This window comes from Natator depressus, chromosome 15, assembly GCF_965152275.1.
Source record: "Natator depressus isolate rNatDep1 chromosome 15, rNatDep2.hap1, whole genome shotgun sequence".
In the NCBI taxonomy this organism is placed as follows: Eukaryota; Metazoa; Chordata; order Testudines; family Cheloniidae; genus Natator; species Natator depressus.
In genome coordinates, this window is record NC_134248.1 from 9,479,770 (window position 1) to 10,012,500 (window position 532,731).

General features: G+C 48.5%; 2 protein-coding genes across 5 annotated transcripts; both read left to right on the forward strand.

Annotated features, from left to right (window-relative positions):
• Window positions 1-174,608: 174,608 nt before the first annotated feature.
• On the forward strand, window positions 174,609-456,764 carry SRRM4 (serine/arginine repetitive matrix 4). 4 transcript variants are annotated; one of them, XM_074972531.1, is made up of 14 exons: window positions 174,609-174,761; window positions 251,162-251,261; window positions 413,421-413,567; window positions 422,900-422,986; window positions 425,991-426,068; window positions 429,932-429,958; window positions 432,493-432,543; window positions 436,006-436,182; window positions 438,036-438,198; window positions 448,321-448,658; window positions 450,699-450,920; window positions 451,293-451,403; window positions 454,986-455,129; window positions 455,405-456,764. In XM_074972531.1, the coding sequence occupies exons 1-14, from the start codon at window positions 174,719-174,721 to the stop codon at window positions 455,673-455,675; spliced, it is 1,959 nt and encodes a 652-aa protein (XP_074828632.1). In that variant the 5' UTR covers window positions 174,609-174,718; the 3' UTR covers window positions 455,676-456,764. The 4 variants fall into 4 exon arrangements, with proteins under 4 accessions (XP_074828632.1, XP_074828635.1, XP_074828633.1 ...); XM_074972534.1 differs by having other exon boundaries at window positions 174,610-174,761; window positions 436,084-436,182; window positions 455,405-456,760; XM_074972532.1 differs by lacking the exons at window positions 174,609-174,761; window positions 251,162-251,261 and adding an exon at window positions 318,282-318,445 and having other exon boundaries at window positions 455,405-456,753.
• Window positions 456,765-474,808: 18,044 nt separating this feature from the next.
• On the forward strand, window positions 474,809-487,270 carry HSPB8 (heat shock protein family B (small) member 8). Its single transcript, XM_074972536.1, has 3 exons — window positions 474,809-475,712; window positions 480,851-480,914; window positions 486,125-487,270. The coding sequence occupies exons 1-3, from the start codon at window positions 475,328-475,330 to the stop codon at window positions 486,282-486,284; spliced, it is 609 nt and encodes a 202-aa protein (XP_074828637.1). The 5' UTR covers window positions 474,809-475,327; the 3' UTR covers window positions 486,285-487,270.
• Window positions 487,271-532,731: the final 45,461 nt, after the last annotated feature.

Here is a 532,731-nt window from a genome sequence, read left to right on the forward strand (position 1 = left end):
GACAATATATTTTGCCTTATGTAACTTTTTGATTTCAGTTTAGCAGGTGCAGAGAGAAAATAGTCTTCATTTTGGACTAGTTCATTCGAAGTTGAGAAATCAATTGGGAGCTGAAAAGCAGGAAAGCTTATTTTCCTCTTACACTCTATGAATGAAAACCACATTGGAGAGGATGAGATCAACTAATTTTTAAAAACCTGAAGGAAGGGGGACCCAGATTTTGACAATCTGACCCATAAGGCAAAGAAACAACGGTAAAATGCTGTCTTTGTATGCTTCTAATTTATTCCATTTTCCTTCTAAACGCTTCGTGACACAAATCAAGGGTAAAAAATAAAATCTAGTAAATGCATCATTCACATTTTCTAACACTAGAAAACAAGAATCTGAATAAATGTATGTTAAGCTAGATAATTGTTTAAACGTGGTTAGGTATAAAGTATGCTCCTGGTTACCAAAAAGCAACTAATTTAGGTTAATTTGGAAACATATTGCACTGGGCAGCACAGCATGGGGAGCAGGAGGCCAGCCCTCTATGGAGAAAGAAGTGGTTCGGGACTATTTAGAAAAGCTGGACATGCACAAGTCGATGGGGCCGGATGCGCTGCATCCGAGAGTGCTAAAGGAGCTGGCGGATGTGATTGCAGAGCCATTGGCCATTATCTTTGAAAACTCATGGCGATCGGGGGAAGTCCCGGAAGACTGGAAAAAGGCTAATGTAGTGCCAATCTTTAAAAAAGGGAAGAAGGAGGATCCGGGGAACTACAGGCCAGTCAGCCTCATCTCAGTCCCCGGAAAAATCATGGAGCAGGTCCTCAAGGAATCAATTCTGAAGCACTTAGACGAGAGGAAAGCGATCAGGAACAGTCAGCATGGATTCCCCAAGGGCAAGTCATGCCTGACTAATCTAATTGCCTTCTATAATGAGATAACTGGTTCTGTGGATGAAGGGAAAGCAGTGGACATGTTATTCCTTGACTTTAGCAAAGCTTTTGACACGGTCTCCCACAGTATTCTTGTCAGCAAGTTAAAGAAGTATGGGCTGGATGGATACACTACAAGGTGGGTAGAAAGTTGGCTAGATTGTCGGGCTCAATGGGTAGTGATCAATGGCTCCATGACTAGTTGGCAGCCAGTATCTAGTGGAGTGCCCCAACGTCGGTCGTGGGGCCGGTTTTGTTCAATATCTTCATTAATGATCTGGAGGATGGTGTGGATTGCACCCTCAGCAAGTTTGCGGATGACACTAAACTGGGAGGAGTGGTAGATACGCTGGAGGGTAGGGATAGGATACAGAGGGACCTAGACAAATTGGAGGATTGGGCCAAAAGAAATCTGATGAGGTTCAACAAGGACAAGTGCAGAGTCCTGCACTTAGGACAGAAGAATTCAATGCACCGCCACAGACTAGGGACTGAATGGCTAGGCAGCAGTTCTGCAGAGAAGGACCTAGGGGTGACAATGGACGAGAAGCTGGATATGAGTCAACAGTGTGCCCTTGTTGCCAAGAAGGCCAATGGCATTTTGGGGTGTATAAGTAGGGGCATTGCCAGCAGATCGAGGGACGCGATCGTTCCCCTCTATTCGACATTGGTGAGGCCTCATCTGGAGTACTGTGTCCAGTTTTGGGCCCCACACTACAAGAAGGATGTGGAAAAATTGGAGAGAGTCCAGCGAAGGGCAATAAAAATGATTAGGGGTCTGGAACACTTATGACTTATGAGGAGAGGCTGAGGGAACTGGGATTGTTTAGTCTACGGAAGAGATGAATGAGGGGGGATTTGATAGCTGCTTTTAACTACCTGAAAGGTGGATCCAAAGAGGATGGATCTAGAGTATTCTCAGTGATAGCAGATGACAGGACAAGGAGTAATGGTCTCAAGTTGCAGTGGGGGAGATTTAGTTTGGATATTAGGAAAAACTTTTTCACTAGGAGGGTGGTGAAACACTGGAATGCGTTACCTAGGGAGGTGGTGGAATCCCCTTCCTTAGAAGTTTTTAAGGTCAGGTTTGACAAAGCCCTGGCTGGGATGATTTAGCTGGGGATTGGTCCTGCTCTGGGCAGGGAGTTGGACTAGATGACCTCTAGAAGTCCCTTCCAACTCTGATATTTTATGATTCTATGATTTTATACTATTTTAATTGTTATACCAACTAATGAGAATGAAGTCGTGAAAAATAACTAGAAAGTACAAAAGCAAAACACAATTGAGTGGGGTGGTTTAAAGTGAAGGTTCCTGCTTTTACCCCTGATTAAAGTCCTTGCTTTTAATCAGTTCTCCCTGCTGTCCAGAGGAGTTGGGGAAAGGCTGGAACAAAACACTGTGGACAAAGCTGCATTTCCTGCAGTGTGCTAATGTAATAAAAGCATATGTAAAGAAGTTCAAGCTGCTTTAGGGAGAAGCTACCTCCACCCATAGTGCACTTGAACAATTATTCAGTACTATGTCATAGACAGGAATCAGTGCCTTTCTGATCACGAACCGCCAGTTATACTTGTAATGTGGATGGGCCTAACAAGGGAACTACAAAAGGCAAAATCCATTCTCTGAGGGAGAAGCTTTTGAATCAAAGCCTCTTTTGCACATATGCACAACAGAAAATTCCCCCTCACACCTCCAGCGGTAGAGAGGGTAATGGTGCTTAACATTCATATGGACACAGTGTCCTGATATGATGTATTAACTTCAGGATGACAGTTCCCGAAGCGGCAAGCAGCTGTGAAGATATAGAATGCTAGTTGATAACACCAAGTCAGGTGGAGTAAATGCACAAAGATCAGCATAAACATAGGTGGAAAACATATTCTGCCAAAAAGGACTCCCACGGTGTTAAAACCTTATTTCTAAAATAGAGACTCTATACCCTAGTGATTTTACAAATTAAGGTTTATAACGTGTACTGCAAAAAAAAAAAAAAAAAGCCTTACCCATAATTTTAAAAGAGCATTTATTAAGACCCAGGAATAGGTCTACGCACACAGAGCAATGGTTTCTAAAAATATTAATTCAATAGTGTAGTTTATCGCTACTGAGGATGGTAAATCAGCCTTGCAAAATGGACGTGAATAATTACCAGCCCTGGCATGATCTACTAGGCCTGCCCTTTACTAGAGCAATGAAAAAACATATTCCCTCCCTCCCTCTATTAAAGTAGGTTGGGAGAGAAGAACTGGCAGGTCTGAAGTGAAATACAAAGGCATACCACTTAATGACTCTTCCTGCTTTCTGCCTGAAGAAGTTAGGAGAAATAGCCTATCGAGGAAAATGTTGTGGTATGCTACTTAATCCTGCCTCATGTAACTGCTTAAATTCCCCCTCCCTTTGCAGGTGCTTTGCTGTCATGTCCTCTCTTCTCGCTGGAGAGGTAACAGTGATTCCCAGTCCTTCCCAAGCCTTGTGGGAATGGAGCACTTGGCTCAGTCATTCCCTCTGTCTTGTGTGTCCCGTTGCTGGGAGGTGACAGACATTCTGGGTTGCAAACCCCACTGATGCTCGGTTCTCTTCTTTCCAGCAGACCTGGAGGGTGTTGGTGTCCTGACTCTTCTGGTGCCTGGCCCAGGGCAGGAGGGGCTGAGATGAAAACGAGGTGGCTGAGCTGATTTCAGATAAGAGAAAGAGATGGTGCTGTGAAAGGGAAGCCTGGAGATGATTTAGCAGGGCTTGTTGGCTTTCTCTTGAGGGTGCTTGTGCCCTCACTTTGCCACAGTGAGCCGTCTAGATGTTCAGGGTTCAAATCTGCTACTGATTCCCAGCAAGCAGCAAGGCTGGTCCTTTTCACCGTCTGTGTTCAGGAGGCTGTGACCTCTTCTGAAGTCGGCATTGCCACAGCTTTCCATGCCTCTCGCTTCTAGGCAGGGTGTACTGTAACAGACTCTGCAAAGGGTTACCCTCAGCCACCCAAGAGCTACGGATCTGACAGAACATGACAACCTGCTTGCTTAGCGTTTGGGGTGAGCTGGGCTCCGTAAGCATAGTGAACTTCACTATTACAGCTGGGCTCTATAAAGTGCACTAGCTTCTTATTTGTGGCTTGGTACAATTCAAAGTACCAGTATTAATCTGCAAAGCCCCTATAGGGCCTAAGTCCTGATTATCTAAAGTAACCTACAGTATTTACTTTCTCTCTGTTCCTGAGATGAGTTGAGGTGTTTCTGTTAACAAGCCCTAGATCTGAATTATATGGACAAAAGGCAGGCTAGTTTTGGTGAATGTTGTTCACATCTAGAGCTCTCTCCCCTTCTCAAATCACCAGGACTTGACCATCAGGACAGTGCAGGGCTTGTCTGTCTGTCCAGACTTTCACTGGATGTAGAAGTCGGTGCCATTGTCGTTTCTGTTGCAGCAGGCTGCCAATGTAATATGCTGTTTAAATGTTGAGTGTATTGATGCAAATATACCTGGAGCCTGAGGGAATGGATCATATTTTTATAAATACACAAGTGCTTTATTCCAGTAAAACTTTACGGTGCTTCTGGCTTTCAATATCTCTACGTTATCTATCTTATTATCCCGTAAAGACAATACACGCAATGCTTCACATAAGGGCCAGCCTTTGGTCACCTGGAAGGATGAAATGTATTGTTATTCATGCTCAGTATAATTTGACTATAATATACATGCCAGGCATCATATCCCAGGAGAGAACATTATTTCATATCCTAGTCTGCTGTCAACCTGGAGTACAATGCACAGAGTCCAAGAACTAAACACAGTGTGCTCTTTTTATTGCTCTCAGGACAGCACACCAGTACTGTTCTGCAACAAACTGCTTTTTATTTAGTATTTGAACACTGCAAGAGCAGGGACCTCTTGGCTAGAGGCCAAGCAGAGCAGGGACCTCTTGTGCTAGGCAGGGCACAGTTGCATTGTAACTGACAGGCCCTGTCACAGTTTACAATCTGAAAGATGAGACATGAGGTGTATGAGACAGACAAGTGGGTTGGGGTGGGAGGAGGAGGAGAGAAGATAGCATAAATTATTGGCTGTGCATTGCTCTCAGTTGATTGAGAGCAGAAATGACAGCTCACCACCTGCCTAGCCTTTACCAGATTCCCTCTCCCTGGTGATGGGGGGATGCTCTGCAAGTCTGCCTCAGTCTGTTCCTCAAAATAAATAAATAAATAAATAAAATAAAATAAACTAGCTGCATTTCCAAAGGCAGATGAACGAATCACAGGAATAAAATGATGCTTAACAGTTGGGCCGGGGGGGGGGGGGGGGATGTTTTATTTATTTTTCTTCCCAGGATAAAGTTTCTGCAAAAAGAGCTTTGTGTGAGAAGGTTGACCTTTGGGATGAGTACTGGGGTGCAGCTGTAACAAATAGGGAAGATGTTCTCAGAAGAAGCAGCCGTGCAAGACAGGAGCATGTTGCCCATTCTTAACTGCTCATGGTGCACTCAGCATAGCCACCAGCTTCATCAGACAAGGGGAAAGGCCTCACATGTTTAACTAAACACAAAGCTCACCTCACTTGGTACGGATGATTTCCCCACTACGGCAGTGGAACCCCAGAGTCACGAACTGACCAGTCACCCACACGCCGCATTTGGAACTGGAAGTACACAATCAGGCAGCAGCAGAGACAAAAAGTAAAGCAAATACAGGACCGTACTGTGTTAAACGTAAACTACTAAAGAAATAAAGGGAAAGCAGCATTTTTCTTCTGCATAGTAAAGTTTCAAAGCTGGATTAAGTCAATGTTCAGTTGTAAACTTTTGAAAGAACAACCGTACCGTTTTGTTCAGTTTCGAACAACCTCCATTCCCGAGGTGTTCGTAACTCTGAGGTTCTACTGTACCACCGTTGGCAGAGGGTCCAAAAGCCGAATGGCCAATTGAGACTGCACTGGTCTCTCAAGAGGGAGGCTGACATACATTGGCAGTTCAGGGTGGGGAAAGTTTGCCCTGCGGTCACTCGTCTCGTATGTGGCCTGAATAGTCAATACATCTGACCTTCATGCTGTCCCTGAGGGCTTTATTTTTGTGGTGCCATATCTTTAGTTGATTTCTGGGCTATCTAACTCCTCCCTTGTCTAAGGGGGGCAGGCCTTAAGGGGGCTCCACCCCGTTGCCAACCTTCCGCCCAGAATTCCAATAGACTGGCACCCTTCTCCAGCACTAATTTCACATGCAGTCTTAAAGCAGCAATCAGATGTGTTCTGCAGTTTTAGCCCTAAACAGAAGTAAATTTTTGGCTGTCCTCTTTACCAGTAATTTGCACTGCATTTAAGCAAATAACCATGAAATTGAATATTTAGAGGAAGAGATTTCTACCATGTGATACATGGAGTTGATTAGGGTTAAAATTCTGTCTTGCCACAATCTTTCAATCTGCAACTCATTCAGGTTAATTCCCCTGCGTATTTAACCTCTCCTCACCCCTTTTATTTTGCTCTCAGTTCAGTGTGACGGAGGCTGCCAGGCATTCATATTTCCAGTTTCATATTCACATGCTTTTGACAGTATTTGTAAATGAATTCTCATGGCACTCCAGTAAAGAGCAACCAAATACATTCCAGAGAAACTTTTTTTTTTACTCAGTCTCCCTGGTATAAAGAAAAGGAGGACTTGTGTCACCTTAGAGACTAACAAATTTATTTGAGCATAAGCTTTCGTGAGCTAGAGCTCACTTCATCGGATGCACTTTTTGCGAGTACAGACTAACACGGCTGCTACTCTGAAACCTCTCCCTTGTATGTTTTTGTTTTCCTTATCACTTGGCCATCTGATCTGCCACTAAAGGAAAAGGGACCAAATTAGCAGGAGCAAATTATGGAGTGAGTCCAAGAGCAGACTGCTTCCCTGCTTGCTCAGTGCTGTCAAGGACTCCCTTTGCCAGAAAGGAGCCTGTTAACCTTAGCAGCAATCTTTACTTGGTATTAGTATAGGACTCAATCTGTAGATCTCAAAGCTTTTTACAAAGGGAGGTAAATGTGATTTCCCTCCCACCCGAATCCTTAAGTTGGGGAAACTGAGGCACAGGCTTAAAGTAACTTGCCCAAGGTCACACAGCGAGTCAGTGGCACAGTTGGGAACACAACCCTCGTCTCTTGCTTTATCCACTGGCCCAAGTCACCCGTTTAGTTATTTTTAATTCTACTTAAGGTTTTGCTTCATGTCTAAAGTAGCGGTGTCTTCCAGAGTGTGTGTACATGCACAAGCATGACGTACATCAATGAATTTCGACTTTTGCTTCATTCTCTCCCACCCAGTCCGTGGGAAGTAAGTTAAGCAGTGTCTGTGTAAGTGCTATTAGGCGATGAGTTGCTTTGTGGAAAACCAAGGTGGAAGAGGTGAGCTTTGTATTGGGATCTGAAAGCAGGTGAGATTTATAGTCAGTCCTTGCTCCTGCAAGAGAGGATTTCAGTCTCTGGCCAGCTAACAACTCCTATGCATGCAAGCATCACCCTTGAGGTAAACGATCGATCAGTCCTGTGGAGCAGAGCCATGGGCGAGGTGGTAACTTGCATCTCCTGGAGATTGTTAGTCTATTGAGAGCTTTGAAAGAGGAACCAATACCCACAACTTAATCCTGTGTTTGAGAAAGCGTGAGTAGCATAGAGGGATGATGTGCTCTTGGGAGCCTACATTGCTGAGGAGACAAGTGTTTGCATTTTGGGCCAGATGTAGCTTTTTCCAAGCTGCCCTTTTGAAGCCAAGATGCATGTTTACGCTCCCTACTCACTGTCTGGTCTCAACATACTTCCTCCCTGAGAAAGGGTGTACGGGGCCAGGAGCAGTGGAAGTACCCTAAAAGTGTGGGGGACACAAGCGCCTGAAGTGTGGCCCTGCCCCCCTGCACCATCCCCTGAGGCCCCACCCTGCCCCGCACCTCCCCAAGCCCCCACCCTCACATTGCCCCTTCCCCCAAGACCCTACCCCCACACCGCCTCTTCCCCCCAAGTTCCTGCACTGCTCTGTCCTCTCTGCCCACTGTCCCCATTGCTCGCCCTTATGGCTGGTAAAAAGTGAGGGGGAAGCATGGTCCCCTGGCCCCCCCTTGTTCTGGTGCCCCTCTACCTGGCACTCCCTGCTGAAGGCCCCGCAGTCCTACCGCACCCCGCGGGAGGAAGGAGCAGCGAAGGTGGGTGCCCCAGGCCTGCCTGGCGAGGCTGCACTGAAGTAGCCAATCAGAGCCCAGCAGGCTGAGGTAAAAGGAGCTGCAGGGCCGGAGCCAGAGCCAGTCCCTGGCTGGGGCCAGAGGGGTGAGGAAGGGGGCTCTGCTCTGGTTACAGAAGCTTGGCCCTGGGGGAGAGAGGCCCTGAGAACTGTAACCCTGAGGCAACGAGCAAAGATAAAGGGACTGAATGGGAAGAGGCCCAGGGAAAAGAGCAGCAACTAATTAAAGGAAGCAGCAGGTGGCCGCTGTGGATACAGTCCCTGGGTCTGGGACCCGGAGCGGTGGACAGGCCTGGGAACTCCCTCTGGGAAAGAGGCCTAAGCCTTGAGGAGGGGACAAGGCTCCTTTAGAAGCCCACGTGAAAGGCAGAATTTAAAGGGCCCACAAATGGGGCTGAAAACCCTGGTGAGGCTGACAGCTTGTTGAACTCGTTGCTACCCCGGAAGGGGTTCATCCATTATTGGCTGTATGACTTGGTCGGAGGGCTGAGCCAACGAAGACCCGTCTAGCGAGGCCAGCAAGCTACAGGGGGCGCCAGGAGGGGGATGAGAGATCACAACACCACACCCTGCTGATAGGAGGTGAGTGTCCCCCTTCACACTCCCATCTGGCCAACAGCTGAGGTAGGGCAACCATCCATCCTAGGTCTTTATATGCTCCTCTCCCTGAATACTCAAACCCCTTATCTTCAAAGGTGGCTGTTATCAGGCAGGGGTGGAGTGTGAGTGTGTATCATGTGGTGGTATGGCTGAAGAGATCATTCAGTCTTAACCGCTCCTCTGGATTCAGGTACTTGCCCTGTAATTTAAAAAAAAAAAAAAATCTCCCTCTGTACTGAGAATTTGTCAGGCTTGTTCTTGGCAGGTAAGTTAGTTTTGATGGGACCGTTTGATGTAATTCCACATGGCTGTGCCGGTGTTCATTTTTACCGAGAAAGGGAGGGATGTGTTCTTCCCCATTCTGAAACTTAAGCTCTGTACGTTTGCTTAGGGAAAGCTAGCTTGGTGCTTCTCTTTAGAACTTCCTGCTTGTCAGGGACCAGGATCTCACTGAAGACAAGTGTTTTTGACATGTTTGAAGATGTTTCACTTAGGAGTAATGAAGTTCTCAGCCTTTGTGCAGCACATACTAATGAAAGTGAAGAGGTGTGAAGCTCAGAATAGAGATGTGCCAGGCACACGTTGAAATGCAATCTATTGCCAGCTTTCTGACCTTCCCCCTCACTTCAGCCAATCAAATGGATTATCCCTGCTCTAAAATGGTATCACAAAGATAGGGAGCATTGGTGTGAAATTTAATTCCTTTTTTTGGGGGGGGGGATAATTTTATACTTGTGGAGTCTGATAAAACTAGGCCATGCAGTTCTGGTGAGATGGGATTCTGGGCTTGGATTTTAAATTGAAAGGACTTCAGGGCAGGGAACAGATCTCCTCTGCTTTGTAAATCATTGGACACACTTATAGTGCTATAGGAATGATGCAGAATAATTGAAAAAGGCAGTTTCCACAGTATGCATCCGATGAAGTGAGCTGTAGCTCACGAAAGCTCATGCTCAAATAAATTGGTTAGTCTCTAAGGTGCCACAAGTCCTCCTTTTCTTTTTGCGAATACAGACTAACACGGCTGTTACTCTGAAACCTGAAAAAGGTGTGGTATTTCTTGGAGTGCAATTGCATGCAGCTTCCAGTCTTGTAGCACTGGCTGTCAAATGTGTCTAATCAGCAAACTCCTCTTTTCACTTTTCCCTCCCTCTGCAAAAGGCTTGCTGAGAATGCCTTGTTTCGGAGAACTTCAGTGTTTGGTTCTTCGTGTGTGTGTGTGTGTGTGTGTTTGTGTGTTCGTGTTTGTGCGCATGTGGGTTGAATTGTTCCCTTGCACAGACAAAGGGAAGCAAAAACTAGAGCCATGAAATTTGAGAACAGGGACAGGAGTCTTTCCTCTACACTCCCTCTGAAGTAGCCAAACCAAATTAGATGACAACTGCATTTTGAGCATCTCTCTGTAATCCAAGCTGCCTAAGAGAAAAAATTTGCACTGTTTCTGGCTGAATGTAATTCTTTCCACACTTTATTTCTCCTCATTCCATGAACCTGGTTTTCAGTTCAAAGAATTCCTAAGATGCTTAGCACATCTCTAGTGCTTTTCATCTGAGCATCTCAAAGCATTTTACTTATGTGGGGCACCATCTGCATATGTACAGTGGGGGACACTGAGGCAGAGGGCTTAACATGAGTTACCCAAGCCCACATGCAGGGTATTTTCAGAGGCTGAGAAATAGAAACCAGGAGCCTTGACTCCAGTCAGTTGCACTTACCACTATAAGCCTTCAAACAAGGAGGTGAAATCTTTTTTTTCATTTCCCCCACTAAATTCTATTTCTTTTAATATGTTTACCATTGTTGATTGGATAGACACGTGAGCACGGATTCAAGTCTCTCTTCCATTGTGGTCTGCCTCAAAAGACAGTATGTATAATCTGCTGCGTGTGTATTGTTTTTGTTTCTAAGGCCAAAGTGTAAAGCATTCCTTGTGTTTGCTTTGTTCTTATGTGGCTTTCTCCTGTCATCGCAGCCTTGAATTCCTCTCCACTGGTCACCCTCGTAATGAGATTCTTTGTCAGACTTCAAGGAGCTTTTCTAATTCAAAAAGCTTCATTTTCAGTGGGATCTGTATTGTATTTCTAAAGTCTCCTGCCAAGGGCCCTTGCGCGCTATACAAACAATCCTAACAACTGGCAGATAAAAACATTTAATTTAAACATAAAATACCTGAGCATGGTTAAATTATGAAATGCAGCTGGAAAATGTCCTTGGATGAGTATTTCTCCCTCCACCCCCCACAAGGGAACAGGCTTTGCCTGAAATGCCCCACCCAGGTTTCAGGAGCTTATCCTGCTGGAAAGGAGTCAAGGGGGGGGGGGTCCTGTTGGCTCATTACCCCTCCTGGCTTTAAAGGAGATGGGAATATCTGGGGATAGAGAGGATGAAGGGTGTGGGCTGAACAGTTTTGAGGGGAGGAATTGTAGGACTGGTCAAACATGGGGAGAAGGTGTGACCTGATTTTTTGATCTGTGGCTATGGAACCCATGCTAAAAATTTGTCTCCCTCTCAGAGCTAGACAACATGGGTGGTTTGAGTCAGCTACTTCCTCTGAGCTAAAGGACTGGGACCTTTTGATCTTGCCAAGAGACTAGTGGTTTTAGGCCCAGTCCGTTCAGAGGACCCAACAAGGGGCATGGTTGGTTACATGTATTTACAGAGCCAACTTCCAGGGAAGACAATGAGTTTGTATAGCAGGTTGGCAAGGTGCCTGCTCTCTCAACTGTAATTGCATGAGTGGCAGTAAGCTGAAAAATTTCATTTGCTTAAAGTTGCATCTTGCTGCTAGAGAGAGGACCTGATCTCTATTCCCCACCAGTCATTTTATGCTTCTCATTTGGATTGCAAGGCCTGGATCTTCCCCTGTGAGCATGAGACAAAAAGGTGATCTTTATAATCAGAGTCACAAAAAGCAGAGTCAAGCTGATTTCCATGTATTTGCTAGGAGGAACTGACAGTGGTTGCAAAAGTGACTCCTCTGTCATGTGGCAACAGAAATACAGCAGGAGCCTCTCTTCTAATGCTCATTTTCTCTGGTACCAATCAACAGGGCTGAACTGGAAAGAGGAAACGCTGTTCTCGCCTCAGAAGTGCAGTGATTCAGAGCAGAACGGGGGCTGCCTGTGCAGGTGGGCAGCACTGCCGTGGCTGACTTTGCTAAGGACAGGCCCAGGGAGAAAGCACTAAGGGAAGGAAGGGGAAGGAGGTGGACTAAGCACTGGAGATGCAGAGACAATAACCAAGGTGAAGAGACTGAGTTGGTGGGTGTACCGTGTGAGGATCATAGAGGAGCACTCCTTTAAAATAGCAGAGCAGTGCATGCACGCTCCCTGGCTCTGGCCGCTTCTTCCTTTGTTGCTGAAATCTGGGGAAGTATCTCCCTTACAGAGAAGAAGGATGGTCCAGTGGTTAGTGGGATACCCATGTCTCCTGATTCTCAGGCTTCAATTCCCTTCTCTACCACATTCGCTCCCTGTAATGGTCTTGGGCAAATCACTCTCTCCGCACCTCCATTGTTCATCTGCGGAATGGGCATAGGAGCACTTCCCTCCCTCACAGGGATGCTGTGAGGATAATTGCATTACAGATCATGAGACACTTTGGCTGCTACAGCACTGTCCATAGAAGTGTATTAGAGACAAAGCTTTAGCCCAGTGGCCCCCAACCCTTTTGTGGCCAATCACACAGTCATGTTTTCAGAAGAGTGTGGCGGGCATCAACAGTTTTTCAAGGCTTATTTTGTATTTGTACACTAAATAATACGAAAACCATCATATTTAATATTACATAATATGACTCCATAAGATAAAAAAGGTAATAATTAAATTATTTGGCAATTACTCTTTCACCATACCGTGTGAATTTGCTCTTTATCTACCTGTAAGAAAAATTCAGGAGTTTTTACCGAATAAATATCATAAACAGTTTTCATCTCTTATATTTTAAAAAAGTAAAATTATTTTTTGATTGGACAGTTTTTTGGAAAAATTTAGACTAGCTGTAGCAGAAAGTGAGGCTAGTAATATTTCAGTCCTATATATAAAACATTGTTGAACTGCTGGTCCAAATATATTTATTATTCTTACTTTACCATAGATAGCCAGTTATGGTTAATTAAAAAAAAATTCTTTGTATTGTTACTTGTTTGTTTTTTGATTGAAATCCAGATACAAATATGAAAAAAAGTTAAACACAAGTTAATCATACGCACTCATCAGCACTTAATGGAAAATAGGTATCATTAATTCCTGTGGTTTTTCTAATAAAGTCAGAGTGATTTTTGGCACTGCATTTCTTCAGCCAATTTTTCGTAGTTCGGAGAGAAGGATGATATTCCCGTTCATAAGCAATCATCAAGATGGGCATCTGTAAGCCGAGATCTGTATTTTGATTTTATGATGTTCATTGTTGAAAACAGAACTTTGCATAGATAAGTGGAACTGAATAAGATTTTATTTTGTATTCTATATTTTTTAAGGCAGGAAACTTTTTTCAGTCAATCAGATTCCAAAAGTTTTCATCTGTTGTGCAGAATTTTAGACCAATATCATTTTGAAGGTCCAAAATCTCCAGTTCCACGTCTTCTGTTCTTACTTGAATGAGACTCTCAATTGATGTAGCCATTTCTGTTACCTCTATTTGGCAAGTAAAAGGATTCACAAGAAAGGCAGCTACAGGCTCAATGATGGTGAACTGTTGAAGTCTCTTTTCAAATTGTTCCAGAAGTGTTTGAATGTGGATAACAAATGGTGATGGGTTAAAATCACTGTCACATACCATTTTCTTCATACTTGGGAAATGTACGAGAGACTTCATCTTCATATGTGACATCCACAAGATCAGTTTTGCTTTGAATGATTTTGCAGAACCTATCATTTGAGCCACGTTTGTCTTTTCCCTGGAGTTCAAGATTTAAAATGTTCAATTTGTCAGTGATGTTGGCAAGAAAAGCCAAGTCCATTAACCAGCTGGAGTCTTCTTGTTGCTCGAAGTTCTGATCCGTGGACTTCAGAAATTCTTTGACCTCTTCAATTTGGCTTAAAAAACATGCAAGAACTTTACCTTTGCTCAATCATCATGCTTCTGGGTGAAAGATAAGATAAGATCAGATTGTTTATCATCAACATCTTTCAACAGGGCCTTAAAAAGTTGGTGTTGCAACGGTTTCGCTCTAATAGAGTTAATTATTTTAATAACGACATTCATGACGTGTTGAAAAGAAAGAACTTTGACGCACAAAGCTTCTTGGTAGATAATGCAATGATAAGACAAAGTTTGGAAAGGATTCATTCTTCTTGCAGAGTGCAATGAATCCATTGGCACTGCCCATCATTGCTGGTGCCCCATCAGTGGTGATTGCAGACAGCTTGCGTAGTGGCATACTAATTGATGTTGCGTATGATTTGAATAAATTATAGATGTCCTCACCCTTTGTTCGCCCTTTCATAGGCAATACTTTTAGTAACTCTTCTTTTACGGTGAAGTCACTAAATACCATCCTCGCCATAACTGCCAACTGCGCTGTATCCGATATATCTGTCGACTCATCGAACTGCAGTGAAAACCAGTCACACATTTCCAAGTCATCCTTTAGCTGAGTTTGCATGTCACTTGAAATTGCACGTATCCTCCTCGTAACTATGTCTGATAACTGCAAGTCTTGTATTGCCGACAAAATCTCACGCTTGATAGGAAATCCTTGAAACAGGCAATCCGCACCAGTCAAAAATGCTTCCTTCAACAATTCACCATCTTGAAAGGGTTTTTTCTTTGCGAGCAGATGAGCAATTTTAACGGAAGGAATAGTAGCACTTTTAGACTTTACCACTTGTTTAGTGAAAACAGATAGGTTTGATTTGAGTTGATTAATTTTCTTCTTTCTCAACTCAGATTTAAGTGGATGGCTAATGTCAAAAGAGCCATGATTAGTTTGGAAATGGCTTTCAACATCATGTTTTTTCGGCACTGCAGCAGTACCACCGCGCAATAAGCAAACACATTTCCCTTTGTTTTCAATAAAACAATAGGATCCTTCCCACTCTGCATTGGGGGGAGGGATAGCTCAGTGGTTTGAGCATTGGCCAGCTAAACCCGGGGTTGTGAGTTCAATCCTTGTGGGGGCCATTTGGGATCTGGGGCAAAAATTGGGGATTGGTCCTGCTTTGAGCAGGGATTGGACTAGATGACCTCCTGAGGTCCCTTCCAACCCTGGTATTCTATGATTCTGTGAAATAATACGTATGTTGTCTTTTATTTGAACCACTCATTTGGGGGCAAAGCGTTAAAGTAATAAATCGCAAAGCACGAAAAAACAGCAGTCTCAGTGCAGCAGAAGAATACTTACATACAGGGCCGGCTCCAGGCACCAGCAGAGCAAGCATGTGCCTGGGGCATCCCGTGCGAAGGGGCTGCGTTCCATCCATTCTTGGGGCGGCAGAGTCCAAGCTTTGGCAGTTCAGACGGGGTTTTGGGGTTTTTTTGCACTTTGGCAGTTCAGGCAGCGGCAGTCCGAGCCGCTTTTTTTTTTTTTTTTTTTTGGTGGCAGTTCTGGGCAGTGTGGAGAGAAGCCGGAGAGAAGCCTGCAGCCCTGGAGTTCTCTGTCCCCGGCAGGCAAGGGGCCGTGGCTTGTCTCCCCTGCTGGGTGCTACTTTTCACACATAAATGCCCCGGCGGGTGCCATGGCGTCCCCAGGCACTGCGTTGGGGACCACTGCATTAGCCTCTGGGGCACTGTGAGCAGGACTGATAAGCAGCACCTCAGACAGCACCTGCCATGTAGCTTCAGTCCCCTATCGAGTGCAACAAGTTACCAGCACCTTGGACAGTGACTGCCATGGAACTGCAGTCCCTGGTTGGGAGTGCTGCAGGGTGACTCTGTCTGCATAGAAGTCACAGGTCTGGGGCTGTAGGAGCTTTTCCTCCCCTCCCCCAGTCCCTGGGAGGAAGAGTAATATGGCTTGGGTGCTGCAGGGTGTGTCTGTAGCTCCTCTGCCTTCTTCTCTGGAAACCACCATCCGCCAGCTCCCCCTACTCTCTGAACACTGAGCCTGGGACACAGATGCTGGTCTATGTGGGTGGGATGCTTGCCTGGGAGAGGTGGAAATATGGAGAGGAAGCCATAGGTTTTCTAGCAGGCTGGATATGTGGCAGCTGAGGATTGGGAAGGTTCTGGGACTGGTGTTTGGTGGTGAAGATGGGGAGAGAACGGACAGACCAGGAACAGAGTAATTCTGCTTTGGATTAACTGAGGCAGTGGCAGGTGAGAGAGAACAGGGGGCTGTGAGTTGAAGGAATGACTGAGTAGTTCTCAGTGCAGATGTCATGGAAGCTGCTGATGAGGTGCCCTAAGGCCTGAGGGGGAAGAAGGAGGCCAATGGGGAAGGGGCAAAGGAGTTACCCAAGAGGCTGAGAGGGGTCAGCAAGGAAGGAGGAGGCACCCATGGGACAGCTGCAGGAAGAAGAGGGAGCAATCGCTGGGGCTTGAAGGGCAGCAGTCAGATGGAGTAAAGAAAACCAGAGGGCCCTCATAGGGTTTGCTACAGGGAGCTTTCTAGTGACCTTGGTGAGGCCATAAACCAGGCTGGAACAGTTCTAGATGGGCCCAGCGAGTCTGCCATTTTGTAGAGCTGAGCCAAGAAGATGGGGCTTTCGGTGTGTCGTGGAGGTGATACAGCCCTTGTGGAAGGGAGCTCTGTTGCCCCAAGGCCAGATGAGAGGAGAGCTCTCCTTGGCTACTGCTACTTTCCTCTTAGGGTACATCTACACTGGGCTGATAAACCCGTGGCTGGCCCAGATCAGCTGACTCAGGGTTGCGGGGCTTGGGCTCCGGGATTCAAAAATTGCTGTGTACAATTTGGGGTTGAGCTGGTACCTGAGCACTGGGATCCTGTGCGCGGGGAGGGTCCCAGAGCTCAGGCTCCATCCCAAACTCTAATGTCTACACAGCAGTTTTTAGCCCCAGATTCAGAGCCCCTCAAGACTGAGCTGTACCATGGGGCTTTTATCCCTATGTAGATGTACCCTCAGCAGCCACCACTTCCATCATCCCAGATGAGCTCCGTTGTCACAGCAAGGCTTGAGTGTTAGGGGGCTTATTCCTTCACCCACTTACTTCCCTGGTCCTTCTCGCATGAACAGAGCAACAATACCCGAAGTCCAAAGGTGCAAACAATTCGATGTTTATTGGGGTGAACTTCCAGCAAGCATGATTCCAGTTTCCTTCCTTAGTGTCCTCCTTCCCAGCTCTGACACCACAGAGCCTTACACCTGTGTCCCTGTTCCCATTCCTGCCCTTAGCAAAACATGATTCCAACTTCCTTACTCCCCTTCCCTGTTCCCATTTCCCCCTTTAGCAAAACATGATTCCAATTTTCTTACCCCCATTCCCTGTTCCCATCTCCCCCACCCACACACCCACCCCCACTCCCACTTCCTGATTGACTGCAGACTATATAGTAAAACTTGAGTTCTGCTTTGCTATACCTTAACCAATCATTTTCCTGAAATTTAACTAACCAATCCTAATTGTCCTTATTTTGTTCTATAGTCAGGCTAGTGAATTACCCCACTCACTGGTCATTTATGAAATTCATGAGGTGGTGTACCTCAGTTTCCCCTCTTGTGCAACAGACCATGTTTGCAATAGTTTCTCTGCTGTACCAAGCATTAAGTTTATTCTCAGGTAATAGCTGAGAGACAGCTTCAGATTTTAGCACTGTACACACACACGCACCCCTTAAGGTTAACCTGTCCCCCTTATTTTCAGGCTTGACTTGTTTTTTCAGCTCCCTTTCCTGGAGGGCCATAATCTGAGTCTTCTAGTAGCTTGTTTGCTGACCGGATGTATTCATTATTTGCAGCTCCTTTGTGCCCATCAGCTAGGTAATTTGCGTTTACACAGAGGCTTACTAGCTTGCTTCTGGATCCAAAGCTGTTAGCAGCTCAGACACTGTCTTAAAAGGGAAGCATTTTACTTCCACCAGAGTTCTGATTACTTTCATCTCCTGCTCCAAATCACACAGAGATCTGAAAAAGAAAGCACAACCTATTGTGGCCCCTTTTGGAGCCCTAATAGGATTTTAATTAAGTACCATGTTTTATTTGCATTTCTTTTACCCCTTCTCCAATAGATACTCCACACGTCCTGGGAAAATGCACATTCCTTCCATATAGTTTAACCTCCATAACATTATATTAGCCATATTAATTCTACACAAGGTGTAACTGCCTCCCCCATGCCCACAGAGTTTTCATGCACATCCACCAAAGCAACAATCTGATCCCCCAGAGCCACCCCAAGGCTCAGTGTTCCCATCATTCCTCCCCTTTTCCTTCTCTTTTACCACACAAAATTCTCTTTTGCCTAACATTTCTTGCACTGTGATTACTCTTTTACACAACTGTACCCCGATTACCCTGCCATCTTGTACAACTAGACACAACCAGGGGCAGCAAAGTTAAGTTCCAATAGAAACCCCTTCCATCCTTTAGTGATTTTGATTACATTACCCAATAGTCTAATAATTTTGCTCAGATTCTCTCTCCGCCTGCAGCAGCCCCTTATAGACCATTTCTGTGGGAAAAGGGCCCGTTTTCCCTCAGAATAGCTGTAAAGGCTTCTGGGGACAGAAGCATAGTGGTGGTAGTAGCCACTCTCCCTGACCCCCTTGGAAAATTTAATTACCAAGCTTCCATCCAATGTGACTGCACAGAGCTGCACATACGGTTACATTTATATAACTGGGTTTTATCATTAAACAAAAACTTCCTTGACATCTCACATAAGTATCCAAAGTACCCTCCATTAAAACTTCAGAAAAACAAGAGTGTGGAAAGGCAGGTTGCACTTTGAAACTTTTTTTTTCCTTCTTTCTCTCCACTCCCCCAGGACCAAATCCCAGATCCAGTCTCCAAAGGTAGTCTGTTAACTCTGCTTTTGACTTTAAACCCTTTTGTGCCACATCATCTTTCACTACCCCTAACTAATTTACAACCCTTCAGCAGCCCTTGCTGAAGAAGCACCAAACTTGAAAGATTCCTGGCAGCTTCCCATAATGCTGCCCTTACTTCAAACCTCTCACAAGGGGACTGAAGTGCCTCCTTTCCCTGGAAGGCATTCAGTCCCCATGGGCAGGGACCTTCCACTACCCATACACCAAGGAGGGTGGGCTCCTCAGCCACCCCCCATCCCTCTGGGTCCCCTAACACTTCCTCCATTTCCTTTTTAATCTCATCCCAGGTTGACCCCTGCACCTGGTATGGGCCCTGGTTCTTCCTTATCCACTCCCATTCCCTGTTCCCATTTCCCCCTTTAGCAAAACATGATTCCAATTTTCTTACCCCCATTCCCTGTTCGCATCTCTCCCTCTCCCACTTCCTGATTGACTACAGATTATATAGTAAAACTTGAGTTCTGCTTAGCTATACCTTAACCAATCATTTTCCTGAAATTTAACTAACCAATCCTAACATATTGTAACATGATTATGTAACCAATTATATCCCACCACCTTAATTAGTTTACACCCAGCAAAATTAATTATACAGCAGACAGGAACAATCACAGAACCAGACAGAGATTATACAGACAAACAATAGCAAAGTGGGAACTATAATGACAAAACAATACAGAAGTGAGGATTTCACATCCCAGCTATTGATAAGTGAGTTCTTGCCAGACAGGATGCTATCAAACTAAGTTTCCTTTTACATTTTCTAGGCACTTCCCTTTCTCTGGAGGTGATAGGCACTATCAGGACAGGATTGTATTCCTAACAGCCCAATAGCACCTTATTTCAATGTGACTAGTTTGGAATGTGAGGATGTGACCCTTCACTTCCCAGTTTATGGCTGCCTCTGTTGCTTAGCCAAAGGCCTTAGCCTAAGAACAGGGCCTCCGACTGTCACAGTAAGAGAAGGCCCTTACACTGGCAGACAGTGGTTTTGATTCTTTCTTTTATACCTCTATAACTAGCCAAGTGATAAGAATACACCTAAATTCTTAAAGTACAGGCCTTTGCAGACAGGCCTGAATATCTATATCCTGAGTGGTGGGTGAAAAGTGGCCTTCACAGTAACTAAGTCCAGCAAGGTTTTTGAAGGTTGGGTCCAGGACTGTAGCTTCCTACTAGACCAAATTCAGCGTAGCGGCCAGAGCAGCAGGGTGACACATTTGTGGCTGCTTGTGCTGAGCACACAGGCCTGCTGCGTTCTGCGATAACTAAAGCTATTTTCAAGGACTTTCCTTGCATTCCATGGGTCCTGGAGATGAAGGTGGTAGTTTGTGGGGCTGTGGGGATCGGACATGTCCGTGGGGTGGTGGAAAGGAATCCAGGCTGTGAGTGGTGGCTGAAAGGGAGCAGGAGGAGAGAGTCTGAGACCCTAAGAAGGTTTTTGAGGTGCCAGAGCTGCGTGGGGGGGGTCTGGAGCTGGATGGCTTGTCTATTTCTTTGACCTGAGAAATCCGTCCTGCTCTGTATTCCCTGTCTGGGGCTCTGAACGGCAGAATTTTTCACTTCCAGAACTTCACATCTTTCATTTCAAAGGCCCGGACTGTGTATTTAGCCAAACCCTTAATGACAGTGGCACAAAGCTAAGTGGCTTTTAAGATCCTCTGACAGTATCCCTTCAATTTTTAGCTGGCGATTTGTTTTCCCTTAATATTATGCCAGTTTGATCAGAGCAGCTACTTCCCGGGAAGTGTGTGTGCGTAAAACACATGATCTCCAGTGAGCCAGTATATCACTGGGAGGTGAATTTACACTTCCTTGCTGTGGCTTAGAAGGTGATATCTATATTTTCTTATGTCTCTTGCAGACTTGTTGTGGGGATTATGGCACTTGATAATTTAATCAACATAATCTCCAGACAAAACATGCCTCTGTTCTGGGGCTGGGAAATGTTAATTGATGCCAGTTTGAGTCTCCTGTGGTAAATTAAATGATTAGGTTTAGGACTGGATTGTGTACACACATTGCCCCACAACTGAACAGTGCTGTTCACAGCTTAGAAACTCCTTGGCTTGTGCATTTCTCAGGGACTATACACCAATTCCAGCATAGCCCCTTTGTTATAAATTAAACACCTAATGCAGTCCCAAGTTCATTAAATCCCATCCACACTGACACCCAAAGAGGCTCCTAGCTAAAAGCCCTCCTGCAAGCTCCATGAGCATGGGTAAAATGTGTCTTGCTTGTGTCCCGAGGGAACCTGTTTCCCCCATTGAATCTGAGCATAGAGAGTGCCCAGGCTCCCACCACTAACATCCAGGAAGTGTCAGTAAGAGGAGATTCCATGAGCAGTAGCTGAGAGTCCCAGGTGGCCTCCAAGTGATGCTCCATGGGAGAACACACTGCAGTCATCTGAATGCAAAGGTCTGAACGGTGCAGAGTTGCGGGGGAAGATATTACCAGTCCCATTTCACAGATGGAGAAACTCAGAGACAGAGGTTGAAACTTAATGAAGGTCACAAGGAGGCAGTGGCAGAGATGGGGATAAAACAGAGGTCTGGAGCCTAGTGCCCAGCTCCTGGTGAATGCTGGTGGACCCACCTGGTTACAACAGATCTTGCTGCAAGCTGACTCAGTGCAGCTGCTGCTTCATGGTCCAGGCAGGAAAATTCTATTGGACCCGAGTCGGATGTGGCGTGTCTGCCAGGAAGAGGTACAGTTCTGGTGCATGGCTGTGTGTGAGCTCTTTAAAATTCCAGTACAACTTCTGGATGAAGCCTGGAGGGACACCTGTTTTCACTGTTAAGCTAGAAGTGAACATCGTGAGTAGGGCCTGGAATTAAGACTACAAACTGCAGTGGCTCTGTCAGGAGGCAGAGAGTCTGTCCCATCCAGTCCATGCTTACTAGGTAGGGGCTGTAGATTGATAACCGATTTCAGTGATGTTAAGTGCATAATAATGACGCTTTGTCATACTCACACTTGTCAGCACTGCCTGCCTGAGCCCCCACATCAGTGCAGCCCATGCATTAATGCTGTTATCCCTGGAGAGTCACATTAATCTCCTAAATGTCTGCAATTCTGTTGTGAATAACAGCTGCTATCATGTGGCAAGTAAACATTCCATTTACCCTGTAATTGCACTGACCCTTCTCAAACATTTATTTTGCAATTGGGCAGCTCATTGACTCATTACACGTACATGTTAAGTTAGTGGGGAAATGCAGGCCCAGGTGAAACCAATGCATGGCTGAACTTGGAAGCACCTGACTAATAAGCCTTGTCTATGCTCTGTTTTGTCTTAATGTCCCTGCCAGTCGTGGCAATGGCGGGAGGGCTAGTGCAGCGCACCATCAGCACTTTCACACCAGCACTATCTAAGCGTGCTATCTGAGTCCATCCTGTGTTCTCTATCTGTCCTTCTCCTGTCCTCATTGGGGTAGTGTCTAAACACCTTCCACTGGTGTATTGGTGCTTGGCTAACGGTTTAAACAGTGGTGGGTGGTTAATGCTAGCAGCCACGCCAGCCCAGCTGCACCTCCCGTAGCAATGATGGTACGCTTTAGGAGCAGGCTCTAGTGGCTTCCTAGAAAAGGGACTACTGGAAACCCTTTTGCTTCCTGACTTTCATTTTCCGATTTAGAATATTTCATAGCCAGTACTGCTTTGCCTCTGTGTAAAGAGTTGCATGGGATTTATAGCAAGACGCTGCAGCAATGCTGTTCCCATTTATACAGATGTGTGGAGTGTGGTATAGACTGTTTAGAGTTAAGGAATTGCTGAGGGTTTTTTGGCATTTGGGAAATGAAAGGGCCTTTATGGTCAGAAAACGGCTCATGCTACTCAACAGATCAGCTTATTGGGTGTACTCAGACTCCAGTCTGCTTGCTTTAGTGAAGGGAAAATGGGGTTTTATTCTCCTAGCTCTCCAGGGCTCTCGGGAGGAAACTGGATTCTATTCTGTTTATGCAGCCTTCACTAGGGTTATTAATGATCGTCCGGTTGCAGAATCTTTTGCTGTGCAGCTGGGGAGAACCCATTGTGACTTTCAATTTGGAGGGAGTTTGCAGGGCTGGAAGTTATGGAAACCATTTTTTCATTTGCAAACAGTCACACAGTGGCAGAGCGGAGAATAGAACCCAGGTGTTCTGATTCCTAATGAGGCGTGGTGGCCAAGTGACTAAGGTGCTTGACTCCGATCATGGGTTCAAGTCTCACTTGATCTCATGGAAAGGCTGCCTCCAGTTTACCACGCTGCCAAGTGGGCACCTGATCCATAGAGTTGGGAAGTCAAAGGCAGCTGGTCATGATGCTAGCCAAGTCGCTCCCTTGTATACTGAGGGCTGTGAAAACTGAGACACCTTTTTAAAAAAACCAACAACAACTTTGCTATCTCTGGCTTGGTTTGACTTTTTTGTCCTGATTCCCAGTCCCATTCTAACAAAACCTTTACCTTCCATTTCAGCTGCAGCTTTTTGGATATTAAGGGGTTATTTTAGTACTGGGCTGGGGTAAGAAGGCTATGTAGGGGAAAACTAGCCTAGTCCTAAGAAATGTTTTAAACTTTGATCGAAAGCATATTGTAGAATTCTTACAAACTGGCTTCCATGTTTGGCCATGGGGCGGTGCTAATGAGGAATACAAAGTATTCTATCTTGTGCCACTCTCAAGTGCTCCACCTGCCCAGTACTGCCAATCCCTGCATCCCAGTCAGAAGTTGGGTCTCTATCATTGAGACCATGTCTCTGGCTTGGCAGCACAGGGTGTTATCTGCACTGCTGGCCTGGCTCATTGTGATCACTCTTTATTACTCTGTAACATTCCCTTCTGTAGTACCCAGGATCCTGCTGCCTCCCAGTGCTCGGGGATTACTGCTTCAAACATCATAAGAACATAGATTTAAAGGATCCTGCAGCAGCAGGGGTTTCATGCTAAATTTCAAGGTGTCAGGAGTCCTTGGAGAAGAGGCTGTGACAATTCAATCCCCATGTTGTTAACTGGTCTGTGGGTAGGCCCCCTGCAGCACAGGGCATAAGGCTATGGCCCAACAGGTTTCCTTCTTTATTAAGTAGCCTAGCACTGAGGACAGAGGTTTTCTCCACTGTGCCTGCAGATTATTCCTCTCTGCATCACTCTGGCTCGCTTGCTGGGCTTGAACTTCAGTACCTTTTACTTGCCACCAGGAGGAGCCATTACCTGGAAATCCCTTCCCACCACCCTGCGCTGGAATGTCTGTTGGCCAAAAACATTTTGATGGGCCCCTGGGACATCATGCTTAGTCTCACAGGCTGGGCATTCCTTCCCAGTGGTGCACAACTGGGACTGCCTCATCAGCAGAGGGAAATCCCTCCACCCATTCTAGATGTGATGGGCAGGTAGCAAAGTTAATGAGGGAGGAGGAGATAAAATGATCCACAATGCTGGCCTTGGGTGTGGTACGCCTTACTTATGACACCTAGGATCCCAGAGAGATTAAAGGGGGGAATATTATTCTCTGATGGGCTGTTTTTTCTGATGGTGCAGGGGGAAGCAGTGAAACTAGCTAGACTTCAAAGGCTGCAAACTGCTCAGCCCGTTCCCCCTGTTCTTCTTTCCCAGGGGGGAGGCGTGAGGAACTTTTTAAAAATCAGACATATGTAATCCTGTAAACACTGGCAGAGGAAGGTGGGAGCAGGTGTGGTATCTAAAGAGGCTTCTGATTAAACTTCAGGATGACAGTGTCCCTTTTAGGTTTCTTTGAGCTCCCCCCAGGTGAACGAATGGTGCTAGGGAAAGGCAGAAGCTGCTCTGCTGAGTTCAGGAGCTGCAGTTCCATGGCCTTCCTCATTTGCAATCTGGCATGCATAGACCTCTAAAAGATAGTCCCCAGACAAGCCAGAGCTCTCTAGGGTTGAAAGGGCCAATCAGTCATTTTGAAATATAAAGCAACGTTCACGAGTATGAGGTGGAACCCCTATAACTCAGGTGGGCAGATGTTGCAAACAGCACTTGGGATGTCCAACTGCATAGGTGCTAAGCAATCTCCAGCACCAACCCCCTTCTCAACCCATGTGGGCTCCTGAGAGAGAGCGATATCAAGCCACAGACGGCAAGGTTATTTATTGCTGGGTGTCTGTTTGAAGTTGAGTGGACAGGAATCATATTTCAAAGCCATCAGAGTGGGAGCTTTTAGCTGTCTCTCTTTCTCCAGAATAGCAACAACTTCACAACAAGACAGAGGATGTCAGGGTGAATCTGTTTCGCTGACAATAAGATGGTTCTGTCTAGACTGGGAGTGCTGTTTAACTGAGTGAGTCTGCAGAATAAATTAAAACCAAAATACTTTCTAGGCAGTCGGTTTAAAAGAAAAACAAAGCTGAGGCACTGCTTCACCTACTGCTTGAGGGAGAGCTGGCCTGAGGCTTCAGATGGTGGCTGGATCCCTGGGGGAAGTGGAGACTGCAGGGCTTTGGGGCATCAGGTGACAGATGCCAGCCACCTGTGTGTAGCATGCAGAGATCAGCTTGTGACCTTGTGGCTGCTGAATTGTAGCCTTTCCCCAAACGAGCTGCATTTCCTTGCTTGCTGGCCTGTGAATGTTGTCATTTGACACTCTCCTGGTTGGGTTTAGTGACGGACAATTCAGGGCAAATAGCCACAATCCACATTCAGAGTAAAATATGTGCGGAATGCTCTGTATCTTCTTTGAATGAGGGAGAGAGTGTGGTCTAGTGGTTACAACGCAGAACTTGGCATCAGGAGACTTGACCTCTATTCCCAGCTGTGTCAGACTTGCTTTGTGACCTCGGCCCTGTCACTTAACTTCCCTGTGCCTCTATTTTCCCCCATGTAAAAGGGGTAAATACTATCGCCTCCATCTCCTCTTTGCAAAGTGCTGTGAGATCCCTGGATGAAAGAGCCTAGAGAAGTATATGAAGGTGGCATTCCTCCATCTCCATGTCTCTGTACAAGCAAGTCCCAGGATTCTTTCCCACAGGCCTGAAATCCCTTTCCCAACATTGTTCTCTTACAGGGCATGAAGGAATATTTCTGGTGCCCCACAGCATGAAATGGGGGTTCCATGAAGATTGCCTGTCCACTGCTCCCTGCATAAACTCCTCCAATGCTACAGAACTGAGATGGGGACACCTCTCAAGTCACTTAGGTCCAACTGTCTTGTCCCAGTGCAGGACTGTTCCCTATGGGGCTTTGATCAGCCTAGAATTAACTTCACCCCAGCCCTCTGACTGGTCTCAACAGCCTCTCCCCTTCCCACCACTGCTCCCATCCAATCAGGGACAGCGGAGTCCTCTCTGGCTGCCAATGTCGGCCCTGAACGTTATCATCAAGGCATGAGGAAGAAGAAGGTTCCTGGTTCTGCCACAGACTCACTGCGTGACCTGGGGAAAGTCCATGTCACCTTGCTGTGCCTCAGTGCTGTAGTTGTAGAAGAGGGGGTGTCTTGTTTCTTTTCTCCCACCTTTTGTCTTATCTAGTTAGATTGTTAACTCTTCAGGGCAGAGACCATCTCTTATAATGTGGGGGTACAGCCCTGAGTACAATGGGGCCCTGCTTTTGGTTGGGCCCTCCAGGTAAGTAGTATCTCACACCTGATGGTAAGGTGCTGCCATCATACAGATAACTGCAAAGCAGCAAAAACGCAGGCAAAGAAGGCCATGCAGTCAGTCGCTGATGACGCCCAGGAAAGCACTGTCAGCCCCTGATTTGGTATTTCCCAATCCCTGCTGAGACTATCTGAGGTGTCAGAGCGCCTCCCAAAAAACAGCCCCCAAGCTTGCCAGTGCTTGGATATATTTTTAAGATAGGATCATGTTTGCTAGGAGGGTTTTCCACCCAAAGCAAATGTGTCTTCTCCTTCTCCACAGTTGGATCTGGACAGGTTGGACAGGATGCAGCTCATGGTCCACTGAGGCCTGAAGTGTCCTGATGAGAATATCTTTGTGTCCCTTGCTTTCTCTGATGTGATTAGGTAGTCCCTGGACTGTGTAAGGGGAGGAGGGATCTGACAGTTAGACGTTGAATAGGCATCTAAGAACACAAGTACAAGGGAGGTGATTCTCCTTGGCATTTGCACCTGTGCACGTTACTACTTACCTTTGGATCAAAACGTGCCTCAAATTTCCTACCCTATTACAGCTGAGGGTACAACATGATGCAGGGACACTCCCAAGGTCACATGGCAGAACTGAAATTTGAACCCAGCTCTCCTGACTCTCGATCATGCTGGCTTATCCTGCCTCTAGCCCTTCGTCTTCAGCTTGCCTATAACCCTCGCTGTGTGGGGAGGAGGGAAGGATATATGAGTGTTAGCTGAGCACGAGGGCATCTCTAATCCTGAGCCCTCTCTGGAGTTAGACTGCGATGCCCCTTTCTGGTTTTCTGTCTCCCATCCCCACCTGTGTCATCCCCAAAAGAACCATGTGATTAATTATACTGCTCCAGGGCCTCGGACAATTTATTTGTGGTTGGATGTTTTTGCTGCTGCTTACGCAATGGCAAATCTGCTGTGGCAGCATCCCAAGCAGGTGGCAGCTAATAGGTCAATAAAGTGAAACACATCATTACAGCAGTCAAGGCTGGGCTGCTGGGAGCAGAGGGGGCAGGTATAGGGGAAAGCTGGTCCCCATGGAGGAGCCAAAATAGATTTGGGTTAGAAAGAACATGCCCCTTCCACTTCTGATATGGGGGGCTGGGTTGCAGGAAATAGCTTGCTGTATGTACCATATTTATTTCTTTAATAGGTCAGTGATTCCACTGCAGTTTATCTGCCTTGGAGTTTTCTTTCCCCACGCCGCTCCTGAATCTCTTAGAAATCGACTGACCTAATAGGGCTTTTCCAGCTTTAAGGTATTTATCTTAACAGGGCTGCATTGTGTTTCCCCCCAGCACATGCTGTTGGGCTGGGGGGGGGGAGTACTGATTAGGCTAGAAGCAAATTGAAGTTGTTTTAAAAAAAGCAAGCACAAATCATTCAAGATCTCAAATCACGAACAGTAAAACCTGTGTGCGTAGACATGACCCCGGCATTCTTTTGAACATCATGCTTGGTTACTCTGTAGCTTGAGGATGCTCACACAGTCTGCAAACATTCTGTTAAGACTCTTCCCTCCATTGCAAGCGGATAAATATGGCCAGCCCTCTTTTATAGATGGGGAAACTGAGGCACCAATTTACCAGTGGCCGCACAGCAAAATTATGGAAGAGCCAGGACCTCTCAGCTCCCAGTCCTGTGCCTGAGCTTTCATGCCTGCCTCTCTAGGTGAGCAGAAATTATCTTTATGTGCCCCTGAGGTTCTGTGTTCCTCCTGCAGCAGTTAATAATAGCGATACATAGGCCTTTTCATCAGCAGATCTCAAAGTGCTTGCCAAAGGAGGTCAGTATCAGTATCCATACTTTACAGATGGGGAAACTGAGGCACAGAGTGGGGGGGGGGGGTGACTTGTTCAAGGTCACCAGCAGGCCAGTGGCAGAGCCATGAATAGAACCCAGGTTTTCCACAGTCAATTCCTTATCCACGAGGCAACACTGCCTCCCCGATGTTGGCATCACTCCCAGAGCAGAGAGCTGCAATCTTTGCACTGCTTTAGGTGCTGCAGATGACATTGGCTGCAGCAATGGAAATGCAGAACCCCTGGGTACTGGCTTGCGTAGGGAAACGGAAGTTGTATCCCAGTCTTGGTCCCCCCCATGCTTTGTAAATACACCACAGTCCTGACCTGCAAAGCAGAAGCAATCAGATTCTGTTTGGCTGGGGTGTTCCTGCATATCTCGGAGGCCTAGGCTGGGGCCATTGTGCTAACCCCTCGCTTGTGTGATCTGAGCAATGCCCCGTGGGGTAAAGAATGTGGGAGGTTGGGGCAGTGACTGTTCTCTTCCACTCTGCCCTTTTCCTCCTGGTTGGACTCTTCCTCTTAGAGGAAACTCGCTTGTTGTCTGAAACACTGCTCTCTGAAATCACTGGCAAGACTCCCCCTTTCCTTTTCTGGGACCATGATCTGCCCAGTGGTTTACCCCAGTATTTTATGGTGGTTCTCTCCGCAGAGGCAGAACATCTGGCCAAGCGCCTCGACTCCCTAACACTGGAGACTCAGTGGGAAAATACCTAAACAGATGCTTGCCAAAGTCGCTTGTGAATCCCCTTCCTCCCATCCCTGTTTTCAGAGAAAACAGCTGCCAACTGTGAACCATGTGTAAAGATGCCAGTCCGGAGCCTCACTGCCACTTTCCATGTTTGACAGGTTTCTGGCTCCCTGGTATTTCACATGGCAGCATGAGCTCACAGTGGCGAGCATGGTAAGCCCCCAGAGCTTCTCCCAGCTGCAGGGAAACTGCTGTTATCCACACGTTTCCTTGTTATCAGCACAGAGGCTCACGCTGTCAGCCCTCTGTGTGTTGTACAGCACATCCCAAGCATCTCCAAGCGCTTTACTAAGCTTTCCAGCCCTGCCTATGGGGTAGGTCAGCATCCTTCTCCTTTTACAGAGAGGGGAAAACAGAGGCCCAGAGAAGTTAAGGCCTCAGCTTGCAAAAGTACCCACTAATGCTGGAAGCCAACAGAGGCTGGGGAGCCTGACTTTCAGACCTGATGAGCACTCAGCTGCCAGTGATTTCTCCTCGAGCTGTGTACATGTTCAGCACTTCTGGAAATCGGGACCTTCTGGAATAGGGTAGGGCAAATATTAATGGCCCTTCTTGAGGACTCTGACCTAAGCAACTTGTCCTAGGTCACCAAGAGCAAGTCAGGAAGGCAACTCAGGAACCCTGACTCCGTCTTGTTCTCTAAGCTTCCCAGCCACTTCTTTATTTTAAGAGCTGTTGGGAGGTTGCTTATATGGAATGAAACTGTGGCATTTTGTGTTATTTCTTTCTAGGTACCTTAATACCTGGTCTCGCCTGTCTGTCACCTGACACATCAAAGCAGAGAACAATTTAGTAATGTGTGACCTGTGTAGCCTCCCTCTTCTGATTCAAATCCTTCCTTAAAACTTGTTCCATCTGTGAAGCGCGTCACTCTTCCACCCCTGTCAGCAGGAGATTTCAGTAGCATCCCATTTACCACAATGAGATACCACGAGTGAGGAGCTGCCAGTACTGACAGAAAATAAGATAGAAAATATCGTATTATCTTTTTATAAATCCATGGTGCGCCCACATCTTGAATACTGCATGCAGATGTGATCGTCCCATCTCAAAGATATGTTGGAATTGGAAAAGGTTCAGAGGAGCAACAAAAATGATTAGGGGTATGGAACGTCTTCCATATGAGGAGAGATTAATAAGACTGGGACTTTTCAGCTTGGCAAAGAGACAACTAAGGGAGGGTATGATAGAGGTCTATAAAATCATGACTGGTGTGGCGAAAGTAAATAAGGAAGTGTTATTTACTCCTTCTCATAACACAAGAACTAGGGGCCACCAAATGAAATTAATAGGCAGCAGGTTTAAAACAAACAAAAGGAAGTATTTTTTCACACAATGCACATACAATGTGGAACTCTTTGCCAGAGGGTGTTGTGAAGGCCAGGACTATAACAGATTTCAAAAAAGAACTAGATAAGTTCATGGAGGATAGGTCCATCAATGGCTATTAGCCAGGATGGGCAGGGATGGTGTTCCTAGCCTCTGTTTGCCAGGAGCTGGGAATGAGCGACAGGGGATGGATCACTTGATGATGACCTGTTCTGTTCATTTCCCTCTGGGGCACCTGGCACTGGACACTGTTGGAAGACAGGATACTGGGCTAGATGGACCTTCGGTCTGATCCAGTATGGCTGTTCTTACGTTCTTAACCCTAAACATTTGAAAATCAAGAGAGTGTCTTCACAAATCATGAGATTTTTTCAAAATTGAGGTTGGAGTCTGTTTATTTGCCTTCGGGTTGGTGAACCAGGAGGGGTCACATTTTCCAAGCTTTTCTTCACAGCAACATTCATTTTTAACAATGAAAGATGAGATTCTCCTGTAATCACTCATCTCCAAGCACTGGGTTAAACATCAGATATCTTGAGATACTAGATAAAATCGCAAGATTTGGCACCACAATTCAGTGTATAACAACTTTATTGACCCCACTAATTTATGAACAATACTACATATTCTTATCTGCCAGTAGATGGCGCTCCTTATATTGAACAAACACACCTGGCTTTGCTATAGCTCTCCCAGAACATAATGCTCCAAACAGAACCGCTGCAGGCAGTCAGTGTGGGGGGTTTGCCTTTCTGTTCAGTCTGTAAGCTCCTGGAGGCAGGGATTACATCTTCCTCCATGTAGAGTGGCGAGATAAGTGCACTGTTGGTGCTGAGCAAATATTAAATAGCACTACTCAGTCCCCAGCAATATCTAAAGGGGGATTAGCTCTCCATCCAAGTTCTGACTCTGCACAGCTTCTGCAATCCAGTTCCTAGATGGGATGACAGCAAGCTGTTCTACAAATAGCACTGCAGAAATTCTCCCGTTCTCTGGTTTCCTTTAGAAAGCTGGTGAATTTGTTGGTTGCCTCAATGTCCGTTGAGAAGCAAGCCAGAGAGTAATGGCCCCGCGGATTGGTATATTGGCTGCTGTTTGATTCTCTCAGACTGGAACAGTTTGGTCTCCTTGGTACAGTTTGTGAAGCCATTACTTGGTGTAACCGTTCAGAACCAAAATGCAAGTCTCTTGCTCTTTGTCTGCCTTGTCTAGCAGACGGCGAGCTCTCTGGGGCAGGAGCTGTCTCTCACTGGGTTTACACAGTGCCTGGCACACTGGTACCTGTATGTGCTACCGTAATACACGTGATACTGGGGAGAGGTGAGAATGGAACAGGAAAAGAAGAGAACAAAAAGATGATTAAGGGCCGCCAGCCTCTTCTGAGGCCACAGTACTTGGCAGAGAAGGTGACCTTTGTATCAAATAAAAGGCAGCAATTTCCTTTTGGTGTGAGTGCTATGGAAATAAATAGCATAAAGAGATGAAAGCCTTTTGCTCAGGTAACACAGCTTCTCACAGCCTGGAGGTAAGCCGGCCTTGCGGTGGGGTATGTCCCTCTTGAGACGTGCCACGTGCTTTTGAAGACTATGTTTTAGGATACAAAGGAGAAGAAAGAAAGAAAGCTTAATATATCAGCGGGCACAAATGGTCTGTTTTTAACTTGTCAGAACAGCTTTCACTCTTGCAATACCTCTTTCAAGCGATGGCAGGGAATTTTATTCCTTCCTTCATGGCCTGCTCCTTTTCTGTCTGCTGAATCTACCTGGAGATATTCATCTTTGCTTTTAATACTCGTCTGAGTCCCCAAACCCTTGTATCTGCAGCCCTGAGCAACGATCTTAATGCAGGCTCCAAGATGCATTGGCTTCTTTACAGGGGGGTGATTCCATAATGCATCTGTGTATAAATCTGACGGTGTGGGCTAATCAACCTAAGAATTTCAACCAGTGAGCAGCAAGGCATGGGGAAGGTGAGCAGGCTTTGCCTTCAAGCAAAGGTAACTGTGGGCTAGTTTTCAAGTACAGAGTTCTGAGCTGGGCATTGCAGTTCTGCATGACCTGGCACTTCACATGCCCAAGGGCCAATCTGAGTGTATATATTCCCTATTATGGCTCCGATTGGAACCAACGGGAAAATAAAACCCCGAATTTGCACACAAACCAAGACGGGCTCTTCCCCTCGCTGTGCTTTTTGCTGCCCTTGGTTCTAACCCATGTGGACACCTCCTGGGCCAGAACTTGTCAGCCCTATCACGCTCCCTCAGATCAATCTGCCTGTGAAAGGCAGGGAGGGGGGGAAAAAACGGCCACAATTTTCCCATCCCAGGCATCTGCTTTTCATTTCTAAAGGCATGTACATAGCCAACAGACTTCAAGGCCCCAAACCTGCTGAGAAGCTTCAGTGCAGTCCTTGGTTTCAAGCTTTGCTGGAGCATTGCTGGCTGCAGCATGACTGGACCTGTTCTCTGACATGCTCTCCCTCCTGGGAGACTTGGCTCTCTTCAGAAACACTGCCATCTGCCCAGATCTGCTTTGCTTTCTTTTTCCTCCTCCTTGGACGAGGCTAGTGAAATGCCTGGCATTGATTTCCCCCATCAAAGGGGTTTGCTTGCTCCTGGCTCTGTAGCTTTAACTCTTGCCCATGTACCTTTCGTTCTTTCATGGAGCGTTAGAGGATTTTGAAATCATCTGTGCCTGGCAGAGCCAAGAGGGAGGCAGCAGCCATTCTACAACAGAGTGCAGAGAGGGGTTTGGGCAGCCTGGCCTGCTGGAATTGCCTGCTTTAAGACTGAACGGGAGTTGGGGTCATGCTGCTAACCAACTCCCAGTCACAGAAGGTGCAACCTTACAGCCCGAATTCAGCTCTGGTGGAAGTGAGCCCAGTTCTGTTAGCATCACTGGAGCTGTAGGTATTTACACTGGAGATGAAGGTTCTATATCTCTGGTTGAACTGGGCGCAGTGAGGTCTGGCATCTTGGACTTAGATTGCAGTGCATCCTGTGAAGATGTGGAATCACATCTAAACTATTTAAAAAACCACCCGTCCCCAGTCAAGCTGCCATTGTCTTTGTAGCAATATAGATACAGCTTCCATTTTAGTGATTTTTCACCCCAAGTGTTTCCTAAAGCACTTTATAAAGTGATACAAACTTCTGTCACTGAAATGCGGCCGACTCTCGGGTGGAATACAGCAGTTCAGCATGGGAAAGGCCAAGGAATGCTGTATACAATTGAAATTGCAGGGGGGATTCATCACTGCCTCGGCTGGTGTCCTGCAGGGAGCACACCACATTGTAAATCCTCCTCCTGATCCCACAATAACACTTCTCCTCTACAGAGACCGGAATAATCTGCTGCCTGACTCCATCAATGCTGCCATCCTTCACTGCGTCCCCAGTGCCACCAAATGGGGCATTTGAGTCCTGCTGGCATCTGCTCCATTTGCTCTCCAGGAAGTCCCCTCTCCAGGCGGTCAGGAAGGGGCTGGGGAAATGGGATGCAGTGAGATGCAGAGAGAGATCCTTGTTGATGGAGTGCAGGCGCAGGCTGTTTCTGGGGGAATTCTCAGCAACACAGCTGCAAACACTGGTGCTGTATTATTCCGTGTGTTTTACAAAGGGTGGGGGGTAAGCGCTCTGATCCCCATCTTACAGGTGGGGTGACTGAGGAATAGCTGGGTTAAGTGACTTGGCACAGCAGGGCAGTAGTAGAGCTGGAGACAGAGCCCAGATCTCCCGTACTCAAACTACTGACCCATACCGTCTCCTGACAGGAGGAAAATGCATGGCTTCCCCCTGCATCAGCCCTTCTGACCAGTCCCGGAGCAGCATGGGGATGTGGGGGCGGGATTTTGAAGGGCAGGCCCAGGTAGCTGGCACCAGCCAGGCAGAAGCATGATCAATAGGACTGGAAGCCTGTCCTGGGTGTGTGTGCATGGAGCAGCTCTTCCAGAGAACAACCCTTGCCTCCTACAGGAAGATCTGGAAAGAGTTCTTTTTCTCTTACTACGTATCTTGGAACTTTTAACAAGTTTACAGATCCTGGCCATGTAAATATCAGAAACAAAACAATTATTAAAACAGGTAGGTTTTGCTCAAAGAGACATCATACAGGAATGTAGCTATCCGATTTCTATTTAACGGGGTGTTGCTATACTACAGAGTGAGCATCATTACAGCCCCCATGTTGTTTCTAGTGATTGTATTAAAATTGAGTGAAATCTCTATATACATGTCTAACAGGCCAGTTATGTCTGTCAAATGTTAACTTTCAAAAAAAGTGGATAGGTGCACTTTTTTTTTGTTTTTTTTTTGGTAAGTGAATGTTATTTGTCTGAGTATTGAATAAAAGGTAACCAAAGGTTGGTTTATCTATCTATTCTGCTGGGTACGTAACTGGTGTGTTAATTGGAAAGAGATTTCTAAAGGACATTAGACTGGCACAAAGGGGCAGACTGCTCCAGCTGCAATATACTGCCTTGTGGCCCTTTCATCTCACATATCACCAGCTCCCTTAAAGTGTGGAGTCCAGCAAGGCCTATATTTAGACTCTGTATATGGGCTTTATTTCTCCACTCTATTTACACCACATCCTGGCCTCAGAGAGAGCTAACCTCAGGGGACCTGCAAGTCCCCGACACCCCTCCCTGATTAGCATTATACCCAGAGAGTGCTACCTGCACAGTAGGGCTAATATAAAGTGCCAGGAACTGCCCTTTGAAGTCCAGGAATGCTGCTCTTCCATAGGTGTGAGGGGATGATGCCAAGGGAAGTTCTCCCTTCCTAACCCCCCTTCCCTTTCAGAGCCTCAGGGAGTGACACACACACGCTCAGTGCTCACAGCCTCTGCTAGAGGTTGAGTTGGAGGGGCTGGCATCTCTTACCCACATGGGTAAGTGCAAGGGGGCTAGCAGTCTCAAAGCAGTCCTGGAGCGGGGAAGAAAAGGAAGGGCCAAGCAGGGAAGGAGTGGGACAGGGGATGAGGGAGGGCAAAACGTGGGCACCTGGCAGCGCTAATTGTATGCAGAGAATTTATCTCGAAGCCGAAGGGAGTGTATAGAGAACATCTCAGCTACTCAAGTGAGAAATCAAATTAAACTTTGCATCACATCGTGGAGCTGTTCTGTGCTAGGAGTTCTGTCAAATTCATTAACGGGTTCTGCACCCTGGCCACGAGAAGGTGGGGGAGGGAAAAGCCTGCATTCTGCCGGGGCGGGGGTAGGGGGGTGGGGGGAGCTGTGTTTTCCTGCTTACCTGGGTCTGTTAGTGATGTAGCATGTGGGGCGGGGGGAGCGTAGGTTTAACTACCGAGAGGCCTGTGTACAGTGCATGAGCCAGAAGGCATCGGGCAGCACTGCAGCATTCCTGTTGATTTCCATGGGTTGCCACTGGCAGATGGGGGCAGGTACCCATGCAGCTTTCTTGGGGTGATGGGCAGAGGTAAAAAACTTGAGTCTTTAAGTCTGACAACACCTCTGAGCGGTAAAGAGGGCCGTATCGCCATTTAACAGACAGGGAAACTGAGGCACCGAGGTGTAGTGATTTGTTCAAGGCCATAGGAGCTGGGAGTAATCTAGGGAGTTGCTGGCTCCCAGGCCTGTGCTGAGATAGCTAGCCCAGGCTGCCTGTCATGGGGCCTGAGCCCAGGCTCACTGCTGTCAGAGGGCAGACTCCAGCAGGAACTGCATGTGGTCTTGATGGGGAAGGAAGGCTTCCTGGAGGCTGGGGCAGGGCAGAGAGAAGTAAGAGGCCAGTGTTGGGATTAAGCTGGGCATAGGAAGGGGGGCTGGGAGCAACCTCACATCCTGACTGGTCACAGGGCAGGAGCACTGAGGGCTCAGCACTGGCCGAGTTGGAGAGAGAAAGCCCATTGGGCTGATTCAGGGAAGCAAGAAACTGACTGAACCTGCCGGGAAGGCCTGGGTGGTTGGGGGGCACTTGTAGAACCAAGAGGGTGAGATGGCAACAAGCCTGAATAAACAAAAGTAGCTTTAGCCAGCAGCCAGAGCCAGCCCAGTCCACCAGTGACAGACTGGGGCAGGGGTGCTCTCCTTTTTCACCAGTATGAATCTGGAGTCACTCCAGTGACTATGCTGGTGCTTCTGTGGGTGTGGCTGAGATCAGAGCCTGTCCCAGCATCTCAAACCAAGAGAAGGTCCTCCCCAGGGATCCAGAGTCTGTCCCAGAGAGGCCCAAAAGACTTTCATGTCAGCAGGGAAGCAATGGAGCAGGTGCAGCGCAGCCAGCCCATTGGTTCCACCATGGGGGACTCTGCCCCTATGCACAGGTGCTTTGATAGAGCGCCCTCATTTATCTCTGAGCTCCCAGATTTCCCTCCTGGTTGCTGAGTATCACTCACCCAAGGCTGCTCATTGTCTACCTTTCTCATGATGACTTCTTCCCCAGAGCTTAGCGTAGGTCAGCCCTAAAGGACATATAGACCTTGCTAGAAGTTTCTATTACTTTTTGAAATTTAAGATTGTAACTCACTTGTGTGTGTTTACCTGCTTTAACATTATAAATAACTCGCGTGTCCTTTTCCTAGTTAATAAATCTTTAGATAGTTTATTATAGGATTGACTACAAGCATTGTCTTTGGTGTGAGATTTAAACTGCAGCTGACATGGAGTAAGGGACTGGGCGTAGCCTAAATATTGCTGTGATGTTTGGTGTAGGGGACCATCTATCACAAAGGCAGGTTTCTCTGGTTGACGAGACAGATCTGAGTACCCAAGGGGACTGTCTGTGACTCTATGTTAAGGCTGTTACCATGCCTGAGGAATTTACGCTTTATATTTGGTTGGTGAAATCTAAGTACAGAACTCTTGGCCAATTTGGGATTTGTGTTTTGATTTTTAACAGTCTACCCAGAGGCTGATGCTCCTGCTCTTGAGCCACTGCAGGACAGCGTGACGCATGTGTGATGGGTTGGACCCCCCCAGTCCGGGATGCCACCTGATGTACTTGGGTTTCACTGAGCCTCTTCTGCTCCACCAGCCTGGATTCCCTCTCCCTGCTTTGCTGAATTAGGCTTTCTGACCTCTTGCAGCACACACAGGTAGGGCCATACCCCTGCTGGACAAGCTGGACACCTTCCAGTCTGGGCTCAACTCTTCTCCCCCCAGTGCAGTTCTTGCTTCCAGGTGTTTTTCAGTGTGTCTTTGGGTGGGGAGGCAGAGGAGAACCATGAAGATGTCACTCCCCTGCCTTATATAGCTTTTGTGTATGGCGGAAACCCTTTGTCTTCCAGTGGAAAAACATTGGTATTCCAAGGGGTTGGGGGTCCAGTACCAGGTGACTCTGACCCCTGTATCTGCAGGGTTGTAGCAGCCATTACGTGCAGGTAGTCTGGAGTGTCCACAGGAAGACTAAGCTCTTTCACAGTCCATTGTCTTTGCTGATGGCCATCAGCACTGTCTGGCTTTTCATTGTCGTACATGAAGGGCTAGTTGGGGGTTTCAGCCAAAGTAGCACATTAGGAATACTGACCATGTATCTGTATTTCAAAACTGCAGATACAGAAATGATACAGGTGTACAAATTGGATAATCACATTCAGTAAATCAGATCCTTTCCAATGATATCTTACATGAGCCATCTTGCATAAAGTATATCTCGGTTATGTCATATCCATATCATAAGCATATTTCCATAAAGAAGATGGAGTGTGACATCGCAACATGCCCCCTCCCCTCCAAAATAGTGCAGATATGGCAGGATCCTTGCCTCCTTGTGTTTAGTGGGTTAACTCATCTACCTTGGTTTGGATAAGATCTCTTATCCTCGTGGTATCTGAGCTCCTACATTCATAGATTGGCACTTTATCAACACGCCACCTAGAATTCAGATCTGGAATTGTCTTGTTCCTCTTCCTAATGACTAACCCCAGGATGCTCCACGAAAAGTTAAATAGCCCCTCCTAATCCAGCCTACCTAGGCATTTAAACGTACCTCCTCAGCTGGCCTCATGTTGTGACTTGCTGCTGAAAGCCTAAAACACTTGTCTGGGATGCTGTACGGACAAAGCTCCAGTGAAAGTCACGCATAGCGGCACTTCTGGAGCCTGGAAGGAAGGCAGTGACCCGAAGCACTACTGCCAAATTGTCCTGATCAGCGTTACTTTTAAGCTGCTTGTGAGATTAGTACTTAAACAACAGTTGCCTTTAGTCAACCCACAGTTGCCTCATTACTGGGCAGGGTTCCGACCGAGCTGCATAGCTGAGGATCAAGTGGTTAGACTGACATCCTTTACTGAGGATGTCTTTAGAAAGGACAGGAGTTGTCACGGTGGTTGTTGACCTTTCATTGGCATACAACACAGTTTGGCACCATGGACTAGTCTTAACATTATTCTCTGGGGCCCCAGACAAGAAACTTGTAAAGTTTTATTGTGCAAATGATTTCTAGCAGAACAGTGATCGTTAGGCATGCAGACAGTTCAAGTCACCCACGTCGATGAACAGCGCATTTCCCCAGGAATCTGTACTCACTCTGATGCTCTTTAATAGACACACAGCTGACACTGCTGCCCCCTTTGGTAACTAAGTTCGTGTATGCTGATGACATCTGCCTGGCAGTAGCCAGAAGGCAATTTGAGGAGCTGGAGTCCTGCCTGTCATCTGAACTTGACATCCTGGCCAGTTGTGTCTTAAACTAAATGCACTAAAGACAGTGTTATCTTGTCCCATCTCGCCAACCGGTTAGCTCATCGACAGCGGCAAGCCCTTCTGATCAATCAGCCAGTCATTTTTGAACCATACCCTTCTTATGGTCGAGTTCAGGATCTTGACACAAGGAAGAAAGGAAAGTGGCAGAATACGGACCCTGGACTTCAGAAAAGCAGACTTTGACTCCCTCAGGGAACTGATGGGCAAGATCCCCTGGGAGAATAACATGAGGGGGAAAGGAGTCCAGGAGAGCTGGCTGTATTTTAAAAAATCCTTATTGAGGTTACAGGGACAAACCATCCCGATGTGTAGAAATAATAGTAAATATGGCAGGAGACCAGCTTGGCTTAACAGTGAAATCCTTGCTGATCTTAAATACAAAAAAGAAGCTGACAAGAAGTGGAAGATTGGACAAATGACCAGGGAGGAGTATAAAAATATTGCTCGGGCATGCAGGAGTGAAATCAGGAAGGCCAAATAACACCTGGAGTTGCAGCTAGCAAGAGATGTTAAGAGTAACAAGAAGGGTTTCTTCAGGTATGTTAGCAACAAGAAGAAAGTCAAGGAAAGTGTGGGCCCCTTACTGAATGAGGGAGGCAACCTAGTGACAGAGGATGTGGAAAAAGCTATTGTACTCAGTGCTCTGCCTTCACGAACAAGGTCAGCTCCCAGACTGCTGCACTGGGCAGCACAGCATGGGGAGGAGGTGACCAGCCCTCTGTGGAGAAAGAAGTGGTTCGGGACTATTTAGAAAAGCTGGACGTGCACAAGTCCATGGGGCCGGATGCGTTGCATCCGAGAGTGCTAAAGGAGTTGGCGGATGTGATTGCAGAGCCATTGGCTATTATCCTTGAAAACTCATGGCGATCCGGGGAAATCCCGGACGACTGGAAAAGGGCTAATGTAGTGCCCATCTTTAAAAAAGGGAAGGAGGAGGATCCTGGGAACTACAGGCCAGTCAGCCTCACCTCAGTCCCCGGAAAAATCATGGAGCAGGTCCTCAAGGAATCAATTCTGAAGCACTTAGACGAGAGGAAAGCGATCAGGAACAGTCAGCATGGATTCCCCAAGGGCAAGTCATGCCTGACTAATCTAATTGCCTTCTATGACGAGATAACTGGCTCTGTGGATGAGGGGAAAGCGGTGGACGTGTTGTTCCTTGACTTTAGCAAAGCTTTTGACATGGTCTCCCACAGTATTCTTGCCAGCAAGTTAAAGAAGTATGGGCTGGATGAATAGACTATAAAGTGAATTGAAAGGGGCTAGATCATCGGCCTCAACGGGTAGTGATCAATGGCTCCATGTCTAGTTGGCAGCTGGTATCAAGTGGAGTGCCCCAAGGGTCAGTCCTGAGGCCAGTTTTGTTCAATATCTTCATTAATGATCTGGAGGATGGTGTGGATTGCACCCTCAGCAAGTTTGCAGATGACACTAAACTGGTAGGAGAGGGAGATATGCTGGAGTGTAGGGATAGGATACAGCGGGACCTAGACAAATGGGAGGATTGGGCCAAAAGAAATCTGATGAGGTTCAACAAGGACAAGTGCAGAGTCCTGCACTTAGGACGGAAGAATTCAATGCACCGCTACAGATTAGGGACCGAATGGCTAGGCAGCAGTTCTGCAGAAAAGGATCTAGGGGTGACAGTGGACGAGAAGCTGGATATGAGTCAACAGTGTGCCCTTGTTGCCAAGAAGGCCAATGGCATTTTGGGGTGTATACGTAGGGGCATTGCCAGCAGATCGAGGGACGTGATTGTTCCCCTCTATTCGACACTGGTGAGGCCTCATCTGGAGTACTGTGTCCAGTTTTGGGCCCCACACTACAAGAAGGATGTGGAAAAATTGGAAAGAGTCCAGCGGAGGGCAACAAAAATGATTAGGGGACTGGAACACATGAGTTATGAGGAGAGGCTGAGGGAACTGGGGATGTTTAGTCTATGGAGGAAGAATGAGGGGGGATTTGATTGTTGCTTTTAACTACCTGAAAGGGGGTTCCAAAGAGGATGGCTCTAGACTGTTCTCAGTGGTAGCAGATGACAGAACGAGGAGTAATGGTCTCAAGTTGCAGTGGGGGAGATTTAGGTTGGATATTAGGAAAAACTTTTTCACTAGGAGGGTGGTGAAACACTGGAATGGGTTACCTAGGGAAGTGGTGGAATCTCCTTCCTTAGAAGTTTTTAAGGTCAGGTTTGACAAAGCCCTGGCTGGGATGATTTAATTGGGGATCGGTCCTGCTTTGAGCAGGGGGTTGGACTAGATGACCTCCTGAAGTCCCTTCCAACCCTGATATTCTATGATATGGGGATAGAGCATGACCACTTTCTGTCCTTTCCACAACACATTGAGAAGATGTGGTAAAATCCAGCCGAGAACCTCACTCCTCTGCAGGGTTACTGGCAACTCATGGGGTGCCAGCACTGCAACCTTATGGACACTTACCAATGCCCTAATTATGGCACCTGCTGAATACTGTGCAGCAGCATGGGGCTCCAGTCATCACTGTGGCAGGTGGCCTCAACAATCAGCTCTGCCCTTTTTATCATCCCTGGTGCAACCTGGATAGCTCCAGTTTCAACTTTTTGGTCCTGGGTGGCTTTGCTCCTCTGGCAATTAGGTATGAAGCCAGGGCCCTAGCCGCATTACTGCAAGACAGCTTACTTCAGAATTTCATCTCAATGCCACATCAAAAACGTCAGCTAACGTCAAGATGCCCCTTTTCTGAAACAGCTGAGCCTCTCACACAGCACATCAGACATGTCGTTTCTAAGGAACAGCAGCAACAGGTGATGTGAGACTATATTTTGGATCGATGGCACGTTTCTTTGGCAGGTAGACAACTCAGATCTGTATCCCCTAGTCTCTCTGCATGCCTCTCAGAACAATCACATGAACCAAAAGATTGTTCTTCGTTACAACAGCATGCATGGTTGTCACGGGTGGGTTCGCTTACATTTTTATTGCTGGGGCTGCCCACACTCTCCGTCCCGCCCCTGTGAAGCTCGGGAACAAACAACATGCTGTCTGGTTATGGACTGCCCTCTTTATCATCTTGATGGTGGATGGATGCTCTCTGATGTGTCCAGATGCTGTTGCCATGATAGAGTGATCACATCTCTGATCCAATATCTAATTTATTGTTTGCGCCATCAGAAGCCATACACCAGAAGAAGACTATAGTGGCCAAATGCCCTTATGACCGATCAAGCTGTTCACCCTGCCTTTGAGACTATGGAACCCAGGTCAAACCCAGATAGGGATCACCGGAAAGGTAACTGAGTCAAACTGCTGGAAACCCAGTCTGCCTAGGTCCAGTTCAGTTCAGAACCTGTGCTCCTGAATAGTATGTGGCTGGCCAGTTTTAACCAGTGCATGTGCACAGTTCTGTTTTTCTTCACTTGACAGGCTATTCCCCAGGTGCTGTGTATTGACTTGGGTTGTTTGCAGCAGCACTGTTGTGTTAATTGGAGAAATCAGCTCTCACCTGGGTTATTCTGGATGCACGAAGGGTATGACATGAAGCTGGGGATCCTGGCATGGGTGATGGTAGGCTTGTAGGGGTATCTCGCCTAGCAGCTAGCTGCCATAGGGGATCAGTGCTCTTCACACAGCTGAGAGAGTGGCAAACAAATGTACTACCTTTTTAGCAGACTTGCTGGAATTTTACAAATTAAAGGCGCTAAACTCCAATTAGGCAGCGCTTATTAATTTCTAGAATGTAATTTATTTACACGGCATGTTCCCATTTGCAGCAGGGAGCTCCTCTGCTAATTGCTGTATTTGGTATTCAGGCCTAGGATTCCAGAACCCATGAATGGCGTTTAGATTTCCAAGCAGTGACGAAGACTCCAGGGGCTAGACTCTTCCACCAGAGGAGATGGGCCCTAAATCACTAAGGGACCCATTGTGCCACTCTGTACTCTCAAAGAGCAATGCCTTATTCTGCCAGTAGACTCATAGTGTCTGCTGCTGCCCCTGCCACTGGCTCCATTGTCCTGACACTATGGTAGCCCTTGCCCCGTGGTTCTGACCTCACTGGTCCCCTCATTCCCAATGGCCGCTTAGGATGTGCCCTTGCTCCCACGGTTCCCAGCCCCCTGTCTCTGGTGCCCTCAGCCACTATGTGGTGTGGATGTCCATGCTCCATGCCTGACTCCCACATCATCACCATGGAACATCATCCATGCCCTCGTGCTTCATTTTCACACAGGGCGATCCCCTATCTCCCCACCCCCCATGGTGTTTGATTCTTATCCTCCCACGCTTGCCCCGATTTCCAGGTTTCATTTGTGCAGGGAAATGCTTTTTAAGGTGGGGAAGAGGCTAGTCAATAAACCTAAATAGAGATTGGCTTCCATACGGGTTTCCCTCTCCATTCAGCTCCTCACAAGGGGCTCAGGATGATCAGTGAGCTGATCGCTGTGGCCTATTACAGATCAATCTGCTGGACTGACAGCTGGACTGCTATTTGTTTTCTCCATCTCTGCTGCCAGAGCTCCAGGAAAGGAGCTGTGTTTAGGGCTGGTAAGGTGCTGTGCTAGAGTCTTGCTGACACACTAAGCCCATGCCTAATTCCCACAAAGGGATTCCTCCAGAATGCACCTTGTCATTTCACCCTGAGTCCCCTGTACTGGGTGAGACGTCCTCTGCCCATGTCATTTCCCAAGCCCCGGGGCAAGCAGGAGCCCTGTCAGGGCACAGTCCATGGAGCTAGGCGGCAGCATTAGAGAATGCCCTGAAAAGAGACGGAGAAATTTCTATGCTGACAATTCCACTTCCTATTTACCTCCAATCTCTGAATGATGAGTGTTGGGGAAGGAAGAAAGGGGGGTTGAGTAGGAGGCAGAAGCAGAAATCAGAGCCCTGTTTTAAAGAGACATGAGCATCGATCTAGTCTCCTTGGCCTGCCTGTCCTCTGTGGCACATCCAGTACATTTCTAGTGTCTCCCTGGCTGGGTTCCTTTCCCTCTCCTGGAAAATCTCTCTGGCAGCCCTTTGGAGGGAGGAGATGAAGACAACCTTCCCATCCAGCACTGATCCCAACTGCTCCACCTGGCTGTGGTTCCCAGTGACAGTTATACATGTACAAAAGTATTCCTGGGAACAGAGCACCTCCTGCTCCCCTAGCTGTGGTGCACAGGAACTGGTGACTCCGTCCCAAGTTCCCGTGGCAGGGTGCTCTCCTGAGGCTGTGCCCTGGTGTGCTGGGACTCCAATAACCCTCTAGCCTAGGCCTAAGGCAGCTATTCTAGGCATTAGGTAGGTTTAGGGTTCTTCACTGAGGTCACTGCTGGGCCTCAACACCCAAGGGGTCTCTTAGGACTAGTGGACACAAACTGGATCCTTATCACCCCTTTTCTTCCCCTGGTAGAGACCAGGAGTGACTCCAGTGAAGTTAATGGGATTACAACAGCATAAAGTAGGCATGGGGGGAGGGAATCTTTGATTTTACCTGGATCAGTGCTTGGGAGAGGCAGGTAGTGAGAGCACGGAGCACAGGCCCACCGGCTCTGCAGCACTCCCTGTGTTCCTGCACAGGATTTGTGGGTGCAGAGAACAGGGAGTGGCAGGTTTGTGACACACACAGACCTACTGGGCTTGAATGCCAGGCTAGGTTAAACTGCACAGGGGCCATGGGGGGAAGGGACCCCGTGTTATGTATATTCATGTACGTAGCAGCAATCACATGTGGCTGCTCTCCTGTTGTGACTGGTGGCCAGGTGTCTGTGACGAACCCAAAATCTGACCGACACAAGAAGTAGTTCCCCTTCTCTCAATTCCTTGCCATCCCTGTCATATCAGGCACACAAAGCACCAGATTTCCACACCCCCTCCGGTATCCCAACACTGCTGCTTCCTCTGCCCCAGGATAGTACAGATTGTCCACTGGGGTGTATTAAGCTGTGGACACTTTAGTGCACACAGCCAAAGGGGTGACCTGGAGCTCTGACGAAAGCATTGATCTTTCTGTCATTCTCGCCTCTCTCCTTCTGATTAGATTGAAATGAGAGCCAGGTTCAGATCACCGGAGCTGGGTATTCTGCTGGGAAATCCTGCGGATCACAGGACGCTTTGAGTTACATGAACTTCATCCCCCTATTGCATCTGATTTTTCATTTAATAAATCTCCATAATGAATACTAATCGACACATATTTATCCATTTTAATTTTGTGCCTTCATTTCACCACCAGGAATTAGATGTGCGGAGGGAATACTATGCTGCTTTTTCTGAATAAGGAATACACCTCTCAGCTGCCTGGAAATGTATCGTGTCACACAAGTGCAAACGTTGTTGTTCATTATTATTACTACAGGTAAAGATGGACCCAAGTTGCCAAATTCAGATTCTGACTCCTGATCTGGATTTCGTAATTTTTAACCCCAGAAAGGACCATTCTGATCATCTGGTCTCACCTCCTGTATATTACAGACCGGAGGATTTCACCCAGCCATTCCTGCATCCAGCCTAGTAACTGGTGATTGGACTAAAGCATCTGTCTTAGAAAGGCAGCTGGTCTTGATTTAAAGACTCCAAACAATGGCAAATTTACCACTTTGCTTGCTAATCTGTTCCAATGGTTGAGTAACCTGTTAATGCTCTGTGCCTTATTTCAAAACACCCCTGTAGGTAGGGCACAGTTTGGGGATGTTGAGGTGGGGGGATTTGGTTTGGCCTGTTAGAGGGGGATCAGTTACGAAATTCCCCATCTGCATTTGGCTTCTGAACACACTCAGATTTGGGCTTGTGTGTGGGATTCAGAGGCTTGGTTCAGATCCATCACTGTTTAATGGAAATGGCAGCATATGTGCTGTCAAACATAGGCAAACACAGAGTTAAGCAATCCAAGGTGCTCTTCCCAAGGCTGTTCCATTCGTCGGTCAGCTGGCAGGTATTCAGTGGGCGAAGGCGAGTATGGTGGGCTGGCATCCTTGTGCTTGGTACCTGGGATGCTACAATGACAGTTGTCTCACGTCCAGTCTCTTGAGTGAAGCAGGGTTCATTCTCAGTTTCCTAGCTGGGGAAAAGGCAAATAGAGTGAGTGTGAGGAGCTGCTTCTAATTAATCTGCTGCCTTACGCAGTGTCTGACTGCTGGGCTGACTTTCTCTTTGTCTCATTCAATTAAGGGCTACACAAAGGAGCATTTGGAACTGAAGTGACACTGTGACCAGACAGAGGTCTCTGCTTGGATGTAGCAGAGTCCCTGCTAACCTGCACTTGGCCCTTCCTTCTGGTTCCCAGCACCAAGCTGTGGGTCACAACAGTGACAGGGAGAGTGTCTGTCCCAGCTGCAGAATCTGGAGACTACCACCTACCAATACCCAAGGCTCTGCCGTCCTGACTCGCTCTTTGCTAATGCCGGGGGTGTTCAGTGAGACATAGATATATGATGGCACTGGCAGCATCTACCTCTAGGGATAATTAGACCTTGGGTAATTAATTATTCCTCCTTTGATGCCAAAACAAATACTCGCACCACTACTGGAATGTATTGATCCCAGCTTGGGAAAGATGCATTGACTGCAGTAGAAGACAGCAGCCACTGGCCTTCTTTTTCTAGATGCTAGCCCAGGCACAGAAATAATGGGCCTATTCCAGTGGTTCCCAAACTTTAACAGTCCGCGAACCCCTTTCACTAAATTGTGAAATCTCGTGAGCCCCCTCCTAAAAATGAACATTTCCAGGGATTTAAGTTTAAATTTCCTCCGCGCTCCGTGGGGCTCCTGCTGCTGGACCCCGTTGACCACCCCGGTCAATCGAGCTCCACTATGCTCGGGCTGTAGGTCCCGCTGACCTCCAGAGCTCGGGCTGCCAGCCCCAACTGCCTGGCCCCGCTGTCCCTGGGGCTTTGGCTGTCAGCTCCACACGGAGCACTGGGGTTCGAGCTGTTGGCTCCCCCGCTCATAGGGGCAGGGCTTGGGCTGCCAGCCCTGCGCGGAGCGCTGGGGTTCAAGCGGCTGGCTCCCCCGCTCACAGGGGCAGGACTCGGGCTGCCAGCCCCAACTGCCCTGCCCTGCTCTTCCTGGGGCTCGGGCCGTCTGCCCTGCAACTGGGTCCCACCTGCTGCCTCCAATGCCCGGGGTCCTCTGGCCGCCCTTAGTGAAATTTTTCTGGTAAACCCCCTGTAATGTTCTGCGAACCCCAGTTTGGGAACCACTGGCCTATTCTGATCTCACTGGCACCCGTGTAACTCTGAGTGCAGTGCAGTTACTGTTGATTTGCTCCAGTGTGATGGACAGCAGAACTGGAAGAAGTGAATGAAATAGTGATACAGCCAGTGGGCCCGCTTTCCCAGTGCCTTACACCTGGTGGAGTTGGTTAGACCTGAACCATGTGGTGTAACATGCCACCAGATCAGCAAGGCAGCAGTTTACACTTGCTTTGCAGAGGAGAGAATGGCTGCCCAAGGGGCAGAGCGGGGCAGGCTCACACCCCCCAGTGTTAATCTGACTGATAATAATAAACTCTCTCTCTCTCTCTCTCCGGTTATAGGGCATCCTTTCATCAGGAAGGGTCCCAAAGCACTTTACAAGCATTCCCCAGGTGCTGCTCATCCAGCACTGAAACATAGCCCCACTTAAATGTGGATGGTGGCAGCCACAGTGCATAACCACACCAGGTGGGTGAATAATAGCACTAATTTAATAATCATTCGAAGTGAGCGCTAACACATGAGGAATGACTTCTCCAGTTGGAAGAACAGAGGGCATTTATAGGTAGAAGGACTATAAGACAGTAAAGTTCATCTCTTTAATTGGGCATTTGGAGCTGGGATGGACTGAGGAGCAAGAGGTAGGTCTCATTAATTGGGGGGAATTATTAATTCAATTCATCACGCTGGAAGCTCATTTTTATATATGGGTTTAGGGACCTTTGCATTTATGTTCGGTAAAGTGCCTGCAGCTATGAAGTGGCATTAATATGCCTAGAGCTATACAAAAGGGACAATGTTCCCTAGTGGGCAGGGCACTGGAGTATGGGTCAGAAGACCTGGTTCTGTTCTTGGCTCCATCACTGATATGCTCTGTGGTCTTGAGCAAATAATTTCCCCTCTCTGTCCTCCCTCCCCCCACAATTCTGTATTTAGTCTGTTGACTGTTGATCCCGACCAGATCTTGGAGCATCCAGAGTTTTGGGTAAAATAATAATGGATGTTACTGAAGCTGTAACCAGCAGAGGAACCAAGTTATGTGTATTACAGATAAACTTGGCTATAGGTCTTAAGCATTAAGTGTTACGAGTGAGGCCTACAAGTTAGCGATACATAGCTTGTGATAGTTTGGCAATGCATCTTGTGATGAGTAGGAACAGACGGTAGCATCTTTGGGGCATTTTGTAATAAGAGCTAACTGCGCTGATGTATCAAAACTATTTGGCAAAGGACTGATGCAAATGATTGGCTTAACGATTGGAAAAGTAATTGTGGTCAACCGCAATACCACATTTGGACAGCCAGCACTCTAAAATTGGTCTCCTGGAATACCAGATATGAATAGAAGGGAGAGAGTCGATCAGGTATGCTCCCAGATGCATGTGGGTGGAATGGAAAAAGGTGTATGAAAGGTTGTCAAAGTTGGGACACCAGGGATGATCAAATGGTGGAAGCCTGAGTATGAACAAGCCCTCTTGAGGTGATCTCCACTTACTTTTTCTTCTATCTTCACTATTACTAGTATTCACAAGGTTGTAAGTATGTCAGCATTTATCTGGTGCCAGCCTAAGGCTGTAAGTATGCACAGTGCAGGGGGTGATTTGTTTATACGTATCTGTTTTTGTATAATTTGGTTATATTTGTTTGGATTTTTGTGTGTTTCACCAATCTCCTAATTAGTAGTATGTAGCTGCAAGGGTGAAGAACCTGTTACCTGTGACTGGTGCACTTTGCACCTTAGATTAATCCCAGGCTACAGGGTTGTCAACTACTCAGGCCAGGGATTGTCTCACTGTGTGTTTGCTTAATGCCCAGCACAATGGGGCGCAATCTTGGCCAGGTTCTCTAGGTGCTACTATAACAAACATTTAATGCTAAGCTGGAGTATGCAATAACTTGTCCATTTTGTCATGCTGTCAAGATATGGCAGTGTTCCCTCTATCTGCCTCTGATGAAGCAATTGTTTTAAACAGTGGGTTATCCGCAAGGCCAAGTTTATCTTGTTCTACAACATATGTTTATAGGTACTGGACGTTTTTAATGGATCCATGTGCTAACTGTGCTCGAAGTCTAAGTTAGAGATCTGGCCTATAGCTAGGCCGAGAACCTTGCACAGCCCTGAATTACGGCAGGGCTGGGCTGACATAGTAACATTTTATGATACCGTGGACTCTCCAAGCAGCGAGGATGGACAAACTGGACACTGGGGATAGATCGGAGTGACTCATCGAGTGGCCAGTAGGGAGGGGAGCATGCCCTGAGCCTTCCCTTGCAGAGGTGGATGAGCACTGGCCACATCACCTTGTCACGCTGTCTCCACTGAATGCAAGCAGTGACAGCCTTCCTTCTCTTGGTACACAGGATCCCCCAACCTGTTTCCACTGTCTCCCAAGCTAATGACATGCTTGTCCAGCTGGGTCCAACCTGTGAATGGCCACATGGGAGACCATCTCTGACTCCTGAGCCCAGCCAGCCAGGACTGCAGGGCTGGTGTGCACCATGCCCAGGAGCCAGGAGCATCTCCTCCTGTCACTTAGCAGCAGCCCAGGGGGCAACATAGAGGTGGTCCTGGGATTGGGCATGACACCAAGGCCTGTGTTTAGTAACCGCAGCATGTGGCCTCAGGGAGGGAGAAGGGGTGAAAGTGAAGAAAAACTAAGGAGACCCCCTGCAGGAGGCTGCTGATTCATAACCCACAAAAGCCTCCTCTACCTGGGAGGGAAACAAATTCTGGCGGCGGCTGCTGCTGCTTTGGCATTCTCCCGCCATGTTCTTCAGGCAGTGTGGCCAGAAACCAATGAGATAAAGGAATGCAATTTCCTCAGCTTGTTCGGCAAGCTCTTCCGACCTCTCCTTATGCATTTCCATGAAGCAAAGGGAACGGAAAACAACCCGCAGACCTCAGCCTCTTGACGATACGGCATTGCAATTGTTGTGCAAATGTGATAACTCTGCCAGCCCTCACGAAGGCCAGGTCCATCCTCAGCCGGCCAGCATCCCGTCGGGGAGGATTACCCAGCTGATAGGAAAGTGGGCTTTCTGACTTCAAGCCAGGTGTTATTGTTCTGCTGCCTCCTGGACCATAGAGCCAATCAAGAAGCAATGATTGCTGATGCGCATGAATTGGCTGGGAAATCACACTGGATGGCGCAGCCTCGTAGGGAGCTGTGAAGCAGGATTTTTTTCAGTTATTGCCTGCATAAGTGACAGGAGCATTCTCTCCTGCGAAATGGATGGAGGGCCTGTAGGGGAAATCTGTTCATCACATGAACCATCTCTGAGCTGCACGGCGACAGCCATGATTATTTATTTTACACACTGGGGAGGAGAGGGGGGAGATGGATCTCTTACTCATCTGGCCAAATGTGCCCCTGACCAATGAGAGCTTTTTCGGTGATTTAGGGTTGGACCCTTGATGTTCAGAGATGAAGAACTAGGCTGTGCACATCACTCTGTGGGCAGAGAGCTACCTAACTCCCTCTCGCTCATTCCCTTCTTCCTACCTGAGGGCTGTGAGGCCCGCCTCAGCCTGAGCCGCAGGCTAATTCTGACGTGTTTTGAATGGAGGATCTGAGCCCTGGCCCGCCCCCTTGCCCAGGAACCACATAAGGCTCTGTGGCCGCCCTGTAGTTGCAGTAACTTTTGAAGCCAGCAAGACTGGCAGTAGTGGTGCAGGGCCACTTTTACATGGCCTCCCCACCCCCACCAAGCTGCTCCCACTTCCAGCTAGAGGGACTTGGATTTTCTTGCTATTTCTTCTTAACACCATGCTGAACTGTCCCATTGGACGGGGCTGTACAGTCCATGGCTGCCTACAGCTCATGTGCCCCAGAAGGTTTTTAGGGGGAGAACTCCTGAGTATCTCTGTAACTTGATTCTCCTAGCTAGTCTCCTCGACACGAGACGTCCAATCAGCCCTAAGCCGGCGGTATTTTGCACTAACATACCCCCTCAGGGATTCTCCGTGCCCTTTATTAACCATTAATTCTCACAACACGTCTCACAGATGGGGGGGGAAATGAGGCACAGAGAGGTTAAATGACCTGCCCAAGCACTCATGCAGCAAGTCAGTGGTAAATCCTGACCCCTCGTGCCCTATTCTAACATCAGTCCTCCCTCCATGTGCTTACTAACCTCTTCAAAAGACCAGACTGGAGCAGATCTGAGGTCCCAGCTAACCCTTTCTCCGACAGTCAGAGGCTCATGCAGAAAATGGCTAAGCAGTACAGAACAGGCCTGGTGACTTTTAAGGGGTGTATTGTCTACCAGCCTGCAGAAGAGTCTGGCTAGGGAAGAGGTGCTTCCTTCTCATGAGGGGCACTCGTCCTGTGGTGCTAGGTGACTAAGGGCACGTCTATACTGCAAAAAACACCTGCTGCAGTGAGTCTCAGAGCTCGGCGCAACTGACTTAGGCTCACGGCACTAAAATTAGCAGCTTAGACGTTTCTGCTCAGGCTGGAGCCTGGGCTTCAAGTTCCAGTCCCCCCTGCTGGCTTTCAGAGTCTGGGTCCCAGCCTGAGCAGGAAAGTCTACGCTGCTCATTTTAGCCCCGGGACCGGAGTCATTTGACCTGGTCTCTGAGACTTGCTGCTGCGGTGTATATATTTTTCAGTGTAGATGTAGCCCTAGTTCAAACCTAGGTAAACAGTGGAAGCTCCTGCTTTTGGGGATAGTGGGAATGTGATGGAGCAAATTACTTACCTGTTGCTTTTAATCTCTAGCTTCCATGTTTCTGAGACTCTTAAACTTCTCTCAGTTGACCCACTGTAATTGGGTCAGGTGACTATGAATAACAAAACATGAAATAATAGAACAGGCAAAAGTTTACTGAAGGTAAATTGAGAGCACCAGTGTGGCTCGTTCCTATCAGTTCTATCCCGTGTGGTATTTGACTGATGGTTTATTTCCCCTAGGAATTTTACTTCCAAAAGGATCTGAGGCTCCTCAGGGAGATTGCCTTGTGCTTGCTTGTGAATTTTCATCTGGTGGGAAAACTGTTCTTGATGTTGCTAATGTGATAGGCCACTTACATGAGTAGAAAGTCCAATGACTGATTTACAATAGCATCCCACTGGTCTTATTATTGGTTCAGTCATTTGTGGATGTTAATATGATCTGAAAACGACACCAGTAGTGTAAAATCATTAGCACCTTCAACCTTGGCAAGGCTGCCCAATAAACAAGTGGACTGATGTCCTTCTAATGGGACAGATGGCACCTGCAGATTTCCTTTTCAGGATATGTAGATGAGAACTGCTCCTCCACGTTAACATTTCTCATGTCATGGATATTATCTAGACCAGGGGTCTCCAAACTCAAATGAACACGAGGGCCACATGAGGACAACTGCATTGGCCCGAGGGCCACATCACTGACACCTCCCATTGCTGCCCCCGGCCCCACCCCCACTCCACCCCTTCCCTGCTCCCATTCCATTCCCTTCCCCGAAGTCCCCACCCCAACTCTGCCCCCAGGGGGTGCAGGAGGGGTGCAGGGCGTAGCAGGAGCTCAGGGCAGGGAGTTGAGGTGCAGGAGGTGTGCAGGGTACGGCAGGGGGTTCAGGGCAGGGAGTTGGGGTGAGGGATGCAGCAGGGGGTCAGGGTGCGGCAGGGGGCTCAGGGCAGGGAGTTGGGGTGCAGGGTGTGGCATGCGGCAGGGGGCTCAGGGAGTTGGGGTGCAGGGTGCAGCAGGGGGCTCAGGGCAGGGAGTTGGGGTGCAGGAGGGGTGTGGACTGTGGCAGGGAGTTGGGGTGCAGGAGGGGTTCGGGGTGTGGGCTCTGGTCCAGCGCCTCTTACCTAGAGCAGCTCCGGGGTGGCAGCGGTGCTCACGGGGGCCAGGGCAAGCTCCCTGCCTGCCCTGGCCGCTGGCCCCGCTCCGCTCCAGGAAGCAGCCAGAACCAGGTCCCTGCGGGGGAAGAGGGCTCCGCATTGCTCTTGGTTCCAGGTACCTCCCCCGAAGCTCCCACTGGCCGCGGTTACCCGTTCCCGGCCAATGGGAGCTGCGGTTGGCGGTGCCTGGACGTGAGAGCAATGCATGGAGTCCTCTGGCCCCCCTCCCCCGGGGGCTGCAGGGACATGGTTCCGCGCTCCATGGGTGTGTGTGTGGGGGGGGGGGCGATCCTGCAGCTGGATTCGGTCTGCGGGCTGTAGTTTGCCCATTGCTGGCCTGGAGGTAGGCAGAGGGGGGCGCAGGGAGTTTGGTGGGCTGCACAAAAGAACCCTGCGGGCCGCATGTTTGAGATCCCTGATCTAGACCTAGGATGAGGGAGCATAACGAGCCTGAGCTCATAGTCTCTGCTCTTCCACACATGCAGCTCTTGGATACCGAATTCATGCCGAGATGAAAGCTGAACCTTATTCAGATAACTTCTACAGAGCTCACTCACAGCTCAAGACAGGCAGGGGAGGACCCTAATTTCTGTGTCCCATCAGTGCTGTCCTTGGGTACAACCATGCATCGTTTTATTAATGACTGGGAGGGGTCAGCAATCTGGTGTGGTGGTACAGTGGTGGGATGCCGTGGTGATGTCGAGATGTAGATGAGGAGCAGGGGAATTGAGTATGGCCAGGATCTGATGTACAGACAAAGCTGTAAAGAGACGGAGTAAACAGAAGCTGCACAGCACAGCAAGCACCATCCTGCGTCGTCTTTGAATGGTGTGTAAGGGGGATAATGCTCTCATCAGAAGGGGGCCAGGACTGTCATACCTTTGAGAGCAACCCTCTGCTCACAAGCAGCTGCTCTGCACTGGAAGTCACCACACGTCTGACTTACCCCACAGAGAAGTGGCAGACTCAACTTCTTATAAAAGAGCCAATGCAAAGAAGTGTGCGTGTGTGTGCACACACCAGGTATAACCCATTAGAGCCAGATTCACTTTGTCTTGTTTAGTGATAAAGGGCATAGAAGTACCTGGATAGATTCCCAGATTTTAAGGCCATAGGGGATCACTGTGATCATCTGATCTGCCCTCCTGCGTAACAGGACAGAGCATTTCACCCTATTGTTCCTGCGACACATCCAACAATTTGTGCTTTAACTAGAGCTTCTCTCTTAAAGAATCCAGCTTTGATTTAGAGACCCCAGATGATGGAGAATTTCCCACAGCCCTTGGTGATCTGTCCCAATGCTAATTTTAAAAATTGCAGCTTATTTCCAGTGTGAACTTTGCTTACTCAGTTTCCAGCTGCTGAGCAGCCAGCTTGCCCTGCTCTGCTGAAGAGTAACCATTTACCACAGGCCTGGCTACCTATCTTTTCATTGGTTTTTCTCCATCTCCTTAGGACCATCCTAGTTCTCCTGATATGAAGCTTTAAATTGTACTTAAATTCAATTTAAAAAAATCCCATCTTCTCCTTCCCCACTGGGGGCGGTTTGACTCTTCCATCCCCACCCCCCAGAAGCATGGCTGTTCTGAGGGGTGGCATTTCCAAAGACCTGTGGCTTGCCTTGGTCCTGTGAGTGGGAATATTTATGGTGGTTCTAACATTGCCCATGGGAGGTACCTCTCTGTGGACCTGTTGCTTGAGGAACCTCTGTTTTTCCTCCTCCACATCCCTTTTTTGGGGTAGTTCCATGGTGCTCAGTGAGTGCACATATCGGGTCTGAAATAACCCAGATCTGGTGGCCTTCAGGGCACACTGCTGATCTCCTCTTCCCTCCCCACATCCAAACATTAAAAACCAGGGGGTGGGGAATTGTTGGAGGGAGAGGTTAGCTGAACCCTGACAGTGCTGGCTTACTGCTCGAGGGCTGTCTTGACTTGTATTGCTCACTCTATGTATGCATTTTTCTCTATTTTTAAGCTATATCAAGGGCTCCCAGAGCACAGGGGTAAGCAATCTTCTTTTCTTAGTGACTGTGCTAATGTAAATAACACAGTTGTGGCGAGAGTTGACTGTTCACGTAGCTTGGGCCCTATCCTATTATAGGGCTTGAAGATCAGTACAGGGAGTCTGACATTGACAGGGTGCTGGATAGGGAGCCAGTAGAACACTGGGATGACCCTAGTTATTTGATAGACACATTGAAGCATGATGGACTATTCAGAACTTCCTTAAGGCTGTTTGGTTTGTCCTTAGGTATGTTGGCTGGCAAGAGCTAAGGCAGGAGGTCATGTATGTATGGATGACAGGCAGAGATCTAGCCTCAATCAGGCTGGGGCATGGGCTCCTAGAAAACCGTAGATGGGAAAAGGTGTTTTCAGCAACTGTTGCTATCTCCGTGCCTAACAGTAAAGAGGAGGCTAGGAGGAGCTAGAAGCTATGCACTGTCATGACAATGAGGTGGATGCTCTATACTGAGAATGATGTGTTGGTCTTGGCCAGTTCTTTGAAATATTTCCCCCCTTGCTGCCAAGATCACCTCTGTAAGTGTCAGCAGCTCTTTGTCCAGGCGCTAATTTCACTCAGGCATTGGGATGTTTGGGCAACAGCATAGGAGATGTAGAGCTGGAGGCCATGTGCATACCGATGGCCTTCAGACCAAGAACCTAATAATTGCCATACTGGGTCAGGCCAATGGTCCATGTAGCCCAGTATCCCATCTTCCAACAGAGGCCAATACCAGATGCTTCAGAGGGAATTAACAGAACGGGCAGATCCATCCCCTGTCGTCCAGTCCCAGCATCTGGCAGTCAGAGGCGTCACTTCTCAATCACTACTAGTGGCTTTACATGGAAGCTGAGCAGTGTGTGAAGAAAGGACTATGCCAGGGGTTCTCAAAGTTTTGTACTTGTGACCCCTTTTATACAGAGAGCCTCTGAGTGCAACCCCCCCTTATAAATTAAACACGTTTTTATCTATTTAACACCGTTATAAATGCTGGAGGCAAAGTGAGGTTTGGGGTGGAAGCTGACAGCTTGTGACCCCCCCATGTAATAACCTCGTGACCCCCTGAGGGGTCCCAACCCCCAGTTTGAGAACCCCTAGACTATGCCCTGTGGGACTTCATGTGCGTGTGGAGGTGCTCTTATGGGGGAGTGGTCTGATAGGCAGGATCAGAGCTGGCTCAACCCTTCCACATCTCCAATCACCCATTGATCAGCAGCACTGAACACTGCCATTTCTGAGCCCTTTACCCGTCACCTGCTCCACAAAGCGTGATAAATAAACCTGGTTAAGGCATTGTGGCGCTCTGAACCCAGGGTGCTCCTGAACCGGCTTTTATTGCTTTTGTTAAAGTGCAATATCTGGAAATTGTCTGGAGTGCTGAGGAACTCTGGTTTTGTGACTCGCACATGTTTCAGATAAATTGCTTTCACTGATTTGTTATATATAATTCACGTCCATATGGATGTTGGCGGGATACATAATGCACTGCCCTAATGATTTATTCATCGGGGAAGTGGAGCTCTTTTCCCTCGTGCTCTGCCTGGCCTCTCACATGGTGTTTCTTCTTGTGGCAAAAGCTGGCTCAGGGATGGGGATAAGTGAATTTGCTGCTGAGCTTGCTTCGGTACAAACCCCTCTCCCTCCCAGCTCTGAGATCAGTATGTGTGTGTATGTGTGAAGGATTCAAACGCCCTGGTGCTATAAGGTGCATTGAGTTTGATAGGTCAGTGTAGCTTGTCATTGCATAAGAGGGGGGTTGGCAGGCAAAGCCTTGAGAGGCATGAGTCCCACAACCTCTCTAAGATACGGTGTGACTGGAGTGCTTTGCCTTCAGAATGTGGCACATAAGGAAATGATGACACGGCTGTCCTGGCCAGCCAATTAGAGGTTTCCAGTAGTGCTGACAATGTTAGATATGACTGGGCCAAAGGAAGATGTTGTGTTAAGTGGGTGCAGTGGGTAAACTGAGGCCAAGTGTAAGTGGGTGACATCAGTGGAATTGCTCCTTGTTACTGCAGGTCTGCATTTGGCTCAATATCAGGAAACCTTACCGAAGGGCAAGCTCTGTTACAGCACACAGCCTCCTGCAGGCAGTGGGGGATGCTCCATTACTTGCATTACGGATCCTCACCTAGACAAAGCACTCAAGAATACACAGCTGAGAACACTCCTGCGGTGACCCCATGGCTGTCTTCCAGCTCCACTTTCTAGGATTCTTTTGTGCTTCCAGGAATGCTGGTTCCCCACAAGGACCATAGGGTTGCATGGGTGGAACTGGGAGCAGAATATGGCCCCATATATGGCTTACAGAAATGTAAGGAAAATAAAGTGGGGAGGAAGAGGAGGGCGCCTAGTTAAAAAAGCAATGGTAGCAGGTCTGGACTGTGATGCTGAAATATCTTGTCAGGCTCAAAGATCATCATTACTGAGAGAAATACTGTTGTGACCTTCTGGAGTCAGGGATATAGCTAGCAATTTAAAACTTGTACCACACTGCTTGCTTGTGATTCTCTGCAGCTTACCCCTAATCTCCCACAATGGACCTGCCATTATTACAAATAAGATGCTCTCCGGCTCGGCATGGGCACATAGATGTAGAGATATATTGAAGTGTTAATACAAGGCTTAATGTGTAGCAAAGGAAATCCTGCCAGGCTGGGGACCTAGCTATGCCAATCCAAGCTAACGAACCTGGCATGCACTCAAATAGTGTACTGATGTGTACCGGTACAAAACCCTGAAGCAGTCCGCATCAGAAATACAAGGGTCTTAAGAAGTGCATGCCACAGTGTACATGGTTTTTTTCTTTCTAAAGTACTTTGAGGTCAAAAAGGAATCCTTCATACATCTATGTATGCATCTTCCAAAAAACTATGTTAAAAGAATATTAAGCAAACTCAAGCACCCAAAGGTAAGGAAATGCCAGGATTTAAGTCGCCTGTGTGGTTTTATTTAACACCTCCCTCATCCAAATCCTGCACTGAATACAGGATTGACATTTTCCCCAGGTGCTTTCTACGATGCTGTCATCATCGTATCCAAGTGCTTCACAAACACGAATGAATAGCTCTTCACAGTACCTCTGCGAGATGAGGTGGTATTGATGTCCCTATTTTACAGCCGGGGAACTGAGGCACAGAGAGAGAGCCAAAATTGCCAAAAGTACGCACTAAATTTGAATGCTCAACTTGTGATGTCTATGGCATGATTTTCTACAGTACTTAGCATTTTCATAGCACTTTATAATTCAGAGCAGTTTCCATTGACTTCAGGTGCAGCTGTGAGTGCTCAGCACTTCTGCAGATCTGATCCCAGATGTCCCAGAGTACCCAAAAAATAAGGCATGGACAATTATGGACCAACTGTGCATGTTTTGCTTCATGTGACTTAGCAAGGCAAGCAGAATCCCATTCTCTCGGGTGGCATCCAATAGTCTGAACCATGAGACCATCTTTTCTCTTCCTACAGGTCCCTGCCTCATTCACTGCACACCTTCCAACTTCTGTAACAAAGCCAGGGTCCTGCAGACAACTGTGCCCTTCACTAGACAACCCTGATTCCTCCCCAGAGCAGGTCCATCCTGTGCATTGAATGAGGCAAGGGTCCTCAATAATGTGTTCATGTAATTAAAGACTATTTCGTAATGCATATGTAAAAGGAGGTGAATTAAAATTGCATAGACAACATTAATTCTGGCATTTCCTAACTTCTGAGTGCTTGACTTTGCAATTAAGATTATTCTTTTAACATAGATTTTTGGATGTAGTTTCCTACATTTTTTTTAAAAGAAACTGGAAAACAAATTCCATCATGTATGATATTGACACCCACCAGGGTCTTTCATCCATAGGGTTTGGATTGTTAGATCCACAGCACACACCTCTGCCACTTGAGTTAATGGAGTAACTGATAGCTGTATTAGGTTGTCATCCTCTCTGTGGACCACCTACTAGAGGGGAACGAGCCACACGCTTTGTCAGTGGGTTTCACAGATATTTGCTGACAACAGAGGAACGTAGAGACTGAGGCCTTTGGGTTCAATTGCATATTCTGGAGGGAAGCATGATCTAGTGGTGTTAGATCATATTGCCCATGTGCCCCACTCCCCAAACCCAGCTCCTCATCCTCCGTCTCCACTGCATTCGAAACAAGTTCTTCCTCCTCCTTCTCAAGAGGGTGGCCTGGGTGTCAGCAAGAGAAGCATCAAGAGGTCATCTCCGTGCTTGCATTTCCTCTGCGTAGCTCCACACGAGTCCCCAGCAGTTTGGAGGAGCAATTGCAGGAAAAGTCTGGTAGCCCCTGCGTCCCAGAGATGCAACCTGCTCGGTTGCTCTGTGGGGATGGCATAGGTACAGTCTGGTGTCACTAGCACCTGTGAGGGGCTGGAGCATGCTTGGCGCAAATGGAATGTTTAGAGAATTTAGCTGCTAAACTCTAACAAGTGTCTACTGAGTGTGCATGAAGTGAAATTTTTCAAAGGCTTATAACTTGGCTAACTTTGGGCAGATTTTCACAGGGATGATATAAGGCACATCCCTAATACCAGGGTGACCTCCTTGCCAAATTTCAAGTCTCTGCTCCAAAGCATGGAGGCGCGAGAACTTCTCAACAAAACAGTTGTGAGAATCTATCATAGGAAAAACGTTTTTTCTAATCTTGTTCTGAGAAATTCCAGAACCATTTTAGCTTAAACTGTCTCAAAATATTCAACGTGAGGCAGGCACCAGGTAATGAGAAATTTCAACCCAAATGGTTAACATTTGGCAAAGTTATAAGCAGCTGAAAAGGATCGGATGATGGAAAGTATATATTGAAAGGCACAAAACCTAGAGCAATTTGGATTCTTCTTGGCTCTGTGCTGGCACCACTTCTGCTGATTTCTTAATGTTTATTGAAGAATTTCAGCTCAAAGACCTTTCCTCCCCCCTGTCCCTTTCTCTCTTTCACTAAATTGGCTTTTAGAAAAGAATGCATTTACGAGAGCATGGAAGCCTTTAAACCAATTTATTTTCTGCTCTGTGATATTCACTTTGCCACAGGCAGCAGTAACAGGCTGGGCTTTCTGGTGGCTGGAACCGCAATAGGTTTGTATTCATTGTCCCATTGCTTGGTGACTGTTTGGTGTGCATGTATCCATGATTTCACTGCCCCTCCTTGCATTATCATTGCACCTCTCGGGGGAGGCTGCTGACACCCCATGAGCCTGACTCAGAACAGGGTAGGATGCACTTTTCCCGCCTATCCTCAGGGGCCTCCACTCACCCCTCCATGCAATGTCACGGCACGTGGTTTCGAGCTCCGCCGGCTAGATATCCTTGTGTGTTGACTGGTCCCTCTTACTGTGTGTGAAAGGTGCTTCTGGCTGGTTTCTGGTGCATACTGCACCCTGTTAATGCCTGGTAACATTCTGTTGTAGTAACACATGACGCTACATCTCGGATACCACTATCCGCAAGTTTTCCCACCCGCAGTAAGGGAGCACCATGTGAATTCAGGGCCTTCAGCTCCAAGCCCCCCTACACACAATCCCTCCCATCCTACCCATGAAGTCGTTCTGCTCTGGTCTCCCCAAGGATTTCCATATGTGTGACAATGACAGACTAGAAAGTAGAAGTAGGATCTGGGGCCTGAGTCTGCCTCTCTTGTGGAAGAGACTCCAGGGGTGACACTGGCACTGGGGAGGAAATATTGCCGAGCTGGGAGTACAAATGGTGGAATTGGGCCTTGCTTTTGTTAATATAAATATATTTTCTGTCACTGTGGGTTTACTATCCAGCATTTCTAATGCCAATCAATTGCAGTCATAATAAGCATAATAAGAAGGTGTGTGCAACATTGGGGTGAATGGAGGGGATCTAAAAATATTAGGATATCTTGTGATCCAGTCACTCAGTTAGTGACTTCAGCATAGCCCTGTGATTCTTCGATTGACAGCAGCCTCTTGTCCAGCAGAATGGTCTCCAAGTTACACCCTGCCTGGCAACAGCTACTGCAGAGGAGAAACTCTTCTGGCAGCTGTAGTAGTAGGTTGTATCTTCCAGCCACTGGAAACCAATACACTTACTAACACATAATCAAGGCTTAAATTCCCTCCAGCAGAGAGCAGTCATTCTCTCTCAACCCACCACCCCCATACCAGCCTGCTTTGCAGCACAGCTCAGGCCCAGATATGAGGATTTAGCCCAAAGAGGGCAGTGCAGTGCTGTCTCCTAGCTAGTATTTCTTTGATTTTTTTATTTTTATTTTTTTTTATTATTTTTTTAAGAGAGCAGTTTCTCTACAGTTCGGCCTATTGGCTTCCTAGTATTTTAGTGAAGGCTTTTCCCCTCCCTACCCTGCTTGACAAGGACAGGGAATCGCAAGGATTTCCTGAGGGAAAAATCTTCTAGATTCAGAGAGTGAGGTTTCTTTTCCCAGCTCGAACAATTACCCTGAAACAAACAAACCTTAACTAAAATACTTGTCGCCTTGCTGCCTGGATTGAAGATAAACCCTTCTCCTCCCTCTCTCAGGTTAAAGAGCCTGTGTTCTTCAAATGTTTGTGTCACTGCTAACATGTCCAACTGTTCACACTGAAAGCATTTTAAATCTAATTTTCTCTCTGCTGATGCTTTTTCTTTTTTTAACCCTCTCAGCTTGGCCAATAACAATAGATTATTTTAAGCCAGCTTCTCAGCTGGTATAAACCGGCATCCTTCCAGTGAAGCCGGTAGCTCAACAGCAGAATTACAGCAGTTGAATATTGGGGCCCAGTCAGCTTAGTTTAGGTCTCTAGTTGGTTTTACTTTGCACTCCTCATGCACAAGCACAGGGCTTGGGTTGCAGACCCTTCAGGGGAATGATTTTGTTTTAAAATACTGTTTCTCTTGGAGACCATCAGGTCACTATTTCTATTGGCCTGAACGCTGGTGTGAGCAAGAGGAGAATTGGGCCTTTTATGTCCCTTTTTGGGTGCTGGAAGATTAAACTCACCTGGAACCTGAGATGATGTCAGTTAGAGGGAGAGGGGTGTGTGTGTGTGTGTGTGTTCCCAGGCCCTGCTCTGCTGTAACACACCCGCAGTCATGTTGTCCTGTCACTGTAGGCAGGGGTGTATTGAGGACTAAAGTTGAAGGGCAGCTATTTCTAGTGTATACCTCGCAAGTTTTTAGCTGAATCGAACAAATGCTTAATGTAGCCAGGCGTGCCCAGCTCAACCCCATCAAATCTTGCCCCTTCCTTGGGTAGGTTCTAACTGGCTGAATGGAGCGAGTCATTCTGCGAGCTCAGTGTGGCTCTGTCTAGGCTATGAGCAAGGGCTGTGATTCCCCCGCTCTCACCGAGCTCGCGCACGTAGGAAATAGCAGCATAGCCGCTGGTAGCATGGGGAGCGGCCGCGGGGGCCCAGCTGTTTCAGGTGGGTTTGCGCTTCTTAGCCAGACCTCCGCTGCTGCTGCCCCTGCTACCACAAATGCACTGGTATTCCTGCTCACAGGCGCTCGAGGAGAGCTAGCCCAGGTAGGGGCATGTGAGTGGGGAACCACCCCCTGGCTTGCAGTGGAGACGTAGCCTGTGAAGAGGGGCAGGTCTCTGGACTTCCTTACCAGCCACAGGGTCAGGTTCTGCTCTGGTGTAAGCCGGGGGTATCTGTGTGACTTCGATGGGAGTTACTCTGGGTTTGCCCCAGTGCAAATGGAACAGACCTTGGCCCTTAGACTGTATTGAATCGTTTATTACCTGAATGCAAAGGGCTGTGCTCCAGAGACCAATGAAGGGTGAGGAGCAGGGGACATCTAGGCCGCTGTCTTCCTCTGCGGGCAGGAAGCCTCCCAATGGTCAATGAGCTCACTTCGTTCCATGTCCAGGGGATGGCTCTCTGGGTGTTGGAGCATGGCTTGAACGCTCCAGATGGGACCAAACCATTGTCTTTCTCAAGGGGTTCACAGCTGCAGTTCTCTGGCCTCATTCTCCACTTCACAGGAGAAGGGGAAAAGGCTTCTTGTTCTCTTTAAACAGACTCCTGATGCCTTACCAGGCAGGAGTTCAACTAAGCGAGGCTTTGCCGTTTTCATCCTCCATGAGAGAATGGCTCTTGAGGTGCTGGGAAAAGAGGTTGGTGACTAAATGCCCCCCCCCCACCCACCCCAAGCCATTTAGTCTGATCTAGAAACACCTGCTAGCAGAACCCTTTCGGGAGACAGTCCCTCTTGAGTTACTTTCCTGCACCTTTAAATCCGCTCTTGTGTTAGCTGCAAAGTGGGTAAAATGAATGGTGGTTCCTGTCCGGCAGTTATAAAAGGGGAAATGTGTCAAACGTTGCTCAGCAATTACGTTATTTATCTATGTGGGCTGACGGACAGCAGTGTAATGAGGTGTTGTGACTGAGTGGTTAAGACACTTGATGACAATTGTGGCAGGTGTGGGTTTGAGTCTTGCTTGATCTCACTCTGAAAAGCTGACTCCAGTTCTCCCAGATACAAAGTGGGTCTCTGATCCATAGGGTTAGGGAAGTGAAAGGCAGCTGGATGTGGATCATTCCCATGTGTACTGTTGGCTATGGAAACTGACATGCCTTAAACTGTGTCAGCCTGATGAGCCATCTGCATGTTGGGGTGGACTGTGATTTTATTTCTGAGAGCAGCATAACAGGGCTGACATTCCCTGACTGTTAAAAAAGGCAATACAAAAATCATTACATAATAAAAATGGAGCATGCACTTTCCCCCAGCCCCAGCCCTGCATACAACCACCAGTCAGTGCACCAGTACCAGAGCTTGTCTCCCACATTCCCTAATAACTCCCCACCCAAACTGCTTTAGTCCTTACTCTGAATGTCAGCTCGGACAAGTGGGCTCTGCAGCTCGCCTCAATGGTCAACAGATTTGGGCTATTTCAGACCAAGGGAGAGGGAAAGTGAATTTAAAAGCCAAACAAGAAACTGCTGTTGGCAGCTAACGGCAATCCTATAGCCATGGCTGCATGTGAATGAACATTGAGACTGTCCTTTTGCCCAGAGAGGGTGGTACCGACAGGTCTGCCTAGGGCAAATGATCTGTTTTTGAAGCCGTGTTTGAAGCATTGAATAGAACTGTCTGAGAAAGCTCCTGGCCGTGCAGGAGTGTAGCACCCGCATGCTCTCTGGACCTATTTCGGCTGGGGAAGGAATTCAGGAACAGCGAGTCAGTCGCGTAGTTAAAGGCTAGAAAAACCTCCAGATTTCTGTGGGCTGAGCTGGATGGGGAAGAGCTGAGCAGCTACAGGAAACATTATCAAACTGTCTCCTACAGAGAGAGCGGCTGGAGGGGACCGTGCTCCGAGGTGGCTGAACATCAGTTTCTCAGCATTTCCTCCCCTAACCCTGGTGAGTCGCAGCCCAGACAGTAACAATATTTGGTAACTCTGCCAACCCTAAGCTTGTGTTCTAGCCTGATCTGGGGAGACAGAAACATCTGTCCCTAGTGCTTTAAGCAGGACCTTGGTTATGCTACTAAGGCAAAATCTGCCCATTCTGAGAGATGGTCCATGCAGTATTTTGGCCACATTCTTTAACCCAGGAAGAGACAGCTCACATAATGGTAGGCCAGGTAGCATCTGCAAATGGTTTTGTAGGGAAGTGTGACCTGAACCAGACACACCCTGGGAGCCGACTACTTTAATTCATTTAAATTTCTTGGCAGTTTCTCCTCTAGGTTGTCTTGACTTTGAGCTAAGAACTCGATCAGACCAGCAGCCGCCCTGTCCAGGATCCTGTCTCTAACAGTGGCCAGTCCTAGGTCTTTCAGAGGAAAGTGCAGGAATCCCTGTAGCAGGTGTCAAGCTGTCCTGCAGTGACTCGAGTTTGGGTACCAACCTCCAGGCAGACTGTTAAGGACCGGGCACAAACCCCAAATTGTCCGTGAGTTCTAAACTTAGATATCGTTCTAAGATATCTAACTCCTAGAGAACTATAACGCTCTTGGACACTCTGGTCTGCCTTGCCACCCAGGTAAGCCTGCCTTTGTGATAGATGGTCCCTTGCACCAATCATCACAGCAATATTCAGGTTACTTCCAGTCCGAAAGGACAGTCACTTACCCCAAGTCAATACACCTTAGATCTCACACCAAAGACAACACTTGTAGTCAACCCTATAATAAACTGTCTACAGATTTATTAATAAGAAAAGGAAACAAGAGTTATTTACAAGGTAAAAGCAGATAAAGTATATACACACAAATGAGTTCCAATCTTAAGTTTCAAAAGGTAATAGAATTTTTTTAGGAAAAAAACAAGCTCTATATGTCCTTTAGAGCTAAGCAGCTGGGGATCCCTTGCTTATGCTTAGAAAACCTTGTCACCCAGAGTCCAAGCAGCATAGATAGCCAGTTCCTTCTTGTTAAGGGCTTTTATTCCCTCCCCACGGCCCATGTGCTCTGAGCTGTAAACTCAGCTGATAGGAGGAATTCACTTGCAAGATTTATCTCCATGGGGCAGAATAGCCAAACAACAAAGTCTTTTGTCCTTTTTAATGTCCCACAATAGTCTGTCTGGTGTTGTCAGTCTTTTCCTGTTGGGCAGGACATAACTTCTGTTTGGAGACCAGCACTTCACATTAGTTAATCTCTCTCTCCTGTCTGGGGATTTACAGTCACAGAGATGTACAATACCAATGCTCAAATATTACGTTGCACTATAGGATACAGATGTGGGAAGTGAGATTAATGCATGCATTCTGGCTACCTTACCCACATGCCTACCCTTCCTCTCTGAGTGGGTGTAGACACCCAGGTGGCTGATCTGGCTTTGTCTGGAATATATCCCTGTTGCATGGAGAATATTTAACAGTACCAGTTCCAGTATTTCTCCTTCCCTTGCACTGCCACCTCCAAGCCCTGGCACCCCTACATGCTGGTCTTAGTCCTCCTGCTACTGAATACCTGGGACTGTTCAGCTTCATTTACCAACTTCATTGCAAAGGATTCCCTGAGCAGAATACTAGCTTCCTTAATGCTGGCTGCCTGATGTTACGTTGCATGTACTTCTGGTGCCAGGCGTCTGTTCACAGCATATGTTGTGCTGCTCTAAAGAGCTAGCCCACACTATTTTGGTGCTGAGCAACATGTGCTAGAAACAGACTTCTCTACCAGGGGCTTACGTGAGAGCTTGGAAGTAGCTGGCATGGTTCATTGCCTCCTTCCCTGCTAACAATCTCTTCCCTCTGGCAGAATCAACTCAATTTGCGCTGTGTAGCGGGGGCTGAAGTGGCGTCTACCCAGCAGCAGTGTCGCTTTAGGTGTTTAGTTTGCCTATCAGCAGTGGCAAGGGAGCCTGAGACAGGCCAGGCAAAGCACTCCACCAGACCACCAACCTGCTAGGAACACCCCCACTCTATGCAGCATTGTGCAGATTGCCCAGATGCTGAGCGGTTTGCTCCTTTCTCAGTGATGCCTCTGTACTAGCTGCCCAGTCACCACATAGCAATTGCCAGACTGGGTTAGACCCTAGTCCAGCGTCCTGTCTCTGACAGTGGCAAGTTCCAGGTGCATCAGAGGAATGTGCAAGAACCCCAGACATGGGTTACTCTAGACATGGGGTAAACGAACATGGGATACTCCTAATCCCTAACAGCCACAGACTGTCTTAAATCCCGAAGCATGAGGTTTGATAGCTGTTCCCAAATAGTGTTAGCGTTTAGTTCTTGTTATCCATATGCATGCCCAATCTCTTTTTGAATCTTCCTAAATCCAGAGTCAATGAGTTCCACGGTTGAATTACGTGTTGTGTGCTAAAGTAGCTCCTCTTATCAGTTTTGAATTTGCCACCCTTTCATTCTCATTGAAGGTCCCTTTGTTCTTATGCTATGGGCCAGGGAGAACTGAAGCTCCTGATCTACACTCTCTCTAGAACATTGTCTCCAGCAATCCCAGTCTTTCCAGTCTGTCTTATGAAGTACATCTCTCTCATATACTTCTGCAGAGTTGCTTTTTCCTAGAAAATACTGGGGACTAAAACCGCAGGCAGGGAGGCCGTCACACAACTGGGAGTGGCTTCCTGGCTCTCACTAGGACCTGTTCATTGATGCTAGGAGTTGATTGAGCCCTGTGACCTGCTGCTAGCTGGATGTGATGATATGGTGCCCATTGCTCCCCTTGCTAGGCTGATGAGGACCCTTCATCATCCCATCTAGAGACCAGGCAGGATGAAAAGCTAGAGAAAGACCAGGGAGTCCTCTCAGTGTCATGAACTCCTGCTTTGGAATCTTTCACTGCAATCAATTTCATGTTCGAGACAGAGTTGAGAGAGAGGAGCAGAGTGTTGCCTTTTTGGTTTGCTCAACTACAAAGATGGAGAGTGCCCATCAGGGGACCTCATCCAAGGTCATGACAGCTCTTCTGTCAGCACCATCTCCACCATGACGCTCGTTGGGGCTCGCAGCTAGCGAGGGCTGCATCGCCACAGCTGCAGGTAATAGTTTGAAAGATCATAATGAGCCTCTGCTTTACATGCTACCCCCACTAAGTGTCCCTGCATTTCCGATGCATGGCTCTAGGCATTCCCATCATCCTCTTATACTCTGGAATCTCTCTCCTTGACTGTTGTGTTTCATGTACGATGTGCAAGAAAATAACAGGAGAGGACTCCATACTTATAAAACTAAATTGGTTCTTTATTAAGAGAACTATCTACAGAGGTGCTCCAATTGCAGCTAGCATTCCAGCCATGTGCACACAGACCAGCTTCCTAGTGTCCTCCCTAAACTCTTCCCTCCTGCAGCCTGTGTTCCTCCTCCCAAGTTTGATGCAGGTTGCTACACCTTCTCTTCTGCTACATTGCAAATGTTGTCCTGCTGAACCTCTTCCCCAGAGCTCTTTGAGGGCTATCTTGGTTCCACAGTAGCATCTTCTACTTTCCAAACTGATGAATCCCATATGGCAAAACTTCAAAGACTAAATTTCCCTTTCAGAGTGAAGAACTGAAGATCATCCCTTTGACATGCTGGTGAGCTGCTCGCTTGTAGGAAAAGGCACGTTCAACTCCCCCTGCCAGCACATGGGAATAGTCAGTGCGTGAGAAACAAGTGATTGTGAGAAGCACTCTCTTTATGTTCATGATTAGGTAGGAGGTACGAATGCCTGCCCCCTTATGTGACTCAAGTGAAGATTGTTCTGATCAGCGAGCTGCCAGGTTACTCAGCCTGATGCATTGCTTGTCTGGTTCTAACTTGCAAACTTTAGCAATTACAGCATTTACCTTCCAACTAAACTATCTGCAGCAGGAAGGATGGTCTTGTGGTTAGGCCACTGCATTGACCTGGGTTCGGTTCCTGGCTCTGACGGAGGCCCTTAATCTCTCTCCCTCAGTTTCCCCCTTTTATATAATTGGGGAAACAATTCTTCTCTAGCTCCTGGGCATGTTATGAGGATTAATTCATTAATATGAGAGGTGCTTAAACATAAGTGCCATATTAATCCTATCTGGGTAGACAGTGACTTTTTTTTTCCCTACAGGAGCACACGTGATCAGTATCTGGTCACATTCTGAAGCTCCTTGACTGTTACCCTCTTGTTTGAAACTAACTTGCTCCTTTAATCCCCCTGCTGAGGAGAAAGAAAACTGCTGGTGTGTAAGGAGACCAGATCCCCCTCTGACACAAATGACGTGTATGGCTCTGCAAGAGAAGCAAGTAGCAGATGACTTGGAATGTGAGCCAAAGAAACAAACCACCAGCGCTAGCCCAGTGGGCCAGCACCTCTGGAAATGGAGTGTGCTAGAATTGTTCCAGACCTTGAGTTACACCTTTACCCCAGTCAGTGGCACTAACTCAGCTTCCAGGTCCAGCTTCCTTGGAAGGAATGTTTTTCCATATGGGATTCATCAATTTGGAACATAGTGACTCTGCCCCCTTTGGATTCAAGGGCTTTGTAAACATAAGAACATAAGAGAGGCTATACTGGGTCAGACCAAAGGTCCATCTAGCCCAGCATCTTGTCCTCTGACAAAAAGAAAAGGAGTACCTGTGGCACCTTAGAGACTAACAAAATTTATTTGAGCATAAGCTTTCGTGAGCTACAGCTCACTTCATTGGATGCATGTAGTGCACGAAAGCTTATGCTCAAATAAATTTGTTAGTCTCTAAAGTGCCCCAAGTCCTCCTTTTCTTTTTGCGGATACAGCCTAACAGGGCTGCTACTCTGAAACCTGTCCTTGACAGTAGGCAATGGCAGGTGCCCCCGAGGGAATGAACAGAACAGGTAATCAAGTGCTCCATGCCCTGTCACCCAATCCCAGCTTCTGGCAAACAGAGGTTAGGGACACCATTCCTGCCCATCCTGGCTAATAGGTCCATCAATGGCTATCTTCCATGAATCTATCTAGCTCCCTTTTGAACCAGTTATAGTACTGGGCTTTATAACACTCTCTGGCAAGGAGTTCTAGAGGTTGATAGCGCGTTGTGTGAAAAAAATACTTTTTTGTGTTTGTTTTAAACCTGCTACTTCTTAATTTAATTAACACTTCCTTATTTACCTTCTCTATACCACTCATCTCTATACCTCTATCATATCCCCCCCTTAGTCGCCTCTTTTCCAAGCTTAAAAGTACCAGTCTTACTAATGTCTCCTTATACAGAAGCCGTTCTGTACCCCTAACCATTTTAATTGCCCTTTTCCAATTCCAATATATCTTTTTTGAGATGGGGCGACCACATCTGCATGCAGTATTCAAGGTGTGGGCATACCATGGATTTATACAGAGGCAACATGATATTTTCTGTCTTCTTCTTGATCCCTTTCTTGATGAGTCCCAACATTCTGTTCACTTTTTTGACTGCCGCTGCACATTGAGAGGATGATTTCAGAGAACAATCCACAAAATTGGGCTTTAACCATCCACCTGCTGCGCTGCCCCCGGGGGAATAGCTGCCAAGCTCCACAGCTGTGCTCAGCTGAGGAGGGGGTAAGTGGGGTAGATACTGACTCATGTCACCTCCTGCAAACGGTCGGAGGTCCCAGGCATCAAACACAGCCCGGCTGTGGGGGCATGGTCTTAGCACAGCTGGCTCCTGGAAGCACACACAAGCCATGGTGCCTGCATGCACCAGGACTTGCAGGTGGAGGTAAATAGGGGCTGTTGTCTCCTCCTGGCAGAGTGGGCGGGCTGTTGGCTCTTGTATATTAGTGACGTTCAATGTCTGTCATGGCTGTAGCCTAAAAGGATCCCAAAGCTCTTTAGAAATGCCCTGTGCAGGGAGGGAACAAGGTGTAAAAGTCCACAAGTGCTGCTATGAGTGAGGGGGAGAGATGCAGTCTCAGTTGCATGATGCCATGATTGTTCATTCATTCCCCAGCTGGCAGCAAAGGCTAATCAAGCCAATGGGAAACAATACAGGGTGGAAATGCACCAGAAAAAAAGGCAGACTATCAGACTACCTGAATAGCACTGATAACTTCTCTCCACCTACTACTAGCTTCCTGAGCCTGGTCTTCCTCCAGGAGCTCCAACTGCAGTCTGACCGGGAAAGAGCCGCAAGGTTAAATCTGTCCTGGCTAGTCATGGAGACGATGCTATCTGGGTCCTTCTCATCTTGTCTCAGGGCTAGCAGGAAAAGGTGCACTAGTAGATCTCTGGCTCCTCATACTGGTGGCAGCAGTAGGGACAGCCCAGCAGTGTGATGGTAGGTCTCTGGGTCCCACTTTGCAGTGCTGCTGGAGTTGCTGGTGCTAATGAAGCCCCAGTCTCCTTGCCGTGATTGTAATGCTGTCTAGGGGGTTGTTGGTGGCAGGGGTTGAACCTGGGACCACTGGATCTAAAACCTCTGGCCCCAAACCGTTATTGGCTGAGCTAAAAGACCTGTCTCTGTTACCAAAGGCTGTGGCAGGCTTGTGAATCTCTGTGTGTGGCCCCACCACCACTAGAGGAGGACAGAATGCCACCCTGAGTGGCTCACACAGTCCAAACTCACTGCCTTGCAGAGCTGTGTGAACTGCCAAGTGCTGCTCAGAAATGAAATAATCAATAAGGGCAGCAAAGTTGTGCCATTCAAACTGCCCAATCAACGTGTATTTCCAGTGGTCTATCAATGCATGCACACTCCCTCACATCCTGGCATCATCCTGGCCTGGTGCTGTAACAGTTCTGACTTTACCAGGCATGGCGGTAGGGTTGCCAGCTGTCCGGTTTTTGACCGGAACGCCCAGTTGAAAAGGGACCCTGATAGCTCCGGTCAGCACTGCTGACCAGGCCATTAAAAGTCCGGTCGGCGGTGCAGCAAGGCTCAGGCAAGCTCCCTGCCTTCCCTGGCTCCACACGGCTCCTGGAAGCGGCCAGCATGTCTCTGTGGCCCCTCCGCACGCTGCCCCTGCCTCAAGCACCAGCTCTGCAGCTCCAATTGGTCAGGAACTGCAGCTAATGGGAGATGCCATGGCAGCATCTGCAGGCACCTGGCTGCCCCTATGCCTCGGAGCCGGACGTGCCAGACGCTTCCAGGAGGCACCTGAAGTAACTGCTGCCCAGAGACCACGCCCCCTCCCACACTCCAACCCCCTGTCCCAGCCCTGAGCCCTCTCCCTCACCCAAATTTCCTCCCGGAGCCCACACCCTGCACCCCTTCCTGTACCCCAACCCTCTGTCCCAGCCCAGAGCCCACTCCTGCACTCTGAACCCCTCTGACCCAGCCCGGAGCCCCTTCTGCACCCCAACCCCCTGCCCCCTCCTGCACCCCAAAGCCCTCATCCCTGGCTCCACCCCAGAGCATGCACCCCCAGCAAGAGCCGTCACCCCCTCCTGCACCCCAACCCCCTGCACCAGCCTGGTGAAAATGAGCAAGTGAGCAAGGGTGGGGGCGAGTGAGCGACAGAGGGAGGGGCAGGGAGGGGCGGGGCGGGGCCACAGGGAAGAGGTCAGGGCAGGGGTGTTCGGTTTTCTGCAAATAGAAAGTTGGCAACCCCACGCAGTGGAGACCCTTGATCTACAATACTTGCAGTTCAGACAAACTCACTTCCTGCCATTCCTTTGCTGCCTCTTGTGTGACTCCTATCAACTGCAATTGCACACAGCACATGAATAGACCCGTCGCCCCATCCTGCCACCCTTCGCAAGCAAGGCCTTCTCCCCAGGGAAGGTTTCAAATTAACACACCTTCCCACCTCTTCCACCTGCCCCACGTCCTGACCATCCTGCCTCTGTGAGAAGAGTCTGCACTGATCTCGCTTCCCATTCAATTTGTTTTGGTTCAAGTTACAGTCAAGGATAAAGTCACTGATATTTCAGCGCTGAGATAGGATCTCCCCAGCTGGCCTGCCTTTAATAAGATCCCAGGCATTTGAGCAGCCTGATTTCCTTATCTCCCCTCTGCAGATGTGCATTACCAACCTTTCTGTCTCTCTGAAAGAAAGCCAGCTTCCTGGAAACCAGGTCCAACTCCGCCTGCTCCTTCCCACTGAAAAATGTATAGCAAGGTGGCCATAGGAAGAGCCTGGGTGCAGTTATTTCCACCTGTACTAAGTGTGTGCAAAATGCTGCCATATTGATTAGGAAGCATTTCATGCCCGCTCTGTTTGGCACAGGTGACAATGACTGAAACGGGGGGAAATAATGGATTATTCGGTTGTTGGCAATTTCAAAAAGCGGGAGAAAAAATTGTTGCCGGTTGGCCTGAACGTGACATTTTTTGCAATTTTGGGTGAATTGAAAAGTCAGAAAAAATGTCTGTTTCGGATTGAACTAAATGTCTTAGTTTTGATTTGAGCATTTTTTTAAATGGTTGAATTTTTAAAAAGAAAAAGAAAGGAAATTTCAAAATCAAAAGTCATTTTGACCTGAAAAATTGAAACATTGTGTTTAGGAAAGGTCAGGACAAAATGGTTGGTTTTTTTTTTTTCAGAATGGTTTGGGGTTTTTCCCCCCCATGACATGAACAATTCAGCAAAACCAACACAAATTCATGGAATGTTTCAGTGTCGCCAGATCTGCATTTGTCACTGAAAAAGGTTTCGGTTGAAAAATTTCACCCAGCTCTAGACATGACTCCACAAGGTGCAGAGCAGTGGAGAATGGGGACAGAAGCCGAGGAGGGACTGAGAGGAACAGCCCCTTTGTATGTATGTGTGTGCATAGATTGCTGATTAATTGCTGTGCTCTGGGCCCCTTTTTGCCAGCTGCACCATAAAGCTAGCAGATTCATCCAGTAGAACTTTTCCGCTGCTGCTAATCCCTTGGGTTTCTCCCCCAGCTGAGTTCTTAAGGAGTTTCCCTCCCTTTCCACACTGGGGAGAGGGCTTCTCACCCACCCTTGGAACCTGGAGACACTTCAGATGAGGACTGTCGTCTCCTGAGGTTTTCCAGTATGCATTTCTCAGAGCTGTAGTGGGATGAGAATGTACTCAGGGAGATGCCTTAGGCTCTGGTGCTGGGGTCTGGCTAGTCTGTGGTTGGTGTAGGACATGGGGTGGCAGCAGTAGGGACTTTGTCATCTCTGTAGCTTCCTGATTTGGGGGCTGGTTTGGTCCCTAGTGTAAACTGGAAAAGGTTCCAGGCTGCTGTCCCTTATGCCCAGCTCCCTCCAGCCACAAGAGGTAACCCCTGTGATGTGGGTTGGGAAGGGCTGTGGCAGCCTGCATTCTCAAGGGAGGCTTTGCCAGCCTGCCGATCCTCTTGGTTTCATGTCCCCTTTGTGTTGGCAGAACACTGCAAAGGGGCTGAAAGCAGAGAACCGGGCCTCTGGGCTTGTCCCGGAAAATGGAGCCTGGACTGCTGACGTGTGCTTCTCCCAGCACACATGGACGGACAGGTGGGCTTGCTCCCTGGCTGCTGGGGGTTCAGCATTTAGCATGGGGGTGGCTGAGGATTGGCCTGGGTTGGTGTAGCGCTGACCCAAACGTTCCCCTGCCTGAATGTAGTGTTCCTAAGCCAGATCCCCAGAGAGGAGGCAGCTGGAGGTTGCCATTCGTTTGGTTTCCCTGCTAATGGTTGTACTACCATTATCTGAAGACACTCCACATGAGAGTAGCAGGTAGTGCCTGCAATGGGGGCAGCGTCCATGCTCTCTCGCTCCAGTGGGAAAGCAGTGGGTTATCTAACATCATTCTAGCCTCTCTCCCCTTCTCCCCTGGCCTGGGCATAATTTCTCCAGAGCTATGCCAAGTGCTTCCAGAGAGGGGGGTGCCTTTTGCTCCAGATGTTCTGCCCCCAGAAGTGCCTGGATTGGTTGCCTCCATGTCTGATGCTCCTCCCACTTGCCCACCTTTTGGCCTCACATTCATCACTGAAATGACGTTGGCAAAAGGGTAAATTCCTGCAGTAACTCCTCTCCCTCCCGGGGCGGTGGTGTCACTGTCATTGCAGTGCCTGGCTCTTTGCTAGCTGGAGGTGTCAGGAACAGCTGATGCACTCCTGACTGTCTGACCAGAGGGCTTTACAGAAAAGGAGCCTACCCTACAGTGACGTGCTGCCCATTGCCACAAGGCCCGCATCTCGGGGGGATGCCTGAAAACACCTCTGGCCTGTAAAGAGCTAACGGGGAGACTCCAACACTGAAGCAATTCATAATCTTCCACCCTCACCTCCTTTTATAACCTCCCAGGACCCTTAGAAGGGGAGTGATGCAAATGGGAGTTTCCACAGCCAAATGTGTGAGCCCAAAGCATATGCTGCACTTAGTTCCCGCTCCCACAGCCATCCTAGAAGATAACGTTGTCTGGGACATTCAGTGCAGCCCTAGGGAGTTAGGCACACATCTCCCATTAACTTCAGTGGGATTTGGGTACCAAATTCCCTTAGGGTCCTTTGAAAATCCCAGCTTAAAAAACTAACTCTGTACAGAGAGAATTCTGCTGCTAGACCATTGGTTTCCTGTATTTGTTTGCCCTAATTACCGATGATGCTACCTAGAGAGAAATGTGATCTAGCAGTCTGAGTACAGGCTTGCTGCAATCCCATGATGCCCCCTTCAGTGACCTTGGGTGAGTCTCTCCACTGCTCTGTGCCTCAGTTTCCCAGTCTGGAAAACAGGCTCAGGAGACTTGCCCACCTTTCTGAGGTGCTGTGAGATTTAATCAGGTGAAGTCTGCAGAGAGGAGCTAAGTATTTAACTACTAGGGACATGTTAGATTATTTCAACTGTAATTTTCAAGTTGACGTCCTCGTCTTCGCATTTAGCTGTGAAGCACCCGATACAATTTTTCTGCTAGATAAATAACTAGATATGAGCACGTTGCACCACAAAACATTACCATCGCATGAAAGCAGCTTCTTTGTTTCTTAAAGATCTAAAGAACTCATTGACCGATCTTGCTGCCGCTGCTTCCTTATCCACGTCCAGTGGGCTGTTTTTCATCTTCCCCCGTAGTCCCTCCGCAGCTTGGGATGAAGCCCCTCTCGTCTAGGCTATGGTGCCTTTAAAAGAAGCCAGCTATGATAGCAATGGAGCTGCCTTGCAATAATTCATAAATGCTGTGTGTCACCCTGCTTATTGCGATGGTGTTTACTCTATGGCGATATTGAGTTACCTCAATCTCCGGCTGTCTGGGTACACGCAGGAATGAAACGAATGGCTCAGGATAGTCACCTATCAGCAGAAATTTAAGACTTGTTGATGACCAGCATTGTTCAGGGTAAAAAAGAACGGTCTTTGCCAATGCCAGAACTGTTAGATTTGATTTTTGCAGGCCCAAAGACAGAATACTGGTTTGCCTAGGCATGGCCAAAGGCCCCTAGGAGGACACAGAATTTAGGTTTAAAAAGGACTCTCTCTCTCAGGGAGAGGGTGAGCAAAAGAGGGCACAAGACAGGAGCCTGCCGGGGATGTCTGGAGAAGCTAGGTCTTCCTAGATGACTATCAGGGGACAGTAGGACAGTGGTGAAGAAGACATGCGCATGGACTTGTTGTTTTAAAATCCTTTTTCTCTAGAGCTTTGCTCCTACTGCTAAATGAATAGTACTGTTGTTTTACAAAGGGTGTTGGTTGCTGTTTATCTCTGGTCACAGACGGAAGGGAGAAACAGGATGTACCTGAACCCCAAGGGACCTGCAGGGCAGTAAGGGCTTGGCAGAGATGGGCTTCTATAGCCAGTCCCAGTCTAAGAATGGCAGACTTGCAACGTTCCCCCCGAAGCAGGTGGAAGCACAAGGCCTAACTCCTGAGGGGATGCGCTCTGAGACTAGAGAGGGGACAGATGCGCAAGCAGCCCCGTAACTGTGACCCCAGCAGAAGTGCCTTCCTGTAGGAATCAGTCATAGGCAGCTGCTCCGCCCTGGTGGGCAGCATATGCTGCTTAGAACCTTCTGCCAGTCCCACCAGGGAAGCACTCCCCTCAAGCTCTTCACGCTGACTAGTAGCTGTGGTTCCTCCCCCCAGGGGAGTGCTGCTCAGGGTTAACAGAGAGGCCTTTGGTTGTCTTGTGTCAGGTATAGCCTGACCTTCACTCACTGCTATAAATTGGCTCTGAGAATACCCGGGGAGGGAGGACACCTTTGCCTTCCACATTCAGCTCTGCTGTGCCGGGCTGTGGGGATCCCTGCCCGGCCAGTCTGACCTCGCTAGCACTGGGCGAGCCCTGGACAGATGTTCCACAAATGTTTGTCTGAGTGTGAGAAACCAATTGAAACTCAGCCACCTTCCTGCCCTTTCTTTGGCTGCAATGCACAAACTCCAGAGCCAGCAAGCTTCACCCAGAGCCCCTCGGAGCAGCCACATTGGATTGACGTGGAGCAGAATTTGGACCTGTTAGTCTGTGTGCAGCAAGTGCTGGGGCAGCCCCTCTGTTGCACAGAGGGCTCTTTGAGTGCCTGTCTCTCAAAACGATGCAGATGAACCTGCCGCTAATTGCTTTAAAAAATCCCTGTTGCCATGACAACTCAATGGGCTAGATGCCAGCAAGCGCTCGCTCTCCCTGCCTGGGTGTAGCGTGTGTGACAGGGCTTTGTCCCTCTCCCAGAGCTCTTTATAATCTACTCCGAATGCTTGTGGAAGCCTCTGAAAGCAGGTGCAGAGGGTTTTTTGGAAAGAACTCATCCTGGGGTGAGCAAGAGGCCAATGGCCATCCACCCTCCTCCTGTTGGCTCAGCTTAGCTCCTGCCTGGGACACTGAATCAGCAAATCACTGGCAGCACACCTGTATATCAATAATACACCCAAGGCTCGGGCACCAACTCTGTGTTATTCTATAGAATAATACTTAGCCTGGGTATGGGGTTCTCCATTGGAGGATCTCAGACATTAATGACTTATCATCTATCTATCTATCTATCTTTAGATGGCCTCCATTACCGTAGTATTTGTGCATCTCCCAATCTTTAATGTAGTTATCCTCACAATACCCCTGAGAGGCAGGGCTGTGCTTTTATCCCCCTTGTACAGGTGGGGAACTGAAGCACAGAGAGGCTAAGCGACTTGAAGGCTGTGAACTTGAATCCAGGTCTCCCAAATCCTACAGCTCTAAGCCCTGGCCTATTCTTCCTCAACCACTGGGCGGTACGGGGGTAGCATCATCCCTGTCATGCAGTAGTTATTTAGTAGCAACACTGTATACCAGTTCAGGACAGGAAGTGAAGATTGTCTTGCCCTGTTGAATCAACAGGAGGATTCAAGGGAGGCAGAATTTGCTTCCCAGAGCGGGAACGTGACCAGGACGCTGGGGTTAGCACTTCCCTGCTCTGGCAAAATGCTGCATGGGATCTTTAAGCATCTCATGCAGCTAGTGCCTTGGGTTTTCACGTTGCCAACCACACGGCCCTTGCTAGCCCCCTGGAGGGTATTGGTCCAGTACTGAGGCCTTGTCTATACAGGACTTTCCATGAGTGTTAGCAACCTTGGAAGCACTAGTGTAGACAGGCCCGCAGCAATCACTAGCATTTTAACCATCATGTCATCTAGCGCTGCTCCAAACCATGGGCAGATGAGGTGGGGGTTGACATGTGGCCCGGCTACACTCCATGCTCCCCCCACATTGCCACCGCTGGTAGAGCTGCACGGATGGTAGCAAGTGTGGGGAATCTGCAGCAAGCAGCATAGTGCCGATACCGCCTCAGAGGGAGGAGATCTGGCGGCTGATGCACCAATGTCACTCCAGGCAGCACCGGACTTTTTATTCCCTGACCTGCTCCCATCCAAATACGGAGCTCACCCCACCTTGTTCCGTTTGTGAGCTGTACTGGGAGCACAGGAAGTAGGACTGTTACTGTAGTTCACAGCACTGCAATGTAAGGGTTGCGGATCTTTATAAACACACACATAGAAGACCACACTGTAACCACCATCTGCAGCATGAGATGCAGGCTTCCATGGACTGCGGCTGCACTAAGACAGCGGGACTCCTCTGGCACATGCACGGTGGGGTCTTCTGTCATCGCTAGACAGTGGTCTAGCAGGCTCTCTAGGTGGCCTTACAACAGCCATTTGAACGTAAAACCTGACAGCAAAGTCACTGCTGGCACCTGACAGTGTCGCTTCTCCTTCGATCCCACTGAGTGTGTTGTACATAATTTGTTTCCCGGAATGAAATGTGTTACGGAGGCAGCATTTAATCACCTTGTAAAAAAGGGATGAACATTATCTGCCTCCCGGGGCTAAGAAATAGCTAAAAGGGAAACCAAAAATAGACTGCACTATGTACCTTGCAGAGTTAGCTGCCTTGGGGTCCTCCTAGGGGCCTAGTATTAGTGCTGTAAAATTGCTGTGGCCCAGGGATGAGAAAGCGGGGGAACAAAGATAAAATATCCGGCATGGAAGATACTGCGTAGGAGGCATAAAAAATAACACTGGCCCAAATCCCCTGCATCTGTAGGCCAATGCCACCCTGTTGGTTTCAGTGGAGCTGCCCTTCTCACACCAGGTGAGTTTTATTGACGTTTTATTGAAGAATGAAGGCCATGAGCTTGTCTACACAGGGGCATCCAGGAAAATTAATCCAAATGAACTAAGGGTGTGAATATGAAGTAGATTAGTTAAACTGAATTAAAGCCACTTTAATTCTCATTACCATTGTCCACACAGGGTTTTAATGTAGTTTAACAAATCCACTTCAAATTCACACCCTTCTTTAATTCGGATTAACTTTCCTGGCTGTCCCCATGTAGACAAGCCCCCTGTAATCAGGTGACACGTCGTCTGATTTTTTCAGAGGTGCTGAGCATCATGGGCAGTGGGAGCTGCAGGTGTTCAACACCTCTGAAAATCAAGCCCATAATGAACACTTTAAATACGGTGCTTCCTTTGGGTTCTTCCATCAGCCCCTGCCCAGCTTTTGGTGGATGCATCCGATGGTTTCCTCCTTTCACAGCTGGCTATTTGCCCACTGATTATGTGGCTAGTCCAGCCAAGCCTGCTCTCCACCCTGCAGGAGCATCAGCAGCATCATGGAAAGCAACACTGGGCATCTGGGAGAGAGATTCCCTCACCTCCCTACAGGAAGAGATGCACCTTCCCCAAATAAGCCTCTCCAAGCACACGCTGTTTTTTTCTTGAGTAGCACATGCCTCCATTTTGTTTAATGGCTGCTTGTGTCTTGAGCCCCTTCCGGGCTGCTGGAGATAAATCAGCCAGCTGGTTGCACTGGACAGTGAAGGACAAAGTGAGTGATGGGCATCAGTTATCCTGTGTCAGAGGAGGCTCCCGGGTTGGTATGGTAACAACAAACAGCCCGTTGCTGTGTGTGCACAAAGGCTGCCTTGCGTGGTTGTGGCAGAGAGCCGCAGCCAGAGTCATTTTTTATTCCAGCAGGCAAAGGATGGAAAATCAAAATAATGGGAGGGGAGGCGGCTTCCACTTGACTTTTTTGTGCCTGCGCTGAGAGTGATTAATTTAGATAGGGCACAGCAGCCAAGCGATGCCACAAGGTTACACAGCCCTCAGCCAGCGTGCTCCGCGAGCTGGGGGATCAGGCTGCCCCAGCACAGCCGTGTGGGGCATTTTCTCCCCACGTTGCCTTTGATCTGCTGCTGAGAGTGGAATTTTGTTACCTGTTCTCAGGGCTGGTTCAGGTGCAGCTGGCAGAGCTGAGGGGGACCCAGCATTGCTCAGGAGTTGTTTACTGCTCACTGTCCGATTTTGTGTTAGCTGCTTCACACTGCATGAGATGTGGGGTCATAAAGTGACCCTGGGAATCAGGATGGCCTTTGTCTTTATGCTGGGTATGTCACAGGCTCTCCCTTCCCCTTTCTAACAGAAAACCTCCAGCCAGCATTCCTTCATCGGCCTCCACAAGCACTCCCATTCTGGATGTACTGGGGCTGGTCCTGCTCTCCCTCACGTTGTTGTAAATCAGGAGTGGCTCTGATTTTTTTAATGGAGTAACGCTGGTGTCAATGCGATCAGACTCAGGCCATGACCTAACATGTGGATGCTGCACATCAGGGCGGTGAGATGCACTGTCGGAGGCTTGAGACTGACATAGCAGGGGGTAGTGTGGTTAGTCTCAAGTGCATTCGTAGCATGTCGGAAGCTTGCACAGCACCTCCGTGTAGTATAGCACCGTCTGTCCAGTCCTGTCAGTCTCTCCACACACACGCAAAAGGAACAACGCCCCTCCCTGCCAAAAGAGAAGGAAGGAACAGAGTGGAAGCTGAGCCTGGTTTTGTTACAGCTGTTTGCTGCAAAAGACAGTCAATCAGTAGTTTTGACAGCCCTTTATAGTTCATGTTAATACAGGTTTATTAAGGATCCATATGCAAATCCCCTAGAAAAGAAATGAGATCTTGGGCATCCCGCTCTGGGAATGTGACCTTTCTATCACACAGGTGCGTGCACACCCACAGACCTGTAGGAGGAATGCTATTCTCGGCCACACATTTCCCCCAGTCTTTAGTTTGAGGAGCTGTGATGGGTGAAGCCGTGTAGAGTTTGATTAGGGGATGGATGTCTGGCTCTCCTCATTATTTATTGTGCTATAAAATTCAAGGTAATGTACATCCATAAATGCTTCTAAGAGTTTTGCACATGACAGCTGTGCATGTTTTATGGAACAGACACTCTTCTGAGACAAGGGGCTTTGCAAATGGAGCCTTGGGTGATTAAAGTCACAGCCTTCAGCTGGGTGCTGTCTCAGTTAATTTCCCACAGTGCCTTGCAAATTTATATTGCTCACCTGCTGGGAGCCAGGCGGCCAGTGTTTTTCCTTTCTGGAAGTCACTCTTAGGAGCTGGATTTCCTAGTAAAACTTCACCCATGGGAAAAGGGGAGAGAAGGATCCCAGGCAAAGGCCAGCTCTGCTCTTGGCAGCTGGCTCCTTATTCTTGAACAGGCACAAGTAGAAAGGTGGAAGCGAGCACCCCAAAACTCTGGGATAACTTCCGATCTGATCGTCACAGCACTGGCTTCATCTCTTGAAGGGCTGAGGGGAGGGAAATCTCGGTGCTCAGAACGTTTGCAGTACCATGCGCTCACGGGCTGTGTACTGTGCACTAAGGGAGGAGTTCTGCTTTCTCTGAGTCCTCAGTGGGGGCGGAGGGCCCTGGACCAGGGTGTGCTGAGTCAGGAGCTGTCTCTCTAACACCCACCAGTAGATATTAATTGGGGCTTAATTAGAAGACAGGTAATTGACAGAGCTGTCAATTAAGGGAATGGAGCTACAGCTGAAGGGCTAATTGAAGGGGCAGCAACCCCAGCGGCAGGGGGTATGTATATTGACAGGAGGAACAGTTGGGAGCCTGAAGGAAGGCAAAAGTAGGAAGGACAGGCTGCTGCCGCTACTACTGTCCCTTCCCCAGAAACAAGTGGGGAAGCTGGCAACTCATTGTAACAATGCACTACAGCCAGGCCCAGTGGTGGTGAATGAGGCCTGGAGTGGTTGTGGCCTGGTGTCAAGGCCTGAAGAGACTCACAGGGAGTCACCCTGTGACAGGCCCTTGTGCCCCTGGCAGCAGACCCAGTGTACACATGGGGGAAGAGAATCAACATGTCTGGTGGCTGCACAGAACCGACTAAACCACCCCCGGGCAGAGGCCCAGTGTGAGGCCTGTGCACCACTCAAGTCCCATTGACACTCTGAGGGTGAAAGGCGTTCACAAGCATGGGGCCCTCTGGCCAGGGGTGAATGTCACCTGAGGTGGGTACCCCCTGTGCAGCGTGGAGCTCAGTATGCAGGGCTCAGAGGTGGTGGGGCAAGGATCTGTTGCTCTGCATATCCCTGCCCTTCCTACCTTGGCATCTCCCCAGAGCATGGCCCAGCTATTTAGGCTGGGCACGTGGGAGTGGATTTGGCCCCATGTGCATGGCATTATGCCCCCTTTTAAACAAACAATAGTTCCAGCTTTCCCAGCTGATCTTTCTCCCCGCTTTTGCTCTCTGTCTGGTGCTGGGCCGGGAGGAAGCAGAGAGCAGCAAGAGTCCGCAGCCAAGGTGCCCACTGAATCCTCCACATGGGGGATGAACGTGAGCTCCTCAGCCTTTCCCCTGCATAGCAGGCACCTCCCAGAACACATCAGTCTTTGCCTGGTTCATTAACCTAGCTGCTTTGAAGTCTAAGGACTGAAAAATCACAGTTCCAAGTCAGACCTGAGCTCCATCTCCTCCAATATCTCATCTCCAGCTATGTCCCGTACCAGCTGCCTCAGAGGAAGGGGTGAGTTTGGAGAGATGGGAGGAAGGGGCTGGGGGTTTGATAGACCTAAAGAGCCCTGACTATCTTAGCCACCCCCAACAAGCAGTTTTGTCTTGTCTGTGACCCACACTACTTGAATGCCTCACTTCCAATCAGTGGCTGTGCTGCTTTACGGCCCCTTTCATGGGCAGCCAGGACACATGCTGGTTTCTAAAACAAATACCCGGTTAGACAGCTAGCACCCTGACTGCAATTGGTCCCCTGTGCACCTCCCAGGACTGGGCCCCATGGTTTCATATGTCAGGAGACATGAAGCTGGTGTGTCTCCCTCTACCCACATTGCCTGCCCAGATCATGGAATTAGAGCACAAATTGTCACAGTTTGTAGCAGAGATGTTTATGAAGCAAACCAATTCCAGGGTGCACATTTTTGGCTCGTGCAAACAAGGGGAGAAAGGAAGCTGCCGTCTCTATGGGGATTTAGCGTGTTTGGCTGCTTTACAGCAAATCTTCCACCCTTTCAACTTTGAGTTTCTGATACTTGAAAAGTCAGCCTTGAATTTCCTGGTTTCAATCTCTTTTTCAGAAAAATTTCCACGTTCTTGACTGGGGAAATGTGCTCAGACCACTGAGAGGTGCCCATAACCTTGACATCAACTTATCAAAGCCATTTGTGTGGGAATCTATAGAATCAGTTAATCCTTTCCTGAAGGATCAGGGTCAAACCACTTACCCTTCCTGACCCCACAGGTTCAGTGCCCTTCAGAGGTGAATGAACTGAGTTCTGTGAAGTGCTGCTGTGTTTGGTTCCTGCCTGTCTTCTTCTGAGTCAGATCTCCCAAGCTTCACCTGTTGAGCTCACTGTTGGGTCAGCTTGTACCAGCTCACTTCCAGACTCCATTGGAGAAGGCTAATGGGCAGGCTGCAGTTTTACTGCCCGTAGGGTTAATGGCAATCCATCTCTTTCGCATGCAGGAGGTCGCAGAGGGAGATGGTTTGGCTCATTGAATCTGTACAGACAGAGGCTCCTGGCATCTCTCAAGATGGTGGGTGTGTGGCAGGCTGGAACTGCAGATCCATCATCTGGGGTCATACGTCCTTGTGGTTTTGCCCTTTACAATGGTGAAGCAACAAACAGTTTCCCTTGTATTTTCAAGGTAAGCAGAGTGAGAGAGAAGAAGTCCATTGATTTGACTTGAAGGAGTGTTATAAACAACCCAGCCATCTTTCCCCACAGTAGAGCCATCCTTTAACACATCTTCCCATCAGGCTATCCTGTTGACACAAGAGCCTTTTATCCAAAGATCTCAAGTGCTGTGCAGTCATTGATTACTTATGCCTCACAGCCCATTTACATGGGCACTGGAGTATTCGCTCCATCTCCATGATGGGGAAACTGAGGCACAGAAGATGTGACTTGCCCACTGTCAACCTGTGACAGAGCTAGTTGTAGAACCCACAAGTTCTCTGACCACTAGATAGCCCAATCAGTCCCCAACACCTGAAGTGACTTTTTTGTGGATAGAAGGCCTGATTTTTTCCTCACTTATCCCCACTTTACACTAGTGTCACTCCCTTCATGCCAGTGGAATTAGTTCTGATTTACATGGGTGCAAGTCCCAGAGATATCAGACCCAGACTTTTCTTGGAGACAGCCGCTGCAGAATGCTAATCACTAGATTTTCTTTTTCTTTCCCTTTCCTACTTCTGTGAGCAATTTCTTCCTCTTCCTTTTTTTGTAGCATCACAAATTTAGGAAGGGACCAGCTGCCTGTGTGATTAATGGCTCATCTCCAAAAAAGCAACAGAGACAAATATTCTTCTGAATGCTGCAAAGAGAAATGAAGAAACAGGCGGCTAATTTTCAGCCATTATTTTGGAGCCTGAACTCCTTCCCAGTATCAATTTAGCTATTATTTCAAAAACTAATTAATCTTCACTCAGGCAGCTCCAAGGGACCTGTGTTTAGATAATTAACAGCCCCTGGATTATGAAAAGTCTTGCTTTCAGATTCTGCTACAGTGCTTGGCTTTAAGAACACTTATGCTTTCGTTCTGCTGAAAACCTCCTTTCATCAATCCATCTTTTTTGACAATTAAGAGCAAATAATTAGCCATGATGGATTTTGCTTGCTTTCTTGCAGCTCAGATCCATTTTTTAAATTTTTGGTTCTTAAATGTTTTCCATCTGTGCAATTTTTTGGTGGCTTTGCTGCTAATTACAGCATAGCAGGTAACGCAGTTTCTGCCATGATTATCTGGAGAAAGGGTATTTTATTGCTTTTGTGGAGAATTTCATGCAAGAGGGACTCAGAAGACAGATTCCCAGTGTTAGTGGGGACCTGATATTTTCCATTCTTAGGCTGGGATTTCCAAAGAAGTCTAAGGGAGTTAGGCACCCAAACCCCATTGGTTTTCATTCTAACTCCCTTAGGCCAGCCTTAAAGTCCAGCTGCTCACAGAACATGCATGCATAGTGTTGTGATGGAGCGTAAAAGCTGCATCCTGCCACAGTCCCTATGGGTATGTCTAATCTGTGATAAAAGGCCCGCAACATGGTGACAGCTAGCTCAGGTCAGCTGACTTGGGCTTGGGGGCTCAGGCTGTGGGGCTACAAAATTGCAGTGTAGGCATTTGGGGTCAGGCTGAACCCTCCGAGCCCACGCTCCGGAGCTGGAACCTCCAGGGACAAAGCACTGAAATGAGTTGCTCTGTGAGAGGAGTGGGGAGGCAGATGAGGGTCGGAAGGAGCCCTGGGAAGCCACAATTAATCTGAGGGAGTCAGACAGTAGCTATTGAGTACAGGGGCCTGGCCGGGAACCCAGAGGAGAGGGAAGGCCTGGGTGCCCCTAACCTGACAGCAGGAAAAGGGATGTAAAGCCCTCCTGACAAACAAGGACTGTTGAGCCCAGGGTTGGACTGTACCTCCCCTGCAAGGGGTGGGCACTGTGAGCTTCCTGGCCAGGGGCTGACTCAGGAGAAGGGGCAGATGATTGCAAGCTCAGAGGGTGTCAGAGTCAAAGAGGCTGCTGCACCACACCGGGCCACGAAGGGTGCTCTGCCCGGAGAGTGACCCCTCCACAAGTATGTTTCCTTTTCTGAATGGGCACACTGAGCCGCTGCCCTCTCCCCCCACAAAACTTGGGGCGAGTGCAAATTTGCATCCACATCGGGGTTCAAATGTTGTGAGTCCAGCCTATGATGGGCCAGATCCTGAGCTGGTGAAGCACCTTGGGCTTCAATGGAGTGATGCAGATTTATACCAGCTCAAGAGCATCCCTGTGTTCAGAACTGGGCATTCAATCAGTCCTGAATGTTAGGGAAGCCTGTGCTGGCCTCTTGTCTGTCTGTCTGTCTGTCTCCCTCTTGTAGAAGTCATATACAGTCCCTACCAGCAGAATAACAGCACAGAGCTGTCCACGTAGGCCTTGCTGCCATTCCAGGACAGTGGAAACCCTGCTGAGGACAGCTTTCTCCAGTCAGCTGTGGCCTCCTGTAGCTATTTTACTTTGCAAACAAATTTACTCACCTGCCCCCGGCCCCGCCAGGGTTTATGTCTGTGTGTCATCGTAAGTAGGAATCCATTAATATTGGCTATTGTGGGAGAGAGATTTGGGAAAGGGCAGCAAGGCTAGCGCAGAGACTCAGCATTTAATTAATTTGAACTCCAGAAGCAGATTAAGGCACTCTGCCTGATAAGCCCTCTTAGCGACAAGATTGTTTATTAAGTTGCCTAGAGTTCACTATGTCGTCGGCATTTATGAAGTTTGTGGAGTTGCATTAGAAATGAATCTGGCCAATCATGTTGCTCCAGCAGATCTGTGGGGGCTTTTTTGGTGCATCTTAACTTGGGACAAAGTTCTACCCTTACTTATGCACTGTGCAGCCTCAGTGAATCAGTAAGGTAGTGCAGGGAGGGCAGGGTGTAGCTCAGACTCGAGCCTGGGGATTGATACAAGATTGTGCAGGTCAGAGCTGGTCCCCATGCTTTCCATCAGGGAGAGGGTGCAATGTAAGGTGGTAAACAGAGAGGCAATTGACACATCAGGTGTGTGGGCTGCCGGAAGAGGATCTTTAGGAAGTCAGCGAGCTTACAAGAGCCAGCAGGAATCTTAAGAAGAAAATGTAATACTACCTCATGTGTATCTGGTCTCATTAGATCCGACTGTGTGTGTGACATGTGATTTGCTCCTTGGAATAAAATGTACCATAAATGTGGCATTTAATCACCTTGTAGGAACTGATGAAAATTTCCCCAGCTTGAGTGACAAAGGGGGAAAAGACTCTGTGAGAGAGAGAGAGAGAGAGAGAGAGATGCCCTTAGTCCCCTGCAGTGTTAAATGGGTCTGTGAGAACTGACATTGGCCTGTCTTTACTGGGTACTGTGGAATTAGTGTGTGGGGGAAGTGGGCTGACTTTGGGGTGGAGAGGACCCATGAAACTGGACAAATATGTGCATTTCTCCAGGTTCTATGACATTAGCTGAGATGCATCCAAAATAGTTCAGTGTCTCAGGGGATGGATACAAACTCGCTCAGCTTGATGCAGTGAAGGTCGGAGTTTTCCTCTACCATGTACTGGGGTTTCAGCTGCTTAAATGTCCATGATTTCTGAAATACAGACTCGTGTTACAGTTTAATGTTTACTGACTTATAAAGCAGCAAATGTTTCCCGCGCTTAACAGGTATTCTGGACCAGATTTCCTTGGGCTCCAACCTGTTACTATTCCACTTCTGCAGCCTGATCACCTTTTGCTAGGGTCTCATTAGGTTTCACCAGCTAAGCAGCATCAGCTTGGGTTAATGTTTGACTGTGAGATTTTCAATTAAAGCCCATGATGATCTAGGAAGTGAGGTAGGTGGCATCCTTCCATCTAAATCAGTAGTGAGCCAATGACCTAACATGGTGTTTGGGGAACATGTCGTGTTGGAGGCCTGTGTGATGCTTAAGTCTTGGCTGGAGGGATTAAGTGGGATTCAGGCGTGTCAGCTCATTGTGCTGGGGTGCATTTCACCTGTGGAGTGGTCCATCGAGAGCCCCTGTCCTCCCCGTCCTGGTTCTAGCAGCTTTGCTCACTGTGGCTATAAATCTCTTTCATTGGTGTAATGTGTTTTAGGTTACTGCAGAAAGGCTTTGCAAGATGGGGAGTTTTGCAACATGCTCCCTAAGTCTCCAGGTTTTAGCTCTGCCGTCTCTTCCAGTGAAGAGGGGAAATGCCTGAACATGCCTTTTCTCTGGTTCTCTCAGACCAAGGGACTGTAGCTATGTGACTGGGGAAGTGATTTTTGAGAGGTAGTTGGGTCCCCCAACCCATTAGCGCTCTTGCCATGGCCAAATTCTGACTAGGGTAATAGAGATCTGCCTACCGAAATCTCCCTGGAAGTTTTTATTAATACACTCTTTGTCTTTACTTCCTGGCCTACACTGTTGTGCTAGATCATTGCTGAGTGTTGTCAACCAGAGGTGTCTGCACTTCCCTGGCAGGTAAAGTGGTATGTGTGTGAACATGCAGGCTGAGTTAAGCCTCGGAATTCCTCTTGATGAAAGGGTCTATATAGAGAGAGGCTTAAAGCTCTGTCCGAGGTCCTGAAAAACTTGATTTGGTAAACCAGACAGGTTCCTTGAGATGAATGATCACATTGATGGATGACTCTCATGAACTGGCTTTATTGCCCTACAACTGAAAAATGAGTGAAAAATTTAATGGATTTTGTCATGGTTAAGCAGTTTGCAGAGCTGAAAAATAAATATAAAACCAGCAAGACAGACAGTCCTTAATTTGTAATGAAAGAGGTGCCAGGGCTCAAGCAATGATTTAATTTTAAAATGTAAACTGGTTATGCCTTTGAATGTGTGGCAGTATTATTGTCATTACCAGTGACAAGAATATCACCACACATTCAGTCACAACAAGTTTATTTGAAAGAGTAGTCTACTGTCCGCACTAGTGTTAGATGTTTACAAGCATGTATTCTACATCATATACAAAGTAGTAGCTTGTACAGAAAAATAATTTAAAATCAACTGCAGAAAAAAATAAATAAAAAAGTCTGAATATATTCTCTAGCTACAGACCAAGCCGCCTTTGCTCTGGCTTTCTCCCCAGGGCCCGCTGCCATAATAGCGGGAGTGAGACAGAAATTCAACAAACAGCGCGGGAGTGGGTACCGCAGGGTTGGACGGTTGCAGGATTTTAAAAATAGTCCCCCTGTGCTTCAGACAGCATGCCCCATCCCGCAGCCGCCACTCACCGGCCACCCACTCTGAAGGTGGCACTGCCCTGGCACAAACAAGCCCTGGCACAAACTAAGCACTGAATACAGACCGTATTGGGGTGTTGTGAGAGGGGTGAGGGAGATTACTGGGCAAATTCGACACATGGATTATATGACCCATTCTGGTAAAGTGATTCTCTGTCAAGTCCAAGACTTTGAGCTTGATTTCCCTCTTGTTTCAGGGCTGGGAGTAGCTCTATTGCAGTCCATTGAGTTACAGTGCTTTAAAACGGGGGGAAGTGGATTCAGGCCCACTGTTATTTTCAAATCTAAGGAAATACTTCCTTTTTAAGCTGCTTAGTTCCTTGAACAAATTATATTTATGTGCAATAAATCTCTGAGGGTGAAAGCAACTCCTTGGCCTGACTGCTAATTATATATTACCAAGGTGGCAATCTGCCCCGCTGGGAGAAATATCATTCTTTCCTCTGCATGGGACTTACTTCCTTTCTAATGCTGGAGCTTGAGTTTGAGGAGATCCATTTAAAGGCTTCCCCAGTAAAACAGATGGAAAAGTAATTCTCTCCCCCACCACCTCCCAACCAGCCACACATGCTTTCTCTTTCACTCTTAATTTTTTTCCTATGAATAAAGTTTTGCTGGAGGGTCCAGGAGCTCCTGCTTCACTAAAAGCAAAGGACTTTCTCCTGATGAAGCTGGAAATCTCTCAGTGAGATGGGAAGTCATCTTTAAAAGTAGAAAGGTAATCAAGGACTGGAGGGAGCTGTAGATACAGATTCCCCCAGCAGATAGCAACCTGCCTGCTTGAAAATACAGTCTGTGTTGGATGAGGGTTGTGGGAGGAGAGAGAAGAGCTATGAGATTGCTGTTTGGCAATTGCTGCAACACAGGTGATGCATCTCTCACAGGTGAGAAGCAGAGAAAGGAGCCTAAGTGAGACTAATTCAGTTTTGAAGGTGCTGAACTCAGCAGCGGAGGCTGCTTGTCCTTCTCAGCTGATCACTCATCAGAGAGAGTGAGAGAGCAGCAAAGGTATTGGCGAGCTCTGGAGATCCATAGCTAGGTTTGCTTAGTGTGAATGATAGTCCCTCCATGCACCCTCGACTGGGACTTAGGCAGTCTGGGTTTGATTCCTAGCTGTGCTACAGATTCCTGGAGCGATCCCGAGGCAAGTCACTTAATCTCTCTGGGTCTTACTTTTCCACATGTGCAATGGAGGGAATAATCCTTCTTTCCTCCCAGCCTTTAGCTGCCTGGTCTGTTTAGATGGTAAAGTCTCTGGGGCAGGGCTCTATGACTCTCTGTGTACAGCAGCATCTACCTCAAAGGGGCCTGGACCTCACTAGTATCAATATGAATGATTTCTAAATAGTGCGTGCTGGGTGTCTTCAGTGACCTCCCCCATGGGCAATTTTGATTCTCCACCTGTCTGGAAGGAGCGTCCTTTCCAAGGCTCTTTAGTAGTGATGTGTTTCATTTTGTAAAGGAACATTAGGTCTTTTTATTCTAGGGAAGCAGCCAGGCTGCATCCGGCGTCTGCCTTTGTTCATTTAATTCTTGGAGGTGCAGGCTCTGGGAGAGAGTGGGGTTGGCTGAACTCATGAATAGGCATGAGTTCCACCTTGGAGATCTGGAGCTGGTGCCTTGGGTTTGACCTTTTGCTTTCCCTGAAACAAACACTTCCGCAACTTGCACTCCCTTGCCAAGGCAGAGTCACGCTGGCAGCCCTCAGACCAGATGCTGCTGATCCAATCCTGCTGCCAATTAGGAGGAGTTTATTACTCCCAGGATTGTGACCGGAGTTGGCTGGTAATGATAGAGGGTTAGGTTTCTATAGCATCTGCCATCTCCAAAGGATCCCGGACTACTATGATCCAGTCTCAAGCAGCTGCCAGTGGAAGTCAGACCCACCCAACGCTGCTCAGCTGTATGGCCTCCCTGGGATCTGGGCCCAAGTCTGGGGAGAGAGACGGCTCCATGGGGCTCCCCATGCTGGTCCCTTCATACCCCTCAGGCAAGTGGGTGAGGAGCAGTGAGAGAACTGACTGAGTCTTGGCCCTCTCTCCCCGCAGATCAGAACAGTAGGTTATAATCCAGACCTGATACACACCAGTTGCAGATCATTCCACGCAACCCCCAGAGCTAGCAGGCAGCAGGGAGGAAATTGGGAGTGAGTCCCTTAGACAGAGCTCTGCCTGAAGGCACGCTGAAATGCAGCCACCTCTGGGGAGAAGCACAGAAAATGTTTAACAGTGCCCAGCAGTCTGACACACTGTCTGAAGACAGGAAGTGAAGCCTGATGCTGTATCCAACTGAATAGAACTGGGGTGAACAGAGCAGGATGGAGTATAATTATGAGAATTGGAATCTGGCCAAGACTTGGCGCTACTGGGATTGTACTTGCAAAAAGGTATTTTTAACAGCCAGAATGGTCAGGACTTGGGTGATGAGAGTGCCTGTCCAGTAGTTCATTGCCCTAACACAATGCCAAGGTGTTGGTTAAATACTAACCTGGGGCAGCAAGACCCCCGGTGTAATCACAGGTCAAGGGCTTTTGAAAGGTTAAGGAGCAACCAAGGAGCATCTCTGCTTGGCTGGAAAATGTCAGTTTATTCTGTATATTGTAGCAGTTACCCAGCAGGTTGGAAGGATGAAATCTGCCCATATAGACACAGAGCCAAGCAGCAGATTTGTCAGAAGATACACATCTCTCACACGTGTGCTTTCGAGGATTTGGGAGCTCTTCAGCTTCCCCTGTCAGTGGCACACAGCTAGTACAGGATCAAAGGAGCAGCATGTTTGCCAGACAGTACTGGAACATCAGCCTACCAAGACAGGTATCCTGTCTCAGCAACTAATACTTGATGCTTCAGCATAAGGCAAAACCCACCAGAATGCAACGGGTCAGTTGTGCAGTGCCATACGTTGGGGAGAGGAGATTCCTACTCGATCCACAGGAGTCTGTTTATGATGAGACCTCATGCCTAAACATAGATGAATTGCCTTCTGTCTGGGGCCAAATTCATCCTTGGCATGACTCTGCTGGAGCCAACTGGGGGATGAATTTGGCCCACTGTGTACCCTGTGCATAAGTATCTGTTGCTGCCACTTGGCAGAATGCTTACAGATAAGTCTAAAGTCCAAGGTACCTTCACCCAATGAGCTAACTCTCCAACTGGCTGGAGATTTATTCCAACATGCTTTCCTTCTCCTTGTAATTCTCTGTGGCTGGAGCTTTGCCTATCTCAAGGGGAGGGCAGAGCATATTAACTGCAGCCTATTTCCTGTTAAACAGAATCTACATGCTACTCCTAGTTCCAGGGGATGCTTTGGCCTTCAGAACCATGGCCAGTCTAGGAGTCAGCAGAAGAGAGGTGTGCTTCCTACATGTAGATACTTTGGTGCCCTAGAACTATTTTAGATATAGATATTTTGTGCAGTTCACTCAAGCTCTGAAGAGATGGAACTAGGCTTCCATGGGGAAATGGAAAGGACTTTCCCCTAGATCCAGTGGGCTCTAGGAGCAAGGGTTAGGGTGGACTATAAGTAGCCCCTCACTCCTTCTTGCCCCTGTCTGTGCTTCAGCCAGTTTTAATTATGCAAACCCCTTGACAAAATCCCCTCCACCATTGGCTACATTGATCACACGTATGTTGAGCCAGGAATTAGGTCAGTGGAAATCCAAGGTCAGCTACCAATTGTTTTGCTGCTTCTCGGCTTTCAAATGAAACCTAAGCCTGGATAACCAAGGATGCGACAGCAGTGTCTGGTACATTGCTGATTAGCTGTGCAGTCCGTAAAGTATCAGGCATGCAGAGTCCGCCCCTCCCCTGCAGGGGAACAGAACGTGTCTGGAAATTCCTTGCACAGGAAGGAGCTTCAGCTGGAAGAAATCGGTCTGAATTCAAGGGTAATTGTCATACCTGATTTCCAGCTGGGGGTTCCCACCCAGATTCGTGACTTATTTGCTGGCCTAACAGTGGCAGTGCTCTGTGGGCTAAAAATCCCCAGCAGCTACTTGCTTAGGGAACTGGTTAAGTGGGTTTCACTTCGGAGATGGTTCTCCATATTAAAGCTGGGTTGTTTCATTCAGTTGCCACTTTGAACAACACTGTATCAAATATTAAATACTAGTAAATATTAATAAAACTATAACTGTCAGATTAAATCAGCTAAGTGTGTTTGGGAGTCGGGATTTTATAGGTAGTTAATGCACCAGGGCTAGATGAAAATATACTGGCAGTGTCTGTTAAAGTGCCCAGAGAGGCACATGGCAAAGAATCACATTCCTATTGTTACCAGCTGCAGGTGTAATTGTTGCTCTTATCTGTATTTCTTGCTGCCTATATTCAGCTACATATAGGCCTGCTTGTATTTATCAGCTGGTTCCCTTTTCCATTCTGCCTGCCTCTGCCAGTTAAGCCCTGCTCTTGGTGTTACAATGTAGGGTGGCGGTTAATGACGTGATGAACTGACACTTGAAACGCTGGGCTGGAGAGTTGCTGGATATCCAGGGGAATGTAGGAAACATCCAGATCAGGGTCATGTGGGTCCAGGGGTGGGAAGGGCTCAATGTATCAGAAGTATTCCAGGGACTCCTTCAGAAGAATCCTCATTTGGTTTGGAGCTGCAGAGGGCCTTGGGATGGGGTGCATGTTGCCTGTCCCCACCAAAGGGCGGGAGAGGTTAATACCCTTTCCTGGAAGGCAGGATTGCATGAGCTGCCTGGAACTCCCAAAGCAAGGGGTGAGTTTGGGCTGTGGGAAGAAGGGTTCAGGCCTCAGCCCAGCCCTATTCAGCAAAGCACGGAGGCACACCTTTAAGTGCTCATGTGAGGGGCCCCCGTGCTGAGCAACATGTGGAAGGTCCCAGGACCCTGACCCCAGTGTTCCCTGGAGCTCCAGGGCTGCTGTGTGGCATGAGACATGTTTAAGACTGTCCATGGTGTGGTGCACCGGGGCTGACCAAGGCAATGCACTATAAGGTGGGTAGAAAGTTGGCTAGATTGTCGGGCTCAACGGGTAGTGATCAATGGCTCCATGTCTAGTTGGCAGCCAGTGTCAAGTGGAGTGCCCCAGGGGTCGGTCCTGGGGCCGGTTTTGTTCAATATCTTCATAAATGATCTGGAGGATGGTGTGGATTGCACTCTCAGCAAATTTGCGGATGATACTAAACTAGGAGGAGTGGTAGATACGCTGGAGGGCAGGGATAGGATACAGAGGGACCTAGACAAATTGGAGGATTGGGCCAAAAGAAATCTGATGAGGTTCAATAAGGATAAGTGCAGGGTCTTGCACTTAGGACAGAAGAACCCAATGCACCGCTACAGACTAGGGACCGAATGGCTAGGCAGCAGTTCTGCGGAAAAGGACCTAGGGGTGACAGTGGACGAGAAGCTGGATATGAGTCCGCAGTGTGCCCTTGTTGCCAAGAAGGCCAATGGCATTTTGGGATGTATAAGTAGGGGCATAGCGAGCCGATCGAGGGACATGATCGTTCCCCTCTATTCGACATTGGTGAGGCCTCATCTGGAGTACTGTGTCCAGTTTTGGGCCCCACACTACAAGAAGGATGTGGATAAATTGGAGAGAGTCCAGTGAAGGGCAACAAAAATGATTAGGGGTCTGGAACACATGACTTATGAGGAGAGGCTGAGGGAACTGGGATTGTTTAGTCTGCAGAAGAGAAGAATGAGGGGGGATTTGATAGCTGCTTTCAACTACCTGAGAGGTGGTTCCAGAGAGGATGGTTCTAGACTATTCTCAGTGGTAGAAGAGGACAGGACAAGGAGTAATGGTCTCAAGTTGCAGTGGGGGAGGTTTAGGTTGGATATTAGGAAAAACTTTTTCACTAGGAGGGTGGTGAAACACTGGAATGCGTTACCTAGGGAGGTGGTAGAATCTCCTTCCTTAGAAGTTTTTAAGGTCAGGCTTGACAAAGCCCTGGCTGGGATGATTTAATTGGGGATTGGTCCTGCTTTGAGCAGGGGGTTGGACTAGATGACCTCCTGAGGTCCCTTCCAACCCTGATATTCTATGATTCTAATGCTGCTGGGGCAGCTGCTGGCCTCTGACACATGTAGTGTTGTTGCATCCTAGCTGGTTCAATAGATGGCACCTTCTGTCGTTCTCACCCTTCAGCGGTGTCCTACAGCGCAGAGAAGACAGAGGGGTCATGCTGCTCCATTGCTAACCTATATGTCCCACGCTTCATAGGCTTATATCCAGTCAAATCTCTCCCTATTGCTGGGGATCTGTCCGCCCCTGCAGTGGCAGGGGCAGGTGAGAGACAGTAAGTGGGCATGTCTGCTCTGATTTCAGAATGAGAGACTGGGGAGAAGGGAGGGCTTCAGGTGACTGTGATACTGCTGGATGCCAACAGACAGCTGATCTACCCAAGCTGCATCTGCAAGAACGTCAAGAGAAATCCGCTGGCTCTAAGGCGATGCTGCTGCTAAGAAAAGCTCAGCACAGTTCCCCCTAGTTTGGGTCTGGGTCACAGCTGGGTTGCCAGAGCCTACAGACCATGAAAGATGATCCTGAGAATTGGATGCTGTATCAGGCAGGTCACAGAACATCGCCTGAGTAGCTGGCAGCTGATTAGCAAATAATGTAGCTAGGCCAGGGGCATTTCTGAAGGGAAGCTCAGTCAGATGGCTGCTTATTTCAGGTTCTGGATTACAGTTCACAGCCGGGTGGGGGATATGGATTTGTAGCTATATTCTGTGTTGGGCCCATTAATCAGAGGCAAGAGGAACTGAGCAGATGGTATCTTAAAGACTTAAAGTGACTGGGCTGTAGGCAGATAGTGCTAAAGGATCTAAGGAAGCATAATGATTACCAGTGTAAGAACCACAGTGTTCGTGCAGACTGCAACAGACCCACTTGCTATTTTAGCAGATGCCTGCGTGATGGGTCACAACCTGCACATGTGTGCTTGACTTGGAACCTGTTGACAGGCCTGCTTGTTTCCATCGTTTTCCCTTTTGGTGCAGAGGGAGTCTCTTTACACAGACTTACTCCCTTCGTGCTTTCGAGCCTGCTGAAAAACACATGGTAATGAGATTTGCCTTCTGTTGGGGAGCTCTTTGAGATCTGGGTATGGAAAGCCATAGGTCAGAGTTAAGTAGGATGATGATGAAACAGTCTACACAGGGAAGTGGTGGATTCGGCATCTCTTGATGTCTTCAAATCCAGGCTGGATGCCTTTCTGGCAGATGAGTTATGCTTTAATCAAACACAAGTAATTGGGCTCAATCCAGGGGTAACTGGGTGAAATTCTCTGACCTGTGATGTACAGGAAGTCAGGATAGATGATCTAATGATCCCTTCTGGCCATAAACTCTCTGAATCTATGGAAGTTCACCCCCCCCCCCTTTAAATGAGAGTCTGCCTATAACCAGAAAATGCATCTCCCTTGCTCTGGCTCCTTAGCCTGCCTGAGTTTATCTCTTTCCAATTAAATAAGTACAGATAGTGTTTTTAATAAGGCCCTGAGTATGAAAGATTACTAACGATTTCATTTCCAACATGCCATGAATTACTAGGCAACCTACGAAACAAAGCCATTCTGGGACTAGCCGCTGAGCTAATTAGCTGCCACTACTGCTAGCCTGCCACCTAATTGTTTCCTCCACCTAACTGTATTTTGCTGGTTGTCTTGCTTAATTTGCAGATTTACTTGGCACCCAGGCTTTCTTCAAGTTTATTAATGAAAACCTTAATCTGTCTGTGCAGATAATGCCAGAAATAATTAGCATTCACTGAGATTTGTCAGCATACTTAAGAGTACTTCCCCCCGCCCCCACCCTCTTTCCCGATATTTACAATATTCCTGGGTCTGTGTCAGGCACCAAGCAGCTTTTAATTGTGCAATCTTTGTTTTCTTGCTCGGTGAATTTTGGCTGTGGCATGGCTGGCTGCTTTCTGTCTACCTGCCTCCATGGCCCTCATTGCTGTTGTATGTGGATGCTTCAGACACATTAATGAATAGTAAAGCATTAAACTCTAATGATGGTTAAAGTCAAGGGGGGTGTGTGTGTGTGAGAGAGAGAGCACTGAATTTAGTCCCTTGCTTTTTCAAACAAATTGTGTTCAATTAATTCCAGGCATCGTTCTGGTGCACTTAGGGGATATGCACCAGGTATGATTTTTACCCATTATCTTTTCACTAAGTGAGGTTTAAGAACCACTCCAGCCATGTAAGTACTCTGGCAGGCAGGCTGCTAGATTAAATGTATATGTAATGATGCCCCTGGATGGGTCATTAGTGGGCACTGAACCCATCATGGCTGGAGGTTAAAGTACGAGAGATGGTCTACACAAGAAAGTTAGGTTGGCCCAACTACACTGACCCACACTTCTGAGATATATAGTCAAGCTGACCTAACCCCCAGCGTAGAGAGCGCTAGGGTGATGGAGGAAATCCGTTGGCCTAGCTACTGCCTCTTGAGGAGGTGGATTTACTCCTTCTGTCACTGTAGTAAGTGTCTGGGCTACAGCTTCTGCAGCTGTAGTGTTCCTAATGTAGACATAGCCTGAGTCTCTTCTTCTTCAGGCTGAGCTAAAGACCAGCTGGGAGCCATCAGCAACTTGTAAACCTCTTTACATGGTCCAGCCACTAGTAACTTCTTGAAAGTCTCAGGCCCCAATCTCACAAATGCATCTGCCCAGACAGAGATCTTTGCCTGCATGGAGCCCCCCTGACTACACTGGGGTTCTGGGCAGATGCAAGGGGCTGCTCTAAATCTGTATGGTGCATGGAGCCTTGGAAGCAGCGGTGTGGACCCCTGTGGGGGAAGCAAGAACTCACCTTCTGACAAACTGTCCTGAACAAAGGCCACACCCCAAGGAGCCGGCATAGGTAGGACTGTGTTTAAAGATGATTCGCAGCCTGTCAGAATCCAGGGGTCATGAGTGGAGACAGTAGCTCCAGTCTGAACTCATGGTCATGTTGTGTCTTTATGGGTCCCAGCCATCTGGGGTGTGTGAATTCAAAGCCCTTAGAGAGTCCGCCTGCACTTTGATTCCTTTGCTCTCCATTTGTTTGTGCCAGGCCCTTAACTATAGTCACAGGCAGGATTTCGCTTTTTGTGCCTAGTGAGAAAAGATTCTGATCAGGAAATTGTCTTAATATGTCTGGAGACAGGGGCTGGCAGGCTCCATTCCTGGGTTCTGAGGGGTCATTTTTAGCGGGGCCTGTGAATACTGAACAATACTGTTGTCTAGTGGTCAAAGTGGGGGATGGAGAGTCAGGACTCCTGGGTTCTGTTTTCATCTGTGATACTGACTTGCTGTGTAGCCTTGGGCACATCACTCCAAGTTTGTCTGCCTCTTTAGAATGAGGCTGCTCACTCTGATCTGGTGCTGCAGGGACTCTGTGTGTTGGGGAGCAGAAGGGGCTATGAAGTTACTTGGTGTTAGCGAAGCACATTGGGGTTTTCGTTGTGGGGACGCATGGCCTGCACATCCCCATGCACTCTCCTTTAGTTGAGGACTAACGGCTCAGCTGCTGCACCACTCCATGTCTGATGCCGCGTGACAGCGGAGACACTCTGAGGGGGGCATATTACTCTCCTTCCTGCCAGGGATGTGTTTAGCCACACTCCTGACAGAACTGTGTGACTTCACAGTGACTTCCCTGAGAGAGAGAGACTGGGAGTGCACCCCTGGCATTGATGGCTAGGACAAGAATGCCCCACTGTGGCTGTGGCTTTGCAGCAGCTTCCCATCCCTCACTGACAACCTGCTGCATGGCCGTGATTGAGATACGTGCAGCACAGGGGCAGAGAGGTGAAAGGGGAAGCGATGACACATCCCATCTGATTGGGAGCCAGCCGCCTCACCTGTCTGGGACCTCCGGGCCATCCCGCAGGGTAACCTTTTCCTTAAATAGAAAGGAATCCTACAATTGCACAGGAACGAGCAAACAGTATGGCACTGTATAAAGCAATGGCAGTGTGAGGGGGGTGTACCCTGTGTGATGCTGGCAGACAAGGGGCTAGCTCATGCTAGAGCCCTAGGCCAATTCACTTGAGTGTTAGTGTAGAATAGATCAAAGTGATTGTTAAATGTGTAGGAATGTATTTGGTGTTTAAACTTCATGAAAAGTAACAGGATGCTGCATGCATTGTGTTCACTTATCCGTATCCTGTTATAATGCAGTAACAAACATTTACATTGTATAGCTCCTGTAACTAAACAATCCATCAAACAAGAAAGAAGCCTCATGTAATGTGAATGAAGAACTTTAACCGGAAAGTGCTAATTTGAAGGCAAGTGGTCATTGTGTGTGATGATCAGAGATCAAAGACTCGAACTGCGCTCCTCTCTCCCCACCAATCAAAGAAAGAGCCATGTGGGTGGAGACCCTGTCAGCTTGTGTTCTCTGAGAAGAAGCTATAAATATGGGTTCAGGGAAAGATCCTACATCTCTGGAGTATTTGGGCTCTTAGGGTATGTCTACACAGCAAAGAAAAACCCATGGCTGGCCCGAGCCAGCCGACTCAGGGGGCTCAGGCTGTGGGGCTGTTTCATTGCCGTGTAGAGTTCTGGGCTCGGGCTGGTGCCTGAGCTCTGGGACTCTCCTACCTTGCAGGGCTAGAACCCGGGCTTCAGCCTGAGCTCAGATATCTACACGGTAATGAAACAGCCCTGCAGCCAACTGCGAGTACCTACTTTCTGTGTAGACATATCCTTACAGAGAAGGGTACCGGGTGCAAAGCGGAGATCCCCAATCTGGGTACCCTGAAAAGACTTTTGGGAGATTGGAAATTTATTACATCACTGCCACCGTTTGGAATTACAAACTGTGACTCATCTGTACATCTGTTTTACCTGCTTAAACCTCTCAAGAACTCTCATTTCCTTTTCTTAGCTAATAAACCTTTAGTTAGTTTACCACAGAATTGGCTACCAGCCTTGTCTTTGGTGTGAGATCTATCATGCAACTTGACCTGGGTGAGTGACTGGTCTCTTGGGATTGGGAGTAACTTGGATATTTGAGATTTCTGGTGTGACCATTTATCACTGAGTCCAGTTTGTCTGGATACCAAGATAGACTGGAGACCTAAGGGGACTGTCTGTGACTCTAATGTAAGTCTGGCATACTGATCCAGGAGTCACATTTGGTACTGGCATGGTGAAAGCTGATTATAGACACACCACCAGTTTGGGGAGTCTGCCCTGCTTTTGACAGTCTGCCCCTGAGGTAGGTACTCACGGTCATGAGCCATGTCACACTGAGTGACACTCCAGGCAGGCTCCAAAGGGGTTAAGGTGGGTCTGAGAGGCCAATTAACTTACCTGGCCACACCTGAGGAGTGACGTAGTCCCAGTTACTGATGACTCTCAGCTGAGGGAGGAGCCAGGGTTAGATTGAACACTTCAAGGCAGAAGGGGGCTGCAGGGACATGGTCTGCAGTCACTGTCTGGGAATAGAGAGAGAAGAGGTACCAGTAGGGTCAAGGAGGAATCCCAGTTGGGGGACCAAGGCTTGGGATCCCTGCTTGAGTAGAGAAGGCTCCCAAATCACTGAGAGAGATGAAGCAGCTCCCAAGAGTGGAGCAGGCTCCACTGGTAAGCCCTGGTAAAAGGGCATGATCTGGACTTACAAGGCGAGAGCCCTGGGAGGTGTTCAGTGTAGGAACAGCAAGGGGAAATTATGAGGCATGAAAGGCCAAGCCCAAGGAGGGAGTGAGTTGCTTTGAGTTGGTACTTCTGGAATTTTGTTGGGGCATTCCAGGGGAGAGCCCCGTGAGTCCTGGCCTGGAGAGAAGGATGAACATAGAGAGGTGTGAGGGAGAACGTAGGAGAAAGGTGGGAAGAAGCCCAGGGAGGCAGCAGCAAGGAGCTGGACTGCGCATTCCTTGGCTTTGGTTATAGGGTCCCTGTGCTGGAAGCTCGTGTAGTAGGCAGGCCTAGGTTCCCCTACCAGCCGCTGGTATGGTGGCACGAGGCTGGGGAGGATAACAAGGATGATGAAGAGCCCTTAAAAAGGCGATGCAAGGACCACAGAGCTCAGAGTTGGGGCTGAAGACCTAATATAGGCAGACTGAACTCTTATTTGTTGGACCTTCTGTTATCCTGGAAGGGGTGGACTTAAGTCATGAGAAGAGGTGACCACCAGAGGACCAGACCGACCATAGTCAGGGCTTGCCAGACAGGGAGAGAGCCATTCCTCCAGTGGCGAGCCCCACTCTTCACAGAGAGCCCTATAAAATGGAGTGTATGGGATTAAGGGGCATTACAAGCAGATTCAGGGATCAAGGTCAGATCTAAGTGTATAGGAATGGCATGTCTGATTCCTCACTGCTGCAGGAGACAGTGGCCTGGTCACCCAATCTACTCCTCTAACCACTAGACACTTTACTGCCTCACTGGCAGTAGTAACCTGCGGCCTCTGTCTCCCAGCGTGCTCGGTGTTGGGAGTGAGATCACACGGCATCACTGCATCCTCCCTGAGTTCTGGCATAAGTAGCCTTTGCCCTCATAGGTTCTTTACTTAGGGCAACGTTTTCACTCCTTCTTCCCATAATCTGGCTCTCATTAAACCTGCTTCTTGTATATGGGCATGGAGTGATGCAGTTGCTGGTCACATCGATTTCGAGGAGGATGCTGACAATCCACGTTTGCACCAAAGGGTCTTTGCATAACTCCATAGACCAATTTGGGAAGAACAACACTTACACTGGCCACAGAGCCATTTGCTTCATTGGGTTGTTTGAGCCACATGTGTTTCCATGCCTGGTGTTGTGCTTCCAGCTGCTCCATGCACTTCTTCCAGAGTTATGGACACCCACCCTTACAGGGTGGAGCCAGGCAATATGATCGATCGCCGGGTGCTCAATGGTTGAGTCACAAATGTTAGTTCTGTGCAGACTTTGTTTCAGAGTGTCTTTGAAGCATTTCCTCTGTCCACCCTGCTTATAATTGCCGGAGCTTAATTCAGAATAGAAGACTTGTTTTGATTGATGGGTCTCAGGCATTTGAATTCCATGGCCAATCCATCTCAGCTGGGTGCAGTTCAAATGAGCCTCAACACCCACCACACCAGCTCAGCAGGACTTCAGTGTTGGAAACTCAGTCCTCCCATTTGATGCCCAGCAATCATAGTAGGGAAAGGGAAACTGTCAAGCTTTTCAGTGTGTGGTTGATAATAGGTCCATGTTTTGCACCTGTAGAGCAATGTCATGAGAATAACAGTGTTCTAGATGTTGATTTTGGTCTGTAGACAAATTCCATGTGTGACACAGCACTCCATATTCATCATAGGAATATTATAGTATGGTTATGGCATAATTATGATGCATTCTGTACAAGATAAGTTATGTGAGGACTTTTCCATGTTATTGGAAAAGTTATGATTTGCTGAATACGATTATCCTACTTGTATGCGTGTATCATTTTTGTATCTGAAGTTATAAATACTTACTATGTATCTGTACTTCAAATGCAGTTACACCTGGGTAACACGCACTAGACAACATGCTGTCAGTCTAGATAGCTGGTTGGGAAGGGCCTATTCAGGGCAATGAGCCATTAGGGAAAACAATAGGCTTTAGGAGAAGCTTATCTCCCACCCGGTGAGCCTTCCTGAGAACACTTCAGACAGCCCGTAAGCAATGGCTGCTATGACTCTACAAGGACATGTGACCAGGCCACGTGATCCTGGACTCCATCTTGGGATGTCAGTATTTTCCCACAAACTGGTCTGGGAACCAAGTTTTGAAACAAAGGAGTCCCACCATATGCTAAAGCTATATAAGGCAGGGAGTGGCATTGTCTGTGGTTCTTCACTCTCCACACAGGAAGACTCCTGGAAACACCTGAGGAAAAAGACTGAACTGGGGGATGTGCTGGACGCAGGCTAAAGGGATTTCTAGCCTGTATATGAAGACCTGAGAAACCCAAGCTGTAAAGCTAATGCAGCTTGTGCCTTAAGAATCTACAAGTCTGCCTGTACCATCAGTTAGGTGAGAATCTGCTGTTCATATCCAATCTATCTAGTATATTAAACCTAGGTTGCGTTTTTGTTTATTTGCTAGCTAATCTGCTTTGATCTCTTTGCTATCATTTATCATCACTGAAAATCGATCTTTTGTAGTTAATACATTTATTTTATGTTTTAATTTAAACCAGTGAGTTTGGAGTGAAGTGCGTGGGGAATCATAGCTCAAGGGGCAGGGGCTATTGTATATTCATCTTCACATGGAGGGGGAGGGGCGAACACTATGAGCCTATGCTGTACAGTTCCCTGTGCAGCGCAAGAGAGTATAATTTTGGGTTTATGCTCCAGAGGGGGGGCATGTCTGTGGAGCTGAAAGTTACCTTGGCTTTAGCCTCTCTATTGTTGGTTTATGCAGGGGCTGGTCAGAGAGCCTGCATGTAACTGCAGCTGGGTGCGTCCCTACCTGTGTGAATGCTGGTGGAAGTGTAGGACTGGGAATGGGTCTGCACCATGTCACAGCAGCACAGTGAGAGAGGGAGCCCAGGCTGGTGGGTCAGAAGGCTCAGCGGTACCCCAGTTCCAGGTGGCACCCCGGGGGGAACCTGTCACACTGTGTTCTTCCAGATTCGGTGATAGAGGCGACTGTGTGTGGTGCTGACTTTCTTAATTCCCGCATCCACTTTGTGGTCAATTGTCACGTCATGGTTCAACATGCTGACAAGATACGTTCGTTGTCTGATGGCTTGGGGCAGGATACTTTCCAGGCTCCAGACGGGGCTTGACAAGGTTGTTGAGGAGCTGGCTGGTACGTAACCTCGGTTTTCATTTGGCTGATGGTGAGGCCAAAGTTACGAGCTGCTGAAGCAAAACAGCTTGTAAGATTTTTGTAGTGCTGCTTCAGAGTGCGCCGTCAAGGCACAATAATCGGTACAGAGCAGCCATAAGTGCCTCTCTGGGTGACCTTGGGCAAGTCCCTTCAGTCAGGTCTACACTAGACGTGCTTTGCAGGGATAGCTGTACCGGTGTACTATACCAGCAAAGTGCTCCGCTGTGACACAGCTTGTACTGCACTCTTGCCAGTGTCACTTACTCCAGCCTCCCCGAGCAAAGTGCGCTGTACCAGCAATAGAGCAGTTCTGCCAGTACAGCTGCCGTCACACTCGGGCTTTTGCCAGCACAGCAGCGTCAGACAGGGATTCCACCTCTTCACACTGCTGCCAGCAGAAGTCTCCAGTATAGGCCTAGCCTGAGTCTCTCAGTGCCTCAGCTCTCCATCTGTGAAATGGAGATAATGTTCTGTCTCTCTCTCCTGCTCCTTTGTCTGACCGTTGTTTAGTTTGGAAGTTGTTGAGGCCAGGAACTGTTTCTTGTTCTGTGTATCTACGTGGGAGCCCTGATGTCAAAGGGAGCCTCTGGATTCCAGTAGTGCCCAAGTAGATCAGCATCATGTTCTCATTTATGCTGTGAATGAGAGATTCTCTGGAACTCAATGGAATTACTCTAGGTTTACACTGGTGCCATTGAGAACAGGATCTGGCCCTATTCCCGTGGTATCAGTGCTGTCCCAACCTTCCTTTATTATGTTTAGAATCACAATCTCCTTGTTTAAATCGCTGAGCCTGATAAAGGATGACAGCGCTTCCAGCGTGGCTAGGATGGCATAAATAATTCCAGCACGGAGAGAGAGATTTACAATGATCTAAATGCCGAGAATAAGCCCAGTTTGTATTAATGGCCTTATTAGTTATGTTGCTGTAAAATACTGATTTGCCACTTGTTAAGGAGCCATGGTTTTGTTCTGCAGCATTAATTCAATAAATTGGGACCTTCCAGATAAATCTTAAAGTCCAATGAACCTCATTAGAAAATCCTTCATGATATGTCAGTGATCTTACAATGGCTTAACTAAGAGAGACCAGTGAATCTGGACATAAAGGCACCATTATAAATGAAAACCTGAGCCAGTACCTGTCCGGAGTCCCCCTGCATCCACACCATCCCATCTAGCTAGGGAAGTAGGGAACATTCCTGGTAGAATGTGGATGGAATGTACCCTGTATACAGCTAGTGATGGGAGAACCTTAAGAGGGAGGTTTTGGTTTGTTTCAGAAAAGTATCTGAAAGCTCAGAGGCTCCTCTGAACTTCTTGAGTCCTTCCAACTGGGCTGGAGGGTTCATGGGAGCAGGCTTGCTTCTGATGAGAGATGTCAAGCACGTTCACTTCTGCTGCTGGGGGCGAGGGGAGGGAGGGGGGAAGGAAACCACATCTGAACTCCAGGTGAGTGGGTTTGAGTTAGAAAGTTTGGATCCAAACTACCCCCAAGTGTGTGCATTTGCATCTGGAGGGTTGGGCTGGGCTCATCTCTAACCTGAAGATTCCAGAGTCTGAAAGATTAGTTTCCAATCTGGCTGCAGAACGGGGTGAAGGTCTGAGGGAGGGGGAAGGTCCTTATGTTTGTAACTAGCATTTTGAGGCAGGAAGGGTGGGAGACGAGACTCACTAATGATGCATGGTTTTGCAAGAGGCACGTATAGCACCCTGCCCATCCTTTTCTGGTGTACACTTCCTGCGGCTTGCTCAGTGGCTGTACACTACGCCTGTCCCCCCATCTCTTCATTTGCGTTCCAAGGCGAACTGACAAGCTGGGATATTGCACCAGATGGCACATTTTCAGGACGCATGGTCTCGGTTTGACCTCCGGCGGTGGGGGGTTCCAAGGTCTCCGTCCACAACACCACTTCCCTGGTGTCATCGTGACATCTTGCGATCTGCACAACTCTCTCTCTCTCTCTCTTTCTCTTTCTCTTTCTCTTTCTCTTTCTCAAGCTGATGTTTTAATAATCCATGCTAAAAAATCCATCTATCCTCTGCCTTGCCTTTCACTCGTCACCGTTTTGGTGCTGGAGATGCTTGCTCCTGCCACAGCTGTTCTGCAACTCTGCAAAGTTTCCACTGCTGATCTGCCAAGTGTATGGGGATAATTGAAAATAAATGACGCATTATATGAAATAAATGTTGTAGTGCAGCCCGGCTGGCCGCTGCCGCCTCTTATTTATTTATTTTTGTTGTGATCATTTTGAAGACAGTATGGGGCTGCTCGAGGAAAATGAGATTTGAAGTAACTTAATGAAACACACAGAGCTCTGCAAAGATTTCACTCTCTTGCTTTGGGTTCTCCTTGTAGCGCTGTGTGTTACTCCCCATGTGGCAGCAAAGACAATACTACGGAGATGCTGCATGGGCTGTGACCACAGACAACATGGCTGGAATGGCAGAATGGTTCTGGGGCTCTTCACCTCTCAAGAAGCAAAAGCAACTCTGGTGCCTAATATAGTTTGACTTTCAGGGCTTGCTAGCTAGTGGCAGTCATAGTGCTAATTCCTCCTGACGTCCTGCCAATGCATCTCCTGCCTGACCCCACTCCACGCCAGTCTAGTTCTGTGTCCAGCAGCTCTGCAGATGCACATCCCATGTGCCCTGCAATGCTTTTATTATTTCATTCCCAAGCTCTAGCACAGTTCCACCGATGTGCCCCCATCTTGGCTTGCAGCGCCCACTACGGAGGCCCTCCTGCACAGAGACTGCCAATTCTGCCAGACACACTTCCAAAGATGATTTTGTGATGGCACTGCAGGTTGGTGCAGTGGAGGGGCAGCTGGTTGGTGGAAAGAAAATACCTGTCCAGTTGAGGTTTAATAATGGGGCCTAACCAAAACCAGGGTTCAGCCACTCCCAAACTTTACAGGAAGGTGTGTTTGGAATCCAGATTCACATTTTGCAAATAACGCTGATGGGCCAAATCAAAAGCTCCGATCAAAGCATTCCAGGACTTTGGAGAGGTGGGTGGGGGGTTGAAATCTAGGTATGAAAGTTGTTGTTTTGTTATTTGTATTACTGGAGCACTTAGGAGCGCCCAGGCATGGACCAGGACCCCAGTGTGTGAAGTGCTGTACAAACAGAACAAAAAGATGGGCCCATCTCTGATCATTTTCCCTCTGCCCTAGAGAATCCCTGATTCACTCAAAAACAGCAAGTTCGTGGAAGGGCAATGATTCCATAGTGTTACTGAGGGGCTCCGACTGGCTGACGGAATTATTAGACGTACACTCCCCTCTCTAATTACAGTGACGAAGGGCCTGATTTGCTTCGCTTACACAGGACGCTCGCGTAAATAAGGAATGATGCAAGGGGCTCAGTGGGACTGATAATGCTGTTGCCCACGGCCCTCTAAAGCCCTGAGTCAGGAAACAGAGTAACAGCCGTGTTAGTCTGTATTCGTAAAAAGAAAAAAGAAAAGGAGTACTTGTGGCACCTTAGAGACTAACCAGTTTATTTGAGCATGAGCTTTCGTGAGCTACAGCTCACTTCATCGGATGCATCTTCTGCAGTTTCCACGATATGCTATGCATCCGATGAAGTGAGCTGTAGCTCACGAAAGCTCATGCTCAAATAAACTGGTTAGTCTCTAAGGTGCCACAAGTACTCCTTTTCTTTTTTCTTTTTTGAGTCAGGAAAGTGTCCCAGTTCACAGCAGCTTTTAAGCCTGTCTTCAATTGACTGAAGTGCTTGCCCCAATCCAGGCCAAAGTCAGGTGTGCATCCACTGGAGTCAGTGGAGTTACACCAGTGTAAACTTACCATATGTGAATCAGGCCCACAATATCTGATCTCTACATTTTTTTATAGTATAGCTGACAATTATCCAGCTATCTGATTGGCTAGCAAAAATTCTACTTGGTACAACATGTAACAAGCTTTTGTTAAATGCTCAAGTATGTAACACATGTAAATTTAAGGCAACTTGTAAAGCAGGTATCTAGAGAGCAGACACTTTTCCCAAGTCAGATTTCATTGGAAACCTGCCTTTGTGGGGGTTAACCCCAGCACCCTGCGATTTGTTGGAGGAAAACACTGCATTTCCCTAGGAGACTTTTTGGATTTACCCATACACACTGAATTTTCTCCTCTGATGGGTTTTCCACGGTGGGAATTGACCATGTCACAGTTAATAAGCCTTGGTAAGGCTTACCTTGGATTATTTTTTGGCTGCCTAATTAATCCTGGGAGTGATGTAAAGGCTTTGAACTGCTGTTTGAAGAGTGAGTGAGTGATTTCTAGTCTTGCCTAAAACAGAGGATTTGGAGTTAAGATTCCAGTGCTGATACACATTAGATTTCAGTGGGGAAGTTCCATGTCTACTGCAGCCATTCACTTTATGCCAGATACTAAAGGGCTCTTTAATGTAGCAGAGAAAAGGATAGCAAGAACTAATGGCTGGAAGTTAAAGCCAGACACATTCAAATGAGAAGCTAGGCACACATTTTTAACAGTGAGGTGATTAACCATTGGAACAAATTACCGGGGAAGTGGTGGATTCTCCATCTCTTGATGTCTTCAGCTCAAGATTGGATGCCTTTCTGGGAGAGATGCTTTAGTCAAACACAAATATTGGCCTCAATAGAGGAGCAGCTGAGTTCGAGGGGATGGGCTATTTTATACAGGAAGTCAGGCTGGATGATCTATGGACCTGTTGTATCCTACAAGCTAAGCAGGTTAAGTCTAGGTCCCTACTTGGATGCGAGATAATCAAGGAACACCAAGTTGTTGGAGGAATGGTGTTGGTGATTCAATAGATGGTGCTCTTCCCTTTTAAATCTCTGCTGAACCAATTTGACAGTTGCTTCTGTGGTCCTACTTCCAGATGAGATTTGAAACCTAAGTCATGACCCCTTAAAAGTATTTAAGAGTCCATGCTGGTCTACAGGAGAGTGCTAAACCCAGAGCCCAGGCCAAATTCCAGCCAAAGGTGAGCAGGAATGATGATCGTGATGTTCCTTTCTGACCTTAACATCTATGAGTTTATGAAGTGCTTAGATGCTGTCCTGGATAAGGGCCTGAGACCACACACCTATCAAAAGGCAGAGTACAGCTTAATCTACCCTTAAAAGTCATGTTGGCATAGCTCCACCAGTCAGGACTGTGAAAAAGCCACACCCCCGACAAACATAGCTATGCTGACAAAACCCCTGAGCAGAAACAGCTATGTCAACAAAGGAGAGCCTCTGTTGCTTTAGCTAACATCGTTCAGGGAGTAGTGTTCCTACACCACCAAAAAGACTCCTTCTCTCAGTTTAGGCTGTGTCTACACTTGGGGCTATGCCAGCAGAAGCTCCATAGTGTAGACATACCCTGAACTGAACTGTGCTCATTGTTTTGGAAGCTGTACCAACATGTTGAAAGCACTGGCACTAAAAGAGAAAAGATTTGTAAGATGCACTCTTTGTCACTGCCAGACAGTGTCTTATGTTTGGTTGAGAGAAGGGGATTAATTGTAGTTAGCACCTGATAAACTGCATCTTTTAATTTTTTTTGTTGTTGTTTTTATGATCACTCAGGCTAAAAATGGTTCCAAATCCATGTGATAAATTCTTCTGGTGCTGCATTGGATTGGCAAAGAGGCTGAATAATCTGGCCAAGCCCCTTAGGGAATGTCTACACTGCAATTAAACACCCGTGGCTGGCTCATGTCAGCTGACTCTGGCTCGCAGGGCTCAGGCAATGGGGCTGTTTAATTGTGGTCTAGATATTCAGGCTCAGGCTGGAGCCCAGGCTCTGGGACCTTGCAAGGTGGGAGGGTCCCAGAGCCCAGGCTCCAGCCCAAGCCTGAAGGTCTACATTGCAATTGAACATCCCTGTAGCCTGAGCCCCGCGAGCCTGAGTCAGCGGACACAGGCCAGCTGTGGGTGTCTAAATACAGTGTAGACGTACACTCAGAGTGTCTGGCCTGCATGTCTCCTGAGTTCTTTTCTTTGTAAACATGGACAAATACCCAGCAGGGGACTTTCAGTCTGGACTCTGCAGATATAACTGTTGTGCATTGATCTCCGTAACTCCAGGGCAAGGGCAGGGTGTCAGGCTGAGCATAGTGTGAAAAACAGTGTCAAGGGGCAAATCTGTTCTCTCAAACTCTCTAAAGTTTGACTAGAAAAACTACTGTGTTTTTTTTTTTTTAAATCATCTGAGGTGGTTCCACTTGTCTGAGGGGAATAAAAAAATAAATAACCATAAGCAGAAAACCTCATGGAACTAGGTTTCTGTTTGTTTGTTTAAAACCTTGATATTTTAAGATGTTTTAAAAATAGCATTATTGATCTGTGGCTGAATAATGATGGTACAACTTGTTAAACTCCCTCAGCTCACCCTCAGTCCTTTACACCTCTGACTGCTGAAGACTTTTGAACAAGATATTTTTGCTTCATCTCCCACAGAAGATATTGTTGAGTTGATTAATTATATTTAGAAAAGTTCTCTTGGAGTTCATGTAAAAAGAGGATAGAGTAATTTAGAAACCAAGCCATTTAGCATCTACTGTAGCTCAAGCTGTTTAAATTGACAGTTCATCTAAACAAAACGAAACCAAACCAAACCAAAAAAAAAAAAAGGCAAAAGGACCAAGAAGTGATTGATGATTTTGGGTGCCCAGTTGGAGAGGCCTTAAGGGAAAGGACTCCTTTTTAGAAGTTGCTGAGCACCCATGCTCTGAGAACCAGGGCTGAGATTCCACGCTGTGTCTACGAGATGCAGCACTGAACTCGCAGCCCAGGGGAAAGAGGGGCTAAGCTGGGTTTAAGTCATCTTGGTGCCCTTCAGATTCTGGGCTGCTCTGGGGGCTGGAGAGGTTCCTAGAATAATTGTTTGACAGCCCCGGGGCCTGTCTAAGTTCCAGCAGCCTTCCTGGATTGTCCTGTGGGCTACAGCACTGCATGCTGTGGCCCCTCTCTCACCATGCCCCTCCTGCCCTTAGTCCCACCTCTGGCATGCCCCCTAAACCAGGGTTTGCAAAGAGGACCTAAGAAGGCATCTTGTGGCTTCTCCCTCACCCAGAGCCTCTTTACACTGCTTTGGCCCTTTTACCTGGCGTAAAGGCCTGGTGTGGAGGTAAGGATCATGTCTCATGTTTTTACTGTCTCTCAATTTGGGCACCCAAACCTGAGGCATCTTAAGTCACACGTCAATTCTGAGATGCTTGGCAAAGGATTATAATATAAATTCTGACCATTCTCCCCAAAGGGTTCCCAGCTGGTGGATTTGGGGTGGGGGGATGGAAGAACCTCTCCCCCCACCACCTGTTTTTGGAAACTTTGCTCAAAGAGCTTCTATTGTCTGCTTAATCATAGAGGAAATGTCACAAAGTTGCAAAATGTTGATAAACAAAATCTCCTCTAGCAAAGCTGAGAAGGCAATTTTGTTCTTAATAACTCTTTAACCAAATCCGGCTTTGATTAATCAAATGAGACTTCATTGTGTTAGCTTCTCCAGTAGCCCTTCAGCTCTTCCCATGCTTTTCTTCAGCTTGTGGTTCATCTAAACTCTCCTAATGTCATTTCACTCTATTGAATCACATGGGCTGCCCGCAATTGACCTCAGCACAATTACATTACTCATGAAATCACACAGCTATATTTATACCTAGGGAGCATTTCCTAGTTTGATGTACTTGCTGCTGTTTTAATATTTAAAGAGGTAGCAGTAGGGTGGGTGGTCATCTTTGCAAATCTGCAGAGAGGATAAATGATCAAACAGCGAATTAAACAGTCAAATCGATAGCGGGGGACTCTGGGGTTGGGGAGGCAGTAGATGTTCATCCCCTGGCAGAAAAGAGAGGTACTAACTGCCAAATGGTGCCTATTGAGTGGCTGAGCAAACAGCCATAAAGAGAACTCCAACTTTGCAAGAGTAGTCTCTAGAGGAACAGGCTATAAGAACCCCTAAGTTTGGTAGTTTGTTTAACACCTGCTCCTGTGAAGTACCGTGCACCCTCAGTTCTCACTGGAGTCACTGGGAGTTGAGGGCACTCAACACATGGCTGATTTATCCCAAGTCGCCTGACATGGCATGGCACCTCAGCTGCATCAGTCCAGGAATAGGGTGTCTTCCATTTAAAGGACATGGCTGAGCTCCACACTGAGTGCTCTCAGTGGGCCATGGCAGAGCTATATTACAGGGCACTACTGCCTGCAGAAAATAGTGCAATTGTAACACGTATTTAGTCAGGCTGAACTACAAGGATTCTTAAAGCTTGTGCTCATGTTGTGCGGGGGAAGCAGTTGTGCCGACTGCACTTCGTCAAGTCCCTGGGATCTCAGCACCATGGACAGTTACCAGAGCACACACTGGAAGCACAGGGTAGCTAGGGCTTTATGCTGAAGCCTGCAATGCTGGGCCATTTGTGTGGTGTTATTCTGCAGTTTGATTGTCAGGTTGACAACATGTGTGTGGATTTTTTTAATGCAGCTTTTCGTCAACATGGCTGCCAAAATGTATTAAGTCCATCTAGGTATTTCAGCAGCAGACAATGCTAAGAGCTAAGGTGTCTTATTGGAAAAGGAAAGAAAAAGCGAAGTTATTTACCCTTCTACATATTTCCTCCTTGTGCAATGTTTACTGTTATCTGGGCAAACGCTTCCAGATCCCCAGGTGCAAGGCTAGGAAGCTGAGCTACTAGCTATGTCAGTGAATGTGGTGGAAAGGCCTGGCAGGTTGTCCCATGTTTGAAGTGAGCTTGTCGTGAGAGTGAGCTGCTGTGTTTGCATGGAGAGTGACATGCTCTACGCAATGATATCCTGCAAGCTGCCCCTAGGCTGCCTTGCCAATGTGCCTCAATCCTGCAGCTATGGAACCAATCCCTTTAAAGAGACAGCTCATTCATCCTACTCCATTTGCTTCTCTCCACTGAGGCTGCTAATGAGGAGGCCTCTGCATTGTGTCTGACTCGCCACTGTGAAGCTGACTTCCTAACCCCCACTGCCTCGATGAATGAGATCATCATGCCTTCTCCAGAGGACGTGAGATCCCACATGCGGAAGGACTGGAGAGGCCTGGTGGGTCCTGTGTTAATAGTGCTTGTAGCACCATCAAGCTGTGTGACCCTTCCCCAGAGAGCCCGCAGTCTAAAATGCAGATCATCATCATCACTGCCATAACCGCATTGGTCATTGGGGCACCATCATTGACGAGCAATCAACCAGTTGTCTCCACCCCTGACAATTGTGTATCGGTGCTTGAATCTCCACAAAGTCCATTCCTGTCCACTCTTTTATGTTGTCAATCCATCTCTTCTTCTGTCTACCTCTTTTTCTCTTTCCCGTACTGTCCCTTGGAGGAAGGTCTTGGATAGGCCAGATGATCTTGTTACATGGCCATACCACTTCAGCTTGCATTTCTTCATGGTCATCAGGAGGTCTTCATTTGACCCAGTGCATTGGGGGATGACGTTGCGGACCTCTTCATTAGTGATCTTGTCGAAGTAGGAGATGCCCAGGATTTTACGGAAGTATCTCATCTCTACTACTTGTATTTTCCGTTCAAGTTCTGCCGTAAGGGTCCATGTCTCTCACACATACAGAAAAATGGAGATGACCAATGCCTGCAGCAATTTCAGTTTGGATTCCAGGGAGATGTTCTTATTCCTCCAAATTGGCTTTAACTTTGCCACTGCTGCTATTGTTTGCGCAGTTCTTGCCAGAATTTCTGCCTTGGATCCTTCATCTGTGATTATTGCCCCCAAATACTTGAACTGTTTCACCTCTCCAGCTCTTGTCCACTGAAAGTGATGTGTGAGCTGATCCCGTCACATTTGTTTGTCATCAGCTTGGTTTTCTCTGCGCTGATATCCATGCCGTATTTTGCGGAGGTTTCATCCAATTGTTTCACAAGGTTGGCAAGTTCAACTTAGCTGCCTGCCAGGCCGTCAATGTCATCAGCGAACCGAAGATTTGAGATTGTTCGCCTCCCCCCAAATGCTGACTGTGCAAATGTGATCTTCTAAGGCATCAGCCTTTATGCGCTCCAAGTAAATGTTGAACAATGTGGGTGAAAGAAGGCAGCCTCACCGGACTCCAACAGTGGTGTGAAACCACTCTCCTATTGTGTCATTGATGACAACTGCACTACTGGCCTTGGCATACAGTTGTTTAATGGTAAAAATAAGCTTACGATCAACATTGTACTTCTTCATGGTTGCCCAGAGAGCTTTGTGCCATACTCTGTCAAACGCCTTCTTGAAGTCAACGGAGATGTGGTAGATGTCCTGCTGGTGTTGTAATTACTTCTCACATAGAACATGAAGGTTGAAAGTCTGTTCTGTTGTACTTCTTCTAGCATGAAAGCAAGCCTGTTCTTCAGTGATGATATTTTCTGCTTGTGGCTTCAATCTGTTCAATATGACTTTCAACATCACTTTGCTTTGATGGCTAATTAAGCTTATGGTCTGGTAATTCTGACACAATTGCAGGTTGCCTTTCTTTGGCAGAGTGATGATTAGTGACTGTGTCCACATGGAGGGCCACTCACCAGTCTGCCAGATCTTGTTGAAGATCTTGGTGAGTACATCTATTACTATTTCTCCTCTGAATTTCATCAATTCGTCTGGGATGTTTTCAATACCTGTAGCCTTGAGTGATTTCACAGCTGTCTCCACTTCTTCACATAGTATTGGAAAGTCATCCTTCTCTGTTGAACTTGAGCTGTCTAAGACACTAGGATCTCCATTTGTCTGATGGCTGTATAGATCAGAGTGGTAGTTTGTCCAGCTATTGATGATGTCCCTTTCTTCTGTAAGACTGTTCCCTTCTTTGTCTTGATTTGCATTAGCTTTGGTCCATCTTTCCTTCATCAGATCTTTTACAACCTGGAAGGCTCTTTTGCTATTTTTATTATTGATACACTCTTCAATTTTAGAGCATTGTTTTTCAATCCATATCTCTTTGGCCACCTTCATTCCTTTCTTGATCTTTCTGCCAATCACTTTGTATTTATCAGCTCCTTCAGTGCTGTTCTTATCTCTCTTAAGTTCTGTTCTGATGTCACACATTTCATTTATGACCCATGGTTTTGTCTTCTTACAATGTTTCCCAAGGATGTCCACTGCTGCCTCATTCATTACAGCTTTGAAATTGTTGATCATTGTTTCTGTGTCTTCCTCTACAGCAAGCAGCAGGGCAAATTTTCCGCTTATCATTGCTTGGAATGACTCTGCAATGTTTTGGTCTCTGAGTCTTTCTAAGTCAAACTTGGTTCTGGTGAACTTTGGCCTGATGATTTTCCTTAGCTGCAGCCAAAAATTTAGCATCAGAAGGTTGTGATCACTTCCAATATCAGCACTGGGGAAGCTCCTTGTTTTAGCTCTATTAATCCCAGAATGAAATCAGTTTTGCACTATAATGTAGTCAATCTGGCTGTGATGTAGATCATTAGGTGCATGCCATGTTGATCGTCTGGATGCTTTATGTGCTCCTAATGTGTTTGCAAGAACCAGATCGTTATAGCTGGCAAACTCCAAAAGTCTCAATCCTCTCTCATTGGTTACCGCATTACAGAAAGGGCCACAATAATCTCAGCAATCTGCCTGTGCATCAGGACCCACTTTAGCATTTCAATCTCCCTGTACAATCAGGATATCTTTCTTGTGTACCTTATCGATGATGTCTTGGAGCTGATTATAAAAATCTTCAGTTTGCTCATCGTCGTAGTCTGTTGTAGGGGCGTAGACTTGTACCACTGTGATATTAAACGGTACTGCCTTTAGACGGATGGAAATAAGCCTGCTGGACATTGGGCGGCATCCTACCACTGAATTCTTGATATCTTTATGCGCAAGAAATCCTACGCTATTGACATGTTTGTCCTCTCCACTGTAATAGAGTACATGGCCTTCTTCCGTTAGTACCTCTCCAAAGTTCTTCCATCTGACCTCAGAGATTCCTAGGAGGTTCCAGGTGTATTGTTCCATTTCGTACATGAGTTCTTTCAACCTCCCTATTTGTCTCACTGTCCTTACATTCCATGTGGCACAGGTCCTCTTTGTTGAGTTACACCAGTAATATACTTGTCGCATCCGCCCTGGTGGGAGATGGATGGCGTGGTCACTCTTAACCCAGGCTGCGATCAATCCGGTATGGACATGGTTGATTTGTTCATCATATGGTGTGTCTTGGGCAAATTTCTAACCTGGCAGAGCCCATCCCTCTCCAGGCAGCCCCCTTTTAGCCACCTCTTATGACATGCAGGAGGAGCAACGGGCCTATTCTTTCCCCAGACGCACAGGGGAACTAAACATAGATACAGCTTGATAAATGTGTGGGTGGGGAGAGAGCATGAGGGGAGCAGCAACAAGCCCATGTGTCTGCTTCGGTTAGTAACGCACGAGCACGTCAGCTTCTAATTAAGTTCTGAAGGCAGAACCTCCTCCTCAGAGAGGAGTTCAGGGCCTGCTCTGGGCACATGTGGCTCCATTCCAGGACAGACAGGAGAAATGCTGAGTCTCTTCCCTCTGTGGTGGTGTCTAGTGAGCTGCCACGGGTGCCGGACAGCTTGTTTTTCACCGTGCTCTGGGAATTCCAGGTGAGGGGAAGCAGTGCCAGGCACAGTGTTCTGCTATGGAGGCCTGATGAGGAGGCCAGGCAGGGTCCTGATTTGAAAGAGTCTGATGCTGGGCACCCTCCAGCTGTCGAGTGTCAGGAAGCATTTCCTGGGGGCCCTGTGGAAATACCCAGTAAGAACCTTGTCGGTTCACACAGGAGGGTCCGGCCATATCTTTGCAACAAAGCAGGACCCATTGCATTTTAACTCAGAGGGGAAGGTTAATGGTGTGTTAGCATTCTAGGTCCAAGCTGGTGCACTTCCCATGGGGTCATGGGCATGGCAATGCTCTGCGGAGTTTCCATGTCACATCCTCAGCTGGTGCAAATCAGTACAGCTCCCTTGTCTTCAGTGGAGCGAGGCTGCTTTGTGCCAGCTGAGAATCTGGCCCCTCGCTCTCATTTTACCCAATATTCTGCTCCTGGAAGAGAAGCCCCGAGCTGGTGATAGGGGGGTTGCTAGTGACAATTGTAGCCAACTCTTTCCCAGTAGCTGGTCCTGAGCAAGTAGGCAGCTGAGGGTTTGAGATCAGACACTTTGGTTTAAAAAGCCTGTGAGTGATGGCACATGTGGCTTTCATTGCGCCCCTCTGCAGGGAGTTCAAGACACTCATTAACTATGGATAGCAGTGACCCAGGGAGACAAGCCTTTTCATAGCACAAGTGCTAGGCATGGCAGATAGTCTCACTTCTGCAACCTGGGGTGCCAGATGGAAATGCGATGGGTGCTTTGGCTGTTGGTGCCCAGGATGGATCTCTATGGGGCTGAGCACCAGAGATTCTTGGTAAAAGTCCTTGGCTTTGGACTTGTACCAAGGTCAGTCAGAGCCTGTCTCCTTCAGAGCACTACACAAGCCTCCTCTTTGTTCCAAGCTCTTTCTACCTGAGCTGCTCAGCTGGAGATGATGCTGAGTAAGAAGCTGGTTCTGAGAACTGCAGGCCAGAGAGGAGTTATTTCTCCCATTGGGGATAAATGTGCTTCAAACAATGTCTAAAGGGAACCGAGATAACAAGGTCTTGGAAATGTGTGTGATGATGCATGTAATATGCATTTATGAGCTGTCTGGTGTCAGTTGTGTTGACCCTACACAGCTCCCATCAAAGGGAGAACCCATTCCAGAAAGGGTTTGATGTATGTGGGGTTTCCTCACCCCCCCAGAGCCTTTCACATAGAGGCTTTGTTTGGTGATGTTATCTCTACCCCCTGAGCCCCCTAAAGGACTGCCAGTCTCACTCTGTCTAGTGGTGACTTCACTCAGACACCCTGGGTAGCAATTCAGGCCCTGATCTTTGACATTGCAGCACCTCCAAATATTTTCTGCAATACGATTCTTTTGGGGCACGGGGAGTTTTTTGAAGAAAATTAAAAAAAAAACACATTTTTTCCTTTTAAAATGTTCTGATTTATTTTTAACTGAAACCAAATGAACGTTTTAAATTTAATTTTGGGTTTGGACAATAGATTTTTTTTTCATGTTTGTTTTTTCAGTATTTCTACCCCCTTCCCTCTCCTCTCTCTCCCTGGTCCCACTGGATACAGTTCTCATTTCTCTTCATCAAAAAACCAGAATATCCCATGAAAACTTTCCCATGAAATACCATTTAGTTCCCATTTTAAGTTTTTATTGTGCACAGAAATGGCTTGCCTTTTCTGACTAGCTGAGCCTGGCGCGTGGTGCAGGACCAGAGGGGGTGGGGGAGGCAAAATTGGGGTTCTGCCATTTTTTGCTCCCCTGACTGTGGGGGTGCCTTTGCCCCAGCACAACTTAGAGCAGTTCCATGGCTGCTCTAAATTGTGTCTGGCTGTCTCGGGGGGGTTTTCCAGAGGGAAGCAGCACTCTGACCCTGCTGCCTTCTCCCTGCCATGGTCCCTACACCACAAGCTGTGAAGGAAGGGGTGGGGTAGCTAAGCCAGCATTGGCGCCCCACAGGAGCTGAGGATCGTGCCTTTAGATTCTAATACCACTATCATCAGGCTCAGGATCTGGTTGAGAGGGTGCTGTAGTGATGCATGTAGCTACATTTACTTATCACAAAGTCCAGGTTACAGTGAGCATGAGCAAACTCCACTGTCGTTATGCGCGCTCTACTTTGTAACAACAGGAGAGGGAATGAGACTATGCAGGTGTTGCATTTGCAGTGACTTTTACTACCTGGGTTAAGGTTTCAGTTAAGAGTCAATTTTTTAGTATGAAACTCATAAATTAATGAGAATTGACATCCCTGGGCCTCTACCTATGCGATTTCCTAGTGACAAGGCAACTGATGCTGGTTGCAGTGCCCTCATTTCCCGCTTCCAGAGGCTAGACTGTGTGCCCTTGTGCTTTGTAGCTTTTGTAGATTTCTACGGTCAGAAGGGGCCACTGTGATCATCTAGTCCAAGGGTTCTCAAACTTCATTGTACCGCGACCCCCTTCTGACAACAAAAATTACTACACGCCCCCAAGAAGGGGGACTGAAGCCTGAGCCCACCTGAACCCCGCCGCCCTGGGTGACGGAGCCAAAGCCTGAGCTCCACCGCCCTGGGCGTAACCCAAGCAAGGAGCCTGTAACCTTAGCCCAGCTGCCCAGGGCTGAAGCCCTCAGGCTTCGGCTTTGGCCCTGGGTGGTGGGGATCAGGTTTCAGCCCTGGGCCCCAGCAAGTCTAAGCCAGCCCTGGCGACCCCATTAAAATGGGGTCCCAACCCATATTGGGGTCCTGACCCACAGTTTGAGAACAGCTGATCTAGTCCGACTGTCTGTATGACACAGGCCAGAGAATGGCACCCAGAAATTCCTGCATCTGGATTTTACAGTGGAACGAAGGCATACTTTTTTAGAAAGACATCCAGTCTTGATCTCGGCCACTGCAGGCTGTGCTCTCTGCATAGCTCATGAACGAAGCGGGGACAGGCCAAATCACTACACAAGGGAAGCTCCAGTGGCAGGAAATGCGACAGATGATTCAGTAGGCAACGTTCTCCATGAGTCAATACTGAACCCGTACCCCGGCATACAGCAGGGGCCCTGTGCTGCTGGGGAGTGCCATCTTTTAGCACGAGACATGACCCTGAGCCCCTGATTAAAATCTTCCAGAATGCTTTTCACAAGTGTAGGGGTATTAACTGCAGTAATCTGGGCAAATTCCAGCATGGGCACTTGCAAATCTTTCTAGCTGAAATTCTCCCCATGATTTTTCAATTGGAGAAAACATTCTGCTCTCCTGGCCCTAAAATTTGATGGTGCAGAATAGCTGCTGCTTTCCAGAGTTGTTGCATTTCCGCACTGGGCGAGAGGAATCCTCATCCGTACAGTAGGAGTTTTAGCATCTTTCAGGATGAGAGGTGCTACGAGAATGTAAAGCATTTATTATGAAGATCTAATGTCACAGGGAGAGGGATCGCTTAAGGCAACTGATGCTGGTCCTATTTTTTATATTCCTGGGCTGCTTTGAAAAATGTAATTTGGATCATGCCAAGTGGAGGGGGGGAAACGCCGCTTGTATCAGTCTGAAGATGCAAAGGGGGATTGGTCTCTATCCTAGAAAACAATGTGAGCATCTGTTTAGAGAAAAATATCTAGAAATGTTGATAGATCAGAAAAAAATAGCTCTCTGAAAATGACAGGTGAGCAGCAGCACTGTGGATTTGCATATTAACCATGCTTCTCTCTGGCCTGGGCACCTTGGGGGCACGTTATGTAGATTGCTTGCCATGATGTATCTGAATAAACAGTCTCATTTAATGTGACTTGCCATGGGATCCATTTGGATTGGTGGCCATTTCACGGGCTTGGTAGGAACATTGAAGGCTGCTCTGCAGAACGCACCATATTTTACTTCCGTGAAGCATTTCCTTGCTTTCTGAGGAAAGGCTGCATCATTTGTTATTGTTGTCCCCCAGGTTCTTTCTCAGGCAGACAGAGGTGCGGGAGCTCCAGGTGATATACACGCTGTCTCATTCAGCCCCTATTCTTTATTTTCTTCCCTGTCGCCATCAGTTTTCATTGTGAGGGCTCAAGATGGCAATACTCTAAATAAACCAACCAGCCCCACTGGCTTAGGGCAAAACTCCCCCCTACACAGAGGGCCAGCCTGAGGCCTAGGCGCCAAACGTGTACCAAGTTAGTGTGGAGGAGGTGGATAATTCAGCAAAGCTCACCATGCAGTGGAACAGTTGAAGGTGGCTTCCCGGCAGCCAAAGAAGTGCCCATGTGGTGTATTACAGGTGAATTTCATCTTAGGTGCACATGCAGCCATTTTCTGAGATGGTGGGGAAAGTGAAGAAAGAGGCAGAATCTGCAGAAAGACACTTGACTAATAGGAATTGTAAGTTATTTTGCAGCATGCCATTGAACCTGCACACAGGCTGCTTTGGACAGGACTCCACAAAGCACGCACAGCCGAAATCTGCATGGCTCCCATTGGGCAAGAAGTGTAGCATGTGCTCCAACTCATGTACCTGCTAAGGGCCCAGAGAACCATGCGCAGGTTAGTGCTGTGAAGGTTTGCACTGCTACAAGGTGGAGATGGGCCAAGGGAATTGGAAAAGGAGGATCTGGATGGCTCAAAGGTTTGGAAATAAGGCTGGAGAGAGACCTTCACTTTCAGGTTGCTTGTTTGAATCCATCCTAAGTCGGTAGTGACTGAAAACTGCTGCTTTCTTTTAGTTGTTTGGAGGCTTATGTTGGTTAGTCTCATTCTAGCTCCAAGGGACAGAGGTGTCCTCATCCCAAAAACTACTGATACTCATTACACCCTTGTTGGAAGACTTGACAGAGAAGGGAAAAGGTGGAATGGGTATAAAGACTGATCTACTCATCCTTCCTTCTCCCCAGCCCAAAGTGATGTCCCCTGTTCTGTGTAAAAGCGCAGTGATGGAGAAGGATGGGCCTGGTCCATGTGGTGTCTCTTCTGTGGTTAGAGAGAGCTAAGAACTTCAGTTTCTAGAGCTTTCAATCCAGTACCTCTTCCTAGGCACTCCAGTTACAGGCCATGTGAGTGCCAACATAGACACTAGCACTAACTACCAGGACATGTGGGATAAATCTCAAACAGAAATCCCTACTCCTTTAAAAAAGTTTTTCTCCAACATAACAATCTCCTGTTGCCACTAAGAAGACAACCTATGAATGTTCCACTGCTCTGCAAGTTTTTCTGAATCCTCTCTCTCTGTGCTCCATGCCACTGTTCTTTCTTTAAAGCTTATTAACTCTGCCCTGGGAAAGAGAGCTGCTTGATGAGATAAATAAAGTAACCCCAATGCTGCCATTACCATCAGCAAAAAGAATAACTAGGCATTGAAGAAAACAAGCAGGCAGCCAGATAAATCATTGGAAGTGACCAGCAGCTGTGCCCCCAATCCCAAAGATCTATAATGTGCATGAGAGATGCAGAATGTCACCTGGCATGCTAGGATGCAACATGATTTGTTGCATTTCACAGTGACTAAGCAGCTGACACCTTGGCTTAACCACTGGGGGCCTAATCCTCAATTGATGTAAATCAGTGTTGTGCCATTGACTATTGCTGATTTGACACTACCTGAGCATCTGGCCCTTGTTTCTCACCGATGCCTGCCATGTTTTCTGTCCTGAAAACTTCCCCTTTTGCTTTGCGCTCTCCTCGCTCGAACTCAAATGATTTCTAAGCTGGGGGGAGAGGTAGATACGCTGGAGGGTAGGGATAGGGTCCAGAGTGACCAATTTGGAGGATTGGGCCAAAAGAAATCTGAAGAGGTTCAACAAGGACAAGTGCAGAGTTCTGCACTTAGGATGGAAGAATTCCATGCACCGCTACAGGCTGGGGACCGACTGGCTAAGCAGCAGTTCTGCAGAAAAGGACTTGGGGATTGGACGAGAAGTTGGATATGAGTCAGCAGTGTGCCCTTGTTGCCAAGAAGGCCAATGGCATATTGGCCTGTATTAGTAGGAGCATTGCCCGCAGATCGAGGGAAGTGATTATTCCCCTCTATTTGGCACTGGTGAGGCCACACCTCGAGTATTGTGTCCAGTTTTGATCCGCCTGCTACAGAAGGGATGTGGACAAATTGGAGACAGTCCAGTGGCGGGCAAAGAAAATGATTAGTGGGCTGGGGCACATGACTTAGGAGGAGAGGCTGAGGGAACTGGGCCTATTTAATCTACAGAAGAGAAGAGTGAGGGGGGATTTGATAGCAGCCTTCAACTACCTGAAGGGGGGTTCCAAAGAGGATGGAGCTCAGCTGTTCTCAGTGGGGGGTGGCAGATGACAGAACAAGAAGCAATGGTCTCAAGTTGCAGTGGGGGAGGTCTAGGTTGGATATTAGGAAATACTATTTCACTGGGAGGGTGGTGAAGCACTGGGGAGGGTGGTGAAGCACTGAAATCCTTAGAGGTTTTTAAGGCCCCCTTGACGAAGCCTTGGCTTGGATGATTTAGTTGGTGTTGGTCCTGCTTTGAGCAGGGGATTGGACTAGATGACCTCCTGATGACCAACCCTAATATTCTATGATTCTGATTTTATTCCGTGAGTAAAAAGCCTCCAGTGAGAGTAATTCATCCCCAGGTGCTCAGCAGTGCAATTGCTACTGTTAAATCTCCATCCCTGGGAAAAGTCTCCCGCTGTCCTAGTTTCATGAAGGTTTAGACAGGATCCCTGTGGCCATCTGGTGGGCTGGATTTTAGACAGATTCAGGAACTGAGATCTGTAGTGGTTCCTCCTCCTCAGATCCAGTATCCATGTGGCATTTGTCGGGGTGTATCTAATTAGGCTGAATGGCAATGCATGTTGTAGCTTGTGCTCATTGCAGGCAGAGAAGCAGTAAAGTCCATTGCACTCAGCAAGATATGAACAATGGAGCAGCTTGGGCCACCCTTCCCTCCCTCCTTCCCAACCCAGAACTGTGCAGAGAAGGATTCTGCTGCCACCCCGCAACACTCCGGGAAACTGGACCCCAGATACTGTTAGCCCCCTACCATGTGGCCTTGGGGAAAGCTGCAGAGTGGTACCAGCCAGAGACTCCAGCAGCCAAAGCAGGGACCTTGGGACATTCAGAGAATGCTCTGCAGTTTAGACTGGACCTTCTCTGCCCTGTGTTGATTGGTTGTTTGCACCAACCCTTTCTCCCCCCCTTCCCTCCCAGTCTCTTCCCTGCAGCTTCACTGCACCCCATCTCCCCATTTCCCTTCAGTGTCCCCTCTCCCTTCCCTTCTGGTTCCATTTAGCTGATCCCCTCCAAACTGAACCCACTCCAAAATACAAAGCATGGCTCTACCATGCCATCTGCCACTAGCCCATTTTTTACTCTGCGGCTGCTCCCCTTCCCCCACCCTGCATCTGTTTAGTCTATGTAGATCGTCGGCTCTTTGGGTCAGGACCCATATACTGGTCTGCATAGCACCTAGCACATTGGGGTTTCATTCTAGGCACTGCCTTAGGCGCTGCCGTCATAAACATGAATAATACTAGTAGTTAACATCTGAGTCTGGGCATGGGGCTTCAGGGGAAACCAGGCCCCAGAGCAGTCTGTGCCACTCAGGGGAGCTGAGAGAGGAACATGTAGAGCCTGATTCACTCCAGACATCTGAGCTGAGGACAGCTGCTAGGGAAGCAGGTTGCCAGAGGGAGCCACTTATCTTTTCCCCAGGAAGCTCATGGAATCTGCGTGGGATTTAGGCCCCACACTGTGATCTCTCGCCTGTGTATATTCTGCTGCTAGTCCGGTGGCCAGCCCCCAGAGATACTGTGCAGGGCAGTGGAGTCTGGTGTTCTTTGGTACAACTAATACATGAGGCCTCTCAGAGAGGGAGGAGGGTGTCTCTTTGTTTCCTATTGCAGAGGTGCCCCTAGTGCATGGTGGTAGGGGCCTAGAACCCAGGCCTGGCAACAGGAAGTTTTCAGCTGCAGAAGGAAAATCTTTCCAACACTTCTGAGCAAGTTCAGGGGAGCACAAATTTGCAGCCTCCAGTAGTGATTGCTACTAATACAGTTATAATACATTGGCATCCGTTAGCCTGTAACACATCCCATGATATACATAGATACCCCATGTCTGCGCAGGGTTCACAGAGCCAGAATTTCCCAGGAAAGCTCGCTTGTGGGAGCAAAGGGACGTTTTTCCTTCACTGTTGGAAATAGTACTGATACAAAATGGACAGATCAGAGCGAGGGAGAGAGACTTTCAATACGCTGGAGCCTGTTGCAGTGCTTTGAAGAGCCGTTCCCTCTCGGGGCTTCCCATGGTTTCAGCCACATTATCCTGTGCTGGTGGTGCCGCCCTGCCATGAACGACCCACTCTCCTGAAATTTTATGCTGGCACAATTGATCTGAACTATGCAGTCTGTGTGACTGCTGAAAGTGGTGCCTCATTTGCTCAGCTTGTCTTTGCTGTATGGTACAATGGATGAAAACTCAGAATCTAGCAGGACCCTTCAAACAGGCATCTGCAAGAGAAACGAACCCTCTGGAGACGGAAAAACACAAAGATTTCTGTTCCCAATGGCAGGATGCTATCGCAGAGAGGTGCAACGGCTAGTGAACCTCAGCCTCCCACTTGTACTCCTGAGGGACATGCAAAGTAGCCTGTGTCCTGTGGATGGTGCAAGAAGTGTGACTGGATGCCATCTGCAGAAACCCCACTTGGCAAGAGCAAGGATGAGTTTGAGAGGAGGTAACACCCTCAACAGCTGCCCAGTTGGTGTCTCTTACAACAGAGGAATCTTTGTCTCTGCAGTTTGGGCGGGATGGAAGAGACACAACGAGAAGTGAGTACTTCTTGTAGTGTTTAATGAGCGCTCAGGAGTGTCAGGAAAGAAGGTCCGGATATATTCGTCAGGGCTTGCCTATGTGGAGAGTTATTCCTGGTTAGCTCCCTGTGTGGAAGCATTTATTCTGGAATAAGAGTGACATATTCTGAATTAGCTTAATCCACTTCCAAAGTAAAAGCATCTACACAGGGAATTAATCAGAAATATCTATTTGGCTTTAAATTGACACCCTATCTTAATCCAAATTAATTTTCCTGTCTAGACAAGCAATCACAATCACTCAGCTCATTCTGCATCTGCTCAAGTTTCTGGGAACAGCTAATCACAATGGACAAGGTCAGAGGTTCACCAAAGGCATTAGCCTAGGTGTGGTCTACACTTAGAAGTGAGGTCAACGTTGCTACGGTGCTCAGGGGTGTGAACAATCTGCACCTGAGTGCCGTAGCTATGCCAGCTAAACCACCGGAGCAGATGCCGCTAGGTCAATGGTAGAATTCTTCTGTTGTCCTAGCTACCAGCGCTTGGGGAGGTGGTTTTCCTACAGCGATGGAAAAACCCCTTCTGTTGCTGTAGGATGAATCTACCCTATGGCATTACATTGGCATAGCGACATCTGTGTCACTATGCGGCTATGGCTCCCATAGTGTAGGCAAGTCCCTAATCACTTCCAGACTAATGATCTCATACTTCACTTACACTTCTGTTTGGCTCTTAATGGGAATAGCTGAGGAGTTCTGACCATGAGATCTGTGAGGACATGCCATTTCCTTGGTAACTGAGAGCATGACCAGAGTCAAAATGCTTTGCAGAAAGGGAGGGAAGGAGACCCATCCTGCCACAATCATTTTCCAGATTCAGGCTGTAGCTGGTTGTCTCTGGATTTCAAAGGCCACCTGCCAGAAGGCTCCTATGAAAAGGGTGAACCTAAAGCGGAGAGGATTTTGGGGTCCAGTTAGCCAAAGGGACAGCAGCCCAGGCACCCATTGTTTTTTGCACACTTGCCCACACATGTGTGGTGTGATGGAAAACATAGGTGGAACACAACCATAATGTGTTTGGTAGCATCATCCATGGAGACAGTCTGTAAACGTCTTTGAGGGAGAGCAGATGAGCTGGGTCAGCAAAGGGGAGCGGATATGTTGTCATTCGAGATTTGAAATAGGCTGGTGAGTCTCTGAAGCGGGAAGGCTGTTCTAGATGGCAGGGGTAGTAGTGACCAGACTCAGTGACATGACAGGCAAGCGGTGCTTGCTAGGAAAATGCAGGGAGGAAAGAGAGAGAGAGTACATCAAGGAAAAATTTGAATTGCTGTACCTGGACCTGGTTGGTAAATGGCCACAGATGTCGTGATGGAGAGTGCCTAATAAAGGGAGAATGGCACAGAGGTGATCCTAGATTTCTCTGTATGGGAATGAGCAAAGGGGCACTTTCAGATGGCTGGGAGTGTTCTCTCCAGTTCAAAAAGAGAAGAGAGATCTGAGCCTGAGAATAAATGGCCCAGAAGGCTCCAGCTTACCCATCTCTCTCTGTCTAGATGGTTCGACTGAATGCATATTTTGTTTTAATTGCATCTGCTCTTGTTTCTTGTCATTCTGGGATGCCAGTGGAGACTTCTTGCATTGGCTCCTTCATTGGAGAAATGTGGTTGTGATTAAAATGGGAAGTGTAGAGTTCCATGTCGTACTGATTCCTTGTCGTTGGTGCTGGGGTTATGCTCGAGGCACAATCCATGTGTTCTCTCTGAGCCGTCTGACAAACAGGGAGCACTGGTGGCCAGTTTGTGCTGCTTATTGATTACAGCATCTTCAAAGAGAGCAATGCAGAGAGGGCTCACTGGTTACTCCGAAGGCTGAGTGGATACTGCAAAAATATTTCCAGTGGTTATCTGTTTCAATATGGCTAGGAATTGGCTTCCACTGTGTTCACTGTCTCTTGGGTTGACTTTCTGCAAACATTCTAGTGTCTCAGTTTGCTCGCAAGAATGTTCACTGAGTAAATGAATATGCACAGAAAGTCAATTTTGAATTCATGATCATGAATATTTGCGCCGGGAACCTGCTTTTAAGAGTCCCACTCATGCAGTCACATAATAAAGTACATGACCAATTAGGTTACACACTAAGGGTTATTCAGTTATTCATGACTGTTAAGGTTCCTTCCCCACTCTGAACTCTAGGGTACAGATGTGGGTACCCGCATGAAAACCTCCTAAGCTTACTTTTACCAGCTTAGGTTAAAACTTCCCCAAGGTACAAACTATTTTACCTTTTGCCCTTGGATTTTCGCTGCCACCACCAAACGTCTAACCGGTATTATTTTATTAGGAAAGAGCCCGTTTGGAAACGTCTTTCCCCCCAAAATCCTCACCAAAACCTTGCACCCCCCTTCCTTTGGAAGGTCTGATAATAATCCTCACGAATTTGCATAGGTGACCACAGACCCAAACCCTTGGATCTTAAGAACAATAAAAAGGCATTCAGTTTCTTAAAAGAAGAATTTTAATAGAAGAAAAAGTAAAAAAAGAATCACCTCTGTAAAATCAGGATGGTAAATACCTTACAGGGTAATTAGATTCAAAACATAGAGAATCCCTCTAGGCAAAACCTTAAGTTACAAAAAGCCACAAAAACAGGAATATCCATTTCATTCAGCACAGCTTATTTTCTCTGCCATTTAAACAAACAGAATCTAACGCATATCTAGCTACATTACTTACTAAGTTCTAAGACTCCATTCCTGTTCTGTCCCCGGCAAAAGCATCACACAGACAGACCCAGACCCTTTGTTCCCCCCCCCCCAGCTTTGAAAGTATCTTGTCTCCTCATTGGTCATTGTGGTCAGGTGCCAGCGAGGTTATCCTAGCTCCTTAACCCTTTACAGGTGAAAGGGTTTTTCCTCTGGCCAGGAGGGATTTTAAAGGTGTTTACCCTTCCCTTTATATTTATGACAATGACAAACAAACTTGTGATTTGCAAACTGAGCAAAATTTGTCACACAAAGATATTCATGGAGAGAATGACTTACCCAGCTGTGGTCAGTGCCTCTCAGCTCTGGAGATGTGGGTTTGAATCTGAATTAGCTCTCATGTGAAATGAGCTTCCTGGCTGCTTCTTAGAGGATGATAAATTCCTCAGCACTGTATCTCTTTGGAAGCAGCCTGGAAAGGCCACGGTGGAATTGTACCAGCAGGGTAAATCAGGCTGGAGGTGTATTGGTAGAACTGCATGTGGGACATAAGACTAGACTACAGGGGGCTGTAGACTAGGAGTGAGGCTCATTGGAAGAAATGTATGGGAGTTCTGCGATGGGTTGAAGTGTCTGCTTCATCCAGCTGGTGGGAAATCCCTCCCAGGTTTTAACTAAAGCTGATCAGCAGCTAGATGCTGCACAGTAGCATCCTGAAAAGTTCAATGTTCATGGCAAGAAACTTCTCTGCAGGATACAGTGAAATTTTTAGGGATCTCTGCAAGATCTAACAACTTCCTCCCTGCAGAGGATTTTGCTTCTGAATCCTTCCAGTATAGCCCTCCATCTGCTGCTTGTCCTGAAAATACAGCCCCTGGGAAGATTCCCTTAAACTCTTCCCCACTGTCCTGTAATGATAAATAACCTCTGCAGTTTAATACTAGACCAAGATTTCCTGTCCTGGAGGGACTTAAAAATTAAGAGCCAAGTTTTGCTATGTTACCCTGATGCAGATCCAGAAACCCACTGGAATGAACAGCCCTCACTGGAGCCAATGGGGCAGGTTGTGTAACACCTGTGTATCTCTAGAGCTGTCTGTCTCCAGGCAGTGCGGTCACGCTACTGAAACTGAGGGCAGAATTTGGCCAGAGGGTTGAATGCAGCCACCTAACTTGCACCAGCAGGCACTTGCACACTCCCCACATAGGCCATTGGGCACATACAAATGGGTGCTTTCCACTTGCCACTCCCTAACTGTGAGCATGCATGGTGTGCAGGCGCGACGTCAGGAGGTGACTGCATTCAAACAGACCTTTCCGCCATGGAAATGTGGCTCCTTGACCAGCAGCTGAACTGCCTGTGCGGGTCATTCAGAAACCTCTTTTGCTCCACACCCCTGTTATTCTAAACCAACCATGGTGTTTGCAGCCTTTAAACAGTGCATCTCTTTCTAAAATATGCCAGTGTCCCTGGGTCCCTCTTTCTAAAATATGCCAGTGTCCCTTGGTTTCTGGTGACTATCCAAACCACCTGGGCTGGATTCTGTGCTGCTCCTCCCAAGGCATGCAGCCTGGAGGCTGCAAAGGGAGAGCAAAACTGGCTTTATCCCACTTCTGTGCTGCCCAGAGTGTGGGCTGCTGTTGGGGGCATTCACTGGAAACCAGAGCAGCCCCAAGGGCTGTGTAATTTACAGCAGCCTCCCCAAGGCTGCCTTTGGGTTCCCTTGCAGCCTGGAATCTCCATAGCTCCAGGCTCCAGAGCTAGTCCTCCAGCACACGCTCTACACCAGGGGTTGTGAGGGGGCAGCATGGGGCTGCTTACATCAGCCCTCTCCTGTTCCTGCACTGGGACACTAATCTGCCCCTGCTTCTTGCTGCTTGTGGCATATAGGGGCCAGAGCAGGGCCCTAATCAGGATTTATAAAGTCATCAGAACATCCTCATTCTCCCACTCACGTGTTTCGCAGCTGCCTCTTATTTCCCCCTCTCGGTATTTATGTCTGCACTTCGACAGCTGCATGCTGTAAATTCTCTAACGTAGCCAAACTAGCACGCATGGGCCTGGCAAGGTTTTTGCCAAGGGGCTGGGAAGCAGTGGAGATGGAATGCATCCTGCAACTGTGCTGAGCGGCGGACAGATTGTGAACAGCAAACTCCCCCTTTCCCAAAGCCTCATTAAAATGAAAAATACCATCCATGCCCAGGGGCTGGGCAGGGAGGAAGAGGAATACTAACATGGCTGGAATCTGCTACATGGGTCCTATTTGCTTGGAATCAGATAGCTAAATTATTTTCTTCCCAAATTTAATAAATAGGCAATTTAATCACACTCAGCCAGACAGCACTGATGAAATCTTGATGGCCTGAGAAAAATGTACTTTCAGTTTTCCAAACTTCACTGCAGCTTATTCATTCTCATGGTTTTCCCCCCAGCATCTGTTGGCGGAGGTGTTATTTTTTACAAAGTGTATCTGTTTCAGGTAAAATGACACCCCCCTTCACGCAATCCTCCCCTGGGTAACTCTGGCCTCCTTTCCACTCCACCCAGGCATGTCAAATTAAGGCACTTTGCAAAGAACAGTGGAGGGAACTTCCCATGATGTGCGTGAGGGTTATTTACAAGCATGGGCCCCCATCCTGCATGGGCAGGCCCTTTCCTCTCCCAAAGCCACACTGACTTACTGTGGCTCCAACGGCACAGAGCTCATTGCAGGATCAGGCTGCAGTTTGCTGTCAAAGCCTTCCATGCATTTCTGTAAGTGGCAATCTTTCTTGGATGTAGAACCGGTCAAATTATTCACCACCGCTAAATTGCCTGATGAATTTAGCTTCTTCTTTGTTTGTGACTTTATCCTCAAATGACTATGGTATCCTAACACAAGCACTAATCCCTGAGGGAGAATCCATGCTGCCTTGCTTTCTGCTGACTTGCTCTCAAATGTGCAGGTCCAGCATCAGGAGTAGTTTACACCTGGGTGGCTCTGGTTTACCCCAAATTTTGCAGGTACACCTTCAGGAACAGGATCTGATGGAGGGCTGAGAGGTGGGCTGTGGACTTGCTGTTCAGTCCGAGCCTTGCCACAACACATCGCTTATGCCCCATTCGTACACTCCTGGCATGGTGGAGCACCAGTCAGACAGCAGAGGCCGAACCTCCCTGCTGGACTGTTTGGGTAGCTCAATTTGTAGTGAGCGAGACCCTGCTTTTATTAAGGGTAAAGTCAAGGTTGTGACGATTGCCCAGAGAAACCGACAGACACTGAGTTTAAATTAAATAGAAATGAGCGGATTGTCTAATCCCAGGGCTGGAGGCAGTGAGATGGAAACAAAGCAGCACGTTTTGCACACTGCTCATCCCGTGTTGGCCTGCTACAGGAAAGGCAGGTGGGCTGGATGTGTGTGTCTATCACGACCAGAGCCGTGGTGGTGGTATTTACTATTGCAGTAGTGCCATGGAGCAGGACCCTGTTGTGCCAGGTGCTGCACAGAAAATGTGTTGAACTACTTCAGATTCCAAGGAAGCACCTCATGCCCTCTTCAGTGCTTCTGCCTGGCACCTATGACTTGGTGCTGTTCTGGTCTCTGCACCCAGGAGATAACCTGGTACTAAGCCCTTGTGAGTCCTTGACATAAACAGTGTGGATGTAGCTTTCAGTGCATGCCATTCGCTACATTACCCTGAGCCCCTCGCTGGTGCCAGCATCTCCCAGGGTGGGTAGCCTGCGGTGCATGTTACAGCATCCAGGCATACCCACATGTACTGCTGGCTGTGTGGGGCCATAGCTTCTCCCAGCTACACTAATATAAATCCAGAGTAACTCTGTTGACTTGACTGAGCTCACTGTGAATTGACAGCAGTGTAAATGAGAGAAGAATCTAGGCCAGAGTTTCTGAATGTATTGGCTTTTGTGGATCCAGGCCCTGATTCACAAAGCACTGAAGTATCTGTGTAAAGTTAAGCCCCTCCTTCAGTTCCATCAAAGTCTTAAGTGTGTGTTCGTGCTTTGCTGATCTGGGTCTGAATGCAGACTCCTTAAAGGCCTACTTTTCAGGCCCTCTGAGAACACACCACTCCCATGGCCTGCAGCTGGCATTGTGATTGCTCAGCACTTCTGAAAGCCAGGCCGTCATGCAATGGGAAAGCAGCTTTACAGGGGCCCCTGTGGAGAGGGGAGCATCCCCATGACCATAATCTTGGCAGGCTTCTTCATTCTGTCTGAGGTTCTTAGTACGTTTTCAGGGAGGAGGGACAAAGGTCAACGATCTCCTTCTAACCATTCCTCCCTTCTCCTAGCACCATGGGATTTCCATCTCTCTAAGGTGTCAGGAAACCCCTGTCATTATCACTGCACTACAGAGAATGTGAATTCCACCTGACCTTGACAATGGGGTCCTCTGGGTGGGGGATGCTATTCCATTGTTTCCTTTCTCCAGCTGGCCTTTGAACCCCAGGCTATTCCAAATATAGACTCTGTAAACAGAGCAGCCCACTCACAAGGCTCTGAAGATAATTGGGATCCAAAGGAGAAAGAGTAGTAAATGGAATTTCTGAACTATCCCTCTGTCCCCGAGAATCCCTCCTCCAAACTCCAGGTGCCCCACCTAAAAACTACTTTGCTGTCATCGTCCCACACCCCACAGGGCCGATGTAGGCATAAAGAACACCTTGGCTTCTTCCAGAAAGTGCACTCTCAAGGGAGTCTACCTTCCTCTGTAATTATACCTGAGCCCTTTTATATCCACACAGGTATCTGGGTCTTGTATGTGCCTCAGTGTTCGGATTACGGGGACGTGCAGTAACGGGCATGTCTGTCTGCCCTGGAGGGACAGGCTTCTTTGTGGGTGAGGCTGTATTGCTGGGGTTAATCCCACTGTTCATGGAGATACTGCTGAAGATTCCTGCTTCTACCAGGAGCTAAAAGGCCAGATGACTCGGTAGTGTCTCTTTCGTACCATGGACTCTAAGCCTGCGTCTACACTGTGAGCTAGCACAGTGCTTCCCGGCTCATGTAAGCACACTTGTGCTAGTTCAGTGAGAGCGAGCACGAGTATCAATAGCAGGGTAGCTATGGTACGATGGACAGCAGGCGCGCAGCTCAGCCGGGCCGAGTACAAACCCCCCTGAACCACATGAGTAAGTACTTGGCATGGGTTAGTCGTACCACTGGTTCCCGTGCTACCGTGGCTACCGTGCTGTCCAGACTCCTTGCTAGCTGTCATGGAGCCAGCCTGGAATCACACCTCGCATCTGTCTGGGGGGCTGGCTGCCTCTGCTCGAGAAAAGGTCCCTGCGACCATTCTCCGGCTGTGCTGCCTATGCAGGAGGCAACTAGAAGGCCGGTGATTTCAGGAGGGAGGAGCAGGCTAGCACTGCAGGACTGGGCACACATGGGGCCTCCCACCACCCCACCCGTCCCCCTCCACTCTGCGCCGCTGGCTCGATAGCGCTGGAGGCAACACGTGCTGAGCTGAGAGCCGCACTCCCTGCCTCATCCCTGGAGCCAGCCGGTTTGTTCAGTGTCCGGGAGGCAGAACCAGCGCTGTTTTGGTGAAACGTCTTGGTGGGGAAAATGCTGATTCAGCGGCACACGATGTTTTGTGAATTTGTGTCACGTTTGCGTACCCCCCCGCCCCAAAGGTGAAAAAGTGGCAAGGTTTCATTTCAACATTTTCAAAGCAAAATGTGATTTTTCAACTCTAAACAACTTTTTGCTTCTAAATTCCCTTCAGTTTTTAGTTTTGTAAAAATTCCATTAAAACCATTAAAACAAGCTCAACGTCAAAACGAAGCATTTCATTTCTGGAAACGTTTCATTTGACCCCAAACTAATTTTTTTACATTGATTTGCTGAGAAATGGAAAACAAAAAAAATGATTTTTGATTCAACCCCCAACAACTATTTTTTGGACCTGCCGGCAAACTGGGGAACCCATTCCTCACGCAGCTCTTGGCAGAGCCCCTCGGGGCTCCTGCTGCTGGAGCGGTGCAGCACTTCTCACTTCCCCTACTGCGGCTCTGGCTGTACAAGCCACAGCGGAGCCCCTGAGCACCCTGCCCAACAGCACCTCCTAGGGAAGCCATCGTCATTCAAAAAGAGAACAGCGAATGAGGCTCTGAGGGCACACGTGTGCTGCACGGGCGTCAGAGTCCTGTCGGTAAGCTGGCCACTGCTACAGACACACTCTCCTGCTTGGGGTACTCTCTGAGATTGCTATTGATTCTGGTGCATGGAGCAGCTCCCTTGTCAGTTGCTAAACTAGTACAAGAGCTGCTGAAGATGACGAGTTGTGTCCCTCACTCAGCGGACACTACACCTGCTTGCAGAAATGGAGCACAGCGGTGATTGGCTTTCAGTTCCCATGACATGACATGACCCCCAATCACAATCTTTTAGACTGCGAAGTCATTGAGGCAGGGGCTGCCATTCACTCTGTGCAGCACCTAGCACACCAAGGCCCCAGCCTCGCTGGAGCCGAGGCATCACCACGATATAATGCAGTAGTGGTAGCTCCCAGGGGCTGCCATTCACTCTGTGCAGCACCTAGCACACCAAGGCCCCAGCCTCGCTGGAGCCGAGGCATCACCACGATATAATGCAGTAGTGGTAGCTCCCAGAGGCCCCAAATCAGTGGTCAGAGCTCCATTGTGCAAGGCATTGTGCCAACAAGTAAAAAAAAGTCAGGCCCTGGCTCGGGGAGCTAACAACCTAGGCTTCTGCAAAGGCCCAAGAGGTGGATGAGCAGACAAATGGGGATACAGGGGAACACTGAAGCCTGGTGTATTTGCCTGCAGCAGGTGGCTGCCAGGGAGCTGCCTGCCTTTGGCTGTGAGATGGTGAAGTGGCCAGGCAGACAGGTGATGTGATCTGGTGGTGAGGACCCTGGAGCCAGCAGAGCTGGGTTCTGTTCCCAGCTGCGTGACAGTGGCTAAGTCACTTCCCCTCGGTGTGCGCCTGTTTTCCCTCCCATCCTTTGCCTTACCTATCTTCCGGGGGCAGGGACGCTCTTCACTGCTGTGTGTGTACAGTGCCCAGCTAGCATTAGGACCCGGGTCTGGCTGCCATAATACAAACAAGGGATTTCTCCTGCAGCAGTCAGGATTTCTGTCTCCCACCCTTGCAGTAGTTTTTAACTCTTGGGTGTAGTTCTAAGGCACAGGAGCACATTCATTCAGTAACCCAATTGCAGGAGCAAGTGGGAAAGACCTATGGACCCCTGGCTCATTCCCATGCCAGTGCCGGATTGTTTCTTCCTGCGATCTTTCTAATGGCTTGGCTAGTATACTTCTAATTAGCCCAACAATGAGGCTTCCACTGCTTCCCTGGGGAAACTATTCCACACTGCAACAGATTAGTGATCAGCGGCAGATGGGTCCCCACTGGGCTAGGTGTGTACGCGCTCAGTGAGAGACAGTGTCAGGAAGCCCGGCCTGCAGCAGAGGGACCGCAGCTGGGCTGCAGTAGGCTGCCTGACTGGCTACCACCTAGGATTGCCATGCGTCCGGTTTTTGACAGGAACACCTGGCCGAAAAGGGACCCTGGCAGCTCCGGTCAGCACCACTGACTGGGCTGTTAAAAGTCTGGTCGGCGGTGCAGTGGGGCTAAGGCAGGCTCCCTGCATGCCCTGGCTCCATGTGGCGCCCGGAAGCGGCCAGCATGTCCCTGTGACCCCTAGTTGCAGAGGTGGCCAAGGAAGTTCCATGCACTACCCCCGCACTGAGTGCTGGCTCCACATTTCTTGTTGGCCAGGAATCACAGCCACTGGGACCTGCGGGGGTGGCGCCTGCAGGTGCGGGTACCACGCAGAGCTACCTGGCCGCCCCTGCGCCTAGGAGGCGGATATGCTGGCAGCTTCTGGGAGCCATACAGAGCCTGCCTTAGCCCCGCTGCGCCGCTGACCGGGAGCAGCCTGAGGTAAGTGCCGCCCAGCCGGAGCCCACACCCCTCACCCCCTTCTGCATCCCAACCCCCTGCCCCAGATCAGAATGTCCTCCTTCACCCAAACTGCCTCCCAGAGCCTGCACCCCAACCCCCTGCCCCAGCTCTGAGCCCCCTCCCAGAGCCCGCACCCCGCATCGCCTCCTGCATCCCAGTCCCCTGCCCAAGGTCAGAACATCCTCCTGCAATCTAACTCCCTCCCAGAGCCTGCACCCCAATCCCCTGCCCCAGCTCTGAGCTCCCTCCCGCACCCAAACCTCCTCCTGGAGGCAGTACCCCGTACCCCCTCCTGCACCCCAAACTGCTGTCCCAGCCCTGAGCCCCCTCCTGCACCCCTAACCCCACATCTCCAGCCGGAGCCCTCATCCCCTGCCACACCCTACCCCCTGCCCCAGCCTGGAGCCCCCTCCTGCACCCTGAACCCCTCATTTCTGGCCCCACCCTGGAGCCCTCACCTCCTTCGGTAGCCCAACCCCCTGCCCCAGCCTGGTGAAAATGAGTGAAGGTGGGAGAGAGTGAGCGACGGAGAGAGAGGGATGGAATGAGCCCAAAGTAGAGGGCGGGCCTGGGCTCCCCCCTTTGACCCTCTTCCCCCCTCCCCCCCGATTAATCACTGAGACTGGGAAACAACAGAGACTGTGCAAAGGAGGGTAGCTTCTCCTCACCTCCCTTGCTGGCTCATAATGATAAATGGCTCAGTAAGCTGCGACCCTTGCCTCTAGAGAGAGAAGGGCTCCGTGGAGGGTCACAGTGAGCCTCTGAGGCTAGTGAAATACGCCAGGAAACGCAGGACCCACGGAGATAAGGACAGAGCTTTGTCACAATGGATTTGTCAAAAACAAATCGTGTCAAACCAACCTGGTAGCTTTCTTTGACAGGGTAACAAGCCTTGTGGATGGGGGGAAGCAGTAGATGTGGTATATCTTGATTTTAGTTAAGCTTTTGATACTGTCTCGCATGACCTTCTCATTAAAAAACTAGGGAAATGTAATCTAGATGGAGCTACTATAAGGTGGGTCCAAAACTGGTTGGAAAACCATTCCCAGAGAGTAGTTATCAGTGGTTCACAGTCATGCTGGAAGGGCATAACGAGTGGGGTCCCGCAGGGATCAGTTCTGGGTCCGGTTCTGTTCAATATCTTCATTAATGATTTAGATAATGGTATTCAGAGAACACTTATAAAGTTTGCGGACGATACCAAGCGGGTGGGGTTGCAAGTGCTCTGGAGAGAGTCATGAAGACCCAGATCTTAACTGTGGGCTTAGGCCCTGGACTGGAACCCAGAGGAGAGGGCAGGCCTGGGTTCCCTACCATCCACTGCAGAGGGGTATTGGGTGGGGCAGTGAATGGGAAGACAGCCTGAGTCACTGTGGGAGTGACAGTTGAAGCAGCAGGTGCGAGGCCTGGCTGACACTGCTTGAGCAGAGAGACTGGGAAAGGGGAAATCAGGGTGAACCTGGCTGGAGGGCAAGTCACAAAGCAGCTGGACTGTGACTCTGTGAGTGGCAGAAGAATGCAATGGGAGAAGAGAAGAGAGGGGGCACTGAATCAGGTGGAGCTAATTCCCAGAATTGCCCCAAGGGGGGTGCCACCTGTGGTGAGTGGAGCACTCCATGACAGAGCTACATCAATAAATAACAAGCCATCATTATTTTCTGAGCCAAACTATGGCAGCCAATCATTCAGACTGTTACCAAACAGTGAGGGAGGGGAAGTCCCTGACATACCCAGCATTGTGGGCATGGAAAGGCAGGCATTTCAGGGCCAGGTCCTTTTTTTTCTGAAATGCTGTAGGAAGGCAGGGATGGGGAACGGTGGAGAGCCCTTTCGACAAGGAAATGCATGAGCACCCAAAGCTTTCACCCAAAGCTTACAGGGAGCCAGCTCAGCCTCCCTTTCCCATTTGTAAATCTCTCTATAGATTTACTCGGTGGCCTCTTATTTATTTATTTTTTCTGTGCAGACAACTGCAGCTGTAATCCAGGAGCCTCTCCTCTAACTGCTGCACTCTGTCTCTTGTCAATTTTTATATGTTTGTTACGCCAACATAAAGGGGGGAAATGCATTTTTTTAATGTAGCTATAACTGATTTATTAATAGCTTATAATGCTAGTAATAGCTGATCTATAAATCTGTTCTTAAGAATTTATAGGGCAAATATTCCAGTACCATATTAAAGACACAACTCATGAATGCCTGTAAGCACCAGTCTATTAAGTTAGGCTGTAGGAGAACACAGTTATCTCAAGGTGGTGAGGGGGGAGGAAGGGTAAAAAAATACAACACACAGCACTGATTTCCTCTGATGCTTAGAAAAGTTATTGTAGGGAATGTCCAGGTATGTGTATGTTTCTGCTCCCAGAGACCTTGTGTTCCTATCTAATCTCACAAGCTAAGCAGTGTAAAACTGGAGCAGGAAGCAAGAGCCACTTTGGAAAAAAAAATAGTGGTACCAAACTCTGACCCCGTTCTAAGCTCTGTCCATCATCCCATTTGGATGTGTCTGCTATAAAGATCAGTAGTGAAATAGTAAATTGGTTACAATCTTAAATGTCAACATTATGTCCTCAGACCTCACTGAGTTGAATGCAACCTGTAATGTTTTCTTTGCTTGTGTTATACAACCTTGCAGTGATTCCAGTCAGAGAAGCTGAGGCAGTAAACAGATTTAACTGGTACAAAAAAAATTGCTTATAGTCAGCTGTGGTGCATTTTTCCAAGTTCTAATTGACAGAAGTCAGTTACCCAGTGGTCTGAATCAGAACACTGGAGCCAGAATTCCTTGGATTCGGGAAATTTGCATCCACCAGATCCAAACTTCATGGGTCAGGCCTGGCATATCAATGTTAATATTTTAGAGTAATTGCTGGATTGAATTGACCACAGATGGGGGCACTAAATTTCTATGACTGCCCATAGCATTTGTCTTTAACTTCCCCCTCTCTGTATATTTTTACTCTTAAAGATATTTTTTTTTCCTTTTGGTCTATGTGTGGAAGAGGAAAGTGACAATTACTGATAGTTAGTGGTTAAAATTTTAGTCCTCATAATGACAAATAACATGGTCACACCAGTGGTAAGTTTTGGTTGCTTGTAAAGAAAGCAGGCTAGCCATCCTCTGTGTGGGGTGCAGGTTCCCTTACCCCTTAGAGTAGTGTTGGAGGAGGTGATACGTTTGAGGAGGTTTTTAACATCAGTCCTGTATGTGCTGCCTGTAGGAGCCGGGATTGCTGTGTAAAGATGTATCAGAGTTATATAACGCGAGTGACCCGTGAGTGCTGTGGCATCCCCTTGCCTTCTGGTCACGTTGATGAGCCAGGGGATAATGCACGTGGAGACAGCACAAGTCACAAGTGCCTCAGCAGCGCAGTCCCCTAATTATTGGGAATGGGGCTTGTCCAGAGAGTCGACTGGACAGTGATAACCTATTACAGGTCTCTGAGCCAGTGAGCTCCAAGCCAAGTGAGCCCGGTAGAAACAGCTGGTTATTTTTAGTTGCTGGAGTGGTCCAGGCTAATGCTTGTTTGCATCTAATGACAAAATGATTTCCATAACGATGGGAGGGAGCATTCCTTCCTTCCAGTGCACCTTTGGCAATTAGAGTGTTAGCTCTGCACTAAGCATGTTGCTTTGTCTACCCTGCTAAGGGCTTGGTTACAGGCCTTCACTGGAGGGTGCTTGTTGCTCCACAGGGCAGTCAACATGGGTGAGATGGGGCTGCAGATGCCACGTTGGTCCTAATCAGAGAGAATAAATTGCAGCAAAATGTGAACAGGAGTGATGGGTGGTTGTCTTTGTTCTTGGTTTTCTTTCCGGTGACACTTTTTAGACTAGTTCCAGGGCAATGTGAGAAGAGTGAGTTAGCTCACTGCTTAGAGAACGTGCTTGGTTAAACTGGTGTAAAGCTGGAGTAACTCCAGATGCACTTCAGTGTAAATGAGAGCAGGATCCAGTCCAGAGTCCTTAGCAGGGGAGAGTTTGGGGCAGGCACTGCTTTGCTGCTGAAGCCAGCTGTAGTCAAACAAGAAAGCAGATTAGCCCTTCCTTGTCTGGGAGCTCCCTGTGTTTTGTGGCCTGGAGGTTAGTCCTGACATCCCTTACTTCATCCCTTCTTCCGGAGCCACCACTGCAACCCAGCCAGCTCTCTAGAGCCCCTCAGTCACCCCTCCAGCGAGTGGCTTTGGTTGGTAATTCTCTGCTGTCAGTGTGATCTAGGTGGCTGTCACCATCACTCTGCTTTGGGGCTCCTGATGGTCATGCTTCCATCTTAACAGTGTCTCCTGCATGGCAGTGCCAGGAGCCGCTGCCAAGCTAGTGGTTGGGCACAAACTGGCATGGCCACTGAGAATGTCTGGGCTCCTCGTCCTATGCAGACTGGTTGGACAGACTCCCTCTGTCTCGCACCAACTCAGCGCTCTCGGAAGGTGCTGTTCCCATGGTCTCTGCACCACTCAGGTCCATGTCTGCCCCTAGTGCTCAGGCTGGTCCCCTACACTGATGAATTTCACTGATGAATTTCACCCAGGTAGGGGGAGCCTGCCCTTGTCTGATGCTGCTGCAGACTCCATTGTTCCCAGATTGGAAGATCCCCAAGGGAGCCCAGACCGGAGCAGCTGGTTCCTGGATGGCCCTGGTACTGAGAAATAGGGGGGAGGGGTGGTGTGTTATGCCACTAGACTGAAATCAACATTTTTTATTTATTTATTTATTTATTTTATTTATTAAAAAACCCCGGCTTCAGGCACTCATGGAGGCCCCTTGCCTTCCGTAGTGCCGACACCCTGCCTGGGTCACAGCTGGCATTTCTGGGGCGCTTTTCATTTAGTGATTCCCAAACTTTATTGAGTAGGCAGGTATTGTTCAGATCTAAAGAGGGAAACAGAGGCACAGATAAAGTAACTTGGCAATGGTCACCCTGAGTGTCAGAATCTGGAATGGAACCCAGGAGTCCTGGCCCCCAGTCATGTGTTCTAAACGCTAGATTACCCTTGAACTGGAGAGGCCCCTGCAAACTTTTCCTGGGTTGTGCAATAGACTGTTTTGGGCCCCTTCCCTCCTCACTGGCTTTCCTGAGGTGCCAACCCAATGGGGCACGCAGGCGGGACTGGGATGATTTATCTAATTGCTTTCTTTGCAAGATCCCTCCACAGGCCCACTGCACCCTGCAGGTACCAGTCCTAGAGCAGCTCCTGCCTGTGATGACAGCTGCCAAAGCTTGGGGGTTGGGCTCTCTAGATGACATTAGCCTGCAAATAGGCTCCATGCTGAGCCTTCCCTTTGCCAACAAGCCTCTAAACAAGTTTCTAAAGAGGTGTCAGCTGCAAATGGCTGGATGTGCTGAGCCAGTGACCAGCAGGGAGGCAATGGGAGGGGCTGGAGGTGAGGGGCCCCATTATGGGTTTTGAAATCCTGACACCCACTCCCATTGTCTTCAGTGGGAGCTGAGCACTTAGATGAGGATGGTCCACTTGTAAGGGCAATGGCCTGGAAGACCTGGGTTCAAATGCCAGCCCCGTTACTGCCTGTGTGACCTTAGGTGGGATAGGTAGGGCATGCCTATGCTGCCATGGGGAGTGTGATTGCAGTGTGGATACATGCCTCATCTAGCATGGGTGCCAACTGCAGGGAAGCTGCAGCAGTGCGGTCCCACGGGGTCCCAGGGTACGTACTCAGCTGGCTAGCCTGCAGCGACGTCTCTGCTGCTGCAGCTTTGCTGCTATTGGTACAAGCGCTAGCTAGATCAAAGCTAGTTCAGGTATGTCACACGTGCTGCACTCACACCGCTGATTCCAATGTGGATGTACCTTAGTCTCTCTTGTGGTGTATGGAAGACTGTGTTGGAATTCCAAGCTCTCCGACAAGAGTGGGGTTCCTGGCCCTGCTTGCAGGGTAGGGGCTCTATAGCAAAGCCTGCGAGCAGAGTCAGACTGGAAAGAGCCAATTTACAGCAAAATGGGGTGAGCTGTGCCTGGCTGCCTTTGGGAGCAGCCTGTTTTCTCTCTCTCTGTTTTGGGGTTCTTGTCTGACATTGTTCTGAATCCTAGGAAATAAAGAAAGGTTACGTTGCAGCCTTCCAGCAGGAATAGATACATTTTTATCTAACTTCGAAGTGGGTGCTGTGAACATTACATCTCTGGGCCATGTGCAGAATGGGGACAATGTCAGCGTGTGGGGTGGATAAATACACAAATGTTTGTGTGGTGCTAGGTGCTTAGAGACTCTGGTAATGGAGGCCAGAAGTTCCTTAGCTAGATACGGTCTCAGTGCTGCAAGGGGCTGCATGCCTACTGTGAGGGGCAGAGTGGGAGTGGAGTGGGGCTCGGCAGGATAAAATGGTGCTTTGCCTGCGGGAGCAGGCAGTCTCTGGCAGTGGAAGAATTGGGGTCTTGGTGCGGAAAGCTGCTAGGGCTCTGCTCTTCCTTCTGTTCCAGTAAAACAGCTCATGCCAGCTCTCCCTGCAGTCCTCTTCTCCCCCGGCAAGACAATTTCACCCCATCGCAATCCTGATTTATACCCCGTCTCTCTCACCCTGTCCTGTCAATGCGCCGTATTTCCTCTCTGAACTGCAGCACCCCAGGCTATGTCAGCTCACTGCCTCCTCACAGTCGCCATCTGTCCTCCATTCAAAGGGACAGGCTTGATTTCTTTGCACCTGTCCCGGGCCGGGTGATGCCAGCTTGCAGGGTGTGAAGTGCTGCCAAGCAGGTAAGGACTTAGAGCGGGGTGAGCAAGTTCAGCGTCCACACTCAGCCTGCTGGGTGGCACAAGCAGAGGTGCTGGCTACTGTTTCCACGGCAAAAGGTAGATGATCTACAGCCCATTAGGCTGTTTGCCGACTCCCCTGGCTTATGGCCCCAACACAGGATGCTAATCAGCACGTAAGTGCCCTTTCTCTGGAAGGATGTCACAGGTTGACAAGCACAGCAGAGATAAGAATGTTTCTACTGGACACATCTGTTGCAATACAGGCCTGAAAGCAAAGCTGGCATTTCGAATGTACATTTCAGAGCGCGTGCTCCACTCTTCCCTCCTATACTACTATGGTGATTGTGCTTGGCACTGCTATAGTGCCCTCCATTCAAGCCTCTCAAAGCACTTTGCAAGTATTCATTAGGCCTTCCACCTCTGCTATGAGGTAGGTATTATCCCCATTTTACAGCTGAGGAAACTGAGGCACAGAGGCACATAACTAACCAAGGTCATACGCTGAGTTTGCAGCAGAGCTGGGCGTTGAAGGGCTTCAGATACAGCGCCACACTTCCAATGTGATGTGTGAAGCAGAATAGCGCAAAGGGCTGTGGAGGGTGCAGGCCATCCTGTGTCTTGTAAACCAGCAAAGCATCTGCCCTGGCTGTGAAGAGTCAGAGCTGTTGAAGGGGAAATGATGTTTGGACGTGGGATGGGGATGATGGATTCTGAGCAGGCTGTGATGGTGGGACTGCAAAATGATCCAACAAGCAAGTACCAGAGGAGGATGCCGCAGGCGCTCTGACTGCCCCGTTCCATAAATGAGGGGCAAAGGTTAACTAGGAGGAAGCAAGAGTGGATGCTAAATGATCTTAGATGCCTCCCTGAGCTGTCCTGGCTCCTATGGACCGGGGCTCCCCTTTACATCCTGCACGGCCTGGAGGACGGGGGAGTGGATGAGACGTGCCCAGGGAAGGGCCAGGAATCACTGTTGTGTACAGCATCAGGGCGGTACAAGCTTCAGTCTGTCCATGAAGAACAAGAACTGTTTCCCCTCCCGGGATGAAAGGTCCAGGACCCACCGGTGCCTGTTTCCTGTGGCAGAGGGCAAGGAGCCAGAGCTTCGTGATAGCACTTTTCCACTCTCTGGCTCTGCCCCGGGCAGCGCTGGGGCTGCCTGTTCCTCTCCAAGCTGCTGTGAAGGCGCTGGGGGAAGGGAGTCTGAAGCAACACAAGCAAGGCCAGAACTAGCCTGGGGGCTGGGCAGGCTTCTTCTTGGGCCTGCCACTGCCCCTCCATCGCAGTATACTGCCTTCGTGCTGTCCCATTTCTCCCCCTCTGTCGCCACACCTCATTCCCAGCATGCACCAGTTTCACCCTGACCGCCAAACTTTCCAGCTCTATCTTTACTCCTCCCCCTTCGCACAGCTCTGCCAACCAGCCTGTGTGGGCACAAGAAGATGACTCTGCTTCCTTTGCACTTAACAAAGGGCCCTGAGAGCCAGGAGATGTTTGTCAGGCGCATTTGTTGCTTCTGCTGCTTAGCTCAGTGGTTTGAGCATTGGCCTGCTAAACCCAGGGTTGTGAGTTCAATCCTTGTGGGGGCCATTTAGGGATCTGGGGCAAAAATTGAGGATTGGTCCTGCTTTGAGCAGGGGGTTGGACAAGATGACCTCCTGAGGTCCCTTCCAACCCTGATAGTCTATGATTTGAAAGCTCTGGCAATTAGGCAGTTTCCTTGCAGTCGTGCTAGCGTTCCCTTCTCCGTGCCCCCTCTGGTGTTTCTCTCTCAGGGTCATAGGTCCACACATTTCTCCTGGAGGACTCTGCAAAGCAAAACCCAGGGGAAATAGAAGTCCTATTATTTATCACACATGAAAAATCACCACTTGGCCATTTTCTCCATTAGGCGCCTCCTGCTATTGTGCCTGTCCCAGCAGCTATGTGCTGCAGCTCAGAAGGAAACACAAAGCACCATAATTGATCTGCTGTGAGGGCAGGTGCTTGCGCATGCAGAGCACTGGCTGTTCTTGCTGGGAGCATCAGCCTGCACCAGATAAAGTTTATGGAGGCCGTACTTACAAAAGCTGCCTATAGAAAGCTGGGGGGGAGAAGACAGGCTGGGGAATGAATGTGGTAGTTTGTCAGCTCTGGGGACCGAAGTCCTTTGTTTTTAACGGGGGTAGCATGGGTGGGGTAATGCAAACCTCCCCACAGAGGGGTCTCAGCCCTGGGCCAGATGGATCATTGCTAGGGGAAAGGGGAGTTTGTGCTCCATGACCTCTGCTGCAACCACCAGTTACTTATGTTTAGCTTAGAGAGAGCTTTTCAACCACTGAGCTGAAAGCTCGTTGCAAAGTGGGGGTGGCAATAGCCTCATTTTACAGATGGGGAAACTGAGACACACACTTTCCCAAGATCCAGGGCAGTCGACTAAGTCCCAGCCTGGTGCCTTGGTCATTTTTGTAATGCAGACTGCTGTAAACTCAGACCCAGAACACACCATTTCATTTTCTAAGCTATTGCACATTCATCAGGTAGTAGCAACTTCTGGTTACTACAGCCCCCAGCTGAGTCTGGGCCAGTGACGTACACTGGAAAGGCTTCATAGCTCATTGCTGATCCAAGCATCTCAAGCTGCATGAAAGCGCTGATCCAGTAGGCCCAGAAGCTCTCATTCCTCGCTGGAATGCAGGTAAAATTGGGAGGGGGAGAACGAAGAGGTGGCTTAGGGGTCGAAACAGCCAGACCCCAGAAAGACCTCAAGGTCAGACTTCCAAACCTAGGAGGCTAACGTGTGGCTCCTAACACCATAGTGTCAATCGTTGCCTGGGTGCCATGGGGCTGAGCCCCCCATGTGATGAGATTGCTGGTGAGCGGCCTCCAGTCAGGTGAGCCTTGAGTGGGCCTGACTGTTATAAAAAGCCAGTCAGCTGCGAACCAGCTGAGCAGCGAACAGCGGAGAGGCTAACAGAGGGAGGTTGCCTGGGAGTTCACCTGGGGAGAGCCCACTGAGGCTTTCATCGTGCAGGCTTCTCTGAGTAGTTCCTACAACACCTGAGGAAGCTCTTAGAAGGAAGGGAATATGGATGGTGAGCATTCAGCTGTTGTGACCTGCACAGGATGTGCCATGTTTGTTTTTCTTCCACAGGACAAAAGCGACTTTGTCTGTACAAAGTGCAAGCTGGTCTCCATATTGGAAGAGAAGGTTCAAGGTCTGGAGAAAAAGTATCGACCCTGCGTTGCATAAGAGAAACTGAAGATTTCCTGGACAGACGTCAGGATATGCTTCTACGGACACAACGTTCTGAAGATTCAGAGCAGGCTGTGCAGCGGGGACAGAAGGACGGTGAAGAAATTTGGCAGCATGTGACCTCCAGAAGAAGAAAGGGGCGCGTCCATGTACCAGCAATGCAGATACAGATAAGCAACCGTTTTCATGTTCTCTCCAAAGGTACTAATGCAGAGAGTGGACTAGATGATAAATCTGAGGGAAAGGAGCAGAAGCAGACTCTGCCGATTGGAAGGCATGAGATGCACTGTCCTAGGGATGGGAGCTCCACAACCACCGCTCCCAAGAGAAGGAGGCAGGTGGTGGTGGTCGGGGACTCCCACCTCAGGGGAACTGAGTCATCTATCTGCCGCCCCGACCGGGAAAACCAAGAGGTCCACTGCTTGCCAGGAGCTAGGATTCACAATGTGACGGAGAGACTGCCGAGACTCATCAAGCCCTCGGATCACTATCCCTTCCTACTTCTCCATGTGGGCACCAATGATACTGCCAAGAATGACCTTGAGCAGATCACTGCAGACTATGTGGCTGTGGGAAGAAGGATAAAGGAGTTTGAGGCGCAAGTGGTGTTCTCGTCCATCCTCCCTGTGGAAGGAAAAGGCCCAGGTAGAGACTGTCGAATTGTGGAAGTCAATGAATGGCTACACAGGTGGTGTCGGAGAGAAGACTTTGGATTCTTTGACCATGAGATGGCGTTCCAAGAAGGAGGAGTGCTAGGCAGAGATGGGCTCCACCGAATGAAGAGAGGGAAAAGCATCTTCGCAAGTAGGCTAGCTAACCTAGTGAGGAGGGCTTTAAACTAGGTTCACCGGGGGAAGGAGACCAAAGCCCTGAGGTAAGTGAGGAATTGGGATACCGGGAGGAAGCATGAGCAGGAGAGCGCAAGCGGGGAGGGCTCCTGCCTCATATTGAGAAAGCAGGATGATCAGCGAGTTATCTTAATTGCCTGTACACAAATGCAAGAAGCCTGGGAAACAAACAGGGAGAACTGGAAGTTCTGGCACAGTCAAGGAATTATGATGTGATTGGAATAACAGAGACTTGGTGGGATAACTCCATGACTGGAGTATGGTCATGGATGGATATAAACTGTTCAGGAAGGACAGGCAGGGCAGAAAGTGGGGGAAGTTGCACTGTATGTAAGAGAGCAGTATGACTGCTCAGAGCTCCGGTATGAAACTGCAGAAAAACCTGAGAGTCTCTGGATTAAGTTTAGAAGTGTGAGCAACAAGGGTGATGTCGTGGTGGGAGTCTGCTATAGACCACCGGACCAGGGGGATGAGGTGGACGAGGCTTTCTTCCGGCAACTAGCTGAAGTTACTAGATCACAGGCCCTGGTTCTCATGGGAGACTTCAATCACCCTGATATCTGCTGGGAGAGCAATACAGCGGTGCACAGACAATCCAGGAAGTTTTTGGAAAGTGTAGGGGACAATTTCCTGGTGAAGTGTTGGAGGAACCAACTAGGGGCAGAGCTCTTCTTGACCTGCTGCTCACAAACCGGGAAGAATTAGTAGGGGAAGCAAAAGTGGATGGGAACCTGGGAGGCAGTGACCATGAGATGGTCGAGTTCAGGATCCTGACACAAGGAAGAAAGGAGAGCAGCAGAATACGGACCCTGGACTTCAGAAAAGCAGACTTTGACTCCCTCAGGGAACTGATGGTCAGGATCCCCTGGGAGAATAACATGAGGGGGAAAGGAGTCCAGGAGAGCTGGCTGTATTTTAAAGAATCCTTATTGAGGTTACAGGGACAAACCATCCCGATGTGTAGAAAGAATAGTAAATATGGCAGGCGACCAGCTTGGCTTAACAGTGAAATCCTTGCTGAACTTAAACACAAAAAAGAAGCTGACAAGAAGTGGAAGATTGGACAAATGACCAGGGAGGAGTATAAAAATATTGCTTGGGCATGCAGGAGTGAAATCAGGAAGGCCAAATCACACCTGGAGTTGCAGCTAGCAAGAGATGTTAAGAGAAACAAGAAGGGTTTCTTCAGGTGTGTTAGCAAGAAGAAGAAAGTCAAGGAAAGTGTGAGCCCCTTACTGAATGAGGAAGGCAACCTAGTGTCAGAGGATGTGGAAAAAGCGAATGTACTCAATGCTTTTTTTGCCTGTGTCTTCACGAACAAGGTCAGCTCCCAGACTGCTGCACTGGGCAGCACAGCATGGGGAGGAGGTGACCAGCCCTCTGTGGAGAAAGAAGTGGTTAGGGACTATTTAGAAAAGCTGGACGAGTACAAGTCCATGGGGCCGTATGCGCTGCATCTGAGAGTGTTAAAAGAGTTGGCGGATGTGATTGCAGAGCCATTGGCCATTATCTTTGAAAACACATGGCGATCGGGGGAGGTCCTGGATGACTGGATAAAGGCTAATGTAGTGCCCATCTTTAAAAAAGGGAAGGAGGAGGATCCGGGGAACTACAGGCCAGTCAGCCTCACCTCAGTCCCTGGAAAAATCATGGAGCAAGTCCTCAAGGAATCAATTCTGAAGCACTTAGAGGAGAGGGAAGTGATCAGGAACAGTCAGCATGGATTCACAAAGGGCAAGTCATGCCTGACTAATCTAATTGCCTTCTATGATGAGATAACTGGCTCTGTGGATGAAGGGAAAGCAGTGGACTTGTTATTCCTTGACTTTAGCAAAGCTTTTGATACAGTCTCCCACAGTATTCTTGCCAGCAAGTTAAAGAAGTATGGGCTGGATGAATAGACTATAAAGTGAATTGAAAGGGGCTAGATCATCGGCCTCAACGGGTAGTGATTAATGGCTCCATGTCTAGTTGGCTGCTGGTATCAAGTGGAGTGCCCCCAAGGGTCTGCTCTGGGGCCGGTTTTGTTCAATATCTTCATTAATGATCTGGAGGATGGTGTGGATTGCACCCTCAGCAAGTTTGCAGATGACACTAAATTGGGAGGAGTTGTAGAGGAGTGGTAGCTGGAGGGTAGGGATAGGATACAGAGGGACCTAGACAAATGAGAGTATTGGGCCAAAAGAAATCTGATGAGGTTCAACAAGGACAAGCGTAGAGTCTTGCACTTAGGACGGAAGAATCCTATGCACCGCTACAGACTAGAGTCCAAATGGCTAGGCAGCAGTCCTGCAGAAAAGGACATAGGGGTTACAGTGGACGAGAAGCTGGATATGAGTCAACAGTCTGCCCTTGTTGCCAAGAAGCTAACGGCATTTTGGGCTGTATAAGTAGGGGCATTGCCAGCAGATCAAGGGACGTGATCGTTCCCCTCTATTCGACATTGGTGAGGCCTCATCTGGAGTACTGCACCCAGTTTTGGGCCCCACACTACAAGAAAGATGTGGAAAAATTGGAAAGAGTCCAGCGGAGGGCAACAAAAATGATTAGGGGACTGGAGCACATGACTTATGAGGAGAGGCTGAGGGAACTGGGATTGTTTAGTCTGCAGAAGAGAAGAATGAGGGGGGATTTGATAGCTGCTTTCAACCACCTGAAAGGGGGTTCCAAAGAGGATGGATCTAGACTGTTCTCAGTGGTAGCAGATGACAGAACAAGGAATAATGGTCTCAAGTTGCAGTGGGGGAGGTTTAGGTTGGATGTTAGGAAAAAGTTTTTCACTAGGAGGGTGGTGAAGCATTGGCATGTGTTACCTAGGGAGGTGGTGGAGTCTCCTTCATTTTGAGGTTTTTAAGGTCAGGCTTGACAAAGCCCTGGCTGGGATGATTTAGTTGGGGATTGGTCCTGTTTTGAGCAGGGGGTTTGACTAGATGACCTCCTGAGGTCCCTTCCAACCCTGATATTCTATGATTCTATGATCTCAGCACTGAACATGCTGGTGTCACAGGTTGGGGGTCCACTATGCCTTGCAGCTAAAGGCAGAAGTCCAATCCCCATGCCTTAGGGCTCCCCGGCCCCTATTAATAATGTGCCAGCCAGGCGCTTTCCCCAGGGACGCCTGCAATCTGCCACCAGCCTCATCCCTCTCCAACAGTGACAGTATTTAGAGCTGAAGTGTTCTGCATATAATTACTAATCAGCTGCAGGCAATCAATTCATCTATCAGCCTCCTCCTCCGTGATGGTATGCCTTTCGGCACCGAAGGTGACTCCTTCAGGAATTAAAGATTTAAAAATAAAAGTAATAATCATAATAAATTCATTAAATAAGCATCAAGCTAATTTGCAAACGGAGAGTGACGGGGCATCTTCTGCACACCTGCTGCTCTTTTTAAAGAGGCCCTGTTTAGTGTCATGTCAGCGTGCCTTCTCTCCAGCCCAGAGCAGGAACCAGCTGCTGAAGCTGAAGCGGCCTGGCCTGTAGTGGAGGGCATGCTATGGTCCACGGTGCAGCAGCAGCATGGGGTGCGTGAAAAGGACCATGTAATGCAGCAAGGGTAATGCAAGCACAAGACCATTTTAACTCTCCATGAAATGATGGGCTGAGGAAGCTAAGGGTGGGTGGATACAGTTAGGGCTCAGTTTTTGTGAAGATGTACTTTCCCCTGTTAAAAGCATGTCATAGACACAGCCTGTGTCTAGTACGACTGTGATTCTCTGAATGTCAGGGGCAGGGTGGGGGTAGCAGAGAAGATTGACTCAAATCCTCTCTGGTTTGCAATTGGCTGAGGAGAAACTGAAATATAGAGCAGAGGACAGGGAGAGAGAAATTCTAAGGATAAATACAGCTGGTCCCCAGCTGCCCGTGCCAGCCTAGCTTCACAGGGTCTCTTCTATCCCCTGCACAGGGCCCAGGCGTCTCTTTAGCTGCAAAATATGTGTTTTTTCCCAACCAAAACTCCCTAAAAGAAAAAATGCCCTGGTTTAAATGACAGGAAAAATTTATGCACTCCAACTACTTTTGCAAACCAAAAACAAAAGTAGTAGTTGAAAGGGTTCCCCAAACTCTGAACGCCACAAGTTTACCCTTCCTCACTGGGTCCAATGGAAAAAGCTGTCTGCAAGAACTAGACAGCCTCAGCTTGCCTGTAGGCAACTCTCGGCACCCTCTGAGCGCCAGAGACAGATGAGCAGTGGAAGGTTCTAGCCAGCAGGTTCTATTTTACAACATAAGAATGACTGTTCTACACCCCTCGTCATTTTCGATGCCATTCTCTGTACTTCTTCCAATTCAATATGTCTTTTTTGAGTCAGGGTGACCAGAACTGCACGCAGTATTCAAGATGTGGGCCCACCATGGGTTTTTATAGTGGTATTATAATATATATATAATATTATAATATTTTCTTTCTAATTATCTGTCCCTTTCCTAACGGTTCCTGACATTCTGTTTGCATTTTTGTTTGCCGGTGCACACTGAGCAGATGTTTTCAGACAACTCTGCATGATGACTCTAAGATCTCTGTCTTGAGTGGTAACAGCTATTTTACATTCCTTCGAACTGGAGGCCCATTGTATACAATACTCATCACCAAAGTCCTGGCACTAGGGAGAGCTGGGTGGTGTCTTCTAGGCTAGGCTCAATCCACGCAATCAGTGAAGAAACTGCAGGCTGCCATCCACCTGAAGAGTGGGGTTCCTCAGACTTCAGTCTGCCAGTTCGTGGCCCAGTCTCGTAGCTGCCCTGATGTTAGGGGACAATGCCAGAGTCTGTGGGTACGTCTGCACAGATGCTGAGAGGCGTAATTCCCAGCTTGGACAGATGGACACACTAGAGGTGTGGCGGTGGCAGCATGTGCGATGGCTCAGGATAGCCGTCTGAGTACGTAACTGGGAAGTCAGGCACAGGGCTGTCCCTAGGGGGGTGCGGAGCCCTGGACATAGGTGCTGAGCTTCTAATCTGCCAGGGGGTGCTCCGCCCAGGCCCTGCCCCCACTCCGCCCCACCCCCGCCCTGCTTCTTCCCCCTCCCCCAAGCGCGCTGCACCCTTGCTCCTCTCCTTTCCCCCCAGCACCTTCTGACGCTGCAGGTGAAACATCTGATCCGCGGCACGTGGTAGGCATTGGGAGGGAGGGGGAGATGCTGATTGGTGGGGCCTGCCAGCAGGCAGGAGACACTGCGGGGGAGGCGGATGTTCTGGTAGGGGGGCTGCCGGTGGTCGCCGCTCACCTCCATAACCCCTGTCTGCCCGCCTGCCTTCCACCTCACCTGCCCACCCGCCTCCTCACAATTTTATCCAAGCGCGGGGCCCCCCAAAGCCTGGGGCCTGGGGCGGTTGCCCCCATTCGCCATATCCAAGGGACGGCTTGGGTCAGGCAGGATTGTTCTCCTGTGGCGAGCCCGAGCTGCCGTCCATGCTGCTGCGGTCACATTGCTATTGTTTGGCCCTAGCTCGAGCAGAGCTAGCATGCATCTCCCTGAGCTGGGAATCCCACCTCCCAGCTGCTATGTAGACATACCCTGTGTTTGAATGGTACGGATCCAAAAGAGCATGGTTCATGGATTGATTGCAAGGGGCTATAATAAGGAGAGATTTATTCCCCTCCACTCCCCGCTAAGCACAGCTATAAAGGTACTGTATAGGAACAGCAGTGCAGGGCACTTTTCTAGATATCTTTAAAGAGACTACACTAAATCTCAGCCCAAGTTAACACAGCAAGAATTTCCTTGGGAACCAGCTGCCTGGGTGCAAGTGTTCAGTTTTGCACAGGTTGAAGTTCGAGTACCATCACTGCAGACTGTCCACGCCCAGGCCTACCCCCTCACTATCTCTGCGGCCTGGTAACAGAGCACACACGGGATTTAGCCCCCACCCCACCACTCAGCCCACACAATAGGGGAAGAGCTGTACTGCTGCAAGGTGCTTCCGTGTCCATAGCCTCCCAGGCCTGAAGTGGTTTAGAAGTCAGGGATTGGCTGCGGCGCTCTTCCATCAAAAGTGATCAGGGAGGGCAGGGCTAATCTGGTCTCAAGGCATGATGGGAGGGTGACTCAGCATAAAAGCCCCCTGCAGTGTGTAGTGGAATGTGTTGGGTAGAGAAGCTCAATGAGGAAGGGATTGTGTGGGAGCTGGGATGTGTCCCTGGAGTAAGAAAAAGGGAACCAGGCCATGGGAGTGGAGAGGCCTGTGCTTTCAGCCATCCATAGGTTGGTTGTTATAGACTTGGCATGTCTATTGGGTTTGTTTTTATTTATTTCTGTTGGTGCGTATCTGCAAATCTAGCAGGCTCTTGCGGGCTATCTTGCTACCCCCTGCAGGGTGAATAACTCCAGTGGTGCCTGTGTCTAATCAGAAATGCTTTGTAGAATGATCAGCATTGGGGTCTAATTTTATTTTTGTTAACTGAGAATTTTCCGTAGCTTTAATTTTTTCCCCCCTAGCCTCCCTGCAGATCTGTGAGCATCTCAGCACAAAGGCTGTCTGTAATGGGAGCTGCAGATTCTAGGATTTGCTGGTCCCTTCTCTAGGATGCTTGTGTTTGTGGTATCAAAAAGAGCCATGGCTGCTGCTTCCACTGGCGAGGGTGCTCCACTGGGGGTTTTGCTCCCCAGCCCACTATGGTGGAGCTACTTCATCTGCCCTTGCTGACCCTCTTTCCCATCCCATCTCTGGGGGCTGGGGCAGGATCTGCTGCTCTTTTCCTGGCCCTCTAATGCTCGTAAATGAAATGGGACCCATGATTCTATTGAGTAAATTCATGATAATTTTTTTTATTTTATTTTTTTTGCCACCCTTATCCCCTATAAATGGAGATAGAAAAGATGTATTTGGATAGTGTCAATTGCTGCACCTCCCAGTTGCACTGTAGCACCCCCCAGAATTTGGTGCATGAGTGCCTTCCCCTAGTACTTCTCCCCAGTAGTTCCGAATAGTCCAAGTTCTGGAGCTCTGTCCCTTCTTATTGCAGGGAGTGAACTCCTGGGGCTCAGTGAAATGCATGCTATGGGAGGTGGGCTTCTCTGGTAATTCTCAAAGTGGCCTGTCTTTTGAGCTGGAAGAAACTGGAGCTATTTTGGTACAGTTCAACCCAGCAAATGTGTTTCCCTCCATCAGCCACCACCTGTAACTATCTTGCATCGGCAAACAGTCAAGGAATGCAAGAGCATCAAAGTGGAGGAATTGCATTGCTGTGGGAGAACACCATGCCCTCATGCAGTTGCATGAAGAGTCAATGTTGTAGTTGGAGCTGGGTGACTTTTTCAGTTGAATAGTAAATTTCCAGGAAAATGCTGTTTTGGGGTGACTGAAACTATTAACGAATTTGGGTTGAATTCATCGAGTAGTTCTGGCTGAATAATAATGGGGAATTTTTTTTTAAAAGTTAAAATGGTTTGTTTGGAGATTTTTGAAATGAAACACTTTGCACTCCAAAATGACGTTTCACTTCAAAATTTAGCTAAACTTGTTTGTTTTTTTTAAAAGGGTTAAAAAAAATACCTGAAACCAAATTGGTTTGGGTCAAATGAAACACTTTGTTCAAATGGAAACTGTTTGTTTCATTTAATTGAGGAATGCCCCACCCCCCTCCTCCAAATTTAATCTGTTTTGAACCAAAATGGAATTTTTTTCTGGTCTGGCCACTCATGCAAAAATCAGTGATTTGCTCAGGTCCAGTCACAGTGACCCCCAAACATGGAGATTCTGTAGCTGACCCAACTTAACTTGCAGGATGCCGGACAGACCCATGAAAGCTAAGACTGGCACATGAATTGCAGGGTAAATAACAACCCTGCCAGAGGAAGGGGAGATGTTCCTTTCTATATTTTGTCCCACTCTCTGTTAACTGGCTGCTTCATGGTACTCATTGTGTTGGTTAGTGTGCCATATTTCTTGGTCAGATCTCTCCTCCTCTTGCCCATAGATCTCGATAAGACCCTAAATGCATTACATGTTCCTGAAATGCACTGTATAATTCATTGCATAAGGCATTACCATTCTAAGGCAGTGCTTTCTTGTAAATAAAACATGCAATTGGAATTTAGCATCATACAGATAATCTGTTCTCATGACAAATATTCTTAAAATTGCAACAAACCATAGGAGAGTTTTCTTAAACACAAAAAAGAAGCTTACAAGAAGTGGAAGATTGGACAAATGACCAGGGAAGAGTATAAAAATATTCCTCGGGCATGCAGGAGTGAAATCAGGAAGGCCAAATCACACCTGGAGTTGTAGGTAGCAAGAGATGTTCAGAGAAACAAGAAGGGTTTCTTCAGGTATGTTAGCAACAAGAAGAAAGTCAAGGAAAGTGTCGGCCCCTTACTGAATGAGGGGGGCCACCTAGTGACAGAGGATGTGGAAAAAGCGAATGTACTCAATGCTTTTTTTGCCTCTTTCTTCACGAACAAGGTCAGCTCCCAGACTACTGCACTGGGCAGAACAGCATGGGGAGGAGGTGACCAGCCCTCTGTGGAGAAAGAAGTGGTTTGGGACTATTTAGAAAAGCTAGATGAGCGCAAGTCCATGGGGCCGGATGCGCTGCATCCGAGAGTGCTAAAGGAGTTGGCGGATGTGATTGCAGAGCCATTGGCCATTATCTTTGAAAACTCATGGCGATCGGGGGAAGTCCAGGACGACTGGAAAAAGGCTAATGTAGTGCCCATCTTTAAAAAAGGGAAGAAAGAGGATCCTGGGAACTACAGGCCAGTCAGCCTCACCTCAGTCCCTGGAAAAATCATGGAGCAAGTCCTCAAGGAATCAATTCTGAAGCACTTAGAGGAGAGGAATGTGATCAGGAACAGTCAGCATGGATTCACCCAGGGCAAGTCATGCCTGACTAATCTAATTTTGGGCCCCACACTACAAGAAGGATGTGGAAAAATTGGAAAACGTCCAGCGGAGAGCAACAAAAATGTTTAGGGGACTGGAACACATGACTTATGAGGAGAGGCTGAGGGAACTGGGATTGTTTAATCTGCGGAAGAGAAGAATGAGGGGGGATTTGATAGCTGCTTTCAACTACCTGAAAGGGGGTTCCAAAGAGGATGGATCTAGACTATTCAGTGGTAGCAGATGACAGAACAAGGAGTAATGGTCTCAAGTTGCAGTGGGGGAGGTTTAGGTTGGATATTAGGAAAAACTTTTTCACTAGGAGGGTGGTGAAACAATGGAATGCGTTACCTAGGGAGATGATGGAATCTCCTTCCTTAAAAGTTTTTAAGGTCAGGCTTGACAAAGCCCTGGCTGGGATGATTTAGTTGGGGATTGGTCCTGCTTTGAGGAGGGGTTGGACTAGATGACCTCCTGAGGTCCCTTCCAACCCTGATATTCTATGAGAGGATCTAATGGTATTATTTTAATAGACACATCACTTTAAACTAAGGCAGTCCCCATCTGCTTCACTCCTCTGATTACAAATGCAAAAGAGAACACTGTTCCCAGCAGCATCCTAATGAGGTGTGCTAGTGACTTAAATGTCCTCATCTGTTCTTAATCATAGCATCACACGGCTGGCTGTATTCTCTCTTCATCGAAAAAGACACAAACTTCAGGGAAATTGCTCTAAAGAGCTATTCCCCTGATAGGGCAATTGTCTTGCATAGTGGTATGACAACCCTCTGTTGGCTGGATGTTCAAGTGGACCAAAACCCGTGGTAGAGTTAACCTGTGATTGAATGACATCCCCCCGCCCCTTGTAATTACTGTGGCTTGCACAAGCTCATGCAGGAGCCTGTGGAAGAGCCAGGAATGGAAGCCTGGGCTCCTGTCTCTGTCCAATGCCTCTAACCAAAAGACCATCCTTCCCTTCCAATGGGCACCCCAAAGAGAGTCTCTATCTTGGATGATCCAGGCCTGACTGAGGTTCATAAGTACTACTGCAGTACAAATAACAATACCCAGTCCTGAGCAGGCCATATTCTAATGCTGCCTCATGCCGCCTTCTCATCACTTGCTTCCCAAAGAACTCATGTAGGGGATGCCTTTTCTCTGACCCTTGGTGAGATGCAGGAAGAACTCCCCAGAATTTAACAGGATGGAAATAAGAGAAGCCTCTAAATAGTCCTAGCTAACGCTACTCTTCCAGGAAAGGATCTGTAGCATAGTGGTTGCAAAGCCTCTTGGGCTGGACTCGTGCCTGTGGTGTCAGACGTCCTGTCCTGCTTGTTTACAGCAGGTCTGGGGCACCGTGTGTGTGGAGACAGGGTAGCATGGGTCCCTCTGAGAGCTAGCGAGAATTACAGTTTGGCTTTTGTGAACATGAAGAGGAATACCTGAGGCAACCGGATACAGGCCTGTGTCCCCGTCACTGTCAGACATTACACGGGAAACGCAGAGCCAGAGTCTCCAGCCCAGCCAGTGCAGCACTGTTAGTGCCCATTCAGTTCCAGTTTGGCGCCGAATCGATGAGGGATGTCACTGCAGAGAAATTCCCCAAATGGCAGGGGAACCCTGGGACAGCATGAGTCTCTGCGCATTGTAATCTCTAGCCAATGAGAACCCGCAACTGACAAATGCCCCCTCTCTTTCTGATTTACTTCTCTTTTCCTGCGGCTACTGCAGTAATGAGTCAACAGTGCAGTATATATAAATGCAAAATACCATTATCCTTCATTAAAAGATCTGTCATTGCCCAGACTACACAGGGGAGAGTTATTACGCCATTACACTTCTAGTGACACATCACTTTCACAACCCCTCAGAGCACACACGGTGCTAGGATGATGCATGGTTCCCTCCCCAGTATCTTGCTCTTAGGTAAGCACATGGGCTGCTAGCAGCCCGTGGCAGCCAAGTCCCAGTGCATGTGTCCTGGTCCTCACAGTAGCAATTTGAAGCCTTGCCTTTTTAATTTTCATTTACAAGGCAAGCGCTAGTGGCTTCCAAATAATCTGAGGGAATATACTAGACTAAGCTACCCTGGTGTATTTCAGAGATGTCTCAATAGTGGGCTCGGGAGGATTTGAAATGGCTGCTGCATCCTAAATCTCTTCAGTGTTAAACCCTTGTGAAGGCTTTGCTATGAGGAGACTCCTGCTCAGAGTCCTTAATGGCTCTGTCAAACCCACTGATTGTGGCTATCCCACCCCACTGGAGTCTGAGCTGCTGGGACCCTCGCAAGAACTGATCAACACCAATCAGAATTCTCCGTGCTCACAAAGGACTCTGCCAGAGGATTCCAGCTAGTCCCAAGCGATACAACTGTCTGGGCCTCCCATGCTGCACACATCAACCCGTGGCCAAGAAGGCCCCACAGGTTAAAGCTTGCAGGTTTGCCACTCAGCAAGATGGACCCAACCTTACTAGGGTTAGAGCTGGTCTGAATTTTCTGGTGATTCATATTTCATCAAAAGATGCTGCTCATCAGAACCAAACTGGTCACAAAACAGGGCTGGGTTTGGTGAATTTCCCAATGTGAAAAATTGTCCATTTCAAAATTGCTGAAACACTTTGTTTTGACTCCTTTTAAAAAAAAAAAGAAAAAAAAAAGAAAAGAAAAATCTAGTTTTCTGGTTCAGAATGACTTTTTGTTTTGACCTGAAACAAACAAACAAACACACACACAGCCCCCCGCCAACTTGGTTTGTGAATATTTTCAAGACTTCAACTTTTTGTCCCCATTTTAGATGACAGGGGTGGGGAAGGTAGGGGAGGGGGAGAGGAGAAGGCCTTTCAAATATTTGTTGAATAGGTAAATAGTTTCTTGCCCATAAAGATATGGGGCTCTTCTTCTCTAGGTCAGCATTAGGCCTTGCCATGCTGGAATGGCCGCGTGGTCCTTCTAGGGGAGAATCCTGCTTGTAATCTGCCACTGGCCAGTGTTGGATGCTTGGTATATGAGTGAACACCACCATGCTCTCCCTAGTATGCTGTGCACTTCAGTCGCATGAAATGAAGCATGTATTCCTGACCCTGGCTTGCTATCACCATGTCAGCAGGAGGAACCATTAAATATAGAAATCCTGAAATGTCAAAGCAAAGGAGAGATCCACAATGTGCAGTGAAAAAATGCCTTCCGGATGAGAACTCCTGATCTCTCTGTGATATCTGCAGCCTTCCCCATGGCCTTTATTATTCATGGCCATAACTTCTGAATCACACCCAGCAGCTCTGCACTTGGGCTAGAGATAAATCAAGACCTTTAATCCCAGCCCTGTCAAGAAAATACAAAATCCCTAAATGAAAATCTGATTTTTGGGCTGCACCGTATTGGCCAAACTCCACGGTTCTCAAGCTGCTCCCCTGTGAGGGCTCTCTGCGGGGTCTGCTCTTGTTCAAGCTGTCAATACACATTAGCACAGAGGCCTCGCTGGAGCGGCGTTTTTACTCTGCATCAGGAAGTCGGAGTGCTGTACAATTTTCCCCCTTTCCCCCACCCTCAAGGTGGGAGGCTGCAGTGTGAATTTGCTCTATTGACTTCTCAAATTCCTGTGATTAGACATAAACGGAAAAGTTGGAACTGTGGGGAGTTCAACCTTTTCCGAGCTTAACCAGTATGTGTTCCATGACAGGAGGAAAACAAGGATGTGGCAGGGACGGGAGCTGGATGCTATGTAAGGTCTTTTTACACTAGCTGTAGAGATGGGATTAAGGTCCTGATTCTTGCAGTTTTGGTTTTGTTGTGGGCTGTTGTGGTGGCTCTAGGCGGGGCACGAAATTGCCTTGGCTACAGGCTAGCACACTGACAAAGTGAACGCTGGGAGTGCTTCTCAGGTCTCTGCTGTTACTGCGAGGCTATGCAGGGAGGCTGTTCTGGGGGCTCCAACTGGCAATGGGGCAGCAGCAGTCCATGGAACCCTTCATGTTAAAGAGCTACTTTTGCAGCTGTGCATGGTGTGCAGCCTTTAGAGGAGCACTGGGTTTATTCTTCCCTCTTTCTAAGCCAGGCAGTGACTGCTTCTATTAAATTAGAGACGGGACTGAACCAAATCCCTAGATCCAAACAAATCCTTAGACTTTAGTGGGGGGTTAAGACTTTTGTGTGTGGCTTGGCTTGATGTCGGCAGAGCAAATTTCAGCCACCCTGTCCAATGCAGGCATACAGCCTTCACACTATGGATCATCGCATGTAAGCATCCTTCCCATCTGGATCAAGATGAAATATTGTCTGCTCTCAGCTACCTTAGGCCCTGCTTCCATCTCAATGACTGCTCCGTGGGTTACATCTGAGAAGGGACTGCATACATTTCCCATTAATCCTGATCACTCGTTCCTGCCTGTAACGATGCTGGTTCTGATGGGACCCAGCTGAGAGTGCCAATTCACAACAAACTGCTTAAAGCAGGACAGTCATAGCCCCAGGCTGGGGTTTTTCCACCTCTAAGGCAAACCAAACCAGCCAGACAAAGAGGACTTTGGTTTTACCCCACTGGCTAACCACAAGTCACACAAGCAACTCCCTTAGACACACCAGTTTCCCAGTATCCCCACCAGTGCCACTCGTTATGGGGACAGATGGTTATGAAAACCAATACCCCAGTAAAAGAAAAAAGATTCTCCCGATCCCAAAGGACCAAGCTCCAGACCCAGGTCAATATACAAATCAGATCTTACCCACAAATCACATTGTTGCCAATCCTTTAGAATCTAAAATCTAAAGGTTTATTCATAAAAGGAAAAAGATATAGATGAGAGCTAGAATTGGTTAAATGGAATCAATGACATACAGTAATGGCAAAGTTCTTGGTTCAGGCTTGCAGCAGTGATGGAATAAACTGCAGGTTCAAATCAAGGCTCTGGAGAACATCCCCAGCTGGGATGGGTCATCAGTCCTTGGTTCAAAGCTTCAGGGTAGCAAAGTCCCTCCATAGGTAAGAAGCAGGATTGAAGACCAGATGGAGGAGCTGCAGCAGCTTTTTATATTTTCTTACCATGTGGTCTGTCTGTCTTTGTTCCAAAGACAAGCTGTCCATCACATGGCCTGGAAAAACCTCAGAGTCCTGTCCATAGGCATGTCCCTGCATACCTTGCTGAGTCACAAGGCGTGTCTGCCTTCTCTCAGTGGGTCAGTTGTATAGCTGATGGTCCTTAATGGCAGGTTTCAGAGTGGGTCATCCAGCAGGCTATGCAGAACTGACACCAACTTGTCTGGGGTGTCACCCAGAAGCACAGCGTAAGTTTGAAATACGGACAGTATAGAGCCAATATTCATAACTTCAACTACAAAAATGATACCCACATATAGACAGCATAATCAGCAAACCATAACCTTGTCTTAGACACCTCATTTGACCCCCTTTATATAAGATTTGGTGCCACTACAGGACCTTGGTTGCAACGATGATCTATATGGTCCCAGATTACGTCAATAACGTCACACTACCCCAATACTTTTCAGGAGACTTTGCCATCACATTTTTATAGTCTTGTCATTTCCCAACATGAGCTGCCTCTTGAGCCTTTATATTTCACTTAATTTAAACATTTCCTCCAATTTGAAGATTTAATGGTGTAAAAAGCTTCTTGATGAGACGAAAGGAAAGGGCATGAAAAATATCAGCTTTAAAAAGAGTGGTGGGTGACTTCTAACAAGGCCTGTGAAACTGCTCCAGTAACAGGACTGGGAGCCACCCAAGGGCACTATCGCAACCACCACTGCTGATCCTGTTCACTGGAACATATAGGATTTGGATCTTGGAGAACTGCTTGTTGTTAGCTGCAGTACAGCTCTTCACAGAAGCAGTGCATGTTGCCTCTAAAAGCTTTTGGATTGCCTTCATCTCTTTCTGAGGTGCAGAGCTGCTGCCTGAAGATTATACTCACCAAAAACCTAACACTGCATGCATGTCGCAGCATGACCTAGCTCGTCAGCTGAGTTAACCTGTTCCCACCTGTGACAGGCTGTGAGAAGAGCAGCTCCCAAAACAGGGGGAGCCAATTCCTGGCAAAACTCTTATTGACTCCAGCAGGAGTCAATTCCTTGCTTGATTTTCCTGAGCCTCCTGTCTCCTATGTCTATACCTGTAGAAGCATTTAATACTTTACAATGTGTCCCATCCTAAGTCATTTGCCAAACTAATCTTGACTGGGAGGAATCCTGAACTTGATGTGGCATTTGGGTACCTCTGTACGCCTGGCCTTTTCAAGACTGCTGCTTTCCTGTGAAGGAGGCACTTTAAAACAAGCCACAGAGGCTGCCAGGACGAGGAACTATCTTCGCAAACATCTCTTCCAATAGCTAGGAAGAGCAGCCGAGTCTTTAATCTTAATTAGGTTTCATAGTGAGCCATCATCCAGCTGATTTCTCTGATTGTTCTTTGAAGAGGGCTGGACCAAAGGAAAGAAGGCCTGAAGGTGTTGAATATGGGACAGAACAGGGGTTAGGTCAAATCTTAGCACCATACAGCGGGGCGTGTGTATTTAGGGAGGGGTGGAATTCTGCCAGAGCAGCCAGAAGGTATTTGGTGTGTTGGAACCAAGGGCTTGAGTGAGTCCTTTCACAGCTGAACAGCCTTCTTTGAATTGCATGGCAGTTTAGTTGCCATCTGACTCTCTAGAATGGTTAACACACATGTGTGACCTTTAATTGAGGCAACAAAGTAGAGCAAAGACCCTTTCAACTCTGGTTTGGAACATCCCTTGCTCCACCCCTCTCAATGCAGAGTTTGGACCTCAATCACTGTCTGTGCCTGCAGCTGTGTCCCTCACAAGCTTTCAGAGATCCTGCCAATGTCCATTGCAGCAGGTGGAGACAAACTGAGATGAAGGACATGCTGTGTCTCATTTAGTCATCACTGAGCCCAGGAACGCTGCCAGGAAACCAGGGTTGTCCAAGTGAGGTCTATGGAGTTCATTCAATAACTTACTGACAAATATCCTGCGGTAGTGCCCAGAGGCCCTGGTTGGGATTACACAGCACCTACCTGTGTCCCCAAACACATCAAGGTTTGGTCCTTGCCCTGAAGCATTTGCAAATGAACTCTGATGGCTTTTGGGTCACCTCTCCGTTACAGGCACCAGGTCTCCCTGTCCATTCCATAAATGGAATCCCCTCTTCAGCTAAGATTCCAGCTCTGCCCTGTGTGGACTGCCCTAGAACTGCCCTGTGTGGACTGAGCAGCGGTCCTATTAGAGCTTCATATCTGCCCAGGACCCTTGCCTGGTTACCGTGTTGTCCTCCAGCTCTCTTGCAGCACTGATCACTGTACTCCTGAATCTCCCTGAAGTAAAACAACATTATGGACATCACATCCCTTCCCTTAAGGGCTCCAGTCCCAACTGAAGGGATGTTGTTACTGCAGAGCTAACTCTGGTGATCAGCACCCAGGTCTGAGCAGCCACACAACAAAGCTGTACCTCAGTGACTGACTGCATCCTCGCTGGTGCTGTGCTGTATGTGTTGCTAGGACTTCTGGGGGCACATCTCATGGTTCTTTGAGCTGCACTGAGCTGAGCCACTCTGATTTTTTCCCAATAAATTGTGGGAGAACTTGTTTGTTCTCTGGGCACTCAAGTAGGAATTGTGAGAAGGCGCTGGAGGACAATCCACGTTTGAGTGATTTTTAACTTGTATACACAGTGCAAAGTGGGTGGATTATTAGCCCAATTGAAAGCAACACCTGAGCTCTAGCCTATATCCAGGATGGGCCAGCTAGCTCGGAAGTGAAGCACCTCTACACTTGGGTTAGAGTGCTTTGTGTGTGCATGGGAGCAGGTAGGGCCAATACATGAGTACAAGCATGAATTGCTTCTGCAGTGAAGACAAGCCCTCGGAGCAGATGCGGGGAGGTTCTCTGTGTGTTTGTCCTTCAACTACCACAGAGGTGAGTAGCTCTCCGTAGGCAACAAACTTCAAGAAATTTGTTGGCGGGAGGAGGGTGGACAAGTAGACTGCTGCCTGGTCCTTCTGAGTAATCAGTAAATGCCGATTGGTTTTTCCTAGCCAGCAGCAGTTCTACTGCTCACCAGAACTCCATCTCTTTCTTTGTTTCCTTCTTCACACCCCATCCTCCAGTCCCAGCATGATCTTGCAGAAGAGGTAGCCATCAGCAAGATGGTGACTTCCAGAGGGAGGTGTGATGGGGCAAGGCCAGATGGCTATAGAAAAGTAGTGGGAGATAAATATACTAGCTCCAGGCTAAACAAATCCCTGGTACCAGGTTAAGTGAAATGGAAGCTGCTCCAGGTCAATTAAGACACCTGGGGCCAATTAAGAACTTTCCAGAAGGCAGGGAGAATGCTAGGTTGATTGGGACACCTGAAGCCAATCGGGCTGGCTGAAACTAGTTAAAAGCCTCCCAGTCAGTCAGGTGGGTGAGCATGTCAGGAGCTGTGGAAGGAAGTTGTGCTGGTGGAGAGGCTGAGTAGTACTCACCATATCAGGCACAAGGAAGGAGGCCCTGAGGTCAGGGTGAAGTGGAGCTTGAGGAAGTGAGGGCTGCTGTGGGGGAAGTAGCCCAGGGAATTGTACATGTCATGTTTCTAAAAGGTCAGCTACTATAGCTGATACTTATTAGGGTCCCTGGGCTGGAGCCTGGAGTAGTAGGTGGGCCTGGCTACTCCCCCCCCCCTTTGCCCCCTGATTAATCACTGAGACTGGGAGACAACAGAGACTGTGCAAGGAAGGATAATTTCTCCTCACCTCCCTCGCTGGCTTATGATGAAAATGGCTCAGTAGACTGTGACCCTTGTCTCTAGAGAAAGAAGGGTTACGTGGAGGGTCATGGTGAGCCTCTGAGGCTAGTGAAATCCGTCAGGAAACGTGGGACCCACGGAGGCAAGGACAGAGCTTTGTCACAGAGGCTACAAACTGCCAACTCTCAGAGTATCTTTAAACTAGTAGGCTTAACGCTGGAGAAAGGTGCCAGGCTATAGTAAGGTGAGATGAAGGCCTTTGTCTGGTTGTCCTTAAAACCAGAAGTGGCATGAACAGCCTCTCCTGGAAGCTTATTGTCCTTGGCAGGTCTTCTGAGACTATCCATTAGTGCTGTGGGTGTTCTGTAACATGGAGATCTGCCCCCTGCTTTATAAAGGTAACCACGTGCCTCATCTACCACCGCAGTGTGTTGGAGAGAAGGGGATAGAGCAGCAGTCCCCCCAATTCCCTCTTCAGAGGAAGGGAAAGTAAATCCATCCCCTCTGTCAACAGAAAGGCAAATGCAGAGGGCAAAGTCCCAGCCGTCAGAACTTAATTGGCTCAACAGTAAGTCCTCTGAGATGCCCTAGATCCTGTGCTGCAGCTGGGGGAGTTTTACTGGTTTCCAAACATGACGCTCTAATCTGCGGTGTGGGCACAAGCTTTAACTCCCCTTCTGCTATGCCAGGGCTGGCTAGGAACTGGTCCTTGGAATAAGTGTGCTTTTTTGCCTGGCTTTCCAGAGCCCAAGGGGCCATTCCAGCAGTAGGGAAACCCAAAGCATTGAGGTCTTCTAGCCATGCTGATTCTTCATATCCCGGGGACAGTTGCCTAAGGAGAATCCCTGAGGGAGCCAGCTATCTGACTGCTTTGTGCTGCCACAGTAGGAGCCAGGATCTGGCCTGTGAGCTCTGTGCCTCAGCTACCTGGCTTGCAGGGATGTTGGGAAGAAACTCCTCAATGTCTGAGTGGCTCAGATAGTGCAATGATGATACCTAGACTTATCTCCTTCTTTTCTCTTATAAATAAACCTTTATATACTAAAGGATTGACAACAGCGTGGTTATTGGGTAAGATCTGAGTTGTATATTGACCTTGCTATGTGGCTGATCTCTTGAGACTAGAAGAACCCTTTGATTAAATTGGTTTTAAATAACCACTCCTCATTAAGTCTAGTGTCTGGGATGCCTAAGGAGACTGTAGTTTGGACTTCTAGTTAACCAGTGGGGCGAGACAGAAGTTTACTTTTGTTACTGGCTTGGTATATCTTATGGAAGAATAACCATCCGTTTGGGGTGAGTCTATCCTGTTTGTCCTGAATCTGGTATCCTCAGTTGTGACCCACTGAGGCACAGTGACAGTGGAGGTAGGGGGAAATCCCCTGAGGGCAGACATTGTGGTCTCCCAGGAGCTATTTTTGGCCAAGATTGGTTTACTTTCATCCAAGGCACTTGGAGCCAGGGAAAATTAAAGTGAGAGACCTTTTGTGGCCTTCCACATAAATGTCATAACCACTGGTGTCATACCATAAAGTTTTAATACAGAAATCATTGCTTTTCTGCTCTTTGATTGTAAAAGTCAGAAGTATTGAAAAAGCCCTACTGGTAATTTTTTCTCTGGGAAAGAAACAAGGAGCCCTTTTCACTTCTACTGTGCTAGGAAGTAAATCACTGAGGAACACAATCCCAAACTCTGTTTCTTCCTCTATCTTGACACAATAATCTATGCTTACAATTAGATTCTTCCCTAGCTTGGCTCTCCTAGCAAAGGTTCACTGCTCCAGCTGCTGTCATATTCTGAAAGCTGGTGGCTGTGTGGTTTGTGGGGGTTTTAATGCAAATGTACCCTTATCTATCTTTACAGCAACCTGTCTTCCCTTGTTTATAAGCCTCTCTAGAAAGATGGAGGTGAATCAACAGGCTTAATCTGCTGAAATGCACAGAGGCACTTTCAGGCAGTCAGATTTGGGGTGTCCCTCAGAATGAAGGGGATGGTATGGGGAAGTTTGTTTTTCTTAGATTGGGACTGGGACCTCTGGAAGATCTCCAATTGAAAAAGGAAATTGCCATCCCATGGGAAATTCTGAGATTGACATCTGTCTCTTGTCCTGAACTGGGACAAAGTTGAAACTTTTTGACCTCTTTGAATAAAACAGGTCAGGTCAACATTCACTTCTGCCTCAGCAAGAGTTGCAGCAGAGACTCCTAGGCTTTGTAGTTCTGGATCCCTCAGGCCCCATTCTCACTATGGGCCCTGCTCCCTGGCCAGATAACATCTCCCATGATGCACCACAATCTTTCCTGCTGCAGTCCATGACTGGAGTCCCAGGAACACTTCATTTTGACTTTCCCATGGGAAAACGTAGATGTTTTTTCCAGTAGAAAAATGTTCCATTAAACTTTCTTTTGACCTCCTATTCTAGTGTGCTTTGTTTCTTTGGTTTTTGTTTTTCCCCCCACTCACTCCTGACCAGTGCACGTTTGCCCCCTGTAGCAAACTCTGTAGAGCTCTGCCCGCTTGAGTTTCACGTAACCTAAGCAATGAGGCTTCCACTTGTTAAGGGGAAACTGTTCCACCATTCCTCCAGCTGTGCAACCCTTGATTGGGGTTGCCACCTTTTTTAGTTCACCCTGTAGAACAGAGTTCTCAAACTCTCTTGCAGCATAGACTAGGCTGTAGCCAGTGGAATGCAGGTGTTCACAATTACCATGGCTTAACAGGCCCAATAACAGTAGGAGAGGTATGTAATGGCTGGTTTTAACTGCCCTTGGTGTGATAAGCGCCTGATCCTTTTAAAGCAGAGTTCTCTGTGAAGGGCCTTGAGCACCTTTGGAAGCAAGGAGGAAATGATCAGATTCCAAAAAGCTATCTCAGTATCTCATGACTGTCCTCCGAGTGACTCCTACGTCAAACTGGCTGAGCAGCGTAAATGTGGTTCCACCCCCCTCCCGCCCCCAAACTGCTGTAGCTGCAAGCTCCTGCTGGTATCTGGAAAAGAACTTGTGTGCCTCCTAGTCCGACATCAACCCAGTGACAGAGGGGCTGCGGTTAGAACTTAGCTGGTGCGTTTCCCCCAAATCTGCAAGGAGGAGCAGTAGAACCAGCTTGCCTGTTTGCAGCTGTTATTGACTCTCCAAGGTTGATGGTAGTACAAGCTTTGAGTGGGAGAATATTCCTCCCCACCAAAAGTGTGGACCTCCCATGACATCACCCCTCTTTATCAAGAAACAAAGCAGGTGTGCCTAAATGCACAGTCAGCGTATCACTAGTCACTCTTCTGGAGCAAATTACATTTCCAGGTCAGGTACATGGGTTCGTGTTTAGAATGTGGGGGATGTGGCTTTGTGGGCGGCTGTGTAACCTTGGTCCCCTATAAATGACATTCTGACTACCCCACTAACTAGGCAAAGTGGGATCTGCAGGACCCACACAAGCTGTGCTAAGAGGCATTTGTCACAAACTACTAAACTGGCCATTTCTTCACTTCCCTCTTTGTAGGCCCTGTAGAGATGTGCAGAGCACCTCCTCTCCCATTCTGGAGAGGGCATCATTCTGTGGCAGTACATCGATCCAGGGAATCCAGTGAAGCTGGCCGACAGAGGGGTCAGGTAAGGGGGTGAGCGTCTGTCATCTTGGAATGAAACTGAACCTGAAACTTGAGGTGGCATTAGATCGGTCACTTGAAATACCTTACTGACTTCCTCTGCCTTCTCATTATTCCGTCCTTCCCCATCTTAGCAACTGGAGGAAGCAATGATTTAACTGTCACCTAGTACAGGGTGCCTCCAGTATTGGGCAGAGCAGTGGCCAATCAGGGAATTAACACTCCTGTACCACCATCTGATCCATTGGATGGGTTCTCTTTCCTTCTCGCCACCATTTCCCTGTCAGGACTGGGTTTGATTTATTAGACGGGCAGATGCTGTTCAGCTGAAATATGGGAACTCCCCCCCAGCTGCAGGTATGAGTTCCTAGAGCCTTATTAGACACTCTGTCCATGAGCATTTGCATTATTGCCCATGCTCCATGGGACTCACTCCATCCTTTGGAAAAATCTAATGTTTTGACTTGGTGCCTCCAAGCAACAGTGTTGGGTTCTATGCTATATATATGTGTGTGTGTGTGTGTGTTTTGAAACCCATGTGGGCTACTGAAAGACCTGAAGTGCTTTCTAGCTGCTAAATTTCAAGAGGTGCTAATGTGTCTTGTGTATAAAATCCTCTTGGGCCAACTGGTCATCAAACCAGACACAAATTTGGCCCCCCCGAGTTTATTTTTAGCTGTCTGATAAATAACTGTTACAAAAACAGAGATGATCTCTTAAGTCTGCAACAGATTGAACCGGGGGATTCAGAGCAGAAACTGCATCCTTAAAGTGACTTTGAGGAGGATTCCTGGTATAGAACAGAGACAGTCTGCATGAAGCTTGTAGAACTCAATAGTGCAGGGAGTCGCTGAGGGGGGTCATCACTCTGGTCACCTGGCATGTCATGTGACAGTTGGGATGTAAATTTGCTCCAACAGTGCTATCCTCTGCCATATTCACTAAAGGAGACTCTCTCTGTCCACCACTGGTCAGTTCATGCGCCATCCTGCAGAGGTGGACGTACCAGCACATTCATTAAAATACTCTGCATCCTTTTGCACTAGCAGCCCACTTCATCTGTATATATGCTCCTATATAAACCATAAAGCGCCATCTGTGACTTCACAGAGGCCACGGACTCTCGTGGCTACAGCCTGATAAACCCGGGCTTCTGACTCCCCTGAAGGTGCCAGAAAAGCGGGTGGAAGGGGCAGCAATCTTATTTTGGGGCTTAAAATCTTCAGCAGTGATTACTTGCCAAATACTCTTCATCCCCCAGAGTCTTGTCTAGTTTAAAGGGACATTGTGAAGGGTGATTGGGGCACTGATTGAACCTACCCTTAAAAATCCTTGTACTAAAAGTCCCCTAAAGTCTCATCTCTCCCCAAAGTGGGCTGTAGTGCCTTTGAAACTTTGGCTCCTTGCATTAAGACCAAGTGGAATCGCTTCAATATGTGATATTCTCTATCCGGGGAGCCTAGATTCTGTACTTGCAGGAGGTCACGAAGCATAGCCTCCTGCAACAGCTCTTGCTTCTATATTACCCTTCAGCAGTGTCCTTGGAGCACAGCACAATTAACTGGAAAACCATAATTGTACTTAGTGCCATTTAGCTGCAGTCAACACATTCCCTTTGTCTTGTGTGATGGACTGTGCAGCTCCAATCCCATTAGGAAGGGAATGGCCTAATGTGCATGCACTAGCTCCCTACAAAATGCCCTGGCTCAAACTTATAACAAAACAAATACCTTGCTGATGTGGACCATAATAGTCTCTCTATGGCAGCCTATTATCCGCTGGGTAGGCTGGGCCACAGTGCTCAGAACCCAGAATGCAAACAAAGGAACTCTTGCAGAGATCTCGGCAAAGGAAGCCTCACAAAGTGCCTGGGAGAAGGGTCATTTGATTAGTTCTTGTTGAGCTGGGGGGCTGGCCTGCTAACCTTTAGGAGGTGAATAAAAGTGTCTTCCTAATGGAGATGTAGGTAAGATCCACCAGAGGCTGAGGCTAGTAGGGCTGTGCAGAATCAGAATCCTGAAAATTCCAGGAACTTGAGGGCTTGCCTTCAGTTTCCATTTCCTGAAACCGATCCAATTGTTTGTACAGACCTCTCCCTCCAGAAAAGCACCACCACTGAGTGAAGGTGGATCTGTTCAGCAACATTTTGCCACTAAATCTCTAACTTTAAACCTTCCTTTCTAACAAAGCGATAGCTTGCATCAGCACTTGCAAAAGCAAAGTAACCATCCTCCGAAATTCTCCAGAAACAAACCCGTGCCTTACAAACTGCCTGGACTGGAATCCAGACTGGCCTCCCCGGCTACGTGGGCAGCTGATCACCAACTGAGATCAGGCACAGAAACCCTGCCAGGGAAGGCGCCTGCAGCTGCAGAAGACACCTGCCACCTCACCTTGGCAACAGCCCCCAGGTGAGTGGTGCTGCCAGCGGGGACTGACCAGTGTAGCACTGAAGAGAGGCCTGTCCTGAGTAACCTCTTGGACAGGATTCCTCTGGAGGCCAGAGGCTGCTTCTGAAGCCAGTTCTCTCGCAGGCAATACGGTTCCCTTCTTCTGTAACGTCATCTCTTCCAGGGAGTCTTTCTAGATCATTCTCTAGAGAAGGATGAAATAGCTGGCTGTTTGAGACTCTGAAGTAGGCAGGGTTTGACCTACAAGAGACAACTGGATCTGGAGCCATCCACCACTATAAACTAGGCCAGTGGTTCTCAACCTTTCCAGACTACTGTACCCCTTTCAGGAGTCTGATTTGTCTTGTGTACCCTAAGTTCCACCTCACTTAAAAACTACTTGCTTATAAAACCAGACCTAAAACTACAAATGTCACAGCACACTATTACTGAAAAATTGCTTGCTTTCTCATTTTTACCACAATTATAAACAATTGGAGTACAACTATTTTACTTACATTTCAATGTATAGTATATAGAGCAGTATAAACAAATCATTGTATGAAATTTTAATTTGTACTGACTTCGCTAGTGCTTTTTACATAGCCTGTTGTAAAACTAGGCAAATATCTAAAAGAGTTGATGTACCCCCTGGAAGACCTCTGCATACCCCCAAGGGTACACATACTTCTGGTTGAGAACTACTGTACTAGGCAACCTTGGTGCTAATCTATCCACTCACCTCCACAATAGAGTGCCCAAGGTCAGGGAGTGCTGAGAACTGCAGAAGCAGAATGCATGTCTTCCTCCTCCTACATTGGGGGCTGGGAGGAAATACGGATCACTTAACTTCCTCCCCAATTGTAAATCATTCATCATTTAAGCCTCGTCTCCAAGTCGCTAAATGAGAGACCCTCCCAGTCCTCCCATACACCCTCTCTTAATTAGCAGACCGAAACCAGTGGGGAATTCACTGGTAGAAACATTGACTCCACAGCAAGTTTGTAAGCTGCAGATAATTCCCAATGATCCATCACAGCTTTGTTCTCTAGAGCTATTGCACTGGGAGAGTTCTGGTTTGGCTTCTGCTCAGCTAACGAAAGAGATGCTTACGCCAGCGACTCCAATTACATGACAAGCCACTCCTGGCAGGAGGAGGAATGGCTGCACAAAGGCACAACTCCGGTTTGAAAGAGCCCTTGGCAATCTTCCTGCACACGGACAAAAGCAGACCCAGTAATGGCCTGAGGCCAGACGTCTGGAAAGGAGGGCAATTTTTTTACATGTCACACTGAGAGTTCGGGTGCTATTCTGAAGCTTCTCTGGCAGGAGAAAGAGAGAGACGAGCCTAAATTTGTCCTCGTGCAAGTTCACTGACTCTAGGGCTGATCTTGGGCCCAGCATCACACTCTTTTTCTCCACTGAAAGATCATGGCTCAAAGTGCTTCTCAGGCTGATTTGCCCCTAAACAAAGAAGGGCTCTGTGTGCTGTAGGTTACAGCTTGTTCTGACGCAAAGGGACTTGCAGGAGAGGTATCTGCTCTGTACTTCTGTATGCTCTTCCAATTCCCTGCAGTCCAGAATGACTGCTTCCAGGGCCCCGCTAAAGGCTCCTGAGTACTGTGGCTTTTGCCTACAGCCACCAGGATGGAGCTCTGCAAAAACAGGGCAGGGGTGAGCTCTGGCAGGCAGCCCATGGGGAGGATTGGGCTATGGCTGCAGGACAGACTCCCCTCCCCCAAACTAAACTACCAACAGTTGATGGGGCCAAAGCAAAAGAATGGGGGAGCCTTTGCTAGTCAGTGGGCATAGCTTCTGGACTACTTATGGTGCAAACTCACTTGCTCCCCTGTACGGTGGATAGGTCCTAACCAGAGGCTAGACAGGAACTGATGCACATGGCTGGCTCATCTAGTCAGGTGTCTGTATCCAGCAGTGGCCAATGCCAGATGTTTCAAGGGAAGGGAACTGTTATAACACACTTGGCCAATTGTGCAGTTCAATAGTGCACTTGGAGGTAGGGGATGTCTTCTTTCTGACCCCAGTTAGTGATCTCTTATGGCCCGAAACAGGCTCTGGATGATCCTTTCAACTCCACGCCTGAGCCAGAGGTAGTTGAGCTGCAGGTGCTCTCCTGTATTCCTAAGTCAGGTACCCAATGCTGTTGTCCAGTCCTGTTCTCTGAATCTTGCTACGCTGCCTGCTTCCCTGTTCTGTAGCAGTGAGTTATCCAGGTTCACATTGTTTAGCGATGGAACTTTATTTCCTTTGTCGACTCTTAATGACAAGTGGCCTCTGGTTGGATTACAGTAGTTCTGCGAGGGTGTGACTGAGATCAGGGCCCCCTTGTGCCAGGCGCTGTACAGACTGAATAGAGGCCTGTCCTGAGTAGCCTCTTGGGTAGGATTCCTCTGGAGGCCAGAGGCTGCTCCTGAAGCCGGTTCTCGCTGAGCTTACGATCTAGACAAGTGGAGCACAAGATGCGTGAAGAAATATCACCATTCTTGTTAGAAGTCATGATAATTACCAGCTTCTTCATGGCTTTCTCTCTTTCTCCCACTTCCTAGTTATAACATAAAGCTACTGCATCTCATTCTAGAGTCAGCTCTCTGCTCTTAGCTCTGTGCAATCTCCCCCCACCCCTTCCCTGCCCACTCACTCCTGTAACAGGTGCAATGCTACAGAATTGTGGACTATTCCAAGGCTCTTAAACTTTATAAATATGTATCTGTACGGTCTTGTTAGTGATGCTATTCCTGGCTAAATGTGCGGAGATAAGGAATGCTTCCAGCAGCAACGAAAGACAGCAGGGGTAACTAATGCAAATCCCCAATCCTGAAACCAAGCAGGCAACAAGTCTTTTGAAGTTTTGTTCCCTGGGGATAAAGTGAGCAGATTGTTTTGAACTGATTCAAAGGACTTGAAACATCATTAAATAGCCCCTGAGCTTGGACACAGCATCCGAGAACTGATAAGCATGAGACAGTGACCAACAGAAACTGGCCCTGCAGGAGGACCTTAGGTATTCTAGATCTACCATGTCTCCGTGTGGAAGATGAACAAAGGCCTGATAAACTAGATGTGTGGATAAGCTGTCTATTGTGTGAAGATGTTTTCTCTGAAATACTCTTGTTTTGAATAAATAGAACCTGGCTTCAAGGGAGCTGGCTGGTCACTCAGAGCAGCACTGCCGGTGTTGAGCTGACATCAGGCCTGCTGATGTTACCATGGTGAGTTCTAAGGCTTTGCATTCTCAGGCCCTGTTCTGGAGGGAGAGAATTGGGCCCCAAAAGAGGTGGACCAAGAGACTACAGGGAGTGTCCTTGAGGGGGTCAGAGGTGCAGTTAACTCAGGACTGGGCTAGCGTCTGTCTGTCTGTCTCAGTTGTTGACTGTCAAGTCCAGAGGCATGTGCCTCCCGCTTGCTGCTTATGGAGTGGGTGCCTAAAACAGAGGTGTCCCCCACTCTGGGGACAACTTGCAGAGACCCAGTCTGACTGGCCCTTGGAACTGTCACATCCAATTATCACTCGCTCAGTGTGCTGCAGCTCTGCCCGGAACTCTGCCAAAAGGGAGCAAACGTTACAGTGGCTGCCAAAGGGAAGGGGAAATAAAAGATTTTTAATAGCTTGCTCCATTAAAGATCTCCTTGAAGCTGGGACAGGCCGACCTCTGCAGCCCAAATGACCGTGCTTGGAGCTGCTGTGAGAGTTTTAAATGGAACTCCCCAGCCAGTTACTGTTCTGACCCCCATCCTGTGTAAACCTGCGGCTTGCACAAAGGCCACAACCCCGCCAGCACCCCACTGCTCTCCTCGCCCTGACTGGAGGGGTGCGTTGGGGTTTAGAAAGCTCAGCCTGTCCTCGGGAGGATTCAGTCAAAGAGGAATAATGCACACAGCAGTGTGTGAAGCCTCTCTCAGCGGGAGCCAGGCAACGCGCTGATAATGGGCTGGGGATGAAGTAAATTTTTAAAAGCAAAATTACCAATAATAGAGTCCACATGCAGAGACTGTCTGCGTGGAAGCAAATAAATAAAAGTTCAGACAAAAGGGGCATGAACAGTGGAGCTATTTTGTGACTAGTTTTCTGTAGTTTATTCTGGTTGCCTGTCAGCGGGGGAAGTAACTAGGCAACTGTGAGAAGCTGAGAGGAGAAGCAAGCGGAGGGGACAGGGGCTGGGCAGGGGAGACTGCATGAGCAGGTGCTGCTGGAGCCCACCTTGCCAGCTGAGGGAATTGAAGAGGGGTTGTGGTTCTGCTAGGGGGCCTGCCAGGCTATATGAGAATGTGGTCCCTCTCGCTGCTGATGCATCTCTTTCTCCCCTTTCCACGGCCAAAGGCTACCCTGTAGCTGCAGCAAAAACTCATTGCAGAGAACAGAAACATAAAGCTGATAAAAAAACCTGCACCTCAAGCCAAATCTACCCTGGTTCCTGGGTGCAATCAATAACTCAGACTCCCAACCTCCCTGATGTTAACTGAGTTCTTGGCTTTGAGGGGCGGTTCGTTTCTGCTACTTTTCCTTCCTGGCCTCTGGAGGAGAACTCTGCAACATTAGAAAGACAGTCAAACACGTCGGCGACTCCCAAAGCCCTCTTCACTGCAGCCTTGTTTGCACTCTGTGGCTTTTCGTCCCTCCTCTACAAAAATTCATGCACATTCCCCCACCCTCAATGTCCTTGGAAATGCTGGGCCTCTGCATGGAGACAAGAGTATTACCGTGGGAATAAGTATTTGCTGTATTGCACCACCAGGGCTGACGCTGGGTCTCGAAAGTAATGTTCATTTGTTGCAAAGCCTGTGGACTTAAAAATGAGAGAATTTCCACATCTTAAGCCTAGTCTCCTGGTCACTGAATAAGAGCCCCTCAGTCCCCTCCCCCATACACTCTTTCAATTAGCAGATTCAAACCAATGGAGTAATTCTGGAAGCCAAAACATCATGTGACCTGTGTAACCAATGGCATAGGACGTGTATAGTCTATGGAAGCTCTGAAACAAGTTGAATAAATTTCAGCCCCTGGCATGTTCGTGATCTAATGCTTTTACTGGAACAATTTACAGACAGGCCGGTGAAAATCTTCAGACAATTACCAAGCAGTCAAGCAATGTGGGGAGGGCTTCTCTGCGGCTACTGCATTGAATGCAGGGTACTAAAGCAGTCGTGACAGTGCACAAGGCTCAAGGTAAGTTTCTGCTCCCTGGTGGGGTGGCTGTAACTTAGACCCAGCTGAGATGAAGACTTGTGAGCACAAATGCAAAATGTGCTGCTCTTTTTCCTTCCAACGTTGCTAGAACTGGAAAGTGTAGAGTCACACGCTCTTGCTAGGAAATGCATAGGCTGGAATAGCCATGAGAAGCAGATAATCCATGCAGAAATCAATCTTTTAAATAACTTTTTTTAAGTGCTCGATATTGGCCTCCTACTGGTGTTGTATGTGATCTTGCTTTGTTCTCCTTTAGTGGCTAGTCCATATAAGAGAAGAGTCAATTAAAAGACCCTCCCCCACACTGCTTCATAATTAGAGATAGAACCCTCGACCTCTAACACTACAAGCACCATGCTCTAACGATTTGAGCTAAAAAAGTAATTTCTCTAGCTGGCAGCTGTTGTAGGCTCTAATCCCCTTTACAGGAAGACCCATGTAGAGTAAATTACAGCAGAACATGGTTGTCGTACGTTCTGTAGTGCTAGGCTGGCTTTGAACTGGCTACCTTGTGCCTCCTGGCTTGTCAAGTCCCCACTCGAAGTAGCTTTTTAGCTTGCTCAGGTACTGCATGTGGAGTGTCTTGTATTAAAGGAAGGATGGGAGTGAAACAGCCAATGCTGTAATTCAGAGGTGATTTTCAGCTGTCTCCTAGACCCTGGAAATTAAACATGGACCATTTGGCTTAAAGCTGTCAGTTCTCTGCCTGGTAAGATTCTGCTTAAGAAAGCTGATCAAATGCCATCGCACAATGACACGAGATTCTGCCTTCTCTGATCCGAGGCCAACTCTGCAAACTGATAATGAAGGTGCCGCAGCATGCAGAGCACAGCTGCTCCATCAGTCCCGCTTGGAAGAGGGATGGTGCTCCAGACCGGGCAACTAACTGCTCTGCTATCCGTCTGCTCCGTGCACGCAACTTTTCAGGGAGTTCTGACAACAGCGATAGAGTTTAACGAATTGGGAGGGAGGAAATGTTCCAAAGCCTCCCCCAATTCTCTCCTAAGAGACTTAGCTATTGTGTCTGAGCGCAGTCGCCGCTTTCTGACAGCGAGGGCCAGGCGGTACTGGTTTGAGTTGAGCACATAAGGCAGGTGGACTCTTTGCAAGCCCACTTTAGGGAGCTTTGCCAAGGCACAGAAGCCCTGGCCTGCAGCATTCCCATTTACTCATGGCTGAGGTATGTGGCTGGGAACGCTGGCCACGCCAAACCTCTCCTCTTCCAGTCCTTCCCCCCCCCCCCCCCAAGTAACTACCAGTGTAAAAAGAGCAATATGGCCAAAGTACAGTGCAGAGAAATATCCAGGCAGCCAGAGGGCTGGGGGATTGTGGAGAAGAAGCAGGAAACTGCATTCCAATGGCAATCTTCCCACCCCCTCTCCAGTCCCTCCCAGGCTAAAAATGTTTTGTGCATCAACTAATCTTGCATGCTCTGCCTTTTGCATGGGAGGGGTTTGGAAACTGGCTGGTTGTGCTACTATTGCTGAATGGGGCTTCAAATGAGCGTGGAGGGAAAGCTCTTCCCTGCAGCTGGCCAAGGGTCAGTGGGATTGGGGCAGGGGCCAGTGAAGTTCAAGAGACCCTCTGCTCTAGGGATCCAAGCCTCAAAAGGGCCAGTGGTGTGGCTTTCTCCTCCTTTGAGACACCTTTACTGGTGCTGTTGACGGTCAGACAGCAGGAGGGTGGTGGGAGGTCACAGATCCAGAACCCCCGCCAATCTAGCCACTGACCTTCCTTCCCTCCAACCCCAGCAGGGATGAGGATCACCCATACCTCTTGCTTACCCCAGGCTCATGCTTCATGTGAATGGAGTTCTCTTCCCAGCTCACACCAGTGTAAGTGAAGAGTTTGGCCCCCTCTCTCTGTGCTGGAGAGATGCATGCTGCTTCCCTGGCAGGAGTGGAAAAACCCCAAACCAATCACCCATTAGGCTCTGGAGAACTTCTATCCAGCCATCGCATCCAGCAAGAGCAGTGGTCTCAGGGGAGCTGTGCAGCTCCTAGCCACAAAGGAAGTACAGAGGGGCTTTCTTTTAACTTGCCATTTCACAAAGGAAACAGTAACCCTCCCACTGCTGGGAATGAGACTGCCCCTCTGTATATGTGGGGGAGGTACCATTTATCTCCTGCTCCCAGCCCTGAGACAGCATCTTCCATCGGGGTGGGAATTGGCTTGTGAGGCCATCTCCCATGTCTTGCTTCCCACTGCAGTGCCCCAGTTACCTCTGCATTTGGGTTTCCCAAGTGCCTTGCTCACACAGGGGTGAAGGCTCCAGAGCCTTGGGTGATGGAATAACCAGTCCTGAAAGGGTTAAGAGAGGCTAGATGGGCCAATTAACTGCATAGGCTGCACCTGGAGGGGAGCCAGGGCTCAACAGTGCTTAGTTAAGGATGAAGCTCACCTGGGCAGGAATAGGTGGGGCTTCTATAAAGCTAAGAACAGAAGGGGGCTGCAGGGAGAAATAGTCTGCAGGTATTCCTGGACAGGAGGCAGGTGTGTTAGAGGTTACTGTATCTGGCAAGAAGTCAAAGGGGGAAGTGGCTAAAGGGAGTGGAAGAAGCTTGGCTGGGTACTAAACCCAGAGGTCCTAGTGGATAGGAGGAGGAAACAGGACAGAGCCTGGGAGGTAGCATCCAGGTCTGGGAGTAAGTAGGCTATAGTTGAGGAGCATAGGGTCCCAAGACTGGAACCTGGAGCAGAGGGCAGGCCTGGGTTCCTCTACCAGCCACTGGGCAAGTGTCACAGCCTTGGCCATAGAATGGAGGACTACTTGGAATGGCAGAGGGACAGCTTGTCCAGAGAGGTGCTGACCGAGCCCTGGAAGCAGAGAACTACTGTGACCTGGCCGGAGGGCTGAGTCACAAAGATGATGACTCCCTGGAGGGCAGGGCTGAGTGACTGCGGAAAGGGGCATCTGACCAGTGGTGAGCTAATCCCTAGATAAGCCATGAGGAGGCAGGTCAGGGGTGGGTAGTGAACCCTGTTACACTGTGTCTATGCTACTGCTGCCTCAGTGGAGCTGTACCCAGGTGGATTGGCAGGATCCACTGCAGGGAGCTGCCCCTGGCTGGCATGCCTGTGTCTCTATCCCAGGAGAACAGGGCTAAGTGTTAATGTCTAGGGCAGGGCTGAGGGCCAGAAGCCTGCAGAGAGAACAGCCTCTGTTCTGCTTTGCTACCTGGGATGTGTTACATGTTGCATCCATTAACCACTGGGTCCCTTTCTGAATAATAAATACTGTGATCTACAAATCAAGGCAAGGACTGTGCTTTGCTCTGGTTATGCTTGTGCCCAGGAGCCAGCTCTCTCAGTGGAGGACTGGTGCTCCTCTGGGGCTCTTCAGAGTGGTGCTTTTGCTGAATCCTGCTTGGGGTTGAAAATTTGTCTGGTGGGAGAATGAAATTACAACCCTAAACATCCAGCAGCCTGGGGTTGATGCACTGCTTGAGATGTCTGAGTGGCTCTCAAGCTAGCCAGGCAAGGGCTGGTGACAAGTTGTAAGCAATGACCTGCACAGTTCCCTGGCCCACCCCACAGCTTAGGAAAAACACAGGAGCTCAGGCTCTCACCCCTGAAAGGGGAGAGCAGCTTTTCTCTGGCCCAGTATTGCAGCCCTCTGTGAGAGCAGAGAGTCAGCTGTTCTAGGTATTACTTCACCTTCCTGTTCATAGGACTCTTCCCAAAAATCATGGGAGTTTCTAAAAGGAAAGCCTGTAGTGTGGGCGGGGGGGGGGGGGGGAGAAGCACTGGAGGGATGGGTAATGCAATATCGATTATTTCACTTTTCGGTCTCTGTTTCCAATCCAGCCAAGTTAGCAGTGATCAGAAGTTGTCTGATAGCACAGTCGTTCTCAACCAGGGGTATGCGTACTTCCAGGGGATACATCAACTCATCTAGATATTTTGCCTAGCTTTACAACAGACTACATAAAGAGCACTAGGGAAGTCGGTACAAACTAAAATTTCATACAATGACTTGTTTATACTGCTCTGTAAACTGTACATTGAAATGTAAGTACAATATTTATATTCCAATTGATTTTATAACTGTATGGTAAAAATGAGAAAGTAAGCAATTTTTCAGTAATAGTGTGCTGAAAATAGTGTGCTTCTGTATCTTTTATGTCTGATTTTGTAAGCAAGTAGTTAAGTGAGATGAAACTTGTGGTACGCAAGACAAATCAGACTCCTGAAAGGGATACAGTAGTCTGGAAACGTTGAGCCACTGACCGCCTCCGAAACTTGTCTGGTCTCTGTCCAGGCAGTAGGAACAGCTATATTGCACCGGACCACTGGTTCAGCTAGCCTGTATCCTTTCTCTGAGAGGAGCCAATCCCGGGTGCTTCAGAGGAAGGTGTAAACCTCTCCTTCCCCCATCTCGAACTGGCTGTGGGTGTTTTACCATAGTAACAGGCTGGGAATTACTCTCTCTCAGTATTGTATTGGAATGTGCCAAAGATAAGGACAAGATATAAGTGTTCTACCTGGTACAAGCCTTGGAGGTGGCTTCCTGCCCTTGGTACCAGGAATGCATGTGCCAAAGAGCTAAGGGGGTACCAGACAAAGAAGACAGAAAGATGATTGGCTAACTCTAGCCTGAGATGATGCATACAGTACCTTTTTACTTGTAACATTGGAAGTGAGGCTTTCTTGTAAGGTGAATTCAATGTTTCATGAAACGGCTTCCCGGAAATTTGTATCATATTGAACCCTTTTTCTTGTATTCTGTTATGATGACTTGTAGCAATAAACCTGACTGATGATGGTTATTTGGTTCGGGATGCAAGATACTCAGGAGACTAAAGTGTGGCTAAGCAATTGACTGGGCAGTTTACCAACAGAGTACACTTCCCCCCACATGTGACGTAAGCTGGCTGTCTCTGCAGAGAAGTCAAGGGCTAAGCACAGAATCTGCCGTACCCTCTCTGCCAACCCACAGGTTGTTCCTTGAGGCCTGGGGATCACAGCCACACTCTTTCCACATATTGCTGAATGAGACTGGTCTTGGGGTGGAGCCAGCATCGGAAAGGTTGAGAGATGCTGCTCTAGGAGACAGTCTCAGGAAGGCTGACCTGATTCCATTCAGGGCCTTATCCCTCACCAGCACTGTACCTGACCTGCCGATCAGCCGGATTTCAGGCCTATTGTTCCAGCAGTTTTCCTCAGTGAATGATGGCAAAGAGATTCACAAGAGGAGTGTTCTTGCTCGCTGCAGAGCTGGGCTTGTTTTGATCTGCTCTCTATGGGCAGCAGTGCTGGTGCCTCGCACGCACTACAGACATTTGCCATGCTTCAGGCCGCTCCCTGGAGTGTTGCCCGTCAATAACAAAGTGACTCTCGTTGCCTGTCCCTCTCCCTTCCAGGGCACACCTGGGGGATGGTGGTGGAGGGGTGTGTGGCAATTCTCCACCTCAGCAGTAGCTCCTAGAGGCCCCTATCAGAGGCACAACTCTTCATGGAGGCTGCACGGCCTTCCACAGCCTCTAGAGAAGGGAGGCACAAGCTGCTTCCTGTGCCCTAGACAAGGGGTGAAGTTGATCTACTGAGTCTCGTTTAAAGAGCAGTTAGAAACAAGAGCTGTTTTTATGATCTCTTCCTGGTTTTTGACTGCTGGGTGTTGGCCATAAGTCACTGCTCCCTTGGGACATGGCTGTACCTGTCTGCTGCTTATTATGGGACATCAGTGGTTCAGAGCTGAACCTGAAATATCCAGAGGTGCTACATGTCTCTTTCTCTCCGTCTCCCCCTCTCCTCCAGCAGTAAATGAAATAGAGGGTCACCGAAGTTGGTTTTCCCAGGCTCTTTGGGCAGAAGGGCTCTGGCTTCCACTGAGGTTGCACCTTCTCCACAGAGTGCAGCAGCATGCTGCCCCTGCTAGAATGCATTGCACCGACTGAATGAATATGAAAATGAATTACTCAGCTCCCTGAGCTGGAGGACGAGCTGCAGGGGTGGAGGGGAAGTTTTCCAGTCTGAATCCTGCTGATGCTTTCCTGAAGGGAAAGATGGAAATCTGAATTGTTTCATGTACTTTCTCTATTTGGCTGCAATGGCTGCTTTGCTGGTGAGTCTCACACTGTGGCTTTAAACTCTCTCCTTAAATTCCGTTTTTACCCCAAGATCCTTTCACTGGTAGAAGTGCAAGTCTGCGGCTGTTCCTGGCATCCTTTTTGCTGATGGGCCTGGTGTGCAGCTCATCCCCTCGCGCGCAGCACGCATGCTGCAGATTGACGTGGCTCTGGGGACTGGTTGCTGAGAGAAGGCTTGAAAGCCAAGCTGGGGAGTGACTGACAGTTGGATCCCCCACAGGGTGCTGGAAGGGGCAGCGTGGCTTGGAAAGACAGCGTGGGCAGAGGCGGCTCTGTTACGATGCACAGCTAGTGACGGAAAGAGAAACGGCCTAACTAGTCCACACAGGTGGTGGAGAGTGCAGGCTGGTTCTGGGCAGCAGTGCTGCGAACATCAGGGGGTTGTTTAATGCTTGCTGTACACACTCCTCAAGCAGACCTATGGTTATAAACTCTCTACACATGTGGTTTAGGCCTTCACTGATTTTTGGGTGCCCAATGTGAGATGCCTAATGTTCAGGGTGCATCAGTAGGCACCTGTTGTAGTCAATAGGCACTGCCTCAGCACCTCTGGGGAAAAATAAGACCTCTAGCAGTCTGAAGGCAGGCACTCAAAACTTAAGGCCTCTGCTTGGAAATGCTGGTGGAGTAAAGTGGTCATCAAGGGGTTAACTGGGTTATTCAGAGTATTATGGGTTGGAAGTATGTTCCATTTCCCCCGCTTCCTCCCCCCCCCCCCCTTATTTGCCAGCGTGGTGTCTCATCAGGGGGTGTGTTAAGCTGGAAATGACTGAGGTGTCGGTGTTTTTTCACTCAACCTCCTTGCTTCATACTCTCTGAATCTTCTCCTAGATCTTCAGATGGAGAATGAGCCATGATCTGTGCTAACTAAAAGGTGGTGGGGGGGTTTCCCTTGCCCAGCAGGAGAAATGGTAAACTCCTCATTCGACATGCAGATGGAGATGGGGGTGGGGAGTTAACGCACCTAAGTTCACACCCAGGTTTTGAGAACCCTGATGCTTGGCAGTGTTGGGCTCTAGTGTTTTATATGGGCTTGACCCACAACCCCCTAAAGTAGGGTGACCAGATGTCCCGATTTTATATGGACAGTCCCAGTATTCAGGGCTTTTTCTTATATAGGCCCCTATTACCTTCCACCTCACCCTGATTTTTCACATTTTCTATCTGGTCACCTACTCTGACACCCTATGGCTTTAATCTATTGACTTCTGTGGCCTTTGGCTCAAGTCCTTATTTTGGCCCATTATAAGGAGAGGAGGGAACATTTGCAAGATCTGGTGAGTGGATTCTGAACAGCCTTCATGTCTCTGAGTGTCTGGCATCAGGGGGTTTTGCTATGAGCCCACCTCTGCTCCATGTGGACATTTAATTCTCAGCAGGAGCCAAGTGTTGGCACTGAACCCCTAAGTACACCAGCTGGGTGAGTAGATTTGCTCCCCAAGTGGGATTAGCGTTTGGTACTTGACCTCTCCATTGCCTTCAGTGTGATCTGAATGTTAAAAGAAAATGGCTGGCTTATGGGTCTTGGGGGGGCCTCTAGTCCTGGAACACACTGCAAGCAAATCAGCAGGTGATGCTGTATAGACGAGGTTTGGTCTGTCTGCCTGCCTGTGCCAAGGGCCATAATTACTTACTGAGGGCAAGGACATAAGCATGTCACTGAGGGCAGACTTTGGCTGGGCTCCTGGTTTGGCTACTGCTTGCCCCGTGTACAGCAATGCACTCAATCTGTCTGGAATCCTTCTGTCAGTTCTTTCCTGTTAAGGATTTATCTGCTTGTTAAAGTATAGAACTGCAAGTCAGGAGCCGTGGGTGCTGTTTTTGGCTCTGCAACTGACTTCTTGAGCGGCCTTTGCCAAGACATTTGACTGCTCCCCTCTGTGCCTTGATTTCCTCATCTGTAAAACCGGGGTAGCAATAGGGGATTGTGAGGTTAAATTGAAGTGCTTTGCTGATCTTTAGCATCTGACATCTGGAGATCTCAAAGTGTTAGAGACGGAAACCTCCAAATCTCTGGGGAAGCTCCGAAATCCAGACCTGGAGCTGGCTCCAAATATCAATTTGCTCATTAAAGGCTGAACCCTAAAAGCTTGAATCTGAGCAGTTACGGATCTGAATTTTGCAGCGCAGGCCAATCTCTAACTCTGAAACTCGCCATGCAGCCGGTGCGGTGAGATGCAGAGTGCTCTTTATCCCCACCGGAATCCATGGCAGTTGCTGGTGCCCTGCACCAGTCTGGGATAGTGCAGACCTTCTTGTGCCAGACACTGCCTTTGGTTCACCCACCCCGCCGCCCCCGGATGTAGCTGTGGCAGGGGTGTATTTAGCATTTCCAGATGCAGCTAATTAGGCAGACCTTTAATGTGACCAATAGTGCACATAGCCTGATGCAAGTGCAACTGAGGCATGTTTATAATAAATAAGGGCTCCCAGGGCAAGGGAAAAGGCTAGTCAGACAGCCAGTCCTCTGATCTTTCAATGCTTTGGATTTCTTCTTGACTTCTGTGGGGTGAGGGAGGGAAAGATGGGGTTGTTAGAAGCCTCAGGCCCTAGGGACTTGGCCTTGTGATATACTGAGTGTCTCAGTTCTGGGCAACTGCCCTGTTTTCCCCCTCTAATGGTCCAGTAAGGGCATCCACCCTCAGGCTCCTGGCTCCCCAGCTGTTGCCATTCTTGGATGGAGACTCGCATCTCTCCTGCTTCTGACCAGGGTGTTCCAGGCTGCCCAGTTCCCTGATTCTGCTGTGATCTCACTGGCAAATCAGACTGCCGGAGCAGGCCCACTTTGCTTTTCTTCTCAGATGGTTACAGTGTGATTGCTCCAGATAAAAGGTACCACGCAGGACTGCCTATGCAAGCCCAGTTATTTTGAGGGTATGAGTGCTACAGAGAATCTATTAAAAACAATAAGACCCTATACACATCTTAATAAGCTAACCAGAGTTTCCCCCTCACCCTGCTCCAAATACCTCCAGCATGGGCTCTGGCAGGCAAGTCCATCAAACACCCCCCCAAGGGGTCTTTTTTTGTGGTCACGAGTTCATAACAGCCTCAGCTCAGAAGTAGTACCCAGTCTTATGGACTTCAGTAGGTGAATGTCCAGGACTGGGGACCTCGCTGTCCATTTGCTGGATTGGAAAAGACCCTGAGCCTGTTTGAAACCAGGTTGTTTATCCAAAACTCCTGAGAAGCCTGGAATTTAGTCTCCAGGTGGAAGGGGGTCTCAGCTATGATGATACGTTTCTGGGGTTGGATGATCTTGTGGGTCATTTAATCCATCCCCCTTCATCGTAGCAGGATTGAGCGAGTTAGCTTGCACCACCTGTGATAGGTGGGTGCAGAATCTAGCCTAGATTACCTTCCATGGAGGGGTAATTCCAGCGGCCACCTTTGCAGGCTGTTCTTGTTGGTAGCCAAGGGTTGAATTGGGTTGGCTCGCAGGGCTTGCTTGTCCTAGTCCACTTCCTGAGCTCAGAATCTGAGCTTTTATTTTTTTTAAAGTAAATCTCTGTGTCCCTTTTTAGCAAAGACAAGCTTCACGCTGTGGACTGACTATACAATAACTCGGGGACTTCTGTTTGGCTGCAGGCAGCCTGAGCCAATAGCTTTGAGAGAGCTGTGAACTGCCTCAGTGTGGTTCATGAGAATGTTAGCTCTGAAGCCTAATGAAGCATATTCAAATGTTCTCACTATTAAACTATTTTACGGCTGATTAGAAGAAACAAGAAAGGCCAGGGGTGATCATATTGGGAAGAGGTGCATAATCTGTGAGAGTGGCCTCCTCTCGGGCACCCCCTGGTGCTCTCAAGGCAGCCCTGCAAGCAGCCGCTTGCCTTGGTTTCCCTGCTTCGTTCCTCATATAAACTCCACACAAACTGTTTGGTCCAATAATGCTCCTTCTCCCAGGGTTTAATTTATTGACATAAGACAGAAAACAAAACTCCAGTTCTGGGGCTTCTTCGCCCCCAGCTCTACTGTCTGCAGCTCTTCCCTGCCCAGGCAGATCACTCACAGCCTTACCTGGCTGGAGCTGGAGTCTTTTCTGACTCCTGGGGAGTCTGCTCTCTTTCCATCCTATACCACCCTCCCCTTGGGATCTGGTTTATGCACAAAACAGTTCAAAATAGTCTTCTCGTCCACGGATTTACCCTCTTATCCCGGCTCCTCTGTGGCCTTTCCTGCCTGTAATTTCACTCCCGAGTTCCAGGGCTCTCTGGAGCCTGCTCACTCCCAGCAAACTCTGATTCTCCCCCCGACCCCCACAGCTTCATGCTGCTCTTATAGGGGAGCCCGGGGAACCTCTGTTCAGGTGTACCTCCTTAGTCATCCGAGTGGCTGCCCCAGCCCTTAAGGGGTAAGCCACCCCATTACGCTATTATTCCTATCTTTCCAGTGGGTACTGGGTGGGATGCAGACTGTTCCATCGTGACGTTAGATTCCCTTAAAGTTCTGTACATTCACGCTCCTCAGACCCACTTAATAATGTGTAAGGAAGTCTAAACAGGTGTCTTACATCCTGACCAGCAAGCAGGCGCAGGCCAAAGTAGGGAGTCACCTACTCTAATGTACGCATTCCTCCATCTAACATTGGAGCCCAGTCCTCTCATCAGCTGTGCACGTGCATCTCCAGCTGAACGCTAGAGAACTGCTGCGTTTCTTGCTACATTCCCCCCCCTCTCGGGCGCATAGAATATGCCAGCATTGAGTCCAGGGGCAGAGTCCCAAGTGATGTGTAAAGGAAGCAGGGAGGGTTTTGCATGAGCAAGTGGGTGTGTAGACATGAAGGGAGTCTAGGGGGAATTTAATGGTTGTATAATCTCAGAGAGGAGGGACAGAAGAATGAGTAAATAGCACCAATTGAAGCTCCCTCTAGACTTGCTTAGATTTGCTGGGACTCCGCTCTGAATGTACCCCACAGGCGCTAACTCTGCTGAGTAAGCTGTTGGCTGAGAATTGCTGTCCCAGCTCTGCTGGTTTGATTTTTCCAGGATTATTGTGCTTGCCAAAATTGGATTTGGAGGGGCCACACAGCAGCTGCTGTGCCTAGGAGGGAAGGGGTATTAAAAAGCCTTGGCGGATCGCAAAAGATTCTTTCTTCCAACCTACATTTACTACATCACATGCGACCTCTCTGGCTGAGCTGAAAGCCCTGGGTGGCTGGTGTCTCAATGTGTCTGCACCTACTCTGGCCACCGCGTGGTGGCTCTGGTCCGAATAAGACCAGCTTTTCTGTTTAGTCCTCAGGGTTTGCTCTCCTCAGCAATTTGGACAAGCAGCTTGGCTAACAGGAGAACAAGGGGAGTGTTGACTAAACAGCAGATAACGAGCGCTAATCATAATGCAAACAAACACTCTGTGGCTCCAGGCGTGTTCAAAGTAAATGTCTCAATTAACATAGAGGACCTTTTTAATTTTTTTTTCCAGGTTTTTTTGTAGTTGCAGGCAACTTCGTCTTTTGGATCAATTAGATTGGTGACAGTCAGCTCAGAGTGTACATACAAATGAAGAACCAAGGTGCCTTTTGGTGTCTCTGTAATTTGTGCTTTCACTCAAAATCTATGGCAGGGCAGCAATCGGAACGAGTCCATCCCAAGTGAAACGAAGGGCTTGTCTACACAGGGAAGGAGTACTTGTGGCACCTTAGAGACTAACAAATTTATTTGAGCATAAGCTTTCGTGAGCTACAGCTCACTTCATCACATGCATTCAGTGGAAAATACAGTGGGGAGATTTATATACATAGAGAACATGAAACAGTGGGTGTTACCATACACACTGTAACCAGAGTGATCACTTAAGGTGAGCTATTACCAGCAGGAGAGCGGGGGAAGAACCTTTTGTAGTGATAATCAAGGTGGGCCATTTCCAGCAGTTGACAAGGAACATCTGAGGAACAGTGGGGGGTGGAAATAGTTTTACTTTGTGAGATGACCCATCCACTCCCAGTCTCTCTATTCAAGCCTAAGCTAATTGCATCCAGTTTGCAAATTAATTCCAATTCATTGGTCAAACTGGACAGTCTCTACATAAAAGAATAAATGGACACAAATCAGACATCAAGAATTATAATATTCAAAAACCAGTTGGAGAACACTTCAATCTCTTTGGTCACTCGATTACAGACCTAAAAGTTGCAATTCTTCAACAAAAAGAAAAGGAGGACTTGTGGCACCTTAGAGACTAACAAATTTATTGGAGCATAAGCTTTCATGAGCTACAGCTCACTTCATCGCTGAAGTGAGCTGCAGCTCACGAAAGCTTATGCTCCAATAAATTTGTTAGTCTCTAAGGTACCACAAGTCCTCCTTTTCTTTTTGTGAATACAGACTAACACGGCTGCTACTCTGAAACTTGTCAATTCTTCAACAAAAACTTCAAAAACAGACTTCAACAAGAGACTGCTGAATTGGAATTAATTTGCAAACTGGATACAATTAACTTGGGCTTGAATAGAGACTGGGAGTGGATGGATCATTACATAAAGTAAAACTATTCCCCCCCCCCCCCACTGTTCCTCAGATGTTGTTGTCAACTGCTGGAAATGGCCCACCTTGATTATCACTACAAAAGGTCGTTGTCCCCCCCCCCCCTCCTGCTGGTAATAGCTCACCTTAAGTGATCACTCTCTTGTTACAGTGTGTATGGAAACACCCATTGTTTCATGTTCTCTATGTATATAAATCTCCCCACTATATTTTCCACTGAATGCATCTGATGAAGTGAGCTGTAGCTCACGAAAGCTTATGCTCAGATAAATTTGTTCGTCTCTAAGGTGCCACAAGTACTCCTTTTTCTTTTTGCGAATACAGACTAACATGGCTGCTACTCTACACAGGGAGTTATTCCTCATTGTCTCATTCCAGAATAAGTGTCCACGCAGGGAGTAGATACACCCTTAAGGGTGTGTCTTCACTGCATAGCTAACCTAGACTCCCCCTCTCCCCCATACAACTCTCTCCCCTGCGTTTGAGGGTGCTTTAAACCCAGGCCAGCTGGCCTGACTGAGGAGGTAGGTTAAAGCCTGGGTGCCATTTTCACTGAGCTGGAACCCCCCCACTTTGCAGACCAAGTCACTCAGTACCACTCGTTCCCCAAGGCCTTCTGCCCGTTCCCCCTGTGTGCCCAGGAGGACAGACGAGTTCTACCACAATGCACTGGGGAAGATGCATAGCGTAGCTCAGCTCACTGCAGCACGGAGACCCATGGGATGTATCCTCTGGGTCCTAGTGCCACATGGAGGAGGGGAGCACAGCACTAGTGGGATACAGTCAATTAGGCAGGGCTTTGCAGTGTGGCTGCTCACAGCTAGGCTAAGCTATCCTGGGTCCTAGGACCTGAATGCCAATCACCTGAGTTAACCCTGCAGTGTTGACCTACCCTAACTGCATGTGCTTTCATACTCTTACCCTTCCTCCTCTGCCCCTGTTTACATGCTAACCTACAGCAAAATAACCCTCTGGGGGCAAGCAAGGTGCATCCCTCTTGGTTTTGCTAGGCACAGTCACACTGCCAGGAAAAGCATAGCTGGAAATGGGACAGCCCATGGAGGAATGACTGATCAGCAAGGTCCAATTGAATAACAGAGGCAGATGAGATGCCTGAAAGCTGCAGACCCTCTTTGAGAGAGGTGGTAGCACCTGGTCTCCTCTCACTGCCAGGTTCTTTCTAATTGGAACACATCCCCGTTCTGTTCCATCCTTCTCTTTCTAGTCCAGTAAGAGACTGGCAGCTCTATTCCAAGAGTCCCCTCATGCATGTTCTGCTTAAGAAGAAGTCCATGTTGGCCACTTGATCCAATGAAGTTGGCCAAAAGCCACCGGCCAGCCCCAAAATAGCAATCATTGATTGACGCATGCTCCAATTCTGCTGCAAATTTTGGCAGCTGGTGATGAATCTTGTGGAACAAATAAGGTTGCCAGGACAGTGAATCTGTCTGCTGCATGGCACTGAGGAATCCTGCCAGCTGCCTCACTTTCTTCCTTAGACAGGCCAAAGGTCTCTTTAAAGGCAGGCCTTCCTCCTGCCTAGGCAAAGGAGCCAGTAACACCAGTCACCCAAGGACTATATGCAGACTTCCCCAAGCTTGGATTTCTCTCTGGCTATCCCTGGTGCGAAGTGCCAGACAACAGAAGTATTGAGGGCAACATTTTCAAAAGAGCTCAGCACCTTAGTAACTAGTATTATAGTAATGCCTGGGCTGACCGGTCTCAGGTGGGTCCTCTGTTGTGCTCGGTGCTGTATGTACACACATTTAGTCCCTGCCCCGAAGGGTTTACTGTCTAAATCTATAAAGCAAAGAGTAGGAAGAAATATTGTCCCCATTATGCTGATGGGAGGGGTAGGAGAGAATGAGGTGGAGTAAGTGATTTGCCCAAGGTCAAGCATGAAGTCGGTGGGCGAGCTGGCAATTGACCTAGCTCTCCTGAGTCTCTGGGCTGGTCTACACTGAATCTCACTTCCTGATTAACTATGCTGGACTACCTATTCCTGATTTAATCCAGAATAAAACCATCCACACATGGCATTAGAGAGCCATAGTCCAAATTATCTTAATCCACTGTCTGTTTTAAATTCACACCCTACCTTTAATCTGGATTAACCTTCAATTCAGTGCCTTAACCACAAGACCATCCCTCTTAGGATATGATCTTGGGGTTTATACCTAGTGAATTTATTTCTGGCGAAACTATACTTTCTTAATGCAGTACTGTAATATCAGTCCTCCCCAACTTTTATTAAAATATTGAATATTGGAAAAACAGTTCTAATCATATAAAACATACTACATTCTAAAACAAAGTGGTAACTTTTGCCATTAAATAACACACTCAAACATGAAGTTTCATGTGTGGATTAACTCATGGTAATCATCAGCCCCAAAGTTTGAGACTCTCTGCAGGCCATGGAAACGAAGTGAGGCAGAACAGAATATGTAGCGGAGAGCTGTTAGTACAATTACAAACTCTGAATCAAGAGAAGGATTGTATCCAAGGAGGGCTGCCTTTAAAAAAAAAAAAAAAATCAGGTACGGGGTGTGGATTTCCTTCCTTTAATTACAGTCTGGATTTGTAACGGCAAGAGGCTCCGTCAATCAAAAACAAAAGAAAGGGTTTCAAGTACAGAGAAACACTCCCTCAGTTAATTACTGTTAACCGGAAAGGAGATTACTGGGAGTGTTAGAAAACGAATATCGCTCTTGAGACCTCTCCTAGAGGATAATAACAGGGCCATGTCACAGGACTTGGTGATCTGAATAATCCCGTTTGCTAATGCACAGACTGGTTTATAGCAGGACAGTTTATGTAGTACGGCATGAAGGATTTACATTCACTATGTCTGTTCTCCACTGTTGGAGATAGGAGACTTCACTGCACAAAACCTCCAGTCTAGTGAAGTGGTCATGAGCGGGTTAGCTGGGTTACCGAGAGTATTGAGATGGCACTGTGCTCCCACCCATCCCTTGCTTTTTGTTTAAGTGGGCATTGATGGTTCTCCAGTTGCCCAGGAACATGAATCACCTGGTTATCCCCCTGCCTCCAGCATGAGGGAGACTTGCTTGTGCTTAATTGGGTGTCTGTTCCCTGACACCACCAGGCACTCTCCTCTGGGCCATGCCAGCCCTCACTTTGCCTTGCAGGTAACAGTAGGTGCATCTGGTCCCCTGAGCTGCTTTGAAGCAGTCTCCTGTAGTGTCCAGCCCCTTATCTCTGAACACACTCTGAAATACCAGGTCTGCTGTTCCCAAAGGAACAGTGTCACAGCTTGCGTGTGTCAACTCAGGATCAGCTCCTTGCTTAATATCACAGCACTGAGATATAGTTATAGTGAAAACAGGATAAGTTTACTACCGAAGATTCAAGACTCCAGTGATTGTGAGTAAGAACGGGAACAAATGGTTACCTATGAAACAAAATCCTAACATGCTTTCTAGAGACTACACTTAATAAGTTAGACTTCTTTAGACAAAAGAGTATCTTTCACAAAGTTCCCTGCAGCGTCTTCAACAAAGTCTGGCTGAGACCCAGTTTCATGAATGTAAACCCGCTGCCCATTTACTTCCTATGTGCAAGATAAGGAGGTGTTGTCTTTGCCTTCTAACTTCATGCCCAAAGTTCATTGTCTGTACTCAGACAGGATAACCCCCGGGGCTTGTTTTTCCTACGTACTTCTGTCCGGTTGACTTTACACCTTTTGTTGACTATATATGTAAATAAGTATCCACTGTGTTAGCCTATGCTGCTTAATTAACATCCTGACAGAGAGACAGACTCTAAGAACATTTTCTGTGTGTGTGTGTGTGTGTGTACGTACACGTGCATTTCACAACGATAACAACCAGTGTGACACTGGCTTTCATTTAAGACCTCACTTGATGCTCTTTGGTGAGCCAGAATGTACATCCCAGAATTGGGACATTCCTGGAACCCCTTTTGTCAGTTGGCATTAAGAGGCTCTTGGGTCACAGTTTCCCCTCTCTTATATGCACACACATGCTGCTTTTTTTATTCAGCTTTATTCCAGCAGATGGACTATTTCCCAGCCTGCAGGGCTATGAGGAGAGAGTTTGTTTTTGTTGAACTGAGCGTTTCCTTTACAAAACTTAGTAAATCATTTTCTTTCAAGATGAGGGAAGGTCTCCTTGTGAAGGAACGTTTGCTAACCTGGATTTTGCCAGGCAGCAGGAAGCACCTGGTAGAGGAATATCATGCTCCCTCGAAACAGAAGTGGGGTCTGTCTATGGTATGTACTTATATGGCCCCATCTCTGAAGTATCTGAGCACCTCACAACATTTTATGTATTCTCACAACACTCCTGTGAGGCAGCCATCTTAGAGGGGGAACTGAGGCTCAGAAAGGCAAAGTGACTTTGTCCAGGATCACACAGGCAGTCTGTTAGAGCAGGGACTCGGGTCTCCTGGCTTCCAGGCTAGTGCCACTGGACCATCCTGTGTGTGTGTGTAATATCAGCAGGTGGGCGTGAGTGTTCTGACAATTCTGCTTTTACCCATATTGCCAACCCCAAGCACTGAAAAGGTTTGAGTCAGGGCCCCCCCCCCAAAAAAAGATTGTGAGCTTTTCTGAAATGTTGGGTTTTTTTTTTACTTTGCCTTCAGCTTTGTGAGCATTTAAGTGCCCCTTGCTTCATATTTTCCAGCTGTTCTCCAACTATGAAGGCTAGAAACTTCCCAGAATCACTTTGTGAAAGCTGAGACCTCATTGTGGATAGTTCTCTGAAAACATCCACTCAATGTTCAGCAGCAGTCAAAAAAGCTAACAATGTTGGGAATCATTAGGAAAGAAAATATCGTATTGCCGCTATATAAATCCATGGTATGCCCACATCTTGAATACTGTGTGCAGATTTGGTCACCCCATCTCAAAAAAGATGTATTGGAAAAGATTGAGAAAAGGGCAACAAAAATGATTAGGGATATGGAATGGTTCCCATATGAGGAGAGATTAATAAAACTGGGACTTTTCAGCTTGGAAAGAAGACTAGTAAGGGGGGGATATGATAGAGGTCTATAAAATCATGACTGGTGTGGAGAAAGTGAATAAGGAAGTGTTGTTTACTCCTTCTCATAACACAAGAACTAGGAGTCACCAAATGAAATTAATAGGCAGCAAGTTTGACTTCCTTTTGTTTTAATCTGTGGAACTCTTTGCCAGAGGATGTTGTGAAGGCCAAGACTATAACATGGTTCAAAAAAGAACTAGATAAGTTCATGGAAGATAGGTCCATCAATGGCTATTAGCCAGGCTGGGCAGGGATGGTGTCCCTAGACTCTGTTTGCCAGAAGCTGGGAATGGGCGACAGGGGATGCATCCCTTAATGATTACCTGTTCTGTTCATTCCCTCTGGGGCACCTGGCATTGACCGCTGTCGGAAGACAGGATACTGGGTTAAATGGACCTTTGGTTTCACACAATATGGCCGTTATGTTCATGTAATCACCTGACTCCAGGAGCTGGGGCTTTAAGAGAAGCACCAAATATCATGAAACTCGTGATAAAACCCTGAGTTGGCAACACCTCTTTACTTACCTCTGGGGGTAGTGAGACTCTGCTCTTGGACGCAGTCCTGGGAGAACACAGCAGCACGGATTACCCAGCTTGCTACTGGTCTTTTCTAAAACCAGCACGCGGCTAATGAATTCTGTCTTTATGGTGGGAATCCTGCTTTGCTGCTGCTCCCATCCCAAGCTAGTGAGCAGAGAGACAGGCAACATTTTCTCTGAGGCATGTAGTCTGTAGGAGCCTTCCCGTGCCCTGCTCCCACCACTTGCCACTGAGATGTCTGCCTCTCCATTCCTGCAGGCTCCTGGCTCTGCGGATGTCCCCTCCATGGCATTCTGATGGAATCATCTGAGCTGTGTCCTCCCCTAAGGCCCTGCCTTCCATTCTGCCCAGCCTTACTGCCTTGAGACACCTGGTTTGCCAGCCTTTCTCTTGGTCTCACTCCCTATCGCTTTAACTCGGAGGGATAATTCTGATCTTCGGGATTGGGTGATAGCAGCTAGCCAAGTCTCTGATTAAACTGAGGGCTGTTGGAGTCCACATCATATGCCGTCTAGTGCAGTCTAGACGAGTGTCAAAGTGCATCCGCATCTCTGCTTTGAAGCGCAGGCGTGGGGGTGGGGGTGAGAAAATAGTGGTAAGTGGTTTTTGCACTCGAGGATCTTACCCCTCGGAAGGAGGGGTATGACAGCAAGGAGCGAACACTGCGGGGCAGGGCCGGTCTTCGCTTCGTTGGCTCTACAGAGCCTAGCAGAATGAAGCCCTGGGCTTGGCTGAGACCCTGAGTTCTACCGCCTTCGACAGGAGCTCCAGATGTCTGTTTAGATGAGAGAGAAGCTCTTCTTGTGCCTCTTGCTGCAGTGCTGCGCGCGCTCTCGCTCTCTCTCTCAGGGCCTCTGCTGCTAGCAGCCAGAGGCCATGTAGCTTTCGAGTAGAGGTGGGCTGAGGAGAGGATGCTGTCATCCCGATGTGGGCCAAGGGCAGCTGCACAACCTGGCATCCTGTCCGTGGCCAGAGCACGGGGACTGGGAGCAGTGGCAATCGAGCCAGTCCAAAGAGGTGAAATGGGGGGAGGGCATTGTGGGAAATGGGATGAGTTGGGAAAGTGCCGAGTGGAGGAAGCAAGGAGGTAAATTAAATAAATAAATGGCTGTCCTTTGAGGCAATCATTACATTTTGGGAGGAAGCTTGTAAGACCAGCATTGTCTGGATCCAGGCAAGATTTAGGTCAGGGCTCTGGGTTTGACATGCAGTGTTTGACTTGCGGGGCTCAATGATGGTGCTGAAATCACACACAATTTCCACTGTCTAGGGCTAAAATCTTAGGGGATTGGCTGTTGCCACGCAACTGACTACAAAGATCAGCACGGGGGTAAAAAGAACCTCCTCCGGCTTTGGATCCAGAGCCAAAACTGTGTGGGAGCAGCCCCGGGGACTCTGTTTTGACCCTTCCCACAACCCCTGATTGGCAAAGGGTTTCTGGATTTGACCTTGTAGAACCAGCATTACAGCTGGCATGACTGGGAGTAGCAGCTGCTGTGAATTTTGTAGTCAGCACCAGGCAGGGAGCATTTATATGTTGGTTTTGTTCTTTGCTTTGTGGATGAAATTCGTTCCTGTGCATAGGACCTGCCCAAGGCCCCCAGTCAATATCCCATCTGCTCCCGAGGGTGGGCGTAGGTGGTGCAAATGACTTTTGTTGGCACTGGGTTCAATTTCACCCTCTCTGGATAAAGGGAGCGGATTGGTGGTGTTGCTTCCACTCGGGAAGGTGCCTTTACATCACACTGTTGTCCCAGGGGTGGATCTGGCTTTTATCCCCTGCACGGACTGCGGAGTGTGCCGTGTCTGTACCCATTTTCTAGGGAAAGAGCAGACACATGGGGAGAGTGAGTGGTATGAATATTCACGGGGGAGGCAGCAATCCAAAAGAGATCACTGAACTGAAATCTGATGATAGTGCTGAGTGTCTTACTATCACAAATTACTCCCAAGTCAAGTTAGCTTCCCTGTGTCCCCAATGATGCCGTTGACAGCCTGTCCAGAGGGAGACGAATGCGCAGTGGCAGGGAAGTGCAGCCTTCCTCTTGCTTGAGAGCAGTCTCACCTATTCCTGGCTGTGCCTGGAGGCAAGAACACCACAAATGGTTAGCATCTTGGGGCCGGGTTACAGTGGGATCTGGAAACCAGATATAGGTGTCTGGGGGGCCTGTGGCAGCCAGGTTCCTGAGAACTATGGTGTGAGCTGGGGACATCTGTGGGACGGGCGACAGCAGTGGTAGCTCTGTTAGCTGTGAACTACATGAAACTGGCTGCAGCATCTGGAAATCCACGGCATCTGATAGCCTGGCCAGAAAGCCTAGTCTCAGCATGCCATGCCCCCCGCCCCCAAGTGTTCTTTGCCCACTGTAAGCGGGTGGGGTCCAGCAGTGGAATCAGTCATAGGAAATAGCTCAGCAGAATAGCAGAACTCTGTCATTCTGGAAAAAGAAAAGGAGGACTTGTGGCACCTTAGAGACTAACAAATTGATCTGAGAATAAGCTTTTGTGAGCTACAGCTCGCTCCATCGGATGCATACGGTGGAAAATACAGTGGGGAGATTTTATATACACAGAGAACAGGAAACAATGGGTGTTACCGTACAGACTGTAAGGAGAGTGATCAGGTAAGGTGAGCTATTACCAGCAGGAGAGTGGGGGGGACACCCTTTTGTAGTGATAATCAAGGTGGGCCATTTCCAGCAGTTGACAAGAACGTGTGAGGAACAGTGGGCGGGGGAGGGGAATAAACAGGGGGAAATAGTTTTACTTTGTGTAATGACACATCCACTCCCAGTCTTTATTCAAGCCTAATGTAATGGTGTCCGGTTTGCAAATTAATTCCAATTCAGCAGTCTCTCCTTGGAGTCTGTTTTTGAAGTTTTTTTGTTGAAGAATTGCCACTTTTAGGTCTGTAATGGAGTGACCAGAGAGACTGACGTGTTCTCCGACTGGTTTTAGAATGTTATAATTCTTGACATCTGATTTGTGTCCATTTATTCTTTTACATAGAGACTGTCCGGTTTGACCAATGTACACGGCAGAGGGGCATTGCTGGCACATGATGGCAGATATCATATTGGTGGATGTACAAATGAACAAGCCTCTGATAGTGTGGCTGATGTGATTAGGCCCTATGATGGTGTCCCCTGAATAGATATGTGGACACAGTTGGCAACGGGCTTTGTTGCAAGGATAGGTTCCTGGGTTAGTGGTTCTGTTGTGTGGTGTGTGGTTGCTGGTGAGTATTTGCTTCAGGTTGGGGGGCTGTCTGTAAGCAAGGACTGGCCTGTCTCCCAAGGTCTGTGAGAGTGATGGGTCGTCCTTCAGGATAGGTTGTAGATCCTTGATGATGCGTTGGAGAGGTTTTAGTTGGGGGCTGAAGGTGATGGCTAGTGGCATTCTGTTATTTTCTTTGTTGAATCTACAATCTGTCCTGAAAGACGACCCATCACTCTCTCAGATCTTGGGAGACAGGCCAGTCCTTGCTTACAGACAGTCCCCCAACCTGAAGCAAATACTCACCTCCCCCCATGCAGGAGATGGCTGTCCTGGGTGGACCTTGGTCTTGTGAATGATACAATGAGGGTAAAAGGCTGGAAGATGGGTAGATACTGAGTGCTGGGTAGAACCACTACCGGGTAACTCAGAGCAAATCCCTTGGCCTACAGGGGTAAAAGGCAAACGCATGAGCACTGGATGCTGCATCTGAACTGTGATTTCCCATGTAAAGAAATTGTAGTTTCTAAGGATAGCTGTGCTATCCACAGCCAAATATGAAAATGGACAGCCCCTGTTCATCCCATGCACTGAGGCAGAGATGGAATACTTTCTCCTCCCTTCAGCTTGGGAACTGAACAGTTGTTGGACTCAAAGGGTTAAAAGGAGACCTTGTACTACCCACAGGGGACAACAATCCATAATTACCTTGTGATGCAAGGGACTGGAGACTGTACCTGGGACAGCCCCAGCCTGGGTGTGGAGACTCCAAGCGTATGTGGTGCACTAGGCCTGCTCGGTCCTCTTGTCCCCAAGAAACTGTCTCCTTGTCATGCCAAATTGGAGTCCCCATTAGCAGCCTTGCCATGTGAGGTCCTCAGGCGACCGGAAGCAGCAATTCATTGTATTGTAAATGTCGGAAGGATATTCGGGTATTCTGTCTCATGTCTGGCAAGTTACAGGGAAATAACTAATACTGCTGGCATCTTCTCTACAAAGGATGGGGCCTAGCTATCTCCAGTTCCAGTCCCATTTTGGGTGGATGCTTATCGTCATGTACTTAGCGCATGAGAACTTGGCTGTCTGAGCCGCACCATGCCACCCCTTCATGACGTGTCCTGCACTGACTCCAGGGATGGTGCTTTCTATGGCACCCTCGTTCCAGGGAGGTGGATGAGGCTGGCCTTGAAGCAGCAAGCAATGGGAGCAGCTGATCTCCAAATGGCCAAACCACTGTAATGGCCAGATTGCAACTGGAAGAGGCACTCTGATAGTGCAGTGAACCCAACACTCCCAGTTGTGGTTAAAGAGGTGAGGCCCGTCCCAGACAGGAGTGAAAAAATAACCTTGATTTCTGCATCTGAGTTTCATCAGCCCATGTTTACAGTGGTCTCACCATCTCCACTTGCTTGTGCATTATTGTTCCAGGGTGTGGGCTTGCACTGGTACTCTCAGCTCCAGACCACAGCTGTGTATGTGTGGACTGCAGCTCTGGTATGATACACTTGCCTGTGTGTGCATCGATCCTGGCCAGTGCCCGCAGGTGCACAGGCACCCAGCTGACATCTGAAAGGAGAAAAATGCCTCTCCAAAATCTCCCTTTCACTTTAACTGGGTAGAGGATTCTTCCTCAATTCCTTATAGCAGTTTTGCACTCTTATTCTTGTGTAGCTGTGCAACAGCAGTTTGTGCTCTGCTCCAGAGGTGGTTGCTTTTCAGTGGTGTGTGCAGCGATTCTGGGCATAGATACTCCTTTTTATAAAGCACTTTGGGATCCTTTTGGATGTAAATAACAATATTTAATTACCAACCCAAGCCAATGATACGATAGGGGATTTTTCTACTGAATACTGCAGAAACAGGCAGATCTATAGTACAAAGCTGAAGCAGAAAACACCGAAGCAATTCCAGGGCTGCTTAGAGCCAAAATTTCTTACCCACCTTATTCCTTGTCATGACACATGGAATCACTATCAATGAGAGTATGTTTATTAAGGAAAACAACAACAAATACACAGCTTGAGTTCCAGGTTCCTCTGGCATGTTTACCATGGTCCACACCCAGCACACAGTGACCTCTGGTGGCTGAATAATACATTACAAGTAACCACATTACAGTCCTGAATGCATTGATGTTATGAATAAACTTAAAACTGCCTTAAAGAGACTCTGGTTATACTGAGGCCAAACTTGCAGAGTTCGCTCTTCTCCTGCTGTTTAAAAACAATCTTGCTGAACTTATAATGAAACAAGTTTGAATCTAAGCCTAGTTTCTAGTGGACCATGATCCACATCATACACTTTGGCCCATAGTGCTCAGGACAAGAATGGAGTTAAGGAGGACATTTAGCTTACATTGGTATGCAAAAGAGACTGTGTTCTCCACTGGTTGAAGCAGAGATCTCCTGGTTTCCATGGCTGAATCTGTCAGTGACTCCTCTTGTAACAATGTTCTTATGCCATTTGTCTCTCTGGGTTTGTAAAAGCACTCTGAAATTTGTGGCTTATTTAATTTGTTTGAAAAGTTTTGGGATGAAATAGGCTACAGAAGCCAAAAATATTAAAGGGAGTCTGCACGGAGCCTGCCCGTACTCTGTCAAGCTGTAGCTAGCAGTGAGTGTCTGGGCTGGGTGTTTCTCTCTCTCTTTCTCAACTAATTCACATGTGAAGGATCTACAACAGGTTTTAAGAATGATGGGACTCTTGGCAGAGCCTAGGATCTCTGGCTTTTTAGCTCATCTCCTGCAAATGCTGGCCTCTCCCTTCAGTGCCTCTCGGTATCCCACAGCCCCTCAGTCAAATGCAATCCGTCTCATTCCTTGACTTTACGAGCTATGTCATCACAAAATAGGTCAGTCCAATGTCAAGGTTGCTTAGGGCTGTTTATTCCGCACACCTAACACAGGCTCCCAGGGACATAATTTGCATGGCCACACAGTGCCTTTTTGTCAAGACAAGGAAGAGGGGAGTCAGATATTATGGGCCGTGGCAGCCTGCGGCCTTTCTGGAGAAACCGGAGAGGAAAACAAAGTTCTGACATTTTCACCCTTTGTTCAAATGAATGAACTCTGGGACGGGATGGAGGCTTTATGATGGATTTTTGGAGCTAATCTGGTTCACCTGCGAGCTCTAAGCAGTGTTTACCCCGCTTGAATACCTAAACACAGTGTATGTGTACATCTTAGCTCCACGGAAGGTCAGTGGGGAGACCTGCCCAGCAGCATGTGAAAAATAGCTTCAGTTAGGTAAGGAAGGTACAGTCATCTGTCCCAGAAATGTAGCCCCAGAGAGAACTGTGTTTAGCCAGACCGTTACTAGGCATAGCAAGCAGGAAACTAGAAAAGGAAGCCTGGCAAGTGCGAGCACACCCAAACACTGCAGGGCGGTGGCTGTGTGAGTGTTGGAAATTCAGATCCGAGCTCTATAGTGCAGGGCCATCTCAGCACCAAGAGCTGGACTAGTGGACATGGTGGCTCAGACATAGATATTAATGTTCTTATGTGCCCTACATTGCACTTTGCTCTAAGGTGGATGGAGCTTATTCCATGAAGGCCCATAGTTTAGGAACCAAAAGGCTTGAGTTCAAATCTTGCCATCACCTCATTCCATATGGGTGGAAACTGCGTAAGATAGGCAGGAGGGCACACATCCTCAGGAAGCCGCCTGTAATATGTGGCTTTAACCCAGAGGTGGGCAAACTATGGTCCCCGGGCCACATCCGACCCATGGGAACCTCTTGCCCGGCCCCTGACCTCCTGGCCCAGGAGGTTAGCCCCCCCCCCCCCCCCGCCCGCAGCCTCCACTCACTGCCCGGCCAGTGCACTGCTCCTGGGGCACCCTGGCCTGACCCAGTGCTCTGTGCTGCGTGGCGGCGTGGCTGGCTCCAGGCAGCGTGGGAAGGGGACAGGGAGCAGGGGGGTTGAATAGAGGGCAGGGGAGTTTGGGGTGGTGGTCAGGGGGCGGGGTTGTGGATAGGGGTCAGGGCAGTTAGAGGGTGGGGAACGAGGGTTGAATGGGGGCAGGGGTCCCTGGGGGGCAGTCAGGAATGAGAGGAGGGGTTGGATGGGGCAGCAGGGGGCAGTCAGGGGCAGGGATTCTGGGGGCGGTCAGGGAACATTGAGCAGGAGGGGTTGGATGGGGCAGGAGTCCCGGGGGGGGGGGGAGAGAGGGCGGCATCACGGGGTGAGAAGCTGGGGTGGGGCAGGGCCATGTCTGGCTGTTTGGGGAGGCATAGCCTCCCCTAACCTGCCCTCCATACAATTTCTGAAACCCGAAGTAACCTCTGTCCTTGTACTCTCTGGAGTAGAATCAGAGTTTACAGAGAACCAGGAGGAAATGAGTGACGGCTCTGTGTTTGCCCTGGGGAGAGGAAGGAGGTCAGAATGAAAGCAGCACACCAGCTTCATTTGCCCCATGATCCAATCACCAGAGCCTAGTCCTGGCCAAAGCTTTCCCCTTGGGCTTGGAGCTCTACTGTTGGCACCAGGAGAAGAAGTGGTAATTAGCCCCGCTCCTAAGATCTAAGAGAGGAAGCTCAGTCTGAATGTTCAATGAGACTGGCAGGTTCTGTGGTGCTGCTGGTATAGAATGTCATGCAAAGGGGAGCAGATCCATGATTGGTGCTGGTGATGCCATAGATGGAGGCAGGTTAAAGTGATTGGATGAAGCTCAGTGGTGAGCGACCAGTGTATTGCCATGAGCCAGGCTATCTTGTTTTGCAGCAGTGCATTGCAAGTTCAGTATATAGGTGTGTGACGTTGCATCCCATAATGCTTTATGGAAATATGCTTATGAAAGTAAATGACATAACTGGAATATGTTTTATGCTAGGTATGCCATGTAACATCTCTGCAAAGGTTAAGATCTACTGGACTTATTCATCCTATTTGTATGCATATATCATTTTTGTATTCAAAGTTATGAATATTGTCTATGTACTTGTTTAATTTAAAGTAGCTTCAGTGAAGCAGCTGGTCAGCTTCCTGAGAAAAGGCTATTCTCAGTAAGTGCCTAATCAAGAAACACTTAAGCTAACAATGAACTTGGAGACTCCAATCCACATCTGAGCTGTCCTGGAAATGTGGCCTGGCTGGTAAGGAACTGAGTCATGCATGGACATGTGACTCCAAAACTCCATCTTGGAGCTTGATTCTGCATAGGAGAGTGGAGGGGGTCTCCACCCACAAGAGAGAGTCTATTTAAGCTCCTGGGAGACCCCTCCATTTGGTCTTCAGCTGGCTCAAGAGAGAGCCTCTCCTCCCACAAAGGATACCTGAAAGAAACTGGAACAAAGGACAGTAACCACAGGGGTGTGAGTGATTGCTGGACCCAGACTAGAAGGAGACTAGTCTGTAAAAGAAACTTATTGGAACATCTCTGAGGGTGAGATTTCATCTGTAATCACTTTCTTACTGTATTAGGTTTAGACTTTCGTGTTTTATTTTATTTTGTTTGGTAATTTACTTTGTTCTGTCTGTTATTACTTGGAACCACTTAAATCCTACTTTTTGTATTTAATAAAATCACTTTTTACTTCTTAATGAACCCAGAGTAAGTGATTAATACTGGGGGGGGCTTTATACAGGGTAAAATTGATTTATTTGGGGGTTGGAGTCCATTGGGAGCTGGGCATCTGAGTGTTGGAGACAGGAACACTTCTTAAGCTGTTTTCAGGTAAGCCTGCAGCTTGTGTGGGATGTGGTTCAGACCTGGGGCTGTGTTTGTAGCAGGCAAGCATGTCTGGCACAGCCAGGCAGGGTTCTGATGTCCCAGGCTGCCAGGGAAAATGGGCTCAGAGGTAGCCCCAGCACATCAGTTGGAAGTCCCAAGGGGGTTTCTGTGACCCAATCCATCACAAGGTGAGACTGGGAACCAGGTTTGTTCTCGACTGGCTATTAAAAGACACTGCCACTAAAATGCCAGCATTAGAAGTCAAACTCTCTCTTCCCTGTTTGTCATCTGAGGTGGCATTGGAATGGCTGGTAGAGCGAGGAATTGCCCCTGTTCACTGCCTTGCCCATTAGCAGGCATTTTGGGAGCTGCCTTTCAGGCTGTAACGGAAAACCAGCATAACGAAAACTTGCTGAATGTTGCACCACGGGGTTGGAGAGAGATTCATGCTGACTTGAGTGGGAGCCAACAAAGCTGCTGGAACCATAAGGGGAAGCAATCAGGCAGCAAACAATTCTGGAATGCCACTAAGGAGAGCCAAACCAGGGTGTTCCTTGCTAGCTGGCAAATCTGAAACCACACACATGTGGGCCAGCTGTGCAGTAAACATCCTGCTGTTGGATCAGCAGGAGCAGTGGTACATGCCACATAGGAGAGAGAAAGTGGAAAATATTTGAGACAGGTAAGGGCTCCATTGGGAAGCTGATAAAAGAAGCCCTATCTATCATCCTCCTCCGTCTCTGCTTTTCTTCTCCTTGCTGACTTAACTTCCTCCTTCGCTTTCCTCATTAATTGCCTCCCATACCTCGTATTTGGAGAGCCACTGTACCCCATAGGCCAAGCATGTCCCTTCCGAAGCACCAGCGCTCCAGTGGAACATAGTCCTGGGGAGGGAAGCCTCTCTTCCTGTCCGCAATAGCCCTAGCCAGCTGGTGGGAACCGTGAACGAACGCTCCTAGCATTCAGCACAGCATTGCAGTTGACAGGAGCTGCAACATAGAACACCTGCAAATGGTGAACTTCACCTGAGCTCCTTTGGGGGTCACAAGGTTGGTGAACTTGTTTCTGGGAAGCGTGCGCACCCTGGTCTAGTGCTTGTGATTATTGCCTGATTGGTTCATCAGTCCTTTCCCATTGTAGGCGTCGCATAGCGTAACTTGGTCCGAATCTTGTAACCCAGGATCAGCACTGGAATTATACCGCAAACAAGCATTTCCCGTGGTTAGGGATGCAGTGTAATGGAAGCATAGTCCAAGGCTGGTCTTGAAGAGAAACGAAAGCCACAGCATAAACGAATCACCGTCTTTTGGATCAGAAAAGTGGGGCTCCCAACTGAGGTCACTGTGGTTTGTTACCAGGGAGGGGGAAGAGTTGTAGGTAACCTTGTTTTTCCTCCCTAGTTCTGATGGCTGCATAAATCCGAATCCACTGTGGCGGTCTCCAAGGGAGTGAAATCATGGGCTTGTGACTTACTAACTGCTGTACCTTTATTGGCTCTGACTGAGGTGGGAAATGGGAGTGGGAGACTGTAGCTGGTGAATACTGACCTTTTGCTCCTTCTGGAGATCTCTTACCACTGGCTACGAGGTAAGAGGCAAGAGGGGAGGGAAAATCCACTAGTCTTTTCTGCTAGCCAGAACAATTCATGAACATCATGGAGCCAGAGGAATCCCAGCGGTGCTCATTCCAAAGTTCCCTGCTGCAGAGTTGGCCATGTGAGTGTCCATCCCAACCGCACTGGTGCATGAGAGCCTCCTACCTTATCACTGGAGGCCTTCAGTACAGCGGGGCAGATCCCCAGTTTGTGTAAATTTACAGCAGGTCCAGATCTGCCCCAGTTTATTGTATATCACTTTAAATCTCTCCATTACTACATGCACCTGGTGAAGAATGGCCACTCTGGAGGCTGGCCCTGGATTTGAAGGTTTGTGCTGTATGACCAAAGTGAGGTGTGTTTTTGGGTGTGGGTTTTTTTTGTTTGTTTTTTCCCCAAAGCCAGTGAGGGGATTTAGCCATGGTGAAACAAATGGGAGCTGGGTCCAGTAGAGGCTTCTGTTGAGCGTTGCATGGCTGTCCCTTCCCCAGTGCAAGACAACTACTTCTTGTCCCCCTCATATGTCCCTCCAGATTAGGGAGTGAACCCAGATCTCTTGAATAACCCTGCATAGAACTCTGCAGCAAAAGCACTGTTGTCCTGCAGCATTTCTAAATGAAATTTGCATTTTGGAAACAGATGGATCTTTCTGATGCTCACGTCTCTGTCTGTCTGTCCTCAGCATGGTGTACCTGGGAGGGGTCTTTGTGTAGAGAAGCAAGGCAGCAGAGCATCCAAGAATCTGCAGTTAATCCCAGCTGTATGCAGTGAATGGGGGGTGGGGGAAAGCAAGGGGAATGCTGGTCATTTCATGTTCTATCAGATAAACTCAAAGCAATGACTGAGGAGGACTGAGCTCCCCTTTGAATGCAGATTGTGAGACCTAAGAGGTTCCAAGTTCCTCACAGGACATGCGTGCTTCTCCTATAGTCTTTATGAAGTGCTGAGTGCTGTCCCAGGTCTGTATCGCCAGAGAGATCTCCACTCGCTCCCAATCAATAACAAAAACCACCTCGTTGTCAGGAAACCAATTGATACTGAAGTGACTGCTGACTTGAATCATGGGCATTAACACCTTCCCTCCTCTCCCTTTTTCCTCCAGCCTGGCAAATGCGTTTAGATTGACACGGCTTTCATACTGGACCTAAACTCAAACTACAAAGGAAAAGTCTGACTGGCAAATCCTGGCTGGGCACTGGGTTTAGCTTGTTCAGCAGCTGTAGTCCCCCATATGTGGAGAAATCGTGATTGCACATCTTGGCTCCTAGTGCTGTGGTGTGAGGGATTTGCAGTTCCTATGAAAGATGGGGCTTTGAATGCCTGTGCATTGAGTCAGGCCCACTTGCATTGCTGGTGCCATAGGAAGTCAGTGAGTCTTCGCTGGACTCGCATGCTGGGGGAGGATGCACCAGAAAGGGGGTTTAGCACAAAAGCAATTTCTTTTGAAAAGGGGCATTTCCAAAGCATGACTTTATGCCGAGAATTATCCAAAGGGAAAGCCTCTGGAGCATTCCTCAACAGCCCTTGTTTCCAAATGAGTTACGAGGTGTGTGGCTCCAGGGAGGCTGGCTTGTCACACAGCTCATTTTTATCAATGACCAACTCCTTGCCGATGAAACAAATGGGCTTTAAAAAAAAACCCTGCTAGCCTACCTTCCCCAGTCAGGCTGCATCCCAGCTGCCCACTTAGAAGGAGATTAGGGCTCTTTGTGGCAGTTCCTAGCAGTCAAAGAATCTAATTTTGAGGTATAGTTTGCATTGGGCTCAGGGGGCCGGATCCTTGGCTGGTGTCAATCTGCTTCATTCCACTGAAGGTAGTGGCTGCTGGTGTACACCAGGCAAAGCACTGGCCCTGGCTGAGCAAGGGTTCTCAGAAGTCTGAAAGAGAAACTCTTTTGTAACAGGCAACCTGATCGCTCCAGCTAATTCCGGAGAAGGAGAGCTCCTGGCAAAGACTCTACAGCAGTGATACCCAGACTGAGGCTTGCGAGTGGCTCTTTAATATGTCTCCTGTGGCTCTTTGCAGCACATATTAAAACACTGTGATTTTAATTATTAACCAATCAGGATGTTTTTACTATTATTGCAGTTGACAAAATAATAATACTTGGTCAGTCGTTTTGCTGTGAGAATAAAATTTTATATATAAACTAGATATTTCCCCCTGTCATGCTGTTTAAATATGAACCTGCAGTACTAGGAAATGAAGCAATGAATTCACACGACTGTGGCTTTTTTTGGGCAATGTTGATCACTAATTTGGCTCCTGAACGACTGAGGTCTGAGTATCACTGCTCTAAATATAGTGGGGGGCTTTTTTGTTTTGTTTTGTTTTTTTAAAAGGATAATTAACTATATATATTAAGGTGATGACTTGATACTCTGGGTACACTGACTAGGATGGTGGAAGAATAACTTCCATTTGAATACAAGGGGGAAGCGCGCTCGTGCTCTCTCTCTCTCTCACGTGCTCTCAAAATGCGGTTAATGATTTCCCCAGCCATTGAGATAACTGAGCTGGGTAAATATTGGGGAAAAATCCATCTGTCAGTATTTACTCAAACTGAAAAATGGTTCAGTGTCCCCCCTATGTGGGGAAATCTGTTTTGCATCTTCGCTCCTAACATCATGGTGTGGGGGATTTATGTTTCCTATTGAGGCTGTGGCTCTGAACACCTGTGTTCCTCTCCATGAGTTGGGCCTGTTTGCATTCCTGGTGCCTAGTAAGTCTTCTCCGGGCTGGCATGCTGGGGGAGGATGCTGCCACTGGTTTTGTGTGAAAGGAACTAGACTGGGATTTGGCAGACCTGCATTCAGTTGCTGGTTCTGCTACAGTGTTCCTCTGTGACCATGGTAAAGTCATTTAATCTTTCTGGGCCTCAGTTCCCATGTATAAAATGGGGATAATGGTCCTTCCCTCCTTCTCAGGGAGTGTATTGGGTATAGATTCATTAATATTTGTGAGGCAATGGAGTATTGCAGTGGTGGGAGGTGGGGAAGGAGGTAGGATGCAAGTATCTAGATAGAATCTCGGCTGTGTTAGAAAGCAGCCATGGGGTTCTGAAATGACTCTGCTTTTCAGCTGGAAAAAGACAAAGCCCAGAGCGTGGGAGGAATGTATTCTGTAAGAGGAGAAGGTATCAAAACTCTAAACCAGCGAGGGTTTGTGTCCATCTTGACAATCAATACCTCAGTCCTTTCAGTGTCAGACTTTTCATTATTACCCTGAAGAAGGGGAAAGTAAACCCCGCTTGTAATTACCTGCCGTTCACTCAGCAACCTAGAAATGCTTCTGGAGCTGACCTGACGGGCAGCCAGTGCTCAGAAGGTGAAACTTACCGCTGTGCAGAAGGCCAGCATGAGGTCTAGGCAGCTCTTTATCTCTGAGAGGCCTCAAGCTCGGTCAGTGGGCACAGTGAAGCAATACGGTTTTAGGCACTGCTATGCTAGAGAGACTGGCTCACGGTCCCATGCAGACTGTTGTCTGACCCTTTTTTAACTCTTTGCTTTTCAAGATATTCTTTAGTGGTTTTTCCAACCTGTGGGCCACTTTGGTTGATGGCTGCCACCCCCCTTGTCCTCTCCCCCCAGCAACTAGTTTTGCTCCATGATGATAAGGAAACTGGAGTAAGAGAGAATGCGGGGGGTGTGTCTCATGGCTTATCCCACCCACTTGGGACTGCAGTTTTTCTCCCTGGGAGTTGGATTTTACATTTATTAACTTCAAATCCCCTTCTGTGGCCTACAGCACCCATCGCTCTGCTCTTTCAAGGTCTCTCTGCAGTTTAGTTCTGTCTTCCTGCGTCTGTGTGGAAGGGCAACATGTGATTCTGGTTACACTTACTCCAGAGAAGCCCCCTGTTGACATGTTTGTGCTGAGAGGCAGTAGGTGTGTGGTGTGTTTTTTTTGTTTGTTTGTTTTTGTTTTTTAAATAAACTTAGTACTTACTTAGTAAATACTTAAAAATGAACTCTACCTCTTCCAGAGGTTGAGTTCAAGGGCCTAATTCTGCACTACCCTGCCCTAATCCTGCACTTTAGCTTGCCATTTACCTCTGTACCCAGTTAGCACAAAATGCTCCAGAAGGTTGCATCTTACCCCGCCTTGCACAGGGGAAACTGACTGCAGAAGGTGCAGGGCAGTGAAGAATCCAGCCCCTAGGCTGGACTTCTGCTAGCTACTGGAGGATTGACACAAGTTCCATCCACTCTTTCTAAGAGATGCTGTAGCTCATCCATGAATTCCTGGGCTCAACAGTGCTCACGTACATAGCAGGGGAAGAAGAATTCTCTCCACTGTGGGAGCCATGGGGTAAATGCTCTGGCTTGTATTACACGGGAGGGCAAACTGGATGATCACAGGGGTCCCTTCTGGCCTTAAAAATCTGTGGATCATTGTAATAAAAGCAGTTCCACAGACCATTTATTATTTATACAACAGTAGTGCCCAGAGGCCCCAATGTTACTGGAACTCCATTGTGCGAGGTGTTATACAAAAACGGAGTAAGAGTCCATACCCCAAAGAACTTACTGTGGAAACAGAGAAGGTGGAGAGAGTGGGAGAAAGGACCTAGCATCTTTATTTTACACATGGGAAATGGAGCCCCAAAGAGGTGTCCAAAGACACACAGGGAATCTATGGCAGAGCTGGTACCTACCCAGCCTCTCCCTGTTAGCCATGGTATTCCCTTCTAAATCCAAAATTCTGGGGAGCTCTCCCTCTAAGCACAGCAAGGCAAGACGGAGATTAATATATGATGTTTGCAGCACACGTTTGTCACAAACCCTAGGAAAGCCTGTCTGCAGCTTTGATTAATGGCTTCCCTCTGAAGTCATATCACAGACTAATGTATTTTTTTTGGAAATGAGTGAAAGCCCCTTGCAAAACAAGGCCTTGCTGTTTGGATACTTTTTTTTGCAAGGGGGCATCTCCTCAGAGCACCCAAGTGCCATGATAACAGCAGTGCTTATTTGCAGAATAATTAATTCTCTTTTGATCATCTGCAGTGTAAATCATCAGCGGCCAGAAGTTAATCATGCATATGAAATGAATCCTTTCTCTGCTTAATGAGCAATGCATCGTGACCAGCATCTGTTTACTCCCTAGACTTTCATCTTCTTGACAGTTTGAACAATTAATTGTACCCAATAATCTCCTTTTTTTATTTAAAAAAAAAAGTGCCTGAAAGCAAACATCCTTCCACTCCATGCTCTCGTTTTTTCTAGTCTTGGGCACGTTGTGGATAAAGCGATCTAAGTGTTGTGGAGGCATTTAATGAGGCCAGGGGGAAAGGTAGCTCTGGGAGTAGCTTCTTTTCACTGCAGGCAGAGTCCATGCCCAGGAAGAGTGTGTGTAGCTCGAAGCTGGAACTGTTTTATTGGCGGCTGGATCTCAGGACGGGCTACAAGGTTTCTTGTTTCAATCAATTTGGGGTCATCCACAGCCACTGAAGTTTTCTATTTGCTCTTTAGATTAAGTACAGCACCGGCACTGGTAGTGAGAGCTGCTCCCACAGCACCGTCATGCTGATGGGTCTGTGTCCGTCTATGGCTCTCACAGTATCTGACAGCCTCAGTCACAAATGGCTTTTCCCCCCTCAGGGAAGTGCAGATTATCCTTATTGTTCAGTTGGGGAATGGGGGGAAAGGGTACATTTAAGTGACTTGGCCAAGGTCATTCAGGAAGTCTGTGGTAAAGCAGAGAATTGAACGCAAGTCTCCCAAGTCCCAGTCCGGTCGGTGGGCTTCTGCAGTTTATACTACAGGCAGAGCTGTGTTATAACACGCTTGGTCCCTGAATGTTAACGGATAGTGTAGCTGGCCCCTTTGCTGTGTCCCATATCTGGGTTAAACCCTTGGGGAGTCCAAGAGCAGAGGAGTATTTCATCCGCTTTTGGAGTGGCCTGCTGAAACTTCCCCCCGAACTGCTGCCGTTGATGGCAGTACCCGTGTCTGGTGTGGACCCTGTTCAGCAGTAATGGACTGGGATCACCAACTGCCTGTGTGACTGGGGTCAGAATGGTAAAGGGATACCCTGGTAATCTCCTGAGCCGTCCAGTCGGGATTGAAGGCAAATGATAAATTGGAATTTATATATATATAAAATATATAATGTTTGAATGGGTTATGAGGCTAGTCTGTCAAATCTGGAGTCCTGGATCAAATTTATTCTTAGGTAGAGCAAAGTGAATATAGGAACCAAATTTTTTAATTGGGAGTTTCTTTAGCAAATTGTTGGCTTGAGGAACATATGCAAATAGTTTATTGCAAATATTAACTGGTGGTGTGAGTCACATGTTAATTTTTCTGCTCCTTGATTGGCTGATCTACATTACCTAACTCAGGGCAAAGTGAGCATTTAACAATTGGATCGGCTCTGCCGTTCAAAAAATTGCTTATGGTGAATGTGGGAGCATTTTGAGCAAAATGTTCTTTCCACAAGACTTTGTGCTAGTTGTCCCAAGAGTTCAGGGGGTTTCCACAAGTCAAGAGTTCAGAAGCTAACCGTACTTCTTTGAATTGATTTGCATGGTGCTAGTGACTGACCCATTCATCCATGCTTTAAATAAGGTGGAATTTCTCTGCATGTCTTCATCAGGCATTCCCTAATGGGGCAGAGCTGCTTCTCCCCAACTAAATCTGTTGGGAACAGACGTGGACTCTTGCCAGTCCAGAAGCAAAGCTGTGACCAGAGGTGTGATTAACTTCTTCAGGCCCTGAATTAGCCTGCTGGAGTCAGTGGGAGCCATTCCCATACGCTTCAGTGTGTTTTGGATCAGATTCAGCATTTCTAATGCATCCCGAAAATGGCTGCTCCCTGGTAGCCCAGCACACCGTGCCCATTAGAACTTTCCGTGCCAGTTGTGTGACTGGCTACCCCATTTAGAAGGGGTGCCAATAGCCAGGCAAAGTGTGGCAGCAATGAGTTTCAAGCCCTTCCAAAACCATCCTTGCCTCACCGCTCCCTGGTGAATGCTCCCTTCTGTTAGACCGTCCTCAACACCATTACTTAGAGTGAAGGATGCTGGCAATCTAACCTTCTTCAAAAGCGATATCTGAAGAGCAAGGCGAATGGCAGAAGCATCAAAGTGTGAGCTCCTGCAAGACCCTAAGAATAATGAGAGAGAAGAGGGGAAAACGAAGTTACTTTTCAAGAAAGGTCAATTTGTGAGTCATGAAAACAATGAAGGCTAGAAGGGGAAGGATGGGGAAATATCCATTAGGACTGCAGACTTGTCCAAAGAGGAATGAACCAATAGACCCAGGGTAAAGATGCTTAAGGGGGCAGAAGAACTCTCCGTAGAGCTGTTGGAATGTGATTACTGTGACAGTAACCTTGAAGTCACAGTTGGAGCTGATCAGAAGACGGCATACCAGGGGGTGTGGCTTTAAGGGCTCTGATAGACTGGCCATAAATATGTTTAAGTTCTTCAAATATAATGGGAATAATAGAGTGCTGCTTACCTGATCTTGACTCTGAAGAAAAGAAACATAGAATCATAGAATATCAGGGTTGGAAGGGACCTCAGGAGGTCATCTAGTCCAACCCCCTGCTCAAAGCAGGACCAATCCCCAATTAAATCATCCCAGCCAGGGCTTTGTCAAGCCTGACCTTAAAAACTTCTAAGGAAGGAGATTCTACCACCTCCCTAGGTAACGCATTCCAGTGTTTCACCACCCTCCTAGTGAAAAAGTTTTTCCTAATATCCAACCTAAACCTCCCCCACTGCAACTTGAGACCATTACTCCTTGTCCTGTCCTCTTCTACCACTGAGAATAGTCTAGAACCATCCTCTCTGGAACCACCTCTCAGGTAGTTGAAAGCAGCTATCAAATCCCCCCTCATTCTTCTCTTCTGCAGACTAAACAATCCCAGTTCCCTCAGCCTCTCCTCATAAGTCATGTGTTCCAGACCCCTAATCATTTTTGTTGCCCTTCACTGGACTCTCTCCAATTTATCCACATCCTTCTTGTAGTGTGGGGCCCAAAACTGGACACAGTACTCCAGATGAGGCCTCACCAATGTCGAATAGAGGGGAACGATCACGTCCCTCGATCTGCTCGCTATGCCCCTACTTATACATCCCAAAATGCCATTGGCCTTCTTGGCAACAAGGGCACACTGCAGACTCATATCCAGCTTCTCGTCCACTATAACCCCTAGGTCCTTTTCCGCAGAACTGCTGCCTAGCCATTCGGTCCCTAGTCTGTAGCTGTGCATTGGGTTCTTCCGTCCTAAGTGCAGGACCCTGCATTTATCCTTATTGAACCTCATCCGATTTCTTTTGGCCCAATCCTCCAATTTGTCCAAGTCCCTCTGTATCCTATCTCTGCCCTCCAACGTATCTACCACTCCTCCCAGTTTAGTATCATCCGCAAATTTGCTAAGAGTGCAATCCACACCATCCTCCAGAACATTTATGAAGATATTGAACAAAACCGGCCCCAGGACCGACCCCTGGGGCACTCCACTTGACACCGGCTGCCAACTAGACATGGAGCCATTGATCACTACCCGTTGAGCCCGACAATCTAGCCAACTTTCTACCCACCTTATAGTACATTCATCCAGCCCATACTTCTTTAACTTGCTGACAAGAATACTGTGGGAGACAGTGTCAAAAGCTTTGCTAAAGTCAAGAAACAATACATCCACTGCTTTCCCTTCATCCACAGAATCAGTAATCTCATCGTAGAAGGCGATTAGATTAGTCAGGCATGACCTTCCCTTGGTGAATCCATGCTGACTGTTCCTGATCACTTTACTCTCGTCTAAGTGCTTCAGGATTGATTCCTTGAGGACCTGCTCCATGATTTTTCCGGGGACTGAGGTGAGGCTGACCGGCCTGTAGTTCCCAGGATCCTCCTTCTTCCCTTTTTTAAAGATTGGCACTACATTAGCCTTTTTCCAGTCATCTGGGACTTCCCCCGTTCGCCATGAGTTTTCAAAGATAATGGCCAATGGCTCTGCAATCACATCCGCCAATTCCTTTAGCACTCTCGGATGCAACTCGTCCAGCCCCATGGACTTGTGCACGTCCAGCTTTTCTAAATAGTCCCTAACCACCTCTTTCTCCAGAGAGGGCTGGCCATCTACTCCCCATGTTGCGATGCCCAGCGCAGCAGTCTGGGAGCTGTCCTTGTTAGTGAAGACAGAGGCAAAAAAAGCATTGAGCACATTAGCTTTTTCCACATCCTCTGTCACTAGGTTGCCTCCCTCATTCAGTAAGGGGCCCACACTTTCCTTGGCTTTCTTCTTGTTGCCAACATACCTGAAGAAACCCTTCTTGTTACTCTTGACATCTCTTGCTAGCTGCAGCTCCAGGTGCGATTTGGCCCTCCTGATTTCATTCCTACATGCCCGAGCAATATTTTTATACTCTTCCCTGGTCATATGTCCAACCTTCCACTTCTTGTAAGCTTCTTTTTTATGTTTAAGATCCGCTAGGATTTCACCATTAAGCCAAGCTTAATGGTGAAATCCTAGCGGATCTTAAACATAGCCAAGCCAAGGGCCTTCATTCTTAAAGGGAAGGTTTTATGAGGCAAAATTCACCCCTGTGCCTAGGACCAGCATGAGGCCTCACAGGGGTGAATTTCACCCAAGAGAGTCCAAGATAAGTGAGGAGGAGACTATCTTAGATATTTATAGCCTCAGGATCATGATGTTTTGCAACACTGTGTGAAACAGGGAAGTATTATCTCCATTTTACAGGTACAGAAAGCCTATGGCTATGTCTACACTACGAAATTAGGTCGAATTTATAGAACTCAGTTTTGTAGAAAGCGTTTTTATACAGTCGATTGTGTATTGACACAAATTCTCTAAGTGCATTTAGTCAGCATTTAGTTGGCGGAGTGCGTCCACACTACCGAGGCAACCATCGACTTCTGGAGCATTGCACTGTGGGTAGCTATCCCACAGTTCCTGCAGTCTCCGCCGCCCATTTGAGTTCTGGGTAGAAATCCCAATGCCTAATGGGGCAAAAACATTGTCGCGGATGGTTCTGGGTACATATAATCAGGCACCCCCTTCCCTCCCTCCCTCCGTGAAAGCAACGGCAGACAATCATTTCATGCCTTTTTCCCTGCGTTACCGTGCAGATGGCATACCACGGCAAGCATGGAGCCCACTCAGCTCACCATCACTTTGTCTCCTGGGTGCTGGCAGACGCGGTACTGCATTGTTACACAGCAGCAGCTCATTACCTTTTGGCAGCAGACAGTGAAGTATGACTGGTAGCCATCATCACCGTACTCCAGGGTGCTCTTTTAGCCAACCTTGGTTGCGGTCCTTCAGGAGTGCCTGGGCAAACACAGGAGTGACTCAGCCAGGTCATTACCCTTTTAAGTTTCGTGTCATGGCGATTCAGTCCTGCTGGCAGTCCTACTGCACCGTCTTCTAATAAGCAGCCAGGAGACGACGATGGCCAGCAGTCATACTGCACCATCTTCTGCCAGCAAGATGTATAAAGATAGAGGAAGTGGATCAAAACAAGAAATAGACCAGATTTGTTTTGTATTCATTTTCTCCTCCCTTCCTCTCTCTCTCTCCGTGAAATCAACAGCCTGCTAAACCCAGGGTTTTGAGTTCTATCCTTGAGGGGGGCCATTCAGTTTCTTCTTGATGCAAAGCCACCCCCTTTGTTGACTTTAATTCCCTGTAAGCCAACCCTGTAAGCCACGTTGTCAGTCGCCCCTCCCTCCATCAGAGCAACGGCAGACAATCATTTTGCGCCTTTTTTTAGCGCAGACGCCTTAGCACTGGGAGCCTGCTCAGATCACTGCGGCAATTATGAGCACTAAAAACACCACACACGTGTTATCCAGCAGAATATGCAGAGCCATAACCTGCAAGAAAAGCGAAATCAGGTGAGGAGGAGGCGACTGCAGTGCAGTGATGAGGACACGTACATAGACTTCTCACAAAGTACGGGCCCCTGCAATGTGCACTTCATGGTGTCAATTGGGCAGGTTCATGGCGTGGAACGCCGATTCTGGGCCCGGGAAACAAGCACAGAGTGGTGGGACTGCATAGGTTGCAGGTCTGGGATGATTCCCAGTGGCTGAGAAACTCTCTCATGCATGAGGGCACTTTCATGGAACTTTGACTTGCTTTCCCCTGCTCTGAAGCGCAAGAATACCAAGGTAAGAGCAGCCCTCACAGCTGAGAAGCGAGTGGCTATAGCCCTGTGGAAGCTTGCAACGCCAGACAGCTACCGGTCAGTTGGGAATCAATTTGGAGTGGGCAAATCTACTCTGGGGGCTGTTGTGATGCAAGTAGCCAACGCTATCACTGAGCTGCTGATATCAAGGGTAGTGACTCTGGGAAATGTGCAGGTCATAGTGGATGGCTTTGCTGCAATGGGATTCCCTAACTGTGGTGGAGCGATAGACGGAATCCATATCCCTATCTTGGCACCGGAGCACCAAGCCGGCGAGTACGTAAACCACAAGGGGTACTTTTCAATGGTGCTGCAAGCACTGGTGGATCACAAGGGACGTTTTACCAACATCAAGGTGGGATGGCCGGGAAAGGTACATGACGCTTGCATCTTCAGGAACTTGGTCTGTTTCAACAGCTGCAGCAAGGGACTTACTTTCCAGACCAGAAAATAACCATTGGGGATGTTGAAATGCCTATAGTTATCCTTGGAGACCCAGCCTACCCCTTAATGCCATGGCTCATGAAGCCATACACAGGCACCGTGGACAGTAGTCAGGAGCTGTTCAACTACAGGCTGAGCAAGTGCAGAATGGTGGTAGAATGTGCATTTGGGCGTTTAAAAGCGCGCTGGTGCAGTTTATTGACTCGGTTAGACCTCAGCAAAACCAATATTCCCATTGTTGTTACTGCTTGCTGTGTGCTCCACAATATCTGTGAGAATAATGGGGGAGATGTTTATGGCGGGGTGGGAGGTTGAGGCAAATCGCCTGGCTGCTGATTACGCACAGCCAGACACCAGGGCGGTTAGAGTACAGGAGGGCGCGGTTCGCATCAGAGAAGCTTTGAAAACCAGTTTCATGACTGTACAGACTACGGAGTGAAAGTTCTGTTTGTTTCTCCTTGATGGAACACCCCCCCAACCCTGGGTTTCACTCTACTTTCCTGTAAGCTAAGCACCCTCCCCTCCCCACCCCCCTTTGATCACCGCTTGCAGAGGCAATGAAGTCATTGTTGCTTCACATTCATGTATTCTTTATTTATTCATCACACAAATAGGGGGATAACTGCCAAGGTAGCCCGGGAGGGGTGGTGTGGGAGGGAAGGACAAGGCCACACAGCACTTTAAAACTTATTGAATGCCAGCCTTCTGTTGCTTGGGCAATCCTCTGGGGTGGAGTGGCTGGAGGCCCCCAAACCACGTTCTTGGGCATCCGGGTGAGGAGGCTATGGAACTTGGGGAGGAGGGTGGTTGGTTACACAGGGGCTGTAGCGGTGGTCTGTTCTCCTGCTGCCTTTCCTGCAGCTCAACCATACGCTGGAGCATATGAGTTTGATCCTCCGGCAGCCTGAACACTTACTCCTGCCTTCTTTCAGCAAGCTGATGCCACCTACCATCTTCAGCCCGCCACCTCTCCTCGCGGTCATATTGTGTTTTCCTGCACTCTGAGACTGTCTGCCTCTATGTATTTTGCTGTGCTCTGTCAGTGTGGGAGGACAGCATGAGGTCAGAACATTTCATCACGAGTGTGTTTTTTTTCGCCTTCTAATCTTTGCTAGCCTCTGGGAAGGAGAAACATATGCAGCTGGTGGAGGGAAAAAAAGACACATTTTATAGAACAATGGGTACACTCTTTCATGGTAAACCTTGCTGTTAACATTACATAGCACATGTGCTTTCATTACAAGGTCGCATTTTAACTCTTATTGAAGGTATGCTGGTTTGGTGTGAGAGATCACTCACGCAGGGCCGGGCAGCAGAATTCGGCTTGCAGGCAGCCATGGTTAGCCACAGTCTTTTGGCTTCTTTAACCTTCATAACATGTGGGAATGGCTTCAAACAGCAGCGCCTTCATTTCCCATACGAAGTAGCCGTTGGGTTGGCCATTAAAAATGGGTTGGCAATTTAAAAGGAGGGGCTGCAGTTTCTGGGTTCATGTGCAGCAGAAACCCAAATAGTCCCTCCCCCCCACAATTCTCTGGGATGATGGCTTCACCCCTCCCCCCACCCTGTGGCTAACGGGGGAAGATTTCTGTGCAGCCACAGGCAAACAGCCCAGCAGGAACGGGCACCTCTGAATGTCCGCTTACTAAAACCCACCCTATTTCAACCAGGTGACCATGAAAAATATCACTCTCCTGAGGGTAACACAGAGAGACAAAGAACGGATGTTGTTTGAATGCTAGCAAACACCGGGACCATATGCTGCAATGCTTTGTTCTGTAATGATTCCCGACTATGTGCTACTGGCCTGGAGTGGTAAAGTGTCCTACCATGGAGGATGGAATAAGGCTTCCCTCCCCAGAAATCTTTTGCAAAGGCTTTGGGAGTACATCCAGGAGAGCTTTATGGAGATGTCCCTGGAGGATTTCCGCTCCATCCCCAGACATGTTAACAGACTTTGCCAGTAGCTGTACTGGCCGCGAATGCCAGGGCAAATTAATCATTAAACACGCTTGCTTTTAAACCATGTATAATATTTACAAAGGTACACTCACCAGAGGTCCCTTCTCTGCCTTCAGGGTCCGGGAGCCTTCCTTGGGTGGGTTCGGGGGGTACTGGCTCCAGGTCCAGGGTGAGAAACAGATCCTGGCTGTTTGGGAAACCAGTTTCTCCACTTCCTTGCTGTGAGCTATCTTCCTCGCCCCCAAAACCCACTTCCAGTTTGCCTCCCACTCCTTGGACGGAGTCAAAGCACAGGGTTGGGGTAGTGGTGGCTGTACCCCCTAGAATGGCATGCAGCTCATCATAGAAGCAGCATGTTTGGGGCTCTGAACCGGAGCAGCCATTTGCCTCGCTGGTTTTTTGGTACGCTTGCCTGAGCTCCTTATTTTTCATGCGGCACTGCTGCGGGTCCCTGTTATAGTCTCCATCCTTCATGCCATTGGAGATTTTTTTAAAATATTTTGGCATTTCGTCTTTTCGAACGGAGTTCTGCCAGCACGGATTTGTCTTCCCCATACAGTGATCAGATCCCGTACCTCCCAATCGGTCCATGCTGGAGCTCTTCAGCTATTCTGGGACTGCATGGTCTCCTGTGATGATGAGCTCTGCATGGTGACCTGTGCAGGTGAGCTCGCCACGCTGGCCAAACAGGAAATGAGATTCAAAAGTTTGCGGGCCTTTTCCTGTCTACCTGGCCAGTGCATCTGAGTTGAGAGCGCTGTCCAGAGCGATCACAACTGAGCACTCTGGGTTAGCTCCCGGAGGCCAATACCGTCGAATTGCATCCACAGTACCCCAAATTCGACCCGGCAAGGCTGATTTCAGCGCTAATCCCCTCGTCAGGGGTGGAGTAAAGAAACTGATTTTAAGAGCCCTTTAAGTCGAAAAAAAGGGATTTGTCATGGACGGGTGCAGGGTTAAATCGAGAACGCTGCTAAATTTGACCTAAACTCGTAGTGTAGACCAGGTCTATGTGGCTTTCTCGGTGGTGGAGCAAGGAATTGAACGCAGCTCCCCTGAGTTCCAAACTAGCACCCTCGCCACTGGACCATCCTTCCTACCTGTAGGTTAATGAACCACAAAGGCAGATATGATTAAAAATCTACAGATCATCCCAAGGCAGCTGAATACAGCAAGCTATTGTGTGCTGATCTTTGTGGGATATAAAAAGGCCTAGATCACTGACAGGAGCTCTGAAAGAATGTGTGTACACTAATGAGCTAGTGCAATGTGGAGTTACAATTGTATAATCCATGCACAATTCTTCTTTCATACTTATCTAATACAGTAACGTTTTTCATGCAAGCTTCTTGTCAAATAAGACCCTGGAACAATTTGAATGAGAAAAGAGGGCATGGATTTAACACCTCTGTTGTACAGGTCACATAATGACCCTTGCTGAAGTTAAAAAAAGAAAACCCTAGAAACTGCAAAGCACTGATCAGAAAACTGACCCAGCAGAGGTTCAGAATCGTGGCAGGCCAGATCAAAACTACTGTATTCAGCAGAAAATAGTACAAAGATTATGACAGGTTTCAGAGTAACAGCCGTGTTAGTCTGTATTCGGAAAAAGAAAAGGAGTACTTGTGGCACCTTAGAGACTAACCAATTTATTTGAGCATAAGCTTTTGTGAGCTACAGCTTTTATGCATCAGATGAAGGTTATGGCTGCCTCGGTCAGCAGATGCACTGTGGGCTGAGTGGTGCAGGTGGAGTGAAAAGAAGAACCTAGGAGTCTGGATTTAGGCAGAAGCAGGTTTCTAGGTCCAGGTCCTGTACGGGGAGATGAGGTCCATGGCATCAAAGTTTGGACGTAAGGATCCATGGAATGGGGACCCACTCTTAGCATTGAGCTCTACTGCTAGGACTGGGGAACGAGACCTAGCAATATCTGGACAGGGAGGCAGGAGTGCTGAGTCTGATTAGTTGTCAGTGGTGGACCTTTGGGGCCAAATTGGATCAGGGCCAAATACTTACTCTGCCTGTTGGGCACCAAAGGCAAGAGATCCTCTGGCAGTCAAGAAGGAATAGCATCCAGAGGAACGATTTCCCAGAGAGGTGCAGGTTTTCTTATCCCTGTAGCCTGGTTCTGCAAGGTGCTGAGCAGCCCTTTCAAGCTGACTGGAGCTGAAGGCACTCGGTATCTTTCAGGATTGGGGTATTGAACAGTTGCTGATTTCCCCCCCCCCTTTGGTACAGAAAATGTTACTTTATAAGTATAATCCAGTCCCCAACTTCTGCCTCGCTTTCTGTCTGCTCTTTACCACTCTCCACTAGGAAACTGACAAGTTTCCCCATGGGAGAGAAGATGAGCTGGTAGCCTGAGAAAGGGGAAGCCAAGATTGACTGTGTGGTAGGCTGCGTTTCCTTTCATTCAAGCTATTTAGTTTAAATCCCAGATCAGAAGTTGTAGTCTACACAGACTAATGATGATGCTCTGGTGAATTGTCATCAAGTCTAAACAACCCTAGTAGTGAGTTATCTGATAGAGTTCCTACCTGGGACATTTCGAAGACCTACATCCCTGAAAGGCACCTCTGGGTATCTTTCCATAGGACCAGTGCTGAGCGTGGATGCTCTTCGATCACTCTTGTCGTCAACGCTTATCTTCTTGCAATGGGGTCTGTAAAGTTGGTTCAGGGCTTTAGGGGAAGTTGAGAGAATATTAACACCAATCCTATTAATAAAGAAATGTAGAAATCCTAAAGCCTCAGACCTTCTAAAAACTGGCCGGTGCACAGAGGCAGGCAGACCGCAGGTGTTTTGATTCAGCCCTGACTCCTTGGAAATCCAGACCACACTGTCAGCTGGTGTCAATGGGCGTAGCTCTGACTCCAAAGGTGCTGCATGGATTTACAACCACTACGGATGTAGCCCTCTGTTTGGTTTCAAACTTCCAGCCATCAGTTACTAGCAATATCCTATGAGGGAGGGGTGTGAACAAGCATGTGTCTCCAAGTGCTGTTTACCTGGAGCAAATGCAATTAATCTGCTGTCTACGGAGCCAGCATGGTTGTTATTGGATTAGTAAAACAAGATAATAGCCTCCAATATGTGTCACTTTCCCTTTGAGGAATGAATGGGAGGAGAATCACCTCCCACCCCTCTGGGTCAGCTGCTCCAGCATCCAGCAGGCTCTGTTGTTTGTCTGCAGCAGGTGGAACCACACCGAGCTGAATGGGAGTGGGAATCTGGCAGAACAACGGTCAAGTAAATTTCGGAGACAAGGTGGGTGAGTTCATCTCTTATTTGGACTAGCTTCTGATGGTGAGAGAGGCAAGCTTTGGAGCTCACACAGCTGCTCTTCAGGTCTGGGCCACTCACTCAGAGTGTTGCAGCTAAATACAAGGGGGACCTGATTGTTTTACTTATGCAGCATTGTGTTATGCTAATTTCATGCAGGCAAACTGCCTAAACCCCCAGCGGCTGTCAGAATCTCAGTTTGTCGATGGACAAGAGCAGGACAGTTACTGCTGGAAAGGTATTTGGGAGCGTTCGTGCTGTGACTGCGGCTCTGAAATCAAACCACACTGTCATGTTTGAATGGGAACTTGGTCCCTGCAAAGCGAGCCTGACACATCAACATAGGTTCTGATAGAAACACCTGAGAAGTCCTCTTGACCCTAGCTTCTGCTTTCCGTGGCATGTCACCTGCCTCATCAGTAGTATGCTGTCCTCACTGCTCTGAGACCCAGATCCTCAAAGCCATGTAGGCCCCTGGGATCTAATAGAAATTGACCCCAAACCTTCCCATTTCCGATAGAAGTCTTTCAGCTCATGAAATAGTCACATTAAAGACCGGGTTTAAGAGTCATCTAAGTTTAAACTTAAATAGTTATCAAAGCAAGCATTGTCTTTTCTTACTATGCTGGGAGAGGGGGCTCTTCTCATCATGAGTTTGGTAAGGAGTTCCTTAGGCATCACCAAATAACTAATGAATCCCCCAATTAATACCCCCCATATTTCTATGCTCAACTGGCTTATGTTAGTAACCAGTTATATTACAAGGTCCTTTGATTCCTTATTGGTTCATAAAGCATCTCACTATTCACATAATGGTGATTATCAGGCAGTTATTAGCTGAAGGACTGTATTTAGATACAGGATATTTGGAAATAGACATCTCAAAGGATGCTTATGCCATCGTAAGCATTTGAGAGAGAGATTTTCACTTCGAAGAGGAAACATGAGTTACAAGTAACTAATATCTTCTGTTTCCCAACCATAAATTTTCACCTTAAAGTTTTGAAGACTTTGGAGGGTTTTATAAAAGAAATCAGTTTCAGTCAATATTTCTAGAATTCTTTTTCTGGGTGTAACTCTTTGCAAAGAGGAGGGGCAAAGAGGCCTATTTATGTGACTCAGTTGATAGGTCTCAAAACACAACCTATAATGGAAGAGCCTGAATAAAGGATATCCTGACATTCTTTTGTACAGCCAGGTCTCTTTCTAAAACACCAATATCTTAAGTTTGTTTTCTTGAGCTACAGATCATGTCTGTACCAGACTGGTGTACTGCACAAGAGGGTAGTGTCCTGCTCTTTGAGAAGACACTCTTGGTGGTTATGTGCCTTTTGACCAAATGGTTCCTACTGTTACAATCTACCATGTGCAGTAGCATATTTGCAATTAAAGGTGGGCGAAATACAGCTGTTGTTGATGCTGGCGCACTGGATGGCTGGTCAGTCACAGATGGAGCACCGGCTGGCAGGTTGACCGTGGCATCTGTTGCTTGGAACCTGGTTTGCTTTCCAATTGGATGTCATCTGGTTGGGCCTTTTTCTCCTTAAACAGGGCAGAGTTGTGGTCATCTCATCTCACTGTGCTGCTGCAATGCAGTTGATTTCAGAGTTGGATGAAAAGCTGAGGATAGGAGGAAGGAAATAGCAGGGCAGAAAGTAACGCAACAGGGAAAGGAGACAAAACAGGATCTTGCATGTCTCTGCAATGCTGGCAATTGGGTATCCCTGCTGCTGGGCAGAGGAGGGGATGTCGTGATAAGATTTCCAACACTCGCAGGTGAAAAATAAAGTTCCTTTAAACAAGAACAAGGCCAGCTGGCCTTCCTCCTGGGAGCAAGTATTTCACTGTGGTTTGGGGTCAGGGGAGATGAGATGAGTTGGCATGCATGGTGGGACAAGAGACAAGTGTGAGAGAGGAAACCTCTTTCTAAAAGTCTCTTTACACTGCCCCCTTTTCCCTTTTTGGGTTTCATAGTTTACCTCCCACCCCCACCCCCTGAATATTTTGTTCACCAGTTAGGCCAAATATCCATCACACCAGTTTTGCTCCATTAACTTCTGGTTCCACATCTTCTGTTTTTACCAAGCATGATTTCACCAGTCCTTGAGTCATCCCAGCAGGGTGTTTTTTGTTTGGACTAATCCAGCTTCTTTGGTTCTCTTGCACGTGGTGTTGTTCATTTATTGAAAACAACTCAACCTATTTTTCATAGTTAATTTCCAAGTAGGCAAAAATTGTAGGTGATCGTAATATCTTATGGACGCTCACAGACGTCCTATATTTGAGCTAATAGGCATAAATTTTATAGGCCCAAGAGTCACAATACAATCCCTTTCTTTTATGAACCAATTCCACCTAGGATTGGACTTTTGTTCTTAAAATCAGTTATAAACAAAACAAACTTAAAATGTAACTTTTTAACATCCCATTTCGTGAACGAAAATTGGCTTGGCACTACTTGTCAAATATGAAAAATCATAGTGTTATGACTATTTGCATTTTAGCAAAATCCGAATAAATCAAACATTGATATATTGCACGCCTTCAGCTGAAGGTAGGCACCTTGGCCGTACGTGCATTAGAATGGTCCAGCTTAACATTTGGTAGAATATTAAATTCATTTATCATATTTTAGAAATCAAACTTCATCTTGTTTCCAGGCGTTTTTACCTCTAGGATTGCCTGAGCTGTGAAAACAAGAGGGCTCAGCTGCACCTGTGCCCAGCTTAGCTCATCACCTCCACCTGGGCAGGCGAATGAAGTCACGTGGCAGTAACTAAACCAGGGCCGCTGGTGGGGTAAGAGCAACCTGTGGGAGCCTAATAGAGAGGGACTACAGGGAGAGCAGCCCTTGGAGCCAGTGCTCCACAGAAGAGTGGAAGGGCAGCTGGCCCTGGAAAGGAGAGAGGTGGAAGGGAAGAGGCAACAAGGGAAGAAAGCCCAATTGTTTAGGGTTCCTATGGCTGGGAACCACTAGAAGATGGTGGGCATGGGTTTCCCCTATGCTGCCACTCTGTGGGGGTGTGCAGTGACCCCTACAAAGAAGGGTTGGACAGAGGTTGAGCAGAGGCCATGGGAAGAGCCTTGAAGAGTGTACAGCAGAAGAGAAGACACCCTTTGGGAGGAAGGGCTGTGCCTAGCTGAAGACTGGCAAGGAAGATTGGTTCTCATCGGGCTTGGTTTCCCCTCACCCCACAGCAGTGGACTTCTGTGAGTTTGGCTGAAGGCCCAAGTTACCTCAGCACCTGAACCATGCTGAGGTCAAGAGGACCACTGGAGAAGAGGTGGGTTAGAGGTAGCGCACAGGCCCACAGCCAGGAGGGGTAGGCTCCTGTTTGGAGAAGTAGTTGTAATTTGCACTTACACAGCTCTCTTCGTCTGAGGCTCTCTCAGCACTTCACACAGGTGGAATCATAGAATATCAGGGTTGGAAGGGACTAGACTGGCCTGGGTTGACAGACGAGGAATTGGAGGCTCAGAGGGGTTGCTGACTTGCCCCATGTTGTACAGCAAGCCCAAAGCAGGCTCTGCAATAGAACATGTCTCCTGACACGGGGTCCCTCACTCGAACCATTACAGTGCATGGGAGTTAAACTTCCTATAAAGCCTCTTACACTTGTAAAATGGGTCCATGCACGGGATGTGTATGCCTGACCTGGGATCAAAGGACCCCTGGACAAGGAAACTACCTGTGATGTAATAAAAGCAAGTTCTGTTAGACGTAGCCTTGAATACAGTCTTGACCTTTCGGCAAATAACGTTGCTTTAACTGTGACTTTATAATCGGTTAGTGTTTGTAAATTGCTGCAGTGATCTAAATGCCTCAGACATCTAGGAATACTCCGTGTTACACTAATCGGAACCAGGCAAAGAGCATCAGAGTTTAAATATTAGATAGGTGTGCCTGCTAGCTCCCGTGACTCCAGGCCCAGAGCGTCAGCAGTGAGTAGCTAACCCACCTGTCCCAGGCCAGTGAGCCATGTCCACTTCAGCAGTGGTGCCACCGCCTGTGGGCAGCTCAGCCATTGCCACGTTAAATAGGTATTTCTAATGCAGTTGTAAGTCACATTTACTGACAGATTCAGCCTTGTGTTAATGAGAGCAGGATGTGGCCCAGTGGTTTAAAAATAACTCTGTGCAACTACCAAGCAAGTGCCTTAGGGTGAGACAGACCCAATCCAATGAAGAAACCAAAGCGGCATTAACCCCCCGGCTCATAGCCCATGCAGTTGTAGTTTAGGACCACTGCCTGTGGCTTCAAGGACATGCTGTGTGCTGAGTTTGCCACCATGCTGGGTCATAGCTAGTGGATGGGGACACTGAAAGATCGGGAGCTAGGAGTTGGTTCTGATGGGAACCCTCAACCTAAAATACTTATCCAGGCCTCTGGAAAACTGAGCCAGAGATATCACCAGATGAGAACTTCTTGCAAGAGTTCTGTACTTATTGCTTCTGCTTGGGACCAGAAATACCATGAGAACATCCTTCTGGGTCCAGTGCTCAGCCTTGTTTGCTTTGCAGGACACTGGAGATTTATGGGATGTGAGAGAGGTTGCAGAGTGACAATGGAGATCTTCTGCAGAAGCTACTCTGGTACAACAGCTAGAGTAGCCTCCATACTCTGGTGCCGGGGTGTGTGTAATCTGAAGGAGTGAGGGGCAGAACTGGAAGACTGACATAGTGACAATCCTATTCTTATTTCTCCCTGGCCTTCTGTCACCCCACAGAGCAGCCTCAGTGATGCCATGCAGGTAGCCTTTGCATAACTGGGTCTCGGGCAACACGGGGGTGTGTGACTCTCTCCCATATCTAGCTTCCCTATTGTGCAACAGAACCAACTGCCCTTCCACGGCTAAGAAGGTCTTCTCTCTGCAGAGGCAGGAGGAGAATTATCCACCTCCACCCTCAAATGTGCTATACATTTTGGTGGGAAATTGAAAACTAAGTCAAACTTCTTTGGATTCATAGATCTTAACCTCGTGATCATCTAGTCTGACTTCCTGCATAACACAGCCAGAGAACGTCACCCAGGCATTCCTGCACCAGGCCCATAACTTCTGGCTGAGCTAGAGTGGCTTTTTTAGAAAGACACCAAGTCTTGATTTAAGCCTCACAAGTGCCAGGTTCAGATTTGCTTTGAGGTTAGGGCCAAGTGTCACGCTGGGTCTCTGAATCGGTACTCACGCCTCTGATAATGGCTCTGTCTGATCTCACACCCCGGCTATCAGCGCTCGGGGATGTGTGGTTTCATAGATGATTTGCTGAGGTGGTATATTCAGTAGGTATCCAGTTTGATAAGTTTTAACAAGAAACTGGCGGTGACTAAACAGCTTGTAAAGCAGAAATTAATGCTTCACAAGTATGTCCTTGCTGGCCTCTAACCCAGAAAGCGTTTAGCGGGCCAGTGGAAGGCCCTGATCCAGAAGTCGGTGGAGCTCTGCTTGCCTGGATCCAACTACAATAGCCGAACCTAAGGAGTCTAGGCTGTAGAATCTACCCGGGTCCTGCTCTTTGTGCTGGGCCCTGCACCCTCTCATAACACCGTCACCTCAAAGACCTGAAGAGTCTGCTTTTGTCTGAGCACTCTCCCAGCTGCTCCCCATAACCCTTCACCTTCCTCAGTGTAGACCCCTGCGAACGACTGAGCTGTCTAATCTCACTTTATACCCACAGAATTGATTTTTTTTAATTTCTCTTGCTGGACAATAGTGCCATAGAAAAGCTCTATTGATTTTTAGATTGCAGCATTATTGGGGCTGGTTTAGCTGAGTCCTCTCTTTCTGCCATCGTTTAGATCTTTATCTAGCCTTTTGCCTCAACGGTCTCAGTTTTAACTGTTGTAGCTAGCACTGTGATTGCTAGTCCGTAGGGAGGGTCTCTTGAGTGTCTGTAAATGGGGCATTCTTGAGGAGTTCAGTTTTATTGAACTCCAGCAGGCCTGAGCGCCTTTATGCTAGGGGCTGGGTTCAGGAAACCAGCCTGTTCAGGAAGGGGGCTGAAGCACATGCTTAAAGTTAAGCGTGTGGTCAGAGCTTTCCTGACTGCAGGCCTAGGGGCTCCCTCAGTGTTGCCAACAGTGTCACACCAGCGTCAGCAGCAAGGGGAAATCATTACAAAGAATCCCTAGTGAAGTGAAGGCTTCTAGGTGGTAGGTTAGTGCAGTGGAATACTCCAGCATGCACTGGGCACAGTGTAAAACCTGGGATGGATTCTCTGTGGAGAGAGTCTGATCTTCAAAAGTCCTGCTTGAGAATATGGGGTGGGCAGTATGTAGGACATAACCGAGGGCATTTGGCATTTTAAGATTTCCAGTATTTTGTGGTTATGACATTTGTGTAGTGCAACAAAGGAAGCCTCAGGGTTTAAGTTACCAGGTGCAGCAAATCCAGTGGTCACCCTGACATGCCCATTTCTCTTCCATAACTAACCAGGGTTCCTTCAGAACTCTCAGTATTCTCTAGGGATGAAATTCACCCTGGTGCAGAGGTCCAGAAGAAGGCTGAAGTCTCACTGAAATCCTAAGTCTTCAGTGGGATTTAAGCAGTAGATGGGCCTTCTGCTGGACCTCTGCACCAGGGGTGAATTTCATCCTTGTACATAGTTCTTGTTTTCAGCAATTAACCCTTGAAAAACTCCTAAGTGACTAACACAAGAACTTTATGACAAAATCCTCAGTGACTGGATTTTATGGACCTCTTATGGGGAACTAACTACGGCATTTAAAACCATGATCAGCAAGTGACTGACAAACATTTATAGTGCATCCTACTGTATTCATGTCCTTACACCATACCTCTCCACTATGACAGGGGTGGGCAAACTACGGCCCGTGGGCCAGATCCGGCCCCTCAGGGCTTTGGATCCAGTCTACGGGATTGCCACCCCCGTGGTGCCGCAGGCCCCGCAAAGCTCCCGGAAGTGGCCGGCACCACGTCCCTGCGGCCCCTCAGGGGAGGGGGGGAGAGGATGCCACGTGCTGCCCTTCCCTGTGGGTACCTCCCCCGCAGCTCCCATGGAATGGAAATGGGCCCTGCCTCACCTGCACCCCTCCTGCACTTCAACTCCCTGCCCTGAGTCCCCTGCTTGCACCCCTCCTGCACCCAACCCCCTGCCCTGAGCCCCCAGCCACACCTCACACCCCTTCTGCACCCCAACCCCTGCACTCCACACCTCTCCCGCACTGTGCACCCCTTCCCTGAGCCCCCTCGTACACCCCGCACCCCTCCTCTGCCCCAACCCCTTGCCCTGAGCCCCTTCCTGCACACTTCACCCCCTCCCACACTCCGCACTCCCTCCCGCAACCGAATCCCCTGCCCCAGCCCTACATTCATGGCCCTGCATGCAATTTCCCCGCCCAGATGTGGCCCTCGGGCCAAAAAGTTTGCTCACCCCTGCACTATGGTATAGAAGTGCTTCCAGCACGTTACAACAGCCAACACGAACCATCAGGATGTGTACACAGCGGATCTACTCAGGCTGAGCCAACACCCAGCTGAGCTGGCCAAGGGGAGCCATGGTGCATGCGAGTGAGCTCCAGGAGGTAGCATTTGGCTCTTGGTGGAGAAAGTTTGCCATGCTGATCACATAGTTACTTTTTTTTTTTTTTTTTTTATGTAAGCAGAGATGCACCATTCAGTCAGTCACTTAGAAGTTAAGTATAGTCAGAAATTACTGGCTGCAGGCACTTTTATCTCTGACCTAAAGGATCTCTGCTAATGCAGGCCTCTCTTTTCCCTGCAGAGTGGTTGTTTGCGGGAGGGGAAAGCACTTAGCGGGCTTGGACATAATTAAGCACAAATAAAAGCTTAGTAAAAATATCTCTTTCTTTCAGTGCTGGAGAAGTTGCAGTTGTAGATTTCTTAAGGTTCTGCTCTGTGTGCTAGGACAGTGAGGCACTGGATAGCTTGGTGGATGGGAATGGCCCAGGAGGGAGCCGTTTCACTTTAGTTTGCTGGAGTGAATCGATCTTAGAAGAGTAGGTACCAAAAGCTGTTACTGTCATGTAGTTGCTGAGAGTTTGAGGTGAAAGGGGTTTGTCTCTCATTCTGGTTCCTACAGCATGCGTCTGTGCTGCCTCGCACCTTCGGTGCATCGGTACAAGCACAACAATATGGGGGAATTGAACCCCACATCTCTGGATCTAAAAGTGTGAGTCTCTGTGGCCTGGCCTCAAAGGGTAATCTTTTGAAACGCTCATAATAAGTGACTCCGGGCTTGTCCACTCATACAGCCGTGCAGCTGCACCGTGTCTGGTGAAGACGCTCTGTGATAATGGGAGAGAGATCTCTCATTGGCTTAATAATACCACCTCCGCGAGAGGCGGTAGCTATGTCGGTGGGAGAAGCTCTCCCACCAACAAAGCGCTGTCCACACCGGCACTTAACTTGGTGTAATTTATGTTGCTCAGGAGGATGGTTTAGTCACACTCCCGAGTATCATAAGTTATGCTGACCTAAGCTGTATTGTTGACCTAGCCTAAATCTCATTCTCAGGAGCGGCTTTAGTCTCATTGACCCTTTCAGTGAGATTTAGGAGCATGAGTCTGTTTGGAAAATTGGACTTCAGCTCCCAAGTCACTTAGACCGTCTTGAAAATGTTACCCACAAGCTGTAGCAGACCAAAACCGCTGTGTGGCAGAGCAACACTCGAGGCGTGGGTTACCTGTGCCAGCTGCTAGCCCTCTGGTCTGGATAGTGCTTTGCTTTGTCACCTTTAAATGCAAGGTGCAAGGCAGTGGAGAATGGAGCCTCTTTGCATCCAGGTCATAAAAGTCATCACTGAAACAGGGTGGCCAAGGACTAAATGGGCTTGGAGACTGAAGCATCCTCCATCTGCTAAAGACAATCCCTCCGAGTCAGGGTTGAAGTACTGTGAGTAAGGCAGTGCAGGGAGCCTTCCTGGCCCAGGATGTGTACCTGCCCTGTGGCTAAATAGAGAATTTCAGTCTTCAGGGCTGTCAGCCTGGCAACTTTCACCACTGCTGAATTCACTAAGGGCTTGTCTACACTGGCAAGTTTCTGCGCAGTAACGCAGCTTTTTACACTCAAACTGCAGCCGTGTTCACACTGCCAAGCCACAGAACCAAGCAGTTGCAGCGCTGCAAAAAACCCCACCTTGACAGGAGTCGTAAGGCTATTTGCGGAGAGGCTCCAGCGCTCTGTTGCCAGCGTAGACACTTGATTGCTTTCTGCGCTGTAATTGACCACTGGAACTGTCCCATAATGCCTCAAGTGACCGCTCTGTGCCTGTTCCATGAGGCATTGCAAACCCTTCCCAAAGCACCATGCGGCCAGTTGCACCATGGAATAGCTGCCACAATGCACTACTGTCTTTGCTGTGGGAAGAGCTGCTAATGTGGATGCGCTCCAGCGTCACAAGGAGCGCAGTGTGGACATGCAACAGCGGCGTAATTCCAGCGGTTTAATAAAAGTGGTATAACTTGTGGCGCAAGAAACTTGCCAGTGTAGACATACCCCTAAGATTGAAAAGAAATGTAAGGTGCTTGGAGATCCTGGAGCACCCCAGGTTATGGAATTCTCAGGTGTGTGTTCAAGGGTTGTATCAACTTAGGGCTAGTCTACACTGGCAACGCTTTAACATGGCTTGTGTGTTCACGGCAGAGCACTGGGGGAGAGCTGGGGCACTGTCTGCCCTGGTGCTTTACAGCGCGGAAACTTTCTCACTCCGGGGTGTGAAAAAACACCCCCCTAAGCGCAGCAAGTTGCAGCACTGTAAAGTGCCGGTGTAGACAAGCCCTTAGAAGGTTTCCAAGAGAGAGTTGGGGTTTGCAAAACTAATTAGTGTTCTAAAACCTCAGACCTTTTACCCCCATTCAATTTAGCAACAAAAACCATTTCCAAGGGGCCAGCTGTGCTCTACAGAAATAGAAAAGGGCCCCCAAACCGAGGCTCGCACATGTGGGTGAGAGCGATAAATATAGTGTATGCGCATATATGGGTGTAAACGATGGTGGCGCAATCAGGAGATCAGTTAAGGTTGTGTCCGAGATCTGTTCAATGTCCATTGTGACCAAGCATGCTCTCTATTACACATCCCAGTCCATCCCATTAAAGTCAGTGAAACTCCATCCAGAACTTGGTCACACTACAGACCATAAACTTGATTTTCCGCTCCATTATACCCCAGTTTAACTCCATTGGCTTCGAAGTGAGTTCAACCATGATCGAGCCCTGTTGTAGACCAGGGCAGCAATGTGCTGGCAGTGCTAGACACCTCCGTTCTGATCTTAAAATGAAAAGAAGCCCACCAAGTACCTGGGGAACTGGCTTTTTGTGACAACTTGGGGTTGTTTTGAAGGAGGAAGGGTCAGTTATGTAGGTTGCCATGAATGGACCTTTTCAAGCAAACTTGAAAATTGAAGCAAAGCTCGGCTGAAAGCCACAAGGTTTTGTATGGAGTAGGGTGTCTGACCAGCTCTGTACAGTATTGCTCCTCTGAACCCAGGGCGAAAGCGGTGGGGTTGATCAAAACTCTGCTCAAGCTTCTCTGAAATTCAGCTGAAGTTTGTCTGAAAGCTTCACGTGAAGTTGGGCCAAAAGTTCACTCTAAACTTCCTGTGGGGCCTGACCTGCAATGTTCTGACCCAGATCTGGTGCTAAACTTTCCCAAAAGGTGGGGGTATTTAGCTACATTATGGGGTTTGAAGAAGGCTCATCACAGAGTGGGAGTCAGAGGTTAAGCTCTGCTCAAGATCCAGTTCTGAACATCACCAGCACCTTGGAGCTGGGATCTATGGTATTGATTCAGGCTCATCTCTACTCCTGGGGTTTGCCATTAAAAATCTTGTGAACCAGGCCCGATTTGGCCTCCTCATTGGCTTAGTTCTAAGAGTTTCACACGGCTGTAGCAAAGAACTGCCATTCCAATCGAATCAAACTTTGCTGATGCGGCACTTCCTATTCAAAGCTCCGAAAGACACTTGACAATGGAATGAGGGATGAGGTTAAGGAAACAAGCTGAAATGATATAAAATGGCTGTTGGTTTCTATTCTACTCTATGAATATTTATACCATGCTCATCGCTGTAGTACCGGAGAGCCTGGTTCTGCATGTTTAATTGGGTCCCCTGCTTGATTTTTCAGAGATGCTGAGCACCCGTATTCCATTTTAACTGGAGTTGGGGGCACTCTGGTCCTATGAAAATTAGGCCCCGGGTGTTTGAAGTTGGGGACCCAAAGCTAGTGGCCACTTTTGAAGATGTAGGTCAGAGAGGATAGTCAGTGTTCCAAGGGTAGAAGCCTGGGCTAAGATTTCCAATGGAGAGCCAAGGCCACCTCCGCATGAGAAAGTGGTACTGGTTGAATTTTTAAATAGGTTTTTAAACCAATTTAGTAAAACCAGTGCAAACTTCTGTGTGTACACTCAGGGTGTGTCTTCACAGCACAGTTAACCCAAATTAGCACACTCAAACTAGTTTAGTTCCTGTGAAAACTACCACACTGCAAACGCACACTCAAATTCTGCTGAGTGGTTGGATTAGCTGCTGCTGAGGTGGTGTAATTTGAGCAGTTGCATCCCTACTACATTTCTAGTTTAAGCTTCAGCCCGCTGCCTGAGGGCATGTCTAGACTACAACTGGTGAGTCTGAGCTTGGGTGGCTAGTCCAAATCTCTGCCAGTGTCACAACGTCTACACTGCTATTTTTAGTGCATCAGCTCAATCCTGTCTACCTGGGTTTACAGGCACACTCCAGCTGTGGTTTAGACATACCCTGACAGGTTAGCAAGCTTGAGTTTAAAGTACCACTTAACTCGAGCTAGAGATTTTTATGTGTGGATGGGAGTTGAGTTAGAGGTAACATATGAGTTTAACTCAAGCTAATTGTGCTGTGAAGACACACCCTTTCTGTGATTTGAGAGAGTTACTGGTTTAGGGTCAAGATTTAAACCAAAATAAACTGCATTTAGCCTGTTTTAAACTGAAACCATTATTCACCCAGTGTATGTCTTCACTGCAATGTAAGGCCAGGGTTAGTAGAACAGGATTTACTAACCTAGGGCTTGAGCAGCTACAATCATTTGTAACCGCAGGTTAGGAGCTCCAGCGTCTACACTGCATTACACAGGCCTGAGTCCAACCACCCATATCCCAGACTTCCTCGCACCCTCCCAAAATGTGGCCGCTCAAGCCCTTTGTTCATGGTGCAGTGTGGGAAAACTTGACTGTCCACCAAACTCGAGAGGACAAAGAGAGCCTGTTGGATTGTGGAATAGTTTTGGTGGACTCCCAGAGCACGAGTCCAGTGAGCTTGGCACTCAGCTGTTCAGGTACTTTGGAAAATTCCAACCTTTGGTATCCTCTATGGTGGGGGTAAATCCTGGTGCTCCATTCACTAAAAAAACACACCAAGAACAGGACACTAAAATAGGGAGGAGAAGCCTCTCTGGCTAGGTCTATGCTACTGTCAAACACCTGCAGCTGGCCTGGGTCAGCTGAGTCAGGCTCGTGGGACTCAGGCTGCATGGCTCTAAAATTGCAGTGTAGATGTCCAGGCTTGGGCTGGAGCCCAGGCTCTGGGATCCATCTACACTGCAATGTCATAGCCCTGCTACCCAAGCCCTGCGAGCCCATGTCAGCTGACGTGGGCCAGCCCATCATGTTTGATTGCAGTGTAGCCATACCCCTCAGTGTCTGTGCTTTCAGACGCTGATCATATCTGCAGATTAAGTTGTCTACAACAATTCCTCTTCTTTCCTTTCAAACAAATGTGGATCCCTCCAGCCAGGTGACTCCATATTGGAGTGATCACTTGTACCGCTTGGCAGGGATTATTTACTGTGTAAAATCCAATGGGGGGAGGGGGGAGAGCGGGGAGTTGAATTGTCTTTCATTTTTATAAATGATTATTAGGTTTTTCTTCTTTGCTTCAAAGCAAGTGGAATGTCTACGTGATCCTTCCAAAAACCCAAACCAACAACAATCAAAGGGCTTAAAAGCGGTTTAATAAAAGTGGTATAACTTGTGGCAACGGGCTTTGTTGCAAGGATAGGTTCCTGGGTTAGTGTTTTTGTTGTGTGGTGTGTGGTTGCTGGTGAGTATTTGCTTCAGGCTGGGGGGCTGTCTGTAAGCAAGGACTGGCCTGTCTCCCAAGATCTGAGAGAGTGATGGGTCGTCCTTCAGGATAGGTTGTAGATCCTTGATGATGCGTTGGAGAGGTTTTAGTTGGGGGCTGAAGGTGACGGCTAGTGGCGTTCTGTTATTTTCTTTGTTAGGCCTGTCCTGTAGTAGGTGACTTCTGGGTACTCTTCTGGCTCTGTCAGTCTGTTTCTTCACTTCCGCAGGTGGGTATTGTAGTTGTAAGAATGCTTGATAGAGATCTTGTAGGTGTTTGTCTCTGTCTGAGGGGTTGGAGCAAATGCGGTTGTATCGTAGAGCTTGGCTGTAGACAATAGATCGTGTGGTGTGATCTGGGTGAAAGCTGGAGGCATGTAGGTAGGAATAACTGTGCCCACATATCTATTCAGGGGACACCATCATAGGGCCTAATCACATCAGCCACACTATCAGAGGCTCGTTCACCTGCACATCCACCAATGTGTTATATGCCATCATGTGCCAGCAATGTCCCTCTGCCATGTACATTGGCCAAACTGGACGTCTCTACGTAAAAGAATAAATGGACACAAATCAGACCTCAAGAATTATAACATTCAAAAACCAGTTGGAGAACACTTCAATCTCTTTGGTCACTCGATTACAGACCTAACAGTTGCAATTCTTCAAAAAAAAAAATTCAGAAACAGACTCCAATGAGAGACTGCTGAATTGGAATTAATTTGCAAACTGGATACAATTAACTTCGATTTGAATAGAGACTGGGAGTGGATGTGTCATTACACAAAGTAAAACTATTTCCCCATGTTTATTCTCACCCCCCCCCCCACCCTCCTCAGACGTTCTTGTCAACTGCTGGAAATGGCCCACCTTGAGTATCACTACAAAAGGTGCCCGCCCCCCCACCCCCCCGCTCTCCTGCTGGTAATAGCTCACCTTAAGTGATCACTCTGGTTACAGTGTGCATGGTAACACCCACTGTTTCATGTTCTCTATGTATATAAATCTCCCCACTGTATTTTCCACTGAATGCATCCAGTGAAGTGAGCTGTAGCTCACGAAAGCTTATGCTCAAATTTGTTAGTCTCTAAGGTGCCACAAGTCCTCCTTTTCTTTTTGCATATATTTGTGTGTGGCTGAATATAAGCATGCAAGTGTGCCAAATGACTGGTGTGCATGTGTTTGTGTTTGTTCGTGTTTTTAGTAGCTGACATAGCCCACACGGTAAAGTTTGCATTCTAATTTCCCTGGGGTTTAGAGTTGTTCCAGTTGGGAGTTTTTCTATTCTAGAGAGGAAGACACAGCAAAGTCTGGATCTGGATCCAGATCCAGACTTTCTCTGCACTTGGTATTTTAGTTTAGGTCCATCTACTAGAAGGTAACAATTGCCTGTATTACATGAGCATGTGTGTGCATGCCTGTGTTTATTCTTATATGTGCTGTGAGCACACGTACATGCGTTCATGCTAAAGGGAGTTGACTATGTCTATGCCTCTGTCGGTATCTGTGGGAATGCAGATGTGTGTGCATATAGGATGAGTGTAAATGAGCTGAGCCACTGCAAACCTTGACCCCAAATTCAAAGTGAAACTGAATCCAATGTTTTGGGAAGCTTGGTAAAATTCAGAAAGGACAGGATTGTTGATGAGCACTGTGATACTGGCAGACCAGGTGCCCGCTCATGCCACGGTCCCCTGACTGACAAATACATACCTGGACTCAGTCTGGCTCGGAATTAGTCTGTGGGGCAGCCAGACTCCTGGCAGGAGGCTCTCCACTCCCGCCACTGCCCGCTGTTAGGATATAGATATTCAGGCCTGTCTGCAAAGGCCTGTACTTTAAGAATTTAGGTGTATTCTTATCACTTGGCTAGCTCTAGAGGTATAAAAGAGAGAATCAAAATCACTGTCTGCTGGTGTAAGGGCCTTCTCTTACTGTGACAGTCGGAGGCCCTGTGCTTAGGCTAAGGCCTTTGGCTAAGCAGCAGAGGCAGCCATAAGCTAGGAAGCGACCGGTCACCTCCTCACATTCCAAACTAGTCACATTGAAAGAAGGTGCTATTGGGCTGTTAGGAGCACAATCCTGTCCTGATAATGCCTATCACCTCCAGAGAAAGGGAAGTGCCTAGAAAATGTAAAAGGAAACAGCATCCTGTCTGGCAAGAACTCACTTATCAATACTGGGATGTGAAATCCTCACTTCTGTATTGTTTTGTCATTATAGTTCCCACTTTGCTATTGTTTGTCTGTATAATCTCTGTCTGGTTCTGTGATTGTTCCTGTCTGCTGTATAATTAATTTTGCTGGGTGTAAACTAATTAAGGTGGTGGGATATAATTGGTTACATAATCATGTTACAATATGTTAGGATTGGTTAGTTAAATTTCAGGAAAATGATTGGTTAAGGTATAGCTAAGCAGAACTCAAGTTTTACTATATAATCTGTAGTCAATCAGGAAGTAGAGGGGTGGGGGTGGGCGTGTGTGGGTGGGGGAGATGGGAACAGGGAATGGGAGTAAGGAAATTGGAATAATGTTTGGCTAAGGGCAGGAATGGGAACAGGGACACAGGTGTAAGGCTCTGTGGTGTCAGAGCTGGGAAGGAGGATACTAAGGAAGGAAACTGGAATCATGCTTGCTGGAAGTTCACCCCAATAAACATCGAATTGTTTGCACCTTTGGACTTCGGGTATTGTTGCTCTCTGTTCATGCGAGAAGGACCAGGGAAGTGAGTGGGTGAAGGAATAAGCCCCCTAACACCCGCTGGTGAGGACATACACCAACGACCCAAGGGAGGAAGTGTGGGTGTGCACCCCTGCAGTAATTACTGTGATTGCTGTAATTCAACCTAACATAAATAGACTTAAGTTTCTAGTGTAGACATACCCTAACTAACTAGTGTGAAACTCTGATCTCCAACAGAAGGTATTACATCCTGGCCAACCGGGATGGCCCAAGGTTGCCAGACAAAAGACTTAGTTTATTTCTGTCCCCCTCTTCCCCCCCCTTCCCCCCCCCCCCCGGCCATGGAGTTGAATCATGCAAGTGAATTCCTCCCATCAGCTGAGCTTGGAGCCAAAGGAGGGAAGGGAATAAAACCCCCTAGCAAGAAGAAACTGAATTTCTTTGCTGCTTGGACTCTGGGGGCCAGGCTTCTAGGGTTAAGCAAGCTGCTTAGTTCTGGGTTATCCCTAAAGAACATACAGCTTTGTGACATTTCACTCCATATTCTTTATGAAAATATTCTTATGATATGAATATGACATAACTGAGAGATACTTTCTGCAAGATGGCGCATGTAAGATATCATTGGAAAGGTTATGATTTACTGAATGTGATTATCTAATTTGTATGCATGTATCATTTCTGTATCTGAAGTTAGGAATATGGACTATGTAACAATTAGAACTGGGTGTGTATTGGGGAGATACCCACCAGATGACAGGCCATCCAATTTGATAGGCCATCACGAAGGAACAACAAGACCATGAAGATGCTAATCTCTCTCCCTCCTGGGAGGCATCTGGGGATGTAACTGTGACACTAGGTCAGGTGGTCTTGTCACCTGATACTAAACATCTGGGACTTCTTGTAACTTTCCACTGGAAGGAAAAGGGGGGTGGGGTCAAGTTTGGGAAACAAAGGATTCCTGCCTTCTGTAAATCTTATTTAAGGGTGGCGAGAAAGGCAAATGGGACTCTTCCTCTCCATGGCCTGTCTGCCCAAGAAGAAAGACTGCTAAAGCCACCTGAGGGGAAGGCAGCGGGGGGAATCCAGACAGACAGGGTCTTGTCTGAAAAGGAATATAACTGGAACTCTGAACCACAGAAACTTTGCAACCTGCCTAAAATAACATTTAGGGTAAGAAATTACATTTTGTAACCTGTTTCTTAAGTATATTGAGTTTAGCTTGCATGCTTTGGTTTATTTGCTCAGTAATCTGCTTTCTGTCTGTTATCTCTTGTATTCACTTAAAATTCACCTTTTGTGGTTAAACTTATTTCTTGTTTATAACCTAACCCCATGTGTACAATTCATAATTGAAGGGGGGGAGGGGTATAAGAGGCTGTGCATAGCTTCCTCCACATTGAGGGAGGAGGTGGACTTCATAATATATCTTTAGGTCTGCACTCCAAGGGAGGTGGACACCTGAGTGCCGAGTCAAGTCCTGTAAGCTGAGCCTTCCCAGAGCTGGTCTCAGTGTCTCTTTTGTTCTGCAGTTGGGCGTGGCCCTGACTGGGTGTGTGCTGGAGGAAGCTTAATAGCCTGGCTCAGCAAGACTGGTAAAAAGGGTGCCCAGGTTGGCACAACAGGCAGGCTCACTGGTGTCTCAGCACATCAGGAGGCATCCAAAGGGGAGCAACCTACCACAAGCGCCTGCTTATTATAAAAGCTTCTATTACTTAAGCTTGTAACTCATTTGTGTGTATATACGTTTACCTGCTTTAACTTTAGAAATAACTCCTGTTTCCTTTTTACTATTAATAAATCTTTAGATAGTTTATTATAGGGTTGGCTACAAGTGTTGCCTTTAATGTGAGATCTAAGGTGCAATTGACCTGGAGTAAGTGACTGGTCCTTTGGGATACCTGAATATTGCTGTGACGCTTGGTGTAAGAGACCATCTATCACAAAGGCAGGCTTACCTGGCTGGCGAGACAGAGTAGGGTTGCCAACTTTCTAATTGCACAAAACCGAACACTCCTGCCCCTCCCCTTCCATGAGGCTCAGCCCATGCCCTGCCCCTTCTTCAAGGCCCCGCCCCGCTTGCTCCATCCCCCCTCCCTCTGTCGCTCGCTCTCCCCCACCCTCACTCACTTTCACCGGGCTGATGCAGGAAGGGAGTGAGGGCTCTGGCTGGGGGTGTGGGCTTTGGGGTGCAGGAGGGGGTTCGGGGCTGGGGTAGGGGGTTGGGGTGCGGGGGGAGGTGAGGGTTCTGGCTGGGGGTGTGGGCTCCTGGGGTGGGGCCAGAGATGAGGGGTTTGGGGTGCAGGAGGGGGCTGGGGAAGGGTGTTGACGATGTGCGAGTTCTGGGGTGGAGTTTGGTTGCAGAAGGGGATTCTGGGCTGGGGCAGGGGGCTCCAGGTCCCAGTGGCACTTACTGTGGCTCCCAGGAAGTGGCCACCAGGTCCCTGCAGCCCCTAGGTGCACGGGTGGCCAGGGAAGCTCCGCATGCTGCCCTCGTGTCTGCAGGCACCGCCCCTGCAGTTCCTGTTGGTCGCAGTTCTCAGCTAATGGGAGCTGCGGAGTCAGCCCTCGGGGCAGGAGCAGTGTGCGGAGCCTCCCTGGCTGCCTGTGTGCTTAGGGGCTGCAGGGACCTGGCAGCTGTTTCTGGGAGATGCCTGGAGCTAGGGCAGGCAGGGAGCCTGGCTTAGCCCCGGACCCCTGCTGCACAACCGACCAGACTTTTAATAGCCGACCGGCGCCACCAGGGTCCCTTTTCAACTGGGCGTCTGCCAACCCTACAGGGGAGAGTCTGAAGTGCAAAGTATTATCATCATGGCCCCCATTTGACAAGAGACTGTGCCAAAGCATTAGGGGGGCTGGCTGATCCTGGGGGTGGGGAATGAGCCTTTCTGCGCTAAGGCACTGATTTGCATCCAGCACCAGAGTAACTGGGGATGTCCCTTCCATCTGTTGGCTGGTTGGGTGGCCTGTGCAAAGTGAGCTGACAGTGACAGGCTACTCCAACATCACAGAAACCATCGCCTCAACTGCCGGTAATTGGCAGCTTTGCTGGCAGAGCGGCCAAGGACCGGGTAAGCCCGGAGAGTAAATGATCCTCACAGCCCTGCAAAGAGGCCGGGCCAGGTGAAAACTGAGGCAGGCTGCTAGGGAGGTTTTCCTTGCCATTGCCTGGGCTGTCCCTAACTGAACACTTTGGTGTGCGCGGCTGCCAGCTTCAGACTGTGGGGCCTTTGCCCGTCACACATCTGGGCAGAGTTTCTCTGGGACATACATGACTCCTCAGACCTCATCTTGGGGCAGCAGGCATCACTGGGGGTTCTCTGCTTGGTGTCGCCCTCTGGATCACTTGTGTTTGACCCCATGATCTGCACCTCTCTTCCTGTTTTCTCCTTTTTGGTCTCCCATAGTTTGTTGAGTCCTACGTCACTCACCTCGGAGGGTGGGGCGAGGGGCACTGGCCGTTCATTGTTTTGGCAAGCTCCACCCTCCAATCCCAGTTATCAGAAAGGCTGGCAACCCCCCCCCCCCCCCCCGGTAACATTCCCTCTCGCTTGCTCACACGTCAGGTTATTGATCATTCCTTCCAGGCTGATCAATCAGCATCTTGCTAAGCACCGCAGTTTACAGCTAAGGGGCACAGCTATCAGCACGCTCTGTGGTTGGTCCCAAGGGTTAACACTGTTCTTAGACTGAGGGATTTCCTGCCCCCCACTATTAGACACTAAGGCCCACATACTCAAAAGGGCCTAATTCCCACTGGCACCTAAATACCTTGAGAATCTGGGTGTAAGAGCTTCCACTGTGGTAACATCACAGGCTCGCTGCACCGAGGGGCAGTTTAAAAACCTCTGAGCAAGAAAAAGCCTCATCACCTATCTGCTGCTGTAGCAGCAAAGCCAGGCTCCAAGCCACCCACCTCCCCAGGCCCTGCTCTGAGCCACCGGCCCCCTCATGCTAGGACCGGCCCCCTCAGCTCCACACTCTTAGATGAGGCATCAGCCAGCATTTGAACTCATTGGAACTGCCAAAGCAGGAAGCATCTATTGCCATTCTCCGGCCACCACACAACAGGACAGAAAAGAAGCAACAGGGATTCTACTAAACACTTTGCTTTATTAATTGTTAGCACAACTGCTAATGTGTAAACTTTTATGGCCCCGACAGGACAAATAGAAAGTTTCAGGAGCAGATGCTGCCCATTAAGAGGTACGAGTGAAATGCTGTAATTTTATGTGTTTGCACACCGTTGCAGCTGCAGTGCGGTTCCATTTGTGGCTAATTTAAATGCCCATTAAACCAGGCTAAGTTATAACCGAATAAGACCTGGAAACGGATGTGACTAAAAATGTGTGTAAGAGCCCAAAGCTTTCACCTCCCCACAGCCACTTTCACAGATTATTTGACAGCCAGAGCAAATGCCTTGCACTCCTCTTGTTCCTCTGAAGGTCATTAAGTGCAGTCTTCTCAGTTCCGGGGTCTACAAACTCTCCCAATGCATACCCTGTCTGCAGTATCGCTGCACTGCACAGATCATGGTCATTGAAATGCCAACGTGCCAAAGTAAAGCCATTGCTTTCTGCCGCAGCCTGGGATCTGCAATGGGATGCAGCAGCCAAGGGGTTAACATAGCTCAGATGCAAGTGGCAGTCTCTTCTCCACACCTATTTTGTCTAGCTAGAATTACCAAGTGACTGCAACAATTCAACGAGACTTTGTGGACGTGACAAGCTAGACAAGGATTGCCCCGGTGGATCTGTCCAGGGTGGGTGTGATCTGCCCAGGAGAGAGCTACATCTCATAGTTGGAGTTTGATCCCATGTCTATTGGTAGGTTGCTACCTAGTGCAGTACCTTCCACCTGATTAAGGGTGCCAGGCTGTGTGTCTGGAAAGGTGACGTTATAGCACGCGTGACTGGAGCTGGTCAGGATAACGCTTTTATTGTAATTTTGCCTTAACAAAAAGAAAACAGTCACGTGCCACATCGTACGTTGTTTATTACTTATTCAGGGTCAGATCAATGTCCAAAGAACCTAACTAAAGACTCTGGCCTGGGACACTGCCTCCTTTTCAACAAAAAGTGTTCTCATTGGAAAATGCCCATCCATCAAACCTGAACCTTCTTGCAGAAATGTTCCAGAGTCGATAAGGCATTGCAGGTCTCAGGTGGGATTTACAGTCAAAGCCAGAGAGAGACCACCACATATGAGCCATTAGCCCAGTGGCTATGGCCTCACCTGGGATATAGGAGAGCCAGGTTCAAGTCCATGCTCTACCTGATTCTAACTAGTGACCAGAATCTCCATCACCTGCATTCCAGGTGAGGATCCTAACCATGGGGCTATGGCTAGCCAAGGGTGGGCATGCACGCATGCTCTCTTCTTTTTCATGAAAGACTTCAGCCCTTGGTTTCATCCTGATGTGGAACAAGAAAATTTTTGAAATCATAATTTTTCTCGTGGGAAGGGAAAACATATCCAGCCAACTGTACTCCCCACATTACCTGATTCAAAATGCAGCAGCAGCCTGGAAGCTATGAACTCTGAGCCAATGCTCCCTCCTCTTGGGCAGGCATGGCTGTGATCAGGTCTGACTGCGCCCCCATGGGGTGCAAATAACAGTTCCCATTGCAAGGCCACCACCCACTGTCTGGCTACCCTGGGGAAAACCATGGCCCTTGTCAATCTCTCCACATTACAGTCTGCTGCCGCTGCACGTACACACACACACACACACACCCCTGCAATATGCTTGTCCCTCACTCTATCTTCATAAAAGGACCTTTGTGCACTGTTCTTTGTCTGTTGAAAACAGCGCCAGCTGCACAATGTCTCTCAATCCAGCTCAGCAAAACGACCCAGCAGCCCATCAATGCCACCTCATGAAAGAGCCAGACTCGCTCTGGCCCTAATAGGACAATTGTGCCAATCCTCACACTCTGCCTTTGAAAGTCTTTTGTGGTACAGGTGATTGCCTGTGAAGCACCCTTCCATAAAAAGCAAAGAAATTGATTTCTGCTGCATGTGGAGGGGACAGAGAGCACACGGATGGGTTGTATCTTCTTTCCCTGCCTAGAAAAACCCTTCGGAGACTCAGGGGAGGGGGAGGGTTTAGACAGCAACAAACCAAGAGTCAGGTGTCAGAGTAGCAGCCGTGTTAGTCTGTATTCGCAAAAAGAAAAGTAGGACTTGTGGCACCTTAGAGACTAGCCAATTTATTTGAGCATAAGCTTTCGTGAGCTACAGCTCACTTCATTGGATGCATAAAGTGGAAAATGCAGTGAGGATGTTTTATACACACAGCCCATGAAAAAATGGGTGTTTATCACTTCAAAAGGTTTATCACTTCAAAAGGGGGAGAAAAAACCTTTTGAAGTGATAAACACCCATTTTTTCATGGTGTGTGTGTATAAAACATCCTCACTGCATTTTCCACTTTATGCATCCGATGAAGTGAGCTGTAGCTCACGAAAGCTTATGCTCAAATAAATTGGTTAGTCTCTAAGATGCCACAAGTACTCCTTTTCGTTAAACCAAGAGTCAGGACTCCTGGGTTCCATTCCCAGCTCTGCCACTCGCTCACTGTAAGAGGCTGGAGAAGACACTTCACTTCTGTGCTGCAGTGAACCCCTCTCTGTAATTGCAACGAAATGGAAGTGACATAACCCTGCAAGAGGCCTGCTTTACAACCCAGAAACTTCCCATTTACATTCAATCGGAGCAACTTTTCAAGCACTTAGATTTAAATTACACCAGATTCATGCTAAAGAGGCATGTTTAGTGGGAGCCAGGTTTGGGGGTTTATTTGAAAGGTCAGAGGGTGTGCACACGTCACACTCATAGCGGTACCGGGTGTCTGTTAACTGTAGTCCAGACTCTAGAATGGGCTAAGCTGCAAAGAGTCCTCCCCATCTAGCCACTGGATTCATTGGGCCTGATTGCACACTGCGGGCAGCCGGGACTCCACCAAATGATACTTGTCTGTATGAAACTCTTCCACCAGACGAGACAACATGCATTGTCATCATTACAACTGGCTGCTGGAGCGGCAAACTGGACAGTAACCCATATGGTCCCCCTCTTTAATGAAGGTCCTGAATTGATCCAGTGCAGCCATGTCAGTGCCAGGTAGACTGGTTCGGAGAATGGGGGGAGGTTAGTTACCTTTCATAACAATTGGTCGAGGCATGTTGCATACGTGCATTACACTGTAGGTGTGCGCACTGGGGCCAGAGTTTCTCTAGCAGCGTGTTAGGGGCATGTGATGGGGTGCCCACCCCACCCCAGGCCCAAACAGCTTAACCAGACCAATTAACCCACAGGCTGCACCTGAAGGGGAGCCAGGGATTGGTAAGGCCAAATGGCTGGGGCAGGAGCTGGGACAGGCTTATAAAGAGAGGAAGTTGGTGGTAGGAGGAGGTCTGCAGGGAGGAGCTGTGCCATCACTCCCTAGAGGGGAGGGGAGTTGGCTTGGTACAAGGAGGAGGGCTAGGTGGAGACTGAGCCCTGGGATACTGCCTTGCACTAGGGACTCCAGCAGGAAGCTGAGAGGGGGAAGTAGTATAACCCAGAGGTGGGCCAGAAGATAGGGCAGAAAGGTAGGAAAGAGCCCAGGGCAACAGCCAGAAGCTCAGAGCTTCAGCAGACCATGGTTGCTGGTTCCTGGGAGCACTCTACCATCGGCACCAAACTGACCTTCTGTGGAGCAATCCCAAACACCAATTTTTATGTATGCTTCTGAGGCTGGGACTGTTCAGAAGCCCTGAGCCTCAAAGACGACAGTCCCAGCGCTGGGGATCAACTCCCGCTCTGTTCTCCTGGAAGGGCTGAGGGAGCACTTTGGGAAGGCATCAATGAGGAGCTTCCCTTCACTGACTAAGGAGGTTCCAACACCGGTCTCAGGGCTGCCTCCGTGAGGATGTAACGGAGACGCTCCTCCCTGCGCTTCTTTGTCCTGTTCTTGAAGCCATGACAAGTGGCTCATTTGTCTCTAACATAGCCCTCAGCCAGGCACTTTAGATAGCACAAATGATGGTCACCGACAGATGACTTTTTGCAGCCTGTACATGGCTTGAAACCGAAGGCCCTGGGCCTAGGCCCTCCCGATATTGGGCAGGGTCGGAAGGCCCTGCTAAACGACAAAACCCAATACAGAAACTTTAAAATTAGTACTCCATAAAAAATTTAAAATTTAAAATGAGATAAACCAAATCAGAAATCTTTAAGTGTCGAGTGACAAAAGCCAGAGCCTCTAGATAAGCAGTTCCCAAGAAACCATAATACTCTGACCACAGACAGCATAAAGGAAGTGAGGGAGGGCAGGGCAACTCTGCCCATTTTACCCTCGCTTTGCAGCACAAGCAGCTTGGCGATGGGTGGAGCCACCCCTTCAGGTACTGCTAAGGAAAAGCTCCCCAACACTAGTGCGTGAGGTGCGCGCGCACACACACACACACATCCCTACAGTGTAAGGGACATACGCTTGAAGAACAATCATTCAATACAGAGGTTTAAGACTCTCAGATGATTGGAGAGAACCAGATCAACTTCTGTACCAGAAAACACGTGCTTCTCTAGTCTATTAGAATTCTTTAGGGAATCTATAGACTAGAAGATAAAGGAGATAGACTTTACAGGGATTTTTGAAACACCTTTGGATAAAGTTCCTCACAAACAGCTGTTGAGCTAAATAAGTAGCCACATGGCGAGGATTAAAGCTCTGCCATGGCGACAGGCCTGTTTCCACTAGTGAAGTAACATGAGGTCAAATCGGAGCTCAAGTGTTCCCATTAATTCAACCCCAGCCTGCACACGAGAACCTATCACTCATCTGTAGTGGTGGCAATAACATGAAGTGGCTGATCCAGACCTGGTGCAAGATTCCCTCCGGAGCTGCAAACTCAAGCTATCCGTAACGTGGCTGCAGGCTGGCACCAATCAAAGGCTGCTAGTCCTGTAGTGCTTTCCCACAAGCCCCCAGCACCTCCCACACTGCGGCCTCTTCTTGCCATGTATCTATTTCCGGCTGGATGTCACCCAGCACTGCAAATAGGCCTGCTCAGCATTCGGTCCAAGTTGCATGCAGCTTCCAGTACCAGCGACTACGCTCCTGTCTGGGACAGAGCTGTGTTTAAGAATGCCCCCGTGACAGCACCTCAGCATGCGGCCAGCAGCTAGAGGCAGACATGGACACAGACAGATATTTGGAGGGAAGCTCTCAGGGCCCCTGACTTTTGGACCAAGAACCAAAACTCTACAATGAGATTTCTAATAAGCTGGTGGAGCTGTGATGCCAACACAGAGGACCACGATGTAGCCCGGGACAAAGACAAAGGGAGTAAGGTGCACGACTGAAGGGCCAAAAAGCAAAGGGGTAAGAGTAACTGTTCAAGTTTGAGCATGGAAGGAGGTGGGGTGTCCCACAGTCCCCTTCTAGGAGCAGTGTTCATGAACAGATTTTGGGAGAAGGGTGAAGAGTGAAATGGCAAAATTTGAGGACTTCACAATTATTTAGGTTTGTCAAGACTAGAGGAGACGGTAAGGAGCCTAAGCAGGATCTAAGAAAACCAGCGAATAAGCAGCACAATAGCAGATGAAATTCAATGTGCGAGACAATAAGCGTGAGGTTATGCACTTTGGAAGGAACGTTTTTAATTATTTGAATACATTGCTGGGCTCCACAATAACCACCTGGGAAAGAGACCGAGGAGTCATTGTGGACAGCTCCGTGAAAGCCTCTGCTCAATGCACAGCAGCAGTTGAAAAAAGCAAACCTTTTCAGCTGTATTGAGAAAAGAATAGAGAATAGTATTGAAAATATGATAATGCCATTATATAAAGGGACGGTACACCCACACCTTGAATAATGCGTTCAGTTCTGGCTCCCCCATCTCAATAAAGATATAGCAGAGAGAGAAAGACAGATAGAAGACATCCAAAATGATTAGTGGAATAGAAAGGCTCTCCCACAGAGAAGGAGTTTAGAAAATTAGTTTAGAGAGGACATGACAGAGGAACATAAAATAATGAATGGTTTGGAGAAGTTCAGTCAAGTGCTCCTGTTTACCTTCTCTCATGAGAAGAAAAAGGTGTGCTTGGTGAAGTTAAAAAGGCCACAAATTTAAAATGGATAAGAAGAGGAGCTAAAAGCAGGTGCTTTTTTAAATATAAACATACAGCCTTGGGGAACTCATCGCCACATGATATTATGCAGGCAAAGAGCTTAGTAGGATTCAAAAATTATTTGTCATTTATATAAACATGAGAATATTTGCACTTACACTAGATAGAATTAAAATGTGCAAGTGAGATAAACCCTCATGCTTCAGGACTAAACTAGCCACTAAACACCTGCTGTTAAGAAACTTTGGCAAGTTTGAGCAGAAAGCTATCCATTGTCGTGATGGTTCTTAACCACACTCCTTCCTCTGAAGTATCTCTTATCGGCTACTGTCAGAGTCAGGGAACTCAATACAGGATACACTGGTCTCGTCTGGTTTGGCAGTTCCTGTGTTCCTACAAGCCTCCCTTGTCCTGGCCAGAAGTAACTATGCTAAATTCATGTCAGCTTGGGTCATTCTTGGCATCTTTTACAGCTCCTAATTGATAGACATGAAAGTCCAGCTGTCCTGCAGTGGCTCAAGAACGGGAGAACCAACCTCAGAGCACACTGCTCGGAAGCAGGACACAAACCCCAAATTGGCTGCGAGTGCCATACTCAGATTTCACCAGCCTTAACATGGAGTCACAGACTGCCTCCTTCAGTACGCCGATGCTTTCCAAACGGGTGCATTAGTAGCCCCCTTTTCAGATGGGGTTGAAGACCAGTGAGTTTGGGTGTCTTGCCTAATGCTCTGGGAACTATTTTGGGGCAGTTCTCCAGCCTGTGTTATGCAGGAGGTCAGACTAGATGATTGCAGAGGTCCCTTCTGGCCATGGAATCTATGAAAATCCATGGCTGTAAGGTCACCCAGGGAGTGACTGTTAGAAGTGGGGTTAGAACTCAACAGGTCAGCTGCTGGGCATGAGTACAACTCTCTGCTCACTTCCAAAGGGGAGGAGATGGTTGCTGTTAGACGTAAATCCCCATGAACCCATTTGGCATGGAAGTGCTGATCTAAGCCTCCAAGTCTGGAATTTCCAGGTGGGCTTGGCTCCCACAACCGCTCTGCACTGGGTGCACACCAGGCACTAATCTCTTCTGGAAGTCTGGCCTGAGGTATTATAATGGGAGGTACAGGGTGCTGAGCGCTCTGGGCACAATACCCAGGTTTCCAAAATGAATGCTGACTTGAGCTCTTTAGAAAGTGGAATTTCTGTCCCATAGGAGGTTCCAATATTTGGATTGTTTTCATCCTAAAACAGGACCAAAAAAAAAAAGTCAAAACATTGACTTTTCACCAAATGGGAAAGTTCAGAAGACTTTAGATTTGGTCTTCTGAACCAAACAATGTTGATGCTTTTTTGATCAAAACGTGTTATTTCAAAATGCTACCATTGTCAGAATGTCAACCTTGCAGTTAAATATTTTGGGTTACCGTGTTGATTTGAATTGACTTTGGAAGTTGGTTGGTTTTTGAATTTTCCCACTGGAAAACTTTTGTCAAAATCAACATTTTCCTGCGAGGAAAAAATAGATTTTGACAAAGCCCCTATTTCATTGGGAAAATCTGTTTGGTCAAAAAAGTCAACTGGCTCTAGATCTGAGCTCTCTTTGAAAATGTGGGGCCCGATTGTGAGCATTGAGCACTTGAAAATCTGGCTCTAAGGTCTTGTGAAACCTGCGTATAAAGGCAGAACACAGAGGTGCAGAACCCAGGCTTGCAACCTGAGCATTCCTGTAGTCTTTACATTTGTAAAGATGCTTCCTACAAAGGAAAAGGATTTCAGCCCATGGAACGTTGAGTAAGAGGGAAAACTCCCACTGAAATGGACCTGATTAATGTAACCCTATGAAATACCTTGAGGATCAATGAAATAATAGAACGAGTTAAAGGCAAGAGTATCTTAAAGCAAATGGTGGCAATAGTTAATGGTGGCTTGATCACTTTGTTGTGTTAAGTCAGTATCCAGTGTAGTTCTGCCCCCTTACAACCAAGATGCCCAAGTGTAAATGAACAGAAATTGGCTCTTTGTTTGTGTGTCACGACCGGAATAGACGCCACTTTTCACCAGGGGAGGTTGTGACAGGAATTCTCTGCCCTTCCACCCCTCTTTCCAGGCCTTCTGCTCCCAGCTACTCTGAGTCCCCCTCTCCATGGGCCACTGTGAACATGTTTGATGGGAATTCCTTGAGTGCTGAATTTCTCACTGTGTTCCATCTCCCTCAGGTACTTTACCTGGGCACCTGCCACCCTGTAATGCATTTACCTTCACAACATCCCTGGGAGGCAGGGGAGGCACAGAAAGACTTAGTGACTTTCCCAAGCTCACACAGGAGGGCTGTGGAAAAGGAGGAATTTAAAGCCAGGCCTCCCATATTTTAGGCAGAAGCCCTACCACTGGACCATCCTTCTTCACTCAGTCTTGCCTGCAATTTAGTACTTCTCCATGCATCCTCTGGGGATGCCTAAGCTGTGTTGCTTTGGTTACCCTGAGGAACACATGTATTTTTTTTTAAACTGGTGACCGTTCTTTTCCCCCGTGAATTCAGACACCCCATTTCAATGTGCAGGCAAGGTTGCAACTTCACGAATTATCCATAACAAGTGAAATTGCACACAAGGCCCTAATTTTTGCAAGCCTTACTCACACTGAGTAATACTGACTCACATGAGGAGTCCCACTGGTTTCAATGGAGCTCCTTCTGTGAGTAAGAGCTACTTACTGTGAGCAAAGAGAGCAGAGTACAGCACTTCGCAATTAGGTATTCACCTTTGTGTGTATTGTATCCACCACGAAACCGGGGCATTTGCCACTCAGAATCTCATCATAAGAGGTTGCGCTCAGGAAGCATCATGGAAGATAGCGCTGGCCTCAAACAAAACCCCTTCCACGATCTCTGAATTACTGGTGTGTGAGGGCTCCTCGCTCCAAAGCTTCTCTGCCGAGCGGAGCACAGGACACAGGTCAGTCTGCGAAAGAGGCCAGATGCTAATATCTGGGGTGGGTGCAGGAGAACACGGCTAGTGCTGAATGCTGGGTAGCTGGCAGCAGGAGGAAGTGGGAAATGGCACATTACAAGGGCTAGATCCTGCCTACCGTCTGCCCGCAGGTAGCCCCATTGACTTCCACCCTCCGTCTGTACTTCGCTCAATAGCACTGGGAAACAAACCCCTCCGTTTAGTGACGGACCTGGTACGGCAAAGGAAGCAGCAGTACAAACTTCCCCAGTGCTGCCCTCCCAAGGTGAACGCTGCTCTAGGAACTGCCGTGAGACCGGCTAGGTGGCCAACAGCCACCATGGGGTGGGTCTGACTATCTCTGGGCCCAGACTTAGCCCTGCAGCCACCAGCTAATGGCAGAGCTCTGGAGCCCATTATGCAGCTCCAGAGTCATTAAGTACCACTCCCTCCCCCAACAGAGAACAGCTCCTGAGCGCTGCTTTCTCCTCTCTCAAGCGCCTTTGCTGGGTAGCGTTGGTTCTAAATGGTGGTCACCGGGCTTTGTGACGCGCTGCACTGGGATTTTCAGCCACCGCTAAAAGTCTTGCTGTATGGCACCCTGGAGATGGCTCTACCCAGAGTCCCTGGTGCCAGAGGCAGGGGGGAGTTGGCGTACTGTCGTGTAGAAGATTCCAAGAGCTGCTATGGATCTGCTGTTAGAAGCTGCACAAGGGTACAGTATTATTCTGCCTACCTAAAATAAATTCCACATGCAGTTGCAGCTATCTTTTCCTGTGCTAACTTCTGAGTAGTGTCTGCTGCACACTGGTTAAAAATGGTCATGTTAAAGCCCAGAGGTGGCTGCATTTCAACTGCAGGAGGTGCAATTGCTTTCTGCTACTCTACCTGTCCTTTATAACGGAAGGATTTATAAGAGGAAGGATGGTCTCATGGTTAAGGCACTGTACTGGGTTATACTGAAGCTGGGTTTTCTTCCTAGCTCTGTCACAACCTTTCTGTGTTACCATGGTCTGATTCCCTTAATGGCTCCGTGCCTCAGTTTCCCCAGCTGTAAAATGGAGAGAGTGATGTGCCCTTACCTCTTTGTGTATGTGAGGTGCCTGTGTTAAGAGTGGATGTAAAAAGCTGCACTGTACAATAACCAGAAGTTTTATTGGTCCTACCAAACCTGATCCATGCTACGTATTCACAAGTGCCATCTACTGGTAATTAATCTGTTAACTATCTTCATACAGGGAGACATCTCCCATTTATAGAGCACTCCTGTAACAATCCTAAGGGGCCAGTTGGGTGTCACTTTGGTAAGAGGGAATCCTTGTCTGACATAGAGCTCGGAACAAGCCCCATCTCAACCCTCCCCTCTCTGACACCGGGTGTGTCTTGGAGGAGTGCTGAAAGCATAACCAAAGCACACTGAACTCCTGCTGGTGTAAGAGCCCCTGAGATGGTGTAAATTAGAGCAGCCTTAAGGCTGCTCTAATCATTCTGGGGTTAGAACCCTGGAAAAGCAATTCCAGGATTGGGGAGCTACGGAAAGCTGCCCTGTGGCTCCCAGCTGCAGACAGTCCTTACTGGGAGCCACTATGGTGTGGGCCTTCAGGGATTAATGCTTGAAAGTATGCGTGCGTGTGCACCTGATAGTTCCAACGAGGAACAGGTCCCCTGCACCAAGCAGAGCGGAAAGCCAAGCGTGCCTCTGAAGCACAATGCATTCCTCCACTCTGAGCTGGGCAGCGGGGCCAGGCTGCTCGCGGGCTCACGCAGGAGCCCGGTTGTCCTGCCTCTCAGGTTTCTTCCGTACGTTGGTTTCCTGTGTCTCGCTGCACCAGGCTTTCCTTTGGGAATGGTGGGGGTGAATCCTCACGCCCATGACAGTGAGAGACAGGCAGCTCTGGCTGGAGCCAGGATGCTGAACCGGTGTGCTCTCTTGCCAGCAAAGCTCTTCTAGACTAGAGCACCTCAGGCTTGACCTGCCTTAACTCCTTCTAGCCAAGCACCAGCCTCCATTAATGCAGCTTCATGGCTGTACCTCAATCCCAGTGTGTAACACCTCTTCTCTCGGTCTCCCTTTCACAGCTCTCACCGATCCCACCTCACCCTGCTGTGTCTCTGCCTTAGTCCTGGTGGGTCGCAAATGTCTCCTGCTACTCCACTTCGGAGCTTCTGCTGAGCGCAGGTACGTCCTTACCACGCCGGTGTTGCTGCTTGGCTGCTGCTGCTGTCATGGGTAGGCACTCCTCCGGCCCTTGTCACCCCTATACACCCCTGGCTGAGACCCTGGAACTCGCTTCCTTTGTGACTTTTATTTAATCCACTCTGCCATCTAGCCTCCCAGCAGCACACAGTTATGATCCCTGAGAGCTCGTGCTCTCAGAGAGGCCAGAGACCCCCTTGTCCCTGCTGGCTTGGCATTCGGGGAGATGAACAGCCGCTGACTTTGAGTGTCACGTGGCGCAATAAGCCTTGAAGAGCAGGATGTCAGACATCTCTCATCTACTCTACCCATGGAATGGGGGCGGGGGAGAGAGAGAGCCCGGGCACTCAGTCTCCTCCCCTCCCCTCTCCAGGGAAATATTGCTTAATTAATGAACCCTCCATAGCTGGGATTTCAGAAGTTACCTGCGCCAGTCTCTGGAGGAGCCTGATTCCGCCCTTCCCTCCGTGTGTGTGTGTGTGTGTGTGTTTGCTGGATAAATGCAAGGTGAGTTTGAAAGGGGCAGCACTGCCCTCCCTCTGGCAGGAAGTGACCTACCTCTTTAGATCTCTCGAGTCTCTAGAAACCAAGGGACAAATCTGCAAGAGAATAATACACGTTGGCGATGGTGCTGGGTCTGTGTCTGCCTGGCATGTCTGTGATCACGCTTGATTGTTTCCATCCCACACAGGCACTGATCACTGGAAGAACATTCTCTTCCTCCTGAGCCAACCCCTGGAGACCATGTCCTCTTCCCCTCCCCAGCAAGCCAGGCTCATCTCATGAAACGCAAAGAGCGCAGGTTTATTTTGAGAGCAAGCCAAGTCTGCCCTGCAGTGGAAACCGGCAGGGCCACCTGGTCGCTGGCAGGAGGCAGTCATTACAAGGCAGGTTAAAAGCACTTGCTGCCAGGACTCTGGATAAGTGAGGGAGCCCAGGCTTTGTCAGAACATAGCAATGCCTCCAGTTCAAATCGGGAAGCTTTTTAAACAGAAAGAGCTTTTGTCGTAGAAGCCCATTTAATGCTCAAAGCGACACTGTTGAGTGCCTTTATTTTACAGTAGTTTTCTTCCTCTCCATTATACATAACAGGCTTTTAGAACATGCCACTTCTTTCCCTTCACTTATTCCTCAGCTGCTTGGCCAGCATTGATTTCTTTCTGCTGCTGCTTGCTGCCCAGCCTTGCCTTCCCCACTGTTCGAAACCTCATTGAATGTTCACCAAAGGAAACATGAGCAAGGGGAGGCAGTGTGGGAACAGGCTGTCTTGAAGGGTCCATTCAGCATGGGATAGATTCTGTGGCGGCCCAGCCTGGGTCTAGGAGTAAAGGTTACAGCATTTTGCATCCTTTAAACTCTGGGCTTGCATGGCTGCTGGTGCTACTTAGAGCAGTCCCAGGGACTGTTTAAGTTAGTGACTTTGTGTGCCCATCTGTTGGCCACTCCCCTTACGTCCTCACATCCCTGACACCTCCCAGACTCAGCTAGACCTATGCCTTTGGGACAGCTCCTTCTGATAGGGGATATTCCCGGAGGTCAGTTCTACTGAGTGTGAGGATAGAATCAGCTACTCTAAGCACTGAAGCTTGCAAAATTTCCTCTGCTTTGACTGCTCTCTAATGAGCAGGCATTGTAAAGAATTGAAGCCTGAGCTGAGATGAACTGAGTGATGAGAGAAGGTTGTGTGTGTGTGTGTGTGTGTGTGTGTGAGTGAGAGAGAGAGAGAGAGAGAGAAGTGGGAGCTGTGTCCATTAAGATACATAGGTGAGAAAAGGTTAAACAATTTTCATTAACTATCCCAGATTTTCCTATGGATTCATTTCAAATCCGTTACTTAGGCCAAAGAAAGCAAAATTGAGGCTTTTTCTGCATTTACAGGTTTTATTAACCAGACAAAACAATAGTCAGAGAAATAAAAAGTTACAGAAGGGAAAAATAAATAGGTACACAATGGCTAAAGAGAACTGCATGTGTGGAATTTATCAAACTTAGTGATCAAATTCCGTGAATGCAATGCATAGTAATCAAGGTGCTATAATCTCACTTAATTCTATCTAGGAAGACCATTTCTGTCCATATTTGGATCCTTAATAAAAACCCTTTTAAAGGTTAGTCGAGTTTATACCAACCAGTCACTGTGATCATCAGTGGCAGGTATGAACGTTAATTCTAAAAGCAAAAATCCAGATAACTGAAACAAGTATTTTGTTATGTCGTGATTTTCCCAGGTATTAAAATGAACCATAGTCAGGTTTTAACATCCACATCATGTAATCATGAGCTGGGCAGTTAAAATGCTGGATCCCATTGAAATCAGCGAGAGTCTTTCCATGACTTCAGTGAACATTGGATTCAGCCCTGAATTAATTTAAAATTACTTCAGAAATTCACTCAGTAAGTAGAACAGGGACTTTGTTACATGCCCTTTATTCTCTTACTTTGCTCTTATGTTTTAACCAAAATCAGAACCAGGCAAACTTTAGCACTTACCTCTAAAATCACTGAAGCAAATTGATATATTTCCCTTAGCTGATTTGGTACCGTCTCAGATCATGAGCAGTGAAGTGTTTAACTCTTTCTTCTATGCTGCCGGGTGTAGGCTTCTTACCTTTCCGCTTGTATACAGGTGGCAGCTCTCTGTGTAGGCAGTGATGAACTGTGCTCACTTAATGTAGCCAGGTTTTGCACATTGCATGAGATGAATTTTGAGGTCTGAGCACTTACCAATTTAAAAAAAATGTTCTAGGTGCCTACTGTTCTGTGGCATTAGTTCTCTGCACACACTTACACACACAGGTAAGTAGCTATCATGCTTTAGCCGTGGATCTCTTAGGCCAGGAGAGGACTCCCTCAACAGAGATGCAGTGTAGAGCTGGGACAAGAGACCCCGAGCTGATCCCCTCTCCCGCCCCAGTGTAGGGAGTGGGAGGGGGTGTGTCAGAGGTTGTGGGAGGGAGCGTTATGGAGGATTCACAGGCAGCTCTTGGGAGGATGCCATATATTAGAGCAGAAAGGGACTGCGCTAATCTGTCATAGGGCCACAAGTTACTGGAGCAGCCGGAATCCTGAGAGCACCTCTGCCCCCTCCCCCACTCCATGTGCTTTGCCTCCTGGAGACGCGCCGCAGAATTTCAACCTTTATGAGAACTAGCTATTGACATTGATCAGCTCGCTTCTTAAAATGACATTGGGCCTCTCCTATGCCGTGTCTTTAACTAGCATGGGAGGGGAGTGAGGGCTCGGCCTGGTGTAGCTCCGAAAGAATCACTCTTGCTTTAAAGCCTCCGGTGCAAAGAGCAGGAAACACGCTGTCCCTTTAAATGAGCACTCCCAGGAGATCAGTACTCCCTGCAGCACGGCTAACTCCAAATGCTCAAAAATCACCAGGTTATTTGAAATCTGGGCTCAGTTTGTATTTGTATTTGCCTTCTGGTTTAGGAGCTGTGAAGGTGACGTTTTCAAGCTTGTCTCAATATCCATTGGGGCTAGAAACTTACTTAACAAAAGCTGGGATGCTCACATTGTCACATTACTCCAAGAGCAGGGACTTTAAGAAAACCGCCAAATATCAAAAGACTTGGTAACACAAGCCAGTGGCCTGTGTTTCTGGATCTCTCACTGTAACCAGAGACTCCTCTGTCCAAAGCCAAGGAGGGACTGAGACAAGCTGTCTTTACTTTATTAGCCACTAATTGCTTTTAATGCAGCTGATTTGTGATATTGACATGATCAGAGGCTGCTACTTGCTGGCTAGAGGAAGCAGTGAATGCAGGGGAAAGCTGCAGTCCTTGGAGCTGATCCCCTTCATAGCTGCTCTAGGAATCCTGGGGCAACATTGTATTTTGTGGATAATGTTTCAGTGCAGAAGCCTTTACAGACTCTGTGGGCTGGGTAACTAGTGTAAAAAGCAGGAGCTCCTCTGTTTTTTTTTTTTGTTTTTTTTTTTACCATTTGAGGATTGGGCCTGGTGTGTGTGTTTGTTCTTCCCCTGGAAAGCATCCCCTTCTCTTTCCCTTTCCTGTATCAACCTCCCACTCCTTCCGCCAGCTACATTTGACCTTTAATAAGCACCATTTTTGTAAAATAAATGGTTGAGAGTTATTGCTGAGTGGCCCCTGGGCACTGGCTACCTACCAAGCCTGTGCTCTACAGCAGCTTGTAAGGGGAAATTACATTTGATCTACATTTCCCCCATCTCCACTCTCGGCTTCAGAGCTTTAGAGACAAAAGGCAGAAAAGAACATGTTCTCTCTCTCTCTCTCTGCCCCCTCCATGCACTCGTTCATTCCTTCCCCTTTTCCAAGGCTGAGAATCAGTGCTCTCACTTCTCTGTCGCTACACCCTTTCATCTCCCTGCACCGAAACACTGGGGCAGGGCGGCTGTCGCAGATGAGGAGAGAAAGCCCTTTGGTTCTTGCAGAAAGGAAAAAGCCGTTGGCATGTGCAAAAGTGCCGGCCGAACCCTGGCTCTGCTACAGCAGGAACGCAGCTTTCTTTGATGGAAAGATGGAGGGAATGAAGAGCAAACCGAAAACCAGGTGGGAGAGCGTGTGCTTGTACCACAGGGGCTAGAGAGCGCTGGCGCCTTCCACTGCTTCACCCCCATGCCAGCTGGATGCTGCCCACCATTCACAATACCCAGGCGTGTCTTCGTGAGACATGCTGCACGGCTGGCATCCGGGTCTGTGCAGGGCCATTGCAGAAAGCTGAAAGAGATGGTGATGCTAGTCAGTGACAGGAAGGCACAAAATGTGCGGCTGTTCTAAAGCTGCAGGGAGCAGGAATTTTTCGCACATGCAGTTACTGCAATTGCTGCTGTTTCCCTACAGCAACCTCCCTGCCCCACAAGCCATTTCCCGTATGCCCAGGGTGGAGCAAACCAGCTATTACTGCCGTGGGGAGTCAGCAGCAAGGGGTCAGCCTCTCCCTGCAGGGCTCCAGCGCCTGCTGACACAAGAAGCCCCCTCCCTCGTCACAGTTCTGTATTGGATTTCCAGGGTTGTTTACTGCATGTTGCATTTTATCCATCTCGGCAGAGCCCCAAGTGCTGGCACAGGGGATTAAATAATGACTGTTTGTTAGGTTTCTCCAGAGATGTGCTTTCAGTCAGAATGACCTTCATTTAAAACACTAACAAATTAACTAAAGAGCTGTAGTCTCTATGAGAGAGCACCATGTGTGTCTCCTCTGTAACAGTCTGCATGAACTTGGACACACAATGGCTGCCAGTTGCCTCAGACAGCAGAGTCCTTAGTGAATTAAAGGTACAAACAGTGTTTCTGTTGCTTTGCTACATGCACCCAAATACTATATGCTTTGAGTGCATCAGGAATCCTAATGATCCTCCCAGGGATTGTTGCCTCCCTCCCTTTAAGTTCTACCATCTTACAAGGTTTTTCATCACAGCCTAGGAGGACTAAAAGGAAGTTCCCTTCAGAGCTCGTGGGTGCTGAATGTGAATGACAGCCATGGCTTTACATGAACGTACCTCTTCCGCCTTGCCAGGTACAGTGGAGTGCCTCCTCTCCTCTCTAACTTTCCCAGGCCAGAGCACAAACCTTCCAGCCAGCCTCTCTTGGAACGTGCCCCTCGTTTGTGGTTTTAACGGATAGATGTTCCCCCAGGTGTCAGCTCCAATCCTCAGCAAGGCTGATTAAGTCTGTGCCTTCGAAGCCTACCCCAGGAATGTGATCGATTGGGGTGCCCTTGCTTGTGATATATACGCCGAGCCTTACAAGAGCCTCTGCAGCCTTCAAGGTAGACTGCATTTCTGCATTTGAGCCTCGTCACTTATTTATCACCAGGCTCGCTGGGGGGACTCGCTGCCTTCATATTTCCCAGGTGTTTGCACGTCCCTGAGGCCACCTGCTCAAGACACTGAACTGTCTCGCTGCATGAAGCAATCTCTCATCACCACCCAGTAACCATCCACCAGACCTGGCAGCTCTTCATTTATTCCCTTTCTTCCTCGTCAGCCGGCAACTTGCTTTTGCCTCTTATCCTTTCCCCAGCGCATTCCCTGCTGCAGGGGAGGAGGCTTCTTTCTGCCGGGTAAAGCGTTTTATCTGCGGCAATCCTACGTATACCCTTCAGCAAAGGATCTCAAAGCACGCTCAGTGAACTGATCCTCACATCAACCAATAGGCCGACGTTTGAGCTATGTTTTCCAAGTGTCACACAGACCATCTGGAGGGGCGGAGGGGGTTTCCGCACATTATGATTCTGTCCCCTTGTGGAGTGCTGCCTGAACTGGTAAACAGAGGCCCAGAGAAAATGACTTAAACTCAGTGAGGGAGGGGATGTAGAATTATTTGAATAGACCAGATCTCATTAATGAGCTATTTAAATGCAGGCCGGATACTCCTTGCACTTAATCCAGTGTAAATGAGGATCAACTCCATTGAGATTGGTGCATTTACACCAGCGTGAGCGACTTCTGTTTAGACTGTAAGCTCTTCAGAGCAGAGGCTGTCTCTTATTATGTATGTGTGCACGGCACCTTAGCAAGATGGCTCGCTGATCGCAGTTGGGGCCTCTAATGATGACGAATTCAAGAAGTGGTATTAAATCTTGTGCTTCAGGGTTTAAACCAGTCTCTAACTATGAGACACCAGGATGAGACTGATGGGTGGGGGCGGGGAGAAGAGATCATCCCTCATCTTCTACTGCAGGGTTCTTACACCTTCCTCAGAAGCATCTGCCACTGTCAGAGACAGGACACTGGACTAGATGGACCTCGGGTCTGAGCCAGTCTGGTGGCTCTTATCTTCCTAAGTGCTACTGTGATAGAGACAGGATGGCGGAGTGGCCTGGGCTATAACCTGCAAGTTGGGAGACCTGGGTTCAAGTTCCTGCTCTGCCACAGACTTCCTGTGTGACCTTGGGTGAGTCACTTAGCCTCTCTGCATCCCTTCCCCACCTCAGGGGTCTGGGGAGTATCCAAGCACTCCGCAGCGTCGTGTATTTATCCTGTGGCAACTGGGGGCCTTTTCAGTACGTGTCTTGGACAGCGAGATGGCTAATGCAAGTAACAATAGTGAGCGGAGAACCAAGCCTAGGATGGCTGAAAACAAACTGTCAGACCAAGCCTTTCCCCTCCATTCTCTCTTTCCTCCCCTTAGTGGCAGCATGATGACCTGTAAGCCCGAGAGCTCTTGGTCTCACTGACCAGAAGGGGTCACCAGAGTGACACCAACTCTCCTTCCCCACTGATGGAGCTTGCTGGGCCGAATGTCAGTGCAGCTGTTTGCCCCCAAAGTAGCCAAGAGGCAAACTTGGTCTGTGCTGGGCCCAATCCTTCTCTCTTGCTCGTCAGTGACAAAGTTCCTGTTGACCTCAGTGGGAGCAGGATCTGCCACTGTGTCTGCAAAGCTCTCAGCTGCAGTGAGGGGGCTCAGGAAGACCACACAGCAGTGCGGTTGCTGGCCCAGCAGCGCCTGCCCCTCGCCAGGTATTTAAATAGAACAAGTGGGGTGGGTCCCACAGAGAGGACAGATGGAGCCTTCACTTTCACTGTCTGACTGCATTAGAAATCTGTTCACCTGGGACAATGGCAGAGAAATCCTGGACCAGAGTTCTCCACAGCCAGGAACGGAGTCTGAGCTTGACTGACAGCAGTGAACCAAGGCACAACTTGATCTGTTCTTTCTGTGTGTGATGTAAGGCCACTGCCCCGTTGTCCTGCAAATCCCACCTCAAGGATGGCTTCTGTTGTGAGGCCTACAACTAACAGAAAAGTCTCTGCCCCTTTGTGCCTCAGGTTCCCTATCTATAAAATGGGGAGTAGTAAGACTGACCTCCCTTGTGAAGCACGTAGGATCTACTGAGGAAACACACTGGATAAGAGCTCTAGGTGGTGGTGTTATCGGCTAGGTCGAGGGGCAGAGGCGTAAAGCTGATGAATGTTTTCGGACCAGAAAAGGAGCATAATGTAAATTATGACTTTGTCCCTCCCCCTCAGACAGCAGGCTCTTCTGGGCATTGCTCTGTGAATTTGGACAGAATCTGAAGCAGGTGGGCACTGTTGGGTTACAGGCTGTTTTGTGGGCTGTTTCCAAGCTGCCTAAGGGAGTTATAGAATGATAGAATATCAGGGTTGGAAGGGACCTCAGGAGGTCATCTAGTCCCACCCCCTGCTCAAAGCAGGACCAATCCCCAACTAAATCATGTAGTTGGAGTTAGACACTCCAAAAACTACAGATTCTCCCGGGGTATTGAGTCCCTCGCTCCCTTGGGCCCCTTTGGAAATTCCAGCCTTCTTTGCTGAGCTGGGGCAGCAGTTCTTCTTTCACCATAGGCCAGAGGGGTGGGTGGGGGCTGGCCAGAGCACTGTGGTTCTGTTCCTGTCCCACTCTGATCTCAGCCTTTCACAGTGTGAAGTGAGGGATTCTTGGTGCATGGCTTAGGAGGTGGCTCCTACAGATGAGGACATCCTGTACCCCCCATCCCCACTCCTGGCTGACTACCTGCAGAGAATCCTGTCTGTGAGTTGTGCTTTTCCTGGGACAGGCCTGCAGGCGTGCCCATCAGCTGTCTTCATTCCACTAGCTCGCTCCACTCTCGAGCCTCCCGGCAGGTTACAGATGAGAATGGTTTCCAGCAGCGAGGGCACAAGGCTGGGAGTCAGGAAAGTAGGGGGTCTAATCCCAGCTCTGCCACTGACTTACTGCATGACCTTGGGCAGGTCACAGCCCCGCTCTGCACCGCAGGTTCCCTATCAGTAAACGGGGGATGGCAGCACTGCTCACTCGCCTTTTGCAAGTTCTACAGGGGGCTGTCACTAGATGATATAAGTGCTAACGATTGATTTTCCCAATGAAATCAGTTATTCTTGCTAGAAGCCACTGAGCAACTACGCACTTCCCTCCCCCACACTCCCAAGGGCCATCCCTTTTGCAGTTGCCTTCTGGAAGCAACGTTAAATCAGGATCCTGACGGTCCATGGTCATGATAGTTCCCCTGGCGCTTCTCAGCAGCGCGGGAGTGTAAATCCTGTTGTCCTGCCCCTCTTCCAGCGTGGGTTGCTCCACGCCGCCAGTTTCAAACTACCCCTCCAGTCTGATTTGGAAATTATATTTGTGTTGTGAGCAGGGGGTTGGACTAGATGACCTCCTGAGGTTCCTTCCAACCCTGATATTCTATGATTCAGTGATGGTGCATCAGGGCATGGAGGTGCCTGCATTTCATTAGGCGGGGGAGGGACTCCCCTTTTTGCAAAGCTCTCTGAGGTCCTATGGGGCAGAAGGTGCATCGTCTCATGCGAGCTAGAGCAACAGGCAGGTTCAGGGGTACGGAGTGGGGCCTGATCCACCCTGCACGGATGCTGAGGCTGGTGCAGGGACTGAGGCAATTCACCTCCCTGCTCTCAGGGCTGGTTCAGCACTTGCTGCGGGGTAGAACAGCTTCAGAGGCTGCCCCAGTGTATGCTCCAGCAGCCCAAACCCCCCAGTCATGCCCCCCATCCCTGACAGGATCCAGGCCTGTTCCTTACAGTGGGGGTGCTTGCAAGGAGAGGGGAGTGATGCAGACCTGGCCTCCCCCCCCCCACCGTGCCTGCTGCAGAGGCCCTCTAGCCAGGGGATATCCTCTGTGTGAGGGTGGGGGGGGGGGACAGTCTTTACAGGTTCTTAGGCAGTGCAAAGATACCCAGCCTAGGGGTGAATTTCCCTCTCCTGGGTGTCTAAATTCCCTTCCCCAAGGCCCCCTGAAACGAACTCTGTGCTTGATGGCCAGCATCACTCCATATCCCTCCACCAACCTCAGGAAGCAGCGGAAGCAGATTTTGCTTTGTGCCCCATGCACAGAGCTCCCCAGTGCCTCCCCCAGCCCCTGCGTGGGCCTATTCAGAAGCAGAATTGGGCCCTCCTGGAAAATAAGGCTCTTGGTCCGTGGGTAGCCTGGCTCATCTGTAGAGCCTTCAAGGTGACAAGCTGCTCTTCCCTCTGCCGGGCTGGCAGTCAGGCAGGTGAAATGTCAGGACTGATTAGGCCATATGGTGGTGTGTAATCACCTGACAGAGAGCATGACGACTGTTAAAAGAGCAATATGCAGCCCCCCCTGCCCCTCTCCTGCACCTGGGAACATCAGCACAGGCAAATGCCTGGTCTGATCAACATCTTCTGCTCTCCCAAGGGCCGTCTTGCAGCGGGTTATTGAAGGGCCATGAGAGAACCTGGAGGAGCGCCTGGAGCACGTCCGAGAAGGAGCTGTGCCCGGAAGTTGCTGCACAATACCATTGTGCCAGGAGCTGGGCTGGGTCACACACCCTCACCCACCCCCTGATTCTGGGGAGAAGCAGCCAGTGGCTCAGATGCAGACTCTGAAGCTGTGAGAAAAGCACAATAACCTTTGCAAACTCTCCTGCCAGTGGGCTTCAGTGGGAGATTCCCATTTGCATCGTGATTCCTCCCCAGTGGAAATATCCCACCCCAGCAGGTTGTCCCATGTCAGCCCAAGGCCCCCCAAACGCTGTCACCTGAAAGCTAAGTAGCTCGCTCCTGTGCCTCTTAAGCCATGCTCCAAACAGCAGCTGCCGTTGCAAATGGCAGATGGGTTGGGTTTGCAAGGTGCTCAGGCAGCCCCCATGATGGGGGGGCCATATACTCCAAACAGCGCAGCTCTCTGACAATAGCCTGCTTGGGGCCAATTTTCTCAAGGGCTTGCTCCCAAAGTGCTGTGCTTCTTTGAAAATCTGGCACCCTGTGGACACCTGGTGTTGGCAGTTTCACAGAGGTGCAATGGGGAAAGAACCCTAGGGGCTGGGTTGAGGCACAGCAGTAGGCCAGGAACCCTTCTGGAGTTGTACCTTCTGTAGATCAACAGCATCTCCTGTTCCCAGGGCCGTCAGTCCAGCACTTCTCACTAGCACTAATTTCATGTGTTGTTTTTTTAAAAAAAAGTTTGATCCAAACACCTCCCCCTCCCCACCCAGGCATTTGTCTGAACCGTTATCGAGGCTACAAAGCCGAATTTCCACAGGGTGGCTGTGGAGGGATTGTTGCCCTCTCACGAAGCAATATCTGATCCCAGCTAGAGCTGTGTGCACTTCCGTTCCCAAATCTCTGGGCATTGAGGGTGGGGATAGGGGTACTTCAGCCTTACTGGGGAAGTCAGTACAGCGAGTGAGCCTTTCCTTGAGGGTGCTACTTACAGGGGGAGTGAGTGGGCCCTTCCCAGGGGGTGAGCTTATATATTGCATGACCTCCTATTGGGGATGGAGTATGTGTAATCAATGGGCCCCTCCCTGGGGGTGGAGCTTATATGGGGAGTGAGTCCCTTGCTGGGGGCAGGCAGGGGCTGGATGCAGATCAAAGGGCATGTTCTTTCTTCCAGAAAAAAGTTGAATTCCTCACCTCAGAATAAGTGCATAATAAAGCAATTTTTTCTTGACATCTGCTAAAATGTGCAACTTTTGACCCATGTAAATAAAACTTGCTAGGCTGAGGGGAAAGAGAGAGAGTCATTTGTCGGGCTCCAGGAATAAAAGCAAGTTCAGGGTTATTGGGGTGGATTCATAGATGGTGTCAAATTGCTATAGCTCCACTCACTTCAGCTCACACCAGCTGAGAGTCTGGCTTGACATTAATTTTTCTGAAGGGTCTGCTCCATCCCTGCTCCCAAAGATCCAGAAAGGGCAGAAATATCCCTTTGCTGTTAGCAGCATCCATTGAGATACACAGAGCTCAGGCCGTGCGTCTTGTCGCTGAGCTCAGACGCTGCCTCCCATCGCAGAGCTCGTGTGTGAGTCGGGTCCTTTGGCCGGAACTGGAGAAGCTTCGTTCGAGGAGGACGTAGCGCTGTCATTCCTAATGAATAGGTTTTAGTGGATGTCTCTATCGCTGCTCTGAGCACGTCCTGGAACGTGCATCGTCCCTCGCAGCCTTCTCTGAGATTTGTATTCTCACTGTGCTGGGTGTGCCTTCGCCAGTCCCCTGTGAAGCCTGTGGGTGAAAATCATTAGCATGCCCTTAACCTGACAGAGTCTGCCACCTGGAAATCGTGTGAGGGGATGTAAGAGAATCAAAGGCGAGAGCCTCTGAATCAGATCCCTTCGAAATAATGTCTCTGCCAATCAAGGAAAAGTTGGTGTCAGGTTCTCAGGGCTTTTGACAGCAGCAAGGAGAGTAACATACTAAGCAAAACGGTAATAAATGCCTCAGCCGTGGCCCTCGGGGCTTCCAGCTTGGAGTTCAGTGTCCTGTGCAGGAAAGACTGGAAATGCTCCTGCAGGGGGGCGTCTGGCAATATTTCCCCACCCTCCTGGAAAAACCGGGGTCTTTATGCTTTGACCTCCCTATACCTTGTTCCCCTGTACAGTTGTCTTTCTACAACACTTACAAGCAGTACTGTCTCAGGCTGGGGTTGTCTCACAAGCTAAGTAGCATGAGGCTCAGGAGTGGGAGAACTGCCAGGAAAGCTCAGGTGAAGAAGAGATGGCATTGCTATCTTCTGTCTGAGTCTGTACTGGAGAATGCCTTTGGGGCCATTCGAGGTGATGGGCCAAGATCCTCAGATAGTATTAGTTGGTCTAGCTCCATTGATTTCTTTGGAGTTACACTTATTAGCCTGGCTGAGGATCTGGCTCCATATCTCTTGAATGAACTATAAAATTGAGGTCTTGAACAGTTGCTGCCATTAAAAATCCCATGAAAGAGCAGGGTGTATTAGGGCTAGCCATGCAGTATTGCTTATGACTTTGTTTTTCTTGGCTACCACCCCTCTAGCTGTCTAAGGACACTTGTGACCGCTATGGCAATTTCCTGCCATTTCCTGGACAAACCTTACTTAAATGTAATTCAGTATTTTAGGAGTTCATTGTATTAAAAATGCAAATGTTTGTGTTTGTTGTGGGATTTTGTCCCACATCTCCAGGGGGGAGAGCTGACCAGTGTCCACTCTGGGGAGTGTTATGAGCTTCTAAGGACTAGTTGAAACAATGTGCCAGCCAAGAATGAACCTTAAAGTTAAGTGGGTTTCCCAGGAAATTTCTAAGGGGTGACGTATGCAAATGTGCCCACTCCAGTTATGCCTTGTGGCGCTTCACCTTGAGGAAGAGGCCTTTGTTAGCTGTCACATGAGGACAAGATCACAGGCCCAAACTGCATAAAGGAGGGACTCTCAGATGCCTGGGGTGCTTGTTCTGGCCAAGGTGGCTAGAAACTTATAACCACAGAAAAAACCCCTGGTAGGCTTTGAAGGACTGACTTCTATCAGAGTCCTTGTTGGAGCTGAGGTGATCTCTGGTAAGCTTATTAGCATGCATGCAGGTCTGTTTACAGAGAAAACACGTTAAAACATTAATGCTTTCACCCAAAGAATAAATGTGCTTGCTTAGGAAAAGCTGCGTGGTGCCTTTATAACTGTGAGCAATGATGCTATGGATAGCCTCTGGGGAGAAAGCAAAGCAGGCCTCCTCAGGCAGTCTGGCTTGCTGGGGAATTCACAGTGCGGTCAGGGAGCTGTGCAGCCTGGAAAAGCCACCTGTGAATGGGTGCCCTTGGTGGACCATAGAGAGAGAATCCAGGTGAAGTTGCCCTGCCCTGTGACAACACTGCAGGCACAGGAAGTCTGTTTGGGATGTTCAGTTCAGCACAGAGTATCCAGGAGGTTTACACACTGTGTGTTCTCTCAGGGAGAATTTATTTTTGCTCACTCTTGTTTCATCCTTTGCTTAAGCTACAGGCAAGGTCATTCTGTCTGATAATACCTGTGTGTTCTCTGGGTATGGGAAAAATGAGAATGTGGGCGGTTTAACGTGATTGCTGCTAGGTGATCCCAGCCTGTCTCCAAAACCTTCCTCTGAGGCTTTAATCGGATGCACTGTTCTGCTTGCCCAAAGCCGCTCCATAGCATCACTCCATGTTGTTTGAAGGCATCTGCCTCCTATGCTGGCGTGGCCTCACTGTGCTAAGGACTGGAGTGATCCCTTTATACAGAAGGCCAAATTCAGCCCTGGGTTACATGTGAGTGGCCTCACTGAAGTCACTGGGGCTGCAAGTGTGTTACTGGGATAGAATTCAGCACAGAACTTGTAACATCCCCTCCACACACCCACGCCCACCCTACCACCTTCTTTTTCAGGAAACTCATTAATTTTCCCCTCTTTGTGCAATGAGTTCTGTCTGTGTGATGAATCTAAATGTGGAATTGCTGCATGAGTGTGTTAGCAAATCCAGGAGTGTGTAAAGTGTGGGCAAATGCTCAGAAACAGTCTCTGCGTAGCACCTAAAGCACCACCCATGATGGAGTTTTAAAGTTCAGGACCTTGGACAAAACCTTTTTCAACAAAATTCCAAGAGTGATTATTCAACTGTTCACCCACAAACGGGCTTTAAGAATCAACTCTTGAGAATACAAGAGGCTTCTGATCAGCTTTCTTTCTAATACAGAACAGAAAACCAACTGAACGCTTATTTTGACATTTGGGGAGGGGGGAGTTCACCTTGCAATGATACAGCTTGCACACTGTGTAATGGCCTAACCTTGCAAAGTGCTGAGTGTCCCCAACTCTTCCGTGGGGTGCCAATCCCTTAGCAGGGACCTGTTCTAAGCACCCTGGAAGGGCCAGGTTGGGGGTGGAGCAAGGACATTTCATAAGCGCAGGGAAATGGCACAATCCCTGAGCCCCTGGCGTAGAAGTTTCTAAATCCGGCGCTCTTACGCAACGTGGCTTTTTGTTTTGCATTTAGTCATTTTCTAAGGTTTTGCGCCAAAATAATGAATGAACAGCAGCAGAAGTAATAGTTTCTGCAAAGAGCACTGAGAGCCAGCGGACACCAGCAGCAGAGCGAGCTGGGCTGGAGGGGACTGAAGGTTGGGTACATTTTGAATGAAATTCACCTTTATGTACAGAGCTGGTGCAAAAGCCTCCCCCCATCTCTCATCCTGCAATGAGAGTGGGAGTGGAGCAGCCGTCCATTTCAGAAGTGTAAAGGCAGCAGGATGAATCTTGTGCCCATAAAAGTAATGAGACTTCAAGCAGGGAGAAGCAGTGACGAGAGAACACAGGCTGCTGCATAGAACTCCACGACTGGAGTTCTGGATCCTGTTGTGTGACTCTGGGCAAGTCCTGCCTCTCCGGGCTGTTGTTTCCCCAGCACCCTTTGTCTGTCTTGCCTATTAGATTATGAGGTGTTTGGGGCAGGGTGTGTACAGCACCTAGCACGATGGGGCTGCTAGAAGCTACAGTCATACAAATAATACGGATAAAAGGCTGAGTGGGGAAGGAAAGGTTCCTGCCTATCCTACCTTGTGCTCAGTGATGGATGCTGCTTCATTGTAGGAACATACAGGGCTCAGAACAGCTGAACTCATGTGGCTCTAAGCATGCCTTGATCCAGACAGTCTCCCTGTTGTTGAATCATAGAAGATTAGGGTTGGAAGAGACCTCAGGAGGTCATCTAGTCCCACCCCCGGCTCAAAGCAGAACCAACACCAACTAAATCATCCCAGCCAGGGCTTTGTCAAGCCGGACCTTAAAAACCTCTAAGGATAGAGATTCCACCACCTCCCTAGGTAACCCATTCCAGCGCTTCACCACCCTCCTTGTGAAATATTGTTTCCTAATATCCAACCTAAACCTCCCCCACTGCAACTTGAGACCATTGCTCCTTGTTCTGTCGTCTGCCACCACTGAGAACAGCCGAGCTCCATCCTCTTTGGAACCTCCCCTTCAGGTAGTTGAAGGCTGCTATCAAATCCCGCCTCACTCTTCTCTTCTGCAGACTAAACAAGCTTATTTCCCCCTGGGAAACTTCACATTTCTACCCCAAAGTTCACATGGGATGCTGGCCCTTGAGGACCTGATCCAGTACACACTGAAGTCAGTGGAAATACTCCCATTGACTTCAGTGGGCTTTGGATTGGGCCTTAAATGGGCTACCATGCTGCTGTCTGCTGGTACATGCAACCAGCAAATGAGCCCTTTTCTTTTAAATGGGACTTACTCTCTGCTGGGATGAGCACCTCCTGCAGGGTGCAGTGGGCGCTAAAGGTGCTTAGAACCTAGACCCAACTGCCTCATGAAAGTTTTGTCACCAACATGACAAAGGTGTACAGCCAGCCGTGTTTTCACAGCATCCCACGTGTCCACGTTTCATCGATGTGAAATGTCCACGTGTTTTGACCCAGCAGACAAAAGGCTGTTCTCCTGCAGAGTGATTGCAAATGCAAATAAAGCACCGAGCGGCCTTGACTGCGGCATCGCGAACATGGAGGCTTTTATGCACAACGCATGGTGACATGTGCTTGAGTGCTGGGAGCGGTGGTCTGCTGACAGCAGGGGGAAGGCATGCAGATTTCTACCTCTGTAATAAAACACCCATCGATCATCGCACCAAACTAATAGCTGCAACAATCTGATTACACTTCCTTCAGCTCGCCTGTCAAGTCATTGATGTTTGTGACTATGAAATCCCGGGCTAATAACATTAAAAAAGAAGTGGGGTGGATAGAATGAGGAGGAGATGAGGGAACATCCTGGTTGCATAGATGTTGGCGTTTGCTTGCTGGTTTTATTGATTTATTGAAGCACTGGGTTGTTTTTGTTTTTAAAAAACTCTTCCAATATAAATTCTTCCCCCTTAATGAATGTACTGATCCCAAACGCTGCTATTAGTATCATGGAGAGACAGGCTGAGATTTAGCTTTGTTGTGCTGGGTGCTGTACAGCCATCTAGGAAATGGGCGTCCTTGCCCCAGAATGCTTACATAGACCAGACAGCCAAAAGGTGCAAGGGGACAGGCCCTGAGAGGGGAAGTGACTTGACAAAGGTCACCCTGCAGGACGGTGGCAGATCTGGGAAAAGAACCCAGGTCTCCTGCGCTAGTGCCCCAGCCACTAGAACACAGAGCTGCTTGCTGTCTTTGTAGAAGAGAAGACTTCTGTGCAGGAGACTGTCATAAATATCAAGGGAAGGGGAACCACCTTTCTGTGTACAGTGCTATAAAATCCCGCCTGGCCAGAGGCAACATCCTTTCACCTGTAAAGGGTTAAGAAGGTACGGTAACCCCGCTGGCACCTGACCCAAAATGGCCAATGAGGGGACAAGATTCTTTCAAATCTGGATGGGGGGGAACAAAGGGTTTGCTCTGTCTCTGTGATGCTTTTGCCGGAAACAGATCAGGAATGCAGCCTTACAACTCCTGTAAAGTGAGTAAGTAATCTAGCTAGAAAATGCGTTAGGTTTTCTTTTGTTTAATGGCTGGTAAAATAAGCTGTGCTGAAGGGAATGTATATTCATGTTTTGTGTCTTTTTGTAACTTAAGGTTTTGCCTAGAGGGATTCTCTATGTTTTGAATCTGATTACCCTGTAAGGTATTTACCATCCTGATTTTACAGAGGTGATTCTTTTACCTTTTCTTTAATTAAAATTCTTCTTTTAAGAACCTGATTGATTTTTCATTGTTCTTAAGATCCAAGCGTTTGGGTCTGTGTTCACCTGTACCAATTGGTGAGGATTCTTATCAAGCCTTCCCCAGGAAAGGGGGTGTAGGGCTTGGGGGGATATTTTGGGGGGAAGACGTTTCCAAGTGGGCTCTTTCCCTGTTCTTTGTTTAAATGCTTGGTGGTGGCAGCATACAGTTCAAGGCAAAGTTTGTACCTTGGGGACATTTTTAACCTAAACTGGTAAGAATAAGCTTAGGGGGTCTTTCATGCAGGTCCCCACATCTGTACCCTAGAGTTCAGAGTGGGGAAGGAAGCCTGACAGAGACACACAGCCTATTTAATCCTTGGCCTCTCTGCTGCGAAGACTGACCCAGTGGCTAATTAGGGCAGAGGTTTGCACTGGGACCTTTCTCCCCTAATGTCTGGGCGGAGACCCAGCAACTCACATAAGCTACGCCAGGGGTTTTCAACCTTTTTTCATTTGCGGACCCCTAAAAAATTTCAAATGGAGGTCTGGGCCCCTTTGGAAATGCTAGACACAGTCTGCAGACCTACAGGCTCTGTGGACCCCAGGTTGACAGTCACTGACCTATGCCACCGCAGTCATTCTTTTCAGTCTGGTAGCACTGGTACCAAACCAATCAGACCTAGTTACCCAGAAACCCCAGGGATCAGTGCAGTATGAGAAAACAGATTTGAACCAATAACCTAGAGACAAAAAAAACCCCATTTTTATTATGCCAATAGCGAGACGTGGCCTGCTTTTGTATTCTGGGAGCTACTAGATGCTCCAGCCAAGACTGGGGCCAAGTTGTGCTAGACGCTGTATAACAGACTGCAGAAGGCAGATTGCAGAAGTCCCTGTCCTGAAGAGTTTACAGTCAAAACGGGCAGGAAGAGAAAGGGACTTGTCCAAGGTCACATGGCAGCCCAGGATTAGAACCCTGCTCTCCTGACATGTACCCAGCATTTGCTGCTGATGTCAGTGAGAGCAGAGTTTGTTGAGGACATTAGTGACTGTCTGTGTTAGAGGCAGGAATCGAACCCAGTTCTCCTGAGGTCCAGTCCAGTACTGCACCTGTCTGAGCATCCTTCCTCTCCAGCTATAGAAGTAAAATTAAGCTAAGCCCTCAGATGTTAGGGTGTGAAGTTGAATCTGTTTTGAACCAAGGTGAACATTTCAGAAGAATTTTCTCTCCCCCCAGCCCAGTTTGTCAGATTCAAGGCTTATTTCTGCAAAAGTTTGCCAGCTTATCCAAAGCTTCTGACGTGTGTCTGTCTCTGATTCAGAAGGGCAAATAGCTGCTGTGTCCCATTCATTGGGAAAACAAGAAACTTAATGAAACAAACCGTTGTGGAGGGGCGTGTGTGTAACTGTGCTTTGCATTTGTTAGAACTAAAATCTCTATAGACGCTCTTTCCATTTAGAAAATATCAATAAGTTCCCCAGCTACTCTCTGATCATAGTTTTATTCAAATGAATTTTTTTGAAAGGACAGAGGGAGGTGCTGGGGGAGAAGAAGCCGCAGCAGATCCAGAACAATAGCTAACACAGCCACTTAATTCCAGAATGTTTTTATGATGTTTGTTTTCCTGTGTTTTATCCTAACTACAAATCATTTTTAATAGTAGCTTGAAAAAACTTGTAGCAAATCTTAGCTGACATTTTTATCATCTACCTAACATCTCCAGTTGCAGCTATTCTTCTGCTGCATTCTCTACAAATCATGCTGAGGAAGATGGGGCTAGGGCAAAAAGTACTCACGCTCTGTTAATCAGGGGAGGGAGGAGAGTCATGCGGTTAAATCATAGCCCTTGGATAGGTGGTTGTATCCAAGAATCACTATGTCACCTTGGGCAAGTCACATCACTGCTCTCTGCCTCAGTTTCCCCATCTGTGAAACAGGGATGATGCTAATTCCCCACCTTGCTGGGTGCTGGGAGGCTAAATTCTTTCATGTCTGTGAGGTGCTCAGATACTGCCATGGTGAATGCCATAGCAAAGTCCAGCACTGAAGAAGAGCAATACATCAGCCCTATGCAACAGGAAATATGAAATCCTTGTGGGTCTTGCCATGCAAAAGTTTAGGCTCTGTCTGCTGATTCAGCAACAATGAGTCATTGTGGGGTTTCTTCCAGTGAGTCTCCCCAAATCCCAGCTTCCCACGTTCCTTTCCACTGGGTATGTTCTTCATTCCCTTATTTCTGCATGGACAGAGGGGTGGAGACCATCCATGGGTTGCTTGCTGAGGGGTCTGGGACTATTATTAAGCAGCATTAGATGTGAATTGGGTGCAGCTAGCAACTGGAGTGGACACCCCCCTGCTGATTGCCCCCTCTGCCCGCAGAGCATCCATTGTCTCTCCAGAGAGCTTTGCCATAGCACATGCCCTGAGCTCTAACCGTGGGTGCAGATAGTGTCCCCTTTGGAGAGTTGATTAGCACCCTGCTAGGATTAACTAGCAGCCAGTTGCCCTGGGAGTCGCTGATCCATTTGGAGCCTGTGCCCTGCAGCAGAGTTGTTATGGGACCTCCCTTGAAGGAGGCTGGGGTTCAACACGTTAATTGCTCTAATTCCTCCCGTTTCCGAGCATGTGGCTCCAGGGCCCCTGTGACGTTGTGCAACATGATGGGCTAGGAAATGAGTCTGGAACTGGCCCCATCTGTGGCCGTAGGAGGGGAGTGAAGGCAAATGGGAAAAAGCAGCAGTGAAAACGGTAGGCGAGGTGCTGCCTTCTTCTGAAACCTACGAGGCCGGCCAGCCCCACGGGGCATGTGTGGACTCACTAGTCTGGGTTGGCTCCAGAAAATCTGGTCCCTGTCGGGGTGATTTGCCAATTGAGGCCTGCTGTCTGCGTGTCTGCACCTATCAAGTCAAATTTCACAAGCTACCAATGCCCCGGAGAATGAATGCCTCTCATTAACAGCGCCAAGCCTGAGTGCCCTCTGCTCGGCACCGGGGGCTCATGCAATTATTTTTCACCATTGGAGACTCTAGCCTGAATTCTCTGGGTCCGGCATCCTGTGCCGCACCAGTTAAATTCAGTGGAGTTTCACGAGGTGCAGCAGAATTTCACTTCGATCCAGGTTCACTGCAAGATCCAGGTCACAAATGACATGAGTGCTGCTTTCAGGCTGGCTAGACACTTGTCCATGTGACAAAATCACCACCCACTCCCGTGAAATCCTGCAGGGTTGGCAGTCCCCACTGAGGAGCAGCTTCAGGCTGGTAGGCAATTCTGGAGCCTTATATTTGCCGCCTGCAGGGTGGGTACCATTGAATAACACTGAGCTCCTGGAGAGAGAAAAGGCTGTTTTCTCCAGGGGATGGAGTGGAATTGTCGTGCTGCAGAGCTGGATGGGGGGGTGTTGATCTGGGCTGTGGTGCACTGACCAAAAGTGACTTGCACCTGCTTGCACTGTGTTCCTTTTGGCTTGGCCTGTCTGTAAATATTTACAAGCCTGTAAATTTACCCAGCCAAGTGCTCAGTGTTCTCAACACCCAGTGATTAGGTGGGCGAGTGCTCACCCCCTCATGTTATCAGGCCCCAGGGCTGGAAGGCTTTGAGGTGGGAAACTCTCCACTTCCTCTCCAGGGGAAAACCTGAACGGGCCAGCCTTACCTACCTGAATGATAGTGTTATTTACCCACCGTTCCACATGCTGTGTGTGGTCGGTTTAGTTGGAATTTGTTGATGTGCAGATTGTATGTGACAATAGATTGTTAGCATAAATGTAGTCATGAAAAGGGCATCAGAACAGGGCAAGGTAAGCCCTGGGGTAAGTGGCTCACCTGGATCATCCAGGTTGTGAACTCTGGTACGTGAATGGGGTTCAAGGTCAAGAAGAGAGGGCCCAGGGCTCTGTCTTAGAGACCAGGGCTTCAGTGCAAAGGATCCTAATGTACCGTGGGTTTCCCACCTGCAGATTCTGGACCCTTTGCCCCAGTGATTATGTGAGACATAGCTCAGGCTGGGCTGGTAGCATGGAGCAGGCTTCGCAGTGAAGCCCAAGTAGCTCAGCAGTGGCACCGAGCTGGAATAGGTAGCCTCATGTCAGAACAGAACCTGCTGGTGCAGGCTGCTCTGGGCTGGAGAAGGTTGAGGAGAGCCAGCTCCTGATGCCCCCTTCTGACTAGCACTGAGTCTGCTTGGCCCCGTGAGTGGGGTTTTGGGTGGGTTGGACCTCTGCAAGCTGGACAGTTAATCCTTGGATCTGTGGGTCTGGCCCATTCCTCCCACACTGACCAAATAGATCTACGGTTCTCATGTTTGGTTCTGCCTTTTCCCCCAAGGGAAAGACGCTCATGGTTCCGTGTTCCCAAGGACTCCTGAGTGGGGCAGAACCACTTACAAGGGGACCAGGGAGGTTCTATTTTAGTTTCCCGGGGCACAAGTAGGAGCTTGGGCTCGAGCCAGAGTCCTGTTTATTTTAGAAAAAGACCCCTAGACAGATTGAACCTGGCCCATCTTGCTCTCAAGGACAACTGGCTAAAGGGGTGCAAATACATGGCTATATACGCTCCCTTTCTTCAGGAGGAAAACTCCTTAAAGGGAGTGGTTTTTAACCTAAGCAAGGTACAAGGCAAGCACTCGGCTGGGAGGCCATCAGGGGAAACCAGCAGAGGGGCCCCTAGGGGCACTGGAAGGTTTCTGGAGCAGATGGTAAATCATGACACTTTTGGAAGATACGAACTGCACGGTTCTCAGCAGGAGAAGCAGTGAAGTCTAGTGGGTATGGCACTGCCCGGGGTCCAGCCCTCCCCTCTTTAGGGCATCATGGGATTGGCCATACCAGATCAGACCATCAAATCTGATGCCCTGTTCGCAAGGTCCTATTTGGGCGCTCTTATCAAGAGGTGGCATCGTGTTCTGGGACCTGTAGGTCTCCGTAGGGCTGCAAAGCTCGTTATACACGACAGGGCATGTGTGAGCTGTTCCATTTCATTAAAGAAATGCTCCTGGGAGGACGGTGATGTGGCCTTCCTTTTGGGCCCCAGAGGTTAGCCTGGGGCTTGGGGCCAGGCTCTGTGTGTAAGAGCCTGTGCTGGGAAATAGATATTCTCTTTACACGGAGAAATGCTAAACATCGCAGCTTGTCTCCTTTGCAGGAAGCTGCTGTCTCAGCCCACCCAAACCCCAGGCAGCTGATCGATGGCTGAACCAAGGGAGCGAATGGAAAGAAATACAGTGCTTGCTGCTGCCCTTTTCCCTTGTCCCCATGGTGCTCGGGGATGGCAGCAGGGAGCAGGTTCCACTGGGTCGTCTCTCTCCGCTGAGCACCTCTGCACCCGAGAGCCAGCAGGACTGTGTCCCCTTAACATTCCTACCGCCCCCTAACTCCAGAGCAGGGCAGCTGAGCTGAGGAATCCTCCGCAAGGCTCCTGGCCCCTTCCTGGCAGGTGGAGGTTCACAGCCGCCGTTTACGGCTGAGTGGTTTGTGATGGATTAATTCTTTTCTGTTGTTTGTCCTCCCACCCCCTTGTTGCTGTTTCCCCCTTTCTGTCAGTGGGAACCACTTTCTGTGGCCGCCTCCCTTGGGCTGCCAAGCGGAGAGGGCGGCAAGTGCCTTGCTAACGACTCTGGATGGAATGCTCTGCTTGGCCAGCGAAGCTGCAATTTGTTTGATAACACCAGCTGCCTCCCTAGAGCTATTAATCTGACCTGCAGCCCCCTTCCTTTCTGAAGCCTCAGCCTGACTGTGCTTGGCTGAAGACAAAGCAGAGAAAAGGGGCCTGTGGGAGGAGGAAGGAAGGAAGAGCAGCAGGCAGGGACGGGGGAGGTACACAGGCTGGGAGTCATTGTCTTTTTATATGGTCTCTCTCTTGCTCCCTGCAGAGGTTCTGTAGAGATGGGCCTCGATGGCTGGGAAGGGACAGGCCTTGCTGGCCTCCACACTCTCAGATTGTCTCTGCCGTGATGTCTAATTTAGGTCTCTGTTCTGGGGGCGAGAGAGAGGGAACCAGTGGAGATCCTGGTATGCAGTGTTGTCAGTCCGAGGATATTAGAGAGACGAGAAAACAGGCTTCAGCAGTTAGAGGACACGGTGAGGAGGCAGGCTTAAACGAGTTGGCCAGTGTCACCCCTCAGCCCAGGACCAGAGCCCAAACCTCCAGAGGGTCAGCCTCATTCTCCGTCCACTAGCCCACAGCTACCCTATAACCAACCCCACCCCTGAATTATTACAGTCCTGCTGGGATCCCAGATTTCCTGCTTGAGTTGACTTCTTGCTTGAATTATGTTTCCTGACTTGGGGCAGGGGGAGGAGACTTGTAGGTTTACTGGTCCAGTTCCTGTGCTAGTGTAAATTGGCTATGATGCTTTACACCGCCTGAGAATCTCTCCCATCATCTCCATCCAACTCCCCTGCAACTTCGGTTCTGTTAGTTTCTGTACTGGAAAATCTTCCCTTTCAAACCACCCAGCAGCACAGCTCCATCACAGAGGTCCTTTAAGGTAACCACAGTGGTAATGAAGGCTCAGAAGAGAAGTTAAACCATCTTTCAAGATATTTCCCAACAGCACGGAAGAGTAACCCCCTTCTTCCCTCCACGCACATCTAGCAGCTCTCCTTGTTCGTTGCCACGTGTTATGGTCTGAGGCTGCTGATGAAGCCAGCGCTTGCCAAATTGCTTTTAACCCATCTTGTCTCTCTCTGTATTTCACCGTCTCTGCCTGTGTCCCATTTGTTACGTTGCAGTATTAATTTGATTGAAGATGGAGTCGCCCTACCTGAGGGTTGGGGAGATGGCTCCCCTCCGATCGCGTCTATCATGGATGTAAGTGGAAGGTAATAACAGAAAGCTGTGGCAGGCTCAGACTTTTCATTTCAATTGGAAATTGAACCAGTGCAATATGATGAAAGTTTAATCTGCATCATCAATAAACATGTGGTGGAAGGACACTTTGCCCTGCCTGTGTTTCCTGCCTGAATCTAGTAGGAAGTAATGTGCTAGCTCCGTGTGAGAGATGAGCAAAATTTGCCCCTGGCAGATGGTCAGCACAAAGCCTTTTAACCATGTCACCCTCTGGGGTTATCTCATGGCTCTGCCGGGTATCAGATTGATCTCATGTTTGTGTGTAATAGACACATATACACTGTGGATAGTGCTGGACCTCTGCACTGGCTACATTTCACGCTTTATGCCTAATATAATATGCAGCAAGAAGTGTGTGTGTGTGTGTGTGTGTGTGTGTGTGTGTGTGTGTAGGGGGTATAGTCACACCCAGATATGAAAGTGCCACCACTGATACACTGAAGAGCCATGTGATAAGATTATTTAATGTGCAGTTTTGCCTGCCACATCTGCAGTCTGCTCCCTGACCCATCTTCCAGGTTAGCTGGCCTGGCGGGGAGTGTGTGTCAGGGCCTGGGTTTGACTTTCACTCACTATGGACACAGGCCAAACCACTCGCATGCTGATAGTCCTCCAGTGCCATCCCACAATTCCTCCTTGTGCCCAAAAGGAGGAACAGTTTCTCCCACAATTCTCTGGGAAAGAGTCATAGGGCAGCTACACTCACTACAGCTCAAAGAGCCGTGGGCTGCGCCCCCAGACGTCCTCGCCATCCATAGGGGTAAGCGCAGCACCAGTGAGGACACAGTCACTCGGGCAGGGCTTTGCAGTGTGGCTGTTCACACCCCAGCTAGGCTAACCCTGTCCCCAGTTCTTGCCCTGCAGGCTCAGGAGAGAAAGAAGAACTGTGTCTTTGGAAGTGTGATATTTAAACTATGTATTGCCCACCCTATGCAATGTACGGGAAGCTGCTGATGGAATGGCAGAATGAGGCCCCAGGGAGGTGGAGTTGTGGGAAGAGAGCGGCTGAGGTGGTCAAAGGGGTGATAAATAAAATGAGGACAGGGCTCTGCCATATGTCACATGGAGATCCCCTCCACAGAGTATGCAGCATAATGCCTATACTAGACTCTGTGCTAGTAACTTAGTAACAGTGAGTGCATACACACTGTGTGTGTGTGTATATACAGACACCTGCACTGACATCTCTTGGTCTTCATCTATTGGACACCTCTAAATCAAGCGCTTGTGACCCAAGGGCATAGCTCGGTTGACTGGAGTGGTGCTACACCAATTTATACCAGCTGTGGAGCAAGATCTTCTACATTTTATGAGAATAATCCATTTTCCTATTGAAATTGGAACCATCAACCCCCCACATCATCATCACAGCCTTGCTGATGCCCTTTTCCTACCCAAATCCAGTTCAAAATCAGCCTTTGTTTCCTTATAAAAAACCTTCTATGGGCTTGCTTCAGCCTGTCTCTCAGGCCTTGTCTTTCTCTCTACCCCATCCCGCTCCTGCCAGTCAGATAACTGCTCTCTTTGTGCCTCTTCACATGACCTCACCACTGATGGTGCAAAAGCCTTCTATTCTGCAGCTCCCGCTGCCGGGAATGGCCACTCTTCCTTAGTGAGGGCCTGAACCTGTGTGGTGCTTGGCACCCGCAGCTCCCAGCTGCATGGTATAGAAGATTTCAGTGAAAGTTGTGGGTGCTCCCAGCCCTAGGTCTACCTGCCAGTTCAAATCTCTGCTGAAAGTGTATTTTTTTCCTCCACGTGTTTGTGCATCTCTCCCTTTCTCCTCCCCCACTCTGTGTCACTTCTGTTTTGTGGTGGGCCATATAGTTTGTAGGATAGATGATATCCAAAGTAAAATCACCATGCACAGTATAAAATACATGCTCTGCCAGTAAGGGCTGGATTAGTCTAGGGAATAACTGGTAGATGCTTTTGAATGACTAGAGGGCACTTCCATTCTCTATTGACTGGCTGGAGAGTTATAATGAATGGTTCCAGTGATAGTTATTGGTTCGAGTAAAGCTGCTTGGCTGTGTGATGAATGTAGTAACAGAGCTCCGGGGATGAGCAGCATCGAGCTGAGGGCTAGATGAAGCCTAGAGCTTCTAGTCCAGCCACAAGTTCTTATTGGGCTTGAGGCCACGTAAGTGCTTAGCAGAGAAGGCTTCCTTCCTCCACTGCAGGAATGACTGGGTGATATTCACTGGCCTGCTTTATGGAACCATAGACCCACAGGCTTAGAAGGGACCCCAGGGTCATCTACTCTAGCCCCCTGCCAAGATGCAGGACTTGTTGTGTCTCAACCAGTGGTTCTCAACCTGCAGGTCGCTTGCGGCCCAACCAGCACACAGCTGTGGCCCATGTGACGTCCTCAGGGCCATACCAGTAGTATGTATGTTGTGTGGCTGGGTCCCACATAACACACAGAGAGCTACATATACAGCCCACAATGATCAGTAGGTTGAGAACCGCTGGTCTAAACCATCCGAGACCGATGGCTATCCAGGCTCCTTTTGAAAACCTCCAGTGAAGGAGCGTCCATGACCTCCCTGGGCAGTTTGTTCCATTGCCCGACTGTTCTTACAGTTAGGAAGTTTTTCCTGAGATTTAATCTAAATCTGCTCTGCTGTAGTTTGAACCAATTGCCTCTTGTCCTGCCCTCTGTGGCAAGAGAAAACAATTTTTCTCCATCTTTCTTATGGCAGCCTTTCAATATCTGAAGACCACTATCATGTTCCCCTGTAATCTCCTCTTTTCCAAACTAATCATACCCAGTTCCTTCAGCCTTTGCTCACATGATTTGAATTCTGTCCCTTTGATCATCTTTGTCTCTTGCTTCTGGATCCTTTCCAGTTTCTCTACATCCTTTCTATACAGTAGCGACCAAAACTGGACACAGTACTCGGTGCCTAACCAGCGCTGAGTAGAGCGGTGCTATCACCTCCCGTGATTTGCATGCTATGCTCCGTTAATGCAACCCAAACTTGCATTTGCTTTTTTTGCAACAACATTGCATTGTTGACTCATGTTGAGGTTGTGATCCACCACAACTCCCAGATCCTTCTCAGCAGCGCTGCTGCCAAGCCAGTTACCCGCCATTCTGTATTTGTGCATTTGTTTTTTCTTCCCTAAGTCTAGCTCAGACTAGATGCCCATAAAATCTACGAACACCATCATGGCATTTCTGGTGAAAGCCTATATCACAGCATTGGCATTCAAGTACCTTTGTGATGCCAATGGTCCCCTTGAGATGAAGCTTTTCACAATATGCGGCTCCAGCTTTTGAAGTTCAAACTTTCCTCTTCCTTTGTCTTACCCCAGCCATCTCTCTGTCCATCATACAAGAATGAGGACTGCTCAGTGGAAGTAAAAGGCAGCACATTTCAAACTGTTACGGGGATGCTTGCACCATGCACAGATAGGCTGTGGCACTTGCTGCCACCAGATCTCACTGGAGTCCAGAGAGGAGCAGGATCCAGAAAATCTCTCGGTTTGTGTCTCAAGTCTGGGGCCTGTTGTGAGCTCAGCGGCTCCTTCTGAGACTGACCAGCCTAGACCAAGACTTTGACAGACCCAATATGCAGCAGAGGCTGCATTCAGTCATTCTGGGAGCTAGCGAGCCACTGCGGGTCTGTTTGTATCCCTGTAAAAACCCTCATTATATTCCTGTGAGCTGGCAGAGCACTACAGGCCCAAATGGTGCCACTTGGACCCATCTTTCTCTCTAATTAGTGCAACTCAGAACATCACACATGCTGCCTCGCTCCTGCTATGCCTTGAGCACAGGATAAATCAGGGAACATTACGTTAGCAGCTCCTGCAGCGAGGAGGCGAGGGCTGCCCCTTTCAGTTGCTGTGGGGAGAGCGTGGGCAGCGCAGGCTGCCTGGCTTGCATGTAGGACGCAGGGAGGGAGAGACCAGGGTTCTAGCACCGCTTGGTTAATTCATGGAAGTTGTTTTCAGGCAACCATCAATACGTGGACTTGAGAGCATAGTGGGACGGGGAAGGAGGGAGCTCAGACAGCTGGATCGGACGCTTGTCATGTCCGTCCTCTTGTGTAGCTCATTTCTCTCCCCATCAACACACACACCTTTCCAGTCACCCTGAAATAACCACTGTTCCCTTCCTTCTGTTAAACTCTGCTTCTGAAGGCTGCAGAGATCATTCTGATCAGAGGCGGGGAGGATGTTCGTTTACCAGTGTGGGGTTTTAAGGAAGAGGGTTTGAGCATAATGCTATTAGTCATCTGGCTGCTCTGACATGTGGAACAGTGTAAGTGCAAATTTGTTCACAGGAGATTTTCACCTTGTATGTCTTTAATTTGCCTGACTTCTGACTCAGGCTGGCTGGCCAAGAGCCAGTCTGTGGAGTGTGTAAAATAAAGGGGCTTGGGCACAGTACTGGATTAAGGGGTAGGTGCTGTGGGTACTATAGGAGATAAGGGCACAGACATGCCCAGGACCCAGCTCCAAGAATCTTAGCTTCCCTTTAAAAAGATTATGTCTCCAGCCCTCCCCTTTGCAAAAGAAGCCTTACAAACAGGATCTGAGTGAAACAACTGTAGTGGTGTCTGCCTGAGGGTATGTCTACACTACGAAATTAGGTCGAATTTATAGAAGTCGGTTTTTTATAGATCGTTTTTATATATTCGAGTGTGTGTGTCCCCACAGAAAATGCTCTAAGTGCATTAACTGCATTAACTTGGCTGAGTGCTTCCACAGTACCGAGGCAAGCGTCGACTTCCGGAGTGTTGCACTGTGGGTAGCTATCCCACAGTTCCTGCAGTCTCCGCTGTCCATTGGAATTCTGGGTTGAGATCCCAATGCCTGATGGGGCTAAAACATTGTCGCGGGTGGTTCTGGGTACATATCGTCAGGCCCCCGTTCCCTCCCTCCCTCCCTCCGTGAAAGCAGCAGCAGACAATCGTTTCGCGCCTTTTTTCTTGAGTTACCTGTGCAGATGCCATACCACAGCAAGCATGGAGCCTGCTCAGCTCACCGTCACCGTATGTCTCCTGGGTGCTGGCAGACGCGGTACTGCATTGCTACACAGCAGCAGCAACCCCTTGCCTTGTGGCAGCAGACGGTGCAGTAGGACTGGTATCCGTCATCATCATGTCCAAGGTGCTCCTGGCCACATCGGCCAGGAGCGCCTGGGCAGACATGGGTGCAGGGACTACATTAGAAGTGACTTGACCAGGTCATTCTCTTTAGTCCTGCAGTCAGTCCTATTGAACCATCTTATGGTGAGCAGGCAGGTGATACGGATTGCTAGCAGTCCTATTGTACCATCTTCTGCCGAGCAGCCATGAGATGTGGATGGCTTGCAGTTCTTCTGCACCGTCTGCTGCCAGCAAAGATGTAAAAGATAGATGGAGTGGATCAAAACAAGAAATAGACCAGATTTGGTTTGTACTCATTTGCTTCCTCCCCCTCCCCTCCCCCCTGTCTAGGGGACTCATTCCTCTAGGTCACACTGCAGTCACTCACAGAGAAGGTGCAGCGAGGTAAATCTAGCCATGTATCAATCAGAGGCCAGACCAACCTGCTTGTTCCAATAAGAACAATTACTTAGGTGCACCATTTCTTATTGGAACCCTCCGTGAAGTCCTGCCTGAAATACTCCTTGATGTAAAGCCACCCCCTTTGTTGATTTTAATTCCCTGTAAGCCAACCCTGTAAGCCATGTCGTCAGTTGCCCCTCCCTCCGTCAAAGCAACGGCAGACAATCGTTCCGCGCCTTTTTTCTGTGCGGACGCCATACCAAAGCAAGCATGGAGGCCGCTCAGCTCACTTTGGCAATTAGGAGCACATTAAACACCACACACATTGTCCAGCAGTATATGCAGCACCAGAACCTGGCAGAGCGATACCGGGCGAGGAGGCGATGTCAGCGCGGTCACGTGAGTGATCAGGACATGGACACAGATTTCTCTGAAAGCATGGGCCCTGCCAATGCATGCATCATGGTGCTAATGGGGCAGGTTCATGCAGTGGAACGCCGATTCTGGGCTCGGGAAACAAGCACAGACTGGTGGGACCGCATAGTGTTGCAGGTCTGGGACGATTCCCAATGGCTGCGAAACTTTCGCATGCGTAAGGGCACTTTCATGGAACTTTGTGACTTGCTTTCCCCTGCCCTGAAGTGCATGAATATCAAGATGAGAGCAGCCCTCACAGTTGAGAAGCAAGTGGCGATAGCCCTGTGGAAGCTTGCAATGCCAGACAGCTACTGGTCAGTTGGGAATCAATTTGGAGTGGGCAAATCTACCGTGGGGGCTGCTGTGATGCAAGTAGCCCACGCAATCAAAGATCTGCTGATATCAAGGGTAGTGACCCTGGGAAATGTGCAGGTCATAGTGGATGGCTTTGCTGCAATGGGATTCCCTAACTGTGGTGGGGCCATAGACGGAACCCATATCCCTATCTCGGCACCGGAGCACCAAGCCGGCGAGTACATAAACCGCAAGGGGTACTTTTCAATAGTGCTGCAAGCTCTGGTGGATCACAAGGGACGTTTCACCAACATCAACGTGGGATGGCCAGGAAAGGTACATGACGTTCGCATCTTCAGGAACTCTGGTCTGTTTCAAAAGCTTCAAGAAGGGACTTTATTCCCAGACCAGAAAATAACTGTTGGGGATGTTGAAATGCCTATAGTTATCCTTGGGGAGCCAGCCTACCCTTTAATGCCATGGCTCATGAAGCCATACACAGGCACCATGGACAGTAGTCAGGAGCTGTTCAACTACAGGCTGAGCAAGTGCAGAATGGTGGTAGAATGTGCATTTGGACGTTTAAAAGCGCGCTGGCGCAGTTTACTGACTCGCTTAGACCTCAGCGAAACCAATATTCCCACTGTTATTACTGCTTGCTGTGCGCTCCACAATATCTGTGAGAGTACGGGGGAGACGTTTATGGCGGGGTGGGAGGTTGAGGCAAATCGCCTGGCTGCTGGTTACGCGCAGCCAGACACCAGGGCGGTTAGAAGAGCACAGGAGGGCGCGGTACGCATCAGAGAGGCTTTGAAAACCAGTTTCATGACTGGCCAGGCTACGGTGTGAAAGTTCTGTTTGTTTCTCCTTGATGAAACCTCCCGCCCCTTAGTTCACTCTACTTTCCTGTAAGCTAACCACCCTCCCCTCCTCCCTTCGATCACAGCTTGCAGAGGCAATGAAGTCATTGTTGCTTCACATTCATGCATTCTTTATTCATTCATCACACAAATAGGGGGATGACTACCAAGGTAGCCCAGGAGGGGTGGTGAAGGAGGGAAGGAAAATGCCACACAGCACTTTAAAAGTTTACAACTTTAAAATTTATTGAATGCCAGCCTTCTGTTTTTTGGGCAATCCTCTGTGGCGGAGTGGCTGGTTGGCCGGAGGCCCCCCCACCGCGTTCTTGGGCGTCCGGGTGAGGAGGCTATGGAACTTGGGGAGGAGGGCAGTTGGTTACACAGGGGCTGTAGCGGCAGTCTGTGCTCCAGCTGCCTTTGCTGCAGCTCAACCATACGCTGGAGCATATTGGTTTGATCCTCCAGCAGCCTCAGCATTGAATCCTGCCTCCTCTCATCACACTGCCGCCACATTTGAGCTTCAGCCCTGTCTTCAGCCCCCCACTTACTCTCTTCAGCCCGCCACTTACTCTCTTCAGCCCGCCACCTCTCCTCCCGGTCATTTTGTGCTTTCCTGCACTCTGACATTATTTGCCTCCACGCATTCGTCTGTGCTCTGTCAGTGTGGGAGGACAGCATGAGCTCAGAGAACATTTCATCACGAGTGCGTTTTTTTTTCTTTCTAGTCTTCACTAGCCCCTGGGAAGGAGAAGATCCTGTGATCATTGAAACAGATGCAGCTGGTGGAGAAAAAAAAAGGGAAAGTGGTATTTAAAAAGACACATTTTATAAAACAGTGGCTACACTCTTTCAGGGTAAACCTTGCTGTTAAAATTACATACATAACACATGTGCTTTCATTACAAGGTCGCATTTTGCCTCCCCCCCACCCCATGGCTGCCCCCTCAACCCTCCCCCTCCCCATGGCTAACAGAGGGGAACATTTCTGTTCAGCCACAGGCAAACAGCCCAGCAGGAACGGGCACCTCTGAGTGTCCCCTGAAGAAAAGCACCCTATTTCAACCAGGTGACCATGAATGATATCTCACTCTTCTGAGGATAACACAGAGAGATAAAGAACAGATGTTGTTTGAACGCCAGCAAACATATACTGCAATGCTTTGTTGTACAATGATTCCCGAGTACGTGGTACTGGCCTGGAGTGGTAAAGCATCCTACCATGGAGGATGCAACAAGGCTGCCCTCCCCAGAAACCTTTTGCAAAGGCTTTGGGAGTACATCCAGGAGAGCCGCGAATGCCAGGGCAAATTAATCCTTTCACATGCTTGCTTTTAAACTATGTATAGTATTTTAAAAGGTACACTCACCGGAGGTCCCTTCTCCGCCTGCCGGGTCCAGGAGGCAGCCTTGGGTGGGTTCGGGGGGTACTGGCTCCAGGTCCAGGGTGAGAAACAGTTCCTGGCTGTCGGGAAAACCGGTTTCTCCGCTTGCTTGCTGTGAGCTATCTACAACCTCATCATCATCCCCAAAACCTGCTTCCGTGTTGCCTCCATCTCCATTGAAGGAGTCAAACAACATGGCTGGGGTAGTGGTGGCTGAACCCCCTAAAATGGCATGCAGCTCATCATAGAAGCGGCATGTTTGCGGCTCTGACCCGGAGTGGCCGTTCGCCTCTCTGGTTTTCTGGTAGGCTTGCCTCAGCTCCTTAAGTTTCATGCGGCACTGCTTCGGGTCCCTGTTATGGCCTCTGTCCTTCATGCCCTGGGAGATTTTGACAAATGTTTTGGCATTTCGAAAACTGGAACGGAGTTCTGATAGCACGGATTCCTCTCCCCATACAGCAATCAGATCCCGTACCTCCCGTTCAGTCCATGCTGGAGCTCTTTTGTGATTCTGGGACTTCATCATGGTCACCTCTGCTGATGAGCTCTGCATGGTCACCTGCAGCTTGCCACGCTGGCCAAACAGGAAATGAGATTCAAGAGTGCGCAGTTCTTTTCCTGTCTACCTGGCCAGTGCATCTGAGTTGAGAGTGCTGTCCAGAGCGGTCACAATGGAGCTCTCTGGGATAGCTCCCGGAGGCCAATACCGTCAAATTGTGTCCACAGTACCCCAAATTCGACCCGGCAAGGCTGATTTAAGCGCTAATCCACTTGTCAGGAAGGAAATCGATTTTAAGAGCCCTTTAAGTCGAAAAAAAGGGCTTCATCGTGTGGACGGGTGCAGGTTTACATCGATTTAACGCTGCTAAATTCGACTTAAAGTCCTAGTGTAGACCAGGGCTGAGTCTGCAAAGAGCCTGCAACAATGACTCTGAGGGGTGTGAACTGCCCCTTTCCTCTCAATGGGATGTTAGTCCTGCAATCTGCTGCGCTGTGGGGCTCTGCCAACAGCACTGCAGCTGAAAACACCAGGAGAGGGACTCTTGCTGCTGGCAGGCCATCATGGCTGCGCTGGTAGCCCCAGAGACTGCCCCCCCAGCCCTCTGCTGGGAGAGTGACAGCAGAGTCCTCCCTCCTCTGCAATGGACCCCAGCCTGACTGAATGCCACATTCTCAGTGTCCATCATGTTGTAAGAATGGCCGGGCTAGATTCTCTATGCTGGAAACTCTGATGGGGAAACCCTCTCCTCTCAGCCCCTGGCACGGGAGCTTGTCCACCTAAGCTTAGTGGAGACTGCCCCTTGGGGACCATTGCCAGCTGGCACATCTTAGAGCAGTGGTTCTCAAATTGTGGGCCGGGACCCCATTTTAATGGGATTGCCAGGGCTGGCGTTAGACTTGCTGGAGTTCAGGGCCGAAGACTGAGCCCCACTGCCCGGGGCCAAAGCCCCAGGGCTTCAGCCCTGGGTGGTGGGGATTAGGCTTCAGCTTCAGCCCTGGGTGGTGGAGCTCAGGTTACAGGCCCCCCCTCCCCGTGCTGAAGCCCTTGTGGTTCACCTTTGGCCCCCCACGCTGGGGCATTGGCGCGGCTCAGGCAGGCTCAGGCTTCGGTCCCCCCTCCTGGGATCTTGTAGCAATTTTTGTTGTCAGAAGGGGGTCATGGTGCAATGCAGTTAGAGAACCCCTGTCTTAGAGCACCTAACCTGCACCAGGGCCAAGACTTTGAGCCTACACTTGGAGACAGTGTTCCTTCCGCTTTAAGTGCTGGCTGGAGCTCCTATCCCTCTGCAGTGTGGTCCATGCATGTCCGTGCTTTGCCTCCATGCGCCACTTCAGTTAGCCTGAAAGATACACTGTTGTCCATATCCATAGTCTTCCTGACCCTATGCTGTCCGGCTTTGAATGGGCTTGCTGGGTTTTGCTCTGGTTTTCCCCTTCATCCTGTGTCCCCATGGTAATGCTAAATGGATACATGAAAGAATCAGGTATTTCCCTAGCATTATAGACCCCAGCCCAGATGGATAGAGACTGACACTGCTTTTACCCGTGTAATTTCACTGACTTCCCCAGAGTCTGCCTGGCTTACCCCAGGGTGAGTGGAATGAGACCCAGACAAGTGGATCCACAAACCATTCCAGGATCTAGGGTAGAAGAGCTGGAAATGCCGGAAAAGCCCAGGGGAGCCTGCCCAGCACAGACACTTTCCAGCAGCTTTCGCTGTGTTTGTTCCTTATCTGAGCGCTCAGCGCATGTGGATTTGGAGTGAAAATCGATGACTATCGTAATGACTCTGATGACCTCCCCTCCTTGGTAATGACATGTATTGATTCTGCTTCTCAGACGACTGAGGCCACGCCCAGCAGAGCACAGGAGACTGTAACCCCTTGGGAGGGAAGGGGATCAGATAACTGAGAGAGTGAGTCAGTCGAAGACGACGTGGGTCGGTCCCAGTGGAGCAACGCCTTGCCACACGCTGTGTGGATCTCTCTGGCCCCATCACACTTGGGACCATGGGTTGGAAGGCTGAGAATGGTAAGGGCTTAAGGAAGAGAAGCTAACTTTGAACCAAAGCGCCTCCTAGCTGAGGGAGCTCAACGCCACCTCCAGAGGTTTCCCATACCCCTGTGCAGCACAAGGCTTGCCTGTAAAAGCCAAAACTAACACAACAGGCCCTCAGGATGATTTGCATGCATTTAGGTGTTCCGGTAGGAGATGGGCCTGACCTGAAAGATCCAACCCTGCCTAAAAATCTGACCCAGATCTGAGCTTCACAGTATGGGTTCATGAGAATAGGGAGGACAAGGCAGATATTTCCTGCATGCCCACTAGCGGGGCACAGCTTGGTGAACTTTCCTTCATTAGTCAATACAAAGGGCCAGATTCTCTAGTGCGGTTTGGCCCCTTCCCACCATTTAGGAGGGGAACAACTCAGCACTAGTATAATCTCTTCAGAGGAGGCTCCTGCCCTATCCATGTCCCCCACTCTGGTTTCCCTTAGAACTCTACTCCAGTAGTATAAGTTAGAGCAGTCCTAGGCTGCTCTAACTGATGTCACAGGCTGGTGTAAAGGTCACATTCAGGGAGCTGTACACTTCAGCACAGGGATGAATTGAGCTCTGTGGCTTTCCACAGTCTGCCCTGTCTATATCCTCCAATATCCAACAACATAAATAATCCCATCAGAGCAGACCCCTCCTAAGGAGATACATAGTGCTTAGGATTAAGGCCCTGATCCTCAGAGGTGCTTGGGCTCCTAACTTCTATTGATTTAAAGGGTCTGGGCATTAGTGCTTTTTCTATGTAGATCTCAGAGCACTTTACAAAGGAGGGTGTCATGTCATTTCACAGAAGGGGAAATCAAAGCACAGAGAAGTTAAGGGTCTTGCTCGACATCACGCTCTGAGTCAGAGTCAAAGCCACACTAGGACCAAGGCCTCCTGACAGCCTTTTCTGCACCCTCTCCACACTGCATCCCTGCTTTAGTACCGCTGTGCTAAATGTTACACACACACACAATCACTCAATCTGTACAGTGCTAGGGGGGAGGGATAGCTCAGTTGTTTGAGCATTGGCCTGGTAAACTCAGGGTTGTGAGTTCAATCCTTGAGGGGGCCATTTAGGGATCTGGGGCAAAAATTGGGGATTGGTCCTGCTTTGAGCAGGGGGTTGGACTAGATGACCTCCTGAGGTCCCTTCCAACCCTGATATTCTAAGATTCTATGATCCTATCCTCATCCAGTGGTTTCTCCAGGAGCCAGCAGGGGCAGCAATTGGTCTCAAGCCAGAGGCACTCTGGAAGAGTGAGCTGTAGGAGGCCTTGTTAAAGTGCAACCTTCCAGAGCAGGCACCCATTGTAAACAGAAAACGATGGAAATAAAAGCATGTCAGGGTGTTAACTTTTGTACCCAAAGACGGGAACGTCAGGACTGATCCAGCCTTGCAAGACTGTCAGGAACATGTACCAACCCAGGCAAAAAATGGACTCTCTTGCTTTTATTGTGAATTTGAAGAGACAAACCAGAGGCTATTTTACTCACCTGCCACAGCAGAGGGACAGCTTGGGCTAGGCAAACGGGTTGGGAGGGTTATGGCTGGCTGGACTAGTCCCTCATGCACTGTTATTGTCTTCATTCGTCATGGGCGGTGCTGGTCCTGGTCTTCTGATGGGCAGAACTCCCATTCAGTGCCAAGGGAATGTTATGAGAAGGGGGGCACTGTTCAGTACGTACATTCAGGCCGTTTGGCCTGTCAGCTCTGGGTTCAGGTTCCCTGGGGTCACCACAGAGGAAGGTAGTTCTGTGACGAAGGCACTGGGGCAGGACTCAGGAGATCTGGGATCAGGTCCTGCCTCCTTGTGTGACCTTGGCCACACACTTAGGCCCAGACTCTCAAAGAGATTTAGGTGCCTAACATCCACTGAAATCAATGGGAGTGAGGTGCCTATGTATCTGAGGATCTGGGTTTACTCTCTTTGTCTCATTTTCCCCTCTGCAACATGGGGCTAATCCTGCTGCCTTTCCCCTGCCCAGTGTCTGTTTAGATTGTAAGCTCTTTGGGGCAGGCACTGCCTCGGGCTATGGGTCTGTGCTGGACCCAGCACAGGGGCCACCTGATCTCAGCTAGGGACTATAGATGCTCCCAAAATACACATGCCAACAACTCCAAGTGACTTTGGTGCATCTCATCCTTGTTCTCACTGGACAGCTCGATCTGTGCACAAGAGAGGACGAGGGGTGTTGCAGGTCAGGATTCAGGTACCTTGCTAGATGCATGTAGGTACCTCCTGCTAGCTACCTCCCTATGCACGCTAATAAATAAATACATTGACCTCTCTCCATTAACCTCATCATCTCCCTAAGGATATGTCGCTCTGTTCTGTACATGTCAGCTTTCCCACAGAAGCACAATCTGGTGTGCTTTGTTTCTTTGATTGTATATTACTGCTAATATGAAACTCAGCCTGGCACAAAGCTTGTACTTGAAAGCGGAGTGGAAAAGAAAGTACGTGCTAGTACTTTGAGCCGGCAGATATGCAGCTCCACATTGATTTTTGGATAGCTTAATGCATCCCAGCCCTTTGGTTCTGTTATTAGGCTGGATTCAATGCTGAGAGAGGATTTTGAATTTGCCTGTTGAAAGAGCTGAGCAATTTGTATCTTTGCACTTAGTGGTTTGTACTGATTCGAACAATTTTACCATCCTTTGTGTCAGGTGCATCAGGGTTGTCAATTTGCCCGCTTTAAATCCTGTTTGTAAAATGGACCAGGAGAAACATTTCAGACTTTGACTCCGCTATGTGAATTCTTCTAGGTGTGAGCAAGATAGAATCATAGGCAATTAGGGTTGGAAGAGACCTCAGGAGGCCATCTAGTCCAACCCCCTGCTCAAAGCAGGACCAACCCCAACTAAAGTGTGCATTCTGGTCACAAAGCCAAAATGCAACATTCTTAGGAGTTAATCTCCAGGGATGAAGCTTTATTTTTACAGATAAGGCAGAGGAGACATCAACGTAAGCCTTCTGCTGGGTGAGATGCTTTTTAGAGGCTGCCAAATCCAAAGAAAGCCCCCTTGCAAATGAGTTTCGAAGTCGGATGGACCCATTTGCCCGGCTTGGCTCTGAACAAAGTGTTGTTTTTGTACAAGGCTGCTTTTTTTGTAAACCCATGTCATATTGATTCCAAATCTCTCTCTAATTCTCTCCTCTGTCCCTCCTACCTGCAGCCTTTTGGAGCTCCAAAAACGATGGGTTGAATAGAATGCAGAATCTAAGAGGCAGAGGTGCCCACTCTGCTGAGCATGGGGACATGGACGAGCTCCCAGGACAGAGGGGTAGGAAAATAGTTGAAACAGAAGCTGGATTTGGGCCAGGGTGAGAGAAATTCTTCTCCCTGCAGATGCTGTGACATGCACTGGAAACTGAAATCTGATCTTTTTGCTGACATTTGCCATCTGAGTGAAAATCCAGGTCCTTGGTGATATTGGCAATGGAAGGGCTCGGATTGTAACATTAAAGGCTATTTCCACCCATCCCCCTTAAAGCCTGGCTTTCATGTCACGGTGGGAAATTTGAATAGGAATGTTTCTCTTGCAACTTTCCCGTCAGTATTAATACTGCTTTGTGCAGCCTGTCGTTGGCCCCCGACTCAGAGGCGGCTTCTGAGACTTGTCTGCTATGTGAATAAGTCCTGCCTTGGGACAACTGGCTAGCCCCACCCAGTATAGACTCCAAGGCCAGAAGGGACCATGGTGATAATCTAGCCTGCCCTCCTGTGTAACACAGGCCAGCGACATGCCCCAAAACTATTCCTTTTGAACTGGAGTGTATATTTACAAAAACATCCAAGCTTGATTTAAAAATCGCCAGCGATGGAGACTCCACCATGACCCATGGCAAATTGTTCCATGGTTAATTACCCTCCCTGTTAAAAATGTGTGTTTTATAGATTCAAACATCCCTCTCAGAACCAACTTCCCTCCAGCAGAAAGCTCATGGGGGAGTGGCAAGGGCAGGCAGAGTATCAAGGTTGGGATTCAAGCTCACATTTCCAGGGGAAACTGTGACTTTAACCCAACATCTTAGATCACTCAGCCACCATGACTCATGGTTTTTTTTTTAATCTTCTGGCTCTGGATTGGATGGGATTAGAACCCAGGACCTCCATAAAACCATAAGAATGGCCATACTGGGTCAGACCTATGATCCATCTAGCTCAGTATCCGGTCTTCTGACAGTGGCCAGGGACAGATGCTTCAGAGAGAATGGACAGGACAGGGCAATTATTGAGTGATCCATCCCCTGCTGACCAGTCCCAGCATCTGGCATTCGGAGGCGTAGAGACACCCAGAGCATGGGGCTGTGTCCCTGACCATCTTAGTGAATAGCCACTGCTGGTCCTATCCTCCATGAATTTATCTAGTTCTTTTTTTAACTCAATTACACTTTTGGCCTTCAACACATCTCCTGGCAGTGAGTTCCACAGTTGACTGTGCGCTGTGTGAAGAAGTTCTTCCTTACATTTGTTTTAAACCTGCTGCCTATTAATTTCTTTGGGTGACCTCTGGTGCTTGTCTTATGTAACAGGGTAAATAACACTTCCTTATTCACTTTCTTCACACCATTCAGAATTTTATAGACCTCTATCATGTCCCGCATTAGTTGTCTCTTTTCCAAGCTGAAAGGCCCCAGTCTTTGTAATCTCTCTTCACATGGAAGCTGTTCCATACCCCTAATCATTTTTGTTGCCCTTCTCTGTACCTTTTCCAATTCTAATATATCTTTTTTGAGATGGGGTGACCAGAACGGCACGCAGTATTTGAGGTGTGGGTATATCATGGATGTATATAGTGGCATTATGATATTTTCGGCCTTATTATGACCTTTCCTAATGGTTCCTAACATACTGTTCATTTTTTTGACTGGCTCTGCCCACTGAGCGGGTGTTTTTACAGAGAACTAGCCACAGTGACCCGAAGCACTGGAGGCTGCTCATTGACATATCAGGACACCAGCCCCAAAGCGAAGTGACTAATGTGCAGCTGCTGGCCCCATATGTAACCTGGGGGGTTACGTGGGGCCTGGGTACCAAGTTGACCTTGGTCGTATTCGCTTCGCAGCTGAGGGGTGTTTAGCGGGTTGTTTTTCTTTATGCTAGTGTCCTAACCAGGAAATAAACAGCCCCCTTTGCTGGGTGCCCAAGTCCTGCAGAATCCCAGCTCCTGGGGGCTCCAGCGGACGGCACTGGGGCATGTTCCTGGTGATGTCTCTGCAGAGGAAGAGTTCACCCTCATTCTGGCTGCTCTGCCGACACCTGCACGCTGGGAATTGGGCTGAGACAGGGTTTTTTTTATCCTGGTCCACGTCAGTCTCTCTGGCTCCCCGCTCTCCCAGTGGCCCCTTTGATGTGCCGAGCACGGGAAGGGGAGGTGGGGGGGGGGCCTCTCTCCCCATTAGAGCGCCCTGAAAGCACATGTGAGCTCTCCATGGTGCTGAAGCTCCTGCTTTGTTGCTGGGTTTCTCTCCCAGCTATCATTAGGCAGGCTGGCATGCAGCCGGCTCACTCCTGAGCCCAGAGACGCTGCCAGTCCAATGTGGAGAGCTGTAATTAACACTATGGTTTGTCTTTAGCTTAGAAAGGCAGGCAACGGGCAGCCTGAGCGTTGCTCCTGGGGTAGCCAGACGACGCTTATCATTCATGGAAATGTGGATCAAAATCTGGCTCCCCTCCTCAGCGGCGAAAGTGCATATTACTGTTTGGTTTTTTTTTTTTACCAACCCATTAATTCTCATTACTTTGCTGGCTAAACATGTTCGCACTCATACGAGGCTCCAGAGGTTGCAGTGATTTTGCTTTAAAGAGCAAATCCATTTAAGCTGTGATACACGAGGGCCATTGGCTTTTTTTGTCTCCTTCCCTGGCAGCCCCTCCTCCCTCTTTTTACACTGATCCAAACATCAGGCTAATGTGGTTACAATAAGCAAATTAGCGCATCGTTTGTTAACTCTTTGATTTAATTTTTAATTGTCCATTAAATCAGACATGGAGATGTTTATATTTTAATGCTGGATGTCAGGAAGGTAAATCACTTTCCAAATGAAGGTTAACCAAGCAAGCGGGAGTCCTGGCTGCAATGCCTGGATCCCTTCCATCCACCAGCACTCAAGCATGATGTGTGAGGCCACTAGCGTGTAGCCAAAAGACCTGGCCTTTGACGGCATCGGTCTGGCTGCTTCTCACACCAGCGCCCGATGAATAACTTGTTGGAGTCTTAGAATTATTTGGTATTAAGCAAAAAGAACAAAGAGTAAGGCCGGGGTTTCCTCGTGCCGTCTGTGCTCCTTTCCTCACTGCTGCACCAGGGCATTTATTTGTTCGGCAGGGTGACCTATGTGCAGTGGCTAGTGCCCAGAAGCTACCTCGGGAGCATACAAATCAAGTCGGAGAGCCTGCAGGAATCCATTCCAAAGGCTGGTATTTATGGCTGCAATTTTCAAAGCCATCTAGGGCATCTGGATGCCCATTAGAAATTTAAGTGCAGTTGGGCATCCATATCCTTCAGGCAGCTTGAAAACCCTTCTCTGTGTGGTTCCTGTTTGCGGGGAGGGGGAGGAGGGCCGTTCTGAGGGTGGTGAATGCTGCATTGACATTGTGCTGGCCTTCTACCCAGGGTGTATCTGCCCCACACCCAGGGCCCAGGTCACATTTGTGTGCACAGCCAGGGCGCTGCATGAACGCATCAGCTAGTCACAAGCTCAGTTGCCCCTTTCTGAATGTGTAAATGCAGGGTTTGGGGTGCAACTGGTGCAGGCAGTGTGGTCCAGTGGGTAGAGCTTGAGCATGTGCTCTCAGCATAGATAGTCTTGCAGGGGCTGGGCCTGATCTCCTTTTTGGGGAAATGCTACCGTGCAGGAGCCTTTGGCAATGTGTGACCCTTCCTTGGTGGGAAGATCCTTCCCTTCATTACAGCTAGATTCTGTGCAGGCTGCCCAGAGAGGGGATGCAGCAGCCAGAGCCCCAGGAAAAATTGTGCTCGGCTCCCCCAGACTTCATCTTGGGAACTCTGCTCTCTGCTAGAACACTGGAGAGCCTCTGCTGAGGCATGCCGGGGAATGGAAAACTCCCCTGATCCTTCCCCCGTGCATGTAGCCTGCACACCAGGCTGCTGGCCCACATGAGTCCCTACAAGCAAAAGCCTGTTTCCCACAGGTGAGGATGCCCGGGAGCTTGTAAGCACTGCCTCCTCCTAGTGCACTTTCTTTCTCAGGCTGGCAGCCGAACGAGGCCCTGTCAATCGAGCCCTACCTGAGAAGGGGCCTAGCAAACAGAGCAGCAGATCCCGCATCCGTGTCCCTTATTATTAGATCCATCAGTGCTGGGGTCCTCCACACCCCACACAACACAGGGGAAGACACAGTCCTTGGCCCAAGCAGCCATTTCAGAATCACTTCAGACCAAATCTTGCTTAGAGTGCTCCAAGGCAGGGCTGGCTGCCTGGCAGGACTAGTTTTAAATATGGCTGGGATTGAGCCTTGTCCACAGCCTCCACGCTTGCAGCCCCAGTATAGGCCAGGCTTGGAGTCGTTACTACCTGGCTGCACGGGAAGGCCTTCTCCCCCTGGGTGGCTCCGTAGCTCTTTCCCTGTGAGAGGTCAGTATTGCACCTGAGCAGCACCCCATGGGGAGAACCCCTTTATACTGGGCCTGTCGGAACATTTCCCAGGTCTTCGGGAGTATGTACCAGGAAGGGTCGTTGTTAAAGGTGGATTTTTCGCTTCCCAGGATTGTCGTAGTAAGAGCACTTCTATAGCCCTTCACACAGAATAGCTAGCTCAGTTCTTGCTAGGACAGGCGCTCTGAAGAATACTCCTCATGTTACAGGTGGGGAAACAGGCACAAGACGATTACGTGACCTGCCCACAGCCACCCTGCAAGCCAGTGGCAGAGCAGACACTAGAACCTCACACTCTAGCTACTAGGTCACACTGCCTCTCTTCCTCTTTCACGTTCTCTCTCTCCCACCTCTGGAGGAACTCCAGCACACTAGCTGCTATTCTCCAGGCTGTTGTTCTAACTAGAGTTCTTGGAAACCTCACACAGCCCAAGTGTTGCCAAGGTGACATGGAAAATTCCCCCCCAACCTCAGGCTTCATGGTTGAGAAGACAGCTTCTCTGGAAGGGAGCAGCGTTCATGCTCCAAGACATACCCCTAGGAAGTGTCTGAGCAACGTTCCTTTTGGTGCGCTCACATCTTTCACCCTGCTGTCCCCCTGCATTCTTTTACTGCTCATAAGAAAAACGATCAGAAAGGCGATGGAAGGCCAGCCTAAAGCCTGAGAGCAGCTCTTCATAGCTGATGGCTTGCCCTAGTCCAACTCCAGCCCTTGACAATATGCCAGTTAGACTAAAGCAGCTTTTTCTATTTCAGCTTGATCAATCAGTGTTCACGTAAACTAGAGCTGAGTACACACTTGAGAAGGAAGAGCAGCCGTACAAGCCTGGTGCCCCACTTCCATCCACACACTATGGCTAGAGGGGTGCAGAAGGGTTCTGCTAGCCTTCTGCACAGAGCGAATTTCATCTTCACTGAACATACAGCAAGTGCAAACCAAATTAGAAAGTTAAATAGTTACAGGAAAACATTTGCCCAACTCTAAAACAAGCCCTAATTTCTTCTCTAATAGCTGGGGATGTATTAAGAATCACAATGTATTTAAACAGATCTTATAGGAAGTAATCCAGTCTTTTGGTTTTTGCCCTCCACAGTTCTTGAAACTTAACATACACAATTTTGTCCTAATGTATCATCCCTTTCCACTTGGAGTCTAAAGCTTCTTCATTTCAGCCTCCTGTAGTGGGTCCTTCTGAAAAAACAGCTCTTTCTTTATGAACATCTAATTCCTAATAACCACCTTCCCCACCGCATGGTTGCCCTCATTTAGGAACTTTTTTCCCAGCATGCCTTTCTGGGAGCTGGCCTTTTAAATTTGGCACAGGCAAGCAGCTGTAGCTATTCTGTAACTAGTTGCTGTTTAGTGTGTTGGTCTTTCTTCTAACTGGGTAAGTCTGTTATATTTTCCCCTTTTTATTTCTGAGGAGCTGATTTCTTCTCTTAAGTATATGTTATCTGTAAAGGCCTAACTCTAGTGTCAATACTGGGGTTGAAAACTTAAATAGCCTGGTTCTACAAGTTTGGGGCAGCAGGGAATCAATGCATTATTCTTGTAAGGGAAATAAGTGAGCTTTGGACACTTTTCTGTGTGTACATCTGTTACATGAGAATTTGAGAACCAGGGTCTTTTAGGTTTGGCTGGCTATTAAAGTTCCCATGGCAGTCTTTGCAAGAGGAAAAGTTTGTCCTTGTGTTTTTGGCTGAAATATCTCCTCCCCTATGCTGTTGTGCCATAATTGGGTGTTACCCTCCACCCCAGAAGTGGTTGTACATTAGCAGTCCTGTCTGTATATAGTACATGGAGTGCTTAACGAATCATCTGCTATAAAAGGCATGATGTAAAACAGGATTATTACTCCCTGGTGATGATGATGATGAAGATGAACTGGATGTAAATGGTTTGTATGTGCTGGAGACTTTCTCGGAAGGCAGCTTCTTTAGGGATGAGAGGCTTGAGGATGAGAGTAGAACTGCAATGAACCGTCACCCTGACGAATGGCATGGCTGCTTATTTGTAATAACTGCCTAGAAACAGTACTCTGCTCTTTCTCTGAATAATGGTTTAATAGCACACCAAGTGTGGCTACTGGCCTATTCGCTCTAGATTAGAAGGTGCAGTTGTCTTTGTTGGCATATATCCCACCCTGTGCAGCCTTTTATTAAATTCAGGCCACTTCTCTCTTGCCTTAATTCATGACCCTGTTCTCAGACAAGAGGGAAAGCTAGGATCCTGGCCATTAAAGAACACTGGGAGTGTGTGCAAGAGAAAGGTTGGTTTGGGTAACTAAATTTTTTCCCCCCCCCCTGAAATTTCTTCTCCACAAAACTCTGGTCTCCCCATCTAGGAGTGACTCTGCATTACAGTTTATTGGTGACTATTTGGAAGTAAAATGTTTGCATGTGGCAGAGAACTCATTCCCAGGTGACTGGTGTTTGAGCTGTAAATAGGGGGGAATGAGAGGAGGGTGAGTTCCAGTTTCTTTTGACTGAATAAATGACCTTGTTGGAATAAATGAACTAAGGTCTGTATTATAGTTTAATGCATGTATCTAAATATGGGAGCATGGAAGGTGTGTGAGATGCTGTTTATAGCGCAGAGCATAATGCAAGGCTGGGGTTTTTGGTAATGTTTTCCATGTTATAAAAATACTAAACATTTATGTTGCAATTTGCTGTTAAACAACAGCTCCATTCCACCCCAGAGGAAACTGCATTTCAGATCAGGCCCAATTCTGCTCTCTTTTGTCCTGCTGAGGGAGTTCCTGTATTCCTTTAGCAGTGCCATTGATTTCAAGGACAGGAGGGGTGGCCCAAATTGAGCCTTGTTTACACAACACTCTGGGATTCTTTGTGCTAATAGAGGCTGTAGAAAGGTCGGAGATTTTCTGCTAATAATATAGTTTTCCCATTTTAATGCTTTTTCAGGCTACTTATTTATAAAACAATTTATTACAGGCAAGTGCTTATATACCAGGGAAATTGTATTCCTAGGAGCCTCTTGATAATTGGGCCAATTGCTTAATTGGCACATTTATGTCTCCATTGAGGTAAGCCACTAAAGAGGTTTCCCGTTGTACTCTGCTAAGCTTCACGTCTGCCTACACACCATCAGTGCTGCTAACTTAATAGTCCAAATGTTAATTATTCCTTTTATTTTGTCATTTATTTCATTGTGTTCAGAATTGTTCCAGGGCTGCTCGCACCACAAACACAAAAGTAAAGCATCAAAGCAACGTGCATCATCGAGTGAACTGTGTGGAACTCCGAGTTCTCGTATCTCCAGCTGTTTTACGCCCTGCTTGCCTCCCGCAACAAAGGGCAAACCTAATAAACCTGCCTATTGGTCATTCTTTGCTGTGGTGTTTGTGCCCCCTGATAGGGCACGTATTCAAGGAACGGGTGCAATATCTGTGCTGATTCTCTTTGGGACCACAGCAACCATTAACAGACATCGCGTAATCTGCCCAATAAAAGTAGAGGTACTGATATATGCCATACTCAGGGACCACATTGCAGTGGCCTTGTGATTAGGATCCAGGACTGGGCCTTGGTGAAGCTGAGTTCAATTCCTAGCTCTGCTACAGTCTCCCTCTGTGACCTTGGGCAAGTCATTGTGGTAGATTTGCAAGTGCCGCAGTTGTGTCCAGATTTCCCCAAGAGCGAATGCCGAATGGGCCAAGCTCTTTGGAGAACTGGCCGCTCACTTAGCTGCCTCTGTGGGTGCTGAGCATTTGAAAATCTGGCCCCTGAAGTCGTTTTTAAAATGTGAGTAGTAATCCTATTGCACATCCCGGGGGTGTTCATGGGATAAATTCCCAACTGCCTGGGAGATGCTGGGGTGCCGTGCTGTCTCAGGATGAAGTTTAGAAATGGAACCCATATCAAGCAGTTATACAGGAGGAGGGGAGGCACCTGCCAGTAAAAAGCAGATGCTTTTATTCATGGACAAATATCTTTGCAGTCAGCAGAGAGGGAAGAGGAAATACGGGGTGGGAAAAGGATGCAGCTGGTGGTGGCAGTAGATCTATCAGCCCCGACTGAGCTTGCAACTTCATTGTGCAAGGTGCTGTACACGTTAAGACAGGGAGTGTTAATGCCACCCCCATTTTATGAGTAAGGAGCTGAGTCCCAGAGTGACGATGTGACGCAGGAAGGAGAGTGAATCCAGATCCTGGTGCTTTAACCCCAGACCTTCCTTCCGTAGTTAAACTGAGCTTGCTTAAAAAATAACAAAAAAACAATAACAAAAAACACTAGTGATGATCAAGTACGTACAGAAAACACTTGATCGCATTTGGTCAGTTTCATGCATCTGGACAAAATGTGTTTCTAGCTAATGGGCTATGCATCACGGGGCCTCTCTGAAGGGAACAAAGAAGCCATGTAGGGTTCCGTCTGTTTGGGCTCTGTTTTTTCTCTGTAAGAGGTGAAGTCAGATGGAGCAGGCAGCCTTCCCCTCCCGGCAGCCCTCTTTTGAATTGGCTGGAGTGTGCTCATTGTGCTCTTCTCTTTCAAAGACGCTGGTGCATGCTGTGTTGTGACTGAGGCTTTGCTTGTATCTGCCTAGCAAATGGGAAACAAACACGCTGGAATTAAAAAAACAAAAACAAACCCCCCTGAAATGACTGCACACATCATAACTGGGGAGCGATCAATAGTCTGTAAACGGATGTGCTAGAGACAGAAAATTTGGGGAATAAAAAGCCAGACGGAGTGATTGCTGGCCTGCTAGGCCCGGCTCCCTCTTTATCTCCCCCCCCCCCCCCCCCCAGGTGCAGCTCCTCAAGGCACATTCAGTAGCTGGAAGAATCAGTCAAAGTTGGATGCTTTCCTCTGGGTTATGGGAGGTGTGTGTATGTGGAGGGGGGGAGAAATAAGGGATCTGACTTCTCCTTCCCTGAGCGCTACTCGACTGAAAGCAAGCATGGATCCTGTGTGTCAAATGAGTTCAGACTAGGAGCCAACCACATGCGAAGTGCAGTGACTGTTTCCTTTACACGTACGTTGCAGCTGTATTTGCTCTTTAAGTGAAGGCCTGAGCTACAGAACTAAGTGCTGAGCCGCTCTGAATGGAGCTGAGGCCATGTCGATTGGAATCTCGTTCCAGTGGGTGAGCGATGATTGAAGAGACTGAAGCAGCGGGCGGATGAACCCACTCCCCACAGGACTTTGGCTTCAAACCATTTATGAACTGCAGGGTACTGTGGAGCGGAGCTCAGAGTAACCCTCTGCACGTTTATAGGGCCTTTCGTCCAGGCTGCCAGGGAGGGATCAGAGCTATTTTATGGAGAGAGGAAACTGGGGCACAGAGCATGGTGAGCTGGTGACAAAGCTGAGATGAGCTTTTCAGGGTCCTAATGTGCCAAGCCTTTCATGGGGGCGGAAGGAGTCTTTGCTTTTGAGCAGTGTCTGTGTCTCGCTCGCTCCTTGCTTTGGAATTGGGCTCCAGAATTGGAGCTTTCATTTGTAAACTGTTTTGTTTCTCGGCCTTATTTTGTGTCAGAACCAACCGTCTCTGGAGGGACAAGAAGGAAAAGCTGCAGGAAGTGTGACTACCTCATAATTAGAACTGGGGTGTGGTCCAGCTGGCTTCAGTTGGTTAATAGTCTTTAGCAATGCCTGCTGGGTGTGGGGGATGAGCCTGGGGCCCTCTATAATCCAGGCTGTGTGCTAGGTGCCAGCAGGAGGAGAGACGGAGGAAGGGGAAGGTGTGGGGCTAAAGGACTGCCGGGAAAGAGCAGCAGGATACATAGAGGAGGCATCCCCTTGGAAGGGAGGTACTGAATTTGGGCACACAGGCTGACGCAATAAAGACCAGTGAATCTCTTGAGAACTGCTAGCTCTCTGGCTACCTTGGTGGGCAGGTCCTGGATCCAGTGGGTACCTGCTGATATAGCTGCTAAGATAACCTGACAGATGGGAACCAAGTGTAGTGGTGCAGTAATTTCTGCCTATTAGTGATGGCTTGGAGAGCTGCCCCATTTGTCCAGGTCGGATGTTAAGTCTGGAACCTAATAACAATGCAATGTCAACATTCTTAACTCTTCCACTGCTGATCATTTTAGCAGAAACTTTCAGCCAATGTCCTTATTCTACAATTACAAACTAATTCCCCAGGTGCCAAAATCCCTAATTACCCCCTGTGCAGCATTGGCTAGCTGTCTGATGAAGTTCTGCTTTCTTAGAAGCATCAAGCATTGGCCATGGCTGGAAACAGGATACCAGCCTAGATGGCCCAATGGTCTGAGCTGGCCTAGCAAACCCTGTGTCCTCTCTCTGAAGCTGAACAGTGCAGTGATCAGATGGCTGTGGAGCAGAGCCCCAGAATTCAGGAATGACCCTTGCTTTGCTGACCCACCCAGCATGGCAAAGGTGCAGCTGGCACTGCTGCCCAGACAAGTGACTGGATGTAGAAACACTAAATGACCCCTAGGGTGGCCATGACACCAGACCAAGAAGAAGCTTGTGTGTGTGTGTTAGACCTTGGGGCCTACAGAATGTGTGGCCACAGGAAGTGGCATGCTCCTGACCCACGTAAGGAGGGGATCATTTTAATTAAAGGCCTGGAAGGTAATGGTGGGCTGGGAAGTGTAGGCAGTTGGTTGCAGGGCATGGAGCCTTTTGCGTCCCCAGTGTCCATCCAGCCCAGGGTGGGAATGGAGCCCGTGACCACCTCACCAGAGCTGCCATGGCAGCTGGCACTTAACACCCCGCTGACACTCACAGCAAAATGGGCAAGGATTGGCTGGGCCACGGCGTGTGAACGAGAGGGGTGTCCCCACAGCTAAGCATTGAAGCATGTTAGTAGGGGCTGATCGCCGGGGGGGGGGGGGGGCGGGAGCTAGCAACACCGCTGCCCGTGCTGTGGATAAACAGTGCTTCTGCCTCTGTCTGCACTTCAGTCAGAGCTGTGATTGCGGCCTGTGTCACTAGGTGAAAGCGAGCTGGCTTCTGTACCAACAGCCGTGAAACCATGGCCGCGTGGGCAAGCTGCCCCGCCACGAGCCCGCCAGGGGGTGGATCCTTACTCCGTGGCCAGCCTGTTCCGCAGCCTGAACTGCTGCAGCTTCACGGCTGTAGGTGCCTGAGCCAGCTAGATTACAACTAGCTCACATGTACCTCGATGTGCTGCGGTGACACCTACATCGGCACTGCATTCAGAGCCTTCGGCTGCTAGACTGTCCCCTTTTGCCAAGCCCTAAACTGGGCGCAGTTCTGATCCCACTGAAGTGGGTGGGCACTCCGCAGGAGGGGGCTGCCTTGTTTCATGACTTATTTCCGTCAGGGAGCCCAATTTCCCCTAACCTTGAGCTGTTTTTTAAAAGAACCCTCTGCTGCCTCAGGCTTTCTAAGGCCAGCGAGTGCCAACCATGCCCCCCCCTTCCCGTTTCCACCCTCTGGTTCCTCACTGCACACTTGAACTCTCCTCCTGGCTGCAGCCATGTCACTGATTCAACAGCCGCAGTAAATGCTGTAGATAAGGTGTGATACTTAGATGGCCTCTTGGGATTTGAGCGTTTAGAGATTCCCAGGGGCCATCCAAAAGGAAATTAAACTGTCTCCCTGAACCTCGGAGCGGGGGAATGCACGACAGGGGCACGTTGTGATCTGCATTCCCACTTACCGAAGGGGGGCAGGAGAGGAGGATGCTTCTGCTCTTCCAGCCCATATGTTTGCTAAATTCTGTGAAACAAGCCGCTTTCTGCGTGGCTCCACTGCACCCGGGGCAAGCTGTGGCTCTGACAGGAAGCTGCTGCCTCGGATGCGGGGGGAAGAACCAAGATTCAAATTCCATCACCAGTCGGGGCGCAGAGGGGGCTTTGTGCTTGTAAAAGGAGCTAGTTACATAATAAATAAACACAGTAGCTCCCCTTGGTCTCCCCAAGGTGTCTCAATGGGAAGAAGCAGCTGGAGGAGTGGTGGCACATCACCCCCTTGGGCTAAACAAGAGGAACGACACAGCCGCTGACAATGCGGGCATAACCGTGTGTACGCACAGCAAGTGACTTACAAAATCAAATAGGCCAGGGCCGATGCATGTTTGGGAACCTGCCCCTGCTGCTGAGTTAAGCAATGAGAAAGCACTGGGGCTGGCCAAGCACTACTGACCTACCATAGGCTGTCTGAGGTGCCTCCCCGTGTAACTACCGGCTCTTCAGGCTGCTCTTGCAGGGCGCTGGGTGCCCCCTGCAAGGTGCTGAGCAGGCTCGATTGCAACTGGTGTCAGCGTTCAGCGCCTTACCGGATCGAGTCCTCAGATGGTCCCACTGTAGCATTTGGTGTGTCTGGGCCATGACCATTTGTTCACACACCTTTATTAGTCAGACATTGGTATGACCCAAGCTTTGTTCATACATGTTCACAAACAGCCAAGTTGAGTGCCAAAGCCATGATTCCATGTGATCACAAGACCGCTTCCTATCACAACAGCTCTGCTCCCCCATTTCCCAGTCCACTTGGTGTCCACGATCTCCCTTGATGCATTGATCCACTGCCCACTTCTTGCTGGTGCATTGCTCTTCTGCTAGATGAAGTGATAATCTGCCTGTTGTGAATCCCTGATACCCCCATAAAATCAGGGTTTATCTCTGTCTGGTTCCCCAAGGGTGCTCTATTTTATCTGTTATTTTCATAGGTCTTGTCTTGTTCGGGGCTATAGGGTCTGTGTACTCATCTCCATTACCACAGTGTCTGACAACCTGTGGGGTGTGGCAGGGCCCTTACAGACACAGAAGTCCCTTGTCCAATTCTGGGTACTGCACTTTGGGAAAGATGTGGATGAACTGGAGGGAGTCTAGAGGAGAGCAACACAAATGAGAAGGTTTAGAAAACCTCACCTATGTGGAAAGGTTTAAAAAAACAGGCATGTTTAGTCTTGAGAGAAGAAGACTGGGGATTAGGTGGGACCTAATAAGTCTTCAAATAAAGACCTATCCAGTCCCAGGTATAAAGAGGATGGTGATCAGTTGTTCTCCACACGCACTGAAGGACAAGAAGTAATGGGCTGAATCTTCAGCAAGGGAGACTTAAGGTAGATAGATATTAGGGAAAAAATAACTCGAAGGGTAATTAAGCTCTGGAGCAGGCTTCTAAGGGAGGCTGTGGAATCCTTGTGGTTGGAGGTTTTTAAGAACAGGCTGGACAAATGCCCATCAGGGATGGGCTAGGTATTCCTGGTCCTGCCTCAGTGCAGGGGCTGGGCTTGACCCTTGAGGTCCCTTCCAGCCCTGTTTCTGTGCTTCAGTTTTACGGCTGGGGAACTGAGGCAGGGAGAGAGTAAGTGACTTGCCCAGGATCACACATGGTCTGCAGCAGAGCAGGGACTTGAGTCCCAGACTGGCACCTGAATCACGGGCCCATCCGTCCCCTCCATTGTTTCCCAAATGCAGTGATGCCTAGCCTGTAGGAGCAGCCGTAGCTAGGACACCCCAATTCTGTTGGGTGCCAATCGCCCTCTCGCCCACGTGTAGAAATCAATACAAGTCAAGCAGCCATAGTGCGTCAGGCTCAGGAGAGAGGCTACTCGTTAGATGTGAGCAGCATGCAGGATCATACCGGGGATCAGGAGAACAGAGCCCATTAGCAATCAGATTAGCCTCTTCCGTATCTAGCTACTCTGATCTGAAATCAGCTTGTTAAAGCTCCTGGGGACCCTTAGTAATGGATGGTGTTATGCAAATCTGAGCCATTATCATTGATGGCGATTGGTAATTGGCCTCCACACAGTCCCAGCTATTGTTTAGGCTATCGCCATCTTGGGTGCCATTGCCGTATCGCTGCCGCTTATGGGGCGGAGTGTGAGGGCTACTGAGCTAAGCGCTTGCAGAAAGCCCGGGATTGGTGGGGGCCGTCTAAACCCTGGCCCTGTGTAACAAGCTTGTGACAACTCCGGCTTAAAACAAGCTGAATAAATCTGCTAGTCCGGACAATACACACCTAATTTAGGAGAGCCCAACAGATGGAGGAGCAGTATGTGTCTAAGTAATGAGGTGAGGTAAGAGATTCTGGCTTCTCGCATTTCCCTTTCCTCCTAACTGCTGGGTTTGAGTGGTGTAGTCTCTCTTGTAACTGAAGCTAGCTTTTGAGCAACAAACCTGTCTCCTTTGGCCTCTCTTCTTCCCTATAAACATCCAGTGGGATGTCACCCCTAATGGGGAGTTTCGTGGGGCCTTTGGCCCCCTTCCAAGCAGCGCTGCTGACCACTGAGCAGAAATCCTACCTTAGAATCATAGAATATCAGGGTTGGAAGGGACCTCAGGAGGTCTAGTCCAACCCCCTGCTCAAAGTCTAGCCTAGAAATATAAACAATGTGGCATTTACACATGAAATTCAGGCAAAATAGCCCCCAGGGCTCTGCCTCGGCCCACACAATCTAGGCATGCACACCAATGGAACCTGGCATGTTCTGGTGTCCTCTCTGGAGTTGTGGTGGGGGTGTATGAACAGCCTCAGAGCCAAGATGGGTGAGGTAATGTATTTTATTGGATCGACTTCGGTTGATGAGAGAGAAGCTTTTGAGCTGCACAGAGCTCTTCCTCAGGTTTCACCAGCAGGAGCTGGTCCAGTGAAAGGTATTGCTCGTCTCTCTCGTATCCTGGGCCTGGCCCGGCTACAAGCACGCTGCATGCGACGTCCGGGAGTGCTTGGCAGGGACGAGATCTGCCGTAGGTGTCCCTTCTGACTGCCAGAGCTGCTGCAAACCCCAGCTAGAAAGGGACGGATTAATCTGAAAACCATTTCCTTTCCGGGCGGAGTAATTGGGTCCAGAATTGATCTTTACAACTTTTGGGCTGAATCCTGTGGCCAAGCTCCTGATAAAAATCCATGGCTTCAAATAGATCGAAGGCCTGTTGATTTTGGTGCGGCTGAGGCTGCTGGGCACCCCACAGGGGAAATTTTTGTGGTATTTATTTCAGGAGCTGTATGGCAAACAACTTGGAAGGATTTCCCCCCATCCACTCCCTGAAGCCATCCGCTCTTGCTTGCTTGCTTGCTTGCTTGCTTTTAGTTTTAGGCACAGTCGTCCTAACTGGGAGAGACCCCAGCAAACATGACTCCCTCTGAGCTACCATGACAAGGGTGGGCATGTGATAAACATTAGAGCCTCCAGGAGCGACCACCTGTCCTCCACTGTGGAGAAAAGCCTCCTGAGTAGCCCAAAATCCAATACCTCCTGTGCAAACAAGAGTTGGCAGGTCTTCAACCATTGATCCAGAGCAAGGAAATAGCAGTTTTTAGCAGCAGCCGTTAGGCCTGAAGATGGTAACCATTTCCAGAGGTGCCACCTGGAGTCCCGGAGAGGGATGGGATTTCTATCCTAACGCTGGCTGCTTCCTGTTCCTGCCATTAGGAATGTAAGCAGGTAACTCCTTCTCCAGCTCGCCCTGGGCTGGCTTGCAGGACGCCGGCTCTGTTTTGTGAGCACTACATTCGGTTGATTGCTTCACAGGGGGGATGTTCCGTGAACGGAGGCGAGCTGGCTGCGCTCTGTAAGTTCTGTCTCTCTCGCACAGTCTCTGGGCTTGAGTGAGTGGTGGTCACGGGAGACAGCTCAAAGTCTAAGGAACAGCGACCCCTAAATGCACCCAAAGATGTGCAGAGCAGCGACCGGTGAGCTGTCTGTCAATGCTGTTGGCTGGCTCAGTCCCCTGATCGCAGCAAGAGCTCAGATAAGTGGAATGATGCTTCTGCCGGAGGCTCACCAGGAACTTTGCAGAGATTAACAAGTTAAGCCTCATGGAACCTCTGGAAGGTGGGGAAGTATCATTGCCTCCCTGCCACCATGGCCCAGCTGGGGAAAGTCGCATACAGTGGCTCGACCCTGTCTGAGGTCAGAGCTGGTTTGTGGCCAAGCCAGGAATGGAGTTCTGAGCACCGAAGCTCATGCTTTACCCACGCACCCATTCTCGGCAAATCCAGAAGGAGACAGACTGAGATGCACACCCATGGTGAGGGCCAACTGCTCGAGAACGGGCTAAAGCCACTGTGCAGCCCTCCTGGTTCACTGTTCACTTTCACAGCTCAGTAGTGAGTGGAATGAGTGGTAAGAGAAGAACGGCTGCAGGGCTTCTGTGCCTTATCCCTAGCTTTGTAACGAATACCCAAGGCAGCTCAGTGAAAGACACTTTCACCTCTGTGCCTCAGTTTCCCCATCTGTAAAAAGGGAATAATGATACTTATCTACTTCACCAGAGAGTTGTAAGCCTTCATGAGCGAAGTGCCTAGAGGTCCTTGGTTGGAAATGCTGTTATAAACATGCAGATTGTTGCTTTTCTGTCTCTGACCCTGCTAGATCTTAAAGCTCTCCCTAGTAAATAACTCCGCAGCTGGTATCTATTCCCTTGGGAATTTGGGATTAAACCGATGCAACTCAGACCCCTCATATTTGCCCTCCCATGGTGGGAGCAGAGGTCTGAGGATATTGTGAAATGATGCCATCTGGTTTGGAGTGCAGCCTCTGGATGTGGAACAGGTGGTGGGTACTGGTAACTCCCATTGGTACAGAGGGCAAGGATCATGTGTAGGCAGCAGCTCAGGAATGTGGAGGGGCTGTGTGAGCCAAGAACCTGGGCACAGGGTCGGCACCCTAGCCCCACGCTAGTTCCCTGCATATATATGCTGGGAGCAAAGGGCAAGAGCTATTCCCTGGACTGGGAGCCCAGGAGCGTGGTGTAGAGCCTGCCATCAGCACATTGCTGCTCAGAGCCCCTGTGGTGTCTGACTAGGTTACTTCCTGCTCTGCAAATCTCCTGTGGATGCCACAGGGTCCACCCCCAGGAACAAGCCACTGCCTAGCTTTTTCCTGCCTTCCGCCTGGCGTTTGGACTCTGTGCTGCGGAGCAGAGGATCGCGTCGGCTTTTACAGATGCAGAGGCGAGTTGCATAGACACGCAGGTGGCGAGGAGCCCAGTCCCACAGCTCTGTGTTGGGGTTTCTGAACGCCTACCATCAGGAGCAATGGACCTTGGTGGACTGAGAGGTCAGGCAGAAGCCAACCCAGTGACATGGGAAGTAAGACAGATCACCTCCCTTTACTTCTAACAGGCTTGTTCTCCGTCTGTCTACTCCTGTCCCAGCCGAGGATCAAAGATTTGCAAACAGAGAAGTGACGGATGCACTTGCTCAATCAGTGCGTGCGCACAAAGGGAAGAAGGGAGCAGAAGTGGGAGGCAGGGTTGGGCACAAGGATGTGCTGCTCCTTTACCAAATCATGGCTGGGGTCACTGAAAAGGGGAGGGCATTAACTTTCCTCCCAAACTGTGAGGAGCATTTAAAAGCTCAATGGGCTGGAAATCTCCCCTTGTCCCTTATTGTCACTTCCTAGGTGGAGCCCGCACACAGCTAGCTGTGGTTGGGGATAGGACATCTCCTGTCTCTGGCTCCACTGGGCTGTGCAGAGAGCCACACCATAAATGTGCTCCCTTCCACACCGAAGAAGAGATGCTCTCTGGCTCCCAGGGAAAAGCTGTCTCTACCTCACCCTTCAGTAATGCTGCCTGTGATAGTGATGGCTTGCAACTCAAGTGCCCTGCCCCAGGGGCACCTGGGCCCCATTAATCCCCATCAGTGCAGGCTAGCTCTTTCAGTAACCCTTCGTCCAGCATGCCTTTGTTACTGGCCCTTTAAATTAGGCAGCACCCAAGCAGCTGCAACCCTACAGTGGCCATTTTGCGGGTGGCTGCTGCTTACTGCATCTCTTCCAACTGGCTGGGTGCATTTAACCCTCTGTGGCTGGGGAGCCAGCTGAGTTCACTCAATTAGGGTTAACTGCAAAGAATGAGGGCAGGCAATCCCCAAAACTGGTGGATATTCCAAAACTTAGATTTACCAAACCAACCAAAAGCAGCTTCTGTTATACCTCACTGGTTACTCAGAAACCAACAACACAGTTCCCTTAAAGTAACCCAGCCTCAGACCTCCACCCAAACACCCAAATCAGGTATGATGAGGATTTCTGAAAATCTTATTTTGTCATATTAAAAAGGTTCTACCAATCCCAAAGGATCAGACACATTATCTCCCAGGCTAATCAATATTCTAGACCTTTCCCAAATACATGCTTTCAGCCAATTTTTATTAACTAAACTAAAATTTATTAAATAAGATAGAGTATGGTTAAAAGATCAATATACATACAGACATGAGTTCAATTCTTGAGGCTCAGATACATAGAGATGATGAACTTTGTAGTTTTAGAATTTGGATTATAACCTATGGCCTAATGTCCAACATCATATTCAGTGTTCCATTTTAGGACTGGGATCTCATCTTGCCACTCAAACTTCCCCTGATGAAGCTTAAGCAGATCTGAGATGACAGGATCAGAACCCAAGTATCTTTTATACAGTATTCTAGCATCCACTTGACCAAACAGTCCTGGTAAACAATAGGCAATCAGGGTAACTTGACATTGGTCCATCATCAGTACTTAGCTACATGAATTAACATCAGGCAATTGCCTGTTTTTTCCACCATTTGCAGATTTGTTATACATTTCAAAGAGAGATGGATACAGCAACATCCTGTTTACAGATCATTTAAATGTTAAGATGTTCTTCTGATCTCTGAATTAACAGAATACAGCATAGACCGGGACTGTTGATTACATTGTTGACCACTACCAATATGTATGTAAATACACAAGCTTTATCTCCCCATATGTCTTTGTGGGTTGAATTTGAGTCATTCATCCTGCAGGACGCTTAACTCTTTCTGGTCATGTGTCACACCCTCCTGCTCTCCTGAGGAGGTGCCCTACTTCCCCTCTGACTGGTCTGGGCAGGTGGCCAGACACACACAGTGTTAATGCTGCTCAGGGGAAACATGGTGCTGCAGAACAGGGTTGGAGAGATGGGTCTGACTAAGCAGAAGGCTTCCTGCTCTGGCATGCCATGGGGTTGATTGGTTTGATGCTGATAACATGTTTGGTGCTGTACAAGGCACAGGATACAGACGAGCCCTCCGTTGAAAGGTTCATAATCGGAGATTGGCCCAGCGAAGTCAAGGATGTGCTGAGCAACAGAGGAAGGGGCAGCTTAGGATGTATTTTTCTTCCCTGTGCAATTCCTAGGAGGGGTTAGAATGAGGAGAGCTTGGCTCAGCAAGCTGGGCCTGGCAGGTCATGCCGTGTCGAGGGGGCTGCGTAGGAAGGGACATAGAAGGGAGCAGGGGAGGGAAACCAGTGGGATGTCAAAATTAGCCTTGTTGCCAGAGCACGGAGGCCATAGGGGATGCCTAGGAGGCAGTCTGAGCTGTAGGCCAGGGCAAAGTTGACTGGGGCCTTTCAGCTAAGGAGGAGGTGGTGTGGGGGGAGAAAGTGGCAGAGATTCCCTGGAGAAGTTGTTAAAGCCTGAGCCTATGTGAATGTTGCCATGGAGCCCATCCATATGGGAGAGCCTCCTCTCGAGGGGAGGTCCTGTCAGCCGAGCAGGGTCCGGGGGAAGAGATGCTGGGAGGCAGTTCAGATGCGCAGGGGGTCCACTGGGACAGTGCTGGCCTCTAGCCCTGAGATTCGCGGGTTCTAGGGTGTGACCATCCACCTCCCCAACCAGTGGCATCTGTTGGAAACTCTGTGGGGAGATTCCTGCACCTTGTGTAATATTTTTTTCTCTCTGCTGGGGGTGGGGGAATGGTGTTGATCTATCTCTTGCAAGCTACAGTCTTGTGCTGTTTGACACTTATTCAAGATCTCATTACATGATCCTGTATTTAGGCTCCAAACCTATGAATTGTATAGAAAGTATCTTCCCTTCTCAAGAGCAGGGGAAGTGCTGTCTGGTGCCTAGAGCACTGGCCTGGGATCAGGAGACCTGGATTCTTTTCCTGGTTCTGCCACAGACTTGTATCATACTTGCCAAGGCCTGTCCCCGCTCTGTGCCTCAGTTTCCCCATCTGTAAAATAAGGATAATGATCCCCCTCCTCTGTAAGACACCTAGAGACGTAGGGATGCAAAGGCCTATAAAAGAGCTAAGTATTCTGTGGAAATGCACAGTTTTTTTTTTTTCTTTAACCAGTGCTTTGATTGCATTTTCCAAAGACACAATCTTGCCTGTCATTTTTCCTACTCTGTTTTTGAAAAACCTAAAACAAAGAGGATTGTTTAAACACAAAAGCTGGTTGAATTTGCAGTTTATTTTGGGATCACCTTTCAGCTGCCTTTGTCAAAATTAAAAAGCAATTTATTTTTCGTGTCATTTAAAAAAAACACCACCACCCCAACTGTTGGTTGCTGTGAAAAGGAGTTAAGGCTGTGAACAATGCTGGCAAATTCAGGATGGTTAATCAAACTGGTGGGCTAAGGGAATACTAAATGCCCAACATACCCATTGCCCAGCCTGGGGCAAAAGACTACACCCATCGTGTTCACTTCCAGACTCTCTCTCCTCATGACTTTTTACATCAGGCATGAGTCCTGCACAGAATGAAACCTAGAGCTGAAGTTCAAAGGAAACAACAAGAAGGCTCATTCAGGGGAGGAGGGTTGGAGTGCAAGGAATGCCCAGTCAGGTCTTGCACCACCTGGGCTCGCATCTTTCCATGAACTGGCAAGCCCAACCCTCAGGCTACATGGAGGAGGACTCCCGCCAAAGAGAGGCCTAGGTACATCAGCACATGACATTGGTACTAAAGTACTCAGCCAGTGTCTGTCCCATCCTGGTACTGGGGACTGCTCTGCTGTTGAAGGTGATGCCTTTTGGATAAGAGGTAAAATCTTGGCCACTAGTTGTCATTAAGGACCACTGAATCTGTAAGCAGGAGATGCTACAGCTTCAAATGTCTACGGTGTCTTTGTCCTAGACTGCAAGGTACTGTAGTACGAATATACACCGTTAACAGTGCTTCATCCCAGAAGTAGCTGTGGTATATTAGGTGATTCGGGTTATATAAATGGTATCTGAATTTGTAAAGCTTTTTGGCTTCCATGAGGATGCAGGACTCTCAATTAAATGTAGGGGGCATTAAATTGCTATATAGCTCTTTGTCTCCCCTAGTCCTAGATACCACACATACTGAGAACTCCTCAGCTGGTTTTCTGAGGCTGACATCCCTTTCTTACATTGTTTGGTCCCAGGATATGAGAAACAAGGTGGGTGAGGTAATATCACAGAGCTCTGTGGAGCACAAAAGCTTGTTTCTCTCTCACCAAAAGAAGCTGGTCCAATCAAATATATATTGCCTGACCCATCTTGTGTCTCTCAGCCTCTTCCTCAGTGTGATCAGTGAACAATTCAAATGGAAGGTGGCTCTCTCAGGCTCATCCCTCCTCCTCTTTTTAGAGGGGCTTAAAGTACTTTGCATTTTTCCATTTGATTTCCACCCTCTTCTACCCTCCCCCCTGTCTCCCCTCCCTTTGAGGGGAGCGATAGTTAATGTTAAACCAAAAGCAGCCATATTAATTAACAGAAGCTCCCTTGAGACTTGAGTGCACCAGCTTCCGTTCTGAGAGCAATGGACTTGGAGAGCAGCTGGCTAGCTTTATCCTGGAGGCCAGCAGGGGGAGCACCCACCATAGCTTTATGGGCCTCAGCAGCAGCTTGATGGGATTATTCTTATTTCCACAGGAGATCATCAGCATGCTTTCGGCCTAAAATGTAAGCAAAGCAGGGAGCGTTTCTCCGTGTGTCTAGTTAAAAATGATCTTTCCACACTAAGGTTTTGGTGACCATAAAAAGATAAACTACAGCGTTAGTAAATGATCTGGAAAAAGAGGTAAACAGTGAGGTGGCAAAGCTTGCACATAATGCAAAATTACTTAAGTCCAAAGCTGACTGCAAAGAGCTAAAAAAGATCTCACTAAACTGGGTGACTGGGCAACGAAATGGCAGATGAAATTCAATGTTGATAAATGCAAAGTAATGCACTGGAAGGGGGAAATACTCCCAACTATACATACAAAATAACAGGATCTAAATTTAGCTGTTACCATTCAAGAAAGAGATGTTGGAGCCATTATGGATAGTTCCTGAAAACATCTGCTCAGTGTGCAGCAGCAGTCATAAACCCCTAACAATGTTGGGACCAAGATAAGTAAGACAGAAAATATCATAATGCCACTATATAAATTCATGGCATACCCCACACCTCAGATATTGAGTGTAGTTGTGGTCACCCACTCTTATATTTTTATATATGAATTGGAAAGTACAGAGAAGGGCAACAAAAATGATCAGGGGTGTGGAACAGCTTCCATGTTAGGAGAGATTAAACAGACCAGGACTATTCAGTTTAGAAAAAGGATAAGGGGGGATGTGATAGGTCTATAAAATCGTGAAAGGTGTGGTAAAAGTGAATAGGGAAGTGTTATTAACCCCTTCACATAACACAAGAACTAGGGGTCACACAATGAAACTACTAGGCAGCAGGTTTCAGACAAATAGAAGGAAGTACTTTCTTCACACCATGCACAGTTAACCTGTGGAACTCATTGCCAGAGGATGTTGTGCAGGCCAAAAGTATAACTGGGTTCAAAAAGAATTGGGTGAGTTGATGGAGGAGAGGTCCAGCAATGGCTATTAGCCAAGATGGTCAGGGACACAACCAGTGCTTAATTTGTAATGAAAGAGGTGCTGGGGCTCCAGCATTTTTTTTTATTCTCCTAATTGAGGCTGTAAACCAGAGGTGCTGGGGCTATGATCTGCCCAGTGTAGAGGTGCTGGGGCTCAGCCCTGGTAAGCCATGGCACAAATTAACCACTGGACAAAACCCCATGCTTTGATGTCCCTAAGCCTCTGACTGCCAGAAGCTGGGACTGGACAACAGGGGATGGGTCATTCAGTAATTGCCCTGTTCTGTTTGTTCTCTCTGAAGCATCTGGCACTGGCCTGTCAGAAGACAGGATGCTGGGCTAGATAGACCGTTGGTCTGAGCCAGTGTGGCCTGTTCGTAGGTTAAGTAGTGACTTTTAAATGCCCTGTAGAGCCCAAATGTGGTGGTTCTATGCTAGTGCATGTGGTCCAGGGACCGAAATGAATTACAGACAAAAGGGAAATGGCCCAGACCAGTCATTGTCCAAGATGAATTAAGTGCTAAAAGCAATCAGCTGTACGTTTTTGGAGATTCTTAGAGTTAGTGATTGGGGCTCTTAGCAGCTGATGAGTAGGGATTAATTGAACCCCTGCAGTTCTACAGACTTGACCCTGCAGCTGCAGGCCCTAGCACAGGGCCACCACTGCAGGCTTAGAGCATAAGATGCCACAGCTCCAGCTGGGTTATGTTTCACAGCAGCTTCCTGCAGTGGCTGCCCATGGAACAGGCTTGGTAGGGGCAGGGACTCTTTTAATGGAGATTTTAAAGTTAGCATGAGTGATGCAAGGTGGGGTGTATTCCCACCCCCGCAGAGGAAGACTGAGACACCCATGATCAAAAGTTAGGCAAACAGCAGGGCTGGTAGGGGCTACACAGCACCCAAAAGGGGGGGAGTGTGTGTGTGTGTGTGTGTGTGCGCGTGCACTTTGTCTTGTCTACTCCACTCACATGAATTCGTTCCTGTTGTGAAAATCCTGTAGAGCACAAGAGTGATGGTCTCTATATAGAATTGGGAAACCAGCCCAATTCTCCAACTAGCGGGCATCTCTTCCTCTAGTCAGTTCTGAAGAACTGTTTAGAAATCCTGTGGCAAAGTCACCCTTCTCAGTTACATTTTTAGAGTAATGTCTATAGGAGCCTATTTAATGTGTATAAAAACCTTATTGGGTTTGTTCCTATTACAGCTGATACCGTTGTCCATGAGATCTGCCTTTGTAACTATTTATGGCCCCAGAACACATACTCTGTAATTGTCAGTCAGCCACGTACATGCAGTCAAAGCATTCGCATTCATGACTCTTGGCTTCAGAAATGCAGATTTCCACCTGCTGAACTAAACCAGAGCGGCTTCAGTCGGTCACCCAATGGAGGTGGCTCCTTATGCACAGACAGGTGTGACTCCTCTCCAGGGGAGGGCACAGTGCAGTTGTGTCCACATGAGCCACGCTGTGTCAGAAAACAAAGGAGTCCGGTCACAGCCTGATTTGTTTGGCTGAATCTCATTTTTTGTCAATTGTCGTCCCCTTTCTAGGCCCCTCTCTATTCCTCTGGCCTCACAAAGGAGGCCCCTCTGTCCACAACACTCCTAACCTCCTGGAATAGCATCTTTTAAGGCAATTAATTTTTAACAGGGGCAGTGCCTAGAAGCTCCAGTGGTGGATCCAGGGCCCTGTTGTGCTGGATGCTATCTACACACAGGACTGAGACCCTCCGTTCCCCAGAGAGTTCACAATCGGTGTTCTGTGTGCCCTCTGCCACATCGTTGAAGAGGTTAAAAGTGGGCCTGCTATCACTGAGCCTCACAGCTCCTGATTGGACACCTCTCCACAGCTTTCCACTTTGCTGCCATTCGTAACCTGTGATCCTTCAGCAAGTTTTCACTCTGACCTCTCCCTTTCCCATGCCAAATTCAGTTGTTGTTTTTTTTTCCCAAGCAAGTGTAAGCCACTGCTGCAAAGTGTTAAGTGTTCCTGTAGTGCCTGATCCCCAAGAGCCTAGTTCTGCTACCAGCTAATGGGGATGCTCCTTTAGCTCCAGCAATAGAGCCCTCTGCTTTTAGCATTAAAGGTTTGGGTCCCAGCCCTGCCATCAGCCAGTAAAACCTCACTTTCATATAATGCTTTTCATCAGCGCCTCTCAAAGTGCTTTACAAAGGAGGTCCGTATCATTATCTGCATTTTACAGGTGAGGAAACCGCATAGAGGGGAAATGACTTGCCCAAGGTCACCCAGCAGGCCAGGGTCAGAGTTAGGAATAGAAGCCAAGTGGCCAGAGTCCCCTGTTCTGTTCTCTAGACCACACTGCCTCCCAGTGATAAAAGGCTCATTGCACAAGGTTTTGTGAGGTGCTGCGTCCCATCTTTAAAATCCAGATCTATCCTACCTATAACACTCCCTTCATCTCTTAGCTTTCTACTGCTCCAAAAAAGTGATTCTGATTCTCTGGTGTGATTTGTGCTTTAGAAATGCATACTGCTTATTGTTCCTGGTTCCATTATCCTCTAGTTGCTTACACAAATGTTTTGTGCAGGATTCCAAGGTATGATATAGATAGTCTCATTCATTCAAGGTCAGCTGCTTTTACTGGTGCTTCAAAGTATCTGGTACAAGGAGCAATTTTTCTAAAGACCTTTTTTTATTGTATTGAGTACAAAGAGGCGCACAATTCAGCACGTCCTAGGGGCATCAAAGAGCCACCCCCAACTTGTACGATTGCACATATTATCTAGATCAATGCTGAGACTGTGTATAGAAAGGGATGCTTTTTAAATCTGATTCCTAGGTTGCCAGGGTGCCACCTGTCCATTTATGATGGCATAGCGGTCAAAGCCTTAGGGGGAGCTGTATCTTCCATCGACTCAAAACAAAGTTAAGTATCTCATGTGATTGTGGATGCAGACTAACACGGGTACCCCTCTGAGACTTCTCATCAGGGTTGCTGAAACAGTTTGTACAGTGGGGGTTCTGAGAGCCATTGAACCAAACGCAAACCCTGGATATAATGGAAACCACTTCAAGCCAGGGGGTCTGGCAGCACCCTTAGTTCCAGCACCTATGTATCTCATTGAATGAGTCGCACTCATTACTTTTTCTCTGCTTTCTCGAACCTGGTTCCATTGGTGTTCAGAGACTTTGGGATCTCTTCCAGGACAGCCAGACAGTGCAGAGCAAGTGAATTGTAGGACACCTGACCATAGGCTACAAACATAGCAGGATGACTCTCTCCAGCCTTGGCTACATGGGCACCTTCTGGGTACATCTCCTGCCGCTGCCCTAGTACTGGTGCCACTCCATTGTTGGCTGCAATAATGGAAGGGCCAATAGTTGCAAGCAGCCATTGACGTTTTTATCACCATGATGTCTAGCTCCCTTCTGACCTCCAAATCTAGCCAATATAGGGATGGGTAAAATCAAGCTGAAGGTGGCCCAGAGGCCCAGTAATCTACCTGTAAACTGGGAGGAGTCCTTCTCCCTGCCAGTCCCTTGGCTGGTGTAAACTGGTGAGGAGGCTTCACTGACTTTTAATGGGGCTTGTTTACACTGACTGGAGAGCTCTCCTTGTAACGAACCTGCAGCCCTGCCACGAACTCCAGCCCAACGCTACCGCCATGTGCCACGTGTCAGGAAACTCCTCTTTAAAACAAGAAGTTAAGGGGCTTCTGCAGCCCTGGGTTGAGCACTGCTGTCAGCCAGTGTGGACAGGGTGCAGGTAGCTCTTCCCCAAGGAATGCATGGAATATCCAGTGTGGTGTTTAAAATGACCCTGTCCTGATGGACTTTCAGTGGTAGCTTGCAGGTGAAGGAAACCTGGTAGGGCACATCTCTGGGACCTCTTGCTTTCCAGGTTGATCCTACTCTGGGCCCTTCTTTTTCAGCCCCCCTCTCCACTGAGAGCTGGGGCCTGCCCATTGTCATTCTTCCTCTTTGCATCAAGCAGAGGGGGTCACTTGATTGCTTCCCATCACTGTCACTGCTTTCCAGGGCTGATGGCTCTGCTTGCTCCAAGGCTTTATTCTGCTAACATGGAACAGTAGCTGCTGGGCAGCACCCCAGATGTGCTCCCCCAAAGCAAGAGCAAATTCCCTGCCCTGAAGAGCTTACAGTCTGGGTGTGCAGAGCATGGTGAAAGGGCAGAGCAGGGAGGGGAACTGGCCTTGCCAGCAGGCTTCATGGGTTTCCAGAAGTTGTTGGAGGAGCTGGCAGGGGATGGGGTTGGTGGCGTACAGCCTGCCGGCTGCTTCTGTTCCTGCCATAGGTGGTGGCACAAAGACAGGGCTGTGGGCACAAGCCCCGTAGTGAGGATAGTAGCTCGGTTGGAGGTGCTGAAGAAAGGGAAGCAAAGATATAGGCAGCAGCATGGCTGTGACCCGGAGAGGTCTGAAGGGTATGTAGATGCTGGGTGGGGGGCAAAGGTTCAAAAGGAGCGTTAACATGAGCAGGGTGGGCGTTCTGGGCAGGTTGGAGCTGGGGGGGGCAGTTGGCATAATCAAGATGAGGAATTCACAACCCATATAAAGATGTGACCTTGTCCACTTCGGTGCTCCCCTGGGATCAACAGGGCCACAGGGGAAAAAGAAAAGCTGCCCACAAAGGGCTCCCACGTGACAGGTTTGGGCAGGGATAATTCCCTCTTGGCTGCTAGCTAATGCAGCATCTCCCAGGGCAAGCTTTGCCTCCACCCCCCGAGACCAGCAGAATTTCTGCCCCGTCTCTTCTCATCCCTGGGGCCATCTGCACGTTTCCGGAGTCCCTGCTAAAAGCACGCGGAGGCAGGTCTATTCTCTCACTCGCTGGACTCCATCTTCGAGCGGTTCTTCCCTACTTTAGTAGCCAGGCTCACTTGCACCGAGCCCCTGGCCATGAAGCCGCTCCCTGCGTTCGGATTCTCGGCGAATCAGGGACGGGCGCTTCCTTGCCCTCCCCGGGCGGGGGTGCCAAGGGGAGCGGAGCTCGCCAGCTGCATTGGCTCACGACTGGGATCGGTTGCGCTCCAGGCTGGGCTTGTTTGTTTTGGAGCAGATGTAAACGCGGTGTCCTTTGCGCTGGGAGGCCGAGCAGATGGCGGAGGCTTCTCCCGACAAGTGCAGTGCCCCCGCTGAGCCCGAGCCCTGCAGCGCTGGGGGGAGCTGAGGCCCCTGGAAGGAAGGAGGGGGTGCAGCGGGGGGAAGGGGCGAACTCCGCTCCTATCCCGGGGCGCGCTCCGAGTTCGCCCTGCTCCCCGCCGCCCCGTAGCCCTTCGGCTGGCAGGGGGGCAGCGAGCCCCGCTGGAGCGGGGTGGGGGCTCTTCTCTCCGCCGGGTCGCTGCCGAAGCCGGCCCAGGGCCATTGTGGCAGCCGGCGCACGCGGCCTCCTCCCCGGGACCGGCAGCCTTTGGGGATGCAGATGCTGGCAGGAGACAGGCGGGGGGCGATGACCAGCCCCTCTGCCAACGTCACGTTGTGAGTGAGACAAAAGCGGAGCAGAGCTCGGGCTCGCCGACACACGGAGCTCCCTCCCCCTCGCGCGTCGGCGCCGCCGGGCTCCGAGCCGCCCAGAGGCCGGGAGCGCCGGGCGGGGGCGGGGGCAGGCAGAGCGCTCCGGCCCCGCGGGGCACTGGGGGCCGCCGGCCGCTGAGCCCCCTTGGCGCGGCTCGGGCTTTCAGCACCGCGGAGAGCTCCCCGCGGCGGGCCGGCCGGCCCCGGGCATGGCCAGCGCGCAGCAAGGCGAGAAGCAGCTTTTCGAGAAGTTCTGGAGAGGGACCTTCCAAGCCGTGGCCACGCCGAGACCCGGGAGCGTCATCGCCGCCAGCATCGCCGCCCGCAAGCCGCCGCCGAGGTGAGGCTCCGGCCCGCGGGGAGAGGCTCCGCCACCCTGGGTCCGAGCGAGCGGAGCCGGCCCCTTGCGCTCGCTGGGGCTGGGCTGGAGTGGGGGAGCCGCGGCGGGCAGGGCATGGGCGGGTAGGTTGGGGGTCCTCTCCCTAGGAAACTTTTTTCCTAGACTCTGCGTTGGTACCGGCATGGATGGGGGGGAAGCAGCCAGGGGCATGGGAGCGCTTGGGTTTCCTAGCTCGGCTCCGGTCTCTGGGGCGGATCAGGAACAGCCACGGAGGGAAACTAACCTAACGTCTCCTCTTGCTGCTGCGGTCCGGAGGGGGAAGGCAGGGGAGCGCTTCGTGCCCGGTTGGGGTCTCTCTCTGCGTCCCTGTCCGCCTGAGTGGCGTTGGCTAGTGGCCTCCCGGGCAGCCGGGCTCGCTGGGGTGGAGGTGGAAGGGGCAGGCGCGCCGCTAGCCAGTTGTCGTGGCGGGGTGTGAAGGAAAGGAAACGGGAGAAATGAGACCGAGGACCTGAACTGGAGGAAGAGAGGTCGGTGGCGAGGGAGTGAGGAAAGACTGACCAGGAGGGAGGATCTCGCACTTGCTTACAGGTGACACGGTCAAAGTTGGATCATTTCAAAATGAACCCTGAGCAGAGCGATTCCTGTAATGAGCCCTGTCCTGCTATTTCATCCCGGCCCCAGCAGGTCCTTAGCCCTTCTAGAAGGGAAACAGTTCAGGTGAACTCTTGCTCCAAGCTCCTAAAAGAGCCAGGGATCCTAAGAACTAGTGGCTCAAGAGGGGATACAGCTGGGTGAATGCTGCAAGAAGGACTGGTGACCATTCAACCAGCAAGCTCTCTTTGGGGTCTGCGCATCCTTCACGGTCAGGCCCAGTACAGGCAAACAAGCACAACTGTTCACAGAAATGTGCACAGAAGGCTAAAGCATCACAGATATTCCTGCAAATCTGTATTCCCCTGGGTACCTAGCCCAGAGCCTTCACCTTGTGCTTTTGGGAGTCATCCAATCATTGTGCTTTAATAACACCATGTGACTCTGCTGACCAGTAACCCAGTACCACCAGCAAATATTCTGAAGCAGTGGTCCTGGTGAATGCTGGAATATATTTGCATAGCCCATTTGTGGGGGGGGGGGGGGAACCTCCAAGTCTTGAAAAGCCAAGGCTGGCTCCTGATGATTTGCAAAACAAGAAACTAATTCTGTACTGGAGTGGCTCTCAATTTTTCCAGATAACTATACTCCTTTCAGGAGTCTGATTTGTCTCCCGTACCCCCAAGTTATACCTCACTTAAAAATTACTTACTTACCAAATCAACCCCTGGTTGAGAACCACTGCTGTACACCACTCCCTGCAAACCAGTTCGCTTAGCTCTTAATTCTGAGTTTATGCTAAAGTGTTCCTGTAAATTTTGTGATCAGTAACTTAGTGGTTTGTGGCAGGTTTTGTTTTCAGGATGACTAGTAACAAGAATAGGCAGGTGCATAAACGTGCTGGAAATACCCAAATCTGCAAAGCTGGCATTGTCATGACCCACTACATCCTGGGGCTAAAACGTATAGGTGGCAGGTTGTGCTGCCCGCAATGGTTCAGTGTCTTGTTATCTGCCTTTCATTCCTTAAAGAACATCTGTGATAATGAAATCTGATTGTGGTATTTTATTTAGTAATTATGGAACACACTGGTCTACAGATCTCTAACAGAGAGACCAATATTTTACTTGACGTCTGTGTCTTCCCCTTTATTGTTGGGGAGGGCTGAGGTGTGTATGAAGGTTGAAACAGAGATGATGGCTGTGTATGCCTATTCTAGTCTTTTTGTGCTTTTGAACTGATATTTGTGTTTAAACAAATAATTGTGTAGGTGTCTGTCTGGAATTCCTCAGAGGATTTCTCATAAAAAAAAAAATCAATCACAATCAAAATGCAGGGACAGCAGGATAAAAGGACTGAATAAAATAACTTTAAGAGCCATGAAAAGTGAAAACGTTTCTTTGCTTTGAACTAGGAGTATAGTATAGTGTTTTAAGGTCAGGGTTTCTTATTTTCTTGGGTTGCTGCCACTAATTTCATCCTTTGATGACTGAGGAATACTGAGAGTTGCGTGCAGTTCTTAACAGAAGAAAAATGATTGGATTGTATATTATCCTGGAAACTTACAGCTCAGAGCTTACTCCGGAACCTCTCCCTTTATTGTTGTGCCAGCAGCTTTGCCTTCTGTCCTTTTAGCATTTTTAAAACCTTCAGCCTACAGTCGGATTTTCTTTTTTTAACCTCTTCCCACCTTTACATTCTAGAAGTCAAATCCTCATTTGATACAAATCATTGCAATTCCATTGAAGTTAACAGATCTGTGCTGGTTTACATCTGCTAACGATTTGGCTTTAGCTATTTTAAAAGGAGTTCAATAGCCCTGCTATTTCAAATCTTTTTAGCACGCTGAGAACCTTGTCTTTCTTTTTTTTTTTCCCCTGAACCCCATATCCATTCTGGAAAATAATTTGTGCTTTAGAACCAGCTACGGCAACATCACTCTAGAACCAGCCCCCCTGGAATCTGTAGACCATCCTCTTAGAACCTCCAGAATTCCCACTGATCCAACCTGCATTGCTCTCATTCTAACTCTAGAACCTGGAACCCATCGAACCATTACCTACTTAGCACTCGCATCCCTGAACTTATCACCAAGTCAGTAAAAATGCAGATGAATATCTTGTGAACTCAAGAGAGGACCTAGGAAGGTTCCAGTTTAGGTTTGGATCTGCTCCCCTTTCATTCGCAGCAACTAACTGGCTCACTGTGAATAGGTGGACTCGGATGAAATGGGAGTCTAAATAGACACATTTTCATGTGTTAAGTGGTAATGCAGCATTATTGCAGCTGGGCTCCTATAAAAAGCTGTGTCTTATTGGTTGCATTCACAAAGAATCAGTTACTTTCTATCTTCCAAATAGAGCCCATGCAGGAAGACAAGATGGGGCCTGATTCCCACGGCCCCATGCCTTGTGTAATCATATGCTCCTATACCGAGTGTGGGCAAGTTGCTACCCAATCAGAATGACGGTGTTTTGCATGGGTGTAGATGCTGGTGCAGGGCAGCAGAGAATCCGACCCAGGCTCCAGCCTTGTGTGCCAGCTGCTGTCCTCTTTCCAGAGCTTTGCTGATACGCTGAAAACCAACACTTGGGATTGGCCTTGCATGCCAGGCCATGCACAGTACTGGCTACTGTCCTAGGTGCCCTCGGATAGGTTAGAAGGGTACAGAGGGGCACCAGAAGGAATTCTAGTGCCAACAGCCAGTGTTCTCCTGCAGGTTCCTGGGCAGCGCACCCTGGCCTCCTTGAAGAAGGAACAGCATATTCTCCTTTTGGCACCTGCCCTGTGGGGCTGGGGGAGAGAGGTGGAGCCATTTCCATTACCCTCCCCCACCTCCTTTCAGACAAGTAGCCCTCAAAGGAGGGTGCAAGCAGGGTCTCCATAGGGATTCTGGGCAGCCCATGTGCAAGATGTGGAACCCTCTCCACCCTAATCCTTTCCCACCCCCAATGCACCCAGGCTACCAGGATCTATTCGGGTTTGGACAGTGCCAGTCAGTCCAGTGCGGGAGTGGGGCTGCCAGCTGCACAGATCCATCACTGATTAGTTGCCAGGAGGGCTGCACCCCTCCTTGCTCTCCAACACATCCGCAGGGATACCTCTGGGGCACAGCAGATAAACCCAAGCTCCTGGCATAAATGCTAACTACACAACGTTTACAGACAAAAAAAAAAAAAAATCTGTCAGTCTCATAACATAGCAATAGATTTTCCATGTACGCTTGGCTGATTTCTTGCAGCTCTCTTTGCCTCCAAGTGGTGTTGTTGGAGCTCAGCACTTCTGGAAAATCAAGCCTGAATAGTCCAGAAAGATTTATTTAAAGTATTTATTCCTCATTCAGACGTTTGTACAGTAATGTAAGGAGGCCCCAGTGGTTTATTCCAACTATTGGGTGCTGAGAAAATAAGCATTCCTATACCTATTTGCTTCCTGAATTTCAAAGCCCTAGATTACAAGGTGGTAGCTCTCCGTTAATTACAAACACACACACTGGTAAAAGACATCCAGTGGCTTTTTCTTCCTTGTGTTGTAGGTCCTGACCCTGTAGCTTCTCTGTCACTTGTAAGGGAAGAAGGAAAAGGTAGTTTAAATGCATCGGGCAGAATAATGATCTCTAAAAAGTGAGTCATAGCTCTTCTATAGAGTGGCTTTCTAACCATTTGGTTCAACCAAGCATTGTGACTTAAAACCAAAATAGTGGTTAGTAATTCAAAGCAATGTTTGCGCCACACATATATTCAGAGGGGTTCTTCTGGCAGCCTGTGGGCCATCACAAGTGCTGTATAATGGATGGCTCTGAGACTGGAAGAAACCGATGCAGTTTTGTGTCAGAACTGGTTTATTTTCTCCTTTAAAAATTGATTTAACAGAAAGGGAGATTTTTGTTGCCATTTGCTTGTTGATTTTTGGGCAGGTTCATGTTATGTCTAAGGACACCAACAGTGGGCACACCTAGAACACTTTGCATCCAAAGATCTTAAAAGGTTAAACGATGAATCCTTGAAGCATATTATTAGCCCTGTTTTCCAGAAGGGGAAACTGATGCAGACAGCTGAAATGCCTTGTCCAAGGCATCACAGCACATCAGTGATAGAGCTGGGATTAGATATCAAGATTAACATTGCAGCACCTCTGAGTGGGATTATTATTTTTTTTTTTTTTAAATGGCCCACAATTTACAAGGAACCTGTTTCCCCATGAGGTGAAGTGACTTTCCCAAGGCCACACAGTCAGTGGCAGAGATGGGAAAGAGGGTGCTGTTTTTCTGACACCCCCCCCACACACACACACACAGTCATGTGCTTCAGGCACTAGATGGTGCTTCCTCTCGGGTGTCACAATTGTCAGAAATAATCAGAGCACTTTGCTGAGGCACCATTTGAGGACAGGAAGGTAAATGCTTCTACTCAAGCTTTACACATTGATATTCCTGGCATTGTGTACTATTTGAATGTTTTTAATCAAATCAGCATGCAAGCAGATCAGCTGATTTTTCTCTGACCCACCTCCCCAGCATGTTGTAGGATGTGGGGGACCCCCTGACCCACAAGTGCAAAGAACACAGTTACCAATTCAAAGGAGTAATTAGTGTGTCTCTTCTGAAGTGTTGCGCATTACAGTGCAGAAGTAAAAGGGCTATTACTAGGGGCAGAAAAAAGTCTCTTCTATCACACACTAGATGAAAGCTAATGACAATCCAGTTTGAGCTTTGGCTAAATACGGATTATTCTGGGGGTCTAGAGCAGGAGATGCTGGGACAGGACTACCTTCTGATGCTAACATCATGGGGCAAGGGGCCTGGTCTTGCAAGATGTCAGGCACCCTCAGGCCCTCAACCCCAGTGATTGTGGTGGGAAATTTTGGCAACTCCTAGGATTTGGCCCTAAAACACTTGTGTGTTATATCTATGGGGCTAGATCTTAACCCAGTGGCAATCAGCAAAGCCATTGAAGTCAAAGGAGCTATGCCAGTTTACAACAGCTGATATGGCTCCAAATGCTGTGACATATCAAGTGCTGGATTTCAGCAATATTTCTCCTGGGGCAGATTCTGCTCACAGCCACACCAGTGTGAATCCACGGGGCTTGATTCGCAGCTGTCCCTCTAGCTTCACAGGGAGGTGAATCCACTGAAATCCGCCAAGTTTCGTTGGCAGAAAACAGGATGATCACAGGAATGAGTCATCCCAGGGGCTTCAATAGTTGCTCTAGATTTACACCAGTGTAACCAAGCACAGAATTTGGCCCACCGTGTCTAATTGGTAACACAAACTCCCCCGGAGAATAAAACGGTTCAAGCTAAGTGCAGTGACAATTTAATTCATGAGCAGGGTGTCGTACTCTCTAATATTAGGGCTGTTTGCACTTCACCAAATCTGCATTTCTCTCAGTCCTTTAGCTTCAGGAATGGGGGAGGGAAGGGGAAAGCTATTTCTATTCCCCTCTTGGGAAGCGCCTACCCCCCCCCCCCCCAAGTCAGGATGTTAGCCGGTCTGCTGCTCTCTGAGCTGCCTCCCCAGACTGTCCTGTTTTTTGCCGCCTGTGATGTATATCTACACTAATGCAGACTTTCAACTGGCGGTGTCAGAAGACCAGCTGCAGGAGCATGTTTTGTTATGGACAAGCGTGAAATTTACAATCTCTCTGATTGTGATCAATCAGATTAGGAAATTGAAAAAGACACTGCTTAGACTTCCAAATAAGAACAGCAAATCTAGTTTCCACAGAAAGCATTCAGAGTATCTTCTGTCTTCATGCATGAGAGAAACCATAATTTCTCCAAACCACCCCCGCCCTATGCACCAGGCTATATTACTACATAGCTACCACAGCTGTGTCTAAACGCTACACTTTCTCTTGAATTTCACCGAAAGATCCTTGCTTTTTAAATATGTCACAATTGAAGATGAAATAAAACGCAGAATTAAGATGTCATAGAAACAAAGCAAGCCCAAGTAACAGGAACAATACCAGGCTTCCAAAATGGTGATTAAGTAATTCATATTGATGAGGGACTATTCACAACAAATATTCGGATACTATGGACTAAACATTTCCTGGGTGCTTGATTTGCGAAAGCTTTATTTCTAGTTTGACGGCTATGCAGAAAAACACAGGATGTGATGATTTTCAGGCTTCATTAAAAGTTAGCAAATGCAAGTGTTCTTTCATTTTACAAGACAATAAACACTTCAGTGGGAGGGAGGGAACCATCTGTGCTTAGGTGGAGAAGGCTTTTAATGTAACAGGAAAAGTGCTCTGATCAACTCCACTTTTGCTGCTTTGCACGCTCTGGCAAGCCAATTCTGCTGCTAACCTCATGGAACAGGGTCTCTGAACTGGCTCTCTGTTAGCAGCATTCTTGCTGAGAGGGTTCCACATCTCCACGTAAAGGCAGAATTGTGCTCCTTTTGTCTTCCCACAGCATCTGTTGCAGAAGAGCAACACACCCAGCACAGGAAATGTGATACTCCCTGTGGTCTGTCCGTCTGCATGGAAACGCTCTGCTACAGGTGTTAGGTTCATATTGTTCCCAATAACAAATTTCAGCTACTCTGTCCAACAAAACCACCCTCTGCTTCTCTAGCTGGGGCTCTGGTTCTGTTCCTGCAAGTGAGGCATTTTGCCCCACGCAGAGCCAAATCTTGCTGTCACTCATACCCATCAGGGGATGGCCTTGTGGTTAAGGTGCTGGACTAGACTCAGGAGACTGTGAGGCAGTTCCCTGCTCTGCCCCAGAGTCTGTGTAACCATGGGCAGGGTTGCTTAATCTCTCTGTGCCTCAGTTCCCCAGCTGTCAAATGTAGAAAACATACCTTTCCCTCCCCCCTTTGTCTTGTCTGTTTAGATGGTAAACTCTTCAGGGCAGGGGCAGTCTCTCACTGTGTCAGTACAACCCACAGCACCAGGGTGGCTCAGTCTCAGCTGGGGGCTCTAGGTGCCACCGAGATATAAATAATGAAGTTACACTCATGAGTTCTGTGACGTCAGTTCCAGGGGTATCAATGAGGGCAGCGTTTATTTGACACTCTCTCTGTCTCTCACTAGAAGGCTGGTGAGAGCTACTCATGAAAGAGAGAAGATCACAGGTCCCTGGCTGCAGAATGGTATTCTCATAAATATTTTACGCTGATTCTTTTTTTTATGTGAGCAAAATATCCTATTTCTAGGCTCTCTGTGCTGTGAGCCCTGAGGAGTCGACTTTCTAGTGTAGCAGAGGGTCCAAGAGACCATAAATCTAAAATGTTTGCCAGCATTAAGCAGGCTTCCTCTATGAACTCTGCCTGTCCTGTGGACAGAATCCACCATGCCCCAGTGCTCTACAGCTAAGAACTATGATCCTTCCACTCAGTTATGTTACTGTCACTCTGGGTTGCTGACAGGGTTACCTCGGGTTTAATGTGCTTCCTAACGTATTCATTAGATCTATACGTGGCAGCTATATGCGTCTGCTCTCCATCCTAGAAGGAAAGTTGCTCTAAGGTTTCACATATTTCCTCTTAGAAACATCTCTGCAGTCAGATCTCTGTTCTCAGGTATATTTTTTTCCAAACGTTTTGTCTGTGATTTGATAAAGCACAGTGGATTAGCTTTTTTCCTCAGCGTATTCATGGCCAGCTGAAGGGAGCATCTTTTGCCCTATCTAGGAGAGAGGGGCAGAAACTGAGCCAGCAGCAGAGAGGAGAGTATCGGCTAGCCAAATTTAAAAAATTAAGTCGACCTGTCCTGGATTTCTGTTTAGTCACGCACTTGACAGCTGCTCATCTGTTGTTTTACAGCATTTAACCCTGTAACTGGTTTCTTAGGCTTTTCAGTGGTAGATACAATTGCATCCTCTATAGCATAGTGCTAATCAGAAACTCTTGTCTGACTTCTGAATGCATTGGGAGAAATCCTGTTCTCCCAGTCGGTGTCACTCCCCTGTGCACCATTGGGACGGGGCAAAGAGGGTGGCCTATAACGTGGCTGCTCTGTGTATTTCCTGCACTTTGCACAGCTAGGGCAACCTGAGAATGCCTTGAACATAAACCAGCTTCTGGCAGCTGCGACAGCTACATAAGCTAGCCTCCAGTCAGCATGGTGCAGGAGTGCTCGGACTAGAGCCGGTCCAACCACTAGCTGAAACGGAATCTGCTCTTTCAACTTAGCCGAAAGAGTTTGACGCGCTGTCTGGGCTTCATTGAGAAGTTTGTCAAGTGCCAGGGAGCTAAGCAGCCAGTGAGGCCACTGGCCTAGAATACAGGGCTGTGTCTACACAGCCTGCAGCAGTGAGCCTCCCAGCCCAGGCCCATGGGCTTGGGCTCGGGCTCAAAACAGCTGTGTAGACAACTCCTTGAAACTGCAGCTCAGGCCCTGCACATGTCCCAACCCGAGCCGCCACTGCACAGTGATGTCTGTCTGCGCAGCTATTTTTAGAGTGCTAGCACGAGCCCCCAGTCGGCCAGCTCACGCTGGGAGTTTCGCAGTTGTGGGCTGTGTAGCTGGACCCTGGGAGATCCGGGTTCAAGTCCCTGCTTCGTCATTCCAGCTGATGCTGAATCAGGCCAACCCTTGTGAGCCAGGCAGAGCAGGGCCTTGACCCTGGGCAGCCCAGGCCTGTGCCCTGGCCACCAGGCTATAATCGGTCTGTCTTTCTCTAGTTTCGAATTAAAACACATGTCAAAACCTTGACAGTTGTCCTGAAACAGAATTGTCCTTCCCCAGACAGCACTAGACCCGACCCACCCCCTCTCAGTAACCAGGCCCCTCTGCCTCCACTCTGGCAGGTAGAGGTGCCCCTACATGGGCCATAAAGGCAGTGTAATGCCAAGCCTGTCCTGGACCATGCGCCACTTAGCTGGACCCAAAGATCAAGCCCTTTTGGGTCTGAAATCCACTTAAGCTACAGGGGGCTGGGGGCACTTTCTCTAGTGTAAACCCATGCGTCATCCTGGAACAAAAAAAGAAATTAACCCCCTCTGTCTCACTTCCTCCTCACCGCCACCTGAGCTTCTGGTGCTGCTGTGGGGTGAGTTTAGAGACCTCCCTGGAGTTCAAGATGGAATAGCTTGACCATCGGTGAGGGTCGCTTGCACTCAGTAGTTAAGCGGGCTGGCGCCATTCTGGGATGCAGGGAGAAGTGCTTTCTTAAGTAAATGGATTATTGATCAGCTTGTTGCGTTAAAGAATAAGACAATCGGGAAAAGGGACTTTTCCAATTAACCTTTCCTGAAACGTGTCTAAGCTGTGCGGTGCTGAGACCTGCATGAAAAGGAAGCGCCAAGCAGAGGACAAACAGCTCCAAAGTGTGCCTGCGTTGGAAATCTTAGCGCATGTCTACACCCCAGTCCGAGGTGTGACTGCAGTCTGGGTAGACATGCGTGTGTTGATCTCGCTAGCTCGAAGGGTAGCAGCAGTGAAGTCGTGGCAGCATGGACTGACTGACCCTGGCTATGTACGCGAGCAGCTAGCTGCGCTGCTCTGGCTTGGCTGCTGTTGGTACCCGTGCTAGCTAGGTCAAAGCTAGCCGGGGTATGTGAGCATGTGCTGCAATCACACCTCTGACTGCAGTGTAGACATGCCCTAAGAGCCCGCCAAGGTCAGGCGGGTCTGGGGTTTACTGGCCTTTGTGGTCCACTTACTCTTATTGTTAAAAATGCAGGGAAACCTGCCACCTCGTTCAGCTACCCCAGATCCCCCCCCCGATGTAAAGGGAACTGTGTCCCGCCTCTGAGGTTAAGAGGTGGGTGAGGAGCATAAGCTGGGATGGCAAAACTCATTCCTTGAACTGCAAACCTCGCCTGGGATATCCTGGGCTCAGAAATGGCTTTGAGCTTAGCCCTTTTCCTTGGGCCCCCCACAGCAGAGCGCAAATCCAGGCACAGAGCTGGGGGAGAGACACGTTCTCATGGGAAAACAAAGACTCAGCTACCTCAGCTCTATTCCTGCTGCACCACCTAGACTGCCCGGTGGCCAGGGACAGCACGGGATGCGGAGAATGCCCATCCCGTGGAACTGCCTACAGGAGAGGGACGAAAACTCTGTTTATGGAACTCTGGAGTTTTCCCCAGATCGTCCCATTGCTAAGGATGAGGGAGGTACCCAACATATACATCCTTATGGAGCAAGACAGGGATTCCACTCGCAGCTCATGCTGTCTGAGGCTGTACCGGTGGCTCGGAGCAAGCTGCTCGGTAGTCCTGGGATGTTGTGGGATGATGATGGGTAGCTGGGATCTTCCCTGTCCCTCCCCTTCTGGCTACACTGCTTGTGGGGCAGGGGGGAACTCCTGCACCCAGGGGAGGTTTCCTGAGTATGGAGGGAGATTCCCAAAGTGGGGGTCACTGGACATACAGAAGGTTGTTCGTGTGATCTAGGGGTGGGGAGATAGCTGACCTCCTCTGTCCATGCTGGAATGGGGAGATCTGTACACAGGGGGTCCCTTCCACATGCAGATCTCGGGGGAACATTTCCCCACCCTGGTTGGTTTTTGTGTTTTAAACTGAATCACTCTAGGAGGTAGAAAATGGGTTTAGATGGCAGGAAATGAAGATTCCCGAACTGAGACCTGTGACATGGTCCAAGCCGTCTGCACACCCTTAGCCTCCGGGCCGATGACTCATCCTGTGGAACAAAGCAGAAGGAAAGTGCCTCCTGGCGTAAACCTGGGGACCAGTGAGTTCCATAGTTTGGTATTTTTTCCGGCCAGAAGGGACCATTCTATCATCTACCCTGACCTGTGTAACGCAGCTGTTCGGGATTCCAGTGTTTCTCTTAGCAGTGTCACTGAGCTGGCAATGGTGGTTCCCGCTGCCTCAAACTTAACCCCTTCTGCCCCACTGTTCTGGACTGGGCAATAATTAATTATTTAGATTTTAGGTCTTATTTGCCGTGCAAAAATAAATAAATAAAGGCAGCCACATGCAAAAAGGCTAATCTCCCAAAGGCGTACAGTGACACGAGGAAAACTGAGCAGTAAACCGGTGAGCAGCAACCTCTCCTTTCTTAGTGCTCTGTTCTTCTGCAAAGCAACTCCTGCCCCAGCAGCATGACATGCCACGTGTAGCTCGGGTGACCGATTCCATGGACAATCGGCTGAGTTTACACATGAAAAGAGGTTTTTCTCCTTTTGTCATGAGGCTCAGGGTCGAGCTGAGCCTCTGCCTGTTCACACAACAGCAGCCATGAAATTCCTGCGGGACACATGGTCAAACCAGGCCTGTTGTTTCACCAATGTAGCCGAGTGGGTTAGCACAGGTGTTGCTGAGAGTAGACCTCAGAGGCAGTTGGGTTGCCTGGGTATATCTGATGGCCTGGTTTGCTTGCTGGTGGAAAGACGAACGCTTGACTCCGAGCCCAGGCTGAGTGGGAGGAACTGGCTGTGAGGTATGTCTTTCACTTATAAACTGAGCTGATTTGATCTGGAATCAGCAAGGCGCAGTAAACACAGGACTCCATCAAAGCCAGTTTTGACAGGGTTAGTGCAAAAGTAAGATCTGCTCCCTGGTACTGCAATTAGGGGCCGCGCATTGCCTGTGGGATCCCAGCTGCATCTCCCATTTAAGTAAATGGCAGTGTTGTGTATATAGCTGACTTCAACAAGACTTTGTTCAACTATTCTAATTCCGCTTCAGCTGCACTAATTCTGCAGCGCCTGGCACAGCGGGGGCCCCAGTCTCCTCCGGAGTTCCCAGGTGCTATGGAAATGCAGATCAACGATAATCCAGGAGAGCCAACATTTGCCCCATGGCAAACTCTGCGGCTTGGCTGATCAATGGGCAGCAGGCTGGAGCTGTCCAAAGCTGGGTGTTCTCCTCTTTGCCGCAGCCTGCCTAATGAGATGGTAAAAGAACTTCCCAACATCCATTCCCTTCCAGGTAGGCTGCAGCCAGCCAAATAGCAGCCATCAGGAAACAGACAGTGCTTATTGCAGTCACATAAATTACACAGTGCCTGCCCTCAAGCACTAATTTAGTGGCACTCAGCAGCGTTGAGTTAATTTCCTGTATAAAAAGTTAAGCTTTTTTTCCTTTGCGCTGAGATGGGGGGAAAAGTTTATTTAATGTTTGGAAATATATTTTGCAATTACAGATGGATTATTCATGTCGCGTTCTCCTGCTTGTAATTGTTTTGTTGTTTTTTAAATGAACAATGGCAAATGGAGAACCCTCTTGGGTGTCCCTGGATAATGGAATCGCATTACTGTCTCCACTGGCCTTTAAAACGGCAACACGTGTGAAAGTTCTTATTTTCTGCACCAATTCCGACCAATCTATGGCTGCTCAGGCTGAGATGGATTCACCTCCTGCCTCCCCATCCCTAGTTTTGTCATGTTGTGTGGGTTGTTTTTTTTGTTTGTTTTGTTTTTTTTTAAAGCAAGGCTTGTCTGGCTTTGCTTATCTTGTTGGTAGGTGATCTAATATCCATGAAATGTTAAATGGCCCAATGAACTATTAACCTGCCTGCACTATGGCTCGGTCATGAAAGCAGTGTCTTCACAGGCAGGGATATTGGGAAGAGATTTATTAAATGTTTTTATCAATCCGGGAGAGCCCTTTTTCCCCCGCTCTTCATGTGTGATGGGTAAATCGATCACCACCTACTGGTAGCCTGGGGCTTTGCCACCTGCAGCAGTTTCTGCCCCGCTAAGCTGCTGGGTGGCCTGTTGTGTTCTGACCGGATCTGTATCCATAGCAAGGGATTGCACTGGAGAAAAGCAAAGCAGGGATGAGGGGACTCCCATTTTTGCTGATCTCCACCCTGGTAAAGGGACACCACAGGTTTCCCTTGGATCAGAAGCATCTTTCTGGAGAAGACAGGGTGGCACCTGGAGTTTTTTATGTGTGCCTGGGTGAAGCTCACCCCTGGGAAAAGGGCCCAGGCAAGGCCAATGCAGCACTTAAACCCTGAAATTACAGTTTCAGGGGCTCACAGGCCTATTGCTGGTCTTCTAAACCCCTGGAGATTTAAAGGCATTGGATTCAATGCCAGGAACCTGCTGTTCCTTGGCATCTGGATTACCTTTTTCCTCCCTCCTGCCTTCCCTGTAGAATCAGATAATAGAGATGGGGAAGCCTGGCAATTAGGATATTATCTGGTCATTGTTGTTCCAGGGTTGCCCCTTGAGTGGAACTGAGCAAGGAATTCTTCACCAGCTAACAGCCTGGATGAATTTCATTGCAATTAGTGCCCTTTGCCCTAACCACAAGGCCACATTACCTTTCACTGGTTTGTCCCCAGGATGCACCTGTCATGTGTGATGATTCGGACCCTGAACCCTGCTTCCCTGGAATCCATGAAACACCCTGGCTGCTTTCAAAGGCTGCGGCAGGGCAGGATTCCATCTTCTCAAAGCTGATTCTCTTGATCGATCATCTCCTACCCCCATTTACCATCTCCTGTGCAGTAGCTGGCTAGAATAACACTGGGATTCTGGTGCTCCTCTCAGATAGCGCCATGGGCCATCTGCTGCCTGCTGGGGATGGAGACTTGATCTGTTACTGTTGCCACAGTGTGACAAGCAGTGAGGAGCCTAGCCGAAGGTTTCATGCTTTGCTTCCAGTTTTATGAATTAAAGATAACTTTAAAAAAACAAGTGAGAGATAGGCAACTTCTATTTACCTCTTCTCCATATAATACTTTACCCTCTAACACACACAAAAAGATAAACCATCTTACATAAACTATGAACCAGGCTGAAATCCATGCCCTTCTTTTCAAATAAGGGTTCTTTATTTTGCATCACGGCCGAAAAGTCCTTTTGTATTTCTCAGCCTCCCTGCAGTTCCATATGTTTGTAAATTTAGGGAAACTCTACTCTGTTTTCAGTCTTTTGGTCCTGTTATTAATCAGTTGCATTTGGTCGTGAGGTTGACAGCTCCTACAATTTTATCATGAGTCTTGTAGTACCCTGCATTTTCTTAAAGCCCCAGCTGCTGGAGTCCAGTGATTACAAGAGAATCTTGGCTTTAGAGGTGTTCAAGCAAAAAGCTTCTAGTCTTCATATTTGCAGAGAAAAGCTTGAAAATTCAAAGCCAGCGTATCCTGAAGCCAGACACCAGAAGGCAAATGAAATTAACAGAAAATGTATTTTAATAGTAAGTCATGATTTTTTGAACATGGGGGGTTGACAATAGGTTGGTAGTGCCTAGAAGCCCCAGACGAGATCAGGGCACCCTTGTGCCAATGCTGTACAAATCTAGTAAGACAACACTATACATAGACACAGAGAGGAGTACCTGCCATTGGCTCCCATTGCCACCCCACCCTTCTTGTTTGGCGTCATGTGTCACATGACATGTTACATCTCCAGTGGATTTACTCACAGGATGATTGGACTTTTACACGATAAGCTTCTCAGGACTTGATCCACACTTCTTATCTCTTGCATAATGAGGGTGTTGCTATATGAATTGTTAATGATCAGTTAGCAATTATTGGCGTGACAGATGCCCAGTACCTGCTAAGATACATTTTTGGGATCATTTCATTAGCAGTGACACTAGCTGTTTATATTTGGTATGTTAAATACGCCCCGGTTCTCAAGCTGGGCATTGGGAATTGATTTCGGGAGGGCATGCTCACCCTCTTTCAGGGGATCATCCCACATCTAGCCACGAAGAAACTTTTGTTGTAACATAGGGTCCTGAAAAGGCTGAAACAGCTGTGGTAGAGGGCACATTTAAAGGGCTAGTTACCGCATATTAAATAAGCGTCAGGGTCATTGGAAGACAGGTTGGCCGGTGCATGTGCTGTACTGAGAGGCAAGAACTCCTGAGATCTAACATAGTCTCCTTCCACAGGATGGGGCAAGTTAGAGGAGCCAGATCCAGCAGCAGTTACATACACACATGAATATGATGATAGGATTTAGGCCTTTAAATTTTCTTCCTCCATTTCCCCATCTATAAAATGGGAACAGAACTTATTTAACGGCACTAGCACCCCAAGAGAAGACTTGCTTTTTAAGGGAACTAAGTGTTACTAGATCACATGATGTCACCCCGGTATTTACTGGATCTGAACTAGTACAGGCACTAATAGCAGCTAAATTGAGGGCAAAGTTGGCTGGGGACTCCGAATTCCTGCTCTGCTGTTTCACGCGGCACAATCAGCATCGCCTGCAGTGCAGCCAACCCCAAGTGTTGAAAAATCGAGAGTCACTTGCCATGAAAATCATGAGATCAAAGAAAAATCATGATTTTTAAGCAGATTGGGGTCTTTTCATTGCCTGCTGGTTTCTGAGCACTTGGGTCAGGTGTTCAAGCTTTATTCTGCAGCCATGGGGAGGCTAAAAATGTGAAGCTGAAATTGCCACGCGATCACTTGGCTCCAGGGGCTGGGGCTTCAAGAACAATGCCAGATATCCCGCGTTGGCAGCTCTGTGCTCAGGTAAGATCTGTATTCCTGCTCTTGTTGGTTTCAGTGGGAGCAGGAGTGAGGTCTTCGAGCCATCACTGTTGCACAACAAATAAAGCAGCTATTAAGTGCTAAACCCTGGCAAATGCATTCATAACCATCAGTTGCTGTATAATAACTATCCAAGGAGAGTCTGATTCAGGGCAGCCCTGTTGGATGGGCAGAACATGCAGGGCCCAGAGCAGCAGGACAGGAGGGGCAGCAAAATGGTCTAACTGCGGGTGTGCAGCTGAGCATAAGTGAGCAGGAGAGGCTGTTTCCCAGCTCCCCCAGAGCAGCAGAGCTCCTGCAGCAGGTCCTGGCCTTATGAAATATACATGAAATCCTTAGCTGAGACTGTTGAGAAACTGCGGCTAGTAAATCTACTGCTAATAGACTTTTAAATAAAAGGCAGTTAAGGTCTGTGCAGTTTTCAGCCTGGATTTCTGCAAATGGGAGGAAGGAAAGAAAAGGGAAGGGGAGAAAGACAAAGGTGAGGGGTGGCCAATGCCTCTTAGGAGACAGTGAGATAAATGCATCCCTGCTAGAACTCCACTGACTACTTTGGCGTTGCCCCGGAGATAAATTTGCCCCATTAAGATTGTCCTAATGAGAGGCTTAGTGAATTCATCAGCTTTGATAGCAGTGGCAGAGGTAAGGACATGACTTGTAAAGCCAGTCTTCTTTAGTCCATTACACCAGCTGCACAAGAGCAGACTGGAAGCTTCCCCCGGTGAAATGGAAGTGAACTGATGGCGAGGCGCAGCTCTTCTCTTAGCGACCACACAGCTTTGCTGCACTGTCTTCCCCAGCCCTGGCCTTCCAGCACATACCAAATGCGCCTCGGAGCTGGGAGCCCAGGCTGAGCTGATGAATCAGGCACAGATTCAAAGGGGGGAGATGCCAGGAAGGGCAGAATATAAAATACTTCCAGCTCCAGAAAATTTCACTTGTAAGGACTTGGCCAGATTCTCTGCCCTGCACCTTGTGGAGTCATTTATACCTGGACAAAGTGCATGTCAAATCCTAGTGCTTGATGTTGGGCAGTCAGTGACGCTAGTGCAAAGCCAAGGGACTGTGATGGGGCATCAGGTCCATTTGTTCTGCCCCTTGGCTTCTCTTCGTCTTTATCCCACTTCTTTCGGCATCACCCAAACGTCTTCTCCAGAGGAGACTGTAACTCGGGGCTCCCCAAACCCCCCAGCCCTGGCGGATCCAGAGTGAAGAGCCTGTGATTGTGTAAGAAAGCTACATGGAAAGGGCTCACAAGAGTCCTCTCCCAAAGCCAGACCTTGTCTGCCAAGTTGGTACTGCACCGCCAGAGCCATAATAAATAATCAAACACGAATGAACGTGTTGTGGCATTCAGCATGAGACGAGCCAGTGGGAGAGTGTAACGAGCAATGCTCCTGCTGGAACAGGATCCTGTAAACACGCCTGTTTCCTGCCTCCTCCCGGTGTGAACGCAACGCTGTTCTTAGCCCAGCTCTCGGGGGACTTCGTGCAGGGCTTTCAAAACAAGCGCGGGGCTTTCAAACCTTCAGGAAAGAAACTGGCATTTGTTCATCCCTATGCTCTTTGGTCATGTTCAGAGGGATCTTCCTGGCTTCGGAGCATTGCTAGGTAGGTCAGCCTAGTACACAGCTTGACGGCAGGGCAGCGTCCAGGGACCGAAGAGACAGCGGTGCTGGAACAAGTTTTATAGTGGGGGTGCTGAAGGTATTTGGGTGGTTGTTCCTACCTCAAGCTGGGGAGGGGGGGTAACACCCCCAGCACCTATGTGAAGAGGTGAATGAACTGCACTGGAAGAACCTTTAATTCCCGGGCACACTGAGCTTTTGAAAGGGAAAGGCACCTAGTGGGAGCTAGAGCCAGGCTTTGTAGAGAGTACAACTTCCTCATGCGTCTCTCCGCATGCTGCAGCCCCCTCTGCCATCCCAAGCCTGGGACACCACACAGGACTGACCTGCTGCTGTTCTAGACCTGCACAGGGCCTTCAGCAAAGCCTGCCCAGCCACGAGGACTGAGCCTCTGCCTGCCTCCTTGGAGAGCACCCACCACATGAGGAAGTGGGTAGAGCATTGGACCCAGGGAGTCAGGAGACCTGGGTTCTCCTCACAGCTTGGTCACTGACCTGCTGTGACCTTGGGCAATTTACAGCACTGTTCCATACCTCAGTTTCCCCTCCCACCCTTTAGCGAGCTAGTCTGTTTGAAGGGTAAGCTCTTGGGGACACTCTTACTATGTTTGCCCAGTGCCTAGCAGAATGGGGCCCTGATCTCAGCTGCAGCCCCTAGGCACGACTGTAAGATAATAGTAACCGAGTCTAAACTCTACTGGGGACAGGGCTGCAACCAAGGAAGTTATTTTCCCTTTGCTAAACCAGATTTGAACCAAGTGTCTAGAGTGCATTAAATCCATGCTGCCATTTATCCCTTGGCAGTGCGAGTCAAACTCAATAGCCCAATTCTCCCCTCCTTTTGTTACATTTTTAGTTATTTTCTTTCATGGGTCACATATTGCATTTGCTTGTGTCTCAACCTTGTTGGCATGTTTAACCTTTTATTTACCCTTACAAGTCACCGCAGGGTCCCCCCCTACCCCCCGTTTACGTCAGGGCTGAGTCTGGCCCCAAGTCGTGCTGAGAGATGGATTTGAATATGAGATGAAATGAAAAAATAAGGCTCTTTGCCTGCACTGTGGGTCTTGGGGAATGGATGTCACTTGAAAAACACGCTGCGTGTGCGGGGGGTGATGTGTATTGTCGTTTGTACTACACCAGCAGCTCAAGGCTCCTGCGTTGGGTGCTGCACAGACCTGTAGTGGGGCAGATCCTGCCCCCAGGAGCTTGTAACCTGAACAGCTAAGACAGGCAAAGGAGGGAGTAGTATCCCTATTTCACAGGTGGGGAACGGAGGGCTTATCTCCACGGACATTTAGCTCAATCAAGCTAACTCTCCCCCACACTAGTTTGCTGTGGATTGTTGATCCGTGTGGACCTTGCTGATGCACACTAACCGTTCAAAGAACGAGGAGGACTTGTGGCACCTTAGAGAATAACAAATGTATTTGAGCATAAGCTTTCGTGGGCTACAGCTCACTTCATCGGATGCATGCAGTAGAAAATACAGTGGGAAGACACGTACACAGTTCAGTAGTTTGCTTTGATCTAGTCCTTTTTGAAATGCAACTAGATTGTAGCACGCTGAGCATCAGTTTGTGTGCAGCAGCAGGGCCCACAGGGACAGCTGGTCCTCAGCAAGTGAGTGCGGTGGAGACTCACGGCCCAGCTTGCCGCAGTCTGACTGTTCGTGCAGACAAATCCCGAGGCATGGAGATGAAGCAACTTGTCCAAGGTCCCCCAGGGACCATGGGGGATCTGGGAACCGAACATGGTTCTGCTGATTGCACTCTTCTGCCTTAACCACAAGCTCATCCCTTGCATCCTTGCATCACCAGAATGCATTGCAGGTGCGTCCAAAAATGCTCTCTGGGTTTCACTTGTAGTTTGGAAGTGGACAGTGACCAGGTGTGGCTGGAAAGCAAGGACCTCACTCGCAGCTGGCTCAGTCCCTCACAGCATAGGGAAGAACCACTGCTGGGCTTGTGTGTCCACCAGGCCTAACCTCCGTGTGCAGCTCCTGAGAGCAGGATCTGAGTGGCTGTCGAATTACACCCACCTGACGGACGTTCTGCGCACGTCGCTAGCACAGACAGTGAAATGCAACACACTAACAAACCACAGCCTTAAGGCAGCCCCTGGGGGGAGGGATAGCTCAGTGGTTTGAGCATTGGCCTGCTAAACCCAAGGTTATGAGCTCAATCCTTGAGGGAGCCATTTAGGGATCTGGGGCAAAAATTGGGGATTGGTCCTGCTTTGAGCAGCAGGTTGGACTAGATGACCTCCAAAGTTCCCTTCTAACCTTGATATTCTATGAAATGAGCCATTACCAGCAGGCCCCAGAAATGGGTGAGGGACCCTGAGCCTCCCTCTTCCTCTCAGAGCCTGTGGCCAGGATGGCAGATGGCCTTTTAAGTGGGTCACACGCACACCAGGCTAGCTTTGGGGAATTTGCATTTTAACCCTTAATCCTCTGGTGGATAGTGTGCGTGGGGGGTGGAGTTGATTGCTTTACCTGTTAGCAGGGACAGATTAAGAGGCTTGATCTGCCTGGTTTGCAATTGTTTGAGATCTCGGGAATGTATGTCAGCCCTGGCTCGGAGCTGCTGCTTGGCGCTGAAAGGGGAGTAACTGAATTGCTAGTTCTGTTGCAAACCAACTTGTGGGGGAAGGGGGGGACTCAGGATTAGAGTCCTCCCGCTCCCTGAAACCCCAGTGTGTGAGCAGGGTTGATGCTGGTACATGCAGGGGAGCCTCGGGGAGCAGGCTAACCTCCGCCATGTAGTAAAAACCTGAACGGAGTGTCGGGGGAAGATGAAAACTTGCTCCTTCTGCCCCCCGCCCCGCCCCACCTCTGCCATCCCCGTGCCTCCTTGCAACGCAGACCCTTCCCCGGCCCTGTGTAGCCACCGAGCTCTCCCCTTATTAGGCACTGTGGTGACTGGTGTTCCTATCTGCCTCGGTTGGCATGATCCAGTCAGTAAAACCCACCTGTCCCTGGGGGACCCCAGTAATGGGGTGCTGTGTATGTGCCGGCAGACCTCATCAGACTGCTTCAGTGCAGCTCTCAGTGGGACTCAAGGGAGCGTTATCAGTATCTGTGCACACCAAGCGTTCAGGACAAGATTTAGCTTCCTGGCAGGGATGGCGTCAGGATGAGGGAGCCTGTCCCACTTCCTGTATTGGCTGTTGAGCGTGGTCTGGGCATCCCTTCGCCAGCAGCTAAACTAGCCTGAGGCCAGGCTGGTGGCAACCGTTTGCCTCGAGCGCTCAAACGGGGCTCGGTGTCTAGTGAAGTGGAGCCTTGGGTGCCGTGGCTTAGGGTGTGTATGCTGTAGCAGGCGGTGTGATCGCAGCGTGGGTATGCGGGCCTCGCATCAGCCCTGTTGGAATCCAACCTTCTCGGTCTTCCACGTGCTCCCTAGAGACGTGGGGCTTTGCAACCGTGGAACTAAAAATAGCCCCACATTTAAAATAACTAGAGGCCAATTTATCCCCAGTCTCACGCCACTAAAGCTAACTCACACCAGGGATGAGTTTGGCCCCATGAGCTACACTCAAACACCTCTCCAGCCAGTCTTGGGCCACAGCCACACATAGCGTCTGCACTCAAACTAGGAGGGTACGGCCACGCGGCAGGCGCAACGTGGGCGGGCATATCTGCACTAGCTTTCCTCTAGCCAGGTCCTGAGGGGAGTGTAGATGTGGCAACAGGAGCTAGCAACCACCATGTGTGGCCAGGCTCCTTGTTCTCTGGTTGCTAGCCCATTCTGCGAGCTAGATTAAAGCTGGCATGGGTAGGCAGACCTACACTCCAATCTTGCCTTCACTTGCAGTGTAGACCTCCCCTCAGGTTACAAAGCCGATTGCTTTCAAAGGATCCTATCATAGCCCCCAAGAGTCTTTTCTGTTGCCCACGGTTTGGATGATTGAGGTGCTAGCCACTGATGTCACAAAAAACCGTTTGATTATACTGTAGAACGTCTACTCTCCATGGTGAAATGAATGACCGCTGTTAGCAGAACCCAGGCTCTCCGGGAAATAGTGCAGATGTTTCCCCTCTCTCCCATCCCGCTTGCCTTCATGCCGTCCTTGCCCCAACCAAGTTACCCCGTCCCAGGGTTCAGTCTCTTGCCTTTTGGGCCGTTGCATGTTCCCTTTTATCAGCTTCTCGAGGCGATGTTTGCAGAGGCAGCTCCCAGCTGCAGAGTGGGCTGGAAAACTGCCCCGAGGCTCTTGCCTGTGGTCAGGACTGTGGGGGGGGGAACCCTGGAACAAATGGAGCCCTGGGGGCCTAACCCGCTTGAGAACAGACAGTCGCCCTAATGCACAGCCTGGGCCAGCAATCAGCCGGGCCAAAGGCGCCTCGCTCTCGGGCCTGGGCTGAGCTGCAGTCTTTCTACCTGCTCGACTGCTGTTCAGCTGCCTGTGTTTGGCCTGCGAATGGATGGTTCCTTGGCCTTTGATGCTAATTACCACAGAGCTCCCTTTAATCCCTCCTCTCTCTTGTTCCCCAGGCATCTGCTCGGTGCGGGGAGGAGGCAGGGCTTGCTCCGCCATCCGCCTGGCTGCCATCTGGTTCTTCCCAGCCTCCTCCTGCTTCCAATGAGCAGAATCTTTAATGAGTCTGTGGCCTCAGCCAAAGGGGGTGGGGAGGGGGGGAGAGGCATAACCCCCTCCCTTCTTGTAGATGCAATTAATAGCAAAGCCTTTGTCTGCTCCCTCCTTCCAGGCTCCAGCTGTCCCATGGCTGGGGGGGGCTAGCAGGAGTGGAGTTCTAATTACCAGCCCCCAAGAACACCACGGGCAGCCCTGCAGGGAGATGTGGTGAGACGGGAGCACAGAGCTGGTTGGGGAGAGGATTAAGGATCCATGGGAAAGCAAGAGCAGAGCTGGGGAATAAAACACTGAGGCTGGGGGGGATGGGGACGGGGGACAGAGCTTCCTCTCCCTCCCCCGCCCCACTGTGCTGCCTCTTTCTGATTTTGCTGCCTCCCCTCCCCCTCCCATGTCCATCTGCCTCTCTACTGGAGCCTCTAATCAGGTGCCCAGAGTGGCATGTGCTTGGAGTAATACAACTGCTTCTGTCCATTCATTGTCCCCTTGGGCACAAGCTCAGCTTCTCTGTAGGCATCTGGCCCTTTTGGGTGAATCAAGGCCTGCAGATACAGCCTGAATCCCTGACCTCTTGGGCCGTGGTTGTCTCAGGATGTTGGGCAGGGGAACAGCTTCAGGTATTGATATCATCAGAGCAGATCAGTCCTAGATCCATTCAGCTGGTGGGGGCAGACTTCTGAAAGCCCCCATCGCAAATATTTCACAGCAGCTTTATTGGCAGGAGCAGAATTGCTGTGGTACCTTAGGGCTACCCCAAAAGAGCCCAGCGAACACTGTGGTAGTGGCTGACCTGAAATCCCATGGGAGCCTGCTCCTAAGCAGGGATCAGCCATGCAAGGGAATATTTAGAGCAGAAAAAAAAACTTGCACAAATGAGCGAAAGATTTTAGGAAGAGATTTTCAGAAGTTGCTTTAGGAGTACAAGTCCCCTTGCCTTTCAGTGAGATGTGCCTTTGAAAATCTCGCCCTTTTCCTCTTTGTCCATGAACAGATTACAATTGCTTTGCATTTATTTGATGTTCAGAATAATTCATTTTACTGTAATTATTTGGAAGTTGCATGAACAGTGCTCTAGGAGGATGTCTAAACTGTGTTGCTGAGTTGTTGGGTACGTCTCTTACCTAATTGGCTGAGTGCACAAGTGACTTCTGGATGAATAAATGCAAGAGTGAATTTTAAAATTCAGTTGGTGCAAATATTCATACGGGCAGCTTTGAAGTTTGGGTCCTGTGAGCATTCATTCTGGTAGAATTGCCAGTTAAAGAAGTTAAAGAAGTATGGGCTGGATGAATGGATTATAAGATGGATAGAAAGCTGGCTAGATCATTAGGCTCAACGGGAAGTGATCAATGGCTCCATGTCTAGTTGGCAGCCGGTATCAAGTGGAGTGCCCCAAGGGTCAGTCCTGGGGCTGGTTTTGTTCAATATTTTCATTAATGATCTGGAGGATGGTGTGGATTGCACCCTCAGCAAGTTTGCAGATGACACTAAACTGGGAGGAGTGGTAGATATGCTGGAGGGTTGGGATAGGATACAGAGGGCCCTAGACAAATTAGAGGATTGGGCCAAAAGAAATCTGATCAGGTTCAACAAGGACAAGTGCAGAGTCCTGCACTTAGGATGGAAGAATCCCATGCACGCTACAGACTAGGGACCGAATGTCTCGGCAGCAGTTCTGCAGAGAAGGACCTAGGGGTTACAGTGGACGAGAAGCTGGATATGAGTCAGCAGTGTGCCCTTGTTGCCAAGAAGGTCAATGGCATTTTGGGGTGTATAAGTAGGGGCATTGCCAGCAGATCGAGGGACGTGATCGTTCCCCTCTATTCGACATTGGTGAGGCCTCATCTGGAGTACTGTGTCCAGTTTTGGGCCCCACACTACAAGAAGGTTGTGAAAAAATTGGAAAACATCCAGCGGAGGGCAATAAAAATGATTAGGGGACTGGAACACATGATTTATGAGGAGAGGCTGAGGGAACTGGGATTGTTTAGTCTGCAGAAGAGAAGAATGAGGGGGGATTTGGCAGATGCTTTCAACTACCTGAAAGGGGGTTCCAAAGAGGATGGATCTAGACTGTTCTCAGTGGTAGCAGATGACAGAACGAGGAGTACTGGTCTCAAGTTGCAGTGGGGGAGGTTTAGGTTGGATATTAGGAAAAACGTTTTCATTAGGAGGGTGGTGAAGCACTGGAATGTGTTACCTAGGGAGGTGGTGGAATCTCCTTCCTTTGAGGTTTTTAAGGTCAGGCTTGACAAAGCCCTGGCTGGGATGATTTAATTGGGGATCGGCCCTGCTTTGAGCAGGGGGTTGGACTAGATGACCTCCTGAGGTCCCTTCCAACCCTGATATTCTATGATTCTATGAATTCAATCCTATAGATGATTGCAGAAAGCAGACGTGTGGCCGAAGCAAATTCATTTAAAAATTCAATTGATCGCTGCAAACAAACACTCACTCAGCGCTGGTGAAGATGGGTGGAGGGTGTAGTAGGGGATTAAAAGGTATCCTGCAGTGGTCCTTGAGCTAGACGATAGATATATAGAGCTCAGAGATGTGTAACTGGGTAGTGGATGAATGCAGATAGGGAGATATTAAAAGGGTGGGTTGGGTGTTGTAAACTTCCCACTGTTGCTAACACAAGTTCGTATCAGCACATTGGGAGCTGCAGTGTAGCCACATTGTTACCATTTCATGAAGCCCTACTCAAGAGCAAATCTAATCAATGTGGATCTAAAAATGCCTGCAACAGCCAGTTACCCCTTTACATGAGGTTCCCTAATGCTCCAAACACAGCATGGAGCTGAACCAGTGTTAGCAATGTCAGACAGGGCTATGGGGTGACAGCTGAGCTACCTGTGTGGCCAAATGGGGTTCAAAGAGTTTGGCTGGACAGCATGGACAGGACCACGCTCTGCTTGGACATGTTCTGGCCTCGCTCCTTGCCAAGGCTAGAGCCTGGCTTTTCCCTTACAACAGTTTGGCCTTGTCCTCACCCACAGGCTGGCCAGAGCACTAAAGCCGCTCTTGGCCATGACTTCCCCAGGGTGTGACTTGGCTTTAGCGGAGTTACATCCAGGATGAATTTGGCCCCATGATGCCCTGCTGGAACGTCATGGCAACCATCACACCAGGACAGTGATGCAGTCATGGTTTCTTTCCTTGTTGCTGATTCTGCCTCCTGCTGATACCTATCTCATATGTTTCCTTTTGGAGCTAACGTGTACCTAGACTTTGATGGGATATCTTCACTAGCTGCGATAGCAGGTGGGAGGAGTCGTCGTCCCAGGACTGGGGAGAGTCCCTGCCCCGCAGCAGGTGCTGTGCCAGCCCTCGAGTAGTTTTTAGGTGGGTTTCCTTTGTATTCCAGTAGACTCCCCCAGTGTCTGTTTTACATTCAGGGGATGGAGAAGCTTACAAGGACCTGGAAAAGGTCACGGAAATGTCACCAGTTGAGGGGTCAGCAGAGAGGCTGGTAATGCAATGATTAATGACCGAAGTGGCAGCATATTTGGAAGAAATTGAAAACAGGCCTGTCACAATGGAGTCCATTTAAAGTGCTACAAAAGCTGCTCGGTTGCCTTGCCTGTTAATTAGTAAATGTTCCTGCTTTAATAAGGTCTCTTTACATGACTCATTCATTCTCAGCGCTAATAAAGTAAACAGCGGCATAGCTTCTAGTGAAATATGGCACTCGGGAAAAGTATTTCCTCCACAGCTGCTAGATAGAAGGCAATGGGCCTGCTTTTCCTCTTGCTGGTATAAATCTGTTGGCTTCAGATTTACACTGAAGAGAGGAGATCAGACCTGAAACTTATAGGGCGGGAAGTGGAATTAGAGGCCTATGTGAAGAGTTTATCTGCCTCTAACCTCTGCCTAAAATATTCAGGGCCAGATCCTCAGCGGCTATAAATCGTAGCAGGTACATGAACGTCATTGGAGCCGTGCCCATTTCTCATCCTTGCTGCAAAATGAAAACTACCTTTTTTTTTCTTTGCGGTCTGATCCGTTGAGGGATAGAGACTCCCAGGGAAGTTATGACAGCTGAAGGAGCTCTGGTGTCCTGCAGTAACTGAGCCTTTCTGGCCAACACCCGATCTCTCATCTCTTTAGTGCTTTCTGGACAGGTGGTGGGCAGAGAAGGTTTCAAGATCTAAAATGCCGGGCCAGATTTTACAGCCCCCTCTTCCCCCCATCCCCCAAAGCTTGGGGGATTTTGGATCGCCCCAGTATAGGGGCCATTTGCAAGCATTGGCTCCAGGTTTGGAATTCAGATGCTCTCAAAGAACTTGGGCATGTTTGCATTTGGGAAGCCGATTCTGGTCTGAGTAAAGACGCATGATGTGCTCACCTGCATCAAGGTTTTATGACGACGTTCACCTGGTGTGGGGGTTTATACAGACTTGATACTCTTGGCCTTTGGGCTGAAAGTTTTTTTCTGGAGGGCTCTTGAATCTGGGCCTGGTTTCAAACACCCCTGGGCTGACTTGTAGCTGTGCACTGAAATATTGCAGAATCTGTGTTGAGCAATCTGGTTTCACGTAGGCACATCAGTTTGAACCATTCTGAATTCTGAGCCAAACCTGAAACTCGGGAGCTGCAATCCTCATGTGGATCAGAGCCAAAGGCAATATTTGCATAAGCCTTGGTCAAGCAAAACAGCTGAGTTTCACTAGGGTTATGTCTCTGTTCACTTTCTTTGTTCACAAACGCTTTACCAGTGGGCTGTGGGTACGGCAGTGATAGGAGCGTTAAATATCCATGGGCCCAGAGAGAACATGGATATGCTGCTATGTCATTCTGTAACGTGTTCAGACTACAACCTATCTCGCAAACCACTGCAGCTGCTCAGATACCGTGGGAATGAGCCCAGGATGGACATACAGACAGACCCATTGAATCTGTGAAAATGTTGCCTTTACAGATGGGAATGAACTGGATCCACACAGCCAAAAACCCTGAATTCTGGAGGAGGTGGCTCAAAGTCCAGACCCAAACTCAGCCCTGAACTGAATCCAGTTCCTCATTATAGTGGATCATACCAGCACCTCGCATCCAGTCACCGATTTAATTTGGGGGCTTGGTAAAGGCATGGTGGAATTCACATCGACAACACTACTCAGCTCTAATTACAAGATGAAGGCTTGTGAGCATAGCTAGGAACAGGAGACAAGGAGCCGATGCAGGGGAGCTGGTCCTGAGTACCAGTGTGAGGACCTGACCAACCATTCCCTGGTTGCAAGCAGCAGGGAAGACGTGGGTTTTGATCGTTTCTTCAAAAGGGGGATGGGGAGTAAATGAGGTGGAAGGAGGCAAAAGAAAAATCCACTGGCTGGATAGAAAATTAGTGTCAAAGGCGGGAAGGAAACAGACTCAGCAGTTAATATAAATATTTGATTTCACCCTTGAATAAAGCTGTTTACAGACATTCCTCTTAGTGCAGGTGAAACACAGTAGTGGCAGAAACAGCTAGCCCTTCCTCCAAAACCTGCAGTTTATAGACACAGACCCAGGACCCAGATCAGGCTCTGGATTTCAAATGCCTCAAAGGGGGTGTGTGGGAGTGTGTGTGGGGGGGGGGGAGGGGAGAGATGGATAAAGCCTGTTCTAAGGGGATCCCGATTGGAACCTGAGCATTATTCAGGGCAGGCATGCTGGCTCCTACAGGCAGAGCCGGTCCAAAGCATCCAGCCAGGAAATGGCTGAATATGGTAGGGTCCCCTGCCTGCCCTATGTCCAGGAACTCAGAAAGAGCATCCTGCTAGACCATGGCTGGATGCTGCAGGCCTTAGGGAAGGGACAGAGCACATGCTCCAGCTCCGTCACCTCTCTGAGGAAACACTGGCTGGTTTGCAAAGCCAAGCTGAGGAAGGTGCTTGGTCTGGGACACAGAGAACTGCCTGAGGACAACTGGTTCCCCGACCGTCCCCCGTACCTGTCCCCAACCGCCCCTGTTGCAGATTAAACAAAGCTATCCGAAGGCCTCCCTTTATCCCACCTTCGCACAAGAGCAGGCTGTTTGACCACGAGCCCTAGTCTCCCCGAACCAGCCCCTGAACATCTGTCACTTGAATAGCTCACCGGCTCTTAAAGGGGTACTTCACCGAGCTGCTGCTCTTCTCTGCCCTGGTCCCTACCCCCAGGCTCTGCTTTGAATCCCCAGGGTGTGAAATGGCAATTCAGTGGGTTCTCCTTAATGGTATCGGGGGATTGGTGGGCTGCAAAGAGCATGTTACAGTTGGTCCCCTGGCTACTCCTGGCCTACAGACCCGATCTTACTACAGCTGCTTTCCCAGCATTCCTGTTGTCTCTTACACTCCCTTGGCTCAGGTTGGATTGTGAGTTCTTCAGGCCAGGGCACTTCCTCACTCTGTGTCTGTGCCTGGCATGTCTTGGCCCCCATCGTGGCTGGGGGCCAGTAGGTGCTACGGCTAATCATAATATCCTACTTGAAACACCCGGTTTTATTTAAAACAATCCTTCCCTTCCCGTGCGCTGCGACACCTGTCCCCAGGGCTAATGCTGCCATGGGGAGGGGATCTCTTGCCTCGAAAGATGCAATTAGATGGCCACCAGCAGGCTCAGCCCAGGTGGTGTTTGTTTCCCGCCTTCATATGTGGCGGGTTGTTCCCTGTCTGTATTTTCCCTGCCCTGGGTGGCATGTGGTCTCCTCTGTGCTCCAGCCTGTGAGCGAGAAGTACTGCCTCAAAGGGAAGGGGAGCAGGATCTTTGAGCCCTGGCTTTAGGAATGGGCAGGCCTGGGTTCAGTTCCCAGCTCCCTGGGCCACCTTGGGCAAGTCACTTAGGCTGGGTTCGCCAAAGGCGACTAAGGGAAATTAGCACCCGACTCCCTTCAACACCAGAGCCCTCCGGATCTAAAAGCACAAGCCTCTGCCCCAGAGCGAAAGGGCCTGGAGCTGTCGCCAGTTGCACACACCGTGACGGGGAGATGTTGGAGGTGGCGAGGGGGTTCACGTCTCTGCCTGGCTGGCTGGTGCCAGAGTGCGAGCGAGCGATCCCCTCTCGGGATCCGTCTGTGCTGTGACTGACGGGAGCTGTCGTTCCGTCCTGCCAGAGCTGTAGCAGAAGCTCGCTGTTGGGAGCCTTTCGGGCTGCTGTGGGCAGGCTGGCAGCCCCAGCAGTTGGGTGCCAACGAGGGGAATCTGCCCAGCTGGCTTGCGGGGGAGAAGGGCGACTGGACCCTAGGGGATCATCCCCCGCGGACAAGAAGCAGGTGCGAGGGGAGACTTTCCGACTGAAGAGGACGTTGGCCACAGCCTGTATCCACTCCTCCTTTGGGCTGGGCTGCGATGGCCACGGTGCTGCCCGGCAGGCACAACGCCGGCGTGACGTCACCGAAGGGAACGCTACTTGAGCACTGACCGTTACTGTCCTGGTGCGAATCCTCCCTCCTCATGCAGGCTGCCTAGGGGGCCCCTTGCTGGGACCCAGTGGGGTTCTGCAGTGCGGGAAGGGAGGGAACTGGAGTGTGCCTAGGCCCCATGGAGGCCAGCTAGTGAGACTTGCATTGGGCAGAGAGAGGGCCCAGCTGGGGCTGGAGCCCTGCGTGCTCCACAGATCCAACAGCCATCGCGAATGCAGCGTGGCAGCTACTCCAGCAGCCATGGCCGGCGGTGGGAGGATCCTTCCCCCTGCCCAGCACCCAGCCCAGCCGCTGTGATGCGCTCTAGGGCCAGAGCGTTGGCTGTGCGAGTGTGTTCCTGCATCGGTGGAAGGCCAGTCCCCAGACTGGGTTGCGATGACCGCTGTTCAGGCGAGTTCCTGCTCTGGGAACCTCCCTGTCTAGGAGGGCAGAGTCCCATTGCTCCCAGACAGGGGGCTGCTGTGTGCCGCCAAGGGCCTGGGATAATAGAAAGAGGCCCGTGAATGGAATTTGTAGATGAGTTTTTGTTTCTCCGTGGAAGTGGGGGGTGTGTGGTTTTTTTTTTTTTTTTTTTGCTGCGCCGGATCTCTGATGCCAGCAGGTTCTGGTGCCTTTCCTCTCCCCGCCCCCGCTGCCGGCAGGGGCCCACACATCCCCTCCCCCTTCCCAGGTGCATGCCCATGGCAGCCACCAGGACTGCCAGTGTCCATCACATTTGAAAAGCCCTGCCTGGGCCAGCCCCAGGGAGATCTGAGCACACCCACTACCTCCTCTTGTGTCAGATGCGGCTTGCGGGGATCTCAGCCCTGTCTGTCTGTCTGCTGCAGTCTGTGGCCTGAGGACAGCTCTAGTCTTCCATGTCCTTCAGCCCCGCCTCTGCCTGGCAGGAAGCAGGGCGTTATCTGTGCTTTTGGAGTAGACAGCACGTCACCAGGGCGAGGAAGGTGTGCGGAGCTGGGAGTTGCAGCCGGCGTAAGTCAGGGCACAGGGATCCCGCAGGGCACTATGTTGGTGCGCATGCCAATGCTGCACTGATGGGCCCCGCTGTAAGAACCTGGGTAGATAAATAGATGTGATTAGAAATAAGATGCTTGCCCCAGCTCAGCGTCTCCCACTGTGGAGGCCAAGCCAAGGGTGTATGTGTGGGGAAGGCTGCTTTTTTTTATTCGACAGGAAGGAAGAAATAAGCCAACTTGAGCTGTATAAAGGGCAGGATGAACAGAGCAGGAGCGCATCCCCAGTTAGCAGTTACCTGCAGCTCTGGGTAAGAGCTTAGTTATGTACAAAGGCAGCTACTTCTTGCCCCTCATATGCTGTCCTCTTCAGGGCCCAGTGAGGAGAGGAGCATGTGTGGGGTGAAGGCCCAGGGCGTGCCGTACCTGTGAGCCTCTCTGGGCTGGGAAAGCCCCTGGCATGCTGCAGGTCCTACATAATAAATACTGCCAGTGATGGGGATGCAACTGGTTGCTTGGGAACTTCTGACTGTTGCTTCAAATGAGAGTGCTGTGCTGTGTAGGGAAACCCCAGCCCCTTGGGTCTCTTCCCTCATCCGCCCTGAGATGTTTGTTCCCTTTCATTTGTTTTTCAGCAGTCCCGGAAGTTAGAACCAAAGCTCGCCTGTGAGTTCCCATTCAGGGCCGGCACCCCATTGTGCTAAGCATCACAGGCACAAACAGTGAAAAGAGTCCTAGCCCCAGAGTGCTTACAGTTTGCCTGCCTTGTTGTTTAGACTGGGTCTCCAGGGCAGGCGCTGCCTCTCGCAATCTGACTGTCTGGGGCCCTGATCTCTGCTGGTGCCTCTAAACGCATCTATAATACAAATAATTCCCACTCTGAGGCTGCGATCTTGGCAGCCGCACTGAGGCTAGGATCTAATTGAAGACAGCGGGAGCTCAGCCTGAATCAGGATGACAGGATTGGATCTGAAGATCCTACTCTGATACTTGGGGAGTAAGGTGCTCTTCCTGGGGAGTAAGGTTGCCAGGACCTTGCCCCCTGTCTTCTTGCCATGCACTCCACAAATCTTCAGCTGGCAAGTTAGTTCCCTATTTGGCCTAATCCTGAAGTTAAACCCCCTCTGATGGCCACTTACCGGTCACTCCCCACCATTCCCCAGCTTTTTCCCTTTCCATTCCACTGCATCTTCAACTATTAATTTTTTTAAAATATAAACCTATCAAAGGCAAACCCGGAATCGCTAAAATTAAATCATTTGAGGCATGGCTGCCCTTTTTTCTTTTTCTTTTCCTTTCCTTTCCTTTTTTTTTTTTTTGGCCACTGAAGCTCTTAATCATTTGAAAGCTGGAATGTGCCATTAAATGAAGCCTGTGTTTTTTGTTGCTGATTCATTGCCATTCTTCAGCCCTGCACTGAGAAAACGAGAGTCCTATAGCACAGAGAAAACCAGACGGTTAATGTAAAGGACGCTTGTGTTTTGGGGCCCCATTGATATTTGAGACTTACAGATAGCCATAAAATGACCTTCTTTTGCAGGAACACCCACAAGCCTCCACTGCAGTTGGGGCCATAGTGTGTTCAGAGGAAAGACGGTCCAGTGCTTGGGGCCCTAGCCTGGCACCCAGGAGTCGGTGGTTCAAGTTCCCTGCTCTGCCACAGATTTTCTGTGTGATTGAACGAGTCACTGAGGCTACATCTGTCGTTGGAGCAAGGGGTGTGATTCTGTAGACATGCTTGTGCGCGTGCGTGGACAGTAGCAGTGTGGGCGGTGGTGGGCTAGCTGCTCCTAGCACAAACCTGCCCGTGGGTACGTACTCAGGGCCACCAGCCCATCCAGCGACACTATTTTTCGCTCGCTAGTTCGATGCAGGCTCGCGCAAGTAGGTCTGCGAGCTGGACTCTCAGCCCTAGCTCCAACTGTAGACACGTAGCTTCAGGGTACGTCTCCACACGTGGCGGCACGTAGCGTACCGACACTGCATGCCAAGCTAGCTCGGCTAGAAGTAGCAGTGTAGTCCGTGAGGCTTGGCTCGGGCGAGTAGAGTGCCCTCCGCACCAGAACACCCAAGGCATAGATGCCACATGGCTTTCTGCGCGCTCAAGCTGTGCCTCCCACATCCACACTGCTGTGTCCCGCTGCCAGAGCCGTTCCTCGCCACGGGGAAAGACTTCCGCGGGGGAAAGGCTCTGGGGAGCTGTCTCCCTGCTTCCGGAGCCTTTCACTGGCTTTCACATAGCGACGCACCTCAGTAACAAGTGCAAACACAGCCTGCCTTTAGCTATGTCTATGGTCTATGTACGCTACTCGCCGCAGCAAGTGTAGACGAGATCTTAGTCACTCCGTGCCTCAGTTTCCCACCTGTACAATGGGACTAGCACTGCCCTACTTCACAAGGGAGTTGCAAGGATAAATGCATCAAAGATTGTGAGATTGCAATGGGGCCCATATCAGTGCTGAGGTTAGGCTGGGGTAGGCACTGTACATGCAGTAAAAGACAGCCCCTGCCTTAAACAGGCATGGCCACCGAAAGGCAGGAGGGGAAAAGAAAGGCACAAAGGAGTGAAGAGACGTTGCCCTAGGTTATGCAGCAGTCAGTGGTGGAAATGGGATTAGAACCCAGGTCATCTGGTGCCTTTGGACTACATGGCCTCTCCAATGTTCTAGTGAAGATGCATTTATAAATAGTTTATAAGGGAATAATAAGTAATCGACGTTTGAATAAATGGCTGATGATTACAGGTTGTTAGGGTCCAGCAGGCCAGTAAGAGACTTTTACCCATCTGTAACACCATCTGCTGAGGGTGCTTATAGCCATTAATAGTTCATACTTATGGCTGCAATGTGCTTAGAACATCTTCTGATTTATTAATCCTTTAACACTACTTATAAATGTACCCTTCAAGTTAAGAGTGACTATGTGGGAAAGCGAATTTAAAGGGGTGTCCAGATTGGGACCCCAGATCTGAACTCCTTGGCTCTGCAGAGTACTGGATCTGAATCTGCCTTGTGGGATTGGTTTCTGGTCAGATCCCAAACTCATTGGGGGTCGGTTTTCTTTCAGGGTCACTTGTAGCTGAAATCTCCCAAGAATAGCTGCTCTGACAAAAATCTTGCCATTCAGCGCCCAAAGTCTCCAGAGATCAAGATCAGGTTTTGACCTGATCAGATGCTAATCCAAGATCAAGCCCTACCCTTGATTTGACCTCTGACCCAACCCCAAACCACCACCTAATCTATATCTGCACTCTCCTTCCTTGGTGCATCTCCACTCAGAACAGAAGTCGCTCAAATAATTTCACACCCGTTTAGCTTTTCAGATTTGTCAGTACTGCCCACAGGAAACATTTAACACATCCACCAGCCAGGTAAGGACAGGCTGTCGCTTGTGAGTGGCTCTGTCCTCTCTCTCCTAGTTTACCTAGAGCTAGTACTAGACAACGAAAGTCTCTTCTGCCCTGCGGCATTGTAGAGTGAGATGCTGCTGGGGTCTGTTCCTGCCCCCACCCCTCTACTCCTTTACTGTGCATGTGAGATGGGTGGAGCAGAGGGAGATGGTTCGTGCCAGTGAGAAGGTCCAATGGACTTTCCCAGTGGTTAGTTGGATTTTGATGAGACCTGAGTGCTCAGATGCCATGGTAATGAGCACAGTATAAAAATGGAAAGACGGATGAAATGAAGAGCTGGCTAAGGCTCCAGCCAGATGAGATCAAGGTGCCACTGGTGTAGTCTGAGGGAAGCGGTTACAAGCACACAGCATTCATTATTTAACCATGTTTCTGGGAAGCAGACTTTCACCACTTCCCCAAAGCTGTGTCCTGGGATCCTACCCCTCTCTCTTCAGTCCTTGCACCTTTCTGTCTATATCAGCATGCTGGGCTTGGCACTCGGTACTGATGTAATGGTGTTACGTGGGAGTGGAGTAGCGAATGGATCATGCTGCATGCCCCTGTGAGGTTAAGCAGTTATGGGCTAGATTCAGTGCAGGTTCAGGCTATCAGCTTCCATGGGGAAAATGCCGGGGTGGGGGAAGGATTGGCAAGCCTCTGCCTGTGGGGAACCTATAATTACCACAGTGGTCAGCATGGCAGAAATGCCGAGACACATGGAGATGAAGTGCCCAGAGGAACTCCATTGCTCCCAGGTGCTGAAAACCCTGAGATGGTGCCCCCTACAGAGCAGTAGCATATTGCACCTCCTAATCCAGCAAGGTCAATCTGTATTAGAGACAGATCTGTTGTCTACAGACCTCTCGTGACAATCTGTCTAGATGACCGAGATCCATTGGGGATGAATGTGGCCCACCATGTTTAAATTCAAATTTTATTTGCGGCACATGAATTTGTGTTAGCAGACGCGGTGCATTTGAAATCACCGACTCTGCAAGCTGAGCAGCTGCCCTCCCTTGGCAGCTGAAGTTGAACAAGCTCTTTCCCCCAAGCTGCAAAGAAAAGGGGTGCAGGGCAGATGAGGCTATAATAGGAGGAACTGAAAGCACAAGAAGTCCTGAAAAGGATCATTCACTAGTTAAAATACAAGCCCGATGTGAAAGGGCAAATGAATCTCCATGAAAGAGATGAGATGTTCAGAGAGGAAATTGGAAGCAAATCTGGTGAAAGGTAGTGTTCGTTTTTTTTGTTTTTTTTTTATTGAGATCTCCTAGGTAAGATCTGGAGAAATAAAGGGTTTTTAAAAAAAAAAAAAAAAAATCTGTGAAGAACAGCTACATTATTTAAAAAGAAAAGTCTTCAAAGGAGCAGCTATCCTATTGGAAGCACTACAATTATATAGCGCTCCCTGAAAAGCAGCTTCCATTGAGGCAAATGATGATGAGCGGGAAGGTCATTTATCCTGAGAAGGAACAGGAAGCAATATAGAAACCAAGCAGGCAAAAAGAGGGAAACCACAGAATTTAATACATGGGTTTTGTGGAACCACCACTACAGAGCCTCCTCTGTCTTTATTCCTTCTGGGGTGCCAAGCAGCATATTGGGCAGGGTCTTTTAGATGAGATCTTACAAACAGAAACCCTGTCTGCTTTTCCTAAATAGCTAGGGTAGCTGTGGTCTAGTGGGTGGAGCACAGGGCTTAGAGTTAGGGGAGGCGGCTCTGTTCTGGGGAGGCTTACAGGCCGCCTCAGGACTGAACGTTCTAAGTTTCTGGCAGTGTTTGGAGTCCATTCCTGAGACTACCAGGTTCATTGACGTGGTTGTGTCTAATGCAGACACAGCCTTACTTTGTGTGTCTCAATTACTCTACCTTTAAAATGGGGAGAATACTGTACCTTCCCTTTGGGATCTGCAGATGAAGGATGCGACGTAAGTGTGCGGCGCACTGAAGATCCCATGGCATTTTTTTTCAAAGGGGTAGGAGCTTGTCTTGCTCGTGGTGCAGCTCTGCCAGCAAACCCTTTCGAGTGCAGACAAGGCCTGAGAATGGGATGCCTACAACAGTAGAAATCCAGGGCCAGTCCTCCATCGCCTTGCCCCTTGTGGGGCCATTTACACCAGTGTTGCCATCCTGATCTGGAAATGTTTTATTGTCACTTTGCCACAGGTGTTCTGTGACGGCACAAGCTGCAGGGCGGCAGAGAATCGAATCCCCACTGTGTCTCTTGAGTTTGCTGAAAATTTGGCTGTGACATTTGGAGGGTAGACAGGCCCCAACTTCCCCTCTTCTTCTGTGAAACGAGCAGATCCCAGTAGAAAGGGGCAGCATCACCTTCACAGCATGCTCCCCCTTCTCCAGCCCATCTGGAGCAGCCTCTGTGGGTGAGCCACAGGGTCCCACTTTGCAGGTAGGGAGGGGGCAAGCTGGATAACCCAGTCTCCACCCCCTGTAACGCCTGCCATTACCGCACTGACAACAAACAATGCCATTAACAAGGGCACAGCAGACTTACACAGTGGCTCCTTTAGGAGCCACTCCCATTTACTTCAGTGGGAGTTGCTTGTACATCGAGCAGCTGCCTAATTAGGCCCCCTGCTGCCTGCTCAGGCCTCATCTGCTTCTAGCCTCCCACAAGGTCAAGGGCTAACAAGCCCGCTGAGCTCCTTGCAGGATCCCCAATCACACCCTGCCTTGGTTTTCTAGATTAATAGATTTCAAGTCCAGAAAGGGACTGCTGTGATCATCTAGTACAGGGGCAGGCAACCTATGGCACGCAAGTTAATTGTCAGCAGCACTCACACTGCCCGGGTCCCAGCCAGCGGCGCAGGGGGCTCTGCATTTTAATTTAATTTTAAATGAAGCTTCTTAAACATTTTTAAAACCTTATTTACTTTACATACAACTATAGTTTAGTTCTATATTATAGACTTACAGAAAGAGACCTAAAAACATTAAAATATATTACTGGCACACGAAACCTTAAATCAGAGTGAATCAATGAAGACTTGGCACACCACTTCTGAAAGGTTGCCGACCCCTGGGCTAGTCACACAGGCAATAGGGCTGCCCCCCAGTAATTCCTGGAGCAGAGCTTTGAAAGGGAAAAAAAAAATCCAGTCTTGATTTAAAACTTGCCAGTGACAGAGAATCCACCATGGCCCTTGGTAAATTGTTCCCATGGTTAATAACCCTCCCTGTTTTAAAATTACACCTTATTTCCAGCCTGAACTGATCTAGCGTCCTCCTCCAGCCACTGGGCTGTTAGACTTTCCTCCGCTAGACTGAAGAGTCATTGTTTGTTCCCCATGTCGGTACTTACGGACTGTAATCGAGTCACCCCCTCACCTTCTCTTTGTTACGCTAACTAGACTGAGCTACGAGACGTCTTCTACGCCTGGCTGTTTCCTTCTGTGCCTCCCGGGGTGTGCTGGGTTTACATTTAACTACTGCAGTGGTGAGCAGGACAAAGCAGGGTTGGGTCCAGGCACCTCCCAGCTCTTGGGCAGTTAAGGTCCAGGTCTGAAGTTTGAGCCACTGAGAAGTAGGTATTTGAGCTCACCTGGTGGCCTGGCAAAGCCTTGGCAGGACCCCAGCTGGTGAATGGCTGCAGGACCCAGCAGTTGTCCCCTTTAGAATGAGCCACCTTCTGACTGCAGAGGCAGAAGGAGTTAGAAAGCACTCCACAGCTCCAGGAGAAGGCCTAAGTACTGCTCTTGTTTGTATTATGGTCGGGCCTGGAGCTCTGGGATCCATTCTGCAAGGCACTGCACTAACCCAGTGAAACCCAAAGAGCTGAGCATCTAAACAGACAAGACTGGTGGGAAGAGAAACAGAGGACAGTGACTTACCCAAGGTTATTCAGCAGAGCCAGGACTAGAACCCAGGTCTTTCAACTGTCCAGCCAACACCCTATATTCTCTAGTCCAATCTGCTGCTCCAGGGCACGTTGTTGGAAGCACCAGCTTCATTTGTTTCCATTGTTATCAAAGTAAGCCACTGTGTCAGACAGAGCAGCGCTGGGGACGCTGATGTATTCACCGAGGAGACTGGCTGGCAGGATAGTACACACGGTTTCAAGGCTGTCTCATCTCTGTTGTGCTGTGTTCCCTCATTAATCACCCTATAAAAGGGGACCCAGATGCCTCGTGCCAACAGCAAATGTGAAATCTTTGTCGTTGGCCACATCTCCTCTACTATACATCATCTCCTGCCCTCAGGGACGCGGGCAGGGATATCTTCGTTTCCCTTTGTGGCAAAGCTAAACCACAACAAAATGCTCAGCCCTCTGATGCTAAGTGTACTACCCAGAAGGATGTCAGGGCTGATGGGGTCTGGGCTAGTGGGCGGTGATAGGCAGGCTTCCTCTGCACAGCTCCCCGACGGCCATCACTCCTGTCCTGGGATACCCCTTCCGTTCCTATATGCCTCCCCAGATTGTGATAGAGATGCCAGTGTCTTGCTATCCAAACAGAGCCCTGACATTGCCCCTGATCGCTCGGTTCCCCGGAGCCTGTGTCCCTTGCTGGGCTGCAAATCTGCAAGTCTGATAGAATGGAGCCAGTGCCGCCTTGTCACAAAATTAACAGAAAGAGAGACCCTGTAGGGCATTGCTGTACCTGCTGGGAGTCACTTCTGCTGTCAGCTGATTGAGGGCACAGTCCTCAGCTGCTACCAACGTGAGATTGTTTCTGTCTGCAATAGAAATAAACAGATGCCCGAGACCGGGAGCAAGGTAGCCCTGGGTAAAAAGAACCCACAAGAGCTAAGACCTACAGTAATGCATAAAGCCAGGAAAAATAGCTACAGGGCATCTGTTTCTGAGCATTTTATCCAGTTCTTATGCTGACTGGGAAAGTCCCTCTTGTGATGCAGACTCAGTGGTTTGGAAGGGAGCCCATGTGGACGTGGGTCAACCCAAAAGGATTCTGGTGCCCATTTTTGGGGGTCTATTGGGCCGTACTGGTTGTGAACAATGGATCTTGCTCCCAACTGAGCTGGTAGACGTCGGCTTTTAGCCCACAGATGTGGCCTTTGAGGGGCTGTTCTTCATATTGGAAGGAAGGCCCTTGCTCACCAAACTGGTGATGGGAGACACTGTCGGTGTGTGACAGAACTGGGTGCATGGCTCTGTGGTTTTGCAGAGGGCTGCATGATGCAGGTGCTAGTTGAAAGCTCTTTATGGAGCTGCCTGTTCTCTGAGCATGCTGGTGCAGGGACACAGAGGGAGTCATTTCCCTTCCGCCATTACCATCAGGAGCATAAAGCCTCATCCCTGTACAGAGGATTCTTGCTGCTCTTGCAATGCTCTGCACGCAGAATCTTGTGGTAGGGGAACTTCTAACAGTTCAGAGGGTCAGTCTGGAAAATCACCCCAAAGGTCACTTGCTTCCCCTGACCTTACCCAAAATATCCAACCCGCTTGGGTCATGTCACAGATTTGGGGCTCAAGCCCTCCATGGGAATGGCCCATGTTACCTTGTGGGATCGCCTCACCCCACATCTGCATGGCTGCCTGCGATGGCTATCTTCCATTGGAACAACAGAATTGTCACCAAGGAGTCAGACCCCTGAGCAGACACACAACTCTCTTGGTGCCCGGGCCATGAATCTGGAACTCACTTTCTGAGGAGATGAAGCTGGCCATGAACCTCAGAGCACAGCACAGGGTCTTATCAGCCACTCGGAGATCTGTCAGACCTGTACCAGCATCGGACTGTTCAGGGCATTGCTTTTATCTGCCTGTGTTTGGTCACCGGCTCACAGCAATGTTGCAAAATATGTCATCTTGTCTGACTAAGCCAGGCTCTTCTTAGACAGAAGGAAAAAGGGGAGAGAAAGGAAAAAGTAGTAAGGTAGGTAAAGAAAAAGACACACTGGGGTGAGGGGTGGACAAAGTCTCACATCCCAGGACGTGTTAGGAATTTAGCCAGAGCCGGTGGAGGTGGCAATGTCATCTGACATCCTGACCTGATCGGCCAGAGAGAGGGAGTATCTCAGGGCTAGGAGAGAGAAGGTCCCAGGAGACAGTGGGGGTTGCAGCCATGATGATGAAGCTCACTCCAGTGGTGAAATTTTCTCACCAAGTCTTTAAGGACCCCCAAAGGGAGTGATGGGCGGAATAGCCTCTCATTACTGCGTCCACCAGTTAGGCCTAATTTCTGATGTGTCTATTTTGGTTCATTGATTTTTTTTTTTTTTTCCCACCCCACATTTTTCTTCTTCACCAGCCACAGTCTTTACACAGTCCTCAAGCTGTATCAGGAGGCCTCTTTGTTTGGACTAATTTAGTCGTTTTTTGTCCCTTTTCCGGCACCTTTTCGAATCAGGATTTGTTGTTATAGGCTACTGTGACACCTTATGAACTCCCAGTCACGTTTCACGGAGGGGCTCACGAGTAGGGTCAATTTGTAGGCCCGGCTATTACAACAGCTCCCAGCACACCACATGGGGCTGGATAGCCATCCTCCCATGCAGAGCAGGTGCGCACATGGCAAACAGGCAAGGCTAAGACTGCCTGAGCAGTCACAAGATACGTCTACACTGCGATTAAAAACCCGCATGTCTAACTGAAGTGTAGACATACCCATAGAGGCTCTGCTGCCTGGCTGGGAGCAGTCCTTCACCCCAGCCCCTGAGGGACTCCCCAACCCGTAGCTCAGGCTGGATGCTGGGGAAGAGAGTTTGGGGCTAATTGCTTAGCTGATGACACATATTTAATATTTCATGGATAATTCATGGCTCTTTATTAACAAAAATATGAACAAAATAATTATAGCCTTGATCTCCGTTCGGGGTGGGGAGGCAAAGGGGGGTGGGACCTGATCAGAATAAATTTGAATGCTTCCATGAATTATTAACATGAAGCAAAGGAAGAGCAAACAGGTTTCTAAATGTTGTAATGTGTATTGGGAGAGAAGTCTGGTTCAGAGCCGAAGGAAGCATCCCTCAGAGCTTTAGCATGGCTGAGTCTTGCGTCACCTCCTTGGAGTGTTTGTGTTCAGAACAAGTGGCATGCGATCCCAGAGGAACAGAGTACAGTAAATGAGTACAAGTATTTGAAGGAAAAAGCTCAGCTGAGCTATGATTTAAAGGGGTGCTTTCACAGTGGATTTCACTTTCCAAGTTTAGCCATAGAGAGATTCCCTCTGTCAATATATTTCTGTATTGATTTCTCCAATTATGGAAGATCATTTGAGTTTGAACGAGAGATGGGCCTGAAGTGCTAGATACAGCACTCCGACATGGCTTCGAGATGTTTGGATATAGGATTTGGTTTGGATCATTTTACAGAGGCAGGATGTGGTGTATATAGCGTGCGGCTGCAATCCGTTGAATTTTTTTGTGTGTGCTTCACCTTTTCACATTCAATAACTCTGCCTGTCTGCAGCGATGGCAGCCATTTTGTTCTCTGAATCCCTGAAGCATGTAACAGAGGAGATGCACACACTGTGCTCTCTCTCATAGAGACTGTGTGTGTGTGTGTGTGTGTGTGTGTTTCCTTTCTTGTTGCTGGCTTTCTTTAATTTAGAGTGAAGGTAGATGGCTGCTCTGTGTGTGTGGTGAAAAGCAAAAGTTGGGTTTTGAATTTTGGGTCTAGATCACAATATGTACTTCACCAGAGTTGAAAGGGCTTTTCTGATGTAGGGATCTGGTTCAGACCCACATCCAGCACAAATAATCATGTGAGCGGTAAACAAGTTGGTGTGTGTTGAATTTTTTTTTCCCCCTTGGTACCTAACTCTGTCTTTAAAAAGACTGAATCTAGACGCCTGATCTCCAAGAATACTGACATGCCCTGGGTCTGAACAAGGAAATCCAATCAATTATTCAGCATCAGGTATGTGGGGGGAGCAGCAGCTCAGCCATTCAACTGTGTCATTAACAGTGAAGGGACAAACTGCACAGCCTCAGGGGAGCATTGGTAACTCCAGCAGGAAAGAATATAGCTGTTTCTCTTATAGTTATGCCACATTCATTGCAGGAAACTCTCACAAAGCAGCAGGCGATGTGAAGAGGTGGATTGTCCATGCGGGGTCCTGCAGAAATAGTCATGCAACCAGCATGGGCGTGAAGTTGAGCATTCATGTGTCCGTGCAAAACTGGTAACCATTACGTAGGCTCACCGGCTGTGTGTGTCATAACTGAGTTTCTTTGCATTTGTGCTTGCATTTTTCACAGCCCTTTCTGTAAATGCCTTTGGGAGTCAGTTATGGGACTGAAATAATGAGGGATCTGATCTTGTCTTTGTGATTCAGCTCCTGTGTGGGGGAAATACACGAGTGAGTCCAGATCTTGTGTTGCTGTGAACTCAAGTCTCACTACTGGGGGAGGAAGCTATAGAATTCGGAGAGGTTCGGATTTATTGCAAAGTGGAATGCACAGCCCTAGTAATTACATATGCAAATGGACACTTGTGCATGCTTTTTTTTGTTTTTTTTTTTTTGTTTGTTTTTTCTGGATCACCCATAGCACTTTTCTTTGCCATCAGCTATCACAGGCTCAGTCCTGCAAGGAGCTAAGCACTCGGGCCTGGTCCACCGAAACACTTTAATCCATACAGCATTGAGCCCTATAGGCGTATCACAGTCACATTAGCACATTAGAGCTTTCCCATTGTTATGAATATGATCTGAGAACTGAAATATATAGAGCAGAAATAAACAACCGTGTAATCTAGGGCTACAACACTATCCAAGGGTCCTGATGCCTAGAGCTTCACTTGCAAGGTCTTTTAATGGCACGCAAAACTTTCCATGGGACTATGTATTTTTGTGTCACCTAGTCCCAAAATAATCTAATAGGTCTCTCTCTCCCTCCAGGCTGATATCTTCAAGGCTCTTGCAAGATCCCTTGCAATGCTGGCTTTATTTAACCATCTTCTGTTCTGCCTCCAAGCAATTTGAGGTGGCTTGAGCTCTAGCTTCAGTGGGGCACGTTAGCTTTTGCTACATGGATTGCTAGAAGTTGGTTGGCTTCAACAAGCAGGTCCCTCTGGCAATCAATACATCCATTCGTGAGCGGGAACCAGAAGTGGAAAGGACATTGTCACTAAATGAGAGAGAGGTGCATGGGGGGAGGCGGGAGCGGCATCGAGGCCTCCTGATACCTGGAAATGGAGTCACTCTATCATGTGCCTCAAGAATGATTATGAATAAAGAGAATTTGGCTCTGGAAACAGCCTATCTGTGCTGTACTAGTGCTAATTTATGAGGCTAGGGATTGGGTTGATAGTGCTTCCAATCAGGTTTTCAAGCATGTGTTTGGTGCCTTTACACCCCTTGATGTTTAATTCCGAATTCCAGGAGGGAGGGAGAGGGTGAGGGTCATGGTACCATATGGCCATCCACTCTGCCAACATAAATGGCTGAAAAACACTCAGAGAACCAAGGGCTTTTACCAGAAAATTGCAGGGGGCGGGGGGGTAGCTCAGTGGTTTGAACATTGGCCTGCTAAACCCAGGGTTGTCAGTTCAATCCTTGAGGGGGCCATTTAGGGATATGGGGTAAAAATCTGTTGGATGATTTAATTGGGGATTGGTCCTGCTTTAAGCAGGGGGTTGGCTAGATCTCATCAGGGTTGGAAGGGACCTGAGAGTCTATGATTTCCACTGCCAACAGCTGGGATGCTACTGTTCCTGCAATGCACCTGTGGTTTCATTTGGGGAAGGCCTCAGTCCTGAGTTAGCAACCAACAAATCCCAGACACCAGCCCCTACCGGTCTTGCTGCGGTCAAGAGACAATTGGCTTTACCCTTCCCGGCAGCTGTCTGCCTTGTCAAGGAGTGGGCCAGCAGGAGTGACAGGCTCCATCGACTCAGGCTGTTATCTGAGCAGCCACAGCCAGCAGTCCCCTTCTGCCGCTTTTGTCTGTCCATCAGCAGCATGTTTACTGAGTTAATGAAGTGCTCCGGTGTGCGGGAGACGGAGAAAAGAGGCTGCCCGATAAACCATCCTGAAGGGAAGAAAGAAGCAGCAATAACTGGATCTGCATGGCAGGCTGTTGGGGGAGAGATGGAGGTGGGAACAAAGGAAGCTGATGTTTTTGTTCCAGAGATACCAGAGATCTGGGAGCCCAACCCTTATGGGGGGAAATGAAGCGCCAGGGCTGTGGGGTTTGGACTTGGAGAATCGTGCTCAGACAAAGTGAATGTATTAGTAAATAATGGGTCACAGCGTTCAAACGACGTCAGTTACTTTCATCCGGGTTAGGGGCCTGTGAGTGGCCCAGCAGAGGCCAGCAACATGGGGGCCAAATGCTGCCCCCCCCACCCCCCGAGGAAGCTTGCACCTGCATAAGAGAAGCTAGGCTTGGATCAGTTCTCTTGGTCACCTCACGTCAGCTGAGTCCAATGCACCCCCGTGCCTTAACTCATTTGTCTGTCTCCTAAACATACCCGAGCATCCGCAGTCCCAGTTCCCAGGTGCATGGGGCTGCATTGCAGAGGGAGGTATGGGGCAGGTTAGGGGAGCTACAAGGTACCCACCAGCCCAGGGTCATGCAGTGGCCGGAAGCCCTCGCTGAGATCCATTAATAGCCAGCTGGGCTGCTGCCAGTGGCAGGCTTTATTCCTCCACCCTTTGACTTTTACTGTCAGAGTGTGGCATTTAATGGTCATTTCTAATGATGGGCGGGACTCCTGCGGGGCAGATCACTGCAGGAGGCGGTGTGGCTTGAGCTCTGTGAAAATGCACCTGACAGCTTCCTTCTAGGTGCACCCTGGCCTGATGTAATTAGCCTTGGTATCCTGGGTGCAAATTAAGTGTGATCAGCATATGCTGGTGCAAGCTGTAGCTACTTGCTTGATTGCTCAGGGGCACTGGGGGATTCACCCTGAGGTCCCTTTTGTGCGGAAATCATTGCTAGGAGGGAGGCTGGGTGGGTGTGGCAGGATCATCGTGCAGTCAATAGGAGTGATTAATGATAAAACACTGGAATCGGTTTGAAACAAGGAGCTGGATTCAGTTCAGGTTTTGTTATTTCCTGCTGACTCATTCCTTTGTCTCCGATTCTCTGCCCACTCACATGGGCCATGGATCCTGGGGCTAGTTAGAGGAAAACCTATAGGGCGTGGGATCATAGCAGTTGGAGATGGAACAAGCTGATAAACTCTTAAAGTCCATTCCATTCCTCAAACCCTCTGCCAGGGCCCAGTATAATCACCTGGAGGGGGCCCATTGAATTAAAATCAGCCCCCTTGCTGCTCATGGTGTGGCACCATGATTTGCACATGGTAGCTAAGGATTCTGGGAGGAAGTGGCTATTAGGCTGGCATGTGGGTTCCTGAGAAGTGAAACGGGGCGCGCTATCTTGGCTTCAGATAAGCAGGTGCTGTTCCCACTGAACTCAATGGGCCAGATACTGGGACAGGGCTGCCCCTGTCCGGGACTGCACTTCCCAGCCCTGAGGGCTCTGTGGTATGCTACAAAGGAAAGTTGCTTGCCCCAGAAGTTACCCCTGCAGTAAAAACTGGGGAGGAGAGGGTTAATTGTGCCGTGAAGCTCTCGGAACAAAGAGCTAGCTCTGCTGGATTGTGTAATTGGGCTGAAGGCAAGTTTGTTCCCTGATTGATATAAACTGAAAGGAGGATCCCAAAGGCTCAACCCCCTGGAGGGCTTCTGCTGTGAAAATGTGTCCCCTGCTGCTTGCCGCCGCTGCTGGAATTGGGTCTCTCTCTGACTTGGACACCAGAGGAAACCTGGGCTCAGATTTCATTTCTGCAGTGAGATGGGCGCCGAATGCTGTGGCAGACTGGGAGGCCTAGCCGACAGCCCTCAGCTGAAAGTTCAGGCTGTGGCTACAAACCAGAGCTGACAAGTGGCCAATTACTGGGAGCGCTCTCTGCCTGTGAGGAGAGGGATCCAGGACCTCAGTGGGCTAAGAATGCTCCCAGGAGGCAATCAAAGCAAAGGGCAGCTGAACGCTGTGCTCCCAAAGGACAGGCACTGGGACGGGATACAGCCCAGCCAGCAGCCACCGCCTCTCTCAACTGGTCGGGTATCGATCTGACCCGAACGCTCTTGAAGTGCAGTTATTTCTTTCAGTTACACTTTCCAGAAGCCCTCTCCTAGCAGACAGTGGGTGTCTAATGAGAGACAAAGCAGGCAGGAACCTCTTCCCCTGCTGAGTCTATGCATCAAAGCGAGGCTGGAGGCCAGGTGCCCGCGAAGCGTAATTGTGCTGGATGCTGTGGTGTTGACACCGATACAAGCAGGCCAGACGGTCTGTCACCGGCTGGACCAGAGATGGATGTCTGGCTCCTCCAGCGCAGCTCCATAGCCTTCATGTGTGTCGCTGGGTTCCTCTGGTGCTTGGGTAGATGTTCAGTTCCGCTAAAGGGTTCTGCAGGGTTTCCTGCTTTCTTTATATTCCCTCGAGCATCAACAAATGCTTTGAGTGAATCTAGTGAAAGGTGCCAGGCTGTCAACCCTTGGAGACTGAAGTCCTCTCTCCTCTTCCATACAGTCTGGATGGATAGCAGTGAACATGCCGTGTGCGCGCGCGCTTCTCGGCCCTGACTTGGAGAAGAGCCCATGTCTGGGCTTGAAGGTAAAGATCTGATCCGTTGCTGAATGCCAGCAAACATGCATTTTGTGATGGGATGATACCACATGACTTCCTCTGAAGAGAAGAGGAGCAGAGACAGATTATGGGGAGCAGATGGGTCCAAACGCCCTGCTGGCTTTCCTCATTCTTGTGTTAAAGATTCTAAGCTTGGTGTCCATCCGTCTGTCCCCCCTGCCCCCGGTGCAGAGAGATGCAGTGTTTGGGACAGCTCCAAAGGAAGAAGGAGTGGTGTTTGTGCCACTCCTCTTTCCTGGGGATTCCTCTGGAGTAGTGCAACTTTCTCGTGTGGATGAGGTTTTATAGAAGGCTGCCTGGAGAGTGATCTGGTCATACTGCCTGGCCTTTTGGGACATCACTGGCCATTCGGGGGGGGCTCCCTGCATGACAGAGTTTGTGGGAGTATTGCACCTACTATGACACCCTGCCACCACGATGCAGAACACCAGAAGGTCACAGAGATCATCCAGTGAATTAAGCCTCCTCTGCCTCTGGACAGGGTAAAGGGAAATTCCTTCCTTCTCAGTAATTCCTTGTTTTTCCTATTATTCACCTGCCTCTGTGCCACTCCCATGTGGTCTGTCACAGCCTGAGCTTTCTCTCCTGGTCTTCAGCACCATGTAGAGGAGCACTGAGCAGAGGAGCGAGGGGTCCATCTCATCCAGCCCAGAAGGAGGGAATCCAGGCTGGTTTTCCTATTCTGAGCCTGGCGTCTGGCAGCAGGGCAGGAACATGGCACAGAAATCCCTCCTGCAACACGGGACCAATGGCAACTGGTTCCAATCCCTATCAGCTGTCTCCTCCCAGACAGAACTCCAAGTGCACCTGAGTCTGTGGGCACTTGCAGCTCCGGGGGGCGGGGGGAGGAGAGGGGGAGGGCAGTGTGCTGTAGGACTGTGCATTGATACCAATAGCAGGAGGACCAGGATGGAGATCTCCTGGGAGCTTGCAGGTCCCTTGTGCTGCCTTGAAGAGAGAGAGGGCACGCCCAGCTCTTTGACAGCTACAGATCCCTGAGCCATCCTTTCTGAATTCCCTACAGCTTTCACTCCAGGTACTAGTCAGGCAGGGTCTGGGATAGTCTCCTAGTCAATAGGCCATGGAGGCCACATGACAGATCGGTGTATTCTCAGCTAGAGACAAAAGAGTGACCCTGTTTTATGGGGAGGGCAAGGCTGAATCTGAGGCACCCTGCTTTTCTAAGAGAGCCTGAAAAGCTGCCCTGTTTTCCCTCCTTCCCTTTGTCTCTGGGGACTATTGTCCCTTTAACGATGATGTACTTAGGGGACTTCAGTGCCTTGTGTCGCATTGTTTCTGACACGCTAATGGGCAGCATGCTTTGTGCTCCGAGATTGTACTGAGCAGTAATCCTTGCACTCCATCTCCAGCTGCAATTACCGAAGCCAAGTCGATGCAGTTGATGGTAATAGGATGGTAACACTGTCTGAATTTGTATTTAATGCCAATTCCGAGGGCCTATAATTTTCATCAGCACTGCATGACTTCTTATAGAACAGAAAAATGTGAGAGTGGTTAATGAGCTGTAATTTTGAAGAGCTTCTGCCTTGATTGGGACTAATTATTTTTATAAAGAAAATAATTAACAATCTGAACAACCTATAGAATAAAAAGCATGTGTATTAATTAAACCATGTGGTATTTTCAATGCACCTTTATCTTCCCTTCCCCAGAACACCAGAAATATACGGCTGCATTAATCTGCACAAGGCCTGACTCCCCTTTAATTTACATCCTATTCAGTGCTGTTGGCTTTAGCTGATCTGCAGGGGAGGGGTGTGCCTCAGGGATGAATTTGGTCCTGGACAGAGACGCACTTACCCAGACCAAAAGCCTAGATCCAAACACCTTGAAGTTTGGATCTGGATCCACCTCACTTCCTATGAAGTTTGCCGCTGCCCTTGAGTGCTAATAAGTGGAATGAAAAACCTCAACCCGAGCACACCTGCACTTTGGGAAAGCTGCCTTAGTGGGAGAGACTTAAATTTCAGTTACTAAGTTTACCCAAAAGAAGAGTAAGAGGTGACTTGATTGGACTATACGTTCCTAAGGTGAGGAGAAGATTTCTGATCGTAGAGGACAAAGGCATAACAGGATCCAGTGGCTAGAAACAAAGATTAATTACTAGAATCGAGGTGCTAGACTGTACCAGTGAGGCGTAATGAGCCATTGGAGCAATGCACCTAGGGATGAGTTGGATTCTTCATCATTTGAAGTCTTTAAATCCAGACCGGATGTCCTTCCAAAGGACCTGCCCTAGTTCAACCCCATGTTACCGGACATGATGCAGGAATGATTGGGATTAAATTCTCTGGCTTCTGTTATGCAGGAGGTCAGACTAGAGCATCAGAATGGTCCCTTCAGGTCTGAAAACCTGAATCTGTACAATTGTGGATCTGATTAGAGTAGCCGCCTGGCCATCGTGAGAGCAGAGCTCTCTTCCTGGCTTGGCCGCTTGCTGTGTGACCTCGGGCAAACCATTCATCTGTGCCATTTTGTAAGAGACGTGGAACTACTTTGCATGAATGGAGACCTAAGCGTTCATAAAGCACTTGGAGATCCTCAGCTGGAAGGCGCTATATAAATCCACCTAACCCTTATTCTATGCATCAAATGTGGTGAGTTAAGCCCTTTATGTGTGCATAGACACCCATAGATATAGAATCTATATAACTTGTTAACAAAAGACTAATTCTTCTATTTTCCCGGGGTTATCCTAGGAATTCATGAATGTGTTTGCATACTCTAGGTTTTTGTTTATGAATAATTCTGGATTATCTAAATGTGACTAGCAGCAGTACTGTGCAGTTCTCAATCTCCTTTCAGATGAGGGTATCAAAGCATTCTGCAAACGTTAGCTAAGCCTCACAGCATCCCTGTGAGCTGGGAAATTACTATTACACCCAACTAAAGATGGGTGCATAGAGAGGTGAAATTACTTTCCCAAGCAAGTCAGTAGCAGCATCTGGAATGGGACCCAGAAGTCCTGACTCCGAATCTCCTGCTCTAGCCGCTCCCCATAGGTGAAGTAAGCAGAAAAATCATGTCCTGGCTTTGCTGACTTAAACCACGTTGCTGGCAGATATGGCTAGTGCAGGAAAAATCCATGCAATGTTCACGAATCAAGAACAAATGGGAACAGTTAAGGTGGGAAATGTTCCCTATAAGTCCTAGCAATAAGCTTTCCTGTTTGCTCCTCCCGTCGCTTGCATGGAACACCCGGAAGAAGATTATCGGTAAGGCACTCTGGATACACAGCAGCTGAGCAGGAATTAGCTGGATGTTCTCAAATCCTGGCAGCTTGGCTTATGTAAAATCAGTGGATTGTAAGAGCCGACGTCATAGGGGCAGCTCAGCAAAGCCAGCCATCCTTCACAGCCTTAGCACCCTTCAGCTTCCCACGGGAGTGACTCCTTTGGTGCGGGATTTAGTGGGGAAACCAGGAGAGTCTCCCCACTCTGTTCCCAGGCTCTCCGCACTCAGACTGACTTGGCCAGGGACTGTATGTTCCCTCTCACTATATGTAGATCTAATTGTGCTTTGCATTATCATTTGCAAACTATGGACCCCATCCAGCAAGGTGCCAAACACCAACTGTAAGGGACGGAGTCTCTCTGAAGTCCTTTGGGGCTGAGGACACTCAGCCCCTCACAAGAGGGGCTCAGCATCTCAGAGGACTGGACTCTGTGTCATGGCACACACTGCTGAGCTCAGGGTCATAGCTTGTATCCATCTTCTCTCAGCCCCAGGGAAATAGCCGTTGTAGGAGAATGGCCTGGCTGAATGAGAACAATGCCCTATGACGGTCACAGCTTCATCCCAGGTGTAACTGCATTGGGGCTATGCCAGTGCGGGATTTGGCCCAGTCTGTATCGTAAATTAACGACTATTGCTACATCAGTCTCTGCTAGCCGACAGAGCTCCGCCCTCTCTGCACCAGACACAGAGCCCAGGTGGGTTAGCAAAGACTGGAGCTGGGCGTCCGACTAGTCCTTGGTCCTGTTCACTTATTGCCCAGGCACAGGCTGCGGTTCTCATTAATCTATTGACCACTCCATGCAGATGGAACGACGGCCATTCTGGCCATGAACAGGAATTGAACCCGGGTCCTCCAGAGCCAAAAGCATGAGCCTCTACAGCTTCAGCTGGAGGGCTAAGTCTCGATACACTCGTAGTCTCTGTGGATTGAGCCCAGAGGGGGGATGTGTAACACACAGACAGGTTTCTGCTTATGGGCTTCACCATAAGCATTCCGTCCAATGACCATGCTGCCTGATGAGTCACCTGAGTCACAGGGCATTGTTTCTGCTCCCGGATTGGATGGTTTAAAGCAGTGATACTCAGACTGAGGCTCACGAGCTGCAAGTGGCTCTTTAATGTGTCTCCTGTGGCTCTTTGCAGCGCATGATAGAAAAGCACTGTGTGATTTAATTAGTAACCAGTCAGGATGCTTGTACTACATTATTAACCAACTGTAGTTGATATAATAATATTTAGTCAGTCATTTTGCTGTGAGAATAAAATATAAAAACTAAATATTTCCCCTGTCATGCTGTTCAATTAGGAATCTATAGTATTATCATAAATAAAGCAATGAATTCACTCTACTATGGCTCTTTTGGGTAATGTTGATCACTAATTTGGCTCCTGAACCACTGAGGTCGGAGTATCACTCGTCTAAACCTTATCAGCAGTGTGCACTCCTTCCCTCTGTTTCATTTGGTGACTTATGCAAATTGCAGCCCACAGGCCCTGAATACACTCCTGTGAATGTTCTGTAAGTGTGTGCAGAGAGCCACTAAAATGAGAGCCCATTGCCGTCAAAGTGATATTCCACTATTTGCCTCGCTCTAGCCAAAGCTCACTGCTCAAACTGACTGCTTCTCCATGGGAGAGGCAATGAAATTGCCCATCTTAGCCCTCGGAAGATCGGTGACATTGTCCCTCCGAGTGGGCTTATAAAGGCATTTGACGATCAGTTCTGGTGTGTGGAGCGTATACAGGAGCACAGTAGCATTCCCCTCGGGAACCAGTTTGTACTACAGGGAAGCGTGTTTGTATGAAGGAATCTTTCCTCTGCAGTCTCACACAGTAAGGAAGAATGAGTCCCTCCCTGCAGAAATGACTGGCTGAGGGTCTCTGACCTGTCGTATGCAGATCAGAATAGTCCTGTCTAGCTTTAAAATATAATAAACTACCAAGCAGTTGAACAGCTGTTGATGCCTGTTTGGCGCCTTGACACACTGGAATATTGCAGGGGGCTTCTCCCCTCTTTTCAATAGAATTCCATCCGTTAATTTCAACCCACTCTAACGACTGGACACACATCCCCTTTTTCAGGGACATCTGCTTTGCGCATAGCTGTTTCAGCGGATGATGTCAGATGCCTCATTTAGCCATGCTGCCACTGTGTAACCCTGGTAACGTTTTCTTCTTCTTTAAACATAGCAGAGGGTGTCAGTCCTGCTTTAAAGTGCTGAAGAATGAAGAAACAGCACTGAGCGTGTGTGTGTGGAGAACATGTGCGCACCTCTATAGATCTAGATGCACATAACAGCTAGACAAGTGGAAAGTTGATTACTGCTCCTGATTGGCTAAAAGTTGTGTACACCCCCCCCTTTTGCTACTCTTTCTCCTCCCCCGCCCCGTCCTATTTGTGTGACTCATCCACTTTTAATGGCTTACAGACTTGACAGGGACTGTCACTTATGATGAGTTTGCCCAGCAGCTGGCACCATGGGACTGTGCCCTGGTTAGCCTCTTGTCTTGGCGCTACCTCAGTGTAAGTGTTGCTAATAAGAATACCGGTGTGACCTTGGAGCACCCCAGCTTGCTCCAATCCCCCCTTTAAAACAGGAAGGGCCAATTTTCGTTCCTGGCATTAACTTCATTAGAGCTCTGTCAGCTGAGAAATGGCCCCATTTCTCCCATCAACTCCCTACCAGTGCTAACCCACTTACGTTAGGAAGGCAGCAACAGATACAAAAGCTTAATTGCAATGCAGTCTTCCTGAGACCACACTGGCTTTGTATTGTTTTGTCAATCTGTGAAGCTTGTGAGCTCCACGAGGATGGGGCCCATGTTTTTCTATGTTTCTACAACCCCATCACCTCCTAAATCAATATACAGGCGTGTATCTCTGTATCGCAAACATACAGGCGAGCGTGCAGTCATAACTTCTTTATAAGCAGAGCATCACCCTGTCTGAATTGCATTCTGCCCATTAATGAACTGGAATAATTTAGCACTGTTTTCCCGGTTTGCTGTATGCAGGTTTTTCCTATTGCTTTCTGTGTGCAAGCAGTAAGACTAGACATGCTGTGCATGGCAAGGGAAGACATGATCTTCTGGTTCAAGCACAGGCCTGGCAGTCAGATCTGCTTTCTCTTCCCAGCTCTTTTCATGGGCTTGAGTGAAATTTGGTCAAGTCACTGAATTTCTTTGTGTGTCAGTTTCCACATCTCTAAATTGGGGATGATAATATAATGCTCACCTCCCAGGTGTTGGGAAGCACTATTTCATTATTATTGGTGACGTGCTTTGAGATCCTTGGCTGGAGGGTGATATTGAAGGAAAGTAATAATGAAAGATTATCACTCTGCACTAATGATGACATACCCCAGGCGCTTCCAGCACTTTAGAAATGTCGTGCTCACATTATAACCCATGTGCCTTGGAGCATTACTGTTAGTTTGAATGTGGGTGTGTACAAACCATCTAACCTGTCCCCTTCTGTGCCATCCCATTATGGCCACTTTGGCTTCCTCTGAAGAGCCGAGTCACTGATGGCTGTTTATGAAGCTTTGCAAGCTTCATTTTAGTTTGAAACGCTGCTTTGAGCATTGCCAAAGATTGAAAAAACCACAGTACAGACCTGTCATTATCCTACCCCCTTCTACAAATATTTACCGGCGGGCCCTTCAGTCAGCAGGGGGCTTCATGTGTACAAAACATAAAAATGGCCCAGATTTTCAAAAGCAGCTCATGATGTTGGGAGCCTCAATATTTGGGTGCCAAGGTAGAGCCCCTCTGATTGTCAGAGGAATGGTGCTCAGCCCTGTCAACCAGCAGGCTTCCATCCGGTGTCTGACGTTGGGCATCGTGTGTGTAAGTGAAATATACATACATGTCTAATGCGGCATGCGTGCATGTACACATGATGGGGGCTGCATTATGGCTGGTCAGGTGCATGCCGTGTCTCCATGAGCCCATGCATGAGGTTCTAAGGAGGACTGGGGGGGAGAAGGCCAGGCTGTGCTGTGAACAGAGCTATGGGCCGCATAGGCGTGAGTCTGGCTGGGGCCATGCCATGGTTGCAGATCTGTGCAGGGGGAGCACAAGTTACACCTCTTTCAAGGTCCACCAAGTGCCCCGGATGCTCCCACAAGGGCACGCCTCTGCCACAGTGCTTCCACCCGCAGCAGCACTGAGATGCTGAGTGTGCTCCTCGGCTCCTGAGGTGCCCAGCTCCAGCGACGACGGCTGAGTAGCCAGATACAAACCCTGGGTGTGGGCAGCCATGAGACGCAGGGTGCAGACGGATGGAAAGATTCTCTGTCCCAGTCTGTTTGCTGAGCAACAGCAGCCTCGCTGCTTTGCTCACTGTCTTGGTCTCAGATCATTGCTGGTCAAAGTCTAGTTACATTCTCCTGGCTTCATACCCACCGCTTTGGAAGGAGTGTAATGAGCCCCAGCATGCTTTCTGCTGCCTGCTCCATGCTTCGCTTGGGGCTCATTGAAGCCAAAGGATTGAATTACTGCCGGGTGAGATCCTCTCCCAGGGCGCAGAACGCATATCTGTGTAGGCTTGTTCCTGTGATGGACGCTTCACCAATGGGCCTGGGGCTTGGAGCGAGTGGGGGGTGGAGGGGCCAGATACCATCCGACCACAGGAAGCCATCCTTCTGCCATAGTGGGAAGAGTTCCTTAAAGCTTTAGCTCATGAATCTTTCCTAAGAACACAAGTTCATTGCTAGATGCGGGGCGGGGGGAGGGGGGGGGGTCTCAGTACCTCTGGCTGTGAGGGTGTCGCCAAAACCCCTAAAAATCTCAAAGCTTGTGGTACAGTGCCCCTCTCCTTTAGGAGTGAATGAATCTGTGGAAGAATTCTCCATAGACAGTTTGCAAAAGGAAGACCTACCTTAAATCCTCTCTCCACCCAGAAGTGGAAGGGCTGAGTAGCTCACCAGGGATCTTGACTGAATTCAGGGGAGTCCTCCAGGAGTACCCTCTGCTACAGTTGTGGGGAAGGGGACAGGCAGTGGTGTCCACCTTAAGGCCATATCCAGCTCCTACACTGACCTCACCTCACCTCATGGCGGTCAGTAGGGTTGCATCAGCATGAATGAGAGCAGCATTTGGTCTCTTTATGGTTATTCAGAGAGCAAAATGCATATCCTGCACTCATCAACTGGCATATTGCAAACCCAAGGGATCTGTACTCCAGAAATGTAAGCTTCTAGCCAGTGAGATACAGAAGCCCCTGTGCTTGACTGGGGGAGTCGGCCCATGCCTGAGCAGAGCCGGGCTACAGCCAATGCACACACATCAGGCCCAGGACAGAGCACTGGTGTGATGAGTTTTCAGCTCATTCCCGGGTGCCTGTGCTATCCTCTGCCTCACTTCACAGCCCTGCCCCACAGCCTCCTTCCAGTCTGTTTGGCACTGCTGATCCCTATCCAGCTGGCCTTGTAAGGATCTTGGTTTTTCCAAAAGGTCCCATGGCTCTGTAAAGGGGATTTAAAAGCTCAGCCCCCCGCCCTTCCCCCCACAGCCTCGTCACTAGAGAATCATCCTAGCCACAGCACTTTGCAGCTGGAAGGGACCGACAATAACGCCCCAGCCCGACGGCGTCTCGCTCCTTCCCTGCCTCGCCTTTCAAGGACAAATCTGGCAAATCCATCACGAGCAATCAGGCTCCCACCTCCACCGCCCCCTGCCTGCCCATCCATTTCCTGCTCTCGTCATACAATGGGAACACGACACCCCTCCCTCCCTTGCATTTGTGACAGGCCTGGGTACTTAGCAGTATTAGAGTCCTTGAAGGCTGAAAGTATGAATAATAGACGGAAAAGCCGCAGCTTCGCTGTCAGCCCCCAGACAGAAAACCCTTCAAGATGGGCTCAAAAACGGATCTGTATTCCGCATATTAATGACCTCCTTGCAGTGGGGACGGGCTGTCCTTGAGATGAGAGGCTGTGTGCGTGCATGCAACTTCTGCCAGAGTCCACACTCCTGGATGAGCCGGCCCCTGTCACAATTCAGCACCAAGGTCAGCACTAGCTGATTATACAACTCACAATAAGACCGTGTGTGTGTGTGTGTGTGTGTGTGTGTGTGTGTGTGTGTGTGAGATGCAGGACACACGGGTTAAGTTAAGATTGAGCTACAACTTCTTTTCTCACTTCCCTTGTCAATTGCTCGTAACTTTCTCAAACCCTTGGAGGCTGAATTTTCACTGATGTCAGCCCAGCAGTGGATATTTCGGGAAAGTCTGAACAAAATCGGTTCAGCTGTTTTCTGAGCTATTCAAGCACAGGAAAAAAATACACATTTCCCCCTATGCTCCAATCAGAGATGCTGCACATGGCTAGTCAAAACAGACTGAAGCCAAAACCTTTGTCCTTTAGACTTGGTTACAGTCCGGAGTTTTAAAGTGATGAACATTTAAATCGCGAGTTTCACACCTGCCCAGTGGAGTTTGGCATTAAGGTTTTTCAGAGTGCTAGAACAGCAGCTGCAGTACCGTGGAGATGAGAGCTGAGGCCTTGTCCTTATATAAAATTATATCGCAATATCCACTGAGCCCATAGCACATCAGGGACACTTTAAACCAAGCCCTGACCTTGCAATTGGACCCACATGAGTAGTCATCTGGCAAACAGAACTTCTGCCCGTGGAAACTGCCTTGAGTCCGCACACAAATAGTCTTCCATCAATGGCTCACTTGTCTTCAATCAATAGAAGTTAATCCAGTTTGCATCTGATGCAGCTCTGTGTTGGGAAGAGTTAAATCAATTTAGTGGCTGTGTGGAGGCATGGAATACACTTCCAGTGTAATTAAACTGGTGCAAGTTGTCTTCACGCTGCTACGCCATAGTGTACCAGTCACTGCAGATGTCACTTGTCTTTACCTTCTGGCACTCCACTACTCCTGGATCATCTAATTTAGCAGGGCTAGTGGCTGTCCTGATCTGTCTTGGGGAATTTACAGGGCCCATTAGCAAAGCTGTTGTAGTCCATATGCCCCGAAGGATCTGGACTGTATTTTTCTTTCTCTTCCTTTGTTTATTATTCTCTTCTCTCTCCTTAATGTTTTTCCCCCAGGGAAACAAAATGCAAAACTAGAGTTAATGACAAGTTCAGCCTGACTTACCAAGTGCTCAGAGACCAGGAAAGGCCGAATGTTAAGGTTGTTCCTAGAAATTGAACTTGGTTGCATTGCACAGGGGTAGTATGCCTGTTTTTCTTGTGACTTGGAAAACATAAGGTATTATTTCAGAGTGGTAGCCGTGTTAGTCTGTATCAGCAGAAAGAATGGAGGAGTACTTGTGGCACCTTAGAGACTAACAAATTTATTTGGTCATAAGCTTTCGTGGGCTAAAGCCCACTTCATCAGATGCATGCAATGGAAAATACAGTAGGAAGATATATATATATATATATATATATATATATACACACACACACACACACACAGAACATAAAAAAAATGGGGGTTGCCATACCAACTCTTAACGAGACCAATCGATTAAGGTGAGCTATTATCAGCAAGAGAAAAAAAAACTAACTTTTGTAGTGCTAATCAGGGTGGCCCATTTCAAACAGTTGACAAGAAGGTGTGAGTAACAGTAGGGGGAAAATTAGCATGAGGAAATAGTTTAGTTTGTGTAATGACTCATCCACTCCCAGTCTTTATTCAAGCCTAATTTAATGGTGTCCAGTTGCAGATTAATTCCAATTCTGCAGTTTCTCATTGGAGTCTGGTTTTGAAGGTTTTTTTTGTTGAATAATTGTGACTTTTTAGGTCTGTAATTGAGTGACCAGGGAGGTTGAAGTGTTCTCCGACTGGTTTTTGAATGTTATAATTCTTGATGTCTGATTTGTGTCCATTTATTCTTTTATGTAGAGACTGTCCAGTTTGGCTAATGTACATGGCAGAGGGGCATTGCTGGCACATGATGGCAGATATCACATTGGTAGATGTGCAGGTGAACGAGCCTCTGATCGCGTGGCTGATATGATTAGGTCCTATGATGGTGTCCCTTGGATAGATATGTGGACAGAGTTGGCAACGGGCTTTGTTGCAAGGATAGGTTCCTGGGTTAGTGTTTTTGGTGTATGGTGTGTGATTGCTGGTGAGTATTTCCTTCAGGCTGGGCGGCTGTCTGTAAGCGAGGACTGGCCTGTCTCCCAAGATCTGTGAGAGTGAGGGATCGTCCTTCAGGATAGGTTGTAGATTCTTGATGATGCGATGGAGAGGTTCTAGTTGGGGGCTGAAGGTGACAACTAGTGGCTTTCTGTTACTTTCTTTGTTGGGCCTGCCCTGGAGTAGGTGACTTCTGGGAACTCTTCTGGCTCTGTCAATCTGTTTCTTCACTTCAGCAGGTGGGTATTGTAGTTTTAAGAATGCTTGATAGAGATCTTGTAGGTGTTTGTCTCTGTCTGAGGGATAGGAGCAAATGCGGTTGTATCTTAGAGCTTGGCTGTAGACAATGGATCGTGTGGTGTGGTCTGGATGAAAGCTGGAGGCATGTAGGTAGGAATAGCAGTCAGTAGGTTTCCAATATAGGGTGGTGTTTGTGTGACTATCGCTTATTAGCACCGTAGGGTCCAGGAAGTGGATCTCTTGCATGGACTGGTCCAGGCTGAGGTTGATGGTGGGATGGAAATTGTTGAAATCATGGTGGAATTCCTCAAGGGCTGCTTTTCAATGGGTCCAGATGATGAAGATGTCATCAATGTAGCACAAATAAAGTAAGGGTGTTAGGGATCGAGAGCTGAGGAAGCGTTGTTCTAAGTCAGCCATAAAAATGTTGGCATACTGTGGGGCTATGCGGGTACCCATAGCAGTGCTGCTGACTTGAAGGTATACATTGTCCCCAAATGTGAAATAGTTGTGGGTAAGGACAAAGTTCAGCCACCAGGTTTGCTGTGACGTTATCGGGGATACTGTTCCTGACGGCTTGTAGTCCATCTTCATGTGGAATGTTCGTGTAGAGGGCTTCTGCATCCATAGTGGCCAGAATGGTGTTTTCTGGAAGAGCACCAATGGATTGTAGTTTCCTCAGGAAGTCAGTGGTGTCTTGAAGACAGCTGGGAGTGCTGGTAGCGTAGGGCCTGAGGAGAGAGTCTACATAGCCAGACAATGCTGCTGTCAGGGTGCCAATGCCTGAGATAATGGGGCATCCAGGATTTCCAGGTTTATGGATCTTGGGTAACAGAGAGAATACCCCTGGCCGGGGTTCTAGGTGTGTGTCTGTGCAGATTTGTTGTTGTGCTTTTTCAGGGAGTTTCTTGAGCAGATGGTGTAGTTTCTTTTGGTAACCCTCAGTGGGATCAGAGGGTAATGGCCTATAGAATGTGGTCCTTGCAACAGAGCCCGTTGCCAACTGTGTCCACATATCTATTCAGGGGACACCATCATAGGGCCTAATCACATCAGCCACGCTATAAGAGGCTCGTTTACCTGCACATCTACCATTGTGATATATGCCATCATGTGCCAGCAATGCCCCTCTGCCATGTACATTGGCCAAACCAGACAGTCTCTACTCAAAAGAATAAATGGACACAAATCAGACGTCAAGAATTATAACATTCAAAAACCAGTCGGAGAACACTTCAACCTCCCTGGTCACTCAATTACAGACATAAAAGTCACAATTATTCAACAAAAAAACTTCAAAAACAGACTCCAATGAGAAATAGCAGAACTGGAATTAATTTGCAAACTGGACACCATTAAATTAGGCTTGAATAAAGACTGGGAGTGGATGGGTCATTACAAAGTAAAAACTATTTCCCCTTGTTTATTTCCCCCTACTGTTACTCACACCTTCTTGTCAACTGTTTGAAATGGGCCACGCTGATTATCACTACAAAAGTTATTGGGTTTTTTTTTTCTCTTGCTGATAATAGCCCACCTTAATCGATTGGTCTCGTTAAGAGTTGGTATGGCAACCCCCATTTTGTGTGTGTGTGTGTGTGTGTGTGTGTGTACACGTACGTACGTGTATATATACACACACACACACACACACACACACACACACACACAGTAGGAAGATGAATATCTTGTGACAAAGTTCCTGCTCTACCTTGGTGGGTCTTACGCTTATTGGCAGATTTGCTTGCCTTGGAGCTTCACGGCAGCCCTCAGCTTGCTGTTTTTCTGAACCCACAGTCCAGGTTGACTCCTCCTCCTGTGTCTGACCAGGAGTTGGGAGGATTTGGGGGGAACCCGGGCCCGCCCTCTACTCCGGGTTCCAGCCCAGGGCCCTGTGGAATGCTGTCTAGAGTGTCTCCTGGAACAGCTGTGTGACAGCTACAACTCCCTGGGCTACTTCCCCATGGCCTCCTCCCAACACCTTCTTTATCCTCACCATAGGACCTTCCTCCTGGTGTCTGATAATGCTTGTACTCCTCAGTCCTCCAACAAGCCGCGTTCTCACTCTCAGCTCCTAGTGCCTCTTGCTCCCAGCTCCTCACACGCACACCACAAACTGAAGTGAGCTCCTTTTTAAAACCCAGGTGCCCTGATTAGCCTGCCTTAATTGATTCTAGCAGCTTCTTGATTGGCTGCAGGTGTTCTAATCAGCCTGTATTAATTGTCTCCAGAAGGTTCCTGATTGTTCTGGAACCTTCCCTGTTATCTTACCCAGGGAAAAGGGACCTACTTAGCCTGGGGCTAATATATCTGCCTTCTATTATATAATCTTCCTACTGTATTTTCTACTGCATGCATCTGACGAAAGCTTATGCTCAAATTTGTTAGTCTCGAAGGTGCCATAAGGTATTATTGTTTATGCTTCTGATCCTGAAATTAGATCTACTTGGCTGGACCACCCTAACCCAGGCAGAGTCCCAATAAAGTCAGAAGACTGCCCATGTGGGTCCAGTTGCAGGGTCAGGGCCTACGTTAACCTGTCCCGTACGTGCTCTGGGCTGAATGGCTATTGTAAGAGCTCACTTAATTTTGGGAATGTCCTAACTTTTGAGTATTTGATGTCTCTTTTTTAATGCTGTCTTAGTGCTACTTGTACATGGTGGTCATTTCTTCGTAGATGTCAGAGTCCTTAAAGATCAGCTCTACCATTTTGCATTGGGGCAATCCCACATTTGAATAACTGTCCAGGATCTTCCAGGAGGAGTCAGGACAGATGGGTGCAGGTGTTCAGAGAGCAGCTGCTCATTCACCTGAATGCCTGTCTGAAGATCTCTTGTTCGGCAGAGCACTGATGTGAAGCTACAAGCTTGGAGCTTAGTCAAAACATATTGCGTTTTTAAAGAGTGAGGTAAGTATCAGGACTGCAAGTCTTATTTCCTCATAATTTTCCAATCGTAATTAAAAATAAATAAGTTTTTTAAATGGAGAGCAGAGGAAAAGGAATGTTGGAAAGAATCCACCGATTTTTAAAACCCAAAATGGATATTCCAAATCAAGGCCTCATTTGCTGTTTCATTGCCGGTTCCAAAGCGCTCCATTACTAATTCATTTTTAAAGTGATCTCTGCGTTCCCATGGGGGGCCTGCTGGTAACGGTGTGCTCACAATCCTCTATCTGATTAAAATTTAATGAGCTATGTTATTGGCAAATAAACTATTTATTTCAGAGTGGCTCCCAGTGCCAAAAGAAGCGGTTTTGAACAAAAGGGGGAAATTGACGTATTAATGAGAGCTCCATTAATAATTTACAGCCATTAAAAAAGGGTGATGGCACTATGGGCTCCTGTCCCTGGGATCGCTTAGCCAGCGCGCGGTGATGCTTTCCTTATCGTTCAAAAAATGAAAGAGTGCGATTAGCACTCGTGAAAGATACCAGAGTGACACGCCCTCTGGCCTGAAATCCTTTATGGATGCTCGGGGCAGGAAAGCACTGGCAGCTGGGCCCTGATCCAATGCTCAGTGAGGTTACTGCACATCCTTTGGTTGCTTGCAGTGGGGGTTGGCTCAAGCCATTGGAGTACAAGTCAACAATGGGAGCTGGATCAGGCCTTTGATGAGCTAGGTCAAGACATGTAGTCAGAGGCTGAGACCAAGGGACTTTGCAATTTACTGCTACTTGCACTCTGTTCTGGAGTTTGAGGGGGAGCAGCATGTTGGGTCTGAATCAGATCTCTTCCTGGTGTAAACTCCCTTCATGTCAATGGAGTTACTCCTGAATTACACCAATATGGGATCCAAATCTGGCCCTGTGTGTGCAGAGAAAGTTCAGTGTTCCCAGCCGCCAGCTGATGTGTGTTCCCTGCATGTGGTAGCCTGAGAGCACGTGCTGTTCTGCCCAGCCGCACGGGCATTTAGACTTGATGGCTGCTGGGGTGTGGGAAGGTGCTGTTCCAGGAAGGGCAGAGATCAGAAGGAGAGGAGCTCTCAGGTTTGCGGGAGGTCAGGCAAGAGTGGAGCAGTGAGTAGGGTATGCCCCTCCGCCAGAGCCAGGCTACCCTGCTGCCCATGCACTGGCTGTGCCAGCCTGAGAGCTGAACTTCAGCTCGGCATGGAGATGGCCAGTAGACAGTGACCTTTCCCCCATTGCAGGGCTAGCCACACGTTAAGGCAGCGCACTGGTCCCCCCTCTTCCCTTTTGTATGTTCAAGGATTTCCGGCTATTTCTTAAAATGCCTTGCTCTTTCCAGCGAGCAAGCCAGCTACCTCTGCATGGCAGAATCTGGGCACATCCCTTACCTGGAACCTCCCCCTCCGCATCCTAGCTGAGAGCGGGGAGAAGTGAGGGAGTGGGCTGGAGGAATGAGCAGAATCCAGAATCAAGCGGTCCTGCCTTCTGATGCTGGTTCTGCCACTGACCTGCTCCATGGTCTCAGAAGTCACTTGACTTTACTACACCTCCGTCAGTGGGGCATGGGGAACATCAGCCTGACCTAGGACACTTGCGGAGGAAGTTAGTGTTTGATGGAGTAAATGCTAAGCCCGTTCAGTCCTAGGCCTCTCCTCCCGACGCGGGGATAGCTTTTGTGGGGGACGTATGTCTGTCCATCTGTATTTGAAATGAAACCGACTCACTTCTCATTGACCACCGAACAGCTGGTAGAGGCTAACGGATATTGGTCCCTCCTGACCTGGGCTGGATTAAAACCTCTGACCAAGAGGCAAAAAGCTATGTAGCCCATTTCCAATCCCCTGAGCCAGCCAGCCACCTAAGTGCACCATGGTACTGATTACAGCTGATTTGGCTGGAAGGAGCAGAGAGCTACTGGGAAACGTTTTCATTGATCGCCATTCTGTCCGCGGCAGGTTGATACTCTGCTCCCGCCAAAGCTTGCTTTGCCGTAAATCGCCAGACAAGCTTGACTTTTGCTTAACAATTCCAGGGAATGGCTCTGGCTCTTGCACCGTGCACCAGCCATCGCCAAACTGTGGGAAAGCCCTGAATGCCTGGGAGCAGGACACTGGTTCTAATAGCTTTCTAAGGGAGCAGGAGAAATTGATGCAAAGACTTGATGACTAGCAGTGCCCACTGCTGTCTGTTTATTCACAGCCTTAGAGACCCTCCCCTATCCCAACCTCCCTGGCACCGCGAGCTCTGATGCCAGCTGTCTCCACCCCATGGGCTTTGCTAACAGAATTCACTTTGCTGCCGCACCTTGCAGCCGGCACAGTGAGAGGGGATGGGAGCTCGGGAATGTAGCCTTCGTATTGAGCCAGGAACGGGGGGGAGAATGAGAACACGGCATCATGCTCTGTTCAGCCCGCGCTCCCCTGTGGTGGCTGCTGCCTCCAGGCATCTGGTTTTCGACCGGAACGCCTGCTCGAAAAGGGACCCTGGCGGCTCCAGTGGACACCTCCGGTCGGCGGCGCAGTGGGGGCCCGGGGCTAAGCAGGCTGCCTGCCTGCCCTGGCTCTGCATGGCTCCCGGAAGTGGCCGCCAGGTCCTTGTGGCCCCTAGGCGCATGGGCTCCCAGGGAGGCTCCGCGTGCTGCCCTCGTGCCCTCAGGCACCGCCCCCGCAGCTCCCATTGGCCGGGAACCATGACCAGCGGGAGCTGTGGGGGCAGCACCTGCAGGCACAAGGGCCACGCACGGAGCTTCCCTGGCCACCCATGTGTCTAGGGGCTGCAGGGACCTGGTGGCCTCTTCCTGGGAGCCGTAATAAGTGCCGCTGGGGCCCGGCACCCCAAACTCCCTCCTGTACCCCAACCCCCTATCCCAGCCCAGAGTCCCCTCCCCACACCCAAACTCCCTCCCGGAGCCTGCACCCTCCACAACATCCCAACCCCCTGCCCCAGCCCCCTCCTGCACCCCAAACCCCTCATCCCCAGCCCCACCCTAGAGCCTGCACCCCCAACCAGAGTCCTCACCTGCTGCACCCTAACCCCCTGGCCCAGCCCGGAGCCCTCTCCCACAGCCTGAACCCCTCATTTCTGGCCCCAGCCCCAGAGCCTATACCCCCCCACACACCCCAAACCCGCACCCCCAGCCGGAGCCCTCACTCCCCTCCTGCACCCCAACCCCCTGCTTCAGCCCAGTGAAAGCGAGTGAGGGTGTGGGAGAGCGAGGGACAGAGGGATGGGGGATGGAGTGAGGGGGGATGGGGCCTCGGAGAAGGAGCGGGGCAGGGGCGGGACAGGGTGCTCAGTTTTGTGTGACTAGGAAGATAGCAACCCTACTCTGCCCTGGTGACTCTCACAAGCTGGATCATTAACAGGACTCATGGGGTTCAGTTATGAAAATGAAAAACTGGGCTGGAAAAATCAGGTGACCTCTGCTCGGTGAGGAGATGTATCCTCTGTGAAGCTGTCTCCCAAAGGAAGGCCTGGAGGCCCGCTGCTTGGCACACACGCTCGGCTGCTCAGAGCACTGGGGAACAAAGTAGGGCATGATCCTGCAGTGGCCCCAGGGGATGGATGAAATGGTGTGATAAATCTTTTCCAGCTCTGACTTCAATGATCTCCACCCACATGGAAGAGGCACATTAGCTCCATAGTTCTGCCAAAATAACGGGCAGTGAAATGGTTAACCCCAGTGGTACTTGAGTTGCCATCATTAGGTTTCAGAATGAATGCCCCCATTAAATTGGAAGGGGTCCCTCCCCCCGTTGGAGTTATTTCAGGCTGCCCCAGGAACACAGCAGGTGACAGAGTGTGCCGGAGTCACAATTTGGTCTATGCTTCCCCCGTGCTTCCTGGTGGCGCCCTTACAGCTGCCATAGCCTACTTCCCCCTCTGAGCAAGCCCAGCTGTGCTGTCTGGCCCCTTGGGGGTAGCCAGGGCTCCGTCCACTTGGCAGCAGCAGTACTGCCCTCGGGGGTGACCTGCAATGTAGGTAGCCCATGCAGTTGAGTCAGGGGCTGGGGGTGAGTCTTCCTCTGCCCGGTGCATAAAACCACTCGTTCTTTCCTCCCAGTGTGTGAAAACCGCCCCTTTTTCAAGAGCTCCCCATTACTGATCACTTTTCGCAGCATGGGGCCCAAAATAATCCCCCTCCTTCTGAGTTTGTTGTTCATGCAAAATCACCTCGGATGGCTGCTCTTGCCATGGCTTTTGCAAGTTTTGATGCGTATCTCTCCCTGCTGCCAGCCATCGGTGCAAGAATCCATGCAAGGGGCTGTTTAGTGTCCACAGTTCCTCTGTCTCCACTGCACACAAGGAGCTGCTGCTAAAGCTTCAGCAGTGCAGGCACTGGAAACAACTGTTGGGATTTCAAAAGCGGAGAGATAAAAGGTACTTGTTAAAGTTAATTGATCCTAAAAGGAAGAAGCGGCTTAGATGTGATGGGGGGATAATAGGTTCTGGATTGGGAGCTGAATGTAATGTCAGAATAAAAATCCTGGATCTGTGATTAAGCACGAAGTCGGGAGACGTGCACAATTTTCACATGCAGGCCTGGGGAGTAACAGCTCCAGGAGGCCGGGGTGTCTATGAGTGGACTTCACCTACTATGATCGGCTGATTAACATCGGCCCACAGCAAATACCTGCCACTTCTCCTGAGTTTCAGCCTCTTTGCTGTGTTTGAGAAAAGTCCTCTACTGAGTCAGAAAGTCTCTGCCGTTCTCGGCTTGTCTCTGTCCCTGAAGGTGCCACAAAGGCACATGGACGCTGGTTGCTTTCAGTCTGCCGCTCATCTTCTTGCCGCTCTCTGTCGACTTCCCCTCTCTGCTCTTGCTGTTCCCAGTCCACTTCTTGCAGCTGCCAAGCACGTTGCTGCTCCTTGGCAATATCACCCCCCTGCCAAGCTGCACGCTGGCCCTGGTCAGCTTTGTGCCACCGCCACTGGCCAAGCCGCCCGTGCAGACTTTAGAGCCCAACTCCTCTTTGCCTGCTTGAAAAACTAGCTTAAAGCAGGTTTCAGAGTAGCAGCCGTGTTCGTCTGTATTCGCAAAAAGAACAGGAGGACTTGTGGCACCTTAGAGACTAACCAATTTATTTGAGCATAAGCTTTCGTGAGCTACAGCTCGCTTCACTTCCACTGAATGCACCCGATGCAGTGAGCTGTAGCTCACGAAAGCTTATGCTCAAATAAATTGGTTAGTCTCTAAGGTGCCACTAGTACTCCTTTTCTTTTAGCTTAAAGCAAGCAACTTTCTGCTGAGCCAGGAACACGTTTTGAACCTGGTGAGGCACATTGCTCAGATCCTCAATAATAATGCTTTCCCCAGCTGGGGGTCCTGTGCCTCACGGTCAGAGCTTCCCCCTCTTGCCTACCTTCAGACTCCCTACCGGGGAGCTTCCCCCATTCAGCCAGCTGAGAAATACAGGACAGGACTCCCTTCAGAGCTGGAGGGAGTCACTGAGTGGCAGGGCACATTTTCCAGCCCCTTCCAGCATAGGGCATGTCAGGCTGGGAGTCAAATCAACAACGGCTTGTAAGAATCAAGGATAGCACTAGCATCCCCTACAAATAACCAGTGACAGTAGAAGTTCCGCCTCCAAACAGTAACCAGTCACACGGGACCTACACAAACCCACGGATCGTCTAATTCAGGGCTCTCTCTTGCTGCCTTTTCAGCACCTCTGTTAGAACAATGGGGGCGAATCCTCTATGGCACAGCATTCATTCTTGTCTGTAGACAATGACATGTCTGTTTCCAGGTATTTAAAAGCAAAGTGAGGAGGAGAGGAAGAGCCGTTGTTTTCCAGATGGGAAACAGACCAAGCTAATGGATAAAATGTTGTTTTCAAATCTTAATGAGGGTGTTTTGTGCACTGGAGAATTGAACAAGATAATGTACAAATGAAGGCGTTCCACAATGTCACTTTAACTATCTCTAAAGTCATTTTGATGGATGGCAATTTTGTAATGGGGCTCTAAGGACAAGAGAGTTTTTTTGCATAAATAGCTGCGGCCAGATTTGCAAACATAGACTCAGAAGCTGTGGGCTGGGGTCTTCTATTGAGCTGTGCAATCAGCTAACATCACTGAAGCTATGACAATTGACACCGGCTGAGCATTTGCCCCACACCTGCATGCAAACCGGTACACTACCACTTGCATGAGCAACAGACATGCTAATCCACCGTGGGCAAGGACCACAGCCATGCCTGTCAATCGTGCAGGCGAAAGTTTTGTTGCTACTTCCTGAAGGTCTCCTGATGGCTAACACAACGTTGCTGCAGGGTGGCTTCATAGCCTTTGCTGTAGTCCCGGATACAGCCCCTTTCCGGCTCCTCTGCCTGTGGCCTGCGAGGCTCAGGTGTAGAGCCTATACACTAAAGTGTATGGTCCTGCTTCGAGGCGCTTCTCACCCTGCCAGCTTCCACCACGCTGCACTGATCAAACCGGGACCTGTTTTCTCAACATCCCTATCTGTCAGCATCTCCCCCGTCTGCTACTCTGTCCTCCGGCACCTCCCAGCCAGTGCTCCAGCCCTGCATTTTGCTCTGAGAAGGAATGCGGGATGGATGGGAAATGATTTTACTTCGGGCCAACGGGATGTAGTAAAATCGCCTGAGCTAACGTGATTGATGCCTCACTCTGGGATCCGTGCAGTTGGATGTAATTACACTATGTGCTTCTTGAGATAAGCAGATTAATCAGTCCATTATGCCTGGGCTGCTTTATCCACAGACCAAGGTAATTGAACAGAGCAGTTGGACATCAGCAAGTCTCTCCTGCATGGCATGTACTCCTACCGTGGACAAGCGTAGGGGCCAGAGGACTTTGTTGCTGCTTGGAATGGGGGGAAAGCTTTTTTCAGCTAAGCTAAGCACCACAGTGGAACAGAGAACTCTCTGCTTTGTCACAGACACATTGTTTAGTCCAGCATGGATTCGCTTCTAGCATAAACTCTAGGGCACTGGCAGAACATGTCTGAGCCTAGAGGGATTACCTACACTCTAGGGGAAACCAAGACTCACCTGAGATTCACGGGACACTCATAAACGTTGGTTTTCTCCTTTTAAAATAGAAAGCAGTTTGCTTACAGGCAAGAGGGAATTGAATTGCAAAGGGGGGAAATGAGTTAAAAGCATCGTCTGGCGCCTTTCATCTGAGGATCTGAAAGCACTTTGCAGTCTGACACGGGTTAACTGAGCCCCTCACCTCCCCACCTACCCCCCGTACTGCAGGTAAGTAGTTTATAGATAAACTGACGCGCAAAGTCACTCAGAGTAAAATTTTCACCTACGTCCCATTTTCAAAAAGTGGCTTAGAAGACTAAGTCCCATTAATGGTCAGTGAAAATTCATCTCTTTAGGCTGTCTGCCCTCACGGCGGCATGCAGAGTACGTACACTGGATGCCTCCCTAGCATGGGTATAAATAGTGGTGTAGACAATAAAGCACTGCTTAGATGAGGAGAATAAAGACATGCCTGAACCCTGTGGGTATGTCTCCGACGTGGCTCTCTACTCACCCAAGCAATGCTCCCCACATCTACACTGCTGGTTTTAGCAGTCTGGTGTCCTGTTGCCTCCTGGCTGCAGTGGGGAAAGGCTTCAGCAGGAGGGAGGCAGCGGTTCAAGGCTCCAGCCGTGGGGAAAGGCTCTGGAGGGGGAAGCTGCGGAGAAAGGCTCCGAGAGCTCCCTGCCGTTGGAGCCTTTCCCCACTGCAGTGAAAGACTTTTTGGCAGAGTGGAGCTGCTGGAGCTCTTCCCCACTGCCTCGCCCCATGCCAGAGTCTTTCACTTCTACCTGTAGCTACATGTACCCTACACACCTGCCCCCAGTGGAGACAAGACCTTAGTGTCTAAGTCACTTTTGAAAACAGGACTTAGGAGCCTAAGTCACTGAGGTGTTTTTGAAAATGTCCTCCTAAATGACTTGCCCAAAGCCCTAAAGCAAATCGGTGACAGAGCTGGGAAGAGAACCCAGGAGTTCTGACTCCCTGTTCCCTGATCCATCCACTAGAAAATGTCTCCTCCTCTCCCCCGCACCCAATTCTCTGTCCCCATCCCAGGTAAATAACTTCAGTTCCCTCTGACACTGCAGCTTTGTGTTTAGGGTTCCTTCCGCTCCGCCGTTGCGTGTTCAAACGTTGGGATGAAGCGTGTGCATTCTGAAGGGCCTGTCACTTTCTGAGTTCTGGGTCTGGTTGCTTTCCCAAATTTAAGCTTTGTGGGTCCCCGAGAAACAATGGATTTTGAGCAGATTTCCACGCCTCTCTGGAATGAGCTCAGCGTCCCGCGTAGGGCTCTGCACGTCTAAAACAATGGCAATTAGCCCGTGTTGACAGACTGCTGGAATCACTAGTTTTAGAAGGCTGAGTGGAGTCCTATTGATTTTTTTTTCCTCCTGTTGACAGGGAAGTTGAATCTTTTACAGGGGTCAAAACATTCAAGATATTTGCCTTAGAAGGAGGATTTGAGACTAGGCCGGACACACAAATTTCCTCTTGAGAGCAAGATAGCAAAGGACTCTGTGCATAAATTCATGAGCCCAATGCACAATCTATCAAAGTCTGGGTGCACATCACTGGATTCATCTGTCCATGAGGTTTTCTTCAGGGATTATATTACTGAATAGCAGTCTCCTTGGGCCAATCTCTGCTCCCGGTTACGTTGGCACAAATCCAGAGATACACTGACTTCAAGAGTGCTATTTATTCCAGGTTTACACCGGTGGATGAGAGCAGACAGTGGCCTCTTTACTATAGGTAGAGTGCAATTGAGTCCCTAAAATGAAGAGGGCAGCAGTACTGAATGCCTAATAAAATGAAAGCCTATAACCCAATAGGAACGGAAAAGAAAACGTAAAGCTCGTAAGTGCTGGCAGCTGTGCATACAGGACCCCTCTGTGCACCCAAGGGACAAGTACAACCAGGCAGGAGCAGGGCCAGCTGCAACCTCCTGGCCCAGTCTTAGTAACTGACCTGAGACCCATCAACTCCCTTCACGGAGCTCACCAAACAGCTATTTAATGACCAGGTCTTTAAGTCCCTGTTACCCTGAGTTGGATTTGAATTTAAAAAATTTCGGTGTCGTCCCATCCTCCCTGACTGTCTTGGCAATGAGACATTTTTTGCTATCAGGAAACTACAGTAAATGGGACTGTCATGAGACTCCAGCTATTTAAATACACTGGCAAAGCCCCCGGCATGTGTCTTTCTAATGGGAAAGGCACAGAGCCCACTCTCTCCGTTGCCTCCCGAATCAAGCGATTGTTTCTGGCACTAACCACTCCTTGCGCTTAGCAGCGATGGCAACACAGTGGGGTCATGCCCATTTAGGAGGGGAAAGAGGAGGAGCTTGGAGTGATGCTGTTTGCTAAAGCACAACGGAGGGTCTGTGGGGCTCACAGCACCTTCCCCTGCAGATGTAATAATAATACCTAGCTCTTCTACAGTGCTTTTCATCAGTTGATCTCAAAGGGATTGACCAAGGCGGCCATTCTGCAGATGGTGAAACTGAGACACAGAACAGGGCAGTAACTTCCTGTAGCGAGGCAAGACTCACCAGTGCAGTGCCTCCTGCTGGTCGACTAGGGAATTAGTTGTTTGCCAGCTCCGGAGCACCTCCTCGTGGCCAGTGTCTCACCTGTTGCTAGCCCTCATGTCCCTCCCGGACCCCGGTGCCCCTTTACGGGTGCTGCCCCCTGGCAGTACCCCCACACTCTGGGTCTCCCCTCCCCGGGGAACCCCCAACCCTCTATCCCCACCTTGCCTCAGTCTGTAGCTACTGCTAGTCAGTAATGAGCCCCCATTCTCTGGGGCAGACTGCAGTGTAAAAGCCACAGTCATAACCATACAACTAAGGGTAGCCTAAAATTCCTCGGTTACCTGTAAGGGGTTAAGGAGCTCAAATAACCTGGTTGGCACCTGACCAAAAGGACCAGTGGGGAAAGAAGATACTTTCAAATCTGGGGGAGGGAAGGCTTTGTTTGTGCTCTTTGTTTGTTTGTTTTTCTCGGGAAGCAGAGAGGCACCGGGTCAGAAAAACGCCTTCTCCAAGCAATCCTGAAACGAGCCTCCAATATTATAAAAAGAGTAAGTAGCCAAGGCAAGGCGTGTTAGGTTATCTCTTGTTTTAGCTTGTGAATTTTCCCCATGCTAGAGGGAGGTTTATTCCTGTTTTTGTAAATTTGAAGTTGAGCCTAGAGGGATTTCCTCTGTGGTTTTTAAATCTTTTTGTTACCCTCTAAAGTTATCTTCCATCCTGATTTTACAGAGGTGATTCTTTTACCATTTTTTTTTAAATAAAATTCGTCTTTTAAGAACCTGATTGATTTTCAGTGTCCTAAAGACCCAGGGGGTTTGATCTGTGCTCACTTTGTAACCAATTGGTTAGGATATTATTCTCAAGCCTCCCCAGGAAAGGGGGTGTCGGGGTTTGGGGGGATATTTTGGGGGAGATAGGGCTCCACGTGGCCCTCCCTGAATGTTTGTTTAAATCACTTGGTGGTGGCAGCGACCGTCCAAGAACAAGGGAAGGAATTTGTGCCTTGGGGAAGTCTTTAACCTAAGCTGGTGGAATATAAGCTTAAGGGGTCTTTCATGCAGGTCCCCACATCTGTACCCCAGAGTGGAGAGGGAATCCCGACAGCCACTCATCATAGGCAAGAGGGGTTTTGTACCTGCTGGCCTTGCCTAACCCCCGGACTGCACCTCTGCAGCCCCAGTGCCTTTCCCGGCCTTTAGCAAGGCCTGCAGCCTGGGGGTTCTCCAGGCTGGAACTCCCCAGCTCCTCTAGCCTTTCCCTAGCCCTTCTCCACTCAGCTCTCAGGCAGCCAGGTCCTTCTCTCTCTACCACTAGAGAGAGACTGACCCAGCTCCTGCCTAGCAGCCCTCTTATAGGGCCGGCTGAGGCCTGATTGGGGCATGGCCCAGCTGTGGCTGCTTCCCCAACCAGCCTATTTGCTGCTTTCGCCAGCTGCAACCCTCTGCAGGGCTGTTTCAACCCCTTCAGGGCTGGAGCGGGGTGACAACCCCGCTACACTTCCCCAGTGCCAGAGCCAGGAATAGAACCCAGAGCGCCTGAGCCAGTGCAGTGATCTATCCACTAGGCAGCACTGCCTCTCTGTATGTTGAACCTGGCCTCTACTTCAGCAGGGTTATTCATGGGGTGAAAGGAAGTCTTTTTTTCCTTCTCTGTGGTCTCCTGCTCCTGTCAACTGAGGCCTCCAGTCTGGTAGTCGTGGCTGGTATTGCCTTGCGCATCCAGGCAGGACTGGCCAGGCTGCCTGAGTCACTCCGCTGTCCTACTGAGCAGCAAAGCCCCCTTTGTCGGTGGGTCAGCCCCATGTTCTTCCTATCTCTGTGTCCTGCTCCTGTTTGGAGCCCAAGACGTTGTCATTAGTAAGCAGTATATGAGGTAACGACTGATACAGGGTGGGGCACTGGGGGGCTGCTGGTTCCCATGCTGCCAGAATGTGCAGGCTCTGGGTGAAATTAAAAGACAACACCTTTGAAGTGGATTGAAACAATGTTACTTTTAACCTGTGGGACTCCCTGCTGTGGCATATCCCTGAGGCAAATAGCTTGGTCATTTTTTAATAAAAAATTACTTTCACCTCAATTATACTAGTGCCCGTAGTGAGACAAAGCGAGGATACCCAATGAGAAGGTGCATCAGGGCCAAGCTCTAAGACTCAGTCGAAGAAGGTCCGGCTCTCCTGTTAGTTGGGCTCCGGGGCTGAGGCCCTGCATTAAGGTTCAGGGTCACTGCCGATGAGTCAGGCTGGCTCAGCTGAGCCATGCAAAGTAGAGTTAGACAGACAGGAGAGAAGAGTCTCTGGGACAGAGGAGATCCTGGAGGGAAACCCTTGGGAGAGCCAAGCTCTGGGAATAAGCTGAGACATGCACTGTGTTTTCAGTGGCCAGTAAAGCTGAAGCCGGGGGAGGGCTGAGTTGGACACTGGCTCCGGGTCTGTGTGCTCTGTAGACAGTAGGATACTGACACATCCTCTTTATGCTGGAGAGCAGAAGTGGGGTTTTCTGACATCTTCTGCACCCGAGGGAATAGGAAGGAAACCGTGCAATAGATGCCGGAATAGCTGAACCAACAACAAGCGCAGGCTCCAGCCCTGTAACACCAGCCATAAGTGCAGGCTCCATCCCAACTGGTGATGTGGCCACTCACGAAGCCTGGCTTACAGCCCAACCGCAGCAAGCCATAATGGTGGCAAGGGCATCTGCTTGAATGACCCAGCAACCCAACTGCATTGCCCAGGCTCCCAGTAAGTCCCAGCCCTTTCCTGTGAAAATTGGGATAACGCAGGGGCTCCCCCTGCTCTCTTTTTAGCAGGCAGCTACTGTGGGTTTGTGGGAGGCAGAGCCTGGCCTTTTTGGCCCCTTTCATTGACAGGAGATTTGCAAGTGGTGCCTGGATGAGGACACAGCTGCAGAGGGCAAAGCTGCTGAAGGGTGCTGTTGGAGACCAGCTGGGGGTCTCGAAGGAGAAACACCAGCAGAGGTTTGGACAGAAACCTTCTTCCCCAGGGACGCGGCTAGGCATCTGGGCCTGGGTCGTGACAAAAGCTGTTCGAAACGTGGATCGTCCATTTCCTAAAAGCTTTTGTTCTGATACAGAATAAAAATGGAGCATTTTGAAATTTTCCAAGGAAAGGAAATTGTGAAACGTGTCACTTCGGGAAAATTGAACCGTTTTGGTTTGACACTTGAAAGGAAACTAAGCAGGCAACTGCCATGACTCCCAGGGGCTCTCTAGGCTGCCCCACACCAGGGGGACAACTACCTGCCACGGACTGGGGAGCTGTGTCAACCTGGGGCTCTCTGAGCTTTCAGGTTCCCTGCTCTGCAGCAGGGGAGTGTGGAAGCTCTGGGGGTTCCTGTGGCAGTCAGTGGGGCAGGGCTGCCCTAGAGGCACGGCCCGGGGAAGCCTGGGATCCCCGGCCCCAGGGCAGGCTGCATGGAAGCTCTGGGATCCCCAGCAGCCCTCCAGATGGAAATTCATCAAGCCCGATTATGTTTCCACATCCCATGTTGAGTTCAACAGATTGGCCTTTTCTGACCACAGTGTGTTTCACTGGAAGATTCTCTATTCTTGACAGACTGGAGAACTCGTTGGCTCCAGCCTGAGACCCCAGATGGTCGGGGACTCAGAAGCCATTATGAAAATGGAGTAGTAGTTAGACTGTCTGCTGGGAAGGGTGCAGATTCAGCCATTTACCCCGGCAATGGCCACGCAGCAGAGTGTTACTTGCAGGCTGAGCCACGGGAAAGACCAGCATAACTGGGACCCTCTCTAGGATGAAAAGATGGTCAACTAGAGCCTTGATTGCCCACATAGGGTTTTAGAATCTGCTGCCTTGTTCCACAGGGGCTATCAATCCTCATGCTTCACCGTATGAACTGCTCAGACCACCAGCTGGTGTCTGGGAGAAATTACTCCCCACAGTGTCAAATTGCACAATCTTCCTCTGAAGCATCTGGTACTGACCACCACTGAAGTCGGGATACTGGTCTGTTCCAGCGGGGAAGCTCCTGTGTTCTGATTTAATCGTGCATAACGAATCAACCCTTGCGGGGGGCCGGGGGAAGGCAGGCTGCTTTGAGCCCTGACCATGACAAGGGAAGTCATTACATGTTTCTGGAGCATAAGTAGCAAAAGGAACAGGTACCTCATTCTGACTCGGAGGAGTGAGGCCGGATAGCCGGGAGGGCTTAAGGAGACAGGGGGCAGAGGTGGAAGGCCGGTGCCAACAAATTTGGATGAAAAATGTATCGTATGGAATTGTATTTTTCTTCTGTGTTTCAAATGCCTAAAAGAAAATGGCGAACTCATCTGCAGCTGGCACCTCCGCTGCTGCAAAGAAAGTAGTGAAGAAAAGATTAAAATGGAACCAGCTTGGTATCTGTGTAATCAGGGAAAATATCTTGGTGATTTGCCATTATAATTTTCAATAACAAACTGCTGGGGTCCTGCCGCACTAATACAAACTGTTTGAATGAGGTGGGGAAAGGAACCTGGCTTGAGGTTTTTGTGTGTGTTCCTGTTTGTGTGCGCAAAGAGCTTAGAGATTTTCTCGTCTCCTAATTTTAAAGAGGTATTTTTAGTGCATGTATCAAATAGATTTGTGTAAACACATCTGGTGGAGTTTTTGCTTGACAATGTCTTTACAACCTTTATTTTTCCTCTCTCTCCTGGGACAAAGGAATATTTCAACCCTTTTCTTTTTCAATCAGCTGAGAAGAGAGAGAGAAAATAAAAGGGGAATTTTGCTACCCCAGGCTTCTCCGCCCAAAGGAGCGTTTTGGAAACACTGCTGGTATTTCCTACTGTTATGTCTGCAGAATTTAAACAGCTCCATGTAACCAGGAGAGCTGGGGGTGTACAGCAAAGGGAACAGCTGTTTAGACACAGTCCCAATTCTTTACAGCAATGTCATGCCAGTCTTCACTCTCACTAGTCTTACACTAAGTAGCACCTTCCGGTACAAATAGTCCATGGGAGTAAGGTGGCAGAATCAGGCCATAACAAGCGGGGCTTGGGCTCACTAGTGGAGTTATGGTTCTATGCAGAATGAGTGCAGGTGTCAAAATCAAGCCCCCTTATGGGAGGTTTTTCTGATATAAGTCAACTGAGCCTTGGCTACCAGGTATGGCGAGGTGCGAGGCAGTACCGAATACCTGCACGACATAAGTCCACAGTTGGTGACCCTCTGGAACCAAGTGTGGTGTTTGGGTTTTGCTACCCTGGCATGTCAGTTGTTGTTTATACTGTGGTTCTCTACAGGAAAGTACAAGGCTAAAATCCCTGTCCCAAGCTTCATCTCTCCCCCCTTCGAGACTGAACTGAGCGGGGTCATTCTGACCAGTGACCTGGGGAAGTTCAGGGCCCCCTCTCCAGGACAGCGCATCTGCCATCATGTTGGCACTTTCCTTCACAAGGACCACGTCCATGTCATAATCCTGCAGGAGCAGGCTCCACCTCAAGAGTTTGGTGTTGCTCCTTTCATCTAGTGTAGCCAGGTCAGGGGAGAGTGGTCGGTGTACACGGTGAAGTGTCGCCCAAAGAGATATGGCTCTAGTTTCTTGAGGGCCCACACCATGGCCAGGCGCTCCTTCTCGATGGCCTCTGTCCTTGCTCAGCTGCGTTTCATGGAAGAGGATGTGGGCCTGCTTAGTCGCAGGGTGGCTGTCATCCTCTCCACACCTCTCTGAGGCCACTGCTGCCTTGCGTGCCCAGCCGCTCAGCACCACGCCTGTGCAAAGTGCCCTCTGCCAATGACGTGGCAGTGGCCCTAGCAATGGCTGCATAGCTCTTCATTCTGGTTCCAATCTGACCGCCATTACAGCCAACGGGAGTCTCCACACTGATCGTAATGGGAGTTGGAACAGGCCGTTGATGTTCCGTCTTCCAGCGGAGACTAGCTATAACAATGAAGGCATTACAAAAGAACGTAGACTGGATAGATGGATGGACACGCAGACAGATGGATGGATGTGAGCAAGCAGCCTTCGCTGGTTCAAGCACTGCAGAGTAGGGACATGGGGGAACAAGGGGGAAATGGGTACTTCTGCTTATACAAGCAGAGCATGCATTTCCAACCTGGACCATGTCCGTATAGACCACTCCAAGGGACTTAATTCCGCGCTCCCGTCCATCTCCTGCAGTCCCTTGGGATAGGTCTACACAGTCTTTTGCAGCGAGCCTCCCAGCCCCAGCTCAACAAATTCTGGCTGGTGGGGCTCTCCCCAGCACTCCAGAAATGGCTGTGTAGACAGAGCTTTGAGGTTGCGGCTCCAGCTGGAGCTCGGGCTCTGAAGTGCAGGGGGGGTGGGCTATGGAGCTCCAGCCAGTACCACAGTCTCAAAGCCCTCTCTACACAGCCATTTCTAGAGCACTAGCATGAGCCCTGCTTGCCAGAGCCTGTTGACCCAGACCGAGAGACGGGCTCCAAGCTGCTCTGCCAACATAGCCTGAGCCCCAGGCTTACTGAATGCAGAACGCTATTCAGTCAGGGCAGTCTCGCACGCTCGCTTTGCTGAGGTGCAGATGATCACGCAGGCTGAAAGGCAACAGAAAATCGGCCCCAAAAGGTTTGTTTTCCACAGTGGCTAAAACCTACATGTACTTGAGGGGAGAAAATCTAAAAAGACAAATGGAACTCATTTATCAGTTGGATTTGATCTTTGTTTGCTTGCCCCATTGCAAAAAGTTCCACTTAAATCATTACAGTCAGTGTTTTATTTTACATTGCATGGGGGCAGCAGTGGAGTAAGCTGCAGTGAGGATGGGAATCAAAAAGAAAAGCCGAACCTGCACAAAGCAACCTAGAGAGAACAATCACTGAGGGAGGTTCCTGTTCTGAGTCATTTATATTTCAGGCGGCTGGACGCTGATTGCAACCCTAGCTATTTTCTCCAGCGTTTGTGTTTGCAATAACCTAATTCCAATGGCTGAAGAGGAAAGCAGATTGGACATTTAATCACATTGTATCCATAAGCTTTTTGCACTTATCTCTGCCCAATAAACACATCATCCAGGGGGAAATGATAAGCGACAATGTTAGGCAAGAGTTTCTTTGGTGTCATTCTTCCTAGGGAAACGGGGGTGGCGGGGTGGGGGGAAATCATCAAACACTTGAAAGCCTTGGCTATTATAACAGATCATTTCTGCACATGAAACAGACAAGGTCCCCTAGTCAATTACTAGTCAAGTAGGGTAATATGCATCTCATTATGGGGCTCTGGCTCCAGACATACATACAGGTATATAAAATGAAATGCACAGAAGTTGCTGTTTTTTTGAGCCAGTGATTAGGTGCTGTAATTAACAAAGCATTGTGCCTGATTTCTAATCTTTCTCTCTATTTAAATTTAATTGATTTTTTCCCCTTGATTTAATCAACCTGCATTCATCTACCCACTTTTGTCAGGGAAAATTCAGCTCTTTTTAAAGGACCAGCAGGCAGTTGGAAGGATGATATTTCCTTGTCTGTTCCTCTAGGGGGCTACACATCTTGCCCAGATCTTTCCTCACGTCCTTTAGCAGGCAGCCGAGGAGGGGACCGTGTGATGGTTTTTATTGTTGGAAGGAGGCATCCATCATCATTTTAACGCCCAGTGAAACACTCAAAACTAATAATAAGTTCCTTATAGATGTTTTAACCTTTTTAGTATTCTGCGTTCTGATTGACTGCAGCTCACCACACCTCTTCACTGCAGGCAGTTGCGGCTGCAAACAGGAGAGGATGAGAACATGCAGCCAATCAAATTATTTGCTGCTGAAAAGGGCAAAGTAGTAAAGTTTCTTTATTATCTCTCCAGAACACCCTACTTAGTGCTTTAAAATGCTACATGCATGAGACTGGCAAGTGTAACTGACGTCACGTACCTCGTTACAGCCTCAAAACTGTGATCATGAGTTCCTGTTTTCATAGGCAGCAGGTTTAAAACACACAAAGGGAAGTATTTCTTCACACAACGCACAGTCAACCCGTGGAACTCTTTGCCAGAGGATGTTGTAAAGGCCAAGACTATAACAGGGTTCAAAAAAGAACTAGATAAGTTCATGGAAGATAGGTCCATCAATGGCTTTTAGCCAGCATGGACAGAGATGCAAAACCATGCTCTGAAGTATTCCCTAGCCTCTGTTTTCCAGAAGCTGGGAATGGGCGACAGGGGATGGATCACTTCATGATTACCTGTTCTGTTCATTCCCTCTGGGGCACTGGCACTGGCCACTGTTGGAAGACAGGATACTGGGCTAGATGGACCATTGGTCTGACCCAGTATGGCCATTCTTGTGTTCTGTCTGGATTGGCCCAAGCTTAGGTGCAGTGCCCTCCCAATCAGCACTCCTATGGCTTTATGGGTGTGTACAGAGTGGTAAGTGTTTGGCGTGGCATTCAGTAACAGGGATGCTGTATCATGGAGCTGTACTACTGGTCATGGTACAGGAAAACGGATTACTTTGCACCTCTCTTTGCTGCATTGTCTGACGCGGAGCACCAGGTCGTGATTCTTGAAAATGAAGGGCAAAAGGTCAAGGTGAGAAGGAACCTTGGGAATGGAAGATGAAGCCTGAAAACTTGCTTACCATGGACTCATAAGAGCATGTCATGTTCTTGGTTACCCAGATGTAAATCCACAATAGCTTCCTTGTCCTAAGCCCGGCCTCCACTGTACTGCATCCACAAATAACTCCAGGCTGAGTGAGCAGGACATGCAGGTGTCTACCTGCCATGGAGGCACAACTGAGAACTTAGACATGCACCTGCCCTGAGGTAAGTGCACCCACCAAGACCATGGTGAAGAGTTGGCTTTCCACTGCTGGCTGAAGGTGCAATTCTCCCCCTGGCCTGGGCAGAGGCTTATGCACCATAAAGTCCTATTTTAAGATCTTAACTCCTGCCTGGGTCTACTTACTGCTGGCCCTTTGCACAGGGAAGAATTCCACCCTTAGCAATGCAGTATTCCATTATACTCCACACAGGAAGTAATTGCAGTGGCTCTTGGCAAAAGTGGACGTTGTGCTAATGGCCAACACACCTGCATGTGATGGGCTTCTAGCAATCAAGCCCCATGTGATTCAGCTGTGGCAGTCTGCATTGACGGGGCTCTGATCCAAATCACCTCGGTAAAGCCTCCTGAAAGCAACTGACTTGCCAAAGCAATTTTTCCATTCGTCCCTGTCTCTTGCATTCATGCTGGTGCTTGCAAAGCAGGTGGAAGGCAAAGCGGGGCTGTGGTGAGGGGCAGGAGGAGCGGCCAAGCTTGGAGTTAGTTGCTCTTGAGGCCTCATGTGGAGAAAAAGGCAGCTGCCTCTGGAGCTGGAGGGTGAAAAGATCCGGCGGCTGAAAGGTCACCTGAAAGTCAATGTCACTCAGCACCCGGGAGCAGACTCACTGCAGTGAAAAACGATGACTGATGAGCCCTTGCAGCAGGAAACCACCCCTCCTCCAGAGAGACACCAGGGGAACTCGGTTTAGACTGAGGAGTGCAAAATCTCAGCCCCTCACTGGGGGGAAAATGATCGCTGTTCAGCACCCCTGCCCATCAGTGAGACCCATCAGCTGGAAAGGCCCCTGTGCTGGGCCTTCAAATACAGAGCAATAGCTCCAGCGCCCGTATTTCATCAAGGGGAGAATATTATCGCACTGCTCGAAAAAGACAGCTCCTAAAAGTGCCCGGGGGCAGCACCCGTTACTGTCTGCATTACCCGGTGACATATTGCAGGGCACGTACCATGTCACACAGCTGCTGCTCTGAACACAATATCCTGTGATAGAGAAGCAGGGATCACTTGCAAGTCCTTGCTGAGTGTCTCGGCCTCGTGAAGCAGCAAACCCTGGCCTGGCTGTAGCTTTGGGCCTTATTCTCATTGACTCTAAGACTGCTCTACGTCACTCTGTGTAAACGGGCCTTAGAGTCAATGAGAATAAGATCCCCTCTTCCATTCCCATTCTCACATACACAGTGGAGCCCACAGAAACCAACAGGAGCTTATAGGATCCAATTTTGCCACCCATACTCACTTGAGTAGCACTTGATCCCACCAGTAGCACCATTGACTTTTGGGAGCTAATGATCAAAGAGCTACTCAGCGCAAGGATTGCGGAATCCGCCTCTACGTTTTAAATAGCTATAGCCCCATCCACATGGCAAAACAAATCTAATGAGACGGACACACTCTTGCAGCTCCTAGGTGAGGGGCAGAAGCTCAAAGGAAAGCAATCTGTCATGAGCCAATGTGGCATTCGGAGGGCACATTCAGCAAAGATTTCCCAGTGTAGGGCAGTAAATGTTTAGGCATCTTTGAAGGACTGTAGGGAGAGTTTAAATGACTTGCCACAAATTACACAGTCAGGCTATGGTAGCGCTGGGACTGGAACCCTCTGACTCCCAAGTGTGTGTTCTAACCACTAGGCCATACTTTTTCCCTTTGCATGCCACAGCCTCGCCCTCTTCCCATGAAATCCCTTCCTTCTGCTTTAATGCATGGGACACCTGCCCTCAAGAGCTATGAACTAACCGAGGCATGGGCCACATTTGTGCTCATCTGTCATTGTTGACCTGTGTTGTGTTGCACACAAACCCTAGACAAAGCACGGACTCTGGGTGAGAGCAAAGCATAGCACAGGGCAGGATTTGTTATCACAGCAGCTACAGTGAGGCATCTCATGTCTTCTCTGCACCCCCGCCCTCCTGCCCTAGTCCTTGGCTCTCTGCATATATACTGGCAGATGGAGGTACCACTGGGCCAGGCTGCAGGGCCAGGGGTTGAGGTGTGGATACATACCCACCGGAGACTAGCCTCAGATGGCCAGATTTGGTTCACTTGTGTCCCAAGCCAGAAGTGAAGCAAATTGAATTTAACAGTAGAAACCGCCCGGATTGGTGGATCCAACTTTCCAAGACAGGCTCCTAGACAGAGCCTCCGCATCCTGTATGCGAATGCAGGACATCAGAGGCCTGATACAGGTGTGGATCCTCTGCAGCTCCCATGGGCTTCAGCTAGAGCTGAGCGACTCGGCCGTTCTAGCAGTCAGGCCCTCGGCATTGTCTGTATTCAGAGCTGCAGCACTTTAATGATCTTAAACTGCCTTAGTTAAGCTGGGGCACGCCCCTGTATGGACACTCTGACATTGATTTTAAACCGGGCTTATCCAGAGTGTCCACACAGGCTTTTGTACTGACTGTAACAAAATAGATTTTTAACTGATTTAAATCTAAATGGGTGGGTGGAACTTAGCATATAAACAAGGCTCAAAGTGTAGGGATGGTACCAACCCCTGCCCCCCCTCCAAAAAAAAAACCTGTCTGAAGTTCTGCTCTAGCTAGGAACCCCTTGTCTACTGTTAGCCACTCTCTCCACTGCTGTGTATGGCAAGGACAGCTGAGCTGAAATTAAGTGATGCAGTGTCAGACTCCGTCTAGCCTCCCTGAGCCTGTGATTGATTTCCCCCTCTGCCGGTGAATTGTAACGTCCATCCAAGCGAAGGTACCATCAAGGATCACACTGAAGAGTGTGGATGTACCTGGGAATGTCTGGCAGGCTTTCTCTCTCCACAGATCAAGCCCATCTGTCTATGCAGCGCGGTTTGCTTGGCTGCAGCGATCCCGGAGGCTGCTGACATGTTGAGCTCCTCTAGCAGTTGTCATCTGTGTTTATACTTTTACTCCTCCACGATGGAGCAAAGGAGGCCACGGCACGGCACGGCTGAAGGAATAGAGCTACTTGAATCTCCACGGTCCCAGTTGCGAACGCCCATCAGGGAGCCAGCGTGGGCAGAGCCGTGTGTGCAAAAGGAGAGAGGCAGGCTGACGCCCTAATAAAGATAAAAGGCTTCAATAAACCCACAATCCCAGGGTAATGGGCCTGGCTTTTAAAAGGTGGCTGCACACCGCGGTGGAGGAGAGCGGGAAGGCATTAATCAGGATCAATGCTCTGCCATTTCATGCAGGAGCTAAAGCTCTCCACCTGCACTGACATTTAGAAACTGCTACTTCGGTGGAACTCCCTGCCGCCCCCCCACCCCCCCATCGCCCTGGGATGACAGATGCTTCTCCTTCAAGGTGCAGCAGCTTATTGGGCACCCCCAGGAGTGAAGGCAGTGGAGGGACTGGAGCTACAAGGGGGCAATTAATTGACAGGCTCCCCATGTTGCTCACTGCAGGATGGATATAGAGTAGGGTACTAATGGGCTGGGGGGGCTCACCCAATAGTGGGGAAAAATATTACTGATCAGCGTCAGGCTCCAGCCGGACCATTAACCCCAAACCAAGAGCTTGCAGAACAGTATGTTCATGCAGTCAGGTAGCTGCCTGTGAACTGTCCCCTGCTGGGTCTAGCGGGAGCCCTTCCCATAGGCATCTGTCAGCCTCGATCATTGCCCACATGCATCTCCTGGCTGGCTGGCCCATTCCTATAGCACCCAGCACCATAGCAACTCACTGCAATAGCGTGCTAGTCTCTTTGGGGGAGTTTTGACTTATTCGTTCTTGGCCTTTGGAGATCAGCCGGGTCACCCCCACCGCTTAGGTTGGATTTGTGTTTTCAATATCTAAAACAGACATAAGGCCGCTTGATTCAGCTGGTCTGTCTCTTCCTTCAGCATTAGCACTGAACTGTCTGCCTCCGTGTGATCTGTTTTCCTGGCCACTCTTTTGCTATGAGTGTCAGGGTTGTGCAAAATATTTGAGCCTCAGCTTCAAAAGCACTGAAATTTTGCAGTTAGTTTTTCATAAAATTGATCATCTCTCTCTCTCTCTCTCACACTCACACACACACACTCACTCACACAAATCACCACATAGTTCTGAAGTTTCGTGCTTTTTTTGCTCCAATTTAGGAATGTATTTTAATCCCCATGGGTCACTTGCATGCTAAAGTGCTCCTATTTCAAGTGTTTTGTTCTGCCAAAGATACTACCGTAGGAAAAACCATAGCAAATGTCACATTTGGATGACAAAAATTCAAATTTGGGGCTGTGAAATGGCTGGTATTAGATATTTTTAATTATGAAATGGAATGAATCTTGGCTAGCTTTGCATTATAGTTTTCCCCACCTGACTGGCTCCACCTACTGGCAGGATAGAGACATTGAAAGTGCGGTTTAAACATTCTGGGTTAGAAGTGCTTTACCAAAGGCGGGTCTCTAAATGGGCCGGGGTAGAGGGTTGCGTGCTGGACATTTTGTATCCGTGGAAGGCCTTGGTGAAATCAGTTGCTGGCTGTATGCAGGCTACTGTGATGCAAACAGGTGACCCAAGACCCACTGGCCTGCCATGGCTACGTAATGAGCACTGGTTTCTGTAGAGAGGTTGGTTGATAGATTGTTTGTGCATCAGAGAAAAAAATGCCAAATAGAAATGGAGAAACTCCCATGCCAACCAGCCACAGCTCTGTCTGCTAGCCAGCTAACAGGTTCTGCTCACTGTGCTGCTAAGGCATGCAAGCGACTAGGGTTAGCAATGACTTAGGAGGTGGTGGTGTTTGTGTTTGGAGGCTGGAAATGTTGCGGGGGAAGGGGAAGAAGGGCGGTGGGCCATTCCGCCCACCCTGATACATGACCTGTGGGGGATAGGCCTGAGCATAGAACAAGGACCAAGGCAGGCAGGCAGAGGGCACCAAGCAGCTCTGGATGTTCTGTAACCTGGGCAGGAGTCTAGGGTCAGAAATATAAAACCAACCCAATCCTGTACGGTGCTGAGTGCCCTCAGTTCCCAGTGAAGGTAAATGGCATTGAAAGAAACAAGCACCGCACGGAAGTGCTCAGCACCTTGCAGGATCAGACCCTGAATGTGGCTTAAACCCCAGTAACCCACCCCTCCCTGACTTGGACTAACCCCACCTCTCTAGCCACAGGAGATGAGGCAGGTGGCCAGTTCTATAGTGCTGAGCCCGGCGTCGCTCCGATTTATAGTACCTTGGGCATGTAATCAAGTCAGATGGGTTTGGCTGTTCATGACACTCCCAGCACGGGAGGGAAAAGTCCACTGTGCAAATGAGGCTTCCCATTAAGTTACACTCAAAGGGCCTGAGGTCGGGCTGCTCCTTGTACCACAGGGCAGTTTTGTGCTGCTGCCAGAGCATGGCGGTCCAGCGGGCAATGTACTCACGGGGGACTCCGGAGCTGGGGGGTTCTGTGCCCAGCTTTACGGCCAATCTGCTGTGTAACTCTGGGCACCTCTCTGTGCTTCCATTTTCCCTCCCACCTTTTGTCCGTCTTGTCTCAGAGCCTGCAAGCTCCCCAGGACAGGGGTTGTCTCATGCTATGCGTCTGAATGGTACCTGGCAGAGAGGGCCCCCAGCTGTGGTTGGGGCACATCTGTAATACAAAGCATAATAACTGCAGGGAGGGTGGCTTGTTTCAAATCCATCGGAGCTTGCTCTTGCTTTGAACCCAACTCCTGGAGCACTGCTTTCCTCTCCGACCCTCTGGCTGCACGGTGCCTGCTGCTAACATCCGAATGGAATCCTGACTGCCGTACATGAAACTGCCCAGTGCATTACTTGGCATTGTGGGGAGCAAACAGCCGTGCCATCTCCTTGTTATGAGCGATCCACGCTATGCCACCCACGGTGCCGGGAAGGCCGCAGTCAACTGGATCTATTTATTCCCCATTTTCCCTTGAAAGGCTGTGTGACTGTAGCACGATCTCTGACGGTTGGCTGTGTGGTGTTTTCTCCTTGATTTTGTTTCTGAGGAGAAGGGGAGAAGTCTTGTGATAATCCTCTCCGGTAAGATTAAGCTTTCATGTAAAATTGAACCTGCTTTTACATCACAGAGATGAAAGACTAACAGACCATCACAAAAAAAAAAAAATTTAAATTGACATCTCCAGAGCTCAATCCAAAGGGATTACCAGCCAGTTTAGTGCTTTAGAGGCTATCCAGTGTTCATCAGAAGAGACTGGTTGAAATTAAGCCAGCCTTTGATGGGATTGGAGGATAATTATTTCCATCAATAATTACTCCCAAGCCCAGAGGAAATATTGCATAGCTTGTTCCAGGGCAGTAGTCCTTGGCTGCCTCAAGGCCAAGTAAGAATTAACCCCTGGAAACAAAACAAAACAAAACCCTATTAGTCTAAACCGGAGCTTCGGTACTAAGATTCCTGCTCCCCATGACCTGAGAAAAGACACTCCAGACCCCTCACAGTACAGCAGCTGAGCTATGTATCGTCATGCCAACTGGAGTCTCTTTTGTGCTGACAATGCACTAAAGAACAGTTCCTGCACAAGGATGGCCCGAGACGCCTATTCAAGCCCACTTCCTTGGTTTGCATAAGCCTCGCGTACAAATGGACCCTGCCAGATGCATGTTTGGGGACATGCAAAACTATCAGTAAGTTCTCCCGCATACTGTCATGTAACTAATCCATCCAGAGAGGGTTTCCACAGGTCACGAATTATGGAAAATTGGTAATTGATCCTAATGATTGAGCCTCAAAGGCAGGCAGCATGTTTTTAAAAGGGGCTCAGGAAAGGTCATAAGCTAATTATTTTGAGCTAATTTAGCAATTATCCCTGTATCTTCACTGGTAGTTGATGCTGAGGCTGGGAAGAGACCGAGAGCTTTATTGCAAGTAGATGAGTAGATCTGAGGGCCAGCCAGGACAATGTGATCATCCTATATAACACAAGCCAGAGAATTTCACCGTTACCCCTGTATTGGACCCAGGAACTTGTCTTTGGCTAAACATACCTTCCATAAAGGCATCCAGGTTTGATCTGAAAGAGCTGGAGAAAATCACCGCTTCCCTTGGCAGTTTGCTCCAGTGGTTCATCACCCTCCCTGTTAAAAATGTGTTTCTAGTTTGAATTTGTCTGGCTTTAACTTCCAGCCATTGGTTCTTGCTCTGCCTTTTTCCACTAGATTAAAGAGCCCTTTAGTACCTGGGATTTTCTCTCTCTGAAGGTACTTACTCACCTTGATCAAGTCACCTCTTGATCTTCTTTTGACAAGCTAAACATAATGCTACCGTTACCATACAACATGGAGCCAGGAGTGCTGACCCAGCTCCATGCAGGGTGTGCACATCACCCAGCTTGGCTCCTTCCATCAGAGGTCATTCCAGGAGAGCACAGAGGTTTCGTCTAGGTTCTTCTCCTTCCCAGTGTCATTTCTCAGCACAGTCAGGCTCTTCTCCCCCCAGAGGAGGAGTTCTGAAAACCTGGGGACAGACCCTGTTCGAGAGACCCTGAGATCAGGATCAGACCTAATATGGACAGCAGACTATCTCATCTCATCTACTGTGGGGCTCCTACACCTTCCTCTGAGGCATCTGGTGCTAGCTGCTGTCAGAGAGAGGACACTGGACTAGATGGGCTCTGTGTCTGCCCCACTTCGGCAAGTCCTATGTTCCCTGATATTATAATCCATTAAACACCATCAATGTGCACTACCCAGCGCGTGCGCGCTCTCTCTCTCTATCTATCTATATATATAGGCTCCCCTTCCCTTGTATATTTAAAGATTAGGGAGATCGTAGGGCTGGCTGAAAGTTGGTGATTAGTTTCCAGGTGAATTCGTAAAAAAAATTTTTCTTTAACGGGATACTTTTAAAAAAAAATTCATTGAATCAAAATGGAAACGGTGAGGTTTTCTCCCCCCTGAATGTTTCTCCCTAAGGAAAGAAGGAAGAAAAGAGTTGGGGGAGGACACCCCCCCCCCCCAAAAAAGCCCAGAAAATGTTTCATATCAAATTAGAATGATTGAACATTTTGTTTCAATGAAGAATTGGGAAGAATTCAAATAATCTAAACGTTTCCCACAAAAACATTCAGATCATTCATAAAGACACACTTTTTGGGTTGGAAAAAAGCCCTCGGATGAAAAGATTTCAGCTGGGTCTCGTAGACAGGCAGGAAGGTCATCCATCTATTGGACAGACGGACACCCCTTCTTCCCATGATACCACCACTTAATGCTTGGGTGGCAGTGCCCTAAATTCTTCCTGACCCTATCGCCACATCCCCCTTCCCACTTTTCCTTCCCCTTTGTATCCTACTTGGGGAGTTGTTGCTTTCAACTGTCCTTTTCGAGCCCTCCCCCCTGTTGTGAAATGACACAGGCCTGTCAAACATGCCGCTGGCAGTTGAGCAATTTGACGCAGAGCAACCCCCTGAATCGAAAAGCGTCTAGCAAAGGCTGACTTGGTTCAGTATATAATTTTTGGGTTGCGTTCCAACACCGTGTGGGGTAGCGGCTGTCGGCAACTGAATTGTATTGCTCTGCTCTGCTCTTTACTTCCTTTTCTTCCCCTGTCTGGGACGAGTGTTCGAACTCCCAGCAAGTGCCAGGCTGGGAGCAGGGAACGAGCCAGCCTCTCCGCCTCCTCCCGAATACTCTGCCTCTCTCCTGCTGGAGGCATTGATTTGATTTAGAGGCCTTGTCCTCACAGCTTCCAAACCAACTCTCTGCTGAAGGCAGCAAGTAAGAGAGCGTGTGGGAGGGAGGGGCTGGATTTTTAAAGGGACAGCACCAGTACATCAAACCCAAAGTTTCAGAGTAACAGCCGTGTTAGACAACTCATGAATCTGAGCCCCCCAAATCACGAGACTGGTGTCCAAATAACAATTTTTTTTAAAATGGTTCTTTTCCTTTTCCTGTTTGCTGAGCCTTTAGGGAACACTTAGGTCCTGTTTTCCAGCATTGCTCTGCAACTACGTTTTTTTTTTTTTTTTTTTTTTAAAGAAAACTGAGCTTCTTACTGATCAAATGGCTCTGGGAGCTGGGGCTTTAAGGAAAACACCACGAGACTCATGATAAAATCACAAGGGTTGGCAGCAGTGTCTGCTGATGTCAGACTTCAAACTCCCCCTGGATCCTTCAGCTAGCTTCGTGAGTGAAGGAAGGGTAGGGCTGTGTGTGTGATATACCCCCTGCCCCCATTCTCGTGTCCCCTCCATGTGCGACACCCTGGGCTGTCTTTTCCCTGGTGGGGAATGCCCTACTGGTCAGACTACCAGATGTGGAAGGTAACAGCAAATTCTCATTTTCCCCTCCTTCATGTGCTGTGATGGGGCCGGGGGCAAACAGCCCACGGGCTCTAGTGACTCGGGTGTATTGTAAGATCATTCCGCAGTGCATTGCACTTAAACTCCCCCTTCCTCCCACCCCATCATCTTCCTTGTAAATCCCCGCTCAGCCACACCAGTCCCTGCAGATCCATTGCCCCTCCAGGGGCAGGAACACATGGGAGCAGCAGGGACTATTGCAAGTGGCTCCCTTCCAAAGCCCTGGCAGGATGTTGCCTTCCCTCCAGCTTCTACAGAACTGCCTCCCCTCCACACGCCTGAGGTAGCGAGCTGGGGCTGATCCCAGAGGGGGTGGGGCAGGAGGTAGCTCTCACTGCCTGTAACTATTTCTAGGCCTCAGAAATTCAGCCCCTCTAGTCTGATGGGGTGCTGGTATAAGGCCTGGTGCAAACCCCACTGAAGTCAAGGTGAGTCTTTCCATTGACTGCAGTGGGCATTCGGGGTCAGTAATGTGCGATGGGAGGCTAGTGTCTCTGAGAGCTGTTCCACATCCCCATCACCCCACTGCTCACCCAGCCCTGAGCCATAGCAGCCAGGCCAGTATGGCGTGAGAGGACCATCAGCATTGCTCCCATCCCATTGCAGAGCCACCCTTTGCCCTCTGGCTTTACCACCACACTCCCCTATAGCCAAACTTCCTGTCGACTTCCCCAGTCACATCCCCCAGATCCAGATCCAGGTCAGGATGGAAAGTTTATAAGCTGGTTTTATTTATTTGAGTAATGCTGCAGGTGACACCAAGGAAACGGAGTTTATGGCGACCCTTCCCGCTGTGGCTTACTGCTCTCTCTTCTTCTTTCCAGGCTTTGAAATAAACATCTTACGGGCCTGAAAACATATTGTCTTTCCTTAGGAGTGTTGCTGTTTGGGAGACGACAGAACCCCCTTGTCCTCCCCCAAACCGAACCTGGCTGCTTTTTATGTCCCTGAGGCCGACACGGCTTCACTGCTCTCACTCTGGTTTTCATCTGTCTGGGCCCTGGCTGTCCCTGCAGACACAGGCTGCATCTGCCCTCTGCTCCCACAGGTTAACTGAGTGCAGTGTGCTTGGTTCACAAGGAGCTCAGTGGCTTTGGATCTCAAGTCTCCGTGCCCCATTTGCTAGGGTTGAAACCAACCACTGAGTTTCATACAGGTTCCAGCCCAGACCAGGCAGGGGCCAGGTTCCCCTGAAACTCAGCCTAGCCTGAAATCACCCAGGGTCACCCACCTGCCCCCATTCTGGGATCTTTAACAAAATACAAAACCAAGTAAAAGCGGCAAAGAGTCCTGGGGCGTCTTGTAGACTAACAGATGCACTGGAGCATGAGCTTCCAGCGAAGTGGGGATTCACCCATGAAAGCTCAAGCTCCAATACGTCGGTTAGCCCATAAGGTGCCACAGGACTCTTTGCCGCTTTTACTGATCCAGACTAACACGGCTACCCCTCTGAGGCTTAAAACCAAGTAAGTTTCACCTAATCCATCACTTAAGTTTCAGCTAGTGCGGAGCTGATCACAAAGTCCTGTTTCAGCGTAGGTCCTACCTACACGTGGGCTTTAAAAGTTCTTGGGAACCGAATAGTAGTTCTTTTGGTTTGGGGTTTAGACTGCAAAAGACTTTCTCTGCCAGCTGGTGAGAACTTCACAGCCAGCTGCATTTTTGAACGGAAATTACAGCAACTGACGGTGTGTCCTTTTAGGATGCTCTGTGTAGAAGCCAGTTGGGATAGATTTTGAAAGACTCCGTTTTTGGCAGCATTGATAAGGTACAATCAACTCCGCCATTCTTCTTGATTCCACTCCACTCCTCCTGTGCATACATTTTAACGACACGCTCGCATGTGTGCCATGTTCTGAGTTCAGCCGCGGTTCAGTGGGGTCAAAATAAATCTGGGAGCGTAAAGGCTGGCTGTGACTCCAGTTGCTAACGCAGTGGTGAGGAGCTGTCTGCTCACAAAGCAATGCAGCTCAGGAGCGAGGCGGGGGTGGGAAGGGAAAGCCATGGCCTATGGTCAGTTATGGTTTGTGTCAAATGTAAATTGTAAATTCCAGGTTGCTGGCAGGCCCTAAGAACTGTCTGACTGTGTCTTGTCTGAATCCAAGATGTAAAGATTTCATTAAGGATCCAGGGCACGCAGGAGCTATTTAAATTAACGCAGTAGAATATTTGCTTTTTCCTTTGTTTTGTTTCTTATCTGGCGGGGACGTGGCAAGCCATGTTCCCTGCTCTTGCCCACCTATGGCCCAAGCAGCAGCCACCTCTCTTGATTAAGCAGGTATTAGAAACATTGAATCGCCCAAGCCAATTGGGAGAGCAATGAGCTGTGGGTCATCTTCTCACCCTTGATTTTTACTGGCATCCTGCTGCCTGGGGCAGCTTCCTGCCCTGGATTAGAAGAATGGTTGTTCTTTGAACGCCTGATGGCGAAGAATGGTGCATCAGTTTACAGCAGGTTAACTTGCATGTAAACAGACTAGGGGCTGAGTTTTTTCCATGTGCAGCTTGGTTATATGCAGAAGAACTTCCTCTTGTTTGTTTGGTTACAATATCTATTGTCCTGAAGTACTAGGAATTGGGAGTAGAAGACATGTAAATATCTCATCAACTGATCATTCTTTCTGTAATAATTAATGCCACCCATGGGGTGCTATCTTGAAAGCCCCAGTGCTGAAATCTCCTACTTCTTATTGTGCAGGGATGGTATTGCACAGTGGCCGTGCAAGCTTCCCTAAACTGTGTCTCATCTCCAGCTGGAGGTCCCATCTTTGCTTCCATTGGCTGCTTGGTCCGTCTGCTGACAGTCAGCCAGGCCACTGATCATTGCCTACTGCAGTAATATGGCTTTGGTAATGCATCCATTATCCTTGCGCATATTACCCATTAACATCCGCCCTGCCCCCATGGTGTGAGACGCCGGACAGACACAGAAGAAGGGCACGGTCTCGACAAGGTAGATGATCAATGTAAGAAAAATGTCAACAGGTGATTGGTTGCTGTCCTGCTGTGTGGAGTGGCTCCCAACCGTGAGCGCCTGCCTCAGGGCAGGCTGTCAAAGACAGCACAGACACCCCAAACGGTGTGGTCTAGGATTTGATTTCACCAAGCCAGTAACAAATGGGAACTCCTGGATCACTGGAACAGTCTTACCATGGAGTCTCAGGCCGTCCCCTTAGGCCATGTCTTTACTACCACTTTTGTCAGCAAAACTTATGCCGCATACCCCTGAGCGACATGAGTTTCACTGGCATTATGTCCGTGGCAGAGCTTCCCCCACTGACATCGCCACCACCCCTTGTTGGGGATGGTTTAAGTATCTCGAGGGGAGAGAGTGGCTACACGAGAGGTCTTACGGCGGTGCAGCTGCATCAGTACAGCCTTGCCACTGTAAGCTCTCTAGTGTAGACTGGAGAGTCTAAGGCCATGTCTATCTTGCCACCCAGACAAACTGGGCTTAGTGATAAATGGGCACTTGCACCAAAAATCACACCACATTCAGGCTGCTTCCAGTCGCAAGAGACCAGTCACTTACCTGCAGCTCAGTTGGGACCCTGGATCTTACACCAAGGACAACAGCAGTAGCCAATCCTGTAATAAATTGTCTAGAGGTTTATTAACTAGGAAAACGGAATAAAAGAGTTATTTTCAGGTTAACACAAGCAAACATACACACGCCAATGAGTTACCATCTAAATGCTCTAGCCTCTGTTTGCCAGAAGCTGGGAATGAGCAACAGGGGATGGATCACTTGATGTTTACCTGTTCTGTTCATTCCCTTTGGGGCACCTGGCACTGGCCACTGTCGGAAGACAGGATACTGGGCCAGATGGGCCTTTGGTCTGACCCAGTAGGGCCATTCTTATGTTCTTAAATCCTAAGAGTGACAGAATTGTAGTGATCTGTCAATTCCAAGTGTCTTTCAGGACAGACCCAGGAGGCAGCCCCCAAGTATCTCTGGCTTCAGTTTAGAGTCTCTGGCCATTCAGAGTTCGAACAGCCAAAAAGATGCAGTTTCTTCTTGTCAGGGATTTTATCCTTTTCCCCCAGAGTTCAAGATGATGGGACAAGTTCACATGTATGTCTCCTCTTCATGGGTGGGCAGCGGCTGAGGGGTGGGGGGCGGGGGTAGAACAATCAACAAAGTCTTTTGTCCTCTTATGTTCCTCAATGGTTTGTCTGGTGTCTATTGGCCTTCTTTTGTTGGGGAGGAGATAACACATGCTGTGGCAAACTGATATTTCACACTGGATAATGCTTTGCTCCTGACTGGGGGGTTTACAGTTCCAGAGCTAACACTTAACTATCACCTTCTAACCTATATCTGTATATAAGTGAGATTCACGTATGCAGCAGTTCTTAGAGTCTAAACAGTAAATGCAGTATTGTAAGACTAATACCTATTTGGAGCAAAGCTAACACACAGGTGACCTGGTCTGGTCTCCAGCTACGAGGCTGTCCATTCTTAGCTCATGCCTACAGCGTGGGCAAGAGCTGGCATCTGGCCTGTCAGTGTCACGGTTACATTTTTCTATTGTCACTGAATTGCCCCCAACCATCGCTCCACCCACCCCTCATCCCAGTGCCCTGGCCAGCCTGCTACACCACTGCCACCTCAAGGGCTGACCCAAAGCCCCTTGAAACTGACAGGAAAGCTCATAACTTCAAGGAGACTTGGCTTCCTCTTGCACCCTGTCCAACCTCTCCAGGAATATGTGCCTGCAAGACATCGCTGCAGAACAAGAGCGGCCCCTTCCTGGAAGGTTAAATGGAAGCTTTTGCCTGGAATGAGGAGTTGACGCTGATGGCATTTTAGGAAAATCAGTCCATCGCTGGTGCTCATGGTAGGACCACGGCCTGGACTCTCCCTTTCCTACCCCCTTCCCTCGCTGCTTGTCCTGCTTCATTTGGGGAGTCTCTTTGGGTCTATCAGGGCCGGGGGGCTGTGCTGGCCACACTGCTGCCCTCAGACATGCCAGCTGGGTAGGGAAGAGGGGGTGCCAGCCAAGCCGCACAAGGGCAGTGCCAGCCTTCAGAGTGGGAACACGGATAGTGCAGTACGGCAGGTTGGCCAGCAGAGCTCGGAGCCAGGAGCAACTGGAGTGAGCGTGCACAGCCTGCCTGCTGGGATCACGCTCCATATTGCTGAGGGGTTTGGTGCCTACTGCATTAGAGAGTGTTGTTGTTCGGACCTGCTTTTCCCTTCTCCTGCCGGCTGTTTTCCTTCCTGTTTTACCTGTTAAATGAGCCATCGTCAGGCTGCAATCTCCCAGCCTGGGTCTCTCCAATGCTCGTGGCAGCTCTGACGTGAAAGCAGATTGAAACGGGTCGGCGTCGCGCTGGAGCCAGGCTTCAGACAAGTGTTTTCTCGAGTCTCGTTTGAACGTTGGTTGTTTCCTGTGACACACAAGGGACTGGGAACGGAATTCTCTCCACCTAAGCCTCGCGTGGCTTTAATGGGAGGTGACGGTGTCCTGAGAGCTGTGTGTAATCCCAGAGCCGTCGCCTCCTGTTCTGCTCGCTGTTATTTCTCCCATCCAGAGCTTTAGGTGGGCGGGGTGGAAGCTCCCTCTGAAGGGCGGGTAGCTGGGGAGCTATCTCCAGGCTGGGAATGGGCTTCCCAGTAGTTCCTACTGCCTCTACTACAGCAGCTCCTTGGTGGCTGGTGCCCTGTCCCGCCCACCCACCTCAGTGGCTGGTGCCCTGTCCCATCCCCACCCCACCCTGGTGGCTGACACACATACTACTGGCTCCAGTGTCTCCATCAGGATCCACGGTGGCTGAAAGGTTGGACCACGCTGGGCTGGGGAATCCATCCTGCGTCTTGGTAGCTGGTCTGATGTTATGTGCCGCCGTGGCTGCTCATCCCCTCCGGGTCTGGTTCTCACCTCTGTGAGATACCGTGGGGGTGAAAAACAAGTGGGGGGGACAGAAACCTAGATCTACCTCTCCCCAGTATGTCCATTGCAGGGGCGATAGCCCCCTCCACCACCCGGTTCCGCCACCCCAGGCTCTACATGTGTATGAATCTGTACCAAACACCAGTCCACCCAGAGCCCATATCCGCCTCTTTCTACCCACCTCACTGACAGAGCTTGGGAGCAGAGGCCTCCCCTTCTGGCCTGAAAGCCAGTGGATGACTCTTGGCAATTCTCTTCATCTCTCTGGGCCTCCGTTTCCCATCTGTTAAATGGGAAACTTCCTTCCTTTCGCCCACCCTCTGCTTCACCATTTTGACTGTAAATCCTTTGGGGTAGGGACTGTCTCACTGTTTGTTTGCACAGCGCCTAGCACCGGGGGGGCTCTGGTCTCGGGTGGAGCATCTGAGCACGAGCGTAACACACACGTTAACGGCTGTAGTCCTTCAGAAAGGTGACCTCCCTGGAGAGCAGTCCCTCATTGCTCTGTTTCTCTGATCTGTTGCCCAGCACTGAGACGCCGAGCTGCCTGTCATGCCCAACGGAGGAGAGACGCTTGGAAAAGCCGAATGGAAACACAGCTCAGGAGGCCTCCAGCACCAATGGCTGTGTGAAAGGAAAGGACAGCAGACAGTACGCCCACCACAGATCCCGCAGGTAAGAGCCCAGCCGCTGAGGCCCTTCCTGGGAGCAGTGGCTAATGCAGTGGGGTGAGGTTTTGTGGGAGGGGTGTACTAGCCATCTTCCTAACCCCCCTGCCGGATCCCTGCAAGTTTGTCCCTGCAGGGAGTCCCACTCTGCCGCAGTCTCCATTGAATGGCCTGTGAGAGCCTACGACAGTCAAGTCGCTCCATTAACTCATCCAGCAGAGCTCCCCCCGGCAACCCCGGTAACCTGGCGTTCGTACCCCACTGTGATAGCGATGGCGTCACACCTGCTTCTGAGGTGTAGGCACTTATTAGCTCCGTTCCACGAATGCATACAGGCCCTCCACCCCCAGGAGCTTCAGTCTTCCCCTTGCGGCAGCAGGGTTTCTGCAGTGCCACCTACACTCGCTACACTGCCCCTCTGCCTCCCAGATGCTGTGGCAGCCACCGGCCCTCTCTTCCCAAAATGGCTGCCTGCAGCGGGCGCTTGAGTGAACGTGCATCCAAGCAGTGGATGGCCACCATTTCAAACTGGTCTTGGAATAGGGTGACCACCCCCAGGGGGCTGGCCTGAGCCGTCCCTGCCTCCCACCCACACAGGGCTGGGCTGAGCTCCCCCGTCCCAGTGCCCGCGTCTGGCCCCAGCCTCCCCACCATGTCCTCCACATGCAGGGCGGCCCAAGGCCACACTTGCCAGCCCATGCGTGGGGGCCCCTGAGGCCTTCCTCTCCCTGCTGCGTGTGGGGCTGGCCAGCTGACCCGAGACACTCTCCCTAGACCTCCCTCCAGCACGGGGCTGGCATTGCCACTTGTTACCAGCCTTCCCCCCACGTTCCTCCATGCCCCACTAGGAGTCCCACCCCACTTTTTTGGCAAAACTGCATTTGTCCACACAAATGCACAGTTTTCCCCAAAAAGTAAGGACAGCCGGGACAGGGGACTGTCCCGGTCAAAACGGGACATAGGGTCACCTTAGCTTAGAAGGGGTTTGAAGGCAGGCCACCTGCCAGCATCCCAGTACTCTGCTGTGGGTGATGGAGGTGCTAGCAGTTGAGACCTACCATAAGAGATTCCCTTCTGCCCATGCCTAGATCACAGACCAACAGCCCAGGGCTTGTTAGGGCAGAGGTTCATTATCAATTCTTCCTTAACTTGTGGTAGCTTGAAAGGGGAAAAATTTAATCAAAAGTTTATAAATGACGTGAACAGCCTTTCCATGCCCTGCCTGTTAAATTATCGCTGGGATTAGAGCCAATCCGTTTGGTTAAAGCTGCTAGAGACAGAGAGAGAGAGAGAGAGAAAGCACATTTCATATCTTCAGATTTCAAGCTAACCAGCGCAATAATCTAAAGTGTATTTTTAATTAGACTTTGATGACAATCAGAGAGAAACAATTCAAGTCAGATGAACTCAGGGAGAAAGTTTCTATATCAAAGACAAAGTAAATTATCTGCAGAAACCAGGAAGGGCTCTACAAGAATCTGCATGGGGCTGAGGGGTGAAGGCTAAAGGTTCATTCTCCTGTTGCCCCCTGAGCCATGGAGGTGCCAGAACTGAAAAACTGGATTTGCTGTCAAGAGGCCGTGGAAAGGGCTGAGAACCGAATAGCTGCATTTTCAGAGGTGCTGAGAAGTCACAGCTCCCACTGAAATAAATTAGGTCATGAATATACATGAAAGATCATGGAATCATATCAGATGAATGTTTAATTATTAAAACCCTGGACTGGGGGCTCAGGGGATCTGGGATCAATTCCCAACTCTGCTACAGACTTGTTGGGTGACCTTGGGCAAGTCACTTAATCTTTCTGGGCATTAGTCCTTAGTCAGTAAAATGGGGCTAGAAATACTTCTTTCTCCTATCTGTTTAGGCTGTAAGTTCTATCTCTCACTGTATATCTACAATGGGGCTGTAATCTCAGCTGAGGTCCCTAGGTATTACCATAAAAAAATAGCAATCATTTATGTTGGATTGTTGTTAAGGTGGATGCTGTATGGGTGTTAGTCCCTCCTGACTGAAGATCTGGCCAGAGCTTTCAAGGGGACCCTAAGATTGTCCAGATATTACAGGTTAATAACTGGGGAAGATATTAATTTTTTTCCTGCTAGATTTCCCTCCCCATTCCCTGGCAGAGTTGATGTTCAGGGAGCAGAGAATGCTTCCTGGAACCTGTCCCCAAGGCAGCTGTCATCACACTGGTTATTTTGCCTGCTTCTCTACTGAGTTTGTGATTCCCATCCCTCTCCAGAGCCAGATGTTCCAGTGAAGGAACATGGGAGTTGCCAATCTGGGACAAGCCATTGGTCATTCTAGAATGGGGGACCCTGCCAATCAGTCCCCCTTGGGCTAGTTACCGAGGCTTATGCCACCTCCGTGGCAGTACCAAGCTGGGAGGGGCCACATGCCATCTTGGTCTGTGGTAAAGTCAGCGCTTGCAAGCCACCATGTTTGGGGTGGGTTGCTATGGGAAGCGGAGATGGCCAGCGTGAACCCAGACATGGCAGGGGGTGGTGCTGCTGATGCAGTAGGTAGATCGTTCTCTGGGAGCACCTGAAGTGGGCAGGGCCTGGGGCAGGATTCTCTGCTACACAGTACAGACCTTGGTGGACCAGTCTCCTCCCAGAACCTCAACCACCTTCCTTCCCGCATTACTCTGGCCATTGGCACAAAAGCAGAAGCCACTTACCAGAGCAGCTGGGATGCCTTCAGCTTCCCAACACTAGGGCCAGCCCATGGTGTTGGGGAGTGATTCCAGGAGGAGCCTGTACCAATCCCAGCAAACAGCCTCTGACTTTGGATGATGGAGTTTTGTGCCTTTTTACTCTGAGGTCAGTGTGAGAATTATCTGGGCTTGGGGAGCAAGAGCAAAGCCCAGCATGTGAAGCAAGTGGGCTTTCAGGTAGAGAGGCCATCGTCAGCAGGACTGCAGTGGGAGGGAGAGACTCCAGGGGCCTGATGAGGCAAGGGGCTCTGAAAGAGTGTGTGGGGAGGGGGAATGTCAAATGGGGGAGCCATTTCGGAATAATGCCCACAGTGGGTGTTGTTTCCTAACCCCTGGCAGTTAGGGGTCGGCCCATGCCATGACGCGTGCAGGGATTTCCCTCCATTGAAAGACCATTTGGCGGGAGGCTCTAATGGAGGATCTCCGAGGTTGTGAGGCTTCTGAAAATCCTCACAGGGGGAACGCCAGCAAGATGAAGCTTGATACAGGAGGACTGATGATATTCTCTGGCCTGGGTTGTGCAGGAAGTCAGACTAGCTGGTGCAATGGTCCCTTCTGGCCTTCACATCTATGAATCTCCATTAAAGATCAGGAAAGGGGAACACATGGAGTGTAGCTGCATCACCGTACTGCAGCTTTCCATTTCTAAGGAGCCTGCCCTGTCTGCAGAGGCATCTGCCATGTTGTGAGGCAGAGGTGATGCAGCATGTTAGAATGACCCAACGTGCTCTCTCTGGACACCTTACTTTTGTTCTTTTTTGGTTTGTTATTTTCCTTGATCTCCGATAAGTTGATGGCCCTGAAAGTGTACGGTTTGCTCTTGGCATGTGGGAAAATGTAACGGGCAGATGAAAGGAAAACATGTATGCAAAAAAATTAGGGAAGAAAACCAACCTGAGCGCTATTTTCCTAGAAATTTGGGCAACACAGCACAGGAGGGAATTAGCTTGTGACGATGACAAAAAGTCCCTCTGCATCTGCACAGAGACAGATGTCTGATTTTGAAGAAAGACAGCGATCCCCCTCAAAACAATACTTCTTTTACCTTACCACAAATAAAAGCCTGTTGCCAAGAAGGCAGTGTACTACGTCTCCTGATGAATCTTCCACTGGAGCTTTGAATTACTTGAGAGGCGAAAAAGCGAGAGAGGACATATTTAAATGCTAATTGGAGGATGCAATACGATTCCATCCCCCTTTCTGATCTGCAACAGAGGGACATGATCGTTATTATCTTGCAAAAAAACTTGTCCCTCCGCCTCTAAAAAGCAGCGTCCTGACCCAGAACCAGGCTGAAAAGAACCAGTGGTTTCTAGTGAGCGGGACTGATTCTGCTCCCCGTTATACCAGTGTAAATCAGGAATCCCTCCACCAAGCCCAGTGTCCAGGGAATAGATTGGAAAAGGGAAAATGATGGTAGAAAGGGAGAATGTTTCCTGGAATGAGATGGAAAGCTGATACATCTCAAAAGGGCCTAGGAACAGAAGCTGGGATTTGATCTCTCATGGGGACGTGTGGAGCATGTTGTTTCTCTATTTTGATGCAACAATGGATGAAGGGCACCTAAGGCAGGCTACCAAACCACATCCTCAGAGATCCTCCATCAGAGCCTCCCTCCAAAAGGTCTCTGTCACAGGACTGGCCCCTTTCAGAGGGCGTGGGGTCCAGTGTACCCGTGACTGAACCTGCTGCCCTGCTGGGCTCAAGGGAAGGCTCCTGGGCCCTATAAAAGGGGAGACAGACAGCAGGCTGGGAAAGCTGGCTGCCCACTGACCCCGCCACTAATTTTGGATGCCATGCCTTGCCAGCAGGGGGCACTACAAGGCAGACGCATCCTATGACAGTCTCCTTCCCCTCAGGCCAAAATTGCTGACCCACATCAACAAAACAGACTCCCCTGGGTCTCGCAGTGTGGGTTCTGTTGTCTGTTTGGGCTGCGGGCTCTTCAGGGCAGGGGTGGTCTTCACCTGTGTCTTTGTACTTAACAAATAACAAGTGCCATTCTCTCTAGGGCGGTATGAAATCAAATGCCCCAAGCCTGGGCCTGGAATGCAGTGTGTGCCTGGCCATTTGCAGTTACCCAGTACCCAAGGGAATTTGTCACAAGGACAGAGCGGCTGAATTTCTCTGCCGGGGACATGGCAGCCTTCATTGGCTATTCTAACTTGTGTGATGTTGCTGGGCGTGGTTCAACATTTGCCACCCATCACCACAGAGGTGGCTGCATTTCAGGGGACGGTGAAGCGATCCTGTAATTAGAGACCTGGTGGTTAGCAGATGCCTGGTGCTTAGTGTGGTTTCGGGGCTCTGGGAAAATGACAAAGTAAGAGTAAATTGGACCCTCCATCAGAATGTGGTGTTAGCCTGGCCTTGGCTTGCTAATTTTTTAGTAGTTTAGGCCTAGACTGTACCATATTTACACATATTGAGTGGTATCTTACTGTGCAAGTAGAACCACCGAAATAAACAGGACTATATTATTATTTTTATTATTATTTATTTTATTAATATCTCAATGCCTGGAGCCCCATCAAAGATCACAAACACATGGTGAGAGGTAGACCCTGACCTGCAGAACTTAAACAGAAAAGAAAGGGTGGGGAAGAGAGGGGCATTATTCCCATTTTACAGATGGGAAACTGAGGCCCAGAGAGTTTAAGGCCAGATCTTCAAAGGTAGTAAGGTGGCTTGAGATTCAGACACCCAAGAACATAAGAATGGCCATTCTGGGTCAAACCAATGGTCCATCCAGCCCAGTATCCTGTCTCTGACAGTGGCCAGTGTCACGTGCTTCAAAGGGAATGGGCAGAAAGGGCACTCATCAAGTGATCAATTCCCTATTGCTCATTTCCAGCTTCTGGCAAAGAGAGGCTAGGGACACTTCAGAGCATGGTTTTGCATCCCTGCCCATCCTAGCTAATAGCCATTGTTGGACCTATTCTCCATGAACTTATCTAGTTCTTTTTTGAACCCTGGTATAATCTTGGCCTTCACAACATCCTCTGGCAAAGAGTTCCACAGGTTGACTCTGTGTTGTGTGAAGATGTACTTCCTTTTGTTTGTTTTAAACCTGCCGCCTATTTATTTCATTTGTTGACCCCTAGTTCTCGTGTTATGAGAAGGAGTCAATAACACTTCCTTATTTACTTTCTCCACACCAATCATGATTTTATAGACCTCGATCATATCCCCCATTAGTCATCTCTGTTCCAGGCTGAAAAGTCCCAGTCTTATTAATCTCTTCATATGAAACCTCTTCCATACCCCTAATCATTTTTGTTGCCCTTTTCTCTACCCTTTCCAATTCCAATATATCTTTTCTGAGATGGGGCGACCAGATCTGCATGCAGTATTCAAGATATGGGCGCATCATGGATTTATATAGAGGCAACATGATATTTTCTGTTTTATTATCAATCCCTTTCCTAATGATTCCCAACATTCTGTTCACTTTTTTGACTGTCGCTGCACATTGAGTGGATGTTTTCAGAGAACTATCCACAGTGACTCCAAGATCTTTCTTGAGCAGTAACAGCTAACTTAGACCCCATCATTTTATATGTATAGTTGGGATTATGTTTTCCAGTGTGCATTACTTTGCATTTATCAACACTGAATTTCGTCTGCCATTTTGTTGCCCAGTCACCCAGTTTTATGAGATTCCTTTGTAACTCTTCCCAGTCTATTTTGGACTTAACTATTTTGAGTAGTTTTGTATCATCTGCAAATTTTGCCACCTCACTGTTTGCCTCTTTTTCCAGATAATTTATGAATATGTTGAACAGTATTGATCCCAGTACAGACACCTGGGGGACACCAATATTTACCTCTCTCCATTCTGAAAACTGATCATTTATTCCTATCCTTGGTTTCCCATCTTTTAACCAGTTACCCATCCATGACAGGACCTTCCCTCTTATCCCATGGCAGCTTACTTTGTTTAAGAGCCTTTGGTGAGGGACCTTGTCAAAGGCTTTCTGAAACTCTAAGTACACTATATCCACTGGATCCCCCTTGTCCACATGCTTGATGACTCCCTCAAAGAATTCTAGTAGATTGTTGAGACATGATTTCCCTTTACAAAAACCATGTTGACTCTTCCCAAACAAATCATGTTCATCTATGTGTCTGATAATTCTGTTCTTTACTATAGTTTCAACCAATTTGCTGGTACTGAAGTCAGGCTTACTGGCCTGTAATTGCCGGGATCACCTCTGGAGCCTTTTTAAAAAATTGGCATCACATTAGCTCTCCTCCAGTCATCCGGTGCAGAAGCTGATTTAAATGAGAGGTTACAGACTACAGTTAGTAGTTCTGCAATTTCACATCTGAGTTCCTTCAGAACTCTTGGGGGAATACCATCTGGTCCTGGTGACTGATTACTGTTTAATTCATCAATTTGTTCCAAAACCTCCTCTAATAACACCTCAGTCTGGGACAGTTCCTCAGATCTGTCACCTAAAAAGAATGGCTCGGGTTTGGGAATCTCCCTCACATCCTCAGCCGTGAAGACCGATGCAAAGAATTCATTTAGTTTCTCTACCATGGCCCTATCTTCCTTGAGTTCTCCTTTACCATCTTGATCATCCAGTGGCCCCACTGGTTGATTAGGAGGCTTCCTGCTTCTGATGTACTTAAAACATTTTTTGCTGTTACTTTTTGAGTCTTTGGCTAGCTGTTCTTCAAATTCTTTTTTGACCTTCCTGATTATACTTCCCTACACCTACATATCTTTGAGACTCTGGACCTGATTGACTTGCCCACGGTCATCCAGGCGCAGCCGGGAATTGAACGCAGATCTCCTGAGGCATGGGGCTGTGCCTTCCTTCCTGTTGTGGAATAGGGTGGGCCTCAGTCCTGAGTAAGGGTGGCAGACGCTGGCCCCTTGCAGCAGTGATAGTCTGGATCCAGGTTGTTATGTAACTAGAAGATCGCTGTTCTCCTGATGCTGGCCAGCACATCCGAGTAATATATTTATGATGGGGCCCATTTCTCCATGTTAAAATAAACTAGTGAGCCGATAACTCGGGGGCCGGAGAGGGAGGGGTATTCTGCTTGCTACACATTTACCACCCGAGCCCTGGCAATGAAGGAGAGTTTCTTTACACGTTCCAAAAATACTTTGCTCTTCAGTTATTCATGGCTCATGAGCAAAACATTAGCATCACGTTTAGTTTTGTAGGGCTATAAAAAAGTGTATTAAAAACACTAAACAATTGGCTTTTTATGGTAGCGTTATTTTGTTAGTAATTCGATCCCTAGATAAGACCGATTCTATCCTGGGCCCTGTAAAGTGCAGTGAAAGCCCTGAATGTAAATCAGTGACAGCTGTAAAACAGCTCCTGCCCCTCCCTCTGCAGCCTTGTCATTCTAAATATCTTCATGCTCTGATGGTTTCCATGTATCAAGACTTTGTTAATAATACTTGTCCTTTTTCTAGCTCCTATTCCATTCTAGTCTGGTTTCTGTGTCTGAGGATCTCCAAGCACTTTCCACATAGTAACTAAGTCTCACAACATCCCTTTGACACACATGTTATCTCTCATTTTACAAATGGGGAAACTGAGGCACAGAAGCATGCAAGTAAACGTATCCACTAATTTTGGAGGTCTCAATTTTAGGGTTCCCAAACTGCGACGCACTCCCGCCTGACTTTCAGTCGTCGTAAACACCTGCAAGTCCAATTGACCTCTGGGGATGCTCAGCACTTCTGAAAATCAGTCCCCAGCTGTGTGGAATTTCCAGAAGTGCTCAGAGTTGGCTTAGCTGTGTGCGCATCATCACTAAACACATTTGAAAATCCAACTCCATGTGACTGGGCCAAGCTGTCGCTGGAGGTCAGTGACAGAGCCAGGAATACAACCCAGGAATCTTGACTCATTATCACTTGCTTTACCCACTAGACAGCACTTCCTCCCTGCCTAAGAATGTTTGGATTGCTTAACAGATAACCACAAATTAACTGTCATATTTTAAACTAAGTGCCCCAAATTCATTTAACTACAGTATTTGCATTTAATTTAAATATAATGAGATTATGTGCTGTATGTTCCAAAATGTAAAAAAAAATACCCAGGGAAATATTTTTCTGAGGTTTAACAACGGTGTAAGAGAGCTATATCTCATTAGACTACCATAACACCTCAATAAATACGTTTTTATAGTCAGTTGCTGTTTAACATTTGTTAACTCTCTTATTAAATTTAGAGAAATTTATCTAGTTGCCATAATTATCGTATGCGAATTAGATGCCAATTAATTATTTAAAACCTATTTACTGAGGGTAACAAAACTTATAAATCTGTCACGGAGCTGTTAACCTCAATAAATAGTTTTAAAATAATCAACGGGCATGTGAGTAACATACAGTAACTATCTTATATATATAAAATATAAAATCCTGAGAGGAGACAGTTAATTTAAAGCATGACCAAATTGCTCATGACATGGTAATTAAGCATTTACCGTGCATTATAGATCTGCCATGAAACCCAGTTTTTCATGGTACAGCAGGAAGATTCGGAAAACGTCCTTCAGTCAGGACTATCTGGGAATTGAGGAAGTGGATGAAAACAACATTGATTGACATGGGTCAACTGATTGTCCTTTTTTCTCTCAAGCCCCTCACACGATGAGGAGTACACGCCACCACCCCCGTCCCGGGGGAAGAAAAAGAAAAAGAAATCTACACGTAAGAAGAGGAGGAGGTGAGTTCGGAGAGGGGGAAACCCCACAGACCAGTGGCTGCTCAGATCCCAGGCAAAGGAAAAATATCTCCCCGGTTAGGTGACAGCTGGGAGAGCATGTGATCCGACAGGAAAGACTCTGTTCGCTCCTAGGAAGGAAGGGAATTATTTAGCATGGTTCCTGGAGGTATAACGAGGAGCAATGGGGTGAAATTAAGAGAAGGCAAAAAAAGCTGAATATCAAGTTAAACTTCCTGACAGTGAAATCGGTTAGGCCATGGAATAGCCTCCCTACGAGAAAACAGGGGAAGACCCATCTCATGGGACTTTTAAAACTAGACTGGGCCAGACACTAGGAGATGGATCAGAGGGCACTGTTCTGCACTAAGCACCCATATAGGGCTTTAGGCGCAGATCCACAAAGGTATGTGGACTCCTAACTTACAAAGCCCTGGCTGGGATGATTTAGTTGGGGATTGGTCCTGCTTTGAGCAGGGGGTTGGACTAGATGACCTCCTGAGGTCCCTTCCAACCCTGAGATTCTATGATTCTATGGTTTAAATGAAGTGCAAATTAAGAGTGTGCCCCTGTGTTTTTTGCCTATCTAATATATGTTACTTTCAGAGGGACTTCCTGGTACCTGTTCTGTTCTGTTAAAGTCATTCTACCAGGCCCATCCCCAGGGCATCTGAACACCTTGATCTTGTCATCGCAGCAGGACTCAGACCCATCACCTTAAGCCAGCAACTACAAGGCAGGGCTGCGCTGCCAGGACCTAAAGCTCAGGGATAAGCTTTGTGTGAAAAGTCAGTGCCAGGAGGTGGCAGCAATGCAAGGCTGTGTCTGCTCCAGCAGCCTTGAGATGGGAAATTCCACCCAGCACAGTCAGCTGCACTAACACCTGCTGAAATAAATGTGATGTCTTCATTGCAATCAAACCAGGCAGAAATCCAGAGCCTGGGTTTGCATTTCAACATATTGCTAGAGGGGAAGCGTCCCCTGATTAAAAAAAGGCCAGAGAGAGCTGTGAAAAAATAAATCTGCTTTTCAGAACTGCCATTCTCTGATTGTCTGTGAACATAGCCAACCACGGCAGCGTGGTCTAGATGAAATGACTATAAAGTGGGTGCACAACTGGTTGAAAGACCGTACTCAAGGAGTAGTTACCAATGGTTCGCTCTCAAAGTGGGAGGACAAGTCTAGCGGGGTCCCACACATCAGTCCTGGTTCTGGTACTAGTCAACATTTCCATAAATGACTTGGGTAATGGAGTAGAGAGTGTGCTTATAAAATCTGCAGATGACGCCAAGCTGGGAGGGGTTGCAAACACTTTGGAGGACAGGATTAGAATTCAAAATGAGCTCGACAAATTGGAGAATTGGTCTGAAATCAACAAGATGACATTCAATAAAGAGAAGTGCAAAGTGCTACACTGAGGAAGGAAAACTCAAGTGCACAGTTGCGAAATGGGGAATAACTGGCTAGGGGGTGGTACTTCTAAAAAGGGTCTGGAGGTTATAATGGTTCACAAATTGAATATGAGTCAACAACAGGGTGCAATCGCAAAAAAGGCTAATATCATTCTGGGGCGTATTAACTGGAGTGTCGTAGATAAGACATGGGAGGTAATTGTCTCACTCTATTCAGCCTTGGTGAGGCCTCAGCTGGAGTACTGTGTCCAGTTCTGGGCACCACACTTTAGGGACAAATTGGACAGTGTCCAGAGGAGAGCAACAAAAGTGAGAAAAGGTTTAGAAAACCTGACCAATGAGGAAAGGTTTAAAAAACTGAGCATGTTTAGTCTGGAGAAGAAGATTGAGGTGGGACCTGATAAGTCTGCAAATATATTAAGGGCTATTATAAAGAGGACGGTGATGAATTGTTCTCCATGTCTGCTGAAGGTAGGACAAGAAGTAATTGGTTTAATCTGCAGCAAGGGAGATTTAGATGAGAAATCAGGTAAAACTTCTAACTACAGGGGTAGCTAAGCTCTGAAATAGGCTTCCAAGGGAGGTTGTGGAATCCCCATCTTCAGAGGTTTTAAAGACCAGTTTGGACAAACACCTGTCAGGGATGGTCTAGTCCAACCTCAGTGCTGGGGCCTGGACTAGAGGACCTCTCAAGGTCCCTTCCAGTCCTACATTTCTATGATTCTGTAAATATTGGGACCCAGGAAAAGTCAGTACTTGGATCCCAGCCTGGTTCAGTCAGATGCTATACAAGCTTCCCCCAGATCTATTAATACACTTTCACCTCCCTCCCCCCATCCCCAGCATCCCTGCCCTCCAGACAAGGGGTCTGATTCCCCACCACCACATTTCAGGGCTCAGCAGTCAGTGTGTGATCCCCTCCTCTGCAGACTGTCATGCCGGCTGTGGCAGCCCTAGGGATCAGACTCGCGTTGAGGGGAAAGAGACCAAGAACCGGCGTGTGCATTTGAGGAGGGAGCTAGGGCAATGGCCAAGGAAGGGGGATTGTGTATGTGCTGCAGCCAGGGCTGTAACGGGGGGGATCCCCTGAGTCCTTGGGAGAGGGTGGGGGGGTCAATGCAGTGACTGCGGGGACAGCACTGAGTTCTTTAGGCTGTTCTCAGCACAGAGCTCCCAGTCAGCACGAAGCTGCTCATACCCCCACCACACAGTGCTGGAGCTTGAGTACTAACATTTCTGTCGAGCCATGGTGGGGTGTGGGCACCCAGGACCAAAAGGGACCCTGCTGCAGCAGGTTGGGCAATGTTCTCTGATTCTCACAAAGCTCAACCCAAACCTGCAGCCCTCTGGGCCTCCCCTGCATGCTGCCTGGCAGCTGTGGCAAATTCAGGGATCTTTCGTGACGGGAACAACACCTGCCAGGGAGGCAATGCGTTTTCGCTTGTCCTCTAAGCAAGGATCGGAATGCAGGTCTCCCGGGTGAAAGGCTAGTGTGGTAAACCCCTGTGTCCCCAGACACTCACCCCCAGCAGACAGACTCCTCCGGCTTGGAGCACCACATGCCCAGTAAGTAACATGTTGTCGCTGTTCCCCAGGTCTCCATCGTATAGCCCCTCGCCTGTGAAGAAGAAGAAGAAGAAGAAGAAAAGCTCAAAGAAACGAAAAAGAAACAGGTATTCCCCCTAAAGCTCTCCGCCCCGAGCTCAGCGCACACTCCTCCCCAGGCACTGAACGCAAGGCGGTTGAGTGCAGCTGGGTGGTTTTCATTAGAAGGAGGCTTAGAGGTAAAGGGTATCCATGCTGCTCAGCCCCACTGCCTGGGCAATGTTGGCCCCTGGGGGGATGACCAGTGCAATGCCTATGCACTCCTTAACTCCCGCTTAACCCTGGGCTAAAGTGGGATGTAAGTGGTGCGTGGGAGTCCCTGGGAGGGATCCTGGCTGACCCAGAAAGGGGATCTCTGACACCCTTATCACCCCACCCACTCTCAGGAAGTTAGTACCCGCATTGGCCCTAGCAGGGAGCAACACCTGTGCTCTTCCAAAGGGTTGTGCAAGGGGCAGGGAGCTGCCAGCTCTCCCTCCCTCTCTTCCCTTGCAGACCTTGCTGGGCTCGGCAGAATTCAACTCTTTTCTCCGGGGGCTTTGGCGTTGACACGTGGGCTGTCCGCATCACTCACCAAAAGATTGTGTCTGCCTGTCCGCAGACAGTGCTGGGCCAGGTTTCTTTCATAGCCATTGGCTTGTTTGGTTTGTTCCCCCTTTTTAAATGGAAGCTTAAATTCGGCAGAATTCTGGGACCAAGCAGCTGTAATGCAGCCTGCACGTGCCAGCTCAGCCCGAGTGCTCGCGTGCGGTCCCTCAGCCCGAGTGCTCGCGTGCGGTCCCTCAGCCCGAGTGCTCGCGTGCGGCCTCAATGCCAGACCATTGAAACCTGCCCAAGTGTCACCCTACACAACTCAAGGAGGTGCAAATGCTCATGCGGCAGCGTTCTGATGTCCTGGGGGTGGGGGCTCTAGGAAAGGATGGAAGGCAAGGCCTAAACTCAAAGGCAAGATTTATAGGAAGCCCTCTGAGGCCAAACCATTGAGTTTCCCATGGCGCTAGTCGTCTGTCACCCCATTTCCATCCTGCTTTATTACTAGCTCAATGAGCCTCAAAAGAACCCAAATATTGGAACCAGAGATGGGCTCAAACAGAAACTCCATGTGCCAAACTCAGCCCCCCCTTCGTCCAGCCCGAACATTTAGAACAGCTCGGGTGCACATCTACTTCTGAACATCCCAGCAGGCATCTCTCTCTCCAGCAGGCCAGAAGCAGATCTGAATGCCTTCAAAGCAGGAGACCTGCGCTGAGCTGGACCTAGCTCCAAACTGGCTAGCTCGGGCCCATCTCTAATCAGTGGTGGATTAAAGATTTTGCCGCCCCTAGGCCCTGAAATAATTCCTCCCCCCCACCCCAGCTTACCGCCGCTCCGCCTTCGCCTCCTTCCCTGAGCGCGCCGCCGGGTCCTGCTTCTCCCCACTCCCTGCCAGCGCTTGTGCGCAAAACAGCTTCGCGAAGGAGGCGGGAAGAGGGGGGAACGCAGCGCGCTCAGGAGAGGAGGCAGGGCCGGGGCGGGGATTTGGGGAAGGGGAGCGATAGGGGCAGGGAGGGGGCAGGGAAGGGCTGGAGTGGGGGCAGGGCCGGGGAGCGCGAACCGGCACCGGGGGAAGCAGCCTCTGGCTGCTATTATAAATTTGCCGCCCCTGCAAATTTGCTGCCCTAGGCCTAGGCCTTGTCAGCCTAGGCGTTAATACGCCGCTGTCTCTAATGTAAAGAACATGATTAAATTTTTAAATATCAAACATTCCAGTTTCTTCTTCCAACCACTAACCCAATATTTGCTGAGAAAATGGGTACCATCTTCCTCGGAAAGTTCATGTATTTATAATTGACTGAACCAACAAGCCAGGATAGTCTTACAAAAGGGACAAAACCAAAGGACTAAAAAGTGAGCCTGATACTCAGGGAGAGAGAAGTAAATATAGCAAAATAGAATATAGCAAAAAGAAAAAACTCCTCCAATGCACTTCACTACAGAGCATGCCATATTTCCTCCTAGATTGTACCCTGCCCCAGCAATGATGGGCCCCATTGATCCTCTGCTGCTCTGCACCTGGTGTAGCCAGGTATACCATGCAGAGCAGGGGCAATTCATCCCCAGTTCAGAAGAGCAGCCTTTAACACCCACTTTGCACAGGTGTAAATGGTGGCCCCTGGTGCAAAGCAGTGGGGAATCAGGCCCACTCACATTGATGGAGAGGCTCCAGATCTACACCAGTGTCCCTAAGATCAGAAGTGGGCCCACATATCTGTAGTATTAAGTGGGGTGTTGGGGATTGTTAGGGGGCTTTCCCTTCATCCCCTTCCCTGGTTCTTGTCACGCAGGCAGAAAGCAGAAGGCCAGAAGTCCGAAGTGCAGGCAATGTTTATTGGGGTTAGTTTCAAGCAAGCATATCCACAGCTCTGACACCGCTGAGCCTTGCTTCCCAGTGTCCCATTCCCCACTCCTTAACAGGCATAATTATACCTGCAATACACCCCCTTGGTCCCACCTCTTACAATTTATGGTCATGTTCCATTTTGGGGGGGTCGTGAGTCTGGAGGCTTCATCCCACCTCTTTTGTATCCCATGAGAGGGGTAAGATTGTGCTAGGGTCAGGGACAGGCATTGCTTTGGCCTTTTAATGCTTCGTATACCTTCCCGTTCATCCCACATTGCCCCTCCTGACTGGTTGCTTGACCTTGCCTTGAGACAGGAATTGAGGCAGTCTTCAAGTGTGTGCTTGTATATGATCTTCCCACCATGTCCAGTAACACTTTAGCTGTTCTTATCTGTTCCCATTATACTAACAAACCCATCTGGCTGGGCAGAAGCAACACACAGTGTCTTTGTTCACACATGTTAGTAAGAATATAAGAATATCAAAACTCAAACGGGCAAACAAGACCCAAACTTCTATCTCTGGTGAATATACAGGCCTGAATCCTTCATTATCATCACTAACCCTCCTAACAGGCGTGTGTAGAGAATCAACTCACCTAGAACACAAGTCCTGACCATTGCATCCGTCCGAATCCTGCCCTCCACCACCATCATCATCAGAGAACCACCATGGTCAGGTTTCAGAGAGGCAGTGCTAGGTCCCCCACCCCACGTTTAAGCCAGGGGCAAGGATTTGGCCCAAAATAAAGAGAAAACAGATAGGCCAGGGGGCCCTCCTGACTGCTCGATACAGATGGATTACAGCTACCCACTGGGCAGGCTCATCTCTCCCCTCCAAGGCTGCATTAGCTGCAGGGCTAGATTAGCACCAGCAGGGAAAATGCAACCAATCAGAGGAATAAATAGACCCAGTTTAACAGAGCTCTTACACTCAGGGCCAGATTGTCAAGTGCTCAGCACCCACAAATGGGAGCCAGAATGTCTCAGCGTGCAGTAGTTCCCACTGCAGCATTTCCAAGAGCTCAGTTCCTGGCAGGCTAAGCTGTCTTGGGAAGGCTGGCACGTCTACACTTTGTGCTGGGAGTGCGATTCCCAGCCTGGGGAGATAGACCCACACTAGCTCTGACGGAGCTAGTGCTCTAAAAATAGAGCATAGCTGCAGCAACACAAGGAGCGGGAGGGACTAACCACGTGAGTACGTGCCTAGCATCTCAGATTGGTACATACACGGGGCAACAGCTAGCTCCTCCCACCACTCATGCCTCCATGGCTAGACTATTTTTAGCATGCTAGTGTAGGTGTGTCTCCCCAAGATGGGACATACACCACCGGCTCACAATGTAGACATATCCTTAGGTGGCTAAATGGCAGCTGAGGGCTATTGGAAGGTCCTTGTTGGGAGGACTCTTCTCTTAGCCATTTTAATATCTTTCCACTGTCTATATGAGGGAGATGGTCTGAAATGTGTCTGTCTCTGAACAAATGCAGCAGTGTGTGTGTTGATTCCACAGTGACATCTACATTCAGTTTATATATCTGCTTCTTGCAGGTTATCTTCAAAGAAGAGAAGACACAGGTAAGGGCTCTGAAAGCTTTGCCACCCGCCTAAGCAGTATGGGTTAATTCTGCCCACATGGGGTGATGGGAAACACCATCAGACTCTAGGGAAGTCCAGGTTTGCTAGTGCTGGTGCAGGAAGGTGTAAGTTTCACCTAGCAGAACTTCCTAACTGTCAGGGTGGTTAAGCACAGGAATAAATTGCCTAGGGAGGTGGTGGAATCTCCATCATTGGGGATATTTAAGAGCAGGTTGGAGAAACACCTGTTAGGGATGGTCTAGATCAGTGGTTCTCAAATTAGGGGTGCTGCTTGTTCAGGGAAAGCCCAATGGGGGCTGCAGGAAGGGCAGTCAGCACGTCCCTCGGCCCGTGCCACTTTCTGCAGCCCCTATTGACCTGGAACAGTGAACCGCGGCCCATGGGAGCCACGATCAGCCAAACCTGCAGAAGCAGCAGGTAAACAAACTGGCCTGGCCTGCCAGGGGCTTTCCCTGAACAAGTGGCGCCCCTCATTTGAGAACCACTGGTCTAGATAATACTTAGTCCTGCCATGAGTGCAGGGGACTGGGCTAGATGACCTCTCGAGGTCCCTTCCAGTTCTATGATTCTATGATATACAAGCATAGGCCATGCACTAAATCCAGCTCCTGGAGTTCATATTTATATCTAGGTTAAAATTAACCCTTCCTTGGACAGGTAAATATTTAAAGGGAGAGTGCATGGACTTAGAGGGACCAGTATAGGAGTCATACATTCACTGACTGTTATTTTTGCCTTCCTATGTGCAAGGGCATTTGGAAGATTTTCTGCAGTGCTGTCCCGCTGTGCTGTTACAGCAAAGGCCTGACAGCTTTCCCTTTATGGATCCCGGCTTTGAGGCATTCCTATAGCTCCTGGGTTTTAATTTGTCCCTTGGGGACCACAGCACTGTCAAACCAGACATAATTTGCAACCTTGTTAGCTGTGAGGGTCCATAGAATCATAGAATATCAGGGTTGGAAGGGACCTCAGGAGGTCATCTAGTCCAACCCCCGGCTCAAAGCAGGACCGATCCCCAATTAAATCATCCCAGCCAGGGCTTTGTCAAGCCTGACCTTAAAAACTTCTAAGGAAGGAGATTCCACCACCTCCCTAGATAACGCATTCCAGTGTTTCACCACCCTCCTAGTGAAAAAGTTTTTCCTAATATCCAACCTAAATCTCCCCCACTGCAACTTGAGACCATTACTCCTTGTCCTGTCATCCGCTACCACTGGGAATAGTCTAGATCCATCCTCTTTGGAACCCCCTTGCAGGTGGTTGAAAGCAGCTATCAAATCCCCCCTCATTCTTCTCTTCTGCAGACTAAACAATCCCAGTTCCCTCAGCCTCTCCTTGTAAGTCATGTGTTCCAGTCCCCTAATCATTTTTGTTGCCCTCCACTGGACTTTCTCCAATTTTTCCACATCCTTCTTGTAGTGTAGGGCCCAAAACTGGACACAGTACTCCAGATGAGGCCTCACCAATGTCGAATAGAGGGGAACGATCACGTCCCTCGATCTGCTGGCAATGCCCCTACTTATACATCCCAAAATGCCACTGGCCTTCTTGGCTACAAGGGCACACTGCTGACTCATATCCAGCTTCTTGTCCAGTTGTCAGTGAGCAGAAGCCGCCCTCCCTCCAACTTCGCTGCTAGTTTAAAGTTCTTACTCTGATTGCTCAACAAGCTTAAAGGCTGGATGGAAACTCCTTCCTCAACTTACAGACTTAGGGGCTCATCTTACAACTGAGCAAGCTAGCATCTGATGTCCATTTCCTACTGTGCTGGCTGGGGCTTGAACCCGACTCTAATTAAAGGTTCCAGAATGTGGATTTTAATTAAAAACTTGTGTTCCCAAGACAGCTTCTAGGGGTTTTTTTTAGTGGGGAGAGGTGCAGGTTCAGAAAGTTGAGGAAAGTGTGAAACCTCTTTCTAGAAGCAAATCTATAGTGGCTTGGCCTGCATTTCTCTCATGGTGTGATTTTACCAGCAAATCTACACTGTGATGAGAATTCATCGTCTGAAGGACCTTGTGCAGGAAGCTCATTGTATCCTACTCATTGAAGTCTTTGTCTCTATGGACCCAAGACACCGCTGCTTTATTCCAGATTTACAAGGTGTAACTCTACCAATACATGTATATTCCACTGAATGCATCCGATGAAGTGAGCTGTAGCTCACGAAAGCTTATGCTCAAATAAATTTGTTAGTCTCTAACGTGCCACAAGTCCTCCTTTTCTTTATTCAATATATAGTTTTCATCCACTTTCTCTATAAGGCAGGTGGGATGACTGATCCCTTTGTTTGGAGCTCAGAATACAACATGTGTTTTTACTGAAACACAATGGAACAAATTCGCTCTACTGGGTTAAGTAAGCCCAAGTCCATTGGTGTGAATGGAATTGTGTCCATTTGCATCAATGGTGAACAAAACATGCCGGTGATTGCTGAGATTGAATGTCCTGTTAGTTTGATTGTTTTGGCTGAATAGAACTGAAATCTTCCAGTTAATTAGCTATTTCTTATTTAGCTCCTCAAGCCCAAAAAGTAAAAGAAAGGAAGAAAGAAAACACAAAAAACAGTAAGTAGAAATGTACTGAACTATCCAATGTGTTTTTGCTGAACTGTCCCTTTAAGAGTCATGGATGTGGGGGAGGGTTTGGTGCCAGAAAACCCCATTGGGGTTAGCCACAGATGGGTACCCACCACAGTAAACCTCTTCTTGCATTTTGAAATCACATGCTTGTTTTCCAGATCAAACAAGGGATGTTTTTATCCTTCCCAAGGAGGATTTGAATTAGAGCTGGTCAGTGTTTTCCAAACTTGAACATTTCAAATTTTGAAACTAGAAAAACTTCATGTTGGGGATGGGGAAAATATCCAAAAAAGTTTGTAAAATGTTTGTCCCTTTTCTCTGACCAACTCTACTTGGAGCGTAAAGATCAAAGCATGAGGGCTGCCGTTTCAAAGGGCAGGGGGCTGCTCAGGGGCAGGTGCAAAATGCATAGCTCATACTTGGCCTTGCTGGTTGCTTGTGGAAAATTGAAGGTACAGCACCTCTGAGAGATGGCCAATAGTGTCAGAAGGAGGCTTGGCACATGGAAAGCTCAATGATCACATTTTCTTCGTGCTGTAGGGACAAAGGCATTCAAAAGCAGCAGTGTGCTTTGAGGATGTACACTCCACACATGCCTCAATCCTGCAAAATATATGCATTCACATGTATGCAGGGTAATTATGGACACAAGGACTTCATGCAATTGGGCATGCAAAGGGTGGCTTGGGTGTACAAGTGTCCCTTTGCACATACGGTGTATGCAATCTGCATGCACAAATGTGGGAACAGCAGGCACCGTTACCCGTGCAATATGCGCATATGTAATTTGCACCCGTAGCATGGGACCCTTCTTTGAACCTACGACTCCAGATGTGGAGAAAAGCAAGAGATGTTTCGGGGAGCAGAGGGACAGTTTGTTAAGGTATGCTAACGCAGCTGGGACACTACCTCAGTCTTTAAAGGGCATCCGAACTCCTGCAAAGGGTTCAGCGCAGTCTTGCAGGAGGGGTGCACTCAGGACGGGAGGCTGAGAGGAAATGTGACCAGCACTGCAGAGCACAGACCAAAAATGACCCCTGACTCTGAGACACGCCACTTCATGCCACAACAGCCCAGCGTGAGGAGAATGATCACATGCCTTCCTGCGATGTTTAATCTGTGACACAGTCAGGATGTTGCTCCCTGTTGCTTTCACTCCCTTAGGGCAAGGTTGCAATCCCCTGACCCAGGAGAGCTCACCCCACTCCAGCCAAAATGAGAAACACCCTCTATGCACACAGCCTGAGAGGGTGTCGTGCTCCCCCCATTCCTTTAACTCCTTTAACATTCCTGCCTTATCGAATACTCAGCACAAATAGCCCCACTCATGGAATAAGGCACCTCTGACTGTAAGTGTGGCAGAACCTGCCGCTAAGTAAAGAAGAGGAACCGAAATAAATCAGGCGAAGGAAACTGTGTGGTTTCAAGGCAGTAGCTGTCCCCAGGGCAGACTCTGATCTCTTGAGCGGGGTTTTGATCCAGACTGCTAGAGTCTCTCTGGTTTGAGCCAATCTGCAGTGGGTCTTTCCTGGCAAGAACGCAGCCGGCTACTCGTTCACTGGGACAGAGGAGGAAATGTTCGCGTCGGAGCTTCATTATTTGCGGTGCGTGACTGGTCACCTAAGGCAGATGGTACCATTTCTGCACCTCGATGGGATGGCAAAAGCTTTAAACGCAAGATTAACAAGGATAGTAAATGTTGAATAGCGAGTATTCTTGTTTTCACATGAAGGCACAGACGCAGATCTTTGTACAAGGGGCATATGTTCACTATTGCCCACTCCAAGCCTTCAAAAGTCATGAACCAAACCCCCCAAATCATGACTGGCTTGAAATGGTGAGATTTTTTTAAAATAATAATAATCAAGGTGGGGTTCTTCTTCTTTGCCTTTTGAGGTCTTTTTAGGTTGAAGTTGGGCTACATTTCAAAGTTTTTCTCTGCAGTGATCAAGGTTAGAAAGGTTTCTAAATGACTGCCGAGTTTCTCACCAAATTTCATGCCTCCAGGAGCTGGGGCTTTAAGAAAAACACCAAATATCATGAGAGTTGTGATAAGATCACATGAGTTGGCAACACATTCCCCGAACATTCCTGTGAGCAAAAAAACCAAACTTGTCAAACTGGCCAAAATCAGCACAGAGCAAATAATAATAATAAGGTACAAGAACAATGAAACCAAACAGCCAACGAGAGTTTAAGTAAATGTTCACCAACAGCTTTTGCAGTGTTCAATCTACTCTGAGTGGGATATTCTTTTGTATTAGGGGAGATGCAATTCTGAAGCAGATGGTCTGTTGGTTTTATTAGAGGTTGATTTATTACACCCCAATCGTGTGACATGTGGGCAGAAATCCAGAATTTCTAAATAAAACAACGCACATGGCCAAATAACAAAGCCCCAAAATTAGATCATGCCTCAGCCCCCATGCTAATGATCCCCTCCTGGCTAACAATCACTATCTCCATTAGCTGGCACCTGCCCCCTCCTGGCTAAAAATCCAGGCTTCACAGATACCTAAAATGTCACCAAAAATATGGGCTCTGACCAGCTACCGAAAGGAACAAACGCTGAAGCTGATAGCTGCCACCAAAAGCCCCCTCTCATGCCCACTGCAGAGTGCAACCCTAGTGGCAGACAACAAGAATGTTACAATCAATTGTAACCGCTGTAATGGAGCAAAGAGGGAGTGGAACAGGCCTCTGGATCCTGGGGCACATGGGTGCATCCCTCTGCGCCTGTCCCTTTAAAACTGGGTGGTCACAGAGCACATGACTAGGAGCTAGTACATGATCTACAAGAAGACAGATCTAAGGCTTGCTGACTCTTAAGCACAGGCAGCACACGGGATTGACCTAGACTCAGGGAAAGCCTACTGCGAGAGGTTTCTGTAGTAGCCAGGAAAGAGCTATCTGGGGGGCAAAGATGTGCCTCCGCGTCCCAGCTGAAGGAAGCAGGGAAGATGTCCATCACCGTGTATTTTGTGTTGTTTTGAGCCTCTCTTGCATCTTCCGTTTATCAATAAACCCACCCTGTGGAAAGGGACGTGGGCCTAACCTTGAGAGTTTCACGTGGAGTGACCTGGCTGATGGGACTAGCTGACAAAGAGGCCCAGAAATAAGGAGATCCCAGCCTGCAGAATAGTTTGTGTTAACAGTTGCCCAAAGGATGCTGGCTGATCAGATGTGCTCTTCCGGCCTGGCAGATGCATAGATTCATAGAGCTTAAGGTGAGAAGGGATCGTTACTGTCCTCTAGTCTGACCTCCTGCATAGGACAGGCCGTAGAACTCCACCCCGTGGTTCCTGCACCGAGCTCGGCGACGTGTGGTGAGCTACGGCCCGTCTCTTGGAAAGGCACGAGGTGTTGATCTGTAAACTCCAAGCAATGGCTAATAGCCCTCATGCCTTAGAAAAATTTACACCTTATTTCCATTTTGTCTGTTGCCAGCTTCAGCTTCCATCCGCTGGATCTCGGGCCGCCTTTGTCTGCTCGATTAATGAACAGCTTTCTTTCCACTCTCAAAAGCTCTCGTAGCCGGCCACGAAAATCCCACCGCCACCGCCATCGCCACTACCACTCTCACTCGGAGAGCTCCGATTCCCTCTCCTCTAGCTGCCAAAGCAGGTAATGATGCAGTTTGCTGAGCTGATTTTCCTTTTGCCTAGCTTCAGGGGCACATCTGAAATGATCTTAGTGGGCTCAGTGTAAACACCGCCATGCACTGAGATGCTCTGTCTCCCTCCAGTGGTGGCTAGGTCACACAGAGAGGTGGTTGAGCCTGCTACTATGTTATGTTGGGTTGGGCTGGGGTCTTTTTAGCTCAAGCTCATGCTTTTAGATCTAGAGGTGCCAGGTTCAATCCCTGCTGCCGATGATCCTGCCAGGGAGGCAGCTTAACATCATCCTAGTTTCCCAGGGTGACAGTGACCTGAAAGCACATGACCAGCCCAAGGCCTATGCACCACTGAACTCCCACTTTTAAGCCCTTAAAATAGGCCTTGGCACATGGGTGATTCTCATACCTGGTGGATCTATTTACCATTGTCACTATACAGCTGCCTACTTTGACACGAGTAGCCATCTTTGTTTTGGGCCAGGCAGAGAGGGTGGTGGTATATGCCAGGGTTGCTGGGCAATGGAAGATCTGCATGAAGGGATCACGCTAGACCTGGCTTGGGTCACTCTGCCATTTACACAAATACTCAACTTTAAAAACAAAGAAGATACTTTAAGGAATTTGGTGGCAGCAGTTGGTGAAGAGTTGTTGGTCGCTGGAGGTGGGAATGCAGTGTGAGGGCAAGACGATCATGGACCACGTTAGAGCAGGTGGACAGGGCTGCATTCTCTCAGAGGCATGTCACCTCCGGGGTTTTAAGCCCCCTCCAAATAGAGATGGAGACAAGCCACAAAAGACAGATCCAGATTTCATCTCCCACACTACAGTGCAAGGAGGTTCGGAAACAGGGTTTGCGTCCAGGCTGTTACCAAGTAAAACTTGGATCTGAGTCCAGGTTTGGGTTCTGAACCCCTCCAAAGTTCAGAGGTTTTGGATCAGGGTCCAAACTCATCACAAGTCGCCCAGTTTCAAAACATTAAGAAACTCAAATAGGAATAGGAGTCAGTATCCACCTTCTCTCTCAAATTCCAGCAGCCAGCCATAGTATCACCTGCCTCAAGGCAGCAATCAAAGGGGTGAAATTCACCTATGTGTAGTGGACCCATAATGACCCCTAGCTCTTACACAGCACCTCAGTCAGCAGATCTCAAAGCACTTTACGAAGGAGGTAAGCGTCATTATCCTCATTTTACAGATGTGGAAACTGAGGGTGGGGAAGTGACTTGCCCAAGGTCACCCAGCAGGCCAGTGGCTGAGTGGGGAATGGAATCCTGGTCTCCTGAGTCCTGCTCCCGTGCTGTATCCACTAGGCCACACAGCCTCCTGTAAGCCTGGTGCTGGCTCCCTGCACAGGAGTGACTTTCACCCGACATGTGGAGCCAACAGATAGGGTGGCCACTTTCACGTTCCCAGAATACTGGGCATCCCAGTGCTTTTGGGAATGGTGGGGGAAACCTTTTTAAGAGCGTGCTGCCCTGCTTCCATACCCGTTGGCATCATCTCGCACACACGGCGCATTCAAAGACATGCCACACAGGCGGGGGAGTGCCATCTTGTAGTGCACACAACCCTGCTCCCCTGCCGTGACTTTGCATGTACGATGCGTTTGAGGTCATGCCAGCGGGTGCAGAGTGGCACACTCTTAAAGAGGTGTCCTCCGTCCAATACCAGACAAAACTATGTCCGGGTTTGTCCCAGTATCAGACAGGGCACTAAAGCACACTAAAAGAGGACTGTTCCGTTTATAACCAGACAAATGGCTTCCTTAAGTGGAAGATGGGACATTGTGGACACTGCTGCAATACAATCAATAATACTAATCATAATTCACCATGGTTTGATTTTGTTTCTCTTTCTTCAGGCACAGAGGCAGGTCTCGGGAGGAAGGCCATAAAGCAAGACGAAGACGCTCCCAGCACTGTTCAAAGAGCACTGAGAAGCGAAGCATCTCTGCAGAGGGTCAGGCCAGCCATTCCCCCAGCCAAACCCTTCAGATCTACAGCTTCCTCTCGGCTAAGGAAGTAGTAAGTATTCTGCATTCTGCTTCCTTGAGCAGACTAGCCACAGAAACTTGGGGGGAAAAATCCAGTATGAAATTTTTATAACTCAATTACAGTTATGTTAGACAAAGTTGGTTTAAAACTATATTATTTATTGATGGTGCTGTTCTCCGACATATTAAAAGTCATTCCTTTCCCTCAGCGCTTACACACTGGGGGTGGGGCAGGATAAGCCTTTAGTCTATGAATAATGAATAGGGGACATTTAACAAAAAAGCAGCCTCCAGTGATGGTATTTTACGGGGAAGTGTTTGTTATGCAGTCATTGCTCAGCTGGATGTGAACTTATATTCGCTGGTCTTTGTGCCCAATGGCTTAGTCCTTCGGGGGGGATCAAGAGAATCAAACATATATGAAAGAAACATTTACATTGAATGAGTTGGGGATTTTTGGCAGGGGATGTTTGTTGACTTTCGGGCTTCTTTTCAGATCATCGCTCCTCTTTGCTGACCAACCGAAGAGCCAAATTCTGAGCTTGTAGGCAGCTCCTCTTGATAGGAACGGGGGCTGTGTGTGGAGGGTAGAGTCAGGCCCAATGTCTTGGGGTATCTTTTGGGATATATATAGAGAGAATATAATCCGTGTTCTAGATCCTGTCTTCATCTCGAAAGAGAGAATTAAATAAGGACCTGATTCTCCACCACACTGCACCTTGTGCAGCACTGTGCAAAACAGGTGTAAAGGGCTGCCAGATAGCGGGATGAACTCACTTTGCACAGAGATAAACTACTACACGAGGTGCAGCCCAGTGAGGAATCAGGCCTGCGCATGTACAGTATAAGGGATGGGTCTGAACCACAGCACTAAGCCCTCCGAGCCACCATACTTGTATATATTATAGGCCTAATTCTTTCACTTACACAGCAGATGTAAATCAGGACTAACATGACTGGACTCAATAGCTACACCGATGTAAAACCAACATCGGTGAGAGGAGAATCTGTGTGTGTGTTTTTTTAGAAAGAGCTGCATACACATGTGCACACACCTGTGTGTGTGTGTGTGTGTGATACACACACATATGCAGAGAGAGAAATATGTCACGGAATGGTGAGCTGTGAAGTTTTTATTGGCGTGAAATTTCGGATGGCTGTATTACTGGTGAGTGGTGAAACTGAAAGAGTTAATAGCTCATCCCAAAGGATGGCCAGTCAAACTGTTACATTGCATCGTACCATCATGTTTTCTATATAAGCCACTTATTTTACAGACAAACTCTTCAAGAAATCTTTTAGAGAGTTTAAAAATGCCCTTAATTGGTACTATTTTTTCTAGTTCTCTGTCTCCAAAGCCAGGCTCTCTCATGAGACCAACTGTCACAAAGGATAATAACTACAACAATTTTGAAACCTCTAAAGACGATCTAAGATCGAGCATGGTACATGCACTCTGCAGTCCCTTTGCATAGGTGTAAATGACCACACAAGGCAGATAAATATCAGCCTCAGTGTGTTTCTAGATATAGCTGCAGGTTATGTGTGAGGAATATAAGTCATCGGGGCATCTATATTCTTTCTATTTTAGCCTACTAACGAGCAAATATTCTGATAACAAAAATGTATCAGTATATTTAGTATGCAATCTGTCAGTGTTCTCCCTTGTCCCAAAGAAAAATATACACACTTGGACCATGATTCAGGAAAGCACTTACAGCACCTGCTTGAAGTTAAGTACATGCTTCAGTATTGTCCTGAACAGGGACACTTTTCATGAATAAGGGCCTTAAAGACCGTGTAAAGAAAACTGAGAATGTAAAGATGAATAAACATTAATCTCATGCATTAGGAATGACCAGACACACATATTTTGTGAAAAGAAAAAAGAAAAGGAGTACTTGTGGCACCTTAGAGACTAACCAGTTTATTTGAGCATGAGCTTTCGTGAGCTACAGCTCACTTCATCGGATGCATAGCATATCGTGGAAACTGCAGAAGACATTATATACACACAGAGACCATGAAACAAAACTTCCTCCCACCCCACTGTGGGGTGGGAGGAAGTTTTGTTTCATGGTCTCTGTGTGTATATAATGTCTTCTGCAGTTTCCACGATATGCTATGCATCCGATGAAGTGAGCTGTAGCTCACGAAAGCTCATGCTCAAATAAACTGGTTAGTCTCTAAGGTGCCACAAGTACTCCTTTTCTTTTTTCTTTTTACGAATACAGACTAACACGGCTGTTACTCTGAAACATATTTTGTGGTTTCACTCTGCCTTTTGTGGATTAAAGTGGTCAGGTCTATAACTAGGGCAGGTTGAATATTTTTCCATCAAAAAGAGTTTTTGGGTTTTTGGGTTTTTTTTTGAAATTTAGGTTTTTAACTACATTAAATTTTGCATAAAATATATCTGCTTTTTGCAGAAAATTTTGACTATTTGTTGAAAAACTGGACATCTGAAAACCTAAGCTGAAAAACCAAAACATTTTGATACAGCAATGCTGCCATGGTCCTTCATGGGGGTTGTAGTTTCATTGCTTCATACCACCCATTGTCCTCTGTGGGCTGGATTCCCAAGTCAGACTATATCTCCCATGATGCATCATGGCAGCTCAGCCAGAGGGGAGATTGTGATGCATGATGGGAGATGTCGTCTGACTAGGAAACCGGGCCCATAGTTGCGAATGAAAGCATGAGATCCCAAACGGCAACTCCCATGAGCCACTGCAGCAGCATTTGTGAATCTAAGTGTTTTGGTTTTGGCCAGAAGTTTATTTTGAGGTTCCTCCCTTTTCTGTTCCCCGACCCCCCCCCCAAAAAAGTTGAAATTTTATTTCGGGGGGAGGAGTGACATGAATTATTTTTTTCTTTTTCATTGGTATTTTCCACAAAGAATAAAACCATTTTGTAACCAGCTCTATCTGTAAATCATTAGAAAAAACACATCATGCTATCCTTTGCATCTCTCTGTCTCTCACTTATATACACGTGGATGAGCACACATACAGGAAGACAACCAATAATTTCATGCTTCTTTGCTTTTCTGTAATAAATTTCCTAGCCTCTTCCTCTATTTTCTCTCTGCTGAACAATTAATAACAAGCAGCCACAATGGAAACCTACTCAGAGCCAGATTACATGGCTACCCTCGGTGCACTGAGAAACTGAGGGTAATCTGCAGTATCTATTTTTAAACAGAGGAATAACAAGCCCCCTAACCTGCTGCAGCTGTTTTACTCCACACTGATACAGAGATATTTCAGGCTGCTGTGCTTTTAGGAAGTCTTAGCAGAACTGAACAATATAAATACCTGTAGGATATGAATCTAATTGCCTTTGTTGTATCTGATGAAGATGACTGCAGCAGACAGGACACAGATACCACTCTCCAGCCCCCTGACTTCCACTGACACGCCTTTTATCAGCAGCTAGAACAAACACAGTCTTGAGCCAAATTTTTTGTGATAGGGAGGTTTGGGGTACAGTTGTTTCAAGCAGCGCTAATTATTTCTGTGCTAACATGAAGATGAAGGAGGGGAAATGCCAGCCAAGGCAAAGAGTGTCTCTGCATGAGCTGGGAGGGTTTCAGAAGCCTTGCAAGAGGGGTTGGTTTTGACTGCAAGTTGTTCCATGTTTTCCAGCCCTCAGTTTTGGTTTTAAGTAGGGAAGGAGTTTCTTTTAACACCCCAGCGGCATGTAACGCAACAAACATTCTCCTTAAAGTTCAAGGGTAAAAAGTTTTTTAAAAAAAATGCTTGGGTTATTTGCATATCTAAATATGCAGATTCTGGTTTCTATTTTTTGGTCCCAGCCTGAGACCTGCACGGTGCCAAATTCCCAGCACTGCTTGGGGCTGAAGTCAGGATGGAACAGTCTGACTGACCTGGGCATATTTGCGACCGAGCGGAGAGCACTAGCTGGAGTCCAGCAGAGGGTAGGCATTCGCTACAGCTCTGCCAGTGCACCTCAAACCCGGTCTGCAACACCCCCATCTGTTTCCATTCAGAACCTCCCCAGAGCATTTGTTTCCAACCATGTAGGCTGATGAGATTTCGCAAGGCCAACAAATGTTCACTTTGGACTCGGCTGGAAACTCCCACTCCAGTAGATGTCTGATATAGGCCATATGGGAGTGCAGACAGACATCCAGCAGCAAACAGCAAGTGCAGCGATAAACGCGCCTCACTGTGATATCCCTCTCTTCTTGCATATGATAGGTGTCTGGCATCGTTTTAATAGACTCAGCCTAGCCTTTATTGTACCAAGGACCCAATCCTATGCTCTCTGTGCAGGCAAAGCTCTCCTCAAAATCACAGCAGATCCTTTCATTGAGTTTTGCTTGAGTCGGGAATAGAGGGTTGGGCCTTTTGCGGTTGTATCTTATTTCCATGCATCGGATTTTTATACAGAGCCATTCACTTTAACGGGGCTTAAACAGAGAGGGCCAGATCCACAGCTGGGGTAAATCAGCAGCACTCCATTAAAGCCAAGGGACTCATGCCAGTTTACCCCAGCTAAGGGTCTGGCCCAGAAATCGGTAATACAGTATCTCCCTAAAAGCTTGCTGAGCACATGGCCCCTTTCTCCCAAGTGACCCCTGTCAGCAGGTGGCACTTCCAATTCCAGAAGCTCATCAGCAGTCTGTGCCGACTGTATAACCTGCAGCCATAATGAATAGCAAGACTCGATGGGGTCATTGACACACATGCTTTATTTCTTTCATTATTAGCATGCCAAGAAGAAGAAGATTAGGCACTTCCTAAAAAAAGAAATTAATGCTACTTTGAAATGAGTTTTACAAAAGACATAGACCCAGGAAAGAATCCTCCAACTATAAGCCGTGCCATGCAGAGCTACTCATGGCAAGATCTCATTCCCCATATGGCTGAGAAAATGTATAGCCATATCTCTCCACGGGGCTATTTGTAGCACAGTAAATGGACTTGTTCAGTTTAATTGGAATACTCTTAGTGATTGTATTTTTGTAATCTATTAGGCCATGTGGTCTCTTGATGTAGGATTTCAGTAGAAATTAAATTCTGAAGTGTAAGTGAGGGCCTCTTTATTTCCCGCCCTTCATTTTGATTAAATAATGATTTGAAACAGGAAAAACAATAAATAAGTATGCTGGTTCCCTCAAGGGCAGCCCTAGATTCCCCCAGCAAAAGCTAAGGGAAGCAAAGTCTCCTGAGGTTATTTAATTACTTATTAGAAGTTGGGAAGGCCGGGGGGGCAGATCCTAATGTTCACACAGAGCAAATTAAGGCCATAAAAGACTAGGCACTTTAAAACATGCCCCCCCCCCCCCCAAAAAAAGACCATTAGAATTCACTTGAACTCTGTACAGTGTTTCAAATATGGCGTTTGGTGTATAGTTCATATGGCTGATGCTTTTTCACAAGCAGCAAAAGAAGGGAGAGTAGGGGTGATCAGTGGTGAATTTCACCCCAGAGCAGAGGGCAGCGAAAGGACTGTTCACCATGTACACACCTCGTAAGTCCTATTTTGAGGGCTGAAGTGATGCAGATGCTGGTCCTTTGGCGCAGGGTTGAATTTTATGCCAGCTGTCTCAGAAATAGTGGAAGTCCTTCCAATTAGTTACATCCTGGTTGTCACTAATGTTGGGGGAGGGGGGAATAGACAGCTGTTCTCCACTCCCTGACTACCTGCTATTACACCAGGCCAGGCCCTCTGGCCTTCGGATGTGAAATATGCAGCACTGGGCATGTGTTTCCTCATGTTTCCTCTTACCTCAGTATTGCTGGTACAGGGACTAGGTTAACGCAATGGATGACTGAGCTGGATATAGCACGCAAGTCCCAGGCACTTATGAAGTGTCAACAGCATCGCTAGCACAAGAGATCATATGGCCAAAACCTGAGGTCTTTACTCAGGCAAAACATCCCATGGAATCAAAACTGAGCAAAGACCATGGGATTTGGCTCGTTAGGGCTGGGTGTCAAGGGCGCAATGATTGTGTCATCGCCTCTGGAAATGTTATTGGACATTTGAATAGGGCAAGGAGGAGGAATTGGCAGGGAGATAGGAAAGGTCAAAGGGGAGAGAATCAGGATCCCATATCTCTTCTCAATGTGGACACAAAATTTCAAGAGTTAACTTAATTTTTAAAATGTTGACACAAGAAATGGAATTTGCAAGGGGAAGAAAAGAAGATTTAACAAAACTTTTTAGCACGTGCTTAAAGTTCAGCATATATTTAAGTCCAGTTGACTTCAGTGGGGCTTGATTACATTCTGAAGTGCTGTGCTGAACTGAGGCCTAAGGGGGAATGTATTGACTCTCAGATTATTAAATGACCTTGCAATATACGGAGAACAATGACCACTCCCAAGCCAAACCTTAGCAAAGCTGAAACAAAAGCAAATGTCCCAGTTCTTACAGGCACCCTAAGGGAGCTACTTTGGAAATGCTGGGAGCCAAGAAACATTTAATGGGTTTCCTGGCAGAGAGAAGAAGGATCTTTAATTTTTAGGACATTGATGGGGTGAGGGGAAGGACAGACGTTTGTACCTGCAGAATCGGCCAGCATCCTTCAGCATGGATGCTGGACGAGTCCAAACCCAAGATTTTCTGACACTTTGCAATTTATCCAAAGATTCCTTACCTGTGTATTCGTAGAATAGCTTGAATTTTATTTTCATGAACCTTTGCTCTAAATTAAAAATAAATATAGGGGCTGGGGTGTCAAAAGCCAGACAAATCTAAACCTGGGTTCAGATCCAAAAACTAATCATTCTTAAAACAAATCTGGCAGCATATTCCAGTCTATATTCCAGATCCCCATAATGAATGATCTCAACTAGCTTCCCCATCTCTTGAGGTAGGAAATGGGCGAGAAGGAAAATCACTGTGTTTTTTGCCAACAACTAACATAGTGAAGCCCCAGTTCTCGCAGGGTTTTCAAGCCCTATTTGCTTTCCAATGAGCCTAAGGGTTGATGCCAATTCAATGGAACTGGACATGACTCCGCTGAAAATCCCAACCTGCGTTAATATGAAAAGTAAATAATGATCATGTGATATCATTTGGGGACCAACAGCTAGGTTATTTTCACACACAATATTTGGGGGCCAATGGGTTCCTTTTCCAACCCATGATGGGCCTGACTGCTCCCACTGGAGTCAGTGGTGAAATCTCCTATACAGCATCTGCGTTCATCACGAATTCTGGGGAACTCCTCTGATGGAAGACGGGAGCATTTCTTTGCTGGGAAATTTCTCTTCTGTGCAAAATGCTTTCTATGTTCCAAACAGCTCTACTCAAAAGGTATGTGTGGGTCCGATAAAAGGCATCACATTGACTCCTTTGTTTTTGGACCACCATTGCCCCAAAGCACGGAACCCCAAGTATGGAGAGTGTGGTGCAGTAGCTAAAGCATTGGACAGTGACTTGAGAGATTTGGCTTCTGTCCCCCACTAACCTTGTGCAAGTCATTTCCCCTCTCTGTGTCTCATTAGCCCATCCTGTTCAACGGGGTTGGTGATACCTCCCTTAGAAATGTGATGGGAGCTTTCGTTCTGTAATATTTGTAACCTGCTTGGAGAGCCTCCACTTCGAGGCACTATCGGAGAGCAAAGTGATCATGGCGAAGCTTGGATCATCAGCCTGTGCTGTGTTTCGACAGCTTTTCCTTTGCAGTAACTCCACTTTTGCTTTATTGGTCAGTGATTTTAGCTTACTATTGTTGCAAAGCTGATTTGCCCCTGCCGCCGAATCAGATCCTACCACCCTATTTAGCAACTCTTGGATTAGACTAAGAGAACAACCCACTGTGACGGGAACTAGATGATGTGAGCAGGTAGGCCTCCTGAGATGGCCCCGTCTGACTGGCTGCAGAAAGTGTTATGGGAAGCTCGATGTGAACTGTGACCTCTGGCGGATCCATGTTTGTTCTGACCCCAGTGGGGAGCCGTACCGAGGCAACGTGCCTCTGTTCCACCGGACCTGCAGCCACGGTTAAAAGCACATAGCCTTAGAGCATTTAATGCGCTTTGTGAGGGGAATGGTCAGAGGTCATGAGTGACACCCAGGTCTTTGAAAGCCACCTTGCACAGAAGCATTTTCTGCCCTGGTCACATTAGTTTTATTCAGCATTAAGCTTGCATCGCTCCCCTCTGCACAAAGCAACGAGGGACAGTATTTTATGTATCAGCCAAATAGAGGTGCATGTTGTAAAAACTGAGGGCCAGATCCTCGGGTGGAGGTGGTGTGAATCAGCACAGCTCTGGAGCAACACTGATTGACGCCAGTTGAGGATATGGCCCTGGAGCTGTAGTTCCCAGCATCATTTGTAATAAGCCAATATACATTGAAGATGTTTAGGCTAAACACACTAAGGGCCCTGATCATGCAGCCCACTTGCATTCAGTGGGTTACTGCCATGAGTAAGGGCTACTCATCTGAGTCTGCATTGCAGAACTAGGCCCCATGTTATTTATTAAATTAGATCCCACCAAAGATCATTGGAGATCCTCTTATAAACAACAGCACATTTATTATACTGTCCTTGGACCGCACCCGCCACCAATCTGACTGCTGGTTGGGAACATGGCCCAGCGCCCACTGACACCAATGGCAAGACTTCCACTGAATTTAGTAGGATTGCCAGTTTTGTTTGGGTGTATTCCTGGAGGTTTCATCACTTGACATAATCTTTAATTAAAGATTAATCTTTAATTCCTGGAGACGACAGGTCAATCCTGGAGGGTTGGCAACCCTAGAATTCAGTGGGACATAGATCAAGTCCTTAAAGAGATTTTCAGGGGTTCCATCTGACAGCCATAGAATTTTGGCCCTGACCCTGCAATCAGACCCATGCATGTGGACCCTGGACCCTACAAAGACTCCATTGATGTCACTGGGATTCTGCACAGGTGCGGAGGGCTGCCAGCATGCAGGTCCATTGAAATCAGTGAGGCTGCCTTAGGGCTTTATCCATACAGATCAGATTGCAGGATCAAAGTCTTTGTTTTCCCCCAACCTTTCTCTAACACACCACAGGGAAAATATTTTCCCTTCCTTCCTTCCTTCCTTTTTTTAGATTTTTCTCAATTTTATTTTGTTTTTTGAACTTCAGTGTATCTGTGGGCCAGCATGAAATCAATGGGGATTTATTTAAATCAGTGACTTGTCATCCCAAATAATCAACCTAGAGGAATTTACTAAACAACATGATTAAAAACAAAACAAAAAAGTCTTGAAATTTAAATAGAAAAGAATCAAACAATTGACGGTGAGGATTTGAAGAGAGGGTTTATGTTTTTTCTTGTAATTTGAGACTCTAATGATGGACTTATGTTGCCCGCTCTTCCCTTTTTCTTACACCTTACCTACTAAAGGAGGAATTCTTGATTGGTAAGTGGATGCTATCCGCAAGACACTAGGGAATTTATTAGAGGTCACTAGAGAGCATTAGCTATACCTTCTACAGGGGGAAAAAAAGCACACAAAGAAATATCTGTATTCCTTTTATTTCCAGAGGGATTTTAATTTTTCTGGGTTTTTTTCTTTTTATTCCCACCCTACCCCCCACTTTTTTTCTTTTTTGAGTTTCAAAGTGCTAAACTTGTTTGTTTGCCAATTTTTCCTTTGTACATAAAGACCTTTTTTGTGACATTTGAGTCTCCTTATTAAGGAAACTAAAACAAAAAGTCGATCATTTAGAATTTTGTTCCATTTTTGATTTATTTCCAATGAGTATGTATTCCTGTTTCTTTCCCCTACCCCACCTTTTAGGTTAAATAAGGGTTGTTAGGTTTTTTTGTTTGTTTGTTTCTTTTTTCTGTTTGATTTTTTTTTTGTATTTATTTATTCTTTTGTTTCCCTTTTTTAAAAAAAAAAAAACTTTTGTTCAACATGGATCGCATGCTAATACTCTTTGCATGATGTCTAAATCTTCCAGTTATCATGTTAGGGGGAAAAGAAGTTTCTTCTTTCTGTGGTTTTTTTCAGGGATATGTACTTTTGTTTTTTAGCTTCTTTCTTTGTTTCTTTCTTTCCTTTTGTTACAGTGCATCATGACGGTAAAATTTCTTGGTTTATTTAAAAAAAAAAAAAGTCAGACAATATAAAACAAAAAAAATTTTTTTAAAGTTCAAACAACGCCAAACGGCTTTTTTACTTTCAGATCTCTCAGTCGGGGTCATCTGCTGACCTCTTTACCAAAACAGACAGCCCGCTTGGCAACCTAGCCAGTCGGAATGGAGGGGCCCATGAATCTGACTCAGGAAACGATACTTCCTCCCCTCCCTCCACTCAGAAAAGCTCAGCCAGGCCAAAGGACAGCCAGGAGAAAAGAAGCCTAGCCCACAATGGCTTTGGCCGTGCCTTCTCACCTGGGAAGCCCAAATTGGCCAACAGCGATAACAGCTCTGATTCAGGAAATTCCTTCACCAGTTGTTTTTCCCAGAGCAAGGGAACAACTTTGGAAAATCTCTCTCCGGATGACAAGGGACAGGATCAAAGGTAAGTGATTGCCAATAGTTGGTGTTTGCTATATCTATTCCTGGAATGACTCCGTGTCTTCTGCTCACTTGACTGTTGAAGGTGATGAGCCAATAGGAATGTATTTCTCTTCCCTAGGTGGCTAGCCATAATTCAGGTCCAGCAAGTCTGGCATCCCGACTCCAATAGTGGCTTCAAAGGAAAGTGAAAAACAACCCATAATGCACCTGGGCAATGTTGCTGTGTGTGTGGAATTCCTTCCTGACCCCTTTGGCACTCAGTTTATGCCACGAAGGATGAGATTTGATTATGCTAACTTTAATCCATTCAATCTTCTCCTCATCCCTTAGCCTCCACGTGCACCAGCCCCAGCCTCTCCCCGCAGGGCCATTCAGAAGAGACTCATAGAATCATAGAATATCAGGGTTGGAAGGGACCTCAGGAGGTCATCTACTCCAACCCCCTGCTCAAAGCAGGACCAATCCCCAACTAAATCATCCCAGCCAGGGCTTTGTCAAGCCTGACCTTAAAAATATCTAAGGAAGAAGATTCCACCACCTCCCTAGGTAACGCATTCCAGTGTTTCACCACCCTCCTAGTGAAAAAGTTTTTCCTAATATCCAACCTAAACCTCCCCCACTGCAACTTGAGACCATTACTCCTTGTTCTGTCATCCGCTACCACTGAGAACAGTCTAGATCCACTTGGCTCCAGATGCAGGCATGAATCAAAGACCTAGATCCAAACACTGGGGCCTTCACAATCTGGATCTAGATGTGGCTTGAGCTCATCTCTCATTGACTTGTTGTGACCTTGTAGCAAAAAAGCAGGAAAGGTCACTAGCACATTTAGGCAAACTTCTAAAGGCTGGATGGAATTGTTACAGACTGCCCTGTCTTTCTTGTAGCTACTCATGTTTGGGAAGCAGAGCTATATGCATTTAAATTAAAGCTTTCCAGTCGGCTCTCTCCTCTGGCCTGATTCACTCGGCCAAATGCTGGCATAGCTACCTCAGGCCTAAGACACAGCAGAAATGCTGTGTTTCCCCCATGTGGGGAGCGCTAAGCAGTGACCCGTCTGCGAAGGATGAGCCCAGTGGCTCACTGCGCTGGACCACAGAGGGGAGCAGTGGGGCAATGGCAAATGAGGCTATGCTCACCACGTTGCACAAGGCCCGTGGAGAGGTGGGTGGCAGCATCGGTAGCTCCCCCGTTCCCTGCAGTAGCTGCCATTGTCCAGTGGCCCCTTGGGACGGAAGAGTCTTCCCCTAGGTCCCTCATGAGCACGTGCTCTGGTGCCCGGACTTTGCCCCCTCGTGAGGAGGGTTAGTGTCACCGTCCGCGCCTGGCAGCTGCCATGGCTGGAGCCGGGAAGGAAGGCCAGTGCCCACGAAGGAGACTGCATCCCAGCTCCCCTTCTGCACACTCATTTCCTACTTCTCTTTTCCAGCCTGACTGACTGCCCTGAGGTGTGCGGCAAATGGGTCATGGAGCTTTGCAGGCCACTGCAGCGAGGGGTTGGCCGCGGTGTGTGCAAGGCTCTGTTGGTGCAAGGCTCTGTTTGTGAACAGATTCTGAGGGCCCAGGGAAGAGCGCGTGACTTTGTGCTCCGATCTGGGCAAATCAGGGCTAGCTCCAGTGGAGTAACCGGTAACATTGATAATAGGAGGGTCAGGCCTCAGTGTTTTACCCTAAAGACACTCTCCTGCTCTCAGTCCCATGGGTGCAGCTCCCATTGACATGGGTGGGGCTTGCATCCATTTAGCTGAAAGCAGAATTTGGCACTGAGGGTTGAATCCTGCTCTCCCATCAGCGTAAGGCTGGAGTCAGGGGTGTCGCTCCAGATTCACCCAGGTGTAACCTGGCACTAAAATCTGATCATCTGATAGAGCCTGATTCACCGCTGGGCCCACTCTGGTTTCATGCCGCGGTCGCTGTTGAACCCAATGGATTTAATAGGAGGGTGGAACCTGCATTGATTCGGGCCCTGTAAGCGAAAGTCGGTAGTACGCGCTGAGGCAGGGCTCTCTGCTTTACCACAACTTCAAATGTCCGTTTGCAGAGGATTCCTGTCCCCGTGTCTCGCCTGCTCGGAGGTGAAGAAGCAGAGCCCCCTACATTCCCCCGACCGCAGCTCCCCACTGAGACCGTGCTCCCGCAGCGCGTCGTACACCAGCACAGGGAGGTCCTCCCGTGGCTCCAGTCGCTCCGCCCACTCCCGCTCGTTGCATCACAAGGCCACGCCCAGGTACTCCCGAAGCAGATCCTGCTCCTCAGGGAAAAGGTGAGGCCACGTCGCGTGGTTGTCTGTGTTATCGCTGGCCGCTCCATTTGTGGCAGTGCTTGGTAGTCCCAGGAATAGGCCAAAGAGCCTTGAAAATACGGCTTGGATTATGCTGAAATGACTAAGGGTACTGACAGTACCAACGATATTGCCTCTGAAGGGCAGTGGAGTTCCTGTTGGTGGATGGCGATCTTCAGGGCTCATTCCCTTACAGGTTGAATGAACGTTTATCAGCAGCTGGGCTGACATCGTTAAACTTGGGACCTTATTGCCACTTGAATGCAGATTTGGAAAAGGAGCCTTGTGCCCCTTAAATCCTCTCACTTGAGCTCCGGTTTGATTCACCTTTCTATGGTTCTGGTCTATTCCCAGGTCCTATTCACGTTCCCCCAGCTACTCATCCAAGTCCTGCAAAAGAAGTCCTGGAAGCAGGAACTCCAGACTGCGTCGGAGCCCCAGTTATTCCCGCTACAGCCCCGGCAGGTACGACTGTCCCCAGTGCGTCGTGGTGCCATTGCATGGCATCGCCTGCTTTTGCGGCACTTCAGTCCGGGTTTGTGACTAGAGTGCGTGTGTGACTCCCCTCCGTAAGCATCGCCGCTGCACTTCCGTGGCACTGTCCCAACCTTTACATGAAGTTGCGTGTGAGAGCCCCCGAGACACGGGGGATCTGGCTGTCTCACATTTTTACTAGCCCCTGGATCGAGGCATGTTTCGATCTGCACGTTCCAGCTCTTGTTGCTTATGGCATATCTCCATCCGTGTTTTCAGCTGCTTTTGCTGACACTGATTCCAGAGCAACGAGACGAACTGAAGGTGGCAAGACTCAGGGTCATCCCAATGTGGATTTCTGCAACCGAGGCCTTCCCTCCTAGACTGCCCTCCGTTCATTGGCTCACCCTGGGAACAGACAGCGGAAAGGTCCCCATTAAGCAGCTGTTGAAGGGGGTGATAGGGAGCGAGAGACTACTTATTCAGGGCTTTGAGGGATTAACCCCTTGTGCAATGTATGTGGAATTGGATGGGTAAGGCCTGGTGAGATGTGCTGTCTTCACTCTGAACCCTTTCAGAAGCAGAGAGCTAATCGGTCCAGTGCTGTGGCTCACCCCAGACACAAAGGGCCGGGCACTCCACGCAGTCCGTGTCTCATGATACGTGGCAGGTTTGGCGATGCCAACCCACAGGCCTCTTGGAGGGCTTGAGCCATTGTCAGAGAAGGATTTTCTTGAAGCAGAAAAACACAAAATCTCCAATTTGCAGCATTTAGCAGCTGGGATTTTGAAGGGAACGCTGGGGCTCACTGAAATGCCCCTCAGTGTGTGGCGCAGAGATTGTCTGACTTGGTAAAGTGCCCTATTTAGAGAACAAGCCAGCAGCCGCACCAGCAGCCACGCTAACAGCCACCTGCCCAGCCCCATTGTAGAAGGAATCAACGGTGGCTTTCTTACAAAAAGACTTGTTGCCATTTAGGCCTGTTGCTCACTTCTACTCTGCGTTCCCATATTTCAGACAGTGTGAGGTTAGACTGGCTTAAAACAAGCTCTCCCTGATCATGTGAAAGGTTGCAGATTGCTTCAGTTAATAAAGGTGCTCTTAGCCATGGGCCTTCCTGGCCCAAATAACCTAGCAGAGAGCCACAGCAGCAGCTTGGCATTGGTCTAAAGGACTTATGCATGACCCACGCCAGGAATGCAGAAGCAGGATTGTCCAAGGGTAAGATAAAGGCCGATCATCCAGATTGAGCACTGGGGGTCAGTGCAGTTACCACAGGGAAGTGCTGATCCAGTACTTAAAACGTTTACTAGTGCTTTTCATCCCCCTGGGTTTCAGGGTGCCTTACTATTTATATAGATGTAAATTGCTCCGCTGAAATGCAGCCAGCTCTGGGGTGGAAGGTGGCAGCTGAAGCACCGCAATGGGAGTAGTGGAAATTTAGGGTAACGACACTAGGGCAAACCCCTGCTCTCACGATGAGTGCCATACAATCGCTACCCGCCAGGCAGAGCAGACAGTAACTCAGCTCTCAAGGTCATGCAGCAAATGACATGGAATTCAAGCTGGATGAAACTCAGGGGGTTGTTTTTTCAGGGCTTCAGGGTGTTATGGGAACAATTTCCTCAGCTTCACTGTATGTGGGTTCATACCCCAAGGTTTATTTTGTGCTTCTGGGGGGAATGTGTTCTCTCCGTCCATCCACAGAGTCACCAATCCCTGTCAGGCAGAGTGACCTTCGTTTTGTAGCAAGGCTAAGGCAAGAAAGAACAAAAGTCAGGTCTCTATGAGAGAGAGCACTGTGGGTGTCTCCTGTGTACCTGGCTACCTCTGAGCACTAAATGGCAGCTGCCTCTGTAGCAGGGATGGGGCCTTTATCACCATTTAAAGGTGTGGGACCCAGAAAGCAAGTCAGACCGATGTCCCAGAGTTAATCCAGTTGTGCCAAGTGAAACTCAGTGAGGCTGCCCAGTTCCATCCTGTTGTATCATCAAAATACAGATTGTACAGTAAGGCTCAAATTGGGCTTGGGGTTGTGACTCTATTGAGGAGGCCTGCCCAGTGTTTGGTGTGGGCCATGAAACCTTAACCCCGGCATGCAGGTCTTGTGTCAGTTCTATGGGGAACTTGGAGCCAGCCTGGCCAGGATTTGGTCCGGGGGCTCCCAGATGTTTCAAGCCGGTTATTTAGCCACATAATGACTTCTCAGTAGGAAATCAGGATAACTCTGGTGTCCCAGGCCTAGATCCGCTGCTGGCTCCTGAGAGATGCAACACAGAGGGGCCAGCCCAGGAGGAGGGAGCAGGCCCCGCTCTGGCTCCGGGCTGCTACAGGGGAAGAAATGGCCCCGAATGGAAGGTGGAGCAGCCTCAATTTACTGCAGCTTGACCTGGGCTGCCTGGTGGCTGCTCCATAGGTGCTGGAACTAAGGCTGTGGGGGGCACTGCAGCACCCCCAGGTTTTACGTGGGGCTCCACTCCCGGCCCTGCGCCTAGGGGTCCCGGCTGCCGGCCCTGCGCCCGGGGGTCCCGCACGTGGGGCTCTGCACCTTCCCCCAGCTGTGGCCCCGGCCTTGGCCGCCTTATCCCTGTCTGCGTTCCCACCTCCTGGGGCCACAGCCCTGCTCCCGGCCCCAGCTCTAGTGGGGCACAGACAGGGGGAAGGGGCGCACAGCACCCCCACTCTAAAAAGTGTTCCAGCACCACTGGGCTGCTCTGCAGCTTGAGATCGTCTGCAGAGCCAAGTGCTGTGACTGTGTATGCACCAGCTCCAGGGCCTCCCCTGATCCTTAGCAGCCTCCATTCACTACCACGAGTGACATCCCAGAGCCAGCACAGCGGCCACGGTCTGTCCCCTGGTCAAATTCCTCCCACCCCAAGCTTCCGTTTCCTATGTTAAGGCCAGTTATTTTCAATACTGACAAAAGAGTAGCAAATCCGCAGGGCGATGGCAAATAAAGCAGATTAACACCTGCCCAGAAACCAATGTTAATGTAGACAATAGCTCTTAACCGATGGGTGCATTGGACCTGCCAAATACCCTGAGACTTTTGTGCTTTGAATACCTAGCAAAACACACTCGGGACCGAGGCACAGTCTGGTCTGCTAAATGTTTTTAGACCTTTGCTAGTAGGTTCTAATATCCACAGCAATCGGGGAGCTCATTATAAACCATTCTGCATGCTTAAAAAGTCATTGTGTTTTCAGAAATCGCACACGCCCGCTGCGCATGGCCAATCCTCACATTGCTGCATCCAGACTGGCTAAATCTGGGAACGGCATGCACATCTAGCCAACTGTGCGTGCTGTTAAAAAGCACTCCCCAGCCCGTGCTTAGCGAGTGTCTGCATAACACGCTGGCTAAATGTCTTGTGCCTCCATCTATCAGTCAAGCCGGGTGGAGGACGCTGGCAGCGTTAGTTTTTTTTAGCCCAAATGATCGAGGCCGGTGTTTTGGAGCTGAAGTTTCCAGGTTCTGCCCCACTGCTGAGCCCCTGCCTACCGCCCCCCAGTGAGTCGTTGCATCAGCACAGGGATCTTTGCAGTGATCTTTTCCAAACTGGCCATTCTTCAGGGACCGCGCGAGAGAGCACAAGTACGGCTCCAGCGAGAAGGAGTCCCAGCGGGAGCGGGACAGGCGGCGGCGGAGGTCCTACTCGCCCATGAGGAAACGCAGGAGAGATTCTCCCAGCCACCTGGAAGCTCGCCGCATCACGAGGTAAGGGAATGACACGGGGCCGCCCTGTCCCTCCAGGAGACACACTGGAGAGCCACGGGCTCAGTGGTGACATGCTGGCCAAGGTCTTTGGACAGCTTTAGTAGGGATCTGCTTTGAGTCCATCACGCCCAGAGACGCTGCCCTCCAGGCACTCAAGGAGGGAAAGCATTGTCCTGAAGTTTCCCTCCCTGCCTCCCATTGAGCTCCCCCCCACCCACCACTCCTGGGGTCCCATTGTGTCACCAATAACCACTCTTCTCCCTTTGTCCCCACAGTGCCCGGAAACGCCCCATCCCGTACTACAGGCCCAGCCCTTCCTCCTCCAGCAGCCTCGGCAGCTGTTCCTCCTGGTTCAGCAGTGTTAGCCGCTCTCCTGGCCGCAGCCGCAGCTACTCCAGCTACAGAAGCAGCCGGAGCAGAAGCTGGAGCAGCGGCAGTGAGAGCAGCCGGAGCCGGAGCCGGAGCCGGAGTTCGGGCCCAAGGAGCAGCCGCAGCAGGAGCAAGAGTTACGGCTCTGCAGACAGCTATGACAGCCTGCGGCGCTAGGGCATCCCCCTCCCTGCTGCGTGCGTCGGGGTCGTCTCTTTCCATTCCTCTCTCCTCCAGCCTCCCCGGTGATAGCTTATTATTTCCTGTTTCCGTTGTGGCATCCACCAGCCCCCTGTAGTGCCGGGCGCTGCAGCCGCAGAGGCAGACGCAGGCCTCACAGCTCCAGAGAACACGTGGGCAGAGAGGGCGGGTCCGTGCTTTGCAGAGGCTGTGTTGATTATAAACCAGCCTCCCCTACCCGTTCCTGGCCTATCTCCAGGGAAGCATTTGCCTGCGGCTAATCCAGGGCGGGAGTTTAGCTCCTTGCTTTTCCCTGGCCAGCAGACAGCAAGCACCAATTGGCTGGTGGGGAGAGAGGAGGGAGAGAAATAATTTAAAAGAAACTCTCTTCAAGGCTTTTGGGCCGGGCAGAAAGAGTCCGGGTCTGGCCCTGCTTCTGTTGAGGTCAGTGGCAACGCTTCCCTTGACTCCAGCCTGGAGCCCCCCAAGCGCTGCGATGTGGCCTCTCCCCTACAAAGGGAAAAAAACCAGAGGCTTCTGCAGTATCGATTCACCTTCATTGGAGGTGGCTTTCCCACTGTGCCCCTCCCGCGGGGAGGAATATTCAGTCGCCGTGGGTCAGCCAATTCCTGCTGTGAATGTGAAGGAAGAAATTCTCCTGGGGAGGTGATTGTTCGGAAGGGGCCATTCCCTCGCCCCTCCCCTCCCTTTTTATAGCACGAGTTTGCTTCTCTTCCCCCCAGCAATATGACCCGCTGGTGATCGAGCTGGTGAGGCCTTACGCGGAAGTGGGAACAATCAAGGGCTGGGTGCTGGGAGGCCAGGCCAACAATCGGGAAATGCGAGGGAGCAAAGTCCCTTGAGAAGCGTCAGGCAGCGCATCTCCTGTGAGCCCTCAGCCCCGAGCTCTCCAGGGCTCCCGCTTTGGTGGCTGTTTTTCTCACAGGAGCTCTGTGCTGTGCAAAGGAATCCCCGGCAGGGAGGTGGGAGTGAGGTTCCGGGTCCTTTTGGGTACCGGGTCACATGGGCATGGGAAATTCCAATGAAGCATATTCGTATATAGCCCCCAGGCAGGGGTGAAAGTAACTTAAACTCTTAAAGGACTTACTGGTATGCTGGAGTCCTGAGCAGGGGGCGGGGCCTCAACTGGAAGAGGCGGGGCCTTTAAATCCACCGGCCCTTTAAATTGAGATTTAAAGGGCCCGGGGCTCCAGCTGCGGTAGCCCTGGGCCCTTTAAATCACCGCCATAGCAGTGGCTGCAGCGGTGGCCGGGAGCCCCGGGGCTCGGACGGCAATTTAAAGTGCCTGGGGCTTCCAACCGCCGCTACCACAGCGGAGTCCCGGGCCCTTTAAATCGCAGCCTGAGCCCCGGGGCTCCCGACCGCCACCGCTACCCTAGGACTCCGGCAGCAGGGCTCCAGCGGCGATTGAAAGGGCCCAGGGCTCCGGCTGCTGCTGGGAGCCTCAGGCCCTTTAAATGGCCTGCCTGGGGAAGCTCCCCCTGCCGGTACGGTCGGCTGTGTACCAGCTCTTGCTGGTATGCCGTGCCGTACCGTACCAGCTTACTTTCACCTCTGCCCCCAGGAGCCCCAGTCATGGGCCCCATTGTGCCTGGTGCTGTACAAACACAGGAGGAAGGTTTCTGTCCCAAAGAGCTTATAGTTTGTGACCTCAACTCCTCCAGCCTTCCCTGCGCCCCCAAAGGTCAGCTCCCATGTAATACAATGCCTGGCCCAGAGCTGCTCAAACCACCAACACAAAGCAGTGCCTGACAGCCCCCTGCCCCACAGGTGGCTGGTGTTGGCGCGGCAGCCCTAGGGCAGGAGAGGGGTGGCTTGTGGGATGGGGCAGGAGAGCACTGCTGCTGGGCCTTCGTTTCCCCCACCCCCCCTGTGCTTTAACACAGCCAGCTGCCAGGGGGAACCCCTCTTCACAAAGCAGAGAGCACAGGGTTAAAAACGGACAAGTGACTGGGAACAAAATAACTAATCAATCCCCAACTGTCACCCAGGAGACAGCTGAGAAGAGTGGCTGCCCTGCCCCTAAATTCCTTAGTCTGCTCACCAGAGCCCGACCCTTGTTGGAAATTCCTCTGAGAGATGTAGAGTGACAGGCACAGCGACCCATAGCTGAGCGTGCTGGCATCCCGGCCCTCCCTCCCCAGACGCATACCCCAAACATTGTAAGCAGGGGCACCAGGCCTCTAGGAAAGAATTAGCAGCCCCCGCACTTTTACCCACATGCAAGGCAACGGAACATTTTCTAGGCCGTGCATTCGACGCCGCTCTAAGGAATTTGGTTTCAGTTCCAAGCAGAGGGTTACAACTTGCGCCCGGGGCTTGCTGGGGGAGAATGCATCCAAAGTAACCTTTCCCTGCCCTTTGCAGCAGTGCAGGAGGTAATGCAGTGCTGCTACATCTCCCCCCATCCTCCACGGAGATCTCTGGAGCAGCTGCTGCATGGAGCACTTTACTTTCTGGTCTAGTCAGACAAATACTCAGGTGGAGAGGGGGTGGGCCCGAGGAGGAAGAAGCAGAATCTAGGAAAGAGGGTGTACCCATCAATTGCCCATTTCCTGACCAGCCCCGGGCACTTTTTTGGGAGGGCAGTGGTCGTCCTTCCAGACTCTGTGCCAGGCCTGCCTTTGTTTTCTCGTTGTGATGATTGCCAGCCCAGCCGCTGTGCAATTCCTCTGATTCGCTGCCTAACAAAGGCCTCTCGCAGGTGCGGGCTCAATTGGCATTGGAGAGTTTCTTTTTCTTGCAGCAGCCGGGTGCTTAGAGCAGCTAATTTGGGATTAAGACGTTTGTTTCCCCCGCTTCCCTCCCCTCTCCCCCGCCCCACACAACTACTGTCCCAGTTAGTCCTAATGACACAAGGACGTACGGCCTCAAGTGTTCCGAGGGGCCGAGCAGAAAGTTGATCTGCCCCGTTGAGGAGGAGACGGAAGACTGGAGGTGTAAAGAGACGCACAGCCACCGGTTCAAGAGCCACCTGCACCCCTGAATCATGGAGTCATAAAGTGAACAGGCAAAGAAGTAACCTGAATGGGAGGTTTTTGTGTGCAGTAAATAGGGAGAGAGAGATGTGGCTCAACAGCCTTGTGCCCCTCACGGCTATTAGCCACTGTTCTTTCCAGTGATCCATATTTCCAGTAATATGCAGCTGTTGGGTGGGGGGAGGGAATTGCATATCTCCTTTTCTAGACGTTACATAGTCCCTCTGCCTTCAATGTTTTGCAGCAAAATCTAACTCGGAAGGAATGAAGACCCTTGCTCCCCATGCCCAGCACGCTCTCCCAGTCTGATACTCAAACACATCACACCTTTGTTTTCCCAGTAGGATGCAGCTGCAGTTATTGGAGGCCTAGAACATTTGACCGAGGTCTAACTCCACCACGGTTGCAAGAATAAACCCTGCATGCGTTGAATACCCAACCACGTCTGGTGCAATTAGGTCAGGCAGTTCAAAGGAGGTGCAGAAAAGGGGTTTTGTAAAACTGGTGTAAATAGTAAAACATTGTGTTGACTTGACTTCCTTACTGATGGGGATCTACGAACAAAGCACCATGTCCTGGGCTCAGTCCATGTGGATGGGAGTAGCCTCCATGGACCAACGGTAAAGAGATGGCTCCCAGGAGCACTCTGAGCCTGCAGTGTCCTTCGCGTGGGCTTGCTGATCCACTCAACAAGGACTGCCTCTCATCATACTATCCCATGGCAGCTAAAACTCCTTAGGTTTCCCAATCAGACTTGTATTGGAGTAAACCTGTTAAATTATTTATTATTATTATTGTGATTATTATTCTATTTTTAATTCTATGTCAGACTGGATGCAATTGGTCACCGTTAACAGTATTTATTTATTATATTTTTTGAATGATAAGTTATTTTTGGATTTGTTTGTTTGTTTCAATGTCTCCATGTCCCCTTGCAAGCGCAAAGGATAGCCTCAGAACTCTATGATCGCTTTGCGTTCAGGCCCAGTATTGACGTATGTGACTGTAGCTCGTGTTAAAGTGGGTGGTAAGGCAAAGCGGAATAAAGTCCACTTTATTGTGATAGAAGGATGGGGGTGAAAGGTTAACGGGCATCAGAAGGACACTCTGTGTAGTCTTTTCCCATTGAAAACTAGGATTCATCACAAACTCTTTATCCACCCTTCTCTGTGCTGGAGTCCAATGGACATGAATGATGATGGGGACATGAATGGTGATGGATTCTATTTATGCACCACAAGTCTGTGATCTCACAGAGGATATGGCAAGAATCCTGCTGGTTAAATGGGAGAGGGGAGGGAAATTTGCAATCCTGCAAAGGGATATCACAGAACAGTTCTTTGCTAGAAGCATAGGTGCCAGTTGGCTGAAAGGCATATTTCCCTCCTCTCCTTGACTCAGAGCACAAAATGTAACCTGACTTCTCTGAAGAAGAAACTCTGGTTCCCTCTGTGGTTGCCATCCATAGGACTTTTGTATGTTGTTTGTTACCAAGGGATGATATAGCTGTGGTAGATTAAAAAAAAACAACAGTATGGAAGAACCAGCAGTCCTGAAGATGTTTCCAAAACCGATTTCCAAGTGACAAAGCCCAGCCAAGTTATGGGGTAGGTTGGTTTTTTTCACTTATTGGTGGAGCTATTTTAATTTAACTTGATGAAATTTCCAGTACAGGCCAAAAGGCAGCCCTGCTTATTGGTTGACATTTGGGATTTCTGCAGGTTTGCAAAAACCCCTCCAGCTTTTCTGTCATTTGTGCCTTTTGCCAGATGCTTTTTTTTAATGTTGTGTTGCTTGTTTGTTGCTTTTGAAGACTTTTTGCACCCTGACATCTCCGATTTCTGCCAAGGCACTGCAAAAAAGCATCCTTCGGTTAGTGGAAACACAACTCGGTTGTACATGGATCGTGGCTAATTTGAGGCTAGCCAGCTACTCCCGAGGGTGAGGGATTCTTGAGGACATTTGGAACTCTTCAGATAGTTCTAAAGGTTTCATGAAATAGTTAAACCTCCCTCCCTCTCTCTTGTTCCCATATCCCATTGAAGTTTGAAATGCTCCTACGTTCCTGAACCCATGGACCCCACGAGGTTGTCATTTGTAAAATGAAGTGTTCTAAATCATGTTGCTCTGGGTTCTGTTATTCCTAACTGTTGGTTGTGCTCTTTTAATCACTAATATCCCCCCAAAAAAAACAAACAAACAAACTGGAGTCCTCGTTGTCTTTCTGTCCTGACTCTCCAGATCCTATTTACGCCTCAGTACAGAACTCAGCTCTTCAGCTTCTGCACTGAAGAGCAAGGAGTTGGGGCAGTGTTAAAGCTGCTCTCAGTGGGCTACCCACGTCAGGTCTTTTGCTTTACACTGGTTGTGATGGTTTAAATTTATTTTATTTGCAAGTTATACCAAACTATTGTCTGCAAGCAGCCGATCAATGTTATTTTGCTATGCATTGTACATATAGTGAAGAGGCTAAGAGGACTTAGCCTGTTATTTAATATTTATTTCTTCTATTTATTGAGCATTATTTAAAGATGATATTTGGATCCTGCCATTGGGGGCCTCACAGACCGGAGCCTGTAAATTTGGGGTGTTGCCATCTCCGTTGGGTGGGGGGGCATTGTAAAAGAGGTAACTGATGAAACTATCGAATGAAATGGACTCTGTCAAAATGGAGGCTTCAGACAGACAAATTGGGATCAGATTGAGCTAGAATGCCAGTAACTCATAGGGAGGCCTCATTTAGATGGAAACGAATAGCAGAGGGGAAAATTAATGAACAATTTAATTTCTGTTAAAGTCACAGCTCCTTGAAAAGGTATTTTAGGTATCTGGAAGCAACTGTTTAGCCTGTAATTTGAGGCACTAATAGGAAGATTAGACTGGCTCTTCTCCCTCCATGTTTTAATAGAGCTTCCTAGATTGTTGAATAGCCCCTGCATCTATCTGGACACTTCTACGGCCAACTTCACGTGAGCATCTGAGCACCTCCCAGCCATTCACGGATTTTATCCTCAGGAGGGAAGCAGTATCACTGTTTTACAGGTGGGGACCTGAGCACAGGGTAGGTTAAGTGACTTTCTCAAGGTCACCCAGGGCGTTAATGGAACCCAGCTGTCCCGATCCCAGTCCAAAGCACTGTCTATTAGAGCGCCCTTCCTCTTATTGTTCCCTGCTTTGACTCTTTCCCCACATGCTCCATATTGGAGCTGATAACTTTCCATATTGGGGAGCGGGGTGGGAATCCTTTGCGGCCTTGACTGCAGTGGGTTTTTTGGCCAGCTGTGCAGCTGCACTCCTGCAAACCTCTAGTGTAGTCCATGTAAACCATGACGTGCTTCAGAGCAGCTTATCCTGGTTTGAAACCATGTGACATGCTAAACAGTGTGGCCCAGCTCTTTGGTGGATGTAAACCAGTGTAGCTCCAGTGAAGTCAATAGCAGCCCTCCCATTAACTTCAGGGGGAACTGTTTGGCACTTTATGGCCAAGATTTTCAAAAATAGCTCTTTAAAGTTAGACTCCTTTGGGCCAGATTTTAAAGGTATTTAGGTTTCTAACTCCTATGGAAGTGTGGCACCTAAATACCTTTAAAAATCTGGCCCATAGTGCATATTTGGGTATCAAAATAAGTGTCTTTATTTTCATAGGTGTTGAACCAACCATAGTTCCCATTGACTTCACTCAGTGATGTCAGGTGCTTGGCCTTCCTGAAAATCAGGACACTTATTTAGGAGACTAAAAATATGGATTTAGGTGCCTAATTCAAGGCATTCAGGTTGGAATATTTTGACCCTAGTCCTCACTGTCCAGTAGATTTTATGGCTTCCGTAATAGGAAATCAATAGGTCATATGACTTTTGTTGTGGCACAAAAATTTTCACATGACAAAGAGAGAGGGTCATTGCTAAAAGTCCTGGATCTTCACATATTACAATAAACCGTTCAGTTTAGAAAGAAAAACAATGCATGGCTCCCTGACTAAGGGACAGGTGCCTTTCCTCCGGTGGCCTAGTCACTGATGAAGACCTCCCACTCTCAGATTCCTGGCACACCAAATCCAGCAGGAGCCAACAGAAGGTCCACTGCTGATGACCTGCAAGGTCTCTGGTGAGCAGTCCCCCAGATCCAACTGGCTTGGTGTTCTCAGGGCCCCAATGGCAGGTTCAGTGTCAAATACCATTAACCGAAAACGTTTAGAACAAAGCAAAGAAGGGAGGAGAGCCGTTCTGGAAATAGTATGTCTCCATCACTCTTCTCTGTTGGTCGACCACTACCAAATTATACAGACGATCTGATCCTTTTATGTCATTGTAGAGCTACCTTTGATCTCCACTGGAAAGCATACTGTGGTCTTTAGTCTTCCTGAGGTATTTAATTTGTTAGCTTGGTTCAAAGAAATAACAAGCGTTCAAATAAAGGTTCTGACAGTATTAGTTCTTGTTACGAACTCGTCTTCTGTGTTCCTTTCATGTACACTGAAGGAGGATTTTAGTGGAGTAAGAGATCTGGGGTAGCAAATGGGAGTGTTTCCATTGACTTCACTTGGCCTTGGCCTGGGCCCTTCGAGCACTGGCAGAAGCAAGAGCAAAGCATAGGCAAGCGTTTTTGCAAGCTTCCCCTTCACAGCATAGGCCCCTCACTGCTCCTCCTATTCCCCTCCTGGGCCCCAACACAGCTCTGCCAATGCTACTCCTGACCAGCAATGCACCCAATATTCCCGTAGTGGCACCACGGAGCTCTGCTGGCTGCTCCACAGATCTGACTTGCAATACTCCTGCTTTGCCCATAGGCTTTATTGATCCTGACATGCCATGATCCTAATGTCCCTCCAAGTCTAATGTGAAATACTTGGCAGCCCTCCATGCCCCCTCGACCTGCTGTGTTTGCAGGGGCTTACGGGGGAAATTCTCACCACCCAGCACAATGGATTATGCAGGCTACTTCCATTAGCAGTAATGGGGGTTACATGCTTAATTGCTGTGCAGTACAAGGAGCCTCTCCTCTTATCCTATTACAGAACAAATATTTGTGGTTTGGAGACCCAGGAGCAGCCATACCCTGTAGCTAAAAAAAAAAAAAAAAAAATCATAGCTAATTACAAGGCACCTATCGCCTTGGTACGGTCCTGGAGCTGTAGAATCCCACATCTAATAGGAAAGGAACATCTGCTGGTCACTGGAATCCATTCTCCAGGCCAGGATCCTGCAGAACAGGGCGGTCTGGTGCCGATGTTCTGTGTTACGCTGCAATGTCACGATGAGCATTGGTGGCATGTTGCAACCTAGACCATGCAAACTCACCAGCCGGATGTGTTGTGGCATCAGTACTTTCTCCAGCAAGATCCATGCGATCAGCTCGTCAGCCTAGCCATGAGCGTGACTCCCCGTGCGTCGAGTTAATGCTCCTCCAATATAATTCTCGTGGGCTGCTGCTGAATACAAGACACTCCCTCCTCCCCCGCAGCCGAAGGGATGATAGAGCTGCCTCTGCAGTGGACTCCTCTCCTGGCAGCCCAGGGACTGAAAGCCCATGAACAGGAAACAAACTGGGATGTTCTGCTCTGGACTGGATGGGAGCCTTGTGGGCTAGTGGCTAGAGCTGCAGACAGGGTGGTGGGTTCTAGTCCCTACTCTGCATGGGTCCTTAGCCAAACACTTCAAAACGTGGGTGCCTCAAATTAAGGCCCTAAGTAAGTGACCCGACTCCTGTGGCCGCTGAGAGAGCTCAGCACCCCGCCAGGCTGGACCCTCAGCAGTATTTCTCCTGCCCAATAAGCTAAGGTGGGATCTAGGAATTCTCCTTCCCAAATGTGACTGGCAAGGGCTGTTTTTTGCCCCGCTGCTTGTGGCCATTGTGCTTTCTGCCTGAAGGCTTCTCCTGGCCTGGGAAGTGCTTTTTATTGCTTGGTGCCTGCCTGGCGGTTGTGCCCAGCCATCTGCACAGGGCGCTGCAGCCAGCCAGCTCCGCATTATTCACCAGAGCTGTGCCCAGCCGGCAGTGGCTTCGCCCGTCCTTGATTTAATGCCTCAGCAAATATCATCTTGGCAAAAGCTGGGTGCAGCAAAACTGAGTGCAAGTGGCAGAAACGCACGGCGCAGAGCCCCGTCCCAGCCCTACAGGAGGAGCAGGCAGGAATTCGTAACACAAGCCAGGCAGAGCTGGTAACAGAGGCTGGAACTGAGTGGATCTTCAGCCTCTCCCAGACTGAGGTTAATAAACATCAGGTGCCTTGGGATTAATGTTATTGCCCTGAATAAACCCCAGCACGACTGAGCAATGTTTAATGACTCGAGGTCTCCTCTTCCCTGCCCCACAGTTGCAGAGCAGTGTGCGCTGTGTACCCAGAGCAGGGTTGGGTAAGATGAGGGAGCAGAACTTCAAGCCAGAGGCACCTCTTGGTTGGCAGGGCTGCCCCACCCACACCACCAGAAACGGGGAGAGGCAGTGAGCTGGGCCAGTCAGCTGGGCTGGGGCCCAGCATCTCTGGGGGTGAAGGAGCTTGGCTTCCCCACACTCCTAGCAGAAGTCAGCAGAGCACCCCAGCTTTATCCAGGTGTGAGAGGGAGGGAAGCGGTTGGAGGGGTGGAGCAGATCCATAAAGCAGGTCCTGCTTTACAGCAACGATTCTGCGGACCCAACGCAGCTGGAGCCTCCAGGGAGAAAGCACTGGGAGGCCGGGCCCTGAGAAAGGGGCTGGGGGCAGAGCTGGGAGGACGTAGTCCCGGGAAGCAGAACATCGCACCTTAGCACAGGGCCCCTAGGCTGGAACCCAGATTAGAGGACGGGGCCTGGGTTCCCTACTGGATGCCAGATGGGGATATAAAAGCCCCTCTGACACAAGGCCCGTTGGGCCCAGATTTGGGCTGAAGCCCTGGCATAAGGGCGTAAGGCAGGGTTAGAGCTACCATGGGAGGAGACCTTTCTGTGGAGACTCCCACATCGGGTGGATTTTTGCCCCAAGCACTGAGATCACCCAAGGATGGAGGGACTCTAGATTCCATTCTTCTTGGGGCTACTGAGACTGGGCATTTAGGGCAGGGAGCAGAGCTGGGCAGCACTCCAAGCATGACGTGTGGGAACCAGGTGAGGCCCTTACACTCCCTCATCCCCAAGGCAGAGGGCTTAACCCAAGCTCCAGTGACAGCTGCTGCGTGTAAGGCCCAGCAGCCCTTGAACCCAGAGCTGCCAGGCAGGGGCAGCTGTAACCAGTTTGTGCTCTACTACCCACAACCTGCTGTGGACACAGACCATGGGAAGTCCCGCCTCAAAGGGTCTGACAGGCAGCAGCCTTATGGCTCCCGATTGGCTCCCCGTCCTATATAAACCCAAGGGGTGGGTCAGGAAGCGTCCAGGTAACAGAGCTGAGTTCTTGTAGCTGCCATGACCCTTCCTGCTCCGGCTCTGCACTTGGACGGATTTGGACTTCGCCTCTTGATCTGAACCCTGAAACCTGTCTTGGATTCTGAGCCCTGGTCTCGACCCTGGCCTGGAACCTGCCTTACACACTCCTCAGCTACTCCCAGCCTCGGGTGTGACCCTGCTCTGACCCTTGGTCCTCTCTGCCTTGACACTGAGCTTCATTAGCAACATCCCCTCCAACCAAGTGCCTTCTGCCTCTGATGGCTGAGTTAGGTACTGCCCTGACCCTCCAAGGTATGGGCAGATTATGCTCCCAGCAGGGTCAGACCCACAGAGAGCTCTCCCAGATTCTTCTGCTCTGGCGCTGAGCTGTACGGCCGCTGGTTTAATGGGCACTGCCCTGGGATGTCTGGATCCTGGATGGCTCAGCCAGCAAGAAGGGCAGCCACGGTTGTGGATTTACTGCAGCCCTGGCACACTGCCAGCAGGTAGCTACTGACCGCCATTAGGTACAACGATGCCTTACAGTGAAAAGAAGTGAGGAAAGAATAGAGAGAACTAACCACACAACCCCCCCCCCCTCCCGCCACCCGGAAACTTCAGGATCTGTAACTGAATCCAAACTTCGCTGCTGGGCCATCTCTATGGAATGGGCTGCACCCAAACACCCCCGAACTCTGGGAGCGTTTGAAGCGGGATCCGGATCTGAACTCCACCGTGCAAGCACCTGTCTAGAAATGAATCCATTTCCCACTGATTACTGGGAGCGGGTTGTGACGGGGCTGATATCAAAGGGCTGTAATTCCAGTAAGCTCTTGATAAAGGAAACAGGGACCAGGGTAAAAAGGGCAGAACTAGCCCCATGGGGGATTGGTGCTGGTTGGGGGCAGACAGTAAGGTTGAGGCGTTGAGTGTGAGGCCAGTCAAAAGGCAGAGATCTCAAAGGTCAGCAGTTCAGAGAGGGCAGGACTCATCCATGGAGTGTGTCAATGCCCATGACCTCACTCTCCAGGATGTTCTGTCAGGACCAGACCCTACCCCTCAGTCCCAGGCTGGGGCAGGGACAGTCTGGCCAATAACCCAAGGGCTGGTCAGCATTGGTACCCCATGAGAGACCCTGCTTCCCCCAGGGCTTTCGCTGGGACCGGTCGCTATTGGAGATGGGCCTGGGGCACAAAACGCTGATCCCAGGCTGGATTTCGACCCTTTCCCCAAAGATTGGGGTGTTGGGATCCAGGGTTTGGTCTTGGGTCCATCTTTAACAAAACCAGAGATGCCGAAAGCACAGGGGAGAGGGCCTGCCAGCAAAGCACATCACCTCCCGGTGGGTATGTGCAAGGACTCTCCAGAGGATGGCTGCCAGCTCTCTAGCTCTCCTGGGTGCACACAAGGGGGCTTTAACTGCTCCCAGAGTTCCCAGGGGCTGACGGTGGTATTAGCTGTGAGGCAGGTCTGGTGACTGAGATGCAGTGCCTGGAGAAGCAATACGAGCTAGCGGGAGGGACTACAGCAGCTAAATCTAGATAACCTGGAAGAGGCAGGAGCTGGTGGCGGGAGGGGAACCATGGTTCATGTAGATCAATAACTACCACGAAGAGGGACTATGCCTGGCCTGGGAGGAGGGTGCAAGAAGGAGCAAGGGCTGAGGAGGCAAATGGTGATCTGAGGCATTATCTGAACTCTCCCTGTTAGTACAAGCAGAGCAACCAGTGAGCTACACGAGCAAGAGAGGCCGACATTGGAGAGCAGGTGAGAATCCAGTGACGTCCAGCGACCAGAGAAGATGCCCCTATCCCGTCAATCGTCAGACAGTCTCTCTCCCTTCTCTAGTACCGTTTATGTTTATCTTCTCTTGACCCCATTTCTGCACTGCCTTTCTCCTTCTCTCTTTCCCTCTCACCTCATTGATGCATCTATCCCTGACCTATAGGTATGGAAAGAAACAACCATCCTGGCTCAAGGCTTTTTTTAAAATATTTGCAAAAGCTCTTGGGAAAGATTTGCCAAAGTGCTCTCTTGTTCTCCTAGGGAACTGTTGGTGCTCAGCTCCTTTTGAAAATTGGGCCCCTTGGCTAAAGGTGTTTCTGTACATCATAAAAGCAATAGCCCCCATGCTCCTTGCTGTCGGACAGTACAAAAATCCCAGTGATGAAACCAGCCGACACTAGATGCAAAAGGGAAAGACAAGGCTGCAATTCTAGAGCGCCGGGGTGGGCGAGGTGGGGGGAGCAGCAGCCACACTGGTTAAGAGCAGTTGAAAGGCAAGATCGCAATGGCATCGCTGGGGCGTGTCACTATAAGGCAGCCCCCAAGTTCCATTGTTTTCCCGCTCAGCCCAGCCAGGGGTGGGGGGAAGGGGCTCGGACAGTGCCCTGGAACCATGTAACATTTCTGATATAATAGTGAAACTTTTCTTCACGGTGCACAAGGATCGTTAGCCTCTACACGAGAGAGAGAGAGAGAGAGACCATCCACAAAGCCCCTGGGACCCCGGGGGGCAGCACACTGAGTCTAGGCTCCTTCCCGGCCAGGGAGAGGTGGAGCCTCTGCCTTGCTCCGATGGCGACGAGTTCACCCGCAGTTCTAATTGGTGTGCTCCGCCTCATGTTTCAGGGCTTCAGCCCGACACCAGCAGGGGTCAGGAAGGAGTTTTTTCCCCAAAAAATGATGTAATAGTTCGGATGCGTTTGGGTTTTTTCCTCCTTCCTCTGCAGCATCAGGTTTTGGCCACAGCTGGAGGCAGGACACCAGGCAGGATGGACTGATGTTCTGAGGTGGTACAGAGAATCCTCTGCTCCTAAGTGCTTAGCTGGTGATCCTGGCTCCCAGGCTCAGGCTCAGGCTCACGCTGAATCAGGGTCAGGAAAGCATTTCCCCCCTGTCAGATTGGCAGGGACCTGGGGGCATTTTCGCCTTCCTCTGCAGCCTGGAGCAGGGCTTGCCTGCCAGGATCATCCAGGCCTAACCCACCCGATCAGTTCCCTGCCCTTGCAGGGGCCTCGGCCACGGTGGCACCTCGCTCCTGCCTGTTCTCGCTGGGGACACAGCACTTCAGTCTCTCAAAGAAACACAAAGAATAATTGGCACCAACCGGGATTTTCCAGGGACACATTTTTGGAAAATAACTTTTGTCTGGTGAGATGCTAAAAGGAGTTGGGGGCCTGTCTGGAGCCACCGTCTCCGTGCTCTTGATAGAAACCCTAGAACTGCAGGCTCCGCAGCCAGCAAGCAAATAACGGTCACCGGAAGCTGCAGGGGGAAACGCACCGCAGCAGCATGTTGCCAAGATGGTTGGGGGACCCCCCCAGCCCTGGGACAAGTGCTCTGGGCACTTGAATGAAAGCGTGAGCTGGTAGGCCTTCCAGCCGTGTGCATCAGTTTCGAATCCTTGCTGCCCTCCACAGAGCCTTGACTCTGCACATGCCGTAGGATGGTCTGAATGGACCAGTCGGACTTCTCTGATCCTATGCTGGATGCCAGGGGAATCCGGCAGAGGGCCAGGCCGTCCCCATTGAACCATGGCCAGAGCTATGTAGGGATGAGAGAAGGCTGCTTTAATGCCAGCCTGCCCTCCAGAGATCCTGCAGCCCCACTCCAGCATGTTGCCAAGACGTTTTTATGATCTAAATCAAAGCATCCTCCAGACAGGGAGGACACGTAGCGTCAAGCATGTGCCGTAACCGCTCAACGTGCCAATGGAATGGCGGAGACAAGGTGGGCGAGGTAATATCTTTCCTTGGACCACCCTCTATCGGGGAGAGAGAGCTTTCAATAGTGCCTCACCCACCTTGTCTCGCTAATAGCCTGCGACTGACACGGCTACAACTCACTGCCTACGGGGAATTGCACTCACTTTCCCATTAATAGCACGTTAGTTCACTGTGATTAATGGTTTTACGGTGACCACCCAATGAATTAACCATTACCCCATGGTACATTAAGATGTTATTGGTATAATTAGCTCTGTCGTGTATGGAGAACGTGTAGGTGTTGGAAGGAAGGAGCATGGCGCACAGATCCAGGGAGGATGGGCGATGGAAAGTAGTGCAAGCATCGGTCACAGGTCTGCCTCTAACCTCTGCAGGGCCTATGCTGGCGGGCGCTGGCCCAGGGAATGTACAATGCATAGTTACAGCTGTAGGATCAGCCCCTCCAACCTGGCTGAGTTACACTTGGAACAGGGGGGAGAGCAAAGGTGATTTTTCCAGCCCCGGCACTGATTTGTGCCCACCCCACCAAATATGAGCCTTCCCTCCTCTTCACCCCCCCCCCCCCAATGCCTAGTGGTGAGGAAACCTTCATCCTAAAGCTTCCCTTCCCAGACAGCATCACTCTACCTTCGCCAAGGTCATTGGAGCCAGTTTGCTGTCACCCAGATCCCTCTCGCAATGTGACATTGGCAGGGTACCGAGGTGCCGATCCGGTCAAGTACTGAAGCAGAGGCCTAACTTCAGTGACCTCAATGGGGCGACTTACATGTCTGCAGATTTCTCATGTGCTTAAAGATATTAACTATTATAACAATAGTTGTTAGTGTTCAAAGATGGGGTGCGGTTGGAGCCAAGGGCCTAACCATTGCTTGACACAGGGCCAAATTCTGATCCCCTTCCTCCCACTAAACAGCCCCTTCCTACCTGGGCAGTGCCACTGATTGCCAAGGGACAGCTCCCGGAGTGAGAGACTTTTCTGGTTTGCTGCTCTGTGGTGACCGAAGAGGACACTTGACGCCTGTGAGTACAACTGTGGCTAAAAAGGCCGCTGTGCGCGTGGCAGGCCTTTCCGCAGGCAGTGGATGGGTCGCCCGAGGCCAAGGAAGGGATTGCCATCTGCGCCTGCTCTTTACAACTCAGCCTCTGTGGCCCAAGAGCCACCTGGCAGGTAATCCCCAGTGTTGACTGCGGTTCCCCAGCGCAATCTGGCTGTGGCTGATCACACCCAGCTGACAGCGTCAATGGTATGTTGGTTTAAGCTGTGCTTCAGGGTGGCCTTGAATTGGTTCATATGTGGTCACCCACTTTCAGTTCCCTGTACAGCAACTGCGGTGGCATTCTGGTGTTGTCCGTCTTCCACACGTGACCAGCCCAGCGTAATTAGGTTGCGACATGCCTGGCTTTGACCCCTGTGGTGTGACTACGTTCCAGAGCCTTGATCTTGGTAACTCTAGGCTGCAATTTGTTGCAGAATATGGCACCACAGATGTTGTAAATGGAACTTATCTAGAAGCTTAAGATACTACTCGGTGTGAGCAAGGCTGCCAAAATTTGTCCCCAGGAGAGGCGCTCACGGCCCCCATCAATCAGTAAATGGACCCACTAGCTTTGGGTCATTAGGTGGAAGGGGGCAACAGTTTCAAATACTACGCCCTTGTGGATGGGGGAGGCCCCCAACAGCCAAGGGGACGAGGACCCCCGTCGTCCTGCTTCCCCACGATGCTGCTCTAGGAAGACACTGGTGTAATCCCCTGGGAAGCAAAGCAGTTCAACGTAGCAGGCAGTCAGGAACTGTGACTTCATTCTGCCACAGGATCCACCTTTTGCTCATTGCCCTGATTCCCTCTCTAAACCTCTCTAGAAACACTCTCGAGGCGACCAAGCGACGAGGGCTGGGAGCTGAGCTTGCGCCAGAGGGAAGCGTCCGCCTGGATCCGGGCCCTGCTCCTTCCACGTTTCGTTACCATCTCCGAGTCCCTCACCCTGTGATTAGCCTGGCGGCTGAGGTAACATATGGAGTGCAGCCTGAGAGCTCAGCATTGCCACCTGGCCCCACTGGGACATGTCTGCTAACCAGTGGCTCAGGAGCCGGGGGAGAACACAGAGGGTGTCATAAATATAAAGGGAAGGGTAACCACTTTTCTGTATACAGTGCTATAAAATCCATCCTGGCCAGAGGCAAAACCCTTTCACCTGTAAAGGGTTAAGAAGCTCAGCTAACCTGGCTGGCACTTGACCCAAGGGACCAATAAGGGAACAAGATACTTTCAAATCTTGGCGGGGGGAAGGCTTTTGTTTGTGCTCTTTGTTTATGTGGTTGTTCTCTCTTGGGACTGAGAGAGGCCAGACAGAAATCCATCTTCCCCAACCCATCCTAATCCAAGTCTCCAATATTGCAACCAGTATAGGTAAGCCAGGGTCTGTGTTCACCTGTACAAATTGGTGAGGATTATTATCAAGCCTTCCCCAGGAAAGGGGGTGTAGGGCTTGTGGAGATATTTTGGGGGAAGACATCTCCAAGTGGTCTCTTTCCTTGTTCTTTGTTTAAACGCTTGGTGGTGGCAACTTACAGTTCAAGGACAAGGCAAAGTTTGTACCTTGGGGAAGTTTTTAACCTAAGCTGGTAAGAATAAGCTTTCATGCGGGTCCCCAGATCTGTATCCTAGAGTTCAGAGTGGGGAAGGAACCCTGACAGAGGGTGAGGGAGGGAAGCGGTGGAATAATGGGCTGACGTGAAGCAGAAGAAAATAGAGGTGGGATGTCAGGCAAAGTGGCCAAGCGATGCCATCTGTTAGACGCTGACTAGTCTCTGGAATGGTCTCCACAGGGAAGCGGAGGGAGCCCCATTTAGAGGATATACAGCAGGTGAATCCTGCATTGGCAGGGAAGTGCACTGGGTAACCAAATAGGCCCTGTCTAGCCTCAGTTCCTCTGTAAGGAGCCCTCTGCCTTTTTTTAACTACGGGCTAATTCTGGTTGCGCTGGGCATTCCCCTGTACCCCATCCACTCCCGCTGGGAGACATGCAAGCTCTGGGGGAGTGCAGGGCAACATGAAAGCACTGGTGAAGTCAATCGTTATTAATATGAGCCAATGATCTCACCCGGCCCTGTACCAGCACGCAGACGTCCTCTGCCCCCTGCAGCCTGGCAGCCACGATCCCCGGGCCTCTAGAAGCCCCTCGCTTCATTTCTGAAAGGAAGGGCGTTGAAAACCAGCGCTGGGTAACTGCATGGGGACGATGTGCCCTTCTGGATGCATGGAGGGGGATGCATGGCGCTACTGAAGTAAAATTCAGCTGCCAAACGGCAGGGAGGGGCAGGTGATTTCCCTTCCCCGGGCGGTCACCCCCTCTGCAGCCTGTGCGGAGCCACCCCCGCCAGAGAGGCCCGTGCTCAGGATTCTCCTGCACAGAGCCGTCAGACATGCCCACACCCCTGTGCTACTGACAGCCCCAGCTGGGAGCTCACTGGGGCTTTGGCAAGGTCTGTGAAGGTCAAATGCATCCCAGGCCAGTTTCAACAGACGTTAAAGCAGCGCGTTGTGGGCCCAGCCCCTGGAAGCCCTGGGGAGGCTTCCCATGCACTTCAAAGGGAGCTGGGGCTGGGGCAGACCCAGGAACAGAGATATATCTGGCCAGCCTTCAAAGGAGCGAGAAAGAGGAGGATCTAGCGATGCAAGCTGGTCACTGTTCCTGCACCCCATGGGGACGGAGGCACAGCTCTGCTTGGCTCAGCCTGCTCCCTACTGTAATTATAGGCCGTCGTTGAGCTCAAGCGCTGTAGCTCCAGCTGGGTGCGGCAGCCGTGGGAGGGCGGGCGTGTGAGTGATGCCAAAAGTACCTCCCCAGGTCTGGTAACGTTCTGGAGCTGGGGTGAGGCGAGCCCGAAACCTCCCTTGTCTGGCTGGGTGCAGGGCTCGAGAAGCTCCCAGCCCCCTGCTAGGCTTGAGGGAGCAGAGTCCATGGCTGTCCCGTGCTGTCACAGTGAGCATCCCAGCCCTCGGACACACGGTGCGGGCCGGCAGCGGAGCCTGGACCAGCCCTGAACTGGTACAAGCCTGAACAAAGGATTTTCCAGTGCTCAGTTTATCCATGCCCTGCCAGCACCGCCCCAGAGCCCACCCCACGGCTCCCAGCACCCGTACGCGGGGCCAGCTGCAGAGACAGCGTACTGAAGTGGGGCTCAATTCCCCCCGCCCCCAGCTCTGGGGGGACAAATGACGCTTCCTATGCCAGCAGGGGCTGCGGCAGCCCTGGGAGGAGGATTTGTGCCAAGGGAGAGGGGAGATGCTGTTTGCACCCCAGCTTCCTGCCTTGGGAGTGTCAATGGGAGAGGCCAGCCACCCCAGCCAGTGCTGCCCCATTGTGTGTGGGGGGGGGCACCCCAACACACGCCCCTGCCGGCTGCTTAGGTTACCATGGGAGCAGCAGACCTAATCCAGGGCCCAATCTAGCTCCCAACCGCCATGAAGCACGTCCCGGGGGATCGCTCTCCTAACCCTGACTGTAGCAGGGACTGGGTGCCCAAGCCAGGGCTGAGTCAGCGGGCTGCTCTGGTACACACGGACCCTCTTTAAAAGTCTGACCCCTTGCGCAGAGCCCTAGATCGTCACTAACCCCGATACAGGCACCGATGCCACAACTCGCGCTGAGCGGTACAGTGCCTGGCTCAGCCAGCCCCTGCTAACAGGTGTCCTTACAGTGAGAGGCGAGTGAGGGCTCTGATAAGCTTTTGGGCAAGTGGGTATTTTAAAATGGTGACAGGGGCGGAGGGGGTGTGCAGTCAGCCCTGAAGCTATTCGCAGCATGTTGGCTGCTGCGGGCTAGGGAGGGAGCAAAGGCGGGGAAGGAGCAGGGCAGAAGGAGGGGCAAGTGAGGAAAGCTGCCTAAACTTGGCAGTCCCACGTAAGTATTCCCGGCCCAGTGGGAGAGGTCAGCTGTCACAGCACAGATTCTCCAAGGGTGTTTCATCCTCTCTAAAATACTCAGCTGACACGGCAAGGATTGCAAAGCACAACCCCCAGCACCGAACGCCATATAAATAGAAGGCTCCCAGCTGGGTGGAATGTTAGAGAAGTTTCTCGACCCTGAGCACAAACGTTTATTTAAGCTCCTGCCAGGGATCGGAAGGGAAAGGGGCAGGTTGGCAGAGGAAAGAAGTGTCTTAAGTTTGGGATTTTCTCGCTCCCTCGAAGGGATTTTTCACCAACAAGGTATTTTTTTTCTTTCCTCTCCCACTTTCTCTGGTGTGGAATTTCAAACAAACGGGATACTTTTTCTCTTCTCTCGCTCCCTGCCTCCTGAATCTCTGCTTCCTGCATTTTAAAGTTTTGAATGATTCAGCCCTGGTTTTTTTTCTTTTTATCTTGTTGGTTCTGGGGAACGGGTATAAACTAATATAAACTGTCAGAATCCGAGCACAGCAGGTCCCCCACTCTGGTTTGGGGGAGTGGATGACTCAGTCCAGGGAAACTTCACACTAAGGAACACAAAAGCAAACACTGACATTTCTTGTGCTCTAGAGCCGGACAACGTTGGGAGTTTTGGCCTCACTCCGTGTTGTTTTTGACTGAGAAGAAAATCATGGCTGACAGCCAGCTGCCCTTTTCCTGCCATTACTCCCCCAGGCACCGAAATGTCCGAGACCGATTCAGAGAGCCTGGCTTGTCCTCTCGACTCCTGGACGATGACTTCGGAATGTGCCCCTTTTCCGGGGACCTGACTGCAGACTTGCTGGACTGGGCTCGCCCACGACTGACCAGTACCTGGCCCGGTCCACTGCGATCGGGAATGGCCCGAGCCTCTGGCATGCCCCCTCCTGGCTACGGCTCCAGGTTCAGCAGTTACCCTGAAGGTCGGAGTCCTGCTCCCTTCTCTGGGGAGCCCTGGAAGGTGTGTGTCAACGTGCAAAGCTTTAAACCCGAGGAGCTGACGGTGAAAACCAAGGACGGCTATGTGGAAGTGTCAGGTGAGTGAGAGACAGGGAGAAGAGGAAGGGAAGCACAGAAAAAAGGAACATAGAGAAATGGAAATAAATCTAGGTCCTGAAAAAAAATCTCTTACAAAAATCTAAGGTTCAAAGAACTATTTTCAGCAGTTTCTGCCACGCCTGTGTAAGCTTTATTTTAACAAAGAAACAGTCCCCTGCAGCATTTGCACCCCAAACACTGCAGCCCAAGGCAGGGAAAGTGAACTTGACAAACAAAAATGTGTGGGATGGGGCTACTCCCAGCATCCAGGCTGAGAGAACGAGAGGTTAACAGGCTTGAGGGCCTGATTCTCCTTCTGCTTACTCCGGTTTCCCAGCAGAGGACGTTGATAGAATTGTTCCTGATTTACACTAGTGTGAGAGGAGAATCAGGGCCTAGAGGTTTAAATGGTCTGCCAGTTTTGATGAGCGAGGTTGTTATTAGTAAGGACATTCATTTCATTAAACTGGACAGGGTGAAAGTCTAAGCAAAGGGCAAGGGATGAGACTTTCAAAGCTGCCTAAGGATTGGAAATTGAGCGTCCAAAGCACATAAGTAACTTTGAAAATCTCAGCCCAAAAAAGCATAGAGTGTTCACATTTATAAAGGAAGAACTTGCTGCCTGATTACTGGGCTGGACACAGGATGAAATCCTACACAGCGGGTAGCTCTATCCAGGGCAGAGCCCAGTGAGCCCAGACTGAGCCCTGGGCTCTGTTCCTCTTTTTACACTTTGGCGACACTTGTCATGCCAAACAAGTCTCACTGGGTTCAACTGAAGTGATTAGTCCCCATGAAGTCAATAGCACCAATCATGGCAGTAGTGAGCATTTGCAGGGTTGGGCCCCAAGACAATTCTGTTAATTATGGATCATTCCAGAGTTTATGGTATCAACGGGAAATTCCTTGAAAGGGACAGTGTCTCACTACAACGTCCTCAGGCATTCAGCAGCTACTGGCAGTCAGGAATGCTGCAATAATCCCACTGTCCACCCCTCCCCCAAACAGTAACAAGTCCTAAAGGGGCAGGACAACGGGACAAAAAGAACAGGAGGAGGAAGGGGGCTGGAAACGAAGAGGAACCAGAAAGAGTTAAGTGGAGGTTTTAAAATAAGGGAGGATTAACAAGTGGGGGAGGGGGGAAGCACATACATTGTGCAATTGGGTTAGGGAAGGGTGATAGAAACAGAACATAAAGCTGGGAAACAAAGGGAGTGGTTAACAGAGCAGAAATAACAAAAGAAATAACCTGGGAAGGAAAAAAACCCTGTCTTTATGTTGTGTCTAATCGTTAATTCATTTAGCATCCCCTGCAATAACATTGGGGATGGAGCCAATTCACTGGCGCTCAATGAGGAGGCCATAAAAATTCTATTGTGATTCCCCAACAATTAATGTAGCATTAAAAATAATGTTTTACCAGGAAAACATAAAGCGGGCAGAAAAAAAACAAACCCTGATGAGACTCTCTCTGCACAGCCCTGCTAGCAAGCGCCAGGGGGAAGGAAAGGTCTGAACAGAAGAAAAGAAAAGTAAAAGAACCAGGGCTGGCTCTTCAGCTGTTGTAAATCAATTTCACCCCTTTGACTTGAAAAGAGCCCTGCTGGTTTACACCAGCTGAGGCTCTGCTTCACAGAGCTGAGCTGTAAGTGCTCTGGTGAGCTGCACCATCCCCTGGGGAAGGAAGTTGGAGGATTATGCTGGGGATAGGGGAGGAAAAGGACCAGGCCGCTCCTGGCATGGCAGGAGTCCAGAAAGATCTGCTTTCAGTCTGAAGTGTCAGGAGGGAGACTGGCCATGCAGCAAAACAATGTGAAAACATTGGAGTGCAATGACCCATCAAGCTACAGTGGGCAAAGTATTGGGAAAATCTATCCTGACAGAGGGATGGACTATGGCAGCCTTCTGGATCTCGTCAGGCTTGGATTTCTATGACTCAAAGGTTTTGGGAAACCACAGCAAAAGTGACCATAACCAGGATTAAGGCTAGGGAGAGCAGGAGAGAGCTGTTGCTTGCTAAGTCTTGCCAGAGGAGCAGGGTAACTAAGCGGAAAGGTTTTCCCCCTTCCAGAAGGGACTCCTGCACTAGAGCAGGGATGCACCTGGGAGAACTCTCTTTTTAAAGTGACAAATAAGCTTTGGACCGGATGAACCAAACAAAATGCCGCCCGTTCTGATCAGCGCCTTGCTCTGGGAGCACCCTGGGGGAGAAGGCTCGTCCTTGTGTTTGGGAACTGATCATGTCTGGCTTATGGCAAGTTCTGCCACTGGGTCAGCAGACGCAGCTGGGGGCTGATTCAGGACTAGCTAGAGCTGTGCAGAGAACTGATTATTTTTGGCTCACTGGCCAAACCGAAAAAGTGGGGGTGGAGGGCGGGGGAATCGTTTTGGGCCAAACCAAAATTTTTTTTTATTTTTGGATTTTTGTACATTTAAAACAATGATCAAAAAATGTGAAAGAAAAAATCATTTCAAATTTAAAAAAGAATCCAGACATTTGCTGTAGATAATGGCCGAACCAAACATTTTGATTTTTTTCAGAATGGGGGGGAGGAGTGACTGAAACAGTGAATTCTACACAAATTCACAAAATGTTTAGGTCAACTTGAATCTGAATCTTTCAGTGAAGAGAGTTTTTTGTCTGTCTGAAGAATTTCATCCAGCTCCATTCTGGACGCTGGGTGTATGCCACCACCCTAATGTTACTCACGTCACTCCTGATTTATGCAGATGTGAGATCACAATCAGGTCTATTTGATTATTATTCCACATCTATACTGCAGTATATTTATCAGAGGCCTCTGATCTATACATCTGCCATGTAATGAAGACTCTCAGAGCATCCACTTGGATTTTAAACTTGCATTTAAACACAGAAATAAAGCCCAGGGTTTTCTGCCATTCTGTTGCTTTGCAGACACGCCCCAGGCTTAATTGGAGACATTGTCTCAGAACAAGCAGCAATCATGTTTCATCCTTAGCACTGGTCTCTAACACAGGATGTTCCAATTAAGCCATGTGCTACATTCCGGAATTTAACCCTGTAGTTGCTGAATTAGACTATTGAGCATTATGTAGCAGAGGGTGCTTATCTGTCTGTTATTAATAGCTCAGGAGCACCCAAAGTGTGCCAGATACGTTCCAGACAAATAAGGGGGCAACAGTGTGGCCACCTCCTGAGATTTTATTGGGAGTCTTATGATACTTAGTGATTTTTCTTAAAGCCCCAGCTCCTGGAGGCATGGGATCAAGTGACACTCTCAGCTCTCATTACACAATAAAGGTAATTGTCTAGCCCTCCTGGCTGTGAAGTGTGAAAATGTGGCCCAAGTGTGACCCTAAAGACTCAGAAGGCATTTTTTTCATGATTGTTAAGCCGATGTCATGATTTGGGGGGACTCATGATTTTTAAACACACGGGCTTGGCAAAACCAGGATGACCAAGTGAGCAGGGAAGTTCAGCTCACCTTGTTAATTCCATGTTTCATTCAATTTTGATGTGAGTATAGCAAACCATGGCCACATACAGATAGATCTCCCATGGTCATTCCATGCCTTCAGCACCCAAAACACAGGTCTTCGCCACTTGGTCTGAAAGGGGAGCTCCACGAGCTAAGAGAGAGTCTGGTCAGGAGGAAGACCTGGAAGAGCATAGAAAGAAGCTGCCTGCTATAGAGTTTCTAGGACCAGCCAGTAGAGGGAGACATAATCACATGTATTGGCATGCACAACTTGCTGGGAGGTTAGGGGACTGGGGTCAAAGGCCTTTTGGGGGAGATTACCCCTCAGGAAGGAGTTGAAATAGAAGAAGGTGGAGGTGTGGACTGTCATAGTCCTCCACAATATGTAGCCTCACTTCCTCGGCTACCGCTACTTCTCTAAATCTCCCACACTGTATCACACTTGGATTCATGACCATTTTCCATAACACTGGGTAGGAGACTCTCTCGGGCTGATAATCTGATGGGCATAGGGGTGGTACAGGACATGCTTCAGCTGCTGTGGGATCTGCACCCACTCTTACATGCACTCAGAAGTTCAGGTGCTTCCCCAAAGATAGTCTTGAACTATCCCCATTGTCTGGGGCTCTGTGCTCATTACAGCAATACTAAGCAACCAGCAGCGTCAGCCAACCAGAACCCACCAAGGCCTCACCTGCCAGTGCTTCAAGTTATTTAAACTCTCTTGCCTATGAATTCTAAATAGATTTTTCTAGTTGTTTTATTGATCTGTCCCAACCTCCAGCTGTTCAGACGGTCTCATTCTGCTATGTGAACACCTTGCTACCCTAAGTATCTCATTCTAAGTATCTTCTTTAACACACGGTTTTTGTCACCGTCCACCACCTCCATTCCTTCTCGCCACAAAACCTTCTAATGGCTCTGATCAGTTCTAGGACGCTGAGAACTTTGGAGCGGGGACATTTCAGGACTTGTTGAAGCCAATAGCAAAGCTCCCATTGGTTTTACTGGTGCAGGAACAGGGCCTTCGAGAGCACAGCCCAGTTAGCCTATTCCTATTTTGGATCTGTAGTACATAGAGGTGTATTTGACCCATCTAGAACCTGGATGTCCACATGCTTTTGGCTCCAATAAGATTAGGCTTCCAGCAAGGGTAGTCTCAGAGCAGTGCTCCTCAACCTCTTCCATACCTACCCACCTCCCTGGAACCTCCCTCCAATCTGGCTAGGATCCCCTCCCATTTAGCATTATGAAAAGGGTAGGGCAGTCTTTACCCCATGACATCTGCTTACGACTCGACATTGAGAACCGGGGCCTGAGTATCTTCTCACATTGCTGTAAATCAGGAACTACTCCACTGAAGCTGACATTAGTGTAAGGGAGAGCAGAATTAGGCCCACTAACCTAGATGCAGAAGGCAGGGTTCCTTCTCCAACGGTGCCTGTTTGCTGTTAAATTTTGGGCTTAGTACTGCAGGTTCCTTCACCATCAGCTTCTCCCCATGTTGTTTTTCTTTTAGGCGGCTCTTGCAGAAGCAGGAGCTTTGCTTGGGTCAAACTGTGAAGGGAGATTTGAACATGGAGTGGGTGTGGGGGGGATACTGAGTAGAACTTTTTTTGCCTGTTTGTAAAACAGCCCTGTGAGACAATGTTGTTGTGTGTTCCCGTTCCCTCTAGGCAAACATGAAGAGCAACAGGAAGAAGGAGGAATAGTCTCCAAGAACTTCACCAAGAAAATCCAGTATGTACAATATACACCATGGTTTCTCAGTTCTTTCTTATGGGGCTTGCCCACATGGGGCTCTCACTCCACAGAGGAGAGCAGGACTTAGGAATGATGACCAGTCTCTTATTTTTGAGAGCATGAAATGATTTTCTGAGCAAGCAATCAAGCTACTCTCCCTCAGCTCCCTGTGATCCACCGACGGCCAGGTTCTGCTCTCAGATGACCTGGGTCCCATTGATTATAATGGGATTGGCCCGTGGGCAGACTGTGCCCCTAATGCACACCCATCCTCCTGACATCCAAATGAGGTTGATATGGATGCTAAAGTCTTGTTACTAGGTGTGTACTCCTGGGGAAACTGGTAACCTCACTAGCTTGAAAGGGTGGCCTGCAAGTGCAGACATTGGAGTCAGTTACTGAACCTGAGTGTAAATATTGAGACCAATGCTGAAATTATTCCCTAGTATAGAGGTCAGCCCTGCAAGAAGCCATCAATTGCATCCCCTTCAGTAGGATGCCCCCAGCATTGACTCCATCAACAGATGGGCTGAGATTTTTGAGGCTGCCTAGGTGATTTGGAGTCAGCATTCCCACTGAAATTAATAGTTGTATATCTAAAGCCCCTGGACAGCTTTGACAACCTTAGCCATAAAGTCTGGCTTCTTGTGCAGCTAGATGGGAAACAGAAACCAGTGAGATGTGTTTGAAGCGTGTTGAATTCCCTGCCCACAAACCACATTCTTTCCGGGTTTGTTATTACAAGCCCAAGTCTGTGTTGGCGCAAGAGATTGCGGGGGCCAAGCTCACCCTTGTGTAATCATATTGACTTCAGCGGAGTCACATCAGGAGTGAATTTGGACCAATGACTCCACAAAATATTTCTGAACTATTTATGAGTACATGAGTAATAATAACAAAAAAACAAAAACCACCTAAGTCCCTGTGTGAATGATTCACACTCCAGAACTCTCTCTGAAATTTAAAGCCACAAGACTGCACAGCTGATGGCAATGCTCTTGCCTCTCATCAGTTCAAATCCAGCCCAGCCTGATAGTCGCAGGGAAAGGTATTTCCACAGGGTGAAATGAGGGAGAGGCGTCGCCATGTCTCCAGCCAGCTCCTGCGGAACAGGTGTCCATACAAAAACAGGCTCATTAGCGGAAGTCTTAGAAAAGAAGCCAAAGACAACAAATTCTTCTCTTACCCCTGGAGGGGTGGAGTCAGGAGTGAGGCGAAATGTGATTCCAAACAAAGCCCCCAGGCCCAAACGCTCCTAAAATTCACTGCTGACTTTTAGAGAACAGGTCAAATCAAAACCCAGCTCCAAATTTCCCTCCGCTTCAGGGCAGTTCAAATCTGATTGCAAACTTGTGTCTATTTCAAGGAAATGCATGTTAATGGGGAAACTGAATTTGTATTACTCTTGGGTGGCAGGAGATCTAGATTCTATTCCCTTCTCTGTCATTGACTTGCTGTGTCACTTAAAAAAAAAAAAAACCCAAACCTCTCTGTGCCTCAGTTTCCCCATCTGCAAAACAGGAGTAATGCCTTACCCAGCTTTGAAAAGCACTTTAAGGTCTATAGGCAAAATGCTCTATAGCAGGGCCAAGTGTTGGAAATCAACAAACATCAGACAATTCCAAGTTCTAATTCTACTACCTTACAGTTTCTTTCCCACCACAAAGGCACATATTGTGGGTGGGGTGTCAGTGTTTTACCTTAATCCGTACATTTAACCTTAAGCTTCTGTAGAATATAGACAGGGATAGACCTGGATGTCACAAAATGTTTTGCAAATATCCTTTCCATTGCCAGGAAAGTCAAAGCTGGACAGGGCAGGTTGGAGAGGAACAAGGCTGGACAAATGGGAAGGGTTACAGAGGGTGGGCGTTCCCAGCTCACAGCAGGACTTGACAGATTTATTTCCTGTGATGTTCCTGGCTGTGGTGGTTCTGTAACGCAAGGCGAACGTCTCATTAGCTCGTGCTGCTTATAAATATTGCATGACTAAGGCAAAACAGAAGATCTCTTCTTAACACTTACCCAGCCATAATCCTAACTATGATTATTGTGACTATATATTTGGAATTGGCTGGAATGTTCATATTAGGGGAAATAAAGAGAAAGGGGGGGAAAGAAAGGAAATGTCACAACCTCCAAAAACTAGAAAGGTGGGAGAAGTCAAAACTATCAGGGAAAAGATACTCAGACTCAAAAAAAAAATTGGCATTAGATATTTATTTTTTAACTCACAAAAATTTCTCACTCTCTACAAGACAATAAAAAGGGCCCAGAATGGAAACGAAGGCCCCAGGCCAGGAAAACACTTAAGAATGTTTATAATTTAAATAATGGTCAGTGGAGCAGCTCGTAGTTAAAGTTATGCATGTGCTCAGGTGCTCGGCTGGACTGGGACCAAAGCCCTGGATGACTTGCCCTGCACTTTTCAATTGGGCCAGGGCGTTTGTTTAGCAACAAGTGAGAAGTAGCAGGTACATTGACTTTTCCTTTAAGAGGCCCCGCCTTATTGCCTGGTGAAACTATCTGCTAAGAACTGGTAAAGGGAAGAGCTTTTTTAGGATAATGCAAATGGGTCAGGACAGTCAGTGTGGCCACCAGTGAAATGAGATCCTCTTGTGCTGGGATACTAGTTTCCCTCCTGCACCCCTAAAAACAAAAAATGTTATTCCTGCCCTCAAATCTCAGAATCACCTTACCAGACCTCCTCCCTGTGTGTGCAGCTGTGATGGAACAGCGCCCCCCCATCCCCCCCCCCCCCCCGACCCTCCTTGCCTGTCTTCTGCAGCATCATGCCAGAGGTGACACCCTGGGTTTGATTCTGCTGTCACTTGCACTGGTGTAAGTCAGGAGTAAAAGCATTGATGTCAGCAGAGTTACCTGTGTGAGATCAAAGTCAGGCCCCTTGCTTTGTTCGGACTTGCTCCCTGCCCAGCAGTCGGTGTGTTGGTGCATGCAGAGCCAAGTGCTGCCCAGCCAGTGCTAAGCCTGAGTAACCGGACTAGGAGCAAAGCAGCCGAGTGGGGCTCTGGAGGCAGGATTTCCCGCCTCGAATGCAGGCGTGTCGCAGGGAGTGGCTGTGCTGCTGTCACTAGCAGTGTCCGTGGGCTGTCACAGCCTCTGGGGGACGTGTGTTCCCCGGTCAGAGCGGATTTAGGTTTGTGGCTCTGTGGCCATTCCCTTGCCAAGCCCCCCAAACTAGACACCCAGGGCCCAATTACCATTGTCCTGCACCTTGCTCCCTCATTTGAACCCAGTGCACAGTGAATGCCAGAGTTTACCCAGTCACAGTGAATGCGTGACACCCCCTCTTTGCACTGGCGCAAATGGTGAGCCAAGCTGCAGAGCAAGTGAGGGTCCAAGCCGCAGAATTTAGAATGATGGATTTCTTTGGAAATCAAAATCGGACCGAGCTTTGCACAGAGGCGTCTCTGCCCAGATGCTAAATGCAAGCAAGCCTGCCTGCCTGAGTGCAAACTGGTTGGGTGAGGTGGGAGACAACAGTATGAAAGCAGATTTACCCTGCCCAGCCCAGGCAAGCTACTTAGTAACCAGTCAGAGAGGCTCCTTATTTGGGCATGGGTTTTTTTTTTGCCATGACGCAGGCAGTGACATAAGATGATTTGCTTGTGCTTTGCAGAAGCTCAAACTGCATAAGCTGTGAGTGGCATCCAGTCAAACATATCTGCAGATGAGATTAAACTGAGAGCCTTGTAGTGAAAAGAGAGGGCTTTAAACATACACAGAACATGCACAGTTATAATAATTAATAATACAAGGCATTACCAAGTCTCCGTGCAGGTAAATGAGTTTCTGGATCTGCTTGAGGTTTATTAATGTGATTTAAATAATTCTTTGTACATCTCTATATGTTTTTTCCATGTAGGGTTCTCTTTACAAACATTAACCAATCTAGCCTCATAAGAGCCCATGATGTATGTAAATAATATCTCTACCATTTCACATATGGGGAAACTGAGGCACAGAGCGATCTATTTAAGAGACTCAGTCAAGTCTGTGCCAGGGATGGGTAAGGATCCCAAGACTCTTGACTCCCAGTCCTGTGCACTAACCACAGGACCATTCTTCCTAACCACCTTTCGTCCAATTTATTAGTGACCGTATTCTCTGAAAGTGACACTGGCTAGACCCATTCCACGAATGCAGATTTCCACTGGTGTGTGCAATACCGTATAAGGATAGCTTGCCAAGAAAAATATACCTCTCAATAACTCAAATGTGCCCCACAATATTTAATTGCTGTTTATTAGCAAAAAGTGACCCTGCCTCAATATTTGTTAACCCTGAGTAATGGAGACATTTTACTTGACTTGATGGTCCCTACAGCTGAACTATCTGTCTATGCTTAAGAGTCAATTTATTGAGAGACTTGCACCTGCTTTTCTATGGAGCAGCTGTGTTCTCCAGCAGCCATTTTGGCTATTCCTAGGCAGTGTTTACCAGTGGAAAATACGAAGGATGGACAAGTCAGTAATGATGTAGGAGCATAGCATGCTGTGATGCGAAAATGGAATTGCCACAAAGCCCAGTTTGGAAAATACAACACAGGTAACAACCACAAGTGACAGGTTTCAGAGTAGCAGCCGTGTTAATCTGTATCTGCAAAAAGAACAGGAGTACTTGTGGCACCTTAGAGACTAACAAATTTATTTGAACATAAGCTTTCGTGGGCTACAGCCCACTTCATCGGATGCATAGAATGGAACATATAGTAAGAAGAGATATATATACAAATACAGAGAACACGAAAAGGTGGAAGTAGCCAAACCAACTGCAAGAGGCTAATTAATTAAGCTGAGCTATTATCAGCAGGAGAAAAAAAAACTTTTGTAGTGATAATCAAGATGGCCCATTTAGACAGTTGACAAGAAGGTGTGAGGATACTTAACATGGGGAAATAGATGCAATATGTGTAATAACCCAGCCACTCCCAGTCTCTATTCAAACCGAAGTTAATGGTATCTAGTTTGCATATTAATTCAAGCTCAGCAGTTTCTCCTTGGAGTCTGTTTCTGAAGCTTTTCTCTTGCAAAATTGCCACTGTTAAGTCTGTTACTGAGTGGCCAGAGAGGTTCAAGTGTTCTCCTACCACAAGTGTTTGTCTGAAAACTACAGGGGAAAGCAATGTAGTGGACACTGAAGAAAAGTGATTGGCAGCCCCATTAATTTTCCATTCCTCTTTTTAGACTCCCATATGAGGTGGATCCTGTCACAGTTTTTGCTTCCTTATCGCCAGAGGGTCTGCTGATTATTGAAGCACCACAGATTCCACCCTACTGCCAGTACGGAGACAGCAGCTATGGCAACGAGATCCCAATGGACAGCCAAGAAGCAACCTGTGCTTAAAGTGTCTTCCCCGTTCCCTTTCTTCCTGCTCCCTCCCTGAAAAGATTTCTCTCCAATTCCAGATGTGATTGCATTAGCTGAATGGAAGTGTACATTGGATATTTTCTTAAAGGGCCCTGTTTCCTCACATTTTACACACATATATTCTTGTTCTAATCAGATTGATTTTGCGCTGGGAGAAGGTGGTTGGCTGTAGGTATCCAGTATCATTACTAACGTTGTTCTTTGTAATACGGTTGCACCTAGATGGCCTAAGAGAGCTCAGAGCCCTGTTGTGCTAGGCACTCGACATACACACAGTAGTAGGCAGTCCCTGTCCCGATGAGCTTACAATCGAAATAGACGAGACAGATGAACGATGGGAGGTGAAACAGAGGCAAAGTGACTTGCCTGAGGTCATACTCAAAGTCATTGGCAGAGCCAAGAATAGAACCCAGGTCTCTTGACCTCTAGTTAAGTGCCTTAATTACGAGACCAAACTGCACTTCGCTATTATGGGTCACTTATTTTTCTCCGTTAGCTGACACTGACCAGCATGGGGCAGAGAATTTACCATAGCAAGGTCCAAGCAGTGGTTGAAATCCCCTTACAAACTGCTCATGGGCTCTGATCCTAGCTAGTCTTACTGAAACTGGAGTAGATAATTCCATAGCTCCAACTTCTCTCTTCGATACTTCCCCCTCAGCAATAAGTATCCAATACAGCCCACAGTTTCACCAAGGTTTTATAGAGGTCTTACGTGCTCCAATATTGTTTATCTGTATATCAGACAGAACAAAGTGGATGTCTTCTTTATTATTATTATTTTGCTATATGTTAGAGATGGAATATTTATGACCATATCAAAAATCTTTTCTCCTCTTCAATTCAAATGCAACTCTATAGTCATACCAATTGTGCATCTTTGTCCTTATTTGAACTACTGCTCTTTAAACAGCCTCTTGCCAGTATCTGCACTAGTGATGGACAGCTGTTGCTTCGTAGACGACAAACTGACAGATCTGAGATATTTCAAAATGTGTGCATGTTTGGAACCTTTTTCCCAAAGAGGATTTGTGCTTTTATTGGACAAACTTGATGAATAAAACTAGTTCACATTCTTAGCTGTTGTGTTTGTCTTTCCAGAAACCAACTAGGATTTGATTGGTTTGGGGGAATGGCAAAAAACCTAGTCTCCAAAGGGGGAGCAGCAGAGTTTCATGATTGGGTTGGGGGTTGGGACAGGAGGTGAGTTAAGTTGAGCTGGTTGAGAATTTTACAATGATACTCTTTTTTTGACGGAAAATGCAGTTTTTGCAAAATCAAAATTTTCCTCGGGGAACATAGCTGTGTTGCTGACATTTTTTTATACTCTGTCAGGAAAACAAACAAAACATTTCTTTTTGCGTTAGTTTGACATTAATCTGTGTCTGTCTGAGCTGCCACGGTGCCTTGTGGGAATTATAGACTCATGCTTCCCTTTGCTTCTGAACTATACCTCCAGTGATGCACCATAATCTCAACTCTGGTTGAACTGCTGCAGTGCATCATGGGAGTCACATGATCATACTGTATCTTGGGAGATGCAGTCCAGCTAGGGAACCCGGCCCATAGAGGAGAAAGGTGGCAGGAGGCACTCCAACAACAACTCCCATAGGGCACTGCAGCAGCTCAGAAGACACAGATTAATGTTGAATCGAGTAGAAACAAAACACTTCAGTTTGGTTCCACAAACCATAATGTTCTGACACTTCTGAACTGAAGTGTTTCAGAACTTCCCATTCCATTAAAAATGTTGATATTTTTACTTTTCATCCTGACTCTGGGCAAAACCAAATTTCAAATTATCAGACTCTTCCACATGCTGGAAACTCTGATTTTCAACAAGCTCTACTGTTAGGGGGTTTTAATGGTCCCCGTGTCTCCCTCGTGCATCCTACAATGATGCAAAATGGGAGTGTTACTGGCACAATAATTTTTCCCATAACAACTATGCTGAATGTTCTTCAGTTCAGACATTCCCATCCGGCACACTTCTTATCAGTACGAGGCCCTGTTCCTACTAGAACTCGTAAACAAATTGCAACCAGTTAGCGGCATGGGTGATGTCCTCACACAATATGGTTAATACTTGCGTGGAAACCATGGCAGCTAACCATGGCAGCAGCCTAGGCTGACATGTGTCTCTCTTCCTGTAACCAGGTCTCACCACTGGGGTTTGCCCATATGGACAGAATCCCCCACAACCACGTTCCTGAATCCTCTCTATTGTGTGTGCAGCAGGAAATCCCAGCATGCATTGCCCCAGGTGCTGCTGGGGTCTTTCTATGAGCAGCAATCTATTGCCTACTGAGACAGCGTGATGGGGTGTGCAGAGCCTATCCCTCGACTGGTGAGGAAAGAGTTAACCCCCTTTTCCATAAGCAGGGCCACAGCTGTGCATCCTCAGTGTAAAGATGCTAAGGAGAAGGTAGAAGCAGCTCTGAGGAAGGGAAGGCCCAACTCCTCACACTCTGTATAAGGGACCAGGCGGGTGGGTTGGGTGAAGTGACCAAGAGGATTGTCAGCAGAACCAGAACCAGGCATCCACCTAGCAGGACAGATCCTGTTGTTTATCTTCTCCTGGAAACCAGGGTGAGCCAAGCATTTTCCAGCTCCTGAGGACTTACACACTCAGAAGCTGCCCTGTAAGGAGTGGATCTTTACTTCTCCTTGAGGCGCTGGCACATAAACCGTGCTTTGTTTGGAACTACAGGCTGGGCCTGTAGAGGGGGCAGACGTGGTTAGAACTCAGAGCTAAGATTTTTCCAAAGTGACTTGTTTTTAGGTGCCCAGCGTGAGGTACCTTAAAATGGCCTGGATTTCAGACAGACCCATCACTCATTCTCTGAACATAAGGCCCTTGCAAGGTGATCAGCCAGAACTACTAGCTCCTTTGGAAAGTCTTGGCCCATAGATTGTGTTAGCCACCAATAAAGCTCATTTCCTGCTGAATTGTGGCCAGCTGCCCTCCCTGCATGGGCTCTCATATCGCAGACAGTAGTGGATAGCTTCCTAGAGTTTCCCAGAATGCTCTAATACAGACACAGCTCTGCAGATATACAGGGAGGTGCTGGGACAAAAGCTGCCACATGGACACACCTCCATTGTGTGCATTGTCCAGGGGTCAGCCAGGAGAGGCATGAGCTGGTTATGAGGCCACGGCTGTACTTGTACCTTAGGCAGGGTCTAACTCGAGGCTCGTTCAGTGATGTTTCTGCAGACCCTCTCCTGCATTCAGTTCCTTCTCGGAGCCATTGCAAGTCTTAATTGGAACTACTGAGCTGGGCAAGGGTGGGGAGCAACAGGACATCTTTCGAAGGGAGTAGCACCATCTCCCTAAGTCCCTCAGAACATGCACCTGCTCTCAGTTTACGGAGAATCTCCCCTTTAGTTTCCTTGGGATAAAAGGACTTACTGCAACCAGCCACGTATATGTTCAGCGGGACGGTGATATACGGAGATTATTTGACATGACCCTGGAAGCAAAACACAAATGAATACAGCCTTGGATGAATCACGGGATCCAGTACGATTTACCTGGCGAGCTCCCGGTCTCTTCATGTCAGCACACGGAATCCAGTGACGGGGGCCCTTGCAGCCTGCTGCCTTGCTTAGCCAGGGAAGGCAAGCTCCCGCTGATTGAGAGCTAACTCAAAAGACTAGACTGCTGACCCGATGGGTTCCTTTAAAAAAAAAAGAAAGAGAAAGAAAGAGAGAAAGAGAGAGCCTGAGTCATGGAACGTTCTGGATGATATTTACAATGAGAGCTGGGTACAAGGTCATTCCGCAGCAAACAGCCAGCTTAGCTGAACGAAAATATTGATCTCGGCTTCTTTTTGCCTCTAACCCTGCTGGAAAGAATTTTTTTGAGAGGGGAGGGAAGGGGGAGAACAGATGGAAGCAAGGGAATCCTGCCAACCTTCTCCAGGCCATGTTATTTTTTCCTGACCGAGGTCCGAATGGAGCTCCCACGGCTGTCAATCACACTGTCATTGACTTTAAAGGGGCTGGGGTTGGCCCTTAGGGCAATGAAAGAGAGCACGTTCCAGCAAGACTAGCTGATCAAGAGCTATTGCTGCAGCACCTCCTGTTTTGTGTAGATCATGCAGCTGGTATGAGAGTTAATCCTTTGTATGGCAGTAGGGCCAAGAGACCTCAGGCAGGTTGGGGTCCTAATGTGCTAGGCGCTGTACAAATCTGGGAAAGGCCAGTCCCTGCCCAAAAGAGCAGCTTAAAAGACAAAACAAGAGGCGGAAGAAGCAGACAGGGGCTGGGAGTGAAGCAGACTGGGGTAATAGAAATAATAGGGTGTTTTAATGCAGACGAGCACTGCCCACAATGCATAGCCAATGAGAAGCAGCAATCATAACTCACCATTGCTGAGCTGTTACCAGAGGGCAGTTTCTGACTGCATTACGGAAGAGGGGATTTTAAGGAAGGGAACAGGAAAAGGCTACGCTGGTGTTGTAATAAGTGGGGCTACATATTTACCCTCAGTGTGAGCTCAGCTGTGAAAAGTGAGGGCAAGTTCATAACATGTCACAAGAACCTACAACAAATATTGGTGGGAAAAGGTGCAAAAGGGAGCGAGACTGAATTAGTTCAAACAAAAAGGCCTTCTGATATAATTCCAGGACTGTGATACTATGCAAGTGAGAGTCAATACCAGAGACAGAAGCTGCATTTTCTGTGTTTGCTCTTCTTTCCTCTCCCCTTTCGGGAGTATTTGTCTTGCTTTGGCTTCTAGAAAACAGGATCAGACTTTCACAACCCCAACAATAACAACAGCTCCAGCCCATCTCAACTCATGGTTCTTCTCTTCCCCTCTCCCCGCCCGCAAAAGACAGCAATTAACATCTTTAAGACCATCTGAGAGATTGTCAAACAGGGGAGGCTCCATCTAAAAACTCGCTACAGCAAAAGGGAAAGGAAACAAGGGATAGCATTAAAACGAAAGGCTTATTTAATATTTTACATTGCAAAGGATTTAACTGTTTCTCCTTCTTTTGCTGTATCTTTAATAAAAGGGTGCTGAATGCTGTGTTTGCCATGGTACTAAGCAGGCTGAAGTCTCTGTATACCAACCCCCCAACTTTGGTTAAAACTGCTGGACAGGAACAGGGCCATGTTAACACCTTTGACTGTTTGGGCACATACATTCCATCAACATTCATACAACAGTGGTGGCTTTAAAGTTGGTAGTTTACTTCCCAGTGGCAAAAGTGTCCTTGTCACACACAGACAGAAAAACTTCACCAGCTCGAAAGACCACCCTGGTTGGGAGTCTCAGCAGACACCAAGGATTGAATGAATAGTCCATACAAACTGAGCTCCAAGCTGCCAGCTAGAGGACAGTCAGTTTGGGCTGAGGAACGCTCGTGGGCCAGTGTGTCAGACTATTATGACTCAAGGTGACCTTTCCCCACCAAGCTGTAATGTCAGGGCAGCAAAGCTATCCAATCCTCAGGCATCTCTTGAATCTGAAGCTCATTTTACAGCTGTCTGATAATGGCTCTCTCCAATCTGTTCCCTCAATCAAGCTGGTTCATCTTTACACCACAAAAAGGCCTTTTCTGTTATCCTGATAGCGAAACGAAACATTCATAGATTCATAGATACTAAGGTCAGAAGGGACCATTATGATCATCTAGTCTGACCTCCTGCACAACGCAGGCCACAGAATTTCACCTACCCACTCCTGTGAAAAAACCTCTCACCTACGTCTGAGCTATTGAAGTCCTCAAATCGTGGTTTAAAGACTTCAAGGAGCAGAGAATCCTCCAGCAAGTGACCCGTGCCCCATGCTACAGAGGAAGGTGAAAAACCTTCAGGGCCTCTTCCAATCTGCCCTGGAGGAAAATTCCTTCCCGACCCCAAATATGGCCATCAGCTAAACCCTGAGCATATGGGCAAGATTCACCACCCAGATACTACAGAAAATTCTTTCCTGGGTAACTCAGTTCCCACCCCATCTAACATCCCATCACAGGCCATTGGGCCTATTTACCATGAATATTTAATTACCATTGCTCCACCCTATCATGCAAAATCAGCCTCTGGACTGTGAGCGGCAGCAACTTGCTGTTACCAGCAGAACAGTCTTCCTCTTGCCAGTTCACAAAATCCTCTAGACTCCTAGCTCTTCTTGCCCCGCAAGTGCCTGACAGAGAGCTCCTGTGCATGAAGCAATTTCAGCTAATTATCTGGCTGTAGTAATGGCAAATGACTTATGCTGGACTCTTGAGAACCTTTATAATAAACTCTAAGGAGATTGAAGCACCATGCAAGATTTGTTAATAAGACTTTATAAGGAACTGGCAACCGTCCACAGTGTTCCTTCCCTAGAGTATGCTGCTTCTGGTTGGGAGCCTGCGGATTTATTTTTAATTAAGCTGGAGACCATTGAGAGAAAGACAATTTGGTGAGTTACAAATAGAGGCGTGCTAGAATAGAACCCATTCCTCCCATCACAATAGAGATGGATTGGTTTCCTTGCCTTGAAATCTCTAGGCCGATCCATAGAGTTAGGTTTATTTTCTTACATATTTGATCATTTAAATAGTTTTGTTGAAACCAAACATCCTTTTCAGCCACCAAACGTTCTCGCCAGACTCGGCAAATGGCAAGTTGCTTCGTTACACATTGCTCCCCCGCTGTGCATAGGGAATGGGAGCATTTATCGCCTGATATGCAGAGAGACTTTCCCCTCAGACACAGCTGAATCACAGTGTACTGAGACATACCCTTGGGGAAAAAACAGATTTGGATGAAAATTTCTCATTGGGGGCCCATCTCTATGGACCTGAATCAAGACTCTGGATCTAAACTTTCTCCCTGTGATTCCCCCCCACTTCACCAACGTTTGTATCTGAGCACTACTTCTGGCCGCCACCCCTTTGGTATAATGAGGTGGAACTGGAACTCCAGTTTGCTGGGCTCCCGCCAAGGGCAGCAGAATAAGTGAAGGAGACGCCACCCTCAGAGAATCCGTTCCCCGATTTTGCGCTGGGTGCAGTGTGTGACGAGGCAGGGCCTGGGAGCTGAGTCAATGCTGTGTGATAGCCAGGCAGTGCAGATGCGATTAATAAAGCTGATACTTAATTACTTCGGTATCCAGGCTTGATTCTTCAGTTCAAGCTCCCAGCAAGCTGGGAGAAGCTAATCCCCTCCAGCACAGGATCTCTGCCAAGGACAGAGCCACCATGGCCCTCCAGTTACAAGCACTATCCTGACAAATAATGATGCAGTGGATCAGTGGCCCTTCTGAGGCAGAGCCCAGTGGCAGCTAGTGCTGGCAGGGCTAGTGATACTGACATACTGAGAATCTGACCGTGTCTGGCCAGCTTCGTTTAGAACAAATGTGACTCTCCCTGCCACAGAATGAGAGAACCACAGGTGGGGTGTGAATAATGTAGATAGCCCAGCTCACACATGGGCTATGAGACTATACAAAAGAGGGAATATTGTCCAGTGGATAGAGAGTCAGGCGACCGAGGTTCTAATCCAAGCTCTGCCACTGACTTCCTGCTATGTGACTTGGGCAAGTCACTTTGCCACTCTGTTGCCCCTCCCACCCCATGTCTTGTCTGGGGCACAAGCTGTCTCTTATCACAGCCAGGTACTATGTAGTGTATTGTAGTCTAGCTATGTGGGCACAGCTGTACCACAATGCAAAGAATCAGTAGAAGGCCTCTCTGTGCCTGGCTGGCTTGGTTTGTTCCTGATTTGCTATTGCAACGGTAACATTAAGCCACTGAATTTACAAGGTACTGTGGTTTATTCCTCCCAGAGAGCCAGTGTATTTTAAATTGTGGTTAGTGGGGGTAACTTATCTCGTTTTCACCTTTTCAGAAGCTGTGCCAGTCCACCCCGCTGCAGAAAACAAGGAGATACCCATGGAGCCCTGGCATTTCATTGAATGGCTTAACCTGGGTAGTCAGGATTCATGCTTCGGTTACTAATGCATTGTTTTAATCTCTCTTCCCATCCGTGTTAACGCTTGTCCCGTCATGCAGCATCACCCCCGGCATCCGGAGAGTCTGCCTCCACTTGTGCCAAGAGGGTTATATGGGTCACACAGCACAATGCCAGCATTAGGTTACACTGGAGACGCAATGCCAGTCGCTTAGTGTGTGAGGCAACGGCTGGAAACAGGCTCAGCATTTGCTCCAAATTCATCTGCCTGGCTGTAAATTCTACGTTTGGCATCACCCTAATACTCCCTTTGGTTGTGACATTGCAACTGGTTGTCAGGGAGATGAGTGTGATGTCCTAAACACAAGATTATGGCTTCAGCTCCTAAGCAACAGCACTCAGCTCCACCCCCTCCTACACCTGTTTCCACACCAGGTGGCTCACCTGAGTGTCTCTTGGGAGATCCCTTTGTCTCTTTCACCCCCTCAGACCTGCAGGCCTCCCACCTTACTGGCTTGGAGAGTGATTAGCAGATGCCTCCCGGGAAGCTGCGGCTCCATCTCTCCACTGCCAAAGAATTTAAGACCCACCTTGCTTCTCGTGGCATGTGAGGGATAAGGCCCACGCCCAACTCTAAGATGCAGTGTTGTATTTATTCTGTTGCGTCATTATGTAGAGTCTCCACCTGGGCCTTCACAGCATCATGTACTTGGAGCAGAGACGCTGATTCTTTCGCATAACAATAGTGTTGTGCAAATAATCAGATTTTCTTTCATTCATTCGGAAAACATGATACAAAAGCCACGTTATTAGCTTCTTCTAAATGCTTCAGAGATTGAAATTCTCCTGAGGCAAGAGTCCTCTCTGTTCAGCGTCTGATATCATTCTTTCCATCTCTTAATGAATGCCTTAGCTGTGCCATGGAGGCCACAAAGCTTGGGATTATCTTTGATCCACCATCTTCTTTTTCTTCAAGTTCCCTATTACCTTCTCTGGAATGCTGCTAGACTTTGCCCTTTCTGTGACGCAGCTGGCTGCCTTTGCTAGCTTCTTTATTCCAGGTCTTCATCTCTTTCTTACCTGTCTATCGCAGTGCCTTTTCTTTTTTTTATGATCCACGCGTAACAGCTCTGCTTTGACAAACCTCGGTGTCTTTTCTTTGCTGTTGTTGATTCAGAATTTTGATTGTACCTTATTCCGCCATGCATTGTTTGGGGGGAAGCTTTAGGCTCGATAAGTATTTTGATGATGTTCCAGAGGAAAGAGCCCAATGCCGTGAGCACATTCTCAGCCAGACTCTACCATGCTGCGGTGACCTTGAGCAACCCTCTTATATCGTCTCTGTGCCTCCATTTCCCCCCACCTTGTACATTTGAAAGAGGCTGTGAGAATCAGGAGGCTAACATTTAGAAAGCACTGTGCTTTAATGGTGTGTTGTAAGCGCTAAGTGATCAGCAATTGTACAGCAGTGTTGCCTAGTGGATAGAACACTTGGCTAGGCCTCCGGAGACCTTGGTTCTATGCCTGGCTCAGCAGCTGGGGCAAGTCAATTAACTTCTTTATGCCTCAGCTTCCCCATCTGTAAAATGAGCCTTTGTAAAGTGCTTTGAGATCTACTGATCGAAACACCCCTGTATAAGAGCAAGGCATTATTAATTATCATTTTTACGGTTATTCATTTGCGATTTCATGTAGTTTGGACACCAAGCTAGGTCAAATGAAATTGTTTTGACTGAGTTTCCCTCTGAGACTTGGGGGGCAATTAAGTTTAGAAGGGTGCAAGCCCTCTCTTATAGCAATGGATTAAAATGCTCCTGGAATCCCCCTGAAGCGAAGCCGATGGGTTTAGCACTGCTTTAACAGTGAAAATTCACAAGGAGGCCACCACTCTGTGAGTGCAGCTGGTGGATTTTGATCATTTGGGGCTGCATTAAAGCTGTAATCATAGCAATTATTAATTAGGTATCATTGTTTACTCTAAGCGCCTGTTTAGCACCCAGCATTATAGCATCCAGGTGTCATTCAAACCTGAGCGATGCTTAGGGGTTGCATGGCCTAGAACTCAGCTGAAGACAATGGGAGTCTTTCCATTTACTTGGATTGGCTTTCAATCTGGCCCAGGGCATTTCATGTCATCAAGAACTCTGAGTTAAAAATACAGCCTCACATGTTCAGCTCCAGTGTAGTTTATTATTGGTTACCAACAACAATAAAAATCACACCGTGTAAAGGTAAAGTCCTTAGCAATCAATCTGCAAACAGGCACTCGTTCTAATTCATTCGAGCCACCCCATTGCATTCACTGACAGGACTCTGGTGAGGAACAGCTTGTGGGATTAGACCCTTAATTTTTATTCAAGAGTTCATGCAGATTTTAATCTTCATATAAACTAGGTCCTCAGGGGGCACATATCTGTAGCCAGGCTAATGAGGTTTCATTTATTAAAATGTGGGGGTCTACAACTTTAAAATCAAGATTGGCTGTCTTTCTGAAAGCTCTGCTCTTGGAGTTATTTGGGGGACGTTCTCTCACCTGCATTATACAGGACGTCAGACTATTGATCACAATGGTCCCATCTGGCCTTGGGATCCATGGACCTATGAGTGTGACATCATGCCTTGTGTTGTGACCAGATGTGACACTAGGGCCCATAAAGATAGATTGTGTCATGCGATGAAATTACATCATACAGTGAAATATAATGTGAAACCTACTGTTTATCCAGGCCTCTCATTTACAGGTGCATTGTGTAACAATATAATCCACTGTCCTCCGCTGTAAGCTGTTTCTCCTAGCTGTAGGATGTATGGCTGCCACATGCATAGTATTTTTGCATAAGAATAACTAGCCTTAATCTTGACATTTAATAACTACAAAAGAGCTGAAAGTGAAAAATAATGAGTTATAGAATTACAGCTCAAGCCGTGTTACCTTGGCATAGACCAGGTCACTGGTCTCCACAGATAGACGTGTATCCACTACCAACAACTCGAGTTGTTCATCTCTTTAAAATCAAAGAATTTGTTTGCTTCTTCCCCCACTCCCTCAAAATTGTACTTTATTCTACAGCACCCTCTGGGATCTGGAGTTTGGGAAAACATAAGCTGATATTTCTGCTGCCTCACTTCTGGGTGTCCTATTCCACCCCAGCTCTCACGTGTGCATCCTCTCTCTGGTCCAACGAATTTAAGTGTTTATCCGCAGTGGAACAGTCATTGGGCCAGAGAGAGAGGGAATGATAGTGTAGTCCAGTGCTTAGGGCACCCATCTGGGCCGTGGGAGACCCAGGGTCCAAGCCCCCTGCTCCAATCACTTTTTCATTAGTAAGCTTCGATGGAACAGCTTCAAGTGGTGAGACTGAGGAGCTCCCTGGCAGAATGTCCCATAGCTCAGTGGGTAGAGCATCCATCTCAGAGGTAGGCGACCACCTGTTCAAATCTTTTGTCCCTCCCTAACTGAGGGGGGCATTGAACTAGATTTCCCCGCGTCCTAGGTGAGTGCTCTAAGCACTGGCCTAGAAAGTTACGGTGGGCATTCCTCCACTGGCTGGTTTTGTGTGGAGTAAGACAGGCACAGAACTCATTCCTGCAAGAAACAGCTTAGGCGTGGAAGCTGCCTGACTCCAGGAGACAAGTTCCCATTTAGGGATCACTAGGCAAAGATAGGTGCTTCCCTGCAGCCTGGATTTAGGCACCTATTTCCAAGAGAATGGCAGGGGTGCTTAGCACACACCCCTCTCATTGGCATCTGCCATTGGCTAACTGAGGCAGCTCCCCACCTAACATGCTGGCTTTTCTAGATCACATTCCAAGGTCCCTATTTCCCCCCATTCACTGCACTGGGAGCCATAGGCCCAGAACTTGGGCTTTGTGGTTCACAGGGTTTCCCTGTGATTTTACAAAAAGAAAAGGAGGACTTGTGGCACCTTAGAGACTAACCAATTTATTTGAGCATAAGCTTTTGTGAGCTACAGCTCCCTTCATTGGATGCACGAAAGCTTATGCTCAAATAAATTGGTTAGTCTCTAAGGTGCCACAAGTCCTCCTTTTCTTTTTGAGAATACAGACTAACATGGCTGCTATTCTGAAACCTGTGATTTTATAGTTGCCTACAAGTTAAGTTCCTTGGTGGATCTGGGCAAAGCCTTACTGAGGAACGTGAGGGGGGAAACCACCTGCCTGGGTTCTGGGACTATCAAGAAGGAGACCAAAAGCCTGGGGGAATCCAGGGATACAAAGCAAGAATCAGAACCAGCTGGAGCCCGTTAACCTCCCAGCCAGGGCACAGACAAGAAAAAGAAAGGGGCTGGCGGTGGGGCGTGGCTAGAGAATCGAGTACAGATGCTGAGGGAAAGTAACTGTTTGGAGAAGGGTGCTTTCTTTAACACCTGTGAGTTATCCGGAAGAGAAGGAGCTTGAGTTTTGTTTGCCTTGATCCTGAAGAAAGGGAGCTCTGAGACTGGATTTAGAGCAAACCCCGAGGAGACCTTTGATTTGCTGCCTCTTGGTATCCCTGCGGTCTCTTTGGCTGAAGGATTTCTCAAGGTAAGATCATTGTTTCCAATCAACCTTCCTTTGCTGCTGTTGCATGTTGATCGTCCACTTTGCTCTGGATGACAAAGGGGCCCCCATCAAGCTAGTGACAGGTTTCAGAGTAGCAGCCGTGTTAGTCTGTATTCGCAAAAAGAACAGGAGGACTTGTGGCACCTTAGAGACTAACCAATTTATTTGCGCATAAGCTTTCGTGAGCTACAGCTCACTTCATCGGATGCTTCTGCTCAAATAAATTGGTTAGTCTCTAAGGTGCCACAAGTCCTCCTTTTCTTTCATCGAGCTAATGTTTATAGTTGCTATGTTTGTAGTTCTTCTCTTCCTTTTGGGAATCCTTGGCTTCTCCCACCACTTCCTCCTTGCTCTTGATCTAATGGCACGTACATCAGGTTGGCTGGGTTCTGATAGCCCTAATCAATGATGCAGGCTCAGGCCTTACATCAGTAACCCATGCTCCTATAGCTGACTAAGAGTGGGTCAGATCCTGCAGGCTTTGGGCGGTGCTAATGTCAGTGGGAACTGAAGGTTTATGGATTATGCCCTCTGGTGGAGCTATCATTGCAGTAGCAAAACAAACTTTACAATATTGTGAAATACTGGAACAGCTGCTGCTGTTTTGTTAAAATTTGTTGCAACAGAACTGATGAGTTTAGGTTATTTTTATTTTTAGAGAAAGATTTAGGATCAAATTCTGCTTTTGGCTATTCATGAGCAGCTCCCTTGGAAGGGTAACAAATGCTACCAGACAGAGCGTGACCTTTAAAATCCAGAAAGCTTTCCTTACGAGACCACAGTTCCAAGGCTGGTGAGCTACTGAGCCTAAACTACTAGGCAATGGCTCTTTACATATTTATTTAATTAAAAAATAAATATATATATTTTTTGTTTTTAATTAAAGCTTAATTTTGTATTTGGTCTTACTATCTGATGAATTCTTTGATAACTTCTAATAAAGCATCTTGTAAAATGTATTAGCAACAACTTCTTAACAGCCGAAGATAGCACCAGCAATTAGAAATAATGACCTATTACGTAAGTATTTTTGTATGTGGGCCTCCTTTTAGTGTGTGATTTTAAGTTATTCTATACCATGCCATGGACTGTTATGTATTTATTTAATTGAAGTGTTTAAACCACGATTTGAGGACTTCAATAGCTCAGACATAGGTGAGAGGTTTTTCGCAGGAGTGGGTGGGTGAAATTCTGTGGCCTGCGTTGTGCAGGAGGTCAGACTAGATGATCATAGTGGTCCCTTCTGACCTAAATATCTATGAATAATATATTTATAAATGTAGCTTTGTTTTTAAGTGTTCTCTAATTACGGGACTGATGGAAGCTCTTTTAAAATTCCCCTTGGAGTGGCAACAAATGGTAATGAAGGGGGGAAAATAAGTGTTTTGAACAATGTACCGTTCCTGCATTCATTTTAACATTTGACATTATTGTCCACTGCCTCTAAACAGGAAGTGAGTCCACTAGGAGGCTGGGGGAGAGGGATTCATGCTGAGTCATTTCGCCATTCTAATCTCTAGTAACAAAGAATGTGAATCGTTTGTTTGTCCTCAACCGTAGTATAAGATAACGGTTTTCAAACCGTTAGAACCATAACACAGAGAGATAATGGTCGCTATGCCAATTACATTACATTTTATGGTTTTATAGCAATTACACTGCATTTTATGGTGTCATAACATATTACATTTTATGGCTTAATATCTGCTTTAATATGGAGACACGGATGCACAGAATTTTAATGAGGGGAGCTTTTCATATTTGGAGAGGAATGGGCTTTCTACATGATGGATCTGCCGAAGATAGCAGTCCAGTGGAACGCAATCGAGAGAGAGCTATTTCCAGTGGTTACACCTTCTTAACGCCACAATACCCAGTTCAATTGAATTAATGTTCCAGCTGGAATATAGCAGAGGAAGGAAAGAATTGTACTTCATAGGCGGTTACTTTGCATATGGTATGTCAAATGAAGATATCTTCTCTTTCAACTGCTCTAAATTATGCTCCAAGAGGTAAAAATAAATACTAGACTGCCAAGCAACAATCTACACTGGAGTTGCATTGTATTTATCAATATTCATATCACTTGAAGCAAAATAATTTGTACTGCCAAAGGATGCTAAGAAATGATCCTAATTAGATCTTTCAGATCCTGTTGGGTAACAAAATGTTCCCAATAGTGCAAATGTCATATCCTCTGTCCCTGTTGATGCCTGGCTGCATAATTTCAGCCTCGCTGTAGATCGAAGACCAGATGTTTGAAAGATTAGACACAAAAAAGTCAGCCCTGCTAAAACACCCAATCAAAGCTAGAGACTGACCTAATTATGTAATCGGATACCAGATGATTTGCATTGTGCTGTTTGTTGTTTCTGTTGGCAAATGTGTGCTTTGCTGCCGAGGCATCATCCGTTGTACTGACTGAAGATCCTTTGCATAAAGAGAACTGCAGAGTCCTAAAAAAACACAGTGGGGAAACGATTCTTGCCACCTGTAGGATGTGAGCCTGCAAACTTGGTTCCATATGGATCCAAAGCTCTTTGGACAATTGTAAGGGAAACTTGGCTTCCCAGCATCCCCCTTCCTCTCACCCTTATGTTTTTTGGAAATGTCAGTGGTTTTTTCCATATGCAGCGTAGTTGTAGCTGTGTTGGTTCCAGGCTATTGGAGAGTGCAGGTGGAGGAGGTAATATCTTTATTGTTTTTCTGTTCGTTTCAGGGGGCAGTTCTGAAGATCACAGGGTGTAGCATATTATCCCGTAGGAGGGGAATCTTGAGTATCTCTCTGTGAGGCACAGGAGCGTCTAAATATGGGTCCACTTTGCTGAGCAACCTCCATGCGCTATTTCTGTATAGGCTTGTCTGAACTCCAAAGCTGCCTAAGAATGTGGCTGGCGGGGAAGTGACCAGTGCTTAATTTGTAATGAAATTACAATATTAATGAATATTGTAATTTCATGGGGCTCAAGCAATTTTTTTTACTTTCATAACTGACATGGCAAGCCTAGAGGTGCCAAGGCTCAGCCCTGGCACAAATTAAGCCCTGGAGATGACATCCAGAAGGCTGCGCTGGGCCAAGGAGCCGCAGCTTGCTTTTAAAATGGATGCGACAGGCAACGTGAGTTGTACATCGCCTCAGATTGCCAGTACTGCTGTATGGCTAAGTACAAAGGAGGAAACTTTGGCCTACCACTGGAGATGGAGCCTGTATAGAGTGACCTGCTTCGTGGCTGCTGAGGGGCAGAGAAGCCTACTTTGCACCCAGACAGTCCCACCTCTAGCCTAAAAGGTGGAGTCTGAGTGTTCTGTATATGGTGGTGGGTTGTGGGGAGTGCTGTGGTGAGGGGACGGGACTTCCAGGAAGTCCTTCCATGGAGTGTAAGAAATGGGAAGGGTCTCTTGGCCCCTCCTGTCCTTCAGTTTCCCTCCATTATCAGGGACTGGAGCCTGGCCTGGCCAACAGCAAGGAGGGCTTTTGGGCCTCAAGATCTGCAAGCAATAGAGGCTGGTAGAGGATCCCTGTGAGCCTCTCCCCCTGTTTTAGGGGATCTGCCATAGCCCCATGGAGCAGCTCAGGGGTTACTGCAGCCCAAGGTCCCTGCGCTGGGGTGCATTGGGATTGCCTGAGGCTGACAGGATGATTAAGGTCCAGCAGTGTCACAGTGGATCCCAGGGTTGCAGGAGATGATGGAGGGTGGCAGCCATGATAGTGAAGCTCACTCCTTCCCCATTCTTCAGTCAGCAGTTGTTGCCCTCATGCTTGGTTCTCCCCACTTCCCTTCCCCCCCCCATCAGTTTTCTTTTAAGGACCCCAAAAGGGAGTGATGGGCAGAATGGTCTAGCCTCTCATTATTCTTTCCACTTATTAGGCCTAATTTCTGATGCAGCAATTATGGTCCATTGACGTCTAGTCCCACACTCATCTTACTTATGAGACAAACACAGTCCTTGAGTGATACCAGTAGGCCGCCTTGTCTGGACTAATTGAGTCTTTCAGACTCCCTTTTGCACTTTTCCTCATCAACGTTTCATGGTATGATTGGAACATTCCATAAAGTTGTATCCACTTTCCCACAGTTGAGTTCACAATTAGGGTCAATTTGTAGGCCCAGTTATTACAACAGGGTCTCTTTCTCTTCATTTCCTTCAATCCCTCTTGATCCGTTCCCAGTAGGTTGGCCGCTGATGCATCCCCAGAATACAGGACATCCAACTTGGCTGCATGAACTTCCAGGGCAGCGTGGGCCCTGCCCCCACTAGCCTGGGCTTCTCACAGGGCAGGTAGGGGCAGAGCAGCACATTCTGCAAAATGACGTCCCCTGTAGAGCAGGAAGGGGCATCTCTGCAGCACACGTCGCTATGGCGATTCTAGGCTGTAGCACAGCCCTGGAGAGGCTGCCACAACGTAGAATAACTCCTGGGGCTGCTCTGACTTACACCAGAGTCTGCGTTGGCCCTCAGCCGACTCTGAGTCCGAGCCACGCACAGATGGCTTAAAGCCACCTGCCCCCTGCCTCCCCTCTCTGAGGTGCAGCACAAACCACACACTAGGTCTGTTGTTTCCCAGTTTTATGCTAGAACACGAATGCCAACTTTCCTCTCCGAGGGGGGGAAAGAGCTGCCTGATGTCAATGTTAAGCGGCTCTGTGCTTATCCGAGGACAGAACAGAGTCTGTCACCTTTAGTTTTTTGCCAATGTGAAATCGTTAAGCTACACCCCAAAAACACAACTTCTGGGGAGTAGGCATTATCTCATGCCCAGCTCTCTTTGGGTGATGAGTGATGTATTTGCTGCTGAGGTTTGCATTGCAAATTTCCCCACTCTGCCAAAGAAGAAAAGGCCCAAATGCCCTCTAGAGCTAATCCACCCCCACCTCCAAAAAAGCCAGGTTTAGTCTTGATTTGCTTTTTTTTTTTTTAACATTGCAAAGTATTTAAAGGGGGTGAGGGGAGATCTTGGAAGTCTTTATTAAGAGCTCTCCTTGAAGCATTCCACAACAGCCGACGAGAACGATGGGTATGAAGCAAATAAAGCCTGCAGAAGAGCTCATTAAAACAATAAATTATGACTAATTGGAATAAATCAAGACTAAACCATTTCCAGCATGAAGGTAAAACGAGGTGCGAGTGAGTGTTTTTTAATAAGGAGGTAGCCTAGGATGGATGAGCCAGTGTGTCCCAAGTGGCCCCTGCTGCAATGATATTACCTGTGCTCTGCACTGTGGCAGAAAATAGACAGATGAAGATAATGGTAAATCGAAGATAACGGGAGTTCTTAATTGTTTCCAAATTTGGGCTGGGCGTCTTTAATTGAAGTGGATGTGAGGTTAGCATAGCAGCTGTACTTGATTAGCTGCTTTGGAAGGAATAGGTAGCAGACTGAGGTACGCTTTTTACTTTTTCTTTTTTTTTTTTCTTAAATTTGCAAAGCACAAAGTGGTGCTTTTAATCTCCATCATATCACTTTATTACATGCGGCAGATGCAAAATTATTTCTGTGCTTAATTAGCAACAAAATAATTGCTGCTAGAATGGCTTTGAGGCTTTCTTGGCTGTCCAAAAGTCGTCTTAGAGTGAGTGAGATGGGGAGGGGGCAATCCAGTGTGGCTCCCCAGTGACTGTTACAGTTCCCTGCCTGTTCCTGAGTCTTCGAGGATATGAGCCTGCTACAGCCCCCACCAGAGAGCTTTGGCTCAAGCTGCTCATGCTTCAAATACCAGAAGGCCTGGGTTCAATCCCTGGTGTCTTGGCCAAGATGGCAGCTGTCGGGTTGAGAGCTAAGGCGTGTTTGCAGGGCTGGTGGTGGGTATATCCATGTCTGCTGCCCCCAAGTGAACAGAATGGGTCCACTTCAATACTTGCCCCCCCTTTCCTATAGTCTCCCTGTCTGTGTTTTTTCCCTCTTGCATCCCAGTACAGTTACACCATACACTTCCCCCCTCACTAGGGGCATGATATGAAGGGTGAGCACCTCCAGTTAAGTTCTGAGTAGCTTCGACTCCTGTTGACTTCAGGTGGAATGGAAGGGGCTCAAGACTTCAAGTGCTGCCATGGCTTGTTTTGTGCCCAAGCCAGTCTTCTCTTGCAGCCTGCACTCTGATTTCCCCGCTCCCCCTTCCGGCCCTTGTTCACAGCACTCCTTGCAAGCCCGAGCATAGGGGGTGTAACAGAGGTGGAGTTAACTTCGGGCAGGGAGTATGGGCCTAGAGTGTGCACCACGATGGGAACTCTGGGCCATTGAGACAGCCCGTAAGCAGCTTTTGGAAGGCGGCTGTAAATTGGAGCAATTCCCAAGTCTGCTCTAACTTATGCTGGGGGGGGGCCCATGGCTGGGCAGCCAACTCCGGAGGTGGGCTAGGCACAGATGGCATAAAGCTGCTACTTCCCTCTCTCCCTGCGCACCATCACTAAAAGGCACGTCGCAGAATGGGACCCTATATGCAGATAGGCGCGGGCAGTGCAGGATTCTTCTAGGTGGATGCTGTCTTCCATTCAGTGGCTTTCTTCCCAGAGTCACAGCATCCGTAGACTGTACTACTCTAGGCCTATTCACTCGCTATCTAATGTTCCTTCCTCCCCCGCCCCGGGCTCTTTATAACTCCTCTCCTCCGGAACAGAGTCTGACAACATTTATTTTACTTTTTCTCATGCCTCACAGAGAGGACAAGTCTGAGGCAGCCAGTTATTTATTCTATAGTAGTTGTTTGTCCCCAGAATGCCAAGATGGACATCCTGTGTATTATAGTGTGTGTGTGTTTGTGTGTGTTTTTTTTATAAAAGTCGAAACCTTTCAACTAAAAATGCTCTGGCAATCTGTACTCTGGGATTCCATATTGCATTGAGAAGCTGAGCTGTCAATCAACCCTCCTGTGGTTATAACAAACCAGAAAACCCATTATATAGGACAGGAAGGCAGTAGTAGCATTGTATCCGTGCACGACAGGGTTTATAACTGACAGGTCATCCAGGGTAGATTTCTACCTTCCCCGTACTGTGTTAAACACCAAAAAATAATGAGGCCCTTAATTCTAAAACTGCTTCAGCACTAGTTTCTCCTTGAACAGAGTGTACTGCTTCTGGGTTGTTTCTTACCTATACCTCCATGGAAAGTACCTGGAGATGTATCCTGGAGAGTCTTTTCTTTCCTCTTGTGTTTCTAAAAGCACATTCAAGACAAACCTTTTACTGCTGCCTTTAAGACTCCAACTGCAAAGTGTGTTCATTGCATAGCAACAGAATTCACTGACTTGTTAATAGCAACATATGCGAACCGTGTTTGTGAGAGGCAGAGCTGACTCATGGTTAGAGCTCAGCACTGTGCTGATTTTTCTGGATGTCTTACAGTATCTTTCTGCGTTGGTGTCTGTGTTTCTTAGATGGGGAGCAGGTACATTCATTCACTCAGACTGCTGGATGAAGGGAGTTGTTACTGGAAATTAAAGCACTCTTCTTTATGTGGCAGTGACACGAGACTTTCTTCTAAGAGCAAGGCCAGGATAAGGCAAAAATGGCATGTTCCGATGTAATATGATGGCAGGTCATGTAGAAAATGAAAAGACCCCCAGCTTTCCTATAAGATTTTACTGTTTTACAAAAGTGGTGCTATTAATACTAAAATGAGGCACAAATTAAGAATTTGAGGCCCCAAATAAAGGACTTGACCAAGGTCACACAGTCAGTCTGTAGCAGAACTGGGCATAGAACCCAGGAACCTGAGTGGTGGTTAGAGCGGGCTGAGAGATACTACTGCTGTGAAAAGTGAAGGCTGAGATGTTCTCAGTCAGGGCTTCCTATGAAACTAGCATACCGACCAGCTAGTACATTACTATAGTTTCAGCCAGTAAAGGATATTTGTAACTGTCCCTGTGAAATGTATTAGTTTCATTAAGTAGAAATGATTATGCATTGATAACTATGCTTAATGGAGTTAATGTTGTCATTCTCCTGTAAACAGCAATGTATATAATTAATAACCTCCTTTTAAAACCTTCTTGCTTTGTTTCTAATTACATTCAAGCTGCCTTATTCCTAAATCCTATTAGCTACATATTAACAGGCTCTACGTCCATGAAAAATCCCTGTGGGGGGCTGGCTCAGATTTATAGATGGGGAAAACGCAGAAATGTTTGTGACAAAATCTAGTAAGTGCCAAATGAAGGCTGCTCTCTGCCTTCCCAGCCTCCATCTATTGCTAGGAAACATCCAAACAAAGTGGCCAAACTGGCTCTGTTAAGGATGGGGCGCTATCTGGATCCCTAGCGTAATGCCACTCGACAGGCATTCAACCATTTACAGAGAAATCCAAAGTAGGCAGCTCAACTATAACACTGAACAGGGTTTCTATTCTAGAGAAGCCATGGAAATTTCTTCCCTGGGTTAATTGCCAGAATTACCTCCTGCTTCACTTCTGTTGCTCCATTGGATTATTGGTTGCACTGGAGTGGGACTCGAGATCTAGGTTCAATTCCTTCTGCCTCGGCCACAGACTCCAGGTATGAGTTTGGGCAAGTCATGGAAGGGCTGGATTTTTCAGAAGACCTCAGTTTCATTTTAGATACCAAAATTACTGGCCAGCTTTTCAAGAAGGAGCAAGCCTATCCCTGAATGAGAGCCAAATGGCTCTGGAAAATCTAGCTCCAATTGTGGGTGCTGAGCCCTTGAAAACCTGACCTTTATTCTGCACTTCCATTCCCCACCTGCAAAATGGGGGTGATGATGCTCGTCTATGTAGATGACAAATTAAAAGGCAGTTTGGTTGCACGGCACAAGTACTAAGGCCCAGATCCCCAAAGGTATTTAGGCTCCTAACTTTGTTGATTTCCACGCACATTAGGAGCCTAAATGCCTTTGTGGGTGTGGGCCCAAGACCCTACCATGAGTGGGACAGTATAAACATACATTTTTACAACCCTGTGTCAAAATAACGTGATCAAGATGGAACAACTTCCAAGATCTGTTTTGTCCTGTGGCTGAGACACCAGGCACTGTAAAGTCTTCATCAGCCTCCAGAAAGGACTGAATCAACCTGTGTGGCGCGGGGGGCATTTATCTGCAGCTAAGGGTTGAGGGAGAGGAGGAAGGTTAAGCATCCCGCAGCTGCCCAAAGATGAGGAATCGAATTGATACAGTTGTATTATTGGCCTCATGGTTCAGTGCTCTCTGAAAAGGAAGGCCATATTTTCCTCTCTGTTTAGTGTCTTTCACATGCACAGAGGCATCAGTGACAGCCCTGCCCCACAACGCTGTAGCTAGGATGCTAATTTCTAAGCATCTCGAGTCACTCGTCGGATTAAACTCACTCCAATGCAGCAGCCCATTACAAGGCCTATGCACCCTATTTTGAGAGCTGAAATTGCACATATGCCTTGTGCTGGGCTCTGAGTGATGCCAATTCCTGCACTCATGGCTTCTCCCCCCTCCCGTAAATGTGCATCTCCATCAGCTGTTCTCAGTGACTAGCTTTCGTTAGCCCGTGCCCCTGTCTGTTACCAAGCACCTACTGACCCCAGCCCCTCTTCCTGCAAATCTCTTTAAACCTCATGTTTCCACATTCCTGCTCCTGGACTATATGCTAGGATCCACCCTTGTCTCACTTATGGCCCAGAGGTGCTGAATGCCCTTAGTTCCCTTTGACTTCATTGGCAATTTGGACTGCTCAGCACCTTCCTAGATCGGGCCTTACGCTTTTATATTACTGGGGTGAGGCCTGACGCGCTCTGATTGCATTTGTATTCGTGTTTCTGGCTGTTCCTGTTCCAGCACTCATGGGGTCAATGGAAGAAACTGACTGGTAAAGCCAGCGTGTGGACGACTTTTTACCATTCTTTTCATCTGGGCCTGACATTTCCATGTGTGTTAAATATAGTTTAAGTGTAGGTGCGATCCTTTTTAGAACGTGGAACCTTAGCTTTTCAGAACTATAGCCAGGGGCCAACTGTTAATGGGCTGACTCCTTCCAGAGAGACCTCTGTCTCCTAAATGGGGGTATTACTGTATGTTTCAAGACAGCTATCGTGTGGCCTCTTTCTCCTTGCTCCCCATTAACCTGGGGGAGGCGGAGGAAGAAATAAGATGAGCCCCAAGCTCCTCCTCAAGCTATCCTCCTTGGAAGAAATGACCAAACCAATTGCCTTTCTCTTATTCCTCCCACGCATCCCGCCTTGCTCTCGCTCTTACTCCTACAATTTGATCAATCCATGAGGATTAGCTTCCTTTTTAACACCTTGTTTAGCAGCACTTTAAAACTGCATTTGTTTTCCCCCCTCCCCCCCCCACTCCCGCCTTACATCAAAGCATAGGCAAAAAAGAGAGACCAATTGACAGTGGCGCTGACTTCCTGCAATTTCTGAAAATCAGTACAAACTCTGGGAAAGCAGGCTTGGAATTTCCATTCCACCTGGGCTTTCTTGCTCACAAAGAGACCGCATTGGTGGGTGGAGGACAGGAGGGGAACACAACAGTGAAATATAGGCTATACAGTCACAGCCAGAGAATCCCTGATGCTGCAGTGGCTTAAAAACCTTGTGGTAGCCCTCCTTGACTTTTGACTGTAAGGTCTTCTGGCCCAAAGGGGCTTGCATCCAGTCTAATTCCCCAGCTGTCTTCATCCAGCATCAGCGCTGCTCTGCCACTACTCAGCTGCTTCTCAAGGGAAAGCTCTCCTGGGGACGGACCAAGAGGCCTGGCTGAGATGAGCAGACCCACTCACCCCCTTCATCCATTCCAGGTGTAGATCCCTGGAGAAATGAGGCAACCCAAACTCCCACATGAAACATCTTTGCATGCCCCGGATCCAAAGCAGCTCCATTCTCCATGCCCGCTGGGGGGCTGGCCTTGTGAACTGTCCGCGCTCTGCCATGGCAATGAAAGAGTGAAGCATACAGTGAGCGAAGCCTCAGACAGCTGTACTGACAAACAGTGATTCTCTATTGATTTGAGGGTTGTTTTTATTTAAACCATGAAGCAGCTGATGAAGGTTCATCTCATCCGATTAGTAAAGTATAGATTATTGCCTTGATACACTGGCTGTACCAGAGCTAGAGTCTGTTTATGCAATCATTAAATTTTAAGCCAATTAATACTTAACATTGACTGGGCAAGAGTAACTACTCAATTTATTCTGCAGTCAGCTCCTTTGGAAGTAAGTTAATGTATCTTAGTTCCAGGGGCTTGCAATACCAATTTATATAGCGTGCTCTGGCTGTTTAGGACTTCGTGGACATTAATGACTGCCTTGTGATGACAAAGCTAAAGAGGGAAGGAAATTGCTAGTAGGTTGGAAGACAGGCTGGCATTTCACGTTTCCAGTTGCTGGGATGAGTTCAGAGACTTGGTGCAGGGGTGTTTTTTTTATTTAATTTTTTTTTTATAGCAGGTAAGTACAGATCCTCAATGGCAGATGTAAGCCTGTCGATCATTTCCAGCAATACTAGTCCCACTAGTTTCTTACAAAGTCTGTAGCTAGTTTTTGATCAGCACTCTCATACTCTTGCTCAAGAAATCCCGAGTAAGAAATAACACTATGCACTTTACTGGCACCTTCTACCCAAATACTTTCCATGTGTCAAGGTTGCTTCCCCACTCTGAACTCTAGGGTACAGATGTGAGGACCTGCATGAAAACCTCCTAAGCTTACTTCTACCAGCTTAGGTTAAAACTTCCCCAAGGTACAAACTATTATACCCTTTGCCCTTGGACTTTCGCTGCCACCACCAAACGTCTAACATCGGTGGTATTATTATTAGGAAAGAGTTCATTTGGAAATGTCTTCCCCTCCCCCCCCCCCAAATCCTCCCAAATCTTACCCCCTTTTTTCTGGGGAAGGTTTGATTAAAAATCCTCACCAATTTGCATAGGTGACCACAGACCCAAACGCTTGGATCTTAAGAACAATGAAAAAAGCATTCAGTTTCTTAAAAGAAGAATTTTAATAGAAGAAAAAGTAAAAAAAAGAATCACCTCTGTAAAATCCGGATGGTAAATACCTTACAGAGGAATTAGATTCAAAACATAGAGAATCCCTCTAGGCAAAACCTTAAGTTACAAAAAGCCACAAAAACAGGAATATCCATTCCATTCAGCACAGCTTATTTTACCAGGTTTCAGAGTAGCAGCCGTGTTAGTCTGTATTCACAAAAAGAAAAGGAGTACTTGTGGCACCTTTTGAGACTAACCAATTTATTTGAGCATAAGCTTTTATGAGCTACATGCATCCGATGAAGTGAGCTGTAGCTCATGAAAGCTTATGCTCAAATAAATTGGTTAGTCTCTAAGGTGCCACTAGTACCCCTTTTCTTTTTGCTTATTTTCTCAGCCATTTAAACAAACAAAATCTAACGCATATCTAGCTAGATTATTTACTAAGTTCTAAGACTCCATTCCTGTTCTGTCCCTGGCAAAAGCATCACACAGACAGACCCAGACCCTTTGTTTCTCCCCGCCCCCTCCAGCTTTGAAAGTATCTTGTCTCCTCATTGATCATTGTGGTCAGGTGCCAGCGAGGTTATCCTAGCTTCTTAACCCTTTACAGGTGAAAGGGTTTTTCCTCTGGCCAGGAGGGATTTTAAAGGTGTTTACCCTTCCCTTTATATTTATGACACCATGCAATAATGATTACTGATTATTTTGTATTATGGAAGACTCTAGAGGCCCTAACCAAGATCGGGGCCCCATTGTGGTCGGCACTATCTAGAAACCGTGAAAGTGGCAACGTGATTTGCCCAGGGTCACAGAGCTGAACAGTATCATGGCCAGGAATATGGAGCAAGGTTTTCTTTTGTCCCCCTGTCCAGTACCCAATCCACTGAACCACACTACCTCTTGCTAAGTGAGCCTCCCAATGCCCCTGTGATGTGGGCAAGTATAATTCACCCTGTTTTAGGTTTGGTGAAACTAAGGCGCAGAGAAGTGAAATGATTTGCCTAAGGTCACATGGCAGATCAGTGGTGAAGGGAGGGACAGAACTAAATTTCTTGATGCAAACTCCTGTACGTTAATAGTTTTGGCCTCCATTTCCCTACAGGCTGATAGGGAAGCAATTCTAAAAATCCCATTAATAAAAAATTTATGCCCAGAGCTAATGGGACTTCCTCCTAACAACACTGATGTTGGATAACCAATGTAATGGGTAAAAGGGAAATAAATCTGGATTCTGTTCACCAAAACCATTGAGTTGACCTAACTGGACAGCACCACCATCAATGATTCCTTCCACCTGGGGTGTGAACTAAAATGCAAGAGGGGAAGTCTCTTAAATCTGTGAGAATAAACTGTCCAAACATCTCAAAGGCAGAGGTTGAAAAGCCTTCATGTGGGAAAAAAATTTAGGCGGAAAGTGTCTTACTGTTTCATAGCTATACAGCAAGTCTGTCTGAAATTGCCATGACATGAGAGAATGCCTTTTAAAGTGGTGGTGGAAGAGAAACATGCTATCTGAATTCTGTTCAGATAAATTGAAGCTAAAGGAAGTTTAAAAACATAGGGGTCTCCCCAACCAACCCCTGCTACTGAAATGACACCAGATGAGTCGTCAAACAGAACTAGCATGATCCTTATGGCACTGCCTAAGAAGAGGCTTGGAAAATAGTCTTATCTGTATCCCAGTGTCTGATAGCAATTAACACGGAGCAATCCCAACCTCTGACAATGTAGGGTTTGTATTTCATGGTGACTTCACGACAAAGGCATATGCATCTCTTGCAAGCAGAGGAAGTCTTCTCACAAGTTTCCTTTGGCACTCAGTACCAAGAGCCCAAATGGTGCTTCTCTGTCTGATGGAATAACTACTAGAGTAATACGAATCTTAATCTTCACACCACCTGGGATCAAGCAGGCTATCTCGGTGCCTCCTGAAAGTTCTCCGAAAACTGGCTTACAGATCTGAGCAAACGAAGACGAGTAAACTCAGCAAAAGTCCATCTGAATCTCCAAGAGCATATTAAGTGTGTACAGCCCCTCTGTGTTTGCTTTCATGAACACTTGAAGGTTTGGGTTTTACTATTAATATTACATTCAAAAACATAAGAGTGACTGTACTAGGTTAGACCAATGGTCCATCTAGCCCAGTATCCTGTCTTCTGACAGTAGCCAGTGCCAGATGCTTCAGAGGGAATGAACAGAACAGGGGATGAATCGCTCACTAATTGCCCTGTTGTCCAGTTCCAGCTTCTGGCAATCCAGAGATTTAGGGACACCCAGAACATGGGGTTGCATTCCTGACTATCTTGGCTATCTTCCATGAATTTATCTAGGGTTTTTTTGTTGTTGTTTTTTAACCCAGTTATACTTTTGGCATGCACAAACATCCTCTGGGCAATTTACTGACTATATATGTGAAGAAGTGCTGCCTTCTCTTTGTTTTAAACCTGCTGCCTATTTCATTGGGTGACCCCTGGTTCTTGTCTGTGAAGGAGTAAAGCACACTTCCTTATTCACTTTCTCCACACCATTCATGATGTAATAGACTTCTAGCATGTCCTCTCTTAGTCATCCCTCCTTCAAGCTGACAAGGAATCCTTTACTAATTGTATTACTTGCTTTCATACTTAATTTACTACAAATCCTCTTGGTTTTGATTTGGCTCTTTTTTTTTTTTTTTTTTAATCTGCCTGAAGCTGTCAAAGCTTCTCACCGGAGCCCCACAGAAACAAGGCAGCCTTGCAACAGAACTTAGGGCAAGCTTGCCGCAAGGCACATGGCACCGTCATCTTAGCAAATTCTTTGGCACACTGGCCCTCAGATCTGTTGTTTCATGTGGCCCATGACCTCATTGCAAGCATGTTGCCCCTTACCTACTTATAAACTGAAAGAGGACAGTGGAGAGGAGCCCTTACCAAACACTCAGACGTGGAGTTAGACTGGGGCTGTAGCGTGGACACTGTATCTGAACATTGATTCCAGATGGCTCGGACATTGGGGAAGTTCTGGTTTTGCATTCAGAGATTGAACCCCCTGAATCTGGGGTTCTGCCTGTTACATTGTAGAGACTCGGAGCCAATGTTTGGCACTAAGATTTCAGCAGTAGTTGAAGACTGAAACGGGAGGTACAGCTGAGAGACAGCAGTGCTGCTTAGCAATCAAGAGGCAGCCTCGTCTCATTGAGCAGAGAAGGGAGAGCTGGATTTTTTTTCCTTACCTTCACCCTGGATTTTGGTTCAGGTCCATTTGCTCTTGGAGACAGAGGAATCTAAAGTTAATTAAAAATACCAGGAGTATGACTTTCAGAAATGGATACTGGAACAACTTTCTCAGATCTTAGTGCATTCTCCTCTGTCGTTTATCTGGAACTGGTTTTTTCCTTTCCAATATAGAATTACGCATGAATGGTGCCCTGAACTTCTGCTTAATGCATTCCCCCCTCCCCCCCCAGAAAAGACCAGTGATGCTGGGCCAAATCCTCAGATGGCACAAGTCATCCTTGCTCTGTGGAAGTCACTGGACCTGTGCTGATTTTTACACCAGTCGGGGATCTGGCCTGTTATCTTCAAGACCATTGTAAAGATTCTTCAAAGCTACTCTGTGGGTGTGCGTGTTCTTGGCACTTCCTCAGCTAAGCGTGTCAGTTTTGGTCTTGCAATGACTGCCAGCTTATTAAAATCCTGGCAACTTGCAAAAGCACAGAAATGATGACAAATGTCAATGGGTATAAGTCTGTCCCTATGCAAAGAAGAAATGTTTCTTTTAACAGCAAAATGAGTGTAGTTACAATAGAACTTCTTATACTGCCATCTCCCAACTGTAAGCCAATATTTATAGGCCGGTGTTTCTCAAATGCCAAGACTTGCTTCCCAGGGGGTGCACTGAGGTCTTCCAAAGGAGGCTCAGAGAAGCCCATGGAAAAACTATAAATGATATTCATTGTTGCATGACTTCCTCTGAGTGCCCAATAAAAGCCAGGCTCTCTAGGATACAATCCTCAGGGGAGAGACTTACTTTTGCGAAATGTTTATGGGAGGTGCCCATTTTGGGTGTGGGTGTGTGTGGGGGTGGGTTTTTTCCTCTCTCTCTTTCTCTCTCTCTCTCCAGCCATGTTTGGGTTAGAGAGCGTAGGCCCTAAGCCAGCATTGCTGGCCTCCCCAGAGGGTGTGCGCTTGTCACCCAGAAGCACTCACTGCAGCAACTAGCTGGGGGAAGGGCAGATTTACTAGTGTCAGAAAAACCCCTTCCAGCACTGTAGCAAGTGTCCGCGCTATTGCAGCAGTTGTAGTGTCGATCTAGCCTTCGTGTCATTAAACACGAAGCATAAAAACGGCCATATTAGGTCAGACCAGTGGGCCATCTAGCCCAGTATCCTGTCTTCTGACAGAGGCCAGTGCCAAATGCTTCTTGCAGTTGGAGGTTTAGGGACACCTGCAGCATGGGATTGCGTCCCTGACCATCTATGGCTATTAACCATAGATGAACCTATCCTCCATGAGCTTATCTAGTTCCTTTTTTGAACCCAGTTATACTTTCAGCCATCACAACATCCCCTGGCAATGTGTTCCACAGGTTGACTGTGCCTTGGGAGAAGAAATACTTCCTTGTGCTTGTGTTAAAGCTGCTGCTTATTAACTTCATTGGGTGATCTCTGGTTCTTGTCTTATGTGAAGGAATAAATAACACTTCACTTTCTCCACGCCAGTCATGATTTTATAGACCTCTGTCCTCTTACCCCCCCCCCCATCTCTTCTCAAGTCTGAACAGTCCATCTTTTTAATCTCTTTGTATGGAAGCTGTTCCATATCCCCAATCACTTTTGTTGCCCTTCTCTGCACTTTTTCCAATTCTAATAGCTTTTTTTAGATGGGATGATCAGAACTGCGCAAGTATTCAAGGTGTGGGGATCCCATGGATTTATATAGCAGCATTGATATTTTCTGTTTTGTCTATCCCTTTCCCAGTGATTACTAACATTGTTAGCTTCTTTTGACTGCTCCTGCATGCTGAGTTTTCAGTGAACTGTCCACAACGATACCACTGAAGAAAGATCTTGGAAACCGCTAACTTAGACCTCATCATTTTATATGTATAGTTGCAATCATTTTTTTTCCCAATATGCATTGCTTTGCATTTATCAGCATTGAAGTTTGTCTGCCATTTTATCGCCCAGTCACCTGATTTAACAAGATGCCTTTGTGATGCTCTGCAGTAAGCTTAGGCCTAAACTATCTTGAGTAATTTTTGTATCATGCAAATTTTGCCACCTCGCTGACTTCCCCCTCCCTCCCCTTCTCCAGATCCTCTGTGAATATGCTGAATGGCACAGGTCCCAGTACAGATTCTTCCTGTCCCCATTGTGAAAACAGGCAGTTTATTCCCACCCTTTGTTTCCTGTCTTTTAACCAGTGACTGATCCACAACAGGACCATCCCGCTTATCCCATGACTGCTTAGTTTGCTTAAGAGCCTGTGCTGAAGGACCAAGTCAAAGGCTTTCTGAAAGTCCAAGTACACTAGATCCTCTGGATAATCCTTGTCCCTGTGCTTGTTGACTCCCTCAGAGAATTCTAGTAGATTGGTGAGGCATGACTTCTCTTTACCAAAGCCATGTTGATGCTTCCTCAGGTCAGGAAACATTTGTCAGGGCAATTCCTCATTCTGTTCTCTTCCTGCAATTAGAAAATGATTCAGTTAAAACTGGTTGCGGTGAAATACATTGCCATTGAGCACATGGATATTGCCTCAGATACGTGTGTGTGTGTGTGTGTACACATAAGAGAGAGGGCAAAAATGATTTTCTAGTTGAATTCAATACCACCTAATATTATCATAGCTTGAAATGTACGGTGAATAATTGGAATCTTTCTCTTGTGACTGTCGGGGCTTTTTAGTAATACTTATCTATTATATGCTTGAAAATAGGTGGTAATACCATGATCTGGGGGAGAATTGTTAATGCAATAAGACTGTAACAGAAGAACATTGTGAAAATAAAACAGTTGGTGAAGACCACACATCTCTATTATTGCTGAAGATCTGCAAGCTCTATAATGTGCCCACTGCAATGCAGCCAGCCTACCATGTTTTGCACTTCTCATTTATGCTTGTTTGGCTGGTGCAATCTGTGACAAGGTTTGCAGGGAAGGCAGCAGAGAACAACAACTTACTGACTTGAGTCACTACAACTGGTGAGCTACTGCTGTTCCATAGTCCATGGTTGCATGGAAATCTTACTGCTCCACTCTCCAGCTATCTTGCATCCAAGAATCTTCAAACTTCAGACAGAATTGCTCATGGTGATTATTTAGGACTTAGCACATAGTTGCCTTTTATATAATAGATTTTTCTGTATTGCTCTAACTAAGCAAATTAGCATGCTTATAACTGAACCCATAGGCCACTAGGGGCCAGATCCTACTCCCACTGACTTTAATGGAGCCAGGATTTCACCTGTAGTGGGTGCATTCCCTCTGCAGGGGAAGTCTAATGGTCATAGGGATGTGCACTGAGATAAGTAGCTCATTATTGTACATAGTGCAGGATATGTGCAGAAGGGTGCCACGGGGTATACTCAGATGGGTGGTGCTGGTGAGTGTACACTCATAAGGACCTACGCACGTGCAGATATAGGAATGTACGCTTGTCCTGTAGAACTAATACACTATAGTTCCCCGTTAGCCAGCGGGTGCTTGTTACGTGTACAACTGCTCAGTTTACAGCTATTGTTCACCAACAAAAATTCAGTGTAAAAGTGCTGTGATTGTGAAGAACACAATTGTTCACTCAAGAACTGGGAAACAGGAAAGCTATGGTTAGGGACCTTAACTATGTCTGCTTCTTTGCATGTCTTAAGTTTCTGATAAACAAACCTGACCTCAGTTGAGGTCAATGGAGTCGTTCAGACCTACTTATGGCAGCAGCGAACCTGGGACTGGATTCTCCATTGCCTTGCACCTTGTGTAGTCACACGAGTGCAAAGCAAGTGAGAAATGCTACCAAATCAGAGTGGAAGCATTTTACATTCACATGTCACCGGTATCCATGATGTCAGGCAGTGGAGAGTCAGACCTATGATGCAGTAAGGTATTGCTGTGTATTATTTGGCAAATACTATATGATCAAGCATTTGGCAATCCCAATCTTTAGAGGCATTTAAGGGAGCTGAGTGCCCAAAGTTGATTAAGTTTCAGTGAGAGTTGGGCATTGACTTTGCTGGGCCGCTTTGAAATCGCCAGCATTCAAATCTATGGCCAAAAGAACATATGTTCATAACAGCTTGTAACCTTAGGCATGGGGGAAGCAAGACCTTTGCACACCTGAGTTCAGGTGTGTGCATGATTTCTGAAGATTTGGCTCTGTTGCATTCTGTAAGTGTAGAGAACAGAATTAAGCTTGTAAGTTCACATTTTCTGACCTTTGACCACATAACTGCTTAGCATAAATGTTAAATGGATACAGTGTTTGGTAATATGATCTATATCACATTAAATACTGGAGTGATCATGATTAAATCCTGTCTGAGTGCATTTTGTACAAATGATGTAATAAAGGTATCACAGGCTCTCCTTAGGAAATCCTCGTTCATTGTTTGGGCCATTGTTTTAATATTATTTCCCTACATAGAAAGCCATAAACATTCTCAATAGTGGAAAAAGAACGTATTTAAAATAAGTAAATGATAAAGAAGCAGCCACTTTCCATGCTCCTCATCTCTGCATTGAAGGGGTTATCTTGTATTCAATACAACCTCAAAACCAGAGGTCATTTTACCTCTGTATTTGGCACTGGTGTGACCACTGCTGGAATACTGTGTCCAGTTCTGGTGTCCACAATTGAAGAAGGATGTTGATAAACTGTAGACGGCTCAGAGAAGAGCCACGAGAAAGATTAAAGGGTTAGAAAACCTGCCTTATAGTGATGGATTGAGCTCCTTGAGTCTATTTAGTTTAACAAACAAGATTAAGGGGTGACTCAATTACCTTCAAGTACCTACATGAGGAACAATATTTAATAGTGCGCTCTTCAATCTAGCAGACAAAGGTGGAAGAAGATCCAATGGCTGTAAATTTAAGCTAGACAAATTCAGACCAGAAATAAAGCGTTAATTTTTGACATTGGGGGCAATTTACCAATGGTCATGGTGGAGTCTCCATCACTGGCATTTTTATTTTAAATCAAGAGTGGATGATTTCCTAAGAGATCAGCTCTAGCTCAAATAGAAACTATTTTGGGAAATTTTCTATGGCCCCCCTTCTACAGGTTAGACTAGATCACAAGTCCCTTCTGGCCTTGGAATCTATGCTGCATGTTTTGGGTATGAGAGGGTTTGGGTTTTTTGCCTGCTAGTCACACTTCCATTTTTTTTTTCTTCTTCTGCGCTCACATCTGAGTTACCATATATGTTTTTAAAGAGCTTCAGAGTTGTTGTTTTGGGGGGCAGGGTGTTGGAGTGAAATGTAGCGCTATTTAATGCAGCACTTCACAAGCAAAAGAACTTACTTTTTTGAAATCAGCATCTTTATTTACAGATATACGTGATTATAAGTGTAAACACACACCCTCTGTATAGGTGGGTAGACATAGGTAGACTAAGTGTGAAATGTAACTTTTTTTTTTCCCTTCTCTTTGGAAAAATTTCTGCAAGGTGTGGGGAGCAGCAGAAACTTGGTGATTAATGCAATCTGACTAAATCTCAGCTTCTCCGGGCCTGCAAGGAATGGTGTTTAATGAGAGAGAGATTGTTAATGAGTTTCCCTCTACATTTCAGTTATTCTAGCAAGCTGATATTACAGTCGAGAATGCAGCTTCAATATTGCACTTCAGGAAGTTTTGACGAGTTCTGGAGGAATCTTTCAGAAGCGTGCCAGGAATTTATAATCGGGTGCTTTGGAAAGTCTTGCAGATGCTGAAAGTGGTGCCATGTAAATGTACAACTCTGGGATGATGGCACATTGCAGGTTGCTGTTTCCTAATATGGTGGTTGGTTGCTTTTCCTGAGGAAGGCTTTGGCTTTTTCCCACCTCCTTTGTTTGTTTGTTCTAACCTGCCCGGATCAGTTACGTGGAATCTACAGCTCTGTTTGGATCTCAAATGAAGGCAATGTTTGGCACTGAAAGATAATTGAGTAATATGCCTTAGCCCAATATAAATTCTGTACAGAATTTTTCAAGAAGTAAGAAAGCACCAAAGACCGATTTCTGAAACCCTTGAGCTTTGCAAGCTCATATGTTGGGCTGAAAAAGGAAGGGGAAAAAAGGAATCTTCTCCAGGGACTGTAGAATGTGGGGTTTATCTATTCCAGTGTAGCTAGGACAGAGCTTTCCCTGATCAGACCCTGAATTCCACAGCTTAGGATAGTTTATTTTTGTTGCTTTCCTTCTTTTAAAAAGGCAGATTCTGCAACAATGCTACACTTGTGGCGCTGTCCAGTGCAGAGTGTACACAGGAAACAATGAGCTGTGTGGGGGCATACATATAACAATGAGACACTTTGCACATGCTGGGCCCAATTCTGCAGCCCTTACTCACATTGAGTAGTACATACTTTGGGGGAGAAGAATAGCTCAGTGGTTTGAGCATTGGCCTGCGAAACCCAGGGTTGTGAGTTCAATCCTTGGGGGGGCCAAAATGGGGGATTGGCCCTGCTGTGAGCAGGGGGTTGGGCTAGATGACCTCCTGCGGTCCCTTCCAACCCTGATATTCTATGGTTCTATTCTATGATACCTAAGTAGTCCCACTGGACTCAATATGATTAAAGGCTGCAGAACTGGGTACGTGTGAAGCTCCAAGACCAGTGCTATTTATTATTTATTTCTATTACCGTAGCACCCAGGAGCCCTGCACCAACATTGCATTTCTATTTTGGAAAGATAGTTGGTCTGGAAAGTAATCTTCCCAGGATACTTTACTGAATTTTCAATGATCTCTGAGGTAAACTGTGTTCAAAAGCTCCCCTCACTGGACTCTAACTAAAATTAAAACCCTTTGGGCTAGTAACATATTCCCCCAAGCATGGCTGATGTATCTGCTTGCCTTAATGCCTCTCTAGGCCAGTGGGACCCCATCCTGCTGAGGCCCAGAAGCCATTCTATCAGTAAACGGTGTGAGAGCCTCAAGGCAAAGGCAGTGCCTTCCTTGCGCTCTTTGATCTTCATTCTAACCACGTCTTGTGGGATCCTCAAGCCCGAAATGGGCGCCTGGGTCTTCCGTATAATGTACAGGGCGAGTTAGGCACCTAAAAGGGTGTTTTGAAGCCAGCAAGCTGAGCAGGGACCACCGAGCTAGCCAGGAGTCAAACACTAAGGAGGGGAGCGAGGAGAAGGGCTTCGGTGCCTGAGCGACTGACCTGGTACAGCTGGTGGATGGGCCAGAGATTGGCACCGCCCTCCACTCAGGATCTTCAGCCATGGACCCTCTCCTGGAGATGGGCACCTAAACCCTGTCAGCCGCTTAAGTAGTCAATGCAGCAGAGACCAAGCGTGTGTGTTTCCTGCTCATGCTTTACGCCTTTCTTACCTGTGCCCTGAGTCCCCTGCAGTCTTCTGTGCAGGTCCACCCTGCTGCCACCCCTCTTCCCCACCTCCCCCCGACCTCATCAGTTGCCTGCCTCCAGCCTTGGTCTGACAGGTATCAGGTGGCTCAGAGCATGCCTACGGCGTGGGGCCTGCTGGCGAGATCGGCTTTTCCCCACCTAGTTTGAGAATCCTGCTTTAGGGCTTCAGCTTGAGCTATGGCTCTGAGCTGCTTGTCAGCTACAGAGTAGTGTCAGGGCTTAGGTGGCTTGGCAGATGGCAACCAGGAGAGACTTAGCTGCCTGCAGAGTTAGGCAGCAGCTGAGCAGTGGCTTCCAAAATGCCACTGGGGCTTGGATATAGACTGAGGTCCCTAGATACCTTTGAGAATCTATTTGCCCAAGGTCACTGCAGAAGCCTATGGCAAAGCAAGGAATCTGAATCCAATCTCCTGAGTCTCAGCCCACGTCCTAGCCACTGGACCATCCTTCCTCTTCTAATAACTGTTCTCTCCTGCCTCCTTGGGCCCTGACTTCCTTAGTTTAGGAAGCGGGGAAGGGCCTCTGGCTGCTCCCGTTCATTTGCTTAACACCCCCTAAGCTGCCTTGTGTTAGGTGGAGCGAGAGGAACTCCAGATAAATCTATGGACTCCTAGGAACAGCAGATACTGCACCCATGGCTCTGGAGCTATTGCCATGGGGGAGCCATGCAGAGGGGATAGGGCCTCACCCTCTCCAGCCTGCCGGTGTTACATCACTGTCAGGGAAGAGTTTGACATTTAGACATCTAACCTCCTAGTTCCCCCTACATATCCGGTTCTTAGGCACAGAAATGAACCCAACTGTGCCTGCAGTTATTTGGTACATAAAACTTGGCATAGAAATGGGAAAAACTGTCCTTTAACCTCCTGCTCCCCCACTCGGCTTCAGGAATTACTTGTGGGTATTTCCAGTACCATCACTGTGTGAGTAATCCACCCCCTACCAATAACACGCTGTAAGCCACAATGCACAGAGTTTAAACCTCCCACAGCCTATAAATCTCACTGCCGATCTTCCACGCCACTTTACAGTAAAGCTACATCACAGCTGTTAGATAATAAAAACCAAGTGACATCAGCTTTTTTTATGGTTACTACATTTTTTTCAAAAAGGCTTAGGAATAGTTTTATTGATCCCAGTTATAATTCCCCCTCCCATCCCCCCGGTCTCCTCTTGCTGGAGGAGAGAGAGGATAACTGCAATAGCGAGGTTTAGGAGGTGGCATGAAGCAGTTGGTTTCAGATTGAGTTAGGGGCCCCAGTTTAAAAAAAAAGGGGGGGGTACTATGTACTCATAGTTACTAGAGTACCAGGTGTGTGAGAATTTTGGTGATGCTTGTAATCGAAGTAATGGCTCTTTCGGGACAGTACGTTAACAGTCTGAAGAAAGAGAACACCCCTGCTCTGGGAAGGACCTATTTTGGAAGCAATTGTTGACTTGTCCTGCTATGGTCTTTGACTGACATGCTGTCCCAAAGAGAGGTTGCTTTATCTCTCAAAGTGAACATAATGCTCTCCCAACCGTCTCTTGGAAAGAAGAGTGACACAGCTTCTAAATCCAAGGTATCTGTGTCGCAAGCTGTTATGACTAGTCACCAATGAATAAAACATTGTGGCCCTTAAAATCGGGAGGCGGAGAAAGGAGAGGTTGTGAAGGGGGGGAATGAAGGAGAGACTAGACTCCACATGGAAATTATGAGAGATGGATGTTGGCAGGAGCTGCCCAATGTCATACTCAAAGGCTGAATGCTGAGCAGGGTTTTCAGAGAGTCTGAAGATACTTGTCAGTGCTCAGTTTGCTGGTTTCTGCATCGGGGATTGTTTGCTAGGTAATGCTTGGCAGCAGGCAGACCATACCACAGCCAATTCCAGCCTGTTTTCTAGCAACATCTAATTAGCCTCCATGGAGACATTCTTCCGAAAAAGCACAAATATAGCACTGTGTCAAACAAATTGCAATTCGCCTGACATTATAATGTCTCATATTTTAACAGGGTTGCACTTTTCTGTATTTTGCGTGCATGTTTGCTCCTTCTGTTAAATTACATGGCTGCTCTCCAAGTGAGGCCAATTAAAAACTGCTTGTTACCTGATCACATCCGAATCATCTAAGTCACTCACATTTCTGCTTTATCATACTCTCCTCTCTAGTTCAAGCTGGCCTTCGGACTCTTATCCCATAGGACAAAGGAGTTGTAGGCAGTGCAGATTCAGGTCTTTTGGCTTTTTGCCCAAGTCCTTTTTCACAAGAGTAGCTTTTCAAAAGGTACAGGGTGAAATCCTGACTTTATTGACGCTAATGGGAGTTTTGCAATTGACTTCAGTGGGGCTAGTGTTTCATCTGCAGTGCTTCCTGCTCTCTGGTCAGTTTTGGCATCTTTTCCCGTATAGCACCGAGGCTGAACTTGTATGCTTCGCTGTGCATAACCGGAACATGCGGGGTGTCTGGTCTGATTCTCCCCTCACATCTGCTTTGTCTGTTTTGTGGCATTACTGCTGACTTGCATCAGTGCGAGCACGAGGAGACTTGGGCACTTAGTTACTAGCAGCAGAGCACTCCGAATTCCTGGTGTTCAAGTACAAACACTGCTGCTGTTGCGAAAGGAGCAGTCGGTAATGTTTTTGACTCGGGTCCCAATCGTGACTAATCTCTTTGCTATGTACTGTTAAAGCATTAATCATGATGAGCTCATTGGTCATTAAGATGACTTCATAAGTACCACTGCAGGCAGAGAAGCAATGAAAAGAGTAAACTCTCTTCTGATTCATTCATTAACTTCAGCGTTTGGAAGATCCCAGACACATCTCAGGAGTCCTAGTCCAGGTTGTGATGCCAGGGATGAGAGGATGTACTCATTAACCCAAGTTATGTGGCAAACATCCGACCCAGCCCTCCATGGGCCATGATCTGGTTCTATTTGCTGCAGTGGAATCCAGTCCACAGGCACCTTTTCACACCCGTTCCTATAGAGCTGAAAGCGTGCTAGTGATGCTGATCACTGCAGTTGTCAGTGATGTGTGACACTGTCTGTCTGTCTTTGGCCACAGCCGCAGGGTTCTGTCAGGCTGTCTGGAGTGGCTCACAAACATGGGTGCCAACCTCAGGGAAGAGAGTGTTACAAACCAGGGCACAAGCTGGTTTTGTGTTCTAGAATTCGATGTCACCAACCAAGTAACAAGTGAACTCCTAAAACCCTAGAACAGCCTTAACATGGAGTGACAGATGGGCGTGCCCAAAGGGACTCTCTCGCCACCCAGGCAAGCCTGCCTTTGTGATAGCTCGTCCCATAGATCTACTTTGTTCTCCAGGAGATGGTTTAGAAAAGAGGCAACTGCAAGTGGAGTGGGCTCCACCTTCACCTTGACCTAGGAAGGATGGTCCTGTGGTGAAGGGCAATGACCTGAGATTTAGGGGACCTGGAGTCAGCTCCTGGCACTGACACCGATTTCCAGAGACTGATTCTCTGTTGCTCTACACCTCGTGCAGTCATCTTTACCAATGCAAAGAATTTTACAGGCATGTTGCGCAGATGCAAATGACCACCCAAGCTGAAGGGCAATGGAAAATTAGCCCTCCTGTGAGTGACTTTGGGCAATTTTGTGCCCATTTCTCTGTGCCTCAGTTTCCCAGCTGTTCAATGTGAAAAATAACACTTACAGCTGGTCAGAAAATGGCTTGTGTTTTCCATGAATAATTTAGATGTTTTGCTTGGGAGTGCGGGGAGGGGAAAAACAATTACAAGAAAACCAAGAATGTGTTTGCCAAAAAACGATCAAAACTCTAAATCATGTGGCAAAAAACTACTAAAAAGTCATTGGTTTTTCAATTGAGGGGGAGAGATGGGCAGGTGTTTTTTCTGACCAGATCCGTGTTTTGTTCACACTTAACAACTGGAAGACTGGGTCTCAGAAATTAAATGCCAGGAAAACTGAATTTTTGAGGGAAAACAGTCATCTTTCCACAAAATTCTTTTAGTTGAAAACCCACCATTCTGTCAGAAAACTTTTTTTGATGGAAAAGTTTCAAGCAGCCCTAACAATAGTTGCATACCTCCTAGGGGCCCTATCTTGGCTACCTCCTGTGTAGATTGTTTCATTAAAGCATGGGAGGGGTTTGGACTATGGCGATGGGTGCCATAGAAATGCCTGCAAAATAAACACACTTGCTAAGTAACCAAGAACAGTATTGACAGCATTCAGAATGAAGCTTAAATCATTCTGTCCCCCCCCTCACCCTCTCCAGCTGGCAGATAACTGAGCTGGCATGCAGACTGCATCCAGGCAAGGGGAGATTTAACTTAGGGTCAGAAAGGTTTTAATGAAAACCGATTTGTGAAGTCTAACTTGCTCAGACTGTCATTTGAAACAGCCCCGCATGCCATCCTGGTCTGAAGAAACCTGAGCTGGATTGGATAGTCAAGGATATGAAAAGCATTGACATGTGGCTTATTATTCCCACAAACCACAGCTCTTCACTGGGAAACTCTTCACTCCGTTTGGCTTTGACCTTGGCTTTCCCACCATGACCAGAGACTTGCTGCTCTCTGCTGGAAAACCTGTGGCTCAGGTTTTCGGGATGCTGCCCTTAACGTTTGTTCACTACTTCAGCTAAAAACTCAATCCTCTGGGCACAGATGAAAAGGAATGCCTGCAAGTGTATTGTGTCCCAGGACCTAATGAGAGACACTTCCAACAGGCAGCTTCTCTTCCCCCTGGCTTCATTATCCCTCTCGGTTTACCTCTAAAGAACTATTATTTGTGAAGTCTGTAGCATCTAGTGCTCTATCACTTGCCTGATGAAATTAAATAAACTGCAGGACCTGGCAGAACTAATTAGAACCTCTATAAAATAACCTCCATTTCCACAGATGGGAAGCTGGTTTTCCTTTTTATTGCTGCTTTAGTTAGCTCAGAGGTTGCATTTATATTATTGGCTTTGTGAAATATCCCTTTAACTACTTTTCATATACTTTTATGAAGTCGGCCACTGAAACGTGCAGATTTATTTTTATGGTGACAGGCTTGGAGGGTTGCTGGGAGCTGCTTGCCAGATGTTGGGATCATAAAGTAATGTTTGGCTTGTCTGTTGCTTGGGAGGAAGACAGAAGGTGAACAAATGCAATAGGCGAGTTCCAAGCTATGGGGGCTGGGGGTTGAATTTTGACACCTTCTTCAGAGACTTTTCAATCCGTTTCCTTCATGTGGTGTGAAAAGTACCTGTTCTTTCATCAGCTTCTTGCACAATTGACTATGCTCCACGTTCCACGCAGTGGCCTACTCCTGGAATGCCAATCCCATGCTTAGTTTGTACAACTGCCTCCCTCTCCTCCTTCAGATCTCGCAAGACCCACCTCTGTGGGATGACTATAAGAAATCAGCCAATCGAAGGGATCTAGGTTGATGGGCAGATAAGAGCTGGCCTTTACTTACCCATTGCCACTACTGCACATCTATAAAGGCCCAGAGAAATGAAATAACTTACCTCTCGGGGGTTAGATTCTCCATTGCTCTGTGCCTTGCGGTATAATTTGCCCCCGTCACATACATATACATTTAAACTTTTGCAAAGGTGTAAATGTGGGGGGTGTTTTTTGTTTTTGGGTTTTTTTTATGCTTTAGGGGTTCACCCAGACTCCTGGGTAACCCTGGGTGCTTCTGTGCTGTGCAGATTTGGCCGGCAACCTCCTCACAGCACCATGACTTTAGCCTTGTTCCCCCAGCCTGGATACTCCTCCTTGTAGGGTGACACCAACAATGCTGAGTCTCCCCAAAACCATCTCCCCAGCAGGGCTCAGCCCCCCTCACTGCAGCACTAACCAAACCTTCCCAAGTTCACTGCTCCTCTAAAGAGAGGTGTCAGGCTGTCTGGAATGGCTCATGACTGGGAGTGCCAACCACAGGGCAGACTGCTAAGAAGCTGGGCACAAATCCCAAGCTGGTTGTGTGTTCTGTACTTAGATTGTCCCCAACCAAGTATCAGGTGTGAACTCCTCAAGCACTGTAACAGCCTTAACATGGAGCCAGAGACTGTCGTCCCCTGGGGCACTCTGGCCCATCTGGCCACCCAGGCAAGCTTGTCTTTGTGATTAGATGGTGCCTTGCACTAAAAATCATAATAATACTCCATTTACTCCAAGTCCCAAAGGACCAGTCACTTACCCCAGGTCAGCTGTACCTCAGATCTCACACCCAAGACACTTTTGTAGCCAATCCTATAAGTAGGGCCCTATCAAATTCACAGCCCTGAAATACGCGTCCCAGACTGTGAAATCTGGTCTTTTGTGCGCTTTTACCTTATACTATACAGATTTCACGGGGGAGAACAGCATTTCTCAGATTGGGGGTCCGGGCCAAAAGGGAGTTGCGGGGGGGGTGGGGGGTGTCACAAGGTGGTTTTAGGCGGGTTGTGGTATTGCCACCCTTACTTCTGCGCTGCCTTCGGAGCTGGGTGGCTGGAGAGCGGCGACTGTTGGCCGAGTGTCCAGCTCTGAAGGCGGTGCCCTGCCAGCAGCAGTGCAGAAGTTAGGGTGGCAACACCCTACCAGGCCACCCTGTCTTCTGTGCTGCTGCCTTCGGAGCTGGGTGGCTGGAGAGCGGCGGCTGCTGGCTGAGGGCCCAGCTGAGGGTTATAGTCTGCAACCCAGCCTACAAAAACCTGGCGACCCGCCTCTTCCCCCCCACCCCCCCCCACACAGGACCCCTACAGTTACAACATTGTGAAATTTCAGATTTAAATAGCTGAAATCATGAAATTTACTATTTTAAAAATCCTATGACTGTGAAATTGATCAAAATGGACTGTGAATTTCATAGGGCCCTACCTATAAGTGTCCCTTTTAAGGACACTAGCTTTTTGCTCCTGAGGACAGCCAATAGGCATTGGTCTGGCAGAGGTATAGCTTTTACCTCCCCTGTCCCTCAAATCTGTAATAAACCCAGTCCACTCCATCCCAGAAAGTATTAATCTTGAGGCTGTTATTCCCATACCAAACCCTTCCTTATGACAGCATGAGATTCCACTCTAGCACTGCCTCGCCTTGAGACTCTGTTAACAAAGACATGAATATCAATAATGAACTATCATTATCATCATCACATGGTGATTTTTTGCAAAAAATCAATGTTCCATCTGAATTCCAAATCATTAGAGGTAGGTTTGTTTTTAAAAACAACTTTCTGGCATGTTTCTTCTGTGAACAAGAACATAAAACACATTAGGAATAGGAAATAGCCATCTGGTCCAACACACTTGCTTAGGTCTGGTTTATTTCAATCCACATACCATCTTTTTCACAAGGCTCCTGAATCCCCTCTTTCTGAAACAAATCTAGATGTCTTGTTTATAAACTGTGCTTCAATTACACCAGCCAAGAGGTAGCTTCTTTCCATGCTTGTTTGCAGAATGTATTATGAAGTTTCTTATGGTAATACATAGGGACCAACACAGAGCAAGGCTCCGTTGTGCTGGGTGCTGTATAAACACAAAGTAGTAAACCGTCCTGGCTCCAAAGAGCTTACAAGTCAGAGAAAGGGTAGGAGAAAGGGAAAGAATGTACAAGCAGAGTGATCAATGTGATGGTGGCAAATGTCATGTTAGTGCCACAATTTTGGGGGGGAGGGTAGGGAGGGTTGGTTCGGGGTCTGCTAAAGCAAAGATGAGGGAATGGAGAGTGGGAGAGAGCAGGTGTGGAGTGAGACTGAGGTGAGGGGACTGTCAGTATATTTATTCTACAATCAAAGAGGTGATGGCCGCACATGTGGGCGCACCCCAGCTAGCTCAAATAATAAACGCAATGAAGCTGGGATAGCATGGGTGGCAGCACAGGCTAGCTGCTCAAATACATACCTGGGTGGACTTGTGCAGCTCATTTGCCACAACGTCACGGCTATTGTTGGTTGAGCTAGCTAGATCAGAGCGAGCTGGGATATGTCCACACGTGCTGCTGTCACCACTCTGATTGCAGTGTAGACGTGCCCTTTGAGCTATGGAACAGGAAGGGGATATACAGTACTCTACTGAAGTTCCCCACTTACTCTGTTTCTTAATGTACAGTTCTCCTCCCCCCCCCCCCCCGCTTTAACCAGAGTGAACTGACCTGACAATTGGATACAGACCCTTCTGGCTCATCACTCCAAATAGAGGAGTCATCCTTACTTATTGTGGTCCCCCACTAATTTCAGGTTTTCTTGCAGTGTTGGGCTTGGAGGGCCCCTTCAGACCCAGATATGGCTCAGAACCTCTGTTGGAGACTCCCTCTCATTTTCCCATCCGATTATTCTGCAGGCTCAGGGATGCAATCTGACCTGGAAGAGTTTGCTGCTCTTTTTCCATGAGATTGTCCCCCAGGTCCCTTCATTATGGAATGGTTCAAGAGGTAATTACTGACAATGCTTCAGTGCAGTGAAGTCCACTTCTCAGGATAAATTCCAAATGGATGTCTTGTCCTTTTATTGCGTGTTTTTTTTGTTTTGTTTTGTTTTTTTTAGTGTTTCTGGTGGGCATGATACTTTCTAGACTAGTATGAGGAGAAAGGGGAATGTTTTCAAGTGTCTAAATCTCATTGAAAGTCAATGGGATTTAGGCTCATAAATCACTTCAGTGCTTTTGAAAATTTTACAAAAAGGGCCTAGTTTTTCATTACCCTGTATCTTGTGCATTCACTTTGTATCTTGTGCATCACACTGCAAAGTGGTAATCTGGAAAAACGTTACCGGATCAGGATCCTAGTGATTTTCACCGACTGTGCCCTCGTTTGTTAACCAATACCCAAGATTCAGGCAACTGAGAGGCAGGCTGAAGCCCCAAACAATTTTCAATGGTCACCATCAACTCTAAAATCATTTTTCTGCCTAAAAGTCTTGTCCACCCTAGCTGAGAGTGTCCAAGCTGCCTAAGTGGTGCGGGCATCCAAATCCCACCCGCAGGAGTTCCGAACAGCGTTAAAGATCACAGTAGCTGAAAGAAGTTAATGAAGGGAGGGAAATACTTCCTCTATTGTGTTTCCCATTTGTTTACTTTGTGCATTTGATAGCACGTTGTGTATTCACTTGTGCTGCTTCCCCTGTACACAGGAGCAGATTTACCATGAAGCAACCCATGCGGTGGCACAGGGCCACCAATGACGGGGCCCCCCCAAAAAATGCAGGACAAACATCTGACAACCTGTCCCCGAGTCCCAGGCGGCAGTGCAGCAGGGCTCAGGCAGGCTTGCCTGAATGTCGTGGCCGGTGGCCCCACGCTGCTCCCAGAAGCAGCCGGCTGCTGGCACATCTCTGCACGCCCCTGGCCGGGGGGGAGGCAGTTCTGTGCACTGCCCCTACCCCGGGCAGCGCAAGTAGGCCTGCCCCCACTCTCCCAAGGGGCATGCAGAGATATGCCAGCAGCAGGGCTAAGGTGGCTCCTTGCCCGCTCTGCCTCCCTCCCTCTGTGCCACTTCATTCCTGGAAGTGGCTGGCATTTCTCTGCAGCCCCTGGGGGGAGGGGGGATGTCCGTGTGCTGCTCCTGCCCCAAGCACCGACTCTGCAGCTCCCATTGGCTGGGAACTATGGCCAATGGGAGCTGCAGGGGCAGTGCCTACAGGGAGCTGGGTCCCAAGGAGGGGCCTCCAAAAATGAAGCTGCGCACAGAGCCCCACTAACTTTAAATCCGCCACTGCCTGTACAGAAAGCCTGTGGTAGGGGGGCGGTGCTTACCTCGGGCGGTTTGGCTCCCAAAGCGGGGCACACATGCAGCTCCCAGCCAATGGGAGCTGCAGAGTCGGCACTCGGGGCAGGGGCAGTGCACAGAGACCCAACATGCACCCCCGGGAGCCACATGGACATGCTGGCCGCTTCCGGGAGCAAAGTAGCACAGAGGGAGGCTGCCTGCCTGAGCCCTGCTGCACCACCGGCCAGGACTCGGGGGCAGGTTGTCAGATGTTTGTCCTGCATTTTGGCTGCCCCCCCCCGTCGTTGTATGTATTTTAAATAAGTTTCTAGCCCTAATGGTTGGGGTGAAAAGCTGGAAGCGAGTGTATCCTAAAGCTTCAGCAACCAGAAGGTAACCTAGAAAGAACACCGCATTTTAACTTTTGCTTGAGATTTGCAAAACCACTGTGATTTTGGGGGCTGCCTCATGATCTTTTTGAATGCTTGAGACTGGAAATACTGCTTATTTACCCGATAATGATGGGAAGAGTCATAGTCTGTAGCTCATGTGCACATGGCGTGTTAATGTTCTTACATATTCAGAATTCAAGCTCGTCAAATTCAACACAGAGGGTGAAATCCTGGCCCCTCTGAAGTCGATGGAAAAACTCCAAGGGCTTCTTACTACTTATTTATGCTGCAATCACTTTACACCACTCTGGGCATGCCACTGTACTTAAAGTGGATATAAATAGAACTTATTCCCGCTTTAAGGGGCCTTTACACTACCCAAGTGATATAAAGAGGCCTTTGTGTGAATGAGGTTCAGGCCCATAATTCGCACTACATTCTTGTTGCCTGGTTAGGGATCTGATTCAGAGCTCATTGGAGTCAAAAGAAGGCTTTCCTTTGACATCACTATCCTTTGGATCGGGTCCTGGGGAGTGTAACGTAGCATTCGATTTCTTGTGTGAGTATGCACAATCGCAAGCAAGCATACTTTATTTTCTACAGTTTTATTTTTCAACATGCATTGCACATGTCCTAGGTCTCTGACTATTCCTAAACTCTGAGGAAATTTAAATAGGGAAGGGGAATGAACGTAGTGGAACCAGACTGGTTTAAAAATTCCAATATTCACAGTGTGTTCAACCAATTTTCATAGAAGTGTCAGGCTGGAGGGGACGTGGAGGTGTCAGTTAATCCATTCTCACTCCCTCCTCCCCAGTTTTGTGGGGTAGTATGCATTTGACTCAAATGCCTGAAGACTGAAACTTCGGAGAAATACTCCCTCTTTGCTGCTGCATTAGGCTTACTGATTGGGCCAGCTTCCACCATCCCTGCACTGTGACTTGAAATGACACACACTGAAGATAATACTCCATTCAGACTGAGAAGGAGGCACATACCTCTGTGGATGCTATTGCTTCTACCCTTTGGGTAGGAAAATCGGCTCAATAATTAAAGTGAGGTTGGGGGAGGGGAGCTTTTGTTATTTCTTGACAGAATTCCTCCCATATTAAAATCAAACTTTTTTTTGAAACTACAGAACAGAGCACAATTGTCTTGGACAGGAGGGCAAGAGCGCAAATATGCAAATCTTTTTATTTTCTGCACCAGTGATTTTCTATTGGCCTTGTGCTCACTGCCCGATAAAGGTATACACTGGAATGCAACTATTATATGTTCAAAATGTCACATTCAAAGACGTTTGTTTGAAAGACACAGGGTAATTTATTAAGAGGTATCATTTAGGTGGAAGGAACTGAAGGAAGAGCGAGTTTCTACAAAACTGCCAAAAGAGGAGAAAATACTGGATCATCTGATCGTCAGGAACCGGCCTTGAAATTCC

What these genes read in the sequence shown, in the direction of transcription:
- SRRM4 (XM_074972531.1), top strand. Translation starts at nt 174,719, where the DNA reads ATGCAGGGTACTAAAGCAGTCGTGACAGTGCACAAGGCTCAAG. An exon ending in GCCCACCACAGATCCCGCAG is followed by an intron (nt 413,568 to 422,899) that starts GTAAGAGCCCAG and finishes TTTTCTCTCAAG; the next exon opens with CCCCTCACACGATGAGGAGT. An exon ending in TCAAAGAAGAGAAGACACAG is followed by an intron (nt 429,959 to 432,492) that starts GTAAGGGCTCTG and finishes TTTCTTATTTAG; the next exon opens with CTCCTCAAGCCCAAAAAGTA.
- HSPB8 (XM_074972536.1), top strand. Translation starts at nt 475,328, where the DNA reads ATGGCTGACAGCCAGCTGCCCTTTTCCTGCCATTACTCCCCCAGGCAC. An exon ending in CGGCTATGTGGAAGTGTCAG is followed by an intron (nt 475,713 to 480,850) that starts GTGAGTGAGAGA and finishes CGTTCCCTCTAG; the next exon opens with GCAAACATGAAGAGCAACAG. An exon ending in AACTTCACCAAGAAAATCCA is followed by an intron (nt 480,915 to 486,124) that starts GTATGTACAATA and finishes TCCTCTTTTTAG; the next exon opens with ACTCCCATATGAGGTGGATC.